The 576,716-nt window shown below is 41.3% G+C and overlaps 4 protein-coding genes and 4 non-coding genes across 13 annotated transcripts; all 8 read left to right on the forward strand.

Moving 5' to 3' along the window:
- Positions 1-20,274: 20,274 nt before the first annotated feature.
- On the forward strand, positions 20,275-24,824 carry RPL17 (ribosomal protein L17). Its single transcript, XM_007197220.3, has 7 exons — positions 20,275-20,549; positions 21,109-21,161; positions 21,252-21,292; positions 21,826-21,960; positions 22,215-22,313; positions 23,916-24,107; positions 24,735-24,824. The coding sequence occupies exons 2-7, from the start codon at positions 21,122-21,124 to the stop codon at positions 24,780-24,782; spliced, it is 555 nt and encodes a 184-aa protein (XP_007197282.1). The 5' UTR covers positions 20,275-20,549; positions 21,109-21,121; the 3' UTR covers positions 24,783-24,824.
- On the forward strand, positions 20,954-21,032 carry LOC114235888 (small nucleolar RNA SNORD58). Its single transcript, XR_003621964.2, has one exon. It is a non-coding gene; the product is annotated as a small nucleolar RNA SNORD58 (small nucleolar RNA).
- On the forward strand, positions 21,374-21,438 carry LOC114235887 (small nucleolar RNA SNORD58). Its single transcript, XR_003621963.1, has one exon. It is a non-coding gene; the product is annotated as a small nucleolar RNA SNORD58 (small nucleolar RNA).
- Positions 22,063-22,127, forward strand: LOC114235895 (small nucleolar RNA SNORD58). Its single transcript, XR_003621971.1, has one exon. It is a non-coding gene; the product is annotated as a small nucleolar RNA SNORD58 (small nucleolar RNA).
- LOC114235889 (small nucleolar RNA SNORD58) lies at positions 24,158-24,221 on the forward strand. The gene has a single exon (XR_003621965.2). It is a non-coding gene; the product is annotated as a small nucleolar RNA SNORD58 (small nucleolar RNA).
- A 1,007-nt stretch (positions 24,825-25,831) lies between the features above and the next one.
- C13H18orf32 (chromosome 13 C18orf32 homolog) lies at positions 25,832-29,963 on the forward strand. Of its 5 annotated transcripts, none has more exons than XM_007197222.3 (3): positions 25,832-25,986; positions 28,461-28,648; positions 29,251-29,963. In XM_007197222.3, the coding sequence occupies exons 2-3, from the start codon at positions 28,484-28,486 to the stop codon at positions 29,314-29,316; spliced, it is 231 nt and encodes a 76-aa protein (XP_007197284.1). In that variant the 5' UTR covers positions 25,832-25,986; positions 28,461-28,483; the 3' UTR covers positions 29,317-29,963. The 5 variants fall into 5 exon arrangements, with proteins under 5 accessions (XP_007197284.1, XP_028018403.1, XP_007197287.1 ...); XM_028162602.2 differs by having other exon boundaries at positions 25,843-25,986; positions 28,458-28,648; XM_007197225.2 differs by lacking the exon at positions 25,832-25,986 and adding an exon at positions 26,035-26,056.
- Positions 29,964-58,464: 28,501 nt separating this feature from the next.
- DYM (dymeclin) lies at positions 58,465-461,883 on the forward strand. Its single transcript, XM_007197218.3, has 17 exons — positions 58,465-58,738; positions 79,638-79,829; positions 120,427-120,479; positions 127,046-127,139; positions 128,727-128,860; positions 144,810-144,882; positions 171,536-171,661; positions 173,078-173,220; positions 211,858-212,040; positions 215,813-215,991; positions 217,847-217,972; positions 239,623-239,736; positions 240,716-240,810; positions 336,788-336,890; positions 384,984-385,166; positions 397,761-397,874; positions 459,509-461,883. The coding sequence occupies exons 2-17, from the start codon at positions 79,690-79,692 to the stop codon at positions 459,656-459,658; spliced, it is 2,010 nt and encodes a 669-aa protein (XP_007197280.1). The 5' UTR covers positions 58,465-58,738; positions 79,638-79,689; the 3' UTR covers positions 459,659-461,883.
- A 76,510-nt stretch (positions 461,884-538,393) lies between these two features.
- SMAD7 (SMAD family member 7) lies at positions 538,394-567,959 on the forward strand. Of its 2 annotated transcripts, none has more exons than XM_007197216.2 (4): positions 538,394-539,006; positions 540,360-540,413; positions 546,319-546,393; positions 565,972-567,959. In XM_007197216.2, exons 1-4 carry the CDS (start codon positions 538,394-538,396, stop codon positions 566,508-566,510), a joined length of 1,281 nt encoding a protein of 426 aa, XP_007197278.2. In that variant the 3' UTR covers positions 566,511-567,959. The 2 variants fall into 2 exon arrangements, with proteins under 2 accessions (XP_007197278.2, XP_007197279.2); XM_007197217.2 differs by having other exon boundaries at positions 546,322-546,393.
- The last annotated feature ends 8,757 nt before the right edge of the window (positions 567,960-576,716 follow it).

Consider the following 576,716-nt stretch of genomic DNA (forward strand, 5'->3'; position numbering starts at 1 on the left):
ATAGTCCAGCCTTTCTCCCTGACCTTCCAGCTCCTACCTATGCTCACCGTGGGCCACTCTCAACCAGAAGTCAGCTGGCAGGGAGGCCTGGGTTATAGTCATTGGGCTCAGCTTCACGGGACACAGACATTAGAGAATAGATCTGGAGGAGACACCCAGAGGATAACCAGTGCTGGATGTCGTAGAGGAAATCCCTGCCTGGGGAAAAGAATCAGATTAGGTGATGTCCAAGAATAAATTCTAAGGAGAAGTGTTAGGGGAACCACTTACTGAAACCGCCCTCCCTGGCCAAGCAAGATAGTAACCCCTTGCATGAGTTATCTCTTACAACAGAAGGAACTAACGAGAACTAACAGAACGCGGAACTAGCAAGCTACCGCCAACCGGAAGAATTCAGGAAAGGTCAAAAGGAGAGAAGAGACACCAGTCCATATGTCCTACCAACCTCCTCCTCGTTGAAATCCATCTTGGCTGAGAGATGCGTGCGCCACCAGGAAGGACCCTGAGTCAGAATGACTGGCCAGAGACAACCTGGAAATTAACCCCATCACCATAAAACCCAAGACTGTGAGCCACGTGGCAGAGCAGTTCTCCTGGGTTCCCTTACACTGCTGCTCTCCACCCAGGCCCCCCTTCCCAATAAAGTCTCTTGCTTTGTCAGCACATGTGTTTCCTTGGACAATTCATTTCCAAGTGTTAGACAAGAGCCCTGGAAGGGGTCCCCCTTCCTGCAACAGAAGGAGAGAGAATGTAGGAATTAGCCAGTATTACTGAATATCTAACTTTGTGCTATTCACTGTGTCTTTTAACTTTCTCTTATAACTTTCCTAGCAACCCAGTACAATTGGTTTGTTCTCTCTCTCTTTTTTTTTTTTTTTTTTTTTTTTTACAAGTGAAAGAGCAAAGCTCAGCAAAACCAAGTAACTTGCATTGAGACACCCGACTGGGAAGTAGTGGAATTCCATTCCAGTTACTGGATGTCAATATCCCTCTACACGATCCCCCTCCCCCCAGTGTTAGCTCCGGTTGTTTGGGGAAAGACCAACCAGGAGGCAGGGAGGTGCTGGCAGTAGCACATCATCCTAAAAGGCAAAGAAAAGGACTCCACCCTTGGTGTAAGGGATTACATTTTCCTTATTGTCATGTAAAGAATCCCCCTTTCCTGGCAAAGAAGGCCAATTTCTAAGGGAAGCTCAAACAGCATTGTATGGGAGGCTCAGACTGAGGAGAGCCAGTAAATCCTGCTAAGGGATTAAGGCTTTCTTCCCCTGGCTCTCCTGGAGGCCCAGGAGCCAACTATCTGAAGAATATTCTACGAAGGGGCGGGGAGGTGGATGGTAAAGCTAAAAGACAGAATATTGAATATTCACTCATCTGAAAATCCCCAAAGACATTCCTTTCTGAGAAGATGGTCAGACTAATTCATATTGGCCAACTGACTGAACTGCCAGGCAGATAAGCCTTTTCCTAAGAGATTTATAGCCTCAGCTGAAAACAGTTGTTTGGACAAACTGTCAAACTCCTACAGGGCCCACTTGACATCTGTGTTTGTCAGGTCAGCTAGGAGAACGGCTATGACTTTGAGAGGCTAAGGATTTGTTGTTTCCTGCTGCTCCCTGGAGATCTACACAGCAAATGAAGCCCCAGGGGTTGCCATCAAAGAGAATCCAATAGAAGAAGGTTCCAGGGGAGCCGTGTTTCAGTCGTGTTTGAGGAGTCCAAAGGCGTTTGTTGTTGCATTCCCACTTTCTTCGCCCTTGCCAAACTCGTATTACCTCATCTCCTACAGCTTTTCCGGTATTTTCTAGAATTTTCCAGAATTTAATCCGAGGTTGTTGGCCTCACCAATCCACCTAGTGCCTCAGAGCCAGAATAATCCTCCTCAACATTGCTTTCATTAGGTTCATCTTGATGAATGCAGGCAGCAGTGGGCTGAGAAAGTGGGACTGTGAACCAGGCACCAGAGAGCATTGCAAAAGCTGGAGGAAAGCTTGATAGCCAATCAAGAGATGGATGGTCCAGAGGCAGGATGGGGAAGCCAGGCCAGCCACAGTGAGCCGAGGGTCACCAGGAAAGGTGGAGGTCCCTGGTAAGCAGTCGGAGGCAGGGATGTGCAGAAGTGGCAGACAGGATTCTAGAAAAAAACACAGGCATTGTTACCAAGGCTGTTGACCCAAAATCATACCCCTGCCCCTCCCTCGAATGGAAACCAATTACTCTTATCTAAGTTTCAGGAGGAAGCTGCAAAGAGAAAAAACAAGAACTGGTTAGAACCAACTAGACCCAAGATGGAGGAAGGTTTTGACTTCCAGTGGACATTGAGCCTCACTATACGCTCACTGTAATCCATTAACATGCTAAATGACACACCCACCAGCACCATGACAGTTGATGATTGCCATGACAACAACCGGGAAAGCCCATACAAGGACTGAAAAGGAGGGTTGCATCAGTTCCAGGTCCAAACCACACACCTGTTCTCAGATAACTCATGAATATTCCTCCCACTGTTTCCAATTCCCTCCCTTTTACCTCGATCTTCCTATATATTTGGTGTTTCCTCTCTAATTGGGTTGAGAAGTTGATTTGCAAACTAGGTTCCCGCTTCTCCATTCTTTGGCCATTGAATAAAGCTTGTGCTTTTCAGGTTCATTATCGGCTGCATGAATTCAACTGGAAAAAGAACCTGGCTGAAGAAAACTGCCTCACCCAAGGTCACATCCCCTTCCTGGGCAGCCTACGTCCAGTGATTGATCAGTGGACTTACAAAGGCCCAGCCCCTTCAGCCAACTTGGGACAACATCCAGCTCCAGAGCTCCTCTGCTTCGGAGTGGGGTACTGGTGAATCTTTCACTGGGGACTGCATCAGAGCCTGATTTGGCCCTCAGGATCAATCCTGCTTCCTAACCCTCCTTTCTCTGTCTCAGACTCTGCTTCCTGGGGAGCCCAACCTAAATATCCTCCTCCTCCCATCATGAAGTTCCAAGCACTAGCGAATGTAGAGCATCCAGCCACAATGCCGGTGTAATAAATGCCAGTCCCTTTTCCCAGCCTAGCTCAGTTGACCCAGTATATAGTCAGCCAAATTCTTAAAGGCTACTGTAAGCATTTATTCAACCAGTATGTGCATGATGTCCCTTCTATGCTGCCAAACGTTCATTATGCAATAAAAAGCAGTCTCCAACATTACTTAAGACCCACACAGCTCTTCTGGGCATGAATCCTGTGTTGTTTTATGACATTGCTTGCATTGCCTTTACTTCTTTATAAAACGTATCTGTGTCTTGCTATCTACCTAAGTAGAATACCCCTTAGCATTTACTATGCATGGACAGTGCATAGCCCACCCTGTACATGTAACGGCTTCTTAGTTGAATGCATTAGTGACTGAGTGACAAAAGAATAAAGAAATTGTATGAATTTTGTTGTTTAAGCCACCCAGTCTGTGGTACTTTGTTATGGCAGCCCTAGCAAACTAATACACCCATGGTTACTTAAAAGAATTGAAACACCATACAAATGAAGAATAATACTGAATATATTACATACATAATATATATATAGACACATAACATATGTGTATAACTATGGATTTTCATAAACTGCACCTGCTTGCAGGCAAGAAACTGTGAAACCAGCACCCAGGTTAAGAAATAGGACATCGTCAGCTCCCAGAAGCCACGTTTTACCTACTTCCAGTTATCCTGTTCCCCTCCGAAGGTAACCACTATCCTGACTTCAAACAGAAAAGATAAGTTTTTGTCTTTTATATAAATGAAATCTTAGAAATATGATCAGTCTTTAATGTGTGACTGCTTTCACCCAACTCTGTTTGTGAGCACATAAGTGATCGTAGTGACTATTGTGCTGTTCACAGTTATAACTTAAAAAGTATCTTCTGTATCCTAAAACAGTGTCCTCCACTAAGATGGGGTGCTAACACTACTGCTGGAAAAGTATGCCAAAATATCAATAACTTTACAGCAGAATTTAGATGTGATGAAATGTTAGGGAAAAGCTTTTTTTAAAAAGCAATCCGTAATATGCCGTGCTGTTAATTTAAGAAATCCTTCTCTGAAACATAGTAATTTTTTACTTAACAAGTACTTAATAGCACTTTCTGTGTACCACGCGCCATTCTAAGTGCTCTATAAATATTAAACTCACTTAATCCTCATAACAATCCTATGTGGCAGGTTCTATTATCATTGTCCCCATTTTACAGTTATCTGTAAACATATCTTTCCAGATATCTTTCCAGTTATCTGGAAAGATAAGATAAGGAAACTGAGACACAGGTAACTTAAGTAACTTTCTCCAGGTCAGGCAGCTAGTGAATGGCAGTCCTAGAAAAGGAGGGAGGAGATGGGATTTGAAACTAAGAAGTCTGGCTCCAGTGTCTATGCTCTTAAGCACTATGCTATGAAATATTAGAGATAATGCTGAAAAAAATAAGTAGACTGTTATGACAGTTGCATATTTAGATGTATTAGGGATACATTCCTTCCTATTTTATGTTCATTGCATTATGAGATGCCTTCAGGAATTCATCTGTTGCAAAAAAAAAAAAATTCTACCACCTTCTACTGCCAGATTCTCTTCATAGATGCTCTACTCACTTCCATTGCTGAAACTGTGCACCTCAGATTGGGACTTGAACCCACGCGCCAGGACTCAAACCTGGCCAAAACCCACGGTCTTCCAACTGAGATCATACACCTGGTTTCAGGACTTAATGAAGCTCAGGTTCTTGATGTCTCATCGCAGAAAGAATTCAGTGAGAGACAAAGTAATAGGTAAGAAGTGGATTTATTTAGAGAGAAACACTCTCCACAGACAGAGTGTGGGCCATCTCAGAAGGTGAGAAAGGCACCAGGGTTTCGGGGTTGTCAGTTTTTATAGGGATGGGTAATTTCATAGGCTAATGAGTGGGAGGAGTATTCCAGCTATTTTGGGAAGGGGCAGGGATTTCCAGGAATTGGGCCACCACCCACATTTTGATCCTTATGGTCAGCCTTGGAACTGTCATGGCACCTGTGGGTTTGTCATTTAGCTTGCTGATGTGTTACAGTGAGCGTCTACTGAGGCTGAAGGTCTAGTGGAAGTCGACTTGTCTGCCATATTGGACCCATTTGCTTCTAATCAGTTTGTGTCCTGTCCTCAGGCTATGTCATTCTTTCAAAAGTTGTGCTCTGCCCCCTTCCCTCCTGTTTCATTCCCACCATCATTGCCGCATCCTTCTCCAGATTTTATTATTATCCACTTTCTAGGAAGACCCTTGAACCCCTCCAGGGTCTGACTCTGGAACCCACATAAATAGGGCACATGCTGGCTGAGATCTCCAAAATCTCTCTTCTCATTTAAGAGAATGGTTTAAGGACACCTACTTCACAAGGTCGGTGAGAAGACCCTCAAGATTTTCTCAATGAGAAAACCTACGAGAAATGCTTCAAACTGTGCCTGGCTCATAGTAAGTGCTGCTTAACATCAACCATATTTCTTCCTATTACCTTCCCCCGCCATATCTACCAAACTATCTGCATCTACTCCACAAGCAATTCAATAAAGACATTTTTCTTCAACAAATGGTGCTAGGAATTGGATACCCATGTGTAAAATGGTGAATTGATTTATTTTTTTAAATTAATTTATTTATATTTGGCTGCATTGATTCTTCGTTGCTGTGCACGGGCTTCCTCTGGTTGCATCGAGTGGGGGCTACTCTTTGTTGCAGCGCGTGGGCTTCTCACTGCAATGGCTTCTCTTGTTGCAGAGCACGGGCTCTAGGCACGTGGGCTTCAGTAGTTGTGGCTCGCGGGCTCTAGAGCACAGGCTCAGTAGTTGTGGCACACTGGCTTAGTTGCTCCACAGCATGTGGGATCTTCCCAGACCAGAGACTGAACTCATGTCCCCTGCATTGGCAGGCAGATTCTTAACCACTGTGCCACCAGAGAAGTCCCAAAAAAGGTGAGTTTAGACCCTCACCTCAAACAAAATTGAGTTACAAAAACTAAATCAACGTAAATTTAAGAAGTACAAATATAAAACTTCTAGAAGAAAAACAGGAAAAAAATCATTACTTTGGGATGGGAAAAGATTCTTAAATACAATACCAAAATCACAATTCATAAAAGAAAAAAAAATCAATACATTGGACTTCATCCAAAGTTAAAACTTTTTTTTTTTGGCCATGCCCTGCAGCATGCAGGATCTTAGTTCCCCAGCCAGGTATTGAACCTGTGCCCCCCGCAGTGGAAGCATGGGGTCCTAACCACTGGACGGCCAGGGAATTCCCCAAATTTAAAACTTTTGCACTTCATTAAACATTATTAAGAAAATAAAAGACAAGTCAGAACCTGGGAGAAAATATTTGCAAAGCTGATAAAGAACTTGTATCCAAGGGAACTCCCTGGCAGTCCAGTGGTTAGGATGCCAGGCTTCCACTGGCAGTGGGCACAGGTTCGATCCCTGGTTGGGGAACTAAGATCCTGCAAGCCGCACAGCACAGCCAAACCAAAAAAAAAAAAAAAAACCTTGTATCCAGAATATATAAATAACCCATACAACTCAATAATCAGACAAACAACCCATTTAAAAATGCCCAAAAGGGGACTTCTCTGATGGTCCAGTGGTTAAGAATCTGCCTTCCAATGCAGGGAACGTGTGTTTGATCCCCGGTCAGGGAACTAAGATCCCACATGCCGGGGGTTGGGGAGGGGGGGGATGGGGGGGGATTGGATAAGCCCAGGTGCCACAACAAAGATCCATGTGCCACACCTGAAACAGGAGGAAAGGGGCAGGGCACAACATTTGAAAGAATGACATAACCCCAAGGACAGGACACAAACTGATTAGAAGCAAATGGGTCCAAGATGGCAGACAAGTCTACTTCCACCAGACCTTAAGCCTCAGTATACGCTCACTGTAACACATCAGTAAGCTAAATGACAAACCCACAGGTGCCATGACAGTTCCAAGGCTGACCATAAGGATCAAAATGTGGGTGGTGGCCCAATTCCTGGAAATCCCCACCTCTTCCTGAAATAGCTGGAATACTCCTCCCACTCATTAGCCTATGAAATTACCCACCCCTATAAAAAATGACAACCCCATACCCTAGGGCTCCTCTTGCTTTCTGAGATGGCCCACACTCTGTCTGCAGAGTGTGTTTCTCTCTAAATAAATCCACTTCTTACCTATCACCTTGCCTCTCACTGAACTCTTTCTGCGATGACACATCAAGAACTTGAGCTTCATTAAGTGCTGAAACCAGGTGTGTGATCTCAGTTGTAAGACTGGGTTTTGGCCAGGTTTGAGCTCTGCACGTGAGTTCAGGTCCCAATTTGAGGTACACGGTTTCACAATGAAGATCATGCCTGCCGCAACTAAGACCTGATGCAGCCAAATAAATAAATAAATAAATAAACATTTTGAAAATGAATAAATAAATTTAAATGGCCAAAATATTTAAACAGATACTTCAGAGAGTTGTATGGTACATGAAAAGATGTTCAACATCATTAGACTTTACAGAAATACAAATTAAAACCACATGAAGATACTACTACACAGCCATTACAATGACTATAATTAAAAACACAGACAATACCAAGTCTGGGCAAAGATCTGGAGAAACTGGGATCCTCATACATTGCTGGTGGGAATGCCAAAAGGTACAGCCACCCTGGAAAATAGTTTGGCAGTTTCTTAAAAAGTTAAACATAGAGACAGCCTCATCCACCAGAGGGCAGGCAGCAGAAGCAAGAAGCACTACAATTCTGCAGCTTGTGGAAGGAAAACCACATTCACAGAAAGACAGACAAAATGAAAAGGCAGAGGACTTTGTACCAGATGAAGGAACAAGATAAAAGCCCAGAAAAACAACTAAATGGAGTGGAGATAGGTAACCTTCCAGAAAAAGAATTCAGAATAATGATAGTGAAGATGATCCAGGATCTCGGGGAAAAATTGGAGGCAAACATAAAGAAGATGCAAGAAATGTTTAACAAAGACTTAGAAGAATTAAAGAACAAACACCTAGAAGAATTAAAGAACAAACGGAGATGAACAACACAATAACTGAAATGAAAAATACACTAGAAGGAATCAATAGCAGAATAACAGAGGCAGAAGAAGGGATAAGTGACCTGGAAGACAGAATGGTGGAATTCACTGCTGTGGAACAGAACAAAGAAAAAACAATGAAAAGAAGTGAAGGCAGCCTAAGAGACCTCTGGGACAACATTAAACACAACAACATTCGCATTATAGGGGTCCCAGAAGGAGAAGAGAGAGAGAAAGGACCCAAGAAAATATTTGAAGAGATTATAGTCAAAAACTTCCCAAACATGGGAAAGGAAATAGCCACCCAAGTCCAGGAAGAGCAGAGAGTCCCAGGCAGGATAAACCCAAGAGACACAAGCCAAGACACATAGTAATCAAACTGACAAAAATTAAAGACAAAGAAAAATTATTGAAAGCAACAAGGGAAAAATGACAAAATAACATACAAGGGAACTCCCATAAGGTTAACAGTTGATTCCTCAGCAGAAATTCTACAAGCTAGAAGGGAGTGTCATGATATATTTAAAGTGATGAAAGGGAAGAACCTACAACAAATATTACTCTGCCTGGCAAGGATCTCATTCAGATTCAACAGAGAAATCAAAAGCTTTACAGACAAGCAAAAGTTAAGAGAATTCAGCACCACCAAACCAGCTCTACAACAAATGCTAAAGGAACTTCTCTGGGTGGGAAACACAAGAAAAGAAAAAGACCTACAAAAAAAAACCCCCAAAACAATTAAGAAAATGGTCATAGGAACATACATATCAATAATTACCTTAAACGTGAATGGATTAAATGCTCCAACCAAAAGACACAGGCTCACTGAAAGGATACAAAAACAACACCCGTATATATGCCGTCTACAAGAGACCCACTTCAGACCTAGGGACACATACAGACTGAAAGTGAGGGGATGGAAAAAGATATTCCATGCAAATGGAAATCAAAAGAAAGCTGGAGTAGCAATTCTCATATCAGACAAGATAGACTTTAAAATAAAGAATGTTACAAGAGACAAGGAAGGACACTACATAATGATCAAGGGATCAATCCAAGAGGAAGATATAACAATTATAAATATATATGCACCCATCATAGGAGCACCTCAATACATAAGGGAACTGCTACCAGCTATAAAAGAGGAAATCGACAATAACACAATAATAATGGGGACTTTAACACCTCACTTACACCAATGGACAGATCATCCAGACAGAAAATTACTGAGGAAACACAAGCTTTAAATGACACAATAGACCAGATAGATTTAAGTGATATTTACAGGACATTCCATCCAAAAAGAGCAGATTACAGTTTCTTCTCAAGTGCGCATGGAACATTCTCCAGGATAGATCACATATTGGGTCACAAATCAAGTCTCAGTGAATTTAAGAAAGTTGAAATCATATCAAGCATCTTTTCCAACCACAATGCTATGAGATTAGAAATCAATTACAGGGGAAAAAAATGTAAAAAACACAAACACATGGAAGCTAAAAAATATGTTACTAAATAACCAAGAGATCACTGAAGAAATCAAAGAGGAAATCAAAAAATACCTAGAGGGCTTCCTGGTGGCGCAGTGGTTGGGAGTCTGCCTGCCAATGCAGGGGACACGTGTTCGAGCCCTGGTCTGGGAAGATCCCACATGCCGCGGAGCAACTGGGCCCGTGAGCCGCAACTACTGAGCCTGCGCATCTGGAGCCTGTGCTCCGCAATAAGAGAGGCCACGATAGTGAGAGGCCCATGCACCGCGATGAAGAGTGGCCCCCGCTCGCCGCAACTAGAGAAAGCCCTCGCGCAGAAACGAAGACCCAACACAGCCAAAAATAAATAAATAAATAATAATTAAAAAAAAAATACCTAGAGACAAATGACAACGAAAACACCATGATCCAAAACCTATGGGTTGCAACAAAAGCAGTTCTAAGAGGGAAGTTTAGAGCTATACAAGCCTACCTCAAGAAACAAGAAACATCTCAAATAAACAACCTAATCTTACACCTAAAGGAACGAGAGAAAGAAGAACAAACAAAACCCAAAGTTAGTAGAAGGAAAAAAATCATAAAGATGAGAGCAGAAGTAAATGAAGTAGAAATAAAGAAAACAATAGCAAAGATGAATAAAACTAAAAGCTGTTTCTTTGAGAAGATAAACAAAATTGATAAACCTTTAGCCAGACTCATCAAGAAAAAGAGGGAGAGGACTCAAATCAATAAAATTAGAAATGAAAAAGAAGTTACAACAGACACCACAGAAATACAAAACATCCTAAGAGACTACTGTAAGCAACTCTATGCCAATAAAATGGACAACCTGGAAAAATGGACAAATTCTTAGAAAGATATAACCTCCATGACTGAACCAGGAAGAAATAGAAAATATGAACAGACCAATCACAAGTAATGAAATTGAAACTGTGGTTAAAAATCTACCAACAAACAAAAGTCCAGAACCAGATGGCTTCATAGGTGAATTCTTTCAAACATTTAGAGAAGAGTTAACACCCATCCTTCTCAAACTATTCCAAAAAATTGCAGAGGAAGGAACATTCCCAAACTCATTCTATGAGGTCACCATCACCCTGATACCAAAACCAGACAAAGATACTACAAGAAAAGAAAATTACAGACTAATATCACTCATGAATATAGATGCAAAAATCGTCAACAAAATACTAGCAAACAGAATCCAACAACATATTAAAAGGATCGTACACCATAATCAAGTGGGATTTATCGCAGGGATGTAAGGATTCTTCAATATACGTAAATCAATCATTGTGATACACCATATTAACAAATTGAAGAATAAAACCCATATGATCATCTCAATAGATGCAGAAAAAGCTTTTGACAAAATTCAACACCCATTTATGATAAAAACCCTCCAGAAAGCAAGCATAGAGGGAACCTACCTCAACATAATAAAGGCCATATGTGACAAACCCACAGCCAACATCATTCTCAATGGTGAAAAACTGAAAGCATTTCCTCTGAGATCAGGAACAAGACAAGCATGTCCACTCTCACCACTATTATTCAACATAGTTTTGGAAGTCCTAGCCACAGCAGAGAAGAAAAAGAAATAAAAGGAATACAAATTGGAAAAGAAGTGAAACTGTCACTGTTTGCTGATGACATGATACTATACATAGAAAATCCTAAAGATGCCACCAGAAAATTACTAGAGCTAATCAATGAATTTGGTAAAGTTGCAGGATACAAAATTAATGCACAGAAATCTCTTGCATCCCTATACACTAACAACAAAAATCAGAAAGAGAAATTAAGGAAACAATCCCATTGACCATTGCAACAAAAAGAATAAAATATCTAGGAATAAACCTACCTAAGGAGGTAAAAGACCTGTACTCAGAAAACTATAAGACACTGATGAAAGAAATCAAAGATGACACAAACAGGTGGAGAGACATACCATATTCTTGGATTGGAAGAATCAATATTGTGAAAATGTCTGTACTACACAAAGCAATCTACAGATTCAATGCAATCCCTATCAAATTACCAGAGGCATTTTTTACAGAACTAGAACAAAAAAATCTTAAAATTTGTATGGAGACACAAAAGACCCCAAATAGCCAAAGCAGTCTTGAGGGGAAAAAACGGAGCGGGTGGAATCAGACTCCCTGAACTCAGACTATAATACAAAGCTACAGTAAAATATGGTACTGGCACAAAAACAGAAATATAGATCAATGGAACAGGATAGAAAGCCCAGGGATAAACTCACACACCTATGGTCAACTAATCTATGACAAAGGAGGCAAGAATATACAATGGAGAAAAGACAGTCTCTTCAATAAGTGGTGCTGGGAAAACTGGACAACTACATGTAAAAGGATGAAATTAGAACACTCCCTAACACCATACACAAAAATAAACTCAAAATGGATTAGAGACCTAAATGTAAGACCAGACACTGTAAAACTTCAGAGGAAAACATAGGACGAACACTCTTTGACATAAATCACAGCAAGATCTTTTTTGATCCACCTCCTAGAGTAATGGAAATAAAAACAAAAATAAACAAATGGGACGTAATGAAACTTAAAAGCTTTTGCAAAGCAAAGGAAACTACAAACAAGACAAAAGAGAACCATCAGAATGGGAGAAAATATTTGCAGACGAAGCAACGGACAAAGGATTAATCTCCAAAATATACAGGTAGCTCATGCAGCTCAATATTAAAAAAGCAACTGGGCAGAAGACCTAAATAGACATTTCTTCAAAGAAGACATACAGATGGCCAAGAGGCACATGAACATCTGCTCAACATCACTAATTATTAGAGAAATGCAAATCAAAACTACGATGAGGTATCACGTCACACTGGTCAGAATGGGCATCATCAGAAAATCTACAAACAACAAATGCTGGAGAGGGTGTGCAGAAAAGGGAACCCTCTTGCACTGTTGGTGGGAATGTAAATTGATACAGCCACTATGGAGAACAGTATGGAGGTTCCTTAAAAAACTAAACATAGATTTACCATATGACCCAGCAACCCCATTACTGGGCATATATCCAAAGAAAACCATAATTCAAAAAGAACCTGCACCTCATTGTTCATTGCAGCACTATTTACAATAGCCAGGACATGGAAGCAACCTAAACGCCCATCGGCAGACGAATGGATAAAGAAGATGTGGTACATATATACAGTGGAACCTTAGCCATAAAAAGGAACGAAATTGGGTCATTTGTAGAGACATGGATGGATCTAGAGAGTGTCATACAGAGTAAAGTAAGTCAGAAAGAGAAAAACAAATATCGTATATTAACGCATATATGTGGAACCTAGAAAAATGGTACAGATGAACCGGTTTGCAGGGCAGAAATGGAGACACAGATGTAGAGAACAAACGTATGGACACCAAGGGGGAAAGTGTCGGGGGGTGGGGGTGGGATGAATTGGGAGATTGGGATTGACATGTGTACACTAATATGTATAAAATGGATAACTAATAAGAACCTGCTTTATAAAAAAGTAAATTAATAAAAGTCTATGTGTTTGAAAAAAACAAAGTTAAACATAAACTTAACTTGTAACCAGGCAATTCCACTCCTAGGTAACTATCCAAGACAGGTGAAAACATATGTCCATACAAAAACCTGTACTCAAAAGTTTACAACAGGTTCATTCATCAGAGCCCAAAACATGAAACAACGGAAATGTCCATCTACTGCCGAACTGATAAACAAATTGTGAGGTAGCTGTACAATGGAATTCTATTCAACAATAAAGGATTGACTTACTGATACATGCAATAATCTAAATGAATCTCAAAAGCATCGTGCTAAATGAAAGAAGCCAGACATAAAAGACTACATACTGTAGGATTCACATGGCATTCTGGAAAAGGCAAAACTACAGCGACAGAAAGTAGAGCAGTAGTCGTTAGGTCCCATGGGTGGGAGAAGGAGATTGGTTCCAAAGAAATGTTAAAAAACAAAGCCTAACCGAGTAAATTTGAAGAGTTCATTGGCTTTATTAACTGATTCATTTAATAAATCATTTAATTAGTTGTCAGCATCCCAACTAGCAAGTAGAAAGGTGCTCTGAGGAGCTGTAAAAAATGGAAGGTTTTTCAAGGCAGAGAGGGTGGGACAAGGAAGTAAAAAACAAACGAAAGGATTATTTCAGGCAAGATCACCTGCCATTGGGGGAAGGGCAGGGGTCTATCATGTAGATTACCTCACTAGTGTTAATCAGGAAATTCCAGACTGGAATTTTATAATTCCACTCCTGGAAGAATCTGAAACTACAATTAGGTTACAGACTAAGTTTTGGTGTGCTGACCTGGGAGTCACTTAGCACGAGTGACTCCATTTTGGGCCTACTACCTTTTTTTTAACAGAGACATAAGGGAATTTTGAGGGGTGATGGAAGTGTTCTAGATCATGATTGTGGTGGTAGTTATATGACCACGTATATCTGTCAAAACTTAATAAATTGTATGCTTAAAATTGGGGGAATTTTATTGTATATAAAGTATACCTCAATAAAGCTGATTTGTAAAAAATCTTAATCAGCCATTTCTGGCAGTTGCTTAGGGAACGAGCTCAATTTTCTAAAAGTCAATAAATAAAGGGGAAAATTAAGTTTTATCCTGCCTTTCCTGTGTCAAATATATTTCAAATATTGGAAAGAGGGAACATTCTTTTTTACACAAGTCCAATTAAAAAATGCTAATGGGGATTCCCTGGCAGTCCAGTGGTTAGGACTCTGCACTTTCACTGCCCAGACCAGGGTTCATTCCCTGGTCAGGGAACTACTAAGATCTCTCAAGCCGTGCAGCACAGCCAAAAAAAAAAGCTAATGGAATGATAAAATTAGGGGGGAAAATCACCACTTTTTAACATGAGATTAAATAATGCATCTAGGCAATGAATTTCAATAGCTGCTAAAGCCATTAGGTAAAAAGCTGGTGTGGGGGACTTCCCTGGCGGCACAGTGGTTAAGAATCCGCCTGCCAATGCAGGGGACACAGGTTCGAGCCCTGGTCCAGGAAGATCCCACATGCCGTGGAGCAACTGAGCCTACGCACCACACCTACTGAGCCTGTGCTCTAGAGCTCTAGAGCCTGTGAGCTGCAACTACTGAAGCCCTCGTGCCTAGAGCCCATGCTCCACAACAAGAAAAACCACCACAATTAGAAGTCTGCACACCACAACGAAGAGTAGCCCCTGCTCGCTGCAACTAGAGAAAGCCCGCATGCAGCAACGAAGACCCAACGCAGTCAAAATTTAATTGATTAATTAATTAATTTGTTTAAAATGCTGATGTGGGATTTTCTAATGAAGGGATCAGATTGACATCTCCTGAACTCATCCATCTTAATATCAGTAAAAATGAGACAATCATGACATTTTGTCTATCCTGATGTGATGTAATGGGAAATACATAGTACCCCTTATGAAGTTTTCTTGCCCCCCAAATTGAAAGGAATCTGATCAAGCTTCAAGGTATAATTCCAGGAAAATTGAAAGACAGAGGAAAATGTTCAATGATACCATGAGGATGTAATTAGCCAAAATCTAAAGTGTGGGAAATTCTATAAGGCAAGTGATCTAGTCTTTGCAACAAGTAAGTGGAATGGTGTGGAGAGTGGGGGGATTGAAAAGAGAATATGAAAAAGAGAAATAGTTATAGATTAAAAGTGACTTAGGAGATATATCTCACAAACATAATATTTGGATCTTGTCTGGATCCTGACTTGAACGGACTGTAAAAGCCTTTCTGAGACAGAGGAAATTGATCACAAAGTAGGGTATGAGGTATATTAAGAAATTATTGTTGTTGTTTTAGGTATGATAATTTTATAATGGTTATAAGAAAAGGAAGAAGATAAAGAAGAAGGAGAAGAAGGGGAAGGAGGGGAAGGAGGAGGAAGAGGAAGAGGAGAAGAGGAAGGGGGAAGGGGGAGAGAAGGGGCAGGGGAGGGGAAGGAGATTCTTAACCACTAGAGATACATACTGAAGTACATACAAATGAAAGAACATATTTGGGATTTAAATACTGTAAGAAAAGGGAGAGGAAGTGGTGAAAGTTGGGTAGGGAGGAAGAAATACATAAAACAAGGAAGACAAAATATTGATTACCATTGAAGTTTAATGTGAGTACTTACAGGTTTGCTCTATTGCTCTCCCTCTACCTTTGTGTGTTTTGAAATTTTATAAATTAAAACTTTTTTAAGCTTTTGATCAGACCAAATAGAATACTTACTTTTTTATTCCTTGTTCCTCCTCCAGGCACAGCATTTTGTACCTCCTGCAGTTCAGGCCAAAATCTGGGAGCCATCCTTGATGACTGTCTTTCCCTCACTTGCCACATCCAATCCATTAGCAAGTTCCATTGACTCAGCTTCCAAAAGATCCCCTGAATCTGATTCCTCTTCACCATCTCCTCTGTGGCCAGCCTAGTCTAAGCTGTCATTAGCTCTTGCGAGAACCTCTGCCTCCCTCTCAGTGATCTCACCATTGCCCCTTCACAGTCTACTCTCCACAGAGCTCTCAGAGTCGTTTATTTAAAGCATAAATCTTATCACGTCCCTTCCCTGCTGAAAGCCCTTCAGTGGTTTTCTGCGACAATTAAAACAAATTCCAAGCACCAAGTCAGGATCGATGTACCCTGACCAGCCCTCCTGAAGTGGCCCCTGCCAACCTCCTGTTCTCTGAGAGGATTAGGGGTATCCTGCCACTACTCAAATGGCCTTATTCTGCTCCAAACTGTGGTGTCCTCTGAGGTTGGCAGGAAAGATCCTCTTCTGGCCCATCTCCAAACTCTACTGCTCCTCAAAAACACCGCCCCACATGCTTATGAATGAATTACTTCCTTAGCTATTCATGTTCCTCCATTCAATCCAATACACAATACCTCTGGGAGGTGTCATTCATAAAGCTAGTTTTCCTTTGTAACACAGACATGACCTGTTTTATTGCGCTTCACTTTATTGCCCTTCCCAGATTTTAAGGTTTTTACAAATTGAAGGTTTGTAGCAACCGTGCATGGAGCAGGCCTATCAGCGCCATTTTTCCAACAGCATTTGCTCACTTCGTGTCTCGTTTTGGTAATTCTGGCAATAGTCCCAACTTTCTCATGATTATTATATTTGTTATGGTGATCTGTGCTCGTCGATGTTACTATTGTAATTATTTTGGGGTGCCATGAGCTACGCCCATAGAAGACGGCAAAATTAATCAATAAATGTGTGGGCTCTGACTGCTCCACTGCCCAGCCATTCTCCCACCTCTCTCCCTCTTCTGAGACCTCTCTATTCCCTGAGACACAACAATATTGAGATGAGGCCAATTAATAACTCAACAAAGGCCTCTAGGGAATTCCCTGATGGTCCAGTGGTTAGGATGCCATGCTTTCACTGCCAAGGGCACGGGTTCAATTCCTGGTTGGGGAACTAAGATCCCACAAGCTGCAAGGCGCAGCCAAAAATTAAAAAATAAAAAAAATTTTTTTAATTAAAAAAAAAAAGCAAAGTCCTCTAAGTATTCAAGTGAAAGGAAGAGTCACACATCCTTCACTTTAAATCAAAAGCTAGAAATGATGAAACTTTGTGAGGAAGGTATGCCGAAAACCAAGACAGGTCAAAAGCTAAGCCTCTTGCCTCAAGCAGTTGCCCGAGTTATGGGGTGGAGGGGGGTTGCGGAGTAGGTTCTTGAAGGAAATTAGAAGTGCTACTCAGTAAACACACAATGATAAGAAAGGGAAACAGCCTATTGCTGGTATGGAGAAAGTTTTAGTGCTCTGGATAGTTGACAGAAGACCAAACCAGCCACGATATTCACGTAAGTCAAAACTTAATCCAGAACAAAGCTCTAACTCTCTTCAATTCTGTGAAGGCTGAGAGAGGTGAGGAAGCAGAAGAAAAGTTATCCAGAGGATCTAGCTAAGATAACTAATGAATGTGGCTATACTAAACAACAGACTTTCAGGGTAGATGAAACAGGCTTCTATTGGAAGTAGATGTCATCTAGGACTTTCATAGCTAGAGAGGAGAAGTCAATGCCTGGCTTCAAAGCTTCAAAGGACAGAATGACACTTGTTAGGGGCTAATGGAGCTGGTGATATGAAGTTAAGCCAATGCTCATTTGCCATTCTGAAAATCCTAGGACCCTCAGGAATTATGCTAAATCTACTCAGCCTGTGCTCTATAAGTGGAACAACAAAGCCTGGATGACAGCACACCTGTTTACAACATGGCTTACTGAGTATTTTAAGCGCACTGTTGAGACGTATTGCTCAGAAAAAAAGATTTCTTTTGAAATATTACTGCAATGTACCTGGTGACCCAAGAGCTCTGATGAAAATGTACGAGAAAATTGATGTTGTTTTCACGCCTGCTAACACAACATCCATTCTGCAGCCCGTGGATCAGGGGGTAATTTTGGTTTTGAAGTCTCATCATTTGAGAAATACATTTTGTAAGGCTATAGCTGCCATTGATAGTGATTCCTCTGATGATCTGGGCAAAGTCAATTGAAAACCTTCTGAAAAGGATTCACCATTCTAGCTGCCATTAAGAACATTCACAAGAGTTTGGAAGAAGTTGACTCCAGGCAAGGTACAAAAGTACCAACTTTTACAGCTTACAATCAGGAAATCATGTGACTTTTTCCAAAATCTGTTGAACTCGTCCACCACTCTCCATTCTCTTTGTAAAAATATTAAACTGAACCTGATCAGTTCAAGCCACCACCATCTTTTGCCAGCCTCTGGTCTTGCCCCTGAGGCATCCCAGATGTCTCCCTGGGGAGTGATTTTTTCAAAAGTGAATCTGATCAAGTCGCCTCACCCATCCCCCAAGGGTCTAAACATTTTGAAAAGTCCCTCATTGACCTTAAGGTAAACTTTAAAACTCCTTGGCAGACAAATAGGTTCCTTCCAGATCAGGTTTGCCACTCCGCCTTACCTCGCCCCACCCTCACCCAAAAGGAATCCGAACACTTGCAGTTCCCATAGCAGAATTTTCTTGCTGGCAATAATAGCTATTTTTCTCTTTCTGTATTGCCATGGCCAGCTAGCTCCTCCTGGTCATTCATGGTGCAACCGCCATGTCATCTACTCAGGGGAGGCTTTCCTACTCTAAGTGCTCACCCTACTTTAGCAAGTTCACACTGTATTCTAATTGGCTGTTCACCTCCTAGTTCCCTATCTCTCTGTCCTTACCCTCATTCTAAGACTGTGGGTTCCTTGGTAGCTGAGACTCTCCTAGTACCTCTTAGAGCATAGCATCTAGCACAACGGCAGGCATATAAGTGCTTGATGAATATTCATTGAATGGATGAATGAACAAATCAATTGATTGCTCAGGATTACCCCTATTTGCAGTACACTATTGTTTTAATAATTAAAATTTCTGCACAATACATATAATAAAATTAAAATAAAGAATTAAAAACAGATTGAAGGAAATATATGTATATCAAATACAATTTAAAGAGTTCATTTAAGTTTTCTAGGAAAATCACAGAGGCCGTAAAAGGAAGACCTAAATCTAACTGCTAACACCACCAGTGACTGTAAAGGAATAACCAGACAGATGGCCTTGGCGAGGAAGAAAATGTCCCTTGGCATTTTTGTTTTCAAGGAACAGATATCCTTTCCCATATGAAGATCTACGAGTTGCAGTGGGGAAACCAGACCCCATTCTTGAACAATACCCTTCTGTTATTACATCCTTCACAAGGGTTGCTTTACAATTGATTGGGTGATGGTCTTAAACTGAGAATTTTCTGATTAGCATAATTACATCCCATCCTTTGCATCTTCCTAATTGTCCCTTTACAAATCATTTTCATATAATCACATAACCAAACTTAACAAATGTTGACAAATAAATGTCTTGTCTAGGTGGTCTTGTCCTAGAACTACAAACCTTTTTTTTTTAACTTTTTATTTTATATTGGAGTATAGTTGATTAACAATATTGTGTTAGTTTCAGGTGTATAGCAAAGTGATTCAGTTATACATGTATCTATTCTTTTTCAAGTTCTTTTCCCATTTATGTTGTTACATAATATTGAGCAAAGCCCCCTGTGCTATACAGTAAGTAGGTCCTTGTTGGTTATCCCTTTTTTTTTTTTCCAATATTTATTTTATTTTGGTTGAGCCGGGTCTTAGTTGCGGCATGCGGTCTCTTCATTGTAGCATGTGGACTTCTTAGTTGCGGCAAGCATGTGGGATCCAGCTCCCCAAGCGGGCATCGAACCCGGGCCCCCTGCATTGGGAGCATGGAGTCTTAACCACTGTGCCACCAGGAAAGTCGTGGTTATCCATTTTCAATAGAGCAGTGTGTACAGGTCAATCCCGAACTCCCTAACTATCCTTCCCCCCCCCCGCCCCGCACCTTTCTCCCTGGTAACCATGAGTTCGTTCTATAAGTCTCTGAGTCTGTTTCTGAACAAACCTGCTTTTAATTGATTGATATTTAGAATCCATAACTTTATTTCTGGAAACAAAAAAAGAAGAATTTTGAGACGGTTCCTAAGGGGGCAATTCGTTTTCAGATCTTGTCAAACATATTCCACACTCCCTTTCTCCTTCGCCCTCCCCGACCTCTTCAAATCTCGTTCCTTTGGCTGGGAATCTCGCGAGATGTCGAGTTCTCATGAATTCTCCCGTGAACCTCCGCTCTTCCTTTTCCGGTCAGCGGCCTGAGGTGAGTGTTTCTTTGGCGTCTCTTCCGAGTGGGGAATCCTCTGGTTAATCGCTGCCATCCTGGCCTTGGCGGTGCCGATTTCGAGACCCTCGGGAGGAGGACTCTCGCGGCTACTGATTTCTCCCTGAGAGCGGCGTTCTGTGCGGGGAGACGTGTCGGAGTCCCTCGCTTGGCGCCCCGGTGCTCTCGGGCCTCAGCGGGGCGCGATGGTTGGGAATGGGGCTGGCCGGGGGTACAGGCAGGCTGTGGTGGTTCCCGACTCCGGAGGTCCAGTGTCTTCGCGGTGAGTTGTGGCTGCGAGCGCAGCGCATTTGTGGCCGCATCGAGAGAAATTTGGCGGGGGGGGGGGAATAAAGTCAAGTCGGGTCGAGGCTTTTATTCAGTGGCTGAACGTAAGTGTTTCGAGTTCAAGTTCAGCGGCGCTTCATGCGGGTAATTGAAAGTGTGGAAAAAAGACTGGATTACTTGTGAAGCTGTGTGAGTAAAGGAGGTTTCTGTAGGGGGAGCCTGTAGAGGGTTGTAGTTGGGTCGAGTTACTTTCGTCTGAAGGATCCAGGCTTGGATTGAAACAGGCTGTGTTTTCTTCCAGAGGGTAAAAGGAATGATGTCCGTGTCACTAGTGTAGTGTCGGCACTGCTGTAGTCACTGGTAGTTGCACACGGGAAGAAACAGTGGATAGAAGGATGGCTGCGATGATGGCATTTCTTAGGACACCTTTGGATTAATCATGAAAATAGTTACTCTCAGTAGTTACTCTCTGAGCAGCTGCTGGCAGCGTTTAGTATATAAACTGTGTAAGTTACTGTAAATATGTTGACAGAATTATACTTGCTCGTTTCCAGGTGACCTCTCAAAATGGTTCGCTATTCACTTGACCCAGAAAACCCCACAAAATGTAAGTGAACACGAAACATTTTTTATTTTGGAGTAAGAGGCAACAAGATGCCCAGAATTAACCAAAACTTTTTTTTTTGGTATTTTTTAGCATGCAAGTCGAGAGGTTCAAATCTTCGTGTTCACTTTAAGGTATGTGAATCATAGTTAATGCTCTGAAAGAGTTGTTTCACGAGTTCTAGTGAGTGTTTTTTAACCATTCTAAAAAGGTAGCTGCGGTGATGCATTTCTTAGGACACCTTTGGATTTACCGTGAAAATAAATCGATTCTGAGCAGCCACCTTTTGGTCCGTGGTCATCAGTATATCATGAGCACTTTGATTTAGGATTTGTGGAATTGGGTAAAACTACCAGAGAACTGCTTGAGAACCTAATGTACATATCAAGATGTGGGACACATAATTGTAGTTCATAAGATGATGGAGAACGTATTAAAGTGCATAAACATGCTTAGGGTTCACTTTTTTCCATCTTCCAACCAAGCCTCCCTTGGCTGATAATCACAGATTTTTTTTCTTCTTTGTATCAGCTCACATCCTAATAATGGAAAGGTTTTGGCTGTTGATAAATGTTGACATGTTGAAAATGTTAGAATTTAATGTTTAGAATTTGTGATTTTAAAAAAATAATATGGTTAACTCATAGCTTATGTTATTTATACTTAGAACACTCGTGAAACAGCCCAGGCCATTAAGGGTATGCATATCCGAAAGGCCACCAAGTATCTGAAGGATGTCACTTTAAAGAAGCAGTGTGTGCCGTTCCGTCGTTACAATGGTGGAGTTGGTAGGTGTGCCCAGGTGAGAATTCATAGTTGTCATTTAAAAAGACAAACTGTTAGAGAAGGTGATTGGGGGGGAGTAAGAATGGCCAAGATCTGCCTTTAATCAGGCTCTTTCTGGTTGCTGTGATGACAGTCTTAGGACACCTTTGGATTAACCATGAAAAAAACCATCTTCTGAGCAACCTTGGTGTTGGTTAAAATAAATTCATCTTGTAACATCGACTTAAATTGGGGGAAATGACGAATGTGCTCTCTGGTTTTGTTTTTTAGGCCAAACAGTGGGGCTGGACGCAGGGTCGGTGGCCCAAAAAGAGTGCTGAATTTTTACTGCACATGCTCAAAAATGCAGAGAGTAATGCTGAACTTAAGGTACCCAAACCATAAACATCTTTTTTTTTTTTTTTTTAGAAATTCACGTTCTTTTATTTGTTTATTTATGACTGTGTTGAGTCCTCGCTTCTGTGCGAGGGCCTTCTCCAGCCGCGGCAAGCGGGGACCACTCTTCATCGCGGTGCGCGGGCCTCTCACCATCGCGGCCCCTCCCGTTGCGGAGCACAGGCTCCAGACGCGCAGGCTCAGCAATTGTGGCTCACGGGCCCAGCCGCTCCGCGGCATGCGGGATCCTCCCAGACCAGGGCTCGAACCCGTGTCCCCTGCACCGGCAGGCAGACCCTCAACCACTGCGCCACCAGGGAAGCCCCCATAAACATCTTTATACATATAACTTGGATTGTTATTCAATTATAGTTGCTGTTGTCCAGGTTTATTTCCTTGATTGTCTTGCTTTCTCAAGTAGCTAAATTCTCCATTAAAAGAATTATCTTAAATCTCTACCTCCAGTTTCCAACACACTAAAATTTTTTGTCTGTAAAGCATTTCAGGAGCATGGTCTGCAGTTACTTCAAGCTTAAGTCTTTAGAATTTCCCCCCCTATAATCCCAGTACATGCAAAAGAAATGCTTTTTTATTCTTGGGTATTTTACCAAGGGTTTGTAAACTTTCTTGTGCCATGGACCTTTTTTATACTATGGTTTGTGAATCCCTTCACAGGATTTTTTTTTTTTTTTTTTTAAAGTTTTACTTGATTTTATTTATTTATTTATTTATTTTTGGCTGTGTTGGGTCTTCGGTTCGTGGGAGGGCTTTCTCCAGTTGCGGCAAGCGGGGGCCACTCTTCATCGCGGTGCGGGGACCGCTCTTCATCGCGGTGCGCGGGCCTTTCTCTATCGCGGCCCCTCCCGTCGCGGGGCACAGGCTCCAGACGCGCAGGCTCAGCAATTGTGGCTCACGGGCCCAGCTGCTCCGTGGCATGTGGGATCTTCCCAGACCAGGGTTCGAACCCGTGTCCCCTGCATTAGCAGGCAGATTCTCAACCACTGCGCCACCAGGGAAGCCCTCACAGGATATTTTTAAATACAATAAAATATGTACTATTCCAAAGGAACCAGTGTGATTGCCGTAGTAATGATTAATGTGGTTTGTTGCCTACATTCATAGTTGAGAGACATTAAATTTCAGTTAGAAGTTAAAACAGCAATGTTTAACTGAACAAAACCTGTGTCAACAAAACAGGTTTATCCATTTGAGGAATTATCCATTACCCTTTTGCATTTGGAAAACTGGATCAGAACTGGAATTAATGTGGGTCTGTTTAGCTGTAGCCCTTCTAGCTGCTAAGCCTTGCTGTCAAAATCCTATTTATCATCAAGGCTTAGAAATAGACACAGACACTACCAGATCCTGTAACTTCACCCCTTTATGAATGCCACTTACAAACTTGGTGCATTTAGCACGGAGTTTTGGTAGTTAGATTTAAGGAAGGACACTTAGAATAAAGGTTAAAAAAACTGCTTGAACAAGTATGCTATTTAAAGTCCTAAGGATTGCCTTTCAAATTATTTTTTTAAGGCAGGGACTTGAATGATGCAGTTTGTGGTATTAAGATAAAGATGTTACCTGATTTTGTTCCAGGGCTTAGATGTAGATTCTCTGGTCATTGAGCATATCCAGGTGAACAAAGCCCCCAAGATGCGGCGGAGGACATACAGAGCTCATGGTCGGATCAACCCATACATGAGCTCTCCCTGCCACATTGAGATGATCCTTACTGAAAAAGAACAGATTGTTCCTAAACCAGAAGAGGAGGTTGCCCAGAAGAAAAAGGTAAATTACTTAGTCTCTGCTCAGTTTCATGTGGTACGTTAGATTTGTGGTTGCTGTGACGACTAACTTAGGACACCTTTGGAATAACCATGAAAGGAAACTATTCTGAACAACCAGCAACCTCTTCTAACCATTTTATTTTGGCTTTCATATGTCTCATTAGTTTCTTGATTAACAGTGAATAGTAACTTTGTATTGTTCAGTATGTTAAAACCACGTGATTATCTGCTGATGTCCATAGCCAGTTCAAATGCAACATGTCCAAAACTGGGCTCTCCTCCCTGCCCCCCAATAAGCTTGTTTTCAGTATCTGATTACATTTAGTTCTTTAAACCTGAAACCTGGGAGTGATTCTTCACACCTAATGGATTTGTCTTCTATTGATTTTATCATTAAATATTATCCTCCATCCTTGCTGCCACTTAGTTCTTACCAGCTGGGCACCCTGCCTGCAGTCTTGGTTCTCTCCTGCTTACTCTGATGTCCTCCTGGCTGCCCTTCTTCCCATACCACTTCTCTACGCCAAAGGACTCTTTATGTTGTTGCCTTTATGTTGAAATTTCTGATTACTCTTTCATTGAGATACAACCTTCTGGAATCTTAATAGTGCTTTTTTCTTCTCCCCAGATATCCCAGAAGAAATTGAAGAAACAAAAACTTATGGCCCGGGAATAAATGCTGCAAAAAATAAATGCAAATAAAAGTAAAAGCAGAGTGTTGGTTGTCTTAATTGGTAAATCTATTTCAAGTGTCATCACAAAATGGATCAAATGAGTTTTCATAAAACATGCTATTTTGCATCTTTTGGTGCTTTGCATAAAATGGAGTTAGAACACAGAGAAATTTCTGAATCTCTTTTCCACCCACTTTATTGAGATTTAACACACTGTACAGTCTTCAGTAGCATTTAGTATATTCAGTTATGCATCCATCAGCACAATGAATTTTAGAGTTTTTCATGATCCTAAAGAGGAACCTTGGTAGTGGGTGGCTCTCACCTCCCCCCAGTCCAGTGCTAGGTGACTGTTTACCTATTTCTGACTCTAGATTTGCCTATTCTGGACAATTCATATAAATGAAATCAGTGTGACCTTCCTCACTGGCTTTGACTTAGCATGATTTTTTCAGGGTTGTAGCATGTACCTGTGGTTCATCATATAAATTAACATTTGGGGCTTTTTTTCTTTTAGCTACTATTAGTGTTGCTGTGAACTGTAAAAGTTCTGTGGGCATGTTTTCCTTTCACTTGGGTGTACACCAAGAGTGGAATTCCAGGGTCATAAGGTAATTTTAACATTGGAGGAACTGCAGGACTCCTAAAGCAGTGCCGTTTACAGTGCGACCAGCAGTGTATGGAGGTTCGAATTTCTTCATCGCCTAGATGTCGCTGATTATAGCTGTCCTAGTGGGAGGGAAATTGTATACCTATTTCTTGTAAAAATACCTGCTCAAAGCTGACGATGTTAATTTCCCCTGCTCTTCAATTTAAGACCCTTGTAGCAGGGTGAATAGCTTAGCGACAACTGCGTTCGTAAATAGCCTAGCCATCACCGCAAGCTTCCCTGTTGGTGGTGAGCCCCAGGTACAAGCGCTTATCCTCTCCTGGGCCAGCGTCGTGGATCTTGTTCCGGTGACCAGGCGGCTGGGGAGCACGGCGCTTCCGCCTCGCCCGTAAGCTCTAAGCTGACTACCGGGGCTGTGCCGGAAGCCGCCCCCGTCCCCGCAGGGCGTCACCGTTACGTCGGGTGCGTCCTCAGGCTGACGTAGGCGCGCCTTTGTCGGTTCCTCTTGCGGTGCACATTGGGTTGGCTGCGGCACGTCCCCACGCGACCCTCCCTCCGGAAGCGTGGACACTGCTGCTGGGGCTTGGTGGCCGTGGGTGAGCGGGGCCGGGTGGGTCCGGGCTGCGGCCGGGGCTTCGGGGCGCTGCGCGTTCTCCTGCCCTCACGGTACACCAGCGCCCCTGCCCTTTGCCTCCTCCTGCGTCGATCTCCACCTCTTCCTGCCTCCGTCCGCGTCTCTTTGCCTCAAGATCCGCTCTCTGGCCTGCATTGTCGGTATCACTTTTTATCGTCGTCGCCACCATTCGCTCGTACTGTCCCCTGTCTTTCAGTCCTTGCCTTTGACTTAGCCTGTCCCGCTCTCTTTTGTCTCCAGTGAAGTGATCCGCTGACTGGTCACTTAGAGGAAGTGGCGTTCCCCCGCCACAGCTGCTCTTGTTCTCATAGAGACTCCGCCTTTTCCTGTTCCATTGTATTGGACTAAGTCGGATGCAAGAAATTCCTCTCCTCCACGTTTCAATCCATCTTTCTCGCTGTGTTGTATATTCGAGAATTGGCTTGGAGGGAGTAAATAAAATCATGATTTTATCAATTTATCGTAGTCACCTTCTAGAGCTTTCTAAACCATAATTATAACAAAAGTAATTAGTACTAATTGTTCTTGAGAATTCATTTAAAGCACAATTTCAAGTAGGTAAAAACCTGAATCTTTATGATGGAGGGATTGCGTGTCATCATATTAGCCTAGTGCTCGGTAGCATTGCCAGTTGTTTTGAAGGGTTTAGTTGCATTTGAAAGTTTCGTAGAAAGGGGAATAACATGATGATCGTGTTTTGGGGAGAGAAAATGCAAGAGCACTGAGCTAGGAAACCAGAATTAGGAATTCTGGTCTTAGCCAGTTCTAGTTACTAGTTACCTGAAGTGTGGACTTTGGACAGGTTACAACTTTTGGATGTGTTTGGGTTTTGTTTTGTTTTTTTCTTATGGTAGCAACATTTACGTAGTACTTAATATATGCAGACACGGGTCTGAGCTTTGTACTCCTATTAATTTGTCTCATCCACACTACATCCCTGTGAGATCGGTACTATTATTGTCTTCTTTTTACGCATGGGAGAATTAAGGCACAGTCTGGTTAAATAATTTGCCCAGGAACACTATCTAGAAAATGGTGAAAGCAAGGCTCAAATCCAGGCAGCTGCCAGCCATCCTGTTTGATTATTATGCTATGGTGCCTAAACCAGTAAGAAGTATTTTCAGCTCAGATTCTAAATGTCTAGTAGCCAAAAATTATGATTTCTTGAAAAATGCTGAAAAAGACTCTTGCTTGTTTGGCTTATTTTGATCAGAGGATATATTCTTTAAAATTTTGGAACAAAATATTTTGGCAAATTCTAAAATTATTTTAATTTGTCTAGGGGACTGTTTTAAAGATTCCAGTTATGAATCCCTTATAAAATAGTTGGTCATTCCCTGATACACATTTACATTTTTATTTGTTTACAGCTCTTGTAATTCATTTCAAAGCCACATTCAGATTGGATTATGTATACCACTCTTCACTTGTGTTGTGAATCATTTTAAATTGCCTGAGCATAGTAGTACTTAATCATTTACCACTAAATACTACTTAGCTTACAATATTTTGAAAATAAGTTTAACATGCTGAATTATTAGCCTTATGCACTGTTGTGAAGTTTCTTAGTTTTTAAAGCCTTTGCTAAGGGATTAAAAATTCTTGTAAATTTAAGAGGTCTTCGGTTTAATTGTGTGTTATGGAAGTAGTATTGGCTCTTTTTCAAGAAATTGCTGATCTTGAGAAATTCCAAGTTGACTTCTAATTATCAAGGAAATTTAGGTGTTAATTTTTGGAAATGGACAATTGACTTATACCAATAATACTAAATAAAACTTATTACTCAGTACCCCTTTATTGCCATTAAAAAGCAAAAGCAAATCTGTTAAGGGAGAGTTGTTGGCTGGGAAAGGCCAGCCAGTATGCAGCCTAGAGGTCTTCCAAAGTGATATCTTAGTGAGTTCCATATTACAAGATTTGCCCTTAGCATTGTTCAGTCCCTGGAGATGATTAGGCCCTGGGAGTTAATTCACACTAAACTGGCGTATGTCAAAATTACCAAATTCCTTAATGTTTTTGTGCCTCCTTTTCTTTATCCGTAAATGGAAATGCCAGGGTACCCAACCTCACTGGGTGTTTTGAGGATTAAATGAGTTGATACATGTAAAGGGCTTAACTGCCTAGCACCCCGCAAATGATGGTGTCATTCCTTTATCATCAAATTTATGGTTGTGGAGCAGTGATTGGAGAGGTTTGGAGGCAGGCACCTCACTATTATTTTCAGGTCTACCACCTGTTATTCCTTTACCTTGTAGATAGCAGCATTTTAATTTAATAGACTCTTGCTTTAAGCTAATACCTGTAGTGTGATTTAAGTTATTCCTTCAGTGTAGAAATAGTCTTTTCATGTATCTTAATCCTTTTACCTGAAGGTAAATTCCTTCAGTCATTAATCTATGATGATCTAATTTGTTCTTTCTTCTTGTTTATCAGCAGTTCAGGATCTCAAGCCTGGGACAATGGTGTGCATTCCCTGCATTGTCATTCCAGTTCTGCTCTGGGTCTACAAAAAGTTCCTGGAACCATATATATACCCCCTGATTTCTCCCTTTGTTAGTCGTATGTGGCCTAGGAAAGCTATACGAGAATCCAATGATAAAAACAAAGGCAAAATAGACTGTAAGGTAAGAACATTAAAATGCCTTGAATAAGGGGGGGTGGGGATGCAGGATGAAATACTTGGCTTTTGGAAAGGCAGGTTCTTCCAACCAGAAGCTTCATTAATGTGTCTAAATTTCCTTCTTTTTTAAAATAGGGGTTTGGGATTTGTATTTGTAATTTACGTTTGCTTTAAACTAAGGTTTTAAACTAGTCCTCTGATTTATGCATTTGCTTCTTGCTTTATGGCCAAGGTAATAACCAGTATTTCCTGAGTGGTAAGAGTAATGGTAAATAGTTAATAAATAACAAGAGATGATTCTAAAATAAGCCAAGTTTCACTGATTGATAACTTTGATAAGAGATTTAATTGGTAGGATCATAGAGGTATTTTTTTTTAAACAAAATGGAGTTATTTTTTGAAATGAATATTTAGACAACTCTGTTGTCTTTAGTGTTGGTGATTGTTAAGTACAACTTTGTGTTCAACTGCACAAATTTAGCCATCCTGCACATTTCTGGAAGTAGTTTTTTCATTCTGAAGTTTGTTGTCTGTTTTTAAAGAGAATATCTCTTAAAATGTAAGTCTGTTTGTTGTAATAATATCTAAAGTGGTTTTTCATTTTAGGGTGCAGACATAAATGGATTACCGACAAGAGGACCAACAGAAACCTCTGATAAAAAGAAAGACTAAAGTGATGGTCCCAAAGGATGTCATTGTTTTAAAAATGGATCTGATAGTCTGAAGCACCTTCTTTGTACTTGTCTCTGATCTTTTTCCCTGAAACCAGAATTTGGGTTCCATAGTTTAGATATTTACCTGACACTAATCAGGAGATACCTGGTATTTGTATTTAAAATGTAGCTAGTTATATTTAATGACCTCATTCCTGAGTTCCTTTTTCATTAAAGTAGCTTTCATTTCTTTTATTGCAGTTTTAAAAATATGAATAAAGAAAAGGTTCGTGCCAGTAGACACTGTTACTAAATCAGTCCCTAAAAATCCTTGGGCCTCTAGCTTTTATTCAGGCTCTTCAAATTTGAGGAGTATAATTTTACTGTGAAAGAGTGCAGTGAGACTGTGCAGTGAAATGAAAGGTAGTTTTTGGAGATGATAATGACTTGAAACATAAAGATGTAATTACTGTCTCACTCAATGGAGCAGCTTATCTATGAGAGAAGTAATTACTGTTTATTGCTCTGAGGAAGAAAAGACAGGGAAATGGGGTAACCTCTCTGAAAAATGGAATATCTTTTACGTAAATTGCTAATGTATATTATAAAATTCTAATTCTTGTCGCATTCCTTCTGTTCCTACGAATGTATTAAATATTCAGTTTAGCTTGTTGTTCTTTTTTCTTTTAAAATATAAATACTTAAAAGTAAGATTTTTTAACCACATCAGAAATCAGGATTGTAATAGTGTGATGGCATCCAGATAGTTATGGGGCAGCGATATTTTTTTTCTTCTTTTTTTTTAAAGTTTAGATTGTATCAGTTATTTTGTTCCATAATAAGACACCAAAATTCGTGGTTTTCAGCAACAGTGACGTTCCTGGATAGTTATTTGCTGGTCTGGGCCTCTCCACGTGATCTTTCATCCCCGGGCCTCTTCATTTTAGCGTAACGATCTATAAATCTTCAAAGACGATGAGACATATCTTTATAGAATATTTATTTTCACTGAAGCAAGGAGAAGTTAGAAAGGACTCCCCGCGTTGGGTCCCCAGTGAAGTCCTGGGTCCTAACTGAGGCTCTGTTAAGCTGTGTCTGGTCAAGTCATTGATCCACCTTGGACTTCCTTTGATATAAATGTGTTTCAACTTTTCTGCCCCAGCCTACCTGAAGGATAAGATAAATTCTCATTAGCAACTAAATCCAGTTGATTAGTTTGTTTTTTAAGATATTAAAAACTATATAATGAAAATAGCAGATGTTCATAGTAGAACAATGCAAGGACAGGTTAAATGAAAAGTTAATGTTCTTTCTCTACTCTCATTCCTTTGTTCTAGCTCCACAGATGTAACCACTATTAGCTTTTTGTATAGCCTTCTAGCAACTTTCTTAAAATATATCATTTTTTAAAAATCAAATAAGGTCTATAATGTCCTTACTCCCATAGTCCCCAAAGGCTTTACTCATTTAGCTGTTGCTTTTGTTTAGGATTTATCTTCCTATTTTAGGTGATACATGTATACTGCAGTTTTTGGAGCTATCAACTTTAAACATTATTGACTTCCTTTCATGGTTGAGATATAGCTGTTTTACACTGTAGTCCCTCTGCTTCTCCCACACATCCTCCAGATGTGTGTTTGTAAATTTTGGTTAAGTCATTGATCAGTGTGTATATCGTGATGCATGCTCCAGATGTTTTCCATTTGCCCCTCCAAATCTCTGCTCCCTCACCCTACTCTCCTGCTCAAGAAAGCTGTGTGGACTACATCAACAGGCTTCCTATGACCTCTGGGATCTGTTGGTTTGGCCAGTAGTATCTGCAGCAGGAGATAGGAGGGAGTGAAGGAAAGAGTGAGGTCAGGGTATTTATTCCCTTGGCTCCTTCCCTTCAAGGTCCCTTCAGGTCAGATGTGTTCCTCAGCCAAAAGTCACTGTACCTCATGGTGACCAACTCCACATGACCCCTTTCAGTTTCCACTGATGTCTCCCTCTCCTTGTCTTTTTGGGCCTAGGGTTGATGGCATCGGTTACTACTGGCTTTGGGTCACTGCTTTATCTTGAGCGTACCGTCTGCTTCTTGCTGGACACTGATAGGATGAGCAGGTGACTACTGCTCACTGCATAGATTGTGAGTGTAGTGCGATTGAGTTTCCCTTCACTTAGAGCATTGCTTGCCTGAAGTTACTCATTACCTTTTTCTCCCCGTACACTTCCTCCATTGACTAGTTGTTGCCTAGGCCCGAGGCACAGTGGCAGTCCTTGGGACTTTTCTTCACCACTCCTATGTTGGATCTCTTGTTCCCTGGATCCCATATCTTCCTCTGTTGGTTTACTCCTTCATTTTTCCTGTAGCATACCAGTTTTTCTAATTCAGTACTCTTAAAAAGTTGAGACACATAATTTTGAAAAGTGATCCCCCAGATCATTCCAGTTCATTTAAACCTACCTTCCTGAGAATCACTGGTCTTCTAAGGCCTTTTCTGCTTCTAGCAGTCTTCCACTAGAGCACTGGCTCCCAATCTTGTATTTTCACATACTAGTAAAAAAATATTTTTTAAAAACTTGAGGGGGCTGGTACACTGTTGCCAACTTTTTATTTTGCCAAGCGGGAATATATTAAAAGGCTGTGAATTATTATCACCATTATTTCATAAAAGAAGACATTTTGACACCAAAAGAGTGAAGAGGAACATGGGAATAAAAGATAACAGTAGCCCATTAGTGTGAATACGTTTATAAAAGATATCTTTGTTTTCATGAGAAATTCACAATTTTGTCCATATTTTTCTTTTTTTTTTTTTTTTGTCAAAAGCTTTTTCTGCATCTATTGAGATGATCATATGGTTTTTATTCTTCAATTTGTTAGTATGGTGTATCACATTGATGGTGTATATTGAAGAATCCTTGCATCCCTGGGATAAATCCTACTTGATCATGGTGTATGATCCTTTTAATGTGTTGTTGGATTCTGTTTGCTAGTATTTTGTTGAGGATTTTTGCATCTATATTCATCAGTGATACTGGTCTTTAATTTTCTCTTTTTGTAGTATCTTTGTCTGGTTTTGGTATCAGGGTGATGGTGGCCTCATAGAATGAGTTTGGGAGTGTTCCTTCCACAATTTCTTGGAAGAGTTTGAGAAGGATGGGTGTTAGCTCTTCTCTAAATGTTAGATAGAATTCACCTGTGAAGCCATCTGGTCCTGGACTTTTGCTTGTTGGAAGATTTTTTTTTTTTTTTTAATTTATTTATTTATTTATTTTTGTCTGTATTGGGTCTTCGGTTCGTGCGAGGGCTTTCTCCAGTTGCGGCAAGCGGGGGCCACTCTTCATCGCGGTGCGGGGACCGCTCTTCATCGCGGTGCGCGGGCCTTTCTCCATCGCGGCCCCTCCCGTTGCGGGGCACAGGCTCCAGACGCGCAGGCTCAGCAATTGTGGCTCACGGGCCCAGCTGCTCCGTGGCATGTGGGATCTTCCCAGACCAGGGCTCGAACCCGTGTCCCCTGCATTAGCAGGCAGATTCTCAACCACTGCGCCACCAGGGAAGCCCGGAAGATTTTTAATCACAGTTTCAATTTCATTACTTGTGATTGGTCTGTTCATATTTTCTGTTTCTTCCTGGTTCAGTCTTGGAAGTTATATCTTTCTAAGAATTTGTCCATTTCTTCCAGGTTGTCCATTTTATTGGCATAGAGTTGCTTGTAGTAGTCTCTTAGGATGCTTTGTATTTCTGCGGTGTCTGTTGTAACTTCTCCTTTTTCATTCCTAATATTATTGATTTGAGTCCTCTCCCTCTTTTTCTTTTTTTTTTTTTTTTAAACATCTTTATTGAAGTATAATTGCCTTACAATAGTGTGTTAGCTTCTGCTTTATAACAAAGTGAATCAGTTATACATATACAATATGTTCCCATTTCTCTTCCCTCTTGCATCTCCCTCCCTCCCACCCTCCCCATCCCACCCCTCTAGGTGGTCACAAAGCACCAAGCTGATCTCCCTGTGCTGTGCGGCTGCTTCCCACTAGTTATCTATTTTACATTTGGTAGTGTATATATGTCCATGACACTCTCTTACCCTGTCACATCTCACCCCACCCCCTCCCCATATCCTCACGTCCATTCTCTAGTAGGTCTGTGTCTTTATTCCCGTCTTGCCACTAGGTTCTTCATGGCCTTTTTTTTTTTTTCCCTTAGATTCCGTATATATGTGTTAGCATACTGTATTTGTTTTTCTCTTTCTGACTTACTTCACTCTGTATGACAGACTCTAACTCCATCCACCTCATTACAAATACCTCCATTTCATTTCTTTTTATGGCTGAGTAATATTCCATTGTATATATGTGCCACATCTTCTTCATCCATTCATCTGTCGATGGACATTTAGGTTGCTTCCATGTCCTGGCTATTGTAAATAGAGCTGCAATGAACATTTTGGTACATGACTCTTTTTGACCTATGGTTTTCTCAGGGTATATGCCCAGTAGTGGGATTGCTGGGTCGTATGGTAGTTCTATTTGTAGTTTTTTAAGGAACCTCCATACTGTTCTCCATAGTGGCTGTATCAATTTACATTCCCACCAACAGTGCAAGAGTGTTCCCTTTCCTCCACACCCTCTCCAGCATTTATTGTTTCTAGATTTTTTGATGATGGCCATTCTGACCGGTGTGAGATGATATCTCATTGTAGTTTTGATTTGCATTTCTCTAATGATTAATGATGTTGAGCATTCTTTCATGTGTCTGTAGGCCATCTGTATATCTTCTTTGGAGAAATGTCTATTTAGATCTTCTGCCCATTTTTGGATTGGGTTGTTCGTTTTTTTGTTATTGAGCTGCATGAGCTGCTTGTAAATCTTGGAGATTAATCCTTTGTCAGTTGCTTCATTTGCAAATATTTTCTCCCATTCTGAGGGTTGTCTTTTGGTCTTGTTTATGGTTTCCTTTGCTGTGCAAAAGCTTTTCAGTTTCATTAGGTCCCATTTGTTTATTTGTGTTCTTATTTCCATTTCTCTGGGAGCTGGGTCAAAAAGAATCTTGCTGTGATGTATGTCATAGAGTGTTCTGCCTATGTTTTCCTCTAAGAGTTTGATAGTGTCTGCCCTTACACTTAGGTCTTTAATCCATTTTGAGTTTATTTTTGAGCATGGTGTCAGGGAGTGTTCTAATTTCATACTTTTACATGTTCCTGTCCAATTTTCCCAGCACCACTTATTGAAGAGGCTGTCTTTTCTCCACTGTATATGCTTGCCTCCTTTATCAAAGATAAGTTGACCATATGTGTGTGGGTTTATCTCTGGGCTTTCTATCCTGTTCCATTGATCTATATTTCTGTTTTTGTGCCAATACCAAACTGTCTTGATTACTGAAGCTTTGTAATATAGTCTGAAGTCAGGGAGCCTGATTCCCCCAGCTCCATTTTTTGTTCTCAAGATTGCTTTGGCTATTCGGGGTCTTTTGTGTTTCCATACAAATTGTGAAATTTTTTGTTCTAGTTCTGTGAAAAATGCCAGTGGTAGTTTGATAGGGATTGCATTGAATCTGTAGATTGCTTTGGGTAGTAGAGACATTTTCACAATGTTGATTCTTCCAATCCAGGAACATGGTATATCTCTCCATCTATTTGTGTCATCTTTAATTTCTTTCATCAGTGTCTTATAATTTTCTGCATACAGGTCTTTTGTCTCCTTAGGTAGGTTTATTCCTAGATATTTTATTCTTTTTGTTGCAGTGGTAAATGGGAGTGTTTTCTTAATTTCACTTTCAGATTTTTCGTCATTAGTGTATAGAAATGCAAGAGATTTCTGTGCATTAATTTTGTATCCTGCTACTTTACCAAATTCATTGATTAGCTCTAGGAGTTTTGTGGTAGCATCTTTAGGATTCTCTATGTATAGTATCATGTCATCTGCAAATAGTGACAGCTTTACTTCTTCTTTTCCGATTTGGATTCCTTTTATTTCTTTGTCTTCTCTGATTGCTGTGGCTAGGACTTCCAGAACTATGTTGAATAATAGTGGTGAGAGTGGACAACCTTGTCTTGTTCCTGATCTTAGTGGAAATGGTTTCAGTTTTTCACCATTGAGGACAATGTTGGCTGTGGGTTTGTCATATATGGCCTTTATTATGTTGAGGAAAGTTCCCTCTGTGCCTACTTTCTGCAGGGCTTTTATCATAAATGGGTGTTGAATTTTGTCAAAAGCTTTCTCTGCATCTATTGAGATGATCATATGGTTTTTCTCCTTCAATTTGTTAATATGGTGTATCACATTGATTGATTTGCGTATATTGAAGAATCCTTGCATTCCTGGGATAAACCCCACTTGATCATGGTGTATGATCCTTTTAATGTGCTGTTGGATTCTGTTTGCTAGTATTTTGTTGAGGATTTTTGCATCTATGTTCATCAGTGATATTGGCCTGTAGTTTTCTTTCTTTGTGACATCTTTGTCTGGTTTTGGTATCAGGGTGATGGTGGCCTCGTAGAATGAGTTTGGGAGTGTTCCTCCCTCTGCAATATTTTGGAAGAGTTTGAGAAGGATAGGTGTTAGCTCTTCTCTAAATGTTTGATAGAATTCACCTGTGAAGCCATCTGGTCCTGGGCTTTTGTTTGTTGGAAGGTTTTTAATCACAGTTTCAATTTCAGTGCTTGTGATTGGTCTGTTCATATTTTCTATTTCTTCCTGGTTCAGTCTCGGCAGTTTGTGCATTTCTAAGAATCTGTCCATTTCTTCCAGGTTGTCCATTTTATTGGCATAGAGTTGCTTGTAGTAATCTCTCATGATCGTTTGTATTTCTGCAGTGTCAGTGGTTACTTCTCCTTTTTCATTTCTAATTCTATTGATCTGGGTCTTCTCCCTTTTTTTCTTGATGAGTCTGGCTAATGGTTTATCAATTTTGTTTATCTTCTCAAAGAACCAGCTTTTAGTTTCATTGATTTTTGCTATTGTTTCCTTCATTTCTTTTTCATTTATTTCTGACCTGATCTTTATAATTTCTTTCCTTCTGCTGGCTTTGGGGTTTTTTTGTTCTTCTTTCTCTAATTGCTTTAGGTGCAAGGTTAGGTTGTTTATTCGAGATGTTTCCTGTTTCTTGAGGTAGGCTTGTATTGCTATAAACTTCCCTCTTAGCACTGCTTTTGCTGCGTCCCATAGGTTTTGGGTCGTCGTGTCTCCATTGTCATTTGTTTCTAGGTATTTTTTGATTTCCCCTTTGATTTCTTCAGTAATCACTTCGTTATTAAGTAATGTATTGTGTAGCCTCCATGTGTTTGTATTTTTTACAGATCTTTTCCTGTAATTGATATCTAGTCTCATAGCGTTGTGGTCGGAAAAGATACTTGATACGATTTCAATTTTCTTAAATTTACCAAGGCTTGATTTGTGACCCAAGATATGATCTATCCTGGAGAATGTTCCATGAGCACTTGAGAAAAATGTGTATTCTGTTGTTTTTGGGTGGAATGTCCTATAAATATCAATTAAGTCCATCTTGTTTAATGTATCATTTAAAGCTTGTGTTCCTTATTTATTTTCATTTTGGATGATCTGTCCATTGGTGAAAGTGGGGTGTTAAAGTCCCCTACTATGATTGTGTTGCTGTCAATTTCCCCTTTTATGGCTGTTACTATTTGCCTTATGTATTGAGGTGCTCCTATGTTGGGTGCATAAATATTTACAATTGTTATACCTTCCTCTTGGATCGATCCCTTGATCATTATATAGTGTCCTTCTTTGTCTCTTGTAATAGTCTTTATTTTAAAGTCTATTTTGTCTGATATGAGAATTGCTACTCCAGCTTTCTTTTGATTTCCATTTGCATGGAATATCTTTTTCCATCCCCTCACTTTCAATCTGTATGTGTCTCTAGGTCTGAAGTGGGTCTCTTGTAGACAGCATATATATGGGTCTTGTTTTTGTATCCATTCAGCCAGTCTGTGTCTTTTGGTGGGAGCATTTAATCCATTTACATTCAAGGTAATTATCGATATGTATGTTCCTATTCCCATTTTCTTAAATGTATTGGGTTTGTTATTGTAGGTGTTTTCCTTCTCTTGTGTTTCTTGCCTAGAGAAGTTCCTTTAGCATTTGTTGTAAAGCTGGTTTGGTGGTGCTGAACTCTCTCAGCTTTTGCTTGTCTGTAAAGGTTTTAATTTCTCCATCGAATCTGAATGAGATCCTTGCTGGGTAGAGTAATCTTGGTTGTAGGTTTTTCTCCCTCATGACTTTAAGTATATCCTGCCACTCCCTTCTGGCTTGCAGAGTTTCTGCTGATAGATCAGATGTTAACCTTATGGGGATTCCCTTGTGTGTTATTTGTTTTTTTTTCCCTTGCTGCCTTTAATATGTTTTCCTTATATTTAATTTTTGACAGTTTGATTAATATGTGTCTTGGCGTGTTCCTCCTTGGGTTTATCCTGTATGGGACTCTCTGTGCTTCCAGGACTTGATTAACTATTTCCTTTCCCATATTAGGGAAGTTTTCAACTATAATCTCTTCAAAAATTTTCTCAGTCCCTTTCTTTTTCTCTTCTTCTTCTGGTACCCCTATAATTCGAATGTTGGAGCGTTTAATGTTGTCCCAGAGGTCCCTGAGACTGTCCTCAGTTCTTTTCATTCTTTTTTCTTTATCCTGCTCTGTAGTAGTTATTTCCACCATTTTATCTTCCAGGTCACTTATCCTTTCTTCTGCCTCAGTTATTCTACTATTGATCCCATCTAGAGTATTTTTAATTTCATTTATTGTGTTCTTCATCATTGCTTGGTTCCTCTTTAGTTCTTCTACATCCTTGTTAAATGTTTCTTGCATTTTGTCTATTCTATTTCCAAGATTTTGGATCATCCTTACTATCATTATTCTGAATTCTTTTTCAGGTAGACTACCTATTTCCTCTTCATTTGTTAAGTCCAGTGTGTTTTGAGCCTGCTCCTTCATCTGCTGTGTGTTTTTCTGTCGTCTCATTTTGCCTATCTTACTGTGTTTGGGGTCTCCTTTTCACAGGCTGCAGGTTCGTAGTTCCCGTTGTTTTTGGTATCTGTCCCCAGTGGCTAAGGTTGGTTCAGTGGGTTGTGTAGGCTTCCTGGTGGAGGGAACTAGTGCCTGAGTTCTGGTGGATGAGGCTAGATCTTGTCTTTCTGGTGGGCACGTCCACGTCTGCTGGTGTATTTTGGGGTGTCTGTGGCCTTATTATGATTTTAGGCAGCCTCTCTGCTAATGGATGGGGTTGTGTTCCTGTCTAGCTAGTTGTTTGGCATAGGGTGTCCAGCACTGTAGCTTGCTGGTCGTTGGGTGAAGCTGGGTCTTGATGTTGAGATGGAGATCTCTGGGAGATTTTTGCCGTTTGGTATTACGTGGAGCTGGGAGGTGTCTTGTGGACCAGTGTTCTGAAGTTGGCTCTCCCACCTCAGAGGCACGGCCCTGATGCCTGGCTGGAGCACCAAGAGCCTTTCGTCCACACGGCTCAGAGTAAAAGGGAGAAAAAATAGAAAGAAAGAAAGAAAGAAAGAGGCTATAATATAGTGAAGTAAAATAAAGCTATTGTAAAGCAAAGGTATACAGACAAAATCTCACCCAGAAGCATATACATATACACTCACAAAAAAAAGGAAAAGGGGAAAAATTAATATCTCCTGCTCCCAGAGTCCCCCTCCTGAATTTGGGCTGATTCGTTGTCTGTTCAGGTGTTCAGCAGATGCAGGTACATCAAGTTGATTGTGGAGCTTTAATCCGCTGCTTCTGAGGCTGCTGGGAGAGATTTCCCCTTCTCTTCCCTGTTCGCACAGCTCCTGGGGTTCAGCTTTGGATTTGGACCCGCCTCTGCGTGTAGGTCGCCTGAGGGCGTCTGTTCCCCGCCCAGACAGGACGGGGTTAAAGGAGCAGCTGCTTCGGGGGCTCTGGCTCACCCAGGCCGCGGGGAGGGAGGGGTACAGAGGCGGCGGGGCGAGCCTGCGGCGGCCGAGGCCGGCGTGACGTTGCACCAGCCTGAGGCGCGCAGTGCGTTCTCCCGGGGATGTTGTCCCCAGATCCCGGGACCCTGGCAGTGGCGGGCTGCACAGGCTCCCGGGAGGGGCGGTGTGGAGAGTGACCTGTGCTCACACACAGGCTTTTTGGAGGCGGCAGCAGCAGCCCCAGCGTCTCACGCCCGTCTCTGGGGTCCGCACTGATCGCCGCGGCTCACGCCCTTCTCTGGAGTTCGTTTAGGCGGCGCTCTGAATCCCCTCTCCTTGCCCGCCACGAAACAAAGAGGCAAGAAAAAGTCTCTTGCCTCTTCGGCAGCTGCAGACTTTTTCCCGGACTCCCTCCGGGCTAGCTGTGGTGCGCTAACCCCTTCAGGCTGTGTTCACGCCGCCAACCCCAGTCCTCTCCCTGCGATCCGACTGAAGCCGAGCCTCAGCTCCCCCTCTCCCTCTTTTTCTTGATGAGTCTGGCTAATGGTTTATCAATTTTGTTTATCTTCTCAAAGAACCAGCTTTTAGTTTCATTGGTCTTTGCTGTTGTTTTCTTTGTTTCTATTTCATTTATTTCTGCTCTGATCTTTATGATTTCTTTCCTTCTGCTAACTTTGGGTTTTGTTTGTTCTTCTTTCTCAAGTTCCTTTAGGTGTAAGGTTAGGTTGTTTATTTGAGATTTTTCTTGTTTCTTGAGGTAGGCTTGTATAGCTATAAACTTCCCTCTTAGAACTGCTTTTGCTGCATCCCATAGGTTTTGGATCGTCGTGTTTTCATTGTCATTTGTCTCTAGGTATTTTTTGATTTCCTCTTTGATTTCTTCAGTGATCTCTTGGTTATTTAGTAACGTATTGTTTAGCCTCCATGTGTTTGTGTTTTTTTACGTTTTTTTCCCTGTAATTGATTTCTAATCTCATAGCGTTGTGGTCAGAAAAGTTGCTTGATATGATTTCAATTTTCTTAAATTTACTGAGGCTTGATTTGTGACCCAATATGTGATCTATCCTGGAGAATGTTCCATGCGCACTTGAGAAGAAAGTGTAATCTGCTGTTTTTGGATGGAATGTCCTATAAATATCACTTAAATCTATCTGGTCTATTGTGTTATTTAAAGCTTCTGTTTCCTTATTTATTTTCATTTTGGATGATCTGTCCATTGGTGTAAGTGAGGTGTTAAAGAACCGCACTATTATTGTGTTACTGTCGATTTCCTCTTTTATAGCTGTTAGCAGTTGTCTTATGTATTGAGGTGCTCCTGTGATGGGTGCATATATATTTATAATTGTTATATCTTCTTCTTGGATTGATCCCTTGATCATTATGTAGTGTCCTTCCTTGTCTCTTGTAACAGTCTTTATTTTAAAGTCTATTTTATCTGATATGAGTATTGCTACTCCAGCTTTCTTTTGATTTCCATTTGCATGGAATATCTTTTTCCATCCCCTCACTTTCAGTCTGTATGTGTCCCTAGGTCTGAAGTGGGTCTCTTGTAGACAGCATATATGTGGGTCATGTTTTTGTATCCATTCAGCAAGCCTGTGTCTTTTGGTTGGAGCATTTAATCCATTCACATTTAAGGTAATTATTGATATGTATGTTCCTATGACCATTTTCTTAATTGTTTTGGGTTTGTTTTTGTAGGTCCTTTTCTTGTCTTGTGTTTCCCACTTAGAGAAGTTCCTTTAGCATTTGTTGTAGAGCTGGTTTGGTGGTGCTGAATTCTCTTAGCTTTTGCTTGTCTGTATAGCTTTTGATTTCTCCATCAAATCTGAATGAGATCCTTGCTGGGTAGAGTAATCTTGGTTGTAGGTTCTTCCCTTTCATCACTTTAAGTATATCATGCCACTCCCTTCTGGCTTGTAGAGTTTCTGCTGAGAAATCAGCTGTTAACCTTATGGGAGTTCCCTTGTATGCTATTTGTCATTTTTCCCTTGTTGCTTTCAATAATTTTTCTTTGTCTTTAATTTTTGCCAATTTGATTACTATGTGTCTCGGCGTGTTTCTCCTTGGGTTTATCCTGTATGGGACTCTGCACTTCCTGGACTTGCATGGCTATTTCCTTTCCCATGTTAGGGAAGTTTTTGACTATAATCTCTTCAAATATTTTCTCGGGGCCTTTCTCTCTCTCTTCTCCTTCTGGGACCCCTATAATGTGAATGTTGTTGCGTTTAATGTTGTCCCAGAGGTCTCTTAGGTTGTCTTCATTTCTTTTCATTCTTTTTTCTTCATTCTGTTCCGCAGCAGTGATTTCCACCATTCTGTCTTCCAGGTCACTTATCTGTTCTTCTGCCTCAGTTATTCTGCTATTGATTCCTTCTAGTGTAGTTTTCATTTCAGTTATTGTATTGTTCATCTCTGTTTGTTCTTTAATTCTTCTAGGTCTTTGTTAAACATTTCTTGCATCTTCTCGATCTTTGCCTCCATTCTTTTTCCAAGGTCCTGGATCATCTTCACTATCATTATTCTGATTTCTTTTTCTGGAAGGTTGCCTATCTCCACTTCATTTAGTTGTTTTTCTGGGGTTTTATCCTGTTCCTTCATCTGGTACATAGCCCTCTGCCTTTTCATCTTGTCTGTCTTTCTGTGAATGTGGTTTTTGTTCCACAGGCTGCAGGATTGTAGTTCTTCTTGCTTCTCCATATTATTCTTTTTATGGTTGGTGAAAACTTTTTTTTAATTAATTAATTTGTTTGTTTATTTATGGCTGCATTGGGTCTTCTTTGCTGCGCATTGGGCTTTCTCTAGTTGCAGTGAGCAGGGGCTGCTCTTCGTTGCGGTGCGTGGGCTTCAGTAGTTGTGGCACATGGGCTCAGTAGTTGTCGCTTACGGGCTCTAGAGCGCAGGCTCAGTAGTTGTGACACACTGGCTTAGTTACTCTGCGGCATGTGAGATCTTCCCGGACCAGGGATCAAACCCGTGTCCCCTGCACTGGCAGGCAGTTTCTTAACCCCTGTGCCACTAGGGAAGCCTGGTTGGTGAAAGCTTATCACCTATTCTTGGACTGGACTTGGTAGCCACTGTTCTATACCACACAACTATTCTCTTGCCCCTCACCCCAAAAATCAATTCTGACATGTCAGTCTATATTATATATATGTTAAGTGTAGAGTTTAGGGTTAATGAAATCATGGGGGCAAGCTTCTTAGCTCACCTGATCAAGGGATCCAAAAGCCAGTCAGCAATTATTTTATGTCTAAATTCACAAAATATGTGTATACTGGAATACTATGTAGCAGTGAAAAATGAAAACTCAAAAGTAATTATGTTGCATGATGTATGAAGAGTGGTTACTTCTGGGGGATTGGAAAGAAGAATAAGTGAGCTTTCTAGGGTGCTGGAAATGTTGTCTATCTCCATGTGATTGGTGGTTACACAGATATATATTGAGAAGATATACATAAGAGAAGATTTAGGTACAACCTTAACATTTGTCAGTTTACTATAGGCAAGTCAATAAAAATGTAAATAAAAAAGTAAATATAAAAGTGAATTCTTCGATGTATGCATCCACATGGGTGAATCTCGAAAAAAAATTTGAGCGAAAAAAAAGCCACAAAAGAATCATGCTGAATGATTTTTATATAATTCAAAAATAGGCAAAACTAAACAGTATTACCAAAGTGGTAAAACAATTTCTAAGAATCTTGAGAATAATTAGCATAGAAGTTAGGATGGTGTTTACCTCAGGGGAGAGAGATGCAATCAAGGAGAAGCACAGAGAGGGCTTTCTGGGATATTGCTACTGTGAATGAAAAATGTTGCCTGCCATATCAGTAAACAAGGGATGCTACAGCCATCAAGCCATCACATTACAGCAGCAATCCCCCCACCCCCGCAACACTGAGCTCTAAGGGAACTCAGGGTGGAGACAGGATGCCTGCCACCAAGCCCTCAGCCACTGCAACCACACCCCAATGGTGCACTCTGAGGAGACTCGGGATGGAAAACACAGGATACTGGCCCCAGATAGCTGAGGTGCTTTTCAAAGGAATGATTTCATTGAGCCCATACTTTTGCATCTCCCCATACAGAGAAAAGTGCTAAATTCATTAACTTGATATGACTGGTTTTCTTTAATTAACAATAATCTTTTGATGTCTGACTACCTGGTTTTTGTTACAAAACCCCCATATATCCTGGCTCCTCCCTTACCTCTTCCGAGCAGTCCCTCCGAGCTATCTGAGAGGCTGTCTTCTGAGTTTGGGTCCTCAGAGAGTCCACCAAATAAAACATAATTCTCTACTCTTAGGTTGTGCAATTTTTTTTAGTCGACGCTACTGTTTCTTAGTTGGGTAGTGGGTTTAACAATACTGTTCTTTAAGTTGTGTCCCTTAAATATATCTTCTCGTGACATGTTTCACAATTTAAAAAACAGCAGCATGGGTCACCTCCCCAAACCCTTTACTTACCAATGCATCTTTCCTAGAGTTTAATGTTATTCTACAACTAATACATTAGTGTATTCTTATTGTAAAGTATTTTAAAAATACAGATAGTGGGACTTCCATGGTGGTGCAGTGGTTAAGAATCCATTTGCCAATGCAGGGAACATGGGTTTGAGCCCTGGTCCAGAAAAATCCCACACGCCGCGGAGCAACTAAGCCCGTGTGCCACAACTACTGAGCCTGTGCTCTAGAGCCTACGAGCCACAACTACTGAGCCCACGTGCTGCAACTACTGAAGCCTGTGCACCTAGAGCCTGTGCTCTGCAACAAGAGAAGCCACCGCAATGAGAAGCCTGCGCACCACAACGAAGAGTAACCCCGCTCGCTGCAACTAAAGCCCTCACGCAGCAACGAAGACTCAATGCAGCCAAAAATATAGATAGATAGATAGATAGTATAAAAATCCCTCCTGACCCCCCTCCTAGATTTTTTTTTAATGGTGCCGTATTTTTTTTCTTATTGTTGACTTTGAAGATAGACTTTAAACAATCTGAAGGAAAAGAAATTATCACATGACAATCTGTTTTTGTTTTTTTCTTCAGTTTTTAGTTGTGCCGTTATTCACCTTTATTCATTAAAAATGTACTTGTTTTAAAACCCTGTAAATAGAATCACCACCCACTAATGTGGGGTATGAGTAAGTCGCCCCTCTCATCGTGATATTTTTGTCTGTAAAAAGCAGAGTGTCTTATAGGAATCTTACTGATCACACAGTAGTTACAAGAATGTCAGATATAATGATGTATACAATCTAAGCAAGTCAGGCTAATTAAGAATTTACATAATGTAAAAATGTACATATTAAAAGTTAGCCATGTGGACAGATGCGTGCGTCGGGAAGAGTAGCTGATTGGGGTTGAGGGCCCGTATGCAGTAATATTGCTTTTTCTTCCTCAGTTACCATAAATAACTGCCACTCACAGATACAAGTTTTCCACACACAAACACACAAGGGTTCATGGTGACCTGCTAATGTCCAGTCTCAAGTGGGTCTGTGATCCTTCTGTGATAGCTGTCACAAAAATAGTACATAGTGATCCCTATGCGGGTAGTAGGAAGCACTGGTTATTTATTCTAGTCGGACTTTGAAACTGTTTAACGTTTGATATTGGTATCTGTGAAGAACATGTTTCCTTTTGCTCTTTTCAAAACTGACATGCACATGGAGTGGGGGAATTTTGATGACTGCTTGACCTAACAGTGATAACTGAAATACTCTTAAAAATGCTTTTTAATAACATATTTTAGTCACACACTTAACATAAAACGTGGATCATCTACAGCTTTAAGCCAAAAGGTAGAGAAAGTGTATCTCAATTTTAATGCTTTTAGTTTAGCGGTAGTTGTGACGTATGGGCTTAGGTGCTCCGCGGCATGTGGGATCTTCCCGGACCAGGGCTTGAACCCGTGTCCCCTGCATTGGCAGGCGGCTTCTTAACCACTGCGCCACCAGGGAAGTCCCTGTGCTGTTGTTATAATAAAAATTAAAATAATATATAAACATTGAGAATAGACTACAGACGACTAGGCTTAAAACAGATTGTTCAGACACAAGAGCAGTCACTGTCGCCACAGTCAGAGCCGTGGCAGCCGCCGCCTGGAGCAGCCGGGACCCTCCACCTCGCCGCCCCCGCCCAGCCTGCCGCGCCATGCCGTCAGAGAAAACCTTCAAACAGCGCCGAACCTTCGAACAAAGAGTAGGAGATGTCCGACTTATCCGAGAGCAGCATCCTACCAAAATCCCGGTAGAATGATACAAAGGTGAGAAGCAACTTCCGGTCCTGGATAAAACAAAGTTCCTGGTGCCTGATCACGTCAACATGAGTGAGTTCATCAAGATAATTAGAAGGTGCTTACAGCTCAACGCTCATACACCCAGGTATAACAGCCCATTTTACTTAGCAAGATGACGTAACTCTGTGGAAGTCATCATAGATCTTCACACACTGGTGATGTTGGCATAAAGACCTCTGAGATGACCTTTTCTAGTAAGAGTGGGCTCTGCAGGCAGACTGCCTGGATTCGAATCATTACTTGCTAGCTTTGTAATGTTGGGAAGTTTAACTTCTTGGGACTGTAAAACCAGGACGATAAATAAGTATTCTGGAGGGTCATAATGACCATTAAGTGAGTTAATATACCTGAAACTTTTACCACAGTGCCTGGTATGGGTACGTGTCTTCAAAACACCGTTAACTAATATTAGTTTGTGACTCCTAATTTGGCCCCAGCAGGAAGGAGACGTTGACAACTGCACAGTAACCCCTCTAAGTCCTCCAGCAGTGAGGCAGTGGACAGCTCCTCTTAGGACCTGTGGTGGTCTGGCTGTCCAAACAGCTTTCTCGCAAGGCTTAGCCTCAGGGCTCCGGGTAAGGAAAGATGAACAGGGACTCTGTACACTTAGATGTATAGCTGGGCTCTCCTGCAGGCAGGAGGGATTTGAGAACTAACTGGGTAGCCTCTCACTCGACCAGGCAGGCAACACTCTGGACCTGAGGAGTCACTGCCTCTGAGTATTCAACACTGTCCGCGGCAGTGTCTTACCTGAGTGCTCAGGGCTGGCATTGCAGGGGATTCGTCATCACTGCCTACAGGGAGGCCGAGGGGACTGCTCAGTCCAGTCATCTGCACAGCTTACTGGCTGTGTGTCCTTGGCTGAGTCCTCTCAGGTCCCTAAGGCTCAGTTCCTCACCTCTAATATAAAGAAACTTGGATAATTGCCAATGTCCCTTCCCAGGTGCGATTTTATTTGACTATGTGTTCATCCAGCCTATGCTTGAACACATGTAGTGATCAGAATCTCATTTTCCTTCCAGGTAGACCATTTCATTCATAGTAAGCTTAATTTCACTTCACAACCTATTGTGAAATGTTTTCCAGGCCATTAAATAAATTTCTACATCGACTCTTTCTCACAGAATTGCTTGCAGATTTAAATAAAATAACAGTGCATAGGTCATAGCAAACAATCCACAATGTGAATTGTTAATTATTAGTATTGATCTTATTGTCAAAAAGTTTTTATATGGAGTGGAAATCTGCAACCTGTAACTTCAGATCTGTGGTCCTAATTTGGTTCCCTGGCACACACAAAATAAGTGGTCATGCCCCCTGCTCCATGTTTATCTCAAGTCTTCTCTTTATCTAGTTGTGCATCCTCAGTTCTGTCAGCCATTCCACATCGATCATGAGACCTCTCGCCATCCTGTTTGCCCTTAATCTAGTTCTGGTTAATGTATAGTATATCCCTGTTAGGAGGGGCACCCAGAAACTGGCAACTACATGTGAGTTGATTATTACCATCTGGATTATGCAGGTGAATTAACAGTTACAGAAAAAGGCACACTACATGCATTACTTAATTTAACTCTCACAGCAACTGTGAGATATGAGTGGGGTATTACTGTCTCCAGTAATAGAAAACTAGTCTCACAGAGGTTAAGTAGCTGCTATGGGCTGCATGTTTGTGTTCCCCCTAAATTTATATATTGAAGCCCTAACCCCAATGGGACAGTACTAGAAGGTGGGCCTTTTGGAGGTAATTAGGTTTAGGTAAGGTCATGAGGGTGGAGCCCCCAGGACAGGATTAGTGTCTTTTTTTCTTTTTCTTTTGGCCTCACTGTGCAGCATGCAGGATCTTTGTTTCCTGATCAGGGATCAAACCCATGCCCCCTGCAGTGGAAGCACAGAGTCTTAACCACTAGACAACCAGGGAAGTCCCAGGACTGGTGTCTTTATTAGGAGAGAAAGAGACTAGACCTCTCGTTCTCCACCATGTGAGGCTACAGTGACAAGAGCCATTGACAAACCACGAAGAGTGTTCTCACCAGATACCATATCTGCCAGCGCCTTAATCAACAGAGGTTGGACTTCCCAACCTCCAGAATTGTGAGAAATAAATGTCTGTTGTTTAAGCTACCCAGTGTATGGTATTCAGTTATAGGAGCTAACTAAGAACAGACTAGGATAGTCTCTTTCTCAAATCATTCAGCTCGTAATTATGGAACCAGAATTCAAAGTCAAGTCTGACTCCAAAGTCTGCTCTTCTTTCTCAGAAAAGTTGGAAACATGAGCACTGTTCTTGGACAGGCTTGAAACAATAATCTAGAGATAGTTTTGCTCCTGCTTGTGGAGTGGCCTTCTAATAGGCATAGGCCCTTTTTGGCCCTTTAGGTTCTAAGAAGAGAGTCAGTACCCTGTAGATGAAGACTTATTCACACATGAAGTCTGTATTCAACTTGCAACAGAGAAAAGCTGCATGGCAGACATTGTAAACCAGCAGTTATAAAAAACTCAACTTAGGAGGTTTAGAAAGACACCTAGTCTACCCATTTGGCTCCAGTTTATGCCCTGACCCTTCTTTTCCTCCTGTTTTGTTGGTTTCTTTTTTTTCTTTTCTTTTCTTTCTTTTTTTTTTTTGGCTGCACCACGCAGCTTGCGGGATCTTAGTTCCCTGATCAGGGATTGAACCTGGGCCCACGGCAGTGAAAGCACCAAGTCCTAACCACTGGACTGCCAGGGAATTCCCTCCTCCTATTTTTAATGTTCCAATTTTTGTATTTCATGTGTTTTCAAGTCATTTTAAATATTTGGGGGAAGAAGAGTATAAACGAACTAACAAATGAATAATTAGCTCCAGCTCTCTCCCTTTTACTACATCATATCTGAACTGAGCTTTCCGGAATACAAGCAAGCTCGTTTAGCAGCCTGCCCTACTTACTGAACTTACAGTTATCTAATACCTTCTAGGATCCTTTTAATTTGAACCATAACTTACCCATTTTTTTTTAAAGTTTTCAGTCTACAGCATTTAAAAATCTTCAATCATACGTCTTTTTGAATAGGTGATATGTTCACGAGGTACAAAATTCACAAGGTACAAGAGTGCACACAGAGAAAGATTTCATCCTCCCACCCTGGTTCCCAAGAACCCAGTTCCCCTCCTAAGAGGTAGTCAGATTTACCAATTTCTTCTTTATCCTTCCAGACTTATTCTCTGAAGGCATAAGCAAATACACACATATGTATGTATTTACTTTCTCTTTTTTTAGACAAAAGTAACATACAATATGCACTGCTTGGTTTTCTTTTTTCAGTTAAAAGTATATCTTAGGACTTCCCTGGTGGCTCAGTGGTTAAGAATCCGCCTACCAATGCAGGGGACATGGGTTCGATCCCTGGTCCGGGAAGATCCCACATGCCACGGAGCAACTAAGCCCGTGTGCCACAACTACTGAGCCTGTGTGCTGCAACTATTGAAGCCCAAGCACCTACAGCCCATGCTCCACAACAATAGAAGCCACCACAATGAGAAGCTCGTTCACCACAGCGAAGAGTAGAGCCCACTCACCGCAACTAGAGAGAGCCCACGAACAGCAAGAGACTCAACGCAGCCGAAAAAAAAAGTATATCTTAGAAAGAATAAGTGTATCTTGGGACTTCCCTGGCGGTCTAATGGTTAAGACTCTGTGCTTCCAATGCAGGGGGCACGGATTTGATCCCTGGTCGGGAATTAAGATCCCACATGCTGTGCCGTGTGGCCAAAAAATGAAAAAAGAAAAAAAAAAAGAATAAGTGTATCTTGAAGATCAATGGATATTAGGTTGTTTTCTGTCTTTCAACATTACAAAAAATACTGCATCAAAATACAGGAAGGAAAAATGGGCAAAATTGAAAGGAGAAATAGTTTACAATAATAGTTGGAGACTTTAATACACCTCTCTCAATAATGGATAGAACCATCAGACAGAAGGTAAGTAAAGAGAGGACTTGAACAACACAGTAAGCCAACTGGCTCCAACAGACACATGCAGAAAACTTTACTCAACAACAGCAGAGTACACATTCTTCTCAAGTGCACATAGGTCATTCTCAAAAATAGAGCATATGTTAAGCCACAGATTAAGTCTCAAAAGATTTAAAAGATACATATCATATAAAGTGTCCTCTCTGACTACAATGGAAGGAAGTTAGAAATCAGTAGAAGAAGGAAAACTGGAAAATTCACAGATTTGTGGAAATTAAACAATAAACTCTTAAATAACCCAGTGGATCAAAGAAGAAATCACAAAGGAAATTAGGAAATATCTTGAGACAAATGAAAATAAAGACACAAAATAACAGAACTGATGGATTCAACTATACTTCAATAAAAAGTAAATTAAAAAAAACTTATGGGACCCAGTGAAAGCAGTGCTAAAGGGGAAATTTATAGCTATAAATGTTTACATTAAAAAAGAAGAAAGCTCTCAAATCAACAACTTAACTTTACAGCTTAAGAAACTAAGGAAAAAACAAAAGAACAAACTAAACCCAAAACTAGCAGAGGGAAAGAAATAGTTAAAATTAAAGCAGAGATAAATGAGATAGAGAAAAGGAAAATGATAGAGAAAATCAACAAAACCAAAAGATGATTTTTGAAAAGATCAACAAAATTGACAAATCTTTAGCTAGACTGACTAAGAAAACTAAAGAGAAGAGTCAAATTACTAAAATCATAAATGAAAGTGGGGACATTACAACCTATGCTACAGAAATAAAAAAAGATTATAAGAGAGTACTGTGAACAATCGTACACCAACAAAATGAATAACCTAGATGAAGTGGACAAATTCCTAGAAACACAAGACCTACAGAGACTGAATCATGAAGAGATAGATATCCTGAATAGACCTATAACTAGTAAAGAGATTGAATCAGTAATCAAAAATCTCCCAGCAAAGAAAAGCCCTGGACCTAATGGCTGCTTCACAAGTGAATTCTAGGGACTTCCCTGGTGGTCCAGTGGTTAGGACTCCACACTTCCAATGCAGGGGACATGAGTTCAATCCCTGGTCAGGGAACTAAGATCCCACATGCCACGCTGCCAAAAAAAAAAGAGAGAGGGAGAGAGACCTGAAACCTACAAATCAGTATCTCTAATGTATATAGATTCAAAAATTCTCAGCAAAATACTAGCAAACCAAATTCAACAGTATATTAAAAGGACCAAGTGGACTTTATTCCTGGAATGAAAGAATGGTTCAGTGTACAGAAATTGCTCAATGTAATATACCACATTAACAGAATGAAGGGGAAAAAACTCCACGTGATCATCTCAATTGATGCAGAGAAAGCATTTGACAAAATTCAACACCTTTTCGTGATAAAACACTCAACAAACTAGAAATAGAAGGAAACTACCTTAACATAATAATACTATTCAGCCTTAAAAAGAAAAGAAATTCTGATATGTGCTGTAACATGGATGACCCTTGAGGACATTAAGCTAAGTGAAATAAGCCAGTCACAAAAAAGACAAATACTGTATGATTATAAATGAGGTATCTAAAGTAGTCAAAGTCATAGAGACAGAAAGTAGAATGGTGGTTGCATTGGTGGGGTTAGGGGCAGTGAGGAAAGGGGAGTTAGTGTTTAATGGGTGCAGAGTTTCAGCTGGGGAAGATGAAAAAGTTCTGGAGATAGATGGTGAGGACAGTTAAACAACAGTGTAAATATACTTAATACTACAAAAATGTACATTAAAAAACGGTTAAGATAGTAAATTTTGTTTGTATTTTACCACAATAAAAAATGTTTTTTAAATTACCAAAAAAAATTTACTGTAGTAAATATCTTTGTATGTAAATTATTTCACTTGTGCGCTTTTTTTTTTTTTTTTTTTTTGGCTGCACTGCAGTGCATGCAGGATCTTAGTTCCCCGACCAGGGGATCAAACTTGTGTCCCCTGCAGTGGAAGCTCAGAGTCCTAATCACTGGACCGCCAGGGAATTCCCTTGTGTGTGAACTCATATTTGTAAAATAGGTTTCTAGAAGTGTATGTTGCAGTGTCAAAGGGTATGTGTTTTATAATTTTGAAAATATTGTCATGCTGTTGGTGATGCTGATGTACATGCCCTCCGGCAACGTATGGGACCTGGTCCCTACACCTTCGCCAACAGTGTGTTATCAAACTTTTTGACGTTCGCCAATCTGATTTGAGAAAATATTTCAGGGTATCTTTCATTTGGCTTTCTCCTGTTATGAGTTTTGGTGAGGTTTAAGAGCCATTAGTATTTGCTCTTTCTTTTTTTTTTTTAATTTATTTTTTGGCCACACCATGAGGCATGCCCCAGACCAGGGATCGAACCTGTGCCGCCTGCAGTAGAAGTGCGGAGTCTTAACCACTGGACAGCCAGGGAAGTCGCAAGTATTTCCTTTTCGATTAACTGCCTTTCCTACGTTGGGCAGTGGTATTTTGAACCCAAATGCAGAAATTTCGAGTTCCTTTAAATGTCATTCAGCTCATTTTTGTTCACTATTGTAGTTAATTGAAAGAATTTTGAATTCTAATTTTCCTACCCAGGAAACTGGCTCTCTTTATATTTTTGCCTGTGGATCTGGTCTCTGGCCACAATGCCTGATCTTCCAACTGGGATTTCCTGAATTCCAGGGACATCCGGAGACTCTTTTTGGCCCCAGAGTCTTAAAGTTCAATTCTAACCTATAGTCTCTCCTTCCACCATCACCTCTCTTTCACCATAAAAATTCAAGTTCACAACTAAATCACCATAAAACAACCATAAAAATCCATTCTCTTTGGACTTTCCTGTTTACATTGTTTATATTAGAAGGTGAACTCTTGGAGGTCTGAGTAACCTAGGTGTATAACGTTCAGTAACTTAAAAAAAAAATACAAACTGTTTTGTATTATATTTTCTCAGGGGTAAAATGGAGACAATAATACTTTACTCACAGCATTGTGAAAATTAGGTCCAATTATGTATATATTTTGATATATTACATATATACACTTGTATATGTTTGAATACATGCACATATATTAGTTTTGTATATATATTGAATATATTCTTGTATGCAAACTGTACAAATGCATAAAAATTGAAAAATAAAAGTTACATTTCCAACCCAGTTCTTCAGACTTTTAAATAAATTGGAATTATGTTTTACATATTGTTTGTTACACTTAATTTCATTTAACAACCTGTTGTGAAGGACTTTCCAAGTCATTAAATAACTTTCTACATCCTTCTTTTTAAAGGCGCAGTATTCTGTTGGATGGATGTACCATAATGCATTCAGCCAATCCCCTGTCATTGAACATTTAGTACTTTGGTGATATTTTCTAGTCAAATACACAGTTTTGCATACATGGGCAAAGTAGGGGAAGCAAGTGGTGGACTGCTTGGTGTATTAGTTTGCTAGAACAGCAGTAATATAGAAGCATAAATTGGGTATCTTAAACAACAGAAATTTATTGTCTCACAGTTCAGGAGGCTAGAAGTCAGAGGTCAAGGTGTCTGCAGTGTTGGTTTCTTCTGAGGGCTGTGAGAGAGAATCTGTTACACACCTCTCCCTTAGCTTCTGAGGGTTTACTGGCAATCTTTTGTGTTCCTTGGCTTGTAGATGCATAACTCTGATGTCTGCCTTCATCTTCACATGGCATTCTCCCTGTATATGTCTGTTTGTAAATTTCCCCCTTTTATAAGGGCACCTGTCATGTTGGATTAGGACCCATTCTAATGACTTCATTTTAATTTGATCGCCTCTATAAAGACCGTATCTCCAAATAAGGTCACATTCTAAGGTACTGGGAGTTAGAACTTCACTATATGAATTTTTTTTTTTTTGATGGGGGAGAATAATTCAATCCATAACACCCGGTGAAATGGTTTATTATTTATTCAAAAAATGTTTACTACGTGCCTATGGGAGCCTTGGGCTATGCCAATAAACAAAAAACCCCTTCTTTAAGGAATTTACATTCCACTAGCAAGGAGACAAATAAACAGATGACTATACAACGTGTGGAGGGGTGATTAAAAGCTGTGTAGGAAGATGAAGGAGGGGAAAGAATGGAGAGTGCTGGAGTCTGGGGACAGGAGGTGAGGGTGGGGAGGTGTTGCTATTTTATGCAGGGCGAACAAGGAAAGGCTTGATAATATCACATTTGACCAGAGTCTTGGAGGAGATAAGGAGAAGTGGTCTAAGTTAATTATAATTTGTTTTACTTATTTAATTGTCTTCTTCCACCAGAATGTAAGCTCCTTGAAAACAACAAATAATACAGTTGATCTATAACACGCCAGTGCCTAGATCCATGTGCGGCATTTATAGGGCACGCAATAAAATATTCACTACTAAAAATAGGGAAAAGAGTGGTCCAAGCAGAGGGAACAGTAGGTGCCTAAGGCCCTGAGCTGGGAGCGTGCTTGGAGCAGCGGCAAGGAGGCCATTCCAATTAGGTCTGACAGTGAAATAGCCACGAGTGGAGGTGAGATTATAGTGGTGGGATGGCTTTGGGATTGAGGCATATTGTAGGGCTTTGCAGGCCATTTTAATACCATTGGCTTTAATACTGAATGAAGTGAGAAGCCACTGGAAGTCTTTAAGCAGATGGGGGACATGGTCTGATTTATGGAGATGGAGGGAGGGAATTATGTTTAGAGCCTCAGAGAAAATCAGAAATAATAATCTCATTCAGAGACTTGCAGTGTATTTCATTCACTGGGTAAACCTAGTAAAATTTCCATTATTCCATAGCCAAGGCCATTTGATCGCATTGGGAACCATTTATTACTGAGGGGCCATGGTGGCATTTAGCACCTCTGGAATAATTTTTTGTTGATTTAGTTCAGTTCTATTTGTTTCTTTGTTTTAACCCTAAAGGAAATTTCAATTTTGCAGGTATAAATTTTATTATTAAGATGTTGAAAATACTGGCCCTGCTCATCCAGAAAATGGTTAATTTTTCACCATTTATTTCTTGAAAAGCTGTTTCCTTGTGGCTGGATACCAGGCTGTGCTGACTCTTCTAGTTCTTCGTGGCAATTTAACCCAATTTTTAATTGTATAATGCCTGTTTCCTCTGCTAGACCTTCAGCTTCTTGAGGTCAGGCCCAGCCCTGAAGCACAGTGCACACAGAATTGCTAAGTGAATATTAGCGGAATAAGTGAATGAATGAACCAAATGGACATCCTAAATCAGAAGCACCAGTCCTTGTTTTTTTTTTTTTTTAATTAATCAATTTATTTATTTTTGGCTGTGTTGGGTCTTCGTTTCTGTACGAGGGCTTTCTCAACTTGTGGCGAGCGGGGGCCACTCTTCATCGCGGTGCACGGGCCTCTCACTGTCGCGGCCTCTCTTGTTGCGGAGCACAAGCTCCAGACGCGCAGGCTCAGTAGTTGTGGCTCACGGGCCTAGTTGCTCCGCGGCATGTGGGATCTTCCCAGACCAGAGCCCGAACCTGTGTCTCCTGCATTGGCAGGCAGATTCTCAACCACTGCACCACCAGGGAAGCCCCACACCAGTCTTTGTTTTAAGTATCTTTCTGGAAAGTCACTGAGTAGTGAGGAGGATGAGGAAGTTACGCAGGACTGCAGTTTCAGATACCATAATGTTTCCAGTGACTCACTTGATACTTCATTGCTTGATTGACTTTGCTATTGAACTCAACATGTTTCTGGATACAGCTGGTTTTTATAATAGTCTAACCAAAATGAGCTGGGAAGTGAAGTATAATTTTTTGTGCATTTTCTGGTTTGCAGTTTCTTTCTAAGTAGCATGGATATTTGTACAGTCCCAGACTGGGAATGTGTTGGCAAGACAGGTAGCCATTTGGAAGTTTTGTTTTTAATTATACCTTTTTTTGGTCTTTTTGGCTGCGTTGGGTCTTCGCTGCTGCGCGGGCTTTCTCTAGTTGTGAGCGGGGGCTACCCTTCATTGCGGTGCATGGGCTTCTTATTGCGGTGGCTTCTCTTGCTGTGGAGCACAGGCTCTGGGCACGTGGGTTTCAGTAGTTGCAGCACGCAGGCTCAGTAATTGTGGCATGCAGGGCCTAGAGTGTGCGGGTTTCAGTAGTTGCAGAGTGTGGGCTCAGTAGTTGCAGCTCGTGGGCTCTAGAGCACAGGCTCAGTAGTTGTGGCACATGGGCTTAGTTGCTCTGCGGCATGTGGGATCTTCCTGGACCAGGGCTCGAACCTGTATCCCCTGCATTGGCAGGTGGATTCTTAACCACTGAGCCACCAGGGAGGTCCCTACACTTTTTTATTTTTGAATGTATTCATTTTCCATTACTGCTACAAAAAATTACCACATATTTAGTGGCTTAAAACAACACAAATTTATTGTCTTATAGCTCTGTGGGTGAGAGTCTAACTCAGTCTCACTGAGCTAAAATCAGGGTATCAGCAAGACTGCGTTCCCTTCTGAAGGCTCTAGGAGATAATCTGTTTCCTTGCCATTCTAGATTTTAGAGGCTACTCCACATTGCCAGACTCTCACCATTTTCAAAGCCAGTAATGCCTGCTCCTCACGTTGAATCACTTGATCTTCTGCAAGAGCCATATTTATGACTCATGTTTTCGGCCTCCCTCTCACTTTTTACTTTTGTGATTACATTGGGCCCACCCAGATAATTGGGGATAATCTCCCTATTTTAAGGTCAACTGATTAGTGACCTTAATGCCATCTGCAACCTTAACTCCCCTTTGCCATGTAAACTAATATATTCATAGGTTTTGGGAATTAGGATGTGGACATCTTCAGGGTGGCCATTATTCGGCCTGCCATAGGGAATAATTTTAAATTTTAAATTTACAGAAGAGTTGCAAGGTACAGACAGTTCCCGAGTATCCTCCTCCTAGTTTCCTTAAACATTAATATCTTATATAACCGTACACAATTGTCAAAACTAGGAAATTAACATTGGTACAATATCCTTAACTAAAGTCCAGACTTTATCTGGCTTTCATCAGTTTTCCCACTATTGCCTTTTGTGGTTCCAGGATCCAATCCAAGATACCCCATTGCATTTAGTGGGAGGGTGTTTATGGCCTTCTTGTTAGTGTTTCTGCAATAACTAGACACTGAAGTAGTCAAGCCAAAGTTATCATGATACTTGTGCAGGCAGTATTGAAAGTTGCTGACCAAGGATAATACTTTGCACATTACATGTACAATAAGTAGTTTTCAAAGGACTGCACTTCAACTAATGCATTACATATTGTTAAAACCATTCCTATTATTTTCTGATTTATGATGTTTTCTTAGCAACAGTATGATATTTGCCTAGGAACACTGGTTTCCAGTGAAACTTTTTATTTCAAGCCATGCAAAAAATACAAAAGGGAGGGAATATTAAATTTCACAAACAGCATTGCCTCAAAGTAGAATAAACTGCTTCTTAGTCTATCAAGACAGTTCTGAAGAGATGCTCACAATTTTTGCTAGGTCACTTTGGGGTAGGTAGACTGTGTGATTTTTGTATAGGCAAAATTAAAAAGCACTTTGAGGTTGATTTGGTGCCTGACTCTCTTTTTGCTATAGTAATTTAAAAATAAAATTATACATGTAATTCATATTTATTGCAGAAAAATTAGAAAACATGTAGGAAAAAACTATTTTTAATCATGCATGGGGACTTCCCTGGTGGCGCAGTGGTTAAGAATCCACCTGCCAGTGCAGGGGACAAGGGTTCGAGCCCTGGTCCAGGAAGATCTCACATGCCACAGAGCAACTAAGCCCATGTGCCACAACTACTGAGACTGCGCTCTAGAGCCCACGAGCCACAACTACTGAGTCCCTGTGCTGCAACTACTGAAGCCCATGTTCCTGGAGCCCGTGCTCCGCAACAAGAGAAGCCACCACAATGAGAAGCCCGTGCACCGCAATGAAGAGTAGCTCCGCTCACCACAGCTAGAGGAAGCCTGTGCGCAGCAACGAAGACCCAATGCAGCCAAATATAAATAAATAAATAAATTTATTAAAAAAAAATGCATGACCTCATTTCCCAAAGATAATAATTGCTAATATTCCTTTAGCCTTTTTCCCCTTGGGCCATATATACATAAGTATTATAAATATAATTTATTTTTGAAAATTGGATAATACTGTACATACCATTTCCTCTCAATATATCATGAACACATATTCATAGCGTTGTTGACAATGGCTGCATAGCCATAAACTATCTAATTTCAGAACATTTTTATCACCTCTTTTTTAGCTAGGCTTCTCAGGTATCTTGTGTTTTAGTATATTTTCCTGTAATTATTCTGCAAGTTCAGGGAACTTGTTGGCAATAAAAGTTGGAAAAGTATATGTAAGACCTCTACAGTACTTTTCAGAGTGTATTGGCACATACTGTTCATATTAAGGAAATAACAGTGATATCTATCTCATAGCGTTATTTGAAGAAATAAAGTAACAGTGAATAGCACATAGAAAACAACCCATAATATGAGTTATTATTACTGACGTTGTCAAGAGTCCTGTAGGGTTAGTATCATCATGATCCCGTATATGTATTTTAGATGAGGAAACTGGCTGGAGAGGTGAAATAAGGACCCAAGGACGTCAATCCGGTAACCTCAGCTCATTTGACTTCAAATTCCATACTTTTGTCACTGCACCACATTGACACTCTTTCCTGTTGGACCTGTCCTTTCTGACAGTATTGCAGGCAATTCTACATCTGCTATTCTGTCTCCATCAAACTTTATTTTCCTATTTCCCAATTCTTTAGAGTCCTACAAGGAGCTGCTTGACTTTGGGGTGATTATTGTGTTGGAATGAACAGGGGCCTTAATGAAGTTAAGCTACCAGAACAAGTGCTGTAGGGTAAGCCAGGACTGCAGCACGAAGGTAAGAAGGTTTAGCAGCTTCTCGGTTTTACCACGCGGCTTTGCGGTTGCCCTGGAGGCGCAGGAGAGTGGAGAAACGCTGAACGCCGGAAGGACTGCATTTCCCAGAAGTCCGCGCGCCGCGCGACACGTGATCGCCGGCTAGAGCGCGCCGGGGCTTTCGGTACCCCCGGCGTTCTCGGCAGCTTCCCTCTTCTCTCCCCGCCCCTGGGCCTCCGCACTGACGCCGTCCGGGCGGGAGCCGAGCCGGAGTAGGAGTCGGAGCCGGAGCCGCAGAGACGTGGAAACATGGAGGCCTGAGTCGGTGTGCGCCAACCCGGCTGCGGCGGCGACCGCGGCTTGTTCTGTCCTCTCTGCCACCCGTTCGTCCGTCCGTGAGCTGGAAGCGGATCTCCCCGCCGGCTGAGACAGGTGGGCTGTGGCGCCGCCCCTGGCAGCGCGGCCCTGGGAGCCGGGCGGGTCCCCCGCCCCTTGTCAGAGCGGGTTTGGGGACACCCTCCCCTCCCCCCCCCCGGGCAGAAGGGTCCCTTCTGCCAGTGGGGGACGGGGCCACGAGAGCTGCCCCCCCACTTCCAGGATTCAGTGGCACTTAGAGCCGGGAAGTGAGGGGGTGTGCTAATCAAGAGAGTGAGAGGGGCCTCAGTCCGAGCCTGGTGTTGGGAGTTGGTGGGGGGGAGATACCGAAGAGCAAGTCGATGCTTCGGAAGATGAGATTGATGTGACAAGTGGGCGTGTGATGGGCAAGGTGAGCAATAATATTGATTGTTTTTCTGACATACAAATTTTTATTGAGATGTAATTGACATACCATAAAATTCACCCTTTAAAAGTACAATTAAAGTATAACGCAGTGGTATTTTGTTCTTTTTTTTAACTCAGTGTTTTTTAAAAGCATATTCACAGGGTTGTGCAACTGTCTAATTTAAGAACATCTTTATCACCCAAAAAAGAAACCTATACCCATTAGAAGTCACTCCTTATTCTCCACTCCCTGGCAACTAGCGATTGTGTTTTAACTGAAAGGTGAGAGGGTGGGAAGTTAACTGGGTTGTTTGTGAACAGTAGTGAGTTAATAAAGCTGATAGGATGAAAGTACTGAAATAGAGAGAAGGGATGGGATGATTGTAATAGGGCCAGCAAAGGGGTACACAGGATAGACTCGCTAGGGGGGCAGATTGAGCAGGATCCTTGAAAGCTGGAGGGAGAGGTGTGTAGAGAGAAGGTGCTGAAAGATATGAAAACACCAGTGTGTGTGTGGAGGCGGTGGAGAGGAGTGTACCCTTTCAGACGGACCCTGGCTTTGGGCGGATGAATTGAGGGCTCAAGAGAGGAACTGGGGCTTCCCTGGTGGCGCAGTGGTTGAGAGTCTGCCTGCTAATGCAGGGGACACGGGTTCGAGCCCTGGTCTGGGAAGATCCCACATGCCACGGAGCGGCTGGGCCCGTGAGCCACAACTACTGAGCCTGCGCGTCTGGAGCCTGTGCCCCGCAACGGGAGGGGCCGCGATAGTGAGAGGCCCGCGCACCGCGATGAAGAGCGGTCCCTGCACCGCGATGAAGAGTGGCCCCCACTTGCCGTAACTAGAGAAAGCCCTCGCACGAACCGAAGACCCAACACAGCCAAAAAAAAAATAAAGAAAGAAATAAATAAAGTAGCTATAAAAAAAAAAAAAAAAAAGAGAGGAACTGGAGGTGGAAGGGAAGGGGATCTATAGTAATAGGTGAATGGTTGCTGCTGAGCATGGAAGTCTTATGAATAATGTAGATTTCTTGAATGGTTATCCTGCTTTGTATTGTTTATCTTAGATAATTTTCTCTGCAACTCAGAGACAGAATGGGCAAGTATAACTATTCCCATTCTGCAGATGAAGAATCAACCTTTTAGCGGTTAGGTGACTTCCTGAAACTCATTAGGTTAGTAAATAGGGCAGAATGAGTGGGAATGAAAGAATTGATGCACATGGATTAAGTGGCAGAAAATTGAGATGGGTCAATGTTACAGGAAGGAGTTTCAACTATTAAATATATTAAGAAATCTATATTATTATGATAAGTAGGTCAAGGACTGTGTTTTTGTAACTTTGAAATTTGGAAAAGTTCAACCCAGGATAATGTAATATACTCCCACGTACCCATTACCCAGCTCTAACAATCAGTAACTCAGGCTAATTTAGTTTCATCTATGGCCCTATCTATTCCTTTTCCCAACTCCATTTCATTTGTAAATATCTGAGTATATGTCTCTGGAAGATTGAGTCACTCTCTTTTTAATACACCCACAATATGATTGTCACACCTAAAAAATTAATAGTAAGCTCTTAATATCTAGAAGGACTTATTTTTTTAAATGTGGTATCCATTTGATACTGAAGAAGCAGTGCAAACATTTTGATGTTTGACTTTCTGAAAAATACAATTTAATTGTTTCCTGATTTTTCCAGTCAATCCTGTTCTGACTGTTCCATTTTCTTGGTTAATATGGTTCATCCTTCTACAGAATGCTTGAAGAATTGTCACTTTGGCTGGCTCTTTAATGGATGGAGTTTTGTGAGGGCAGGAAAAAAATAGAAGTGAAATATACCACAAAATGCACAAATAACTATTATATCTCATACTGCTCTAAGTATTTGGGCAATTTGATTACGTTTCTCTCCTCCAGATGATTTCACATATTGTTAGAAGTTGTTTAATGTGTGTGTATTAGTTTTCTATGACTACTGCAACAAATCACCACAAATTTAATGGCTTAAAACAATACAAACTTATTCTTTTAAAGTTCTGTATTTTAGAAGTCCGAAATGGGTCTCACTGGGCTAAAATCAGTGTGTCAAGCCTGTGTTCCTTTCGGGAAGTTTCCAGGGGAGAATCTGTTTCCTTGCATCTTCCAGCTTCTAGGGGCTGCGCCGTTCCTTGGCTTGTGACCCCCTTCCTCCATCTTCAAAACCAGCAGCATTGCATCTCTCTGACTGTTCTGTAGTCCATCTGACCACAGCTGGGAAAGGTTCTGCACTTTTAAGGACCCATATGATTAGATCAGGCACACCTGGGTAATTCAGGGTACTTTCCCCCAACTTAAGGTCCTTAACTTAATTACATCTGCAAAGTCTCTTTTGCTATGTAAAATAACCGAATCACAGGTTCCATAGATTAGGATGTGGACATCTTGGGAATTGTTATGCTGCCTATCACAGTATGTTTTGGGATATTTTGTTGAGACTTAAGAAAATCAGTGATTTTGTTTGCTGCTGCAAATGCAGTGTGTCCTCTTTCACTTTGTAGATAATGGGAACAGTTAGTGCTGGAGAGGACTGTTCCGTTTTCCTTTTAGTGACTGTAAACAAATATGTGGGAAATACCTGTGACATTTGTAGGACAGGCTTTGGTAAAATGAGACCTTTAGAAGTGATTAAATATAAAAACAGTGTAATAACGTGTAAAGTTTTTCTGTATTTTGTTTCGGTCTTTTTCATATTCATGTTTTTTAAGTATTGTTTACTTGTAATCAGAGTGTATATAATGCTCAGCTGCTACTTGAAGTCACAGGACACTCTGGCAATGACGGTTCCCATGCCCAGAGTGAGAGGGCAGGGGCTCTCTGTCCCAGTGGGTGGTGGAGGCACCTCCAATTCAACAGGAAGACTCAAAGGGAGAAAAAATTTTCAGGAAGAATGAGCTACTGTGAGAGTTGGGCTTGAATTCCCATCTAGAATTTTCCTTATGTGACCCAGCTAGGCGAGGTTGAGTGCTGTGGGCCTGAAAAGCAGAGGGGCAAGATGGCTGTTAGTGCTCTTCCTCTCCCAGGCTGGGGAGAAGACTCTGAATCTTAGAGGTGGATTTCAGAAAGTCCTGTAGTTGGTATCCTGCTTCCTGAGGGGGTTCCACTTTGCAGCTTAGCTCTCAAGGTCTTGACTGCCTTGGAGCGTGAAGGTCTGGTCTCTCTGATGGTGGTGTGTTTTAGCTTACTGCTTCCAGTAAGCATAATGGGAATTATTATATATCTGTACCTATTTTTAAGCTTATTTTCCCTACTAAGATTCTTTTTTTAATTAATTAATTAATTTTTGGCTGTGTTGGGTCTTCGTTTCTGTGCGAGGGCTTTCTCTAGTTGTGGAGAGCGGGGGCCACTCTTCATCGCAATGCGCGGGCCTCTCACTATCGCGGCCTCTCTTGTTGCGGAGCACAGGCTCCAGACGCGCACGCTCAGTAGTTGTGGCTCACGGGCCTAGTTGCTCCGCGGCATGTGGGATCTTCCCAGACCAGGGCTCGAACCCGTGTCCCCTACATTGGCAGGCAGATTGTCAACCACTGCGCCACCAGGAAAGCCCCCTATTAAGGTTCTTAGTTGAGCTTAATGCTTTGAACTTCTTAAAAACTGCTTGCAGTTTTAAGTTATACTCATGTTTGTCTGTTTCTAGACAAAGCAATCTAATAGGGCTGAGAACAACTTTACAGATAGCTCTTATTTACTGAAAGCTTTTTTTTTAATTTATTAAGAAAGTTTGGTCAGTCCTATTTGATGTCTTCTCTAGTTTTTGTTACAGTCTTTAAAAATGCAGACACCAGGTGAGGGGTGGGGGGTGGGTGAAATGGGTGAAGGTGGTCAAAAGGTGCAAACTTCCAGTTATAGAATAAATAAGTCCTGGAATGTAATGTGCAGCGTGGTGACTGTAGTTAATAATACTGTATTGTATGTTTGAAAGTTGCTAAGAGTAGATCTTAAATGTTCTCGTCACAAGAAAAAAAAATTAACTCTGTGTGGTGCTGGATGTTAACTAGACTGATTGTGGCGATCATTTTGCAATACAGTATATACATATATTGAATCATCGTGTTGTACACCTGAAATTAATATGTTACATGTGAATTATATCTCAATTAAAAAATGCAGACACCAAAAGTGGCTATAACTCTCCAATAAGGATATTGGAAGAATTAACAACAATTTTTTTGTATGTCATTTGACAGATAATAAGTTTCTTTTTTAGATTGAGTCAATCACTGAATCTTTTTTTTTTAAAAAATATTTATTTATTTATTTATTTGACTGTGCCAGGTCTTAGTTGCAGCACTCGGGATCTTTGTTGTGGCATGTGGGATCTTTAGTTGCAGCATGCAGGCTCTTAGTTGCGGCATTCATGTGGGATCTAGTTCCCTGACCAGGGATCGAACCCAGGCGCCCTGCATTGGGAGCACGGAGTCTTAACCACTGGACCACCAGGGAAGTCCTGAAGTCAATCACTGAGTCTTGACAATTCTTCCTTCAAAATACCTTTTGCAACCTTACAATACTTTCAAAGCCTCCTGTGTCAGTTAAGATTAGGTTTGTCTATGAGTAACATACAGTTGCTAGCTTGAACATGTTATTAGTTTGTTTCTCTTGTAAGAGAAGTCCAGAGGTAGACAATTCAGGGCCGGTATGGTGGCTCTGCTGTCATCGGGAACACAGCCTCTTTTCCAGCTTCTTACTCTGTCATCTCTAGGATGTGGCCCTTGATTTCTGGGTCCAGATGGTAATGTATGGCATGTAGTCAGATAAATGATCTGGCACCCATAAGACAGTTCTGGACTAGACTTAGGTATTTTGAAATCATCAGTGTATTGGGGAAGAGTTCACTGGTCTAGAAGGCTGAGGGATGTATGCAATTTTATAGTTACAGTGGGCAAAGTAGAAGACATGCCCTTTAGTCAGTCTCCCCATCAGGCATCAGCTTGCTTTCTGGCTTTTTTTGCTTCCCTGCGTACTCCAGCCGTGTTGAGCTTTTTTCAGTTCCTTGAATGGGCCCTGCCTATTTTTCCTAATCCTAGGCCTACACACATGCTTTTCTCTTACTTTGAAAAGTTTCTTAGCCCCACACCCAACCAGGCCAGTCCTTCAGGTCTTAGCTTTTTTAAAAAAAAATATTTATTTATTTGGTTGTGCCGGGTCTTAGTTGCAGCAGGCGGGCTCCTTAGTTGCAGCACGCGGGCTCCTTAGTTGTGGCATGTGAACTCTTGGTTGCAGCATGCATGTGGGATCTAGTTCCCTGACCAGGGGATCGAACCTGGGCCCCCTGCATTGGGAGCACGGAGTCTTACCCACTGCACCACCAGGGAAGTCCTAGGTCTTAGCTTTTATGGCATGACCTCTGGGAAGCTTTCACTGAGTCTTGAATAGTTGCCATATTATAATTTCATGTTGCTTTGTTTGTGTCTCTTACTCAACTGTAAGTAAATTCTGTTCTTCACAATTTTAACCTTGGCTCTTGGTATTGTGCTAGCCACAGAGTGGGCACTCAGGAAATATTGATGGAGTTGTTGTGCTTACATAACCAGTGTGATGGAGTTTGGGTATTGCTAGTTTTTTTTTCAGCCCTGCAGTATTCTTTGATATTTGCACATTGAGTTATATGAATCAATGATTGTGAAATAGTAAAGCACATTCTCTCCAATGTATTTAAAAGTTAATATTTCTACTTAAAGTAATACTTGCAAATTGTTAGAAAAGATAATAATTTATAATAATATTACAAAAGATCAGCAGTACCCTGCCTTACCTATCCTTTTTAGTCTGGCTCCCAGAGATAACTGCTTTTAACTGTGTTTATAAGTAATATGTCTAAATGGCTATTTTGTGATTTATCAATTTTAGGTAATACCTATTGATGCCTGTTGTGGTAGATGAGGTCCTCTTCCTCCTCCTCCCCCTCTTCCAGCCCTTTTAGTATAGATACTTAAGAATTCTTGATTAATTCAGTGTTTACATCATCCTGACTGCATAAATATCACTGCTGAGCTGAGTTTACCTTGTTTCCCCTCCCCCAGCCCTATTTGCTTTATTTTTCTGTGAACATATTACTGATTTTTACCAAATACTTTGAAAGAGCTGTGGGGATTGGGACCCAGGAAACTGATGCAAGATGTTACTCTGGCTACTGCTGTTGCCGTGACAGTGAATTATTTTTCATCCCATCCCAGAGGCTTCATTGTCTTTGTTAATGAAGGTAAAGTACAATCTCACACCTTCACAGTTCCCGACTTGACAGTGTCTTAACTTAATTCTCCTCTGTTTTGTTCGTGCTGTTTGGAACTCCTGTTACTAATCTATTAAGACCTTCTAAATGGGTCTTCTTCTTTTCTGTCTCCTGTTATCTATGTGTCTCCGTGTTCTTAATTATGGGCGTTTCCTTGACCTTGTCTTCTCTCCTGCCTATTGAATTTTTAAATCAATTTTTAGTTTCAAGTATCTTTTCTTGTTCTTTGATTATTTCCTTGACATCTTGTTCTTGGTTCATGGGAACAATGTGGTATAGTGGTTAAGAGCATGGTTTCTGCACCCAGACTGCCTTAGCCTGAACCCTGGTCTGTCACTTTCTAACTCTGTAGTCTTGGTCTTGGGCAAGCCGCTTAACCTTTCTTTGTCTCAGTTTATTCTTCTAGGCCAAGGGTTGGCAGACGTTTTGTGTAAAGGGCCAGATCGTAAGAATTAGGCTTTGTGGGCCCAGAGGCAAAATGAAGAATATTTTGTAGGTACTTGCAAAACAAGGGAGAAAAAATTTCCTCAAGTTTTTTAATCGATGAAATTAAAAATACAATACTAATAATGGTTGAGAACTTTTTTTTTTTGGTAATAAAGGTTTGCTGATGAGAAGAATGAAATCTCTTTTGGGGGAGAAGGGATAACATTTTAGTTAATTGGAGTTTAAAGTTTCTATTTCCTATCATCAAAATTGATTATAAATGTTCCTGTTAAATGCTGATTTGTAATGAGATATAATGTATTTCACCTTTGACTATATCTCTTTACATAGATAAGTATTGCCAATACTGATATCAATCTATGAACATATGTTTTTTTTTTTTTTTTTTTTGGCTGCACTGTGCGGCTTGTGGGATCTTAGTTCCCTGACCAGGGATTGAACCCGGGTCCACAGCAGTGGAAACCCGAGTCTTAACCACTGGACCACCGGGGAATTCCCCCAGTGGTTTTAATAGAGCGTATTTATTGCTTGGAAGGCATCTATAGAATTATGTTAGATTCATTTCTCATATTTACCCTTTAGCAAATCATTCCATTACTGACTAATCACTTCCAATTGAGGACTACGTGGAACTCCTTGTTGCACAGTTAAATGGTTTTTGAAATGTGGAAAGTACTTTTGTACTTGCACTGAGGTCTGAAAAATGCTGTTGGAACTGTAGTTTGACTTTGGAAAATATATCTACTGCATACTTATGTGGGAGTGGAGATCTCGAGTCTTATTTTGATTTTTCACAGCATCAAAAGTGTATAAAGCAGCTTGACATTACCTGTGATTCAAACAATGTCAGTTGTCCTTGAAAGGACTTTACCTCAGTATAGGTTTTACAGATTTTTAAGTGCTGTTGGCCTTCTGATTTTAGGTTGAATTCATTGAGAAATATTATCAAATCTGAAGCAAAAACTAATTTCCAAAGTCATTCAGTGTCCAGTAACAGTGGTTGAGGGGGGTTCTTCTTGTTCAGAACAATTTCAGTCTCAACCCTGAGCTTGAAAAATTTAAATAAAACTATACCATTGCTGAGCCATTGTATTGTTGTGTGGTAGAACATATCAGGATATTCAGTTTTTATTTCTGAGAAAAATTTTATGGAACTGATAAGTTCATGAGAGTGGATGAAGTTGACTGTTGACACTGCTGGTTCAATAACACATGATAGATTCAAATATTTTTATGCAGAGTACCTGCTGATAGATAGCATAATGAACACTGTAGGCTATAAACACCTTGCATTTAAAAAATATTTATTTAATTTACTTAAAAATAGAAATAATAAATCCACATGTTAACATAAATAACATATTTTTGTAAAAAATGTATATTTTGCAAAGTAAAATAAAATTTTGTAAACACCTTGCATTTTCACAAAGTTTGTAAACTTGTCCAGCTAAGCTTTTTTCTGCTCCATACATGTTTACCACCATCTGTCGTTATTCATCTTAGCAGATGCCACTTCAGGTTGTACTGAATTAGTATTTTCTCAACCAATTTGGAAAACATTCATGGCTGTAATTGTTCCTTACAGGCTGTTCTTTGAGCAATTATTTTCACTGAGAGACAAGTCGTAAAGATGTTGTATTTTCTCTGGACATATTTCTTTGTCTGCTGTGATCAAACACAATTTAAATCATGATTGGTAAATGACTTTCCTTGCTTGGTTAACAAATGAGCCATTCAGAATCTTACTCTGGTTGTAGCCTCATTTTCATTTTTTATTTTTGGAAGACATTTTGCTTGTGATGAAATGCCTTGTTTTAAATTTTCTAATTTTCCTGATTGTTGCTCTGATGAGTTGGGAGTGAGTGCTGTGTGGTAGGGCATGTCATGTTATTACCTTAGTTGGTAATGTCTGCCTATCTTGTATTCTTCTGACATAGCTATGATGATATTACATGATAAACATAATACTTCGACATCTAATTAGATAAAAAAATGTACACTCCACTGTGACTTAAAAGTGTGACATCAGAGTGTACTTTGTTGTTGTTTTTTTTTTTTGGCCACGCCTTGGGGCTTGCGGGATCTTAGTTCCCCTACCAGGGGTCAAACCCAGGCCCCAGCAGTGGAAGCACAGAGTCCTAACCACTGGACCATCAGGGAATTGCCCTTTGTTCTTGTTTTGATATGAGAGATATTTACTGGTAATTAAAAATGTCAAAGTATGGCAGTATGCATGACACTTGAAATGCTGTCATTGTCACATGTGTCCCTGAGATTTGTAGTGCACTGAGCAGCAGTATAAAGGGATGAACGCACCACATACAGTCTCTGTAGTAACTACTCAGCTCTGCTGTTGTGTCACGAAAGCAACTTTAGACAGTGTGTAAACAAATGACCATGGCTGTGTTCTAATAAAACTTCATTTGTAGACATTGAAGTTTTAATTTCATATGATTTCCACGTGTCACAAAATACTGATTTTTCTTGACCACTTAAAAATGTAAAAATCATTCTTCATGCAGCAGGCTGGATTTAGCCCTCGGGTCATAACTGCTAACCCGGTGCGGATTAAACGGCTCAATATGTGTCAAGCACTTTGAATAGGACCCAGGGACATAGTAGGCTATATAAATGTTTGCAGTTGTTATTATTATTATTTTTATTATCTCCCTGAGGATATTAGTTAAAAATTTTTTTCTTAGAATCCCCTGTTTTCTGATTAATTTCTTTGGTTTCCTTTGGTTTCTTTATTTCACGTTGGAGGCTTTCCTCACAAGTCTAATCGTTTTTGGTGGACCACTCTTAATTTAAGATTGAGACTCCCAGTATTGATTGAAAACTCTGCGTGTGAGCGGATTTTGCTGAGTGGTGGGCATTGCTGTAGGTGGCAAGCCAGCTTTTTAAATGGGGGGAATCCCAAATGTCTGTATCTTTTCCATGGTTCCCCTTCATTTTCTGGGAAGAAAATTTCATTTTTTGGGAAGAACCCTCCAGTCTCCTGCTTTGGAGGCTGGGAAACCCACTGTGTATCTGTGCAGCAGGCAGACTTGAACTTCATTCCCCTGTTTTTATCCTCTGCCTCATTACTCTCTCCAACCTTGGCTTCGGAGTCCAGAGTCTCTCCATTCAGATTTCTTCAGAGTGCACATACCTGGTTTCCTACTCGGGGGGAAAGACTCACAGACTTGAGCCCCCTGCCTTGCCCAATCGTTCATGGTGCTTTTCTCCAGTTCTTTCACCTTCCCAGGGTTCCATGGGGTGGATTGGCTTGCTTCTTGTTAGGGTCTCCTTTGGCAGGCAGGTACGTTGGGAGCATCCTCAGCTCTGCCAGTTCAGTTACTAGCACTCTGTCACCTTTCCATCTTTCACACCTCCTCTGATCTTATACTTGTGGGCTTATATCTTTTTATTTTCATTGCTCTCATTTCACTGCCATGGAATACCCAACTGTACTTACTTAATATAACACTTGGAACATAGTAATCTTTTAGAGAATGTTCCATTACTTGGACTAATGGCACCTGTGGTGTTTTAACATGTCCTTTGGCCAGTGATCACTGCCCACTATTTCTCTGGACTCCTGTTTCAATGATGAGGTTTCGCTTTAAAGTTTGTTGAGTACAAATGTGTGTGTGTGTATGTTTGTGTGTGTATACACACATATATACATTCAGGCGATTCTGGAATATAGTTTATGATTTATGGAGTCTTAAGTTGGGACAAAGTGCAGTAGGTTGTTATTTGTATGTTTTGAGGGTGTTAAGACAGAATTTGGTTATCATGGATTTTCAGATCCACTAATGTTTACTTTCCAGCTAAGATACATTAAATCAGGAGACAGTCAGTGAGTCAGTACATATAGAAGAGGAAGGAGATTTATTTTATGTATATATCAAATATTTCACAAATTAAATACAAAATATTGAGCATATCATTTCTTGTTCAAAGTGTTCTTTTCACTCATGATAGTAAAATTGACTTGGAATAATTGATCTGAAGTGTTAAATAGCAGTATAAGTCAGACAGCAAAACAAGGCATTATTAGAAGGGTAGTTAAATTCGAAATGAATGGTGAAGATAATGAGTGCTCTAGGACTGTAGAGAAAAAAGAGCGCTCACACTATGCTTAGTGAGTAGGGTTTCAGGTGCTGTGGGACAGGTGTGTGGCGGGGAAGGCAGGTGTGAACAGCAGGAGCGGAGGAGTGGGAGAGCTTGCTAGGTGTTGAGAACGTGGCTTGCCTAACTTTGTTCTGGTACTTATTTGCAAATTGTGGTTCACACACAATTTGTATCAAAATCACTGCGAATCCTTTTTAGAAAATGCAGATGCCTGGGCTCTGGCCTGACATTCTGAATCTTTGAGGTGTAAGCATTCGCATTTTTAATCCACATGCTCCACAGGTGTTTTTTATGTACCTTGAAGTTTGAGAACTACCGGTTTGGAGGACAGTTGGAAATAAAGTTGGAAAGTGAGCTTTCAGACTGTGGAGGGTCTTGAATGTCAGTATTTGGCTTTTCATGTAACGAAGAATCATTGAATATTTTTGAGCTGGTAAGTAAAATGATGGAAGTGGTAACTTCACAAATATTAAAAATAGATTATATTTGACCTTTTATTTGGCTAAACATGCCCTGTGCCAGGTCTTTTACTGAGTGCTTTGCATGTGTCATCTTGCTTCATCCTCAGAAAATCTTCATGAGTTGTAAGTAGTGTTGTTTTTCTCATTATACAGTGGGATTTGATAAATGGTAAATGGAGATTCAGGCTGAATCTACACAGACTTAGCAGGATCTGTCTCATACTAGAACCTTTGGTCTTTTTTTTTTTTAAAATAAATTTATTTATTTTATTTATTTATTTTTGGCTGCACTGGGTCTTTGTTGCTGCGCGTGGGCTTTCTCTAGTTGCGGCAAGTGGGGGCTACTCTTCGTTGTGGTGCGCGGGCTTCTCATTGTGGTGGCTTCTCTTGTTGTGGAGCTCGGGCTTTAGGCACGTGGGCTTCAGTAGTTGTGGCTCGTGGGCTTTAGAGCGCAGGCTCAGTAGCTGTGGCACACGGGCTTAGTTGCTCCGAGGCATGTGGGATCTTCCCGGACCAGGGCTCGAACCTGTGTCCCCTGCATTGGCAGGCGGATTCTTAACCACTGCGCCACCAAGGAAGCCCAGAACCTTTGGTATTAATTTTGATGCTGGACTGAATTTCCTTTTTTTTTTAAGGATTAATGTAGTAGTGGAGTGTGCAGGGTGAATCGAAGTGGAGAGATTGAGAGCAAAGAAATCAGGATACTGTTGCACTGAATCATGTGAGATTGTAGAAGTCTGGTCCAGCATGGAAGCAGCGGGAAGATAAAGAGATGGGCTTAAAAGTTGATATGTAGAATTGTGGGTTTTGTAGAAGAACGCACAGGGCTTGTTGATGTCATTGGAGAGTCACCTTAGTAAAGTGGTAAAGACCAGGGACTCTGGAATTAGATTGCCTGGGTTCACATCCTGGCTTTTCTACTTATTATCTCTGGGACCTCATGAATTTGGTATGTTACTTAACCTGTCTGTGCCTTAGTTTCCTCATCTGTAAAATGAGAAAACTGTGCCTACCTCTCAGAGTCGTTAATGGGGACTAAATGAATCAGTGAGTTTAAAGCCCTTAGACCGTGTAAATAAATCTGCTAATAGTGCTGTTGCATATGTGGTTCTTCTGCCTCAGATGCTCCTGTGTATTTCCATAGATTCTTGTAATAACTCCATTGTAATACTTACCAAATGTGTTATAATAATTTATTGACATGTTTGTCTCTCCAGGATTTGAGTCCATTAATGGCAGGGACCTGGTTTTATTCATTTTTGCATTTTCGGTAGCCATCATAACACGTACATTTATAGTAGGTGTGTAATAGGCATGTGTGGAATGTATACTTGGGTATGTGAGTGAGGTAACTTGAGCCAAGAATGCTGATGACATTGATAGGAATAGTGACTTTTGGAGGGGTTGCTTGTTTTGGGGGACAAATGTTAAATTCTATTTTAAAATTTATAATGATAGTACGACATCAATTGATATGTTCAATACATAGAGATTTATGCTTGGATTTTGACTGAGAAGTCAAGACAAAATATTAATTCTGGGGTCACTCACATAGAGTTTAAAGCACAAGCCATAAGCACATTCAGAGCCTTCCTGAAGGAGAGCAGGTAAAGAGAACAATCCATTTATTTAAGAATTTTTTTTTTTTTTTTTTTTTACTGTAAATTACAACATGTTTCTGTTTTAAAAAAAGTCAAGCAGTACAGAAGGACATAAAGTGAAAAGTCCCTTCCCTCCAGATTTCCATTACCATTCTGCAGAGGTAACCAGTCTTGGATCATTGCTTATGTTTCCTTCCAGAAATTATCTAGGCGTATATAAGAATTTACATGTTTATTTAAACTAATGGGATTTTACTATACGAGCTGTTCTGTGTCTTTGTGTTTGTTTTTACTTGCAGTATTTGGGGTATCTTTACATATTAACACATAAGGTCTACCTCATTCTTTTCAGCGGCTACATTGTATTCCATTATATGCTTATTCCACACGGTGGTTAATCTCCAGATGATGATCATTTAGGTTATTTTGTGTGTTTGCTCTTCCAAATAGTGATTAACATCTGTATGTATAGAACTTGTCAACTTGTATGACTTTACCTGTGCAAATGAATTTCTAAAACCAAAATTGTTGGCACACTTAACATTTTGACAGGTGTTGCCAAATACCTACACACTAATGGTGGGGATGCCTGTTTCCTTATTACTCTCACAACTGCTATTAAGGTTTTTCTTAACCTTTGCTAATCAGATTGGTAAAAATGATACCTCACTGTTTTAATTAGCATACTTTATTCCTCATTTATACTGAAAATCTTTTCATATATTTATTAGCTATGGGACCTTGGCTATTTCAATAAGTATGTTTTTGGGTAATACCTCTTCAGCAGTGTGCTGTAGGTTACTTAGGGATAAGGAGGAATAATCTACCTTGGGAGATAGGTCATATATACTACAAAAACATAGCATTTAAAGGTAGTTTTTACATAATGGAAACTTTAGGTGGGTGGTGGGAAGGTGAGAGGGAAGACTGGTTTTGGGAGGGAAGGTGGAATCAGTTTTACACACGTTAAGATTGAATTATTCACTACATTGCCTTAAAGATAGGTCTTTTGAAAGGTTTACTGCTAAAAGCATCAGCAGTGGCACGCTGCTTATTTCTAGTATAGATTTATGTAAGGAACATTGTTATCCACGAAATTAGTGGATATATAGGTATAAATTTTTATATGTTACATATTATAATTAATATATATAATTATTTATATTATATATATTATATTACCCTTAAGTTAAAAAAAATTCCTGAGTGTTTTAGGCATATCGATAGAACTGGCATTCCAGTCAGAGGTTGGGACTGGGAGAGGTTTGAAAGTATTAATAATATCGTGGAAGGCACTGGTGAAACCAGGAGAGAGGCTCAGTTATTGAAACATTGAGAGAAGGAAGAGCTGAAAGCCAGGAAGTCTTCTGATGCACAGTGAGAGGGAAGAGCATTAGGACTGTTAGGAGGTGGGGTGATTGGATAGTGGGTTTTTCAAGTTCCATTTTATTGTGGTTTTCATTGGTAAGGGTCTTGGGAGTTCCAAATACATTGAATGCAAGTGGTGTGTGTGTGTGTGTGTGTGTGTGTGTGTGTGTGTGTGTGTGTGTGTTTGAAATCCTTGGCATGAATCAGATGCAGAAGAGGTGCCATTGGGCCTCAGTTTTCTACTTTGCTTTCTGCGAGGGTGGGGAGCAGATGGAACTTTCTGGCAAGAGTACCTCAGTGGCTAGTTGTCTTTGCTTGGCTGAACTTGTTCCTCCTTGGCATTGCAGCTGCCTTGGGTGCTGTTTTCACTCTCTGTTCTCAGCAGATAGTACCCTGTTGTTGCTGCCTAATGGAGTGAGGGCAGGGGTGACTGGGCAGGGTGTCCTAGCCAGGTCTGTTGCCCCTGGGCTCTGGCCCTTTTCTGGCCAACTGCCTCTGGACTGGGGTTGCTGTTCCACTCTTGGTACCCTTGATTGAAGACTCCTGAGCCTGCCCTGGATGTCACTTTCCTTTTCAGTCCATCTCCAGCTGCTTTACATTTTATGGGGATTTCTCACAGCTTCCGGTTTCCTGTGAATTTTTGAGCATGGCTGTGTAATAATTGACAAAATTTTTTTGCATTATTTTAGGGTTAGGTGAGGAAAAGAGGGGAAGGAGGCATTGCATTTTGTGCTCAGTTGGCTGTCTTGGTTTTCCTTGTTAATATTCTGTTCAGTGTCTTCTTATAGCTGACAGGCTTTATTCATATTGTTTTAGAAAGGTTTCATACTGGTCCTGGATTGAGCAGTTATTTTAGTACTTTGTGGTCTATCCTAGTAGTTTTGAAAATAAAATTTATTTCCTATAAATCAATAGAAAATAGGCAAAGGATATGAAGAGGTGATGGCCTCATTCACAGCAAGAGAAATGAAATGCAAATTAAAACCATATTGTAAACTATTTTCATGTGTCAGTTGGCAAAGATCAAAAAGTTTGATTAAACAGTGGTGGCTGTGGTGTGGAGAAACGGGCATTGCTGAAGGGAGTGGAAGTTGGCAGCCTCTAAAGAAGGCAGCTAGGCTGTGTAGGGGAGGAAAAATAATTTTCCGTTTACCCTTCTGAGCTCTTAACTGTGATAAAAGATCAACAGGAGAAAAACAGAAGTTTATTCACATGTGTACCTCACGTATACATGGGAGATACCTAGGGAAAAATGAGTAGCTTAGAATTCAGTTTAATACCATCTTAATAGGGAAAGGGGAAGGGGAACGTAGGCCTCTTAAGGGAGAACAAATGATTTTTAGGAAAGATGAATGGGCCTTAGAAGAATAGATGAGAGGTATGATAGTTTGTGACAAAGTTAGTCTCAGTGTTGTGTCAACTTCTAGGTGCTCTTGTCAGTCTTCCCTGGTTGATGAAACTGCTCAATTTATGATTTATGATAATGGAGTTTCTTTTGGAGAATCTGTCTTTAGGCAGATAAGGAGAGTTCAGAGAAGGCCTCACCCTGCATTTGCTATTTTTCAAGTGCCAACAGCTCAAAATGAAGTGGCAAAGTGGCAGATTTTGAGGTGGCGTATTCTGCTACTCTTCAGCAGTATCTACCAAAGTTAGAAATGCACATAATCTTTGACCCAGCAATTCTGTTTCCCTGGATTTATTGTACCTATATACTGATACACGTGTGAAATATGTACCAGATACTTACTGGAGAACGATTTGTAATAGCAAAAGATCATAAGCTACTTAAATGTCCATCGATACGGGATTTATGGAATTAAAAACTGGAATGTTAGAGTTGTAAAAATAAATGAAGTGCTTTATATACATATATGTAATGATTTCTAATATATATTAACTGGGAAAAGTAAAGTAAAGAGGCATATATAGGGTGTTATGGTTTGTGTAAAAAGGAGAAAATATGTGTTTGTATATACATAGAAAATCTGTGGAATGATATCCAAGCAACCAGTAATATTTTCTCTGAGTTGAGAAACCAGATGGTTAGGAGAAGGGATGGGAGAGAGACTTTTTACTCTATACCCTTTGAACCCTTTGTATTTTGTACCAGGTGCATTACTGATTAAAAAAATAAATATAAATAAATCAAGTCTGACTTAAATTTTCATTAATAGACTCTATGATGATAGTCTCATTGTTGCCTTATTTAGGAGAGGTGGGATGGAATTCTGTTCTTTTGAAAATTCAGCATTTATGGACCTTATTAAACTCCCAAAGTAAATTTTTCATTGATTGCTTTTAAGGCACCACAAGAGAAGTAAAATACTGGTTTGTTTAATTGAGAACAGTTTGCTCTGATTCTCATTTCTTTTTATCTGGTGTCATTTTTATTCTGTTAATTTTAATGAAGCAAAGAGAAAGGAAATTGAGTCCATGGCAGAGCCAAGGGAAACCATAATTAAAGTGCTTATTGCCAGTAAACCAGCACTCTCTTAACTAACCATTTTGATCCACACACTTAGGTGTTTATCCAGTAAACTGTTGTTAGGCCCACAATGCTAACTGCTAATTAGCATGGGTCCCCCCGATAAACAGAGGACTTATAAACAAGTTGTGGCTGTCTTTTTTGTTTGTTCTTGAAAAATTTATTTGAGGCATATTCAAGAATTGCAGGGATTATTAGACAAATAAAATAATTTGGAAGGTTTGATAAAAAGGAAATAGTTCCTTTAAGTAGGTGGTAGAGGGCAAAATCTGTTGTATACTCCCAAGTTATGAAGTTAGTGTGGAATCCCCAGAGGACCATGACTTCTTTTGCTTTTATTGAAAAAGTTCAGTTTCAGATAAGATTTGAAAGAAAGAGTTTATTTGGGGAAACTAAGTGAAAGAGCATTCCAGGACACCAAGTAAAATAAATCATCTCATCATGAGATGAGATGTAAAATAAATGATGAGATGAGTAAAATAAATCATCCTAATCATCTCACCATGTGTTAATATAGGTGATGGAGTAATTTAATATGTAAAAATAAACTTAGTGGTTGTGATAGAAAACAGCTGTTAGTCTGATTTGTTGGCACCTTTCTTGGACGTATAGATTCGATTTTTGGGTTTGATTTTGTTTTTATTTTAAAAAACTTTATTTTAAAATAATTGTAGACTCATAAAAAGTTGCAAAAATAGTGTGGAGAAATTCCATGTACCTTTCACCCAGCTTTCCCTAAGGTTAATATAACTATAGTACATTATCAAAACCAGGAAACTGATATTGACAACACAGAATAGACTGCAGACTATACTAGGATTTCTCCACTTTTTACATGGACTCATTTTTTTTCTTTTGTGCATATAGTTCTGTGAAATTTTATCACCTGTATAGATTCAGGTAACCACCACCACAATGAGGATTCAGAACTTTTCCAGTCCCACAAGTGAACTTGCTCATCACCTGTATTCTGCATTTGTCCGAATCGTTCCCCATGGGGTCCTCTGGTTTGCTTCTCTATCCCCAGCTTATTGGTTTTGGGCACTCAAAGCATTTTATAATTTCTCCTCTTTAAATTTAAGATGTGTTTCATGGCCCAGAAAGTGGTCTATCTTGGTGAATATTTGATGTGAGCTTGAGAAGAATGTATGTTCTGCTGTTGTTGGATGAAGCAGCTAAAGATGTCAGTTATATCCAGTTGATTGATGGTGGTGTTAACATCAGCTATATCCTTACTGATTTTCTGCCTATCAGATCTGACCATTTCTGATAGTGGAGCGTGCAAGTCTCCAGCTATCATAGTGGATTCATTGTTTTCTCCTTGCAGTTCTATTGGTTTTTGCCTCATATTTTGATGGTCTGTTGTTAGGTGGATACACAGTAAGTACTGTTATGTCTTCTTGGAGAACTGACTCCTTTATCATTATATAATGGCCTTTATCCCTGATAAGTTTCCTTGCTCTGAAGTTGGCTGTGTCTAAAATTAATAAAACTATTCCTGCTTTCTTTTGATTAGTGTTAGCATGGTATATCTTTTTCCACCTCTTTACTTTTTAAAAAAAAGATTTATTTATTATTTATTTTTATTTATTTTTGGCTGTGTCGGGTCTTGGTTGCGGCATGCGGGATCTTCGTTGAGGCACGCGGGATCTTTCATTGTGGTGCGCGGGCTCTTTGTTGTGGCACACGGGCTTCTCTCGTTGTGGCGCACAGGGTTCTCTCCAGTTGTGGTGTGTGGGTTTTTCTCTTCTCTCGTTGTGGTGCGCAGGCTCCAGGGCACGTGGGCTCTGTAATTTGCGGCACACAGGCTCTAGTTGAGGTGTGTGAGCTCGGTAGTCGTGGCACACGGGCTTAGTTGCCCCGCAGCATGTGGTATCCTAGTTCCCTGACCAGGGATTGAACCCTCGTCCCCTCCATTGGAAGGCGGATTCTTAACCACTGGACCACCAGAGAAGTCCCTCTATCACTTTCTTTAAAAAATAATTTGTTTTTGAGATGTGTCCATGTTGGTAATTGTAGCTCTAGTTAATTCATTTTCACTAGTGTATTATATCTCATCACTAAGATATTAAAATTTTTAATTTTAATAGCTTAAAAGGTATAAAGTAGCTGGGATAGGGTATGACAAGTAAGGACTTTATATATTTCAGAATATTTCTTTATAGCATTTTCTAATTGGGCTCAATAATTACTTGAGACATTAAACTGAAATCTAGAGTTATGATTGACAGTTGGCTTGATATGAAGCCTGAGTTGGAGTCAGCTAGTGTTGGGGTCCCTGTCCCCATGATTAAGGAGGAGGAAAGTAGTGTGTGGCCTTGAGTTCAGGGGCAGGTGATAAGAAGCCCGATCAGTATTTCTCACTCATATTCTGAAGGCCCAGCTGTCCATGTGCATTGGGGAAGCCTCATGTCTTTAGATAAGCAGCTCAAGCCAGTCCCAGAGTTCCAAAGGGAATGTGGAAGACTTGCTTCCAAATTCTGATCTTGGCTTCGATGTCTTTGTGGAATGAGGAGGGACGTAGGTGAGAAAGTAAGTCACTACTAATGTAAATTCTCTTGTAACCTGAGCTTCCTTTAGCCACTGAACCCATGTAGTTTCCTTTCATTGTGATGGTAATTTTTTTAAAAAAATTAATTAATTAATAATTTTTGGCTGCGTTGGGTCTTCGTTGCTGCACGCGGGCTTTCTCTAGTTGTGGTGAGTGGGGGCTACTCTTCGTTGTGGTGTGCGGTCTTCTCATTGCAGTGGCTTCTCTTGTTGAGGAGCACAGGCTCTAGGCGCATGGGCTTCAGTAGTTGTGGCTCGCGGGCTCTAGAGTACAGGTTCAGTAGTTGTGGCGCACGGGCTTAGTTGCTATGCGGCATGTGGGATATTCCCAGACCAGGGCTCGAACCCGTGTCCCCTGCATTGGCAGGTGGATTCTTAACCACTGTGCTACCAGGGAAGTCCCTGTGATGGTAATTTTAATTTAGTTTAATTTATTATTCATTATTTTATTGTCAGTGAGAGACTTTTTCTGAACAAGTTGAGATAAAACATGATCTTGAACTATGTTAAGTGCAATTTGATGAAGACTGTGATTCATTTTGTAACTGATCTGTTAGTTTTCCCCTTCGTGACCAAGCACAACAAATACTGAAGACAGTAATAATTTATTTACACTCATTCCTTCCTTCAACATAATGCTGTTTAGAGGATGCCTGTTATATGCTAATGTAGACATCTAGAAAGATGAATAAGATAGTTCTTATTTTAAAAAAAAAACCCCAGCAAAACACAACAGCTCATGGTTTAGGAGACTAAGAATGCCAGCAAAAAGTATATGTGCATTACAGCAGGATGAGAGAGGCACTAAGTGTGACTCCTTAGGAATTGGGAGCCCTTTCACTTTAAGCCGGTAACTCACTTCAGTCCTCATTCTCTCCTTAAGTATAGGTAGCACATGGTAACTACTTGAACAGTTTTCTACCCTTAGCACATTCAAGCCATCCAGTCTCTATTTCTTTAGCACCATTGTTTTAGACTATTTGTTAATAAGTTATCATTGTTATGAATTTGCTTTGAGACATTTTCTTGGGCAAAAGTATGCCCATTCTAAGATCTACAAGTATAGATTGGGATTTTGTGTTATGTTGGCTAAGACAGATTTTAGCCTCATTTTTCGCCTTGTAACTTTGTATCTGATGTCTAATATATTTAAAAACAGAGAGGTATGATTTCTTTTACTAAGTTTAGAGTTTCTTACATTTAGGTCAAGGGTAAGAAAAGTATGATGATTATTTTGAACACGTTTGAAATTTCTTTTCGTTCTTTATAGGTTGTGTTGTGGAAATGAAGGTTTAAGGACAAGTTATCTACCAGATTAAAAGATGGGATCGAATAGCAGCAGAATTGGTGATCTTCCTAAAAATGAGTACTTAAAAAAGTTATCAGGCACAGAATCTGTCTCTGAGAATGACCCGTTCTGGAATCAGCTACTGTCATTTTCTTTCCCTGCACCAACTAGCAGGTAAGAGGTTACTTGGAGATTGAAAATTTGTATCAAGGACCACATAAGCTTGTGTGGTATGCTGATTTAAAAAAATTTTTTTTTATTTTAATGATCAGTCTGTCCCTCCATTTGTTGTACAGGTACCAGTAGAAAATCCAAAAGGTATGAAAAGGAGGAAATAAGTTTTTCTCTTTCCTTTCCCCCACTCAGCCACCTCCCTTGCCCAGAGATAATTCCTGGTAGCAGTTTCTTTTGAATGCTTCCAGAGATAGTAAAACCATATTATTTCATGTAGTTTTATAAAACTGTTTAACCACAAATGGTAGCATACTACACATACCTTGCTTTTTCGTTTTTGCTTGCTGTCCCTTGCTTTTTTTCCCCACAGTTAAGTAAGACATATGTATATGCATATATGCAACTGCCTTATTCTTTTAAATGACTGCAGAGTGTGCATAGATTATATGAAATTGTTTTTTTATTGGTGGACATTTAGATTGTTTCCAATTTCTTGTTATAACAGATAATGCTGCATACATAATTTCTCAAGCATACAAATAAATCTCCAGTATAAATTCCTCCAAGTAGAATTGCTGGGTCAAATTATATGTGCATTTGTAATTTGCCAAACTGCTCCATGGAAGTTGTACCAATTTATACTCCTACCAGCAATGTATGAGAAGGTCTGCTTCCCCACCCCTTTGTCAATTTAATGCATTTTTAGACTCTTTGGCCTTTGTCAATTTGGTAGGTGAAAACCAATATCTCATTTTTAACTCTTTATTATAAAAACTGACAGACATATAATTATGTAGAGTGACTGGAATATTGAATTCCCATTACTCAGTATGTAGATTTTAAACATTTTTATTTATTTGTTTTTAACAGCTTTATTATGATAGACTGAATAATGGCCCCCTAAAGATACCTGTGTCCTTGTCCCTGGAATCTTTGAGTATGCTATGTTATAGCATGTATCAATATTTCACTCCTTTTTATTTCTGAGTGAGATTCCTTTGTATGAATATACCATCTTTTGTTTATCCATTCATCAGTTAATAGCCATTTGGATTATTTCCATATTTATTTCATCTGTTTTTTAGGGTTTTTTAAAGTAAATTAAAATATGGACATTTTCTTTTATAACTGTAATACCATTATCACACCTTACAAAGTTAACAATAATTCCTCTTACCCAGTCCATTTTCAAATTTCCCTAGTTGTTTTGTAGTTCATTTGTTACAATTAGGAAATAAATAAGGTGTATACATTGCATTGCAATACATTGCAATAAGGTAGTTACATTTCTTAAATGTCTTTAATCTCGAATAGAGGTATGTACTCCCCAACTCCTGCCACTATTTTTTTCCCTATGCTGTTACTTTTTTTTTTTCTTTTAACAAACTGGGTCAGTTTTTCTGTAGAATGTTCCACCTTCGAGACCTACCTGATTGCTTCTCATATTTTGTTTTTTTATTTACTGTATTTTCTATAAATTGGACATCAGATTTAAAGGCTTGATAAAATTTGGGTTAAACATTTTTGGTAAGAGTATTTCATAAGTGATGCTAGGTACCTTATATTGTATTTCATTAGGTTACAGAAAATGTGTGGGTTTATATCAGTTATCATGCTAAGACTGATCAGAGGTTTGAGTGTGTTTTAGCATCCATTGATGATTTTGGTCTGAATCACCTGTTTCATAAGAGACTCCAAAATGGTAGTATTTCTAATTTGGTCATTTCTTGTACATTTATTAACTGGAATTCTCCTGTGAAAGAGTGCTTTCATGAATTAGGATATATAAAACAGTTTTTACTACATTATTAATAAGGGTAAACACTTAATTTTTTTCCTCTACTGATTTTCAGTAACGAAAATAGTGTAATAGTGACAAATAAGTCTGTATTTCCCCTTTCCCCTGACCCCAGGGTTGGAAGGGCTATCTCTTTCTTTTGAGTATGAATTTAAAAAATATATAAATATTGATATATGTAAATAAAATATATGTGTATGTATGTGTGTTGTGGTCCTTTAACAATCAAGGTTATGTTTATTTTTATATGTTTAAGGATTAAGGATTATTGGTATTTCCTTTTTGTGAATTGTTTATATATTTTGGCAATACATTTTAATTTCTGACTTTCGGGTATAGTTGGATTGGACCTTACAAGGTTGGCTTAGTTTGCAGTTTTTGTGATAATGTGGGTTAGTTGTATATTATGGGAAGTGGATACATGCTACTGCTTCTGAGATCCTTGGAAAATTAAAGGTGGTTGTGGATTGGTGGGAGAGGTCAAACTGGAGATGAGCTGTAGCATCATCAAGTTTTGAAACCATTTCGTTTACCTTTAAGGAATTGTCATTGAGTATCACTGCTCATGTAGTAATAAGACTTAGAGAAAAAAGGGCATATAAAGAGAAAATTATTTATTATCCAAAATAAATTTTCTTTTCACTTATGTAAACTGTAGTACAATCTATATATGCTCTTCCAAAAGACATTAAAGAAGACTTAACTAAATGGTGATGTATACCATGTTCAAGGATTAAGAATTGTAAAAGTGTCAGTTCTTTCCAAATTGACCTGTAGATTGAAAGCAATTCCAATTAAAATTCCAACAGCTTTTTTGGGGGGTGGGTGAGGAGATCTTGATAAGCTCATTCTAAAATTTGAATGGGAAAGAACAAAACTAATAATAGCTAAAGTACTCTGAAGAAGGGAAGGAAGATTGTGTGTGTGTGTGTGTGTGTGTGTGTGTGTGTGTGTGTACTTGATTTATGCAAAGCTGGCAATTCAGAGCATTGGGGAAAGGATGAACTTCTCAAGAAATAATGATGGGAATAAGTTGTTAGCCATTTTTGTCTATTTCTTACTTTCTAAGTTTTCCATACTTGTGCTGGTGCCTTGCAGTTTGAATTATTATGACTTTATAGTTTGTTTTGCTAATTACTGCTTTTTCTCAAAGATCCTTTGCTGTTCTCATGTGTTTATTCTTTTTGATGTCATTTCTTTTTCTTAATTCATCCTAGTTTATAGAGAAAAGTATAAAGGAATCTTAGAAAGTGTAAAAAGCTGTAAAATGAGTAAACTGCACCTTGTGGGGGGATGGGTGGCTATTCAGAATATCCAGAGAAGCTTTGTTTGTGGTGGTACATATGCTTTTGGCACTTTTGTCACTTTGTTTGAGGCCCGCCCCAGCTCCTCAGTCTGATGTGTGAACCTTGACATTGAGCAGGCCTTGAGGTGGAAGGTGCCACCACCTCATTGACAGTCAGGGATGGAATTACCTAGTTTATGAATTATTCAAGACTAAGAGGAATATCTTTAGGGAAGACTCTGAATCCAGACATTTCTGAGATTGCTCACTCCTGGAATTCCTTGGATCCCATATGTGCTGTCTTCAAGTGCAGCCAAAAATTGATGGCTGCCAGTTTTTTTAGAAGCACTAAGTCCTTCAGGACTAATCTAATCCTTCCTTACTATAAACTGTTTTTTGGCACTAGAATAACCAGATTTTGTTATAGTTTCCAGGCATGGTTGAAAAATCTTTAGATTCTTCAATAGTTTTTAACTTTTCACCTTATTAAAATTCCTTGTGAAGCAAAGGTCTGAAATAAAATCAAGATTAATTCAAGAGTAGGGACTTCCCTGGTGGCGCAGTGGTTAAGAATCTACCTGCCAATGCAGGGGACACAGGTTCAGGCCCTCGTCTGGGAAGATCCCACATGCCGTGGAGTAACTAAGCCTGTGTACTACAGCTACTGAGCCTGCGCTCTAGAGCCCGCGAGCCACAACTACTGAATCCTGCATGCCTAGAGCCCGTGCTCCGCAACAAGAGAAGCCCCCACTGGCTGCAATTAGAGAAAGCCTGTGTGCAGCAATGAAGACCCAACGCAGCCATAAATAAATAAATAGATAGATAAATAAATATTAATTCAAGAGTAAAGTTTAAGTAATATACTGTTTATTTGTCTTAATAAAATGTTTAAAAATTACTTATATGACTGATTTCATACTAAATATAGCAGCAAAACCAAAAAACAAAACTGTGCTGAAGACAAAGGTAGTAAAATCATCTATATCCACAATAAGGAGTTAAGGGATACATGAAACAAAAAGGTGTTAAATGTGATGTCAAAACACTAAACTATATATATATATATAGTTTATATGTATAGTTATATATAAACCTCGTGGTAGCCACAAACCAAAAATCTATAATAGATGCACACGAAAAAAGAGAAAGGAATCCAAACATAACACTAAAGGTGGAAGAAAGGAACAAAAACTACAAAAACAACCAGAAAATGATTAACAAAATAGCAATAAGTACATACCTATCAATAATTACTTTAAATGTAAATAGACTAAATGATCCAATCAAAAGACATAGAGTGGCTGAAGGGATACAAAAGCAAGACCCATCTATATGCTGCCTACAGGAGACTCACTTCAGATCTAAAGACACAGACTGAAAGTGAGAGGATGGAAAAGTTATCCCATGCAAATGGAAACAAAAAGAAAGCAGGGGTAGCAGTACTTATATCAGACAAAATAGACTTTTAAAACAGACTGTAACAAGAGACAAGGACGTTACATAATGATCAAAGAATCAATACAACCAGAAGATATACAATTGTAAATATATATATATATGTGCCCAATATAGGAACACCTAAATACATAAAGCAATTAACAAACATAAAGGGAAAAATTGACAGGAACACAGCAATAGTGGGGGACTTTAACACCCCACTTACATCAATGGACAGATCATCCAGACAGAAAATCAGTAAGGAAACTCTGGTCCAAATGACATATTAGACCAGATGATACATGTTTATTATATATATTCCATCCGAAAGCATGAGAATACACCTTCAAGTGCACATGGGCCATTCTCTAGGATAGATCACATGCTAGGGCACAAAACAGGTCTCAGTAAATTTAAGAAGATTGAAATCATATCAAGCATCTTTTCTAACCATGGCAATATGAGACTAGAGATCAGTTACAAGAAAAAAAACAACTGCAGAAAACCCCAAACGTGTGGAGGATAAACAGTATGCTACTAAACAACTGTTGGGTCACTGAAGATTTCAAAGAGGAAAAAAAAAAACCTGGAGACAAATGAAAACAGAAACACAATGATCCAAAATCTATGGGGTGTAGCAAAAGCAGTTCTAAGAAGGAAGTTTATAGAGATACAAGCCTACCCCAGGAAACAAGAAAAATCTCAAACAATCTAACCTTATGTCTAAAGGAACTATAAAAAGAAGCAAAACCCAAGGTTAGTAGAAGGAAAGAAATAACAAAGACCAGATCAGAAGTAAATGGAGTAGAGGCTAGAAAAACAATAGAAAAGATCAATGAAACTAAGAGCTGATTCTTTGAAAAGATAAACAAAATGGATAAACCTTTAGCCAGACTCATCAAGAAAAAGAGAGGGCCCATATAAATTAGAAATGAAAGGGCAGTTACAACTGACAGCACAGAAATACAAAGGATCATAAGAGATTACTATGAACAATTATATGCTAGTATAATGGACAACCTAGAAGAAATGGATTAATTCCTAGGATGTACAGTCTTCCAAGACTGAATTAGGAGTAAATAGAAAATACGAGCAGACCAGTTACCAGTAATGAAATTGAATCAGTAATCCAAAAACTGCCAACAAACAAAAGTCCAGGACCAGATGGCTTCACAGGTGAATTCTACCAAACATTTAAGGAAGAAATAACACCTATCCTTCTCAAGCTATTCCAAAAAATTGCAGAGAAATGCTGCTGAACTCATTCTGTGAGACCAGTGTCACCCAGATACCAAAACCAGAAAAGACCACAAGAAAAAGAAAATTACAGGCCAATATCACTGATGCAAAAATTCTCAACAAAACATTAGCAAACTGAATTCAACAGTACATTAAAAGGATCATACACCATGATCAATTGGAATTCATCCCAGGGATGCAAGGATGATGGTTCAGTATCTGCAAATCAATATGATACACCACATTAACATATTGAAGACTAAATCATATGATCATCTCAGTAGATGCAGAAAAATTGACAAAATTCAACATCCATTTATGATAAAAACTCTCAACAAAGCGTAGGTATAGAGGGAACATAACTCAGCTTAATATATGACAAGCCCACATCTAACATCATACTCAATGGTGAAAACTTGAAAGCATTTGCTATAAGATCAGGAACAAGAAAAGCATGCCCACTCTTGCCACTTTTATTCAACAGAGTATTGGAAGCCCTAGCCAGAGAAGTCATACAAGAAAAAGAAATAAAAGGAATCCAAATTGGAAAGGAAGAAGTAGAACTGTCACTGTTTGCAGATGACATTGATACTATGTATAGAAAATTCTAAAGATACAACCAAAAAACTATTAGAACTAATAAATGAGTTCAGTAAAGCTGCAGGTTACAAAACTAATATACAGAAAATCTGTTGTGTTTGAACTAACAATGACCTATCAAATAGAAATTAAAATAATCCTATTTACAATTGCATCAAAAAAATACTTGGGAATAAATCTAAACAAGGAGGTAAAAGACCTATACTCAGAAAACTGTAAGACATTGATGAAAGAAATGGAAGACAACACAAACAAATGGAAAGGTATATCCTGCTATGGATTGGAAGAATTAATATTGTTAAAATGACCATACTCCCAAAGGCAATCTACAGATTTAGTGCAATCCTTATCAAAATACCAATGGTGTTTTTCACGTAACTAGAGCAAATAATTCTAAAATTTGTATGGAAACACACAAGACCCTGAATAGCCAAAAAAATCTTGAGAAAGAAGAACAAAGCTGGAGATAACACACTCCCTGATTTCAAACTATACTACAAAGCTGCAGTAATCAAAATAGCATGGTACTGGCACAAAAACAGACACAGATCAATGGAACAGAATTGAGAGCCTAGAAATAAACCCACACACTTATGATCAATTAGTCTACAACAAAGGAGGCAAGAATATACAATGGAGAAAAGACAGTCTCTTCAGTAAGTGGTACTGGGAAAACTGGACAGCTCCATGTAAAAGAATAAAATTAGAACATTCTTTAACACCACATACAAAAATAAACTCAAAATGGATTAAAGATTTAATGTAAGGCCTGAAACCATAAAACTCCTAGAAGATAGCATGGGTAGTATATGCTCTTTGACATTGCTCTTAGTAATATTTTTTGGAGATGTCTCCTCAGGCAGGGGAAACAAAAGCACAAATAAGCAAATGGGACTACATCAAACTAAAAAGCTTTTGCATAGCAATGGAAACTATTGAGAAAATGAAAAGGCAGTCAGTCTACTGAATGGGAGAAGATATTTGCAAATGATATATCAGGTAAGGGTTTAATATCCAAAATGAACAAAGAACTCATACAACTCAACATCAAAAAAACAAATAACTGGATTTAAAAATGGGTAGAGAACCTGAATACACATTTTTCCAAAGAAGACATACAGCTAGCCATCAGACACATGAAAGGATATTCAATACCACTAATCATCAGGGAAATGCAAATTAAAAGCACAATGCAAATTAAAACCACAATGAGATACCCCCTCACATCTGTCAGAATGGCTGTCATCAAAAAGGCAAATACGTGTTGGTGAGGTTGTGGAGAAGAGGAAACACTTGTGCCCCGTTGGCAGGAATGTATGTTGGTACGGTCACTATGGAAAACAGTATGGAGGTTCCTCAAAAAGTAGATATAAAAAAAAAAAAAAAAAAAAAAGTAGACATAGAACTACCTATTTCCCTTCTGGGTATTTTTCCAAAGAAAGTGAAAACACTAGTTAGAAGAGATACACGCACCCCTATGTTCATTGCAGCATATTTACAACAGCCAAGATATGGAAGAAACTGAAGTGTCTGTCGACTGCTGAACATATCAGAATTCATATAGCCATTTACTTTTTTTTTTTTAATTTTATTTATTTATTTATTTATTTATTTTTGGCTGTGTTGGGTCTTCGTTTTCTATGCGAGGGCTTCCTCCAGTTGCGGCGAGCGGGGGCCACTCTTCATCACAGTGCGCGGGCCTCTCAGTGTCGCGGCCTCTCTTGTGGCGGAGCACAAGCTCCAGACGTGCAGGCTCAGTAGCTGTGGCTCACGGGCCTAGTTGCTCCGCAGCATGTGGGATCTTCCCAGACCAGGGCTCGAACCCGTGTCCCCCGCATTGGCAGGCAGACTCTCAACCACTGCGCCACCAGGGAAGCCCTATAGCCATTTACTTTTACCATTTGGATTGCCTCCAGTGCTTTCCTGTTACATATATTGAATAATACAGCAATAGCCTTATACGTAACCCATTACATATAATATGGCAGTAGCCTTATATGTATGGTAGAAGTGACTTCTGTCCTGTGAGTAAAGTATGGCCAAATGACTTCCATTAATTCTTCCAGTTTGTGTTGGCAGAGCATGAGAAACAAGTGTAATAGGTCAGGAACAGATTTTATGGAACACTGAAAGTGCTTCCCAACATATTTCTTGGTTTTTTTGGGTTTTTTGTTTGTTTGGAAACTGATAAGGCTGGTCAGATGTATGTGGTGGCCTGGAGGCTCTGAGGGTGCAGAGGTTCTGACCACAGAGGACTGAATGGGAAGATCACAATCTGTCCACTTGCCCATTTTTGGCACACTGGTTAGAAAGCTGAGGATTAGAATTGATTCCTTGTGGGTTCTTGTTAAGTGGATTTGGTGAAAGCATTGTTTTAAGGAGTTTACTTTTGGGGTGGAGTGAGTGGTAGATTGGAAAGAGGAGGAAAGAGGAGAAACTCAGGAAGGGAAACCAGATGGGAGGCAGCTGCAGTGACATAACCACCATGTAATGAAGGTCTGAATTTCTTTGCCTGTACAGGAAATGGGAAGTCCTCCAGCCACTATTCGTTAAAAGCTCTTTTATTTTAAATTGATATTTGACTTGAGCATTAATACTTAAGGAGCTTAGAATTCTAGATTTGAGAGCAGTGCTGAGCAATGTAATGACAGCTTGTGTGCTTACCAAGAATGAGAATCAGTTTGCCAAAAGGTGTGGTGATTTTGGGCAAAGTGTAGAGAATGGAGACAGTAGACCATGGTAGGGGGAGCATAGATTTTGGAGCCAGACTGACTTTGTCTTGCATCTCAGCTCTACTGCTTATTACCTCTGTGAATTTAGGCAAGCTTACTTAATTCTCACCGAGCCTGTTGACGCTTCTGTAAAATGGAAATAATATTACCTACCATGTATATAGATTTGTGGGGAGGATAAAACACCATAATGCACGTAAGGTGTCTGACTTTCCTCTTCTTTCAAGGAATAAATACCCATTAATTTAAAAAAGTGCAAGGGCTCTGTCTTGAGAGTTAGTCTAAAATATTTGAGGGTTGAAAATAAGTAGCAGAAATTTAACCAATTTTCTGATGACTGCTTTATCCTCTGATTGAAAATCCTATGACTCTTGAATTAATTGTTCAGCTGTTTTAAAAATTAGGCCAAACACTGACTATAGTAATACTTGTCTCTGTGCAGACTCCATGTCCTTTTTATAAAGGCTACTTTTTAGAAGCCTTTACTGCATAGTGAGAATTGTATTATGTGTACTGAGCACTAGATGGTGCTCAAATAAGGCAAGAGGCAGCTTTTGGTACAGTCACACAATCACTAAACTCATTTTTCTCAGTTGCAAATTCATGTGTGTTCATCTTTCGTACCTTTAAATACAGAAAAGCTCAAGGAAGGTAAAAATGATAAACATAACACTAATCAGAAGTAACCTTTGTTAACTTTTTGGTGTATATCTTGTCAGTTCTCTCTCTCATTTAAAAACGTTTGCATCATATTCCACACATTTTTTATTTAACTCACATATTCCTCATGTCATTGTGTTCATACAACATAATTTTAAATGGTTGTAGAATGTTCTGTCTTATAGATGTCCATAAGTTATATCGTTGAACATTTTGCTTGTTTCTTATTTTTCCTGATTGTATATAAAAAACTATGCTGAAATTCCTTGTAGCCAAGTCTTTGTGCATATCCTTAACTATACAACTGGAGTGAGTTCTTGGTAGTTGATTTGCTGGTAAAATAGTCTTTTTTTTTTTTTTTCTTTTTAAATCACAGAAATCTTTCATTGTATAAAAGTTAGAAAATACAGAAACAAAAGGGAAGATTGTCATGTGTTATCATCGTATAGAGATAACCACTGTTGATATTTTGGTATATGTTTTTCCATACTTTTTTTTTAATGGACATTCCTAATAATAGACATGTGTATTTATGTCTCCCTCCCCCCCATAAATATGTGATTGTATTGTATTACTGTTATGTAACTTGTAAAAATTCATGTATTTGATATATTTCCTTTATTGTAAATGTGAATATTTTAAGATGTATTTACCAAAAAATGGTTATTGAATGCCTCCCATTTGTTAGGCACTGTTTTTAAGGGCTGGAAACATTGTAGTGAACATGAGGGGCAAGGTCCCCGCTCTCAAGCAGCTTATATTTTAGTGGAGGAATGGGCAATAAACAAGTAAAGAAATAAATACATAAAGTCAGTTTTGAAAAATAAAGCAGAGCAAGGTCATGAAGAGTGATAGAATGAGAACAAATACCAGAGGGAAATTTCTTTAGCTAGAGGGTCTCTGGGGTAGCGGCATTTAAGCAGACATTAGTGAAATCAGGGAGCCCTGCATGTTCTGGGGAAAGAGTATTCCACCAGGTAGAGGAAACAGCAAATGTAAAGGACTTGAAGCAGGAATAAGTTCTGCATGTTAGAGAAGTAGCAAAAAAGCCAGTGTGGCAGAACAGTGAGCAAGGAAACAAATTACATAGGGATTTTGGGCCATGGTAAAGATTTTTTATGAAGTGTGGTATTGCAGAGACGAGCATGCTTTAATGTTGGTATTTGGGGAATTTAGTCTAGTCTGCTGTAATTTACTTACTCTCCTATAATATGGAAAGGTTTTACTCACATAGTTTGTTTTATTGTGGTATAATTTACATAACATAAAATTTATCATTTTAGCCATTTTTAAGTGTATAGTTCAGTGGCATTAAGTACATTCCCAGTGTTTTACAGTCATCACGACTCTCATTTCCAGAACTTTTTCATTATCTCAAACCGAAATTCTGTACCCATTAAACAGTAACTCCCTATTCCCCCCACTTTCCAGCCCATGGTAACCTCTACTCTACTTTCCATCTCTATGAATTTGCCTATTCTAGGTACCTCATATAAATGGAATCGTTTAATATTTATCTTTTTGTGTCTGGCCTGTTTCACTTAGCATAGTATTTTCAAGTTGCATACATGTTGTAGCACATGTCAGAATTTCCTTCCTTTTTAGGCTGAAAAATATCCACTGTATGTATTTCCCACATCACATAATGTTTTTTAAACTTCAGTTTGTTGTACTTTCTTATAAATTCTTTTAAATAAATGCCTTTCATTTCTCTTCAGCATTGTTAGGTTCCAGTTACCACTCTGATTTTTTTTTTTCAGGGATCCTCCTTGCATTCTAAAGAATATGTTCGTTCTGCTAAGAGGCTTGGCTAATGTAAACAGCAGCGTTAATTTAGCAGTTATTTATTGAGCACTTACTGTGTGCCGGTGCTGGGCTCATTTCTTAGACTCATTTCCTCATTTAGTTCTCACATCAAGTCTGTGGGGTTGGTACTGTTATTGTTCCTGTATGTGAGAAAACAGGCCTGGGGAGGTTTTCTGAGGTCACATGGCTATTAGCTTCCATGGACCAGATTCAAACCAGGTTTATGTAGCTCCAGAGATGAATCCTGTTGGTCATTATGCTACACAGTCTCCATTTGGAAGCATAGACCAATCACTGACTGAGTATCAAATAATGGCTAAAGAGATGCAACATTAAATTATACACGCTTATCTTTGAGAAAAGAATCACCAGATCTGTATATTCACATTTTCAAGCACTTTCAAAGTGAGGGTGATAATAACACATACTTTATGTTTGAGTGCCATTATTTACAATGTACATGTAATAAATATATTATTTACAATTAATATAGGCAAGTTGATGTATAATCTGTCCCATGTTTTAACCTTGCCTTGTGTCTTCTCTGTTTAAGGGGAGATGCCAGAATAATCCTTCCTCAGAGTTTCTTTTTTTTTTTTAAACATCTTTATTAGAGTATAATTGCTTTACAATGATGTGTTAGTTTCTGCTTTATAACAAAGTGAATCAGCTATACATATATATATATATCTCCCCATATCTCCTCCCTCTTGCATCTCCCTCCCATCCTCCTTACTGCACCCCTCTAGGTGGTCACAAAGCACCGAGCTGATCTCCCTGAGCTATGTGGCTGCTTCCCACTAGCTATCTGTTTTACTTTTATATATCTTAGTATATACACTTTGGTAGTGTATATATGTCCATGCCACCGTCTCGCTTTGTGCCAGCTAACCGTTCCGCTTCCCTGTGTCCTCAAGTCCATTCTCTACGTCTGTGTCTTTATTCCTCTCCTGCCCCTAGGTTCTTCAGAACCATTTTTTTTTAGATTCCATATATATGTGTTAGCATGTGGTATTCGTTTTTCTCTTTCTGACTTACTACACTCTGTATGACAGACTCTGGGTCCATCCACCTCACTACAAATAACTCAATTTAATTTCTTTTTATGGCTGAATAATATTCCATTGTATATATGTGCCACATCTTCTTTATCCATTCATCTGTCGATGGACACTTAGGTTGCTTCCATGTCCTGGCTATTGTAAATACTGTTGCGATGAACATTGTGGTACATGACTCTTTTAGAATTATGGTTTCCTCAGGGTACATGCCCAGTAGTGGGATTGCTGGGTCGTATGGTAGTTCTATTTTTAGTTTTTTAAGGAACCTCCATACTGTTCTCCATAGTATCTGTATCAATTTACATTCCCACCAACAGTGCAAGAGGGTTCCCTTTTCTCCACACCCTCTCCAGCATTTATTGTTTGTAGATTTTTTGATGATGGCCATTCTGACTGGTGTGAGGTGATACCTCATTGTAGTTTTGATTTGCATTTCTCTAATGATTAGTGATGTTGAGCATCTTTTCATGTGTTTGTTGGCAATCTGTATGTCTTCTTTGGAGAAATGTCTGTTTAGGTCTTCTGCCCATTTTTGGATTGGGTTGTTTGTTTTTCTGATATTGAGCTACATGAGCTGCTTGTAAATTTTGGAGATTAATCTTCTGTCAGTTGCTTCATTTGCAAATATTTTCTCCCATTCTGAGCGTTGTCTTTTCATCTTGTCTATGGTTTCCTTTTGCTGTGCAAAAGCTTTTAAGTTTCATTAGGTCCCATTTGTTTTTATTTCCATTTCTCTAGGAGGTGGGTCAAAAAGGATCTTGCTGTGATTTATGTCGTAGAGTGTTCTACCTATGTTTTCCTCTAAGAGTTTTATAGTGTCTGGCCTTACATTTAGGTCTTTAATCCATTTTGAGTTTACTTTTGTGTATGGTGTTATGGAGTGTTCTGATTTCATTCTTTTACATGTAGCTGTCCAGTTTTCCCAGCACCACTTACTGAAGAGGCTGTCTTTTCTCCATTGTATATTCTTGCCTCCTTTATCAAAGATGAGGTGACCATATATGTGCGTGGGTTTATCTCTGGGCTTTCTATCCTGTTCCATTGATCTATATTTCTGTTTTTGTGCCAGTACCATACTGTCTTGATTACTGTAGCTTTGTAGTATACTCTGAAGCCCTGGAGCCTGATTCCTCCTGCTCCATTTGGCTTTCTCAAGATTGCTTTGGCTATTCAGGGTCTTTTGTGTTTCCATACAAATTGTGCAATTTTTTGTTCTAGTTCTGTGAAAAATGCCATTGGTAGTTTGATAGGGATTGCACTGCATCTGTAGATTGCTTTGGGTAGTATAGTCATTTTCACAATGTTGATTCTTCCAAAGCAAGAACATGGTATATCTCTCCATCTGTTTGTGTCGTCTTTTATTTCTTTCATCAGTGTCTTACAGTTTTCTGCATACAGGTCTTTTGTCTCCTTAGGTTGGTTTATTCCTTGGTATTTTATTCTTTTTGTTGCCATGGTAAATGGGAGTGTTTCCTTAATTTCTCTTTCAGATTTTTCATCACTAGTGTATAGAAATGCAAGAGATTTCTGTGCATTAATTTTGTATCCTGCTACTTTACCAAATTCATTGATTAGCTCTAGTAGTTTTCTGGTAGCATCTTTAGGATTTTCTATGTATAGTGTCATGTCATGTACAAACAGTGACAGCTTTACTTCTTCTTTTCTGATTTGGATTCCTTTCATTTATCATCTTCTCTGATTGCTGTGGCTAAAACTTCCAAAACTATGTTGAATAATAGCGGTGAGAGTGGACATGCTTGTCTTGTTCCTGATCTTAGAGGAAATGCTTTCAGTTTTTCACCAGTGAGAACGATGTTGGCTGTGGGTTTGTCACATATGGCCTTTATTATGTTGAGGTAAGTTCCCCCATGCTTGCTTTCTGGAGGGTTTTTATCATAAATGGGTGTTGAATTTTGTCGAAAGCTTTTTCTGCATCTATTGAGATGATCATATGGTTTTTCTCCTTCCGTTTGTTAATATGGTGTATCACATTGATTGATTTGCCTATATTGAAGAATCTTTGCATTCCTGGGATAAACCCCACTTGATCATGGTGTATGATCCTTTTAATATGCTGTTGGATTCTGTTTGCTAGTATTTTGTTGAGGAGTTTTGCATCTGTATTCATCAGTGACATTGGCCTGTAGTTTTCTTTTTTTGTGACATCTTTTTCTGGTATCAGGGTGATGGTGGCCTCGTAGAATGAGTTTTGGAGTGTTCCTCCCTCTGCTATATTTTGGAAGAGTTTGAGAAGGATAGGTGTTAGCTCTTCTCTAAATGTTTGATAGAATTCGCCTGTGAAGCCATCTGGTCCTGGGCTTTTGTTTGTTGGAAGATTTTTAATCACAGTCTCAATTTCAGTGCTTGTGATTGGTCTGTTTATATTTTCTATTTCTTCCTGGTTCAGGCTCAGAAGGTTGTGCTTTTCTAAGAATTTGTCCATTTCTTCCGGTTTGTCCATTTTATTGGCACATAGTTGCTTGTAGTAATCTCTCATGATCCTTTGTGTTTCTGCAGTGGCAGTTGTTACTTCCTCTTTTTCATTTCTAATTCTATTGATTTGAGTCTTCTCCCTTTTTTTCTTGATGAGTCTGGCTAATGGTTTATCAGTTTTGTTCATCTTCTCAAAGAACCAGCTTTTAGTTTTATTGATCTTTGCTATTGTTTCCTTCATTTCTTTTTCATTTATTTCTGATCTGATCTTTATTGATTTCTTTCCTTCTGCTAACTTTGGGGTTTTTTTGTTCTTCTTCCTGTAATTGCTTTAGGTGTAAGTTTAGGTTGTTTATTTGAGATGTTTCTTGTTTCTTGACGTAGGATTGTATTGCTATAAACTTCCCTCTTAGAACTGCTTTTGCTGCATCCCATAGGTTTTTGGTCATTGTGTTTTCATTGTATTTGTCCCTAGGTATTTTTTGATTTCCTCTTTGATTTCTTCAGTGATCTCTTGGTTATTTAGTAGTGTATTTAGCCTCCATGTGTTTGTATTTTTCACAGATTTTTTTCCTGTAATTGATATCTAGTCTCATAGTGTTGTGGTCGGAAAAGATACTTGATACGATTTCTATTTTCTTAGATTCACCAAGGCTTGATTTGTCACCCAAGGTATGATCTATTCTGGAGAGTGTTCCATGAATCCTTGAGAAGAAAGTGTATTTTGTTGTTTTTGCATGGGATGTCCAATAAATATCAATTAAGTCTATCTTGTTTAATGTATCATTTAAAGCTTGTGTTTCCTTTTTTATTTTCGTTTTGAATGATCTGTCCATTGGTGAAAGTGGGGTGTTAAAGTCCCCTACTATGATTGTGTTACTGTTGATTTCCCCTTTTATGGCTGTTAACATTTGCCTTATCTATTGAGGTGGTCCTATGTTGGGTCCATAAATATGTACAGTTGTTATATCTTCTTCTTGGATTGATACCGTGATCATTATGTAGTGTCCTTCTTTGTCTCTTGTAATAGTCTTTATTTTAAAGTCTATTTTGTCTGATATGAGAATTGCTACTCCAGCTTTCTTTTGATTTCCATTTGCATGGAATATCTTTTTCCATCCCCCCACTTCCAGTCTGTATGTGTCCCTAGGTCTGAACTGGGTCTCTTGTAGACAGCATATATACCGGGGTTTTTTTGTATCCATTCAGCCAGTCTGTGTCTTTTGGTTGGAGCATTTAATCCAGTTACATTTAAGGTAGTTATCGATATGTATGTTCCTATTACCATTTTCTTAATTGTTTTGGGTTTGTTATTGTAGGTCTTTTCCTTCTCTTGTGTTTCCTGCCTAGAGAAGTTCCTTTAGCGTTTGTTGTAAAGCTGGTTTGATGGTGCTGAATTCTCTTAGCTTTTGCTTGTCTGTAAAGGTTTTAATTTCTCCATCAAATCTGAATGAGATCCTTGCTGGGTAGAGTAATCTTGGTTGTAGGTTTTACCCTTTCATCACTTTAAATATGTCCTGCCACTCCCTTGTGGCTTGCAGAGTTTCTGCTGAACGATCAGCTGTTAACCTTATGGGGATTCCCTTGTATTTTTTTTTTTTTAAGAAATTTATTTATTTTATTTATTTACTTTTGGCTGTGTTGGGTCTCTGTTGCTGTGCGCGGGCTTTCTTTAGTTGCTGTGAGCGGGGGCCTCTTCATTATGGTGTGCGGACTTCTCATTGTGGTGGCTTCTCTTGTTGCAGAGCACGGGCTCTAGGCACACGGGCTTCAGTAGTTGTGGCTTGCAGGCTCTAGAGTGCAGGCTCAGTAGTTGTGGCACACGGGCTTAGTTGCTCTGCGGCTTGTGGAATCTTCACGGACCAGGGCTCGAACCTGTGTCCCTGCATTGGCAGGCGGATTCTTAACCACTCTGCCACCAGGGAAGCCCCCCTTGTATGTTATTTGTTGTTTCTCCCTTGCTGCTTTTAATATTTTTTCTTTGTATTTAATTTTTGATAGTTTGATTAATATGTGTCTTGGCGTGTTTCTCCTTGGATTTATCCTGTGTGGGACTTTGTGCTTCCTGGAGTTGATTGACTATTTCCTTTCCCATATTAGGGAAGTTTTCAACTATAATCTCTTCAAATATTTTCTCAGTCCCTTTCTTTTTCTCTTCTTCTTCTGGGACCCCTATCATTTGAACGTTGGTGTGTTTAATGTTGTCCCAGAGGTCTCTGAGACTGTCCTCAATTCTTTTCATTCTTTTTTCTTTATTCTGCTCTGCAGTAGTTATTTCCACTATTTTATCTTCCAGGTTAGTTATCTGTTCTTCTGCCTCAGTTATTCTGCTATTGGTTCCTTTTAGAGAATTTTGAATTTCATTTATTGTGTTGTTCATCACTGTTTGTTTGCTCTTTAGTTCTTCTAGGTCCTTGTTAAATGTTTCTTGTATTTTCTCCATTCTATTTCCAAGATTTTGGATCATCTTTTCTGTCATTACTCTGAATTCTTTTTCAGGTAGACTGCTTGTTTCCTCTTTATTTGTTTGGTCTGGTGGGTTTTTACCTTGCTCCTTCATCTGCTGTGTGTTTCTTTGTCTTCTCATTTTGCTTCACTTACTGTGTTTGGGGTCTCCTTTTTGTAGGCTGCAGGTTCATAGTTCCCTTTGTTTTTGGTGTCTGCCCCCAGTGACTAAGGTTGGTTCAGTGGGTTGTGTAGGCTTCCTGGTGAAGGGGACTGGTGCCTGTGTTCTGGTGGATGAGGCTGGATCTTGTCTTTCTGGTGGGCAGGACCGTGTCCAGTGGTGTGTTTTGGGGTGTCTGTGACCTTATTATGATTTTAGGCAGCCTCTCTGCTAATGGGTGGTGTTGTGTTCCTGTCTTGCTAGTTGTTTGGCATAGGGTGTCCAGCATTGTAGCTTGCTGGTTGTTGAGTGGAGCTGGGTCTTAGCATTGAGATGGAGATCTCTGGGAGAGCTTCTGCTGTTTGATATTACATGGAGCTGGGAGGCCTCTGGTCGACCAGTGTCCTCAACTCGGCTCTCCCACCTCAGAGGCACAGGCCTGACACCCGGCCAGAGCGTGAAGACCCTGTCAGCAACATGGCTCAGCAGAAAAGGGAGAAAAAAAGAAAGAAAGACAGAAAAATAAAATAAAGTTATTAAAATAGAAAATAAAAGATTATTAAAAATAGAAAAATTAAAAAGTAATTTAAAAAAAAGAAAGAAGAGAGCAACAAAACCAAAAACCAAATCCACCAATGATAAGAAGTGCTAAAAACTATACAAAAAAAAATGGACAGACAGAACCCTAAGACAGATGGTAAAAGCAAAAGTATACAGACAAAAATCACACAAAGAAGCATACACATACACACTCACAAAAAGCGAAAAAGGAAAAAAATATATCTATTTCTATATTAAAAAAAAAAGGAAGAGAGCAACCAAATCAATAAACAAATTTCCCAGTAATAATAAACTGTAATTACTAAACTAAGATAAACATAAAACCAGAAACAAATTAGATGCAGAAAGCAAACCCCAAGTCTACAGTTGCTCCCAAAGTCCACTTCCTCAATTTGGGATGATTCGTTGTCTATTTAGGTATTCCACAGATGCAGGTACATAAAGCTGATTGTGGAGATTTAATCCTCTGCTCCTGAGGCTGCTGGGAGAGATTTCCTTTCTCTTCTATGTTCGCACAGCTCCTGGGGTTCAGCTTTGGATTTGGCCCCTCCTCTGCGTGTAGGTCGCCTGAGGGCGTCTGTTCTTCGCTCAGACAGAATGGGGTTAAAGGAGCAGCTGATGAGGGGGCTTTTGCTCACTCACGCCAGGGGGATGGAGGGGTACGGATAGAGGGGCGAGCTTGTGGCGGCCGAGGCCGGCGTGACGTTGCAGCAGCCTGAGGTGTGCCACGTGTTCTCCCGGGGAAGTTGTCCCTGGATCACGCTCTCCTTCGTGGCTCCGAAGCTTGCCCCCCAGCACCCCCGTCTCCGCCCACAAAGGGGCTTCCTAGTGTGTGGAAGCTTTTCCTCCTTCACAGCTCCCTCCCTGAGGTGCAGGTCCCATCCCTATTCTTTTGTTTCTGTTTTTTCTTTTTTCTTTTGCCCTACCCAGGTACGTGGGGAGTTTCTTGCCTTTTGGGAGGTCTGAGGTCTTCTGCCAGCGTTCAGTAGGTGTTCTGTAGCAGTTCCACATGTGGATGTATTTCTGATGTATTTGTGGGGAGGAAGGTGATCTCCGTGTCTTACTCCTCCGCCATCTTGAAGGTCTCCCTCAGAATTTCTTGATCTGTTTCCTGCTGAGAAACAGGAAAAGAAACTTTGATTGAATTAGGTCACAAGTTTTTAACTGAGAGAAAGAAGTGATTGTAAAATATTTTTTTTGAATTTTTGATGCTTGTCTCTGCTTTTATATTTTTATTCTCTTTGGCACACTTTATGTACAATTTTATTAGAACTTTTCAAGTTGAAACAACCTGCTCTGTCATTGAGGTGGGCCTGGGATAACTCCTAAACCGTTTTCTAAACTGTCTCTAATTCTTTCATCATATGTTTACTTGAATGGTGACCAAAATAGTGTACTTGGCCATTTTACTAAGGGAATAAATAATTCAAGACTTTTTTTGGCATCTTATTTTCTCAGATTGAGGGGCCAAAAGAAGTTCAGCTTTTACATCTTGAGTCAAAACCTTTATTTCCCTTTGTTTTATATATACTTTTCTATGCAAAATTATTTTAGAAGATGCTTGAGTTTGCCCAGGGTTGATTGTTCCTTTAAACTAAATGCTTAAGTGGGGGAAAACATAACTAACATTGTTTAAAGCATTAAAATAAGGGAGAAAGTAAGTTTTGCTCCAAGTATACCTTTCTTTCCTTTTCTCACTTTGTTGGTTGGAATCTGAATTTTTAAGTCATTTTTTTCTGTTGCTTTCTTGAGAAAATAAATGCAGTATGATCTTGCATGATAGTTGCTGAAATTTTGACATTTTAGTAGTTACAGTTTCTTCCATTTTGGAAGTTGAATGACAGCCTGTAGGATTGTCTGTGAATCTCATGAATATAAATACTTTTTGGTTCTGCTTGGTGCATTAAAAATTACTATAATAAACTTATATGCAATTTTTATCCTTTAATTTTTTCCTTTGAATAGCCTCTTTTAAAACATTAACGTTTCCACAGTTTAACCACTGAATGGGCTGATTCTTGTTGGTTTTGTGAATGATTTCCATAATTCTCTCTTTGCTAAGGTAAGGGGGAAAATGTCTTTAGAAGTGCTGCTATGCTTTCCTGCGTGGTTACGTGTTGATTTTACTCATGTTGTGTCTTAAACTGGCAAACATATAATTTGTTAGAGAATGTATGTTGTGGGCTGAAAATGACACTATTAATATAAAATGTCAATTTTTTTTTTTTTCAAACATCTTTAGTGAAGTATAATTGCCTTACAATAGTGTGTTAGCTTCTGCTTTATAACAAAGTGAATCAGTTATACATATACAATATGTTCCCATTTCTCTTCCCTCTTGCATCTCCCTCCCTCCCACCCTCCCCATCCCACCCCTCTAGGTGGTCACAAAGCACCAAGCTGATCTCCCTGTGCTGTGCGGCTGCTTCCCACTAGTTATCTATTTTACATTTGGTAGTGTATATATGTCCATGACACTCTCTTACCCTGTCACATCTCACCCCACCCCCTCCCCATATCCTCAAGTCCATTCTCTAGTAGGTCTGTGTCTTTATTCCCGTCTTGCCACTAGGTTCTTCATGGCCTTTTTTTTTTTTCCCTTAGATTCCGTATATATGTGTTAGCATACTGTATTTGTTTTTCTCTTTCTGACTTACTTCACTCTGTATGACAGACTCTAACTCCATCCACCTCATTACAAATACCTCCATTTCATTTCTTTTTATGGCTGAGTAATATTCCATTGTATATATGTGCCACATCTTCTTTATCCATTCATCTGTCGATGGACATTTAGGTTGCTTCCAGGTCCTGGCTATTGTAAATAGAGCTGCAATGAACATTTTGGTACATGACTCTTTTTGACCTATGGTTTTCTCAGGGTATATGCCCAGTAGTGGGATTGCTGGGTCGTATGGTAGTTCTATTTGTAGTTTTTTAAGGAACCTCCATACTGTTCTCCATAGTGGCTGTATCAATTTACATTCCCACCAACAGTGCAAGAGTGTTCCCTTTCCTCCACACCCTCTCCAGCATTTATTGTTTCTAGATTTTTTGATGATGGCCATTCTGACCGGTGTGAGATGATATCTCATTGTAGTTTTGATTTGCATTTCTCTAATGATTAATGATGTTGAGCATTGTTTCATGTGTCTGTAGGCCATCTGTATATCTTCTTTGGAGAAATGTCTATTTAGATCTTCTGCCCATTTTTGGATTGGGTTGTTCGTTTTTTTGTTATTGAGCTGCATGAGCTGCTTGTAAATCTTGGAGATTAATCCTTTGTCAGTTGCTTCATTTGCAAATATTTTCTCCCATTCTGAGGGTTGTCTTTTGGTCTTGTTTATGGTTTCCTTTGCTGTGCAAAAGCTTTTCAGTTTCATTAGGTCCCATTTGTTTATTTGTGTTCTTATTTCCATTTCTCTGGGAGCTGGGTCAAAAAGAATCTTGCTGTGATGTATGTCATAGAGTGTTCTGCCTATGTTTTCCTCTAAGAGTTTGATAGTGTCTGCCCTTACACTTAGGTCTTTAATCCATTTTGAGTTTATTTTTGAGCATGGTGTCAGGGAGTGTTCTAATTTCATACTTTTACATGTTCCTGTCCAATTTTCCCAGCACCACTTATTGAAGAGGCTGTCTTTTCTCCACTGTATATGCTTGCCTCCTTTATCAAAGATAAGTTGACCATATGTGTGTGGGTTTATCTCTGGGCTTTCTATCCTGTTCCATTGATCTATATTTCTGTTTTTGTGCCAGTACCAAACTGTCTTGATTACTGAAGCTTTGTAATATAGTCTGAAGTCAGGGAGCCTGATTCCCCCAGCTCCATTTTTCGTTCTCAAGATTGCTTTGGCTATTCGGGGTCTTTTGTGTTTCCATACAAATTGTAAAATTTTTTGTTCTAGTTCTGTGAAAAATGCCAGTGGTAGTTTGATAGGGATTGCATTGAATCTGTAGATTGCTTTGGGTAGTAGAGTCATTTTCACAATGTTGATTCTTCCAATCCAGGAACATGGTATATCTCTCCATCTATTTGTGTCATCTTTAATTTCTTTCATCAGTGTCTTATAATTTTCTGCATACAGGTCTTTTGTCTCCTTAGGTAGGTTTATTCCTAGATATTTTATTCTTTTTGTTGCAATGGTAAATGGGAGTGTTTTCTTAATTTCACTTTCAGATTTTTCGTCATTAGTGTATAGAAATGCAAGAGATTTCTGTGCATTAATTTTGTATCCTGCTACTTTACCAAATTCATTGATTAGCTCTAGGAGTTTTGTGGTAGCATCTTTAGGATTCTCTATGTATAGTATCATGTCATCTGCAAATAGTGACAGCTTTACTTCTTCTTTTCCGATTTGGATTCCTTTTATTTCTTTGTCTTCTCTGATTGCTGTGGCTAGGACTTCCAGAACTATGTTGAATAATAGTGGTGAGAGTGGACAACCTTGTCTTGTTCCTGATCTTAGTGGAAATGGTTTCAGTTTTTCACCATTGAGGACAATGTTGGCTGTGGGTTTGTCATATATGGCCTTTATTATGTTGAGGAAAGTTCCCTCTGTGCCTACTTTCTGCAGGGCTTTTATCATAAATGGGTGTTGAATTTTGTCAAAAGCTTTCTCTGCATCTATTGAGATGATCATATGGTTTTTCTCCTTCAATTTGTTAATATGGTGTATCACATTGATTGATTTGCGTATATTGAAGAATCCTTGCATTCCTGGGATAAACCCCACTTGATCATGGTGTATGATCCTTTTAATGTGCTGTTGGATTCTGTTTGCTAGTATTTTGTTGAGGATTTTTGCATCTATGTTCATCAGTGATATTGGCCTGTAGTTTTCTTTCTTTGTGACATCTTTGTCTGGTTTTGGTATCAGGGTGATGGTGGCCTCGTAGAATGAGTTTGGGAGTGTTCCTCCCTCTGCAATATTTTGGAAGAGTTTGAGAAGGATAGGTGTTAGCTCTTCTCTAAATGTTTGATAGAATTCACCTGTGAAGCCATCTGGTCCTGGGCTTTTGTTTGTTGGAAGGTTTTTAATCACAGTTTCAATTTCAGTGCTTGTGATTGGTCTGTTCATATTTTCTATTTCTTCCTGGTTCAGTCTCGGCAGTTTGTGCATTTCTAAGAATCTGTCCATTTCTTCCAGGTTGTCCATTTTATTGGCATAGAGTTGCTTGTAGTAATCTCTCATGATCGTTTGTATTTCTGCAGTGTCAGTGGTTACTTCTCCTTTTTCATTTCTAATTCTATTGATCTGGGTCTTCTCCCTTTTTTTCTTGATGAGTCTGGCTAATGGTTTATCAATTTTGTTTATCTTCTCAAAGAACCAGCTTTTAGTTTCATTGATTTTTGCTATTGTTTCCTTCATTTCTTTTTCATTTATTTCTGACCTGATCTTTATAATTTCTTTCCTTCTGCTGGCTTTTCGGTTTTTTTGTTCTTCTTTCTCTAATTGCTTTAGGTGCAAGGTTAGGTTGTTTATTCGAGATGTTTCCTGTTTCTTGAGGTAGGCTTGTATTGCTATAAACTTCCCTCTTAGCACTGCTTTTGCTGCGTCCCATAGGTTTTGGGTCGTCGTGTCTCCGTTGTCATTTGTTTCTAGGTATTTTTTGATTTCCCCTTTGATTTCTTCAGTAATCACTTCGTTATTAAGTAATGTATTGTGTAGCCTCCATGTGTTTGTATTTTTTACAGATCTTTTCCTGTAATTGATATCTAGTCTCATAGCGTTGTGGTCGGAAAAGATACTTGATACGATTTCAATTTTCTTAAATTTACCAAGGCTTGATTTGTGACCCAAGATATGATCTATCCTGGAGAATGTTCCATGAGCACTTGAGAAAAATGTGTATTCTGTTGTTTTTGGGTGGAATGTCCTATAAATATCAATTAAGTCCATCTTGTTTAATGTATCATTTAAAGCTTGTGTTCCTTATTTATTTTCATTTTGGATGATCTGTCCATTGGTGAAAGTGGGGTGTTAAAGTCCCCTACTATGATTGTGTTGCTGTCAATTTCCCCTTTTATGGCTGTTACTATTTGCCTTATGTATTGAGGTGCTCCTATGTTGGGTGCATAAATATTTACAATTGTTATACCTTCCTCTTGGATCGATCCCTTGATCATTATATAGTGTCCTTCTTTGTCTCTTGTAATAGTCTTTATTTTAAAGTCTATTTTGTCTGATATGAGAATTGCTACTCCAGCTTTCTTTTGATTTCCATTTGCATGGAATATCTTTTTCCATCCCCTCACTTTCAATCTGTATGTGTCTCTAGGTCTGAAGTGGGTCTCTTGTAGACAGCATATATATGGGTCTTGTTTTTGTATCCATTCAGCCAGTCTGTGTCTTTTGGTGGGAGCATTTAATCCATTTACATTCAAGGTAATTATCGATATGTATGTTCCTATTCTCATTTTCTTAAATGTATTGGGTTTGTTATTGTAGGTGTTTTCCTTCTCTTGTGTTTCTTGCCTAGAGAAGTTCCTTTAGCATTTGTTGTAAAGCTGGTTTGGTGGTGCTGAACTCTCTCAGCTTTTGCTTGTCTGTAAAGGTTTTAATTTCTCCATCGAATCTGAATGAGATCCTTGCTGGGTAGAGTAATCTTGGTTGTAGGTTTTTCTCCTTCATGACTTTAAGTATATCCTGCCACTCCCTTCTGGCTTGCAGAGTTTCTGCTGATAGATCAGATGTTAACCTTATGGGGATTCCCTTGTGTGTTATTTGTTTTTTTTTCCCTTGCTGCCTTTAATATGTTTTCCTTATATTTAATTTTTGACAGTTTGATTAATATGTGTCTTGGCGTGTTCCTCCTTGGGTTTATCCTGTATGGGACTCTCTGTGCTTCCAGGACTTGATTAACTATTTCCTTTCCCATATTAAGGAAGTTTTCAACTATAATCTCTTCAAAAATTTTCTCAGTCCCTTTCTTTTTCTCTTCTTCTTCTGGTACCCCTATAATTCGAATGTTGGAGCGTTTAATGTTGTCCCAGAGGTCCCTGAGACTGTCCTCAGTTCTTTTCATTCTTTTTTCTTTATCCTGCTCTGTAGTAGTTATTTCCACCATTTTATCTTCCAGGTCACTTATCCTTTCTTCTGCCTCAGTTATTCTACTATTGATCCCATCTAGAGTATTTTTAATTTCATTTATTGTGTTCTTCATCATTGCTTGGTTCCTCTTTAGTTCTTCTACATCCTTGTTAAATGTTTCTTGCATTTTGTCTATTCTATTTCCAAGATTTTGGATCATCCTTACTATCATTATTCTGAATTCTTTTTCAGGTAGACTACCTATTTCCTCTTCATTTGTTAAGTCCAGTGTGTTTTGAGCCTGCTCCTTCATCTGCTGTGTGTTTTTCTGTCGTCTCATTTTGCCTATCTTACTGTGTTTGGGGTCTCCTTTTCACAGGCTGCAGGTTCGTAGTTCCCGTTGTTTTGGGTATCTGTCCCCAGCGGCTAAGGTTGGTTCAGTGGGTTGTGTAGGCTTCCTGGTGGAGGGAACTAGTGCCTGAGTTCTGGTGGATGAGGCTAGATCTTGTCTTTCTGGTGGGCACGTCCACGTCTGGTGGTGTATTTTGTGGTGTCTGTGGCCTTATTATGATTTTAGGCAGCCTCTCTGCCAATGGATGGGGTTGTGTTCCTGTCTAGCTAGTTGTTTGGAATAGGATGTCCAGCACTGTAGCTTGCTGGTCGTTGAGTGAAGCTGGGTCTTGATGTTGAGATGGAGATCTCTGGGAGATTTTTGCCGTTTGGTATTACGTGGAGCTGGGAGGTCTCTTGTGGACCAGTGTTCTGAAGTTGGCTCTCCCACCTCAGAGGCACGGCCCTGATGCCTGGCTGGAGCACCAAGAGCCTTTCGTCCACACGGCTCAGAGTAAAAGGGAGAAAAAATAGAAAGAAAGAAAGAAAGAGGCTATACTATAGTGAAGTAAAATAAAGCTATTGTAAAGCAAAGCTATACAGACAAAATCTCACCCAGAAGCATATACATATACACTCACAAAAAAAAAGGAAAAGGGGAAAAATTAATATCTCCTGCTCCCAGAGTCCCCCTCCTGAATTTGGGCTGATTCGTTGTCTATTCAGGTATTCCACAGATGCAGGCACATCACGTTGTTTGTGGAGCTTTAATCCGCTGCCCCTGAGGCTGCTGGGAGGGATTTCCCCTTCTCTTCCCTGTTCGCACAGCTCCTGGTGTTCAGCTTTGGATTTGGACCCGCCTCTGCGTGTAGGTCGCCTGAGGGCGTCTGTTTCCCGCCCAGACAGGACGGGGTTAAAGGAGCAGCTGCTTCGGGGGCTCTGGCTCACCCAGGCCGCGGGGAGGGAGCGGTACGGAGGAGGCGGGGCGAGCCTGCGGCGGCCGAGGCCGGCGTGACGTTGCACCAGCCTGAGGCGCGCAGTGCGTCCTCCCGGGGATGTTGTCCCCGGATCCCGGGACCCTGGCAGTGGCGGGCTGTACAGGCTCCCGGGAGGGGAGGTGTGGAGAGTGACCTGTGCTCACACACAGGCTTTTTGGAGGCGGCAGCAGCAGCCCCAGCGTCTCACGCCCGTCTCTGGGGTCCGCGCTGATCGCCGTGGCTTGCGCCCTTCTCTGGAGTTCGTTTAGGTGGCGCTCTGAATCCCCTCTCCTTGCGCGCAGCGAAACAAAGAGGCAAGAAAAAGTCTCTTGCCTCTTCGGCAGCTGCAGACTTTTTCCTGGACTCCCTCCCGGCTAGCTGTGGTGCGCTAACCCCTTCAGGCTGTGTTCACGCCGCCAACCCCAGTCCTCTCCCTGCGATCCGACCGCAGCCCGAGCCTCAGCTCAAAATGTCAATTTTGAAATCATTTTATGGTGGAGTTTTCAGTGAAAAAGACTTAAGAATTGGGCTTCCCTGGTGGTGCAGTGGTTAAGAATCCGCCTGCCAATGCAGGGGACACGGGTTCGAGCCCTGGTCTGGGAAGATCCCACGTGCCGCGGAGCAGCTAAGCCTGTGCACCACAACTAGTGAGCCTGCGCTCTAGAACCCGCGAGCCACAGCTACTGAAGCCCGCGTGTCTAGAGCCCATGCTCCGCAACAAGAGAAGCCACCGCAGTGAGAAGCCCGCTCACTGCAACGAGAGCAGCCCCCACTCGCCACAATTAGAGAAAGCCCATGCCCAGCAATAAAGACCCAACACAGCCAAAAAATAAATAAATAAAATAAATAAATTTATATTAAAAAAAGGCTTAAGAATTTTCAGTGTTTATTTTATGAACCTCATAATTATATCTACTTTGATTTTTCAGCAAATCAGTGTTTAGAAATCTGTGTGTGATTCTCCCCTCAGCAACTTTCTGCCCATCTGCTTTTCATTAAAAGATTTGAACTATGAGTTTATCATCTTTCATTATTGAGATTCACTTATGAGATCAGTGTGCTTAAAAGTAAAATAAGGGGCTTCCCTGGTGGTGCAGTGGTTAAGAATCCGCCTGCCAATGCAGGGGACATGGGTTCGAGCCTTGGTCCAGGGAGATCCCACATGCTGTGGAGCAACTAAGCCCGTGTGCCACAACTACTGAGCCCATGTGCCACAACTGCTGAAGCCCGCGCGCCTAGAGCCTGTGCTTTGCAACAAGAGAAGCCACTGCAATGAGAAGCCCGCGCACCACAATGAAGAGTAGCCCCCGCTTGCCGCAACTAAAAGAAAGCCCGCATGCAGCAACGAAGACCCAACGCAGCCAAAAATAAATAAATTAATTAATTTTTAAAAAAAGTAAAATAAAACCAGTCTAAATTACTGAAAGCTGTGAATTAGGCAATATGTAATTAAAAAATTTAGCTTTCTTACCAAACTATAGTTTATGATTTCATAGCAGTTACAAAAAAGTCATCTATCACCTTACCACTTTTCTCATTAGACTTAATTTCTTCTGTTTTCTTCTAGTTCTTTATCATTTACATAATTTTTAAATGATTTAAATCGTAACAGATGTAATTTTTATAATAATACACCTATGAGAACTTCTGTTAGGTATATATAGAAATTCCAGTTAGTTAGTGGTAATGTTCTAGATTGATATTATGTGGGTTTGCCTTAATAAAAAAGTAGCTAAATATTATTCATATTGAAAGAGTATTAAACTAGAAGTTTGACATATTTATTCTTCTATTGTGACCTGGGACAAGTTATTTAGCTTCTCCATTTCTATCACTTGTAGATTGAGGATACTCTTATTTCGTTAGTCAACTTCTCAGGGTTTTTAAAAGAAATCAAATGAAATATTCAAGGTGAGAGAACATTGAATCGTATATAGGCCTCTACAGATTACAAGTTGTAGCTAATCAACAAATTTATTTGCATATCAACAATTAATATGCTGAAGTCTTTGAACATATTTCTTCTGTAGAAGGTTAAACAGTTCTTTTCCTTAGTCTCCTCCCATGTTGAAATACTTTCTTTAAAATATAACATAAAAGTTAGTTTCAACTCAATTTAGCCAAACAACCCCAAATTCTATGTTAGTGGAGTTCAAATTACTGAAAATCTGCTAAATGTTTACAATACTTAGTTGCAGTTTTGAGTTTTTTAAAATAGATTATTTTTCTCTGTAGAGTAAACATTTTTTTTTAAGTCTGATTTTATGTGGAAACTTAAATTACTTCTACATTTAAGAATATGATAATAAGATTTTTTTTTTTTTAGGTTGCTCTACAACCATTTGGTAAGCTTCTTCTCTAAGATTATGTATTATTCAACCTCTTTTTTCTTTCTTTAATCCCTGAGGGCCAACACCATGGCCTGGCAGTTTCCATTGGTACCTCTTAATGTTACTTAAAAATTTGAAGTGTGGACACATGAAGAAGAATGAGACAGATGGGTTGACAGAAAAGAAAAGAGAAAGTTGAAAAAGAAAAAAAATGTTGGATGGTGGAAACTGCCTAAAGGACCACAAATAATTCCTTCTGGGGCTGTATGTTGGCTCCATGGTATAGGTCATTGGTCATCAATTAAGTTATCAGCCTAAGTATGCTGCTTCTGTGAACTCCCATGGTATTTTACTTGCCAACTGTAGCCTGTCTGACTTGTTACACCAGCTGACTAAAATACTGTAAATAACTCTTACATATATTTTTATGTGTGACAGTTATCAGGAATAGGTGTTAAGTTCATTAGATGACCCATTTTATATATTTATTTTGGTTGTGGACACTTGTATTCTTGAACTACAGGCTTCATATGAAATTAGCTTTTTTCCCCTACCAGCAAATGTTCTTTCTTGTTTATTTGTCAGTTTTGGAAAACCAGTTGCCATCTGACAGTGGTACTCTGTTGATGAATGAAGGAATGCGTGCTGTAACAGTGAGCTCTGGTCTTTTTATTTTCATACATGAACTAATGGCAGGGTCTCCTTGAGGTTGTGGTGGAGAGCAGATCTAACCATCAAGGCCAGGGTTGTTTTTCTTCTCTTCTGTCACCTCGTGAATCATGGCTCATGACATCTGGACACATTTTCTGCATAAATGGGTGATATAGTTGATCATCTCTTTTTATAATGAAAAATATTATCCACAGTTTTTTACTTCGTATTTGCTAATTTTTTTCTTTTTCTATCACAGTTGAACATTTCTGTATCCTCTTCACTATACCATTCTTCAAGTTAAGGCCAGAGTTGTTTGTCATGTCAGGGGATTGTAACACAGAGTTTAAATCCAAAGAAGTTGTAAACTCTCTGTACAGTGGTTTCTTGATATGCCCCACCATCCATGTTAGTTGATACAAAAATTGTCTGCCTGGTACAGTGAAAGAATTTAGATGGTGTTGAATAGAATTTGTTTTAAATTTACAGTGGCATGGTAATTTGCCAGTTAGATGTCACATCCTTTATGAATTCCTCTCTATAGGCAATTTTAAAGGGAAAAAAAATCTGTATTTGTCATGAAGGTTCTTATGCTTGCATACTGTCAACACATGCTTATCTGAATATAAAAATCATTGGATTTGGTGTCAAAAGATCTGGGTTTGTAATTTTGCAGATTTAGTAATATGTATGGGTTAAGCCACAGTTATGCATTTTGGTTTATGCATTTTGGTGGGAATGGTAATTGGTTAAATCTTTCTGGAATGTAATTTGCAGTATTCATCAGAACAGAAGTGTCACTGACCTAGCAATTCCACTTCTAGAGTTTATGTTAAGGAGATGATTGGACAAGTTCAGAGATGTATGTGTAAAGACATTGGTAGCAATGTTTATAACAGAAAATTGCTAACAATCTAAGTGTCCAGATGAATGAACAAACAAATAAAAATGGTGCATCTGCACACTGGAACAATATATAGTCATTAATAATGATTATGTGTTTATAGGTATGGAAAAATCCACAACATATTAAGTGGTTAAAGCCAGTTATAAAATCGTTCATATAGCATAATCTCATTGAAGCAAAATTGTGTTATATATATTAATTTTTAAAATGTGTATATTTATCTAATTCTTCTGTATAAGTTTTTATAGCTTTATTTTTATGTTTCTTTTTTTTAACTTGTTATTTTGAAATAATTATAGATTCACAGGATGTTGCGCACACACACACACACACACACACACACACGCACAAAGTAGTACAGGGGAGGTTCCTTGCATCCTTCCCTGTTTTCCCCAATGGTAACGTCTTGCGTAACTCTAATTCAGTACCAAAACCAGGAAATTGACATTGGTATAAGCCACAAAAGTTATTGAGATTTCAGCAGTTAGTTATACATGCACTCATTTGTGTGCACATGTATAGTTCTGTACAGTTTTATCACATGTGTAACCACCACCACAATCAAGATGCATAACTGTTTCATCCCAGCAAGGCTCCCTTGTGCTTTCCCTTCATAGCCACACCCATTCCCCATCTCTAAACCCTGGCAGCCAGTAATCAGTTTTCCATCTCTATAATTTTTTTATTTCAAGAAGGTTGTTTAAGTGGAATCATACAATATGTAACATTTTGAGATTGGCTCTTTCATTCAGCATAGTGTCTTTGAGATCTATTCAGGTCGTTCTGTGTATCATAGTTCATTCCTTTTTTTTTGCTGAGTAGTATTCTGTGTTGTGTGTATACTATAGTTTGTTTCTGTTTAAACACTGACTTATTGAAGGACATTTGGATTGTTTCCAGTTCTTGGCTGTTATGAATAAAGCTGCTATGAACATTTGTGTACAGGTTTTTGTGTGAATATAAGTTTTTATTTCTTTGAGATAAATGCTCAAGAGTTCAATGACTGGGTTATATGGTAAATGTTTAGTCCTATACAAAACTGCCAAAACTGTTTTCCAGAGTGGCTGTATCACTTTACATTCTCCCCAGTCATGTATGTGGTAACCAGTTTCTCTGCATCCTTGCCAGCATTTGATGTTGTCACTCTTTTTTATTTTAACAGTTCTGATTGGTGTGTAGTGTTTCCTCCTGGTGGTTTTAGTATGGTTCATTTTTACAATAATAAATAAAAATTATTTCCTTGTTTAAAAAAGAAAAATTACTTGGATTTAAGTTTCTTTTCTGCCAGTTATTAAATGTTACTTAATACTGAGAAGTTTTGCTAGGTGAATAAGGAATATTGATTTCCTTTGTAATCCACTAGTGTTATACTTCTACTGTAGTAACATATTAATGGAAATAAAATCAAAGCAGATCACCTACAGTTGTTTGACACAGCTGTTTTGATACTATTTCAAAATGTAAAACTACTTCAAATATTACTAAATTATGCCTTATACTTCCCCTCTGGGGGGAAGAAAGGTGAAGACTGGCAAATTACTTACAAGATGTATTAAGGAATAAATATATGCAAAGTTTGATAGTTTAACACTTGTGGATTTGTTTCACCTTGTTGTTGAGGGGTTAGGGAGCTCACATTTATTGAGCAGAGTGCTGAGCACTTTCCACACGTTGCTACGTAGTCCTTACAACTATCCTATCAGATGGTGGCATCCTTATATCCATTTACATATGAGGAAACTGAGCCGCTCAAATTAAGTATCTTGCCTAGTCATACCAATAGGAATGAGGAAGCTGGAATTTAAATATGTGGCTTTGGAATCTTTCCATTATATGGGAGCATATGTTGTCTTCAGTAACGGGAATGGTTGGAAATCCATGTGGGCAGTACGCAGGAATGAGTTTGTTAATTGATGGTAATGGTTAAATCGAGAGGGTAGTACACTTGGAGTATAAGAATTGAAAGTGACCAGTCTGTGAATCTAGTGGGAACAGAATCATCTATATTATTTCTGTTACTGTTTCTTACTAGTGTTCCAATTTGGTATATTATTTTAGTGGAATTAAACTAGAATTTTTTTTTTTTTTTGACCACGCCATGCACCATGTGGCATCTTAGTTCCCTGACCAGGGATCACACCTGTGCTCCCTGAATTGGGAGGGCAGAGTCCTAACCACTGGACTGCCAGGGAAGTCCCTAAACTAGAATTTTTAAAGATTATGTACTTGACTGTGTTCTGCGTTAGTAATAGTAGTTTATCCAAGTTTGCTGGCCCAACAGTTGGCAGCAGTGGTTAATTATAGTGGTGGTTGTATCTGGTTAGGCTTTATTATATGTACTACTAGAGGCATTATTATCGTTGTTGCTGTTCACATTGTCTTTTTTTTTTTTTGCTAAAAATTTGAAGATGATTGAAGACATTTAACCATTGTACACCTGGGGCACCTCGCTGCTCTGTGAAGAGTTCTGTTAGTGTGTCTATATATATATTATAATATTCCAGCTGGATTGTTGTTTTTTTAAAAATATTTATTTATTCTTTTGGTTGCATCGGGCCTTAGTTGCGGCAGGCGGGCTCCTTAGTTGCAGCACGTGGGCTCCTTTGTTGCAGCAGGCTGGCTCCTTAGTTGTGGCTCCAGGGCTCCTTAGTTGCAGCATGCATGTGGGATCTAGTTCCCTAACCAGGGATCAGACCCGGGCCCTCTGCATTGGGAGCGTGGAGTCTTATCCATTGCATCACCAGGGAAGTCCAGTTAGTGTATGTTTTTGATTTTTTTTTTAAATTTATTTTTGGCTGCATTGGGTCTTCGTTGCTGTGCGCGGACTTTCTCTAGTTCGGTGAGTGGGGGCTACTCTTCGTTGCAGTGCACAGGCTTCTCATTGCAGTGGCTTCTCTTGTTGCAGAGCACAGGCTCTAGGTGCGTGGGTTTCAGTAGTTGCAGCAGTCGGGCTCAGTAGTTGTGGCGCACGGGCTTAGTTGGTCCGTGGCATGTGGGATCTTCCCAGACCAGAGATCGAACCCGTGTCCTCTGCATTGGCAGGTGGATTCTTATCCACTGTGCCACCAGGGAAGTCCAGTTAGTGTATATTTTTGATTCTGTGCTTATTGGCTTCCTATTTTATGTAGGATAAAATCCAAATTCCTTTAAATGGCATTAAGGTTCTTCTCTCTTTTGCTCTATTTTACCTTGCAAGTCTTCTCTGCTACCTACACGTCCCAGTTACTTAACCTTGTCATGATGTATGTTGGCGCGCTCAGCAGAGGTGGCAGAGATGACATTGATTATTTGAGACATAACTTAGAAGTGATCCAGCTGTATTATTGGTATTCATTGGGGAATTTTGTTGTGGAAACTGTCACTGGAACATGTGGAGAGTGAGAGGTTGACGTTGATGTTCTCTCCCGAGGGAGAGTCTCTTCATGAAATCTAAGTAAGGAAGGGAATAGACTTAGGATATAGCCCAGAAATGGCCATGTAATGTATAAGAACTTCCCTATAGTTGTGAAAATCTTGATAACCACTTCCTTGCGGAATTATCTTCAGGGAAGCCCAATGAAGGTTCTTAAAACTGGAAAAATCCCTTAGACCAGTTTCAAATTTTCCAGTGTGTGTGTGTGAGAGCTTCTTGGGCATGGCTCTCCAGTCCCATAGGTCTCATTGTCCATCGGGGTGTCACCCGCAAAACTGAGATTCCTGTTCTGTGAATCCATCTGTTTATGTTGTTGCTGGCATGATAGCAGCTCTGCAAAGGAGGAGCCTGGTCTGCTGTCACATAGAAGGATTGCTTCAGACAGAGCCACACCGGGCCATTGGATCAATATGATTGTTTATCTAGAGTTTAGTTCCTTTAGCAGATGTTTGATTAAGAGATGACTAGTTTTAAGTATTTATCTCTAATCTCTCATTAATGACATTTTCCATATTGACCTGGCTGTGGAGTTTATGTATACAGGAAGTTTGAAGATCTCTGTGTGATATTAATTTATTTAATCTGTATTGGTATGAATATTTGCTGCCTTTTTGCCCCCCTTTTGTATGCCTCCAGTGCCCCAAATCTGCTTTCAGAAACAGCATTCGGTTTCTAATTGTAATTGTCTTGGAAACATTGGCATATTTTGCATTTCAGTTTTACTTTTATTTACTGCAAATGATGATTTGGTAGTTGCCTGCTACCAGAACATCTGAGTCCATTTGTTTAACTAAACAGTACTGTGCATAGATGCCTATAAACACGCGGCAGCAGTTACCAACCACCCCAGTTGCTTACCACCTCATTTCAGCTCTACATCAAGCAAATGGGAAAGATTATTCTTAAAATGTTCCGAAAAGTTTAGGAAATTGGAGGATGGAGGGATGGGAGGAAAGGAATTCTATTATAACAATCAGTGTGTTGCTTTTGGCAGGCGTGTGCCTGGCTGATTTCCTTTGTAGAAATAACACTGCAACAAACTGCGACAAACAGAGCTTTATGAATCCTTCATTTAATAGGTAATTGCCATGTGTTCTTCTTCTGACTGAGCCACTGTACCAGGCGTGGTGGGGGAAGGCACGGATGAATGAGACATTTTCTCTGTTCTCACGGAGGTTATAATCTGGATACTCAAGATGCTTCTGATCTGCAGTGGTGATTGCTGAGGAAGTGTGGTAGCTGTGGTGCTGTTTCAGATCATGGCCATATGTAGGGGACGCAGGCTTGAGGGGCCTAATTACAGAACGGTAGGTGCTGACTGGCTCACCACAAGCCGGAGCTTTCCAGCAGAGGTGGGATAGTTCCCAGCTTTTCCTGTCTCTTCATCCTTGAGTGACAAAGAAACCAGCCTGCTTCAAAAAGTTATATTATTTTACATTTAGAAACAAATAAGTGTCTTTAAAAATATTTTAATAAAAATTTAAACTGTGGGGCAGATGTTGCCTTGAAATCTGGAGAGTGTGAAGTGTTTCTTGAGGGATGGGGAAGGAGTTTTGTTCTCTGGTAATAAAGTGTCTGACAAAGGCTTTCATTGATTCAGTGCATTTTTATTAAGTGCCTGGTTTGTACCAGGCTGAGAATGCTGTGATGAGCAAGGAGCACACAATCAAGGGGGGCCACAGACATAACTTGGCAGTCTTGCTACCGGGTGCTCGGTTTCATGATCGGGTGCTGTTGGGACAGAAAGCAGGCTTCTTACCTGGTCTCTGGTGATCAGAGCTGGTTTCCTGGAGGAAATGGTGTCCAAACCAACCTCACTAATACATGTTGGGATTAATTCTTTTTTCAGGCTAATACTGTATTCAAAATAAATCAGAACCTTGTTTTTGTTTTGGGAACACTCAATACCTTTCTGTTGAGAACGAGTTGAGAAACTGAACTCCATACTCCAGCCATCTGGTATATTTTTCCAGGCTTGTAGTTGATCATTCTCCAGTGTTGATTAACCTCTGCTTCCCAGAACCTTCCAGGCTCTCTGTGACTGCCATGCCTTTGTGTACGCATTCCTTGTGTCTGGAAAGCCGTCCCTTTTTGTCTGCCCAACTGCCTTCTCTTCCTCCTTCAGGACAGACAATCACTTCCTCCAGGATGCCTTCCTTGAGTGCTAATAGAGTAGGTTGGGACAGGGCCGGGCTTGATCTGCGTACTTCCTCTGCACCAAATAGTGTGTCTGATTCTTCATTCCTCTGTGTAGCCTGGAGGCAGAGGCAGCATCTTTCACAGAGCCCAGCATGTCCTGGGCACCCAGTCAGTGTTTGTTGAACAAGCAAATTCCGAAACTTTGGAAGGTTATAGCCACATGTATATAATTGAAGCTCTTGGTTCCAGCTGGTTTTAAGAGAGTGTTATTGACTCAAGAAAGTAGAAGCACCAGTGAAACAGACTTCATGCATGTGGTCTAGTTATTAGCCTCATAAAACTCTTTACAGTCTTTTGCATTTTATATGTCTTTACTTTTATTTTTGCCCGAGTAACCCATAAACTGAGTAATTCATAGTTTTCACTTCTTGCCAACTACTAATGTATATTATTAAATCTGACCACAGTGATTTATTAATTAGAAGTCTTTTGGTTATTAACAAAAATCAATTTGATTTAGCATATGTCAGAAAGAGGGGCTTATGTGATGAAGAGAAAGGGCTGTCTCATAGAATCCCAGATGAGAAACACAGCTAGGCTTCAGGAAGAACTGGTCCCAAGAATTACAAGGCCAGCAGGAATCCTGAGTGTCCTTTTTGTTTATCTCTGCTGCTCAGTGGACAGAGGATGGCTTCCTGTAACCCTCAGCATGGCAGGCCAGTTCCAGCCATACGGAGAACCTGTCTTTCCATCTCAATTCCAAATTCCCCAAGACTCTGGCATAGCTTTTGTTAGATGCCTATCTCTGATCCATCAGCTATGGCCAGGGAGTGGGGGTCAGGCTGAACAAGCCTGTCTGCCTCTGCTCACCCCTGAGGAGTAGGTGGGAAGGTAGAAGAAAGGGAGGGGGAGGACAGTACACAGATCATATGAGGTCGGCAGACTCTCCAAAAATATCTAATACAGGGATAAAGACCAGGGACGTGCAAACAGTTGACTGTAGAATCATTTCTAGGTACTTTTGGCTAAAAAATTTTCAATCTTAGGAGAAACTTAAAGATTCTTTGGAAAAATATTTATCTTTTTGAATACGAATATAATTTGAGATTCTTAAGGTAATGGCATATTCACTGAAGTAATTAGTTTTAGCTTTGTGTATATGTACAATACTTCTTATACGTGATACTGTCTTCAATTGCTGGGAGACAAGTTCTAGAGTAGCTCTAATAGAAATAAAAGGTTAGATTGGAATGTATTTGAAGTTTTCTAGTAGCCGTGTTAAAAATGTAAAATAAAACAGGTGAAATTAATTTTAGCAGTATGTTTTATTTAGCTCAGTATATCCCAAATATTATAATTTCACGAACATAAAGATTAATAATGAAGTATTTTCTATTTTTAAAAAAATCTTTGAAATCTGGTATGTATTTTGTATTACAGTTCATCTCAGTTGGGACTGGCCACTTTTCAAGTGGTCAGCCACTACGTGTAGCTAGTGGTTACCATATTGGACAGCATAGTTCTAGAAATAGCTAAAGTAATCCATTTTCTTTCATGGTTTCTCTAAAATTTTCTTGTCAAAAGCATTGGTGCTTATGGATTGTTTTCTTTTAAAAGTATGCTTCAGCAGCAACAGCAGAGAACCCTGGGAGGTAGGGGTTTTTAAACTAGCCCTTGAAAGAGTTGCCCATTTGGAGGATTTGCTATGTGCCATGTGTATTGGCAGAAAAGAACAAAATTTTTAAACCAGTCACCAGGCTGTAAAGCTGGTTCTTGTTCTTCCTAGACTGCTGATTCCTGGAATGTTACTTAAACTCCTCGGAAGCCTCAGTTTGCTTATCTATTAAAATAGGGTTTATAATTGTTCTGCTCATTAGAAGAGGTTCTCATGTGCTAATAAATTTGAAAGTGCTTTGAAAAACTTTTAAAGGGTTACACAAATGTAAAGCATTATTTTAATTTATTAACTGGGAAAAAAGCACTGCATTTTGGAATCAATAGTAGCTCATTTATTGAGGTTTTACTTTGTGCCAGGCACTGTTCTAAGTGCCTTATACATGTTACATAATTTAATAACAACACCTTTTGAAACAGGTACTGTGTTTATCATCTCTGTTTTATGTATGAGAAAACTAAAAGAAGGTTAAACGATCCCTAGGTTATATAGCTAGTAACTAGTTGAATTGGAATTGGAATGCACTTTTTTTTCCTAAATTGTGGCAAAATGCACACAACATAAAATTTATCATTTTAGCCATTTCTAAGTGTTTACTTCTGTAGTATTAAGTAAATACATTCACATTGGTTTTTTTTTCTTTTAATAAATTTATTTATTTATTTATTTTTGGCTGTGTTGGGTCTTCGCTGCTGCACGTGGGCTTTCGCTAGTTGCGGTGAGTGGGGGCCACTCTTCGTTGCGGTGCGCGGGCTTCTCATTGCGGTGGCTTCTCTTGTTGCGGAGCACGGACTCTAGGCGTGTGGGCTTCAGTAGTTGTGGGGCACGGGCTTAGTTGTTCCATGGCATGTGGGATCTTCCCGGACCAGGGCTCGAACCTGTGTCCCCTGCATTGGCAGGCGGATTCTTAACCACTGTGCCACCAGGGAAGTCCTACATTCACATTGCTGTTTTAATTATCTCCATCGTCCATCTCCAGAACTTTTCATCTTCCCCAACTGAAACTCCATACTCATCACATACTAACTTGCTGTCCCTCCCCCATCCCCCCACCTCCCTATTCCCAACCACACCAATAGCAACCACCATTCTACTTTGTCTCTATGCATTTGACTACTCTAAGAACCTTATAGGGGCTTCCCCGGTGGCGCAGTGGTTGAGAATCCACCTGCTGGTGCAGGGGATGCGGGTTCGAGCCCTGGTCTGGGAGGATCCCACATGCCACGGAGCAGCTGGGCCCGTGAGCCACAACTACTGAGCCTGCGTGTCTGGAGCCTGTGCTCCGCAACGGGAGAGGCCGCGATAGTGAGAGGCCCACGCACCGCGATGAAGAGTGGCCCCCGCTTGCCACAGCTGGAGAAAGCCCTCGCACAGAAACGAAGACCCTAACACAGCCAAAATAAATAAATAAATAAATAAATAATAACTTAAAAGGTGCTAATAATTAAAAAAAAAAAAAAGAACCTTATATACGTGGACTCATACAGTATTTGTGTTTTTGCGACTGGCTTATTTCACTTAGCATAATGTCTTCAAGGTTCATCCACGTTGTAGCATGTGTCAGAACTTTTCCTTTTTAAGTCTGAATAATATTCCATTGTATGTATGTACCACATTTTTTGCCATCATTCATCCATTGATGGACACTGGTTGCTTCCGCCTTTTGGCTATTGTGAGTAATGCTGCCGTGAATGTGGGTGTACAAATATCAGTCCTTTTGGGTATATGTATACCGAGAAGTGGAATTGCTGGATCATATGATAATTCTATTTTTGATATTTTGAAAAGTTGCCATACTGTTTTTCACAGCACTTGCTCTGCTTTACACACCCATGTAAATGCACGAGGGTCCCAGTTTCTCTACATCCCCTCCAACACTATTTTTCCTTTTCCCTTCCCTCCCCTCCTCTTCCCTCCCCTCCCCTTCTTTTTTTTTTTAATAATACCATCCTAATGGTGTGAAGTAGTATTCACTGTGGTTTTGATTCGCGTTTCCCTAATGACTAGTGATGTTGAACATCTTTTCATATACCTGTTGGCCGTTTTTATGTCTTTGGAGAAATGTCTATCTGAATCCTTTGCAGATTTTTAAACTGGGTTGTTTGGGTTTTTTTGTTGTTGTTGAGTCAGAGTTTTTAAAAAATATATCCTGGCTATTAGTGCCTTATGAGGTATATGATTTGCAAACATTTTCTCCCATTCTGTTGGGTTGACTTTTCACCCTCTTGGTAGTATCCCTTGATGTGCAAAAGTTTTAAATTTTGATTAAGTCCAATTTATTTATGTTTTCTTTTGATGCCTGTGTTTTTGGTGTCATATGTAAGAAATTACTGCTGGATCCGCTGTCCTGTAGCTTCCCCAGTTTTTAAATCTAAGAGTTGTATGTCTTTCTTTCCTGTCTGTTTGTCAATTTGCATTGGCTTCTGTTTTTCTGTATATTTATAAATTATTGAAGCTTATGTCTGTGTTTTCTCTCTTTTCTTGCCTTGTTTCTTTTTTGTTGTTGTTGAACTATTTGAAAGTATTATAGAAAAATAATGGCATTTTTCTAAATAACTATAATCCTGTGATCAGTACTTCCTTGGAAATGGGCACATGAGGCCCCTGCCTTGTGCTCTGTGTTTGAAAATACCTTTCTCGAATTTTTCTAAGTCCCTCCAGCCCCACCTCTCCTCCCCGCCTCAATACCTAAAAGGCAAGGTGCCCCAAGTGCTTTTCTTTAGGAGTCTCATGTTGAGAATTATAGTAAATTTTCTAATTACATTGAGAATAGAAGCTTTATTTTGCTGATATTATTGTTTACCACTGTACACCTTATTTTCCTTCTAAATTGTCTTTCTTGTCTTTATTTTTATGTATTCCTTTAACTGGTTAGTATGTACATAGTTAATGTTATAGTTATTAATTACCTTTCTTCTCATTTTCCAGTACCGAGTTGAAGCTCTTGGAGGAGGCAACCATTTCAGTCTGCAGGTCTTTAGGTAAGGAGGAAAAATGAATGTGTTTGTGTGTGTGTGTGTGTGTGTGTCTGTGTGTAATGTGTATATATATGTATGTGTGTGGAGACAGTTATTTCAAAATTTGTTACAGATTTTGCTGGTGCAATGTGAATTGAATTAATGAAGTGATATATTTTTGTTAATGATGATAATTATAGTTGTACTAATAATTATATTCTTGGTGCTCATTGATGCCTCTAGAGGTTCTCATTCAGTTAACAGCAATGAGACACATGCTTGGTTTATTTGCAGTAGTGGTAACGGACTCCACTAAGCCATAGAGCTTATTCTTTTTACAAATTTTGAAATACTGAGAAAAACCCAAAATATTCTTTGTTTTGTAGTTGCATGTATAGTTCCTAGAGAATATGGATCATTCATGCTTTGCTTTGCCAACTGCGCATACTATATATGCTGTTGCTGGCTGTGTTAACTAGAATAATTATCACTCATTAATAGGAAAATATATTAGGAATCTTCTCAAATTAGTAATAACAACTTGGTGTTATGGTAAAGTGCATGGGCTCTGTTACTTACTAGCTGAGCTTTAATTTCCTCATCTAAATTGCAGGATTCTCATGAGGAAGAAGTCAGATAACATATGAAACATCCAGTATAGTGCCTAGCATCTCGTTATTATTCATTATTTATGTCAACGAATGTTACCTTTTTTTGGACCTCATTTCTCAAATACTTTACTTTCAAATTGGTAGCAGTTGGAAAGAAATGTATGTTTTAAAAAATGTGAATGATTATACTTACATTTCATTGTTGCTTTGAAAATTAGAGATAACGTATCTGTGAAACAACTGGTGGACAGGAGCTTAATAAGTGATGACGAGCTTGTTTTTAAATCAAGCTTATGGATATGCTCCATGTAAGCTATGTGGTTAACTCCCATACAAGTTACTCTGCCAAAAACAGTCTTTGATGAAATATTTTTGCTTTTAAAAACAAATTATGTTGGTAATGATAGAGGTGGTATTATAATAGTTGCCTTGAATTTTGTCTGCAGTTATAACCATAGATTTGAGGATTTTGCGCTAAATAGAGCTGACTTTCAAAAACCTATATGACAGTTTGCTGAAAATTAATTTTATGTAACAGTGATATTAATGCAATTATTATGATGATGGTTTTTAACGTGACCTTGGGGTTTTACAAAAATAACATTTTAAAATTGGGAGTAATAGTTACTTATTAATACAATGTGGAAAGCATACTAAAATGTAAAAAAGGCAGTAATTGCTCATATTCCACAACCCTGACATAGCTATTGGTAATATTTTGCCTTCTGTTATTTATTCTTTGGATATACACTTACATGCATATTAAATACACATACTCAATTATTTTAATCTGTGTTTTTCACTTGATATTATGTATCTAAGTGTGTCATTCTATATTTAAAACTACTTTGGAGAATAGCAAAAAAATATATATATACACTTAATTCCCCAAATTCTAACAATATAGTAGTATAGTTAAAATTAAAGTCTTCCCATATTAAACAGTGCAAGAAATCACTGCTAATCTTTTGTGATAAGATCAAAATTTTATCAGTATTCTGTGTGTATTGATTTATATGCACAATTTTATGTAAGTGGTATTATTTCTATGTTGTTTTCACTTAGCAGTATTCAGGAACTTCTTTCCACATTAATAGATATAAATGTCTATCAATATTAAGGGCTATGTGGGTATGTAACAATTCTCTCTCTCTCTTTTTTTTTTTTGGTCTGAAAATGTTTTCATTTTTCCTTCGCTTTTGGAGGATATGTTTGCTGGGTGTAGAATTCTAGGTTGGCATTAATTTCTTTCCATACTTTAAATATACCATTCTGTTATTTTTCTGGTTACTCTCATTTTTGTTGAGATTAAAGCTGTCAAAAAAAAAAAAAGCTGTCAATGTTAGTGTTGTTCCTTTGAAAACAATGGAGTTTTTTTCTTCTGGATGCTTTTAAGTTTTTCTTTTTTGTCCTTTGGTTTTCAACATCTTAGAATATGCTGAGGAGTATTTTTCCTTCCTTCTCTCCTTCCTTCCTTTTTTCTCTCCTTCCTTCCTTTCTTCTTTCCTTCCTCCCTCCTTTCTTCCCTTTCCTCCCTCCCTCCCTGCTTGAGGTTTGTAGAGCTTGTTAAATCTGTGGGTTGATGTCTTTCATCAGTTTTGGAAAATTCTCAGCCGTTATCCATTTATACATTGTTTCTGTCCTATTCTGTCTCTCCTCTCCTTCTAGGGTCTCTGTTATATTTGTGTTAACATTTTCATTGTGTTGCATAGGCTTGTTAGGCTCTCTCTCTCTCTCTTTTTTTTTTTTTTTTTTTTGTATTTTACTTTCTTTTTTACTTTGTCTCTGACCTTCCGTAGGATATTTTTTTATTAATCTGGCTTTAGTTTACTAATCTTTTTTCTGGTAAACACATCTATTGAGATTTTTAAAATAAAATTTTAATTTCAGAATAGCTTTAGATTTATAGAAAAGTTGCAAAGCTATGTAGAGAGTTCCCATATAACCCTCATCAGTTTCCTCTGTTGTCAACATCTTACATTAATATGGTACATTTGTCACACTAAGGAATCAACATTGGTACATTACTATTAACTAAACTTGACCCTTTATTCAGATTTCACTAGTTTTCCCAAATGTCCTCTTGGACTTCTTTCTGTTCCAGGATACTACATTACGTTTAGTCATTAAGTCTCCTTAACCTCCTCTTGTCTCAGATTTTCCTCAATTTTAATGACTTTCATAGTTTTGAGGAATACTGGTAGAGTATTTACAGAATGTCCCTCAGTTCGTTTGATGTTATTCTCATGGCTAGGTGGGAGTTATGGGTTTGTAGGTGGAAGATCACAGAGGTGACATGCTGTTCTCAACACATTATATCAGGGATACATGCTATTAACATGAGTTTCACTGATGATGTTGACCTTGATTATGTGGCCAGGGTTGTTTTTGTCCATTTTCTCCACTGTAAAGTTGTGCCCCTGCCCTGCTGTTGCCTTCATTTTGAAGGAGAGTTTTTCTGGATACAGAATTCTTAGTTGGCATTTATTTTCTCATATATCATTCTGTTGCCTTCTGATAAGTCATTTTTTTGTTACTGCTGTCAAGATTTTGTCCTTGCCTTTACAAAATTTTAAAATTTATTCTTTATTCTGCTTGGGGTTTGTTGATGTTCTTGGATACGTAGATTAATGTTTTTCATAAATTTGGGGATGTTTGTGGCCATTATTTATGTTGGGCTTTTTATATTATCTTTATTGCTTTTTTCCATAAATCTGCACATGAGGTTCTCAGGGTCCAAACAGATTTCTTATTAAGTATCTCACAGTGAATTTTAAGTGCATTTCCCCCACTTTTTCCTAGTTCTTACCTGCTAGGATAGTGCTATGAGAGGCAGGTCAGTTGTTTTATGTGAGGAGGTGAGGTTTGCTCTGTGTTTGGCTTGTTTAATTCTTACCAGTTGTTTTCTGGGACTTGTCGCCTCTGAATCTGTATAGCAAGGTATTGGGTGGGACGATTAACGTAAGTTTTCTGGTTGGAGTAGACAAAAGTACTTTCAGGCAGTTAGGCTTGCTAATGATCCATTGATTACCAAATAAAATTTTAATTCACTTCTATAAAATTTGTAATTAGTTAAAGTGTTTCCTGTTTTTTGGGGAAAAGGACTATCCTGACTCAGCCTTTTCATGAGCTTGTATCTTTTTGTATTTTTTCATGGGTATTTTATTTTTAATTCTTTATTTAAAAAAATTTCCCACTCATACAGAGGCAGACAGAATAATATAATGACCTCCTGTATGCTCATCTCCCAGTTTCAATCATTTTCAACTCATGGCCAGTCTTGTTTCATCTGTATCTCTCACCTATTTATTGACGTATAGATATGTACAGAAAAGTGCACAAGTAAAAAGTATATACAAAACAAGAAGCATATCCTCACATAATTAATTTGACACAAACCTCTGGCATTATATTATTTCATCCATAGATATTGTGATATGTATCTCATACTAACAATTTTTTAATGGAAAAAAATACCATTATCTACTAAAAACAATTTTTAATATTGCAAAACATCCACTGACTGTTCAAATTTCTAATTGTCTCAGTTTGTTTGAATCAGGAGCCGAATAACGTCCATACATTATTATCGGTTAATATGTCTTTACATTCTTTTCAGAGCTAGGATCCTCCTGAATTTGTCTTGCCTTTTTTCCCCTCTCAATTTTCTTATTGAAGAAAGTGGGTAGTAGAGTTTCCCACAATGTAGATTTTGTCGATTGCATCGTTATGGATTGTTAACATGCCTCTGTCTTCTATATTTATGGTATATTGGTTATTGGATCTTGGAGATCATGGGTATTTTAGTGAGATACTGGGAAAGGTTGTTTCAGGGGCTGGAAGCAAGGGCAACCTCTCACCCCAGGTGGAAATCCTCTTTATAATACCCTTGTCTGAGTATTACCTGGAATTTGCTTGAACTCCTGTGGAGATGGAGAATTCCTTTTTCACAAAGCCAGTTCAGTTAACAGATTGCTGCAAGTTCAAGCTCTAGAGTTAAATGAGTTAGTTTTCCATTACTGAAGTATTATCATTACTTGAATTTTACAGGTGAAGAAACTGAGGCATGGGGAGGTTAAGTAAGTTGCCAGGTGTCACACAGCTAGTCAGTGCTGGAGCTGGGCTTTGAACGTAGTCACGTTCTGTAGTCCAGTTCCACGTGCTTTTCTGCCTTCCTGTCAGATATCCCCTGTTCCTACTCTGGTCCTGAAGCGCCTTCAACTTCAATGTAGCATTTGATTTTTGCCAATTAAGTTTGATCCTGTTAAATTCCACTGAGGTATTTTGGAATATTGAGTCTACCATTGAGTATTGTTTTTGAAACATCATTAAGTGTACTTAATTTTATAAATTTATGACCCCATCTACATCTTGTCCAAAAGAGTACTATGGAAACTTAGAATGTCATCCACATTAAGACAGGGAGTTCTGTTTGTAAGTACCTTCTTAGTACCTGACACAGTGCTGGGCACATGTAAGTAGCTCCATGAAGACATGCTGAATGAATGAAAAGGGTACACAGAACTTTAATTACATCAATCTAGTAGTCTTGGTTGTTCTTTCTAACAACACAGGGTTTTTTGTTATTTTAATGGCTAACCATAAAATTCAAATGATTACTTATAAAGCCATTCAATAATGAAGGGGCTGTTGAATGAACACAAGATTGTGAAGTTGGGATTCCGAAATATGGTTGAAGCCCTGTCAGCCTCAGCATTTTGTTTCAGTATTTTGTTTTGATTTACAATAGCTATGAAATATTAATTCACACAGAGACGCACTTGCGCACATTAACTGGTTTTTTTTGTTTGGTTTGGTTTTTTTTTTTTGGCTGCGTCGGGTCTTAGTTGTGGCACACGGGACCTTTGTTGAGGCATGCGGGATCTGTCGTTGCAGTGTGCGGGCTTCTCTCTAGTTGTGGCGGCACTCGGGCTTCTCTCTAGTTGTGGCCTGCGGGTTTTCTCTCTCTAGTTGTGGTGCGTGGGCATGGTTGCCCCACGGCATGTGTGATCTTAGTTCCCCGACCAGGGGTTGAACCCGTGTCCCCTGCATTGGAAGGAGGATTCTTTACCACTGGACCACCAGGGAAGTCCCCTACATTAACTGGTTTTAAAAAAAAAACGTTTGTCTTGAAATCTCAGCATAGTCTTTCATTAAGCTAAACCCAAAGCTTAAAAGTAGGAAATTTTTGATTCAGAGTGAAACTCTAACAATATCTAATCACGTGTCTATTCTGAATTATGGAATCTGGACAAAACCTGCCCTAACTTAGAGCACAGGTTGCCCCTTGCTACTCACAGTGGGGCTCTCCACCCAGCAGCAATGGGCATCACCCGGGAGACTGTCACAGCTGCAGAATCTTAGGACTCACTTCACACATGCAGAATCAGAATTTAAACTTTAATGAGAATGCCAAGTGATTTAAATGCACATTAAACGTTGAGAAGCACTGTCAATGTCAGTAGTGTGGGTGGCCGTGGGATTCTGTGCTTCCAGCAAGCTCCCAGGTGATGCTTTCGCTGCTAGTCCGTGAACCATGCTTGGATGAGCAAGGTGCTATACATTTTATCACTATGAGAAGATTGTACAGTTACTTGCATCTACTCTCAAGCTGTGACACATACCCAGCAGATAGACCTGGGTTAATTGGACAGTTACTGAGCGCTAAGCAGGTGGGCTGTAATGGTGTACTTATTCCTACGTATATCTTTTCTTTACAGTTTTGGATTCTGAGAGGAGGTGGCTGTTTTCTCCTACAGTTTCTATTATTTCCATTTGTAAATCATTTTTCGTTGTTTAGAATTAAGACCAAGCAGCAGTTTCTCTTGTTGCTACTTTCCCCAATTAGATTTGAAATTGACAATAAGGTTCATCCCTGAACAACTTCAATCTGACATTTGGTTTTATAAATGTTATGATATGCTCATTTTGATTTCAGTTCTTAACTTTAACTTTTAAAAACCTTTTCTTCTCTTGCAGTTGAAAACAATCCTCGAACAGGAAACCTTGGTGCACTAATTAAGGTCTTCCTGTCTAGAACCAAAGAACTAAAACTTTCAGCAGAATGTCAGAAGTAAGCTGGATGATTAAATCACACTCTCTCTATATTTAATTTATATTTAACAATATGAGTATTTTTCATTTATTGGTAGAAATAGGGTATGGTCTTGGAATTGTTCTCATTATTAAGGCAAGAAGTAAAAGAGGTTTTAATTTACTGTCCAGGTCATTGTAGTGAGATTATAAATTCTGGAATCTGATTTCAGCATTTTAGACAATCTTTAGAAATATATCCTTTAAGAAGATTAATTGTGTAATTATTATTAAAAAAAAAAGGTAATTTTCTCCCATTTCCAGTGCTGGTTGTATCTAATTTAAATACAATAAGTCCCCTACATATGAACCTTCAAGTTGCAAACTTTCAAAGATGTGAAAGTGTGTTTGCATATCCAGTCACGTAAGTTAGTTCACGTATCTGGCGTACATTGTCACATGTGTGCATGCTCTACAAGTGGTCGTGCTTTTGTGTACTTTACAGTACTGTATAGAGTACCATAGTACAGTATCTTTATTTCAAGCCCAGGATGTCTGGAAGCAAGCGTAAAAGCAGCGGTGATGTAGCTGGTACTGCTAAGAAGTGCCAAGTGATAACAATGGAAACAAAAGTGAAAACAATTTTGAGAGTGGAGCGAGGCGTGTGAAAAGTATTATAAACCTACTACAGTACAGTACTATTTAGCCGAGTTTGTTAGTTGGGTACCTAGCCTAACTTTGGTTGGACTTACAAACAAATTGGACTTATGAACATGCTGTCAGAATGGAACTCGTTTGTATGTAGGGGACTTACTGCAATGACTTAGTGTATTATTTCATTCCACATTTATTTCCTTTATTTCTTTCATATTAGGTGAACGAAGGTTCAGATTAGATATTATGGTTTTATATTTATATAGTGGAAGGTTCACCTTTTATGCACTGGAGCATTTTTTGAAACCATTTTTGGAGGGTAGTCTCTTAAAAGATTGCTCATTGCCCTGTTTCCAAATAATTTATATTAAATCCAATTAAAATTGTTGTGAGTCCATGATTATTAATACAAATAGCAGGTATTGTACTGTGCAGCTGGTGATGCCCCATTTAAAATTTTGGTTGTGGGGACTTCCCTGGCGGTCCAGTGGTTAAGACTCCAAGCTTCCACTGCAGGGGGCATGGGTTCAATCTCTGGTCTGGGAATTAAGATCCCACATGCTGCAGGATGCAGCCAAAAAAAAAAAAATTTTTTTTTTGGTTGTGTATTTACGTATATTCTCTTTATGTTACTATAGTTTTTATTTTTTCTATTTTTAGTTTTCTTTTCTTTGAATTGCCTGTGTATGGGGCAACTATAAAGTTAAGAACAAAGAGCAGTCATGCCTAAAGGAAAAAAATTTTCAAGTTGACTCACTATGTAAAATACACAGAATGAAATATGAGGTAAATTATAGTAGATATTGTTGGTCCAGTGTCATAAATCATGAGCCATAAAAAAAAAGTATGCACATTGTTCTAATATTACAAACCAAATGGGCAAAATGATTGAGAAATCAATGGACTAGAAATAAAGTGATTGTGCTCATGATTAAATACTGATTCTTGTGTAATTTTGCTCTCTCCTTTCTAGCCACATCTTCATTTGGCAGACACACAATGCTTTGTTTATTATTTGCTGTTTGCTGAAAGTGTTCATTTGTGAGATGTCAGAGGAAGAGTTACAACTTCATTTTACTTATGAAGAAAAATCTCCTGGCAGTTACAGTAAGTATTGCCTTTGAAGATGTTCTGGGATAACGTGCGTAACATATAAGGATAGAATTTGAAGAATTAGAAGTATAATTTTGAAAATTCTACTTTTCCTCATAATTTTTTTTTTTTTTTTTTTTTTGGCCACGCCGCCTGGCACATGGGATCTTAGTTCCCCGACCAGGGATCGAACCCGTGAACCCGGCAGTGGAAGCATGGAGTCTTAACCAGTGGACTGCCAAGGAAGTCCCAATTTTCATTTTTAAGTGACCTGACACCATCACTCTTTCTTCCCCTATATTAATTTAAATGAGCTGAGACACTTATAATTTTTTGCTTTTTTCTCTTTTTTTAAATAAGGGGGATGGTAAGATTGAGACTTTTCTTTATTTTGACTTCTATGTATATGGGAAATAAAAATAAAAATCACAAATATTCCTTTCAGGAAACAAATGTCAATTTAAATACCATTACTAGGCCAACACATTATTAAGGGAGACAACCAATCAGAATTACAGATTTTATAAATGTTAAAGGTTACTTTCATAGGACATAACAGTCTCTGAGTCTGGGTATCTCTGGGACTCCTTGATCAGAAATAACGTTTTTAAGTATAGTTTTATGATGCCAAAGTATATTGTCTTTTTCTGAAGATACGGGAAAAGGTTACCATTTTCTCCTGATATTGCCGAAATTTTTTTTTTCCCCAGTAGTTAGGAGGGCCTATAGTTTTCAAGATCAGCTGCTGGTGTTTCATTTCTTTTTGTGTGTGTGTGTGTGTGTGTGTGTGTTTTTAATCAGTCATCAACTTTATACACATCACTGTATACATGTCAATCCCAGTTGCCCAATTCAGCACACCACCATCCCCACCCGACTGCAGTTTTCCCCCCTTGGTGTCCATATGTTTGTCCTCTACATCTGTGTCTCAACTTCTGCCCTGCAAACCGGTTCATCTGTACCATTTTTCTAGGTTCCACATACATGCGTTAATATATGATATTTGTTTTTCTCTTTCTGACTTACTTCACTCTGTATGACAGTCTCTAGATCCATCCACGTCTCAACAGATGACTCAATTTTGTTCCTTATTATAGCTGAGTAATATTCCATTGTATATATGTACCGCAACTTCTTTATCCATTCGGCTGTCGATGGGCATTTAGGTTGCTTCCATGACCTGGCTATTGTAAAGAGTGCTGCAGTGAACATTGCGGTGCATGTGTCTTTTTGAATTACTGTTTTCCCTGGGTATATGCTCAGTAGTGGGATTGCTGGGTCATATGGTAATTCTATTTTTAGTTTTCTAAGGAACCTCCATATTGTTCTCCATAGTGGCTGTATCAATTTACATTCCCACCAACAGTGCAAGAGGGTTCCCTTTTCTCCACACCCTCTCCAGCATTTGTTGTTTGTAGATTTTCTGATGATGCCCATTCTAACTGGTGTGAGGTGATACCTCATTGTAGTTTTGATTTGCATTTCTCTAATAATTACTGATGCTGAACATCTTTTCATGTGCTTCTTGGCCATCTGTATGTCTTCTTTGGAGAAATATCTATTTAGGTCTTCTGCCCATTTTTGGATTGGGTTGTTTGTTTCTTTAATATTGAGCTGCATGAGCTGTTTATATATTTTGGAGATTAATCCTTTGTCTGTTGATTCGTTTGCAAATATTTTCTCCCATTCTGAGGGTTGTCATTTCGTCTTGTTTATGGTTTCCTTTGCTGTGCAAAAGCTTTGAAGTTTCATTAGGTCCCATTTGTTTATTTTTGTTTTTATTTCCATTACTCTAGGAGGTGGATCAAAAAAGATCTTGCTGTGATTTATGTCAAAGAGTGTTCTCCCAATGTTTTCCTCTAAGAGTTTTATAGTGTCCGGTCTTACATTTAGGTCTTGAATCCATTATGAGTTTATTGTATGGTGTTAGGGAGTATTCTAATTTAATTCTTTTCCATGTAGCTGTCCAGTTTTCCCAGCACCACTTATTGAAGAGGCTGTCTTTTCTCCATTGTATATCTTTGCCTCCTTTGTCATAGATTAGTTGACCGTAGGTGCATGGGTTTATCTCTGGGCTTTCTATCTTGTTCCATTGATCTATGTTTCTGTTTTTGTGCCAGTACCATATTGTCTTGATTACTGTAGCTTTGTAGTATAGTCTGAAGTCAGGGAGTCTGATTCCTCCAGCTCCGTTTTTTTCCCTCAAGACTGCTTTGGCTATTCGGGGTCTTTTGTGTCTCCATACAAATTTTAAGATGATTTGTTCTAGTTCCGTAAAAAATGCCATTGGTAATTTGATAGAGATTGCATTGAATTTGTAGATTGCTTTGGGTAGTATAGTCATTTTCACAATATTGATTCTTCCAATCCAAGAACATGTTATATCTCTCCATCTGTTGGTATCATCTTTAATTTCTTTCATCAGTGTCTTATAGTTTTCTGCATACAGATCTTTTGTCTCCCTAGGTAGGTTTATGCCTAGGTATTTTATTGTTTTTGTTGCAATGGTAAATGGGAGTGTTTCCATAATTTCTCTTTCAGATTTTTAATCATTAGTGTATAGGAATGCAAGAGATTTCTGTGCATTAATTTTGTATCCTGCAACTTTACCAAATTCATTGATTAGCTCTAGTAGTTTTCTGGTGGCATTTTCAGGATTCTCTATGTATAGTATCAGGTCATCTGCAAACAGTGACAGTTTTACTTCTTCTTTTCCAATTTGTATTCCTTTTATTTCTTTTTCTTCTCTGATTGCTGTGGCTAGGACTTCCAAAACTATGTTGAATAATAGTGGTGAGAGTGGACATCCTTGTCTCGTTCCTGATCTTAGAGGTAATGCTTTCAGTTTTTCACCATTGAGAATGATGTTTGCTGTGGGTTTGTCATATATGGCCTTTATTATGTTGAGGTAGGTTCCCTCTGTGCCCACTTTCTGGATAGTTTTTATCATAAATAGGTGTTGAATTTTGTCAAAAGCTTTTTCTGCATCTATTGAGATGATCATATGGTTTTTCTTCTTCAGTTTGTTAATATGGTGTATCACATTGATTGATTTGCATATATTGAAGAATCCTTGCATCCCTGGGATAAATCCCACTTGATCGTGGTGTATGATCCTTTTAATGTGTTGTTGGATTCTGTTTGCTAGTATTTTGTTGAAGATTTTTGCATCTATATTCATCAGTGATATTGGTCTTTAATTTTCTTTTTTTGTAGTATCTTTGTCTGGTTTTGGTATCAGGGTGATGGTGGCCTCATAGAATGAGTTTGGGAGTGTTCCTTCCTCTGCAATTTTTTGGAAGAGTTTGAGAAGGATGGGTGTTAGCTCTTCTCTAAATGTTTGATAGAATTCAACTGTGAAGCCATCTGGTCCTGGACTTTTGTTTGTTGGAAGATTTTTAATCACAGTTTCAATTTCATTACTTGTGATTGGTCTGTTCATATTTTCTGTTTCTTCCTGATTCAGTCTTGGAAGGTTATACCTTTCTAAGAATTTGTCCATTTCTTCCAGGTTGTCCATTTTATTGGCATAGAGTTGCTTGTAGTAGTCTCTTAGGATGCTTTGTATTTCTGCAGTGTCTGTTGTAACTTCTCCTTTTTCATTTCTAATTTTATTGATTTGAGTCCTCTCCCTCTTTTTCTTGATGAGTCTGGCTAATGGCTTATCAATTTTGTTTATCTTCTCAGAGAACCAGCTTTTAGTTTCATTGATCTTTGCTATTGTTTTCTTTGTTTCTATTTCATTTATTTCCGCTCTGATCTTTATGATTTCTTTCCTTCTGCTAACTTTGGGTTTTGTTTGTTCTTCTTTCTCTAGTTCCTTTAGGTGTAAGGTTAGATTGTTTACTTGATATTTTTCTTGTTTCTTGAGGTAGGCTTTTATAGCTATAAACTTCCCTCTTAGATGTGCTTTTGCTGCATCCCTTAGGTTTTGGATCGTCGTGTTTTCATTGTCATTTGTCTCTAGGTATTTTTTGATTTCCTCTTTGATTTCTGCAGTGATCTCTTGGTTATTTAGTAACATATTGTTTAGCCTCCATGTGTTTGTGTTTTTTACATTTTTTCCCTGTAATACATTTGTAATCTCATAGCGTTGTGGTCAGAAAAGATGCTTGATATGATTTCAATTTTCTTAAATTTACTGAGGCTTGATTTGTGACCCAATTGTGATCTATCCTGGAGAATGTTCCGTGCGCACTTGAGAAGAAAGTGTAATCTGCTGTTTTTGGATGGAATGTCCTATAAATATCAATTAAATCTATCTGGTCTATTGTGTCATTTAAAGCTTCTGTTTCCTTATTTATTTTCATTTTGGATGATCTGTCCATTGGTGTAAGTGAGGTGTTAAAGTCCCCCACTATTATTGTGTTACTGTTGATTTCCTCTTTTATAGCTGTTAGCAGTTGCATTATGTATTGAGGTGCTTCTATGTTGGGTGCATATATATTTATAATTGTTATATCTTCTTCTTGGATTGATCCCTTGATCATTATGTAGTGTCCTTCCTTGTCTCTTGTAACATTCTTTATTTTAGATTCTATTTTATCTGATATGAGTATAGCTACTCCAGCTTTCTTTTGATTTCCATTTGTATGGAATATCTGTTTCCATCCCCTCACTTTCAGTCTGTATGTGTCCCTAGGTCTGAAGTTGGTCTCTTGTAGACAGCCTATATATGGGTCTTGTTTTTGTATCCATTCAGCAAGCCTGTGCCTTTTGGTTGGAGCCTTTAATCCATTCACGTTTAAGGTAATTATTGATATGTATGTTCCTATGACCATTTTCTTAATTGTTTTGGGTTTGTTTTTGTAGGTCCTTTTCTTGTCTTGTGTTTCCCACTTAGAGAAGTTCCTTTAGCATTTACTGTAGAGCTGGTTTGGTGGTGCTGAATACTCTTAGCTTTTGCTTGTCTGTAAAGCTTTTGATTTCTCCATCAAATCTAAATGAGATCCTTGCTGAGTAGAGTAATCTTGGTTGTAGGTTCTTCCCTTTCATCACTTAAAGTATATCATGCCACTCCCTTCTGGCTTGTAGAGTTTCTGCTGAGAAATCAGCTGTTAACCTTATGGGAGTTCCCTTGTATGTTATTTGTCATTTTTCCCTTGCTGCTTTCAATCATTTTTCTTTGTCTTTAATATTTGCCAATTTGATTAATATGTGTCTCGGCGTGTTTCTCCTTGGGTTTATTCTGTATGGGACTCTCTGAGCTTCCTGGACTTGGGTGTCTATTTCCTTTCCCATGTTAGGGAATTTTTTGACTATAATCTCTTCAAATATTTTCTCTGGTCCTTTCTCTTTCTCTTCTCCTTCTGGGACCCCTATAATGCGAATGTTGTTGCATTTAATGTTGTCCCAGAGGTCTCTTAGGCTGTCTTCATTTCTTTTCATTCTTTTTTCTTTAGTTTGTTCCACAGCAGTGAATTCCACCATCCTGTCTTCCAGGTCACTTATCCGTTCTTCTGCCTCAGTTATTCTGCTATTGATTCCTTCTAGTGTAGTTTTCGTTTCAGTTATTGTATCGGTCATCTCTGTTTGTTTGTTCTTTAATTCTTCTAGGTCTTTGTTAATCATTTCTTGCATCTTCTCAATCTTTGCCTCCATTCTTATTCCGAGGTCCTGGATCATCTTCACTATCATTATTCTGAATTCTTTTTCTGGAAGGTTGCCTATCTCCACTTCATTTAGTTGTTTTTCTGGGGTTTTTTCTTGTTTCTTCATCTGGTATATAGTCCTCTGCCTTTTCATCTTGTCTATCTTTCTGTGAATGTGGTTTTTGTTCCACAGGCTGCAGGATTGTAGTTTTTCTTGCTTCTGCTGTCTGCCCTCTGGTGGTTGAGGCTATCTAAGAGGCTTGATGGGAGGCTCTCTGGTGTTTCATTTCTTAGCATTAAAAGTTACAACCTGGAAAATAAAAGGGCATAATGGGATTATTAATAACTAAAATACGGGGAATGTGGTTTTGCACCTACCCTTCATGCTCGTTTCTCTCTTTCTCAAGGCAAAGGCACTGTTGCTTCTGAGTTTCCTGGGTTCATTTTTCAAAACACACCTCTGCCTTCATCAGGCTTTCTTGCCCACCTAGAGCTTTATACATTGAATATGTTTAATTTACTACCTTGAGAGTCAGCCTTCTATATTTGTTAAACATATACTGATGTTTAAATGGTTAGAGCTTTTAATCAGGATTGTATCTTGTATGTGTTAGTTTTGTTAATGCTAGGCTTTGTTTTTGTGGTACCAATAGTGCCAAAACATAGTTCTGTTTAGTAAGTTGCATTCCTTTCCAGGAAGTTCTGTCAGCAAGAATGGAGTGAATGTTTTTCCCCGTTGGGCCTGAGAGCATAGTCCAACCAGCACCTGCAAACCCAGTACTTTGTTTTGCATTATGTCACAAAAATTAGGCAAATATTGTGCTTTATTTAACACAATATCATTTTTATTTTAATATAAAATCATTTTTTTCCATTACTTACCATTGAGCAAATTGATGCACTTGAGAGATACACTGTGCTTATTTGGGGGCCAAACATCTTCCCACAGTACCCTCTCTGTACCTGCACTCCCCACTCATATCCAGGCTTGAGAAGCATGGTTTTGTTGTACATCTCAGGTAGCTTCATGTAGAGGCAGGACAAAAACGACACTCTTCAACCACGGCCACTTTATCAAGATGGTTGTCTCACTGAAAGAGCTGTCTGTGAGGTTTGGTAATTGGTGATTTTGTGTGCTGACAGACTGTCCTGTTCCCTTATCCAGTTGGCAATTCAGGATTTTATACATGCTCTTCTGTTCTTTTCATTTGCAGCTGAGCTGCTGTTTGTCCACTAGCTTAAGTCCAGTGAACATCTCCTTAAGGTTAAAGACTTGCTGTTTTTGGCATGTGTAATTATTTTCATCTTAGCCTTAGGTTGTTAGTTTGATATTTCTACTTCTTATTACTAGTATAAGTTCTTTTTTATATTTTCTGTCAACGTCTTTTTACAGTTTGTAAAAGTGTGATAAAATTAAATGATTGCACAGATACTGTTGAATGGGAAAAAATGGAACCTCACTCTGAAAACATCCATTTGTTAGCCAATATATGAATATCTGACTTAGGTGTGTAAAAGACTGTTCAGGGATAGGTAAGATACAGTGGTAAGGGTTGTTTGAAGGTTGAATTGACAAAAGTAGAGGAGCATCTGCAAACAATTGAGCAAATCAACCGAGGCATTTTAGGATTGTTGGGTTATTACAGCATACTGAATTTTTTGTTTATCCCAACTCACTGTAATACTGCCATGATCAGATGGATATTGCTGCCATATTCAGTGAAGCCATCTTTATGAGGGTAGTATGACTCTTAGTCCGCTCTCAGTTTGTAATTGAAATTTGTGAGGATTTCATATTTGAACATTTTCCTGTAGGCTATGTATGATGTGGTAGTAGATTGTTTGCCATAGAGAATTTGTATCATTATGCAAACATAGCTCTTTCCACTATTCCATGCCTTCGAGAATAGTCAAGGGGACAAAGCCAGCCCTAGGCAAAACTGTGAAGTACTACAAAATTGTTTGCATTCTCCCTTTGCCTTCAATGCAAGTTTTCCTTTCCTCTGTCTTGGTATTATGTCCTATTTTTGCTGACATAATAACTGATATTTATTTTACATTTTTTATACATAAAGCCAATCTTTTAAGTCCTTAGGGGCCTAAATCTGTTGCTGGCTTCTGCAAACACTTATGGTAGCTTGTTTCCTTATGTCTTTGATGGTGCTGACTGTGAGCTTTTATTTGTTTGATCTTAACCTGAGGCCCCAAATAAGGGTAGGATTTGCATTTGCTTCTAAAGGGATCCAGGGGCTGCACCATAGGCCACTTCAGTCTCCTTCAGCAGTTCTCGGCTTCATGTGGCTCTCAGGTTCAGCTTCCCAGTGGCAAATCTGAAGACTTAGTCTCCCAGTAGCTGGCTTCATCCTCAGGGACACCCTACCCTTAGAGTTTGCTTATTCCTCAGTGTTTTACTCTGGATTCAAGCCACGGTTTGTTTGCTTGTAGCAGTGGTTCTTTTTGGTTATGGTGCTGGGGTCCTTGGAGATTTCCTTTACTTTGTGGAAGCCCATCAGTGCACTAAAGAGTGTATTTTAACCAAGAACTCGTTGTTTTGTACAGGAGGGCCCTTTGGAGTAACTAGTCCACAATACTGCTGCCAATTATAGTTTCTTTACAAATATTTTTAATTTTTTAAATGAGGGAAGATAACCTTAGGAGATTGAGAGACTGAAGATAAAAGCAAAAAAATAGTAAAAAGGTGGGGAGCGAGAAGCTGTAAAAAGGTCCAGGGAAGTAAGAGGCACTAGGATCTGGAGCACAGAGAGGGAACACAGGTTTGCTCTGGAAGAACGTGCCGCCTGTGTCCCTGAGCGGGCAGGTGTCGGGGCGCCGAGGAGGAGGGGGAGGTGGAGGAGGAACTGCACCTGCCGAGAGCTGGGCAGAGCAAGACGTGTGGGCCTGAGGAGCCTGGGAACCAGTTAGCACAGCTTTGTGCAGAGTAGAAAGAGACTAGGCACTTGTCAAGTCCAGGTAAAAGGCTTGCTTGACTACGTTTCCTTGGTGCAGAATAGTTCAATACATATTTATTTTTAAAAATCATTTATTTTGTAGGACTTGCTCTCAAGCATAGTAGGTTAAACATAGATGATCATCTTTGCTTTCTCCTGAAACCCCGATAAAAGATCAGTAAAGGGATTTTTAATAAGTTATGAATTTATTAGGTTAAAGAGAGAGGGGGGGGCACAATGTTTTTTGGGTTTTTTTCTTTTTAAGTCTATTGAATTTGTTACAATACTGCTTCTGTTTTATGTTTTGTTTTTTTGGCCGCGAGGCATGTGGGATCTTAGCTCCCCGATCAGGGATCAAACCCGCACCCCCTGCGTTGGAAGGCAAAGTCTGAACCACCGGACCGCCCGGGAAGTCCCCACAATATTAGTAACATTTTGCAAGTTGGAAAACTGAGTGATGCTGAGCTAAACTGACCAGTGGAAGCTGGGAGCTCAATGCCTTCAGGGTTGGAGAACTTCAGAGAAAAGCCAGTTCTTGCCGCAGAACCCTGGAGATGCTTAGGAATTGGAAGTGCCAGGTGTCTCTGAAGGCAGACCACCAGGGGGATTGATGGAAAGATCTCTCCCCTGTCATGTACAGTCATGGGACCACCCCTTCCCCAGTTTAGTACTAAAATCTGCTCTCTGTAGAGGCTGGACCAATGGGGCCTCCCTTTGTGAGCTCTTGGGCACAGTGGAGGCAGTGGTGTACCGAGAACAGGGTTAAGAGAAAAAGCTACAAAATGGAAGAGTGAGGCATCTTGACTTGGCTTCTAGAATGCTAGCACTGGGGTTTTACCCACCCCACTTTCTTTTCTGCCAGAAGACGAGTGGATACTCTTCTGGAGAAAATGAACCCAAAACAGGGAAAGACTTATAGAAACTGACATTTAGGTGCCCCTCAATGAAGCAGCTCACAGCCCACCTGTGGGGACCACCGCATGGCAGGCTGTGCCGTCTGTCTCCCTCTGGCTGGTAGATGGGGAGTCAGGGATCCCATACAGGTGAGAAAACTTATAATTTGTGAGAGACCAAAACAAACAGAAGAAAAAAATTATATGAGATGGAAATTTATGGGAAAAAAAATCCTTAATCACACCTCTTCAACACAACCAATTTCCTTTTCATTCCCCTCTGGCTTAAAACCTTTTCGAAACTGTTTGGAATTACCTTCCAAATCCGTGTTGTATTTGTTTTACTAAATGCGGTGGAGGTAAATCTCTCTCCTTTGAAAGTAGCTTTGATTTTTTTCTGATGGCCGAGGTGCTTTGGCTCCCACGATGGCAGGGCTTTACTGCTCTTTCCTCCACTTGAGCTGGTCCCTAGGGCCTGGGGCCGCTGTCGCTCAACAGGTGAACCGGAAATTGTATTGTGGGGGGAGGTGAGTGATTTTGGTTTTATTTTTGTCTTAATATAAAACTTAATAGTTTAATCTCATTAGTTATAGATAAGTAATGCAACCCCCCCAAAAAAAACTCCACGATAGTTGAACAGTGTGACTCAGAGAAAAAAGAAAGCGCAGATTTATTCTTTTAAAATATTTAACGTATAAGATCTGTAATCTGACTTTGCAGAAGAATAAAGTGCTTCTAGGGACTCCTGACTTGTTCTTTGGTTATTTAATAGGTGATAGTGGGATTCGCGATATTTCTTTCTCTCCCCTTCTTTATGTAATCAGTGGAACAAAATGAATTAAATTTTACTAATTGGCACATTTTATAATGAAACCTCAAAGAGTATATTATCCTTTAGGGTAATTAGAAACGTTTCTGTTCGACTGCAGTAATAGCAGTCCACCAAAATTATTGCAGATTTTATTGGAATGGTTGTGCGACACAGGTTTATAAATATTGTAATGCACGGGAATGTAGACCGGTTTTATTTTTAGAAAAGAGTGAATCCATTTGCTTTTCCTTAATTAATTTATGGAGGCATATTTGATTTTGCTAATTAGAAGTTTAAATATGATTTTTAATACTTTAGAATAATTCCAGTATTAGCTTCACAGTTAAAATAGACAGTAACGTAGACTCTATGTTTTTTCTGAGTAGAAGTTTATAGTAAGTATAATCTAGCTATGTGTCTTCATCTTAAGGAAGTCTTTTGCTCTGAACTTTCAGGCACTCTTTGCAGTGTAGCTCTGTTAATTCTTAAGTTTTAAGTACCTGTACTAGCACAGTATTGGGCAGCATTGAGAAACTGACAGTTTGACTTTCTGAATGCAGGGAAAACAATGATTAGCTCTCTGTCTTTTAATATTCCTTCTAATAACTACGTGTAACCTGATTTAATTGACCCATATGTTTCTTTTTTTCTGGCTGCTTCTTTGTTTTCCGTCAGTGCTGTTTTTTCCCCTTCCTCGAATGAGTGCTTTAAAAATTTTTCTTTTCTCTCTCTCTTCCCCACCCCTCCTCCCCCCAACTCTGATGGAAGGCGTTTGGTTATGACAGTATTTTATTATCTCTGGTTGTCTCCCTAAGGCCAAAGTAAGAGAGTTGAATCTTAGTCCGTGATTCTGAATGGGTGCCGAACAGAAAGCACTAACAGGGACTGGCCACAGCTTAGTTTCAGGTGTAGATTTATTAGAGCTGTGAGGGACCATAAATCTTGTCTTTCTTTCTCTTTCTTTGCACCTTCCTCTGCTGATGCTCATAGGGACCTGGGAAGTAGCATTTGGGCTTTAAAATGGGAGAACCTCAGGGACAGGGGTGGGATTTCAGTGACCTTGGTCTGCAAACTATTCGTAATAAAAGTTTGTATTTATTCGTTGTTTGAGATTATTTGTAAATTGGATATTTAAGTCAAGAACTTGAGTATGTGTTGATGAATGTGTAGGCCGTCACCTTGACGTGTAAAGTAATATGTGGTATTTCCGAGCTGTCCCCTAACACGGCTCAGAGTACTCACTTACCAGGGATTTGTATTTAGGGTCTTCAGTGAAACATGGATTGGTTGACTGGATTTTTTTCCAGCTTTGTATAGAAACAGGTCTTTAAAAGTAATTTGTAAGGTTGTTTTTTTTTTCTCCTTTGGAAGTCTGAATTTGGGTTAAATCTGAATTCTGCCACTTACTCTAAGTAAACTAACCTCTCTGAGCCTTGATTTCCTCATCTGTAAAATGATGATGATCATACCTGCTCCTTAACAGTTATTGTTAGGATTAATGTGAGCTAGAGAGAATGGAATGCTCATGATTTAAAATATTAAAATATTTAACTGGAGATATAGAGGCAGTTTAAAACGCTTTAAGAGATTAAAAAAACAGCTCTAGGTTGTAAAAGTTCACAACACAGTAAACACTCTGAATCTCTGCAAATTTCTTTACTCAAAGAACATCAATTTACTTTGTCATGAACCTGCAAATTTCAAGGACTTTTAAGATTCTCTTTCCTGTGAGAAATGCATGAATGTGTTACTATAATTTTTGGCAGGTGAGTTTTATATTTACTTGTTTTTATTGAAACTAAGGAAGATATTTGGCCTCACATGAAAGCTGAGTGATATAAATGCTGCTTGGAAACTAATGCAATATGAGTGACTTGCTTAATGTAAAACCTGATAAGCAGTCACTCTTCACTTGCTGTGAAATTATTTGCTTCTAGATTAGCCCCAGAAATAAGGATATAGTATTATGCAAGAATGTTTTTGCTTTAGTAAATGGAAGTTGTCAGAGATTTCACCTGGAATTTGCTTATTCTTGCCTTTAGTTTTGTTAGAACTTTGGCCTTGAAATGCTACTCTTTACTTGTATGAAATGGATTTATCATTATTTTCATTAGTATTGTATTACATTGGTAACGAAGCTGTGTATGTACTCCTTAATTAACCAGCTGTAAACTTGGCTGAGGTCATGATGTCGATGGCACATGGAACCAAAGAGAGGATCCTTGTCACCATTTTAAGATTTGAAAATTAGATGTGTTTACACCCCGGAAGGAAAAAAATCCAATCAAGCACCATCTGTGTGTCCTGAGTACTTGTTCCCTCACCTTCTGTAATTAAAAAACTTGTGCTGGGGACTTCCCTGGTGGTCCAGTGATTAAGAATCCGTCTTGCAGTGCAGGGGACGCTGATTCGATCCTTGGTCGGGAACTAAGATCCCACATACTGCAGGATCTACTGAGTATGTAAAGCCCGCGCACCGCAACTACTGAGCCTGTGTGCCACAACTAGAGAGCCCACATGCCACAACTACAGAGCCCTTGTGCTCTGGAGCCCGCGTGCCACAACTAGAGAGAAGCCCATGTGCCACAACTAGAGAAAAGCCTGCGCATCGCAACGAAAGATCCCACATGCCGCAGCTAAGACCTGACGCAGCCAAATAAATAAGTATTAAAACAAAAAACCTTGTGCTGGCTGCTTGGCTGAACCAGGGGTATATTATTAAACTGGCTAACTTATTTGGTCTAAAATGTTCTTTAGGGAATCAGTGAGTGATTTTAAATGTTCTTGCTGGGTCTGGGTCACCACATTCTCTGGGGTAAGCCAAGGAATGACAGTTCAGCAAATAAGTATTATGTATGTATTATATGTCAACAAACCAACTTGTTGGAATTGGTTGTTAACTCGTTTGGGTTATGTTGGACAGCTTTTTTTTTTTTTAAGATTTATTATTTATTTATTTTAGGCTGCGTCGGGTCTTAGTTGTGGCGCGTGGGATCTTCGTTGAGGCACGTGGGATCTTTTATCATTGCTGTGCGTGGGCTCTTTGTTGTGGTGTGCGGGCGTCTCTCTAGTGGTGGCATGTGGGTTTTCTCTAGTTCTGGCGCACGGGTTCCAGAGCATGAGGGCTCTGTAGTTTGCAGCACGTGGGCTCTAGTTGAGGTGCGAGAGCTCAGTAGTTGTGGCACACGGGCTTTAGTTGTCCCGCGGCGTGTGGGATCTTAATTCCCTGACCAAGGATAGAACCTGCGTCCCCTGCATTGTAAGGCGATCCTGTTGGACAGCTTTGGCAGAGAGAGATTTAGTTAGATCTTCTCCTGACTTTCTTCACTAGTTGAGCTATAAGCATACCACTTCTAGAATGAGATTTAATGTGGTTATTGAACTTGACTCTCGCTGTGTATTCTCTCTAGCATTGATTCATGTCTTCAGTGTGAAAGAATAATCTCTTCGAGCTTTGCACTGACCTCTCAGAGGGCTACCGTGCCAGTTCTGTTTTTGGTGAGGCAGGAAGGAATTTCTTCATACTTTCTGATGATACCAAGTGATACTGTGGTCTAGAAAAACAGAATTGCTAAACTTCGTTTTGAGATTCCAAGTGCTTTGATGCTTTGGAAGTAACCACTAGGTTTGGACTTAGACACCTGTGTTCACTTCAGTGAACATGTATTGAGTGTATATTATGTGCCAAGTTCTTTGTCAGTCATCACCTTGAAGAAGGACAAAGTCGAATAGGGGCCAGCTTTACATGTAGTCAGAAACTGAGATAATGCAACCAACATCTATAATAACAGACAGATGCACAAGGCATAGATGCTGTGTAGATGATTATTTTTATTCAGGGTGAGGCAAGAGAGTTGGATTTTATGGAGGAGATGATGACTGAGGATGGTTCAGGTAGATAAAGTTGGGCTTTTTAAAAAAAAAAAAAAAATCAGGTTTTTTGGGCATTCCAGGAAGAGAGAATGTAATTGTGGGAGGCATGGTACGGCATGTAGCAGGCAGCTTGGCATTGCAGGAATATAAATCACGAAGGGAGTAATGGTGGGAGATACAGATAGAAAGGGATTCAGGGCCTGTATCTTGAAGGGTCTGACATACGGTACTTTGGGGCTTTGAGTTTTTTCTGATGTGTAGTAATCAGCTTAAAGCAATTGACAAGATCTAAGCCGGGAGAATGAAAGGATGGAATTTAGTTAGCTCCCTCTGATAGCGATCTGGGATTCGGATTGAAGAGGAGTAAAATTAGAGGTAGGAATACTAGTTAAGAAGGTTTAAAGAAGTTCCAGAATGAGTTTTAATTTAGTAAATTTGTTTAACTGAACTGAAATGATGACATAATGAACGAAAGAATGACAAGGAGTTAAAGAAAGAGGAAATATCAGAGGGGCGGACTGTGTAATTGAGAGGACCTAGAGATTGATTGGTTATAAAAAGATGAGTAGGAGAGAATCATCTGGGTTTGGGGCTTGGGTTACTGATGTAGTCACCAAAAAGGACAATAAAGAATAAAGAACTGGATTTGAAGTGTTGGGAAAGAGGAGTTCAGTTTTGAGTGTGTTGAGGTTGAGGTACCAGTGAAGTATCTAGGTGGAGGTGGCCAGGAGGTAAGTAGATATAAAAATATGACGTGCAGTGGAGAGGCTGAGAGGAAAACCATAGACTTAGGAATCACCAGCGTGTAAGTGATGGTTGATGAAGGGAGAACACAGGGAGTGAGAAATGAAGAGAAGAAACCCAGTGGTGGAATTCTGGGGGAACATGTCAATGTTGACAGGTATTCTGAGGTAGCGGATACTGGGAATGAATAGAAAAAGTAGTAGGTTAGAAAGAAGGCATAGGGACTGAGAGAAGAAAGAACTTCGTGAAGGAGTAGGTGTCAGTAATGTCCAAAGCCGGGAGCCACATGAGATCCTGATTGGCTTTGGAAGTTAGAAGGTCACTTGGCTTAGAGCAGTTTGGGACAGAGGAGCATTTCTATTGGAACAGTAATTTGTAACCTACCTTTGCTGCTTAACTTATTGTGTGACTTGGGAAAGCCATTTTGTCTTTGGCTCTTTGTAAAGAGGTGGTTGGCCTCTTAGCGGGTTTCAGTCTGTGATCGGTGGGACTCCATGGGTTCAGAGAAGGCACTTTGAGGTTCATCAAGGAGATCAAGGGTTAGGTCAGATATTCGTCGGGGGAGAAGGTGCAGATAGTCTATTCCTGATTCAAACAAAGCAGCTGGAGCAGCTTGAATTTTTATCTATTTTATATATTTGACTTCAGTATCATTTTATTTGAAAAAACATAGTGCGGTATAAGAAACTTGAAAAGTATTGGCCTACAGAAGCCATAGTTAACCTTCAAGCATTCAAAGAGATAGAACAAATAGCTGGTGTTCAGAATTCCTCTACTAGATGAAGATTATAATAGATGCTGACTTGCTTCATGATATAGATTTTATTCAGAGGTCAATATTAGTGTTCGAGTTTCTGTAATAATAATTATTCTTATTTTCATTAGGAATCAAAACTAAACTTCTAAATAACTGAATTCTAGGGACTTCCCTGGCGGTCCACTGGTTAAGACTTTGTGCTTCCACTGCAGGGGGCCCGGGTTCGATCCTGGGTTGGGGAACCGCAGGCCGCATGGTGTGGCCAAAAAAACCCCCCAAAAACTGTGAGCTAAACAACCGAATTCTATTTTACACTTTGTTAAAAAACTTTTTATGTGTCTTACCAGGTTCTGACTCAGAAGATCTTTTGGAAGAATTGCTGTGCTGTTTGATGCAATTAATCACTGATATTCCACTCTTGTAAGTTCTGGCTAAGCCAGGATTAGTTTTATCTTCTTTGTATATTGAAGATAGTAATTGATCATGTTGAAGAGTTTGTGGGTTGTGGTGTAGTACTTTCATGTATGCCTTTTACGTATGCCTCCATGTACATCCATGGGCTTCTTCTGTCTCTCCTGCCTAATAATATTTAGACTCTGACGACCTGTCATCAACACAAGAATTTTATGTTGTTGAGGGGAAAATAAGCTCTTTAGCAATGCTGAGCATATGATAGGCACAGAATTAATCTCTGTAAACAAGGGTTTGAGAGGGAAACAGTTAAATCTAGTATATATGTGGTAGATGCAGCTAGTTTTCCACCCATTATTTGTTCTCCCCTTCTTCCTTGCTTCCTGATTTTATTGATATATCTGGCCTTTTTTGGAGAGGTTAGATTTCCATTTCTAGCCTTGAAGCTAGGTGTGGTCAGTGAGATGTGGAGGGAAGTCCTCAAATGAAACTTACGGATGCAGCTCTTTAAGGGGACCTGACTCATCTAGGAGGCATACATATATTTTTGTTTGTGAGAGCCCATTTTCCTGCTTTCTGGAATGTGGGCAGGGTCTCTTTAGAGTTGTGTTGGACATCTTGGTAACAGGAGCTAAGAGACTCAGAGAAAATTCTGCCTTGACCTCATTGAGCTGCCGAACCAAAGTCATCAACTACTACACTTCCTCCGCCTACCCCACCCCCGCCCTTGCAATTCTCATGTGAGAAAACTAGACCCTTATTTGTTTACACTGTTACAACTAGATTTCTGTCACTACAGCTGAATGCAGTTTCTATGTGATTCAAAATGTTTGTTACTTTTAAAGCAGTTACTCTCAACCTTTTTTTTTTAGTTGCCTCTCTGAGGAGCCTCTTTAGAATTTTTTTAATTGCCTCTCCAAAGTCCTAATGAAATTTGAATACCCCAGATACACTGAATATCTGTTTATGTGCTATGGCCTTTTTGAGGGCCACACATCATTATAATATCTATGAAGTTTTTCATCCCTTAAGAACCAATTTTCACCCTCTTGAGGGTGATCTCAACCCCCCATCGAGAATGCATATTTTATTTTATTTATTTTTTATTTTTTAATTTTTGTCCACACTGCATGGCATGTGGGATCTGAGTTCCCCGACCAGGGATCAAATCCATGCCCCCTGTGGTGAAAGCTCGGAGTCCTAACCACTGGACCACCAGGAAATTCCCGAGAATGCATATTTTAAAGGAATTATTTTTTGAAATAAAAAAGTAGATTTTTAAGATTTTCATCACAGAGTCTCAGTCTATGCGGGGATATCGTTGGAAATGTGCCACTTGCCCGTGGCCCAAAAAGGAAAGACGGGTATTTGTGAGAAAACAGGCTCCTGGCCTCTGTTGTGCACAAGTGCAGCATCCAAAATTGTAATATAGATTTAGAAATGAGAGCCACCAAATCCTGTTGTGACTTGGTCTGGTGACATGCAGCCTGGAAGGTAGGGCTGAGACAACTGAGGAATCACTGACAGGGAAGGGCATGGGAAAAATGTCCCAGGCAAGTTGAACTCTTGTGACGGACACAGCTCTTTGCGTGCCTGGTATCCTTTCTCCGCTTCCTCTCCAATATTGTTGGGGGCAAGGTGTGCCCAGCTTAGTTTTCAGGCACTTTGGGAACTAAATATGGCTCTGTGACACAGTTTGAGCCAATTACACGTAAGCAGAAGTCATGAGCTTGCAGAGCATGTACCTTCAGCCCATTGCCCTTGGCCCTTCTCTTCCTTCCTGGATGTGGAGGCAGTGCTTGGGCCGTGTTGAAACTATGAAGATGGGCGCTACACCCGAAGAACAGTGTCCCAGCAGTGTGGGATACTGATAATGTTATAGAACCATTACACCAACCCTAGATGGCTTATCTTTGGATTTCTCCTTATGTGAAAAGAGCAAACAGTTATTTTGGTTAAGCCACTGTGGCTATTAGCTTTCTGTTACTTATGGTCAGATGTGGGAAGGGGAACACATATATTGCCTACTATTTGCTTATCACAGTATGTGTGGTGCTTCATGTGTTCCTGATTTAATTTTAAAAGTAGCACTACCTCTATTACATTTGTTATTACCAAATACCAGCAATTTTGTATATATCCTGAATGAGTGCCTTTTGTTGTTGTTGATAAAATGTCATGGTAAAGTTAAGGGGGATGGAAGTGGTAAATCCCTTTAGATAGTAAATAAGCTGTGAATACAATAAATAGACCAGCCACTTAAACACTCTTGGAGAGGAAGCAGTGTTGTAATAAATCAAACATTTTAGTGTTTTATATGTTTATACTTTTTAAATGAACTGAAAATGCACAGACAACCAGATGTCTTGTGTTATGTATACTCAGCTTTAACCAGCTGCTGAAACAATTTCTTATGATTTAATGTTCTTGGAGCTCCATCCTACAAGAAGGTTTGTCTTAGTAACAGTTTCCATGTGAAACCAACCTACTCTTTAAATGTTTCATCTACTATAACCATAGTGCAGTGTTACCTATCAGCTTATAATTTAAGGAGGAATGTTAACCTATGAAAACTGGGGATGGTCTAGACACACCTGACTATCATCAGTCTCACTATAAACATTGAAGTTTAACATTGGCATGCCAGTGCTGCATTACGGGTGAACAGCAAGAGGAAACTAATTTTTTTTTTAAATAAATTTGTTTATTTATTTATTAATTTTTGGCTGCGTTGGGTCTTCGTTGCTGCAGGCAGGCTTTCTCTAGTTGCGGCGAGCAGGGGCTACTCTTCGTTGTGGTGCACGGGCTTCTCATTGCGGTGGCTTCTCTTGTTGCAGAGCACAGGCTCTAGGTGCGCGGGCTTCAGTAGTTGTGGCACGTGGGCTCAGTAGTTGTGGCTCGTGGGCTCTAGAATGCAGGCTCAGTAGTTGTGGCGCACGGGCTTAGTTGCTCTGTGGCATGTGGGATCTTCCCGGACCAGGGCTCGAACCCGTGTACCCTGCATTGGCAGGCGGATTCTTAACCACTGCGCCACCAGGGAAGCCCGAAAGTAATTTTAATTGCCATCGCGGGTAATGCAAAACTAGCTTAAACGTTTCATTTGAGACTATGAAATCATTCTATTAATATTGAAAGCAAATGATTACCAAGAACAGAGGTAGACAGACATTTAGAAATCTATATGTTTTAACTGATACTTCATCATTAAGAGAACAGGATCAACTGTGGTAGTTTAAACTCCCAGAATTTGTAGGAATTCATTTGTAATGAAAATGGACTTTTAAGTAGTAAGTGAATACTGCTTCTCAGTTTGGATTTCTTGATAAAATATTAATTCTCTGAGGTGTTAGTCTTCAAAGACAGATTCAAGTTACACACCTTCCAGGAATCCTTCCTTAACACCACACCTCTCAGCGTTTATATATGTATTTAAAAGAAAGATTAAGTCAGGCACCGTCTCGTGACTTGACATTTTTTAGTGTATATTGGGTTGATCCAGTAGAATTGAAATGTCTTCCAAAAGTAAAACCTTGTCTTTAATTGTTATACCTTCTTGATCTCAAGGAGTTGAATGAGAGAGGAATAAGGTACGATAAAGGATGTCCCTCAAGACACTAATGGAGAGTGTAATGGAACATGGTCGGCAGCCCAGAGTTGAAAGCACACACTTAGAATTTGTGACACTGGTTCGCTTCTTTCAGTGTTACCGTGAGGGTTGAATGAGACCCCGTGATTCTTGCCAGTGATGGAGTTTAGGTGGGGCCCTAGCAGCATAAGCAGTTACCTTGTATGGGCCTAATACTTACATTTTGAGGACTGCTTATGATGCTTTTTTATTATGAAATAGAGTTTATTTTGAGAACTTGAACTGGATGTCTTTTCCTTGTCTTTTTGTCTCTGTTTGTTGCTATTGTTTTTGTCAAAGCTGTCGCTCTTAGCTGTTTACAGAGATGCCATTGTCAAGAACAGGCCCTACTCCTTGTCTCTGTGCTCTCACTCTGGACACGTCCTGAGAGGTCTGCTTAGAGTGGGCCTTTCTGTGGGCTCCAGCCCCTTCCTCTGAGATCCATTTATGTGTCTTCTCCTTTATCAACCTGTGAACTCAGTAAGGAGGATTGGGACGGCTTAATTCTCAGCCTGGCCCTGATGGGCAGATTTTTTAATTCTATAATTTAAGAAACTTTAGTTTTTTCATAAGTTATATATTGATAAAGATACGATATTCAAACTGGATTGCCTTCACCGCCTTTTCCAGGAGTGTGTGTATGTCTGTGTAGTGGGACTTCGCAGCTTCAGTGCAGGGGTATCTGATGTCATCTGCTGACCTTGTCCATGTTACTCATTCTGCTTCAATAACGCTGGTGTCCTTGCTAATTTGGAACATGCCAACCCACTGCTGTCTTCAAGGCCTTCGACCTTCCTTCTCATGCCTTGAGTATCTCTCCTCAGACATCTGCATGGCTCTTGTCCTGACCTCCTTCAAGCTTTCTTCTGCTCAAAGTTCTGCTTCTTAGAAACAGCCGCTCTGACTACCCTAAAATAGCACGCCTCTCATTTTCTGTCCTTTTATCATGCTTTATTTTTTGTCCTAATACTTATCACTGCTTTTAATTAATTAATTTATTTATTTTTGGCTACATTGGGTCTTCGTCACTATGCGCGGGCTTTCTCTAGTTGCAGCGAGCAGGGGCTACTCTTCGTTGTGGTGTGCGGGCTTCTCATTGTGGTGGCTTCTCTTGTTGCGGAGCATGGGCTCTAGGTGTGCGGGCTTCAGTAGTTGTGGCTTGTGGGCTCTAGAGTGCAGGCTCAGTAGTTGTGGCGCATGGACTTAGTTGCTCTGTGGCACGTGGGATCTTCCCGGACCAGGGCTCGAACCCGTGTCCCCTGCATTGGCAGGCAGATTCTTAACCACTGTGCCACCAGGAAAGCTCCTATCACTGCTTTTCATATTACCTGTTATTTCCCAAAGAAATTGGAATGAAAGCTGCATGAAAACAAGGGCTCTTCCTGCGTTAACATTTGTTTTGCTCACTCCTGTCCCCTTAGTACTCAGGTTAGCCTGGCAAGTGGAAGACTCAAAAAATATTCGTGGGAGCACAGCCTATTCAATGTGCTTAAATATTTTGTTTGTTTCTCATTATCTGGTCTATATGGAAACACAGTAGTGTGCTAAGGCATATTCCATTGCAGATATAGTGGCTCAAAGCCCCTTGCAGTTGGTATATTATATTATAAACACTAGGTATCTTATAGACGTTAGCAGTGGAAAGGGGCTACTAGAAACCGAAACACTGAGAAATTACATCTGACAATATTTAAGGAAATGGTAGATTAATTAGCTATAAATGCTGACTAGTCTGGAGCCATTTAGTTTAGGGACGGACAGTCAGCATTGTATCTCAGTAGTCCCCCAGATGATCCCTTCACAATATAATAATTAACCTTTTCATTAAGTTCATCCACAAAAACATATGTTATGAATATACTAAACTATGTGTATTTACGGTACTGGGCCCTGGGCAAAGAAAGGCATGACTTTGGAAGAGCTTAGAGATGGATAGATGCATAGAAAGATAGCCTAGCAAGACGAACAACTGATACATGCTGCAGTCATTGGGAGCTGTAGTGATGAGCAGCGGCTAGGTCTTCAAGGAGGCAGAAAGGAGCTGCATAGGGACCTCTTGGATGCATCTAATGTGTTTGTAGAATCACAAGTTCATTCGTTTGATTAGAGTGGAGGGTTTGTGGGAGACTAGGGCTGGAGAAGCTATGTGGTTTGATGGAGTAAAGACTTGAATGTTAAAAGGACTAAATGTTTGATTAGGTTTAGGGTTCTCTTTATTAAGATATAAAAGAACATAATATATATATTTTAGAGCTAGTTCTCTGAAATCCATTTTGGATGTATTTGGGGAGGGATGAAACTGATAAAGAATCTTATTGGTAAAATTAACTTTACTGGATTTATGAAATGTAATAAAATGACAGAAAATAGACATTTATTCGACCCATAGTTGTTGGTATTGGCTTAGATGTTATACTTTGGAAAATCTGAATATTGAAAACTTTTGGTGGCAATGGTGAAGTAGGTGGTTCAAGAACCTGAAGAGCCATAGACAGTTTCTTTATGAAGTCTGCAAGTTTTTGAGAGTGAAGGAACTGGAGAGACCCACGTTGGCAGTGAACCGGCCTAACTGTTGGGAAAATGTCTTTGTACAGCCCTGCATGTTGATACCCAAACTCTTCTCAAATCCAGCCTCAGCAGAGTGGGTAGCTAAAACCCCAAGTCAGCATTTAAGTTTTAGGTGCTGTAAAGTAAATATCTGGTGTAGCTTTCTGATTGAATTAGATGTTTAAGACATTACAAGCACTGAATTAAAGATGATAACATTTTCAAATACCAAGACAGAATTAAGTTCACAATAGCTTATTAGTTTGAAAATTGATTTCTGGTGCCTCTGGGAAAAAAATCCCAGTTAAAAAATTTTAATATGTAAGCCTTTACCAGGTTTATTGAAGAAATCTGACTGAGATATATCCAGTACCACAAATATTGGTACTATAAACTATGTGCTCAGATTGTTCATAATTGCATTATTCAGTATTGCCAAGAAGTGTAGGAGACATTATGTATTAGGAAAAAACACCACTAATTCTGCATCCAGAAGGTAGTGTTTGAATCCTAGCATTACCACTCATCAGCATTGTCACTCCAGGCCTCAGTTTTCTCATTTTAAAATTGGGGTTCATAGATCATAGACTGTCACTTGGAAAAGACATTTGAACACATCTGGTTCAGTTGTTTAATAGTTTGGATGTGGAGATTGAAGTGCATGAGTTTGGAGATCAACTCGTGTAGCCATTGAAGGAACAGCCAGGCCAGTTGTTAGTTTAATGCACCACGTCCTGAGCTTCAGTAGAGGGGCCTGCAGCTGAGAGGGAGCATCTCATCCTGGGATGAGGTCTGTCTAGTGCTCTCACTGCTTACTCTGTTGCTTAGGATTGCGTTGAAGACCAAAGTAATGCACTCGAAAATGCTTTTATAAATTTTAAAATGCTTTATGATTATAAAACTGTGTTGCTTTACACATACTAAGTACTTAAGAAAAACACTGAATATATTTGCTTCTGAGTCAATTTTCCTATTTTAAACTTCTCAGTAAAAAGTAATAGCACTTGGTCATTAACAAGTATAGTGGTCATAGGACGCAGCATGTCTGAGATTCAAAAGAACAAGGCTGAATAGTTTGTGTGGGAACTGAAGTCAGTTCCTGTTGGGTCAGGCTGCTTGGAGGAGCTTCTCTGGCTGCTTTGGAGGACTGGTTCTAGCCTGGCATTAGGTGTGAGAGATTAGCAGCAGCTAAAGCAGAGTCCTGAATCCTGACTGTCATTTTGCCTGTGTTTGCATGTTTCCTTGTTAAGTTGTGGACTATTTAGAGGCGTATAATCATTGAATTTTTTAGAACTAGAATTAAGCTTATTTTATGCATTTTCATTTTGTGTATAATGTCACTGAAGTAGAGAGAAAGGAATTGACTTTCCTAAGGTCAGTTTGCAAGATTCTTAGGTAGCTCAGCCCTGAAAATGTTGAATCTCTGCCTTCAAAGAATTTTTACTCTTATGAAAGCAAGACTGGTACAGGATGCTTTTGTTAATTTCTTTTGCTGTTATTAATACATGTGTAGCAAAATATGAATGAGGTAGTTTGATATTAATAGCTACAACTTTTAATTCTACCAACAGTCAAACAATTGATTTTCTTTTCCTTTTTAATTTTTTGTGTTACTTATATAAGTTAATTCTTTACAGAGTAATTTCTTTTTTGGGTACAGTCCAGATTGCATTACCTTTGGATATTTGAAGCTAGTCATTGATGCTGATGCAATTATTTTAAATTGTAATGTATGTGTGCACATGGTTTGGGAAGACAATCAAATAGCACAAAGGGCTTATGATGAGAACAAATCTCCTTGTCCTATATCCCTTTGCTCTCCAGAGACAGTCATGTTTTGTTTTTGACTATTCTGGTGGTTTATATAAACCTTTACGCTTATCTTACCTTTATATGTATTTCTAAATAGTATGACACTATTTCTTTCTTTTTTTTAATTAAAGGCTTTATTTTTCAGAGCAATGTTAGATTCACAGCAAAATTGGGTGGGAAGTACAGAGTATTCCCATAACCTTCCTCCCACACATAGCCTCCCCTGCTCTCAACATTTCTCACCACAGCGGTACATTTGTTACAGTGGATGAACCTACATTGGTACATCATTATCGCCCAAGTCATAGTGTACTTTAGGGTTCACTCTTGGTGTGTTGTACAGTCCGTGGGGTTTGACAAATGCATAATGACATGTATCCACCATTACAGTATCGTAAGTGTCCTTTCACTGCCCCAAAAGTCCTGTGTGTTCTGCCTGTTCATCCCTCCCACCCCCTTTACCCTTGGTCACCCCACTGCTCCTTTTACTGTTTCCATATTTTCACCTTCTCTAGGGTGTCATATAGTTGGAATCCTACAGTTCGTAGCTTTTTTAGGTTGGCTTCGTTCACTTAGTAACATGCATTTAAGGTTCCTCTGTGTTCGTGGCTTAGTAGCTTATTTCTTTTTAGCACTGAATAATACTCCGTTGTCTGGGTGTAGTACATATACATACATTCACTTAATGCATATATACAGGTATAGTCCTTATTTAAGTCTTAGAATTGGAGTTAAGTGTGACCATTTTAAAATTTGATAAAAATATAATAAATTTGGTAAAAACTTGTTCCCTAAAGGGAGTATATCATTTATAGTCCCACCAAAAACATTTAACAGAGCCTTGACAATATTGTATATTATAAAATTTTTTGTATGCTAAAAATGGAAATCATATTGTGATCTTTATATGCATTCACTCATTACAAGTGAGGCTGAACATCTCTTCATATATTTAAAAGCCATTTCTAACTTTCGATGAAAGTTTAGCAATCATTTCTAGTTCTTGAGAGCTCTTTCTCTCTGATTGTTCTTTGTTTATGAATGTTCTTTGTTTAAGCTGGCATAATTGCAATTTGGACACCCACATAACAATTTTGGTATATTTGCTTTATTATTATGTATCCACCTAATCAATCCGTCTTAACTTTTGATTTTTTAGAATGTTTTTAAAACCTCTTTTTGGTTGAGCTTTATTTCAAGAAGGTATGTGGCTATATTTTATACATTTGATGCACTGTTACATATATAGCATTAGTTCTTTGAGAAGCTGTAAAAACATGGAATGGATATTTGAGTTTATTTGATCCACTCCATTAATTTTTATGTATGATGAAGCTGACAGATAAGGTGACTGATAAAGGTAACAAATGACAGTTCTGATACTAGAATGCAGATTTCTTGGTGCCTAACCTCCAGGCACTTCCTGTTCCATTGTTAATACTTTTATAAATGAGGAGTATTACCATGTCTTTGATTTTGTTAACTTTTAAAACTAGCCATTACTGGTATTGACCGTATCTGTAATACACTATACCACTTTTTAGTCTTTCCTCATATTTTACTTTTGGAATCTCCATGTTGGCATGACATTGATATTTCTAACTTTTGGTCTTAATCCTTTGAACTTGTCAGTTGTTTTTGTTAAACTTATGTTCCATTTACAGTTTCTTATCCAATAGCAAGTCAAAGGAGGATGGTTTTTTCTCCTGCATATTCATTGACTTTGACCTTAGCCAACACTAACACCCATTTCGTGAAGGCTTTTGTCTTTATCCAAGTGTTCCACTCTGCCCTGGCAGAGCACTGCAAGGTCATGGCGCCTTTTTTTCTTCACATGAAATTAATAACTTGCTCCAACAGTAGTTTGTTCTAGGACATTTCCAGTCCAGATGGTGGAAAGTTCTTGTGATAATATGGCAGCCGAAGCAACATTTTGGCTTTTTAAAGTTGACTTTGTTTTGGCGATTGTGTAATGAAAATCTTCTGAAGATTATGCAAGGACATTAAACAAGAAAGATCTGTTGACTTAAAACATTTTTCATTTTTTAAAAACCACCACACTCAGCATGGTAGAATTTTGGTTTCTTTCAAGTATTGGCCTGTCTTGGCTCTTTTCCTTGATTATTTGGCACTTAAGATAGCCCAATTAATGGATTTAAAATTTTGTTTCCACAGGAATATAACGTTGCTTTGAATTCCTTTTTTTGAGCATCATAGAAAGTTACAGCAAGAATTGACATTAGAGGTCATCTTGCCCAATGTACTTATTTACAAATAAGGAAACTGAGACCCAGAGGAGTTATTTTTTGAAGTTAATAGAGTGAGTTTAATAGAGAACTTAGAAACAGATCCTAGGTTTTCTCACTTGGGGTCAGTGACTCTTTCAGCATACCACAATATGATTTAGTTTTTTGTTTATTCTTATTTCAGTGTCATCAGATTTTAATCAGTAAATTTTGATTTTATAATTTATGATAATCCTCTATTTTTAGTTCTTGATTAATTTCATTTTCAAACAGATGATACATTTATGTTGTTCAGATACCAAACACATAAAAGTGTACATGAACGATCTCCTGGCTGTCCTTGTTCCCCATCTCTCCAGCCTTCCCATTTGTCTCCCTAGTAACCACTGTTCGTTCTTAGTTTCATATGTATCCTTCCTGAAATTTTTCATGCATATATATTCAATTACGAATTTAGATTTTTATTTCCCCCTGTATTCATATAAAAGGCTGGAAATTATACATAGTGTTTTGAATTTTCCTCTTTTTCCAGTTAGCAATCTATCCTGGCAGTTTCTGTATACAAGCATTCAGAGAGCTTTCTCATTTTTGTCTTTTAAGTAACAACTTTATTGAGATATAATTCAAATACCCCAAAATTTACCCTTTCAAAGTATATATTTAAGTGGTTTTTAGTATATTCACAAAAGTTGCGAAACTACCACTGCTCTCTAATTCCAGAATTTCATTACCTCAAAGAGAACCCCTGTACCCATTAGCAGTCAATTCCCATTTCCCCCTCCCTCCTGTCCCAGTAACCACTAATCTGCTTCCTGTCTCTATAGGTTTGCCCTTTACGGACATTTCATATAAATAGAATCATATGATGTGTGGCCTTTTGTATCTGGCTTCTTTTATTTAGTGTAATGTGTTCAAGGTTCATCCATGTTATAGCATGCCCCAGTACTTCATTCCTTTTTATTGCTGAAAACTATTCCATAGTATGTATATACCACATTTTGTTTATCCATTCGTCAGTTGATAAGCATTGGGGTTGTTTCTACTTTCTGAATAATGCTGCTGTGAGCATTCATGTACAGGGTTTTGCGTGGACGTAGTTTTCAGTTCTCGGGTATGTGTCTAGGAGTAAAATTGCTAGGTCATATGATAACTCTGTATTTAACTTTTTGAACAACTGCCAGACTTTTCTCAGTGGTTCCATCATTTTACGTTCCCACCAGCCGTGTGTGTGAGTTTTGATTTCTCTACATCCTTTCTCATTTGTTTTTAAAAGTTGCATTATATTCTGTTGTAGGTCAATATCAGTTTATATGTAATCATCCCCCTATTGAAAGATGTTAGAATTGTTAACACATTTTTGCTAATATCCTTTGCTCATTCTCATTTTGGCACCTTTATTGTATCTATTTGTAGGACCAATTTTACATTAGAAAGGTTAGCCCTTTGTGACATAAATTTAAAGTACGTTTTGTTTCTAAGTTTGCTTTTTGACTTATTTGCTTTTAGTATGTGTTTGTTTTTGCCATGATACATTTTTAAAAACTATTTTTAAGAATTTGAATTTATTGGGGCTTCCCTGGTGGCGCAGTGGTTGGGAGTCCGCCTGCCAGTGCAGGGGACACGGGTTCGAGCCCTGGTCTGGGAAGATCCCACATGCCGCGGAGCAACTGGGCCCGTGAGCCACAGCTACTGAGCCTGCGCGTCTGGAGCCTGTGCTTCGCAACAAGAGAGGCCGCGATAGTGAGAGGCCCGTGCACCGCGATGAAGAGTGGCCCCCACTTGCCACAGCTAGAGAAAGCCCTCGCACAGAAACGAAGACCCAACACAGCCATAAATAAATAAATGAATGAATGAATGAATGAAGACCAGCCTGGATTAAAAAAAAAAAGATTTTGAATTTATCAATCTGTTACAGCTTTTAGACCTTTCAGGCTTTTTGTTATCTTTTTGGCCTCTTCTCTTACTACTCTCCTTCTTGCAGATTTCATTCTAACCCCACTGACCTCTTTGTTGTTCTTTAAATATGCTAGGTGTGTTCCTACCTCAGGGCCTTTGTGTGTGCTGGTCCCTCTCTCTGGAAGACTTTTCCCTTGTTTCCTTATTTCTTTCAAGTCTTTGTTCAAATGTGAACTTCTTGTTGAGTCTTCCTATTTAAAATTGTAACACACCTGTGATAGATGTCAAATTTTGGGGTACTGAAATATGAATTCACTTTTTATGATTATAACAAATTAGGTGAGTGTTAGAATGCTGTTTTGTTTCTTATGAAGGAACAAAAATTTCTAGGTGTAAAACCTTTCAAATAGTGCTTAAATGCTTTTAATGACTAAATGCTTTTAATGAGACTGAATCTGTGGCTCTGTGCCCTTTCCCAGTATTTAAACATTTAACTTACGTCTTTGGCAAGTGTGATGGTTAATTTTGTGTGACAGGTTGAGCTGAGGGATGTCCAGAGGTCAAACATTATTTCATTATTTCTGGATGTGTCTGTGAGAGTGTTTCTGGAAACAATTAGCATTTGAATAGGTAGACTTTGTAAGAAAGATCATACACACCAGTGTAGGTGAGCATCATCCAGTACATTGAGGGCAGGAAGAGAACAAAAAGGTGGGGGAGGGGTGAATTTTTTCTCTTGCTTAATCTGAGACATCCATCTCCTTCTGTCTTCGGGTATTGGCACTCCTGTTTCTTGGGCTTTTGCCCTCAGACCAGGGCTTTTCTGCTTCTCAGCACTTTGCGTTTGGACTGGAACTACACCGCTGGCTTTCCTGGGCCTCCAGCTTGCAGATGGCAGATAATGCCACCTTTAGCCTCTGTAATTGTGTGAGCCAATCTCTTATAATAAATTACTTTCTATGTATATATTTCTTTATATCCTGTTGGTTCTGTTTCTCTGGAGAGCCCTAAATAATGCAGCAAGTGTGTCTAATTCATTGCTACAGTCTGAATGTTTGTGTCCTCCCAAAATTCATATTTTAAAACCTAACCTCTAAGATGATGATGTTAGAAGGTATGGGGTCTTTGGGGGATGATTAGGTCATGAGGGCAGAGCCCTCGTGAGTGGAATTAATGCCCTTATAAAAGATACCCAAGAAAACTTCCTTGCTGCCTTCCATCATAGGATAACATAGCAAAAAGACGCTTAATCTCTGTGACCCAGAAACCAGCTCTCATCAGATACTGAATCTGCAGGTATCTTGATCTGGCCTCTCAGCCTCCAGAACTGTGAGAAATAAATTTCTGTTGTTTATAAGTTACCCAGTCTGTATTAGTTTGTTATTACAGTCCAAAAGGAGTGAGACACTTAGATTGTTTTTCCTAGTTGCAAATCCTCTTTACTTTGATTGTTTACAGTGAAGTGAGAGAGAGGAATAATTAAGAAAACCTGGGACTTCCCTGGTGGCACAGTGGTTAAGAATCCGCCTGCCAAATGCAGGGGACACGGGTTCGAGCCCTGGTCCGGGAAGATCCCACATGCCGCGGAGCAACTAAGCCCGTGTGCCACAACTACTGCCTGTCCTCTAGAGCCCACGAGCCACAACTACTGAGCCCATGTTCCGCAACTACTGAAGCCCGCGTGCCTAGAGCCTGTGCTCTGCAACAAGAGAAGCCCGCACACCACAAGGAAGAGTAGACCCTGCTCGCTGCAACTAGAGAAAGCCCGCGCACAGCAGCAAAGACCCAATGCAGCCAAAAATAAATAAATAAACTTATTAAAAAAAAAAAACAGAAAAAGAAAATCTATGGTCAGAATGAGATTAGAGATTGTCCTCAGACCATCTCTCCTGATATTTTTTTTTTTTTCAGGAAATTTCCTGGTGGAGACAGCCAGTTTGAAGCCAATATTTCTCCCATTCATTTTCTTTATGCCCTTCCTATTTTGAAAATTTAAATTAAAAATAATAAAAATATTCACCTATAATCTCATCTTCCAGGATTGCTCTTTTTATTTTTTGCATATTAACATCTATGTGTATTCAGTCATATGATGCATACTGTTCTGCTGTCTTTGCTCAACATCACATCATGAAGCAAATATTTTTTCAATAAAGTGTATTTCAAAAGCAGATGGGATGACTTGTTTTATGAGGCCAGCATAACCCTGATACTAAAACCTAACAGTGGCGTTCCATAAAAAGAAAATTACAGACTGATATTTCTCATGAATACAGGAGAAAAAGCTTAAAAAATAAGCAAATTTCATCCAGCAATATAAGAACAGGATAATACATTATAACCAAGTGGGGCTTATCTCAGGAATACAATATTGTTAACACTTGAAAATCAGTATAATATGCCACATTGACAAAATAAATTAGAAAAGCCATATGATTGTCTCAGTAAATGCTGAAAAAGCATTTGACCAAATTCAACATCTATTCATGGAAAAAAAGAAAAAACTTTCAGCAAACTAGGAATAGAAGGAAACATCTTCAACTAGGTTAAGGGCATCCATGAAGAACCTGCAGCTGACATTACACTTAATGGTGAGAGACTAAAGGTTTACCTCATCTGTGATCAAGAACAAGCCAAGGATGTTTGGTCTTAGCATTTCTGTTTGCTACTGTATGAGGCCCTAGCCAGTTCAGTAAAGCAAAACAAAGAATAAAAGGCATAGAGATTAGAAAAGAAAAAGTAAAACTATATTTGCCAGCAACATGATTGTTTATTTAGGAGACCCTAAGGAATATACAAAAGCTACTTGAACTGAAAAGTGAGTTTAGCAAAGTTGCACATTGCAAGATGATTATACAAAAATCATATACTAGTAGCAAACAACTGGAAACTAAAACCTTAAAAATTCCATTTTAAAATCATATGAAAAACATGAAATACTTAGTAAATTCAACAAATATGTGTACAGCTTATATATTAATAACTAAAAAACATTGCTCAGTGAAGTCAAAGAAGACCTAAATGTAGACATACATCATATCCATGAATTGGAAGAGTCAATATTGTTAAGATGTCAGTATCACCCAGATTGATCTACAGAGTCAATTCATCACATTTGTACCAGAGTATTTTTTGTTTGTTTGTTTTCTTCATAGACGTTGACAAGCTGATTCTAAAATATATATGGAAATGCAAAGAACCTAGAATATCTGAAGAAATAATTGAAAAGGAAGAACAAATGGAATGCTTACACTATATCACTTCACAGTGTACTATAAAGCTACAGTTTTGAAGATAACGTGGTACTGACCTAAGTATAGACAAATAAATCAGTGGATCAGTATAGGGGGCCAAGAAATAGATCTGTACTTCTCTGGTCAGTTGTTTTTTGTTTGTTTTGTTTTGTTTTGCGAAAAGAAGCAAAACAATTCAGTTGGGGAGGGAAAACTTTTTAAACTAATGGTGCTGGAAAAGCTGATTATATGGGAAAACAAAGCAAAACAAAAAAACTTTGACGCCTACTTTCACATATAACATAAAATTTAGAAAAATACACACAATCTTGTTTTAGGCAAAGATAACTTAGAAAGCATACAGAAAGCAATAGCCAAAAAAAGAAAAACTTGATAAGTTAGACTACTTCAAAAATAAAAATCTTGCCTCTTCAAGAGAGACGGTTCAGAAAAAGAAGAGTCAAGCCACAGATGGGAGAAAATGTCTCCAAAACATATGGCTGACAAAACACTTTATTCTTGAATACTTAAAGATCTCTTACAATTTAAAAATAATTAGGCAAATATCCCAATTAAAAATGGAAAAAAGATTTAAATTGATCCTTCACAAAAAAGATATATGAATGGCCAATAAGCACATTGAGTTTTAGTGTGATTAATCATCAGAAAATGCAAATTAAATGCTATAGTGAACTATCACTACACACAACTAGAATAGCTAAAATTAAGAAGACTGATAGTACTGAATGTTGGTGAGAATGTGGAGCAACTGGTACTTTCAGAAATTGCTGTGGGTAAAGAAGCCAACCTGAAAAGGCTGCATACTGTATTATTCCCACTATACATTTTGGAAAAGGTAAAACTATGGAAACAATAAAAAGATCAGTGGTTGCCAGGGTTTGGCAGGAGAAAGGGATATATAGACAGAGCACAGAGGATTTTTAGGGCAATGAAACTGTTCTGTATGATACTATAATCAAGGATACACGTTACTACATTTGTCAAAATTTATAGCGATTATAGAAATTACACAGCAGTAGTGAACTCTTATGTATATTATGGGGTCTTTAGGTGATAATGATGTGTCAATGTTGGTTCATCATTTTTAACATATATGCTACTCTGGGGCAGGATGTTGATGGTGGAGGAGGGTATGCATATGTGGGGCAAGGGTTATATGGAAATTCTCTATACCTTCAGTTTTGCTGAGAACCGGAAATGGCTTCGAAAAATAAAATCTATGTAAAAAATTGCTGTGGTGTATAAAATGGTACAACTAGTTTGGGAAAAGTTTTGACAGGTTCTTATGAAGTCAAATATCCACCTCTCCTCTCATCTAGCAATTTTACTTTCAAGTATTTACTGAAGAGAAATGAAAATATATGTTTGCAAATGACTTGTATGCAAATGTCTATAAATCTTTCTTCGTAAACCTTCTCATAATAACCCCAATCTGGAAACAAATGCCTCTCAACATCGTCGTGTTGTCTCTCTGTACTTTATTCTCAGTTATTTCTTATGACTTTATGTCCAAGTCACTAAATCTCTCTTCAGCTGAGTCTAATCTGCTGTTAAACCCATTCATTGAGGTTTTCTTCCTTCCTTCCTTCCTTCCTTCCTTCCTTTCTTTCTTTCTTTCTTATTTACTTATTTTTTTAAATCAAGTTTTAAAATTTGGCTATTGTATTTTTCAGTTCCAGAATTTTTTTCTAGAACTTTTTAAAAAGAAATACCTGCTATATTTATATAGTTTACAGGTCCTTGAGAAATTTTTGATTTGAAAGATTTGGCTTTTATGCCATAGGTAGAGTAGGCATAGTTGTATTTGGTAATTAATATTATTATTGGGAGAGGTTTGTTTGTTTTATGGGTGTATGGTGGTTCTTGTTCACGTAGTCTTATCTCTTTATGTGCCTATTTTTGATTGTTTGCTAGTTTTTGTATTTGTAAAGTTGTAGAAATAGTTTGATAGTATGATTTTATCTTTCTTCAGAGGGGATTATCTGTTTCTGTTGGGTGCCTTGGATTCTTCTTAATTCCGTTTCAGAATTTTTCTGGCCACCCAGGGAACTTAAAGCTGGGTTGTAGCCCATGAGATCGTTGATTTACTTCCTGCTCCCCCTTACTTCCAAGGTAAGGATCCCCTTGAGGATTTCTACCCTGTGTGTGGGGTGGAGTACTAGGGCTTACTCCCTTGGCAGGCTTGGACTCCAGTTTTTGTCCCCTAGATTGTCAACCCTGTCAAAAGTACTGCTTGGATTCCCAGCCACCACTTATGAATCAGGAAACATCCCAAGGCCAAAGCAATTCCAGATGTCAGGCTGACCTCTCTAGGTTTTCTTAGTGCCTTGAATCTTGGCCTTGTAATTCTTCAGTATTTTACTAGCTCTTTGGTCCTTTTAGAAAGTGCCCCTCCAGACCCTCTGTCAATGATTTTTGTTGACTTCATTGGGAATATTCTTCTGAATTTTCTGTCTAATTTTCTGAAATTAGCATCTAATTCTTACTAGCTGCTAGTGGTAGGCAGAATACTGTCCTCTCCAGCCCAAGATCAATTCCTGTGATCTCTTTAAAAATTATGTGGTTGTGTAAGTTAATATATAAGCTGTGCTTTATTGCATTTTTATTTATTTTCTAATATTGGTTGATATATTTTTTTTTTGGTTTGGCAAATATTTTCTTATATGATGTAGACTATAGACTATGAAAAGCATAGTCCAAAGTCTTGAGTGATGAATATGAGTCAGCCAAACAGTTTGGGGGCAAGGGTAGAGGGAGCTGAAGCCCTCACACAGACTTGGGAGATGTGCGGGAAGATGGTAACTAGGAAGATAATTGATGGATAGTTTCATTTTATCCATGTGTGTCTTTAAAACATATTTCTTAAATGGCTATTTCAGAGGTTTTCCTGTTTAGATCATTTTTTTCCCCATAGGCAGAACCCAAATTTGTGTTCACAACTTATTTTGAAACTGACTTTAAAATTATCAGTCATTTTCTTTCTTTTTTTTTAAACTTTTATTTTTAAAAAAATTTTTATTAATTTATTTTTGGCTGCGTTGGGTCTCCGTTGCTGCGCATGGGCGTTCTCTAGTTGCGGTGAGTGGGGTCTACTCTTTGTTGTGGTGCGTGGGCTTCTCATTGCAGTGGCTTCTCTTGTTGCGGAACATGGGCTCTAGACGTGCGGGCTTCAGTAGCTGTAGCTTGCGGGCTCTAGAGCGCAGGCTCAGTAGCAGTGGTGCTCGGGCTTAGTTGCTCTGCAGCTTGTGGGATCTTCCTGGGCCAGGGCTTGAACCCATGTCCCCTGCATTGGCAGGCAGATTCTTAACCACTGCGCCACCAGGGAAGTCCAGTCATTTTCAATACCACTTATAATAGAAAATGGATTAAATGAGGTCATGTTGAGTAATTATTTTTGCTGTTGCTACTAATTCTGTAACTGTAGCCCCAGGAGTCTAGTGAATTTTTTTTTTTTTCTTTTCTTTTTGGCCACGCTGCACTGCATGCGGGATCTTAGTTCCCGAACCATGGATGGAACCTGTGTGCGGCCCTAGCACTGGACTGCAAGGGAATTCCGTTTTTGTGTGTGTGTGAATTTTTATGCAGAGCACTAAATCATGAATTAGTTTCTGGAAGCTGGGAGTTTCAGATATACTTTGTCATGTAAAATTTGTGCATGAATGAATGTATTTTTCTTGGTTTTGGTAAATCCCAAATAATATTAATTTCTCACTGTGCCCAAGAGCACAAAGAGACTATTCAACAAATATGTGTGTACTTGTGGCCAGCCACTGTTTCAGGTGCCAGGGATACCATAGTGAATAAGACATAGATTCTAGTTGTGTGTAGGGTAAGACAGATAATAAACAAATTAATATATTAATTAATGTTAGAATGTGACAAGTACAATGGAAGAAAGTAATGTCATGGTATTTTAGTCAAGATTGTAAGGGAGGGCTTCCCTGGTGGCGCAGTGGTTGAGAATCTGCCTGCCAATGCGGGGCACACGGGTTCGAGCCCTGGTCTGGGAAGATCCCACGTGCCGCAGAGCAACTGGGCCCGTGAGCCACAATTGCTGAGCCTGCGCGTCTGGAGCCTGTGCTCCGCAACAAGAGAGGCCGCGATAGTGAGAGGCCCGCGCACCGCGATGAAGAGTGGCCCCCACTTGCCACAACTGGAGAAAGCCCTGGCACAGAGGCGAAGACCCAACACAGCCATAAATAAATAAATAAACAAATAAATAATAATAATAATAAAAAGAAAAACCACTAATAAAAAAAAAAAAAGATTGTAAGGGAAGGCTCCTTGTGAAGTGGACCTTTTAATAGAAACCCAAAGGAAGTCAGAGAGGGAGTCCTGTCACTCTGGTGGGAGAGCATTCTAAGCAGAGGGAACAGCAGATGCAAGGCCCTGAGGTGGGTGCATGCTTGCTGTACCCAGGGACCACTAACTAGTCCAGTAGAGCTAGAGCCAAATGAGCAAGGATGGGTGAGTGATAGACAAGGTTGGATGGTTAGTCAGAAGTCATGTAGGGTCTTAGAGGCTAGGTTCAGGACTTGGCATTTTATTCTGAGCAGGATGGGCAGCTAGTGGGTGGTTACTGTCCTTGTTTGAATATTTGTTACTCTGTGCATTTAAATTTTCTTCTGCTTTGTGGCTATAAGCACTATCTTCAGACAATGAAAATTGGAAATTGGGTTCTTGACATCTTTGCCAAAAAAAAAAAAAAGAAAAGAAAAGATTCTGTTTTAGCCATTTCTAGTATCTGTATCTTCGCTATGTCATTTGAAGCTGTGCTTCATTGTATATTTAAATTATCTTCTACCCTGCCCGTTTGTTAGAGCCTGCTTTAATCCATTTATTTGAACATTATATTCCCCCCAGCCCCCAAATCTGGTAGATTAGTATAACTTTGAGTAATATTTTCATGTTGGCTGGTAGGGAGGTTTTTGGTTCTTATTGAAATTAGCATCTAATTCTTACTAGCTGCTAGTGGTAGGCAGAATACTGTCCTCTCCAGCCCAAGGATGTCCACATCCTAATCCCTGGAAGGCTGGTGAATAGATACCCTCACATGTCAGAAGGATTCTGTAGATGTGGTTAAAGTTAAGGGCTTTTTGAGGGGGAGATTGGGCCCACTAGGATAATAGAGGACAGTCTAATCACATGAGTCCTTAAAGCTAGAAGAGAAAACCAGAAGGGTGGGTCAGAGAGATGCAGCATGAGTCATTCAAAGCCACTAATGGCTTTGAAGATGGAGGAAAAGGATCCTTGAGTCAAAGAATGAGGCGACCTGTAGAGCCTAGGAAGTGCCCTCCCTCATCTTACTGCCAGCAAGAAAATGGGGACTTGGATCCTAGAGTCACTAAAGCCTGCCAACAACCCAAGTGAGCAGGAAATGGATTCTTCCCCAGAGCCTCCGGAGTGCAAAGCAGCTTGCTGACACCTTGATTTTAACCCCGTGAATCCTGTACTGCAACTACAGAACTGCATGATAATAAATTTGTGCTGTTTTAGGCCACTAAGTTTGTGGTGATTTGCTAATGACAACAATATAAAAACTATTGAAACATACCCAACTTCTCAAAGCAGATAACTTTAGCAAATTAAATTTGTTAAATATAGAATTTTGGATGATTCATTCACTCCAAATAATATCTGTTAAGTGCCTACTATTTGCCAGGAAATGTGGTAGGAGCTAGGAATAAGAGAGGTCCCTATCTTCATCAAAATCTGGTCTACAGTTACGCAGTCAATTTTTAATTTTATATTTTTAATCTTACGTAAAATTTTAAGCATATAAATGTGGAGAGACTAATGAACTCCCATATGCTTATCACTTAGCTTTAGTAATTAACAACTCATGGCCACATTTATTTCAATTATACCCCATCCACAGCTACCCTCCCCTACTTCTCAGATTATATTTAAGAAAATTCCAGACATCATATCATATCTGGATAGTCAGTTTTATATGAAACTTTGCTATGTAGTTATTTCCCGTTCCCCACTGACATTAGAAATATGCAGACTTTAATTTTATCATCTTTAACAAAGTAACTTTATCATCTGTGAGTTCATTTGCAATCGTTTAGCTATTTTTTTGTCATGAAATTTTGCCTAGGATTCCTTTGGTGCAAATTAGAAAATTACGTAGATCATTTCAACTTGCAAAAGTGCTGCAGAAAATTGTTTTGGGGTTATAAGTAAATTTTAGTGAGTAGGTAAATTCACAAACATGGAATCTGTGAATAAAGAGCATCAATAGATTATACATGTAAAGTGATTTTTCCATTTCCTGTGTTCTTGATTTAGGTTGATAACATCACCTTCTCTGAGTTCTAAATCTAGAAGCTTTGGTCTTCCTTGATTAGTCTTAGTCTTTCTCCCCCACTTTAAGCATCCAATCTGTCACTGAGTGCTATTAGTTTTATTTTGTTAAGTGTCATTCAAGTCTTACTGCTCTTTTCCATTGCCATTGTCATTATTGTAATGGTGGTCCTTATAATGTCCTAACTGGATAATTTATTGCTGGTATTTTTTATTTCTGGGATTAATCTGAGCATTCTCCCACTTCAATATGTCCCCCAACCTCTTATGCCTCCCTTCATTCTACAATCCCTGATTTTGGACACATCAGGCATAGGGTTGAGTCAGTCACATTCTTCAGTTCAAGGGTCACTATCATTGTCGGTTTGTGTAAGGCCCATCTCCCCCTCCATTTAATATTAATCCATTTACTTATTCCCATTTATCCCCATTCATTATTCCTTTTCTTTCCCATAAACAGCCATTTTAATATGTTTAATGCATGTATTTTTATATGTATATGTATATACAAGATGTTACAAGATGTTATACTTATGTGTATACTTAAGTATAAGATGTTATACTTATGTGTACAAGATGTACAAGATGTTATACTTATGTGTACATGATGTTATACAAGATGTACAAGTACAAGATGTTATACAAGATGTTATACTTATGTGTACAAGTGTTATACTTATGTGTACAAGATGTTATACTTATGTGTACATGTATTTTTCTTTTTTTTTTTAAACATCTTTATTGGAGTATATTTGCTTTACAATGGTGTGTTAGTTTCTGCTTTATAACAAAGTGAATCAGCTATAGTGTACATGTATTTTTAATATACATAAATAGAATTGTGTTATAGAACTCATTGTTTTTTGCTTTTTCCTCTCAGAATTGTTTTTAAGAGTTACCTGTCATGCTAAATGAACACCTAGTCTATTGCTGTTAAAACTGCTCCATTGTGTACGTCCACATTTTACTTATCCAGTTCCTCAGTGCTGGACACCTGGGGTGCCTCCAAATTTGCAACACCACAAATAATGAATGTCTTTATATTATTTATCTATTACTGCACAATAAGCTACTCTAAAATTTAGAAGTTTAAAACAACATTGTTTCAATACCATATGATACCACTTATACGCAGAATCTAAAATAGGACACAAATGTGAACTTATCTATAAAACAGAAACAGACTCACAGACATAAAGAACAGACATGTGGTTCCTAAGGGCATGGAAGTTGGGGGAGGGATGGAATCGGAGTTTGGGGTTAGCAGATGCAAACTACTATATATAGAATGGATAAACAACAAGGTCCTACTGGATAGCACAGGGAACTCTATTCAGTATCCCGTGATAAACCATAATGGAAAAGGATATAAAAAAGAATATATATGTATAACTGAATCACTTTGCTGTACAGCAGAAATTAACACAACATTGTAAATCAACTATACTTCAATAAAAACAAAACAAAACGTTGTTTTATAGTTTTTTAGTATCAGGAATCAGGGTACTGTGTAGCTTGGTTCCTCTGACTCAAGTGCCTCATGAGGTTGTAGTTGATCTTATGGCTGGGGCTGTGGTCTCATCTGAAGGCTCAACTAGGAAGGACCTGCTTCCTAGCCTTCTCACTTGGCTGTTGGCAGGATTCAATTTCTCTAGGGCTGTTGGACTCAGTTCCTTACTGGCTGTTGACTGGAGGCCTCCCATAGTCCTTTGCAAGGTGTACTTCTCTGTATGTCAGCTCACAACAAGGCAGCTGGCTTCCCTTGGAGAAAGCAAACAGAAGAGCAAGAGCAGGTGCCCAACACAAGCCACGGTTGTTTTGTAAGCCAGTTTCCTCTCAGAAGTGGCATGCTTTCACTTTTACTGTATTCTCTTGCTTCTAAGCAAGTCTCTAGATCCATCCTACACTCAAGGGGAGGCAATTACACAAGGACATGAATAGCAGGAAGTAGGGATTATTGAGGGTCATTTTGGAGGTTGCTCACCACAGTCCTCAGACATATTTCTGTGAATTTTTCTTTGGCATATACATATACTGGGTTATAAATTGTTCTCTAAAATAACTGTGTTGGTTAATATTACTATCAGCAGTACATGAGGGTTTATATATCATTATGTGCCTGCCAATACTTTACATTTTCTAGGACATCAAGGGATATTACACTGTTTTAAACGGACTGTTTTTTATCTTTTGCTCTTTTTTTTCCTAGTGAAGTTGTTGGCTTTTTCTTGGCTTTTTGTGGGAGTTGCTTGTAATATTCTAGATATTAGTTCTTTGTTCTTCTTCCATTTTATCATCTGCCAGTTAACTTTGTTCAGGGTTTCATTTGTTGAGCAATAATCCTTAATTTTGATGTAATTAAATGCTTTATTTATTTACTTACTTTATGCTTTGTGCTCTTAGGCTTTTATTTAAGAAGTCCCTTCTTGTGCTTATGTTACAAACTTATCATTGTACATTTTCTTCTATTAATTTTAGTGTTGCCATTCACATCCAAGTGAATGTAGGTCTTTAATTCTTCTGTAGTCAGTCTTTGAATATGTTGTAAGATAGGGAGCCATCATTATTTTTCTTTATGAAATAAGCCAGTTTTTCCCAGCACCATCTTCTGTACAGTCTGTTCTCCATTGATTTATGGATCCGTTTTGTTGTATGTTTCCATAGAAACACAGGTTTGATCTGTACATTCAGTTCTCAGTTGAGTGCCATTGGTTTGTCTAACTTTTTTGTGTGTGCTTGCAAATACCATTACCGTTTTTATTGCTACAGCCGTGTAACATGGCTTGATATCTGGTAGAGGAAGTCCCTCTCTTCATTTTTCAGTTTCAAGATTGACTTGGCTATATGTTTATTCTTTCATAAAAATGTCAGAGTCAATTTATGAAGTTTCTGAAAAAAACTCAATGAGAATTTTGGTTGTGATTAAGATTAATTTGTGTAGAATTATCTTCATGGTATTTAATCATTCCATTCAGATCATCCTGTTTGCCCTTTATTAATGTTTTAATACTAATAAGTGGATGCTGGCCAGCAAAATGAATAGAAGATATCCTCTAAGTCAGTCAACAGCATCCTGGATCCTTTTTTCATGAAATTCCCTTTACATTTTTGTTGCAAAGAGTATTCCTTTTGTATTATGATCATGTATTATATGGCCTCAACATATTTCTTCCTTTTTGCTGTTCTGAGTTATGTATGCCTGGTACACTATGCTGATGACTCTGTTCAGGAAGTCCTAGTTAGTTCCAATCAAAATCAGAGCAATAAAGATCCCTCCCATTTGTGATGTTCTCCCATTTGTGATGTTGTTTGGCCCACTTTATTTTGAAGGAGAACAGCCCTCTGTTCTAAATCTACATTCTTTCATTAAAGTTGTCAGATATAGTATTTATTAATAGTCATAGTTTTTAGTTTAAACAAATTAAAGCAGTTTCTTCCTGGATCAGGGACCTAGTGTAAGATGTTAAATTGTAAACCACTGCTGTTGTCTTTTTTTTATTATTGATGCAATGACTAAATGCATTAACAAGTGTACTGGAGGTAGTCACCTACCTAGATAGGATGTACTGTGGCAAGATACTTGTTCTTCAGGATTTGGCTTTAAGCCCTGACCCAACTGAAAAGCCTAGCAAATTGACTACAGAGTATGGATTCCTGACAGGCGTAGGCTGTATGAATAAATGATTATTGTGATTCAAAATCCTTTGGGTTTTGAGCACCCAGATCATCATTATTGAAGAATTAATAAATCCTAATACAACACATCAGGGTTGTTTTTCATTCAATTCAAGAAATAAGTTCAAATGTAAGATGTGCCTTTTATGTGGTTAATATTTACAACAATAATTATGGAAATTTCAGGAAAGAGAATTGTTCTACAGTATTAGTCAGATTTCTGAGTAGAAATGAGATTTATTCGTTACATAATAAGATCATTTGCACAGGTCTCTTGTGTTTTGTTTTTGTATACTTTGCTTTTAAAAGATATTTCATCAGCAAAATAACTCCGTAAATATCCGATAGAATTAGAACTTAAAAATCTGGTAAGCTTCTCCATTTCTAGAATCAAGTTCTCTTTAATTTGTTTAATGAGCTTCATTTAAGTAGGTGTTAAGTATTTTTCTTTGGGCTTTCTGTGAATATTTCAGTTCTGTAAAAATATATTCTTTTGGAGCTGTTACTCTTTTTGTTGTGTTGTTGAGATTTTCACTTTCCTGGGCTAACATGATACTCTTCCCCATGATAATTGTGTTTAAACTTTTGCAGTAATTGAAGATTTCTTGATGTATTTGTTCCTGTTCGTGGTCAGCCAAAATTGTGTTTCCTTTTTATTTGTTCTAGGATTTGTTTCTAAAAGGGGTTAATGATCTTCGGAGGACAACGGTAGTCCTTCGTAAAAGAAATATGCTTAATAAAACAGGAACAATTTGTTTACTGTTCACATTTTGCTCAACAGGCAGAGTTGGCCTTGAGAAAGTAGACACTTAGAGATAGAAGATCTAGGGTATACCATAGTTCTCACTGTAAAGTTATTATCAACTCAAAAAGACATTGTTGTCTTCCCTACACTGTGACTTCTTTTCAGTTTTACAATCTAAATATTTGTTTCCGTGTTATAACTAAACAGCGAATGAACATAAGGGCTTTAGAGTGGACCTTCAAAGCAGAACACTGCTGGTAACTGTTTCCATTATACACTAACATATTGATACTTGTCATTCATTAGTAGATGGGACCTGGAAAATAGGAAGGTAATGGGATATTTGACCCAAGTACAAGAACTAATGACAAGGAAGGGTTTCATATTTTTGTTTGACTTAATTTTTATGTTAAACATACTAGTATTTTTTAATAATCTGGAAGCATATTGAATATTTTGATTTGAGTTTTTAAATGTATAGTTTATTTAGAAAAGAGCAATATCTTAATCTTCCAAAGTGATCATTATTCTGATTTGTTTCCTATTTTTTCAGAGATATTACATATGAAATATCAGTAGAAGCTGTGTCAACAATGGTGGTTTTCCTTTCCTGCCAACTCTTCCACAAGGAAGTTTTGCGACAGAGCATCAGTCACAAGTATTTGATGCGAGGTCGATGGTATGTTTCTATTTTAAATTTGTCAAGTTTTTTATTGTATTAATCTATAGTTCTCGTCTTGTCCTCTTTCCTTAGTGTTGTTCCATATTTCCAACCAGACATTTCCTCTGGTTGTTCTATCAGAACTTCAAACCCAGAACATAAGGATCTGCTTTCCTGTCTAAACTGTCCATCCTCCCTGCCCCTTTCATCCCCTAGCTTCATTACCTTCTCTAGTGGTTTCTTTGTAGAGCTGAAACTTTGAAGCCATCTTTTCTTCCTTCTGCATCATTCTCTATGTCTAAGCATTCATCCAGTCATATTTGTTCATTGAAATTATTTGTATCTTCCCCTTCCCACCAGTCCCATTGAAACGACTACTGAAGTGTATGCCCCGTCACCATGTGTTTGAACTTCCCCAGCAGCCACTTAACTGACTGTTCCTACTTTCATTTAGTCAACAAATGTTTATTGTGTGCTAACCATGTGCCAGGCATGTGTTAGGATGTGGAGCTGTGCTCCTGAGCAGAGCAGAAGCTTACAGTCTCCTGGTGGGTAGGGACGGGAGTAGATAAATATTAAACACACACACACACACACACACACACACACAGAGAGAGAGAAGCACCTTTGTCTTTTTCACATCCCTCTTGCTACCTTGATTATACTTGTGGCACATTCACAGAATCCTTTAGGGCTCTTTTGGAACATATTTGAAAATCACTGATAATAAGGATAAAAGGCCTTAAGCGTTGGCTGAAGAGTCTATTCAAAAGTTTTCTCCAGATTGCAGGAATTGATTTATCACCAATTTGTGGACACATATCCCTTTTAACCTGTTTTCTCTCCCTTCTCCTCTCATTGTGTTACTTAAAATCAAAGGGTATTAACATTAAAAGAAATCTGTATATATATGGATATGTTTTTTGTATGCATGCATAGATTGAATAACTTCATACTTTTATTTATTTTAAACAATGTGAGATATTTAACAACTATTATATTGTTTATATGTTGAATATTTTGGATATATTGGGTTAATTCAAATATACTATTCAAGTCAATTTTCATACTTTTAAATTCTTGCTTTTTCCTACTGACTCTGTGTTACGACCTCCCTTCAAGTGCCAAGTACTGTATTATACACTGAATTTATAATATCTCACCTGTTATACAGATTACAAATAAGGTAACTGAAGCTTTGGAGTTGAAGCGATTTGATGAATGACATACGGCATAGTAAGAGGAAAGCCAGATTTAAGCCTCAAGTCTGATCTCACAGCCCATGGTCTTCACTGTTGTGACAGTGCCAGATTTCTTTGAATTGTGCTAATCCATTTTATGTCGGTAGATTATATAGGTTATATTTATCACGATACAAAGCCAGTTGACTCCCCCAAATCTGAGTTTATTTTCTTCTTTCTTCTTTTTGTGTAGCCTCCCATATACCAGCAAACTTGTAAAGACCTTGTTGTATAACTTCATCAGGCAAGAAAAGCCGCCTCCTCCAGGAGCACACGTTTTCCCTCAGCAGTCAGATGGGGGAGGACTGCTGTATGGACTGGCATCAGGAGTAGCAAGTAAGTCTCTCCAGATTTTGTCAGGTCTTTGATATACGTAGGTTTTGTCCAGTTAGTCATGAGAAATTCTGTTCAGTTGGCTGCCACTACTAACTGTCATATTGCATCTGTGCAGCTGGTTAAATGTGAAATACTGGAAATAATTTAAAATATTTTTTCCATTTGGTGCACTGATTTATACAAGGAAATATATGCAAATCATGAATAGACTGTTTACCTATAAGAGAACATTTTTCAAGAAGAATATTTATAAATATGCATATTGCGTGCATTCTAGCTGTACAATATAAATACAGTTATGCTCTTGGAAACTTTTTACTGCTTGTGTTTTATGAGGAAATTATTCTATTTTAGGGGCTTTCTTGGTTAGGATTTTACATGACTAATTAGGTATAGTTTTCTTATTATACTCAATGTTTCATTTGTTCGGTGACAAATTAGCACATTTTGAAGAGTCTTGTAATAAATTCTGAAGTGGCACAAATGTGAGTTTTATCAGATTGGAAGCAAATTTCATTAACTGAAGAAAGTCCTTTCCCACCATCCAGTAAAGCCTCATTTCTGCTTCACAACGTTTAGACCTGAAGAGACCAGAAATACAAGAAGACCTGGGTCATGTGAGGTTACGTCAACTGAACTTGTGCTTTGTTCTGAAGGAGAAACAAAAACTAGACTGGCACTTTGGCAGTTGTAAGGTCTGCCTGGGTGCTCTTACTAAAGAAACAGTATACAGTCTGCTTAATTACACAGTGCAGAGTTCAGCTGTCTGAAGGAATTTTAAATGGAGCTGAGTTCCACAGCTGAATTAGGCTGGGACGTGCTCTCCACACTCAGGCAGGGGTGTCAGTTTGTTAGGAAAATAGAGTACTGTGGGATAATTTATGGGATGAGGAGTCTCAGGAACCCCTTTGGATGAAAAGACCTCTGTTCTAGGTTTGCCTTCCTTTGATTTCTTTCAGTATTATGAGTTGAATTACATTTGTAATCACTCATGGCTCTGTCTTTGGTGCTGAGTATGCTACCTAGACCCCCAGACCTGCAGAGGTTCATCCTCCGAGTCACCCCTCCCACTGCCCTCATTGTTTCCGATGAGGAAGCTGTACAAGGCTTGCTCATGTTCGGCCTCTAAAGGCAGCACAGGAATCCTGTGTGCCTGTGGGAATCAGGTGTCCTGTGGGAAGGCTTGATTAATCCATTAGTGTTTTCTTTTTTCAGTCATTAAACTGGTGTAAGTATTCAAAAGCTGAGTATTTTCCCGTTCTCCAATATGGTTGGACATTTTTTTTTGGAGGAGGTAGTAGAAGTTCATTACCTGCTTTCTTCAAAACAGTGGCAGTGCTTTGCAGTTTTTAAAAATATAGACTTGTGTGTAGTTCTTGATTTTTCTTGCAGTTACGTGTCATCATAAAGAAGTCCAGTATGGTATGTGGTGTCATTAGTACTGGGTGCCAAAAAACTTGACTTGTTAACTTTAGATCTACTCTGCGTATCGGAAGGAAGTTCCTTACTTTTCTTAGCTCCCAGTTTCTTTGTCTATCAGATGTCGATCACGGTTGGAATAGATGATCTCTGAGAATATTTCCACATAACTTTTAATGGTTCTCTGGTCTTTTCCCCTACCATTGAGAAATTTAATATTCAGCTAAGGGCATTAAAAGAGACTTATAGTGTGCCTGTAGTCATAAGATGTTTTACATAGCTTCTTAAATCTTCATAAAATTATTCATGTAAAAGTATAAGTGATGGAGTAATTTATTATTTTACAGTATGTGACACAAAGAATTATGAAAAAACAGCCAAAGGATGTTTTCCTTTTAAGTAGCACAGCTATGTATTGTGGGCAAAAAAATAAAAGTAAGAATGGTCATAGTCATGTAATTTTGAATTAAGCCACATTACATGAAAGTCAATCAAGTTGACAAAGGAAATTTGACTTTAGTTGTGTCATCTTTTGATTTGATGATCTTTTGGTTGGTAGTTAAGGAATTTTCTTACTTTAATATTAGCTTGAGAAAAATATGATTTCGAAGTTCCTCACTGAAAAAAAAAGTGAGATTCCAAAGCCAAATGTAAATTATAAACCCTTTTGGATTTTTAATGGCATTTTCTTTGGGATTAAATTTTTCCTGGATATATCAATAGAAAGCATTTCCTTTCATAGCAGGATGTGTATAGTATGGTTTGCTTAAATTAGTTCCTTTAAATCAGGGTGCCTTATTTTTAAAAAAACTTAACAGTTTTGGACAGTGAGGTTTTGTTGTTACTGGAAGGGACGAGGAGAATCTTTTTGCCAGAACTGGGGTCCCGAGGAGTGTGAGCTACACATCTGGACCTTCAAAGGAGTTAGGCAGGGCCCTCCCCATTTTATTCTCACTTTTTTCAGATTTGTATCTGGCTGTTACACTGTTTCCCAGACTTTAGCAAAAACTCTGCTGCTTCTTGGCATGCCTGATATTCTTCCTTTTTTTTTTTTTTAAAGGATTTTCTTATTTATTTATTTATTTATTTATTTATTTTTTTGGCTGTGTTGGGTCTTCGGTTCGTGCGAGGGCTTTCTCCAGTTGCGGCAAGCGGGGGCCACTCTTCATCGCGGTGCGGGGACCGCTCTTCATCGCGGTGCGCGGGCCTTTCTCTATCGCGGCCCCTCCCGTCACGGGGCACAGGCTCCAGATGCGCAGGCTCAGCAATTGTGGCTCACGGGCCCAGCTGCTCCGTGGCATGTGGGATCTTCCCAGACCAGGGCTCGAACCCGTGTCCCCTGCATTAGCAGGCAGACTCTCAACCACTGCGCCACCAGGGAAGCCCAATTCTTCCTTTTTTATACTTTTATTTGGGTTATCTTTTTAACCTAGAGTCCTACTTCCTCCTCTCTCAGACTGATTTTTCTGCTCCTCCATGCCTTTTTTTTTTTTTTTTTTTTGGCTGCATTGGGGCTTTGTTGCTGTGCACGGGCTTTCTCTAGTTGTGGCAAGTGGAGGCTACTCTTTGTTGTGGTGCACGGGCTTCTCATTGCGGTGGCCTCTCCTGTTGCAGAGCACGCGCTCTAGGCGTGTGGGCTTCAGTAGTTGTGGTGCAGGCTTCAGTAGTTGTGGCTTGCGGACTCTAGAGCGCAGGCTCAGTAGTTGTGGCGCACGGGCTTAGTTGCTCCACAGCATGTGGGATCTTCGCGGACCAGGGCTTGAACCCGTGTCCCCTGCATTGGCAGGCGGATTCTTAACCACTGCGCCACCAGGGAAGTCCCTGCTCCTCCATCCTTTAAAACCATTCTCAAGTACCACCTTCTCCACAAAAGACTTCCTTTCTACCTCCTGGCTAGATGTGATCTTTTCCGGAGGCACTTAACACCCTACTTTGTCTTATGATCACTAGGTACAAGCATCATTATCCCTCCATTGGCTCTACATACAATAAAATGAGAGCTGACATATATCTAACACTTCAGAGTTTACAGAGCAACATTTATGTATCTCACTTTATTCTCATAGCAACTTTGTGAAATAGATGGTTTTACATTTTTAATATAGTTGATGAAGAGATGTTCGTAGTTATTAAATTATTTGTCTAAGATCACATAGGAAAGAGGTGATGTTGGTTTGCACTTTGACTCCTGACCTTTGCTATCTGGGCTTTCTTTTTTTTTTTTTTTTTCATTTTATTTCATTTTTCTTTTTCAATTTTTAAAAAGTTTTTTATTGAAGTATAGTTGATTTACAATGTTGTGTTAGTTTCAGATGTACAGTAAAGTGATTCAGTTATACATATACATATATCCACTCTTATTTAGATTCTTTTCCCATATAGGTCATTACTATCTGGTCTTTCATTGTCACCACTTGAGTCCTGAGTGTGTAAGCTGCTTCATGACTTATGCGAGGGTGTGTGCTGCAGCAATGCACCTTATATCTGTGGACTGTCAGTAAATACTTGTTGTATGTAATTAAATACCAAAAGCTAATACTTGTCTGCACTCAAGATAGATGTGAACTCAGTTAAGATAACATGTCTATCATTGACTGAATGCCTTACATTTGCCAATCACTTTAGTAGTTAATTTACATACATGATTTCACCTACTCTTTATTTAGTATCTTTCTTTTTTAACATTTTATTGTGGAAAATTTCAAAGATGTACAAACATAGAGAATGGTAGAATGAAGCTACTATCTATGCATAACCCATCTTCAAGAATTATCAACACTTTGCTATTTTTTCCACTTACCTTTCTGCTCCTCTTTTAAAAGAGCTTTTTATTTGGAAATAAGTTCAGACATATATAAAAATACCAAAACTAAAAAAATCCCCCAAATTATATACCTTTAACAAGGCTGATTTATTGTTAACATTTTATCCCATTTGTATTGTATTTGTATTCCTCCCCCCCCCATCTACACACACACACACACAAATTTTTTTTAAACCTTTTTTGAGGATAAGTTGTATACATCATGGCCCTTTACCCCTAAATACTTGAACGTGTATTTCCTAAAAGGGGATGTCTCTTTTTTTTTTTAACTTTTGTTAAAAAAATTGAAGTATAGTTAATTTACAATGTTGTGTTAGTTTGTGATGTACAGCAGGGTGATTCTGTTATTCATATATATATATTCTTTTTAGACTATATTACAAGATAATTGAGTATAGTTCCCTGTGCTACACAGTAGGTCCTTGCTTACTTATTTATATATAGTGTGTATATGTTAATCCTAGACTCCTAATTTATCTCCCCCCCCCATCCGCTTTGGTAACTATAAGCTTGTTTTCTATGTCTGTGAGTCTCTTTCTGTTTTGTAAATAAGTTCATTTGTATCATTTTTTTAGATTCCACGTATAAATGATATCATATGATATTTGTCTTTCTCTGTCTGACTTCACTTAGTATGATAATCTCTACATCCATCCATGTTGCTTGAAATGGTATTTTCATTCTTTTTTTAAAATTAAATAATTAATGTATTTTATTTTTTATTTTTTCTTTCTGGCTGCATTGGGTCTTCGTTGCTGCGCACAGGCTATCTCTAGTTGCAGCGAGCGGGGGCTACTCTTTATTGCGGTGCGCAGGCTTCTCATTGCGGTGGCTTCTCTTGTTGGGGAGCACAGGCTCTAGGAGCGCGGGCTTCAGTAGTTGTGGCATGCAGGCTCAGTAGCTGTGGCTCGCGGGCTCTAGAACGCAGGCTCAGTAGTTGTGGCACATGGGCTTAGTTGCTCTGCGGCATGTAAGATCTTCCTGGACAAGAGCTTGAACCCGTGTCCCCTGCATTGGCAGGCAGATTCCTAACCACTGCGCCACCAGGGAAGTCCTATTTCATTCTTTTTATGGCTGAGTAATATTCCATTGTCTGTGTATGTTTGCGTGTGTGTATGTATGTATATATTTATATGTGTATATGTGTGTGTGTGTGTGTATACACATATACACATATAAATATATACAGGAGTGGGATTGCAGGAGTGGGATTGCAGAATCATATGGTAGCTCTATTTTTAGTTTTCTAAGGAACCTCCATACTGTTCTCCATAGTGGCTGTAGCAATTTACATTCCCACCAGCATGTGCTTGTGCTTACACCTTGGAATTTCTAAGCCATTAGATATGAAGTGTGGCCTGATCATACATATTTTCAGTAAGCATTCTAGATGGTTCTGAAAAAGCTGGTCCATTTCTGCACCACTCTGTGGTACGGGTCCCTTTCCTGTGCTTGCATCTGTTCTGCTGTGGGCCCATCATGGCAGATAGTTGAGCCAATTCTGTTAACTATTGGGGAATACATTGTTTTGAGGCAGCTCTAATGGGTTTAACTGACACTCTTCTTCAGTATTATCTTGCTTTCTCTTCTTATTGCTCTCTTGCTGATGAGGTCCAGTTTATCAGGATTGTTGTTTTTTTTTTAATTTATTTTTTTATACAGCAGGTTCTTATTAGTTATCTATTTTATACATATTAATGTATACGTCAATTCCAATCTCCCATTTCATCCCACCACCACCACCCCCACCCCCGCCACTTTCTCCCGTTTGAGTCCATACTTTTGTTCTCTACATCTGTGTCTCTATTTCTGCCTTGCGAACTGGTGCATCTGTACCATTTTTCTAGATTCCACATATATGCGTTAATATACGATATTTGTTTTTCTCTCTCTGACTTACTACACTCTGTATGACAGACTCTAGGTCCATCCATGTCTCTACAAACGACCCAATTTCGTTCATTTTTATGGCTGAGTAATATTCCATTGTATATATGTACCACATCTTCTTTATCCATTTGTCGGTCGATGGGCATTTAGGTTGCTTCCATGACCTGGCTATTGTAAATAGTGCTGCAGTGAACATTGGTGTGCATGTATCTTTTTGAATTATAGTTTTCTCTGTGTATATGCCCAGTAGTGGGATTGCTGGGTCGTATGATAGTCTTATTTTTAGTTTTTTAAGGAACCTCCATACTGTTCTCCATAGTGGCTGTATCAATTTACATTGCCACCAACAGTGCAAGAGGGTTCCCTTTTCTCCACACCCTCTCCAGCATTTGTTGTTTGTAGATTTTCTGATGATGCCTGTTTTGACTGGTGTGAGGTGATACCTCACTCTAGTTTTGATTTGCATTTCTCTAATAATTAATGATGTTGAGCATCTTTTCATGTGCTTCTTGACCATCTGTATGTCTTCTTTGGAGAAATGTCTGTTTAGGTCTTCTGCCCATTTTTTGATTGGGTTGTTTGTTTTTTTTGTATTGAGCTGCATGAGCTGTTTATATATTTTGGAGATTAATCCTTTGTCCATTGATTCATTTGCAAATATTTTCTCCCATTCTGAGGGTTGTCTTTTCATCTTGTTTATAGTTTCCTTTGCTTTGCAAAAGCTTTTAAGTTTCATTAGGTACCATTTGTTTATTTTTGTTTTTTTTTTCTGTTACTCTAGGAGTTGGGTCAAAAAAGATCTTGCTGTGAATTATGTCAAAGAGTGTTCTTCCTATGTTTTCCTCTAAGAGTTTTATAGTGTCCGGTCTTACATTTAGGTCTTTAATCCATTCTGAGTTTATTTTTGTGTATGGTGTTAGGGAGTATTCTAATTTCATTCTTTTCCATGTAACTGTTCAGTTCTCCCAGCACCACTTATTGAAGAGGCTGTCTTTTCCCCATTGTATATCCTTGCCTCCTTTGTCATAGATTAGTTGACCATAGGTGCGTGGGTTTATCTCTGGGGTTTCTCTCCTGTTCCATTGATCTATATTTCTGTTTCTGTGCCAGTACCATGTTGTCTTGACTACTGTAGCTTTGTAGTATAGTCTGAAGTCAGGGAGTCTGATTCCTCCAGCTCTGCTTTTTTCCCTTGAGATTGCTTTGGTTATTCGGGGTCTTTTGTGTTTCCATACAAATTTTAAGATTTTTTGTTCTATTTCTGTAAAAAATGTCATTGGTAATTTGATAGGGATTGCATTGAATCTGTTGATTGCTTTGGGTAGTATAGTCATTTTCACAATGTTGATTCTTCCAATCCAAGAACATGGTATATCTCTCCATCTGTTTGTGTCATCTTTGATTTCTTTCATCAGTGTCTTATAGTTTACTGAGTACAGGTCTTTTACCTCCTTGGGTAGGTTTATTCCTAGGTATTTTATTCTTTTTGTTGCAGTGGTGAATAGGATTGTTTCCTTAATTTCTCTTTCTGATCTTTCGTTGTTAGTGTATAGGAATGCAAGAGACTTCTGTGCATTAATTTTGTATCCTGCAACTGTACCAAATTCTTTGATTAGCTCTAGTAGTTTTCTGGTGGTGTCTTTAGGATTCTCTATGTATAGTATCATGTCATCCGCAAACAGTGACAGCTTTACTTCTTCTTTTCCAATTTATATTCCTTTTATTTCTTTTTCTTCTTTGATTGCCGTGGCTAGGACTTCCAAAACTATGTTGAATAAGAGTGGCGAGAGTGGACATCCTTGTCTTGTTCCTGATCTTACAGGAAATGCTTTCATTTTTTCACCATTGAGAATGATGTTGGCTGTGGGTTTGTCGTATATGGCCTTTATTAATGTGAGGTAGCTTCCCTCTGTGCCCACTCTCTGGAGAGTTTTTATCATAAATAGGTGTTGAATTTTGTCAAAAGCTTTTTCTGCATCTATTGAGATGATCATATGGTTTTTCTCCTTCAATTTGTTAATATGGTGTATCACATTGATTGATTTGCGTATATTGAAGAATCCTTGCATCCCTGGGATAAATCCCACTTGATCATGGTGTATGATCCTTTTAATGTGCTGTTGGATTCTGTTTGCTAGTATTTTGTTGAGGATTTTTGCATCTATATTCATCAGTGATATTGGTCTGTAATTTTCTTTTTTTGTATTATCTTTCTCTGGTTTTGGTATCAGGGTGATGGTGGCCTCATAGAATGAGTTTGAGAATGTTCCTTCTTCTGCAGTTTTTTAGAGGAGTTTGAGAAGAATCCGTGTTAGCTCGTCTCTAAATGTTTGCTAGAACTCACCTGTGAAGCCATCTGGTCCTGGACTTTTGTTTGTTGGAAGATTTTTAATCACAGTTTCAATTTCATTACTTGTGATTGGTCTGTTCATATTTTCTGTTTCTTCCTGGTTCAGTGTTGGAAGGTTATACCTTTCTAAGAATTTGTCCATTTCTTCCAGGTTGTCCATTTTATTGGCATAGAGTTGCTTGTAGTAGTCTCTTATGATGCCTTGTATTTCTGCAGTGTCCGTTGTAACTTCTCCTTTTTCATTTCTAATTTTATTGATTTGAGTACTCTCCCTCTTTTTCTTCTTCTTATTATTTTTAAATTTATTTATTTTTGGCTGCGTTGGGTCTTCCTTGCTACGTGCAGGCTTTCTCTAGTTGCGGCAAGAGGGGGCTTCTCTTCGTTGCGGTGTGTGGGCTTCTTATTGCAGTGGCTTCTCTCGTTGCAGAGCATGGGCTCTAGGCACCCGAGCTTCAGTAATTGTGGCACGAAGGCTTCAGTAGTTGTGGCTCGCAGGCTCTAGAGCACAGGCTCAGTAGTTGTGGTGAACGGTCTTAGTTGCTCCGCGGCATATGGGATCTTCCCGGACCGGGTCTCCAACCCGTGTCTCCTGCACTGGCAGGCGGATTCTTAACCACTGGGCTACCAGGGAAGTCCTCCCTCTTTTTCTTGATGCGTCTGGCTAAAGATTTATCAGTTTTGTTTATCTTCTCAAAGAACCAGCTTTTACTTTTATTGATGTTTGCTATTGTTTTCTTTGTTTCTATTTCATTTATTTCTGCTCTAATCTTTATGATTTCTTTCCTTCTACTAACTTGGGGTTTTGTTTGTTCTTCTTTATCTAGTTCCTTTAGGTGTAAGGTTAGATTGTTTATTTGAGATGTTTCTTGTTTCTTGACGTAGGATTGTATTGCTATAAACTTCCCTCTTAGAACTGCTTTTGCTGCATCCCATAAGTTTTGGATTGCTGTGTTTTCATTGTCATTTGTTTCTAGGTATTTTTGATTTCCTCTTTGATTTCTTCAGTGATCTCTTGGTTATTTAGTAACGTATTGTTTAGCCTCCATGTGTTTGTGTTTTTTACATTTTTTTTCCCTGTAATTGATTTCTAATCTCATAGCGTTGTGGTCAGAAAAGATGCTTGATATGATTTCAGTTTTCTTTAATTTACCGAGGCTTGATTAGTGACCCAAGATATGATCTATCCTGGAGAATGTGCTGTGTGCACTTGAGAAGAAAGTATAATCTGCTGTTTTCGGATGGAATGTCCTATAAATATCAGTTAAATCTATCTGGTCTATTGTGTCATTTAAAGCTTGTGTTTCCTCAGTAATTTTCTGTCTGGATGATCTGTCCATTGATATAAATGAGGTGTTAAAGTCCCCCACTATATTGTGTTACTCTCGATTTCCTCTTTTATAGCTGTTAGCATTTGCCTTATGTAGACTGGGTGGCTCGAACAGCAGACATTTATTTCTCCCAGTTTTAGAGGCTGGGAAGTCTAAGATCAAAGTGCTGGCAGATTTGGTTCTTAGTGAAGGCTCTCTTCTTGGCTTGCCGATGGTTGCACGGTATCTTTACATGGTGTCTCTTCTTCCTCATATAAGGGCACAGATAACATCATGGGGGCTCCGCCATCATGACTGCATCTAAACCTAATGACTTTACAGAAGGCCCTACCTCCTATTTCCACCACATTGGGGTTAGGGCTTAATATATGAATTTGGGGTTGGGGGACACAAACATTCAGTCAGTAATAGGTATTAAGTAGGTCGTGCTGGAATTCCCCTCACTGAAATTCTCAGTTTGGCAGGCCATTGGTCTCTTTTTTATGTCAACAGCTAAGGCACCTTTTAGCCCCAGTCATTCTTTATTTTATTTTATTTATTTTTATTTTTTTTAATTTATTTATTTATTTATGGCTGTGTTGGGTCTTCGTTTCTGTGCGAGGGCTTCCTCTAGTTGCAGCGAGCGGGGGCCACTCTTCATCGCGGTGCGCGGGCCTCTCACTATCGCGGCCTCTCTTGTTGCGGAGCACAGGCTCCAGACGCGCAGGCTCAGTAATTGTGGCTCACGGGCCTAGTTGCTCCGCGGCATGTGGGATCTTCCCAGACCAGGGCTCGAACCCGTATCCCCTGCATTGGCAGGCAGATTCTCAACCACTGTGCCACCAGGGAAGCCCCATTCTTTATTTTAAACCACAACCTGTTTAGTGATGGAGGTGAGGGTTTTGCCCAAAGTAGATCACTCACAGCCCATTCCAACCTCACTAATATGTTTTTTTTAAAAAATAAATAAAGAAGGAAAAGGCATTCCAGAATGCATAAGGATTCCACCCCCACCAAATAATCCTGTGATTGAAACAAGTTATTTTCTATTCTGATTTTGGAGGCCACTCCTTATATTGTCCTTTGGGAGGGACTAGCTTTAGATTTTGATAATTTGGTATTATGGAAGAGGCATAAGTTTCAGACTCTGGCTGTTGGTATTAGACCTAGAATTGAAAGCCAGTCCTGCCATTTACTAACTAGATGTTCTTTGACTATTTAACCTCTTAGTGACTCAAATTCTTCAAAGCAAAATGAGGATAATACCTTCCTTTATAGGGCTACTGAGGGCATGAAATGAGCAAAAGTGTAAGAAAGAGCCTCGTACGCAGTAGGTGCACAATAAATGGTCACTGTTAGTCACAAATATTACATAGTTGTATTTGAAAGATAACTTTTGTTTAAAAAAAATAGAAAAAATACAGTGAATGATTTACAAGTTTACTCAGATTTTTAATGTAAATAAATTATGAAAATATCTGATATTTGGTATACACATTTATAATAGAGACTTCAGATAGTCACTAGAAGAGTTATGTTGAAAATTTATGTTGTGAGAAGGAAAAACAAAGTTATAACATTTATTGTTTTCCTTTTGATTCTATCCTTACTTCTTTGACCCTGTCTTTTAATATATTTTAAAGCTTCTAAATTGCCTCTAATACCTAAAAAAAAGGGTGAAGCAAAGGAAGCATTGACCTTGAAACTTCTTGTGTGTTTTTTCATTATGAGACAAAGCTGTAATGTGATTATAACTGAGTATTTAATGTTTTAAAGAGCCAAACCTAATTGAATGTGTTCTGCCAAACTGGGCTTTCCATCACAAGTACTGAGGTTTTACATGATAATTTTTGATATATGGCTTTTCCATTTGAATGAGCCATCAAAAATGTTTTTGTTTTTCCTTTGCTTGCAGTGGTGGGTGTCCCAGCCAAATTATAAAGCCAAAGTAGTGATTATTTGTTTAGGTAAATGCTATAATAGAGAAATTAATAAAGTAGAATTTGAAGATTAAAACTCATTTCTCCCAATTGGTGTTATTGAGAAAGTTATTGAATTTATTATGATAGGTATGGTATGCAGTAGTTGTAATTTTTTTTACGTGATGGTTGTTTTTCTCTTCAGTTTTGGCTTCTTCTGGGCTGACTCATTGAGAGAAAGAAAAACTACAGTAAGCGAAAAAGTATGTGGCACTCAGAAACAGGCATAGTTGTGAAAGCATTTCTAATTAAAGCACTTTGAGTTTTCAAAAAAAAGAAAGTGCTTTATAAACAGTAATTACATTCTTAATTCCTTTTTAATTTGAATGATCTGATAGATTTTTATACACCAGGTGAAAGAATGACTTTTTTCTCCCCTTCTTTATTTTCAGGACTGAACTCATTTTGTGACTTTTAAAATATAGTTAATTTCAGTTTACTGTTTACTTGTAATGGTTCTTTGCAGGCATACAGTGAGCATTTATTTACTTTATTTTTGGCTGCATTGGGTCTTTGTTGTTGCGCATGGGCTTTCTCTAGTTGCGTAGAGCAGGGGCTACACTTTGTTGTGGTGCACGGGCTTCTCATTGCAGTGGCTGCTCTTGTTGCGGAGCACGGGCTCTAGGCGCACGGGCTTCAGTAGTTGTGTCTCGCGGGCTCTAGAGCGCAGTCTCAGTAGTTGTGGCCCATAGGCTTAGTTGCTCCATGGCATGTGGGATCTTCTGAGACCAGGGCTTGAACCCTTGCCCCTTGCATTGGCAGGCAGATTCTTAACCACTGTGCCAGCAGGGAAGCCCCAGAGTGAGCGTTTAGATTAGTATCTACAATACAAACTGACCATATTTAGTTGTAGGGTCATAATATAAGTTATTTTACTTTTAATTGCTCTCTGAAACAAGCATTATTTCAGATTTTAGACTTTTAAAAAATGTTTATTAAAAGATATTCGTTGGAAGTGTCAAAATATAGTATTGACTTGTTATCTTTTATCCTTGTAATTTGCTGACAACCGCTCCTAAACCAGTTTCCAGAAATGGTTTTGAAAGTCAGTATGCCATCCCTGTAGTCTCATTTTCTTCTTAACAGATTTGAGGGGAAGACTGAAGCTTATTTTATGCCACAAATAGTTGGGGAATGAATTCATTCATATTCACCAGGAAGAAAATAGAATAATGCAATCAATTTCAGATGAAATCCTAGGAATAATTTTCTAAGACTGCTATAAATGTTGTTTATTTGCCATCGACGGTTTAATCTGTTTTTGAGACTCCACTAATGTAACTTATTTTATTGTGGAATTTAAAATATTAAAGATATTTTAAATATAAGAATATTAAAATCATGGAATTCTAATTTTGGGGACTGAATCTTATTTGAAAAATGAAGCAATTAAAGTGGATTTGCTTTAAAACTGTTAAATTCTATCACAGTCAATAAGTATAACTTTTATTAAGCAGCTGCTTTAAAATTTACATTAATTTCAGTATGGATGTTTGGAGTAAATATAAAGATTAGATTTATTCAAGATTACTTGCTGACAGAATTTGTGAATGCTAGTAAAAACCCTCATAAGTTATAGTTGGTATAGTTTTGAGACCACCTTTCACATGAATAAATAATAATTTAAAGTCTAGTGTTAGGAGTTATTCAAAGACTTCCCTCTTAGGGGCTTCTCTGGTGGCGCGGTGGTTAAGAATCCGCCTGCCCATGCAGGGGACACGGGTTCAAGCCCTGGTCCAGGAAGATCCCACAGGCCGCGGAGCAGCTAAGCCCGTGCGCCACAACTACTGAGCCTGTGCTCTAGAGCCCGTGAGCCACAACTACTGAGCCCATGCACCACAGCTATTGAAACCCATGCTCCTAGAGCCCGTGCTCCACAGCAAGGGAAGCCACCGCAGTGAGAAGCCCATGTACCACAATGAAGAGTCGCCCCCGCTCGCCGCAACTAGAGAAAGCCCGTGCAGAGCAACGAAGACCCAATGCAGCAATAAATAAATTAATTAATTAAAAAAAAAACAAAACTGAAAAACAAAGACTTCCCTTTTAAAATGTTTCTGCAACTTACTTTGAAATGCATTAATAAAATAAGCTACATTGATGGGGAATATAGGGATGCATAGACGGATAGGGATGTTATCTCAAATATAGCAAAACGTTAATGTGAAATCTAGGTGGTGAGTATATGGGTATTCACTGTATAATTCTGTCAACTTTTCTGGATGTTTGACAATTTTCATAATAAAATGTTAGGGGAAAACCAGAATCACTATGAGCATGAATTAGTGTTGTAAATTTCAGTTTGTCCATTAAAACGCTGTCTCTTAACTTCCAACCCTTCCAGAGTTGCTAGGTAAGATTCTGAAGAACGTGTGGGTCTGGCCAGACCTGGACTCGAACCTTTAGTGCAAGCTGGTTAGCTCTGTAACCTTGTGAAAGTTTTGTATCCTCTCCAAGCCTTTTCCCATCTGTAAAAATGGAATGATGATTCCTTGCAGGATTATGATAAATGTCTCTTTATTTTTCTCTTGTACTTTGCCAGACTGTGGTCCTTGAAGGCCCATCGAATCCAACTGGATGGAGTGGTGGAGAGAGAGAGGGAGTTACCATTCATTGTGCTGCCCAGCAGCCTCCAGAGTCAATTCTGCAAGGCCATAGGGGCCCCATACTTTACAGAGGCTAGGCAAAGGAAAGGGAGTGGGAGAGCAGCAGCTAGCCATCCTTACCAGATCATGGATTGGAAGAGAATATAGCTTTTGGCATCAGATAGGTCTGAGCTGGAAACCAGGCTCTGGCTTCTATTAGTTTTGTTACTTTAAGTTACTTCACTGAATCCTAATTTTCTCATTTTAAAAGTGGAACTTAGAATATCTTTACCTGTGGGCTTTTGTTACATTTAAATAACATACAACAAGTAGTGAATAAATGTCTAGAACATGGTAAATACTGAAAACAAGTACTAGCTACCCTTGCCTGCCTCATCTTTCCCCCCACCACCTGTATCACTTTCTCTAGTTTTCCAAACACCTTACATATTTTTATCTTACATGTTTCATGTTCCCTTAGCCTTTGTGCTTAAAAAATTAAGGCAATCTCCCCCTCTGTTCTAGATTACGAAAAGGGAAGATAAACAGGTTGACCAGGAGCCTCCTTAGCGTCCTTAACCATAACTTCATCAAATTGAAAGCCTTGCTTAGCTGTCAGTACCATTTTTCAGGCCAGTTGAGTGGTGCAAAAGCAAGCCAAGTTCAGCTAATTTTGCAATTAAAAATGTCACAAGTTACTGAATCATATATTTTCATAGTCTGACATGTATTATATTTTCTGTGGCTCCTGATGCTGTGGATTGAGGGTAAATGTTGAAAAGTTTTAAACTTGTCTTTTCACAACTCATTCTAATAATACTTCCTATGCCTCTTTGTAGTTAGTCAGTTCTCAACCCCCAGTTTGTTTATTTTAGAAAGTGTACACAGATTAACAGACATTAGCTTTAAGAGAGGAGGTTTTTTCATTCGTAATTATTCCAAAGTATAAAGCGTTCCAGGAATATTTCTAAAAGTACAAAATAGTTTTGCCTGCTTACACATCTCTGTTGCTCAACAGGTAGTGCTGTGTGAGTAAAATAGCAATTTGTGGCTTTACCTATTTGTTTGTTTTTAAAGATCATTTCTAGACTGCCCCGGTTTGCTTTCAGTTTCCTATTCTTGTTTGCCATCCCCCCCAACCCTCAGTATTGTTCTTCCCTGTCTTCTTTGCTCTTAGCTTTCTAGCCACTGCATTTCCTGGCCTTAGTTTGCTGTTTGTGGCCCTGACGTAAACAGCTGCTTCCATCTTGGAGTTGCCAGTGCTAGGAGCAGTGACGGCTACAGGAGAAACCACGTGGTCCTGAGCTTGGGAACCTTGGAGCAAGGGTCTGAGGTGGTCGGCGTAGGCTTGAGCAGAGTCAGCTGGAGTTGAGAATTAGAAATACTGTAGAGTGTAGAGAGGGGTGGGATCTGTGCTGGGCGGCCCCAGTTCTTGAACTGATCTAGGACTCTCCGTTGCCTAACTACTACCCCTCGCTAGACTGTGAGGAAAGTCTTATGAGCAGGAATTACTTGTTGTTCAAACCTGTATCCTCGGCACATTAGCAGAGGGCCTGGGTTGTGGGAGATACTAATTACTTGTTGAATGGGTGAATGTCATGTAGCCTCTGAAAATTATATGACTGGTCTGTAAAACCTGGATGACTGAGGCCTAGAAAAGTACCATTGTAAAGAGGTAATTGTTCTGCTAAAGATTTTTGAAATTTTTCCATGTTTAGCCCTGCTTCTAACTCCTGCCCCCAATCCATATACCTTCTCGAATTCTAGACCCTTGCTAAAGATCTACTGTGTAGATGGACCCTCTTCTTTCATTATAGCTCCTGCTATGAGAATTTCTGTCTGTGTCTTCTTCCATTGTGTTCACTGTTAACTTTCTACCAGAAATTTGTTAAAATCTTTCAGCTACTTATGGCTCTATTCCCTTTATGGTTGTGGATTTATACTTTTAATTACTCCTTTACATTTCATTTTTTAAAAAATTAATAGACTTTATTTATTTATATTTTAGAGTGGTTTTAGTTTACAGAAAACTGAGCAGAAAATACAGTTTCCACTACCTCCCTTTCCTCCCTCCCCAGTGTCATACATTTTTTTGTTAAAAAAATACAAATATGTTATTTTTAGCAAATTAGGTTATTGTTGTCTTAACACGTTCATTGTATTTTTTTTAAGGTTCATTCATAACATGTATCAGTACCTCATTCCTTTTTATGGCTGAATAATATTCCATTGTATGGATGTACCATGAAATTTACAACTATTTGAGTGATGTCAATTAAGTCAAATAGCTTTAAAGTATTTTTTTAATATTTATTTTTATTTATTTATTTGGCTGCGTCAGGTCTTAGTTGCAGTACGCGGGATCTTTGTTGTGGCATGCGGGGTCTTTTGCAGCACGTGGGCTCTTTGTTGCAGCATGCTGGCTCTCTAGTTGTGGCAGGCTCTAGAGCGTGTGGCTTAGTTGCCCTGTGGCATGTGGGATCTTAATTCCCTGACCAGGCATCGAACCCGTGTCCCCTACATTGGAAGGCGGATTCTTAACCACTCGACCACCAGGGACGTCCCACTTTCATTGTATTTTTAAAAGAAAATACTTGATTCAAGTGTTTTCTCCCATAGACTGGTTTTCTTCAATAACAATCAAAGCATTGACATGTAGGGTTCCAATTGCATGATTACTACTGAGTGATGTTTTGAGATTATCAGTGATTAATTATATGGACATTTTGGTACAACAAAATGATATGATATATCCGTTTGTTTTTAAATTTTATTTTCATGTTTAAAGTCCTGGCAGAATTAGATAAAATTGGGCTGATTATTTGAAATGTGTTTATTTTGAGAAATTTTTAAAAATAACCTTTCGATTTTTCACAGTCAGTGTGGCGACAGCTTAATTTAAGTAATCAGACCATAAATGTTGATAGTTTTTCCATAATGGACAGTGATTGGTGAAAAGTGGGGTAATTCTCTGCAAAGAACATCACATTTTCTTATAGTAAAGAAAATTCAGTATTTAAGAAATCTATTACATTTTCTTACTACAGATGTTGGTATACCTTTTTCCCCCCACACCTGGTGGGCAGTCAAATATAATTCTGTTAGATAAAAATACCCTTCAATTTTTTTTTTCATGGGAGTGTAAATTTATGGAGCCTAAAACCGTATGTCAAATGACTAAAGAAATAAGCAATGTTAATAAACATTATTACAACACATAAAAGGAGTTAGCCAAGCAGAAGAAGAGACTAGTAAGTTGCTTTGGGATGCTTGGGATACTTTCCAGAGATGTACAAAGGATAGGATACGAATATCTTAATTCACCCTGCTGGTCCTGTGTGGAGCTAGGTGCTGCTTATTAGACTGGAGATGTAGTTTTACCCTTATTTTGCATGAAGTGAAAGTGAATTAAATTTGTTTCAAAATCAGACATATATGAAAGTAGGTACAATTGCAGCCAGTAACTTTCAGAGGTATAACACTGGAGATGAATGTTATATTTTAAATTGTGAAAGAAGGTGTTGGTACAGCAGTGGGAACTCTGACAACTCTGCTAAGAGTGTAATTAGGTATAGCTACGTTGGAAAATGTTTGACCGTTATTTAGTGACACTGAATATGAACATACCCTGTACCCCAGCAGCTCCATTCTTAGGTATACATCCTAAAGGAACCCGCATACGTAAGTGCAAGAAAACATGAAAAAAGGTTCGTAGCAACATTGTTTATAATCGTCTCCAACTGGAAACACGTCAGATGACCATCAAGAGTGGAATGGATGAAGAGTATTATGTTCATTATATGCAGCTGAAGGGACTGCAGCTCCCCACGTAAACTGATGACTCTTAGAACACCATGTGGCATGAAAGAAGCAAGTTAAAAGAAAACATATACAGTATGAAAGTACAAAAGTAGGCAAAACTACACCAAAAAAGCCAGGCAAAACTAAACTACATTGTTTAGAGTTTGGTCTGTAGGTGGTTGAAACTATAAAGAAAAGCAAGGAAATGATTATCATAAACTTGTATAATAATATTTGATAAGGAGTAAACTACCTATCCTCCTCGATTTACCATGGATGATAGCAGTGTGTAAGAGTTTTATTCTTCAGCTGCCTTTGGTTTGCAGTTTTATATTAATTTCTTACTTGCTCTTGTTCATTACTTTTATTTTTTGTCCTTCCTGCCTTATAATCATATTATCCTTTCAACATATTAATCACTTGAAATGCCTACACAGAACACTTCCTCCTCTTGTATATTCAATATAGTGGATCTCTGGTTCTTTGAAATGTTTTGATATAATTTGCAAACTTAGATTCTCTTATGTCTTGGTGTTGCATGCATCCATGGCGGTTCTCCTGCTGTACCCTGAACCATTTCTGTTGTCCCCCTGATACCTGGACACTGAAGGTCCATGCCCTTCAGATGGGTTTTGTTTCAACCCTCTCCTGCATACATGGGTTCAAGTTCTACCAATATGTACTTTATTCTTCAGGGAGATTTCTGTTTGCAGGTGTTTCTTAACATGTTTCCCCATTTTGTCATCCTAAGGAGCCTTTTTATTTTTAGTTTTAGTTTTTTTGTAATTAAAAAAAAAAAATTTATTTATTTATTTGGCTGTGCTGGGTCTTAGTTGTAGCGTGTGGGATCTATAGTCATGGCGTGCGGGATCTTTAGTTGCAGCACGTGGGCTCTTTTAGTTGGGGCATGTGGGAGTGAACCCGGGCCCCCTGCATTGGGAGCACAGAGTCTTAACCACTGGACCACCAGGGAAGTCCCAGGAACCTTTTTAGACTGTTTTTTCTTAATTGCCACTGCCACTCCCAAAGGAAAATTAAAACTACAAATATACTGTAAAGCTGTTTATGTACTATATATATCTGTGCTTCATACATAAAAAGAGGGTTTTTATTTTTTGCTCTCTTCCGAATCAAGTTTTCAAAGTTTGTCCCCTTGAGATGATATTGCCAACTTTGCAATGCATAATGTAAGCAAAAGTCTGCAGCCCTCCACTTAGGCTGAGCCAAATTCCTCCCTATGCTTTTTACTGCTGGAATACATTTTCTCTTCTTTCATGTTCTTTCTATCTGGCTGGGCCGTAGCTCTCATAGATATTTAAATGATACACAATTTGATCTGCATTTCCCTCATGCCCTTGTCATGCTCTGCAGTCACAACACTAACTGATGCTAATGGCAATATAGTTTTAAGAATCCTGTCTTGTTTGTGTAACATTATGTTGTATTTTCCATGCCATTAATATTTCTTCATAAATACAATTTTAATCATGTATCATATAGATTCACCTTAATCAATTAAAATGATTAGTCATTTTGGTGGTTTCCACTGTTTTGTTATTCCAGATAACACCCTAGTGAACATCTTTATACAGTATGTTGCAAGAGAACCTGCTGGCTCCACCACAGTAGGAGCCTTACTACCTGAGCAGGAAGCCATTGGAATCCTGATTGAATCTGCTAGAGATCCCCCCAGCAGCTGAAGGAAAAATGGCTTCTCTGTTCTCACGCCCCACCCTACCCCCAACCCAGTGTCTCCGATTCTCTGCCCTAATCTGAAGCCAGCAGGCAAAGAAGTTTGGAAAATACAGTTTTCAGGTTTCTAGCCCCCTGCACTACAGATCATAGATGGGAGGGGTGTGGAAATGGCTAGTACTGTGACCTTATTTTACAGAGGTTATGTAATTTTCGTAAAGTCACACAGCTAGTAGAAATCATGTGTGGCTCTCTTTCTCCATACTGTATGCTGTATGTATGTAAGATACATGTGAGTGTGAGTGTGTGTTTATAAAGTCTTAAATATTATCACACAGGGGGCACTAGAAGTTATGAAAATTTTAAAAACTAAGATTAGCTATAATTCTACCACTGTAACAAATCAACTGTTTCCATTTTTTCATTCTTTTTCCAGTGCTTGTCCCTATGTATAGGTATATACTTACAGCAAATTAAATAGTAAAGTAGGGAGCATTTAAAATGTGCAAATAATAATCAAGTTTTATCTTGTTACTAGGGTTATGAAAATAAAATAGTATATTACTATGTATTTGAAAAGTTAGAGCCCTAATCCAGAAAGGTGCGGTTGAAATCTAAGCTGTTACTTTTGTTAATTTCAGTTCCTGACTTGGTCAAATCAGGAGAGCAGGCAAATTTTTGCTGTAAAGCAGCTAAAATTACTTACCTCCTTCTTTTGGCTGTATGGTTAATAACGCATGTTTTGAGGTATCCTGTTGCTAGTATTCAAAGGGAAGACGTCATGGTAAGACTACCAATACTTCTGCCAGTTCTCATGTTCATAAAGCTCACTGGTTTATCTGGGCACCGTTGTTTCCCTGAGTAAAGGTAAAGACAGGGCTCTAAAGACAGGGGACCTAAGGCCAAGTTCCATCATCTCAAGTAGAAGGGATATATTTTGGAGACATTGCAAAGGATTTATTCATATGTGTCATGATGATGACTGCTAGTTTGTCTCTTCCCCCATTTTAGCTGACTACATGGATGCCAAGAATAGGTTATATTTCTCAGTCCTCTTTTCAACCATATATGATCTATATTTTGGCCAAGGGAATGTAAGCGGAAGTGGTATGGGCAAACCTGTAGGTAGAGTTCTCAAAGGAAGTGCATGTCCTCGTCTCTGTCTGCTGACTTGAATGAAAATGTGATGGCTGGAGCTGGATTAGCCACATTGTACCGTGAGTAAACTTAGAAATGGAGACTGTACACAGTGAAGCAACAAGAGAAAAGGAGCCTGGCTCTTGAATATCATGGAGTAACGGGCAAGCTCTACTACACCTACTTTTGGACTTCTGTTGAAGCCGTAATTAATACAGGTCTGTTACTTGTAACTCACCCTAATCCTGACTTATACTTGGTTGATAATGTATAGTGGATGAAGATGAGGCAGTAATATAATAAACTAGCTTTCTAGGGCAGGTTATTTGTAGGAGTTATCAGCATAATCTCACAGAGACCAGAAGACGGTGGGATGAGGCAGAACCTGGTACTTCTCCCTCTCTGCATACCAGATTTTGTCCTCAGTCCCCCAGCATTTTTGTTATACTCTTCACAAAATACAACATTTAAGTTCAGAGTAAAAGAAACAACAACAAAAACAGTGAATTACACAAATAATCTTTTTTTGTTGTTGAATTCTACCAATCATAGTAATTTACACATTATTGAGAAAACCATTAGAGCCGTTAACAGTGCTTTTTCAGCCAGCCCATAACAGCTGAGGCAAATGAGTCATAACCTTAAAGGTCTAGGAGTTTGTCAGAAGCCTCTTAGCAATGCTCAGGTTTCATATTTTATCTTATAAATTAATGCACTTTTTTTTTTTAAAGTAGAGGGAAGGATTTTTAATTAATTAATTAATTAATTTTTGGCTGTGTTGGGTCTTCGTTTCGTGCGAGGGCTTTCTCTAGTTGCGGCAAGCGGGGGCCACTCTTCATCGCGGTGCGCGGGCCTTTCACTATCGCGGCCTCTCTTGTTGCGGAGCACAGGCTCCAGACGCGCAGGCTCAGTAGTTGTGGTGCACGGGCTTAGCTGCTCCGCGGCATGTGGGATCCTCCCAGAGCAGGGCTCGAACCCGTGTCCCCTGCATTGGCAGGCAGACTCTCAACCACTGCGCCGCCAGGGAAGCCCAATTAATGCACATTTTAAGTTCTACTTCAGTAATCATATCCACGTTTGTTTTCTTACTATTAGGATGGAATTACATGACAGTCCAGTGACTTAATTAACTTTCCAGAAATCTTAGTGTAAGATTAGTGATCCAGGAAAAAGTATCATGTTTGTTTTCTGACCTTGCTTGTTCCTGGCGCATCCTGGATTGTCTCCAAAAGTTCATGCATGCCTGTTGGAGAAATAGCATGTGTATCATTTGAGCCTAATGGAGTTTCTCAGCTAACTGGATTTTTCTTTCTTTCTTCTCTGAGTGGTGTGATATATTGCAAAAAGCCTGAAACCTGGATTTAAGCCTGCTAGTTTTGTGACCTTGGGGGTAGTGATTGGGATCATTAAATTTCTACTTTCTGGTAGCTTTTGTGATCTGCAGTTTTATTTTGTTGTGTTATATCTCTGCTATTCTTTTTTTCTTTTTTGCCATGCTGTGTGGCTTGTGGGATCTTAGTTCCCCAACCAGGGATCAAACCCGGGCCCCGGTAGTGAAAGCCCCAAGTCCTAACCAACAGACCATCAGGAAATTGCCTCTGCTATTCTTTTTACTTCTGAAATTTCTGTCATATCTTCATAGTCTTCATATCTCTTAATCTCTCTTAGAATTTCATTTGTCTCTCTGAACTCTGAATAAGTTCTTCAGATTTATCTTCCAGTTCACTAATTCTCTTTCCAGTTGTATCTGATCCATGAAATTGTTTCACTGAAGTTTTCTGATGTTTGAATTATAACATAGGTGCAATAAAGTACAAAATCTTAAATGTACAACTTTATGCAGATTTAAGTGAGAGGTTGATTAAGGAGAGGCCTTAGAAATGACTGTTGGAATCTGGTAAGATGGAAGTTGTTGGTTACTTTGTCAAGAATCATTTAGGTGGAATGGTGTTTAGGAAGCTAATTAGGGTGGGTTGAGGGGAGAATGAGAGTCAGAGAATAGGCAGAAAAATAGGGCAGCCACTGGAAGGAGACATGGATTCTAGGGAGGTTTTATTTTTTTATTTTTGGCTGGGAAATGGTGCAGCATGTTTACATACTGTGGTAGGAATGATTCATTCCAATTCTGTAAATATTACTAAATGTCTGCATTCATAGAACTTACATTCTATTACAGATGGAGAAATTCTTACTCATAAAGATTGGAGAAGGGATATTTCACTCCTTTATAACAGGAGTGAAGGCAGAGTATGTACATGTTGATGCAGGTGGGTTTGTGGATTTTAAAGTGGAAAGACAGGGTAGTTATCTGATGGGCTCTATTGAGAGTCAGCTGAGCATGAAGACTGGAGATTGGTGTTGGAAGTTTACCAAGAGAGAGCTGTAGGAGAGTTAATTCCCCTGGGACACTAGAGAAGCATAATAGGATTGCCGGACAGAGCTGAGGGCCCACTTGAAATTTATGGGGATGAACTTAAAAGCAATCAGAATGGTTGTATGTTGTTCTTCAGTTATGTATAGCTGCTTTGGAACGTGGAGTAGTTAGAGAATTGGACTGAATCAAGGCTGGAGTTTTGCTAGGCAGTTATGATGGAGGAAAGCAGGAGTGTGAGGGAGTTGGGACGGAGTAAGCAAGGGAGTGATCCTGATGCCGATCCACTGAATCCTAGCTGGGTTAGGAGGGCGTGGTGGTAGACAATGAAAAAGTGGTAGAGAGAGCCAACCAGGTCAAAAATTGTTTGAGTCGGGTACTAGAGGAAATGGTCTGGAAAGCTGGGCGGTGGTGGTATTCAGAGAGTGGAATATATGAATTCAAAATTGTGGTGGTAGTGCAATTATTAGCAAAGAGAATGTGCCGCCAGGGCATGACCATGGGAGTGGGTAGTTGGGGTAGGTTAGAGGAAGTGAACAAGCAGATCAAGGCCTTAGAGACCATATTTTTGGGTGGCTTGAATATGAGTATGTTGATATTTTAAAAATGAGGACTGGAGTAGTGTGGAGGGGCAGACAGTGAAGCAGGTGCTCAAATGATTAGAAAATGAGCAGGAGTGACAGTGCCGTCTATAAATGACTGTGGCAAGAAGCATTGATGGGTAGTGTAGTCTGATGGGATGTTTCAGGGCACCTGGGATGTCAGGAGAAATAGTTTGGAAGCTGTACTGCTTCTCTGTGGTACATGGGTTGTGGAGAGAGAAAAGCAAGTCACCAGTTGTAAAGGCTCCAGAGAAAGAACTGTTCTCAGGGGACACCCAGGTTTCTGTTAGACCAGGGGCAAAGGGGTTAAGCTTGAAAATATTGAGGATTTTTTCTGATGAAATATGTGAGTTCCAGAGGGGATGGGGAGAGCTACGGGAGACTGTGTTAGTTTAGGGGCTGTACTGAATCGTACGGCATTGGGCCAGGGTATGTAGCAGCTTTAGTTCTCTTTGCTGATCAAGGTAAACAGGAATATAAGGCATAATTATAATTAGCCCTGATGATCCTTTAGGGGAAGGTAGGTAGTATTTCTAATTATAGCTTTGGACAGTTTGTCATGGTGAGGCTTTTGGCCTCATGGCCTGAAAAGGAGGTGTCTTACTGAAGGATTCAGAGCTCCGTGAACCTCCCTTATATCCCGCTGGCTGGTTGTGTCCTGGCAGGGGAAAGGGTATCTTATTAGTAGTGTGGTCTTAATAGTTATGCATCGTTGTATTGTGTAGGGTTAACTAGAGAATCTACAATCATCTTAACTCCTCATTTTGAAGCTAATTTAACTGAAATTTATGACTTAAAAAGCTTGAAATGCATCAGTGGAAGACCATGACCAATTCAGAACAAAATGGATAACAGAACTTCCTTCCCCCAAGCTGCCGGAATTCCAGGCACCTGTGATATGTATGTCTGCGTGCGTGTTTGTGCACAAGGAGCTTTGCAGCACAAACAAGCATTGCACAGCAGCCAGACTTTTTGATAGGAGACTTAGTTATTAGGATCTCCTGTAAACTCTAGTTTTTTCTAGGTTTATGAAAATACAATGTCCCATAACTGATTTAGTGAGTTAATAGGTTAGTATTAATCCTGGGTAAAATTGAAAGTGAAGGTTGTATGTATGTATGAATTGTATGTCATTCATTTGTAAGATCACCAGAAAAGACTTGAATTCTTGGTCTGTTTGTGGTCCTTCGGAATTGGCAATTGGAGTGACCTTCAGAAGCACCGTCATGTAAGCCCCTCACATGTCCCCTCTCTTTCCAGCCTTACCTCACTCAGAGTCTCCAGCTGGAGCGCCAGGTGCACCGAAGGTTCACCCCTGCCCAGCTTTGTCTGATACCATCCCATGCACCGAAATGCCCTCCTCCTCTCCTTCTGCAGATCTGTCACTCACCGTCACAGCCCAGGTTACAGGCAGCCTTCTTTGGGAAGCTCTCCTGGAAAGCCCAAGCAAAGCTAGTCCTCTTTCTTTGCACAGGACTCTGTGAAACTCTCAGAACATTGTGTTATAAAGACATTCCTGCCTGTCTCCTCAAGAAGATTATGGGCACCTTGAATGTATTGAAAACAATTTATTCATTGAAGAACCTGTGCGTGCCTGCCAAAGAGACAATTTAGTAAATGTTTATTCACCATAAAAAAGGGGCAAAACGCCTGGGAGAGATGGTTCCTTAGGGGGATATAAAGAAATGCAGATGTGGTACCAAGATGAACAGAAGGTAGTAGAGCCAAAAACACAATCCAAGCAAAATATATATATATATGTAGGGTTCCGTGGATGAGGTTGAAGAGTGGGAGAGACTTCTGTCTGGCAAGATAATTTGGGACCAGACTCATTGTAAACCACAGAATGCTATTCCTTATAGCAAACAGATTGAATTTAGGCCTGTTATATCCCAAGTGCTTGAAGATCTGACTTGTGGTAAATTTTAAACTTGTAATCCCCAGCGGAGGCCAGGGGACCCCGTTTATTGTTTTGGAGCTGGAGGGGCAGTGAGGGTAGTGGGGGAGAGCATCTGCTATAGACTCAGAGCACTGTGGGTGCAGACCTGCTTAGCTCTATTATGTGCGTAAGGAACTTAGCCTCTTTGAGTGTAATTTCTTTATGTGTAAAATTAGGTGAATGATAATGCTTGGTGAGTTATAAATTTGATAATTTGTATAGATCACCGTTTAATGGCAGAAACTGCTCTTTTTCTTCCCCTCTTTCTTTCACTGCCTCTCCCCACAGCAGTCCCTTGTGTATAGTAGTCTTTACTTATTTATTTATTTAATTAATTAATTTATTTTATTTATTGATAAGCTGTGTTGGGTCTTCATTGCTGCATGCGGGCTTTCTCTAGTTGCAGTGAGCGGGGACTACTCTTCGTTGCAGTGCGCGGGCTTCTCTTGTTGCGGAGCACGGGCTCTAGGTGCGCGGGCTTCAGTAGTTGTGGCTCGTGGGCTCTAGAGCGCAGGCTCAGTAGTTGTGGCGCATGGGCTTAGTTGCTCCACGGCATGTGGGATCTTCCCGGACCAGGGCTCGAACCCATGCCCCCTGCGTTGGCAGGTGGATTCTTAACCACTGCACCACCAGGGAAGCCCTCCCTTGTGTATAGTAGTCTTTAAACGTTATTGATTATACATCCCATCAATGTAACCTTTTAAAGAAACCCCCCGATTTAAGTGGATTGACATAAATTATATAATGCATTGTTATACCAATATATTATGTAAATTATAAGATATCTGCAAATTGACATTTTCCAAAAGATAAAATTAATAAAAAAATTTTAAGTATTTAAATTTGAGTTTATTACCAATACAGAAAAAAATTTGATATTACAAATATTATTAATCATCTGGATGAGTTTTTAAACTCAGTTGCTAATCACAGTGGCTTCATGGTGTCATTATTTAATGTCTCAAGGAACAGCATATTTTATAGCCATATTCCTTGTTAATAATGGTGGCTATATATCTTTATTTCAGAGAGGGTTGGTAATGGATGGGGAGGCAATTTTCTTCAGAGATTTGATAAACATTGTCTTTGTTTTTAGCTTACAAAAATGACTTAACAAAGAGCCAACACAGGGAGTAGAAATGTAGGCTCTACTGTTGTTTGCTTGTACTTGAATCTTTAATTTATATTTTTTTCGGTCTGTGATTTCTTTACCAGAAAGTTTAAAACAGTTTTATGGTTCCATTTTTTTTTTAAATTTCATTTTTTTGGCCATGCTACGTGTGTGGCTTCTGGGATCTTAGTTCCCCAACCAGGGATTGAACCCAGGCCCTGGGCGGTGAAAGCGCCGAGTCCTAACCATTGGACAGCCAGGGAATTCCCTGGTTCCATTATTATTTTTTAAATTAATTTTTAATATATTTGTTTATTTTTTAAACATCTTTATTGGAGTATAATTGCTTTACAATGGTGTGTTAGTTTCTGCTCTATAACAAAGTGAATCAGCTATACATATACATATATCCCCATATCTCTTCCCTCTTGCGTCTCCCTCCCTCCCACCCTCCCTATCCCACCCCTCTAGGTGGTCACAAAGCACCGAGCTGATCTCCCTGTGCTATGCGGCTGCTTCCCACTAGCTATCTGTTTTACATTTGGTAGTGTATATATGTCCATGCCACTCTCTCACTTCGTCCCAGCTTACCCTTCCCCCTCCCTGTGTCCTCAAGTCCATTCTCCAGTAGGTCTGCGTCTTTATTCCCGTCCTGCCCCTAGGTTCTTCGTGACAATTTTTTTTTTTTTTATATTCCATATATATGTGTTAGCATACGGTATTTGTTTTTTTTTTTTTTTTTTTTAAAGGATTTTCTTATTTATTTATTTATTTATTTATTTTTGGCTGTGTTGGGTCTTCGGTTCGTGCGAGGGCTTTCTCCAGTTGCGGCAAGCGGGGGCCACTCTTCATCGCGGTGCGGGGACCGCTCTTCATTGCGGTGCGCGGGCCTTTCTCTATCGCGGCCCCTCCCGTCGCGGGGCACAGGCTCCAGACGCGCAGGCTCAGCAATTGTGGCTCACGGGCCCAGCTGCTCCGCGGCATGTGGGATCTTCCCAGACCAGGGCTCGAACCCGTGTCCCCTGCATTAGCAGGCAGATTCTCAACCACTGCGCCACCAGGGAAGCCCAGGTATTTGTTTTTTAAAATTTATTTATTTTTGGCTGCATTGATTGGGTCTTCGTTGCTGCGTGCAGGCTTTCTCTAGTTGCGGTGAGAGAGGGCTGCTCTTCGTTGCGGTGTGTGGGCTTCTCATTGCGGTGGCTTCTCTTGTTGCGGAGCACAGGCTCTAGGCACACGGGCTCAGTAGTTGTGGCTTGCGGGCTCTAGAGCGCAGGCTCAGTAGTTTTGGCACACGGGCTTAGTTGCTCTGCGGCATGTGGGATCTTCCCGAACCAGGGCTTGAACCCGTCTCCCCTGCGTTGGCAGGCGGATTCTTAACCACTGCACCACCAGGGAATCCCTGGTTCCATTATTTTTAAAATAGATTTTTACGAGAGTCAGTTTAGTTAAACCTAGATAGTATAATCAAGCACGCTAAACCACAGTATGTCTCCTTATGCTGCAAGAGAAGGAAGGAGCGCGTGCCTCTTTCCCCCCTGTTGCGGGCAGGACCCCACTGAGGGTACCTGGATTACTGGCATGGCATGTGACTTCTGACAGGTGGGCTGAGTGTGAGCACCAGTGACAGTCTGAGTAATGTGTACTGCTAAGGCTTAGGGTCTTCATATTTCTTAGATGAAACACAAAGTTCTGATATTTTCTTTGCTCACCCACTTTGGAGACCATTAGTGTTAGTGTGTGTTTATTAACTGCTAGTTGGATTGTATTGAATGCTCTGTGGATATTTCTTCAATCTCATGAGTACTTTCAGACCATTTGATCTACAGTGTTTACTCTTGTTTGCATTTACTACCTGTAACTTTCATTTGGGCATCATTTATATCTTGGGAACTTTCTGGATTCACTAATTTGGAATCCTCTTTTTCAAATATTTATGAATGTGCTCTCTTTTCATAGAATCTACTTTCCTAGTCCCTCCTAAGCTCTTATCTTACTCTCCTTATCCTTTGATGGTAGATGACATTGCTGTTGCTACCTTTAAGGCATTTAAAAATTCATTTCAAAGTGGTCCGAGTTTTGGAAGAAATTCTTCCCATGTTTCCTTGAATGTCACTTTCAACCAAAGAGTAATAGTTACTTACAGATTCTCAGTTTTTAATGCCCAGGAGAGTAACAGCTGGAAACCTATATGGAAAAAATGACTGTTACTGAGGTGGGAATAAATCTATTCTGCATATTTTGTTATAGTCATTTGATTTATATTTACTCCTTCACAAGTGGAAGTTAAATGCTAATGTAGGCACTCATTCTAAGATTTTACTGTTAGAAATCTAACAGTAATGGATTCTTTTTGGTTATTGATACTGTTAAAGTTAATAAACTTATTAGTATAGGTAGTTTTTGACAAAATCTCTTGCATAATTCAGACTTCAATCGTGATTTTTATTTGGAGAAAGTAAAGAATTCCGTATGAATATTTTTACATAAAAGGTAAAAAATTCAGTTTGCAAAAATGCAAAATTAAAAATTACTCATTTCCTATTTAATGTAATATAAAAAATTATATTGTCAGGGTGCAAATGAATCAAACCACAGTGAAGAAGGGAGACACCCATCTCAAGCAACCCACAGTCTAGCAGGGAAGGCAGTCGTGCAAGCCAAGGGTATGAAGTAGTACAGCTGTGTATAAGAGAGAAAAGTTTGTAGTAACAGTGAAAGCTCTAGCCCTAATAAGGCCCTTTAATTTTCACAGGGGTGACATACTACACTGTTGGATTTCCTCAGCTGAAGGAGGGGTGAATGGTTGTATTTGGTTAAAGCTTGTTGAAAGGTACTTATGTTTCTCTTCCATCATTAACACACATACCTCTATTTTATGTTTTGTTGGGGATGCCTCATTGCCAGCAGATGGAAAGGTGGCCAGGGTATTGAGGGGTTAGAGATCATGTATCATGAGAAAATGTTGTGGGAACAGGGCTTTTTTGGTTTGAAGAGTGGGACTTCTGTGTAAGTATACACTGCCAGATGCTTAGAGCTGTGATGTGAGGACTTCTCTGTTTTCCTACAGGAATATTTCCCCAACTTCACCCACATCCATGCAACCACCATGATTTTGTCTTATATGAGTACAGCTTGAATTCCAGTTTACTTACCTCACTTTTTCAAAAATTTAAACACATTGTTTACTCTATCCTTATATTACATGGTGAAGTCCTTGAAAATTGAGATTGATATCCTAGTTTATATATTTCTAATATACATAACTCTTGAAGATTTTTAAAAAGTGCCACACTTAACCATCTCTCACTTCATCAGTGGTCCGTGCATCATTTTGGGAAACACTGCTTTAGGGGCCAACCTCAGGACAGATGGAATGAGGTTACTGGGGAACCAGATATGGACCTGTTCAAGGGAAGGGCTATCTGTCCTCTGAGCATACAGGCACAGTGCCCCTTTCTTATTTCTTGCATCAGATTTAATTTATCTAACATTTTTGCATGGGGGTATGAGATGGGATTTATCTCAGAGGACACTAGGTTTTTTTATTCATTTTGTTTCCCTTCATACTCTACACTTTACTATAGTACCTGGCTCATCTTAGGTTCTCATAAATGTTTATTTTAAGGATATGTGATTCCAGAGTTTTACTTAGACCAATGAATTCTGTTACCTTTCATTTTTTCTCCTTTTTGAAAACAGGTGTTATCTTCATAAACACTGAATTATTTCAGTGGATTTTTTTTCAATTTTTCTTTAATAGTTCTGTTCTTAAAGGAGTAAGACTTTTAAAGTTTCATATGGCTTATATTATGCTGGATTATAAATCAGAGGTTCTGAAAGATTTCAGACTACAAAGGTGGATGAAATGTTTTAGTGTGCTATGAGTTTTTAAAACATTTTCCTCTGTTCTTTTGTGGTGTGTTTTTTTCTCTTTTTTGAGATGGTCAAAGCATTCCTTTTGGGAGACAGGCTGGGGGTTTTAATATCATGTTGTTTTGTGTTAGGAAAATTGAATTTGACTCAGAACTGTTTTAGGAACTAGAAGTCACCAGATATTTTAAGAGTGCTTTAAATGTAAACACATGTAAAAAAGTGAAAATATTAGTGACCTTCCCACCACCCTTCCCCCTTTCCTAGCACTGTAGTATGATTGGCTGTAGTTCAAGATTGTGTATGTTGCTGTTTTATATTCATTTTCAAATGAAAAAAATAAATTGCTAAAGAATGTTTTCTTAACGTATAGGCTGAACACATAGAGAGGTACTTGAGGACTGTGCCCTTTAATAAAGATATAATATCAAATAGGGTATGTTTTCCTCAATAAACTGACATTTTAATATATTTCTTTTAAGAAATATTGTTCTAAAGATATCATGTGAATTTTTTTTCCAATTTTATGGTTTCTTTTACTACATTATCATTTTAGAAATCAAAGCATTCTAATGAGAAAAACAGATCACCTTTAGTTCCAGTAATCAAAGGTAACCACTGTGAGCATTATGGTATATACTTATCATCTTACAAAAAGGAATGCATACTGGGTTTTCTTAGTGGTAAACATTTTAATGTAAGTTTAACATCTAGAAAATGTACAATTAGTGTATAGCTCAATTCATTGTCATAAAGTGAATGAACATACGTGTAATTACCAGTCAGGTCAAGTAATCCCAGCATCCCAGAAACCCCGCTCGTGTACTCTCCTAATCGCGGTCCTCTCCCAACTGCACGGGAAACCACTGTTGTGACTTCTAGCACCGCAGGTTAGTTTTGAACTTTATATAGATGGAATCACATGCTATGTATTCTTTGGCGTCTTCTTTGGTTTGTAAAGTTCATTCATATTTTTGCATGAAGCATATTTTGTTCATTTTGATTATTATGTATTATTTCATCTTAAGACTATTCCATATTTTATTTATCCTTCATACTGTAATGTGTATGATTATTAACACATTTGATTATTTCTAACTTTTGCCTGTTAAAATAATGCTGCTATGTATATTTTTGTACATGTCTTTGCACATAATGTAAGCATTTTATTAGGTATAATAATTAGGCAAATTGGTGGGTCCTAGCTGTGCATCATTCAAGTATAGTGGTTACACTTAAACAGTTTTCCAAATTATTTTCACCAATTTACTCTCTCACTATAGAGTATATGAGAGTTCAACTTGCTCCACATCCATGCCCAACATGTTTTTGGAGAGGGAAAGGATGGAGTCATGTTTATTGAGATATAATTTATACACAGTAAAATTTACCTTCTGTTAGTTTTAACAAATATGTATAGTCATGTAATAACCACCATAACCATAAGATTTTTCACATTTCCATCATCTTAAAAAGTCTCCTTGTGTTCCTTTGTAGTCAGACCCTAACAACTGACCCTCCAAACTAGTTATACAATGCAGGTATCTACCACTTAATATCAGTAATCACAAAAATTCACAAAAATCAGACATTATGCCAAAAATACTGATCTGGAACCTATTTAAATACCATTATTTTAAATTTAAAAAATTATAGTGTATGTAATAACTCAAATTATTCAACCAGTTTTTTAAAGCACACTAAATGCCAATGTTTAACAAACTAGTGTGTTTTTATATAAAATGCTTAAAACATGGCTTCCTGATGAAAGTGATGATTTAAATAGTAATCTCTTCTCTTCCATTTAGTCATTTTTTCCTCACTCTTCTTTACAACTTTTTCAACTTTTACCTCTTATTGTATAACACTTAGCAAAAATCAAGGGCTCAGTGTGAAAGGTCTTAGGAAACACATTTAGTATGTGTGCCCAGTGGTGGAGAATGGCTCACACAGGGCATGACACTAAGATGCCCTGTTAGTTATCAACAACATCTGAGACATTCATCTCCTTTTTTTTTTTTAGCACTCAGTTCAGTTTCAAAATGTCAGCAATTCTGTCACACCAGTTATCTTTGTAATGAAATTTGATTCCCCCTCTCCCCCAGTACATTATTTTGTTTAAAATGTTTTGAGTTTTGGAGATACAAATATAAAAGATTATTTTATAAACACTAGTTGAAAAGGATTAAACTGAGTGATATATTCTGGGAAGTTTAGATATTAAAAACTAGCTGACATTCTACTGGGAAAATGTTAACCTTGTTGACATTCTGGGTGATACGCCTGTATTTCTAACCATGGGCTTGGTTTTCTCTTGTGTTGATGAGTTATGTCACAATTGATTCAGCCAGTTTCTTCTCATTCAGTATTTAAGTGTATATGTTTCTCTGAGTTTTAAGGTGGATAGCTCTTTAATTTGATCTTTGTATTCATTCTTTAGAATAAATTGTGGAATTGGACTTCTTAGGCCAAATAATCTGTGTATTGTTAATGTTTGTGATGCACATTACTTGACTGCCTTTCCCAAAGATGGTGTGTACCCATTTACAGTCCTACCACTGGTGTCTGAAAATACCTGTCTCCTAGTATTCTCTTCAGCATTAAAGCATTATAATTTAAAATATGGGACTAAAGCCAACTTTTGACACTTATATTTAGAACTTTAAAAACAGCATGCTTTTCCTTTAAATAGCAAATATAAAATCTATATTATTTATATACTTTTAAAATATCAAATATAAAATCTGTCTTATACACTGTAAAAATAACCTTTGGTAAGTAACTGAAGTAAGAAAGAAAGTAAAGTGAAGTTGAAGTAAAGGAACAAATTAAGTTTATAAGTTGGAGCCCTCTAAGGAATATGAAACATGAAAAAGATGTAGCTATTTTCTATCAAGGAGTCCACAGGAAGATTTGTGCCTAAGTTACATACATAAGTATAATCAATTTCAGACTGTGGTAAGTACAATGCTCCAGAGAGCTATATAATCAAAGTGCTGTAAAAGCAGTCATTTTTTGCTTCATTAGAATAGACGAGTCTGATTTGGACCTTGAAGGATGTTCTAAGCAAGAAAGAAAGTAGGAAAAAGAAATGAAAGAAAATTTTTTAAAACTGGGGGGAAGTAGAATGGCTTCTCTGGTTAATTGTAAACTTGGAAAAAGTCTATAAACCAATGGTCAGTTCTACACATTGATTTCTGAGTTATTTCTCAACTGTTTTTTCTTCCAGGGTCATCCTGACATTTAGGTAACATTCTTTTTCTCCCTGCAAACTCATTACAGTTTATTTATTTGCTTGTCTTTTCCATGTCCATTTCTCCTTTAGACTATAAACTTCATGGATAGGGCCTCATTGTCTTTGGGCTCCTTAGTGTCTAATCCATTTTCTTGCACTTTACCTAATCCACGATGGTACATTTCCTCTGTGGCTGGTGTGTGACCCTTAAAAGAAATTAACTTCAAAGAAGTTTAGTGATCATCAGATATTTTTTCCCATACAAATGTACCTAACTGGTGATGGAATTGTTCTGTATTTTGATGGTATCAATGTTAAATCCTGATTGTGATACTGTACTATAGGTTTGTAAGCTGTTACCCTTAGAGGAAATTGGATAAAAAGGTGCGTATTTTTTTTACAAGAGCATATGAATCTATAATTATCTTAAAAACTTAAATAAATTTTTGATATGCAAAAAAATTTTTTAAACTATTGTTTGGGGAAAAAAAAGGTCTCTAACCAAGCAATAATATTTTGGAACTTTATAACACGTATTTGTGTTAGGATATTGGTTTGGCTTTTAATAGAGATCAGATACCAGTGGCTTAAAAAAGATAGAAGATTAATATTTCTCTCACGTAAAAGTCTAAGCTAGTCCAGGGGTGTAGGCAGGTTTGCTTCCTGAGGTCATCCAGGGCCAGACTTCCTTCTGTCTTGTTTTGCCATTCCCTTGGTGGTATCCTCATGCACAAAGTCAAATCTGTCGGCCCACCACTCTACCTGGGTTCTAGCCCATGGGAAGGGTGAGGATTTGAAGAGAAAATAATTTCCTTTTAAGGATATAATCTAAAACTCGCTTGGGCTGCTCCCAGTCACATCCCATTGGCTGGAATTTAGTCATATGGCCATAGTTTTCTGTAAGAAAGATTGGGAAATGTAGTTCTGCCCAGCTAAATCTCAGGGCGTTTTATTAATAAAAGGAAAGAGAGCATGGTATTGGGATCAGATAGTTACTCTGCCCCAATGTTTGCCCTGGGATGCATGTTCAGTAACTTTATTGGTGAAACTGTCTTCCCTTATTTCACTATACTTATATAGGAAAAGTATAGATGTTTGTAGAGTTAGGTATATTTGTTGGATCATTATGACAATTAAAATTGGTATGAATATTTGCTTCCCCTTTCTCTAACCTCCTCAAAGACAAAGTATAATTTTTTTCTTCTTTGTATTTTTTATACCTGGCATGGAGCCTAACCCTAATTAGGCACTCACTACCTATTTATTGACTGATTACCCTTTTATCTGTGTTGATTGAAATGTCTCTAGCAGAATTTTCATAAGTATTTGTAATAGCTGACCTGCTTTCTCCTTAATTTCTTCATGGTCTCTGTTTTGTTACAGTATTACAGGCTCAAAATATATGAATATGACCCTTTTAGCAGATTTTTATAACTATGGATGACAGTATAGTATGTTATCATGTATTTTTTGGTATAGTTTTGCTTGAATAATTAGTGTTCTGTAATGTATTTTTTAGATATAAGAAATCAGTTATAGGGCAAGTGGCATGTTTAGTAATATAAAAAAACAGTAATTTACCTTAATTTTGTTGTCTTAATAGTTTACATTTGAGTTCAAAATTTCTTAAAATGAGAGTTCTTTTTTCTTTGGTTATTATTTTATTGATGTTTCAGTTTGTCATACTTTATATTTTTCTCACATTTTTATTGTTAAGGTTAAGTAATCTTGAGTCAGTACTTTTAAAAGGTGGAATTATCAACACTAGATTTTTTTCTTTTAGTTAATTTCAGTACTTTTTTAGTTTTAGTTAGATGAATTTTATTTTAAGCATTTATTCGGAGGACCTGAGGGATACAATTAAAAAACTTTGGAGACCATCCTTAATTTGGTTTTTAGAACAGAAGGAAATATACTGTAACTTTCCCTTATTTTTTTGGTGGAGAGAAGATTTTTTTTGCCAACAGGAAAATGCAGTTCCACTAAGATTCTTGGGTCATAGATCAGAGGCTTGGATCAGCAAAAAGAAACAAACTTTTGGAAGAATTCTGGTCCAGTATTATGACCAGTTTAAACTACAGTGTAGGCAATGGCAGGCTGCCTCATTTCTCCCTGTAAGGAAAGGCCACATAGCAGTAATATTTATCAGAGAAAGGAAGGAAGGCTGTCTGTCCGGTGGGGGCGGGATAGCTTCTCAATAAAATGTTCATTTGTTGACATTATAAGCAGCTTTGCAGCCCTCTTGAAAAGACTTGAAGGGGAGTGGGGGGGGAAGGAGACTTGAAGTTCTGTTAAAAGCTAGTCAGAATTTTGTTTGTGAAATTTGTCCAGTGCTAGTCAACTCTTATTTCTCCTAGTAATGAAGATGCACAGCTGTGAAGAGAATCCCCCCCAAAATAAAACACTTATATTTTACCTTGGAGAGCATTTTGTGATTTTTTTTTTTTTTTGGCAGATTGAACTTTCTAATTGTGTTTTTCTTTGCCTGCAATCCTCGAACACACAGTGGTGGATATAGGGGTAGGCAGTCATGGAGCATACTCTGAGTGGAAGGAAGTGACTGGAAATTTTTAAAAATGTTAAGATAAACAACAGATCAGTCCCAAAGCAAATAATACTTGGCTACTGGTTGTACTTTCTTATATAATTTTGATTTTCTTATTAAATGCCTCAAGTTTCCCAACTATATCATGAACATTGTTTTGAATAAATTTAAATTTGTGATGTGTAGTGATCACTTATTTTTTTGGTTTGTTTTTAATTGAAGTACAGTTGATTTATATATAATGTGTTAATTACTGCTGTAAAGCAAAGTGATTCAGTTATACATATATATACATACTTTTTTTAAAATATTCTTTTTCATTATGGTTTATCCTGGGACATTGAATATAGTTCTCTGTGCTACACAGTAGGACCTTGTTGTCTGTCCATTCTATACATAACAGCTTACATCTACTAGCCCCAACCTCCCACTCCATTCCTCCCCCCCCCACCTCCCCCTTGGCAACCACCGGTCTCTTCTCTGTGTCCGTGGTTCTGTCTCTGTTTCAAAGATAGGTTCATTTGTGTCATATTTTAGATTCCACATATAAGTGATAGTCTCTCTCTTTCTGACTTACTTCACTTAGTATGATAATCTCTAGTTGCATCCATGTTGCTGCAAATGGCATTATTTTGTTCTCTTTTATGGCTGAGTAGTATTCCATTGTATATATATATACCACATCTTCTTTATCCATTCATCTGTGCTTGGACAGTTAGGTTGTTTCCATGTCTTGGCTATTGTAAATACTGCTGCTGTGAACTTTGGGGTGCGTGTATCCTTTCGAATTACGGTTTTCTCTGGGCATATGCCCAGGAGTGGGATTGCTGGATCATACGGTAATTCTATTTTTAGTTTTCTGATGAACCTCCTTACATATAAGTCTTTCACCTCCTTGGCTAGGTTTATTCCTAAGTTGTTTTTTAATGTGATTAAATGCATTTTTTAATCCAGTTTCTGTATCAAGGAGATTTTTCTGGCCTTGTCAAATGAGTATGTAGCTATGATTCTTGTTCTGTACTTTGGCACTGCATGTACAGTATGAGAATTATCTGTGCTTTGAGGGTTTGGTAGACTTATTTCTAAAAAAAAAAAAAAATCTGGACTTGGATGGTTTTTAAGGATTGGCTCTTTGACTCTGGTTTACACTGTTATAAGGTTATTTGTCCATTCAGGCTTTCATCTTTTTTGGCCAATTTTGGTATTTTGTTTTCTCCTAGATATTTTAATATTTTGCTTAGGTTTTCAAATATATTGGTATAAAGTTGTATGTGAAACTTTTTTATAATTATGTGTATGTTTTTATATGTAAAGAAAAATTGAGAAAGATACATAAGAAACTTTAATATTATCTTGGTTATCTATGGGAAGTGGAAGTGGAATTATGGGAATAGGGAATGATAGTCTTTAAAAATTTTATGTCCTTGGGCAATATGAGAATTTCCAAATTATGGACTTGTTTTACTTTCATAATCAAAAAAGGGAGTGTTCTTTCAAACTTTAAAATGTAAGTATAGAATATTGTACAGAAATAGATTCATCTTACTAGTCCCAGCACATTTCTTTTTTGTAGTTTTCTACCAGAGCTGAGTTGTATTTTTATTTTTATTTATTTATTTATTTTAACATCTTTATTGGAGTATAATTGCTGTACAATGGTGTGTTAGTTTCTGCTCTATAACAAAGTGAATCAGCTATACATATACATATATCCCCATATCTCCTCCCTCTTGCGTCTCCCTCCCACCCTCTGTATCCCACCCCTCTAGGTGGTCACAAAGCACCGAGCTGATCTCGCTGTACTATGCGGCTGCTTCCCACTAGCTATCTATTTTACATTTGGTCCATGCCACTCTCTCACTTCGTCCCAGCTTTCCCTTCCCCCTCCCTGTGTCCTCAAGTCCATTCTCTACGTCTGTGTCTTTATTCCTGTTCTGCCCCTAGTCCCAGCACATTTTAATTGTGTGTTTTCTTCTCAAGCTGGGCTCTGGACTGTTTTCACACTGGGCGGTGTGGGCAGCAAAGCGGCCGCTGCTCCAGAAGTTTCTTCCCCTCTGGCCAACCAGAGTCTCCTGCTTCTGCTGGTGCTGGCCAACCTGACAGATGCTGCAGATGCACCAAACCCCTACAGACAGGCCATCATGTCCTTTAAGAATACACAAGGTTTGTGGTGTTTTTTTTCCTCTGAATAGTCTTTCTAATGAGGAAAGAGGGTATTGTTTACTGCATATTGTGTACTTTCACTTGTGGAGTTGACTGTCAAGTTGTATATTTTCATGTTGGTTAAAGATGAGAAAAACTAAATTTTCTGTGTATATTCTCAGGAAGGTCAAGTAAATCTTAGATGAAGGCTGTGGTTCTTTATATCCATTTATATTTACATTTCTTTCAGAGATAACCAAGCCAGCATGTGCTTAATGTAGATCCACCTGTCCTACCTATTAGGGATAGGAATTAACCTGGAAAACTCCGAATGATACATTATTTGAAATTTTTTATTTAAAATCTATATTCCATCTAGGGTTTTTTTTTTAAATATTAATTAATTTATTTATTTTAGGCTGTGTTGGGTCTTCGTTTCTGTGCAAGGGCTTTCTCCAGTTGCAGCAAGTGGGGGCCACTCTTCATCACGGCGCGCGGGCCCCTCACTATCACAGCCTCTCTTGTTGTGGAGCACAGGCTCCAGACGTGCAGGCTCAGTAATTGTGGCTCACGGGCCCAGCCGCTCCGTGGCATGTGGGATCTTCCCAGACCAGGGCTCGAACCCGTGTCCCCTGCATTGGCAGGCAGACTCTCAACCACTGCGCCACCAGGGAAGCCCCCATCTAGGGTTTTATATGACTAAAAATAGAAACAGAACTCAGCAGACTTTTTCTGCAAAGGGGCAGATGGCTTTTGTGGTCTCTGTCACCACCTCTTAACTGCCATTGTAGCATAAAAGCAGCATAGGTAATAAATAAGCAAATGAGCATGACTGGGTTCCAGTAAAACTTTATTTCCAAAACAGGTGGTGGGGTGCCTGTGGGCTGTAATTTGCCAAAACCCTGACATAGAGCACGCGCAGATAGTTCCATGTTGAAGCAGTAATCACTTATCAAAAGGTTATACTCTAGAAGCAAGATTAATATGGTAGCTAGATTTTCAAAATACATCCAACACTAATATAATTAAGATGGGTAAGAAGTGCAGTTATTGGCTAGGAAGATTTTTAACACTTCTGGTGCTCTTTGCTTTGTTCCTTTCCAGAGCTGTTCTAGTATACGTTTCTTATAGACAGTGTTTGTTGAGCCTTTGCCAATTCTGGCATTATTATTTGCAGGGGGATATGAGTCTCTAACAATTAGATAGATAAGAAATGAAAACTCATGTATCTAATAGTATTTTCTATTCTCATTGCTGTACTCTTCTTGGTGACAGTGTGACTTTAGGGTTAAAAAAGGAAGTTTTGGAGTCAAGCTGACCTGAGTTCATGTCACACTCCTGTCACTTCAAAGCTGTGAGGCCTTTCACAGTTTGCTTAATCTCAATAAGCCTCAGTGACCTTTTCTGTAAAATGAAGATAGTATCACCTAATAGGGTTTGTATAAGTACCAAACAAGATAAGGTTTTGAAATGATTAGCTCAGATTTTGCAACATAGCAGGTGTTCAGTGTATGGTATCTGCTATTATTACTTTTGCTGCTCTGGCCAAATGATACTGTTTAGGGTTGAACCTTCTTGGGAGAGTCATCTTTTGGGAGACTGTGGTACAGAACAGTGTGATTCAGAACATTGGCTTTAGGGTTAGACTGACCTGAGTTCATATCCCAGATTATATTCTTTATATACTAGTTTCCTTATTTGTGAAGCAAGGATTATAATCTCTACCTCATAAGGTTCTTAGAAGAATTAAATGAGCGTTTATCATAGGACGGACCCACTAAATTATTGCTGCTGTTGTAAGAAATAGTATAATGTGGTGAAAACAACAGGAGGTGATCTGTGTTTACTCAGGGATGATCTTGGAAAAGTTGCTTAATCTCTCTAAGCCTCTATTTCATCCTTTGTAAAACTGGTCAGAGTAATGACATGGTTGTCATATGGGCTAAATAAGGGGTAATACACATAAAGCTGTCAGTATAATGGCTGGTTCATAGCACTTACTAGCTAGTAACGTATAGACACACAACATATGTATTCCATTTGTAGTCAGGTATAATACAGGTTGATGAACCTGTGTTATTCTGCTTCCATTGTAAAGAGGTGTAGTGTGTCCAACATCTTCCTCCACCAAGTCTTCTGTAAATCCTGTAATATTTGCATACTCACAATATATCCAGCACTTCCTTTTGCCATCCTTTGCAAAAATGTAGGTCAGTCTTACAAGACAATTATTTTTGTAAGTGTCAAAAAATACAGTGCTAGGATTGAAAAAATAACCTGTGTTCTGAATGTGGAAGGAAAAGTGAGGGCAGTTTGTAGTAAAGTTGAAGACATTTTTTAGATGCATTCTTCTCACAAATGTAAAGGTTAAAAAGGAAAATCTGAGAGACATAGGACTGTGCTATCATGACGATTTTGTTGGCACACGTTTCTTTTCCATAAGAGCACAGCTTCTGGAAATGTTAAAGCAGTATTATTTTAAAATTTTGTTTTGTTTTGTTTTGCTAGTGGTTCTGGGTCTTTAAAAAAACAATTCTTTATGCGTACTTGTCAAAACACATTAAAATATCAGCTCTTTGTGCTGTTATGTTCCACTGTTTTATCTGATGAGACTATAATTGTCTCTAAGTCAGTGGACCTAGCTTTACCTCCTTTTAAACTTCCTAACCTTGCTTGCTTCAGTTTTTAAACAAATCCAGTAAACTGTAGGAAAGGGGCTATGTCAATTTTGGAATATCAAGAATTTTCCCTATGTGGGTTGTAATTTATGCTTTTCATCATTCCAGTAACTCTACTTAAAAAAAAAGTTTCTTAGTAGTTGTAGTCAATTAGTTTTAAGTTTTCCTTTAAACAAAAATGTTTTATGTTTTCCAAGAGTTGTCTTAGGTTTGGTATGTTCTATTATAGAAGCTAATGTTGAACATACTGATTTTGATATCATTTTTAAATTATCTAAATTATATGTTATTCTAGCTATTTTCTTCATAAATGGATTGATGGCATTGATGAATACTTCAGCCGTGATAATTCACTTGAAAAAAATTAGCTTCAAGGCAGTTTTTTTTTCTTTTTAACTCTTATCTTACAAGAGAATTGTCTGTTTGTCTCTAGATATTTTTATTTAGGACGGATGGCCATTTAGTTTTGGTAACAAAGCATTTCAATGTTGTGGTTAAATTGTATATATTAAAGGTGTGTTTTTTTTGGCCTACTCCCATAGCTGTATTTATTTAAGCTCATATTTTTATTGACAATTTAATTCAGCTATGTTAATGCAAAAATAGTAGTGGAGTCAAACTGCGTGACTTAGTTTAGTTTTATTTTTATACTTGGCTTTAAAAAAAAAAGTCGCTCTGTTACATGGTATTTGCTCATATATTTATAATCATTGGAAAGCTGTGGTTTAGATAGTACAGAGAAATAAATTGTCCGAGTTTAGGTTGGGTTGGGTTTTTGTGTTTTGTGTGTGTGTGTGTGGTTGTTTTTTTGTTTGTTTTTGTTTTTGTTTTTTTTGTTTTTGGTGAGAACATTTCAGTTCTACTCTCTTAGCAAATTTCAAATATACAGTACTGTGTTATCAACTGTAGTCATGTTTTAGTTAGTTTAGTTCTTTTTTAGGTAAACTTTAGAATACAAATTGAAATTTTGAGCCTGAAATGTAGCAACTTATACAAAATTAATGGGAACTGAATTGTATACATTAACAGTACTTTTATTATTTATTATTTAATATCAGGCACAGTCTAGAAAATAGATGTAATATTTTAAAAATTTTGTGTTTTCCGTATTCCAGATAGCAGTCCTTTCCCCTCGTCAATTTCACATGCTTTCCAGATTAACTTTAACAGTTTGTATATGGCCCTATGTGAACAGCAGACATCTGATCAAGCAACTCTCCTCTTGTATACATTGCTCCATCAGAATAGTAATATTAGAACATACATGTTGGCTCGCACAGATATGGAAAATCTTGTAAGTATCATATTAAACATGGTTTTATATTTTATAATATTTTGAAGAGTAATTTCATTTCCCAAGAGGATATGTATATTTGCCTGGTTGCAAAGGTGATAGTCAAGAGGTTGATAGGGAGATGCCACCAGGCAAAGGCAGAGGTATGAGTCTTACAGTGTAGGAGACAGTGCACATAGAGATGGCGTCACAGTGCAGAGCAGGAGAGCACACAGCACAGCAAACTTCCCTGTCCTTTAGGTCCTTAACAGCCACCCACTGCCCATGATTCAGCCTGGATGAAGTCCTCCGAGAAGCACTGGCTGCCATTGTCAAGAAGATTTTTATACCCTCTTGGTTCCTTTCCGCTACTAAGTGCCTGCTCACTAAGTTCAAGTAGCTGGTCACAGTTGTCGCATATTCCTGATGAGTATGGCTAAAAGGAAGGGTGATTTTTCAACTCAGTTTCCCAAGTGTCCTATCCCTTCAACAGGCTTTGACACTAAGGCTGTCTGAACTCAGTTCCTGAAGTGTTATAGTTATTTTAAGGTACCATTGCCAGATATCATATAAATGGACATTACCCTTTACTATGTGAGTGAAATTGGTTCCAAGTTTTTGCTCATAGACAAAAACTCCTATGGGCAATTATTGATTTCCATTATAACTAATGTGTAAACAAAAATGTTTCTATGAAAAGTAAGCTGCCTCACTAAGGTGTTGATGTCATGTTTGAAATTCATAATTATAGATAACATTGGACTGTTCATGCATTAATAAAATTGTGAACATCTCTGAAATAGCTGGCAGCTTGCTGGTGGCAACAGGAATGTCCCCTCTGCACCAATTTTTATAGAGTGATAGCAGGATTCACCAGGGATTTGGTGGCCACTTTTTTTCAGCATTAAACATGAAAATAATGAGTAAACATGGAATATTAGAATTTATTTGAAGAGCATATTCTATGTCAGAGTGACACTAAGGACAAAAAAATGTGATGAAAGAACCCATCTGCGCACCAGCTATATGTGGAAAACATTGGCTTAAATAGCAAAATTGGGTGTGACAGTGTACTGCTCATGTGAGTAAAAGCTTGTAAAGAAAAGGCTTGCTTACTAATGGGTGAGTGAATATAAGCAGAGACAATTCTGAGCATGATGTAGCCTAAGGAAAATGATGGGAATAAGCAGAAAGCCCATGACATCATCGGCTCTAGAAAGTTCCATGGTAAGGATGTTGGTACAAAAGATCATGCAGGGGAACAGTTGTCTGTATATGATGACTTAACACCAGTGAAAAGTTAAAAGGTTTTGTTTGGGGATTTTTTGGGGGGCTGGGGTGGGGTGAGGTGGGGCTTGTATATTTGTTTTTGTTTTTAATGTCTTGCATAGATTACTTTTATAATGTTTTAACTGATGTCCTTCCCTTTCCTTGTTCATCTATAATTTGTTGAGTCTGTGATTAGAAAATATGTTACTGGTAGGAAATTCACTATGCTGATCTGATTTTGTTGTTAACAATTCTTTTATCCTACAATCTTTGCTGTTAAGAAGGTAATGCTTGATATATTGCAGTGTTTCTAAGAATACCTTATTGAGTAAGTTCCTGCTAGGCTGGAGGCCGAATCGCCTCTATTGAGTGTCAGGTGTTGACCATGAGCCTAAGTGGTCTCTGTAAACCCAACCTTTACGTGGCGGCAGACCTTTGCAGAAGAAGATGCTTTTCTCTGCTGGTACTTTAGTTATACAAATGGAAGGTACTTTCAGTCACAGGCTGGTTTGTGAAATTAAAGCAAAGGGTACATGATAAAAGTATAGAGGTTTAAAACATTGGTTTTATAATAAAGTAATAGTAAATTAAAATTTTTATTCACTAGGTTTTACCAATTCTCGAGATTCTGTATCATGTGGAAGAAAGAAATTCACACCATGTCTATATGGCCCTTATAGTATTGTTGATCCTTACAGAAGATGATGGCTTCAATAGATCCATTCACGAAGTGGTAAGTTGCCTTCACTTTAATCAGAGTTACAGAACAGACACGTCACTCCATAAAATTTACTACCCTTAGTACCCTACTTCCTTCTTTTCCTTCTGGTAGATATTTCTGCAAGTGCCTGACTTAGAAATGGTGTGCCTTTCTTCAGATTTATGAAGTGATGCTTTTTTATTTTTGAATGACTATTAGCTACTATTAAAAACTCTCTCAAAATAGTTTCTTTAGTAATTGATAGAAATGTTTTTGCTGCAGTGAGATCATTTTTCCTCTCCGTTTCCACTTTTTAGTTGTGGCAGAAATGATCAAACAGGTTTGCTCCTTTTATATAGAATAAGTGAAAGAATAGGGAAGAAGAAGAGGACTGAAAATTGTTTTGTAAAACAATGTAAAATAGTGTAGTATAATTTAACTCTTTAAATTTTAGTCCTGTTTGTGAGTTCCATTCCCAAACTGATTTTATCTTCCTCTTTGGTATTTTCTTTTTGTCAAAGTAATACATGTACATAGTTTTAAAACTTACACAGAAGTACTAAGTTTTAATGCAAACTAGCAGACCCCATGTCTACCCCATACCTGATTACCACTCTCCAAAGACAACTGCTGTCAGCTCTGTCCATGTTTCTAAATAACATGCTTATATTGTTATTTCTTGATTTTTCAGATTTAGAGATTAACTGCTGTCCCTCCTGCACATCTTGAGTGTTCCCTCTGGGTTCCTAGACCCCTTTCCAGAACAGAGACTTTTTCCTTCTTGCATCTTATTATCATTTTTGGTTAACTCAGCTTTTACATTATTATAATTTTGTTAACTATAATTCTGCCCTCAGATGGAGTGTATGATAATTGTATTTCCTTTCTTGTACATGTTTTAATTTTTCTGTAGCACATCATTGCCCTGTTTTATATTCATATACCAATCACTAATGCAACTCCCAACTTTAGCAGAACCGAGAACCCCCTCTAAAGCTATTAAAACATATTGCATATTTTCTCCGTTTCATTTTCGTCTTTGGCTCCTGTCTTAGTCCTCATTGGAGGCTTTCCTCAAATGTGTGGTGAATCTTGCTTATCTGTTTCTATTGAGGAGCATGCACTAGAACGTTGATTGCAAGTTCTGTGTGTGGGCAGGACATTTTCAACGTAACGTGCTCTACATATTCTATTTCTCTGGGTGTCCTACTCGCTGTAGGCCTTTTGGGGTAATTGATCAATTTCTGAGAAGGGATTCTTCCAGTCTAGTGTGGGGGTCGACTGGGAGAATGGGGCTATAGGGGTGTCACTCTTCTTCGGGTACAGACACCTTCTTCTTCTTCAGTAGAGCTTTCATGTCGTCTTTACTCTTCTCTACTGTTCCTGTTGAAACTATTTTTGCCTCTTACGTAGTGCGACCATCATTTCAACTAAGGTTTCAGGGATCTTGACACTGTAGAAAGAGGATAAAACATACACATTTTTTGATTCTTTTATTTAGTAAAGTACCATGAGAGAAAATATTTGCACTGACTTAGTTTTTCTTTTTTAAACTAGCATTTATCTTTCTTTTGATAAGAAGTTGAAAAACCAGTATGATTTTTAAAAACATTTAAAAATTGAAGTATAAAACAAAGTACACAAATTTTAAAGGTACAACTTAATGAGTTTCTATGTATGTATATATACCTGTATTATTACCACCCAGATCAAGTTATTGAACATTTCTAGCATAGTAGAAGACTCCCTTTTGCCCTATTCTGGTCAATATCCCACACCAAACTACATTTTGAATTCCCTCCTAATAGATTAGTTTTTGCTTCTCCTTGAACTATAGTTGTCACTGGGGGAAAATGAGTAAAGGATACATGGGATATCTCTGCATTTTTCTTAAAACTACAATTATTTCAAAATAAAAAGTATAATTTAAAACATTGGGGAGAAATTTGGAAAAATACTTTTCAAAAGAAGCTATGTAAGCACATGAAAAGTACACGAAAAATGCTTACTATTACTGGGCATTAGGAAATGAAATTAGGGTGTTCTCTTTTATTTTGGCTTCTTTCACTGAAAATAGTGTTGCTAAAATTCACCCATGTTACTATATCATTAGTTTGTTCTTTATTATTGCTATGTACTATTATTCCATTGTATGAATATGCCACAATATATTTATTCATTCCCTTCTTGGTGCTTATTTGGCTTTTCTTTCCCCACTTTGGGGCTGTTTTTGCTAAAGCAGCTGTGCACATTTTTGAACGTGCATTTTGGTGGACATATGCACTCATCCTTTTGGGCATATACCTAGGAGTAGAATTGCTGGGTCATAAGACAAGTGTGTGTTTAGTTTTAAGGGATACAGGTAAAATTGAAGCTCTGTATACCCCACAAGTCAGCATTTCACTCCAGGGTTATCTAGGAAGACTCTTGCACATTTGCAGAGAGGACATGCTTATTAGTGGTCGTCTACAGCACTGTTTATAATATTGAAAATGTGTGGAACATGCAAAGTAAAACAGTCAGGGTACCGGCTATATCAGAGCAAGAAAGGGGAATGAAAATGGGGAAGGGTGCACAGTGGGGCTTCCCCTAGGTCTGTAATATTCTTTTCACTTCAACAGCAGCAAAAACAAAAGTAAAAGAAGTAACCACACAAAACTTTGAACCATATCTGACCAAAATATTAAGATTTGACATAATTTAACAGTGGATATACTTTTTATTATATTATTTTCTATACTTTTTTGTATCTTTATTATGTTTGGTAATTAAAACAATTTTAAGTTAGCACAGGATTTTGCATTAAAATTAAATTTTACTGACTGCCAAAACAGGGATGGTAAGATAGGGAAGGCATTAGATTCAGTTAACATTCAAGTCCATTCCATAAGGATTTCAGGATATTCTAGATGACATTCAGGTGTTTAAACAAATTGTTCTTTTTCTCTAGAGTCTAACTTTCGTGTTGATCTGTTTACTTTTGTCCTTTTCCTTTTTGTGTGTAATAGTAAAAATGAGTAAGTCAAGTGTTTTTACAAAGTTCTGTACATGGTATCATCCACTGTGGACCTAGCTGTCTGTGAAATATATTCTGGTATCTTATTCTGGTTAGAATTATCATTTCTTAATACCCAGTGATGCTGAGCATTTTTCATGTACTTTTCATGTGCTTATATATTTGCTTTTGTGAAGTATTTTCCAAGTTTTTCCCCATTGTTTTAAATTATACTTCTTATTTTGAAATAATTGTAGTTGTAAGAAAAATTCAGAGAGATCCCATGTACCTTTTACCTGTTTTCACTCAGTGACAGCTATAATTGCAAAACAGTAGTATAGTATCTCAACCAAGACATTGACTTTGAAATAGTCACGATTCAGAGCATTTCCATCACCATGGGGATGTCCCTCATGTTGCCTTGTTTAGCCATACCTCCTTTTCTAAAAATTGGATTTTTGTCTTACTATTGACTTGTAAGGCTTCTTTATATATTTTGAATCACATGGATTTTTTTCCAGTCTGTAAATATAATGAATTATATACTGATTAATTTTTGAATATTAAATCAACCTTGCATTCATGGGATAAACCGCGCTTGGCCATGATGTAGTATCCTTTTATATATATTTTCATATACAATTTGGTTAAGTTTTGAGCTTTGGTACTTTGTGTATTTCAAGGTATTTGTACACTTCTTCTAAGGTATTGCATTCATTGTCATTAGTTGTTCATAATACATTCTTATTACCTTTTTATTAAACTTATTACCTTTTAATATATGTAATGGCCATAGAGGTGTTACCTCTCTCAATCTTGGTATTGGAATGTGTGTCTTTTCTCTCTTATTCTTCATCTATCTGGCTAGAGGTTTCTCTTCTCTTCTCCTTTCTTTTTTCCCTCTCCTTCTCCCTCCCTCCCTTTCTCCCTTTCTTCCTTCCCTCTGTTAAAATCTTTTCAAAGGACCAACTTTTGATTCCATTGAATTTTCTCAATTTTTAAAAATGTCATTAATGTCTGCTCTTTATTTCCTTTTTCTGCTTGCTTAAGCTTTACTTGTTCTTTATTTTTTTCAATTCTTTAGGTAGAAGCTTAGATCTTTGATTTTATATCTTTCTGCTTTTCTATTACAAGCAAAATATATGAAAGCTAGTAAGATTGATAAATCCCTAGAAAGATGATCAAGAAAAAAAGCTACAAACATTTATTATTGAGAGTGCGAGTGCATAAGAGGAGATCAGGAAGGGTTCCACAGATATTTAAAAATCCTCAGAGGATACTATTGATACAAGTAATTTTATACCATAAGATTTAAATGTTACATGAAATGGACACATCCCCTCCCCCTCTAGAAAAAACTTAAGTAAAGCTCACAAAAGGAACAGAAAATCAAAATAATTGTTTATTTTAAAGAAATTGACTTTGTAATGTAAAATCATCCTAAATAGAAAATTGTAGGCACAGATGATTTTTTACCTATGAATTCTTCTGAAAATTGAAGGAAAAAAATAACACCAGTCTTATAGAAGCTCATCTAGATGGTAGAAAAAAGGGAAATCTTTCCAACTCATTTTAGGAGGCCAACATAATCTTGATACCAAATGTAACAAAATTTGAATAAGGAAAATTGCAGGCACGTGTCATCTATGCAAATAGACGGGAAAGTAGAAACAAAATATAAACTGAACCACAATATGTGAAATGATTACATGTCATAATCAAGGTGTATTTATTCAGGAATGAAAGGTTGGCTTAACATTTGGAAAACAATGAATGTAGTTCATCATTTTAACAGAATAAAGGAGAACTGTCAAATGATAAATCTAAATAGATACCAAGAAAGTATTGTGTAAAATTCGGTCTCTTTATTCCTTATAAAAAAATAAGCAAACAAAAAACAAAACTTAATGAATCAGGAGGAAAATTTCTTAATCTGATGAAGGGTATCTACCAAAAGAAGTAATAAACAACGGTGTTAAGCATCATATCTAATGATAAAATGTTAAAAGTCTTCATTCTGAGATCATGAACAAGTCAAGGATATCTGCTAACAATACTCTATTGGACATGTGATTGGAGGTCTATTCAGTGTATAATGGAAAGAAAAAGAACTAAAATACGTAATACTAGAAAGGAAATAAAACTTTTTTCAGATGATATGATTGTTTAGATAGAAAATTCAAAGAAATCTATATATAAAATGTTAGAGTTAGTGAGTTTAGTAAGATTGGTGGGTGTAAGATCAATCTTAAAAAAATTGTATTTCTTGGCGTCCCTGGTGGCGCAGTGGTTGAGAATCTGCCTGCCAATGCAGGGGACACGGGTTTGAGCCCTGGTCTGGGAAGATCCCACATGCCGCAGAGCAACTAGGCCCATGAGCCACAATTTACTGAGCCTGTGCGTCTGGAGCCTGTGCTTCGCAACAAGAGAGGCCACGACAGTGAGAGGCCCGCGCACCGTGATGAAGAGTGGTCCCCACTTGCCGCAACTAGAGAAAGCCCTCGCACAGAAACGAAGACCCAACACAGCCATAAATAAATAAATAAATAAACCCAAAAGTGAAAAAAAAAATTGTATTTCTCATACCAGCAATAAGTTGAATATGGATTTTTTAAAAGATACCTTTTACAATAGCATCATAAAATATCAAATACCTTAGAATAAATGTGGTGAAAGATGTGTATGATCTCTACTTAGAAAATTCTAAAACATTGAGAAAGATTAAAGAAAATTGAAATAAATGTAGACTTTTATGTTAATGCATTAGAAATATTAGTATTGCAAGGATATCTTTACCCCTATATTGATATATATATTTAATGAAATTCCCCCCTTCGAAATATTTTTCTTTTGAATGTGAGAGTGTAAATGTATGTGTGAATTCTACAATTTACTTAGAAGTGAAAAGGGCCAAGAATAGCTGAGATGCCCTTGTAGAAGAGGAACAAAGTAGGAGGACTTGATCTACTGGATATGAGAACTCTATATGTGAACACAGCTTGTTTCAAAGGTTGCCACAGAGAAAGGTCTTTTCATTAAATGGTAAGTTATCCATATGGGGAAAAAATGAGCTTGATCCCCTACTCACTCCATACACAAAAACCAATTTCTGATGAATTCTAGATGTTAATATAAGGAACAAAACAGTAAAGCTTCTGGAAGATAATGGAGGAGAATATCTTCATGGCCTGGGGACAAGGAAAGATTCTCAAACAGGCCTCAGCAAGCATTAGCAATAAAAGAAAAGATTAATAAACCAAACTAGATTAAAATTTATTTATCAAAAAATACTAGTAAGAGAATGAAAAATCAAGCCAGATAGTGGAAGAAGATATTGCTATATATATATATTACTCACAAATGGCTTATATTTAACATATATAATGAACGCCTACAAACCAGTAAGAAAAAGACACAGTAATAAAATGAACAACAGGCTTGAAGAAGCACTTCAAAAAGGACAGTATCTAAATGGTCAATAAACATATTAAAAAATGTTTTAAAAACTTCATTTGTAATTAGGGAATTGCAAATTAAAGCCACAATGAGGTACCAGTATACACCTACCAGAATGACTAAAATTAAAAAGGATGATGATACCTAATATTGGGTAGGATGAGGAGCTGCTGGTGGGGTTTTAAATTGTTACAACTCCTTTGGTAAACTCACTGTCATTTTCTACCTAATTTGAACATATATATCCAAACACCCAGCAATTCTACTAGGTATATATGCAAAGAAGTGCATGTACATATATACCAAAAGACATGCAGAAGATTATATGTTACAGCAAAGTGTCATGATTATGCTAATTAGTCTTAAGATACTAGTTTCATTAAGAAATATATAAAAATCCCATAGCGCATAAAGCTTTTGAGCACTTGGGTACCATGCAAGTGTAATTGCTGATCATATGTAATTAAAGTAGAATAACTATCCTTCAAACCAGGTTGAACATGAAAAATAAAGTAAAATAATAAACAAGCTGAGAAATTTGAAATTTCTTATGTACTAATACAATCGAAAGTATCTTTCATGTTGAATATATGTGTTCAACTTGTTCTAAATTGGTAAATTTTCATATTAAACCCAAATACTGTAATGTGCAAAATTACTACCTGCTTCACTTTCTATTTCTAATAAGAAAAAAAGTCACTTCTTGCATATCACTATTATTCTACTGATTGCTGTGGTATTCATATCAAATTTTCAATTGACAGATAGTGAATTATTCTAATTCATTCATACCTGTCATCATCACCATCAGCAACAATAGTCTGTTGAAGGAGTTCAGCAAAGTATGGCCGGCAGGCCAGCTGCTTGTTTTTTGTAAATAAAACTTTATTGTAGAACAGCCACAACTATTTGTTAATGTACTCTCCACAGCTGCTCTCAAGTGACAACAGTAGAGTCTAGTCATGGGTGACAGAGACTATATGGCCTGCAAGCCTAAAATATTTAGTATATTTAGTCTTTTAAGAAAGAAACTGCCAACTCTAAAGAGTATAGAAAAGACAAGTGCAAAAAGTAGCTGTTATCATTAACCTGACAGAGGAGGAGGAAGGAATTTAGAAATTTAAAGGAAGCTTCCCCATATACACCCAAAGCTGAGGGCCAGATCTCTGAGGAAGAGGACCTGGTTGTCCCAGGAATATGCAGTTTGCCAGTAGTGAAGAAACTTGTCAGAGGATGTGGGCCAAAGTGGAACTGTGAAGGTCACTTAGGTAAACATTACAAGGTCCCCCATGCTGATCTGTTGTTGGCTACTGCATGGAAAACACTACACTGAAGAAGGGAAGAAAGAGCTTTCCTCTTGCTCTGATGTTGAGGTGTCCTTCCAAATGTCCTCTGTTGATAAAACTTAACATCAAGACAGCCAACAAAGGAGAAATGTCTACAGTGTTCAGCTTTGGTATCACAAAGCAGGACAAAGAAGAGTGGATTTCAAATTGAGAAGCAATACTGACACAAATGTAGTCACAAAGCTTATAAATCTAATATTGTAAAATGGAATAAAGCAAGATAGGAAAAAGAGTATGTCTGTCAATACCAAGTATTGCAGGAATGCAAGGATGGTTTCATATTAGAAAATATCTTAATGTAATTTATTAATTTAAGAGTAAAAAAACCATATAATCATCTCAACAGATGCAGGAAGAGCATTGGATAAAAGTCAGTACTTATTTATGATTTTAAAAAACCTTAACAAAATAAGGGTAGAAAAAAAATTCCTTGTCTCAACAGAAACTATCTACCAAAACCTATAGTTAAGTATTATATTTGATTGGGGAATTTTAAAAGTCTTCCCTTGAAAGTCAGAACAAAGTGTGTATGCCCTTTATTACCACTTCTCCTTAATGTTGTACCAGAATTCTAAGCAGGTCCTTAAGACTAGAACAAGCTATAAATGATTTAAAAATTAAAAAGAAAGGAAATCTAAATGACAGTATTTGCAGACGTTATGACTGACTACATAGAAAATTCAAGACTCTAATATTAGAACTGTTAGGAAAGTTGAACAAATTTTCTGGGTCAGAAATCAGTATACAAAATAAATACTATATCTGCATACCAGTAACAAAGGACTTCAAAATGTGATATAGAGATGCTACTTACAATGGCAATAAAACTACAGTGAAACCCAGGAATTAATCTAAAAGAAGTACAATATTTTAACGGCATAAATTACCTAAATGAAAGATATTAAATATAGCTTAATAAATGGAGAAAGATACCATGTTCACAGATGGGAAGACTCAGTGTCATAAAGTTGTTAATTTTGCCTCCAGATTAATCGCTATGTTCATCTGATCAGAATCTCAGCAGTTTTTTGTGAGGCTTGAGAAGCTAATCCCGGAAATCGAAGGGAAAAGCAAAAAGCCTAGAAAGTTTTTGAAGCAATTCATTGTGGAGTTACTCACCCTACCAGATAGACTAGTTATAAAACTTTAGTACTTAAGATTGTGTTTTATTAACACGGGAATAGAAAATAAATAAATGGAAAATAACTTAGTCCAGAAACTACACACTCAAATAGGGAAACATGAAGTGTGACAGAAGTAATAAATTGTGCTGAGATTGAGAACATGGCTCATCCAAATGGAAAAAGTAAAATTAGATTATCTTGCCCCACACACAAAGAAGAATTCCACTTGGATTAATAAGACCTAGATGTGAAAAGCTGCATTTTAAAATGTTCAAAGAGAAATTAAAGGGTAATATTAACTATGAACTTGAGAAAGGAATTTCTTAAGCATAAAATGTATAAACCATGAATGAAAAGATTAATAAGTTTGACTACATTAAAATGAATGAATTTCATTAAAATGAAAATTTTCACTGTTAGAGCAAGTAAAAACAAGATGCAGACAGGAAGACAGGGTTAGCATTTTTATTTATTTTTAAAATAAATTTATTTTTTATTTATTTATTTTTGGCTGCGTTGGGTCTCTGTTGCTGTGCACAGGCTTTCTCTAGTTGCAGTGAGCGAGGGCTACTCTTCGTTGTTGTGCGTGGGCTTCTCATTGCGGTGGCTTCTCTTGTTGCGGAGCACAGGCGCTAGGTGCGCAGACTTCAGTAGTTGTGGCACGCGGTCTCTAGAGCGCAGGCTCAGTAGTTGTGGCGCACGGGCTTAGTTGCTCCGCGGCATGTGGGATCTTCCCGGACCAGGGCTCGAACCCATGTCCACTGCATTGGCGGGAGGATTCTTAACCACTGTGCCACCAGGGAAGTCCCAGCATTTTTAATTTATAAAGAATCCTTATAATCAGGTTCAAAAACAAAGTATTGCTCGAATAATGGGCAAAGTAATAGAAAAACAGAATAAAAAACCTGAATGACCAGTAAGCATTATTATTTTATTATTATTTTTTTTAAAGAAGTTTTTTGTTTCGTTTTGGCCGTGCTGTGAGGCCTGTGGGATCTTAGTTCACTGACCAGGGATTGAACCCCAGCCCTCAACCCAGGCGACTGGCAGTGAAAGTGCAGAGTCCTAACCGCTGGACTGCTGGGGAATTCCCCCAGTAAGCATTTTTAAAGGATGCTCAACCTGATGATTCTTAGGAATCATGCTAATTAAGATATATTCTGTACTCATCAGATTGGCAAAAATTACGAGATCTCATATATCAGGTGAGAATACAGAGAAAGAGGACTCTCATATACTGGTAGTGACAGTGTAAACTGGTAGAACCACTTTTGAGAGGAATTTGGCCTCTCACATTCCTCAAATTACCTGCAGAAGTAAATACTCTACCTCTCAGCAATTCCATTTCCTGGTTTGAGTCCTAGGAAAAGCTTTTCCATGGATTCACAAGAGCACATTTGAAGCAGTGTTCATTGTAGGATTGTTTGTAGTGTTCAAAAATTGCAAGCACCTGATAACATAAATGAAATACTGCAGAGGAGCTAGGAGCTACAGTGAATGAAATAGAACTATATGTATTGACAATAATAAATTCAAAAATATTCATGGTAATGAAGTACCAAATTTAAGAGAGTGTTGTCAGAGGTTAGAGGGTCAGGGAGGAGTAGCTGGGGGACTTTAGGTGCTTCAAAAGCAAAAATATTAACATTTGCTAAAACTGGATGATGGATACAGTGGTGTTCTCTATACCAGGCTATTCAGTTGAACTTTCTGTGTTGATAGAAATCTTCTGTAACTGCACTGTCTGATATGGCAGCACTTGAAATCTGGCCAGTGTGACTGAGGGATTGAATTTTTAATTTTATTAAATTTGAATTTAAATCCCCACTTGTGGCTGGTGCTGCTGTGTTGCTCTGTGCTTTTTAGTTAATACTGATCAAAACATACATTTTTTTTTAACATCTTTACTGGAGTATAATTGCTTTACAATAGTGTCTTAGTTTCTGCTGTATAACAAAGTGAGTCAGCTCTACGTATACATATATCCCCATATCCCCTCCCTCTTGTGTCTCCCCCCCCCACCATCCCTATCCCACCCCTCTAGGTGGTCACAAAGCAAGAAGCTGATCTCCCTGTGCTATGAGCTGCTTCCCACTAGCTATCTATTTTACACTTGGTAGTGTATATATGTCCATGCCACTTTCTCACTTCGTCCCAGCTTACCCTTCCCCTTCGCCGTGTCCTCAAGTCCATTCTCTATGTCTGTGTCTTTATTCCTGTCCCACCCCTAGGTTCTTCAGAACCATTTTTTTCTTTTTTTAGATTCCATATATATGTGTTAGCATATGGTATTTGTTTTTCTCTTTCTGACTTACTCCACTCTGTATGACAGACTCTAGGTCCATCCACCTCACTAAAATAACTCAATTTTGTTTCTTTTTATGGCTGAGTAATATTCCATTGTGTATACATGCCAGCTCTTCTTTATCCATTCATCTGTCGATGGACACTTAGGTTGCTTCCAAGACATGGCTGTTGTAAATAGTGCTGCAATGAACATTGTGGTCCATGACTCTCTTTGAATTATGGTTTCCTCAGGGTATATGCCCAGTAGTGGGATTACTGGGTCATATGGGAGTTCTATTTTTAGTTTTTTAAGGAACCTCCATACTGTTCTCCATAGTGGCTGTATCAGTGTACCTTCCCACCAACAGTGCAAGAGGGTTCCCTTTTCTTCACACCCTCTCCAGCATTTATTGTTTGTAGATTTTTTGATGATGGCCATTCTGACTGGTGTGAGGTGACACCTCATTGTAGTTTTGATTTGCATTTCTCTAATGATTAGTGATGTTGAGCATCCTTTCATGTGTTTGTTGGCAATCTGTATATCTTCTTTGGAGAAATGTCTGTTTAGGTCTTCTGCCCATTTTTGGATTGGGTTGTTTGTTTTTTTTGATATTGAGCTACATGAGCTGCTTGTAAATTTTGGAGATTAATCCTTTGTCAGTTGCTTCATTTGCAAATATTTTCTCCCATTCTAAGGGTTGTCTTTTCATCTTGCTTATGGTTTCCTTTGCTGTGCAAAAGCTTTTAAGTTTAATTAAGTCCCATTTATTTTTTGTTTTGTTTTTATTTCCATTTCTCTAGGAGATGGGTCAAAACGGATCTTGCTGTGATTTATGCCATAGAATGTTCTGCCTATGTTTTCCTCTAAGAGTTTTATCGTGTCTGGCCTTACATTTAGGTCTTTAATCCATTTTGAGTTTATTTTTGTATACGGTGTTAGGGAGTGTTCTAATTTCATTCTTTTACATACAGCTGTCCAATTTTCCCAGCACCACTTATTGAAGAGGCTGTCTTTTCTCCATTGTATATTCTTGTCTCCTTTATCAAAGATAAGGTGACCATATGTGCGTGGGTTTATCTCTGGGCTTTCTATCCTATTCCATTGATCTATATTTCTGTTTTTGTGCCAGTACCATACTGTCTTGATTACTGTAGCTTTGTAGTATAGTCTGAAGTCAGGAAGCCTGATTTCTCCAGCTCCATTTTTCTTTCTCAAGATTGCTGTGACTATTAGGGGTCTTTTGTGTTTCCATACAAATTGTGAAATTTTTTGTTCTAGTTCTGTGAAAAATGCCATTGGTAGTTTGGTATGGATTGCATTGCATCTGTAGATTACCTTGGGTAGTACAGTCATTTTCACAGTGTTGATTCTTCCAATCCAAGAACATGGTATTTCTCTCCATCTGTTTGTATCATCTTTAATTTCCTTCACCAGTGTTTTATAGTTTTCTGCATACAGGTCTTTTGTATCCTTAGGTAGGTTTATTTCTAGGTATTTTATTCTTTTTGTTGCAATGGTAAATGGGAGTGTTTCCTTAATTTCTCTTTCAGGTTTTTCATCATTAGTGTATGGGAATGCAAGCGATTTCATTGGCTAGCTCTAGTAGTTTTCTGGTAGCATCTTTAGGATTCTCTATGTTTAGTCTCATGCCATCTGCAAACAGTGACAGTTTTACTTCTTCTTTTCCAATTTGGATTCCTTTTGTTTCTTTATCTTCTCTGATTGCTGTGGCTAAAACATCCAAAACTATGCTGAATAATAGTGGTAAGAGTGAGCAACCTTGTCGTGTTCCTGATCTTAGTGGAAATGGTTTCAGGTTTTCACCTTTGAGAATGATGTTGGCTGTGGGTTTGTCATTCATGGCCTCTATTTTGTTGAGGTAAGTTTCCTCTATGCCCACTTTCTGAAGGGTTTTTATCATAAATGGGTGTTGAATTTTATCAAAAGATTTTTCTACATCTATTGAGATGATCATATGGTTTTTATCCTTCAATTTGTTAACATGGTGTATCACATTGATTTGCGTATATTGAAGAATCCTTGCATTCCTGGGATAAACCCCACTTGATCATGGTGTATGATCCTTTTAATGTGCTGTTGGATTCTGTTTGCTAGTATTTTGTTGAGGATTTTTGCATCTATATTGATCAGTGACATTGGCCTGTAGTTTTCTTTTTTTGTGACATCTTAGTCCGGTATCAGGGTGATGGTGGCCTCGTAGAATGAGTTTGGGAGTGTTTCTCCCTCTGCTATATTTTGGAAGAGTTTGAGAAGGATAGGTGTTAGCTCTTCTCTAAATGTTTGATAGAATTCGCTTGTGTAGCCATCTGGTCCTGGGCTTTTGTTTGTTGGAAGATTTTTAATCACAGTTTCAATTTCAGTGCTTGTGATTGGTCTATTTATTTTTTCTGTTTCTTCCTGGTTCAGCCTTGGAAGGTTGTGTTTTTCTAAGAATTTGTCCATTTCTTCCAGGTTTTCCATTTTATTGGCATATAGTTGCTTCTAGTAATCCTTCATGATCCTTTGTATTTCTGCAGTGTCAGTTGTTACTTCTCCTTTTTCATTTCTAATTCTGTTGGTTTGTCTTTTCCCTTGTTTTCTTGTTGAGCCTGGCAATGTTTTATCAATTTTGTTTATCTTCTCAATGAATCAGCTTTTAGTTTTATTGATCTTCGCTATTGTTTCCTTCATTTCTTTTTCATTTATTTGTGATCTGATCTTTATGATTTTTTTCCTTCTGCTAACTTTGAGGGTTTTTTGTTCTTCTTTCTCTAATTGCTTTAGGTGTAAGTTTAGGTTGTTTACTTGAGATGTTTCTTGTTTCTTGAGGTAGGATTGTATTGCTATAAACTTCCCTCTTAGAACTGCTCTTGTTGCATCCCATAGGTTTTGGGTCATTGTGTTTTTCATTGTCATTTGTTTCTAGGTATTTTTTGATTTCCTCTTTGATTTCTTCAGTGATCTCTTGGTTATTTAGTAGTGTATTGTTTAGCCTCCATACATATCTTTTTAAAAGGAGGTGCTCAATGGCTTAGTAATTCTGCTTCCTAACAAACTCTTGCCAAAGTGCTTGTGAAGTCACTAAGTACCACACACTGGGTAACGTATAACAGGGATTTTACAGATATTTTTGTTTTCAAAATCTGTGTAATTCCTGACTTTAGGTAATTAATGGCCAGATACTACAAGTATGGAGAGTAAGGACTCCCTGGTTTCTGAGTTTAGTGTAGTGAGATTTTGGATAATGAGGGTAAGGATCTATATTGTAACACTGATTTTAATAGGGAAAAACCTGGAAATAACCTAAATTTCCGTAATAGAAGAGTGGATAAAAAAATGTGACCTGTTGACACAAGACTGTACCGTGCTTGGATGGAATGAATTAGAGGTGATTTTCAGCTATTTAACTGTCATGGCATCAAAATCATCCACTAAAAATGGCTGTTGTCCATATAGTCCTTTGTCCTCTGCTGTACCTTAATTGCCAAACCATGAGGAGGTCCTGGAGGAGTGGCTTGGGGCAGCACCTATTTACTAACTAGTATAGAAGCAGTTCATTAAAAAAACAACTAGTACTATTAGACCTTGGCTTATGTGGTAAACATAATTCTCCTTATATATATATATATATCAATATAGAGGAGTTGCAAAGACCTATTGAGTGAAAAAATTAGGATGCAAACAAATACTTAAGTGTATCAGTTTACTAGTGCTGCCATAACACACTGGGTGGCTTAAAACAACAGAAATTGCTTGTTACCGTTGTGGAGACTAGAAGTCCAAAAGCAAGGTGTCGGCAGGACCATACTCTCTCTGAAGGATGTAGGGGAGTGATTCCTTGCCTCTTTCTCGCCTCTGGTCATTATTCCTTGGTGTTCTTTGGCTTACAGCTGCAACCAGCCTCTGCGTTGGTCTCACATGGCCTTTTCTCATGTACCTATCTGTCTCTCCTCCTTCTCTTATAAGAACACCAGTCATATAGGATTTAGGGCCCACCCTAATCCAGTGTAATGTCATCTTAACTTGATTGTGTCTACAAAGACCCTATTTCCAAATAAGGTCACATTCACAGGTTTTGGGTGACATGAATTTGGAGGACACTATTCAACCTGATACAGTATAATACTGTTTATGTAAAGTAGAAAATATACAAAGGAATGCTGGTTTTTGGTTGTGTGTGTGTGTTTGTGTGTATACATACAAAGTATTTGAAATGGACGGGAAAGATATATACTGAACTCAAGATAGTGGTTGTCCCTCTTTGGGGGGGAGTAAAATGAGATTTTCATCTTAAAAAATAAAACATTAACATTAACGTTAAATGTTAATGTTAAAATGTTAATGTCATTTATGGGAGTATGGAAGTTCATTATTCTTTGTGCTTTTCTATATATATTTAATTTTTTAAAGAGTTGATATTATATCATATGTTACTGTATAATATTCTAGCCTTTGTAACATATGGAAGAGATACATTCAATAAAAACAAATCCTATGGGGGGAAGAAGCTGAAAAGAAGACCTAGAACCACAAACAATTCTCATATACTTTTTGAAAAGGAAGATATTTTCAAATCCTTGAGGAGTTCCCTTCTACATGTTTGAGTTATTTTGGTGTAAAATGTTAAATGTATGTAATGTGTAATCAAGATGATAACAGTCTACAGCTATTAAACTGTATGGATGTTGAATGCAAGAGATGAGGAATTGTTGTTGTTGTTTTTTTTTTTTGAAATTCACGTTCTTTTATTTATTTATTTATGACTGTGTTGAGTCTTCGTTTCTGTGTGAGGGCTTTCTCCAGTTGCGGTGAGTGGGGACCACTCTTCATCGCGGTGCGCGGGCCTCTCACTGTCGCGGCCTCTCTTGTTGCGGAGCACAGGCTCCAGACGCGCAGGCTCAGTAATTGTGGTTCACGGGCCCAGTTGCTCCGCGGCATGTGGGATCCTCCCAGACCGGGGCTCGAACCCGTGTCCCCTGCATTGGCAGGCAGATTCTCAACCACTGCGCCACCAGGGAAGCCCCCGAGGAATTGTTTTTATAAGAACCAAATAAATAGGTCAAGAACTACAGCCAGGTTACCAAGAAAATTTTCTGTATGCTGCCTAGTATGCATTAATGTCCCCTGGGAAGCTGTGTGAGCTCTATAGCTAGTTATTTTTAATTTTTCTTAAACACTACCAGAATTTCCAGATAATGACTTATTTTTCACAGGAAGAAAAGACAGACCTTTACGTAAATGCCAAATTGGATTTCTGATTTTCATAAGTAGCATCATAAGTTTACTATGTGGATACTCATTAAATATTTGTTGAATGTTAAATGAATAAGACTACTTTTATTCAAAACACTTCTTCCATCCAGTTACATAGTAGACACACACAAGTAAACGTTAAGAACCAATGACCTTGGTTTCAAATAAGGTGGCTTATGATAATTTATTTCTAAACACAGGAGCCAAGAGAGAGGAGAAACCGAACTATGCTCAAGTGTGTGTATGCTCAAGTGTGACCTTTTGAAAGACAGAGACTCCTCTCACTAGTAAAGTTACCTAATGAGTGTCCTGGGTTAGTATTCCCTTGGAGACTTAGAGCAGTGGCCTTAACCTTGTTGGTCTTTACACTTAAAAATAGTTTAGGACACCAAATAATGACTTTATGTGTATTATTGTTCTCTACATTTACTGTATTGGAAATTAAAACTGACATTTTAAAAATATTTGATTAGTTCATTTAGAAATAATTATTATGATAATAAACCCCATTACATGTTAGCATCAGTAACATATTTTTATGAAAGGAACTATTTTCCACAAACAAAAGTTTAGCAGAAAGTGGCATTGTTTTACATTTTTGCCTTAGATTCTCATGTCTCCTTCTGTATTAAATTTGTTGTGCTATTAGACATGTTATGTAGCCTCTGGAAAGCTGAACTATACACTCATGAGAGAATGAGAGTGGAAAGTAATGTCTTGGTATTATTGTGAAAATAGTTTTGACCTTGAGAATGCTCCAGAAATGTCTCAGGGACCCCTAGAGGTCCCAGGACCACATTTTGAGAACTGCAGCCTTAGAGAGTAAATCAGAGGGACTGAGCATTGCATCATTCCTTTATAAAGATTCAACTGGCAAATCTCATTGTTCTGAGTATTTTCAGCTACTATCATTTGTTTTACACATAGGCTGTCTCTTCTAGTTGATTAAGGTCGTTATTAGTCATGAATAAATGGAAATGCTTAAAGTGTTACATTTTCTACTTCGCAAACAGTACTCAACTACCCTGTATCGGGCATTTGTACATGCCATCCTCTGAGTGGAGCCTCCGGCACTGGTCAGGGTTGGGTTATTTGTAATGGCGGATTCTAGGTGACATGGGTCTCTTGTCAAAGAGTTGAACTGTGTAAAAATCTGTTGTGGAGGCACTTATGGGCACTTACATGAAGTTGAAGACAGTATTTCTTTACTTTTTAATGCTTATCTGCTTCCATGCCCCCTTTCTCATTTTTAATATTGTTTGGAATTTGCAGGGAGGCAGACTTAGCAGAGAAATATTTATTTTATCTTAGCAAAGAATTAAGGTCAACCATATTATTTAGATTTAATTATATTTTCCTCATTTCATGAATTATAATTGTGGGTTTTGGGGGGGGGTTGTTGTTGTTTAGTAGTCCATATTTTCCTTCCTTGACTTTATCTGGCTGTTATTGTTTTGTTGTTGTCATTACGGTGGTGAGGAGGGGCAGCTAAGCACTTACATGTGTGGTGGTTTGTTTTTTCCCCAGAAATAGTGCATGGGTGGTTCATGCTGAGTCTTTGCATACTTAAAAGTCTTCACTTTTCTGTATCCTTGTGTGGTAGCTTCTCTAGATATAGAATTCTAGAATGATAATCTATTCCTCAAAAATTTGTAGACATTGTTCTGTTGTCCTTCAGATATATAGTGTTCAAGATGAGAAATCTTATGTTAGTCTACCTTTCTTTCTTTTGGTGATAACATGTTTCTTCTGTCTAGAAGCCAATAGATTTTGGCATGTTTCTTCTGTCTAGAAGCCAATGGATTTTCTCATATACTGTTGATTCAGAAATCTTATCAGACTAAATTTTGATTTTTTTCAATATTTTTGCTTAAAGTGTTGCAAGTTTCTCTTTCCCTCAAAGAAATTTTGTTACTAATTTTTCTTTTTAAAAAAAATTTTTTTAAATAAATTTATTTATTTTATTTATTTATTATTTTTGGCTGTGTTGGGTCTTCGTTGCTGCACGCAGGCTTTCTCTAGTTGCGGCGAGTGTGGGCTCCTCTTCGTTGCAGTGTGCAGGCTTCTCATTGTGGTGGCTTCTCTTGTTGCGGAGCATGGGCTCTCGGTGCATGGGCTTCAGTAGTTGTGGCTCATGGGCTCTAGAGCGCAGCCTCAGTAGTTGTGGCGCACGGGCCTAGGTGCTCTGTGGCATGTGGGATCTTCCCGGACCAGGGCTCGAACCAGTGTCCCCTGCATTGGCAGGCGGATTCTTAACACTGTGCCACCAGGGAAGCCCTATTACTAATTTTTCTCTTTTGCTTCTACAGTTCTCCCTTGGTATCGGCGGGAGGTTGGTTCCAGGACCCGCCGTGGATACCCAAACCCACAGATTGTCAAGTCCCATAGTTTGCCCTCAGTATATGCGGATGCAACCTGCGGATATGGAGGGCTGACTGTATACTTACTGAAAAAAATATCCACATATAAATGGACCCATGCAGTTCAAACCCATGTTGTTCAAGGGTCGATTTTAGTCTATTCCTTCTGGAGCTCTTATTAGGTATATACTGGATCTCCACTTTTCTCTTATATTTTGTCTTTTTGCCTTATACTGCTGTTGTCTGAGGGAACTTCTCAGTTTTGTCTTTCACATCCCAAGTTCTGTTTTCCATAGCGCCCATTCTGCTAATTTCTCTCTCTTTTCTTTTTTTTAAAAATTTTATTTTATTTATTTGGCTGCGTTGGGTCTTTGTTGCTGCACGCGGGCTTTCTCTAGTTGTGGCGAGTGGGAGTTACTCTTCGTTGCGGTACATGGGCTTCTCATTTCAGTGGCTTCTCTTGTTGTGGAGCACGGGCTCTAGGCACATGGGCTTCAGTAGTTGCGGCACACGGGGTCAGTAGTTGTGGGTCACGGGCTCTAGAGCGCGGGCTCAGTAGTTGTGGTGCCCGGGCTTAGTTGCTCCACAGCATGTGGGATCTTCCTGGACCAGGGCTTGAACCCATGTCCCCTGCATTGGCAGGCGGATTCTTAACCACTGCGCCACCAGAGAAGCCCTCCTCTCTCTCTTTTAATTCTCAGTCATCATATTTTTAATCTTCAGTAGCCTTTCTTCATTCTGTGATTCTCATTTTTCATAGTAGCCTGTTCTTATTTTATGGATACAGTATTCTGTCAACTCTCACCAAAGCTACTAATTAGAATTTCAAAAACTTTTCCCCAGCCTCTTAAATTATCTTTGTTTAATTGGGGGTCTGTTTGTTCTGCTTGTTTAGTTTCACATTTATTCATTTTCTTATTATTTGTTTATTTAATAAACTTTTAATTATGAACACATTAAATGTAAACATAATTGGAAAAAATAGTATAATGAATCCCCATGGATACATCAACATTCTTCTGTTCTCATTTCATCTACCCACCCCACCCCCTCTGCCTTTTATATTTTGGCTAAAATCTATTTTTTTAATCTTGTAAATCATATATATATATAAAATTTCATTTGTAGATATTTAAGCATGTCACTTTGATAAATATAGGCATAAAAAATAAACATAATACCATTATCACATCCAACAAAACCAACGATATTTTATTTTATTTTATTTATTTATTTAAATAAATTTATTTTATTTATTTATTTTTGGCTGCATTATGTCTTCGTTGCTGTGCAGGCTTTCCCTAGTTTCGACGAGCAGGGGCTACTCTTCGTTGCGGTGCCCGCGGCCTTCTCATTGCGGTGGCTTCTTGTGTTGCGGAGCACGGGCTCTAGGTGCGCGGGCTTCAGTAGTTATGGCACGTGGGCTCAGCATTTGTGGCTCGCGGGCTCTAGAGCACAGGCTCAGTAATTGTGGCTCACGGGCTCTAGAGTGCAGGCTCAGTAGTTGTGGTGCACAGGCTTAGTTGCTCCGTGGCATGTGGGATCTTCCCAGACCAGGGATTGAACCTGTGTCCCCTGCATTGGCAGGCAGATTCTTAACCACTGCGCCACCAGGGAAGCCCAACGATATTTTTAAAATACCTACTAATATTCAGTTTTCTCTCAATTATCTTTAAAATGTCTTCCTTGAGTTGGTTGGTTTGAATGAGTTTCCAAAGCATTTAGTTCTTGACTGTTATCTGTAACAGTCTCTTCCTCTCCCACCTTATTACACCATTTATTTTTTGTAGAAACTGACTTATTTGTTTAGTAGAATTTCATACATTTGGCTTTGGCTGATTATATCATTGTGTTATTTATCATGTTCTTCTGTCCTCTGTATTTCATATATGCTGGCAATTAGAACAGAGGCTTGATTAGATTCACCATATCTTTTTCACTGTTGGATTTCTCTACTTTTTGGTGGCTTCTTGTCCATTCATAGTTATAAATGAAAGTCTAGATTCACTTATTTTAAAAGGTGGTGAGACCCCCTTTGGAAGGTGTGAATGATGGAGGTCTCCTGTGCTCTACAGGGGGGCTTATCTCCTCAGTGGAGAGGGCGGGAATCAGCCAGAAGTCTTGTCCTTTTTCAGGCATGGATGGAAAGAATGTGGCTCATTGGCTTCATGCGTCAAGGAGAAAAGAAGTAGGGTGACCTCGATGGAAGAGAACGAGGAGTTCTGGTGCCAGATAAGCCTGTTGGTTTTTGTGCATTTTGCCTCCTTCTTTGTGGCAACCCAGCCTTGGCTGCTGTGCTGCCCAGTTTTTCTGTCTCTGATGCCCATGTTACAAGTCTGTGGAACTCACCAACTGAAGCTAGACAGTTTTTGCTTACCAAGGCCTGGAGGTGAGCACCAGAGCTGGAGCAGAGCATGGGCGCATCTCTTCTTGAAGATCTTGGCTTATTTGCATTCTTGGCCTCTCCTTGACCCAAGGGTAGAGATTTTCTGTGGTTGTTACGATAGCTCCACTTTTTCAAGAGACTCCTCGGTTTTCTTATTTTTGCTTTCAAACTACTGACCTCTGATGGTTTTTCTGTCAGACATGTTCTAAGTGCCATACCTTTTTAAATACAGCTCCTTTTTGTCTGCTAATGATAGCGTCGTCTGTGTTTTTTTCTTTTATATTTAAGAAGGAAGAAGAAGAAAAATACATCAGCACAGTTTCACTATCTTGAACTGAAATTCTCACAGTTTACTTTTATATACTGTTTAACTCACCTTCAGAGCAAAGCCACAGCTTGTCAGAAATTGTAGACATGGATAATCCCTTTTTCCCTAAAGCAATCATATTTACTTAAACTTTTCTTCCCTGTTACAGATGTTAAAAAATATTACTTGGTATTCAGAACGGGTTTTAACTGAAATTTCACTGGGGAGTCTCCTGATACTGGTTGTAATAAGAACTATTCAGTACAACATGACAAGGACACGAGTAAGTATTCCGTAGCTATTTTTCTACCTTTATACATACAGTACGATGAAGACTATAGTTTAAAGCAATCTCAATATTTAGAGTGCTAACGTTCTCATGGAATATGGTGGAAAAATATAGACCAACATATAGTTACTGTATTATGATCCTAAGGTAATGTTTAAAGTGTCTGCTTCTTAATATTTCATAGGTGGTATGATCAGAGATATTTTACATGTAATAGAAAATAAGCAGTGGAGCACATTTAGATAAAAGATGTTGTATGTCTTTGCTGGACTGATAAAACTGATTTACCTTTTAAAAGTAGCAACAGAAAACTGTAAGGAGATACAAGCACAAGAAAATATGAATTCAGATGGGAAAGAAATGGAGAAAAAGAGAATACTTTAAAGAGTAAAAGGAAAATTTCAACTAGATTGTATTTGCTATGCCTGGGAGCAAATTTCAGTTCCAGTCACTAGAGAAGCAATATACAGAATTCATAGCTTAGAGAAGTGGTCAAATTTACTGCACCATTTTCAGTTATGCCCCTCTGGGAAGCTAACATAGGTTAGCCTTTCCACAATCTTTTATCTGAAACTCTTGGAGCCAGATATGTTTTAGCACGGAGAATTTTTTGATTTTAGGAAGATAGTTATAGTTTGTATGCTACACTATACGTAACCATGAGGTTCTGGAGCCGCTCACTGTAACTAAACATTAATATTTCTGCAGCAAAATAGTTCAGTATTCTCCAGGGTGGGCTTAATGAAGACCATAAATAGCATCATTATCTTTTGTGCCAGATGTTGGTTCCAAACTAGCGGTGAAAAAACTTTGGATTTTCAGTGCTTTATGGATTTTGGAATTAGAGAAAACAGACTGTGGATCTGCACTTTCTAAAATCAGTGACAATTGAGTTTACATTTGCTTCTAGTTAACCTTGCTTAAAATGTCGAGAAGACTCGATGTATGTTTTAAACTTGCTGTTTTCTGACAGGACAAGTACCTTCACACCAATTGTTTGGCAGCTTTAGCAAATATGTCGGCACAGTTTCGTTCTCTCCATCAGTATGCTGCCCAGAGGATCATCAGGTAAATATGAGCTTTAAAAGAAATGCTGATTTTTGCCTTTTAGCTGGCCTATTGAAAAGGATACTGTGGTGGTCCCTTTTAAAATGCTTTCTGCAAGGAATATCACATTTTCCTACTTATTTTTTATCACCTTCTTGTCTGGCTGAAAATACCTTGTTCTGCTTTGTTTTCTAACCCAAGGTTTTCTATCAAAGTTAATTGTATTTGCTTTCAACCTTTTTATAAAATCTAGTTTTAAGATTTGTGTGTTAGCCTTTTACAGCAGAGCAGGTCTATGTCTTAGTAATGCAAACTAAATCTTAATTCACTTATTTGCTGAGCATTTTATAGAGCATCACTCTACCCTTTTCAAAGGCAGTTATCTGTTTTAGAGAATTCTTTCCATGACAGTTAACCATTGTATTAGTTTCCCAATGCTGCTGTAACAAATTACCACAAATTAATGGCTTAAAGCAACACACATTTATTATACAATTCTGTAGGTTAGAAGTTCAGCAGGGGTCTTACCAGGCTAGAATCAAGATGTCAGTAGGGCTGCATTCCCTTCTGGAGGCTCTAGAGGAGAGTCTCTTTCCTTGCCTTTTCCAGCTGCTAGAAGCTGCCCGCATTCCTTGGCTCATGGCCCCTTCCTTTCCTTTCAAAGCCAGCAACAGTAGGTTGTTGAGTTCTCCTCACGTCTTATCACTCTGACTTCCTCTTCTACTGTGAGGATCCTTGTGAATGCCTTGGCCCTACCTGAATAATCCAGGATGATCTACCCATTTCAAGGTCCTTAGCTGAATCACCACCACAGCAGAGTCCCGTTTGCCATGTAAGGTAACATATTCATAGGTTCATGGAAGTTAGGATGTGGATATTTTGGGGGAGCCATTATTCTGCCTGTCAGAACATCACCAGAAACTCCCGTCCCTTACCTGTTCTTTGCCAAAGGCCCAATCTTTAAGGTTAGGAAAGCTAATTAACAAATGAATGAATGACTGTCATTTGCAGGATTTAACAAATATGGTTACTTTTTGGTCTTCAGGTGGGTGCTCAGTATTGCCCTAGCAGCTCTCAAGTAGAACATTTTTTATGTAGTCAGTGACATTAGATCGTTTCTTTTAATTCTTGCTTTTGGGGCAATGCAGCTCTGATAATTAGTTGTTGTCTTCCAGTCATTGGTGGTTATCACAACTCCATATCACTTTTAAACTCTGATCTCACTTTCCATCCTTTGGTTAGAGACATTTATTGACCTGGGCTCATTTTTAACAATCAGTTAGAATTAACTTACGTTCTTAGTCTGTTTATTTATCCTCAGAATTTAGCACAGGATATTTTCCTTTGACTCACTGTTTACTTTAATCATACATTATTTTGGATTTGTTTGTTTGTTTGTTTGTACTTGAGAGATTGTCCAGTTGACTGACTTTGGACTAACTCGGACTTCGTGATTGAAAGTAAACATGGTGTCTCCTCATACCTCAGATTCTTCCAGGTGTTCTGAAGAGCCTTTAGTTTCTAAAAATTGACCTTTGTCACTATGCTTTATTTCAGCATGACAGATGTAATGATATCTGTGCTGCTTCATGTTCTATTTTTCTTTGTGTGTATGTGGAGTTTTAGAATGGTTTTAGGAAGATTTCATAACAAAATTTTCCTCAACTGATATATAAACATTTGGACTGTTCAATATGAAAATGCCAGATGAACTGGTTCAGAATTTAAGTTCTGATAAAATGATTCAAGTAAGATTAAATAAAAATTTTCTAGGTGTCAGAGTTGGAAAAAATGCAAATAAAGCATTGTGCCCAATTTTCTGTGATGACTGAAGTAGAAAACCAATAGTATTTGGAGAAATAAGAAATGTGATTTGGATTTGTGACTTGAGACTATTTAGATCAAGTTTATCATCATTAAGGAATAATGCTTTACTTCAATTTTATTGGAGCTTTTTTTTTTAATACATTTATTTATTTATTTATTTATTTATTTTTGGCTGTGTTGGGTCTTCGTTTCTGTGCGTGGGCTTCCTCTAGTTGCGGCGAGCGGGGGCCACTCTTCATCGCGGTGTGCGGGCCTCTCACTATCATGGCCTCTCCTGTTGCGGAGCACAGGCTCCAGACGCGCTCAGTAGTTGTGGCTCACCGGCCCAGTTGCTCCGCGGCATGTGGGATCTTCCCAGACCAGGCCTCGAACCCGTGTCCCCTACATTGGCAGGCGGATTCTCAACCACTGCACCACCAGGGAAGCCCTATTGGAGCTTTATTTAGCATTTAGTGAGGAACTGTGTTATGCAGTGCAGGGAATATCAAAATTAGTTATAAAAATTCCTACCCTTACATAGCTTGTAATTCAATAGCCGAGATAAGGCAAAGACCAACATATGTCATACCTAGCAGAATGTAGTAAATATTAGAATGAAAGAAAAATTCCTGTGGTGAGGGCAAGTGGTTGGTTCAGAGAATGGTGAGGTCACATCTCATTGAGAAATCAGGCAAGGTGAGTAGAGAGAGACGGCTCTAGAGACTGGCCTGATAGGGGAAAGCATCAACCAAACAAACCAAAACAAAGCAAGAGGGGGTGTGGTGAGAGAGCATGGTTTATATTTAGAAAATAACCAGTGCATTCAGTTGGCATGTTGTGGACCAGTACAGGGATTATAGGAGAGAAGCCTGAAAGAACCAGCTGGGGCCTCCTTGTGGAGGGGCTTAGCTGTTAGATCCACAGTTTAGGATAATGGAAAGAATAGAAAGAAAAGAAGGTGTCACCTTTTCTACCGACAAAAAAGAAAATGTCAGTGAATGAGTTGTAAATGGATTTGAAAAGAAATACTTTAATGTAAATGCCTGGAGTTACCAGCTTCAGCAGATGATATTGGTCTGTTGTTTGTCACACTGAGGGCCGTGCAGTTCGCAAAGTTCCCCAGTACTGCCGGTGCTTCTGGTCCAAGCACCACAGTGGAGTAGCCAGTGTGGACCAGAGCATCGCATCATGCAGGAGGGAGCTTGTTAGAAATGCAGAGCGTTGGCCTGGTTTCAGATCTGCTGAATCAGAATCTTCCATTTTAACAAGATCCCTGAAAGATTTGTACATGCATTAAAGTTGAGAAAGTACTTTGAGTTTGGGCCTGGAAATCAAGATTAATAAACACTTAGAAAACACTCGTGTTGAATTGGAAGTGGGGGCCAGCGTTTTTGTATCTTGAGGAAACTCATTTTCTACTAAATGTTTGTGTTTAGGGTATAAAATTGTAAAGTATAATAAGGAATGCATAACCAAAAACTGTTTAGATACACAGAAGATTTATTATAGCAGCACAACTCAAGATTCACCAGATGCTCTAGTAACTCCTTCAAATGAGAAGTAATTAGTTTTCATATACACGGTTTTCTAAATCCTTTTTTAGGAAGAGACTACACAATTTTGTAGCTGTCATTTGCAAAACTTAGAGGAGCCAATATTTCATGTGATCTTCAACAAAATGCAAAACAGAGTAACATGTTTCATTACTGTGCAAGTAGGATGTGAATAAAGCTTTAAAAAGTCTTCTTAGTTGGACATAAATGTATGGAATGATTTCAAATGGTGTCTAAGCTGTTGTTTCATATTAAATGACACTGTGTCTTCCACAAACTCTTGGTATTCTAGAAAAATCACAGACATACGTGATATAGGTTTTGCTCACCTATGAAATTTTTTGAATATGCTGTAAGCATGGATATTTGATATGATCATTATTTGGGATTATAGGGCTATTAATTCAGTTAAAACATTTTTGTGGAGTAGATTATATGCAAGGGATTGTTGTGAGTTACAAATATATCATCACTTACTTCCTGCCCTTAAGACTTTCTCTATTGCTTGTTTTACCCTCCCCCCCCACACCCCCCTCACTGGCTCCTTCCTCTGGCTCCTCCTTCACCTTTGGCTTAACAGGTACTTATACTTTTCTCCAGTATTTCATCCTAGATTGTTTTTCTCATCTTTGCTCATTTTCCTTGCGAGTTCATATCTATGCCTGTAACTTCACTTACTTTACAAGAGCACAGACCTGAGTTTGGGATCCCAGCTTCAAAACTGACTAGCTATGGAATTTTGGAGAAGTTACTTAACTACTCTGTACAGCGATTTCCCCATCTATAAAATGGGGCAGCAATAGTTGCTGTCTCAATGAATAGGATGAAGATTAAGCGAATTAATATTTGAAAAGGGCCTGGCACATAACGTTCACGATATAAGTGTTGACCCCTTGAAACCTAACTGCTAACCTCACTACCTGGATATCCCACACTTACCTCAAACTTTTATTACGTTTAAAACAGAACTCGTTTTTATTTTTATTTATTTATTTTTAATATTTATTTATTTTCTTTTTATTAGGGTCTCAGTTGTGGCACGCAGGATCTTTCTTGAGGCATGCGGGATCTTTCATTGCTGCGCTCGGGCTTCTCTCTAGTTGCGGCATGTGGGTTTTCTCTCTGTAGTTGTGGCACGTGGGCTCCAGGGCACGTGGGCTCTGTAGTTTGCGGCACGTGGGCTCTAGTTGATGCGTGCGAGCTCAGTAGTTGGGGCATGCGAGCTTTTTTGCCCCATGGCATGTAGGATCTTAGTTCCCCGACCAGGGATCGAACCCCTGTCCCCTGCATTGGAAGGCAGATTCTTTACCACGGGACCACAGGGAGGTCCCCGGAACTTGTTTTTATTTATTTATTTTAAAATACATTTATTTATTTATTTATTTATGGCTGCTCTGGGTCTTCGTTGCTGCCTGCGGTCTTTCTCTAGTTGCGGTGAGCGGGGGTACTCTTCGTTACGGTGCACAGGCTTCTCATTGCGGTGGCTTCTCTTGTTGCGGAGCTCGGGCTCTCGGCGCATGGGCTTCAGTAGTTGTGGCATGCGGGCTCAGTAGTTGTGGCTCACAGGCTCCAGATGCGCAGGCTCAGTAGTTGTGGCGCACGGGCTTAGTTGCTCCGCGGCATGTGGGATCTTCCCGGACCAGAGCTCGAACCCATGTCCCCTGCATTGGCAGGAGGACTCTTAACCACTGCGCCACCAGGGAAGTCCCCGGAACTCGTTCTTAAACGTGCTCTTCCTGTTAAATTCCCTATCCTAGGTAATGACTCTCACTACAGCCATCTAAATTGCCAAGTCAGAAACTTACAAGTAATTCTGTGCCATTTTTTTCCTTCCCCTCAAATGCTCTATCTGACTGGGCCCTGGTGTTCTTACTCTACCATTGTAACTTGCATTCATACCCTGTTTTTGTCTCCACTACTGCTGCGTGAGTTCACGTGTTCATCATCTTCACGCAAAACTATGTCTTTAGTCAGCCTAGTCCTTTTGCCTCCCTCCCTGCCCCTCTACAGTCGACCCCTGTACTGCTCCATTCATTCGAGAAGCAAGTCTGATCCGTTTTGTATTGCTTCCTATGCTTAAAATCATTAAATGCCTTCCTGTTGCCAGCAGGTTAAAATTCAACCTCCTGAAAGCTGTGGCTCTCAAACATGGGTGGTTTTGCCCCCAGGGTACAGGAGTCAAGGTGGTTTATTTGTGTTTTTTTTTATTTTGGGGTGTTTTTTTTTTGCTGTTTTGTTTTGTTTTTGTTTTTTCTGTTGGCGCAACTGGGGAGGAGGTTGCTACTGACATCTAGTGGGTAGAGGCCAGAGATATTGCTAAATATCCTGTAATACACAGGACAGAAGAATTATCCAGCCCCAAGTGTCGTCGTGCTGGGGCTGAGGAGCCTTGTCTTAGAGTGGACCTTGTCTGCCCAGCTGGCTCTCCTCAGCTCCTCCGTGGCGGTCCAGGAGTCACACAGCCAGTTTCTGGCCCAGGGGCTAGTTTCTGGGGTAGGAGCGGAGAGGATAGGGCAGGGAAAAGAAGAATATCACATGTTAGAAATATGGATTCTCTCAGAGAAGGTGTCAGGGAGAGAGAACTTCAGAGTCTTGCCCTGGCCAGTGTAGTTGCTTGTGATACACTGGCCTTGCCTGAAGTTTTAAGTCTCGTTGCTCAAGCAGAGTAGTAATTACTGGAGATAAAAGATTTGTCTTAGATTTCTCTGCATCACTTTACTAGAGTAGCTGTTAGTAGGTACACAAGAGAATTTTAATAAATACCTAGCCACTGATTCTTAGAAGATGGGCGGGCATCTGGGATTTAAGCTTAGTTGTGGCACCCATCATTCTGAGACTTGACCTAAATTGATTCATCCCATTTTGCAGATATCTGCTGCTGCTTGAAACTAGTGAAGTTGATGACAGTGTACATTACGGAAAGCTTTATGGTCTTTCAAACTTCCTGAGAATAAAATAATAAAAAACATAGATTAGATTTTAATTAAACTATTTAATTACAGTGCTGGTTTTGTTTTTTGTTTTTGTTTTTTGTTTTTGGTAAAATCTAATCATGTAATTTAAGAACTTTTAAATACTTCAATTCATAATTTATGCTTACACCTTTTCTAACTGTTAACAGCCACTAGTAGTGAACATATACTCTTCAGATTTTAACCAAGTTCACTGCTGTCCATCTTGTCTTTGTCTAGCCCCAGGCTGGCAGTTTATGTAAGGTGCCTTGTTCTGCTCTGCACATATAATGGTACATATTGTAGTCACCCAGCCTTTTTCTGAAGACTACAAAAACACAGTTTGCCTTATTTAACTCTGGGTGGTTAATTCCTCTCTTTTGGACAAATATAGATGTTTCAGAATGTCCCATGGAATCAAAGAAAGTTGGACAATTTGCTTTTAATTAATACCTCCTAGTATTAGCTTACCACATCAGGCTTCCTCACTTTTGTCCCCACTGAGTGAAGTCTTCAGGAGTTGATTTTTTTTCTGAACCAAATAATACATTGAACCGAAAACATACAAGAGAATGTTAAGAAGCAAAATGGCCTGTTTGTTGTTGGGATACATTTATATTATACAGTGTAAAATATTCAGATATAGTAACATGTCTGGTTATTTCTCTTGTTTGAGAAATAACCAATATTTGAGAAATATTGGTTATTTCTTGGTCTTGATATTTCAGGAATACTGTCTTATTTTTAAAATAAGGTCCATTTAATGATAAATTCATACCTATCACCTTTAGTGTTTCATCACTTCTCCCTCTTTTGTTACATTTAAGAGTGGTAAAAGTCTGGAGGCTTGTATAATTTAAGGTGTTGGTGTTGCACAGCTGACAGGTGGCTATGGAGACACTTGGCTGACAAGTTTGTCCAGATGAAATGCCCATGCCTATTCCACTGCACTGTCATGGAAAGACTGGCAGGACGTTATTAATGAGAGTAATTCACTGCCATGGGACCATCAATCCAAACTCTCTGGGGTTTTCTGAAACAGATGGTTCTCTGCAATCTAGGGTAGCCAAACCCTTGTTGATTATTCAGTTTGCTGCCCCCCACCCCTCATTCCAACTTCCTTCCAGTATAGCTAAACCCCTAAAGTTATAGTAGCAAAGACTGGGTCTTTCTTTCTTTCCACCCTCCCTCCATTCCTTCCTTCCTTCCTTCCTTCCTTTTCTCTCTCTTTCTTTCTTGAACTGGCTAGTTGAGAAAGGTATGGATGTGTCAGGTATTGCAATACAAAGTGTATGGGTATTTTCCTGGAAAATAAACATGGAAAAAAGGACAAGAACTGTATATATTTCAGCCTGAAACTTAATATTTTTCTTACATCTAATCCTGGATGTTACATTTTTTTTTAACTTTTTGCCAGAATTTACTTACTTATTTATTTAATAAATAAATTTATTTATTTATTTATTTTTGGCTGCGTTGGGTCTTCGTTGCTGCGCGCGGGCTTTACTCTGGTTGCGGCGAGGGGGGGTTACTCTTCATTGCAGTGCACGGGCTTCTCATTGCGGTGGCTTCTCTTGTTGCGGAGCATGGGCTCTAGGCACGTGGGCTTCAGTAGTTGTGGCTCATGGGCTCAGTAGTTGTGGCTTGCGGTCTCTAGAGTGCAGGCAGTAGTTGTGGCTCACGGGCTTAGTTGCTCCGCGGCATGTGGGATCTTCCCAGACCAGGGCTTGAACCCATGTCGCCTACATTGGCAGGCGGGTTCTTAACCACTGCGCTACCAGGGAAGTCCCTGATGTTAGATTTTATTTTTAATTAAATAAGTACTTATTGAGCTTTTGCTGTAAGCATACCACTGCCAAAGTCCTCTTTAGTTTATTTGTTTACATTTTAATTTCAGACAAATGCCATTCATTGTATCTAGAAATTAAGTGTTATAGTCATGTTGGTTTTAGTTTTTAAAACTTAATTCACTTTCAACCTCGTATCATTTTCTGATTTCATTGTAGTTAGGAAATTGTTTCTTTTTTTTTTTAAACGTTTTTATTGGAGTATAATTGCTTTACAATGGTGTGTTAGTTTCTGCTTTATAACAAAGTGAATCAGTTATACATATACATATATCCCCATATCTCTTCCCTCTTGCGTCTCCCTCCCTCCCACCCTCCCTATCCCACCCTTCTAGCTGGTCACAAAGCACCGAGCTGATCTCCTTGTGCTATGCGACTGCTTCCCGCTAACTATCTGTTTTACATTTGGTAGTGTATATATGTCAGTGCTACTCTCTCACTTCGTCCCAGCTTACCCTTCCCCCTCCCCATGTCAAGTCCATTCTCTAGTAGGTCTGCGTCTTTATTCCCGTCTTGCCTCTAAATTCTTCATGACCATTTTTTTTGGGTTTTTTTTAGATTCCTTATATATGTGTTAGCATACGGCATTTGTTTTTCTCTTTCTGACTTACTTCACTCTGTATGACAGACTGTAGGTCCATCCACCTCACTACAAATAACTCAATTTCGTTCCTTTTTATGGCTGAGTAATATTCCATTGTATATACGAGCCACATCTTCTTTATCCATTCCTCTGTCGATGGACACTTAGGTTGCTTCCAAGACATGGCTATTGTAAATAGAGCTGCAATGAACATTGTGGTACATGACTCTTTTTGAATTATGGTTTTCTCAGGGTATATGCCCAGTAGTGGGATTGCTGGGTCATATGGTAGTTCTATTTTTAGTTTTTTAAGGAACCTCCATACTGTTCTCCATAGTGGCTGTATCAGTTACATTCCCACCAACAGTATATGAGGGTTCCCTTTTCTCCACACCCTCTCCAGCATTTATTGTTTGTAGATTTTTTGATGATGGCCCTTCTGACCGGTGTGAGATGATATCGCATTGTAGTTTTGATTTGCATTTCTCTAATGATTAATGATGTTGAGCATTCTTTCATGTGTCTGTTGGCAATCTGTATATCTTCTTTGGAGAAACGTCTGTTTAGGTCTTCTGCCCATTTTTGGATTGGGTTGTTTGTTTTTTTGATATTGAGCTGCATGAACTGCTTGTAAATTTTGGAGATTAATCCTTTGTCTGCTGCTTCATTTGCAAATATTTTCTCCCATTCTGAGGGTTGTCTTTTGGTCTTGTTTATGGTTTCCTTTGCTGTGCAAAAGCTTTGAAGTTTCATTAGGTCCCATTTGTTTATTTTTGTTTTTATTTCCATTTCTGTGGGAGGTGGGTCAAAAAGGATCTTGCTGTGATTTATGTCATAGAGTGTTCTGCCTATGTTTTCCTCTAAGAGTTTGATAGTGTCTGGCCTTACATTTAGGTCTTTAATCCATTTTGAGTTTATTTTTGTGTATGGTGTTAGGGAGTGTTCTAATTTCATTCTTTTCCATGTAGCTGTCCAGTTTTCCCAGCACCACTTATTGAAGAGGCTGTCTTTTCTCCATTGTATATTCTTGCCTCCTTTATCAAAGATAAGGAGACCATATGTGCATGGGTTTATCTCTGGGCTTTCTATCCTGTTCCATTGATCTATATTTCTGTTTTTGTGCCAGTACCATATTGTCTTGATTACTGTAGCTTTGTAGTATAGTCTGAAGTCAGGGAGCCTGATTCCTCCAGCTCCGTTTTTCTTTCTCAAGATTGCTTTGGCTATTCGGGGTCTTTTGTGTTTCCATACAAATTGTGAAATTTTTTGTTCTAGTTCTGTGAAAAATGCCAATGGTAGTTTGATAGGGATTGCATTGAATCTGTTGATTGCTTTGGGTAGTATAGTCATTTTCACAGTGTTGATTCTTCCAATCCAAGAACATGGTATATCTCTCCATCTGTTTGTATCATCTTTTATTTCTTTCGTCAGTGTCTTATAATTTTCTGCATACAGGTCTTTTGTCTCCTTAGGTAGGTTTATTCCTAGGTATTTTATTCTTTGTGTTGCAATGGTAAATGGGAGTGTTTTCTTAATTTCACTTTCAGATTTTTCATCATTAGTGTATAGGAACGCAAGAGATTTCTGTGCATTAATTTTGTATCCTGCTACTTTACCAAATTCATTGATTAGCTCTAGTAGTTTTCTGGTAGCATCTTTAGGATTCTCTATGTGTAGTATCATGTCATCTGCAAACAGTGACAGTTTTACTTCTTGTTTTCCGATTTGGATTCCTTTTATCTCTTTTTCTTCTCTGATTGCTGTGGCTAACACTTCCAAAACTATGTTGAATAATAGTGGTGAGAGTGGGCAACCTTGTCTTGTTCCTGATCTTAGTGGAAATGGTTTCAGTTTTTCACCATTGAGGATGATGTTGGCTGTGCGTTTGTCATATATGACCTTTATTATGTTGAGGTAAGTTCCTTCTATGCCTACTTTCTGGAGGGTTTTTATCATAAATGGGTGTTGAATTTTGTCAAAAGCTTTCTCTGCATCTATTGAGATGATCATATGGTTTTTCTCCTTCAATTTGTTAATATGGTGTATCACATTGATTGATTTGCATATACTGAAGAATCCTTGCATTCCTGGAATAAACCCCACTTGATCATAGTGTATGATCCTTTTAATGTGCTATTGGATTCTGTTTGCTAGTATTTTGTTGAGGATTTTTGCATCTATGTTCATCAGTGATATTAGCCTGTAGTTTTCTTTTTTTGTGACATCTTTGTCTGGTTTTGGTATCAGGGTGATGGTGGCCTCGTAGAATGAGTTTGGGAGTGTTCCTCTCTCTGCTATATTTTGGAAGAGTTTGAGAAGGATAAGTGTTAGCTCTTCTCTAAATGTTTGATAGAATTCGCCTGTGAAGCCATCTGGTCCTGGGCTTTTGTTTGTTGGAAGATTTTTAATCACAGTTTCAATGTCAGTGCTTGTGATTGGTCTGTTCATATTGTAACACTAGGAATTTGTTTCTTTAGGGAAGGAGTTATGTGATATTAAGAGTTATAACAAGTAGCTCAGTTTTGTTTCTAAAATCTTGTTAAGTTGTTTAACTTCTATTTTCCATCTCTAAGATAATGTATGATACCTACTTCATTGTAGTGTTGTGAGAGTTAATAATGGCTTATAATGTCTTTTGTAGCTGTATTATAACATTTTGAAGTAATTTTAATCTAAAAACAAATCTAGATAACATCCTTACAAAAACTTTCTTGCTTTCTAGAAATTAGGCAAGGAATTGGGCAAAGAATCAGAATATTCCTAGATTGCAATTCCTAGCCCAAAGGATCATCGAATTGCCTGTATTTCCCAAATATTTCCCTCAGTGAAGACCTCATTGAATATAAATGGGGAGTTTTTGTTTTGTTTTTTAGTTGGGGAGTTTTTAATGATAGTGTTTTATTTTGGATTGGTAGGAGGTCTAAGCAATGATTTTGCAGTGTAAGTATTTCTTTTAAACTTATGTGATTTATTTTTTAGAAGACAGAGTTAACTTTTTCTTGCCCAGTGCCTTGGCCATAAAGTAGTTCCAGTTTCTCCATTGCTTTTGGTCTTTGCTGATCCTTGTTTGCTCTTGGCAAAGCAGTAGCCAAGAAAGGAAGGAGGAATGTTTTGCCTTAAAAATCCGGCTTCCTAAAAAAAAAAAAAGACAAAAATCTGGCTTCCGGCTCTTCCTACAGCCAGTGATACTTTGAAGGTAGCTACATTTTTCAGGAAAACCTGGGACATGGTTTGCTTTTCAGCTTAGCCCTTTCTTTAGAAGTTATATTGAGAGCATTTAGACAGCTCCCAGTTGAAAATTTGTAAGTGTTCAATAGAAAATTTCTAACTGTTCAGAGATTATTATACAACAAAGGGTCTTGGTAGATTTGATGGGACATGTGAAATGTTAATAATTTGAAGTTTAGTTTCAGTTTAGACTGCTGGCACATTCAAAATGTCAATTTTTTTTTTAAATTAATTAATTTATTTATTTATTTTGGCTGTGTTGGGTCCTCGTTTCTGTGCGAGGACTTTCTCTAGCTCTGGCAAGCAGGGGCCACTCTTCATTGCGGTGCGCGGGCCTCTCACTATCGCGGCCTCTCCTGTTGCGGAGCACAGGCTCCAGACGCGCAGGCTCAGTAGTTGTGGCTCACGGGCCTAGTTGCTCCACGGCATGTGGGATCCTCCCAGACCAGGGCTCGAACCCGTGTCCCCTGCATTGGCAGGCAGATTCTCAACCACTGCGCCACCAGGGAAGCCCCAAAATGTCAATTTTTAAAGAAGCATCTCATACATTTATCTGAATTTTGATTTCTTGTAAGTAAAGACCTTTGTGGGCAAAATTGTCACATGGGAAAGTAAACATTAAAATAATTGGCATAGAGCTTTATAAAGTGTTACATTCATATTATAGAGGTAATGGGAGGGTTCATACCTTGTCCTCTTAGCCATGAATTATTAAGCCCCCATTTCTGTCTACTACTGTGAAGAATCTGAGACTTTTACCCTACTCTCAAGCCAACAAATTAGCCTGCCACAGTTTTGAGGATCCTCTTAGAGACTCAAGATGCCTGGGTCAGAGACAAAGGACAGTTTATTGCTCACAGTAGTGTGAGCCAGAGTGTCATCACTTTCTTGTGTGGTTCCCCATGCCCACCGGGCAGTGCGACCAGGGTCAGGTGACATCTGCACATGCAGTGGCTTGCATTACTGGAGAGAACCCTGAGCTTAGGAAACCCCATCTTTTATAATAGGCTTCAAGCAAACCTGCCCAAACTTTGCTTTGGATGGAGATACCTTTCATATATTTGATAGCAGCAAACTGCCCTCTGCTTTAGAAGGAGTCACTATCTCTACTTTCCACATCTGTTCACTCTACAGAATTCATGAAAAGAGAATCCAGAGCACAAGGCTGCTAATGCCTCTGCTTTCAAGATGTACAGAAACGCCAGAGACCCATGGGAAACTCTCCCTATAGTCTTAGTACCTAGTTATGCCTTTCTGTTGCCAGTTGGAAAAACCTGTCACCAAGTCATTAAGGTAGCTAGTTGATACTGTTCTAGCTAATGCATGGGATTTATGTATCTTAGAAGAAGTAGTAAAGGACTGACTGGCCTCACTAGCCTCTGCTTTGTCCACGTGTCATAATGAATCTCCTCCTCAGGTGTCAGTGTCATTAATGCAATCCTTAAAGCCTTGTTTCTGAGTGGCTTTGACATAACCCAAATATTTTTGTATTAAACACAAATCATAAAATTTTAGGTTTGGAAGGGCCTTTAAAGAACATCTAAGAGAAGTTTGCACATTTTACATATGGAAATATAGACACCTAGATTTATTATGTGACTTGTCTAAGTGAACACTATTGTAGAAGCAGATGTATAAATCAAGCCTCCCAGCTCCTTGCCTAATATTCTTCCCAGAACAAAAGAGAAAAAAGGTGTGTGTTCACGCACATATATTCTCTCTCTCTCTTCCTTTCTCTTTTACATAGTTGTGATACCTGATACGTTTAAAATGCTAAGCCAGGTAAGAGAAATAAAATGACTTAATAAAGCATTTTCTTTCTTGATGAATTGCACATGCTTCACAGACTTTGTAAAAAGCACCTTTTCCAAGACAAAGAAACAAGGATTGTGCTAACAGGAGAAATGAGAGTAAACAGAAGGATAAAGAGATTTAAAATGACTCACATGTCCCATATAAACACATGCAGAATCGGATGTACCTGAGACGGGGACCCACAGGGAAGGGAGAATGCTTCTTTAGGAGAAGTAGGAGGATAGTTGGGAAAAGGTAGCTGCCGCAAAAATAGGTAAATACTCCCTATCAACAATACTGATGAGTATTCTGAGCATTTAACATTTGTTTATTCATTTAATGGGCCTCGATTTCCTCATTTACCAAATGGGAATATCCTCTTAGGACTGCCGTGAGGAATAAATGGGTTATTATACGTAAAGCACTTAGAATAGAGTCTTTTCAATAGCAATCACCTAGGAATTATCAGAGGAAACAAAAATCTTGCTTGTTAGAGGACAGACAGCACCATGTCTTGCTTGTGGTGGCTCAGTAGGTATTGGAACGAATGATGAAATTCTGACACTCTAACTGGATTAAAAGAAAAATAGCTAAAATCTACAGCTCTAGGTGAAGAGGAAACAACATGCCGTATAGACCGCCTTTGTTATTTTTGGTTTTTTGTATGGCTGGTGTCTGCCATATGCTACATACTAGGCCCTATACAACATGTTACTTGTGTTATCTGATGATATGGGTATTATTATTTCCATTTTATAGTGAAGAAACTAAATTTCAAAGAAGTAATTTATGTAAGGTCACCTTGCTGGACAGTGACCGTGCTGGGGTTTAAGCCTTCATCTGTCCTCCATCCACAGTACTGGACTGCCTTCCATCGTCAAATGCCTCTTGTAAATGAGGTTTTAAACTAAGAGCATGCAAATAATTTGTGTACAAGAATTTTAGTATCGCATCCTGCCCTGGGTGAGTTGTTTCTGACCTTTCTAAGCATGTGATCCCCTTGTTGACTATCTTTTAGTAACTGAGAAGATTCCAGAGTAAATTGTGGGGTCTCAGATACCTTGTGGTACTGTAGCAGCTTTTCTCAATTGGGGTTCTGTGAGGGAGTCGAGCCCTGTGGAGAATGACATGAGTGACAGGTTTTTCAGTTCTTCCAAGGATGGCACATAGACAACACCTTCCTAAACACGTAGGAGAGAATTTGATTGATTACCAGATTTACACCTTCTTAGGAACTCTGGTTGAAAAAGATCTGAAGGGCTTTTTGGGGTTGAAACCCATAAGTTAAGAAAAACTACTCTAGGAACCCAGTGTGACACTCCTGTTAGTGATGTTTTTCCATCTAAAATGTGCCTGTTTCCTTACCTTCATTAGTCAAACATGAAGATCATACTGAAGCCCAGGAACATTTGTATATTATTTACTTGATGAATTTTCATGACCCCATTAGTCCTGGCAATTCAGAAGTGTACACAACCCTGTCATTATTTACTGCTATAAACATAATCATGGTACCTTTGTACATAAGGTAATCAAAGACCTTCATATCATTACACATTTCCCATTTAGAATCACTCAGTCTTAAATAAATCACTGGGATTCTACATATACCCTCTGAGAAACTAGAGTAACTGGGTTCTAATAATGTTTTCTTCATGGAGTGTTTTATAACACGATTGTGATTTTTTAAAACAAGGGTAGGTATTTTGGGGTCATTTAATCGTTTATCAGGTATTTTGTACGTCTGCTTGTGTTAGACATTGCTGGTCATTGGAGGTTCGCGTCATATATTTGTGCTCTGCTTTCAAAGAGCTTCTCATCAGGCTGAGGCAGTGGGTTAACAGTCATCGGGCAGCGTGAGTAGTATGCTGACGGCAGGGCGACAAGGGAGAGAGCAGACAGCTAACCTGAACACCACTGCACCCTTCACCGGTGAGGTGATGGTTGCGTTATCTGAAGAGGTGAGCAGTCTACCCTCTTTTATATTGGTGATAAGGGAGACAGTTCTTTTCTCCTTCTGTCTTGCTCTCCCTAAACTTCCTTTAGAAACCGTAGGTAAGATTTCATTTATATAAATATAGCTCCCATTTAGCTACCTACAGAAAAACTCACAAAACTTAACTTCATCTAACTCGATTCCTATAGGAATGATAGGTGATAAAATTTTTAAAAAATATGTATTAAAATAAAAACACTACTGCAGAAGCCATCTGGCAAGCTGACCTTAGAGCAACTTTATTTTCTATTCAGAAAACTTTTCAACTTGTGTCACAGTTGTCACGTTATTGGAATACTCATGTGACTTTAAAATTTGGTTTGACTAAAGATGCAGATTACATCAGCACTTCCCAGGTGGAATGGGATGGGAAGGGGCAAGGAAAGCATGTGGTGTGTGGTGTTGTGGGAAAACTACTAGCATAGAAGGTGACTTGTTGAACCTGTGAATCTGTAAATTATCAAATTAGCTAGAGTCAGTGGACAAACTTAAGTATCATTTAAAGACTTTTCAAATAAGTGACCAGTGTTTTCCTTTTTAATTTGGAAATTTCAAAACATATTTAAAGAGCATACTATAATGAGCCTGTAGGTTCCCATCACTGAGCTTCAACAAATATATCAATTCATGACCAGCATTATTTTGTTTATATCTCTACCTTTTCCTCCTTATTTTGAAGCAATTTCTGACAGTTCTTCTATCAAAATTGCATTATGTTAAAGGATGAGTTTTTATGACAATCTGTTATGATTTGGTCCCTCCACAAGTGGTAGAGAGAAAAATAAAATCAGTGTTACCACTGTCATTCAAATATGGACATTAGCCGTATTTCTGGTTCTTACTCATTTAGAATCCTGTTCAGTTTAGGACTTACTCTGTGTCACACACAGTGCTTGCCATTGTTATTTGGAGACTGTCCAAGTGTGACTATAGCCCTGTATGTGGTACATAATTCCTACTTTATAGATGAGGAAACTGAGGCTCAGAGAGGCTGGGAAACTCATTCTGGATCAGACAGCTCATAGTGTGATGGAGCTGAAATCGGAATCCTTGAGTGACCCTAGCCTAGAAGTGTTCTTTCTTCTCTTTATGGCAGACCTGACATTGGTAAATACTGAAAAGGAAAAACAGATGTCAGCCACTTTAAACTCAAGTTCTCAGTTATGAATGAGTGAAATGTCTACTGTATAGAGTTTCTACAGTCTTTTTTCTTGAATCATACCTGTGCAGAGGTTCTCAAAGTATACTTCACAGACCACAGAGGTTCCATGGGGTCTAAACCATTTTTTATAATAGGACGTCATAAGCCATTTCCACTGTGCTGACATTTGCACCAGGGTTGTGAAAGCTACGTTGGGGTAAAACTGCTGGTGCCTTAAGCATAAATCAAGGCAGTGGCACCAAACTATACTGGGAATCACTATATTTTCCACAATCACACGCTTGCAGTGGGAAAAAAAAAAGCCACTTTTGCTTAATGTCCTTGATGAAACAGTAAAAATGATTAGTTGTAGTAATAAATCTCGATCCTTGAATCCATGTCTTTGTAATATTCTATGTGATGAAGTTCACATGAAAACAGTTCCACTGCATACTAAACTACAGCGATTATGTGTGTGATTTAGTTGTGAGCTAAACTAGCCCTTTTTTTGATAGGATACAATTTTCCCATGAAAGAACGAGTGACAGTCTGTGGTTGTTTAGACTATGCAGACATTTTCTTGAAAATTAATAAAGTGAGCCTGTCACTTCAAGAAAACAGCTGCCGGTGTTGGTTGCCAATGATAAAATTGGAACTTACAAGCAAAAATTAGAATTTTAAAAAACTTGTTTTGGCACCATGAGTTTGACAGCTTCCCAATAATTAAAGACTTTTGTGATGACATTGATGATTATATTAATAAATGTGGGATTTTTTGGATACTGTATGATGCAATGTGTCGACATTTGGAAGATCTCTATAACTCAATGAAGTGGTATTTTTATAAGAGAATTTTGATTCTCAAAAAGTTGACTTCCACTCTTGGTCTGAATTGACTCCTTTTAACGTCTTTGCCTTAATTCCAACATCTTCGAAAGACGCTAATATAATTGAGACTATGGAAAGAAAGTTATTTCATTTTGTGAAGAAGTTTGAAGACAAATAGCATTACAATTATGACTCACCTCTAAAAGTTTAATGTTTCAACCTTTGCTTATTATTGTCTTTTTGTGCAGCATGATTAATGCAGTCTGTTTCTTGTGATTGTCACAAGAGCCATGAAATTAACAACTTTTCCTTGAATGCTTGTGTATATAAACTTTATCATGTAAAAAGATTATACCACTCAAAAAAATAATGAAGTGGTATATTTCAAATGACCAGTGCATGAAGTTACAAATTATGCATGAGTGAAAAGATTCATTAAAAGTATACAAAATAGACTAATGAATCTTAATGCAACAGACTCAAAAAGCTTTTTGTTATGGTGTCTGATTCTACCTTTTTACCTATCTTTAAGAAACTACCACTTGTTTTATTGTAGTATCAAAGAAGAGTATCTGCAATTTTCTGTAAAGGGCATTAAAAGACTGCTCCTTTTCCCAAGTCCATATCTTTTTGAGGCTGCATTTTCTTCATATGCTTCAGCCAGAACACATATAGCATGAGACTGACTTCAGAAGCAGGAATGAGCATCTGTTTTCTGTTAAGCCAGACAGTAAAAAGATCTGCAGAAATAGAAAATAATGCTTCTCTTCATCACATTTTCTTTGGGTTTGGAAAAGAGTTGTTTCTGATTAAATATTTTATTTATGTTAAGGTGTAATATGTTCATTATTATATTTAAATGAATTAATAAGTATTTTACATTTTTCTCAGTTTCATTTCTGCTCTAGTTAATGTTTGTAGGTATATTCCACATACAAAAAAAGTTCTTTGGGGTCCTCAATAATTTTTTAAGAGTCTAAAGGAGCCCTGACATAAGTTTAAGAACCACTGTTCTAATGCCCTTTCAGAGGAAGGGGTAGAGATAGTGAATGTGAGCGTGCCTGTATCACAAAGGTCACTGTACATACTTTAAAATATCTATTTCTGAATTAATTATACCCTTACTTCCTTCCATCAATATAATCAATAGTTAGCTATGTTTGTATTATTCATGCTTCAATTTAATAAATATCTATTGAGAACTCAGTTATCAGAGGTTGGAAGAGAAAGGGGATATACAGAATGTATAAATCATGTTTATTGCCTGTAAGAGGACATGGTTCCTATCTCTAAAAGTCGTAAGATGGAAGGAGTTCCCTGGCGGTCCAATGGTTAGGATTCGGTGCTTTCACTGCCAAGAGCCCAGGTTCAATCTCTGGTTGGGGAACTAAGCCATGCAGCATGGCCCGCCCCTCCCAAAAGTCGGAAGATGGAAATGTTACTGTACTAAATTGTCTTATAAGTTCATTGCTCATCTTGCCAGCGTGTAGCTATAAAACAAATTTGTTCTGGTTGTTTATTGCTGTGTAACAAACCACCCCAAAACTAAGTGTGTTAAAACAACAATGTATATAATTCTCTCTCCCAGTGCTGTGGATTGATTGCTTAGCCGAGTGATACTCACTCCAAGTTTCTCACATGCTTGCAGTCAGACAGCAGCTGGGCTGGATATCCAGTGTGACCCAGTCTCCTGGCTGGCAGGTGATGCCAGTTGTCAGCTGGGGGGGGTCTGTTTAGACGGTGACTGGAGCACCTCATTTTTCCCATGTGACCTGTCCGCGAAGTTTGGTCTTCTCACCGGTTCCCAAGAGGGACGCTCCCAAGAATGAACATCCCAAGAGTGACAGAAGCTGAGGTTTCCTATGCCCGAGCTCAGCTGTCTCCCAACCTCGCTTTCACCACATCTTATTGGGCCAAAGCGGGTCACAGGACCAACACAGATTGGAGAGGAGGGGATCACAAATGACATAAACTCTGGGAGGCTTGGTTCCTTTGTGGCCATCTTTGGATACTAGCTGCCACAAGACTGTCATAAATTATTACACAGTGTAGCTGAAGAAATGAACAAGTATTTTCATTCTCAAATTCTAGGCTTAAGATAAATGTCTAGATTTCTATTCAAAAGAGAAAATTAAGCTGAATCCGTTCAAATGCTAAGAGTTCTCTCCCCTGACTTTTGCCTGTATTTGGTTTCTTTTGTTCAGAAGGAAATGCCCACTTTGCGTAATGGTGTCTTTACTTACACCAAGTGGGCGGAATTCCTGTCCTGTAAATGCTCCGTGGGGCTGCACTTGCTGGTTACTGAGCGGCTGTCGACAGCCAGCGCTTGGCTTTGGGCCGAGAAAATGTAGGGCTCCGTTACCCTGTGGCAGCGGGACTGGCCCGAGGGGCACTCCAATGATGGCAGCTGCAGAAGTCCTATATAAGGGAGGTTGAGTGGCAGCATTAAATTTGGAGGGCGGAACTTGGAGATTGTTTGGAGGTGGAATTTGTACAGCAGTTGCACTGTCTCCCGCTGATTATGTGTTTGCGGTGGCTTTGAGACCTGGCTGAAGGACATCTGATGGGGGGATGCTTTAGCTAAAGCTCCCCTTGGTGGTGCTGTTGCGCTATCAACTTCCAAAGAAAACATCTTTCGGTGCCAATTTTTTTTTAGCAAACATTTTATTGTTCATCTAAGGTGCACCAGGCCCTGTGCTAGGCGTAGGGGAACTAAGACGTGGTTCTTGTCCTCAGAGTCTAATCCTTGCCATTCACTTTCTTGACATTTTCTGAAAAGTGAAAAAATAATACCTAATTGAATTCAAGCCAGGCCCATAGCTACCTGTAGATGCTCTGAAGGTAGTAACCAATTTGCCTAAAGATGATGTATTCACAAAGTTTAAAAGTTTTTAAGTTAAAAACTTATCAGAGTCCTTAACTAAACTTTAAAATGCTTAATTTCACTCTAATAAGAAAAATGCAATTTAAAACTTCACTGAGATTGCCACTTTCCACCTATCAGATTAGAAAAATCTGTTTGCATGGTTGTGTGGAAACAGACACTGGAGTGTAAATTGGTACAACTCCTATGAAGAACAATGTGGCAATATGTGAACAAATTCTAAATACATTACCCTGTGACCCAACAGTCATTCCTGCATTTGTGCAAAATGACAATGTACAAGTTTATTTTGGCAGTATATTTTAATAATACGAAAAGGTTAGAAACAACTCAAGTATCCATCAGTAGAGACTTATTTCAGTAAATATGGTACACTGATACAGTGGAGAGCATGTAGCTTTAAAAAACAAAAAACAAAAAACAGTAAGGGTACTGGTAGGAGGCTTTCCAAGATATATTATGTGAAAAAGCAAGTAATGGTTTCCTCGCTTTCCTCGGTTTCAGTTACCTGTGGTCAACTATGGGCCGAAAATATGAAATGGAAAATTCCAGAAATAAACAATTTATAAGTTTTAAATTGTGTGCCATTCTTGTGCTGTCCCACCCAGGACATCCCTTTCTCCAGTGTATCACTTAGTAGCCACGCTGTGTGTGTGTGTGTGTGTGTGTCCACTGTGCTGAGAGGATATAGTTCCGTAGCATGACAGCTTCAAAATATCATTGAGTTTATCCAGTAAAATTAATAACGTCACGTACTGGATATTTAAGGTGTTGGCACACATGCATATACTGACACATACAGCTCTGGAAAGAAAATCCTTGCGTGTGCCTGAGGGGCAGTGCGTGATAGTTAGCAGTCACACTGGAGTGAGACCCACCTCTGCCGCTTGCTAGCTGTGTGATCCTGGACAAGTTACCTAACCTTGCTGCGGGTATACCTGTAAAATGTGGATTAAAATAATTCCTATCTTATAGCATTGTTGTGAGGATTAAATCAGTAAAAATATGAAAACCTTTTAGAACAATGTTTAGCACGTTTAAGTGTTAGCTAGCCTCTTCTCTCCAAATATGGGGATGAAATGGCAGACTTGGTTCTGAGGGACTATTACTGTTCATTATTAATGACCCTCAAAACTCTTCACAAACATTTGTTTGTAGCTGGTCCTTTAGGTACTCTCCCCTAAAGTGATCCCTGGGGTCACAAGCAGGAGGCCCTTATGGATAATTTGCATGAAGATACGTAGAATGAGCAGCTGCAGAGGAGTTCTTCACTTCAAGGAGGTGAATCTAGTTATGCTTCCAAATCTCAGGTGTGTCTTATGCATCATTATGTATCAGGGAAAGTTGTTCAGCGTCTTTCTGGGAAGAGCACGTTGAAAGTGGGTGATCCCGGATTCCTCATTCACCTTGCTAGATGATGTGAGCAGAGAGAAGACCTGGTTGGACTAACCTGACTCTGCTTGGTTACGTGCTGTGTTCTCCCACCACCTCAGAGGCTACGTGGTTGCCTTTTGGGGCAGTCAGGTCACATTTTCCCATCTCCTTAGATTACTATTTTTAAGTTTTTATGTTCTTTCTTATTTATTGTTAATTAGCTTCTAGAATTCATCCCTGCCTATTTTCCTTCCTGAGTCGCACCATTTATAAAGCAGTTTCTTCTTTCCACATATTGGTTCTCTTGAAGCAGGATATACTTGATCACATTGAAGTAGTTTTGAAATACAAAAAACATGACTGAGAATGGCTGTTGATATATATTTTTTTCATTTATGTATTAATGGATATTTCACAGACCACCCTCATAGAAAGGAGAGGCTGGAAGTCCTTTCTGATAGGTTTTAAAAGAAGATTTTAACTTTTAGATTATCTAAAAGTGACACCTGAAATGTGAATAAAGCATTCCACAACCAAAAAATTTTTTAACTAAATTTTCAAGTCTTTTACACAGATTCTGTTTTCCTCATGTCTAGAATCAAACGTTTCATGTTAAGATTGAATTAGCTTAAACAGATTTTGTTTGCAGAAGTCTTTGCTTCCTTATGAAGAAAAATAGTATGAAGGTTTTATAGCAGTATGTGTTTTTTATATTACAGTTATGAAATGGAGTATTTTGTAATAATTAAAAGATTTAGGTATTTTTTCAAGCCATAGATATTTTTTTTTCTTTCACAGCGATATATAGTACTTACTTGAAATTGTGTTTTTCTTTCCTACCAAACTATTTGTATCTATTTTGCTCATGTATATTGTATCCATAGGTAGTTACTAATCCTGGCTGGTCTAGACATTGATAGCGATGTAATCTTATGCCATTTTGTTTAGACTTTCTTAAAATTGGATCATATACTAAGTGTTATGAAGTTTGAAGTAATGATATATCTGTTACAAATAAAAAAGTGAAAATAAACCTCGTTGAAGACTATTATCATTCCCTATATAAAGTGTTCACAGCTTGAAATAGTATTTCACTTTAGCCTCTTCCACTTTATAGCAGTTGATAATGATGCTGTGCTAGGTTGAAAGGATTTCGTCAAGTGTATCAGTCAAATTTAGGTTCAACTGTGAGTAACTGAAAAACTAACAATCCTAGTAGTTTAAAGAAGAAAAAATTTTATTTTTCTCCAGGTAAAAGTCCAAAGCAGACCTTCAGAGCTGATAAGGAAGCTCTACTCCAGGAAGTCTGTATGAGTTTCCTTTATCGGCTGTAACAAATCACCACAAACTTAAGTCCCGAAGACAACGCAAATGTATTATCTCACAGTTCTGTAGGTCAGAAGTCTGGCTTGGCTCAGCTGGTAACTCTGCTCGAGATTTCACAAGGCCTAAGTCAAGTTGTTGGTCTGCTGGCCTGACCAACAGCCTTCTGAGAAGGAGGCTCCGGGAGAATCTGCTTCTAGATTCCAGGTTGTTGGCAAAACTGGTTCCTTATGATGGTAGAACTGAGGTTCCCATTTCCTTGTTGATACTCAGCTAGGAGCTGCGCTTAGCTCCAGTAGCTTCTCTCTGGTCCTTGTACGTGGGCCCCTGCATCTCAGAGCCTAATGGTACATCAGATGGCTCACATGCTTGAGATCTCTTTTATTCTTTTGCCGCATCCCCCTGAGTCTAGCCAGAGAAAGTTCATTGCTTTTAAGGGCTCATGTGATTAGATTGGGCATATCTGGATGGTCTGGGATAATCTCCCTATTTTAAGATGTGTAGTCTTAATTACATCTGCACATTCCCCTTTGACTTGTAACATATGCACAGGTCCCAGGGATTAGAGCATGGGCATCTTTGGGTAAATTCCTTTCATTGTACCTACACCATCCCTAGGGTCTGATCTTCCTTCTTATGGTCCCAGTCAGCATCTGAGTTTAAGCCACAGAACAGAGGAGGAGACAAAGAATAAAAGGTGAGGCAAGGCACCAGGTGACTCTTAAGGAAGGTTCCCAGAAGCTGCCTCAGTATCTAGTAAGCCAGAACTTAGTCACTTGACCACACGGAGCAGCAGTGGAAGCTGAGAAATGTAGTTTTTATTCACTGCAGCCATGTGCTCTGCTAAAAGAATCTTTTGCTATAGAAGGGAAAAAATGGACCACTGGGGAACAACCAACAGTTACATTTTTCCAATTACTGGAAAACAAGAAACTAGAGGGGATTATAGTAGCCCAACTACCATACGATAAGAGTGGGGCAACAGTGGCTTCCTGGGTGAGTTAAAGGCCCTTAGGGGCAGATTGAACAAAATCCTTAAATAAGCAGTGTAACTTGACACCAGAGCACCAAGTTTCGATACCTAGAAGAGCATCTAGTCTTGATTTATTTGTCTATTCTTGTGTACCAGGCACAGTGCTTTTACAGAGTGGATTTTAGTAAGTACTTTTGGAATGAATAAAAAATGTTACTACTCATGTGGCACTTGGAGTAAGATTCTTTCATAAAGCTACAGTGAATCCAGCTGTTCTGTGAAAATACATTCTAGAAATCCCCTCAGTATGTGACCCATCCGTCCATTTTTGTATTATGTGAGTCCTTAATTCCGACAACATTTAAGTATCTTATCTACTGAAAAAAAATGTGAAAGTGTAGTATAGGAATAAGAAGTTCAGTTTCAATTCAGTAGAATTTCTATAAGGCCAACTGTAAAATAATACAGGAAGTGATAAGTTGCTCAAAGTGCTGTAGGAACATAGAAGAAGGGGAGAGTAATTGTAACCTAGGATAAAATGGAAGACTCCATGAAGTACCTGACAGTCAATTGCAAAAGTATGAATAATATTTCAACAGGTAAAGGCAGGGAAACAGGAAAATCATATGTGTAACTAAAAAACATCAATGGGCTGACAAGGAAGAAGAATTCCGGGAAGTATTTAGAACTGCCCGTTATTATAGAAGAATTACTTGTTTTTTATTTTATATCAATGAATATTTACTTCGGAACTTTTCTGGTCTGCAACCTCTAGTCCTTTTCCTGTTAGCAGAAGTAAAATCAGATACAGACACTATTTTAGGAGCCATGTTGATGTGGCCCTCTTCAAGACTAGTCAGTACTGTAATCTGCATTTGGACTTTGACTAAGGTTCTTCTGGTAATTTTTCAGCTCTAGATGTGCTAGTACAATCTGAGGCTTTTTAATGGCTGTTTAATGTCATTATCTTTGGATCTAGACTGCCACTAATTCAAAGGAACTGGACACAAATAGATTCACCCCACCCTGCTCTGTTTTGCAAAGTGGGCATGCTGACCTAATAACTAAAAGGGGTGTGGTAGCTTTCATACATTTCAATGTCTTTCACATTGAACAGTGTAGCAATGACTTACATTTCAGCTTGACCTGGGAAAAGGCTAAGATAACTTAAGCTATTCAACAGTGGTTACATACCTTTGGAGGCGACATAGAAGAGACTGATGGAAAGTAAGGAACAGCAAGGTCCCTCTCAAATCCAAGATGCTGCGGTTCTGCTTTTGTGTTTTATTCACCCGTAGAGCTCATGTTTTCCTTGGTGGTGGCCACATGAGCCACCAGGGCTCTCATGCTGCCCTACTCGTCCCAGAGCAGCACTGCTCTACTAGTGTCTGTGTTCCTTGTTGCACTTTCACACCAGATTTTGTTTGAAGAAAGGGTTTCCATTGCTTTAAATACATGCATGCATACATACCTCCATGAATAAATAACTAAGGTGAAAATGAGAAAACACTTCTTTAAATGAGGTAATGAGGTTGATCTTAAGGTTCCTCGAACTTCTCAGAAGGCAGTATATTATTCTAAGGTATGATATCCATCTAAAAGATCTACAAAATGAATATCATACCTTAGAATAATAGCATTTTTTAAGTACCATTAGTGAAGTCAATGTTTTTTAAAATAAATAATGGGTTTATTTGGTAATTTAAACTCTGCATTTTCTTATATACTTACAATTTAGAAACATTCTCTTTTGTCTTTTATTTATTTCTACGTATAGGTTATTGAGTTTTTCTACTTGGCTCTATCATTTACTCTCGTTCTCTGCCTTCCATAGAATTTTATCTATTAAAAGATAGAATGTAGAGTCATTCTTATGGAGAAAATCTGTTTTCGTAATTATAAGGCATATGTCCCAGACTACCAAACCAAGTATACTGAGTGTTTTGAATTAAATATTTATTGTTTTATTGACTGTTTCCTCTGACTTCCATTAAGACCTCCAGAAATAATTCTTCTCTAATAAGCCTTTTGTTTGTTTTGGGCCAATATGCAGATTGGTATGGAATGAACCATTGCTGTAATACTTAGTGTGTGGTAAGCTTTTCTTGATAGCATATCTAACTTCAATATAGTTCATTTTTGGTGAGATGTTCAGTTTCTAGCACAGTAAGAAACACTTGGTTTTTGTTCTCAGTAGACAGTAGTACTTGTTTGGGAATAGTAAGAAGTTTTTGATGATGCATGGAATAAGAAACTTTAAAAGTGTGCAGAGATTAAAAAGGGCTTGACATTAAAGGTTTTTACCAAGACAAATGGTCTGTGCTTGAACAGGATATATAGAACTGAGCTTGGAATCTATAACCTAATTTTCTTCTTCCCTTGAATACATTTGGTATGTCTGACTAGCAAAGGCTAATATTTCACCATAGATGATTGTTGTTTTTAATTTTTTAGGACAGTTTTAAAAATTGCTTTATTATGTACAGAAAATTTCTCCTTTTTTGTGTATAGCTTTTTTTTTTTTTCAAACATCTTTATTGAAGTATAATTGCCTTACAATAGTGTGTTAGCATCTGCTTTATAACAAAGTGAATCAGTTATACATATACAATATGTTCCCATTTCTCTTCCCTCTTGCATCTCCCTCCCTCCCACCCTCCCCATCCCACCCCTCTAGGTGGTCACAAAGCACCGAGCTGATCTCCCTGTGCTATGCGGCTGCTTCCCACTAGCTATCTATTTTACATTTGGTAGTGTATATATGTCCATGACACTCTCTTACCCTGTCACATCTCACCCCACCCCCTCCCCATATCCTCAAGTCCATTCTCTAGTAGGTCTGTGTCTTTATTCCCGTCTTGCCACTAGGTTCTTCATGGCCTTTTTTTGTGTATAGCTTTTTGAGTTGACAAACACATATAGGCATGTATCTACCACCATGATCAAGATAAAGAAAAGTTTTATCTCCCTAAAGATTTCCCTGTACGAGTCTATAGTCATACCCTTCCAGTCACCTAAGCCTTATTCTGTTCCCATGTAAGTGAAATCATATGATATGTAGTCTTTTGGGTCTGGCAATTCATCCATGTTGTTGAATCATTCCTTTTTATTACTGAGTAGTATTTCATTGTACGGATACTACAGTTTATCAATTTGTCAGTTGAAGGACATTTGGATTGTTTTCATTTGGCGGCATTGATGCATGAAGCTGCTACAAATATTTGTGTGGAGAATTTTGTGGGAATGTAAGTTTTCATTTCTCTTGGGTAAATGCCTAAGAATGGCGTCTTTGGGTTATATAGTAAGTGTATATTTAACTCTAAGAGAAACTGCCAAACTCTTTTCCAAAGTGACTGTACCATTTTGCATTCCTACTGGCAGTGTGTGAGTGTTCATTTTCACCAAATAGCTAATAATATCTTTTTGTAAAAGCCATTCTGATAAATACATAGTGGTATCTCATTGTGCTTTTAATTTGCATTTCCCTGATGATAATAACATTGAGCAGCTCTGTGTTCATATAATTCATATTAACTTCTTTATATTCATGTATTCATATAACTCATATTCATATATCTTCTTTGCTGTAATGTCTATTCGTACCTTTTGTCCTTTTTATATTGGGTTGTTTGGCTTTTTAATTTTGACTTTTGAGTGTTCTTAATGTATTTTAGATATAAAACTCACAGGTGTATGTTTTGCAAATATTCATCTACCAGTCAGTGGGTTGTCTTTTCCCTTAATAGCATCTTTCAAAGGGCAGAATTTTTTTATTTTGATGGTGTGATGATGCATATTCTTGTTATTTCCAATTGAATGGACACATCTCGCCCACTGTATTAGTTTCCTAAGGCTGCTGTAACAAAGTACCAGAACTTGGGAGCTTAAAACAACAGAAGTGTATCATCTCACAGTGGTGGAGGCTAAAAATCCGAAAACAAGATGTCAGCAAGGCCGTGTTTCCTCTGAAACTTGTAGGGTAGAATGCTTCCTTTCCTCTTCTAGCTTCTGGTGTTTGCTGGCATTCCTTGATAGTATTTGGCTTATAGATGCATCACTTCAGTCTCTGCTTCTGTCATCAAATGGCCATCTTCTCCCTGTATGTTTCTGTCTCCCTTCTCTTCTTATAAGGACACCAGTCATATTAGATTAAGTGCCCACCCTTCTTCAGTATAACCTCATCTTAACTAATTATGTCTGCAAAACTCCATATCCAAATAAGCGACATGTGGAAGTACCAGGAGGTACCAGGGATTAGGACTTAAACATGTATTTTGGGATGATACAATTCAATCCATGATACCTACGTTATATTTTTCTCCTGATACTTAATTCTTTATAGTCTACAATCTTCTCTTTTGTCCTGTTCGTAACCTCTTATTGTCATAGATTTATTATTTTGTCAATTAGTAAATATATGGAATTGTGATACATCTTAGGTAATTGTTTTGTGTCATTTAATTTTTACACTGTTTACACCTTGAATCTTCAGCTACACTATAAACTGCCTGATGGGTAACCATTGGTTAATTTTCTTATAGATTACATACCAAAGAGAGAGGAGAAGAGTCAAAGAACTAATAACTATTTATTCAGATGCTAGATAAATAAGCACTATGTCACTTCCATCATGATATAGATCTTTCTTGTACCCTGTTTTCTCCTTCTGTGAATTGTCATAAAAACAAAGTACTTTGGTCTGTCTTTCTATAGTAAGCTTTTTTTTAAATTGAAATATAGTCGATTTACATTGTTGTGTTACTTTCAGGTGTACAGCAAAGTGATTCAGTTTTATATATATATATATATATATATATATATATATATATATATATAAATATAAATATAAATATATATATATTCTGTTTTTACATTCTCTTCCATTATAGGTTATTACCAGATATTGAGTATAGGTCCCTGTGCTATATAGTAGGTCCTTGTTGTTTATCTATTTTATATATAGAAGTGTGTATATTTTAATTGCAGACTCCTAATTTATCCCTCCCTCCTCCACTCTCCCCTTTGGTAACCATAAGTTTGTTTTCTATGTCTGTGAGTCTATTTCTGTTTTGTAAATAAGTTCATTTGTATCTTTTTTTTTTTTTTTTTTTTAGATTCCACCTATAAGCGATGTATGATATTTGTCTTTCTCTGTCTGGTTTACTTCACTTAGTATGATAATCTCTAGGTCCATCCATGTTGCTGCAAATCATAGTAAGCGTTTTCCCTCCTTTTTTGATCTCTTTCATCCCATCTTGGCCATTTCCTGTATCCAACAGTTACAACTTTTGTCTTAAAAAAAGCATATGAAGCCTTTTATAAGGCACCTAGCTCTAGAAGTTGGTAGATTGTTGCAAATTTTGATCCAAAATAATGTAAAGTAATTCATAGAATGAATAGAGTGATAGCTAGTAAAGTCTTCAGAACTATTTCAGGATGGCCAGCTGTGAGGTTAATCATGTTGATCCAGTTCTTTACTCCATGGAAAGAAAATTAAAAGTTTTTGTTTGTTTGGGGAGGGTGGAAGTGATTAAAACGGTTGAATCTTTTGCACTTCTGCCATGTGGACAAATCATGGGATTCTTTTAAAATTTAAAAAACTTAGAAGTTAGGGCCTTAGAGAGAAATTATTGTGTAAGTTCCTGTTGCTAGTGATTTATAGACCTTTGCTCACTCCTAAGGAAGGAAGTAATTTTATATTTATGGTTATGACTCTGAATCCCAGCCCAGCGTACAGTGTGATTGTCAGTGTAGTATAAAATGCACAGAAACCCTCATAAGCAGAGTAACTTGTGGATCATTGAATATGGAACATTAATTTTTGTCAGTTTTCCTGTAGTGAATCAGTAAATATTGTGCTCTCTTAATGCCAGGCATTGTGCTGGGTGCTAGGGAAACAAAAATTCAGAATCTGCCCTCAAAGAGGTTACGGTTGGGAGAGAAGATAGATATGAAGACAGTTACAAATACATTTTGTTAAGTTGTGTATTGGCAGTAAGCACAAGGCAAAATGGGAACCTAGAACGGAAAGCACCAGAATGTGCCTGAGGCAGTCAGGGAAATCCTCACAGGAGAGTCACACTTACAGAATGGAGGAAGAGGAGTTTGCCAAAAGGACAAGGAGATTGAATGAGCATCTCCAGATAGTTGGCAGCAGGTGCAAAGACCCAGAGGCAAAAGAACACATGCCTGTCTTTTCCCCCAGGAATAGGTGTCCTGGCGTGTCTGTCAGGCTAATACTTCAGTTAGGCTGATGAGAGCATTGAGCTGGTGAGACCAAGATCAGGCTTTTCATCTCCACCCACCTACGCCAATGAGCTTCTTCAATTTCATGATGACCACATTCCTGTAACAGACCACTCCCGTGATCCTTGCCTGCCAGCTCACAGATGTGGGTATAGTGTGTGTCACCACGCCCATGTGGGTGAAAGGTTGAGGGAATGTGGTTCTTCCAGTGTATATCCATGAGCACACTGAAAAATGAGTCCAGAATGCTCTTCTGATGATGGGTTATTAGCATAATTTCTATATGTGAAGATTTGTTCTTATTTTTAATGACCTCAATAGATTTTCAGCTCTTGATTGTATAGCATTTTATCTTGTGTATATTTTTCCAGCTCTGCTGTAGAAAGGATGTGACACAAATATTTAATCAGTCTTAACAGAATTGGCCTTTTTTCATGGCTCCAGATTATCTAACTTCACTGATCTAATGCTTATGGCATATATGTTGAGAATTAAGACTCAGAACTCAGATTTTTCAGAATAATTTTACAATAGCTGTAAATCTTTCTGTGCCTTTTTGTCAAGAGAGTGTTTGTAAAATATAATGACCATAGAAGTGAACAAGCTTTTTGATGGTCATAAAATGTGCTGAATATGCTATTTTATACCTATTTCATTGTGAACCCAGTCTTTCTATTACATTCTTAGTGTTTATACCCCAGATTACTTAGTGTAGACAGATGTGTGTGGACTGAGGGACACTTTTTGAATCTAGTATATAGTCATTATGAATGTCCCCTGAAGACTAGATTTTTGAAAACAAGTCTTTTAATTTCTCAAGATGATGTGTAAAGATAAATTTTTTAAATTTCAGGCTAAGTTCTCTGTCTTTAATAGCTATTTCTGTAATGAGCATGTGCTTTAGGTCTTCCTTTCTTTCAATCACCTCCACCCCCACTGGAACCAATTTGGAATCTGTGGGTGTCATCGCTTTAACGTGTGCTCTGTCAATCTACCACTTCCCTCGACACAAGGAGGAACATAATGACATAGAGAAATGTTTCTTTCAAAATATAAATTGTAAACAAATCCAATCAAGAAATTGTTTTCAAGTAAATTTTCTTTCCTTACGAAATTTCCATCAGTGTTCCCTTCCTCCTAACTCTTAAGTTCATGGGAAGAAAGTGTTAGGAACTTGAAGTGAATGTCTGCATTTGTAGATTTTTTTAGACCTTGTTATTAGACCACAAGTAGGGTAGAGAACAGCACACTATTAACACGCTGAAATACAACTTCAGGCCATATAGCATAACTGTGCATTGTTGGGAACAAGCCAGCTCCACCTTGCTGCATTGCCATATTGGATACCTGTAGAGCAAAGTCTATAATGGAGAGCCACGGTGACATTCTTTTTAAATGGTTGCCTTGTCCAAAGTCAAAAGACTTTCTAAAAATACATATGCCACGTAAAAAGGAATGCTGGTAATAAATTGATTTGTTTATCCACACCTGTAAATATAGATTGTCACATCATCTTTAAAACAAGGGACAATGTTATACTTAATGAGTACCATGTAAGTTTCCATCTGCTTAATCTAATATTTTTAGATATTTGGTACATATGACATAATGTTTACAAAACTTAAAAAAATATATTTTCAAGTGCCTTATTCCCTTTGCTTTTATAGTATATGAAAATCAGTGCTTTTAACTACTTTGTTTTCTGTAAAAAGGAGAATGAGATTCTGTAAACTGTGATCAAAGGCAAAGTTGAGATTCTTAGAAACATTCTTGGAAATAAAGTTTGCCCCTAAAAGTGAATATGATTAATCCTATAGATACTACCAAATATATATCTGATTATAACAAATATTTTAAAATCAGGAAGCAAGTACATTTACAAAGACATCATGAAATTGCCATCTAAAATATTTGCCTATTTTTTTTTACTGCTTCCCCCTGCCCTTTTTTAAATTGAAATGTAGTTGATGTACAGTATTATATGTTACAGGTGTACAATATAGTGACTCACAATTTTTAAAGGTTATACTCTATTTATAGTTATTATAAAATATTTGCTATATTCCCTGTGTTATATAGTATATCCTTGTACCTTATTTTATAGACAATAGTTTTTACTCTTAATCTCTTTCCTCTGTATTGCCCCTCCCCCCTTTCCTCTTCCCACTGGTAACCACTAGTTTGTTCTCCATATCTGTGAGTCTGTTTCTTTTTTTGTTATATTCACTAGTTTGTTGTATTTTTTAGAGTCCACATATAAGTGATATCATGCAGTATTTGTCTTTCTCTGTCTGGCTTATTTTACATAGCATAATACCCTCCAAGTCCATCCACGTTGCTGCAAATGGCAAAACTTTATTATTTTTTATGGCTGAGTAGTATTCCAGTGTGTGTGTGTGTGTGTGTGTGTGTACCACATCTTTTTTTTTTAACATCTTTATTGGAGTATAATTGCTTTACAATGGTGTGTTAGTTTCTGCTGTATAACGAAGTGAATCAGCTATACATATACGTATATCCCCATATCTCTTCCCTCTTGCGTCTCCCTCCCACCCTCTCTATCCCACCCCTCTAGGTGGACACAAAGCACCAAGCTAATCTCCCTGTGCTATGCGGCTGCTTCCCACTAGCTATCTATTTTACATTTGGTAGTGTATATATGTCCATTCCACTCTCTCACTTTGTCCCAGCTTCCCCTTCCCCCTCCCCGTGTCCTCAAGTCCATTCTCTACATCTGCGTCTTTATTCTTGTCCTGCCCCTAGGTTCTTCAGAACCCTTTTTTTTTTTAGATTCCATATATATGTGTTAGCATACGGTATTTGTTTTTCTCTTTCTGACTTAACTTCACTCTGTATGACAGTCTCTAGGTCCATCCACCTTACTACAAATAACTCAATTTCATTTCTTTTTATGGCTGAGTAATATTCCATTGTATATATGTGCCACATCTTCTTTATCCATTCTTCTGTTGGTGGACACTTAGGTTGCTTCCATATCTTGGCAATTGTAAGTAATGCTGCTATGAACATTGGGATGCATGTATCTTTTTACATTCGTGTTTTTGGGTTTTTTTTCACATATATACTCAGGAATGGAATTGCTAGGTCATATGGTAGTTCTATTTTTAGGTTTTTGAGAAACCTCCATACTGTTTTCCACAGTGGCTGCATCAATTTACATACCCACAAACAGTGTAGGAGGGTTCCCTTTTCTCCATGTCCTCACCAGCACTTGTTATTTGTGTTCTTTTTGATGATAGCCATTCTGACAGGTGTTAGGTGATATCTCATTGTGGTTTTGATTTGCATTTCCCTGATGATTAGTGATGTTGAGCATCTTTTCATGTGCCTGTTGGCCATCTGAATGTCCTATTTTTTTGGATCTGTCTCCTAAAGCAAAGGAAATAAAAGCAAAAATAAACAAATGGGACCTAATTGAACTTAAAAGCTTTTGCACAGCAAAGGAAACCATCAACAAAATGAAAAGACAACCTACTGAATGGGAGAAAATATTTGCAAATGATATAACCGATAGGGGGTTAGTATTCAAAATATATAAACAGCTCAAATAACTCGACATAAAAAAAACAAACAATCCAGTTAAAAAATGCGTAGAAGACCCGAAATATTTGCTTATTTTTAAAATTTCTAAAAATGTTCACATTGTAGGTCTTTATTGATGCATTTATATCCCAAAATAAGTAGCTAATTTAGGATGAAAGTGTTTATTAGAAGATTTTTAAATCAGAGAATTTAATTAAATTTCAAGTATCAATGATAGTATAAATTCTATCTGATTAAAATGTTGTGTTACACTGCAAATCCAGGGGATTTTCTTATTTTGAGTTTATGACTGGAGGTAACAGTTACCTCCAGTCATAAACAGCAAATGAGAATAAAACAAGTCACAGAAGTTTCTATCATAGTGTTATATTGTTGTTGAAGCGGTCCTTTTTTTATTATTATTACAATCTCTATTACTTTCTAGACCTGGCAGTGGGATATTAGGTCATTTCATTCCTTCTGAGCTAGTACTAGATTGTTCCTTTCAATGTATTTTCCAGTGTTTGGGCCAGTTTGTTAATCCTTCATACTAGAGATTCCCAGGATCTTCATTGCTGGCAATAGATTTCGCTCCAGGAAAAATGGCTTCTGCTGCCAGGGAGTTAAATGATTCAAGGGTTGTGCTTCCACCACTGCTGTGTAGTTTCCTGACACTCGTCCCAGATTTTATTTTGCTTCATTTTTTGGATATCCTTAGATATCCACACTGTATTGTAAGTTTTATACTATGTAAAATTATGTGTGTGAGAGCTATTTTTAAAATTTTTTGGTTTGCAAAAATCACCCCTGGCAACTTAATGATATTTAGTGCACTTAAATGAGCTAATCAGTGGTATTAAACAGAAGTCTTATATCCAGAGTTGTGTTTTAATGAATGGAATTTTTTTATGTTGCTAACAAAAGGGACTGTTGGTCACCAGTGACTTTCATGTTGCTAAATCCAGGAGACATTTTCTGTCTTATTTGTCCTCTCAGTTGCATTTGACACTTTTAACTACTCTTTCTTTAAGACAGTCTCTTCTTGGTTTCCTCATCTTCCTTCTGGGATGATTGGTTTGTTTGTTTTTGCCACTCCTCAAAATTCTGTGGAAGTTTGTCTTCCTCTAGTCTAGCTTTAACGTGATCTTATTACACTGTTAAATGTTGGCACTTCTCAAGGTCACTCCTAGATCGCCTTCCCTCTACTCCTTTGGTAGGTGATCTCAGCCACTACCACTTATACGTGGATGACTCCCAAACACACATCTCCAGGCTAGACCTGTCCTCAGACCTCTGAAACCTTTTGGTCCAATCAGATACGTGGTATCATCTTTTCAAGTTTCTCAGAGTCATCTCAAACACAGCATGTCCAAAATGTAAATCTTGCCCTTTCCCAGCGCTCCCCAGTCCTCTTTCTTGTTCCCTGCCTCAGTGAATGACATCACCTTTTATGTGAGCCTGAAAGCTGGGGGTTATTTTTTGACACCCCCTTTCTCTTACCTGCCAAATCCAGTTGAGTAGCAAGTCTTGTTAGTGACTCTCTCTCAAATCCATTCACTTCTCTCCTTTACTCCATTGCCTTAGTTCCCTACAGTAACTTCCGAACTGGTCTGTTACCAACTCTTGCCTCAACTGTCTGCAGCCAGACTGATCCTTTCAAAATGCAAATCTTATCCTGTAACTCTTCTGCTTAATAGACTTCGGTTGCTTGCCATTGTTCTTAGGATAAAAACAAAACTCCTGTGTAATCTGGCCCCATCTACCTCTCTTCTCCCGCAAGGTCAGCTCCTGCCACACTGTCTTTTACTTGCATAGGATACGTGTTCCCTTTGTTCTGAATTTCACCATTGTTCATATATGTGATGGCTTAATCTCTTGATGATTGACCAAATTAGTTGTTTCATTATAGGCTGCCAAAAGGAAAAATTTTAATTATAATATTACATGCATATTTTTAGGTAGGATTCTTTTCCAGTTAGGTTTAGTTGGAAAGACAGGATTAATGCTTAATTAATTCTTTCCCTTTAAGTGCCCTTGTTACCTCCAGTCATAACTAATGCATTTTTGTTTCTTTTTTGTTTTATTTTATTACGATCTCCTTGATCTCTGTCTGTCTCTATATATACATATAGAATGTGTTTCAGTGTATATATATTGTGCGTGTGTGTGTGTGTGTGTGTGTGTGTGTGTATATATATAATGTGTTTCAATCACTTGCAGAGTAATTTTTCTGATTTCTTATTGTGCCATCTTTGGCCAATGGCAGACCTCGTATGATATTGTCTCTATGTCCTTTTGATAGGACCCCATTTGTCTTTGATAGTTTTCTTGCTTCCTTGTTCTTAGGCCAATAAGATGTCTCAGGCCATCTTGCACATTTCCTGTCTCAGACGTAGAAACAGCCATTCTTCTAAGGACTCTGGTTTCTTTTAGTGGGAATGATACTTAGAAACCACAATCTGGCTCGTAGGTGATAGGGGTGCTAATTGCTAAGGAGATTGTCATTTCTTTTAGCTCTCTTTAGTGGACAAAGCTAGGAAAATATAAATTCTTGGAAAGGAAAAAGTTTATACTGTTAGTTCTGATTCAAATTTAAGATTATTTAACATAAATTCTGATTTGATTGTTTGAACAGCATTAATATATTTTTCCTCTTTATCCTACTATGTATGTCTCTATATGTCTGTGTGTCTCTCTCATGTCTGTCTGTCTCTCTCTGTATATATGTATGTATATTTGTTTCAAAATAATGTTAATATTACTACTGTCAGTGAATGAAGTTTAGGATTTTTTGGTGTCTCTTTGTCCTTAGAGTATATCCCACTGATATATATGTAGGATCAATTCTACATTTTAAAGTTATACAAAATAATTCTTTGTGTAGTTTTATCATCACTTGATATACAGTTAAATTCATTTCAGTTCTCAGTTTGAGGGAATTTTTTCTTTTTGATTTAATTTTAGTTTTTGAAATTATTTTGAGCTGTACTGATAGAATATAATTTTCTCATCATTGCCCGAAACACAACACATCTAATATGATGAGTTCACTTATGTTGCCATATTTTAAGAATAACCAGTGGTGTACCAAGCAGTGGATAATATCAGTGGTTTAGGCAATAAGGGAGTGTATTGTCTATGCCCGTAAAGAATTTTAAAACTATAGTAAGACCAACTAAAAGTTGGTCTACATTTTATTATCAATTCTAAATACTATCAGTGAGAAAATACTCCTCTTTGCCTTTCTTACATTGCTGAGAAGGTTATTAATCAATGTGAATGTCCAAAGAAGAGTAATAAGATTGATGAAGAATTTAGAAACTGTAGTTCTTGAAAGATGGAAGAACAGATGTTTAGTATCAATGAGAGAAGAAAAAATTAAGGGGTTCACAGTTTCTTTACACAGTTAAAGGCTATTATGTAGAGAAAAAAGTTAGACTTTGTGTATCTAATTCCAGATGTCATAACTGGGTAGAAATTTAACTTACTTTAAGGAACAATTTTCTAATTGTTACACTTATCTGTGGAATGGGGCTGTCTGTCGAATTAGAGAGTTCCCTTTTGCTTAAAGATGTATATAGCAAGAGCAATATGAGCAACTTGCAGGAGTGCTTAGAAGGACATTCTGTTGTGGGTAGAAGATTGGATAAAACGACCTCTCAGGCCCTCCCGGCCCTGTGACTGTGAAATCACAGATCCCCATTATCATCAGGCGGCCTCATTCTTCCAGTCCCATCCACTGGAAAAACTCATTATCTTGTTCATGTCTGAGCCCTATTCAGATTGATTAATATCTCTTTCAGTTGAAATATCAAATGTTTTTATTCAGCTATGGAGTAAAGAATGTAAGTTAGTTCATAATATTATGAAATACTCGAGAAGTTGAGCTTGTAGTTCTCCTAGACATTCATTTCTCAGCTCAGATGTCATTCCATTGGTGAAACCCTTCCTAACAACACAAGTTAGCCCCTCTGGCCCCTCTCCCACCACCCTTGTTCATATTTTCTTTATTTCATTAACTGAAAATTTCTTTTTTCTTTTTTCTTTTTTTTACTCAGTTGTTCTCAATCTTCCTTCCTATTCAAATGTATGTTCTGTGAGATCAGAGCCCATGTGCATAAAACGTCCATATTCCTGTATTCTTGCCATCCCCATCAGCTTTTTTAAAAAAACACATCTTCCAGTTTGATAGCCAAACATTGGTGTTTCATTCTTGAAATTTTGTTTTTTTAATCACTGGTGAGAGTAAATTATTTTCAAATGTTTATTGCTTGTATATTTTATGAATTACCAGCATATGCACTTTGTTCATTTATCAGTTGTGTTTTTCATCTTTCATTTATTGATTTTAAAGAGTTCTTTATAGACACAAGGAAAAATTGACTGTCTTATGTTATAAATATATGTGTTACATTTTATTGATTGTTTTGACATTTTAAATGTTTACAAAGTAACATCAATAATCCTTTTTCTTATGGCCACATCTCCCACTTCCCTCCTTTATCCTTCTGGTCCTTTGGTGGATTTTGTTTGATTTGCTATGTAAGAAATATGTCTGTTTGGGGTTTTTTTGTTTTTTTGTTTCAAATATGTTACTGGTTTTTCCAGACACATATCAAAAAAAAAAAATCCCTCTCCCTTCCAAAGTTTAAATGCAACCCTTAGCACATACTAGATTCTGTTTTTTGGTTTTCTTAGCTGTTATATTAATTCATATGTCTATTTTTCTTCTAGCACTTTTCTTTCTACTTTTATTATTATAGACTTATATATTTGAATAGCATAAGGTTAAATCCCTCCTAATTACTATTCTTTTTCAAAGTCTTCTTGGCTCTTTTACCTATTTCTTCTTCTACACAGGAGCTCAGTACTTGTAGTTCATAAATCTGGGACATAGGGATCAATGAATGGGCTTCAGGCATTCCATGAAGAGCTTGAAATTTTATATAAAATTTTGTGTGTATGTGACTTGCTGCATTTTTCTGTAAGGGGATCCATATCTTTTATTGACTTTTAAGATGAACACTTAAATAAAAGAAATTTAGGAATCAGTGTAAGAGAGTTACACTGTCAAAATCAACATTCCTCTTGCGATTTTTAATCTGTGGAGGATAATGGCATTCTTTGTATTTTGTTTTCCTATGCAGAAGCATACTGGTGTGTCTTCATTTATTGAAGACTTCTGTTATGCACAATAGTAAATTTTTGTAATTTTCTTCATATTGGTCATAAACATTTATTATTAATTTAGTTTTCTTGGTATTTTAAACCTACTGGTGAATTTGCTGACAAGCTTTTTCAAAAGAAAGGAAGGGAGGGAGGGAGGAAGGGAGGGAGAAACAAAAATGGAGATTGGAAAGGGATACACAGAATATTCTAGGTAGTCCATAAAGTTTAACCTGCCCCTGGTAACCTCATTTTTATGTTGTAATTTTATTGTCAAAGTATTGTTAAATACATTATTAGAAAGCTTGACCCTAGGTTCTTTTTAGAGCATCACTCTTTTGCTTGTGGTTTTGGGGATCTTTTACAGACTTAAATGTTGTTCTAGGACAGAAATTTTCCTATTTTACTTTGGTGAGACATAACCATATCAAGTAACATTTCAGAACTATACATTGCATAATCTTGGACATTTTCATGTAAGAAGGCACTAAAGAGAATTTATTTTTTATGAAAGTGCAGCTCTTAAGTAACAGTGACTGTTTTTTATGGGATAGCTCCAGACCACATTTGCTTGCTTCCCACACTCTAGTTTTTCTGATGTCCTAAGCTTTAAGTATAGAGGTCAGGATGACATTTTAGGGCTCCAGGTTTACGTTCCATAACCTTAAAATGGATGTTATTCACTATATCAAAAAGGCTAGTTTGGTTTTCTTTTTTTTCTAGATTAAAAATAAATAAGTTTTTTGATGTTATAATATTGTATTTGTTTTTAAACACCTTTTTTCTTCAAATTGTAGACTTGGAAAGATAGTATAAAGATTTCTTACTTACCTTTAACTCAAATTCCCAAAATGTTAAAATTTCACATTTGCTGTATCATTGTGTGTCCTGTTTTTTCTGAAACGTTTGAGAATAAGTTTATAAACAAGTTGTACCTTTACCACCAAGAACTTCAGTGTGTATTTCTTAAAAATAAGAAGATATTTCTCAAAATTAGGAAATTAACATTGAGAAAATACTCTTGTCTAATCTACAGGCACTCAAATTTTGTCATTTGCCCCACTAATTTCCTTTCTAGGAAAAAAAAAATGCCTTTTTATTACCCTAGTCTGGGATCCAATCCCAGAATCACATACTACATTTAGTTGTCTTCTTTATTCTTCTTTAATCCAGAGCAGCCCCTTGGTTTTTCCTCATCTTTCAAAATTTGAAAAATGCAGACCCTTTTTTTCTTTAAATAAAGAATGCCCCTCAGTTTGGATTTGCCTGATGATTCTGTGTGGTTAGACTTAATCTCTGCCGTGATCATATCAGGAGACACATGAGGTTTACTTTACTGATGTTAATATTCACTGTGATCGCTTGTTTAAGGTGGTGGTGATTCGCGTTTTTTTTTTTAATAATTCTTTATTTTATTTATTTATTTTTGGCTGTGTTGGGTCTTCGTTTCTGTGCGAGGGCTTTCTCCAGTTGTGGCAAGCGGGGGCCACTCTTCATCGCGGTGCGCAGGCCTCTCATTATCGCGGCCTCTCTTTTTGCGGAGCACAGGCTCCAGACGCGCAGGCTCAGTAGTTGTGGCTCACAGGCCCAGCCGCTCCGCGGCATGTGGGATCTTCCCAGACCAGGGCTCGGACCCGTGTCCCCTGCATTAGCAGGCAGATTCTCAACCACTGCGCCACCAGGGAAGCCCCTGATTCGCATTTTTAAATAGCACAATTTTTATATTTTCTTAAGTTTTTGCTTTCCTTCGGTGGCCTTTTTAGGACTCAGTAAAAATATCTATTTAATTGTAAACCTGTTAAAAAAATTTTTTTTAACTCTACCTTATCTTGGACATTATCAGCTTCTTAATATTTTTATTTGGGAGAAGTGGGCAGGAATAGAACTTGGAGAACTTCCAGAGCAGATGGGTCCTGGTCTTGGATATTCATTTATAGAGTTAGAAAGCCTCTGGGCTGGAGCATGACAGCATTGTTGGTGGATTCCACTGGGTAGAATTCTTCCATTACTAATTTACAGGATAGTTAACATGTCACTTCTTTATTCTGCAATTTTATCATTTGTTAAATGGGGATTCTGATACCTGTTTTTAATTACCGTGGTGGAATATGGGGACAAAAAACATAAGTAGGTCATAAATGTGAAAGTATTTTTTTTTCACATTCCTTCTTCATATATTTATGGCTGAAAAACATGAAAATGCTGTTGATTAGTGTTTCTCTATGCACTGATGGCCAACACAGAGATCGCTAGTGCATTTTTCTAGGAGGTCTGTCCTTGACCTGTTTCTATTCAGTGCTTCTATTAATGATTTTCTTAGAAGAAATCATGAGAGATATTCTCAGTTTAGTAGATGACAAAGTCACAGAGTTCATATTCAAAATTATCTTGACATATTAGAATGAAACCAAGCACTGCAAGTTGACATTTCCTAATTTAAGTTCCAAAGATCAGTTGTAAAATAAAGGATTGGAAAGACTGTCCTATAATGCGTTACATTTGGTCACCAGCTTAATATGAGCAACTGCTAAAAATCCTAATGTAAACCTATGCTCATCAAAAAAATATTATACTGTTCCATTCATGGAAGGTAATAGTAATATTATCACTGTGTTTTAAGAATATTTAAAAATTAGAGTATATCTAGAAAAAGGTAACCAAGATGTTGATCTTTTTGTCTCAGCAAGGTTTCAATCAGATGCCATATAACTGTTTTTCAGTAATGATTAGAAGGTATTCTTTTGTGTAAAATGCTGAAGTAAATGCAACATCATATCTTTTATCCATTTTCATATTTGTACCTTTTGAAACATTTTATTAATTTTATGTAGACTACATGCCTTTAAAATAATTTCATAACTGAAGTCTTGTTCAGCAACCAATAAATATTATTTATCCAATGGATGCTCATAGAAATTAGTTAATAATGACAACTGAATGTAATTAAAAGCCAATTTTCTGTGCCTTGATTTATATTTAAGGACTACAGATTGAGCTGAATTCAAAATAGCCATTTCAAAGTCTAGGGTCTACTGAATTTTGAATTCATTTTTTACCATTTTTACAATTGCTGTGAAAATATTCAGGCAGACTTCATGATAGAATTGTAAGTGGTTAAAAGGTAATTCCGAAAAGCTAGTTGTGTTGTTTTTTGTTCATTTCTTGTTTTTTTTTTGTTGTTGTTGTTGTTGTAAGGTAAAAGTATGTAGCTAAAGGATTTTTCACACAATGAGAATACATCTGTCACGTGGCTGCTGGTCACCTGGGCTATTTCCATTCACTCTCTATGTAAAAATAATAAAGAATATTTCAAGATGATTAAATTAATAGGAAGGAGCTTCTCTAAATTGAACAGTAGCTCTGTTTATAAAAATATTTTTAACTTTCAATCATACAGTTTGAAAAGTTTATTATTTGTTTAGCATACTTGGAAATTATCTTAAAGGCGTTTTATTACCAAGGCTACCTTGAAACACTCCTTTTCTTGATTTCTGACAACGCTCTTAGATTTTCTTCCTGCCACTCTAGTTACCATTTAGTATTCATTATCATCTTCCCTCCCTCTCTCTCCCTCTCTCTCTCTCTCACACACTTGGAAAGGCTGTAACTTCTGGGTCCTGCTTCTGTCTCATCACTTTGACTATAGGTGATCTCATACATGCTCTCAGAGTTTTGATTTCCATCTGTGTGTCTATGTCTATATCTACCTGTATCTCTAGGTTAGTTAGTCCACACCTCTCCTAGCTTCAAACTTACCCATATACCAACTTTTACTGACATCTCACAACTACAGTGTCTGATACCGTACATGTTCAAAACCAAACTCATGATCTTTTCCATAAAACCTATCTCTCCTTCAGTTTCTCCTATCTCAGAAAGGTTACTTTCATTCAGTTCCTAATACAGAAATCAGGGAGTTATTCTTGATATCCTCTTCCACTGACATCATCCCCCATTCCAATCAGTGTGCAGGTTTTACTGATTTTACTCTGCTATACCCGTGCTCTAAGCCATCACCAGTATTTGCCTAAACTATTGTAGTAGCTTCTGACTGCTCTTTGCTTTTCTACTCCTGCCCTTGTCTAGTTTTATCTTTCAACTTTTGCCCCTCTCCAATTTTATCTTTGCATTGCAGAAATGTATCTTAAAAAATGTAAATCAGGGACTTCCCTGGTGGCACAGTGGTTAAGAATCTGCCTGCCAGTGCAGGGGACACGGGTTTGAGCCCTGGTCCAGGAAGATCCCACATGCCATGGAGCAACTAAGCCCGTGAGCCACAACGACTGAGCCTGCGCTCTAGAGCCCGCGAGCCACAACTACTGAAGATCGCGTGCCTAGAGCGCATGCTCCGCCACAAGAGAAGCCACCATAGTGAGAAGCCCACGCACCACAAAGGAGAGTAGCCCCTGCTCTCCATGAGAGAAAGCCCGCGCACAGCAACGAAGACCCAATGCAGCCAAAAATAAATAAATAAAGTTATTTTAAAAAAATGTAAATCAGATATAGTGGCTCTCCGTTCAATCCCTTCATTAATTTTCCATGATAGGATAAATCTTTTAAAATAGCACATAGCCTGCATGCGCCTGCCTTACCTTTGACCATGTATTCACTGTTACAGCAGCTGTACTGAACTTCTTTCAGATCCGTGAACTCGCCTAGATCTCCCTGCTTTAGGATATTCTCTCTGATTGAAAGTATCACTCCTGTGCCCCTTTAAATTTTTAAAAATTAATTAGTTGTTAACTTATTTCTGTGATACATGAAAATGGCAGAAAGTGCAAACAGTACAAAAGATAAAGAGTGAAAAGTGATTGTCTCCTCCATTCATATTTTCCATTTTTTTTGTGTGGTCAAATTTATGTCTTTATTTTCAGATGACTCTCAGGTGTATGGTTTATTTTTGAACTTTCTTGTAGTAGTGTTTTTCTTTCAAGCCTTTGATCAACTTGGAATTTATTTTAAGAGGTGAGGTAGAAAGTCAGCTATATTTTTTTCTAGTTATTTACCCAGTTAACTTAATATCATTTATTGAATAACTTATCTGGTTTTCTGTTTTAAAGTGCCACCTTTATCTTATACTAGGTTCCTGTCCTATTTGAGGCTATTCTGGTGTTCTGTCTGCTCATGCACTATACCAGACTGTTTCTGATAATGTCGCTTTAGAGTATTTTTTAATAGGTGGCAGAGCTAATCCCATCTTATAACTCTAGTTTTTCAGAATTTCCTGGCTCTTTTTTTAAAAAAAAATTAATTTATTTATTTTTGGCTGCGTTGGGTCTTTGCTGCTGCGCACGGGCTTTCTCTGGTTGTGGCGAGCAGGGGCTACTCTTTATTGCGATGCACGGGCTTCTCATTGCGGTGGCTTCTCTTGTTGCGGAGCACGGGTTCTAGGTGCACGGGCTTCAGTAGTTGTGGCACACAGGCTCAGTGGTTGCGGCTTGCGGGCTCTAGAGCGCAGGCTCAGTAGTTGTGGCACACGGGCTTAGTTGCTCTGCGGCATGTGGGATCTTCCCAGACCAGGGCTTAGACCCGTGTCCCCTGCATTGGCAGGCGGATTCTTAACCACTGAACCACCAGGGAAGTACCCCCCCAACCCCGGCTCTTCTTAAATGTTCAGTTTCCTATATGAACCTTAGAATTAACTGGTCTAGTTTCTAAAAAATCTTACTGATGTTTGTGAGGATATAAATTTTTAGATTAACATATGAACATTTGGTGACTTTACAACCCTAGAGTTTCCTATCTAAAAAAATTTTTTTTCCATTTTATCGAGTCTAAAATTTTTCCTTACTACCATTTTAAAGATTTCTTCATACATATTTGTACATAACTTTTGATTTATTCTTGAATACTTCATCATTTTTTGGTGTCATTGTAATGGAATCATGGTATTTTTTAAAAAACTGATTGTTTTTTGAATAGAGGAAGGCTATTAATTTTGAGCCCACTCTTTTTGCCACATTCGTATATTATTTGTAATAGAGTTTTAATTTACTCATGTCCCCTCTTCCCAGCCCACACTCTTTATTTAGCTAACTTGCATTCTTCCTTAAGATGTCAGCTTAAAGTTCACTTTGCAAGAGCCCTTCCTCAACCTCCACATCTCAAGGAGATCCCCATTTTACTCCTCTTGAAGCATTCTGTACTTTTCCTTTAGAGTGCTTATTGCAGTTCGAAGTTTGAAATTATACAGTTTATGGTGGAATTTTGTTACTGTCTAACATCTGTCTTTCCCTCTGTCTTGTAAGCTCTATATGGGTAATAATTGTATGTATTTTCTTCCTCATCCTGTCTTCAGTGTCGAGCACTGTTCCTACATGCAGTAGATAGTAGATACTGCTTGGCTTATTAGTTGATTGATTGGTTAGTTGGTTGAATGGATGATTGGATTGTCCATTTGTGGAAATTTCCCTGTTTCTAATCTTTCAGTCTCTTAGTTTTATTTTGAGTTCCACCACACTTTAAAAATCACCGGTTGCCTCCTTGGGAACTTTGATAGACTTTTGGTATGGTTTTTCAGACATGGTTCTCAAAGACAAATAGTCTAGGCATATCAATTGATGTATTCACTATTTGGTTAATTGACCTTGATTGATTTGGCATTTTCCTCTTTCAAACTTGTTGTTTTTAAGTGGTCTGAAATGTGATACAAGTGAAATTGCTCTGGCAATAATAATAATACTAATAAATTCTTACTATTTTACCTTTTTATAATATCACTTCAAACTTTTGGAGTAATTTAAACTTTTTACTTTCATGTTGCAATTTGTGGAATTGAGACTTAGATTAAGTACCAACTGTTATAAAGCTGCCAGTGGCTGGGCTGGATCTAGATTTCTAAGTTTTCTGACCCCTAGTATTCCCTCTACCATGGCATCTTCCACATTGTTGTAGTAGTATTACCTATCTTCCAGGAATGTATTTGTACTACTGCAAAGAGAAAATATCTCACGTCACTTTGCTCTACCAAGGCAAATTTTATATGGTTAACTAATGACATGATATTTTGAGACTTTTCCCTCTATCAGTATATCTTTTTTTCCTTTTAAATAGACTTTTTCTTTAAGAACAGTTTTGGGTTCCCAGCACAATTGAGCAGATTGTACAGAGAATTCCCATATACCCCTGCCTCGCCCCTACACTTAGCCTCCCCCACTATCAGCATTCTGTACCAGGGGTGATACATTTGTTATAATTGATAAACCTACTTGGACACATCATTATCACCCAAACTCCATAGTTTACATTAGGTTTCACTCATGGTGTTGTACATTCTGTGGGTTTCGATGAGTGTATAATGTCATGTATCCAACATTATGGTGTCATACAGAAGAGTTTCACTGCCCTAAAAATCCTCTGTGCACTGACTTCCTCCCCACTAACTCCTGGCAATCACTGATCTTTTTACTGTCTCCACGGTTTTGCTTCTTCTAGAGTGTCATGGAGTTGAAATCATACATTATGTAGCCTTTTTAGATTGGCTTCTTTCACTCAGTAATATGCATGTAAGTTTCCTCCAGGTCTTTTCATGACTTGATAGCTCATTTCTTTTTAGTGCTGAATAACATTCCACTGTCTGGATGTACCACAATTTATCCTTTTACCTACTGAAGGACATCTTAATGGTTTCCAAGTTTTGGCAATTATGAAAAAAGCTGGTATGAACATCCATGTGCAGGTTTTTGTGTGGACATAAGTTTTCAGCTCATTTGGGTAAACACCAAGAAGCATGATTGCTGGATTATGTGGTAAGAGTATGTTTAGTTTTGTAAGAAAACTAAAACTGTCTTCCAAAGTGGCTGTACCATTTTGCATTCCTATCAGCAATAAGTGAGAATTTCTGTTACTCCACATCCTTGTCAGCATTAGGTATTTTCAGTATTCTGGATTTTGGCCATTCTCATAGGTATGTAGTGGTATCTCGTTGTTTTAATTTGTATTTCCTTCGTAACATATGATGTGGAGCATCTTTTCTTATGCTTATTTGCCATCTGTAAATCTTTGGTGAGGTGTCTGCTTAGGTCTTGTCCATTTTTTTAAAAATCAGGTTGTTTTCTTATTTTTAATCTTTTTAATATTCTCTTTTACAGTTGTTTTTTCTTGGGCACCATCTAGTGAAAATACACAGAAAGCTTTGAGGTCATTTAGAATGATTTATTTTTTCAAAGGAAAACTCCTCTCTTTCTGTTTTTCTCCTTTTACCCTTGTCTTTCAGTTATACCTGCCGCCACTTGCGGAGATATGTTTATGTGTTGGACAAACTGTATTTCCCCCACTCTCACTGTTCTACGCTTCAACATTGCTTCTCGACCCTCAGTGACAATGGAGAGGAACTCTTGTCTTTAACTTGCTCTCACATTCTCAGATCCTATGCTTCCAGGTTATTAACCTATGCTGTCCATTTACTGCATGCTGCATGCTGTATATTGACTGATAATTGCATGCTTTAATGGGATACATGTCAATTAAATGATTAAGGAGGAAATTTATATTTGAAGTGATACTAAATAATTCTTTAAAAAAATGGCTGGGATTTTTTTTTTTTAAACAAATGTCTTAAGTACTTTGTTATGTTTCATGGGAGAGAGAAAAGCTTTTAGCCACATAGTTGTCATGTAAACTTGACAGAATTTTTCTCTACTTTGCTTCATTTGGAAATCTTGAGGTTTAACTTATAATAGTTGGGAGGAGGGCTCTGTCTGGTTTATATATGAAATTACATACGAATTTTGAGGTCTCTTTCTTGCTCTGCTCGTATAGCTGAGAGCTGGCTGTGAGGCTGCACCCGTGTTTTGATAGAGGCACATTCAGCTGAGCAGGTTTGATTTTATAAGAAGGTAGAAATTATTCATTGGGATTTTGTATTTCTCACTCATTTTATTTACATACAGAGGGGTTATAAAATCAGCAAGTTGCAACGTGTCATAGTTGAATCTAGATTAAACTTAATGCAGATGGGAGCAGTAAGAAAGAGACAAGCCATCAATCTCAAGTATCAGAGAAAATCAACTCCTGTTGTTTAGTAGAGGGGCAGTATGACTTTACTGCTTTGTACTTGAAGTTGACATTTCTAACACACATTTTCTATAAGTCAGAGATGATGCACACCAGCACTATACTGTTAGCCAAGTATGATGTCTGAAGGCAGTGTCTTCACTGCCAGTTGATTTAGAGGAAGACGGAAAAAACTCTATGACCACCTTCTAGAAAAGAGCAAGCATTTAGAATTAAAATAGATCTTTTCAGGTGAAGACGCATAGGAAGGCTTCAGACTACGCAGTATATCTAAGTGAAAACACTTTGATTATTAGGAATTGAAGACAGTGTGACAACTAAGGTGACAGATCCTTTTCTTGGTAGCAGAAAAATTTTAGACTCTCATAGTGATGTTGGTCAGACTCCTACTGAGTCAGTAACGACACTTTCAAGAAATGAAAAAAATCAGATAGAAAAGCAAGTGGAAATAATAGATCAACTCTTACGTATGTAATATAGGAGAATTTATCAAACTAAAGCCAGTGACTTTCAACTGGCTTGTAAAGTGAGTGAATATCAGGTAAGTGACTACTCTTTCGATCTGGAGACAGAACTTGTCTGGTTTCAAAGAATGGAGAGAGCAGCTACTAATCATTGAACCTCTGAATTGGACACCATAATTGACCTTGCCCTTGTTTATTAGTGTACTAGTCAGGGTTCTCCAGAGAAACAGAACCAATAGAGGTGTGTGTGTGTGTGTGAGGTGTGTGTGTGTGTGTGTGTGTAGAGAGAGAGAATAGTTGAGATTTATTTTAGGGTGAGTCTGAAATTAGGTGGAAATTCAGGTATTGATGTTTCAGTCTTAAATCCTAAATCCATAGGGCAGGCCAGCAGTCTGGAAACTCAGGCAGGATTTTTATGTTACAGTCTTGCGACAGAATTCCTTCTTCCTCAGGAAACCTCAGTCTTTGCTGTTAAGGCCTTCACCCACATTACAGAGGGTAATCTGCTTTCTGTAAAGTGAACTGATTATAAATGTTAATCACACACCCAAATACCTTCACAGCCACGTCTAGACAAGTGTTTGACCAAACAGCTGGACACCATAGCCTAGCCAAGTTGGCACATAAAGTTACCACCACACTGTGCTTCTGTTTTTCTGTGTGTCTTCATGTGCATGGTATCCGTCCTACCGGACTGTGAGCCTCCTGGGAGTAGACACTGAATCTTATTCCTTGTTATACATCTTATAGCACCTCATGCCTGGTGCATTGTTCATTAATACTAGTTGCAGCAGGTTTTACCATCTGCCACGTGTGACAATGTGCCACTGTACTCTGGAGTCACACCCCTCACCTCACAGGAACAGACAGGAGACAGAAATACACAGTCAACTGGGAAGATGAAAGAAAACAGAAGGAAAAGGACGAGGAAGACAAAGTAGGAAGGAACAAAAGTGAAAAGTTGACAGGAGGAAGATGAAGGTACCACGTGGCTAAAGAAAGCAGCGTGCGATTCCCAAGCCCCCTTCAGCTAATTCCTGGCAGAGTTAAATCCACCCTCAGTTTCTGAGTTGCTGTAGCATTCCTTTCCCATTTTCCTTTTCCTCATTCACCACCTTTGCTCAAAGGACCACCTCAGCCCATCCCTACTCCGGGTCCTTTCTCATCCTCAGGAGGTTGCTCAGTATTCTTAGCAGAGGTTTAAGGTATCAGTCCTCCAAAGGGACTGTTCTTCAATCCAACGCCCTCGTCAGCACTGAAAAGCCTTTAGGACACGTTGGTAAGGAAATGTCAGGCCCAGGTACCTGGGTAAGGAAACATTCTGATGCCAGGAATACTTGCAGCATTTTTGAAATGCTGCCCCCTTGCAAGCCTGTCTCCTCTCTGACATCTCCCGTCTTCTCTCATCTTGTAACAGGGCGTTTGCATCAGAGGTGTGTGCTGTCTTTTGGCATCCAGTTTCTGCCTGGCCCTGTCTACTTTTCCTGAAGTGCAGAGGTTAGGGACTTGGGCTCCTCCTCCTCCCCCACTGGCTTAACATCCGACCCCACCACTTGCAGGCTGAGACAGTGGACAGGAAACGCTTCCATTTGGGACAGACTTCAGAATGTGGGTGGGATTCGCATAAAAGGAGACGTCTGGTCACCTTTGTGGCATGTTCATCTGCAAGTGATGAACATCCTGCATACACAGTGACACGTGGTCAAGTGTGATCTAGTCCCTGCAGTTGAAAGATTTTTCTTTCAACTATGTTGTATGGAAGGATAAACCAAGCCAAATGTCTGAAAGGAGCAATCTCAGACTCAGTTCACAACCTCAGGTAGCTTTTGGTTATGCAGACTGTTTAAAATGTAATTCAATTCCTAGAGAGAAATATAAGCCTATTCCTTAGGAAGGAACTTTACCTTAGTGTAACACGAATCACTGCGATAGAAATTTCAGTCATTCTACTGTAAACTTCTTTCCAGTGTAAGAGTTCTTTTTATAGCATCCCTGAGAGAGAGCTTCTGGGTGCTTCCTACTTCGGGAGGTGGTAGGGTTCTTGCTGTTTCATTGTTAGAAATGTTGTCATATGTGAAGTCTGCCTGCCAGTAACTTTCATGTATTGGTCTGGCTCTGCTTGAGAGAAACACATAAATGTATAAACTTTGCTGCTAATCAGAGGCCTTCAGGTTTTTAAAAACATCTGTCATGACTCCCCTTAAAGTTTTTTCTTCAACTTAAATAGCCTGATTACATTAACCATTACAGAGACAAATGATCTTTAGATTATTCAGCCTTCTTTTTCTCTTTCTGGATAATTATATTTGTCAGCACATATCACAACATTTGGTACCCAGAATTGGATGTAATATTCCAGCTGTACTTTATAATTTTGTCCTTCATAAATGAAAACTATGTAAATTATAAACTGAATTATAGTTATAAATTATACTCTGTTAATTTGTCGTAAGACAAACCACACATTTTAAAGCAGGCACACCTTAGCTCATGTAAAATTCCCAGATCTTTTTCACCTGAACACACATCTCCTTAGACCTGTTGCACATTTAATTTTTTTTTAACCTAACTGCAGGGCTTTACATTTATTCTTAGTTTAATGTATTGATTTTGGCCTATCTTACTCTTGAGTCAAACCTTATGAAGCTATAAGGCTTTCAGACCTGGTAGCTTCTCCTGTTCATCCTCACAAGCCTTGAGAGCAACTCTCAGATTACTAACCTAAGAGTTGCCATCTGTAGAAATCAAATTTAGAATTTTGAGCATTTGAGAATTTGAATTAATCGCTAGTAACTACAAGTAAACTATATCCTATCAACTCAATGGAATATTTTGCAGCCATTAAAAATATTATAAGGAAAAATGAGTAGAAATATGGAAAACATCTGGTACAGTGTTAAGTGAAAAAAGTATATAAAGTTATGTACTGCTGTTAATACAACTGTGTAAAATTATATGCACATGGACAAAAACCAGATAATGTATAAAAATAGTTGTGGAACATTAGTAAAATATACATGACATTTCTTTAAAAAATAAGTTTATTTTGCAAAATTAAGTTTACAAACTTAATTTAAAAAATAATTTTTTTTAATTATGCAAATTTAAATTATAAGTTTCTTCTCTCCCTTTTCTGTGCCCTCTCTCCACTGCCCAAATAAAATCTATGTCTTTGGCTTTTCTTTTTTTCCCCCCTACCAACATAGTATAATGTCATTTTATTAATTGACAAAGACCTGCAGTGTGATTTATGGGAATAGATAGGAGTTCCCTGATCTGTGATCACAGAAAATTTCACCCATGGCTTATGTTAGAATTTTTATTAATTCTTTATTTTTTCTTTTTGAGAATGGGTCTGTAATTCTAAGCACAACATTAAGTCATTTCTCTGTCTAACTTTCAAATTTAGGAGTGCTTTTACCCTATTTGGTATGTCTGTTATATTGTGGTTTAAAAAAATCACATCCGGTGCCATTTTATTGCTTTGAAAGGATTGCCTCTTCAATCTAAATCTAAGATAATATTCTAATGAGTTTCCTCAGGAGAGGTTTCTTAAATTAGTAGAACAGTCTTGTCATAGTGTATGCTGTTCACTGAATTTGTAATGAATAAATATTTGAAGCCATAGTCATAACTTCTCATGCATATGATACTGTCTTAATAATTCTATTGTGGCTCTGTGCTTTATTGATTTTTGTGCCACTTCTGTGGCATGAATGAAATGTATTATCCCACTTAAACCATTACGGTTTCCTTTCGAGTTACATATTCACTACTTGATCTTGTCATCAAGCTTATCCCATTTTCTGTAATGTTGTGTTCAGTCTTAAGATTTACGGCCTTAGTACTCAGTGCTGTATAAATCAAAATAGGACAGGTAAATTCAGATCAGAAAAGTTGGGAGGAATAAACAGTAGGCAGTGAAATTTTTTTAAAATCACTATTCTAAATTAGTATGTGTTCTGATCCGGAGATTTGGGGGTTTCTTTTTTCTTCTCAAGATGTACAGGAATGAATCATCGCCGTGCATTCTGGAGAAAAGAGGAGGGCAAAGCTTGACAAACCTAGCCACCATCTTTGCTTGGTCTCAGAGCTGAGGTGTAGAGAGCTTTGCCCCACACCCTTCTCTCCACTTCTGTGACATTATACTCCTGGCTTTCTTCCCACCATTTTGCCATTTCTTTTTAGGTTCTTTTTTAAAATATTAGAATTCCTTAAAGCTTGATCCTAAGGTCTTCCTCTCCTTTCACTTAAACTCTTACCGTAGGCATTTTTGTCTATTTCTGTGACTTTCCATGTCATGCAAGTGCCACTGCTTCTCAAATGGATAACGCCAGCTGAAATTCTGAGCTCCAGTCCCATATTGTCAGCCGTCTTCATGCTATAATCACCACTCACACCTTTCACAGGCCCCATCTTTCAGGTGAACTCTTAACCTTTCTGCATTAACCTTTTCTTTTAGTCTCCTCCATCTCAGTAAATGGTGTCTCCATCCATCAAGTTACTTACGCCCATCCCATGAAAATCTTCAGCATTTTCACTCCCTCACCCCCTACATCCATCCTGACTCTATTCATTTCATTTCTGTATCCAGAATGTAAGTAGTATCTGCCTTCTTTTCTCTGTGCCCACTGGCAGCCACTCTAGCTCAAATGGTCTTCTCTCACACCTAGACTGAGAAAACCTATCTAGTTTCTCCTCCTGCAGTCTTATCACTCCCACTCGCACCCCTAATTCCTCACCTAGCAAGCATGTTCAGGTACTCTAAATCCAATTACTGCTCTTCCTTGCTCAAAACCCTTCAGTGGATTCCCTTTGCCCTTAGGATGGTACATCCTCTAGCCACACCAATTCTTTTATTTTCTAGGATTTGCTGACCCTATTTCCATCTTTAGGCTTTTTACATGCTCTTCCCTGTCTAGAATGTTCTTTCCCCAACTCTGTATTTCTTACACTTGTTACTTCCTCAGATTTTCCCTTATCCCCAAATCCATTGTTATACTTAATATTGTACTATGTTTTCTCTCTCACACACGTTCTTTATCTCTCTGTCTCTCTCAGAGTAGACTCTAAGCTCCATGAGGGCAGAAAATATATGCTTTTTTATCCATTAATCCCTAGCACCTAATATCATACTTAAGTATGCAACAGGTGCTTCATATTTGATGAGAATGGATGCTTTTAGTTTATTACAATTAACTTTTTTGCAGACTAGCCCAGTCTAATAATGACCACTTCTTCAGCGATTACTTGACTAGAAGCAGTAAGATGACAATCCTGTTTTAATGCTACTATATCTTCAAAATGGCATTCAAGGTAGCATCATTAGATAACGAAGTATTCTTATATTTTCTACAGATATGCAGTAAAACTGCCTGCCAAAGGAAGGCTCCTTAATTCTTTTTTCTTTTTTTTTTTTTTTAACATCTTTATTGAAGTTTAATTGCCTTACAATAGTGTGTTAGCTTCTGCTTTATAACAAAGTGAATCAGTTATACATATACAATATGTTCCCATTTCTCTCCCCTCTTGCATCTCCCTCCCTCCCACCCTCCCCATCCCACCCCTCTAGGTGGTCACAAAGCACCGAGCTGATCTCCCTGTGCTGTGCGGCTGCTTCCCACTAGTTATCTATTTTACATTTGGTAGTGTATATATGTCCATGACACTCTCTTACCCTGTCACATCTCACCCCACCCCCTCCCCATATCCTCAAGTCCATTCTCTAGTAGGTCTGTGTCTTTATTCCCGTCTTGCCACCAGGTTCTTCATGGCCTTTTTTTGTTTTGTTTTGTTTTTCCCTTAGATTCCGTATATATGTGTTAGCATACTGTATTTGTTTTTCTCTTTCTGACTTACTTCACTCTGTATGACAGACTCTAACTCCATCCACCTCATTACGAATACCTCCATTTCATTTCTTTTTATGGCTGAGTAATATTCCATTGTATATATGTGCCACATCTTCTTCATCCATTCATCTGTCGATGGACATTTAGGTTGCTTCCATGTCCTGGCTATTGTAAATAGAGCTGCAATGAACATTTTGGTACATGACTCTTTTTGACCTATGGTTTTCTCAGGGTATATGCCCAGTAGTGGGATTGCTGGGTCATATGGTAGTTCTATTTGTAGTTTTTTAAGGAACCTCCATACTGTTCTCCATAGTGGCTGTATCAATTTACATTCCCACCAACAGTGCAAGAGTGTTCCCTTTCCTCCACACCCTCTCCAGCATTTATTGTTTCTAGATTTTTTGATGATGGCCATTCTGACCGGTGTGAGATGATATCTCATTGTAGTTTTGATTTGCATTTCTCTAATGATTAATGATGTTGAGCATTCTTTCATGTGTCTGTAGGCCATCTGTATATCTTCTTTGGAGAAATGTCTATTTAGATCTTCTGCCCACTTTTGGATTGGGTTGTTCGTTTTTTTGTTATTGAGCTGCATGAGCTGCTTGTAAATCTTGGAGATTAATCCTTTGTCAGTTGCTTCATTTGCAAATATTTTCTCCCATTCTGAGGGTTGTCTTTTGGTCTTGTTTATGGTTTCCTTTGCTGTGCAAAAGCTTTTAAGTTTCATTAGGTCCCATTTGTTTATTTGTGTTCTTATTTCCATTTCTCTGGGAGCTGGGTCAAAAAGAATCTTGCTGTGATGTATGTCATAGAGTGTTCTGCCTATGTTTTCCTCTAAGAGTTTGATAGTGTCTGCCCTTACACTTAGGTCTTTAATCCATTTTGAGTTTATTTTTGAGCATGGTGTCAGGGAGTGTTCTAATTTCATACTTTTACATGTTCCTGTCCAATTTTCCCAGCACCACTTATTGAAGAGGCTGTCTTTTCTCCACTGTATATGCTTGCCTCCTTTATCAAAGATAAGTTGACCATATGTGTGTGGGTTTATCTCTGGGCTTTCTATCCTGTTCCATTGATCTATATTTCTGTTTTTGTGCCAGTACCAAACTGTCTTGATTACTGAAGCTTTGTAATATAGTCTGAAGTCAGGGAGCCTGATTCCCCCAGCTCCATTTTTCGTTCTCAAGATGGCTTTGGCTATTCGGGGTCTTTTGTGTTTCCATACAAATTGTGAAATTTTTTGTTCTAGTTCTGTGAAAAATGCCAGTGGTAGTTTGATAGGGATTGCATTGAATCTGTAGATTGCTTTGGGAAGTAGAGTCATTTTCACAATGTTGATTCTTCCAATCCAGGAACATGGTATATCTCTCCATCTATTTGTATCATCTTTAATTTCTTTCATCAGTGTCTTATAATTTTCTGCATACAGGTCTTTTGTCTCCTTAGGTAGGTTTATTCCTAGATATTTTATTCTTTTTGTTGCAATGGTAAATGGGAGTGTTTTCTTAATTTCACTTTCAGATTTTTCGTCATTAGTGTATAGAAATGCAAGAGATTTCTGTGCATTAATTTTGTATCCTGCTACTTTACCAAATTCATTGATTAGCTCTAGGAGTTTTCTGGTAGCATCTTTAGGATTCTCTATGTATAGTATCATGTCATCTGCAAATAGTGACAGCTTTACTTCTTCTTTTCCGATTTGGATTCCTTTTATTTCTTTGTCTTCTCTGATTGCTGTGGCTAGGACTTCCAGAACTATGTTGAATAATAGTGGTGAGAGTGGGCAACCTTGTCTTGTTCCTGATCTTAGTGGAAATGGTTTCAGTTTTTCACCATTGAGGACAATGTTGGCTGTGGGTTTGTCATATATGGCCTTTATTATGTTGAGGAAAGTTCCCTCTATGCCTACTTTCTGCAGGGCTTTTATCATAAATGGGTGTTGAATTTTGTCGAAAGCTTTCTCTGCATCTATTGAGATGATCATATGGTTTTTCTCCTTCAATTTGTTAATATGGTGTATCACATTGATTGATTTGCGTATATTGAAGAATCCTTGCATTCCTGGGATAAACCCCACTTGATCATGGTGTATGATCCTTTTAATGTGCTGTTGGATTCTGTTTGCTAGTATTTTGTTGAGGATTTTTGCATCTATGTTCATCAGTGATATTGGCCTGTAGTTTTCTTTCTTTGTGACATCTTTGTCTGGTTTTGGTATCAGGGTGATGGTGGCCTCGTAGAATGAGTTTGGGAGTGTTCCTCCCTCTGCAATATTTTGGAAGAGTTTGAGAAGGATAGGTGTTAGCTCTTCTCTAAATGTTTGATAGAATTCACCTGTGAAGCCATCTGGTCCTGGGCTTTTGTTTGTTGGAAGGTTTTTAATCACAGTTTCAATTTCAGTGCTTGTGATTGGTCTGTTCATATTTTCTGTTTCTTCCTGGTTCAGTCTTGGCAGTTTGTGCATTTCTAAGAATCTGTCCATTTCTTCCAGGTTGTCCATTTTATTGGCATAGAGTTGCTTGTAGTAATCTCTCATGATCTTTTGTATTTCTGCAGTGTCAGTGGTTACTTCTCCTTTTTCATTTCTAATTCTATTGATCTGGGTCTTCTCCCTTTTTTTCTTGATGAGTCTGGCTAATGGTTTATCAATTTTGTTTATCTTCTCAAAGAACCAGCTTTTAGTTTCATTGATTTTTGCTATTGTTTCCTTCATTTCTTTTTCATTTATTTCTGACCTGATCTTTATAATTTCTTTCCTTCTGCTGGCTTTGGGGTTTTTTTGTTCTTCTTTCTCTAATTGCTTTAGGTGCAAGGTTAGGTTGTTTATTCGAGATGTTTCCTGTTTCTTGAGGTAGGCTTGTATTGCTATAAACTTCCCTCTTAGCACTGCTTTTGCTGCGTCCCATAGGTTTTGGGTCGTCGTGTCTCCGTTGTCATTTGTTTCTAGGTATTTTTTGATTTCCCCTTTGATTTCTTCAGTAATCACTTCGTTATTAAGTAATGTATTGTGTAGCCTCCATGTGTTTGTAATTTTTACAGATCTTTTCCTGTAATTGATATCTAGTCTCATAGCGTTGTGGTCGGAAAAGATACTTGATACGATTTCAATTTTCTTAAATTTACCAAGGCTTGATTTGTGACCCAAGATATGATCTCTCCTGGAGAATGTTCCATGAGCACTTGAGAAAAATGTGTATTCTGTTGTTTTTGGGTGGAATGTCCTATAAATATCAATTAAGTCCATATTGTTTAATGTATCATTTAAAGCTTGTGTTTCCTTATTTATTTTCATTTTGGATGATCTGTCCATTGGTGAAAGTGGGGTGTTAAAGTCCCCTACTATGATTGTGTTGCTGTCAATTTCCCCTTTTATGGCTGTTAGTATTTGCCTTATGTATTGAGGTGCTCCTATGTTGGGTGCATAAATATTTACAATTGTTATACCTTCCTCTTGGATCGATCCCTTGATCATTATATAGTGTCCTTCTTTGTCTCTTGTAATAGTCTTTATTTTAAAGTCTATTTTGTCTGATATGAGAATTGCTACTCCAGCTTTCTTTTGATTTCCATTTGCATGGAATATCTTTTTCCATCCCCTCACTTTCAATCTGTATGTGTCTCTAGGTCTGAAGTGGGTCTCTTGTAGACAGCATATATATGGGTCTTGTTTTTGTATCCATTCAGCCAGCCTGTGTCTTTTGGTGGGAGCATTTAATCCATTTACATTCAAGGTAATTATCGATATGTATGTTCCTATTCCCATTTTCTTAAATGTATTGGGTTTGTTATTGTAGGTGTTTTCCTTCTCTTGTGTTTCTTGCCTAGAGAAGTTCCTTTAGCATTTGTTGTAAAGCTGGTTTGGTGGTGCTGAACTCTCTCAGCTTTTGCTTGTCTGTAAAGGTTTTAATTTCTCCATCAAATCTGAATGAGATCCTTGCTGGGTAGAGTAATCCTGGTTGTAGGTCTTTCTCCTTCATCACTTTAAGTATATCCTGCCACTCCCTTCTGGCTTGCAGAGTTTCTGCTGATAGATCAGATGTTAACCTTATGGGGATTCCCTTGTGTGTTATTTGTTTTTTTTCCCTTGCTGCCTTTAATATGTTTTCCTTATATTTAATTTTTGACAGTTTGATTAATATGTGTCTTGGCGTGTTCCTCCTTGGGTTTATCCTGTATGGGACTCTCTGTGCTTCCAGGAGTTGATTAACTATTTCCTTTCCCATATTAGGGAAGTTTTCAACTATAATCTCTTCAAAAATTTTCTCAGTCCCTTTCTTTTTCTCTTCTTCTTCTGGTACCCCTATAATTCGAATGTTGGAGCGTTTAATGTTGTCCCAGAGGTCCCTGAGACTGTCCTCAGTTCTTTTCATTCTTTTTTCTTTATCCTGCTCTGTAGTAGTTATTTCCACCATTTTATCTTCCAGGTCACTTATCCTTTCTTCTGCCTCAGTTATTCTACTATTGATCCCATCTAGAGTATTTTTAATTTCATTTATTGTGTTCTTCATCATTGCTTGGTTCCTCTTTAGTTCTTCTACATCCTTGTTAAATGTTTCTTGCATTTTGTCTATTCTATTTCCAAGATTTTGGATCATCCTTACTATCATTATTCTGAATTCTTTTTCAGGTAGACTACCTATTTCCTCTTCATTTGTTAAGTCCAGTGTGTTTTGAGCCTGCTCCTTCATCTGCTGTGTGTTTTTCTGTCGTCTCATTTTGCCTATCTTACTGTGTTTGGGGTCTCCTTTTCACAGGCTGCAGGTTCGTAGTTCCCGTTGTTTTTGGTATCTGTCCCCAGTGGCTAAGGTTGGTTCAGTGGGTTGTGTAGGCTTCCTGGTGGAGGGAACTAGTGCCTGAGTTCTGGTGGATGAGGCTAGATCTTGTCTTTCTGGTGGGCACGTCCACGTCTGCTGGTGTATTTTGGGGTGTCTGTGGCCTTATTATGATTTTAGGCAGCCTCTCTGCCAATGGATGGGGTTGTGTTCCTGTCTAGCTAGTTGTTTGGCATAGGATGTCCAGCACTGTAGCTTGCTGGTCGTTGAGTGAAGCTGGGTCTTGATGTTGAGATGGAGATCTCTGGGAGATTTTTGCCGTTTGGTATTACGTGGAGCTGGGAGGTCTCTTGTGGACCAGTGTTCTGAAGTTGGCTCTCCCACCTCAGAGGCACGGCCCTGATGCCTGGCTGGAGCACCAAGAGCCTTTCGTCCACACGGCTCAGAGTAAAAGGGAGAAAAAATAGAAAGAAAGAAAGAAAGAGGCTATAATATAGTGAAGTAAAATAAAGCTATTGTAAAGCAAAGCTATACAGACAAAATCTCACCCAGAAGCATATACATATACACTCACAAAAAAAAGGAAAAGGGGAAAAATTAATATCTCCTGCTCCCAGAGTCCCCCTCCTGAATGTGGGCTGATTCGTTGTCTATTCAGGTGTTCAGCAGATGCAGGCACATCACGTTGTTTGTGGAGCTTTAATCCGCTGCTCCTGAGGCTGCTGGGAGAGATTTCCCCTTCTCTTCCCTGTTCGCACAGCTCCTGGGGTTCAGCTTTGGATTTGGACCCGCCTCTGCGTGTAGGTCGCCTGAGGGCGTCTGTTCCCCGCCCAGACAGGACGGGGTTAAATGAGCAGCTGCTTCGGGGGCTCTGGCTCACCCAGGCCGCGGGGAGGGAGGGGTACGGAGGAGGCGGGGCGAGCCTGCGGCGTCAGAGGCCGGCGTGACGTTGCACCAGCCTGAGGCGCGCAGTGCGTTCTCCCGGGGATGTTGTCCCCGGATCCCGGGACCCTGGCAGTGGCGGGCTGCACAGGCTCCCGGGAGGGGAGGTGTGGAGAGTGACCTGTGCTCACACACAGGCTTTTTGGAGGCGGCAGCAGCAGCCCCAGCGTCTCACGCCCGTCTCTGGGGTCCGCGCTGATCGCCGCGGCTCGCGCCCTTCTCTGGAGTTCGTTTAGGCGGCGCTCTGAATCCCCTCTCCTTGCGCGCAGCGAAACTAAGAGGCAAGAAAAAGTCTCTTGCCTCTTCGGCAGCTGCAGACCTTTTCCCGGTCTCCCTCCCGGCTAGCTGTGGTGCGCCAACCCCTTCAGGCTGTGTTCACGCCGCCAGCCCCAGTCCTCTCCCTGCGATCCGACCGAAGCCGAGCCTCAGCTCCCAGCCCCGCCCGCCCCGGCGGGTGAGCAGACAAGCCTCTCGGGCTGGTGAGCGCTGCTCGGCGCCGAGCCTCTGTGCGGGAGTCTCTCCGATTTTCCCTCTGCGCCCCTGTTGCTGTGGGATCCGCGCTGATAGCCGCGGCTTGCGCCCTTCTCTGGAGTTCGTTTAGACGGCGCTCTGAATCCCCTCTCCTTGCCCGCCGCGAAACAAAGAGGCAAGAAAAAGTCTCTTGCCTCTTCGGCAGCTGCAGACTTTTTCCCGGACTCACTTCTGGCTACCTGTGGTGCATTAAACCCTTCAGGCTGTGTTCACGCTGCCAGCCCCAGTCCTCTCCCTGCGATCCGACTGAAGCCGAGCCTCAGCTCCCAGCCCCGCCCGCCCCGGCGGGGGAGCAGACAAGCCTCTCGGGCTGGTGAGTGCTGCTCGGCGCGGAGCCTCTGTGCGGGAACCTCTCCGCTTTGCCCTCCGCACCCCTGGGGCTGCGCTCTCCTCCGTGGCTCCAAAGCTTCCCCCCTCCGCCACCCGCAGTCTCCGCCCGCGAAGGGGCTCCTAGTGCGTGGAAACCTTTCCTCCTTCACGGCTCCCTCCCACTGGTGCAGGTGCCGTCCCTATTCTTTTGTCTCTGTTATTTCTTTTTTCTTTTGCTCTACCCAAGTACGGGGGGAGTTTCTTGCCTTTTTGGAGGTCGGGCGTTTTCTGCCAGCATTCAGTGGGTGTTCTGTAGGAGCAGTTCCACGTGTAGATGTATTTCTACTGTATCTGTGGGAAGGAAGGTGATCTCCACGTCTTACTCTTCCGCCATCTTCTCCCCTGGGTCCTTAATTCTTGAATATGTGAAATTACATTGCTTTTTTTCTCTCAGTTAAATATTTTACAAATTTTCCACTCACTTTTTGGATTTATATGGTAAACCATGACCATCAAAGCAATATCAACATGGTTTGAAAGATGACTCATAAAAATGCAAAAATCTTTTATTTGGTGGCTCTAGCTAAACAGAAAAAACTCAGAGGAAGCAGTAAGCTTATTTTACATTAAATTTTGTCCCTTGAAATTTAAACATAAGACTACACACCATAATAATATACAACATTTCAAATAATTTGAAGCTAGAATAGTTCTTACAAGCTTTACCACCCTCCCACCGAAAAGTTGTCCTTCAGCATAAATAAATTGTGGAGGGTAGTAGCTGTCATAGTAGTAGCAGAATGAAGTTTCAGAAATATAGATAAGAAATAAAAAAATATATATCACTGTGTGTATTAAAAATTCTATTTAACTTCCTTTTTAATTCAAAATTACCTAGTAGAAAAGCAGACATATTCATTATACTATACCTAATTGGAAACGTTTAGGAAAATATTTTCAGTGTGTTACTTATAAGAATATTGGTAAGATTTATTGAAGATCAACAGTAACATTAAAACCCTTCTCAAAATAAATTGTTATACTAGCATGACATAGTGATTGGCACTAAAATGTCGCCAAGTCGCACTGTACAATTTATTGTCCAGAGGGAAGAAATGTAGATTAAGTTAGTAAAGTATAACAGAAGATACCTATTAACTAAGTAAAATAAAAAAAATTTTTTTTAAAGATTTTTTTGATGTGGACCATTTTTAAATTTATTTATTTATTTAGTTATGGCTGTGTTGGGTCTTCGTTTCTGTGCGAGGGCTTTCTCTAGTTGTGGCGAGCAGGGGCCACTCTTCATCGCGGTGCGCGGACCTCTCACTATCGCGGCCTCTCTTGTTGCAGAGCACAGGCTCCAGACACGCAGGCTCAGTAATTGTGGCTCACGGGCCCAGTTGCTCCGTGGCATGTGGGATCTTCCCAGACCAGGGCTCGAACCCGTGTCCCCTGCATTGGCAGGCAGACTCTCAACCACTGCGCCACCAGGGAAGCCCAAAGTAAAAAAAAATTTTTAACTGGTAAATTGGATTTAATGAAAATTAAAATTCTCTGCTCTTCCAAGGACACTGGTAAGAATAATGATTGGGAGAAAATATTCAATGTACATATATGTAAAAACACTTCCAAAAGAAGATATTAAAATGGTTAATAAAGAAAGGGAAAATTATGAGTTACAGATAAGTAAAATTTTAGTCTAAAAGGATATCATGAAGATTTTTCCATATGGAAACAAAATAAGATAGAAAGGAAACAAAAATATGAAATTCATATTTGATCCCCCAAAGTGGTAATAGATCTTTTTTTCCACCAAATGCTCTTGGTATAGATTTCATTGGTAAAGGAGGCACTCAAGTCTTAGTTAATGTACCTGTGATATGTAGGTGTAACCAGAGTTCCCGAAGATGAACACTCTAAACAACAAAATTAAAACTTCTCATGCAGTTTAGACAATGTATGGAGGATTTGGAATGGATACAAAATCCCCCAAGTTGGATGCTGTTTCCCTGGGGCTGCCATTTGCAGGGAATTTCATGTACATATTCAGACATGCAGACCTGCATAACTGCTTATTATAGAAATATTCTTGGTTACTGAATGTCTAACAGACTTAAATATACAGGGTTACCCGTATATGGAAGAAAAGTGATTTCACCCATTCTCCATGCCTTGGCACGTCACGATTCCAGCCTTACATTTATTTGACTTCCAGAATTTAAATAGGCAGTGATGTAAATCAGAAGTTAATGTTTCACCTCCTGGCAGTAAGTAACTAAATCATCGTACTCATGACGAGAAAGGTAAATCCTTTTCAATTTGGCCACAGAGTGGGAATGACATTTACTCTAATCCTATCCCTCTAAGTTAGATTGACAACAAATTTATTTCCATCCTACAAAAAATGTGGAATTGGAGGAGAATATGGAGAAGTTAAATGGTTTGGCAAAGATCACACAAGCTAGAAGTAGAATCCAAGTCTCTGGAGATCAGAGTTTCATCTGACTGAATGTCACAGCATTATAAAGTGAGAAATACATCTCGCTGTATACATGCACTTAATGAATTATTCTCAATAGATAGCTCCTCCAATTTTTAAAAAAATTTTATGTTTTGAGATTTAAAAATTTCAGTTCAATCCTGTTATTTTTTTTTAATTTAAAATATTTATTTATTTATTTATTTTTGGCTGCATTGGGTCTTCGTTGCTGCGTGCAGGCTTTCTCTAGTTGCGGTGAGCAGGGGCTACTCTTCGTTGCGGTGCGCGGGCTTCTCATTGCGGTGGCTTCTCTTGTTGCGGAGCACGGGCTCTAGGTGCAGGGGCTTCAGTAGTTGTGGCTCGCAGGCTCTAGAGCTCAGGCTCAGTAGTTGTGGCTCACGGGCTTAGTTGCTTCACGGCATGTGGGATCTTCCCAAACCAGGGCTGGAACCCGCATCCCCTGCATTGGCAGGCAGATTCTTAACCACTGCACCACCAGGGAAGTCCCTAATCCTGTTATATTTTTAATCTGTTACATTTTAAGTCTCCATCTTAAAGATTTGATCTGGAATAGGAATTGAAGAGTTAATACTTTTCTTAGGCATTTTTCCATGTGCATTCTTATATTGATCTTAAATTAGAATTAGATATATTCCAAGAGGTTGCTTGTTTTGCACAACAATTCTACAAACTAGCTGTCTGTAAGAGGCAGTTCATTAAAAATTAATTTTTAAATGAACTTTAGATGTACTGTATGGATTTTCTAAAGGCTGTATATTAAGAGAGTACATACAAAATACTTTCTTTGCCCAGTAGTGGTGATAATAGCTAATATTTATTGAACTCTCTTACTCTGTAATGGACACTGTTGTAATTATTAACTTTTTTTAAAAATTTATTTATTTTTTATTTTATTTGTTCTTGGCTGTGTTGGGTCTTCGTTGCTGTGCGTGGGCTTTCTCTAGTTGCGGCGAGTGGGGGCTACTCTTCGTTGCAGTACATGGGCTTCTCATTGCGGTCGCTTCTCTTGTTGCAGAGCACGGGCTCTAGGTGCAAGGGCTTCAGTAGTTGTGGCACGCAGGCTCTAGAGCTCAGGCTAAGTAGTTGTGGCGCACGGGCTTAGTTGCTCCGCGGCATGTGGGATCTTCCCGGACCAGGGCTCGAACCCGTGTCCCCTGCATTGGCAGGCAGTTTCTTAACCATTGCGCCACCAGGGAAGTGCCTATTAACTATTTTTATTTTTATCCTCAAAGCAACTCTGTGAGGTAGTTAATATTGTTATCTCCATTTTATAGATGAGGGAACTGATGCACAGAGTAGTTTAATACCTTGCTAGAAGATGGTAAAGCCAGTATTGAAACTGAAATTATTCTAGCTGTAAAAGCTACACTTGTAACCTTATACTGCCTCCCAAGAAACCTTTTAATAATAGTATGATTTTATTAAGTAACTTTGCCCTTGAAATCACTTCAGCCCATCTTAGAGCCCAATACAAATCCAATATTATTTGATGATTATACATTTTAAACAATTTATGTTTAAATTCTTGAACTTCTCTACCCACTCAAAATTTCACTTGGAGATAGTTTATAAAACTGGCTAAAATTCAAAATTGAACTGTGGACTGTAGAAACAGAAGAAACTCAAAACTGTATTTCTTGGTCCTCTAAATTCTGTAGGTACCATTTAGTCTGGTTTCTACTCTCTAAACATGCAGTGTCTCCTGTTTTTCAAAGCTACTAATCCTTTTAAAAGTTTCATAATGTTGTATCCCAAATGTCTAAGTTAGGTTTTAATTTTTGCTATAGGTTTGATAATTTTTCCTTCTCAAAGTAAAAAATGATACAAGCTATTCTCAAAAGGTTTTTAACCAGATTTCACAAAGTAAGCATTTACAGGTGTATTTTCAGGGTAACCCAAAGGATATGTTTTACATTTTAGTTACCACTGGGAAAAGAAAAAATAAGTACAGTTAGCAACTGAATATAATTTCCAATAGTGACTAAAAGTCTTATAGCTTCCATGTTACTCCTCTGTTTAGTGACTAACAATTGGGTTGTCCTTCTAACTCTGAATAAACAAATAAGCAGAAGCTTTCCTGGGGATTTAGAAGTATAGTTACTATCTATATATGTACTTTTTTTTTTACAGGTAACATTTACATAAACTTAAAAATGTTCGTTATTTTTAAGTTTATTCTTGGTGTATCTCATGTTAATACCAGTAATTCCTTTTCCTATGTGCATTTATTCTCAGGTAGCGCATACTAGAAGCCAATAGGAAGCTCAGGTCCCTGTCATGCATGGCAGTAGAAGTTTTACTGTATGAGCTCCACGTCCTGGCGTGCAGTGCCTGTGGCAGCACTGGGGGTCTGGGCAAAGAGCAGTTTGTGTCTTGTTGCGGTGGGTCCGCCTTTTAGGGTTTACGTCATGTCCTTCGGTCCTAAACTTCCAAAATCACGTTTGAAGATAGGGATGCAACTACATATAATAACATTTCAGTATCATTTCTATAAAATGTTAGAAAATAAAAGAAAGGTTAACAAATTAATCTAAAACCAGTAAATAAATAGCTACAGGTAAATTTATTTCTGAGTGCGCAGTGAAAAAAGTGCATTTGGGGAATATTGTTCATAGTTCAGCTGATTGTACAATAGCCTCAAGATTCCTCTTACTGTCCTTAAATGGTCAGGTGGAGAGCATCACTATGGATTAAATACGGGTCAGTAAGACACAATGGGCAATCATCTGTTCTGTGGGCTTTTTAATTCTTGCTGTTTTCTTGTCTTGCATAACAATATATTACTATAGCCGTCAAGATATTGAGGCAATGTGTTGTGATAGGAAAGGAAAGGAAAGAGCTTTGATTTTCATTCCTTTTTTTAATATTCTTTCTCAAGAAGCGCTGCCTTGATTTTTGTGCCTGACACTAAGCAGCAAATGCAAGAGGTATCCAAGCTACCAAATTTTGCATGACTCTTGGTGTGACTATGGTAATGTGGTATTTCCTGTTACCATGGTTTAGAGATTTTATTTCACTCTCACTGTCCGGTTTTCTAGTCCCTCCCTTCCTCTTGTGAATATAATAATGATAATAGTAACCTGTTTACACAGTGAATCTATATACGTTAATTACTTGTGGTTCCACTGAAAGATGATCCACTTGAGCTAGAATCGTGACTAAACTCAGAGGCATTGGTTGCAAACTTGTAAATGTAACTCACGTATATATCTTTTCTTTAAGTGAGACCAAAGTCAGTTTGGCTTCAATTTGCAATGCCTTTTACAGCCAAAATGGTGGTGGTTTTGTTCTGCTGTCATGGGAATATTAGCCCAAACAGTAAAATGAACTCTTAAAATTGTTGCTTTGTTAACTAACTCAGCTCTGGTGTATTTGTAGTCTTGGATTTGAATTTGTTGGCACATGGCTTGAATCACTGCTTTTTATGTATTGGGGAATGTACATACTTATATGAGTCAGTGTTCTTTAACTTGAACAATTAAAAAGAATCAATAAGTAGTCTTTTCAGAAGGTGATATGGCCTTATTTGTTTACAGCATGTGGAAATTTGACATACCTCCTCATAACCAAAACCATAGAACTCACTTTCCCATCACATGTATTGTAGCATTCTTTAGCATAATGAAGCTATATGTATTATCATGGTATTCCTAATCTGGTTCTGGAGGTGCCTTTTCTGATTTCGTGTATTTACAGAAGCTGATTTTCCCTCTTACACAATCAAATGACATTTCTTCCGATAACCTATACTTGTAAAAATGCAGTAGTTATTTCCTTGCTTATTAATATTTGTTATTCAAATATTTTTCTGAGGAGAGTTTAGTTTTCATTTTCTTTTTAGATACGTTATCTCGTTAAAAATATCTTTTTGGTGTTGTTTCAGCTTTGAATTTTAGTTCATTGTTGTTTTAGACAAACTATGATGTTCAAAAGTTACAATATTACCTAGAACTAATTATCTTCCTCCTTGAATGTAAAATACCACTGAAAAAATAATATGAAAATGAGAGTTATTATACATTAATTCATTAGACTAGTTCACTAAATACCACTAGTCTTTGGCCTAAAAGAGATGGGTTTTCGTGGGACATTTTGTTTTTCTAATTTTTCTCTGTAGCAGATATCTCTGTCCTTATTGTCAATGTGGACGAACAGAGCTCTGGTGTTCAGAATTGGGCAAGTTGTGGGTGATAGAAGCAGGGTAAGACCAGTGTTCCAATTCACCGATTTTTTTTCCCACGAGACTTAAGAGTAATTTTTTTTATTGTGTATTACCAGTGAATGTGGTCTTCTTTTTGACAATCAGATTATCCACATATCACTTTTTGTCCCTGTCTCCTCTAAAAGCAATGGTTCATTTATAATTTTTAGTAAGATCCATCTGGATTGTGCTTTCTTTTTGGTTAATAGATATAGATATATCTAAAAGCCCTACTTTTAAGTTGTGACGTTTGTCAGGATTTGCATACTCTTTGATGTCAGTGAATATGGTGAACCTTATAGTAGTGTAATAACAAAAACAATTCAAAGTTGAATCTGATGAATTCAGTCCATAAATAGGACAGGTGGGTGCATGGGTGATCTCAGGTAGGCTTCACTGACTAAAGTGACTCTTAAAAAGTGATTAGAGGAAAGAGATTTGGTGGATTAGTAGGTTGTTCCAAGTGTAGGGGGTGGCATGAAAGAAGATATAGGCAAGAGTAGGCAAGAAAGACAAAAGGTTCATTTAGGAGAAAAGAATGGGGAATGGGACAGGGTGTGGGAGGAGATGAGATCAGACGTATAAATTGGGAAAGAGTTGTGGGACCATTTGGAGACATGAAAAAACTTGTACTTTAAATGTTGAGAAAGCCAACACTCCGATTAGAAGAAAAGGTCTAATGAACTTACACCCCCAAAAGAAAGAGTGATGGTAGTTTACGATGTTTCATTGTTTAATAAGGAAGACAATGACTGGGTGGAGCAAAAAATGAAGTGATTATTCAGTAGATGAGCATGTAATTTATCATTCAAACCAGGACCCTTAGTAGAGTGAAAGGGAGCTCTGCCTAATAGTTCCAGGGGGACAAAATGTATAAACTGGGACTATCCTGGGCAAATCAGGACATATGGTTCTCACATTATTATTGAATATTTACTTGGAGTTCATTCATAGATCACAAAGATAGGAAGCATTAAAATCCTGAGTTTTGAGAGTGCTACACCGTAATATTCCTTAACAAAATAAAGTGTCAGTAGTTGTATCAGATTCTGGCCCTGACTAGCGGGACCCATCACTGAGGTTGATTTATAGATATTGGCGTTTCCATGGCGTTTCCATGGCATGACGCTTAGGTGTTGAGTCAGGCCTAGACTTGACTGCTAGTTCTGCCGCTGAGTAGCTGGTAATCTTGAGCAAGTAAGATGGAGATAATAGGGAAACCTGCCTCTCTAGGTTGAGGTCAGATTTAAATGAGATGATGTATGCAAAACACTTAGCACAACGCTAATGTCACATACTAAGCAACCAAATTCTGCTATTATCGTTTTTCCCATGATTACTACAGCCACCACGACTATTTATATATTGGTGGTTAGCATGTTTTCAATTTAAGCTAATTTAAAGTAACAAATACTGATGTTGCTGGTAGCTTTCTGCCTTTTATTTGTAACGATAATTCAGTAATTAAAGAAATAAGTTTGGAAAACTATTTTTCATTCCAGCTTCAATATAATACAGCTCACATCTCACCTTCTATCTATCTCTGCCAGAAGTAGACAGATTGTCACAGTCATATTATTGAATACAGTAACTCTCATTTTGTATTCAAGTAAGTCTTAAAAATGTTTTCAGTAGCATTGTGGTTTTCAAATCCAGTTCCTGTTCTGCAGCAGACTGCTGGCTGAAGAGTAATCATTTAATTTTCTGTTTTAGGTGAAAAAAAAAAAGTTAGTTTTGCTGGGGGTGGGGTGTGGTCTTGGCAACTAAAAATAATGATGTGTTTTAGATCTTTTATGCTTTAAATAATTCTTTAGAGAGGTTCTTGAGATTGTTACCAGTAATGCAACTTGAACATGCCCTTCTTTGGTCCACTTACATTTATTATTACTTTTTCCTAGAATGCTCTTTCCCCAGATATCTACTCAATTCACAACCTTACTTTCTTCAGGTCTTTACTTAAATATCACTTCCTCAGTGAAGCCTTCTCTGACTACCCCATCCAAAACCAGAGCCTCTCTCCACTTTATTTATTCTTTCTTTACCTTTATTTTTGTAAATGACAGTTATTTCAGAAGCACTGTGATCATCCCCATACCTCTGAGATATATATATTGCTGGAGTTATTATAAACTCTAACCTTATAAACCTGGTTATAGAATGTCCGATCTTTTTGGTTTGGAGTGAGTTGTGTGGTAGCAGTGGCTAAGGGTGAAATAGCAGCACTGTTTCAAGTATAGCCCTCCAGAGGAAAGACAGAAATAAATTTCTTTTTTTTTTTTAATTTTTTTTTATAGTAATCTTTTATTTATTTATTTATTTATTTATATTTATTTTTGGCTGTGTTGGGTCTTCGTTTCTGTGTGAGGGCTTTCTCTAGTTGCGGCAAGCAGGGGCCACTCTTCATCGTGGTGCACGGGCCTCTCACTGTCGCGGCCTCTCTTGTTGCGGAGCACAGGCTCCAGACGTGCAGGCTCAGTAGTTGTGGCTCACGGGCTCAGTAGTTGTGGTGCACGGGCTTAGTTGCTCCGCAGGATGTGGGATCTTCCCAGACCAGGGCTCGAACCCGTGTCCCCTGCATTAGCAGGCAGATTCTCAACCACTGCGCCACCAGGGAAGCCCATAAATTTCTTTTTAAACAGAAGAGAGAGTTCCTACTGCTGGTCCTTGAGACTCAAGAACGCTAACCTGCCTTCTGGTTGGGAGAGAGGAACTGCCTCATCTTAACCACCTCCCTAAGTGCATTAGTCAGCTCAGGCTGCCGTAACAAAATCTTGTAGACTGGGTGGCTTATTTAACAGAAATTTATTTTCTCACACTTCTGGAGACTGCAAGTTGAAGATCAACGTACTAGCAGGATTGATGTCTGGTGAGGGCTCTGCTCTGGAGTTGCAGATGGCTGCCTTCAGGCTGTGTGCTCATGTGAGCTCTTCTTTGTGCGCACCTGGAGGGAGAGGGAGAGGGAGCTCATGTCTCTTCTTATGAGGACAATAATCCTCTCCGATCAGGGCCCCACCCTTATGACCTCATTTAGCCTTAGTTACTTCCTTATGCCACATACAGCCACACTGGGGGTCAGGGCTTCAACATAGGACTTTTGGAGGGACACATACATTCAGTCCATGACATGCTGCCTCCCAAATTATTTCTGTTTCTGAGTTTAGTTAATTAAACAAACACTTTTGAGAATCTTTTAAATACAAAGGCACTATGCTAGGTACCAGGGAGGCCAAAGTGAATTATTCCATGCTCAAGAACTTCATATTTTAGTGAGGGAAATAAACATGGATACAACTAACTAGAAAATGTGATTGATGTTTTTTCTAAGTTTGAAGGGTGAGTAGAAATTTGCCAGGCAGATTTTTGTAGGAAAGGGATGTAAAGGCAAAGAGGTTAGTGTGGACAAAGGCATAGTGTATTCAGGAAATGATGAGCAGAACAATGAACTGTGTGTGGAATGAAGTAGGGGGTGATGGACTTGAACTAGAAATGTAAAACTGCCTTGTAGTGTTTGTCTTCCCTGATGGTGTAACAACATTATCTGAAAAACTAGAGAGCACCTAGTATGTTGATTTCTACAGTGACGAATAATGAAAAGACTAGGAATGACTGGCACTTATAATCTACAAAGGAGACTAGTAGTGCAAATAAAGTAGAGTTAGTACAAGGCATGTAATTAGTGGAATTATTTTGAGGGAATACAATTTCCACACACATTGAACTAAGTGTGTACTTTGTGTCATATTTGAGAAATCAGGGTGAAATTTAAAATACCGTGATTATTAGAGGTGGGAAAAATTGTACAATCACAGCTTAAGTAAGGAAAAATATTAGATTAAAATTCTTTGGTTTTCTCCAGTGTTCCTTAAGTTTCTATATAAAATTTGTACAACTATGTGTTTTTTTCCTATAAATATTTAAAAATCACTATTCACTTCCCACCAAGATAGAGTAGCAGAGAGTGGATTTACTCTTCTACCTGAAACAACAACAAAACAGACTAAATATATGAAACAGTGGTTTTCAAGACATTGAGCATGAGGCAATAAAAGAACTAATCCCTGAGAGATGGGAAACAAAAGGCCCTGTGAAAATCGCAGTTTACTATTCTAAGAGAATTTCTTGACCACTGCTCAGAATTATAGCTAATAAATCAACAAGTGGACTCACAAAAAACCCTCAATTAATCCAAAAGAAGACAGAAAAAAAAAGGAAAAGGGAAACAAAAAAGAATAGATGGGACAAATAGAGAACTAACAGCAACATGATCGACATAAATTTAACCCCATCAGTAGCACTGGTCAAAAGCAAGAGGGAGTGGCTTCAGAGCATAGACACTCCAGGAATAAAGGAAGCCATTTCATAATGATAAAGGAGTCAATTCATCAAGAGGACTGTTAGAATCCTAAATGTTCATACCAAATAGATAGCAACTTCAAGATACATGAAGCAAAACACTGATAAAATTGCAAGGAGAAATAGACAAATCCACAGTTACAGTTGGAGATTTAAATATCTCTTTCTCAATAGTTGATAGAAGGAGTAGACTGAAAATGAGCACGAATATTGAAGACTCAGACAACACTATCAATCAACTTGACCTAATTGATATTTATAGAGTACTCCAACCAATAACATCCCAATACACTTTCTTCTCATTTGCACACAGGAACATTTATCAAGAAAGACCATATTCCCAATCAGAACATGCCAGAGCTACGTTCCAGACCATCAGAGTCCTGCTATGACCCTGACTCGTTAATGTGATAAACTTGACTCATGCCACAATATCAGTGGGTGAAAATGGTTTAAAGTGTTAGCTTGTAATGATATTGGGGCCTAGACTGGACTTTCTAGGGCCTTATATAAATGCAAAAACTGAACAGAGATATCTTTTCTTTTCCCCCTCTGGCTTAGATACCAAACTTACACATAGATCTCTGAGAGAAAAAACAGGTTAAAAAATAATTCTTTTATCCGGTTTTAAAATTTAAGGAGTTTTTGTTGTTATTGTTTTTGTTTGTTTGTTTTTGCTTTACATTCTCATTTACTAACACTCTAAACTCTAAACCATTTCTTTTAAGTAGAACGTGATTCATGCTGAAGTTAATAGTATTTACCTGCTGAAGGCTTTATACTGAAAGGAAAAAAAGAGAAAATGTATTTCAAGTCTTAGCACATACTAGGTATTTTTTCTGAATATGGTGCTTTTTCTTAAAGGTCTAGTTTCTTATTATATTTCATTTAGGTGAGAGATAAAACTTACAGATTTTCCAAATTTAATATTAACTTAGAATAAAACTTATTCACAAATTTTCCCAAAAAAAGACCATATTCTGTGCCGTCAAACAAGTCTCAGTGAGTTTAAATAAAAGGGTTCCAGTCATGGAAAGCATATCCTCTCACCATAAAGGAATCATAATAGAAATCAATAATAGAAAGCTCTCTGGGAAATCCCCCAATATTTGGGAATTTAAAAACGTACTTCTGAACAACCCATGGATCAGAGGAAATTTAAAAAGTAGTTTAGACTAAATGAAAACACAACAAATCAAAATGTGTGGGATGCCACTAAAGCAGTATTGAGAGGGAAATTTTTAACTTAAAATGCCTATATTGGAAAAGAAGAGAGGTCTCAAATCAGTGACCCCGATATTCACCTTAAGAAACTAGAAAAAGAAGAGCAGATTAAACCAAAATAAGGAAATGAAAGATCATAATAAAGAGCAGAAATCAATGATATAGAAAACAGAAAAGCAGAAGAGAGTCAGTAGAACCAGAAATTCATTCCTTGAGAAGATCAATAAAATCGATATACCTCTAGCCAGGATTGTATGTTCAGTAATTTTATACTGTATCCTGGTCATATGAATGTTATGTTGTAGAGACTTTGGATTCTACCATAAACCAACTGATCTATCTCTGATAGAACATATTCTCTTTGCTGGAGAATCAGGGATTAAATGGAAATGCATTTATACAAAAATCAAAGATTTTAAATTGGAACGTAGTATAGTACTGAGCTATCTCAAAACTGTGGTTTGCCAGGAAAAACACACTTTTTGCTTTGAGTGGTTCTCATAAAATCTTCTTAACCTCTACCCTTGACTTCTCCTGCCGGAGCACATCTCTTTCTTCTAGAACATCCATCTAACCCCAGCACAGCCTTGACTCCCAGTGCCTTGCTCAGTTTCATGACATGTGGCATTTCCAGTGATTCTCCAAAAAAGAAACTACGCTCTGGATTCAGCCCAGAGAGGTACTGTGTTTGGTTTTGCACAGTATGTTTAAAAAGTTAGCATTTGTTGCTAAAATATAACAGATAAATGGAATAGCTGGTAACCCAGGGCCCACATTTCTCCATGCCAATAATCAATTGGAACTGACTGGTGGCTTTTTCCTTCGACTCCCTATTAAGTGTTTTTACCCTAATTGAATTAATTTAATCATCACAGGAATTCTTGTTCAGTAGCTTTCACCATCATCACCACCACATGCAAGGAAATAGAGTCTCAGAAAAGTTAAGTAACCAAGTTCACATAGCTAGAAAGTGGAGGACCAGTGTTTAAACAGAGGTGTATCTGAATTATTCTAAATGCCTTTCTTTATAACATCAAAAACAAGGTAATATTTATTTGTCATTTCAGTTGAAAAATCAATATTCATAAATATTATATGATGATAGCTATAGAGCCCTGGGTAACAAATTTATCACATTATTTAAATTGTGCAAGGTTAAAATTTACATTCATCTGTCAGTTTTCCCTGAATTCCTTAAGGCTGGATTTAACCCGGGCTACTTTCTCATTTCTAAAATGTTGACATTTGTTGTTTGTACTGTCCTAATTGGTTATCAGTAGGTAATTGAGAAATATATTCATTTTAACACGATTTTCCTATTTATTTAAATACTTTAACATGATTCCCTTCCATGAAAATAACAACTAATCACCACCAGAGGACAAGGATGGGCACTGATGCCTTTAGTTTTCTGTTTTCAAAAGGAACACAGAATTTAAACTTTACTTTGAATAAAAATTGTTCTTGATTTAGATAACAATTTATATCTTTCATCAAGAAACAAATGTCTCTTCCCTGCAAAGATAGACTTGTATATTCTAGCTTAATAAATATTTACTTTTTGTCTGAATAGATTAGATTCTTTAATCCCAGACTGTTTGTGTCTATCTAAATAGTATTGTTATCAGACTAGAGCTAGTATTTCCAGTTTTCCACACACAGACTACATGACAAATAATTAATACATCTATTCTACAAAAGTCAATTGGAATTAAATTCTAACTTATTCTTTGGGAACATTTATGGCATAGGTCATATACCTTATTCAACTAAAAGTAAGGAAAGTATTAACCTCCCCACTTTAGATTAAATTTTAAAAGAAATTAAACAGATTCTTGTTTTTAACAAACTATCTTTTCCCTAAAGCTTTCATTTTTAATTGGGCACTGTCCGAGAAAATTAAAATCAGGGACACTCTTTGTATGTCTGCAGTGAATATTGGTCAGATGCTCTTACCAGTTGTAATTACAGTTCAGTGAAAAATCTGTGTGTGGCCCAAAGATATCAAGCTTCAGATTTTAGGTACTTGTAGCAAAGTATAGTCTTGTACATGAAGACATTGACATTGTTACGGAATAGAAGGAACACTGGATTAGGAGTCAGACCAGAATTATTCTGTCTGTCAGGACCCTGTGTGACCTTGGTCAAGTTATGTTTTTCTTCTTTTATCTGTCCTCAAAGCCCAAAGGAGGGAGCTGTATTATATCTTTAAGATCCCACATATAATGTACCATTGCCTTTCAGTGTGTTGTAATAGGATTGCATTGTACAAAATATCTCCCAAGAATGGGATTAACTATAGCTATAGAGCCAGCAGAGGGAGCACAAGGCATGAATTTATGTCTGGATCTTAGGAAAATTGGGGGATTGGGGGGGTGGGGGTCATATGGTTAAACATTAACCACAGTTCTTAAAACAGAAGATTATTTTTTATCAGGTTATGTTCGACTTGATTTGAGCTACAATTATGTCTTGAAATGGTGACATTTTTACAACTACTGATAGAATTCTACCTCTGTAATTATTGGTAGTTATAATAAAGAGCTGTGTTCTAAAATGACATTTAATAATGGTTATTCGTGAGGATTACTGTGGTTTATATTCTGTATTGTTAAATATATTTTTAAAAAATCATAATTTTTATCATATCAGAAATATTCTGGTTGATACTGTAATAACTCTGCTGTTTGAACTTAACCCAGAATTAAAAGGGACTGTGGCTTCAAATATTACAGGCTTTTAAAAGTCCTGTTTAAGTAATACCTCATTTATCTACCATCCCTGGAATTATGGATTTCCAAATATTTTCCAGATAACAAAAGCATGTTTCATAAACGTACTACCTTAAAATGGTTTAAAAGTATTTCAGATAAGAGATGTTGCAGTGCAGACTTTCTCCAGTTTTTAAGTACAGGACCTTGTGCACATTTGAGTCTTTTTCTTGATACTTTTGTTGCTGTGAACATGGACTGTTGTACTGAAAAGTAATGGAATTCCGAGTTTGCTCCTACTTTAATGTCAAAACTCTCTTCTCTTTTTTGGTTACGCTATTAACCGTTTTGGGAAACCATCCTGGTTTTCCCTTCTTCATTAATTTTATTATTTAGAAGTTTTAGCTGAGGAAGCTAATAATTTAGCTTGTTGATAGTTGTGTTAAATCAGACAAATAAGACCTTGAGTTAAGTTCATAGCTTTCGTTTGGGCATTGATAACCATTTCTTGCATGGAAATCTTTTTTTTGGCTGTTTGGGTTTTTTTTTTTTTTAATCGATCTTTATTGGAGTATAATTGCTTCACAATACTGTGTTAGTTTCTATTGCACAACAGAGGGAATCGGCCATACGCATACACATGTCCCCATATCCCCACCCTCTTGAGCCTCCCTCCCATCCTCCCTATCCCACCTCTCTAGGTCATCGCAAAGTACCGAACCCATCTCCCTGTGCTATGCTGCTGCTTCCCACCAGCCAACTATTTTACATTCGGTAGTGTATACATGTCAATGCTACTCTCACTTCGCCCCAGCTTCCCCGTCCCACCCCACGTCCTGAAGTCCGTTCTCTATGTCTACATCTTTATTGGCTTGGGTTTGTCTCTGCAGGTAGGAAAGGGGGCTGCTCCTCTATGTGAGGATGTCACGGTAGAGGAGGGTTTCTTATGAAGTTACTATGAATACGTATTTGGTTTCTTGGTTATTCTAAAAAAGTATTTCTAAACTTTAACTCAAAGTATTTTTTATCCACCACCAATCAGTCAGTGGATATTTTTCTTAAAAGGAAAGTGGAGAAGGAAATAACTAAGTCACTGTGTATACATGAGAGACCTTGCAAAGGAGTTGAAAGAAAAGAAGAGGAATGGACATCTGTGCCCTTGAAACTGTGTTCACAAAAGAAATGGAATAAATATACAAGCAAAAGATAAAGGAAGATGTATGTTAAAATGTGTAGAACAAGTATAAATTAGTAATTAAGTACACAAAGGTTGAAAGGAAGTTGAAATAAGAGGATAGAGTTTTTACAAATCTTAAGATTTTTAATAGTAATGAGGCTGACAGATGTTGAGAAAAGGCACTTACTAGTAAAGACCTGCAATTCCAATTAAGACTTCCTGTTCCTATAGCCCTTCCAAAGACTAATTGTATTTGCTAAATTAAGATTACGGGCTAAGCAAAAAGAAATCTTGAAGTTCTAGTTGGGATCCTCAAATTAAGGGTCTACCACCATCTTCCTGATAACTTGTTTACAAGAGTAGGTATCCTGGGACTTCTCTGGTGGCGCAGTGGTTAAGAATCCGCCTGCCAATGCAGGGGACACAGGTTCGATCCCTGGTCTGGGAAGGTCCCACATGCCATGGACAACTAAGCCCGTGGGCCACAACTACTGAAGCCCACGTGCCTAGAGCCCATGCTCCACAAGAGAAGCCACCGCAATGAGAAGCCCGCGCAATGCAACGAAAAGTAGCCCCCACTCGCCGCAACTAGAGAAAGCCCGTGTGCAGCAACGAAGACCCAATGCAGGCAAAAAAATAAAATAAATAAAAATTTAAAAAAATATTAAGAGTAGGTATTCTGCATCATTTTCTAAATACAGTTATTAGTGTCATGTTTCCTTTGACTATCTTTTAAAATCTGACATAGAGTAAACATACTTCATTTGGTAGGTTTCCCCTGGGAGGAAATTTCTTTACACTTAGGAAGTGCCTTAACAATTTGTGATAATAACTTATAAACTGTTCATTCTGGCTGCTCTTGTGTTCACTATGAGATAATCCCACTTTTCAAATGAATATTCTCATTAGATATCATTTCAGTCCTAGTTGTTGCCATAAATTAGTAACATTTTGCTACAGAATTTCTGTTTTTAAGTGGATAGGTTTGCTGTCTGCTCAGTGTGCAGTTTTTTTCAAGGGACTAAGAAAGCATGTCAGAGAAAGGCAACCTAATTTCTTTGAAGTCAGAAGATGCATTTCTGTTCTTTATAGAATATATTTTCTAACAGAGAAAATACCATAAAACTTCTAATAAACTTGATATCTTTAGAATTACGTACTAATTACAAAATACTTTCTGTCTTGTGCTGTTCTTGAGTTTATATACGGATACACATTTTTAAGTATGTTAGCCATGAAAGAAGTATAAAGTGAAGTGAAGACTAGGGATAAAGTTTTTCTTTTGAGATAAATTACCAATTTTTAAATTTAGTTAGGTCATTCTTATTCGGTAGCATTTCTGACCAAATTTAGTCAAAATTGAAAAAAAAAATCTGCTTAAGAAAACAAACCTTTTGCATTATGTCCACTTATTAGAAGTTTTCCACTGAATTACTTCAAAGGTTAAAAACATGCAAGAAGTTTTGCATGCATGCCTTTGTGAAAAATAAAAGTAACTGTTTTTAAGTTAATGATAGATTATTTTATTTCATGCACTTATATTTTTGTTAATATAGTTACCAGATCATGTACTTTATCCATTATTTTCAAAATATTTTTACTTATAGTAAGTCATGTAACATTATTTTTAAAGTTGTTAGTGATCTTTCAGTTTTCCTTCTGTGTCTTCCTTATGTTGTTACTGTTACCAGGGGAAATTCAGTTCTTGAGTTTTAAGCTTTTTTTTTTTTTTTTTTAAAGAAACATTGTTGGTCATGTTGCATGACATGCATACAGTGCAGATTATACTGGACATTGTAACCATAATTTCAAGTTCTTTCCAAGATACCTTTTGTGTTTTTATGGCAAAGAGATTGGATTCTTCAGTTTGCAATTCAGGATGTGCCCTGGCTTACTAGATTTTATAAATGGGTGTCTGTATCTTTTGCCTTTACTTCAGTTTTTGAAGATGAGTTACTGCCTTTTCCTTAGAGTGCTGAAACGTGGAATAATGTAGACCTGATGGATCACGTTGCATTCAGTGTGGATGGACACATCTTCCCATGCATTGTGCTCCATACTGCTAGTTCACTAAACATTTGCATTTTAACAAGCCTTACTTGAAAATCAACAAGCTGGTGATGCTGAGGTTTCTTATTTTGTACTCTACCATATATACCATAAAAATCAATGCCATTTCAGCACTTGTCCTGGATGGAAATGAATTTTAAACTAGTTATTATGTATCTAAAATAATGTTTATGGTTATTAAGTCAGTTACATGTGAATGAATGGGCGGTTTGCTCTAACCTTGCTTCTTTTTGTAAATGTCAATGTTTTTAGCAAAGATAATTATGTAGTTGGTTGTCTCCTTCATCTTAATTTTAGATCCTTAAAAATAAGATTTTTTTGTTCTAAAAATAAACAAAGACCTCTCGTTTCCAGTTTTGTAAGGCAGGATTATGGATATCTTTGAAGTTTCTTTTACTGGAGTAAGAAAGATGGAAGAGAAATAGAAAGACATTATTAGTAGCAAGCGTATTTTTGACCCTGTTATATGTAGAGCACTGTAAAAAGATCTACAATCAAGGCTGTACGTGAACTTAGCATTTGGGGGGAAACCATATTTGCTATACCTGTATATATTTTACATATATATGTGTGTAGGTGCATAGCAATTTAATAGCATAAAACAAACAAATAATTAGGAGTACGTAATTTGATAGAGAGGAAAAGCCTGGGAAGTTACTTTTTTTTTTTTTCTATTTCTGTTATATTCTACAAATACAAAGGGACACATTTTATGAAATGAATTTGTTCTAGTCTTCATAGACTTTGAGTTTTTAATCACTCAGAGGTGTTTTAATCCTCAGATTTCCCCCATGTTTATTAGAGCCATCCACTTCTCCCTCGGCCTTTCCCCCGACCTCTGATTTGATCTGACTGTCTTTGACAAAGACTACAGGAATCTTGTCTTTGGCAATTATTGCTCTGCTTGACTCTCTCTGAATAGATGGAGGGATTTTTCACGAGAAGCAGACATTTATGTAAACAGATCAATATTTCAAAAGTAATAGTCATCATCTTCAACTCCCCTACAGCTACATACATCTACATGCACACACTCCAAGGTGCCTCTTCCCCACTCTCCCAGTACGGGTCAACAGTCATTTTATGCTGCATCAATAGAATGTTTACATGGTTATAACCAGATATTATTCACAGATGATCCGTATAGTATAGATGATCCATATAGTTTACTTTCTTAGACAATTTGTCTAAAAATGTCTTCAATCTTTAGAATAAAAATTTGGCAGGGTTTAGAATTCTATGTTCAGAGTCATTTTCACTCTACATGTGGAAGGCATCACTCATTGTTTTGTAGCTGTTAAGATGTCTAATGCCCTACTAATTCTTGACAGTTTGTATATGGTTCTCCCTCCTTCTCTCTCTCTCTCTCTCAGTTTTTATGATCTTTTGTCTCCAGTGTTTTAAAATTCCAGTCATATGCTATTATGCTTTGTTTTTACCTGTTTTCTGGATTCATGGAGGGCTCTTTCAGTTTGGAAATTCATGTTTTTCAGTTTTGAGAACTTTCCTTGGAATAATTCTTTAATAATTTCCTTCTTTTCCCCTTCCATTTTCTTTGCTCTTTTAAAACATTCTATGTTAAACTTTGTGGACCAGTTCTCTGATTGCCATTTTCCCACTATTTTCCATCTCTTTGTCTTTTCTCTTCCACTTCCTGGGAAAGTTCTTCAAATTTATTTTTTAACTCTTCTGTTGAATTTTTTATATTTACATTTTCCAAGAGGTCTTTTTTTTTTTTTTTTTAATTTATTTTTGGCTGTGTTGGGTCTTCGTTTCTGTGCGAGGGCTTTCTCTAGTTGCGGCAAGTGGGGACCACCCCCCCTTCATCACGGTGCGTGGGCCTCTCATTATCGCGGCCTCTCTTGTTGCGGAGCACAGACTCCAGATGCGCAGGCTCAGTAATTGTGCCTCACGGGCCTAGTTGCTCCGCGGCATGTGGGATATTCCCAGACCAGGCCTCGAACCCGTGTCCCCTGCATTGGCAGACAGATTCTCAACCACTACACCACCAGGGAAGCCCCAAGAGCTCTTTTTTGTTCTCTGATTTTCCTTTTTTGTATGACTTCCTTCTTGTTTCATAGTTGCAGTATATTTACTTTTTCCTTTAGCTTAGTAATTGTAACATTTTGGGAATTTCATCTCCTCCCTGCCTTTTCTCTGTTTCATCCAGGTTCCTTTTTTTTTTCTTACTTGTTTGTCATTTTAGTGGCTTTTTCTGGTGATCTTTGGCAGAGTTGATGTTTAAAGTGAGCCACTAAAGAACGAATTGGAAGTTCTGTGTGCTTGGGTTGGGCTTTTTTTTTTTTTTAATAAATTTATTTATTTTATTTATTTTTATTTTTGGCTGTGTTGTGTCTTCATTGCTGTGTGCAGGCTTTCTCTAGTTGCAGAGAGCGGGAGCTACTCTTCGTTGCAGTGTGCGGGCTTCTCATTGCAGTGGCTTCTCTAGTTGCGGAGCACGGGCTCTAGGTGTGCGGGCTTCAGCAGTTGTGGCATGAGGGCCCAGTAGTTTTGGCTCGCGGGCTCTAGAGCACAGGCTCAGTAGTTGTGGCGCATGGGCTTAGTTGCTCTGCAGAATGTGGGATCTTCCCGGACCAGGGCTCAAACCCGTGTCCCCTGCATTGGCAGGCGGATTCTTAAGCACTGCGCCACCAGGAAAACCCCTTGGGTTGGGCTTTGTTGGCTGGTGGCTTCATCTCAGAGTGCTCCAGCTGGACTAAGTTTTTGGAGAATTCCCAAATGTTGGTATCTTTGGGTTCTTTTGTCTTACGCTTTTTTTTTTTTAATTTTTTAATTTTAATTTTTATTTTTTAGCTGCACTGTGTAGCTTGTGGGATCTTAGTTCCCTGACTACGGATTGAACCCAGGCCCACGGCAGCGAAAGTGCTGTCTCAACCACTGCACCGCCAGGGAATTCCCCACTTTTTATTTTCTCCTGAGAGTAATCCTCCAGTATTTTTCTTGAGTATACACACCTCACTGATGGCATTCTCTGAGCTGATTGGGGGATGAAGCCAGAAGTTTCAGTGTTCAGCATCTAGGCTTTTACTTAATCGCTTTCAGTGTAGCGCTCCCATCCTCACTTGGGTGTTATATCTGTAAGTCCAGAGTCTGCCTGCTTCATCCTCTGGAGAGTGAACACCTCTATTCTTCTCCCAGGATGGAGGGAGGCATTCATTGGGCTGAGTGGGAGAGGGGAGGGAACTGAAAGTCTGACTTGGTAATACACACTTTCAGTCAGTCTTCCTGTTTTGGGCCTCATCTGCATCCTACTTTCTAATACCTGGTACTTTTAAGACCTGTACCTTGCTGGAGTTCTAGAGTATAAACTCATTAGCGTCTGGTCTTCCTTCACTTCTAGCTTAGGTTTCAGCTTTTTCTAGTCTCTCTTCTGCTCTCTATCTATACTAGTCACTGAATTTTCTCATCCATTGCCATGGCTTTCATTCCTGGTTGTATGTTTACAGTTCCCAAATGCATATCTCTAACCTAAATCTCTTTCCTGAAGCCAGATGCACACATCCAAATGTCTAGTTGAAACTTTCACTTGGGTAATGAATAGGCATCTCAAACGTAGCATATCTAAGAGGGAACACCTGATGATCTCCCTGGAACTACCCCCACCCCAGTGGATAATCTCCCATATCAGTAAATCGTATACCTACCCTTTCATTTGCTTACGCTAAAAACCCTGATCATATCCTTGACTCTTCTCTTTTACCTCAAATCCAGGCTGGCAACAAATCCTGTTGGCTTTGGCATCAGCTAGGTGTGTATACCAAGGAAAGATATTGGAGGATAGCTCTCAGGAGAAACTGAAAAGTGTAAGACAATTGTATTTCCAGGTAAATGGGAGAGAATGCTTTTTTTTTTTAAGTGCAGTAAAGATATGGAAAGGAGATATTTGCCTAACTATAAAAATATCAGATATTTGTGTAAAGAGTCAGAAACCAGATAAACTTTGAAATTTTAAGCTTAGCAAAAGTACTTTTCAGGGAATGTCTACTTTGTATTTTATTCAGTGAACCAATATTGAGTACCTGCTCTGCACCAGGCGTTGTTCTAGGTACCAGGAATATAGCGGTGAGCAGAACAGGTGAACATCTCTGCCGTGGTGGAGCTTACATACTAGTGCAGGATCAGAAAGCTTTTTCTGTAAAGGGCTGGATAGTAAATGTTTTAGACGTGGCACATCAGATTGTCTCGGTCACAACTACTCAGCTCTGCCATTGTAGCATGAAAACAGCCATAGACAGTACAGGAATGAATGGATGTGGCTGAGAGCCAATAAAACTTTATTTACAAGAACAGGTGGTGGACCGGATTTGGTCCGTGAGCTGTAGTTGGCCAGCCTCTGTTCTAGTGGATGGAAGCAGTAAAAACATATAAGTAAAGCATATAGTATTTTATAAATTGATAAGTAGTGTGGGGGATAAAAATAGAGCAGGAAGGAAAATAAGGCATGCCAGGGTTGGATTGTGATCGGCTTCAAAGAGTAGGTGACATTTGAGAAAAAACTTCAGGATGAGGGAGTAAGCCATACTAGACTCTAGCAGGTGTGAGAAAGGAAAGGTTTGTCTTAAGGATACTTAGTGGAGAATAGCTCACAAAAGAAATGCTGGAGATGTTGGGAACCTCAGAGACTTAAACTGGGGAGTCAGCACCTCCAGGGCATATTCTCTGCCCACCTCCCCCTCTCCCTTTCTTCCTCTCTTCCTGTGTGTCTGTGTCTATATGCCTGTGTTTGTGTGTTGTGTCTATGGTCTGTCTTTCTCTTTCACTCTCTTAGCATAGGTTCATTCTCTCCTTTTATACGTGGATTTTCTCTGCAAAACTAAACCATGACCTTACATCTTTACAGTCTTCTAACCAAAGAGGAGAAACAGCCTTTCTCACCATTCCTAGTTAGAAAAATCTTAGGCAAAGTTTTCAACTGGTTCAACTTAAAACACCTATCCATTTGCCAATCTTTGTGAACCAGGGGATGGGGTATTATGACTGACTCACCGTGTGCCATGAACTCACTTTTTTCGGGAGAGTCAGTTCTTTTCCTAAAATAAGTAAGTGGGAGTGAATCATGCTGGGCAGAAAAAAAAAAAAACAGACCACCCCAGATAAGAGATAATAAAATAAGGTGGTTATGAGTACTGGCTCTGAAGTCAGATTACCAAGGTCTAAATTCTAGCTCTTCCACTTAAAAGCAGTATAATCCTTGGCAAGCTGATTTACCTCTCTAATGCCCTAGTTTCCTCTTGTATGTTGTGACGATAGCATTAATACCCTTTTTATTAAGCATGTTGTATGTTAATTTAGTTAAAAAATATGAAAGATTAAAAAGGTGCATGGCATAGAGTGCATTGTAAGTAAGTGACAACTACCGTCATTCTTATTATTTATCCTCAGCATATAAAAGGATAACCAGTGGGATCGGCCCTAGGAATGTAAGGTTGCGTTAACATACCATCATCAATTAGTACAGTCTACTATATTAGTAGACTTAAAACTGTATGGTCATCTTAATAGGTATAGGAAAAGCATTTGATGAAATTCAACACCTATTCATGATGATAAGAAAATTCAGTTAGCAAGGAATAGCAAGGAATAGAGGGGAATTTCCTCAACTGAGGAAATTCTATGAGAAAACTTACAGCTAAAATCTTACTTAATGGTAAAAAACTGAATGCATCTTCCCTAGGATCAGGAAAATAACAAGGATCTTCACTCTCACATTTATTCATTATTGTGCTAGAGATCCTAGCCAGTGCAGTGAGTCAAGAAAAAGAAATGTTAATAATCCAGATTAGAAAAGAAGATCTACAGGTGTTTTTATTCACATAAAACATGGTCATATGTTTTAAAATCCTAATGAATCTATAAAAAATCTACTAGAGTTAATAAATGAGTTTAGCATGGTCGTAGGATAAAAGGTCAGTATATAATAATAATTGTATTTTGATATTCTTGTGATAAACAGCCAGAAATTGAAATTTTAAAACAATGCTATTTACAGTAGCATAAAAAATACGAAATAACTTAGGAACGAACATAACAAGATACAGGCAAGATCTGTATAATAAAAACGAAAACACTGCTAAAAGAAATTAAAGAAGACATAAATAAACAGGGTGATCTCATGCTCGTGGATCAGAGACTTAGTATTGTTAAGATCCTGAAATTGATCTATACATTTAAATAATCCTAATCAAAATCCCACCAGACTGGGCTTCCCTGGTGGCGCAGTGGTTGGGAGTCTGCCTGCCAATGCAGGGGACACGGGTTCGGGCCCTGGTCTGGGAAGATCCCACATGCCGCGGAGCAACTAGGCCCGTGAGCCACAATTACTGAGCCTGCGCGTCTGGAGCCTGTGCTCGGCAACTAGAGGCCGCGATAGTGAGAGGCCCGCGCACCGCGATGAAGAGTGGCCCCCGCTTGCCACAACTAGAGAAAGCCCTCGCACAGAAACGAACACCCAACACAGCCATACATACATACATACATACATAAAAAGAATATAAGCAGACAAGAATAGCATTAAAAAAAAAAAAATTTTTTTAAAAATCCCACCAGACTTTTTGGTAGAAATTGACAAAGTTGATTCTAACATTTGTATGGATGTAAAAAGGACCTAGAATACCCAAAAGCAATTTTAACAAAGAAAACTTAAGTTGGAGGACTAAGACTACCTGATTTCAAGATTTACTCTAAATTACAGCTAGAGTAACCAAGATAGTATGTGATAGCTTTTTAGACCAATGGAATAGAATAGAGTCCAGAAATAGACCCATGCACATATGGTCAATGAAATTTTGACAAGGCTGCCAAGGTAATTCAGGGGGTGAAAGGGATAGCCTTGTCAACAAATGGTTCTACAACAATTAAATATTTATATGCCAAAAAGCCCAGAAACAACAAAGTTAACCTTGACTCTTACTGCATGCCATACATACGTATGAAGTCCAAATAGAGCACAGACCTAATTATAAGAGTTAAAACTATAAAACTTCCAGAAGAAATTATAGGAGAAAATCTTTGGAATCTTAGGTTAGGCAAAGATTTATGATGCAAAAACTACAAATAATTTTTTTTTAATTTCATGAATTGGACGTCATCAAATTTTAAAACTTTCTTCCACTTCCCACCGGCCCCGCCCCCAAGTATGGGAGAAGTTGTTTACAAAAATAAATAATACCTGATAATGAGATACAAAGTAAGGAAATATAGGTCCTTTTCTCAGGGTAGTTAAGATCATTGTTTAATCTTCATCAATATGTTAAAATCTTCCCTTAGTTTTATAACCCACCCTACTCTGTGTTGTACTTAGGGTATATTTTCATATTTATAATTCATAGGTCATAAGAGACAGCTGCCTCTGAGTAGACTGTAATTTTATCTCAATGACAGTACCCAGATGTTTAAAAAATGATACTACAACCAATTTGATGTTTAGCTGATAACAAGGTCAGAGAGTACACACTTCCAGTTTTATGATAAATAAGTTCTGGAGATCTAATGTACAGCATGGTGATTATAGTTAATAGTACTCTAGCATATCCTTGAAAGTAGTTCAGAAAGTAGGTCTTAAATGTTCTAACCACAAGAAAGAAATGGTAGTTATGGGATGGGATGGAGGTGTGAGCTAAAGCTGTGGTGGTCATCATTTTGCAATATGTATGTATCAAATCAACATGCTGCACACCTTAAACGTTCACAGTGTCATATATCAATTACATCTCAATAAAGCTGGGAGAAAATATTTTAAAGCTGACCAAAAAAAATACCTGATAAAGGACTTGTGTCTAGAATATATAAAGAACTCTCACAACTCACGAAGAACAAAAAGAACCCATTTTTTAAATAAATGGGCAAAAGATTTGAATAGACACTTCAACAAAGAAAACATGAGCACAGGGAAATTCATTAGAGGAATGCAAATTGAAACCACAGTGAGATCCACTTCACACCCACTAAAATGGCTAAACTTAAAGACTGAAATATCAAGTGCTAGCCAGAATGTAGAACAGACAGTTTGGCAGTTTCTTATAGAGTTAAAACAAAGAGCATACAACACAGCAATCCCACTTCTAGGTATTTATTCAAGAGAAATGAAAACATATGTTCACATAAAAACTTGTACGAGAGTGTTTATAGCCTCTTTATTCATAATGGCTCAAAACTGGAAGCAACCCAAATGTCCACCAACTGATAAATAAACAAATTGAGGTTCATTCATACAATAGAAAACTACTCAGCAATAAAAAGGAATGAATTACTGACACACAAAACAATGTGGATGAATTTGAAAAACATTATGCTGAGTGATAGAAGCCAGACACAAAAGAGTACATATGGTATGATTCTATTTACATGAAAGCTAGAAAAGGCAGAACCATAGTGATGGAAAACAGACCAGTGGTTACCTGGAGTGAGGTCTGGGGGTGGGCATATTGGAGGAGGGACTTGACTTCAGAGGGGCACAGGGGAACTTCTTGGGGTAATGGGAATAGTCTCTATCATGATTATGGTGATGAGTCACATGAATGTTTGTATTTTTCAAAACTCATTGAATTGTCTACTTAAAATTGGCCAATTTTATAATGTGGAGCTCATTCCTCAATAAAGCTGATTAAAAATAAAGTAACCAGCAGTGTAAGACTGTATTAAATATCAACCGAGTGGTAGAGAAGTTAGTATGGTTCAGAGGCAGGTTAGAGACACCTTTCACAGAGCGTAGGGAGTTGTGCCTTGAAAGAGAGGCAGCACTTAGATGGGTGGAGGGGGCAAGAAGGGCTTCCTGCATGTAGAAAGAGTCGTGTCTGAAGGGGAGCGAGCCCAAAGCTTGGCGAAAGGAGATCTGGTGTCTAGCTGGAGCTCTGCCTTTAATAACCTTAATAATATTTTGTGTTTCTCTGCATTTAAATAGCTCTTTAGGGTTTGTAAAGAACTTTTGTATTCACTACACTATGGAACTTTGACCTTGGATGAACTACCAGCTCTGTAGCTAAGTTTCTTGATCTGCTCCCATTGTAATGTGGAGTTGAGGTGCTCCTCATTTCTCTGGTGACTACTGTTTGAGTGTGTCAGAGGGAGGGACCGGGGCATGGAGAGGAAGTGATTACAAGTTGTGAGGAATGTCTGCAGTTTTCAAGGAGGGAACCCCATGCCACCTCGCAGTAACTGACCTCTGTCTGCGTTGCCTTCCCCGTCGGGCTGTTACTCTTAACTCTCCTCGCCCCAGCGCCGCCTGTTTCCCCACATCCTGCTTGTCTCTCAACCACCAAGGGCCAGCTTCTGCCTCCTCCTCCCCACTGAAAACAGTTTTGGGTACAGTAACCGTTGATTTCTTTCCTTGTGTCAAATCCAGTGACTTTGTTTCTTTTTTTCAATCCTTCTTTACCTTTTAACAGTGGTGAGTGCTCCCTCCTTACGATTATTCTCCTGACTTCGAGAAGAATGTCTTTCTCTTCTTGTTCTTCTACTGCTAGCTCTTTGAGTACCCTTTACTGTGTTTACCCTTTTAGTCTTGGTGTTTCCCAGATTTCTGTCCTTATCTCTCTTGTTTTATATTACATGTTTTCCTTGGGTGATCACCTGTACTTTTATGATTTCGACTGATGCTAATAGCCCTTAAATTTCTTACCTCTCTCCTGAGCACCAGATTAGCATTTCCTGAATCTGGATATTTCTTTTCTTTTTTTTTTTTTTTTAAGAAATCTCTTCCAAATGCAACTTTTTTAAAATTAATTAATTAATTTGGTTGTGCTGAGTCTTAGTTGCGGCTAGCAGGCCCCTCAGTTGCGGCACATGGGATCCTTAGTTGCGGCTTGAGGGCTCCTTAGTTGCAGCTCACCAGCTCCTTAGTTGCGGCACGCAGGCTCCTTAGTTTTGGCATGTGAACTCTTAGTTGCAGCCTGCAGGATCTAGTTCCCTGACCAGGGATCGAACCCAGGCCCCCTGCATTGGGAGCACGGAGGCTTACCCACTGCACCACCAGGGAAGTCCCTGAATCTGGATATTTCTAACCACCTCCATCTGGATATTGCCGAGCACCTCTGCATTTCGTGGCAGAATGGTTAAGAGCACAGCTCTTGGAGCCAGTCTGCCTGAATTTGTCTCCTGACTCCACCACTTAGTAGCTATGAGCCTTAACCATACTTTGCCTCAATTTTCATCATCCCTTCAAAATAAAAAAAGCGTGGAGAATAATAGCACATCTGTCAGGTGATGACCTGGTGAACAGTGTCTGATGCGCAGGAAGTACCCTGCCACTGAGCTGCTGCCGCTCTTGTTCTCTTTGAGGCGCAGCCCTTCGTCTTCCTGGGTCTTCTCCCTACTCTTTGGCTCTTCTTCTTTGTATCCCTGGCATGTTCAGTCACATTCTCAGCCATCCACTAGTTTCCCAAGCTTCCCAAACCTGAGAGTCATCCATGATTCCCTTTTTTCACTCTGTGTTGTCTCCTTTGCCTTCCAAATAGCTCCTTTTTGCTTCAGTTCAAGCCCTCCTCACCTCTCACTTGTAGCGACGTAAAAGTTACCCAAAGTATCTTTCTGTTTCCACTCCCGTTCCCTTGCCCACCCCTGTCCATCCTTCCCGTCCTCTTTAGGAGCCAAGGAATCTTTCTGAAACAAACATAATTGTTATGTACTTATACCTCTCTGCACAGGTATGTGGTTTTCAGGTTCTGTGACAGGGCCTCTGCGGCCACCACGAGATGAGAGCGCATCGGGGAGAGATGGAGGACAGAGATGAGCAAGGTTGCTCCATCACCCCTCCTGCCCATCCCTGCCCCCCACCTCCCACCTGGACCCCGAACATAGCAGCTTTGCTTCTGTCTCTCTTGCTTGTCATTATAGTCCTGCTGTCAGAAAACACCTCTGGCTTTCGGGATGAAGTCCAGGGTCTAAGTAAGACACAGGGGGCACTTTATGAACTATTCCCGCTACTGCCCTGACCATATCGTGGTGCTCCAGATACTTAACACTTTATGAGTGTGCGTGCTGTGATGTTTGCTACACCCACAGTGCTCAGATTTCTCTGCCTACCCTCGTGCTCTTTTCTCTGCCCACATTACCTTTACCGTTGCCTGATTTGCTTGGCTAACTCCGGATTGTTCCTTAAGATTCAGCTCAGGCATCACCTCCGGAAATGATTTCCTGTCCGTACTTCAGGTGCAGTCAGGCAGCCCTCATCTTTGTCCCCAATGCAACATGCTTCTCTCCATCACCACAGTGACTTCTGTGTAGGCATAGCTTCCTTGACCTGACTGCGCCCTCCAGGAGCACAGAACAAAGATCGTGTGGCTTTTGCTTGTTGCTGTATCCCAGGCAGACAACTCTCTCATTCCCTGGCATGTAGTAGGTTCTTGGTAAATGTTGGAGTTACTGTCTGTCTCAGTGACTTAGTGCAGACCTCTTAGCATGGTCTTTTTTAACAGGCCCATGCTGATCTTGCTAGCTTCATCTCTCGCCATCTCGAACCCTCCGCCCCGGTGGACTTGCACTTTTCTGGCCTTATAAGCTATTGGTACTTCCCTGAAGTCTCTCTGTGCCTTTCTATACACTTTTCCCCCTTTCAGAATGGCTCTCCCTCCCCCTTTACTTTTCCCAACAAGCAAACCCCCTAACCTTCAAGGCCACCATCAAGGTAGATTTCCTCTGTGAAACGTACCTAACCTTCAGCTGTACTCCCATGGCACTCTCTTCAGACCCATGGAGTTCTCTGATTTCAGTATTGTAGACATTTTTTTCCTCTTATTCCATTAGACTTGATTTCCTTGGGGGCCAGGAATCATGTCTCTTTAGCTCATTTTGTAAGACTGTAGCATTAGCTTCTTACCGCACACAGAAAGGTCCAGGACTTTTGATGTGCTACAAGCGGCCCTTCACGGTCTGTCCTTAAACTGTCCTCATCTCCTGCCACCAGCTGGGCGCCCTACACGACAGCCCTTTGCAGCAGCCAGTGGTTTTCTGAGCACATTCCAGGTTGGACTCATCATGCATATTTATATGCTTCTTTCTTTTGTGAAACGCTGGCTTTTGGCAGGGGCTCTGTTTTCTTCAGGATAGTGTGTTCTTTTTATTCCAGTTTTTAAAATGTATAATATTTCAGACATACACCAAAAAAAACAGTAATATAGCAGTCACCTATATATATATATCCAGTGTTACTGAAAGAACATTTGAGAGAGAGAGAGAGCTGAGCCTCTTATTTCTTCCTCCCTGATCCTATTTCCTTCTCTTCTTTCTCAGAGAATAATGACTATCCTAAATGTAGAGTTTATCATTTCCATATATGTTTTATTACTTCAAATGTTTTATCTGTAGAAGATATGTAATGTTTTGCATGTTAAAAACACTAGATAAATAATACCTCATTCACATTCTCTACCAGGGTCCTTGCTTGTAGAACAACATTGTTTTTGAGGATTACCCCTACTGTTACACATAGGTTTAGATAACCTTAAATTGCTACATAGTATGCCATTGTATGACTCTTCCACAGTTTGTTTACCCATTCCATTCCTGAGAGTTTTTGTTGTTTTTAATTTTTCACTGTTAAACCAATTTACAATGAACATTCTTGTACAAAAAGGAAAATCTAGTCTTTTTCTAATATAAATAAAAAAGTATTCTGGCAGCTATATCCTGAATGAAGATCAGTACACTTGGAATCAGTTTCACTTATTTCCAGAATCGGAATTACCCCTTCCATACAAACATCATGTGTGTCACTTACTCTAGCATTTAGCTGGGGCTGGTACTTTGAATGCAAAAGCTTTAAGCAAAAGTTACTTTTCTCAGCAATTTGCAAGTCATGTCTCATATAAATTTAGGTCATTTTGCCCTACAGATGCTAAACAGAAGACAAAATTGAATGTTTTTTAAAAATAAAAAAAAAAAAACCTTTGAGAGCTCTGGCTAGCAGACCTGAGGAATAAAGCATATTAGATTGTAGAAGAATAACAGCCTGAGTAAGTGTGAATTCTGTTTTTAATTCGTGATAGAAAACTGGGAGTGACCTCAAATCATCTGTTCTTACACCAACTTTCTTAAAAACAGCTGGGAACAGTAGCCACAGCTTCTTGAGGTGGACCATGTCAACATTTTATGCCCATAACAGTCAAATTTTCTGTTATGTCCAACTGAAAGAGCTTATGTTTGAATTGCAGCTCCCTTCCTTGTTTTGTCTTCTACCAACAATGAAAAAGGATTGTTAGTATTCTCTTTTAAAATAAACAAACTAGCCTTTCTTCTCCAAAGGAAACAATATCAAGTCCTTTTTGCTTTGATTCCTAGGACTCATTTCATAAATTTCTGAAAGTGATGATAAAAGTTACCATAGATTACCTCTGTTGTCCTTCTCTGAAGGGTACACTCTTAGAACACTGACAGAGAAAATCCCAGGTTTATTGAACCCATAAAACAGCTCCTGAGTTCTGGTATTTTGTAAACTTGAAGTGCACTGCTGTACTTCACTTGCCCCCTTTCCTCTTACTAACACCAAAAAGCTAACTTCTTCTAGGTATATTTATTGTTTTTGCTTTTTGTTTGGGCATCCAATTGATGCCTCTGAGTCTTGCCATGCCCTATACTAAAATCAACCACCAAAGTCCATTCAGTCTCAAAAAACTTCTGAAACTCCATTTATTCCAGAAAATACACTACAACCAATTAAAAGAATCTTACTAATTGCCCTCTTTTATGCATTTCCATGTGAATATGCTTTATGCACTATCCCAACATATTTTTATCTTTTAATTTTCATTGCCTGCAAAATAATTTGTATATTTAAGAATATATACCCCCATTGCAGTTTAGTACTATGTTCAGTTATTCTTTTACTCAGCAGTTTTACTTTAGCTATAGTCAGTCTCGCCTCAGGTATACTAAAGATTATGTACAAGGGTGTTCATTGCAGTGCTATTTATAATACAAAAAACTGGAAACATTGCAATGATTCATTTCTAATGGACTAGTTAAATAAAGGTATATCCATATGCTTGGATATCAGTTAACTGGCACTCAATATATGTTTATTGAACGAATCAAGGATTATATTGTTAAGTGGAAAAAGTGCAAGGTACAGAGCAGTACCTATTTTGTGGGAAAAAAACATGGATGTATATGCACAGTATTCATTCATATACATGCCTTGATGCATATAATATTGTTGGAATCATAGACAATAAACCGCTGACATTTGTTACCAGTGGGTCATGGGTATGGATGTGAGGAAAAAGTGTGATGTTTACTTTTAACCTTAAAAAAGCAAAACTAAACCTCAAATAGAGAAGACCCAGAAAAGTAAAATGATTGAAAAGAATGTACATACCCTTACAGATTGAGTCTTTTTTCCTACTTCTTTACATAGCACTTCCACTTCACTCTTCTCACTGTCCCCTGTTTTGCCTCTGTGCTTTGCCTTCTGTTTGGAAATACCTTCTCTCTTCTCTTGCACAAATCTTTTTCCTTCATCATAAAGTCTAACCCCTTCATGAAACTTTGCTGAACTATTCCATTTCAAAGAAGTCTCTCTTATCAACATATGCTTGATCAGTATCATATGATTTCACACTTATTCACTTAGTAATTATTTCACTTATTTTCCTGCTGTATTTGAGTATAGATTTAGAGAATATTCTTGGCTTTGTTACATTTGCTTTGTACACATCCAGCATTACCAATAAGTGTTAAGGAATTTTTTTCATTCATTTTTTAACATTTTAATGTTAAAACTTAATCTAGAAAGAATACTTAGTAGTCTTGTTTTCAGTAATTATCCCATTTAAACCATTTGAAATTAGAGATTTTCATAAATTGATATTCAGATCAATATTCTGTTTAGAAAGGTACCACTAAGAAATACTAGAGTAATGTTTTGGGCATTAAAGAAGATACTACAGGTCATACTTATATGGAAAAGTACATGGAATCAGAATTGTCTTTATTTTTAACTTGTCATCTAGCCCAAGGAAGAATACTTTATTCACTAGATATAGTAGATTTAACATTAGGATCATATAATTATGTGTATTTGAAGCTCTGTCATTAGGTACATACACATTTAGGATTGTTATAGCTTCTTGATAAATTTGCCATTTCATCACTATAAAATTTCTCTCTTTATCTCAGGTAATAATATTCTTATCCTTAAGCCTACTTTGTCTAATATTAATATAGCTGCTCCAGCTTTCTTATGATTAGTGTTTATACAATATCTCTTTTGTATCATTTTACTGTTCACTTATCTGTATCTTTAAATTTGCAAGCGTGGCTCTTATAAATAGCATGTTATTGGGTTTTGCTTTTTTATCCAGTCTGACAATCTCTGTCATTTAACGAAAGTGTTTAATCCATTTACATTTAATGTAAATTTGTTTTATACTTTGAAAATTGCTCATTTAGGTCTGTTGGGATGCATCTTAGAATCATCTTTACTCTGGGCTAGAATAGCCCTACTCCTAAAGCATGGCCTTTCTGAGAATTCAACTGAGTGTTCATGTTCAATGAGTTTTATCCACTCTGGCTGGTTGGAACTTCATCCCTCCAGCCTTTTGTGATCTCCAAAATCTCTGTTCAGTTTGTGGCTCCTGGATGGTGGTTTACTGCCACACCTTTCAAGAAGACACTGGAGCAGGTTTTGAACATTTCAGATGTTCAACATCTGAAAACAGTTAATTTATATATTTTGTTCAGTTTTTTTAGTTGTTTACACAGGGGAGTTATTCAGTACCAGTTAATCCATCCTGGCCAGAAGTAAAAATCTTATAATACATATGTTTAAAGCCATTCTTTTTTTTTTTTTTTTTTTAATTTATTTATTTTTGGCTGTGTTGGGTCTTCGTTTCTGTGCGAGGGCTTTCTCTAGTTGCGGCGAGCGGGGGCCACTCTTCATCACGGTGCGCGAGCCTCTCACTGTTGCGGCCTCTCTTGTTGCGGAGCACAAGCTCCAGACGCGCAGGCTCAGTAGTTGTGGCTCACGGGCCTAGTTGCTCTGCGGCATGTGGGATCTTCCCAGACCAGGGCATGAACCCGTGTCCGCTGCACTGGCAGGCAGATTCTCAACCACTGCGCCACCAGGGAAGCCCATAAAGCCATTCTTTTTGAGAATAAGAATATAAAGCTATAATATAGAATCATAGACTCTGTATTATGCTAGAGAAATAATCCAATGCACTTATTTGAAAGATGAGATACTCCAATAAAGATGTTAAAAGAAATAAAATAAATAAACCCATGCAGTAAGATACAAGAAAAAGATGAGAAAATTGGGATACAGCAAGCTCAAGTAACTTGTAACAGATTGCACTATGAGTTACTCATAAAGTCAGTCCATATCTCAGGTTTTCTTAATATCTGTCTACTGTCCTGTCCATGATAGTAATCTTCTGAAAATTTCTCCTGTGTTTGAAATATAATTTGAAACTGGCAAACTTTTATTTTAGAACCCTTATAATTTAAACATTATTTTCACTTTATTATTTGTTATATCAATAGTATTGTTAATCCTGCTGTTAACACAGGCACGAAAAAAGAATCTTTTAGAATAATCGACATTCTGTGCAATGTCAATATAAAACCTAGAAAAGGAGACACTTAGTTCTTTTAATATAATTGGGGTTTTGTTTGTTTTTTCAGCTTGTTTTCCTTGCTGTCTAAAAAACACAACAAAGTTCTGGAACAAGCCACACAGTCCTTGAGAGGTTCGCTGAGTTCCAGTGATGTTCCTCTACCAGATTATGTAAGTAGTTACCTTACTTTGTCAATAAAAAAATTTTCCTTTCATTGCTAAATTTAAAAATAACAATACCCCTCTCTTCCCAAGATCTGGCTGTGATCTTGTTCCCTGAGAAACCTATGGTAGGTAAATAAAGGATTGACATCTCAAATCAAAGGAAAAAATTTTTGATGATTATTAACAAGTAGTTGAAGAAAGTCAACCCTAAACCAATGATTGTTAATAATTAGAAATCTTATTAGTCAAGAAAACCACTCAAACTAATTACAGAGAAACAAAAGGAGGGATTTTATAAGAAGTGTGCAAAGGTTTCTCATGGAACTCAAGGGGAAGATGTACACCTGGATTTCAGAGAATGAGAACCTGAAATGGAAAAGCCATTGGATTCATTCAAAATAGCCTATCTTGGGACTTCCCTGGTAGTCCAGTGGTTAAGAATCTGCCTGACAATGCAGGGGACACGGGTTCGAGCCCTGGTCCGGGAAGATCCCACATGCCGTGGAACAACTAAGCCCACGCGCTACAACTACTGAGCCCGTGCTCCTAGAGCCTGTGCTCTGTAACAAGAGAAGCCACCGCAATGAGAAGCCCGCGCCCTGCAAGGAACAGTAACCCCCGCTCGCTGCAACTAGAGAAAGCCCATGCATAGCAAGGAAGACCCAGCACAGCCATACATACATACATACATACATAAATAAGGAATAATAATTCTTAAAATTAGAAAAAAAAAAAAAAAGCCAATCTTTCTGGGGCATTTAGTTTCAGTTATCTGCTTCTTTTTGCTTCAGTTTTATTCTGCCGCTGCTTTCCGTAGGCCCGTTTTCCCTATTTGCTGACTGAAGTAGCAACCCCGACCCCTCCCCCACCCCCTTTCCCTCCCAGCGCTTAACATGTCCTTGGGAGTGTCATGCCTTTTGCTGACTGATCAGAATCCTAATTCTCAGATCCTGGGAGAGAGAATCTAATTGTCTCTGCTTGGGTCAGTATGCGGCTCCGATCTCGTCAGTCATGGTCAGCAGAGAACAGCAGTAACATGTTGCATTTGTTCCCTCCTCTTTAAAGATGAAGAGCTTATTACCACCTGACCTCGGGGGATGATGATGGAATAGAACCCAGCACAGGGATGAGCATTATATAATAGGAGGGGGAACTCGTTATGAGTTCCTTTAGGGCTGTGCCACTGTCTGTGACACCTCTTGTGTTTTGGAACATACCTTACGTGAGGATGCTAAAAACTTTCATGTCATGGACCACAGAGGTAGTTCATCCAGTTCTAATAAGGACCTCCCTGTTTGTTTGTCTGGGGACAACTTAATGAGTTGATATTTAGAAACTTTAGGAGAGAATTTTTATATTCTAAGTTTGAGGTGGTGATGTGTACCAGGCAGCCGGAGAGTTGTTTTGCTTGCTTCCTGCTGTCGTTTGTTTCATTTCTAAATGGTTGTGCTGATATGAGACTGTGGGAACAGCACCCAGTCCAGATATCAGACGCTGATAAACAGAGATAGCTGTGTGCAGCCACAACCTGACTGGTGCTATTTTTCATCTCTTTTATTTATTTATTTAGTGTGTGTGCGAGAGAGATGTTATGATCTGTCTTCCCATTATGAGATTTAAAATTCCAAAGTACTTCTCTCCTACCAAAACAGTTAGTATCTTTTAAGATTTTCCTGCTAGTTGAATATTCTCAATTTCTTGAAAAAATGAGCGTTATAGTTGACTTAATTCTATCCTTGTCATGACTTGTTCTAAGAAAAATAATTCTTTCTAATTGCTCCTTGGAAACCTCAGTTGGGGCCAGAGTGGCAGTAGGGATTATATTTATTAAGAACTTGAATTTTGTTCATCTGTAAGTGTTTTGTAATTTTTATACACATATTATTTGATTTATATAGTATTCCTGTTAATTCTACAAAAATGTGTTGAATGTATGTAGTACTGAGGTTGCCTTAGCGGTGTTCTCCTTTAATCAGAGGCCAGAAAATTGATATTTCTTTGAGAAAACAGGTCATATTTAACAGTATTTGCCAATCATGGAGGTGATTATGCAGTGAAAGGACAAGTTGAACTCGTAATGGACATATGAATTCTGTTGAACTTTACAGGTCATTGACTGTTTTCCTCTTGCATGAAGTTTTCACTGAGTAAAACTGAATTTCTTGAGGCATCCACTTCCTAGAAATACAAGGAAAATTCCATTTGGAATCTGCCATTGACAGTCCTTATTATAACATTTGTGGGTATGAGACTTTGCAAATCACAGCATTTTCCAAATGGGTTTATCAACTTGAATTTTGCTGCCTTTCTTCGGAGCTAAGTGCAGAGGGTGGGTAACACTGATTCAGTAGTAGTGTTGATAACTGTGAATCACTCCTCTTGCCCCTGAGCTGAAAGGTGATTAAAGAAAACAGTAGCAACCTTAAAAGTAAGTACTACACTATGTTCTTCTTTGGTGATAACTCATGTTTTATTGGTCATTCCCATTGCTCAAAATACTACGTATAAGTGAGTAAACATTTGAAACCATATTCTCATTATCATTCTCTTTTAATTTGGTCATTAACTGGGCAAATACAGTATGTTCCCTTTTTCTTCCCCAGAAATTTTACTTAAGTGTCTCTGCCAACAACCACATAAAATTCTGTGTCCTTGACTAATGCTTTAGAAAACTTGTTTGTAAAAGATGGAACAGGAAAACGAAAGGGTCTTAATGCAGCAGTGGATTCCTGGATGTATACTTTCTACAGCAGGATTGAGAGAACTATAGTAGCAGAGTTTGAATAACTGTGTAAAAATAAGGATATGTTTTTCTTCTCACTGTAGTACATAGAGTACTTTCAGTCTACCTAGAGATTTCTGAGTTTATTAAGAAAATGTTGATTCTCATTATACTGTATAGTTCACCAGTCAATTGAGTAACAACATAGAAAGCAAACAGCGAGTTACAAAAACGTTAGTATTAGTACTTTAGTACAGCCATGTTTGTCTGAACATCTCAGGGGAAACCTGAAGCCTTCAACCAGCTTCTAGAGAATGAGGAAATTCCCTGACTGCTTAAGGGAAAATAAAACAAAAAATTATACTCAAGTTCTCCATGGGGAGAGAGAATGCTCACTACAGAGAGTGATAGCTGGTCAGAGAGTGATAAAGGTGTCTAGGAAAGCTAGTGAAGTTCAGTTGAGTTGGCTGAGTTTTGGTGTCTTTATATCAGGGTTTCATAAAGTTTATTTCAGTGACTAAAGAGACATGAGAGAATTGTTAAAGAAGAATCTTTCAACACTTTTTTTTTTAATAGATTTATTTATTTTTATTTATCTTTGGCTGCGTTGGGTCTTCGTTGCTGCTTGCGGGCTTTCTTTAGTTGCGGTGAGCGGGGGCTACTCTTCGTTGTGGTGTGTGCACTTCTCATTGCGGTGGCTTCTCTTGTTGTGGAGCATGGGCTCTAGGCGCGCGGGCTCAGTAGCTGCGGCGCACGGGCTTAGTTGCTCCGCAGCATGTGGGATCTTCCCGGACCAGGGCTTGAATCCGTGTCCCCTGCGTTGGCAGCCAGATTCTTAACCACTGCGCCACCAGGGAAGTCCCAACACTTTTTTTTTAATAAGAATAAACCTCTTAAACAACTTTGGTCATATAAAACAGAAGCTGAATATAGACAATGAAGCAAAAATAATAAGTGAGTTATAGTTGCTTTTTAAATATAACCGTGGCTTTTAATTATGACTGTTGTCACATGTCATGTAAGCATTGTTTCCCTAATTTCTAACAATTATCTTAGCAACTAGTTGAGATGAGAGGAATCTAACTTTTATTCTAGGTGGAATCATAAGGAACCAAAATTTATTGCCCCATGATCATCAAAGAATTTTTGAACCTTTTCATAGGACCAACTTTCTCATCTCATTCCAAATGTAAATGCAAAGGCACAAGCCAAAAAGACCCTGGCCAAAGAGTAAGGAGCCAGATCAGAAAAATCAGGAGAAGTATAAACAGTAACTAAGAGTTTATCATCAACTTGGTAAAAGCAAGTACAGTCGACTCCCCCCCTTAGCCACGATTTTGCTTTCTGAGATTTCATTTACCTACGGTCAACAGCGGTCCAAAAATATTAAATGGAGAATTCCAGAAATAAACAATACATAGTTTGAAATTTCACACCATTCTAAGTAGTGTGATGACATCTCTCGACATCCAGTTCTGTCCTGCCTGGGACATGAATCATCCCTTTGTCCAGCATATCCCGACCATTAGTCACATAGTAGCCATCTGGGTTATCAGATGACTGTTGCAGTATTGCAGTGCTTGTGTTCAAGTAACCCTTATTTTACTTAATGACCCCAAAGCATAAGAGTAGTGGTGCTAGCAATTTGGATATTCTCTTACTGTACATAATTCATGAATTAAACTTTATCATAAGTATGCCTGTATAGGAAAAAACGTAGTATACAGTTGTCCCTCGGTATCTGAGGGGGATTGATTCTAGGAGCCCCCGCATATACCAAAATCCAAGGATGCTCATGTCCCTTATATAAAGTGGTATAGTACAGTTGGCCCTCCATATCTTCAGATTCTGAATCTGAGGATTCACCCAACCACAGATAGAAATTTCCATCCAAGGTTGGTTAAATCCACAGAAGTAAAACCTGACAATATGGAGGTCCAACTGTATATTTATTGGAAAAAATCCACGATGTGATGTAGGATGGTGAGTGATTGCTGATGGTACATGGTCTCTTTCGGGGATGATAAAAGTGTTTGAAAATTAGATTGTGGTGATGGTTGCACAATTCTGAATGTACAGAAAACCATTGAATTGTACATTTTAAATTGACAAAGTACGTGTGGTGTGTGAATGTTATCTCAGTGAAGCCATTAAAAAAAAAAGTAGTACTTGGAGCACTAGGAAAAAGAAAAAAAGAACTATTTGTTGAACGTAATAGCATATAGATACCAGCTTGGCTGGCATTATGGCATGAGGGTGAATGTTAGAAAAATAAATTTTATACTTCGGGAAAGTTAATATTTTCAATTAGGGAAAATGTTTCTTAAGTAGTGTCTTGACTTTAGAAACTGCTAAAGTCAATTAGATATGCAATTACAAAAAGATATGTGTATTTTTCAGCCTGGCTTAAGAGCAAAATAATGGAAACAAGCAAAATCTATCAATAGGGGACTGATTAAAGTTTAAATCTATCCAATGCAGTATTCTGCGGACATTTTTTTTTTAACAAATTCAATCCATATAGGTTTATCTGAAAAGATATCCAGAACACTTAAATCAGTAGAAACAAACAGAAAACTACACTTTATAGTATGTAGGTTATATGTACATGTATGTTTGAAAATATGCATTTAATTTTTCTGGAATAATTCATAAGAAACTATTAAATAGTGGTTACCTGTAGGGAGTCGGACTGAAGGGAAGGGAAAGTAGAACTTACACTTTTTGCCTTATGCTCTTCTTTATAGGTATAGATCTTTACATTTTTATCAAGTATAGGACTAATTTTCCCCTCCTTCCCTCCCTTCCTCCCTCCCTCCCTCCCTTCCTTCCCTTTTTTTTATTCCCTCCCTCAGTCCTTCCTTCTCTTCTTTATTAGTTTCAGATAATTTTAGACTTACAAAGAGTTTTCAAGAATTTCCATATATCCTTCACCAGCTTTCCCTTTTGTAAATATCTTACATAACCATAGAACATTTTTCAAAACTATTAACCTTGGTACAATACTGTTAACTAAACACAAATCTCATTTGAATTTTACCAGTTTTGACACTAATGCCCTTACTCTTTTCTAGTATCCAATCCAGGATGATCCCACATTGCATTTTGTTGTCACGTCTCCTTAGTCTTTCCTTGGATTTCATGACCTTGACACCTTGGAAGAGTACTAATCAGTTATTTTGTAGGATGTCCCTCAATTTGGGTTTGTCTGGCATTTTCTCATGATTAGATTGATGTTATGCTTTATTGGGAAGGATACTACAGAAGTGATATGCCCTTCTCAGTACATCATTTCAGAGAATACATGGTGTTGGTGTGTATTACTGGTATTGATCACTTCACTGGGATGATGTCTGTCCAGATTCTTCACCGTAAACTTGCTGATTTTCCCTCTGAAATTCCTGTATGTTTTATATAGTAGTTATTTCCACTATATTGGAAATACTTTATTAGATTATTAAATATTTCCACTATATTGGAACAGTATATGGGGGAGATACTTTGAGATGGTGCCGATATCCTGTTTCTTCCTAAACATTTTCCCACAAATTTTAGCATCCATTGATTGATCTGGCTTCAGCATTATTTTACTGATTTATTAGTGATTTTCTGTTTGTCTCATTCCCTCTAAATTTATTATTAGAATTCTTCTGCAAGGAAGAGTTGTCACCTCTCCCTGATGTATTTATCTATGCAGTTGTTTATTTCTATCAGTATGGACTCCTGGATATGAATTTTCTTCTTATCATCCAGAACTGTTGTTATTTTGTTACTCAGGTTGTTCCAACTTTAGGCGCTGGGAGCTCTTTCAGGTTGTATCCTCTGCCCTTTGAATATGCGTCAACCTTTTTTTTTTTTTTTTTTTGCGACCTTCAAGATGCTCCAACTCATCTTGTGTTTCCCCTGCTCCAGCCCTAAAATCAACCAGTTCTCCAAGGAGGATCATGAAATTCGAATCAAGATCTTTATATTGATAGTTACTTTCCTAATGTCAAAACCAATGTAAAAAACAGAGCCCGATCTTGTGAATAAGGTTGCAAATCTTGTGAACATCCCTAGAAACAACTGCTTTGAACTTAAGTATTAACAGATTCCAAGCCCCACACTGATTAGGTCCCAGGAGGTTTCTTCTTTAGAACAATTGATTTTAAAAATCAAATAAATGAGGCCTCTAACAAGTGAGCAAGCTCCACACCCTATCCCTGCCACTTTTCTTCCTAATTAAAAACCAGGCCTGACTTTAATATAATCAGACTGATTTTCTTGGTTGTGTTATAACGTGGCTTTGGATGCATTTCTGAACTAGGAGTTCCAGAAATGTTCTGAGAATGCTTCTAAGGACAATTTTAGTTGGAGGGATCCCCTCTTGTTTAAAAAAGAAAAATTTCTTCATTCTTAAAAAGCACACCTGAATTGAGGTAAAGAATATTGACCTTTCTTTATTCCTAAGAGGAAATTTGTCCTGTCCCTTCTTATGGAATATGGTAGAATATTCTTTTTAAGGATTTTTTAAAATTATCATTAAAAATACTTAAATAACTTTTATGTTCCTTCTAAAAGGAAATAGGATGTGTTTGCATTGAAATCTGGCAATGATTAATTAACCTTCTAAGAGAAGTTTAAAGAATACAGAAAACCCATGCATATTAAATTCAGTAGCAATGTGTGATAATTTAAGAAATCATAGTGATTTCTTAAATAACAAAGAAAGTTTGAAGAATCTTAGGAAAAGCTGTTTTTATATTAGCTCTGTAGAGCAGCAGGTAAGAATATTTTCACTACAATGGGAAGGGGGAAAAAAAAGAAACTGTGATCACTGGTTTTTACAAATTTATCACACATTGCTACTGAATTTAGTATGCATGGGTTTTCTGTATTATTTAAACTTCTCTTAGAAGGTTAATTAATCATTGCCAGACTTTAGTGCAAACACATCCTATACACTATGAAATGTAAAATAGATAGCTAGTGGGAAGCAGCCGCATAGCACAGGGAGATCAGCTCGGTGCTTTGTGTCCACATAGAGGGGTGGGATAGGGAGGGTGGGAGGGAGACGCAAGAGGGAGGAGGTATGGGGATATATGTATATGTATAGCTGATTCACTTTGTTGTAAAGCAGAAACTAACACCATTATAAAGCAATCATACTCCAATAAAGATCTTAAAAAAAATCATTATTTTAATTTTCTGTTTGCTCGAATTTTGATTGTTTTTCTCTCTTTCTCCCTTTCTGCCTGAGTTCATAGTTCCTAATAGGAAGAAAAGAAGTCTACTATTTGGAATTTTCTTTGATATATCCTTGATTTACATGGCAAATAGAAAGCAGCTGTCTATTTAAGCATCTAATTCTTGAAACCATAGTCCCCTCAAGCGTCATCTGGAAATAATGTAGCTTGTAAAACAAAGCTAAGAAGAAAAGGCAATGTTTGTTTTATGTGGGATGAATGATTTCTGTTGGGGTCCTTTAATTCGGCTATTATGAGGGTTATTAAAAAGCAGTATTACAAAAGAGGTTTAAATGAAAAGAATTTTTTTGAGCTGGTATCTTATTATTACAGTTGATTATAGTCAAAGCTGCAAAATTTTATAAATGGCACTTTACTATAGTTTCTCCAAATAAGACCCCCAAAAACTAGTCATCTTACTCATTGTATGAGTGGAAATTCAGCTCTTTCCATAGTGGATTTAATTTCTGAAAACAAATTGTATTTGAGAATTCAGCTTTGCCTATTTTCCTGGAAATTTCATGGCTTTCTGAAAAATTCTTAAGAAATCTTACAAGAGTATTTGGGGATTACCTTATAAATGCAAAAATGAACATGAAAGCAGCAGAGTTTATCTAGGCTTCAGGCTTTATTGGAAGACTCAATTAACACCAGATAAAGTTAAGCCTAAATTGTTTCTTAACTTATTTATAAATTACTTGAGTTTCTGAGATGTGAATTTGGAGATCTCAGTTCTGAGAAGCAGTATGCTTTGGGAAACAGAAGACAAGTTAATTTGTGCTTTGACAGTTGTTAGAGGCTATTCCATGATTGGAGTGTATTGGTTTTCTTAATTTGTTAACACAACATAGTATTTGTTTTGGATAGTTGACACATAAGAACTAAGTTTCAGTTCTTAAGTGTACTTGCTACCACAGAAATAAAGTTACTTAGCATGTTTGATTATAAATAGGGCAGGCATGGTTAATTATTTTTATGCATTTGAGTCTTATCTCTCACCTGGTATCTTCTATGATCTCAAATTTGTATTTTGACTGAGGTCATAAGGAGAATATTGTGTTACTCTGAAACATATCTTTTTTTCTTGAACGTACAATGTTAATTGATCAACTTAGCAAATGAATTAATGACTTATCCTTTTTAGGGTCATATTCTAAGCCTAAAAAGTACTGAGCCTTTAATAATCAGTATTAACTCTTTTACGAAGTTATCTCTTATGTATCATACTGGTCAGTGAATTCCAATTAGAGTAACTTTTGTTTCATTATTAGTAGTGCTTTAGCTTATTAACCAATTCCAAGTCCTAAATTCCCCATACCCATTGTGAATTCTCATATAATTACTAATATCATCCAGGTTAACAGTAATATCAGTTACAAAAGAGTAGTACATGCATTAAAAAAAACTCCATATGGTACTTGAAATTCCCTATTCTTTCATCCAGCAAGTAGTGAGCAACTGACGTCTTCTCGGGCACTTTTCTCTGCCCTTTAAGACATCAGTGGAGATAAAAATCTCTGCCCTCATGAAGCCTACGTTCTAATGAAGAGAGATGTATAATGATTGTATGCATGGGCAAATGAATGAACAAGTGAATGAAATGTAAGAAGTTCGCATGGGAAAATAAAGCAGAATAAAGGGGTTGGGAGCACAGGCCATGGGAAGGTAGCAGTGTAATGGGTGGTTAGTGGAGGGTATGCCTCATTGAGAAGGTGACATTTGAGTAAAACCTAAGGAAGGAGAAACAATGAGTCATGCAGAGGTCAGTGTGTTCTAGGAAGATGGAACAGGGAGTGCAGAGGGGTTGAGAAAGGAGCCTCCGTGAGCCCTGACAGGGTATAGTGGCTGGGAAGGAGATTATCTGGACCGTATTTATAATCATCTTGAACAAATGCATATCGATGGGTGATCCAGAAAAGTTTTGGATAGAGCAACAGCCTGAAAATCAGAAGACCTATTTTTGGGGTTTTGTTTTGTTTTGTTTACCTTTAATTTGCTGTGGACTTGGGCAACTTATTTTGCCATTCTGACCCTTGATTTCCTTGCCTTTAAAGTGTATCTTAAAGTAGATTTTTTGTGTGCGATTTCCTTTTCCAGTGTGATTGGCATTCTCTGGTTATATAGAAAGGGATTTGTATTGCTGCAATGCACAGCAGTTATAGGGGACTCCACTCTCATTGTATTCTGTGTGAACCGTGTCACCTGAAACATATCCTAGAATACAGTGTGCATGGTGTACCCTGGAGTTACACAACAGTAGTGGGCCTGGGTGTATGGCGAGACTCAATAGGAAATATAGAATGATGATGCAGACCCTTTCTTTAAGGATTTGAGACAGCCATTTGTAGATATCACAGAGTGATGTACATATTTATAGACGAGATAAATATCAGCTTATGTTTTACAGAATGCTACAAATAAGAGGCTCCTCTGAGAAGACATCATAAAAGTTTTGAGTGGTTTTATTCTGAGTCTTACAGAGTGGAAGGGCCTTTAATTAAGAGTCAGTATATATGATGGTTAGGCATATAAGCTTTGTGAGGAGAATTCTTGGAACATAGACCCAGCTTCATAGTTTTTTAGTTTTCTTGAAATTTCCCCATGAAAACAAAGAGAATGCATCAATAAACACAACATTGACAACAAAACTAGGTGACAGGGTAGCCACATGAAACCCAAAATACCAGAGGGTAAGTACAAACTACCAAGAGCTACAAGATCCTTGCAGTATCTGTGTGAGAGCAACTAGAAGGAATGAGACCTCCAAGGGATCTGAGAAGTAGCCAAAAGGGATTCACTGGAAAGTCCACAGGCCAGTTTGACAAAAGCACCTGAAACTGGTAGGGGTTTTGCATACCCTAACTCAGAGTCGATTGTCAGGGGTCTGCTGTAAGATCTGAAGGGGTTCCAGCATCTGGGCCCTATCGACTCTTAAAACTAAATAGTTGGGGGCTTCCCCAGTGGTGCAGTGGTTAAGAATCCACCTGTCAACAATGCAAGGGACACGGGTTTGATCCCTGGTCCGGGAAGATCCCACATGCCGCAGAGCAACTAAGCCCGTGCGCCACAACTACTGAACTTGCGCTCTAGAGCCCACGAGCCACAACTACTGAAGCCTGTGTGCCTAGAGCCCATGCTCCGCAACAAGAGAAGCCTGCGGACTGCAATGAAGAGTAGCCCCGGCTCGCCATAACTAGAGAAAGCCCGCACACACCAACAAAGACCCAATGCAGCCAAAAATAAATAAAAAATTAAATCTTTAAAAAAAAAAAAATTAAACTAAATAGCTGAAGCTCTCTCCTAGGACCAAGCCCCACACTGAAGTGAAGCTGCTAGAATTGGAGCCCCCAGAGAAGGTCAGGGACAATAAGCAAAGAAAAAAGAAAGTTTCAGATAAATGTAGGGTTGGAGAAGAGAGCCAGGAGATTCCAGAAAGTGCATGACCATGTTTATGAACACTTCACGTAAACAAAGAAAAGGTGGTTTTGAAACTAGCAAGTGCTACCTTGACCTACCCTCCATGAGAAAAAAGTCGGGAAAACTAACTTCATTAAAAATGAGCAAAAGAGGGACTTCCCTGGTGGTCCAGTGTTAAGACTCCACGCTTCCAATGCAGGGGGCATGGGTTCGATCCCTGGTCAGGGAACTAAGGTCCCACATGCCACACGGCCAGAAAAAAAAAAAAGAACGTGAGCAAAGAGAAAAAGCTCAGTCAAATTCAGTGCAAAGAGAGAAGAAAAAAGAGAATAAGGAGAATAATATGTCTTGTAAATAAAAGCATGATATATACCCATGCTTTTAAAATAGATAAGTGTCCATCAACAGATGAATGGATAAAGAAGATGTGGCACATATATATAATGGAATATTACTCAGCCATAAAAAGAAACGAAATTGTTATTTGTAGTGAGGTGGATGGACCTAGAGTCTTGTCATACAGAGTGAAGTAATTCAGAAAGAGAAAAACAAATACCGTATGCTAACACATATATATGGAATCTAAAAAAAAAAAAAAAAAGTCATGAAGAACCTAGGGGCAGGATGGGAATAAAGACGCAGACCTACTAGAGAATGGACTTTAGGATATGGGGAGGGGGAAGAGGAGTAAGCTGGGACAAAGTGAGAGAGTGGCATGGACATATATACACTACCAAATGTAAAACCGATAGCTAGTGGGAAGCAGCTGCATAGCACAGGGAGATCAGCTCGGTGCTTTGTGACCACCTAGAGGGATGAGATAGGGAGGGTGGGAGGGAGGGAGACACAGGAGGGAAGAGATATGGGGATATATGTATATGTATAGCTGATTTACTTTGTTATAAAGCAGAAACTAACACACCATTGTAAAGCAATTATACTCCAATAAAGATGTTAAAAAAAATTTTTTTTTAATCATTTGAAGTAACAATGGTTCAGAGAATGTAACAAAATTGTCTAGAATTGCATAGCTAACAACTAGTTGTCTGTCTTGATATTAACGTGACTAAAAGAAAACTTTTTAAAACAAATATATCAGTGCTTATTCATTGCCAAAAATAAAAAAAATAAAATAAAATAGATGAGAACTGTTAAATAACTTTTCAAAACAACTAAAAGAAACTAAGAAAATGATACAGGATATAACAGAACAATAAATCAGAATTACAAAAACTCAAATGGACAAATTTTATTTCTAAATAAAATTAGAAATAAAAAATTATTTGGGACATGTAGACTATCCATAAAGAGAAAGTATTTAGTAATTAAATAGATATAATGCCTTAAGAAAAATAGAAAGTAAAAAGGAGGAAAAGCTTAAAAACAAAAAGAAATGAAAGAAAAAGGATTCGAGAGAAAGTGACTAAATACTATAGGCAGAAATCCTACAGTATTTATAAAATACATATATAAAATAGGAATCCCCCCAAGAGAAAAAAAATACTTCAAGGAAACTTTCCTAAAATTATGAAGGAAAAAGATTTGAAACTACATGTTGAAAGAGCATACACTGTATGCCTTGGAAAATCAACCTAGGACAACAAATACCAACACATACTCCAGTGAAACTGCAGTTACAAAGCTAGAGAGAAAAAAATTTGAGGGGTACTCAGGCAAAAAGTCCAGGCCACTTTTAAGGGAAGAAAATAAAATTGTCAACAGACTTTTGGGCAGTGTTTTATGCCACAATAAAATGGAATAACATTTTTAAGATACTCAAGGAAAGCAAATGTGAGCCAAGGATTTTATATCCCACCAAACTGACTTGCAAGTATAAGAAACACAATCTTATGAAATCTAGGAACTCTGAGAATATCGTTCCCTTCCTGAGGGCTCTACTAGAGTAGTGGTCAACAAAGGTTTTATATAAAGAGCCAGACAGTAAATATTTTAGACTTTGTAGGCTACATTGCTATCTTTGTCACCTATCTTTGTGTGGGGTGTTTTGTTTACAACCCTTTAAAAATACAAAAACCATTATTAGCTCAAAGGCCATATTGGGACAGGCCACAAATCTCATTTGGCCCATGGTTTGTAGTCTGCCAACCCCTGTACTAGAGAAAGAACTTTAGACAACCACAATGACTGGAGAGATACAGACATAAAGACTGGTGATAAGCATTATCTATATTTTTACTTGTAGAACTAGCATGAAACAATATTCATAAAGGAGAGAGTGTGGTATAGTATGTAAAGGCTGTGTCTCTGGCAATGCAGATACATCACAACTATTAAAATATGGAGAAGGGAAATAGTGAGAACATGTAAAAAGTAAAATAAACTGCTGATTGCCTGATGGTTAACTGGGAGTTAAGGGATATTATTTCAGGTCAGATGCTGGGAGAGAATTGGGAGAAAGAAGAAGAGGTAATCAGCTGATTTGATACTGTTTACAGCAGCAAACCAGTAGAAAATGACAAAAAAATAAGAAGACAGGAATTATATAGTTATTCACAAAGAGGTAACCATTAGAAGAAAAATACAAATTTCCTGAATACCAAAAAATAAAATATAAAAAGAAAGCAAATAAAATATACCACATATGGAAAGTCTAGTTATATAAAAGACCTAGACATATATATATAAATATAACATAAAATTATATGTGAAAGCATTGAAACCAAACAAATTGATCTTCAGTCTAAAACTCCATTGATAAGAACTGGTTGAATGAATTTTGGTACATTCACACAGTAGAGTACTATCCATCTATAAAAATGAATGAAAAGTATTTCTATATGAAGTTCTATAAGTTGCCACATAATCATCCTCAGGGTAAGTTGGTGATATCCATTTGTATCTATTTTTATTTGAAAACAAAAGCATTGGAAGGACAAACTATAAAAAAAATTTTTTTTAATTGTTACCTATAAGGAGAGTAAAAGAATAGGATGAAAGTGACTGAGAAGGATAAAGCTAGATTTTGAGTAATTCTTGATTTTAGATTTAACTTAAGAACTACATAAATAGTTCCTAAGAAAAAGTTCCTTCAGTAGAGTTGGATTGAATATTAGTGATTATACATATAACATGATTATAAAACAGTTTAAAAGAACAGTCTCTAAAATTTAAATAAATTGAAATAAATAAACCTAAATATATATCCAGTAGGTGGTATAACCAAACATCCAAGTGACTCTTTATCCATAGGAGGCTGTACCTTAAGACACAACTGAAAAAAAAATTCAACTGTTTTTACTAATCACATTTGTGTAGCAACCTTGGTATTGTTATTTCATGACATGGGCTTTTAATGTACGATAAAGCAAATGAGTAATTATACACTATTCTAATTTTGTTTTCCCCATTGCCTTGGGAACCTGGATTCTTGGCGTGGGAGCAGTATATGCAGATATAAAATAGAAGAGATTGAATAAAAACTCTTTGATCTTAGTTTGAATAGGAAGACTCTGTATGGACTCTGGTTTTTGTTTTTGAATATCTGTAGCTATGTCTAGTCATTCTACTTCTGTCCTTTGAACTCACAGAAACAGTGACCAGCCCAGTAGCACAGCATTGAACATCACTAGCAACCAGATTTCCACTGAAAGGAACAAGCAATTTATCCTGCCTTTCATATAGGATGGTAACAAAACAATAGTTATGAGAAAGTTCCTCTTTAGAGAAATGTTATAGCTGATAACTGAAAAGGGAATGATATAATTAGAATATCACCATTTAATTAACCTTAATAAATTAGGAGAGCCAAGCAGTGGACATGTATAGCCTCTCACTTACAAAAAGAGAACCGGACATTATGTGCCTCCTGATGTAGAACACACCACCGTTCATGAAGGAGTCTCGTTTTTAAAAAAAAAAAAAAAAAACTAGTCTGATCAGGCCTTTAGATTCATCTACCAATTTACTGGAAATATCTAGAACAGAGAAACATGAAACACCATCACCAAAATCCAGATTGCGAGAAACTATATAGGACAAATAACCTGGTTTATTCAACTAACAAATTGCAGTGAAAAAGGAGAGAGAGAGAAACACCCTTTAATAAAGTTCAGTTGCACCGTAAAGACTTTATTTGGATGCTCATTCTCACAAAGTGTCTTAAAAATACGAACAAAAACCATTTTTTTGCCTAATTAGAAAGTTGAGGACTGACTGGATATTTGATAATTTTCACAGATTACCATTAACTTTTTATGTGTGAGAATGGCATTATGGTTACAGTTTTAAAAGAAGAATCTTTATCTTTTGGAGATACTTACCAGTATATTAATAAAGGTATATCTGGGGTTTGCTTCAAAATGACACTTGAGGGGAGGAAGTGAGTGAGTATAAAGAAACAAGATTGGTCCTGAGTTGGTAATTGTCGGAGCTGGGTAAAAGGTAAATGGAGGTTCATTATACTGTCCTATCTTCGTGCTGTATATATTTGAAATTTTCCAATTAAAAAAGTTAAAGAGGTTGCACAACAGTGTGAGTATACTTAACACTACTGGCATGGTAGAAAAATGGTTAGGATGGTAAATTTCATGTGTATTTTACCACAGTTTTCTTAAGTTAAAGAATATGAGCTTTGGAATCTGAAAAAAAACTACATTTAACCTGCCTGTGACCTTGACCTAAACCCCTCTGATCTTTGGAATAAAGATACAGACGTAGAGGATGGACTTGAGGACACAGGGTGGGAAGGGGAAGCTGGGATGAAGTGAGAGAGTAACACTGACATATATAGACTACCAAATGTAAAACGGATGGCTAGTGGGAAGCTGCTGCATAGCACAGGGAGATCAGCTCGGTGCTTTGTGATGACCTAGAGGGGTGGGATAGGGAGGGTGGGAGGGAGGCTCAAGAGGGAGGGGATATGGGGATATATGTATACATACAGCTGATTCACTTTGTTGTACAGCAGAAACTAACAACATTGTAAAGCAATTAAACTCCAATAAAGATGGGAAAAAAATTTTTTTAATTAAGAAATAAGTTAAAGAATATGAGCTTTGGAATCTGAAAAAACTGCATTTAACCTTCATGTGACCTTGACCTAAACCCCTCTGATCTTTGGTTTCCTCATTTATTAAATAAAAACAATAATACCTTGCCCATGGGATTGTCGTACCAATTAAATGAGATAATGCATAGAAAGCACTTAGCGCAATATGTGGCATATAACTTTAACTATATAAATATGTATTATGTAAATATTAGTGGCCATTATTACCACCACTACAGCTTCTACCACCTACAGTAGGAAAATACATCTTTCATTCTCCCATCACTGAAAACTTTAGCTTATTACCGAGGAAGCCTGTTAAAAATTCTCTTTTCAGTGTGCTGTTGTGTAATGGAATAAGCTTACTGTGCAAGTTAGACAGACTTGAGTTAACTTAAGTTTTAGCACTTACTTGATATGCTACTTTGGTTAGTAAATATTTATTTGATGACCTTAGGGGAGTTATTGTAGCTGTCTGAGCTTTGGTTATCTCATCTACAAAATGAGGATGCTAATACCTACTTTTTAAGTTAGATTGAATATTAGTGATTATACATATAATGTTCTTGACTTAATGCATTGATCATAGTAGGTTTTCAGTAAATGATGGATATTACCATCCATGATTGTATTCATTCATATATGATTATCATTGTTCAGGAATGGAAGGTAAGATGGACTTTTCCATATATCCTTCTTGGCCAAAATTTATCTGAGCATAAGAATAATCTATTTCTGATTTAATTATGGCCTTAGATTTAATATGGATTTAATAGAACATACTATTAAATCGTATCTATTTTTCTCAACTTTTGAAATTTCAGTATCTATCTTTTTTTCTCTGGGTTTTGTTTATCAGTAGAGCCTTATCACCTTTCTGTTTAGAGGAATGAATGTTCCGAGGGAGGAGTGCTCTGTTGTTGGTGACTGTGGCGGATTAAAGATAACTGGAACAGTGATGCCCAGTGTTAACTTGCTTTTTTTTCTAGTAACATGTGAAAATCACCAAAAAGGACTTCTTGTTAGATACCAGATGCAATAGAAAAGTGCTCTCTTTTTCCCACTAGAGATTCAAATACAACAGAGGTGAGGTCTGCATCTAACAGAAATGCTCTAGAACTGATTCCAGAAATATAACGACGGTGACTACTCAGATCTCTTCCTAACTCTGTACCCTGTGATTCTTTTTGTCTCTATTTATTGCCATCCTCACTGCTTTACTTCTTCTCATTGAGTAACTCAGCATGACATTTCTCTCATTGTAGCATCATCATTATTGCTTACAGAGCACTCACAAGAGATAAAGCAATATAGAAAGCTTCCTGGAACTTGCCTGATGCTGGGAGACCTGGCCATTGTCCTTAAGGAACTTATCAGTCAGTAGCATCACAAAGGGAAGCCACAGAGATTTTTTTTTAATGAATTGATTGTAGAAAATTTATACTCTCAATATGTAAGTAATAATATGCATCTATGTTCTTTCCCAGAAAAAAAAGAAAACATTCAAGTTCTTATTATATAAGTCTGATAAATCATATGTCTGAGCTTCAGTTTCTCCATCCAAGAACAAAGACTCTGGAATCAGACATACCTGGATTTGAATCCTGCTTCTCTCTCTTAGTAGCTGTGTAATAGTAAGGAAATGACAATCTTTTGAGTTTTAATTTCCACTTCTGAAAATCTTAACAGTCCTACTATTAGTTACTTGTTAGTTTTTAAATAGGATTAAATACAGTGACTACAAAAGTAAAACAACATAAATTCAAGAAGGGCATCATCCATTCAAAACATATGATTTTATTCATGTCATATTTTGCCCCAGGCTTTCAGTATACAGACATGGACCCTGCCCCGCCTCAGGGAGCTAGTAGAGGGAAGAGCCCAATCAATTAGCAAACAAATGAATGCAAAATTATAAATAGGGTTAAGCAAAATAACTGCAACATAATGCAAGAGAATCATGAGAATCTTAATTTAGATTTTGGAATATGGGGGAGATCAGGTATTTGCCCTCTGAGAAAGTAATATTTGACTGAGACCTGATAGATGAGTAATAGTCAGCCAGAAGAAGAGTGGGAGTAGTGTTTTTAACAGCAAATGCGAAGGCACTGAAGCAGGACAGGGCTCTGTTTATTCAGGAAAATATAAGCAGACCAGAATGTCTTGGAGTGTGGATGTGAGAGGTAGAGAGGGAGTAGCATTAAATGAGATTGGAGGTACAGATCAGCGTCAGCCTGTGCCAGGCCTGACGGACTCCTCATTTTAAGGAGTTCGGATGTTATCCATCGTTTGGCATAAAGTCATTAAAGGGTTTTGAACAATGGAGCAACTGGCCCAATAGGCCTTTGAAAAGAATATTGTGGAGAAGTGATTTAAAGAGGTGAGAGTTAAGACTGAGAGTCCAGTTAAATCAACATGGTGAGAGATGATAATGGCTTGGAACTCAGAGAAGTCTAGACTGGAGATGGAAATGCAGAATGAGATATTCAAAGTCATGAGATAGACGGGAGCACAATGAGAGAGAAAGTGGCATGAGAAGGAAAGAGGGATCAGTCCGGAGCCCTGAAGGGCCCCCAACCTTCAGAAGTTGGATAGATGAGGAAATGCGTGATGTCAAGTAGGCATGTCTTAAAGAGGAAGAAATGGTGAGCCAACTATGGGTTGAAGATTGAGGATGAGATGAGGATTAAAACATATGCACTGGATTTGGCAAAACACAGATGGTATCTGGACGTGTAAAAATGGGAATTATTTTGAATAGTATAAGCTGACAGGTAGCTAGATTAATCATGAGAAGATTTTTTGATGGGTTAGATTTTTTAAATCGAGGTCTAAGAAAGAAAGAGTACCACATTGTTTATTTTCAGTCTCCTGGTTAACCTTTCTTACCTTAGAATATGTGTCTACCCCTGTTCCTACTTCTTAGCATACCCAACTTTATGAATATTTTGTGTGGACTAATGATAATAGTTAAGCTTGTTTAAAATGCAGGTTAGGCAATATTTAGGAATAAATTAACAACAAATATCTAGGAATTATATTAAGGTAATGTTAAAAAAATTTTTTTTAATTTATTTATGGCTGCATTGGGTCTTTGTGCTGCACTGCTTTCTCTAGTTGCGGCGAGCAGGGGCTTCTCTTCATTGCGGTGCGTGGGCTTCTCATTGTGGTGGCTTCTCTTGCTGCGGAGCACAGGCTCTAGGCATGCAGGCTTCAGTAGTTGCAACATGTAGGCTCAGTAGCTGTGGCACACAGGCCCTAGAGTGCACGGGCTTCAGTAGTTGCGGCACATGAGCTCAGTAGTTGTGGCGCACAGGCTCAGTAGTTGTGGCTCACGGGCTCTAGAGCACAGGCTCAGTAGTTGTGGTGCAGGGGCTTAACTGCTCTGCAGCATGTGGAATCTTCCCAGACTAGGGCTTAGACCCGTGTCCCCTGCATTGGCAGGCGGATTCTTAACCACTGCACCACCAGGGATGTCCCAGGTAATGTTAAAATATTAATGAAGAGATAAAATAAGACCTAAATCAATGGAGAAATAATGTATCTTTCTAAACTTTAAGCTCTGAAATTCTGAAGATTTCATCCTTAACAAATTAATATGTCAAAGTTAATGTAATTTTTCAATGTAAATTGATAAATTGATGATAAAATTCATTTGGGTGAATAGACACACTCTCTCTCTCTCTCTCTCTCTGCAGGTTAGGGAATTCCCTGGCAGTCCAATGATTAGGACTCAGCACTTTCACTGCTGGGGCCTGGGTTGAAACTGATCAGGAAACTAAGATCCCACAAGCCACGCAGTGAGGCCAAAAAAAAGAAAAAAAAATGCAGGTTATACATAAGGACTGTAATTAATAACAACTCATCATAATAAACTTATAGCTAAATAATCCTGATTACTTTTCTTTAAACGTACACATTATCGGATTTTAAATTAAGTTATGCTTAATAAACCAAGTTAAAAGTACTAAAGTCAAAATGTACAGTATTCCCACAACTCAGGTTATAGGAAGCTCCAAATGGTTTCCTCATAGCACTGATATTATTTCCATGGGATTGCAAGATGTTTTTAAGTATCTCTTACCATATATAATAAACGGTGCATTCACCATCCCATCCATGGTTCAGAGGAAATACTCTTTGAAAGCATGTATAAATGTATTTTTTGCTTTACAAATGTTTGTCATTTTCCCCTCCAGAAACTTAAGGAAGAGGTTTTGAGAACCGAGTACAAATGAGGAAAACGTGTGCTATGTAACAAAGAATGACAATTAGAGAGGGAGAGGGAGTGTGTGTGTCTGAAAAAGCTTTAGATTGTTTTTTTCTTTTCAATCTTTCATCCTAGTGTCCTTACTATTATATTACTTATGTAAAGCCTTCTGTCCATTGAGTTCAAAGCACTTACAATCATTACGTCATTTATTTCTTGGATTTATTGAATGGGTGCCCATTGTTCAAAAGCCCGTGGGCGTAAGTACAAAGTTATAAAAGCACACAAATTAAATGTAATAGCACAGGAGCAAGAGAGAATGCCAGCAGGATCACTGCTGTGACTGTTGAGAATGCCAGACTCTTATAAAGAAAGAAAAGAGAAAAAGAAAAGGAATAAAACAGCCACCTAGGATTCATTATATTCTGAGAGTTACAAAATAAATTTGTCAGGTCAAAAGCAGTGACCATAGGGTACAGTTAAGAGGCCTAATTGAATTTAGAGGGTGCTCTGGAAAATGGTCCAACTCTTAAACAGACTCAGATTCTACTCTAGTAATGAAGCAAGAGAATTATTATTCTCTATCCCTCATTTTACAGATAAGATATTCAGCTACATGGGGAGTCAGTTAACTGCCATTGTCTCAAAGCAGTGTCATAAAATTTGAAGCATGATCTTATTCTGAGATTCCCAGTTAAATCTTGTTTCATTTCTTTCAGCGTTTTACCTTAGATATACATGTTTCTTTTTAGTTGTCTCCTTCATATGGTGGTTTAAAAATGGATATTTTCAGTTCAGTAAATCAGAAAGCCTCAAGCTGATTCTAAAATGAATTTAGAAGAGGAAAAGCCTCTCATTTTTCAAGAAGTCAATAGATATTTGAAAATTCTAAAATTAAGAAATACCAGCACACATTATTATTTCCAAATAAGAAGACAGATGTTGGAGGAAGTAGCTAAAATGGTTCAAAATACTCACCTCTGGGGAGTGGGAGTTAGGAGAAGGGAAAGGAGGATGGGTCCTGGGATTGCTCTTGTTTTGTTTCAAATCTAGTAGTAGTCTTAACTTTCACACTATGTTCATTTGTTACTTTGATAAAAATTAAAACAGAAGTTTAGGGGAAAGAAATAAAGAACAGGAAACCAAACACATGTACAATAAATATTTGAGATTATTTTCAAAACTGAGTTTAATATATTATTCTCTAAGTCTTAAAGTAATAACAAGCTTGTCAGCACCCTCACTTTATAACGCTGAGTCTGATTTTTGGTAATTCAAGAGAGATTGGCTAAAACTGCCAATAAATTATGCATTCCACAATTAGGTATTTTCTCCTACTTCTGGTATTTTTCTTTGTTTAATTGGAAATCTCTAATGACATTGACTGAAACTCTTGAAAGCATTATACTGTGGTCTTAAATGGGACACTTCCTGTGCTTTTGTGTTCAAGTCTTGGTCTAAATTGTATTTTTTTTTTATCCTCCCGTTTCCCCCTTTTCTTTGCCTTGAAGGATTTCCCACAATTCACAGTAATCTCCCACTGGAGTCTAAGCTCCATATAGGCAGGGATTGCATCCATTGGTCACTGCTTGAATCCAGTGCCTGGTCCAGTGCCTTTTCACAGTGTCAGTCATTCAGTATTTTTAAGTAAATGACAGATTTCATCTGGGAATGTTGAGTTAACTAATAAATAACTATTGGGAGGATTGATTAAATTGCACCAGTTAGCCTGGTAACCTGAAGGAGTTAATAAAATTTCCCCAGCTGCCAAGGCTACATTGAACCAGACCTTCCAAGGCCACTAAATTACAGGGGAGCACAGAATACCGGGCAGGTGTTCAGTATCCGTGCTGTTATCAAAGCTCTTAGGAAGTGTAAGGAATGTTCAAATAGCAACTGTTTTTGAGGTCTTTTGTAAAAGGCAGTTTGTAACTGTTTTTTGTGTGTGTGCAGTTAATGAGATTTTAATTTCTCCCTCTGTGTCTTTATGTCTGTCTTGCAGTTTCTGTATTCTTTTTGCTCAACACAACCAATTCCTCTCCCAATTTACTCAAGTTTTGAATGACATAAAGTTGAAGCCATTAAGAAGGTTCTAATCATTCTTTTATTTAGCTTGTTGGCACCCCAAAGAGTTAGAGTTAGCAGTGGCTGTTGAATAATAACCAGTAAATTAGTTGAAATAATGTCACCACATGTTTCTTAAATATAAATCAAACACACATACAAGGAGAAAAACTGCTTCCTAAACACTTTGGTTGGAGAGGCATTTTTATTAAGAAAACAACTAAATTGCTAAAATTGATTTTTTTTTTTTTTAAAGGATTTTCTTATTTATTTATTTATTTATTTTTGGCTGTGTTGGGTCTTCGGTTCGTGCGAGGGCTTTCTCCAGTTGCGGCAAGCGGGGGCCACTCTTCATCGCGGTGCGGGGACCGCTCTTCATCGCGGTGCGCGGGCCTTTCTCTATCGCGGCCCCTCCCGTCACGGGGCACAGGCTCCAGACGCGCAGGCTCAGCAATTGTGGCTCACGGGCCCAGCTGCTCCGTGGCATGTGGGATCTTCCCAGACCAGGGCTCGAACCCGTGTCCCCTGCATTAGCAGGCAGATTCTCAACCACTGCGCCACCAGGGAAGCCCGCTAAAATTGATTTTATACTGCCGTTTTCTTGTTCTTTGGATATTTGATAGTTCTTGTTCACCTAGCTCGCAGTATGATCTTTCGGTAAAACCAAGTGATTATCAGGAAAGTTTGAACTGATCATTGACTTTATTGATGCAGTGAGGCAGAGGTTTCTCTGTAATCGTAGCTGTGCACGTTTAGGTCCTTGCCAGAGCGAAGTGAATGGCATCAATCACAAAAGACTTTCTCTCGCACTCACGTCTGTGATTTTTGCACACATGCTACAGCATGTTCAGTCTTTTCCACTTGAGCTGGTGCACATCTAATAACATCTCTGACTTTGGACCTTAAGGAAACCATGGTTTTCCTTTAACTAAAGAAAAACTAAAATTGTCTGCCTCTTATTTACAAACCTACAGGACAGCTGACCAAAGAGAATTACCATTAAATTGCCACTTAGTGGTCTACACATTGTAGAAAAAGCTGCATCTTCATTACATTACTTCCTTGTACTGTCGCTGTGTTTTTTTTTTTTAGTGAGAAATGCTACCAAGCAAATTTTAGCTTTGTTGCCAGTGATACTAGCATTAGTACTAGAAAGTTTTCTTGTTACAAGGTACTCATTACTCTAAAATGTCTTTTGCTTGCATCTTGTATCTTCCGCCTAACAAAAATTTTTCCTTATTCCCAAATTGATAAAGACGTGCAATAGAGAAAAGGAAAGGGGGAATCACATTCCTTGTTGTCAAGTAAATTTTGACTGAAGAGACTCCTTTAATAGCCTTTTTCTCTATTTCTATGTTCAAATCACCTTTCCTTTGCCTCTAAAAGAAGGATTTCCTTCATGTTACATTACCCCCCCCATTTTGATTTTATCTTTTACATATTGATAGTTGTTTCTACAAACTTTTGTCCAGGGAAAATGTCCAGAAAATAAAATTAAGCATCTCTTACCAAGAAATCAGCATCAAATAGCAAAATGACGGCAGCCCCAACTCATGACTCGATTGCTAAACTATGATCCTAAGGTGGGCCATTTTAAGTCAGATCCTTATAAATGTTACACATGTTAAGCTCCTTTCCCCCAAATCAATTTCATGTTATAGAAACAGAAAAACAGATTTCAGTGAATGAAAAATCTGTATTTTATAACCCTATATCACAAACAGCAAGATAAAAATTGGGTTCTGTATAAGCTTTTGGGTGCCTTTGAGGCTTTTGAAAATATAAGTCCGATAACATTTAGACTGAAGACATCTTGTTTTAGTAACTCTTCCTGTAGTAAGCATTATTCATTACTCTAAGGACCTTCAAACTGCTTTAAAATTAGTTTCTGCCACAGAAATAAATTGCAAGTTTAATACAGGATTGCCTCCCAAAGTTTTTGAATGGTAATTGCTGGGCGATAGGTAGTTGCCATGGCAACTTCTTCAGTGATTCCCTTACTCTAATTGTAGCAGCAGACTGAGTCACCTTCACTGCCACTGACCTTGACTGAATCGTGAGCATTGGCAATTGTTTTTACAAAATGTAGGCATTGGTCCCAGCCATTAAGCAACCATAAATACAACCTTTGGCCATTATGTGGAATATGGTTATAATGCAGTGGGTTTCAAATCAAGCTGTCTTCAATCAGGGGTCACCTATATTTCAGCAGTAGACTTGGAATTTTTTTTTTTTTAATTTTATTTATTTATTTATTTTTGGCTGCGTTGGGTCTTCATTGCTGCGTGCAGGCTCTCTCTAGTTGCGGCGAGCAGGGGCTACTCTTCGTTGCGGTGCACGGGCTTCTCTTTGCGGTGGCTTTTCTTGTTACGGAGCACGGGCTCTAGGCACGCGGGCTTCAGTAGTTGTGGCTAATGGGCTCTAGAGCGCAGGCTCAGGCTCAGTAGTCGTGGCGCACGGGCTCAGTTGCTCCATGTGGGATCTTCCCGGACTGGGGCTCAAACCCGTGTCTCCTGCATTGGGAGGTGGATTTTTAACAAATGTGCCACCAGGGAAGCCCAACTTGGAATATTTTTGAACGTACTGTTTCATAAAAAGATTAACCATTTAGTATAACAATAGCATTTAGGTTCTTAAAGATCTCAGATTCACAGTTAGCTCAGAGCGTTTCATTGTAATGCACACAAATGTTCTAAAATTCAAATTTCAGTGTCATGGAAGCACTTCTCTGTAAATAGACATAAAAGTGCAAGTCAGAAAACAATACAGTTATATGACTTAGTGCCCGATAGAGTTAACATACATCCCAATTACATCTGTATGTAATAGGAAGCTTTGATTTATTATTACTATTGCTTTTATTAGTAAAAGCAACAATTTCTTGAGATCCTATTGCACAATAGGCATTGGGGTAGGTGTTTTACATATTCATTATCTTGTTTCCACTCTGACAGTTTTGCTGATAAAGAAATCAAGGTTTAGAATCTTTCTCACCATCATATGAGCAGTAAATAGTAGAACAGGGATACAAAGGCCAGTCAGGTTCACCACAGAGCCTTGGCCGTGAACTGCTGTGCCACAGTATTCCTCTTCCATACTCTGGCCAATTTCCCGTAAAATTGGAGAGTCATTAATATGAATAATTGCTCCTGATTTGTATCCATGAGAATAGTTTTTGTTGTCTAGATTGAGGTTCAGGATCCCTCAGTTGTATTTGCAATATTTCCAAATGAAAATAACAAGTTAGGTTTTTGTTCCCTTTTCTAAATGTTAAATTCTTTACATATCTTGAAAATAGTGTTTCTGAGACCTTTCTGTTTTACAAAATAAGACAGGATTTTATAACTCCAAGGTGAAATAAAGGGCAAGGACTGCATTTTATTTTATAGCCTTAGAATCTGTTCTCAGTGCTTAAGACGATGCTACCTGTCATGACATTGGCCTTCAGTTACTGTTTGTGAAATCATTGTCTTCTGTGGTTATTTTATGTTCATTTCTCTGTCTATTTCAATCAGTTGAGAATCTGTTTTGTCAAATTTTGTTAAACCGTGGGATAGATTTGTTTATTCGCAACTAGAAATAATTAATAGAGATAGCATTAGTTTTACATGTTAGCGGGAACTTCCATTTTAAAAATAAAAATGCCTCAAGTGTAAGATATAATTTGGGGGGCTTCCCTGTGGTGCAAAAATAAAATAAATTTAAAAAAAAATGATATACTTTGGTTTTTACATTAACAATTCAAAAAATGCATCCTATATTATTGCTTTTTTAATTTGCTAATTATCTGAAAAGTAAAGTGGAGTTCTATTTAATGCTATTGGAGACTTAGTCTCCGTACAAACCTTACGCAAAAGCTTATTTGCTGCTGCTTTGCTAGAAATCTCACAGACACCTAGATTTTCACCCAGTGCAGTTTGAAGACCATTGACTGAGTGGGGAGGAGGGCCTGCAAGATCACTGGATTAATTGCTTTTTGAAATTTTTCAAATATACAAAAAAGTTGAAAAATTTTACAGTGAACACCCATATACCTACCACCTAAATTCTACAGTGAACATTTTACTAAATTTGCTTTATTACCTACCTATTCATCTCTGACCTTCTATCAATCCATTGCTATCTTTTATACATTTCATAGTGAGTTGCCCAGTACCCATCATTTTAACAACTACATGGTATTCCATTGTCCAGATGGACTATAATTTATTTAACCAGTCATCGACTGTTGGACCTTTGGGATTGTGGTAGGCGTAATGACTCTTAGGAATTGTGGTAGAGAAAAGTGTCCATGTCCTAATCCCCAGAACCCGTGAATATGTTAAGTTACACAGCAAAAGGGACTTTGCAGATGTGAGTAAGTTTATGAACCTTAAGATAGGGAGATTAGTTTCACTTATTCAGGTGGACCCAATCGAAACACGGAAACCCTTAAAAGCAGAGAACTTTCTCCAGAAGACAAATGCCAAAAGGGGAAGTCAGAGAGATTCAAAGCTGAGAAGGATTTGACACACCGTTGCTGGTTTGAGACAGAGGGGGCAATGTGATGCAGGCAACATAAGTTACTAACAGAGATTCCCAGCTGACAGCCAGCAAGAAAATAGGAAACTCAGCTCTGCAGCCATGAGGAACTGAGTTCTGCCAACAACCTGAATGAACTTGGAAGGGGATTCTCCTTCAGAGCCTCCAGATAAGTGCCTCGCCCCTCTGACAGCTTGATTTTGGTCTCCTGAGACCAGGGCAGAGGAACCAACCAAACCTACCTGAATGTCTGCAGAGCTATGAGATAATAAATTTGTGTTGTTTTACACTGCTAAATTTGTGATAATTTGTTATGGCAACAATAGAAAACTAATTCAGGGATGATGAGAATTTTTTTCTCTCATACAATAAACATCCACAGAGCTGAATCCTTGAGCACAGTCTTACTTATTTCCTTAGGATAAATTTCTAACATTAGAATTGCAGGGACCATAGGGTCATCGAATTTAATCCAATTTTTGACCTTGTAAGAAACATCCTTGTGAAAAAAACATTTAATTGGCACTGACAGAAAAAAAAAAATAAAGAATTGCAGGGACCAAAAAAAAAAGTCTTATTTTTTTAAGACTTTTAGTACATATTTATAAATTGATCCTTGGAAAAGTTGTTTCAGATTACACTTCCATCAGTACTCTGTTGAGAATGCCCATTTCCTGTCTTCTTGACAATATTGGGAATTACATTTATTTGTTATTTTTAATCATTGTGATAGGTGTAAACAAAAGATACAGCGTTATAATTTTATTGCGCATTTTTTAACTACTAGAAAGTTGAACATATTTTAATGATTTTATCTTTTGTGAATTATGTGTTTGTGTCCATTGTGCATTTTTCAATTGAAGCCCTTTTTTCCTACTTTACCAAAAAACTTTTCAAATGAGAAATGATAATTAATTTTTCTCAAGTTCCTTTTAAAAATCGACTAGGGTGATCATAACTTTTTTCTTCTTTGAGTATTTACATGATTACATAAATAGATTTCCTAATATTGCGTCATTCTAGAATTTTTGAAACTATTTGGGTTGTAGAATTTTTTGGTACGATGTTGACTTTGATAAGTATATGTTTTATTCAGTGTTTTGGTGACATTGGTTTTTATTTTCATTTTTGAGCTAACTTTACCATATTTGGAATCAGTTATTGTTACTCTCCTTTAAGGAAAAAAAAAAAAGAGAAACTATCTTTTTCTTCTGATTTAAAAGGTTAACTGGCATAGTAATTGTATATTCCCTAAAGATGTAAAGGAATTACTTTTAAAACTATATAAGCACAGTCCTTTTTAACAGCATATCTCTGACACATTTTTCCCTTTTTTTTTCATGTTATTCTCTTCACATTTTTTATTTAATTATAGGTCAAGTTGAACAATTTGTATTTACGAAGATAACTTTTTTTCATTCAAATTGTCAACTTAAAAAAATATTCTATTATGAAAAAATTCAAACATATTACAGAAGTCGTTTAATGAACCCCTTTATGCCTATTATCTAGATTTGACGATTAGATTTTGTCATATGTCCTTCATCTGAACCTTTTATTTTTCCTTTGCTGAACTATTTCAAAGTACATCTTGGAATTTTACTCCTTCATATTTTGGTATGCATCCCTAAAAATAACAGCTTCTTTCATAGTCACATATCATTATCATACCTAACAAAAGTAACAATATTTCCCAGCTGTAATCTAATATACAGCATAATCCAAGTTCTCCAGTAGTCTCAAATAGGGCTATTGGCAATGTGTTAAAATCAGAATCCAAATAAAATTCACACATTTAGCTGTTATGTCTATTAAATCTCTTTTAATCTAGAGCAATTCCCTCTCCATTTTTTTTTTCCTATACCATTCTCAAGTTGCAAAAACAGACATTTGTCCTGTAGACTCTTTCATATTCTGAATATGTCCTTTTGCTTTCTTTGGTATTATTTAACTTGTTCTGTGTCCCTCATATTTACTGTACATTGAAGTTAGCTCTAAAGGCTTGAATAGATTCAGATTCATCTTTCTTGGCAAGAATACTTTCATAGGTGGTACTGTTTGCCCCATACATTAGGAGACATTGTCTTACTTTCAGTGATGCTAAGATTGATCAGTGATTTCAGGTGGGGACAGCCTGGTTTCTCCATTGTGAAGTTTCACTTCAGACTTTTCTCTAATAGTTTACAATTCATTGAATATTATTGCCAAAATTAGTTGATTAAGAATTGTAATGTTTTGATTTTTCAAAATTGTTTCTTTTTATAGTTACTAGCTGTAATTCTTCTATAAAGAAGTATATTCCTCCATCAGATGGGGCTAGGTGAAATACAGTTCATAAAGGAAAGGCTTAATTACTCCCTTTTAATCTTTAATTTTCAGAGTAAGAAGCTGGTGGTCTAGTTATAATGTTGTCCAATGAATTGGTGGGTTTTGGGGGTGAGAGGTTTCTCTCATCTTTTAAGGGATTATTACTAAAATTACAGAGGTTTTTAAAATTGAAATATGGTTAATTTACAATATTGTGTTAGTTTCAGGTGTACAGTGTAGTGATTTGGAGGGGTTTTTGCAGATTATATTTCATTATAGGTTATTATAAGGTAATTGGGTATAGTTCCCTGTGTTATACAGTCAGTCTTTGTTGCTTGTCTAACTCACGGAGTTTTACATATTGAATATGTTTACATCCACTGCATTCTTATTCTTAAAAAAAAACTTTTTAATGAAGTATTGCACACATACAGAAAAGTACATAAATCATAAGTACATAGTTAGAAGAATTTATCACAGATTGTCCCCCTTTGGCTGCTTTTAAGATACTCTGTGTTGTTGGTTTTTTTAGCAGTTTTACTTAGAGTGGTTTTGGTCAGATTTATCCTGCTAGTGTTTATATTGCTTCTTGAATTTGTTGCTTGAAGTATTTCATCAGTTATAGAAAATTCTCAGCTAGTACCTCTGAAATATTGTTTCTGTTCCTTTGTCTTTATTCTGGATGTTTTATTATCAACTATTTTCTATTTCACTGATTTTCTCTGCAGTTGTGTCTTATCTGCTATTTAACTCAACCATTAAGTTCTTAATTTCAGTTATTGTATTTTTAATGTCCAGATTTTTCATGCAGTTCTTTTATGTAGTTTCCAATTCTCTGCCAGAATTCTCAGTCTTGTCCTCAAATCTGTTAAGCACAATTATTTTGAAGTACGTGTCTGATGTTTCCCTGTGGGTCTGTTTCTACTGTCTGTTGTTTCTCTTGTCTTTTGGTTATGTGCTTCTCTTTAGACGCGCCTAGTTATTTTTATTAAGTGGGAGACATTGTATATGAAAAATTCTGGAGATAATTAGAGGCTCTGGGTAATGTTTCCTTCCTCCAGAGAAGATTTTTGCTTGTGGCAACTGTCTAGGCTAGGAATGCTAGACACCCAGATTGGCTTAATCCTATCTGATTAAGATGCTTCAAAGCTGGATTTGAGTCTCTGTGAGGGGTGATCTTTTTCTTTTTACTCTGACAATTCATGTGTAGCTCTTGGACTTTCAGATGAAAGCCTGAGGGAATTTACCTGGGTCCCTCGTCTTTGACAGACCCTGAATTCCAGTCTTTGTCCTTCCCTCCCTCAAGTCCTATGACCCTATCGAACTTTACACTAAGCTTCTTAGCTACTCAGCTACTCAGGCTCTCAGCTATACTTCAGCATACACCTTTACGGGAAAAGTGGTTCTAAATGCCAGATTCATCATCTGGGCTTTCCTTTTTTCCTAAATCTTGCACTAATAATTTCTTACTGCCTTGATAGCTTTCTGAGGCCATTAAATGTGTATGGTGACTTTCTGAGGACATTAAACGGTGTGTATGGATTTGTACATGCACACACATATCCAGCTTTTATAGCTGTTCTCGGGTGAGAGAGTCAGTCTAAAACATCTATTCCACCTGCCAGAAATCTCATATTTGAAGCTCAGCTCTTTGAAGTTTTATCTTTGGTTACTTGTTATCACATCATGTTGACTTCTGGGTCCCTTTAACACAGTCCACTAGTCATTAAAATCTTCCTTGATTTCCAGCACAAGATGTCCCAGCTAATATTCTGTACTTTCTGCCACAGACCTGGTATCAGTCACCTTTTCAAGAAGACTTGGGTTGGGTGGGGGTTTTTTTCATTTGGGTTTGTTTGGGTTTTTTTGGTGGTGAATGGTGTTTGGAGAATATAATCTGACAGTTGATGTTCCCATTGCTACTTGGTTGTCATTACTACTAGACCTTTTCAGTGGACTATTAATGAAGATATATACAGTTTTCCAAAGAAAAAGTCGTTTGTTTATGATTTTAAATTCACATTTAACATTATGAACTTTTAGCTTTATTTCTTCGGTTTTATGTTTGTATCTCCTCTCTTACACTGAAAACCTTGATTCTTAAAAACATTAACATAATTATTTACTTGCATTAAGTAATCTGTAGCTTCAAAATAATGCCACCAGTGTGACTGTTAACAGTGAGACTATTGAATAAAGTTTGATATTTCAGTTCTATTTGTCCTTAGAATATATTCTACTTAATATTCCACTAAGAATATACTTACATACAGTCAAACTACTATGTTCCAAAGCCACATGAAGTAATTCTTATGTCTGTATCCTTGTGTCATCATTCTGATACATCATTCAAGTTTGTTGTCAGGTTTTAGAGAATTCTTTTTAATTCTTGATTTAATTTTATTTTGGATTATATAAGGTATATGTTTCCAAAGTCAAAACTGTGTAACAAGGTGTACCTAGGAAGGTCTTGCTTTCATCCCTATTCCCTCATCTTGTTTCTTCCCTTCTTCTAAAGGTAACTATTTTTATTTGTATTATTTTTAGTTTATTCTTCCAGAGGTTTGGTTTTGTTTTGTTTTGTTTTTTGTTTTGTTCTGTTTGCATACACACACTCTCTCTCTTCCCTAAGTCCTTTGTTACTCAAGAGATAACATACTATGTGTACTGTTCTACACCTTGCTGTATAAACAGTAAGTCCCAGAGGTCACTTCATCTTAGTGTAAAGCCACCTTCATTGCTTTTCCCTACTGCATAGTATTCCGTTATATGGACATACCATAGTTTATTGATGGACATTTTGTTTTCTTTCACTGTTGCAAATGATGCCATAACGAATAGCCTTGTGCATATGCTGTTGCATAGTTGTGCAGATGTACCTTTGTAATCACTTCCTAAAGGTGGGATTTCTGAGTCAAAGTGTAAATGCCCATTTAGTTTTTCTGTGTATTGTCAAATGTTCCTCCAATGAGGTTGTACCATTTTGCATTCCCACTAACATAACATGAGAGTTCCAGTTTTCCTACAGTCTCGCTAATAGAATACATCATTAGTTTTTCTAATTTTTGCATTTTTGTCACAGATTGTCTATTTTCTTAGAGAATTGTACGAAGAATTTTAATTGAAATGTCCTCCATATCTGTAGTTACAGTCCTTTTATCTTCCCTAATGTTTTATATTTGTGTTTTTCCTCTTTTTCCTGATGAGCATTTTGTCTATCTTTTGTTTGCTTTTAAAAGGAGCAAATTTATTTATTTATTTATTTACTTATTCTCTTGTGGTTTTTTTCTATTTTCTTATTTATTCATTTAGGTTTTTATTTTTTTCTGTCCTGCTTTCTGTGGGTTTATAATGTTTACTATTTAAATTTTACTTATTTACTTACGGATGACTATGAGGCTGTGCCTTTTCTGTAAGTACGCCATTGGTTGCACCTCTGTTATTGATTAGCATTTTTCAGTTCAAGAGATTTACATTTTCATGTATTCAAAGCTGTGTGTTTTTTCTTTTAGGAACTCTGGATTTTTTTCCCCCAAATTTTGAAAAGCCTCCCTGTCTTCACTATCTCATCCCTGGGTCAAGATTATGAAAATATTTACCTGTATATTTTCTACCACCTTAAGATTTATTTTTCACCTTTCATTGTTCTAGTATTCTTTTTGTTGAGAGGAATGAATTAGAGATCTTGCCTTTACTTTTTTTCTATTTAATTATTACCCAGTTAACCCCATAACAATGATTCAATTATTTATCCCCTCTGATATGAAATTCCATATAATTTACTGAATTCCCATGTATACTTGGATATATTTCTGGATTCTTTTTCTTCCGATGTTCTTTTGAAAGGAGCAAATATATTTCTATGGTACCATTTCTAATATATTAATTAATAAAGCTTTGTGTACTATGTATCGTTCTGTTAGAAAATGTCTTCCCTTTGCTGTTTTTCAAAATTGTAGATAGTAGTTCCAAAGTTCACCCTTAACTTTCAGTCTCTGCTATCTCCTTTCTGTTTCTCATGCCCTTGGCACTCTGACTAGCAAGTAACATGCCTGAATCTCTACCTCAGTAGGTTTTCAGAATGTGCTCCCTGGACCTCTCTGGGTATTCTTCACCATCTCTTCTCCTAGAGCTACTTGAAGTTCTCCAGTGCTGTTCTTTAGCCAGAAGTGTTTTTCCTTCTCTCTTTGGGTACTTCTCAGCTGGAAGGAGCCCTAAAGGTCCTCTTTGTACTAAGGGAAGTCCTGAACTCACCTGCCTTGACCTGTGAGGCCTACTTGATCTAGTTTCACCTCTTGTTACTCCTTTCTTATATTTGACATTCTAGCCAAACTGGATGTCCCTACCATTCCATGGTCCACTTCACTATTAGGCCTTTTGTACATGCAGTTCCTTCTGCCTATCCACCTCTCCCACCAACTTGTACAGGATTCTGCCTATTAATAATAAGTAATCATAGTAACTACCAGGTAATGAGCACTTTCCATCTGCTAGGCAAGACAGCAAATGTTGTTAAGTACATTGTACTGTTTAATCACATCCTATAAAACAGGTAATATTCTAATTTTTCAGATGAGAAAGCTGAGGCTCAAAGAAATTCAGTAAATTGCCCAAGGACACACAGCTAGTAAATGCTAAAGCTGGGGTTCAAATTTAGGTCTGACTCCAGAGCTTATGTTCCTAACCACTCTGCTGTACTTCCTCTGGGAAGCCTCTTTCTCCTGCCTGCCCCCGCATCAACCCCCAAGTGTTCCCATAGCACCGAATACTTCTCAGGGTGTATCTCCTCTAGATGATAACCTGTGTAAAGGTATGGACATGTCTGGAGCACTACTCTGTCCCCAGCATTTACCAAATCATATATCTGTTTTACTTATGGACCATGTAACTTATTTTATGTGTCTCATAATTTTCTGTTCAATGCCAGTCATTGTGTATAGGACAGCAGAGTCTAAAGCAAAAAGTATTTATGACTGTAAATGGTCACACCTCTGCTGCTAGACTGCTAATAGGGAGTCAGATCATTCTAGTTAGGACTGGAGTTGGGTTTGGGTTTTGTATCTTCATTGTACCACCAACTTCAAATTTCCCCAGCAGTTGTTACCTGTGCTTAAAGAGTGGGCCTGGGTTGGTTGGTTTGTTTGTTTTTTCAGTGTTCCTTTATCATACTCTGCTTTCAGCAGTCCTTGCAGTGGAGTTAGAGAAGAGAAGAAATATTTCTATTGTCCTGGTCCAGCCTCAATCTTGAGGAGTCCTTGGGTGCATCCAGGTCTTAGAGATAGGGCTTTCTCAGCATCTCTGCTCCTCCTCCCCTTGGCAACCAAACTCTGCCTCGTATCTGTGGTGGGCCTTGAGTGGGAGTTTTCTGCCCCTTCCCCAGTGACAGCAGACCTCTGCTTGGTATTGGTATAGGTATGGGATCCTGGCCCCAACCCTAGTGTTAGAAGGTTTTTGCTTCTATCCCTCCACCAGCAAGAATGGATCTTTGCCTGTGTCTTGGGGGTGAGAGGGTTTCTTGCTTCTCTTCAGAGGCAGGTGGGTTATGTTCCTACTTCTCCCCTAGAAGCAGTGGAAATTTGCCCGTGCTCTAGGCCGAAAGGGTTTGCTGTCCCAATAGCTTAAGGCTTTTGCTTAGCATGAGAAGAATGTCTGGGAAGTAACAGAGTCTTGGTGCCTGCCCCCAGCTGCAGCTGGTCACCTTCTGCAAGCTTGAGCCAAATAGAGGGGCTCATGAGCACCCGGTGGAGTCCAGTGGAAAAGAACTTTTGGTTGAGTGCAAACTCCACTGTATCTGAGTTTCTCGCTTTCCAGACTGAAACATTAGACCACACTTAGCTTTTAAGAATTCATTAAAGTTTTAGCCGATTTCTTCTTACCCATTTCTGTGGAGACCACCTCTTCTGCCTGCACTCTGCCAAAAGCGAGGGAGTGCTTGTGTTCCTTCCTTCCTTCCTTAGAGGGACTTGTCCCTCTTGGGAATTCATTTCACTTCATTACCTTGCAGAACTATTCTCTGATGGCCTTAAGAAGACTTTTGACTTGTTAAATTATCTGGCTATTCCTCCTTGCTAGAGTAGGAGATGACATTCTTTGCAGCTTTCCACATCCTAAGCAGAAGTCAGTCTGAGTCTCTTAATGCTTCCCTGCATTGCCCAAAGAGCCCATTAGTTTTACATTTGAGGCCCAGAAAGGGACTTGTCCAGTCTATGGCAAAACTGAGACTAGAACCCATTCTAGAGCTTCTCTCTACTAACTTGTAGCTACCTCTCTTTTTCCTTTTTCCTTTTTTTAAATATCAGCGCTACAGCTTTCTTTTTATTTTTTTTAATTTTTATTGGAGTATAGTTGCCTTACAATGTTGTGTTAGTTTCTACTGTACAGCAAAGTGAATCAGCTATACATATACATATATCCCCTCATTTTTGGATTCCCTTCCCATTTATGTCACCACAGAGCACTGAGTAGAGTTCCCTATGCTATATACAGTAGGTTCTCATTAGTTATCTATTTTATACATAGTATCAATAGTGTTTATATGTCAATCCCAATCTCCCAATTCATCCCACCACCACCCCCACTTGCCCCCTTGGAATCCATACGTTTCTTCTCTACATCTGTGTCTCTACTTCTGCTTTGTAAATAGCTCTCTTATATGTGATTCTTTACTGCCCTTCTTAGCACCACCTACCCTTCTTCCCAAGAATGAACGAAAAAGGGCACCAAGCATCATTAGGTCTCTGACGTTCATGTGAAATCCCTGACATACAACTTAGAGATTATTTCCCTTCTGTGCCTTAACAATATAAAAGATAATTAACAAACACTGAAAAAAATGAGTTATAGAAGAATCAGTAGGTTCCTTGGTTTAGAGACTGATTATTTTCAAACTTAGCCTTATACATTTTTATTCTCAAAGTTTGTTGGGATTTTTTTTTCCATTCTAAACGAACAGTGACACTATTTTAGGTGCTGCGATAATCTAAAGTAAATTCTGAATTTTACTGAAGTTTGAGGTCACCCTAAGATTTTTCTACATTAATTACATTTTTGGTTAGTCTAATAAAATTTGCTTTCTAAATTCAGTATTTTCTACATTCTTTAAGGAAGCTAGGACTAGGAAGGGATTTTTTACATCTCACAAGCACTTATTTTTGCAAATAAAAAATGCAACTCAGGTTAAGTGGTTACCTAAAGTCACACAGCTAGTTACTGTTAGAATTGGAACTGGAACTGGGACTCTTGTATCTCAGAGGGTGATGGGAGGCACTCAGTACAATGTCAAAGCCATTTTTAAAAAGGCAATACATCTTCATAGAGAATTATTTTACTTAGATATTACTTTTTATAGGATCTGGAAGGACATTGGTTTTATAATAAAACACCAATGTATTTTGGTTTTTTTTTTTAAGATTTTTTTCACGTGGACCATTTTTTTTATAACATCTTTATTGGAGTATAATTGCTTTACAATGGTGTGTTAGTTTCTGCTTTATAACAAAGTGAATCAGTTATACATATACATATGTTCCCATATCTCTTCCCTCTTGTGTCTCCCTCCATCTCACCCTCCCTATCCCACCCCTCTAGGTGGTCACAAAGCACCGAGCTGATCTCCCTGTGCTATGCGGCTGCTTCCCACTAGCTATCTATTTCACATTTGGTAGTGTATATATGTCCATACCACTCTCTCACTTTGTCACAGCTTATCCTTCCCCCTCCCCATATCCTCAAGTCCATTCTCTAGTAGGTCTGTGTCTTTATTCCCGTCTTGCCCCTAGGTTCTTCATGACCTTTTTTTTTTTTTTTTCTCTTAGATTCCATATATATGTTAGCATACAGTATTTCTTTTTCTCTTTCTGACTTACTTCACTCTGTATGACAGACTCTAGGTCCATCCACCTCACTACAAATAACTCAATTTCGTTTCTTTTTATGGCTGAGTAATATTCCATTATATATATGTGCCACATCTTCTTTATCCATTCATCTGTCGATGGACACTTAGGTTGCTTCCATGTCCTGGCTATTGTAAATAGAGCTGCAATGAACATTTTGGTACATGACTCTTTGAATTATGGTTTTCTCAGGGTATATGCCCAGTAGTGGGATTGGTGGGTGGTATGGTAGTTCTATTTTTAGTTTTTTAAGGAACCTCCATACTGTTCTCCATAGTGGCTGTATCAATTTACATTCCCACCATCAGTGCAAGAGTGTTCCCTTTTCTTCACACCCTCTCCAGCATTTATTGTTTGTAGATTTTTTGATGATGGCCATTCTGACCGGTGTGAGATGATATCTCATTGTAGTTTTGATTTGCATTTCTCTAATGATTAATGATGTTGAGCATTCTTTCATGTGTTTGTTGGCAATCTGTATATCTTCTTTGGAGAAATGTCTATTTAGGTCTTCTGCCCATTTTTGGATTGGTTTGTTTGTTTTTTTGATATTGAGCTGCATGAGCTGCTTGTAAATTTTGGAGATTAATCCTTTGTCAGTTGCTTCATTTGCAAATATTTTCTCCCATTCTGAGGGTTGTTTTTTCATCTTGTTTATGGTTTCCTTTGCTGTGCAAAAGCTTTTAAGTTTCATTAGGTCCCATTTGTTTATTTTTGTTTTTATTTCCATTTCTGTAGGAGGTGGGTCAAAAAGGATCTTGCTATGATTTATGTCATAGAGTGTTCTGCCTATGTTTTCCTCTAAGAGTTTGATAGTGTCTGGCCTTACATTTAGTTCTTTAATCCATTTTGAGTTTATTTTTGTGTATGGTGTTAGGGAGTGTTCTAATTTCATACTTTTACATGTACCTGTCCAGTTTTCCCAGCATGTGGACCATTTTTAAAGTCTTTATTGAATTTGTTACAATATTGCTTCTATTTTTATGTCTTGGGTTTTTTTGGCCGCGAGGCACGTGGGATCTTAGCTCTCCAACCAGGGACTGAACCCACATGCCCTGCATTGGAAGGTGAAGTCCTAACCACTGGACCGCCAGGGAAGTCCCAACACCAATGTATTTTGGAGAATGGAAGTGAACACTATTTCTTGATGCAAAGCCTTGCATTTTTAAAAACAATATGAAAAACTCCAAGCTCGGGTGTGTGCTTCCTCTCTTCTGCCAGTGGGAGGGCCTGGGGAGGGGTAAGAAGCACTGTTAGGCACCCCACTTGCTGCCCAGTATGAGTAGCCTGCTAAGGGTAACTGCTTGTTGGGGGCTGCAGCCTACCTGGATTTCAATCAGAATGTTCCTTTTTTGTGTGTTCTCTGGCTGTTTTCCAGGTATGGAAAAACATGTGAAGTTAGCCCATGGCCCCTGGCAGCCACCATTATCTTGCCTTTCTGCCACCAGTAAGCATGTTTTAAATAACAACTTTCCCAGGGTTCTAGCTTAGGCTTGTGGGCCACATTCAGACCCTGTCCAAGGAATGGAGAAAATGACCACATCGTTTTACCCAAGTTGGTGGTGCTAGAGGACAGCCTTCTGCCCTCCCCCTTCCTCCCCTCTGCATCATCTCCTCTGGTCACAGGATTGATTCTTCAGCTGTGATTTTGCATGTAATAGAAAGCTAGTTCTCACTATCAGAAGCTCGATATTCTGGAACAAATCCAATACTGGCTGGAAATAACATGGTGGTCACAAAGCTTTTCATCATGTGTGCCAGTGAATTTTAACAACATAGAGATAACAAGACTCCATCATCGAATGATTGGCTTTGAAGGCCATTTGCGCGTTAACTTTAAAAAGAGTCTTGCTTGTGTGCTTCCTCCCCCCTCTTCCCCACTTCGGCAAAGTCCCATTAATTTTGTTGAAGGTTTTATTTTCTGCTGAAAATGCAGGAAATTTAGACAACTCTCTTGGAATCCCCCCAAAACTAATACAAACAAGATACATATGCTTCTCTTAAGGAAACTAAAAATAAATTATTTGAAACTATTTAACTGTATAAATTCCCTCTTGAAAGGAAAAGGAAGTTTATATAATGAAGCAGCCATGACTGCTGTTGACAGGGTAAGATACTCCCACAACTGCCAGCTTGTCCGTTTGACGTAAATTCACTACTTAGCACAGATCATGTTCAGTGTTCATTACCAACATGCACAAAACCATCAGAAACATCTGAAAATGGAGCCATTTTCTCAGGGCCCTTGTTTTTACATTTGAGATTTTCTACAATAAAATAAGTCTGCCTTTTTTTTTTTTTTTTTTTTTTTGAGAAGAGAGTCTGTTTGACGTGGGATCCGTTCCTGGAATGGAAGCTGTATGTACTAAAAAGAAAATACCATGAATGAAAAAGGCACAATATTCTCCACGTATTTTGCTTCTCTACCAATGAGCCATCTGATATTATCTCTGACAAAGCTAATTTTTGTTAGTTTTTTAAAACCTGTCTTTTTTAAAAAACTTATTCCATAAATTTAAGTCCATTTTTTTATACACTTCCCTAAAGGACCAGTTTTGTAAATTAATAAAAGTGTAATTTAGCAGTTATATCTAAAACTAAGAGATGCAATTCTTTGCAGTTATAGTAATTGCATTAATTTATCCACTTTGCAAAGGCAGTTATTTTTTGTTCTTTTTGTAATAATGTCTAAAATCTAAATGATTTACAGTGTTACATGTTAAAATAGATATTGTCAGAAAATTATAATCAACCACTCCCTAATTTAAACTTATTTTTAATTTCTAAATTATGTTTAATTTCTCATTTTTGTTTTATAATTGTTTTATAACATTAAAATATACAGGATGCTTCCTAGTATGGTGACAATATGACAAAATATGATATCATATAAAATGTCTTTGCTGTAGCTTCTTACATTATATTTTCAGTTGATTTGAGTAATGTCAGAGAAGCTTTATGTCCTTGTCATTTAATTTGTAAATCTGCAGCTGAAAATAATCTTTAAAAGATAGCATTAGAATTAGGACTTGTCACAGAAACAATAAAAAAGAAGTTAAGTAAAATACCTAGTAACTCCTATAAGTGTAAGAGGGTTAGTATAACCCTTAAGGAGCTTCAGTCAGATTGGTTAATGCAAAGTGAAAACTAACGTGGAGGATCTTCCCTGGTGGGCCAGTGGTAAAGAATCTGCCTTCCAATGCAGGGGACGCAGGTTTGATCCCAGGTCGGGGAACTAAGATCCCACATGCCACAGAGCAACTAAGCCCGCGCACCGCAACTGTTGAGCTCAAGTACCTCAACAAGAGAGCCTGCGTGCTGCAAACTACAGAGCCCACGCGCTCTGGAGCCCGCATGCCACGAAAACCCGCACGCCACGAAAACCCGCATGCCGCAACTAGAGAGAAGCCCGAGTGCCACAACGAAGAGACCACACTCCACAACGAAAGATCCCGCATGCCTCAACAAAGATCCCATGTGCCGCAACTAAGACCCGAAGCAGCCAAAAAATAAGGAAAATAAATAAATAAAAAAGAAATATTAAAAAAAAAAAAAAAAAGAAAACTACCGTGGAGTATGCTTATTGACGTAACGTTTCCAGTTTGTACTTCACCTGACTTGGGAATAAAATAAATGGTCAGTAGTTTGATTTGGGTTTAAATGAGCAGGTGCCTATTTGGGAATTGAGTATATTACCCTGCTTGTTGCAGCAAATTACATATTAAAACATTGAGAATTAACTATCAATATGTTTGAAAGCAGAAATTGTAAGCTATCAAGAGGTAATTCATTTTTGATGTTTAAGTTTAATATATTAGGACTTAACATAAATGGGTGTGAATACCTGTGAACATAAAATTCTTCAGAAGCTAATATTCTGACTTGTATTACTACAGTAGTCATAACGTCTCACTGGGTTGCTCTTGGATGACTTTGAGAGAGAATTCTGAAACTCAAAGTCTCTTCTTCCTCTTCTACTAATTCAAGTACCAATGTGAGATAAAAATATAATTGAGAGAGCTATAGTCAAGATTATTTTGATAGTTCCCAATATGAAGGCTAATCCCTTCCCTTTGTTCCAAAAACATAAAAGTAATAGATGAACTATAACGAGAGAACCTTTAAAACACATAGCCACACCCCAAAATGAGATAGATACTTCAGGATCAACCAGAAATAGAAAAAGCCATCAATGCAGATAGCAAGGTCTGAAGCAGTGAGGCTGCCAAGCTTCAGGCCTGGAAGGAGGCAGGAGTGGCTGGGAGCTCAACTGCTGCAGGGCAGGCGTAGCACTAAGGGGCCCAGTGAGAGGCAGCATGCTAGTGCCAGGTTCCCTGGTAGAAACTGAGAGCTGGGATAGACCACTTACTGAAAAGAGCCTGAAAAGAGGTACTAATAATGACGGTTAAGTTCTATGCCTAGGGAGGTGGGAGGACATAGAACCAGCCTCACGATGGGATCTTGAGCGCATTGTGAGGGATGTGGCTTGGTGATGGACCCTGCCCATACTGCCTTCAATGTAACTGCAGAGCAGCAGCCCTGAGATACCAACAGTGAGACCTAGTTTCAGACTGGGGGCTCTAGAAAGCTGCTGCATGACCTGTAGATTTGGGGGGATTAAGCTACATCAGATGAGCCTACACAACCAAAGATCCAAAATACATGCCAAAATCTAACTTAATACTAAGAAAGACAGCCAACATAGTCATGATCATAAGTAAGGTAAATTTATCCAAAGAGAATTAAAATTTAATAGGATAATTTTGAAAGCACTCTAAGTATTTTTAAATACCTTCAAAGATAAATGTAGGATATAATATTCATTGAGATGAGTAAATAATTATGAAATAAAAACAGGGAGAAATGAAATAAGAAGATGACTCAGAGAACTATTAGAAAGCTTAGAATGAAAACTATAGTCATTAAAATTGAAAGCTCAGTAGACAAAATAAGTTATAACCTGGGTACTATCAAAAAGGGTTAGTAAATTGGAAGGTAACGAGAAAAAATTATCCAGATTATCTTTATGGAAGAGACTAGGTTGTCAGATGAAAAGTATGATCTGAATACTGAGCAGGATACATAAAGATAAATCAACACCTAAACACATGGTTGTGAAACTCAAGAGTGTTAAAGGATGAAAAGTAAATCTTAAAAGCTATCAAAAAGATTTTCTACAGTGGAACAATAGTTAGGTTTGCAATAAACTTCTCCATGACAAAAATAGATGCCAGAATAAAGTGAACCAGTATCTTTAAAGTGCAGAAGAAAGTAACTGTAATTCTAACTATAATTCTTATTTATATATAGTTAAAATATAATGTAAGAGTGAATGCAAAATCAAGACATATTTCAACCATACAAGGACTAAAAGAGTTTATTAGCCATAGACTTCACTGAAAGCACTACTAAAGGATGTACTTCAAATAGAAGAAGAATAGATCTGTAAAGAAGTGGAATGCGGGCTTCCCTGGTGGCGCAGTGGTTGAGAATCCGCCTGCCATTGCAGGGGACACAGGTTCGATCCCTGGTCCGGGAAGATCCCACATGCCGCGGAGCAACTAAGCCCGTGTGCCACAATTACTGACCCTGTGCTCTAGAGCCAGCAAGCCACAACTACTGAGCCTGCATGACACAACTACTGAAGCCCACGTGCCTAGAGCCCGTGCTCTGCAACAAGAGAAGCCACCACAATGAGAAGCCCACTCACCGCAACGAAGACCCAACGCAGCCAAAAATAAATAAATAAAATAAATAAATTTAAAAAAAAAAGAAGTGGAATGCGAGAAAGAGTGGTATACACTGAAATTCATCTGTAAATTTATTTAACCATTGACTTTTTAAAAACCAATTTATGGGGTTTTTTAAAAGATGAAATTAAAAACCTAAGCTACTGTAACAAAACAAGGAAGAATGGGGTCAGGGGCTTGCTGTTCAAGGAGAAGTGAAAGTATGTTAACCTCCTTAGATCTTGTTCAGGAGGTAGACAGCAGTATTTTTAAAGTTGGATGTGTATGTTAAAATTTTAAGGGCTACCCCTATAAGAATAGAAATGCTATCTTTAGCCTGTAAACCAGCAGAGAGGAAAAGGAGAGGCCAGGATAACAAAAAGCTTTATTAATTCAACAGAAGCTGGAAAGGGAAGACAGGTTTGGAAGAGGTAAACTTATAAAGGATGGCAAACAAATATGGCAGGTTATACATTCCAGAGATGACGGCCACAACATCTTCTGCTTCACGTGCTCTTCTAGAACTTTGCCACTCCTCAATAAATAGTGTGTGACACCATTTGGTAGTAACACTAAATGGCGGTGACAGTAAGTGATTTCCAACATTGACTCTCCTGGAACCTTCAACCTGTGAGGAAGCTCATGCAGCCCAGAAGAGACCATGCAAAGAAGAATCAAAGGCTCTGGTCCCCACCCACAGCTGTGCCCCCAGCTCACAGCCAGCACCAGCTTGCCAGCCATATTATGATAGAGAGCTGTCATAAAAGTAGATTCTCCAATCGCCACTCAGGCAGCCCCATGTGAAGCCGTATGGAGCAGAGACAAACTGTTCCCACCAAGGCCAGCCCAAATTGTTAGCAAAACAAATGATTATTGCTATTCTAAGCTGCTAAGCTTCGAAGAGCAGGCATACCTCGGAGATAATTTCAGGTTCGGTTCTAAACCACTGCATAAAGCGAATATCACAATACAGTGTGTCACGAATTTTTTGGTTTCCCAGTGCATATAAAAGTTATGTTTACACTAAGTCTATTAGGTATGCAATAACATACTGTCTAAAAAAAAATGAGCATATCTTAATTAAAAATTACTTTATTGCTAAAAACTGCTAACCATCATCTGACAATGAAGGGTTGCCACAGACCTTCAATTTGTAAAAAAACACAGTATCTGTGAAGTGCAGTAAAATGAGGTATGCCTGTAGTTAGTTATACAGCAATAGATAACTGATATAAAGTCACAAAACAAGATGGTAGGAATAAATTCCAAAGATATCAATAATAACAATGTAAGTGAATTAAACTCAAAAGTCAGACTATTAGATTAGATTTAAAAATTTTAAAGCCTAGCAGCATAGTTGCTTTTAACCATATTTGTTTTCAGTAACACAGAAAGTTTGAAAATTAAAGATATACCTGGCAAATGCTAAACAAAATAAAGATGGTATAGCTATATATATATATTTGGGCTGCATTGGGTCTTCATTGCTGCATGCAGGCTTTCTCTAGTTGCAGCAAGCAGGAGCTACTCTTTGTTGCAGTGCACGGGCTTCTCATTGCAGTGGCTTCTCTCGTTGCAGAACACGGGCTTCAGTAGTTGCAGCACGTGGGCTCAGTAGTTGTGACACGTGGGCCCTAGAGCACATGGGCTTCAGTAGTTGTGGCGCTTGAGCTCAGTGGTTGCAGCGCATGGGCTCTAGGACCCACAGGCTTCAGTAGTTGTGGCTCTAGAGCGCAAGCTCAGTAGTTGTGGTGCACAGGCTTAGTAGGTCCGTGGCATGTGGGATCCTCCCGGACCAGGGATCGAACCCGTGTCCCCTGCATTGGCAGGCGGATTCTCAACCACTGCGCCACCAGAGAAGTCCCAGCAATATTAATATCAGTAAAACATATACTTATGAATAAAGAGAAGCAATACATAATGATAACGTTTTTAAAAAGAGGCCAATCATGATCCTACAGTCACTTTGAATACATGAATCACTCAGAGGAATTGATAAATACTTAATCACTGTGGGAAATTTTGACATAACGTTATTAAAAACTGATGACTCTTTCAGGCAGTGAATATTAAAAAAAACAATTACACTTGTTGGTGAGAAAATGAGAGCAGGAGCTTTCCTACATTGTCATTGTAAATAGGTTGTTATAGCTCCTTAAGCAATGTCTGGCAACATCTATTAACATTACAAAACACAACCTTTTCAGCCATCCCTCTCCTGGAACCTCTCCCAGAGAAACAAAAGTGCCCATATATAAGAACAGATCTACCAGGATGCTTATTGCAGCCTTGTTTATGGAAACAAGGAAACAAAATAAATTGGATGCCCATTAGTAGAAGGACTTGTTGATAAATTTTACATATTTAACATGTACTATAAACCTGTAATACATTGTTACTGTTTCGTTTCTGAAATCAGTTTTCTTTTAGAATGATTTAAAATAAAAATGTCTTTACTTCCTTGTGTAGATCTACAGTTCTGTCTAGTTTCATATTCCTCCTGTCTGAAGAAATTCCTTTAACATTTCTTATAGTGTGGGTGTGCAAGTAATACATTATCTCAACTTTTTTTAGTCTGAGAAAGTATTTATCTTACCTTCTTATTTGAAAGATATTTTTGCTAGTGATAGAATTCTTGCTTGACTCTTATTTCAACACTCTAGTGATGCTGCTCCAGTTAGATTGGCTTGCATAATTCCTCATGAGGAGTCTACCGTAATTCTTAGCTTTGTGCCTCTGTATTTAATCTGTTTTTTCCTTGGGCTGCCTTCAAGATTTTCTCTTTCTATTTGGTCTTCAGTAGTTTGAATATGATGCATCTAGTTGTGTGGTTTTTTATTGTATGGGTTGGGGGGGGGGTTGTTTAGGGAATACTTTGGAGTTATTCTGAGCTTCTTGGATCTGTTGTTTGATTCTTTTGTTATTTTAAAAAAATGCTCAGCTATTATCTCTAAAAGATTCTTTCAAGTCTACTGTTGAACTTATCTAGATATTCTTTACTGCTATTACCATTTTTTTTTTAATTCTAACATTTCCACGTGTTACTTTCTTATAGTTGTTTTTTTTTTTTGTAATTTTTTAATTTTATTTTTGGCCACATGGGGTCTTCGTTGCTGCGTGCAAGCTTTCTCTAGTTGTCGCGAGTGGGAGCTACTCTTCACTGCAGTGTGTGGGCTTCTCATTGTGGTGGCGTCTCTTGTTGTGGAGTATGGGCTCTAGGTGCATGGGCTTCAGTAGTTGCAGCAAGTGCGCTCAGTAGTTGCAGCACGTAAGCCCTAGAGCACACAGGCTTCAGTAGTTGTGGCACAGAAGCTTAGTTGCTCTGTGGCATGTGGGGTCTTCCCAGACCAGGGCTCGAACCCGTGTGCCCTGCATTGGCAGGCAGATTCTTAACCACTGCACCACCAGGGAACTTCCCTCTTATAGTTTTCAACTCTGCTAAAATTCCCCATCAATGTAAGCATATTATAGACTCATAGTAGATTTTGTATATCATAATTCTTTTAAATTCCCTATTTGATATTTTCAATATCTGTGTATCTCTGAGTCTGCTGATTACTTTGTCTCTTAGACATGGATTGTTTTTACTTGCTTTTTGTTTATCTCATAAGTTTTGATTGAATGCTGGACATTATGGTTAAAACAATACAGGTGGAGGTAAATTGTATGGAAATAAGTATACCTTTTTGTCTGCTAGACCAGGGGTGGTAAACTTTTCTGTAAGTCACCAGCTAGTATTTTTTATTTTGTAGGCCATACAGTCTTTGAAGTGAAGTGTACTTTATCAGATATTAATATAGCCATCCCTACTTTCTTTAGATTAATATTTGCATGTTATATCATTTTCCATTCTTTTACTTTCTATCTAACTTTATTTAAAGTGAGTTTTATATTTGAAGTTTCTTATAGATTGCATGTAGTTGGGTCATGTGTTTTTTATCCACTCTGTCATTCTTTGGGTTTTAATTATTATATTTATACCATATACAATTAATGTAATAATTGATATGTTAGAGCTTAAGTCTACCATTTTACTTTCTGCTTTCTGTTTGTTCCTTGTTTCTCATCTGTCTTATTTGACTGCCTTCCTGTGGATACTTGAACATTTTTTTAGAATTCCATTTTGATATATCAGTAGTATTTTTGTGTATACTATCTCCTTGTATAAATTCACTCTAGGCATTTACATACATAACTTACCACAGTCTAGTCATGTTGACATTTTACCAGTTCAAGTGAGATGTAGAAACCTTCCCCCCTTTAAATCCCTTTGCTCTCCCTGGTTTATAATGTAATTGTCTTAGGTGTTCCTTTACATCCATTGAGAACCACATCAGACAGTGTTATAATTTCTGCTTCAGCTGTCAAACATAATTTAGAAAACTCAAGAGGAGAAGGAAAGTGTTGTATTCACCTGTGTTTTTGCTTTCCATTGTTCTTTCTTTCAAGAGACATATTGATTGCTTACTTTGAGTTTTGCTCTTATAACTATTCCACATTCAGATTCCCAAAGACTATTGACTCTGAGGAAGCAGAAACAAAACAGTAGGCTCTTTATCTGTAAATATGGACGTTGAAATGACAGTGCAGAAAAATGAGGTCATATTCTGAATTAGACACTTTTCTTGGAATTGCTAAGACCCTACCACCACTTTGTACTGTGCAAGTCTAATGATTTAGGGTGATACAGTGATAAGAGTACAAATTAGGATCTATTAATCAAAGGACTGAATAAGCTCCAAATTTCCTTCTAGATTGGCAAGTCTATAATTTATTATGTGAAATTTATAATTATCACCATACTAAATTCAAAAGATTTTAAATCCTTTAGTAACTGGTAAACTTAATTCTAAAAATTCTTGACAGAAGTAATCTTGAAGAGTTCTTTTGCATGATCTTTCCAATGCTGTTTGAATTGCAAAGCAGTTGCCCTCATTCTAATTAATTCTGTGTCAAGGAGAAAAACACAGACTCTATATGGGGATTTTCTTTCTTTATCAGGCACAAGACCTAAATGTCATCGAAGAAGTGATTCGAATGATGTTAGAGATCATCAACTCCTGCCTGACAAATTCTCTTCATCACAATCCAAACTTGGTGTATGCACTTCTTTACAAACGAGATCTCTTTGAACAATTTCGAACGCATCCTTCATTTCAGGATATCATGCAAAATATTGATCTGGTAAGTGTAAATGGAGATATTTATTACGATTCTTTTTAAAATATTAAAGTAGAGAAAGTTTAACAAACCTTGATAAAAAACTGCAATAATTAGTCTCTTGAACGTTAACTCTATTTGCTGTCTATTCTGCTATAACAATTGTCACCTTCCGTATGTTTGTGTATGTATTATATACAGACATATATATACACACACACATATATATTTAGTAGAATTGAGATCATACTTTATATAGTTCTGTATTCTGCCATTTTTACTTAACATTATTAACATTTTTCTGTGATATCATCAGTTCTTTGGAAATCTCACATTTTAGTATTTGTATAACCTGTATTATGGAGGTCCTAAAATATATTAACCCTTATCCCATTATTGCTCATTTGGTTGTTTCTCATATTTTGTATTAATTTATAATTATCAGTTTGTAAATACATCGTATCTCACCTTTTTTAGTTCTCTTTTTAAAGTAGTCTTAAAACTGGAATTGTACTAGTTTTTGCTGTCAGAGAGATCAGTATTTTCAAGACTCAACCCATGTCAAATTGCTTTCCAGAAATATTGTACAATTAATGCATCTGTGTATCATCTTATAACTTCTACAAGTGATGTATGAGAGGATCTATCTCACTATACTTTTACAGCTTTATTATAATTATTTTAATATTTGTCCTTTTATATCAAAAATGGTATTTCATTATTGTTTTTAATTTTTATTTCTTTCATTATTAGTGTGATTGAACATTTTTCACAGGTCTATGAACTTTCACCTCCTGTCCTTTTTAAAAAGGTTTTTCTGCTAAACTTTCTATTGTTGTATTAGTGTTTCCCAGTTCAGTTTGGTTCCACAAAAATTTCTTGCATAGCTAATCAGATTCATAATGCACAAGAGGAAACAGAAGAGGCACCATCCCTGTCCTTGTGTTACTTACATTTAGGAAGATTTTTAATAATTAAATTATTGCACAAGTATGAATATATAATTTCCATCATAAGTAAGCACATGTACACGCCTTCCTCCAGGGTGTACACCTCATAGTGGATTCGCTGCATAACATGTATCGTACCAAACCGTTTCCCTTGGAGTGCTGCCATTTTACTCTTCAGCTGGTGGTGTATAAGATTCCTGTTGCTTCACATCCTCATGAACACTTAGTTTGGTCAGTTTTGTAATAGCATCTCATTATAGTTTTAATTTGGATTTCCTCTTTTCTGAAGCTAATTCAAGTCTTTTGCCAGTTTTTTCTACTGAGTTATTTATCTTTGTGTAGATTCTTTGTATGTTCTGGATTCTAGGCGTTTCTTGGTTATGTTTTGCAAATATCCAGTCACTAACACAAGTACAGACTTTCTGATGTAACTCTAAAACTCCTCTCAAAATAGTCAAACATCAAATTCTCAGTTCCATTCTTTTCTTGGAGCGCTGCTTCCAGCTCCAGCCAGGTTGTACGCTGGTTCTCCTGCCGAGCTGCAGCATCTTCCTGGGAATTTCCTTCACCTGTTTCCTTTGGTTGATCTTGGCTCCTGTGAATTCTTCTTTCTTGGTTTAACTGCTTCATGTTGGTGGAGCATATACTACAGTAGCTTTCTAGGGAAAGGGTGTATGTGAGGTAGGTTTTTTATTTTTTAGTTTCTCATGTCTGAAAATGTTTTTCTTCTCTTTTTACATATGACCTGTTGTCTTGGGAAGCTTTTGGGATCTCTCTATTATTGTGTCCTGAAATTTCATGGGGGTTTGCTGTGCCTTGGTCAATTGCACTTGGCGCTTGGAGGGTCCTTTGAGTCTAGAGGCTCATGTTCAGAACGTTCAAATACTCATTTTAATTATTTCTTCCCGGTTGTCTCTCTCTCTCTGTGTCCTGCTGTTTCCTCTCTATGAAACTCCTATTAGATGGCCATTTCCTTTTGAGCCCCTCCTGTCAATATCACTAAGTCTTATTTCTTGGACTGATCAGTGTCCTCATGTTAAGAGTCCTCCAGGCTCCTGCCTGGGGTCTGTAAGCCCATCTGTGAGGGTTTTAAAAGCTGAGGTAGAGAGAGGCTGGGTAAAATTGGGGGTGGGGAAGAGAGGGTGAGAGTGGCCTCTAAAGTGAAAACTCCCCATCTTCTTTCAGGATAACAGCAATGCATAAATGGAGGCATGGACTCTGATCACATTTAAGATACTTAAGAGCATCTCTATCCATTCTCATTAAGCCAGTTTACCCAAGTAGGTTAATTTTTGCTCATCCCAGTAGAGTCCTGTGTACTTGTTCGGTACTTAATTGAAATCAGCTTTGAACTATAACCAGGCTCCCCATTCCAGACTCTTAACACATAGTTCTGTAAACTGCTGAATACTCTGGAATCCACACAATTACATGAGTTTAACTACAACTATGTATACTGTTGCAGATCTGTTCATTGATTTGCTCCATATCACTGCTGTGTAATGATGGCAGGTAAACAGAAATAAAAATTAAAACTCTTTGCTGTCAGCATGAAAGGATGCTCAACATCACTAATCATTAGAGAAATGCAAATCAAAACTACAGTGAGGTATCACCTCACACCAGTCAGAATGGCCATCATCAAAAAATCTACAAACAATAAATGTTGGAGAGGGTGTGGAGAAAAGAGAACCCTCCTGCACTGTTGGTGGGAATGTAAATTGATACAGCCACTATGGAGAACAGCATGGAGGTTCCTTAAAACACTAAAAATAGAACTACCATATGACCCAGCAATCCCACTACTGGGCATATACCCAGAGAAAACCGTAATTCCAAAACAGTCATGTACCACAATGTTCATTGCAGCTCTATTTACAGTAGCAAGGTCATGGAAGCAACCTAAGTGTCCATCGACAGATGAATGAATAAAGAAGATGTGGCACATATATATAATGGAATATTACTCAGCCATAAAAAGAAACAAAATTGAGTTATTTGTAGTGAGGTGGATGGACCTAGAGTCTGTCATACAGAGTGAAGTAAGTCAGAAAGAGAAAAACAATGCCGTATGCTAACACATACATATGGAATCTAAAAAGAAAAAAAAAACGGTTCTGAAGAACCTAGGGGCAGGACAGGAGTAAAGACGCAGTTGTAGAGAATGGAGTTGAGGACATTAGAGGAGGAAGGGTAAACTGGGACGAAGTGAGAGAGAGAGTGGCATGGACATGTATACACTACCAAATGTAAAACAGATAGCTAGTGGGAAGCAGCCACATGGCACAGGGAGATCAGCTCGGTGCTTTGTGACCACCTAGAGGGGTGGGATAGGGAGGGTGGGAGGGAGATGCAAGAGAGAGAGGCTATGGGGATATGTGGGCTATGGGGATATAGGTATACGTATAGCTGATTCACTTTGTTATATAGCAGAAACTAACACAACCATGTAAAGCCATTATACTCCAATAAAGATGTTAAAAACAAAACAAAACAGAACAAAAACCTCTTTGCTGTCAGTTTAATTAGCGTTTTCATGAGCTTTCCTTAAGCCACCTCAACTATATACCTAATGGTTGCAGCTATAGCAAATTATTTTGCCACACACACTCTTGTCATTTTCCTTAACTATTATCAGTATTATTTAGATTTTGTTAACAGAACTGGGGCAGCTGGGTACTATTGTCATCTTTGCAGTTAGGATAAAGCAGAAACATCATTTCAAATGAGCATGTTTATATCTTAGAGTTAGACTTGACATTTATATTCTTTAAATTCTCACCATTATGAACCAGTACTCCCATGTAGATTTGTTGATATTTAGGATGTGTGAGAGCATCCCCAAGCTGCTTCCCAAATATTTCTTCTCTGGCCCCATGTCCTTCTTGTTTAATGGGAAAAGCGCCTCCTTTTAAAATTGATAAGTAGTGGTAACAAGATTATGAAACAAATGATTGCCCAAGGGACATCCATCAGAGCTTATTTCTACCTTTTTCTGTTGACTAGATGCTTTTTGACAACGAGGTAGTCAACTAAGATCCTGCAAGCCACGCAGTGCGGCCAAAAAAAATTAAAAAATTAAAAATAAAATAAAAAGCCATTTCTAGCCAGCCTGTTCACGAATTTGTCCAAATTCATTTCTAGTTTCTTGCTTGTACCATTTTGGGGAGTAAGAATACTGAGATTAAGATTCACTGTGCATGTGAGGAAAGGTTCAACAAAACCCTTTTCTCTTTTACATGGGAAATTGGCCTCGGGTTAAGCTGCTTTTAGCTCTGTTCCTTGGAAATCTGATGAAGGTGGAATGTCAGCCATGTTACTAGGTAACACTGCTGTAATAAAACGAGAATATGATAGAATGACATTTGAATGGTAAGTTGAGTCTGGACTGAAAGGACTATAGCTTTGGGCTTCCCTGAGTGAAAAAATTCATAGCCAGGCATGTCCTTTTCAGGGACCTAGAAGCTGAGACTATCACAAGGAGTATTGGTTTCTGTTTGGGACATGGCTTCTAAGCTAGGGTGGCTATTGGATCTGCCCATGGTAGTCTCAGTCTCTCACATTGGCGCTATCATTTGAGGGTCCAAAGACCAGCCCTGAGACTACTGTGAGTATTCCCAGAGAAAACAAAAGCCTGGGGCTGTGCTGTTGGCATGCTCTTTTTCCTGGCCTTCTGTCCTTTTAAATTAATCTTATGCCCAGTGTGGCCTATTACACTCTTTTTTTTTTTAATATTTAAAACTTTTTATCATGAAAAATTTCAAGTGTATACAAAGTAAACAGAAACCGCTATTATGTTCTTGAGCCTCTCGATGTCTAATTGGGTCTAAGCATACCACCCAGGAAAGAGCACTGAAGTGCTAAAATAATATCTTCTTATAATACTTATAAATTTATCTCTTTCACATTCCAGGGTGGAGGATATCCTGGTTTTTCCAAGGTTTATCCAGATCTTTGAATTATAGAACTATCCAATACATCCTTTTTTAGCTTTCATATTTCTAACCTGCGTCATCCTAATCATTTTAGTCTGCCCTTATGGCAAACCCCTGCCCCTTGTCTCATAACTTTTGCCTTTCTCTGGACCTCTCTGATTTCAGTTTCTTTCTTCATTCCTTCCTGTCTTTTTTCTCCTTTTACCCTTTCCTTCCTTCCTTCCTCCCTCCCTCCATTCCTCCTCCTCCCCCTTCTCTCTCACTCACTCATTCTACCTTTCTTTCTCTGGATAGTCACCTGAACTGTGCACAATATATGTCAGATAATCTATGTCTGCAGTGTATCGGAAATGTTTTCTCTTTAATTACCAATACCTCTTTTCATAATAGTGCATTTTTTTCTTTTTGTTTCTGATAAAAGACTAACCAAAGTTTCTTTTTTCCTGTGGTCATAACTGTAATAGATGATAAATGATCATGTTGTAATACATTGTTTGGATTATTTAGTTTTAAATGTTTAAACCACATCAAAAACCATTTGCTCCTTTTCTATTCATCTCATCATTAGCGTTGCTAGCTTTTATTGCATGCTTGCTAAGCATTTACATGCATGATCTCTCTTAATCTTCATTAAAAAACAAACTTGGAAGTATATTTCATTTTAATTTTCAATTACAGTTAAAGAAACCAACTTAGAAAGATTTAACTTGCTTGTGATCACATATTCAGAAAGTGATAGAGCCAGAACTCAAACCGAGGCAGTTTGATAATAAAACCCTTGTTTGTAGTCATCGTGCCTGACTACTATCCCCATTCACTAAATGTTCCTACAGTTTCTCATTGGTTTGCCTATTCACTGCCTGAAAACATCTGAAAACAAACCCGGAAATTTACTTTCTCCTTCAAGTTCACTTCTAATAATGTCAAATCAGTCTTTACTCCACCAGTGGTGCAAGTGATATTCTCTTCTTAGTAACCCGGCTGTTGACATCCTTAAAAATAACCCTGAAGGACCATATTGTTTTTTGAAAGGGCACACAAGAACCATGCAAAGGATTTAAACTACATCCATTTGAAACTTAGTCTCCTTTGGAAGAGGTGAAAATTAGAGTAAAGATGAGGAAATAGAAAGGACCTCACTTGTTTTTCTCACAGTATATCACCACATGGAAATAAAAGCAGGGTGTTAAACTGGATTTACATCCAGTGCTCACTTTCCTGTCCTTGTCAGTAATTGACCACTTACTGACACTCCAACTGTACTCGTGAAAAATGCAATCTCTGGGTAAACATTTGACTGTGTGCTGTTGTGTAGTTCTTAAAACTAGATAAATATATGCCGAAACATGTTTGAGTCCCTACTAAGTGCTGGGAATGAGGCTAAGTACCTTTACATGATATTACTGATTTATTCTTCTTAAACCAGTAAACTAGTTATAGTTATCCCACTTTACAGATAAGGAAACCAGCAGGCTGAGAGAAGCCTTCCCAGGTGATTTTAACACAGATCCCCACCTAAGAATCATTCCTCTTAGGGAATTCCCTGGCCATCCAGTGGTTAGGACTTGGCACTTTCACTGCCAGGGCCTGGGTTTGATCCCTGGTCAGGGAACTAAGATCCCACAAGCCATGCAGCAATACGAAAAAAAAAAAAATCCTCTTAAATAGTGATCACATGTTTGCATAGGGCTTTATCATTGAGGGCTATTTGCATACGCCCTATGTCATTTGACCCTTAAATTATCCTCGTGAAGGAGGCAGAGCAAGTCTTCAGAGGTGAAATGGTTGGCTCAAGGTCACTTAGCTAGTAAATCACTGAGCCTTGAATCCAGATCTTCTCATTATAAACTCCATATTTTCAACATTCACTTGGATAAACCTAAATAAGATTCCAAATGAGCAGATTTTCCAACAACTTTTTGTTGAATACTATCATCTAAAATAGTGTTGGACACACTGGAGATTCATTCAAAATCATTTTAAACTCTTTTTTACATATTTTGAAAAGAATACCATGAGAAAGATATAAATAACATCTCTACTTTTGCCTCTTTCAGCACTTTACCTTCTCCTTCCCTCCCCTAAATGCTCCTGAAATCTTGGCTTAAGCAAACCTTTGCTATTTCTTCTTTCAGGGAGTTAACCTTGAAAAGTGTTGGTAGAGGAGACTATGAATCTACTGTTATTTTTAGCTGACAGGGAGTTGAGAGTTGATGTTTTTCATTAAGACATTAAGCAATGTTGAATGTCTGAGACAGGAGTGACTAACCTTGGAGTACTTTTAACTTCTGCCGAAGGAGTTAGACATGTGCTTTCAGGTAGCCAAATTACTGTTAGCCACATGTACATAACCCTCCATTCTAACTCATAAGATGATATGATCTGGCTGAATTAAACAACAGGACAAAATAGAAATACCACACCAAACAAGAGAGGGCGTGAAAGAAATTTCATGGCTGAATATAAGTATAGGACAGAGACAGTGAACAACAATAGTTTTGTGGTATAGTAAAGGCAAGAACTATTTTTTTATCTCTTGACAGTGTAAAATTTACACTTGGTTTTCTGTATTTCCAGACCTGACCGTTCTTATTGAGCTCCAAACTAGCTCATTCAGTTGCCTATACAACAGTCCCACAAATGTTGAACAAGGTTAAATGAGAATTCATTATTTTCTTCAAAAAAAATCAAACACAAAATGAATCTGCTTTTTTTTCTGCAGTTTTCCTTAGCTCTGTAAATGACATCAATATCTACCTAGTTGCGTATGCCAAAATGCCAAAAAAGAAGAAGAAAGAGGAATAGTGAGTGCTACTTGGAATAGGGTTGGGATATTGCAAATCTAAAGACTGCAGTCAGAGAAGACCTCTCTGAGAAGGTACATTTGAGCTCAAACTTGAAGGAGGTAGACAATGAGTTGTGCAGATACCTGGGATCAGGTGGGGTAAAGATGGGAGCATGTCTTTGTCTCCCTCTGGAGCAAAAGGTAGACACTCTTACTGACCATTATAAGAGATTTGGGTTCCCTAAGCTCAGAGTTCTGTTGCTATAATATAACCCACGACATTTGCAGGGGTCATCTGTTCATCTTCAGATCACTTTGTGCAGCCCCACTTACATCAATGGACATATCATCCAGACAGAAAATCAGTAAGAAAACACTGGCCTTAAGTGGCACATTAGATCAAATAAACTTAATAGATATATATAGAATATTTCATCCAGAAGCAGCAGAATACACATTCTTTTCAAGTGCACGTTGAACATTCTCCAGGGTAGACCACATGCTAGGCCACAAAACAACTGTCAGTAAATTCAAGAAAATTGAAACCATATCAAGCATCTTTTCCAACCACAATGCTGTGAGACTTGAAATCAACTACAAGAAGAAAAAAAATGCAAAAAACACAGACACGTGGAGGCTAAACAATATGCTACTGAACAACCAAAGGGTCACTAAAGAAATCAAAGAGGAAATTTTTTTTAATCCTGGAGACAAATGAAAATGGAAACACAATGATCCAAAATCTATGGAACAGCAAAAGCAGTTCTAAGAGGGCAGTTTATAGCAATACAAGCCTACTTCAGAAAACAAGAAAAATCTCAAATAAACAACCTCGCCTTACACCTAAAGGAATTAGAGAATGAAGAACAAACAAAACTCAAAGTTAGCAGAAGGAAAGAAATCATAAAGATCAGAGCAGAAATAAATGAGATAGAGACTGAAAAAAATAGAAAAGATCAGTGAAACTGAGAGTTGATTCATTGAAAAGATAAACAAAATTGATAAACCTTTAGCCAGACTCACCAAGAAAAAAAGAGAGAGGGCCCAAATCAATAAAATCAGAAACAAAAAAGGAGAAGTTACAACTGATACCACAAAAATACAAAAGATTGTAAGAGATTACTACAAACAACTGTATGCCAATAAAATGGACAACCTAGAAGAAATGGACAAATTCCTAGAAATGCACAGTGTCTCAAAACTGAACCGGGAAGAAATAGAAAATATGAACAGACCAATTACAAGTAATGAAATTGAATCAGTCATTTTCAAGCTCTCAGCAAACAAAAATCCAGGACCAGATGGCTTCACAGGTGAATTCTACCAAACATTTAGAGAAGAATTAACACCTGTCTTTCACAAACTATTCCCAAAAATTGCAGAAGAAGGAACACTTCTGAACTCATTCTGTGAGGCAGCATCACCCTGATACCAAAACCAAAGACATCACAAAAAAAGAAAATTACGGCCAATATCACTGGTGACCATAGATGCAAAAATCCTCAATAAAATATTAGCAAACTGAATTCAACAAGACGTTAAAAGTGTCATACACCATGATCAAGTGGGATTATCCCAGGGATTCAAGGATAGTTCAATATCTGCAGTATGGAGATTCCTCAAAAAACAGAAAATAGAACTACCATATGACCCAGCAATTCCACTCCTGTGTATATGTCTGAAAAAAACAAAACCACTAATTCAAAAAGATACATGCACCCCAGTGTACACGGCAGCATTATTTATAACTGCCAAGATACGGAAGCAACCTATGCAACCTAAGCAAACTATGAAAACTTCCTCAATCTGGTACTAAGTTTAATTTTTCTGAAAATAATGAAATTAATATAAATTCCTTGGGAAAAGTTGTACATAAATTCATCAAGTAAAAATAGAAGAGTTGTTAGTTGACCCTCAGTAATGTATTAAACTAATGGTGATCACATGTAGGTTTTAACCTGCAGGCTTTCCTAAAATTTACTTTCAGTAGATTTCACTTGCTAGTCCTGACTGGTTTGGGTGAGATGACCTGTGCCACCAAACTCAGTTCTTACAAATTTTTCGCCTATATCAGGCATAAAATCAGGAATATAGACATATAACTACAAAGAAATGTTATTGATTGGATACATTGGTGGGATACTAACATTCATGGGTTTCATCCTTAACAGACTACTTTTACATGTATTATGATTGTTTCCTATGCAGTAGATGGGGCAACTTTTTCATTTTATAAACAAAGATACTGAGATACACCTAATGATAATCATAGTTACTGACATTTTGTGAGCACTTACCATGTGCCATGCATCATTCTTTGTGCTCTGCAAGTATTAACTTAATTCTAAGAACAACCCCATGAGGCAGGCATTCTATTTTTCCTCATTTATAGATCAGGAAACTCAGGCATGGAGATGTTAAATAACTTGCCTAAGTTTATAAGGAGAGCTGGGATTTAAACGCAAGCAATCTGACACCTGATAAGCGCTCCAAACCACTGCACAATTCTACATCTGGAAGAAGTTGAGCATCTTACAAGTCACATGGTTAGTAAGTATCACAGGCAGGACCCAAACTAGGCCTCTGACTTTGAGTAGTTTGTAGTGTACACTACCATGATGTCTTAAATCCATTTAATTATACGTTTGATCAGTGTCTTGTCCCCCAATTACATTGCATCTTTCTCTTTTTTTCCCTTTTATTGAATTTGCTACTTGTTTAAAAAAATATTTTATTGAATTTTTTCCCTTTTATTGAATGTGTGCAGTTGCTGTACACATTGCATCTTTCTGGCAGACACAAAGTATCATCTATTTCCTTTGTAAATTCTCTGATTATTCCTTCCACTGAATAGGTTGTCAAGGGTATCATCAGTGTCTTAAGTAAAACACAAAAACTTAAGGTACAACCAAAATTCAAAAAATATTTTCACGGAATTTACTTATTTTACACATATAAAATGTCCATTTAAAAATAAAAAGAGGGACTTCCCTGGTAGTGCAGTGGTTAAGAATCCACCTGCCAATGCAGGGGACACGGGTTCGATCCCTGGTCCGGGAAGATCCCACATGCCACGGAGCAACTAAGCCTGTGCGCCACAACTACTGAGCCTGCGCTCTAGAGCCCGCGAGCCACAACTACTGAGCCCACGTGCCACAACTACTGAAGCCCGTGTGCCTAGAGCCCGTGTTCCGCAACAGGAGAAGCCACTGCAATGAGAAGCCCGCGCACCACAACGAAGAGTAGCTCCCGCTCGCCGCAACTAGAGAAAGCCCACGTGCAGCAACAAAGACCCAATGCAACCAAAAATAAATAAATAAATAAAAAGAGACTTAATTACAATTTATGAAAGTCAGTTATAGTACCTGCTGTGTCTAAACTCTTGTGAACAAAATTTTATCCCAGAGAGCTTAAAATCTGACTTGGAAAAAACAAGACCCACAGGCACATGTTGAAAACCAACCTGTCATGGACAAAATAAGCAACTTGCAAAGGAGCTGGTGCCAGCAAACTGCCTGAGATAAAGAAATGATTTATTTGGAATCAACAGCAGTATAGCCAGGCATTGGCTGCCTTTGTTTTCGCTCATTGCCACAGTCTTGCAAGGCACACGCTTGTTAGGGTTCTGGCTCCAGCTGGGTCTCTACTTTCCAGAATAAATCCATTTCAGTGGCATTTATGTCATATCATGCACCTTCCACTAGAATGGTTAGGAGAAAAGTTATTGTGCATTTGAACAATTAATATATAGGAGAGTAATCCTGAAAGAAAATCTAGAGAAATGTTTGGAAATGACTCTTAGTTAACTTAAAATAATTTACCTGGGCTTCCCTGGTGGCGCAGTGGTTGAGAATCTGCCTGCCAATGCAGGGGACACGGGTTCGAGCCCCGGTCTAGGAAGATCCCACATGCCACGGAGCAACTGGGCCCGTGAGCCACAATTACTGAGCCTGCGCGTCTGGAGCCTGTGCTCCGCAACAAGAGAGGCCGCGACAGTGAGAGGCCCGCGCACCGCGATGAAGAGTGGTCCCCACTCGCCGCAACTGGAGATAAGCCCTCGCACAGAAACGAAGACTCAACACAGTCATAAATAAATAAATAAAAGAATGTGAATTTCAAAATAAAAAATAATAATAATAATAATAATTTACCTATAAAATAGAAAACATGTAAATGGAAATACTCAACTTTTTAAGAAACATAAATTTTTATATTTTTGCAGGCATCTCTGACTATAAACACTTGTCTGTAGTGTATAGTCTCTTGAATAAAAAGTGACTTACGGTCTTCTTGATTTATTAACATTGTGGTTTTTAAGTGATTTCCTAAAAAATGATGACAGTCTTTTAGTTTTTAATGACAAGTGTTAAGAGACAGTGTTATTTCCAAATGTTACTGTGTTAGCACCTTGCTACATAGTTCAGGCTGTGCTGTGACATGAAACAAAAAAATTACAGCATGCTGTTGATTATCCCTGGTGCTCAGAGGTAAGAGTGTTGTGGATAAATTAAATTGATAAATAATCCCCAAAACATCATTTTAGCCATTAGCTTCAAATTTCTTTCTTATTAAGACTTTTTCTGGACAACTACTATTAAGCCTCAATATTAACAGATATTAAGCTTTAGCTTTCTCTTCCTACCTTCTGATGGGTGCTGCTCTCTAAATGAAATATGAATGCAAGGTGAGGCAGCACAAGAAAGTACAGAATTCAGGAGCCTGCTTAATTCACAGAATGGATAATCAACCCTGAATATTCAGGGGTTGGCTCTGATTCAGCCATCAAACCCTTTATACAGAGGACTGATTTAGGAGAGCTAGTGAATTAAAAGCCAGGTCACTCAAAGAAATGGAACGATGATCCTTTGACTACCATGTGAGAAAGGCATCTACTGAAAATACCTCTCATACATCTACTTGTTTAAAAAAATAACACTTTACATTCCAGGTGATCACCTTCTTTAGCTCGAGGTTGCTACAAGCTGGAGCTGAGCTGTCAGTGGAACGGGTCCTGGAAATCATCAAGCAAGGGGTCGTTGCACTGCCCAAGGACAGGCTGAAGGTAAGACTGGGGGAAGAAACATACTGTTGTATCCCTTGATGTAAATATTAGTGTCTGAGTGAGCTCTATTCAGAATCATACCACTTACCCAGCACTTGCGCTGGAAAAGGCTCTCTAAACTTGCGCTGCCTACTCTACTGTATACTGACACACAGAACTGTGGTGAAGGATTCTGACAGTTTTCCAGAAGAAATAGCAAAAGGACTGTCTTCACACCACTGCATATCCTATGAGTAACCACTGTATATACTATGAGTAATTCATATATATACTATGAATAAAGGAGCACCTTATTTTTTTAACCCAGTGAAATAAATACAGTCCTGTTAAGTATCATCAAGGGTTGATGGGAAGGTGGTGGTGGTGGTGATGGCGATGATGATCACTACAGCAGTAGCTAATATTTACATAGTGTTTACTCAGTGCTTTTGGGAGGTTCTGAGTGTCTTACATATATTAACCCAATCAATCCTCACAACAGCCCTTTGATGGTAAGTAGTGTTATCATCCTAATTTTCAGATGAGGAATCTGGTGCACAGAGAGGTTAAGTAATTAACCCAAAGCCATATAATTAGAAAATTAGGAAACTAAGAGATTCATACCCAGACCATCTGGCTCCAAAGTCCATGCTCATAATCACCACGCTATTTACTGTGTGCCTGGGAGTAGCTATAGAAGAGGATCATTTCATGGAAGAGGTAGGGGAAATATTGTATTTTGAGGAGGCATTTACATTTGTGTGTTAGATATGTTCCTGAAGTGATCTCATGATGTAAAACTCATACTTCAAGACTAATTTTCCCATAGGAAAATATGTAAGGGGGATATTTGGGGGAAGATGCGTGAATGTACAGCCTTGCTGCCTATTTTTACCTTAATACTTCTTTTAATTTTTTTCCTTCATTGCCTCTCAGTTTTTTAGAGTGCTCGTTCCTAAATGAACAGCACACAGGGTGTCATAGTGAATGTTTGGCCTTCTTGATAGTGTTTTATCACAACTAGCTTCTGTTCCAAAGTTACTGTTTGGGGGGCTCTGTTTTTCAGCACTATCACTAGAACCGCCGCTTAATGAACATTGTAGGATATGAAAATATTTTCAGTGATAATAACAGAGTTTATAAAGCAGCAGCACATTAGTCATAATCACTCGCGGAAGTTCCACTGTCCGTACGCAGCCGTGCAGCTCACGCAGTGCTGAGCGAAGGAGGGGTTTCTGCTTAGCAGCTAAAATGTCACCTCCATGTGGCAAGAGCATAAAACCTGAGTACGGTTCACCAGACCCTCCAGCTTTGACTTTACTCTCTTTTCCTGACAATTCCTGAAGTGTAGAGAATTCATATTATTTCCTTTCTGACCTAAAGTAAGACATCTGAGGTCTTTCAGGTTTTTTCTCACTGTTTCAAATTTATTTGAACTCTACCATGTTAACCAGTAGGAAGTGGTGGATCGTGGTGTTTAAGCTAAGTCAAGAAAGAAGTGGAGCTATCAAGAAACCATGAGGAAAGGGTAATGCAGAGGAGTCAAGGGAAGGGGGATTTTGATGAGATCAAAGAACCAGCATAGTAGAAGAAATGGAAATTGTGATTAGAGAGCAGTATATTTAGACCAAAGATGTTCAAAAGGAGCAGATCGCCATGACAACACGATCTGGATTCGGCCATGAGTGGGGGACTGAAATGATGCAGATGTGAATGAAAGTCAGTGTGACTGAGCCAGTTAATGAACTGGAAGCCAAGGATGGGCCATGCACATGGGCATCATAGGCACCCAGGATGATAAGCCATGGGCGGAAAGAGAGACTGAGCCAGATGCTATAGAAAATGAGAGAGAGGCCTAAGAGTCAGTAGGTGGCAGCTATAAGGAGGAGAAGAAGCTGGTACCAGCCTCATATGAACAGAGCTTTGTACTTAAGGGTAGAAGGATAATAGCCAAGCAACAACAGTGAAAACAAAGAAGACACCAACTGCACCTCCAGACCCTGAAGGCTGGGGAGTGTGAAAGAACAAGCAGCTTTTACTTCCAAAGGCTCCAGGGGTTTGGGAGTCCTGAGGGGAGAACCAAGTTTCAGTTAAAGAGGTGGTGAGTAGAGAAGAGTCAGTGCAGGGACTGAGAGTGTAGGGATACATCCTAACCGTGAAATTGGGGTTTGAAAAGGCAATGTAGGGTATGGGAGGCAGGGAAGTAATAGGAGGCTGGATCGGGGGAGAGAAAGCACAAAGAGGAATGGGGACGAAAGTACAAAAGAAGATGGCAATGACCAATGATGAGGACATACGACATTAGGTTTAAGCGCGCCACAAGGTTCCATCAACACTGAGCAAGTCTTTCTCAAGCATCTGCTCTGTGACAGTGTTGCTGTAAGTGCTTGGGCACATAGTGAGCAAAGATCCCTGCCCTTTCAGGGCTCATAGTCTAGCAGGAGGAAACAGACAGTGAACAATCAGCATAACATAGTAAATAACAAAATGATCTAGGGCACTAGGATGTGATAAATGCTTTGGAAAATACAGAAAAGGTAGAGCAGCTTGAGGGGGTCTGGGAGTATCCGTGAGGATGTGGTGGGAGAAAGTTTTACAGAGAATGGTCTGGGCAAACCTTTAGCAAAAAAAAAAAAAAAAAAAAAAAAAGGCGAGAGAATTAGGCGTGCTTATTCAGAGTAGAGTCCTAAGCAGTAGGAACAGCTACTAAAAAGGTCCAAAGCCAGGAGGATGCCAAGCATGTTGAAGAAATAATGAAAAGAACAAAGCAGCTAGAGCTGTGTGAACAGGGGAGAGGAACAGGAGGTAAACAGGATGATGGGTGTGGGGAGGTGCAGTGACATGGGGAACCAGTGCAAGAGGAGAGACACGATGGGGTTTCAGTTTTAATAGGACCACTCTGGCTGATGTGTTGAGGGTAGACTATAGAGCAACAATGAAAGCAGAGAGATCAGTTAGACTATTGCTTGACTTGGACCACGGTGGAAAGGCGGAAGTGCTAACAGAATTTGTCCAAGAAATTGTCTGGTGGGCAGAGGAGTGCACTTAGGCCTTTTAGGAGATAGCTATAGTCTGCATTGATTACAGGAGCTCCAGGGAATGGTGGCTGAATGTAGGTTCTGTTGGACTGGTTAGAGAACTGGTCTGCAAGTACTGGAAGAACTGTTTATGGAAGTGGATTTGGACTTGGACTAGGGGGTCTCAAGGACAACTTTCAGATGTTGGCTAGCTGAATCTTTCATCGTTAGATGCCTGGTTCTGCTTTGCTAAATGTGCGGCTCAACAGTATATGTGAGTCAATCAGCTACTAGTTTCTAGAGGCTGTCTGTACTAGACATTTCAGAGCAAACTTTGGAGGCCACACACCATAAGACAATTTGGAAAACTTTCAGAGAATCACCAAAATTGTGAAAGAACACAGGGAGTTATTAGGGGAATTCACAGGATCCAAGCAGAAGAGACTTGTCTTCAAGTACTGGAAGAATTATTTACGAAAGCAGATTTGGACTTATTATGTGTGGTCTCAGGAATAGGACCAATGGGTAGAAGGAACTTGCATTTCAGTCCCATAGAAGGGAGAACTTTCTAAGAAAAAGAACTATAGTTGACCCTTGAACAATGTAGGGGTTCAGGGTGCAGACCCTCCACACAGTCGAAAACCCAGATATAATTTATCATCAGCCCTCTGTATCCACAGTTCCTCTGAACTCACAGATTCAACCAACCATGGATCGTGTAGTACCGTAGTATTTACTGTTGGAAAAAAATCTATGCATAAGTGGATCCACGCAGTTCAAATCCTTGTTGTTCAAGGGTCAACTGTATTTAGAGATGGAATAGGCAACTTCTGGGAAGTGGTGCGTTCACTGTCACTGGAGGTGTTAAGAGTAATAGGACGATGGCCACTTGACAGGGATGCAGATAGGTTCCATCTTGCATGAAGCTCTCATCTGCTGGTACTAGCTGGCCAGCACAGTAAATGGAGAAGGATTCTAAGGCTGAGTTCAGGTGCAGCAGGAAAAGTGCTGAGATCCATTAACAACGCCTGCCATTGGCAACAGGAGCAGAAAGCCAGGAGCACATGTACAGTTATTTGCCATTCCAATTGTAAGGACTCAAATATTGGTGGGGAAAACCAACTGTGTGACTTTTAAGAACGTTTCCATTCCTAAGAGTATAATTTTGTCTGTGTAAATACTAAAATTATCATTCTCCACAAAGCAGGAAACTGCATAAACTTTTGATAACAGTTTTTACTCTCAGAAGATGTAAGAAACAATAAAGAAATATTATTAACCTGGGGATTTTTTATGACAGAGATCACCTTTCAGTTCATAATAGCAGAGGGCATAGTCAGGTTTGTATGCCAAAAGACCATAAATTGCTAAAAGTTGTATATGGTTCATAACAAGAAAAAATGTAGTTCAAGTGGGATGGAAAACAAAATAAAAAATATTAACTATCCAATCACTGATTGTTCTGTGTAAACAAATATGAGAACTACGTTTGTACTGAAGTATCTGTTTTCAACTCTGTATCACACTCGCCTCCTTCTCCAGTCTCCTCTGCATCACAGAGATGCATCCAGAGTACATTTTCCAGAATCCTCCTGTCTGTGTAGTTCCAAATTGCAGTCAGCCAAGGAGAGGCCCACTTGCATGCGATTTGGAAAGCAGAAGAGAAGAAGCCATTATTCTCCAGAGGCAGTTCCTGCCTGGCCTGGTGCTGTAGGCGGCCAGGGTCGTCGATGTCTCCCCAGAGATACTGAGGTTTGCAGCAGCTTGCAGTGAGCTCTTGAGAACCTACTCCAGTGCTGCAGACAGTCTTCTGTCGCAGCTTCCCTGATCTTGCCTTTCTAACAGTTGCATAAGCCTCTATTTTCCTTACAAAATCCTTTATACTCGAGTTATAGAGAGGACCTTCTGTTTTCCCTACCAAACCTGTCAGAGAAATAAAACCCCTGATTGCGAACAGAAAGCAATTTAATATAGGAAATTTGAAAGTCATTGAAAGGACTAAGGAAGCCAACTTCAGCAAAAAACAGTGCTGGCTTTCAGGAAATCAGAAGTGGCAAGAATGTCGTCACCGATGGTCTGGCCTGCCTGCAGACATCCGTGTGGAGGTCTGCAGGAAGATTGCTAGAAACCACTGTCAAAACGTTTGCTGAAGCCCACAGTCTGCCCACCACTGTTACTAGAGCACCAGTGGCCTCTGTTTCTCTTCTGCCTTCTGAAATACAAGTTCCTCTCCTTGCCACAGTCTAACCCAAAGCCCTTCTGGAGAGATGCTAGGACATGTAGTTTCCAGGCTTTCAGCATGAAAGGGGAAGAAAGGTGCTTGAGTTGCCAACAACGTGGCATATGATCAAAAGAAACTAAAGAAGCAGAATGAGAAGTTCCTTGACAAGCATGGCTTTTTTTTAAAGGATACCTGCAAAAGATAGAAAGAATGGTATGTACAGAGGCCAAAAGTAATGGAGTGGCATGAACTTACACAAACATTGTCAAAGACTCGAATTGGAAGGGGCCTTTGATCCTCTGAGAGGAGAAAGCAAAGAAAATAAGAAATTGTGGGCCTTCAGCATAGGAACAGTGGACAAGATTACATGATTGATTGATTTAAGCATTCTCCCATTTTCAAATGCTAGTTTATCTCCTTTAGTGAGAATAATCTCCAACTGGAAAAGAGTATATCCTCTAAATAAAATTGAAGCCGAAGGAAGCAAGACTTGTACTCAGAAAACTATAAAACACTGATGAAAGAAATCAAAGGTGACATAAACAGATGGAGAAATATACCATGTTTTTGGATTGGAAGAATCAATATGGTGAAAATGACTCTACTACCCAAAGCAATCTACAGATTCAATGCAATCCCTATCAGACTACCAATGGCATTCTTCACAGAATTAGAACAAAAATTTTTACAATTTATATGGAAACACAAAAGACCTCGAATAGCCAAAGCAATCTTGAGAAAGAAAAACAGAACTGGAGGAATCAGGCTCCCCAACTTCAAACTATACTACAAAGCTACAGTAACCAAGACAGTATGGTACTAGCACAAAAACAGAAATATAGATCAATGGTACGGGATAGAAAGCCCAGAGATAAACCCACGCACGTATGGTCACCTAATTTATGACAAAGTAGGCAAGAACGTACAATGGAGAAAAGACAGCCTCTTCAATAAGTGGTGATGGGAAAACTGGACAGCTACATGTAAAAGAATGAAATTAGGACTTCCCTGGTGACACAGTGGTTAAGAATCGACCTGCCAATGCAGGGGACATGGGTTCGATCCCTGGTCCAGTAAGATCGCACATGCCGCAGAGCAGCTAAGCCCGTGCGCCACAACTACTGAGCCTGCGCTCTAGAGCCTGTGAGCCACAACTACTGAGCCCGCACGCCACAACTACTGAAGCCTGCACACCTAGAGCCCGTGTTCTGCAAGAAGAAAAGCCACCACAATGAGAAGCCCGTGCACCGCAACAAAGAGTAGCCCTTGCTCACCACAACTAGAGAAAGCCCGTATGCAGCAACGAAGACCCAACGCAGCCATACATACATACATATATACATAAATAAATAAATAAAGTTATTTACTTATTTTTTAAAAAAAGAATGAAATTAGAACACTACCTCATGCCATACATAAAAATAAACTCAAAATGGATTAAAGACCTAAATGTAAGACCAGACACTATAAAACTCTTAGAGGAAAACATAGGAAAAACACTCTCTGACATAAAATACAGCAAGATCTTTTTTTGACCCACATCCTAGAGCAATGAAAATAAAAACAAAAATAATTAAATGGGACCTAATTAAGCTTAAAAGCTTCTGCACAGCAAAGGAAACCATAAACAAGACGAAAAGACAACCCTCAGAATGGGAGAAAATATTTGCAAATGAAGCAATGGGCAAAGAATTAATCTCCAAAATATACAAACAGCTCATGGAGCTCAATATCAAAAAAACAAACAACCCAATTAAAAAGTGGGCAGAAGACCTAAACAGACATTTCACCAAAGAAGACATACAGATGGCCAAGAGGCACATGAAAAGATGTTCAACATCACTAATTATTAGAGAAATGCAAATCAAAACTACAATGAGGTATCACCTCACACCAGTCAGAATGGCCATAGTCAAAAAATCTACAAGCAGTAAATGCCAGAGAGGGTGTGGAGAAAAGGGAACCCTTTTGTACTGTTGATGGGAATGTAAATTGATACAGCCACTATGGAGAACAGTGTGGAAGTTCCTTAAAAAAACTAAAAATAGAACTACCATATGACCCAGCAATCCCACTACTGTGCATATACCGTGAGAAAACCATAATTCAAAAGGACTTATGTACCCCAGTGTTCATTGCAGTACTATTTTCAATAGCCAGAACATGGAAACAACCTAAATGTCCAGCGACAGATGAATGGATAAAGAAGATGTGGTACATATATACAATGGAATATTACTCAGCCATGAAAAGGAATGAAATTGGGTCATTTGTAGAGATGTGGATGCACCTAGAGTCTGTCATACAGAGTGAAGTAAGCCAGAAAGAGAAAAACATATCATATATTGACGCATATTTGTGGAATATAGAAAAATGGTACAGATGAACCTATTTGCAGCGGGAATAGAGACGTAGACGTAGAGAACGGACATGTGGACACGGGGTGGGCGGGGAAGGAGAGGGTGGGACGAATTGGAAGATTAGGTTTGACATAAATACGCTACCATGTGTAAAATAGACAGCTAGTGGGAACCTGCCGTATGGCACACGGAGCTCAGCTCAGTGCTCTGTGATGACCCAGACGGGTAAGATGGGGTGGGGGAGAGGGAGGTCCAAGAGGGAGGGCATATAGATAACACATACAGCTGATTCACTTCATTGTACAGCAGAAACTAACACAACATTGTAAAGCGATTATACTCCAATAAAAAAAATAAAATAAAACTTAAAAAAAAAAAAAAAAAGAATGGTATAAGCGCTGCCAGCCTTTTTCATCTTAAGGCTCAGATGCACAGTTTCTCACAATGCTGGCAGATATAACCTGTGAGTAAAATTTGAGAACTCAAGCTCAACAGCAATACTAATAATGCCACAAGACACTTTTCTAAGCGCTTTATAGCACTATGAGTTGATGCTATTATCCTGATTTTCTAGACGAGGCAACTAAGGCTCAGAGAGGTTAAATTACTGCCCAGATGCAAAGCTGGGCTTCAAACCAAGGCAGTCTTTCTCCAGAGTCCATTTTGTTTACCACTGTCCTGTACAATCCCCTTCCGTGCCAGTAAGACCACACTAGGATCGTTAGGTTCCATCTGAGCATCACATTGGTAAACCAAGATGTGTGCACAAGCAGGTAAAGTTACAGTAAAGAGCCTGTAGGTCACATAAGGTGAGGAGTAGAGGATATATAACCTGGGAGAGAGAGAAAAATATAAAAACTGTGTTCAGCTACTTTAAGGATTATACTGTGAAAGAGGAATTAAGCTTCTCATTTTATGCCAAGGGCAATGGGTAGTAACTGAACAAAGACAGGTATTAGTTCCACCTAAGGAAGTGTTTTCTGACGGGTAAAGTTGTTTAGCAGTCCATATGGGGCTTCATGAAGTAGTGAAGTGTTGTATTCACGATAAAGTCTGGATGGTAAATGTAAAAAGAGCACCAGATGACAAAGGAACTCAAATCTATAACATAGGGGGAAAAGATTGAAAGAGTTCCTGTTAATAAAAAGTTACACAGGATGATCCCAAAGATTTCTTGCAATTCTTATGAGTCTAGAATTCTGTCTTCTAAAATTCCATGAAGAATTTTTGTAGAGCAGTGCTCTAGTAACGTCCTTCTACTATTTAGAGGTCAAGCCCTGTTGCTCCCTGACAAAGTCTGGAGTCCTTAGGCTGCAATTCTAGACCATTCACAGTCTAACCCCAGCCTGCTATTCCAGTCCTTTGCCTCCCTACTTCCCATTACCCCACCCCCACCCAGTGCTCCAGCCGAGCAGAACTATCTCTGTGCCTTCTTCCTTCCTGCAGTTTTGGATTTACTGACACAATTTTCTTTTCCCAATATACCATTCTCCCACCTTTGCTTTTTGCTTATTCAAATTCTAAGCATTCATTGAAGCCCTTGATCAAGTTAACAACGTTTAGGAAGCCTTTCCTTTTACTCCTCAACCTACCTGTGCCTCCCCCCTCTGAATATCCATTGCATTTTATATTTACATTTTTGGGGACTCTTCTCCTCTCCTACCTTGTATGTAGTTATTTAAATGTTTTCTCTCTCCCACTCACCTGTAACTTCCTTGAGAATAGGGGTCATGTCTTAGTCATCTGCATCCCTTTGATGTCTGGTACATAGGAGTTGCTCAGTAAATGTAATAAGTAGATGAGTGAAAAGCTCGCTTTATATATGCTAAAGAGGAAATGGGGACTTCTTAGAATTCAAGAGTTCTGGAGTAAAATTTTCTATCTCCAGACCTGCTTTTCTAATTTTTATTTTACCATCCTCTTTGCAATTTTAATTCACTTAACTGTCTCTCCCTATATGTGTCAGGCACTGTTCTAAACTCTGGATACGACAATGGGCAAAGTAGACAAAAAAACCCTGCCTCTTCATAGAGCTTGGTTTTTTGTTTTTTTGTTTCTTGTGGAGGAGATAGACAATGAGAAATAAGTAAAATATTTGCTTTTTTTGTACACTAATATTTTATTTTTATTTTTTGTTTTCTTTTTTCTTCTTTTTTTAAATTGACGTATAGTTGATGTGCAATATTATATAATTTACAGGTGTACAATATAGTGATTCACAATTTTCAAAGCATATACTCCATTTATAATTATTATAAAATATTGGCTATATTTGCTGTGTTGTACAATATATCCTTGTAGCTTATTTTATAATATTTGCTATTTTAGGTAGTAGTAAATAAGAAAAATAGAGGAGGATAGATAACATTGGGAAGCGAGCAGTTTTAGATAGGTTGTCCAGAAGAGAAGATATTTGAATCAATGCCACCTTGATGTTTTTTTTTACATTTTATTTTAAAATAATTTTAGACTTACAGAAAAGTTGCAAAAATAGCAGAGACAGTTCATGTAAACCCTTCATCCAGGATCCGCTGATGCTAACAACACATGTAACTGTAGTACAATTATCAAAACCGGAAAATTAACAGAAGTACAATACTCTTAACTAAATTACAGGCCTTATTTGAATTATACCAGTTTTTTTTTTTTCTCCCAGTATTCTTATTTCTGTTTCAGAATCCTTTCCAGGACCCACACTGCATTTACTTCTTGTATCTCCTTACTCTCCTCCAACCTGAGACTGCTCCTCAGGCTTTCCTTATCATTCATGACCTTGACACTGTGGTTGAGTGCTGGTCAAGTTATTTTGTAGAATGTCTCTCAACTTGGGTTTTTCTAATGTTTCCTCATGATTATATTGAAGTTATACATATTTGGCAAAAATACCACAGAAGTGGCATTGTGCCCCTCTCAGTTCATCATACCAGGAGGTACCTGGTGTCAGCCTCTCTCATTGCTGTTGATGTTATCCTTGATCACTCGGTTAATGTGGTGGCTACCAGATTTCTCCAGTGGAAAGTCACTATTTCTCCCCTTGTTATTGATTACTATCTTGGGAGTGAGACTTTGCTAATATCCTGTTTCTCCTCAAACTTTTGCCTTGATTATATCATTCATCAGTGGAGCTGCCCTACACAGTTATTACTGTGGTGTTTACCTAATGAATGATAATTTTATATTTTATTCTGTAGATTATAATTCAATATTATCATTTATTTATTTTGTTGCTCAAATTGTTCTAGCTTTGGCCAGTGGGAGCTCCTCCAGGTTGGCTCCTGTATCTTCCCCAGCCCCGGAATCAACCATTTCTTCAGTGAGCCCTGGTCCCTTTTTTTTTTATAATGGTATTTAGGAAACAAGACCTGGGCACTAGGCCCCCCCCCCTTTTTTTTTTTTTTAAACTAGCTCCTTTTTTTTTTTTTAATTTATTTTATTTATTTTTGGCTGCATTGGGTCTTCGTTGCTGCGCTCAGGCTTTCTCTCGTTGCAGCGAGTGGGGGCTACTCTTCATTGCAATGCGCGGGCTTCTCATAGCCATGGCTTCTCTTGTTGCGGAGCACGGGCTCTAGGCATGCATGCTTCAGTAGTTGTGGCACACGGGCTCCAGTAGTTGTGGCACGCAGGCTCAGTAGTTGTGGTGCACGGGCTTAGTTGCTCCACAGCATGTGGGATCTTCCCAGACCAGGGCTCGAACCTGTGTCCCCTGCATTGGCAGGCGGATTCTTAACCACTGCGCCACCAGGGAAGCCCTAGGCCACCTTCTTAGAACTTTCTGGATCCTTCCACTCGTCTGTCTTTTCCCACCTCCTTTCTCTTCTGAGGACAGTTACTGCTTCCTCACTCTGCTCTTATACCCAGGTACTCTTCTTTTGTATCGCTCCCTCCCCTATGATAAACCTTAGCTCCTCTCTTTTGGATTGTCTCTCACTAGTTTCGGCTTTAGTCCATTTTTTTCCTACTGAATTCCAGTCCCAAATTTTATTTCCTAATTCCTTTAGTGAACACTCCTGGCCCAAGAGCCACTCCATGGGCCATAGCAGATACTGAAAGTTAATTTTGTAGTTCACTATAATACTTACCTTAAAGCAAAATGAATTACAGTGTACAGGCTGTATGTTTGAATGTTACTGTGTTGTTCATTTATTATACTATGTTCGGAAAGAAAATGCCCTTTATATTTGAGACTGTAAAATATAAATGAGAAATATGACTCTTGGTTTTTCAGGATTATGGCTAAATAAATACAGAAATTAATTGATCTGTGGGAGGTCCCAGTTAACTCTAACTTAGAGCAAGATCCCATTGAAGCCAAGGTCATGGGTAAATTCTTTAGGTGGGCCAGTTAATTTTGTTCAGGAACATAGCAAGAAATTGCATTTCTGACTGCAGCTTACCATCTCACTCTGTGGTTGCAAGAGGGACAGATGATGGAGGATGGATGATTCAGTTTAAAAAAAGAGAGAGAAAGAAATCCATCCCCAGTACTAGAACAGAAACCAAAATTACATTTACTCACAGATGGTGAGTTATCCTCAGTTGGTTTAAATGATAGCACATTATTACCACAGATGTTTCTAGAAAAAAAGACTGTTTATCTTTATAATCAAGCCTTATCTCAATTATTTTAATCATCTTTTTGGATTGTTTATAATAAAACGAATCACTTAAAACCTCTAGAGTTTAATTCACAGAATTCTGCTGTATCTAAAGTTGATTGAAAATTCAAGCTGTGTGTTGAATAATATTTGTACTATACCACATTACAACACATTATAGTCTTTTGGGTGGTTCACTAATATATACTGGTAAAATAATTGTCGGGTATGTAATAATAGCTTTGTGCATGAGATTGATGTAAAAGAGGTTGTTTCAAATTGGAAATGCTTTTTAGTAAGGTCTTTATGAAAGTGTAGAATAGTGTGCGTACTTACTGATTTGTTCTTTCTTAAAATATAAATTAAACATTTAGAAATTTTAGAACGACCTTTTGGGCTGTTAAGAGAAGCACAGTGCCTCTTACTCCTGAGACATTAGCCAGCTAATGTCAGCTGAAGAAGATGAGCCAAAAGTTTTTGAAGTTTCCTTTGAGTTGCAGCACTGAAGCCAAATTTGTAGAAGACTTATTCTTCCAATTTTGGGCAAGTAAACATTAAGATCTGGAAGCCCATGACATAGTAATTGACTTTCAACCAAATAAAATATTTTTCAATCGAATGTTATTTGACATAGCCTTGTAAAATATTTGTGTAATATCCTGTGTGGGAATATATACTCTTTGGATGAATCTGTCTATACAGTTAAACAAGTTGGCTATTCAGAGTAAATAGTATTAATATCATTCTAAACATCCTCTTCTTACGGGTATTGCGTGAAGTCTGGGAAAGGCAATACCAGGTAATTAGTTTTGGGGGGACCCTCCTGCATAAACAGACACACAAAGAACAGGCTCTGAAACCCTAAGATGCTTATTTCTCCTTTCGAGTTTGGAAGGAAATAAATAAAGTTAGTGTGTCCTCCAGGAGCTCAGTTAGAAGATGCAGCTCAAAGTTCTCACTGTCTGCGTGCACAGCAGGGCCTGCCCCTGGCTCCCGTTTGGCCTGCTAGTGAGCATTTGGAACGTCATGATGATGGGTCAGAATTCACCCACATCTGTGCAGGTTCTCAGCCACCGTCACGCCACCTCGTACGTAATGATGTAAGGGTTCCTGGACCCCTCTTTTCTTCGGTTTAGTGAATTATCCATGTCATTTGAGGATTAAGAACTTTGCCATATCTAGTGTTTGAAACTCAGGTCATGCTTTTCAGGGGGAATGAGCCAGAAGATAACTTCTCTTTTAGTGTAAATAGGAAACTACGGAAAATAGGAGTTACTGGCACTAACTGAACTTCTCATTTCATTCACTTAAGACACTTGACAAATCATAGGATTCGAGTGGCTTGGTGGTTTCACGCTGAGTGATTTTTAAAGCCTTTGTTTTATATCCACCTTTTAGAATACTTTCATGGTTGTTGTTAGTTGCATAAAGAGAAATATAGAAAGTTGACTGAAATTTCAAGAGTTTTTTCATAGCCTCTTAATATTGACTCACTTAAAATCTTCCCCCATCTCCTATTAGGAGTCTTTCTCTGTTCCCAGCCCAAGTGTCTTTCGTTTCCCTGTCAGTTCTCTGTCTCCAGAGCAGAATACTGAGTGCCACTGTGGTATGCCCACCTCCCCTTGGACGGCCCCACCTCAGGGTCCCACAATAACCAATGCTCATGTCCACAGACACACTTTTCTGTGTCCTTACGTGTGCGTTTCCACCCATGGGAATACGACTAGCCAGCCTCCTCCCCTGGGGCTGGGACCTGGCAGTAGCCCTCCAAGTGTCATCTGATGTCGGCTCAAGTTTAAGAAACATAGCAGTAGATAATCCCCCAGACACACCAGCACTATCCACCCTTAAGGCCTCTGCTCGGGCTTCTCCTTCTGGCCTCGATTGCTTTCCCCCAGATCCCTGCACACCTCACTCCTGCACCTCCTTCAGGTCTTTACTCACATGAGCAAATGAAGCCTCTCTCTCAGTGAGGCCTGCCTGACCTCCTTGTTTAAATTTCAGCGCTTCCAATCCCCCTAATCCTACTCTAGGTTTTCCTTTTCTGCAGCATTTATCACCTAGCATGCTATGTAATTATTATTATTCTTTCGGATAATATAAGCACCAGGAAGGCAGGGCTCTGCATATTTTGTGCACTGATGTATCTTAGGTCATATCTGGAACATAGTGGGTTAATATTTGCTGAATGGAAGAGAGAGAGGCAGAGAGGAGGGGAGCTGTTGACCACTGAGTGATGGTCCCAGATGCTGCTTCAAGTAAACATTGTTTTTTGGAGAACAGCTCTCCAGAGACTCTTGCAAGGTCAACTTTCTTGCCAAAATATTATTAGAGAAGCTAAGTTAAGAGTGGAGGCCCTGGTCACTTTGCTGAAATAGTTACATTTTTTTAAGCTTATAATGATTGTTCCACGCTCATGCATTCTTATAGCTGCAAAACCCTGGTCTGAAGACCTCCACTTTAGTACTCCTCATCAGTAAGTTAATTACTATGTAAATTAGCCTCACTGAATTTTTAATAGTTTCTCAGGGGTTCTCTTCTTGGCTCTCACCTGCCACGATTTCATTACAGTTCAAGCAGAGTAAAATATTCTGATTTATGTTATTAGAATAAAGTTTCTCAGGTGATGTTATTTTATTCTATTTCTGAGTCTTTCTTGGAGGGTGAAGAACATGCTGGAATTATCAGGCTCATATGAAGCCTTTTTTTTCCCCTGTATTTTAAAACTCATTTTGGACTTTTTTCCCCTGGCTGTTTTCTCTCTGTCTCTTTGAAATATTGTTATCTTAATTACTTTTTACTTTTGGGTGGCGACTAGGAAGCACTAAAGCATAAAAGGGACAGCTCTGTGCTGGGCTTCTCTCCTTAAAAGGGGAGACGAGCACACTCCTGCCATTTCCTTCAAACCCCAAATGACCTCTGCAGAAGTTTGACCAGCAGAGCGGTTCTCTCTCCCGTCCTAACCCTCCTTGAGTTTCTTGTCCACTAAAGACCGAGATCAAGTCCTACTCATGAGTTACCAGTGCCTCTCATGGAACAGTAAACACAATCATAAATGGTTTCAGAAACTGCCGGAATAATGCTGGCACCTTATTTTTAGGACCATTCAATCCCATATGAGGAATATAGTATGAAATACATGATCCCAAATGCACACATGCACAAATGCACGCGCACTCACACACCCCCGCACACGTGCAGGGTGCCGTTCTAGCTTTCCAAGTCACCGATTTTATACATTGAGAAGGAAGCAAATGGGAAAGCTTAACCAAGGACAGGACAAGACAAGGACTGTAGGAAGCACAGAAGTTTTTAAATGTTGTTATTAGAATTCCTTCTGTATTGGTCTTACGTAAGTACGAATCTGCTTAACGCTGATTCTCCTTCCATCAAGGCGAGGATTCCAAAAGAATGAACACAGTCGCCTGGAGCATTGTTTTCAAATGCAGCTTTCTGGATACCACCTCAGATTCTGATTCAGTGGTCTGGTGATGAACTCAGGAATCTAGCTTTTTAAACAGTTCTCTGAGTGATCCCGATAATCTGCCAGATTGGAGAACCACTATTGTATGGCCCAGTTTTCTCTAGTTCCCTGCCCTAGATGCAAGAGGGAGGGGATATGGGGATATATGTATACGTGTAGCTGATTCACTTTGTTATAGAGCAAAAACTAACACACCATTGGAAAGCAGTTATACTCCAATAAAGATGTTAAAAAAAAAAAAAAAAAACGAAGGAAATGATGGCTAGGGTTAACAGTAGCCTTGATAGGATTGGAACTGTTTTATCTTCCTTTCCTACAAAAGACAGAGAACTTTCACTTCATGAACCTTAAAATAGAAGATTTCTTTTAAGTAGATTTTTGACATGTAACCCAAATATGAGAATTATCACAATTATTTTGTAAATTAAACAAATAGTAGCAAAAAAAGTTAAAGGCTATGGTCTTTTAAAATGTCGCATCTGCTTTTTTTTTTTTTTTTAATATTTATTTATTTATTTGGTTGTGCCGGGTCTTAGTTGCAGCTCCAGGGCTCCTTAGTTGCGGCACGTGAACTCTTAGTTGCCCCATGCGTGTGGGATCTAGTTCCCTGACCAGGGATCAAACCCAGGTCCCCTGCATTGGGAGCGTGGAGTCCTATCCACTGAGCCACCAGGGAAGTCCCAGCATCTGCTCTTTAGTCTGACTTAAGTATCCCTCTTTTGACTCAACTCCTTTTTCTTTGTTATCATCTAGTTACATTTAATGAGCACTTGCTCTGTGCCAGGCCCTCTGCTAGGTATTTTTTTTACAGGTGTTCTCATTTCGTTTTCCCAAAAACCATATGAACTGTAAGGATAATTTACATTTTGCAAGTGAGGAAACAGGCTAAAGAGCATTTAGAGATAAGAGAATGGCTTGTCCAAGATTATTTCAGTCCCTCTTATCTTTCAGCCATAAAGAAGCTATTCTTTCTTTGAAATCTTAAATTTTTGTCTCCTCCTGCCTCACAAACCCATTTGCCTATTAAATCAATTTGTTTAACCTAAAGCGTTCATAATATAACTAAGTTCTTGGTTTTGACAGTATCCGTATACAGTGTTGTAATCTTTGGAATGTTTGAACAGTTATACCCATTGCTACTTCAGGGAGTATTAGGACACTCTTAGACTTTTCTCATACATAATAATGAAACTGCACTGCACATGCAGTGGCTTCATGTCATATTTACTTTTAGGATAGCCATTCTTGATAAGCAGACTAACTCTGGTATTTGTTATAATGTCTTTCATTATTTCTGTTTAATTAAACATATGGTAGATTTGTAAGCAGTTTACAGGATATTTTCTCTTCCTTTCAATGGGTAAGAATTAGATTAAACTTAGTTTTTACTTTGTGATCTCAAAGAGTATAAAAATTTGGTCTTTATTATAAATCATTACATCTTGAATATAGTCATGAAAACTAAAACTCTTAACTGAAAAATGATAAATATCTGATTTTTCTATAGCAAAAAAATTTTTGCCCAGTTCTCCAAACCGTGGTTTCCGATGACCCAAGGACACAAGTTCACAATGCACGGTTTTCTCTTCTCTAGTTGTGGCGCGCGGGCTCCAGAGCGCGTGAGCTCTGTAGTTTGCAGCACATAGGCTCTCTTGTTCAGGCTCAGTAGTTGTGGTGCACGGGCTTAGTTGCCCCGTGACATGTGGTATCTTAGTTCCCCGACCAAGGATCGAACCCGCATCCCCTGCATTGGAAGGCAGATTCTTTACCACTGGACGACCAGGGAAGTCCCTGTCTCTGCTATTACTTTTGATAGAATTATTTCCTTTGGTATAATCAGAAATTTGTGATTCACAAACTAAAATTTCCTAAAAGAGACTCTGCTATGTAGGTTGAAAAATAGAACCATTTACCATTCTTCATCTGTCCCAATCTTGACTCTTCTATTAGGCTGACCATATGAAAGTTACTGAGATTGTTTCATTGCCTCTACAGTTACTGTTCAAGTCATTTATTGCAATCCTTACAAAGTATTTTGTAATCTGATTTATGCCAAGAAATAATGGCTCCCAGATAGTTATAGAACTGTTTATCTTTAATGGATGATAAGTGAAGACTGAATTATTTCTGATAAAAAGAGTGACTAACAAATTATGTATAATAATTTGTTCTGTGGGTTCTGCTTATTTTATTAGTATTCTCAAATCAGCTTTTCTACATAGTTTTTTTTTAAGTAAAAGAATAAGAAAACTAAATAATTGTATTGATATTTGGTTCTTATGATTTTTGAAGGGCTGTTCTTAATTGAGCATATATCCCAAAAGTTTCTGAAAACTTTTAAGGTGATATAAGGCTTTTTAAAGAAACCAAAGTCTTACTAAACACTAATATAATTCATTACACACAGCAAAATTGGTCATTTGAGGGAACAAAACTGCTTTTGTTATGATGGCTTTCATTTCTGGGGCAAGTTGGAAGAGGCAGTGATTGGCATATAACTAATCACATCGAGGTAGCTGGTAAGCATCTGCCATACAGTTAGAGTTTTTTTGTACAGGGTTTGTTGGTTTTAGAGGATTTGAGGCCATAAAACCCTAACATAGTTCTATGAAGACTGAATATGATTGATACTTAACAGTGAGTTAGAGACAGTTAATTAACTAATGTAACAATTTCTGTTTTCCTGTCAACTCAGCACACGCAGCTTCTTTACAGCAGCGCTCCCCAACCTTTTTGGCACCAGATACTGGTTTCGTGGAAGACAGTTTTTCCACGGACCGGGGGTGTTGAGGGGAACGGTTTCAGGATGACTCAAGCACATCACATTTATTGTGCACTTTATTTCTATTATTATTACTTTGTAATCTGTAATGAAATAATTATACAGCTCACCATAATGCTGACAGGAGGCGGAGCTTGGGCGGTAATGAGAGCAATGCGGAACAGCTGTAAGTACAGATGAAGCTTCACTCGCTAGCCCGCCGCTCACCTCCTGCTGTGCGGCCCGGTTCCTAACAGGCCACACAGACGGGTACCAGTCTGTGGCCCAGGGGTTGGGGACCCCTGCTTTATAGGATTCTCGCCTGGAAGCTCTGAGGGCAGTAGGAAGTACCTCGGACAGTGAACACTAATTGGTAGAAATCTAATCCATTTTGAAACTTGGAAATAATGATATGGTCTTTAACCCAAGCACAGCTTAAAATATGAATTTGGAGAAATAGTTGAGGGGATTTCCTAATCTCTGACTAATATAGTGGCGATTATTAGATTGTGAAGATCACTACCCGTATGCCACTCTTGAAGAAAACCTAATATACAAAAACCCCAACCTTTAAAAATGATAAGTTATAGACTAATTAGTTGTGTTCAGGAAGGATCTTGGCTCACCAAAAAGATTTCTCACATGATCTTTCAAATAGAACTGACTCTGTTACATTTAAATAGGAAAGAGTTTTTTTTAAAGCACTTAAAGTCAGCTTTTCTCTGGCGCTAGGTAAGTTAAACCAGACCTGTGTTTAGTATCAAATTATATTTTTGCTCAGTGAGATTGGAAGGAATATATTTTATACCCATTTTCAGAAGTATGTTGAGTCACAAGAATAGTAACTAAGTTGTTCAGAGTCATACATCATACCTAGAATGTAGCCAAGTTTCCATCTACTGATAAATCCACCACCCTCCTTTTTTTTTACTCTTTTAAATTGTGAGAAAGTGAATATCCATGTAATCACTCTTCAGAACAAGAAATGGAACATTGCCAACAGCCCAGAAGTCTCAATATATGTGCCCTGTTCCCCTATAAATATACACTGTCTTGACTTTGAAGATGATTGTCTTCTTTTTCTTTATAACTTTACCATCTGTGTGTGTATAGTGCCAAACAATATGATTTCCTGTTTTTGAACTTTTTGTAAATGGAATCTTGCAGTTTATTTTCTTTTACACCTTTCTTCTTTCACTCAATGTCGTTTATGAAAGATGTTTATGTTGTTACACAAAGTTTGTTCCTTTCCACTGATGTATTAGTATTACATTGTGTAAATAGTCCACGATTTATACATTTTACTAATGGTACACGTTTAGATTATTTCCAATTTTAAGCTACTAAAAAAAAGTTGTCATGCTATCTTTATATATAAATACGTATGTATATATTTTAATCTCATTTGATTTTAAGTTTCTTGCTGTATTTTCTATATTTATATCTCCTCCATAGTGTTTAACATAATACACTGCCTTGCACAGAATAGCTACTTATTAAATATTATTGAATGAATTTATTAATTCATTCAGCATGGTTGAAAATCGGCTTGAGAATACTTCCAGGTATCATGGACTAAGACCCTACCAGATGACACCCACTGCAGAAAACAGCTATAAAGCCTGGACAAATAATACAAAACACAGCTGCCTGTAGGTACTGGAGAGCAAATAGAAGCAAACAGACTCTGGCAGGGAGTTCATGCTCATTTAGAAGGGGGAGATAGGAAGCTATATAAGTAAGTTTCCATGTCCGTGGCCTTTAGCCCAGGACTAAGCACAGTCCTTGTGGTTTACTTTGTAGTGGCGAGGGACTCACATGGAAAAACTGTTAGTTTTGCTGAGCTGGGGAACCCCAGAAGTGAGGCTGGAAAAGCACGAGGACTGAAGAGAGTAGAGGAATCCCAGAAGGGGAAAGAACCAGAGGAGGAGCCCCCAGACTGTATCTGTCCACACCTCTGACTGATCTCTGAACCATATGTGGAAAACAGACTCAGAGCAGCTCAGCCAAAGACCAAAATTCTAAACTAAGACCAGACTTGCCACCCTGAAGATACAGAAGAGTGAACAGATGCAAGAAAACTCTGGTGAAGAGTATACTTTCACTTGGAGGATGGGAAATAGCAAACTCCACATCTCTGAGGTCTTTTAGCCTGAGGCTAATTGCAGTCCATGGCACATACAGCAGAGATGGGACACATGGGGAAAGTTGTAGCCTTTCTGGGCTGAAGAACAAAAATAAAAGCTGAGAATCTATGAACTCTGAAAATAGTGGAAGAATCCCAGAAGAGAAGGAATCAGAGAAGAGGATCCCTAAACTCTGTCTACCCACACCTCTGACTAAATTGTGAACCACCCATCTGTAGACCAAACTTTAAGCAGCCTAGATAAAGACAAAAGATCTGAACAGAGATTGGTGCTGCTACTAAAAATATAGAGTTTGCAGTTTAAGCCCAGACAAGAATCTCCACAACTTAATATTATTCAGGATGCGATCCAAAATTTCCCAGCATCCACGGAACCAAGAAAATGGAGCATGTTCTCTACATAAGAGAAAATCAATTGAGTTCAACCTCAAAACAAACCAGATGTTGGAACTAACAGACAAGGATTTAAAAGCAGTTACTATAACTCTGCTCAATGTTTTCATTGCATGAAACATGTTTTCAGTGCATGAAAATCTCAGCAGAGACATGAGAAGACTCAGCTGAGAAATAATGACAATAAAAAAGTCAGTAGTTTGCAGAGATGAGATGCTAATACCAAGCAGAATAAACACAAATAATCCCAGGTCAAGGCACATTATTGTCAAAACTGTTGAAAGCCAGCGATAAAGACCAAGAGAAAAATGTTATAGTACATACAGAGGGACAACAATCCAATTAACATCGCTTCTTGTTAGAAACTGTATAGTGTTGAAGAGAATGGAACAGCATCTTTAAAGTGCAAAAGAAAAACAATAGTCAACCCAGAATTCTGTATCCAGTGAAAAGATCATTCAAGAATGAAAACGAAACAAAACATGATCAGGTAGAAGAAAACTAAGAGAACTTGTCGCCAGCACATTTGCATTATAAAAAATGCTAAGAAAGTCCTTTGGGCTGAATGGAAATGATATCAGATGGAAACTCAGATTTTCAGAAAGAATGAATATTTACCAAAAATGACAAATATCTAGATAAATGCAAAATGTTCATATCTATTCTGTCTCTATTTCTCTTCCTTCCACCCCCCCATTTTTTGCTTAGCTTTTTTTGTCTTAATTTTTAAACCACATAAATTCCTTTTTTAAAAAAATTTTACTGGAGTATAATTGAGTATACAATGTTGTGTTAGTTTCTGCTGTACAGCAAAGTGAATCAGTTATACATATACATATATCTACTTTTTTTTAGATTCTTTTCCCATATAGGTCATTACAGGGTATTGCGTAGAGTTCCCTGTGCTATACGGTAGGTCCTTATTAGTTGTCTTAAATAAACTTATTCTTAAAACCAAAGTTATCACATTGTCTTGTAGGATTTATAATGTATGTAGATGTATCATATATACACACACATGACTGTAACATAAAGGATAAGAGAGGATGAATATGATCCTGTGTGCTGTGGTCCTGTATGACGTTCTGTATTTTACATGAAGTACTAAATTGTTATCTGTAATTTTACTGTGAAAAGTTAAGGGTTTACATTGTAAACCTAGGGTAGCCACTATTTTAAAAATATGAAAATCAACAGCTAAAAAAACAACAGAAAAATTAAAATAAAAATCTAAAAAATATTCAAATAATTACCTCTCCCCTCTCCCTAGGTAGGAAAGATGGAACAAAGGAACAAAACAGAGGATTCAAATAGAAACAAACAACAAAAAAAGATGATAGACCAACCTAAACATATCAATAATTACATTAAATGTTAATGCACTAAATACTCATTAAAAGGCGGGGATTGTCAGAATGGATAAAATAAGACCCAACTATATACTGTTTGCAAATGATGTGCTTTAAATATAAAAGCATAGATGGTTTGAAAGCAAACGATGGCAGGAAAAGGAAGTGCCATGCAAACAGTAAGCATGAGAAGGTTAAAATGGCTCTGTTAACATCAGCTATTACAAATTTCAAAACAAAACCTAAGATGAAGGAGATAGTTCAAAATGATCAAAAAGTTAGTTCAACAAAAGAAGACATAATAATTGTAAATGTATATGCACCAATGACAGAGCTTCAAAATCAGGACGCAAAAAATTGGCAGAATTAAAGGGATAAATAGACAATTCTATTATTTTGAAGATGTTAACAGCCTCCTCTCAGCAGCTGGTAGAACAACTAGACAAAAAAGAATCAGCAAAAACATAGGAGATCACTTTGACTTGATTGATATTCATAGAACACCTCACCCAACAATGGCAGAATTCATCTTTTGGAATGCACGTGGCACATATTCTGAGCCATAGAACAAATCTCAATAACTTTTAAAACATTAAAATCATTAAAGCTAAATTAGATAATTAGAAATCAATAAAATGCTAGAAAAGGCAAAATTGTCACCAAAAACAGATCAGTGGCTGCCTTGGGCCAAGGGGGATAGGGCAGGGAATCAAGTGCAAAGGGGCAGGAGGGGCTTCTCATCTCTATCTTGATGGTAGTGACAGTTACGTGGTTATATACAAACAGCAAAATTCATCAAATTAAACATTAAAATTAGTGACTTTTAATTGTATGGTGTTAATCTCAAGCAAAAAAGAAGGAAACAATCAGTTTGGTCATTTTCACCTAACAAATACCAGAGTTCAATTCAAAAATATAATTGGAAACTAGAAGAACATTGCCAAAAGGAAAAAGAAAAAAAGTACTTTCGTGAAGCACCCCTGTTGTGCAGAGTACCATATGTTTTCACCACTTGAGCAAAGAGCTAATTTATGGTTAGATCATTTAAAGAGCTCAGATTTGAAGTTCAGAGGTCTCAAGAGCATTTTTTCTCCACGTCCCTTCTCACACAGCCCAGACCCAGTCCTTGCAACAACAAAAGCTACATAATGCCATCCTCAAAAACCAAGCTTCCTTCAGTGGAACAAAAAAAAAGATTTTCCATCTAAGCATATTATCTGTCAAAAAGTTCTCAGTACCGGCAGCAGTGGTGTGCACTGTGACATCCATAGCCTGTCTGTGGCTCTCTCGGGGAGGATTCTGGGAGTAACCAGTGCAATATTCATGCAGTACCTCCAAAGGTTTTTTAAAAGCAGAATGGACAACTCACTTCTTCCCAGGTGTCTTCAGGGTATGAACACTCTGCACTTTGTATTGTTACTACATTTTTATGTAACTCTTCATACAAAAAGTAAAATGTTTCCAGAAAAATCATTTTGTGTGGCCTATAGCCTCAAAACCTAGACAACACAGCACTTGTTATTACATTGGAGTTGTGAATTACTTGAACAATTACAATAGTATGTTTTACCAAAATATATTTCAGCCATTTACTTCTGGCATAATTTCTGTCGCATGGAGAGTAAACGAAAAGTAGGAAATAATTTATAGTGCCATCTAGAAGTAGGAAGGCATGGCAGTTTTTCTTAATGTGTCTCCCAGACTCCAAAACATCATAATACTTTTCATATGGTTGTAACTATGTTCATATTTATATTTATACATACACACTTACTGTGTGTGTGTATTCACCCATCCAAATGTAGACACACAAATACAGACAGAAAGATTATTCCCCGAAATGAAAATATTTACTTACTTTGAGTAGTAAGATTAAGGGTGGGTTGGGTTGGGTTGCTTTCTTGCTTGCTTTGCTTTCTTAAAATTCCCTTTAATGTTCTGCTGCTACAGTAAGACGGTGCTCCTGCTAACACATTTCTGACATTGCTCTATCTAAATGGAGGATAAACATTACCGCAGCCTCTACAGGAAAATATGTGTTAGCAAGCTTTTAAGTGTATAGGGTTTAAACTCTTCGCATGTTATATCAGATCCTTACTCTAAACTAGCCAGAATGTTTCCCAGCAGAAAATAATAATTATGTCTTCCACTGGCAAGAGCACTTCATAAAACTTTTTTTTTTCTAGAAAACAGAGTAAACATTCTTTTGATCCCTCTGCTTCCCTACCTCAAAACTTAAACTACCATTCCTTGTTTCCAAGACTCACAGCAGTAAATGTTTTGAATTCCCAGTGTTGGGAAAATTCTGATATTTTCTAGCATTACCCACTACCCCCATCGTCAAAATGTGGATAAAGTTTCACGTCTGTAGTTTAGCTCATCATGCCCGTTGCCAGTTTCCCAAGTAAGGCTCCAGAAATGTGTGTTTTCCTCTTGATCCTGTCATTGCCTCCCTGTTCATTCTTCACCAAATCTCTCAGTACCTACATTTCCGCAGCTGTATATTGGTCCTGTTTTTCTCACTTTAAACATTTCTGAGTGACTCTGATCCATGGAGGGAAGTGTGAGGAGTAGTGGGCATGGGGGAGTATCCCCCATTCAGGCCGAGCCGAGCCAGCAAACCTCCCTCCTCAGGAGCTGCACACTCAGCTCTCAGACGGGAAGGTATTGTGGCTCATGTTGACGGAAAAGAACCTGGAAGGAAGGAAAAGCATACTGAAAAAGGGAATTTCCCTGGCTCCTCCTCAGAATAAGGACCTCAGATTCGTTCATACCCTAGGATCACGGGTCCTCATCCGTTGTCCAGCTGTAAAGGTCATGCTGTCCATCCTTCTCCAGCGAGGAGGCAGCATTGAAGCTGGGCCCCTGACCTCCTGGGCTCTGAGCTGATGCTCATCCGAAGGAAGCCCTGTCCTGCCTGCCTCCCCCAGGCTCATCGACGGCCTCTCTTATCAGGACTCCGTGCGTCACGTCAGGCCTTTTCCACAGCAGTTTCAACGTTATCGCTCTCTAAACCTTCCCCTCCCCTCTCCCGGACTCCCACGCCATCCAGCTTCTGAACTTGAGACGGTCTGGAAGCAGCCACGTCCAGAAGAAAACAGAAAAATGTTTTAGTTCTCTTGGAACTTACTATATAAGAAACTCGTGTGCTTTGCAGGATATTTACAAGAAACAGTTCTTGAGATTAATTAAAGGCTTCAGATGTGCTTTTGGCCATTAAACTCAGTCATTTGTAGCTCTGTCCACAAAGCACTGACGATTATCCTTTAAATAACTCAGTTTTCATGTTATGAACCAGACTAATTGTCTCCTACCACAGGTAATGAGCTCCATTTTTAAATTAAACCTTTCAGTTATGCTTGTTTTCTGAATTTGAAAGTACCATGCACAGTTACTATTTATGAGATAATTAAAATTTGAAGTGGTTCATAAACATAATATTTAGAAATTTGTTTTTTGCCCTTGATTTATAAACTGTAACGTGACTGATCAGAATCACAACTCAGATGGTTTTAAAATAACCTAGGAGGCTCCCTTTCCCTTCAGTCTTTCTGTTACCGAATGATTTGACCTAAACAAAGCAAACTTTACTGACTCCATGTAAGTGAATGCAGACTTCTCTCCCTACTCTGACCCTGGAGACAGCCCAACTCAATGTCACCAGGAATCTAACACTGAAGTCCAAGGAAGAATACATCTTATGGTCCTAAAACCATGAAGGAAAGAAAAAATTGGATTGAATGCTTAAGGAAGCTAAAGGGCTCGTTGGCTTTCCCTCTGTCCTTGTTTTATGAGTTATTCTTGGTGGATGAAATTAACATTCTCCATCTCTGTAAACCTGGAGCACTTCCTCATTGCCGCTGTGACGTGCATTTGTGAGGGTGAGGCTAATCAGGTCCAGGTTCCTTACTGCCAGTTCAAGCCTGCAAGCCTCTTGAAAGCTCACTAGCTTCAGATTTTGTTTTCTTTATGTTTTATAATTAAGGGCCCGAAACCATTATTTAGAACTTTTTCCCTTCTCCCGCCTTCAAGTGTTCATTTGACTATTTTATGTAGGGTAATTGTGTGTGTTTTCTAAGCAAGCCCAAATTAGAGATTGTAAATCTGTCAAGTTAACCTTTGATGAAAATTTACTTGAAGTCAACAAATTTTTAAGTATATGCTTTGACCAATTCGGAATTAATGTGAAAAATGTTTTTTAAGATTTTCTTTACGTTTTAAGCATAAATACAGCATCTATGGTTATATTTATGAGAATTGCCTTTTCGTTTACTTAAACATACAGATATTTATTTCATTTCAAGCTTAAAATGTAAATGATCTTGAGATTAATTATGCTATTTCCATTTCCGGTAAACTTGTTTCAGTACTTTGAGGTACTTTCTATGTAACTCCCCTCAGATGGACTTTCTGCATTTTACTCTTATTTATCTGAGTATTTGTTGGTTTTAGACGTTGCATTGCCCCAGTTCTGAATCTAAACTGAACGCTGAGGCTGTTTTGGTTTTGGTTGGACAAGGGGCAGTAAGTTTAAATGATGAAGACCATTGAACCTGCTGTTCTAAAATAATTCTAATAGGCCTGTGTTTGCGGTCGGTCGTGCAGGTTAAAAAGCCCAGTATAATGGAAAGGATCTCTGATGGCAGCATCGCTTCTTAAAGGGACACCACATGTTTTTGAAGACCTCTTACTGGCACTTCAGTGAGCTGTGAATGGAGTCTGGCAGCCGCCCTGTTTGCACGGGGCTGGCTCAGCAGCGATAAGCAGTAGACAGGCTGGCTCCTTCAAGGAGTCTCGCAGTAAAGTCTGAACTCCCAACAGCTCTGAAACTCACTGGCCGACTTTCCCCTGTGGACCATTCATTTATCAGGAAATGAAATTGGTTACAGGGTTTCTCACATTGCCAAACCTCACTGACGAAATCTGGTTTCTTCCAAAGTTCAGGAGGAGCCTTAACTCTTTATTGTTGTCCAGCATTTCATGTCTTGATCCGTGGGAACCCCTGTCAATACTAGGGTTTGAGGAACCGCCCCCCCAAGGAAAGGGCTGGAGCGGGGAGCAGGCCGTGGAGTGGGTCTGGGGGCTGCTCCCATAGGTATAAAAGATGACCCTTTGGGATAGGATTTTCTTTTTTCAATGTTGATACCTTCATCTTGGCAACTGACTGAAGTGTCAGTTTCAGAGAGCTGATTATTTTTTTTTTCATTTTGAAAAAAATGAAAGCTTTTAAATATGACACGAACCACCTTATTGGCAGCATAACCTTGTAACTTAGACCAGAGATCATTGTTTAAATTTTGTGAACTAGAAGAAACAAAAATAAAGAGAAGCACGTAGTTGTATGGCATAGAGAACATTTGGGTAAGCGAAGGTTAAATTATTAAAGTACGTAATCTAGTTCACATGTTTAAGGAGCGGAACTAGGCTAAATTATCTAAAATATTCTGACGTACTGAATCATTTCATTTTGTAAAACAAAATCTGACTAGCAGGGCATTCGGCTGTAGGCTCATCTGTTCAGTGCAGCCTCGACCTCCTGTGTTTGGAATTAGCAGGCCCAGAGGTAATACACAGCGGGCATGTGGCAGTTATTACGGCTGTGGAATTGGCTGCTGGCTAATTGATAGCAGTAGCAGCTAGAAACAGCCTAATTTAATTTTCAATAGTCCCTATGACAAGATGCTATAAATGAGAACCTTTGTAGTCTTACCATTATTGTCCTTTCTCTGACATTAAATATCTGATATGTAATGTATGCACCTGATAATATTTAGGATTGAATTCCTTAAACTCTGATTTTCCCCCTCTTTGGAGATACTTTTCTTTCAACTTTTAGCCCTGATTATTTTAAGCCCCCAAGGTAGTAAAGAATTACTAGCAGTGGACACTAGTTCCCTTGACTTGTGTGGCTCCTGTTTGCTAAAAATATACTTAACGTCACAAAGCCAACCCTTAGCTTGTGCAGGCTGGTGACTTTGCTCATAATCTGAACCCCAAAGAGACACACTGGTTCCATAAAGGGTAAATGAATGACTCATTCTTTCTATTCATCACTCAGAGTTAAGCTTTTGTGAACTTGAATTGCACGTAGAGCATTGTGTCCATGGTTTCCATTGTATCACAGAGTGTTACACAGACTGAAGTGGGTGGTTACTTGTAGTCAAGAGGGATCTTATTCTTCTCCATTCAGTTTCAATATGTTTGTAGCAAAAGACCATATTTGGGGCATTGAAAGCACAGTCTTTCTTTAAAAATGTGCATTAGAGGAATTTCACAAGGAAAGTATTCAAATAGTATGTCTAGTTTTTTTTTCTTGTTTCTAACAACCTCTGCCATTAAATAAATATCAGTCTTATCAAATTTGTGCATTCAGCCTTCTTCCTGTTGATACAGAGATGAGAAATAACAGCAGGTAGGCACTATAAAAGATTTGCCTTCCTCTCTGACCATCTGTATCTCTGCTCTAACCTACAGGATCTGAAAATGAAAAATCAGGGAGTATTTTAGTCCTTTGTACACGTTCTCCATATTCTGTCATAGAGCTTCTCATTGTTAACAATCCCTGTTGAAGGAGAACACTGAGCCAATATTGAGATTTTTTTCAGGTCAGGATACAGTGGGGTACAAGGAACCATGTGGGCTCTTGATCATTATATTTATTTATGTTGTTCCTGCAAATCCTTAACACCTCTGAGTCCTTGAATAAATATCTCCGACATCCAGTGGCTAACGTTCCTCTTCTTGCAAAGCTACTATTTGCAATTGGCATTTTGTAGCCTGTCATTTATTTGTTCAACTAGCATTGATTGAGCAACTCCAGCCTGCACAGCAGTCCTCTAGAGGTTGTCCCTGAAAGAGCCTTCCCGTATAGGAGGGCACGGTTTCTAAAGTAGCAGTCCAAGAAACAGCTGCTCGTAGTGAGGTGGATGGACCTAGAGTCTGTCATACAGAGTGAAGTAAGTCAGAAAGAGAAAAACAAATACCATCTGCTAACACATATATATGGAATCTAAAAAAAAAAAAAAAAATGGTTCTGATGAACCTAGGGTCAGGACAGGAATAAAGTCGCAGACGTAGAGAATGGACTTGAGGACACGGGGAGGGGGAGGGGGAAGCTGGGACGAAGTGAGAGAGTGGCATGGACATATATACACTACCAAATGTAAAATAGCTAGCTAGTGGGAAGCAGCTGCATCTCTTGGGGGAGATCAGCTCGTTGCTTTGTGACCACCTAGAGGGGTGGGATAGGGAGGGTGGGAGGGAGATGCAAGAGGGAGGAGATATGGGGATATATGTATACGTAGAGCTGATTCACTTTGTTGTACGGCAGAAACTAACACAACATTGTAAAGCAATTATACTCCAGTAAAAATGATTTTTAAAAAAAAAGCTGCTCGACTCTTCTTTCTCAAATGAGGAATCTTAAGTAAATTAGAGGATGCAAACGGCAAAGGAAAGAGACAGCTCGAACCCTGAAGGGCTTTGAGATACCTTGATCTCCCTGACTGGCAATGAGAAGTGGCTACAAACAGAATGCGGACCCCACCCCAGCACCCTGAAGCATATAAATGGAGAGGCAGGCAGGATGCTGTAGGGCTTAAGAGTGAATCACGTCTCCACAGCTGCGTAGTCGGGCAGGTTACTTAACCCTCACTGTGCATCAGTTTCTCACCTCCAGGGTAGGTCTGTCTCATAGCCTTGCTTACCTCCCGAGGTGGCTGGGGAAATTAACAGAGACAGTGAATGCAAAGTTCTTAACACAAAGTAAGCTCTCAGTAATTATTAGCCGATATCATTTTCCCATTTACCTATCAACCTTGCTCTTCTAGAACAAAACCAAGAACTAGAGCTGTAAGTTCTAAACAGTCAAATTCCGTGCACTTTATTACTAGGAAAGGGCCACAAGCCCTTTGCTCACAGCCTGATCCACGATCTTAACAAGCTTGGCCATCTGGTTCTCAAGTCTATGACAGATTAGAAGACACAACTTAAAAGAACTTACACAAGTTAGTACGTTAACAGTAGTGAAAATCAAGGGCCACTTGTCCTGGTATAACAAGGGAAGGAACAGAAAAACAACACATGTGAATCTTACTTTTCTGTATGTTATATGAACTCTTTTTTTTTTTTAAAGGATACCTTTAATTTATTTATTTATTTTTGGCTGTGTTGGGTCTTCGTTTCTGTGTGAGGGCTTTCTCTAGCTGTGGCAAGCGGGGGCCACTCTTCATCGCGGTGCACAGGCCTCTCACTGTCACGGCCTCTCTTGTTGCGGAGCACAGGCTCCAGACGCGCAGGCTCAGTAGTTGTGGCTCTGGCTCACGGGCCTAGTTGCTCCGCGGCATGTGGGATCTTCCCAGACCAGGGCTCGAACCCGTGTCCCCTGCATTAGCAGGCAGATTCTCAACCACTGCGCCACCAGGGAAGCCCTATATGAACTTTTATATACTATTCATCGGAGAAGTTGCAAGTCCATAGAGGTCATGACCCCGAGGAAAAGGTGGGGCAGTTACAGGATATCAAGTGGAGATCATCTCTGTCTTTGAGAAATGTAAGGGCTCATCTTTCACAGCAGCACATCACTGACCTAAGCCCAAAGAAGGCTCAAGTCACTAGTCTGAACTCTCAAAAGAGATAAATTCCTGAGTGATTTTATTTAACTGGCTGGTGGTTCTGATATTTTAGTTTGGAAGGAATCATACCCAGATCCTCTTAAATAGTAACTTTAAAATTCTTTTAAGTAATTAAGTGATTTAATTTATAATAATTTACAGGTTAGAGACCATTTTTTGTGATCACACCAATAGCTCTGTCAGGATTAAGTTATCTCATTTAACCCACAGATCACTCCATCTAGAAAGTTCCGTGTTATAAAGTGAAGCTGAGCCAGGTTATCTAACTCTAAAGCTCTGTTCTTTCCATAGCCAACTTATTGTACTACTATTTTGTTTCGCCCATGTTTCCTTGGTATACATGGTATTCTCAGTATAAAAAAACTAAAAACCTGGTATTACAGATGTTTTCCCTGATTCCAGTACTTTTGAAAGACACTTTAGGGACTTCCCTGGCGGTCCAGTGGTTAAAACTACAAGCAGGGGGTGCGGGTTCGATCCCTGGTCGCGGAACAAAGATCCTGCATGCCGTGCGGCACAGCCAAAAAAAAAGACACTTTAGTGGAAGTATTTATGAAAAGACCTATCAATCCATGCAGCTGTATTCACATTTACTGTTAGAGTTGGCCCTGACTGTATCTCACAAGTGTACCACTTTCCAGTCGAATAAAAAAGACGGTTTGGAATGGAATCACTCCCGGAGAAGAAATAGGAGAAGCCACTTCCTTGTTTTAAATTTCCACTCTTATCCTCGGCCTGTGAGAGCTGCACGTGATGTTTAAGTTGTAACAAAAGCAGCCAAGTGCCAGAGTTCATTTCTCTGGTTGTTTTGATTTGTCTTACACTTCTCACTACCAGCAGCCCAAGGTAACAAAAACTGTGTTCAAATGATTTAAAAAACAATGTTCTCTGGAGTTCCTTCACTTCTCAGGAACAGCATCAGACTGTGCCCTTTCTCTGTTGTAAACCGTAAGGTTTGTGGGAAAGATACACAGGAGTCAGGGGTGAGTTTTTCTCATTCTTAAGGAAGTGGACCAAAAAATATGCCTTCTCTCAGCATTTAGTTGTTAGAATGGAGAGATAAGAGATAATTTAGAAACCCTGTTTCAATCCCCTTATTTTTATGAATAGAGAAAATGAGGAGAATTGACTCATGGCCCAAGGTCACAAGGCTGCAGGGGCAGATGCAGGCCCAGAGCCAGGTTTCCTGATCCATCTGTACTACGTGACACTTCTCTGCATTCAAGGGGCGCTGGAACTCCTAACATCGGCTAAATCATCCATCAAAGCAGCCTCAAAGTTTTTGAAAATCCAGCTATTCCAGTACTAGTAATTGGCTCTGTGCTGTTCTTTATATAGAAAGATGACACCATGAGTTTGTGCTTGCTGTTGATGACATGTTTGTGTTAATTCAAATACTCTTTCCCTGACCTGTCTTCCTTATGACCAGCAAAATGTCTTTACTACAGGACCACTTTCAGAGTACTGCGTGGCCTGTGACAGTGACATCGCACATCTGTCTAGGCCTTAAGGGATCACATTCTCAGGCTAGGCATCAGGGGCTGCATGTTCTAGTACCATAAGTATTTTTTAGTACTGCATTTTGCAATTGTTTTTGAATGCACATTTGTGACTAAATGTAATGTTTTTAACTGGCAGACTTTAATTTTCTTATTATGTTATATATCTTACTTAGCTGCAAGTTTACTCTTTTAACGGGCCATTTAAGAGACAGATTCTACCCCTGTGCACCTGAATGTGGTATGGGTCATTGTTTCAGGAAAGCACTCATCCTTCCCTGTTCTGTAAACATAACTTTCCCAACCATGGCCTTTGCTCGTTTCAGTCCTGCGTTTCCCTCAAGGCCCAGCCAAGATCAGGTCTCCTCCCCAAGATTTTCACACGTCACTCTACTCCTTCCTCTACTTCTGTAGCTCTCATCATCTACACCGATTATTTGCTGTTTAGTGCATGCCACCTCTGTTAAGACTTCCCTTCTTATCTCTCTGCCTTTTTTCCCAACTCGATTGTTAACATCTAATGTCCAGGACCTGTCATCTGCCTTTTATTTCCCCAACACTCAGCCTGCAGCCCTGCATACAGTATGCACTCACCGCACGTGTCTTCACCGCAATGTGATGGGAAGGTACGAGTCTGTTCCAGGAGGCCATGTTGGCCAAGATGCAAGTGTGATGGCCACTGACAAACTCTGACAGTTTCCATTGAGGGTTTGATAAAGGGGCAGGATCAGGAATAAGAAAAGCAGTAGACGAGGGCGATGTGGTTCTTGAAGACCTTCAATAGAAGTTTGGCCTGTGTACAAATGTACACTCTGTTGAACAAATGTACACTCTGTTTCACTCCTAGGTGTACACCTGACTTGAATGCGTGCCCTTGCATGCCAGGAGACACGTATGAGAATGGCCATAGCATCATTGTTCATAATAGTCAAACCTTGGACACAACCCAGTGTCCATCAGCAGTAGAATTAATTTAAAAATTATGGTGTATTTAAACAATAGAGTACTGGATAGCAGTGCAAATGAGTGAACCACAGCAAGTCCACTGTGTATGAACCTCACGAGTATAACACTAAATGAAAGACCCCAGACACAAAAGGGTATATACTGTATAATTTCATTAATATGAAGTTAAAGTGAAGGCAGAACTCAACGATAGTGATAAGGAATGCTGGTGTAGGTGGTAAAAGTATAAGAACAAGGAAGTGATTGCCATCAAAGTCAGGAGAGTGGTAACAAGCGATCCTGTGGGAGTGTCCTGCAGATCGAGTGCTGGAAACAGGAGTGTTTGCCTTGTACTAACTTAGTTGTCAGGTATTTGTGTCTGTGGACTTTTCTGTATGTGTGTTACATTTCATAATAGAAAAGGCTAAAAAAAGTGAGAGAGTCCCCAAAGACTCCTTTATTTTTAAAATGAGTAAAGTATGGTAAGTCATAGAAATGTTAAACAAGGGGATTTCAATGAAGGTAAAAATATTTTTATCAATATGTAAGATTCTTCTCCGTTTCCATTTGCATATAGAAATCAAATTGTCTACCTCTCCTAAAATATGATCTCTGCCCCACCTGTCCCACAAAAAAAAGAGGGGGGCTAGAGGAATATATATCAAAATGTTTAACAATTGTTATATTTGGATTGTGGAGCTAATGATAATTTTTAAAATCTGTTTTACAATTTTTCTTCAGTGAATAATATATTTTATTTTACTATGAAACATGTAGTAGAAATTTTGTTAAATTTTTAATTTAAAAAAACACCCATTATTATTGCTACTGTTAAAAAAAAAAAAATGTTGGGCTTCCCTGGTGGCGCAGTGGTTGAGAATCTGCCTGCCAATGCAGGGGACATGGGTTCGAGCCCTGGTCTGGGAAGATCCCACATGCCACGGAGCAACTGGGCCCGTGAGCCACAACTACTGAGCCTGCGCGTCTGGAGCCTGTGTTCCGCAACAAGAAAGGCCACGATAGTGAGAGGCCCGCGCACCGCGATGAAGAGTGGCCCCCACTTGCCACAACTAGAGAAAGCCCTTGCACAGAAACGAAGACCCAACACAGCCATAAATAAATAAATAAATAAATAATTTTTAAAAAAATGTTTGTGAGGATGTGGAGAAATTGGAACCTTTGTGCACTGTTGGTAGGATTGTAAAATGGTGCAAGCACTATGGAAAACAGTTTGGAGTTTCCTCAAAAAATTAAAAATAGAACTATCGATGCTCCAGCAAATCCACTCCTGGGTATATAGCCCAAAGAATTGAAAGTAGGATCTCAGAGAGATATTTGCACACCCTTGTTCCTAACAGCACTATTCATGATAGCCAAAAGGTGGACAAATGGGTAAACAAAATGTGGCCTGTACTTATAATGGAATATTATTCAGCCTTTAAAAGGAGAGAAATCATGTCACATGCTACAACATGGATGAACCTTGAGGTCATTATGCTAAGTGAAATAAGCCAGTCACAAAAAGACAAATGATTCCATTTACATGCGGTAGTTAAGAGAGTCAGATTCATAGAAACAGAGAACAGTAATTGCCGAGCACTGGGGGGAGAGGAAAAGGGGAGTTGTTCACTGGTATGGAGTTTCAGTTTTGCAAGATGAAAAAATTCTTGAGATCTTTTTCACAGCAATGTGAAAATAGTTAACAGTATTGAATTGTACACTTAAAATTGGTCAACATGGTAAATTTTATGTTGTTTACCACAAAAAAAAAAAAAAAAAGAAGAGAGAGAAAAAGAGGCAGATGGCCTTTGCCAGTATGAGTTAGGGGAGGGTATTATGATGAATGTATGGACTTGGGAGTTAATGGTTTTTAAAGCAAATGGGAATGGGAAAATAGCTTATATCCCTTCTTTCTCTAAAACAAAGGCCCAAGTCTTCTGTGGGTATTTTAGTGATGTGCTGTACATAGAACCCCAAGCCAAGGCTTGTGATTGGCCTGTGAGCACTTTCAGACAATTTGTATTTTTAAGTTAGTCTCTCTGATCTAGCAGTGAATTAAACAAGTAACTTTAAGTATACTTTAAACAGTTCGGTACTTTCAGAAATAAGAGTGCAGCTAATTTCAGTCCTACAAGTAAGTTAAAAGTTGAGAAAATAATTTTTATAGTTTAGCAACCCATAGAAATTGGGCATCTGTGTTGTTAAGAGTCAATACTTGGTTATGACTACAGATTAAGACCAGATAGATAAAAAGCAACCAAGGGTTGAATTACATAACAACATTTGAAAGTAAAGAGAAAATAAAACTGTTAAATAAAATTGGGATTACCACGTAGCACGTCGCCTAATGCTTATCAGGTGGTTAATAAATACTTGAAGGAATGAAAATGAAAAAAATTTAATGTGTAGACATTGTTTGGGTCCTGATTCAAATAAGCCAACTGCAAAAAGGCCTTTTTGACATTTGGGGACCTATACACACTGATAGGTATTATATAATAGTAATTATTTTAACTATTTCAATTCTGATACATTACTGTGGTTATATTTTTAAATATGGTGGATAAGAATTTGGGCAAGCTGTTGATAATTTTGAAGCTAGCCAGTAGATACATTGGGTTCATTATACTATTCTACGTGTGTGTGTGTGTGTGTGTGTGTGTGTGTGTGTGTGTGTGTGAAATTTTCCATAATAAAAGTTGTTGCTTTTTTTTGAAGAGAGAAACTACAGTTTTGAACATGGGAAAAATAAAAACTAAATTTATTTCAATTGCAGATTTAGAAGTCTAAAAAGGAAAAATGTATATTTAGAACACGGTGTCCCAGAAGATTTATTAGTAGAACTTAATACACTCTTGCTGGAGATCTCAAATACATGTTAGCCTCTCTACATATGAGTGCAAAGCCTAAAAATTCCCTTGCATCAATCAGCCTACTATAGTTTTTTTATTATTTTTAACTTTCGAGTAGTATTTCATGAAACAGATCATAGCTAAAAATTCAGAGTGGCCCTCAAAAAGTGAATGTAAAATTTCTTACTGTTAACAATTTCTTTAGGGAATGTGAAGTCATAGAGCTTGTTATGGAGGACTTCACAAAAATTAATCTATTTTCAGAATTATATATTTGATATAAATTTTTGCATGTTTATTTTCAAAGACATTTTCTTTGTAAATGATAAATGGCTTTTGGGAGAATAGATAAAAAGAGTAATTTAAAATAATTTAAATTTCAGAAGTTAATTTTTATTGACCAGGTTTATTAAACATCCCATTTTGAAATCAGAGAATTTATATTTCCAAGCTGGAATCTGCCCTAAAAGGCTGCTTTTCTAGGCATTGCAGTTCTGATAATTTTTTTTAATAAAGTATACCGTTTTATGATAAGAGTCTATAAAAGGTTTATAAATTATAAACTGTTAGTTTATAAGACGTATGAAACAAAATTTTTTAAAACACTAGTCCTTTGGGGAGTGACCAGTTTTACTATCTCCCCTCTAAAGATAAAGTTTCTGCTATTTTTGCATATATGATCCTATTTGCATTTTTTCCCAATGTCTAAAGTGCTTCCTCCCTGTCAAAACTCACCCCTTTCTCTCAGGATGTAGAAATTATCACCTCCTCAGCAAAGCCTTTCGCCACCACTTTGTTAGCCCAGCCATTAGAGCCCTTCCCACTTGAATTATCACTGTGTCATGGCTGTCCCCTAGACTGGAGGCTCCTCTGGGTCAGGAACTGGCCTAAACCATACTCAGTTTCTTGGCTCTGTGATATAGTGTCTTTCATTTACATACTGTTTCTTTAGTTCTGTCTGTATATTCATTTACTTACAAACTACACCCTCAATACAACTTACATCCTAAAGCTTTTTATAGTTCAGAGGGAAGTTCATTAGGCATAGATGAGGAACGTGTTGCTTTTTATCTCTTGTGGCTAATTCAGAATCTTATTGTGTTTCCATCACCCTTGTAATGTGAGTTCTCCGTGTATAGGCCTGTGTAAGGTGTGAGAAGTCGTGCAGAGTATATCATAATCTTAGTGGGAGGGTTCCTTGGAAGTATGTTGTATGTTTTCTTAACTTACTATGTGCTCATTCTCTTGTTTTTTTGTCCTAAAAATAAGTGTGCTGTCATGAAAGTTCCAATTAGTAGGGGTCTAGTTCAATCTAGAGTTTGTCACACTGGGGAAAGGGGAAATGAGAGATGAGTAAAAACTGATGATGACAGAATATTCCAGATACAGAAAGCTCCTACGACGGAATTTTGTTACCTTTTGCCCTTAGATGAAGTCAGGTTACCTTACTGGCTTTCCAAGTTTATTCTAATCTCCTCCTTCCTGTCACCCACTGCATTCCCATCCCTGATTTCCAGAAGTAAAAAAGGAAACGCAACGGGGCAGAATCCTGGGAATGAAATTTGCATGCACATTTTCCTAAACTTTGTATAGAGGATGAACCTGTCATTGGAATTGGTTTTTCTAAGCTGGAACCCTTGACCCTAGTGTGTCCTAAGGGCTCCTGTTTTCTTTTCAAATAATTCAAGGACAGAGTTGGGGGAGAACACATGTCAAGCAACGTGACCATCCACGTGTGTTCCGAGCATGGGAAACAGGGTCCCATGAAGCACCTTGGGTCCAATCCAGTTTAACTCTCGTCCCTGGAATCTTCAGGGCTCGCTGTTTTTCCCCAAACGTGGGAGGTAGTTTCCTGGCTCAGGCTTCCGGCAGGAGGACTGTCCATCAGTCACTGTGCATCTGCAGGCCTTGGAAATGATAGAGTCAAGGCCTGGGGACTGACCAGGACATTTGTCAACAGGTCCCGAACCTGAGCTAGATATGGGTGCATTTTCCTGAACTGGAATCAGAAAGTTAGTCGTTCACAACCAGGCTCTCCTTATTCCTAAGCCGTCGTTACTGCTCTCAGTATTCACAGGCTGATGATCAAAGGTTGAAATGGACAAAATTAAGGAAAACATCTCCCTTCAGAAATAGGTACTGCGACTTCCTTCTAGGCTCTGTTTCCCTTTTCTAACTTTCAAAGATAGAGGCCAGAGAATCAGAATGGTGATAAACCCTTCCAGACAGCGTGCTTAATCTGTGAAGCTGTCGGGACTGGGGGCTGGTGTCAGCAGCTACTGCCGACCTAAATATAAAGGCTTTGTGAAGTCAGCTGCGCAGAGACCGTTTCCCAGAGGCAAACGGGCTCGGGCTCGAAGAAACCATATCACAAAGATAAAGACTCATTAGAATGGAGCCAGACGGAGGATGGAACCGGATTTTATTTGTCTGCTCCTTTGTTTCTAGTGAAAAACAAAAGTAACAAAGGTCATTGGACTCAACATAGGATCATCAACAGAGGACACTCTTGGATTTATTTCTGGATCTGTCGCTTCTGAGCCCTCATCTCCCTTTCTGGGGAGGGGCAGCCGTGAAGAGTGGCCAAGCCTCCCTCCCTCCCTCATCCGGGTGGCGTCCCCCCCCCACGACTCCTCTATTCATCCCTTCCGCTGTTCCCACCGTCATCTCGGGTTCAGGCCCTCATCCCGTAGCCTCAACCCCTGCTCTGGTCGCCCAGCTTCTTCTCTCCTGGGGCCTGCTTCACCACCCCCCTCAATCAAATGGGTCACGTTGCTTCCCAAGTAATCCTCCACAGCGGCATTCAGGCCCTGGTCACTGTTCTGCTCACATACGCATAGTGGCTCCTTTTGCACAGACTAAAGTCTAGAATCAGGCTCAGTAAGGATCCATAAACCTGCCTCTAAGCTTTGTTTCACATCACTCCCACTGTTATTCCCCATTTTCCAAACAGCCTGAACACTGGCTGGTCCTTGGGCACCCTTGTGCTTTTCTGCCTCCATGCCTTTTCTTCTGTTATCCCCTCTGCCCCGAGTGCCCTTCTTCCTACCTTCACAAGCCCGGCTTCTACCCATTGTGTACAGACCACTCAATTGCCACCTTCTCCTTGAAGTCTTTCTTGATGCCCCCATTTACAGTAATTTCTCCCTTCCCTGGACTCCCATAGTTTGCTTATCTGTATACTTCACATGATACTTACCGCTTCTACCTTGTCTTATAGTTATTTCTATAGATGTTTTATCTCCAGGTGTAGGTTATAAACACCTTGGTGCAGAGTCTCTGTCTTTTCTTTTTGGTGTCTTCTGTGGCAGTAGTTTTCATTGAGAAGCCATCAAGGATCTTCTTTAAGCCACAGAGAACCATGATCAGATTTTTTTTTTTTTTTTTTTTTTGGCCGCGTGGCACAGGGGATCTTAGTTCCCCTATCAGGGATCGAACCCAAGCCCCCTGCTGTGGAAGTGCGGAATCCTAACCACTGGACCGCCAGGGAAGTCCTGCATGACCAGAATTCATCACTGCTGATGCAGCCCCCACGTGCACCCGGGGGCTCCTCAGAGGGGTCAATATATGGGAGGGTTCGAGCCTTTTTCTTGTTTGGCCAGGCTTCTGAATAATTCTTCTGCCTGGAATACTTTCCCACCTCTCCCCTCTCCTTCAGGACTACTCAGAGCCACTGTTGCATCAGCCTCATGCACAGAGTCTGTGTCTCTCCTAAGCCTCCATAGCTCCTGACAGGGGTGGGTACATTCCTCACTCAGCAAAGCCTGCCTTCAAAACATTTATATCCGGTAGCGAGTGAAAACCATATACAAACCCGTATCCAGTCCAGGCACCTTGTGGGAAATATACAGACAGATGCCTGTGGGTGGGCAAGCAGACACCGAGCCCTGGAGGGGACCATGAAGGACTTTGAGGAGGAGGGGAAACATTTGAGCCAGCTCTGTAGGAAACGATAGTGTGGTGGGAAGACCATCTTAGCTATAAAGAACAGTCTCAGAAATGGAGCAGCACGGAAAGGGGTACTGCCTGGAGTTTGCAGAAGACCTCAGGGAGTTCCTTTTGGCAGAGGCTGATGGTTTGTGTAAAGGAGAGGAAGCAGATGAAGCTAGGAGGTCACTTGGATTGTTTGTGCACATCCTAAAATCCATCTAAGTCAGGACTGGCAATTAGTACATTGCTTAGTCTAACAATATGTTATATTGGAGAATTGCTTTTTAGTGCTTCTTTTTTTCATTTGCATTCATCTTAACTGTCCAAGTAATTGTTAAGATTACTTGAGCCCAGGGACCATAGGACATATCTTTGATCAAATACTTTTATGATACAAAGGAACACTCTGTAACTTAATTTTGAGTTACCTTAAAAGTAGAGCAAAAAGTTCTTACCTGTTTGATAATATACAGGTTAATATTTAGGGATAAAGGGACTTCCCTGGTGGTGCAGTGGTTAAGAATCCATCTGCCAATGCAGGGGAGATGGGTTCGAGCCCTGGTCCGGGAAGATCCCACATGCCGCAGAGCAGCTAAGCCCGTGCGCCACAACTACTGAGCCTGCGCTCTAGAGCTCGCGAGCCACAACTACTGAGCCCGTGTGCCACAGCCACTGAAGCCCACGTGCCTAGAGCCCGTGCTCCGCCACAAGAGAAGCCACCGCAATAAGAAGCCAGCGCACCGCAACGAAGAGTAGCCCCCGCTCGCTGCAACTGGAGAAAGCCCGCACGCAGCAACGAAGACCCAACGCGGGCCAAAAATAAATAATTAATTTTTTAAAAAAAGAAAAAACATTTAGGGATAAAATTATAAGATTGGCGTCAAAATAACTCAGAGGAGGGAAGTTTGAGGTAGCTGAAGCAAGAATGACTGTAAGTTGACCGTGATGCCCAGGGCACACTCTTCTCTCCACTGCTGTGTATGTGGGCATCTCTAATAAAATGCTGGGACTGAGGAAGCCTTCAGCTTGGCCTCCCAGCCGAGCGCCCTCACGGCAGCACTATGTGGCCGCCGTCTGTGCCTCACGTTGCATTGCTGCAGCTCTGACCACGGGAACAACCAGGAAAACAGCCAGGAGTCAGCCATTTGGTTGGGCTCTTGGTATAGTCACAACAGATGATGCAGACCCATCAGCCAGATGGCAAAGGAGACCATTATTTTTGTATCCACCATTGTGTTAAAATACCGTATTTGTTAAATCATCGGTGGTTATGATTAAAATGTAAATATTAACACAAAGGAAGGAAGGATGCATGGGTGAACAGGTCACCTTACAAGAGGGATTTAATCAGAAGTTTTATCTTAACATCCTTCATCAGAAAGTGTTTTGTACCTTCACTGGGATGGAGAAACGGTGCAAGATGTATCAACAGTGTAAATTACTCGCAATAAAGCACAACATTCTCTCTTCATTAAGAAAGTAAAGCAGTAGTTTAAAAGCCCGGAACTCAGATGTCATCCCTTTCATGCTGAGCATACAATAGTTCTCTATAGGGGAAATTTATAGTTCCACCTTGTTTTCTTATTTATCCCAAATTTTGATTTTTTAAAGAAAATGAAACATATGTTCTACATTCCTTTCTCTAAATAAACCCCAAGTATAAAAGAGTGTTTTATTATTTAAGTGTTCCCTATATCCAGTATGTTGATTATTTAAATTTAGAATTTCCCTTAGAAATATCCTTTAAAATGTTTCGGAATATTTTCAAGGTAAATTCCAATTTTAGTTAACGTTCATGCTTGCAGTGTATAACAAACTGAGTGATCCGTGGTTAGTCCCTGAAAGTAAATTAAAATATAAGCAATACATTTTCTTTATTTTTTAATATTTATTTTATTTTTTATTTATTTTTTTTTATTTTTTTATTTTTTTAAAAATTAATTTTATTTATTTTTGGCTGCGTTGGGTCTTCGTTTCTGTGCGAGGGCTTTCTCTAGTTGTGGCAAGCGGGGGCCACTCTTCATCGCGGTGCGCGGGCCTCTCACTATCGCAGCCTCTCTCGCTGCGGAGCACAGGCTTCAGACGTGCAGGCTCAGCAGTTGTGGCTCACGGGCCCAGTTGCTCCGCGGCATGTGGGATCTTCCCAGACCAGGGCTTGAACCCGTGTCCCCTGCATTAGCAGGCAGATTCTCAACCACTGCGCCACCAGGGAAGCCCTATTATTTATTTCTATTTATTGATTTTGGCTGCGCCGGGTCTTAGTTGCAGCACGTGGGATCTTCCTTGCGGCATGCGGGATCTTTAGTTGCGGCATGCAGACTTCTTAGTTGCAGCATGCGGACCTCTCTTAGTTGTGGCATGCATGCGGGATCTAGTTCCCCAACCAGGGATCGAACCTGGGCTCCCTGCGTTGGGAGTGAGGAGTCTTACCCACTGGACCACCAAGAAAGTCCCAACAATGCATGTTTCTTTATTGAAATATGTAAATTTGGAATAATTAGAGCCTGTGTTATAAAGCATAAGACTCCTTCTCGTAAACCATTGTCATGTTTTGGAAATGACTACAGATCTTCAAATGCTTCACCTACAGATGTTTTACTTGCCTTCTGAGGCACTGCTTTGAAAAATAGATAGATAGACCAAGCAACCAACCAAAATGGAGAAGGGAGGGGTCCCTCTATTCCCAGTTTTCCGTTGGCTGTGTGACCTTTGTCACAGGGCAGGAGATGGGCTCTTTTATGGCCCTTCTGTGGCATTGCTTCTGTGGACAAGGCAAGGATCGGCCCAGCAGCCCTGCCTGGCCCTTTTTGGGCCCCCAGCCCCGCGTGAGTCACTTAAACCTCAGCTCCCCGCCACCGGCAGAGCAGGCCTCATCAGCAGTAATGGTTTACAGATGAGGTAACTAAGTGTCAAAGGGGTGACGTTATTTGTCCAAGTTTGTTAGTGTCAGAGCCAAGTCTAAAATTCAGACATCCTGAATTTTCCCTCCATTATACCCGTCAGAGCCTAGATGGGAGAGAGACATATTAGTCTTAAAGGTTTATGCTTCCTTATCATAGTGTTTATTTCAGTTTCAAATAATTGGTAGGTATGACCACTGCCATGAGGAGCATTAAGTACCAACTGCCTGCCTTTTACAACCTCCAGTCTGCCTAAGCTGGGGAATTAAAAGGGACCGGAGTCCAAATGACCTGCCTGGCCCAGTCCAGGCTTTCAGCCTGTGAATGGCAGAGGGCGGGGGGCTCCCGAGGCCCCAGCTGGCCCCCTCAGTTGGTATTTGCATTCATCCCACCTCTGCCTGTCCCCACAGCACGCAGAGCCACTGCCGCGGAGAAAACGGGAACAAGCGCAACTCCCAGCCTCCTTGCCTTGCTCTTTCTGACCACCATTATCCCCAGGTCTTTGGCCCGCTGGGTGCGTGTCCTGCTATTTAAGACTTGCAGATAATTTCTCTCTTTTTCCTCAATCTTAGAATTTCCATTCAGCTCAAAACACATTTGAATCTTTTTTTCAGGTTGCTTTGCACCTAATGGGGCTTAAATATAGCTGCAGCATCTTTAGCACGGTTCTTCTGACTAATAAACAAGTAATGATTTTTCTTTTGTCCTCGGTTGCTATACCTGCCTTTCAGGAACTGCCCTCATTTTCAAGAACTTGAGAGTGAGACTTTGAAATCGGAGGAATTCCAGAAGAGGCTGCATCCTTATAAGGTTTTACAAAAATAGTGTCATTTAGTGGTGGACAGAAGTGTGAGGGCCCAGACGAAGGAAGAAGTTCCAGCTTCTTGAAAGTGTGGAGGAAGGGGTCTGGGGGCGGCTGAGAAAGCCGTGGGTTAGAATGTTTCATGACAGTCGCTTATCACTACCTGGTCCCCCTCCCTGTTCTGGGGCCACAAGCCAGTAAAGAAACCAGTCCCTTTTGAATCCTACACCCGTGTTTCTGAGAGGAACCAGGTGAAGGTATGTGGCTGGATCAGAGAAAAACGCACACCTAAAAGGATCTGCGTTAACGCGGCTGAGGGCCGGGACTACTGCCTCCATATACAAAGGACAGTCCTTTTTTTTTTTTTTCTTTTTCTTTTTTTAATTTATTTATTTTACTTATTTATTTTTGGCTGCGTTTGGTCTTCATTGCTGTGCACGGACTTTCTCTAGTTGTGGTGAGCGGGGGCTGCTCTTTGTCGTGGTGCACGGACTTCTCATTGCAGTGGCTTCTCTTGTTGTGGAGCACGGGCTCTAGGCATGTGGGCTTCAGTAGTTGTGGCACGTGGGCTCAGTAGTTGTGGCTTGCAGGCTCTAGAGCACAGGCTCAGTAGTTGTGACACACGGGCTTAGTTGCTCCACGGCATGTGGGATCTTCCCGGACCAGGGGTCGAACCCCTGTCCCCTGCATTGGCAGGCGGATTCTTAACCACTGCGCCACCAGGGAAGCCCCAAGACGGTCCTTTTTATTTTACATTTCCAGTTTGCGAAATACCCCTTTTCAAGACTGTACAAAGGTGGAAGGGTGGATGTGATGCTTTGACCCAGGACATGAGCCGTGTCAGCGGAAAGCCTGGGGCTCCGGGAGCAGCCCTCTTCACAGCGTATAGAGTCGCTCTTTTCTGGGCCTCCTGGTCCTGGTGGATATTACCACTGCTTTGCCACCTCTGAGCATACTTTTTTTTTTTTTTAATCTGCCTGCAGTGTTATTGCTTATTCATAAAGTTGTAAAACATTCCCTTCATAAGAAAATTATGGGAAAAAAATTGAAGTCACGTGCATTTATACCAGTGCAGTTAAATTTCCAGCCTGCCCTGAAGCCTGCACAATACTCCATTTTAGATATGGGGGCCAGTTTTTAAACTTCTAACAACACACTAAGACATGAAACTTAAAACCTGTGTTTTTTGGTATACGAAAGAGTAAAAGCAGGATTCATGAATGGCAAAGAATAGGCTTTTGTAAATGGAACATTTGATCTGTGTTTCAGCTTCCAAGTGTTAACTTCTTCACGTTCATTAGCTTTTCCGTGAGTGTCTCCCTCAGTGGCATGTGATCTGAGATCCAGGTCATATTTGATTTGTGATCACATCACCTGTGCCTTGTTCAGTATCATCTCTCTGTGTTGGTTTTGGAAAGCAGAGAGTTTGAAGTATTTTTCTTTTCTGCCATAATATTGACAATAAAAATACCTTCTCTTTAGTGGGCTGTTTAGTTGCTCTATTTCATCGTGGCGCTAGAATTAAGAAGGACCCTGAGCCTGTTGTGTGGCTGTCAGGTCTCTCTGAATTGTCTTAAAGGTCCTGCCTCTATTTCAGGGAAGTGGGAACAGAGAGTGATAGCTGAAGAAATGAGAATGGGACTGGAATGACTTGGGAAACTCTGACGTCTTCTTCAGCCCCCTCCCTCCCTCCGCATTTCTCATTTGCTGGCTGGGCTGGGAGTCCCTCTCCACCCTCACAGCAGGACCAGCACCAGCGCAGTCACTGGCTGGCGGGGAGTGCGGGGGGGAGGGCCGGGGGTGGGGGGCAGGGCAGGGGTGCTTGTTACTTAGTAGTCAGCCACTGGCCGCTGGTTCACTCATTCTGTATAAACCCTCCCAGGGTATTTCTTGGAACCCTAGAGGGAAACATTTCTTTGTCTAGCCTTTTCCATTCTTCAGCTCATCATAATCTTTGCCTTCCCGTTCTCACTGCAGGGAGACCTTTGTCCAAGTAACGGAATTAAAATTATCGACCCAAAGCCCATGAACAATTTGCCTGTTTGGCCACTCTGCACTTTGGAGGAGTTGTGCACATGGCACTGAGCTATTAAGAAGATGGGCCACGAGTAGGATCCTACATGACCCATTTAGAACTTCAAGCCAAAGAGAATGTTACTACTGTGGATTAGAAAGAGCTCTTGGCCCTTCATATTCTGAATCTGTCTCCCGTTAACGTCAGCATCATTAAAGACAGCAGTAAGCTAAGAGTCATTAGTTATTTGTGAAGTGATTGCATACTAGTGGAACTAGGAAGCTCCTAGCAAAATTTGCACTTACTAGATCGTCTTGAAGCTCCACTTTTTTTTACCATCCTTTCCCTTTTTTTTTCTCCCTAATTACCTTCACTTTGTTTTCAGGCTCCACACAGATGGTTCCCAGCTTCTGTCTGTGTCTTAGGGCCAGCCTAACCAGTGGCCCAAAATACTTATTTCTTGTTAGGTCTCTGCCACGTTTTAGTCTTGCCGCCTGAAATAAATGATTGTTATTGTAAGCCTCAGTTTCCCCACATGCCAGTTGAGGGAGCTGTCAAGATGGTGTCTGAGTCCTTCCAACCCCACTGTGCTGGGATGCCTTTGCCATTCTGCAGTCTCCACCCTTCCCGATTCGTGAGAACTTTACTCCCACACATGGCTCCTCCAGAATTGAAATTCTTTTTCTCTCAGGTCATTCTTTCCCTTCTTCCTTCCTGAATCACAGAATAGTTGGGACCCAAGAATCTGCATTTCTAACAAGTGCCTACCCGGGTGATGGTGATGCTGCTGGTCTGTGGGTCTCGTTTCTCTAACGCGAATTTGGGTGGTGAGAGGGAACGGGTGCAGTTTGTTGGGGGAAACGTCACACACACACAGCACGTATATATCACCGTTATCACTGCCACCTCTACCCCCAGTCATCTGAATAAACTTCACCACTTGTCTTACGTTCTTCACAGCCTGATGCCCTGATGCCTGAAGAGTCCAGGAAGAATAAAGTACAATTCAAACCCTGAGGCCAGTCCACCTTAAGAACCTCAGCCCCCACTGCCTACCGCCATGTTCCTTTGCCTGCTGTCTGCCCCCCAGCCCCTGAACCCACTCTTCATTCTTGCCTTGCTTGGCCCTGCCTGAAGTGGCTTCCTTGCCCCTTCTCTACCTGCCTGTACAGCCTAGGTCCGCCTGCCTCCGTGAAGACTGTCCCAGACGTGACAGATGTGTTGATCTCTTCCTGCTGAAAACTTTTCAGTAGTTCACTCTCTATATCACTCTTCTCGGTATTTAACAATGAGGTTGATATTTAAATGTTTAGTTTGTACATTTACATTTTGTCTCCTTACTAGATTTTCAGCCCGTTGAGAGTCTGAACTTTGCTTTATACTTGCCGTACCCCACAGTGTTTTCCACATAACACATTGGTTAATTGATTAAGATGGAGTGAGAAGAGAGGAGGAAGAAGTCTGGTGAATGTGGGCGCCTCTGGCCCTTTCATGTACTCTTGCGTATTTTGAAATTTCTAAATCTTAAACTTTCAAAATCAAAACTTAGGGAAGTTTAAATCGCAACCACTTTTTTTTTAAACTATAAAATAAAATGTATCCTGTATTCCGTAGATGAGATATTTTATACAGACCTTTTAGTTAGTTCTTCTGTGATTATAACATAGCAGGTATAAATTCTAAATTATATACATCTGTGATGGTCCAAATTAGAGGGAGGAGTATTATACCATTCAGTTATTTTAGCTTTGTAGTTTAATGTATAGTCAGGTAGGTTCCCCTTCGTTTTCTTTTTTGGTCCTAGTTCTCAAATCACAGAACTCTATTGTGCTAGCATTTCTCTCATTCCACCTCCTGCCCTTCAGTGATGTCCCCCACCACCCACTTTGCTCTGTCTTTGCTTCTTCCTGTTCATGTTTTCCCTGAGAAAAATTAGACAAACTGCTTTGATTAGTTCCTTCTGATGCATTCATTGCTTATCTCCTGTCTTGAGCTTTTCAACCAATTGAGTGTTTCACAATTGATAGCTATTTTACAAATAGAACACAGTGAGAACTTCCCTGGTGGCTCAGTGGTTAAGAATCCGCCTGCCAAGGCAGGGGACACGGGTGTGAGCCCTGGTCCGGGAAGATCCCACATGCCGCGGAACAACTAAGCCCGTGCACCACAACTACTGAGCCTGTGCTCTATAACCTGCGAGCCACAGCTACTGATCCCACACACCTAGAGCCTGTGCTCCGCAGCAAGAGAAGCCACCGCAATGAGAAGCCCGCACACCTCAACGAAGAGTAGCCCCCTCCCACCGCAACTAGAGAAAGCCCGCATGCAGCAACAAAGGACCCAACGCAGCCAAAAATAAAATATATATATAAATAAATAAATAAATTTATATTAAAAAAAAAAGACCACAGTGAGATGATATCTTACAATGTGATGCATGACACTAAATCAAGCTTTTGAATCATTTAATAACATGTTTACTGGCTTCAAGGGGATAAAAAACACAACTATTTTAACAATAGCATTTTTTTTTTAATTTTTGGAAAGTGTCAACTGTTTCCCGAAAAGGAATGAGCCTGAGTCTGAGGGCGTTTTGGGCTGAGGTAATGAATGTGTTCCCTATCTTAGAACAATTTCTTGAAGAAATCAACTTATACACTAGTCATTTAATATGAATTCCAGTTAACTTGGTGGACTTATGACTGTTAAGGATTTTTGTGGTTTTATTTGTACATTTTTGTACCTTCTTTTCAAAATTGGGAGCCTCTTCTAGTGCTGGTATTCTGTGATTCCAGAATCTCTTAGTGTCAAGGTTCAGGAAAGTAATACGAATTTTTCTAGCTGCCCTAGACCTGTCTAGTTGAAGCTGGGGGAGCCCATCTTCTAGATTGCTCTGCCTGACATTGACATAACCATCCCTGAGTGAAATCTAAGGTGGACTCACTTCCTATCAGCAAATAGGATTATCAGGAATCATCTGGAGCATTCTGCTTCTGTTCCTTTTCCTCTAGATTTCCTAATTCCCTTTGTTAGTCCTCATGACTGTAGAGAAGGAAACAAACCTAATTTTGTGCTTTTAATTCATTGATCACACATGTTGGAGTAACCATGGGGCTAGGACTGTTGCATCTGACAGGAAGTCACAGGTCCGGCTCTTCCACTCACGGATCATGCTTGCATCACTAGGAGATACAGCCACAGGAAGCACTGAGACTGAACTTTATGTCGTAAAATGCTTACCTTTAGAATCATGGGATTTAAGTGGGATTTTCTCCAAGTAGATTGAAGAAAATGTCATTGGTTTAGCAACCACAAGGCTTTCATAGAACACTAGGAATAGATTGCTCTTTCCATAAGCAGAGGAAAAAAATCCTCTTATATAGTAGATACATGGGACATTGATTCTCAGAGCCTCATTTCAACTTCTTGCTAAGGAATAATTAAGGCATGACTTTTCTAAGAATGGGTGATGCCCCTTGAAGGCTTGAAAAACTGTCACATTTGCTGATAACGTAAATCCTAAGAATGTTCAAAGGAAATAACTCTTAAGAAATCAAAGACAACTTCCTATCTGTGCATTTGTCTTAGCAGGAATTCTGTTTCCCGGATATCTCTTTGACGTACTGTGGCAAAGGCTGTCTTCTCGCCTGATATAATCACACAAACTCTCCTTCACTCAGAGACACATCAGTCTGGGCCGGGGCATGCCAGCAAAGCCTCTCATGTGCCCTTGCCCCCATACCCGCCACATGTCACCCACATGTAACTCCCAGCATGAACATTTCATACATAGCAGAGATCCTTGCTTTGCCAGAATTTGCCTAAGCATGATTCAGAATCTTTCTCCAAATCTGCATCTCCCGCTCCCACTTAATTCACATATTAACCTGAAAAAAAATTAGTGTAAAGAAATATTGTCACAGACACGGTAGTTAGGACTTACGTGTTACATTTTGAGGCCATATCCTCCCCTTTTTTAAAAAAAACCATATTGCAGTCTTGACAAGAGTAAAAAGTAAAGGACTCATTAAAAATGGAACTTGTCTCCGTTTACATATTATACATCAGTTCATGACTAGTACATGAGCTCACTTTATGTTCCATCATTAGATATATTGAAATATAAAATATGACCATCACCATCTAGATTAATGTCATCCATTATTCGGGATCTGATTTTTCCTAGGTAAGTGACAATATGACGGTGGTAGGATAGTGGTAAGCAAGGAGAACAGGCAATTTGAAAAGTAAATTAATCCATTAGGTTTGAAGTATTGCCCCCAAATCCCAGTAAGTCAGTTCATTTGCTTCTCAAAGTGACATGGGCTTAGTTTGGCTCATTTTGTCCCAAATAAATTGGGGCAGTTATTCCACTAACTCACCCAGTACAGGACTCAATTTTCCCAACTTGTTTTTCCCCCCAGAACTCCTGAGTTTTTCTACAAACAGCAATTTTTACCTCTTTGTTCATTCACTCCTTTATTCACTCACTCAACAAATATCTGTTAAGCCCCTGGCAATATTCTAAGCACTGGTAGATGCATCAGTGGGGAAGAAAAAAAAAAATCCCTGCCCTCATGGAGCTTGTATTCTACTTAGACTTTTATTTCATAGTAATGCATTTATTTTTCTGACATCTCACTCTCTTGGCCAGGTATCTGAGTCCTGTCCGAAATAATGAGCCCGCTGCAGAAAGGGCAAGCAATTCCGATTATCTGTGGCTCCTCCTCTGGGCTCGCTTTCAGCGCAGGAAGTTCTGCCAGTAAATTCTCTACTTTTGCCCTTCATCTGCCACCGTGGAATCAAAACGTTCTCCTCTTCCCAGGCTTCTGAATTGGAATTGATTTGCCTTCAAAACAGGGGCTTTGACTCTATACTGCAGCTCAGTCTTCTTGAGGAGTTTACACACTTGGCAACTTCCACTGCCATCTCAGAATTAATGACTTTTTTTTTTTTTTTCTTAATTTATTTTACTTTTGGCTGCTTTGTTTCTTTGTTGCTGTGCGCGGCTTTCTCTAGTTGCAGTGAGCGGGGGCCACTCTTCGTTGCTGTGCGCAGGCTTCTCATTGCAGTGGCTTCTCGTTGCAGAGCACAGGCTCTAGGCGTGCAGGCTTCAGTAGTTGTGGCTCGCGGGCTCTAGAGCGCAGGCTCAGTAGTTGTGGTACACGGGCTTAGCTACTCCGCGGCAGGTGGGGTCTTCCTGGACCAGGGCTCGAACCCGTGTTCCCTGCACTGGCAGGTGGATTCTTAACCACTGCACCACCAGGGAAGCCCGAACTAATGACTTTTAAATTAGACATTTCTAACCGCAGTGTACCTATTCTCTCAACTCTAAGCTCACCGAATGGACACTTGTTGTCCCGGCCTTCAAGGCCCCTCCCTGTTTGCATGCTGTCCTTCCAGCAGCGTCCCCAGCTGCCGGCCTTCGAGCCTGGGCGCTGGTCCCACACGACTCACCAGGCCCACGGGTGAGCCATTGGCCTCGTTGTTTGCTCACAGGGGTCTCTCCCCATGCAATGCCAGCTTCCTCCCTGCCCCAGTCCCTCCCCCACAGGTCATAACCCATCTGTCAAGGCCTTTCTCAAACTTCCCCTGTGGCGGGAGAACCTGCCCTTACTTCCTTCTCCTCTGGGCCGCCCCACCAGCCCCCAGAAAAGAGAGAGAAATTTCAAACTGAAGACATCCTCCTTTTGATGACCCACCTTAACCTGGACCTGTGAGAGAAGGGTCTAATAGGGACGTTTGCCCAGGCTTCAGATTGCAGTGGGCGTCAGATTCTGGCTGATGGCATGATGCTGGGCAGCTCATCACACGTGTGGGTTCAACCTTCTGTTGTATCCTCTGTTTTCCTAAGAGGTTTTTAATTTTTTGCCACCGGTCACAGACATCATTAGTGTCACTTGTAATACTCAGAGGTGGTTGCCTGGCCTGAGCTTTCAGGACAGGTGTCCGCTCACCTTGTAGCTCTCTTCTTGGTGGTAACTTCCCAGGGAGCCCCTGAGGTCCCCACTGCCCAGCCAGCCATTGTGCTCTTAGCTATGCAAGGTATTGTAACTGTCTTCTGAGCCACCTCATGGTGGGCTTCTTAACTTTAGCTTTGCATTTCTTCACTTGTAACTTTTAATCAATGGCCCTTTATAATTTTCTATATTTTGAATTTAATTTTGAAACTGATTTGCATAAAATGGGACTGCTCCACATTCAGTGTTGCTGTTATTCATAGGCCAGTGCTTATCTCCTTTTTGTCAGGTAAGTAATAATATTGGATCCATTTGCAGCTCATTCCATCACACATAGAAGAGCCTGCAGATCAGGCTTGTTCAGACCATAATTTAGCTGAATTATTATTTTTATTTTATTTATTTTATTTTTTGCTGTGTTGGGTCTTTGTTGCTGCGCGCAGGCTTTTCTCGGGTTGCGGCGAGCGGGGGCTACTCTTCCTTGCAGTGTGTGGGCTTCTCATTGTGGTGGCTTCTCGTTGCAGAGCACAGGCTCTAGGCATGCAGACTTCAGTAGTTGTGGCATGCGGGCTCAGTAGTTGTGGCTCACAGGCTCTAGAGCGCAGGCTCAGTAGTTGTGGCACACGGGCTTAGTTGCTGCGCAGCATGTGGGATCTTCCCGGACCAGGGATCAAACCCATGTCCCCTGCATTGGCAGGCAGATTCTTAACCACTGCACCACCAGGGAAGCTCAGTTTAGCTGCATTGATCATATAGATAGATGCTTCTCCTAGAGTTTGCTGTTCAAAGCCACCTACAGTCTTCCAATCCCAGTGTTGGCCAGTCTGCCTGGGAGAGCAGCCTTCCAGGGCAGTGCCCTTACGTGTTGTATCATGCTCCCACTGTTCTTATTCGTCCTACTAAATTATACCCCCTGTTAGAGAAGCAACAGTTATTCCTCTACGGCCTCAAGCATAATGCTTCGTATATAGTTGGCTCTTACCAGTGTTTAGTTTAAGGACCCATCACTGAAGGACCAGCGTTTACACAATGAGAGTAAATGAGGGAAGGAATGGTAGGGAAACTGGCTCATCCCAGATTCACCTGTGGATAAAATAACTGCATGTAAATGCCTACCTGGATATCTTACGACAGAAGCTTGAAACAGGGTACTTTCCATCTGCATGGAACCTGCCCACCACAGCCCACGTGTGTGCCGCCAGCAGTAACTCACCTCGTCCATCCTGCCCCACGCCCTCTCCCAGCAGTGCCGGCCTGCCTCACTACTGACCATCACCCGCCACTTGTCTGTCCAGAGGCTTGAAACGGTCTTTGAAAGAATTTTTTGTAATGTGCTATATAGCTATTTGATTTTAAATTGCACTAAACTTTCTGGAAACATGCCAGGGGCTTGCTAGAGTTTCTGATGCTATCTATATAATGGTGGAAGGGGGAAAACTCCATTGAACTTTTGTGGTAATAAAATTATTGCAGTTGAGCCCTACATCTGTTCGCTGAACTTCCTGTGGGTTTTCACCAGATCACATGGCTGAAGCAGAGACAGTCTTTAAAGCTTTTGGTCTGCTTATTATACCCGACCCTCAACCACCAAATCAGACCTTTGCTTTGTCTCTGGGCTGGGCGTCCGGATGTCCCACTGCGGTGGGTTGATTCACTGGAGCTGATAAAAACATTCCGGCCAAACTTGAGAGTCTAGCATTACCTCTGGCTCCAAAAGTCAAAACAACAAGATTGTTGTAAGTAGCTTTGGATTGAGACCAAGCTCCAAGCTTGAGAGATGGTTTTTCCCTCCTTGTTGAGCTGAGTCACGAGACAACTGTCTCAGAGAGGGGCGAAAGCCTGGGCCTGTGGTGACCAGCACCCCGCCCTCTGCTAGCCCCTTCCAGATGAATTCTTGCCGTAACTGTCAAATCAAAGCCCCCGTCCCCCCAGACCTCCCTCCTCCACTTTCCCAGAGCTTTAGTGGGTCCTCAAGCACGTCCACCCAGCAGTCACTGGCTGGAGGCCACGGGGGCCTGAGCAGGTGAGAGGGGAGATGCGGTAGAGGTGCGGGAAGGCCCAGGTGGCCTGGGCCCTGCTGGCGGGGTCAGGAGTGAAGACACTCTCAAGTGAGGAAGCTGGGCTTCCCCCAGCCATCACAGGATGGCATTAGCGTTCTCCACAGGCTTGAAAAGAACATAAAGGAAAGAGTGACTTTTTCTAGGTTGTTGATCTGGCATTCAGACTATGACATTTCTTGGACTGAATTCTGACAAGATGTGTCCCCAGTGTCATTAGTGCTAAATAAAACCTTTTGCCTTTCTTTTCCTTAGCTCTCAGACTTCTAAGAGGATTAAAGGAGCACTTTTTTTCTTTTTTCTTTTTTTTCTTTTTTTTGGCCGCACGGCTTGTGGGATCTTAGTTCCCTGACCAGGGATAGAACCCAGGCCACGGCAGTGAAAGCGCTGAGTCCTAACCACTGGAGTGCCAGGGAAGTCCCGAGGAGCACATGTTTTTAAGAAAGTCTGTTTCTCTCTCAGCCCATGTGGGCCCTCTCTCTGGTTAGATAGACAGGGAGACTTGGGGGGTGTCAAATTTGGTGCAGCTTGGACACAGCTAGTTACACAGAGGCTGCATTCCCATTCAGTCAGGTCAACTGAACAGTGTTTTCCAAACTCTTTTGCGATTTATGCCTATTATGCAGCCTTTTAAAATGTTCCCAGTACACTGTCTTAAAAACAACTTATTGCAGGAAAAAGCAATCTTTTTACCTTGTGCTTTGTTATGTTCACTTTGTTATAGCCAGTCCTAGAGAACATGCTCTGTTTTTCTTGCTAATTATGCTTTATCCCCCTTTATGAACCTTAAGTGCTGGTGCAAAGTTGCAAGCAAATAACTCAAGAAATAATAGCTCACAGCTCACTTGTAGCCTTACGGCGAGAGGAACTGGTACTGGAGCTCGAGGGGCGTGCGAGCATGCCATCTGCAACGTTCGGGTTTTGCTCGTGATAGAAGTGTGTCCGTGCTGCTCTGTTTGTGCTTGCCCTTTGGGTTCCCGCATGCCCAGTGGCGCACGCTCCATGGAAGGGGCCGGGCCTTCATTCTCTAGCACAGACGGGGCCACGCCTGGGACCTCAGCCCACTTAGCCACGAGCTCTCAGGCCACAGCAGCTCAACCATGGCCTCGTGTTTGTCTTGATTTTAAGCAATTGGGAGTCTCAGCCTTTAAAACCAACTGCTGTCAACCCACAGGACAGCTCAGGAACCTTCAGATACTGACCTTCTCCGCTGAGACTGCCCCCAGGTGAAGCCTGGCTAAGTGCAAACCAGCAAGTGCTTGACTTGGGGGTTCCCACTGAACCCAACTCATTCAGCCCTTTCTCCAGGTGGGCCCAGCAGAACCCGGGAGGCATGCAGAGAATGCCAGTGTGTAGACCTTACTGGGGTCATCTCGTAAAACCACACCCAGTAGAATCAGAAGGAGCTTAAAGGTCCTTCATTTTACACAAGGTGAGACACCTGAGTCCTGGAGAAATGCTGTGACTTGCCCCAAACTGTTCAGCCTGCCAGTAGCTGAGCCAAGACAGAGCCAAGGCCTCCTGACCCCCAGCCTGGGGTCACCTGGACTCCAGAGCCGGAGATCAGTTCCATCCCTTCCCGGTGAGGGCACTCAGGCACAAAAGGTTAGTGACTTAGTGGCTAGGGGACATGGGAGAAGTGTTTGAGGCACACTGTCATTACTGGAAAGACATGGACGCCTCCCGTCTATGTTGGATGTAGACATTTTCAAGAAACACGCAGCTGGGTGCCTGTTGACTCTAGAGAGGCCACAGCGGAGAGGTGTAGTTTCATTCAGCCTCTGGCTCTACCACTTCCTAGCTCTGTCCTCTTTGGCATGTTATTTATCCTTTTGAACCTTGGTTTTCTTAGTCATTCAATAGAGTTAATAACACCTATGTCACAGGATTATGTGCAGATTTGAAGTCATGCGCTTGTTCATTTAACTCATCATTCAACAAGCATTTCCTAAGTGTCAGTGGTATGCCAGATGCTCACAAGGTCCCTGCCCTCTTGGGGCCTGTATTCTAGTGGGGAAACAGATGGTACCCGAGTAAACAAACACATGCACAAGCTAAGCCCCAACTGCTGTAAAGGAGATACGCCGATGAGCTGAGAGGTGCCGCTTTTGCTACCGGGTGGTCGTGGGTGAAGTGAAAAGCACCGGCACGTGGGCGCTCTCAGCGTGTCACTTCCCCTGAGCTGGGTGGGCTCCGTGAGCTAGCAGAAGGCCCGGCGTCCTCACTCCTGGTCACCTCAGCCACCTCAGCCAGGTCCCCTCGGGGTTAGACGCCACACCCCTGTTGGAGGTTGTTGAACGTGCCGCATAATCATCCAGGGAGACGGTGAGCCTGGTGTCAGATACAGCTTAGAGGTGACCCCTCTCTTCTCATCACACAGCCGCACGCTCCCCTCAGAGCCAGTCCTCAGCTCCAGTTGAGTTCAACAGCTACGTCACAGGATTGTGGACAGCCGTGAAGCCACGCGTTCGTTCACTTAACTCACCGTTCACCAAGTGAGGACTCTGAGACGGACAGAAGGCAGTTCTTCAGAACCTGCCTTCTCGCAGTGACAGAACTTTGTTCTTTAAAAATGTTAATGAAGATGAGTCTCGCTTTTAAGCCATTTGTCAGCACTTGTTCCTGGGTTTTCACGTGGGGAGGCCCAGGTTCTTTATGTTTCTTTTTTTTTTTTAATAACTTTATTTATTTTATTATTTTATTTTATTTATTTATTGTTTTTGGTTGTGTTGGGTCTTCGTTGCTGCGTGCGGGCTTTTCTCTGGTTGAGGCAAGCGGGGCCTACTCTTTGTTGCGGTGCGCGGGCTTCTCATTGCAGTGGCCTCTCTTGTTCCAGAGCACGGGCCCTAGGCACGCAGGCTTCAGTAGTTGTGGCACGCGGGCTCAGTAGTTGTGGCTTGCAGGCTCTAGAGCACAGGCTCAGTAGTTGTGGCCCACAGGCTTAGTTGCTCTGTGGCATGTGGGATCTTCCCGGACCAAGGCTCAAACCTGTGTCCCCTGCGTTGGCAGGCGGATTCTTAACCACTGTACCACCAGGGAAACCCTGTGTTTCTGTTATTAATAACAGAGTCAGGAAACAGGGTTGCCAAGTCAGAAGTGTCCAGTTGGGTAGAGTAAGAGACATGGGCTTAGGACCAGGCCAGGGGGTATTTCTAGTCTTTAGATTTGATCGCTGAAAGTTCTAAAATAAGAGCATACCTTACATTTGCATATCACTTCAATGTCAGTAATAATAGCCAACATTTATTGAGTGCTTCATCAAAAGTGTGTCAGGCACTTTTACACATGGCTCATCTCATTTCTGTGAAATAGAACGGTTAAATTCAAAGTCTCAGAGTAGAGTAAACTCTACCTTTTAAGAGCCTGAGTCTGAGTGAGGGTACAAGACTTATCCCAAGTCACCTGGCTAATACGGACTGGACTTTCTTTCAGCTCTTAAATGCTGAGATTGTATACATCTTATTCACAGCTATGTTTTTAGTACTGTGTTTGCTACACAGTAGGCACTCAGTAAGAATTTGCTGAATGAATGAATGAATGAGGAAAGGTGGGGCTAGGACTCAAATCATATGCCTGCTTTTCAGGTGCTTTTTCTAGTTACTTCGAAGATTAAATGAGTAACTATATGTCAAGTGTTTGAACATTCCTGCTATGTAATACGTAATCAGTTATGGTAGCTATAAACGTTACCCATAATCTCAGAATTAATTAAGTTTTTACGGAGAACTTCTATAGAAATAATCATTGATCAGCTTGAAAAACTTCATAATGAAATACATGTCTGCTGTTGTCAGGTAAAGTTTATACTTTTTTATACTATTTTTTATGTACTATTTTATATTATATATGGATATTCTTGCCACTCTGGATATTACCCTACATTGAGATTTTGTTTACGACACTTACTCCAGAGTGAGATGGATTATTGTTTTGACTTAAACTCGAGCCAAGACTAAAAACGAGGCATTTTCAGCTCCATTTTTACCAGGTGGTGGGAAGGGTAACCATGGGGGTTCCAGGTGCTTCTCCTGGTGGCCTTTTCCTAGATCTGCCTGTGTGTGATCTAAAGGCAGTCTTTGATTCATTACTCTTCCTAACTGGAAAGTCATCAGAATTTCCCCAAAACCATGAGGGCGGGTAGACTTAGTGCCAGCACATGAACATAGTGCCACCCCACTGAGCAGGTTTTGCCTGAGTTTCTTTAATTCAGTTGGAGGGAATTCTTAGGAAAGCAGCTTGCTCGCTTTACTTCCCATCCCACCCTCCCTGGAGGTACAGAAAGCAGTCTCGGGTAAGTTGCCTCACACCCTTTCCTAAGGCCTGCCTTCATAGGAACACCCCTAAATATGTCACTCGTTGGAGAAAAGGTTTCACATCTTTTAGTCATTTTTATCACTGTCAGCAAGAAGCGCGCCTTATTGGTGACATTACCGCTTAGAAATGTAGGAGGTTATTATTCCAGCTGAAAGAGGCAATGCGGGGGCCTCTGGCCTTTTCAAACCACCACCTCTGCTCCCCCAGCCCCTCACTTTTCTCCAAGACAGCGTGAGAATTTTTCTCAAGTTGAGGCCATTCCAAGAACTAGGACTTGCATCCTCATTATTAGGGGGTAAAGTTCTTTTCTTCTTCACACACAGTCCCCCATACTTTCTTGATTCTTGACATCATTGTGGGTTCGGTCATTTCTCTCAGGACCAGTAGTGTGTGTGCTGCATTCTGTCCGTACAGTGAAAGGGCACAGGACTAACCCCGCAGGGCCCCGTGGAGCCTTGGAGAATTGGATTTTAGGACAAAGCACTAGGGTGGCTATGACTGTGGTATCTCTTTTCAAACTGACCTTCCCACCCAGTCAGACCCAGGCTTCCATCTTGACTCCAGCCCATAGGCTGTGTGACCTAGAACCAGCCGCTTAGCTGCTCCAGGCCCCGCTTCACCTTCCATTCGTGGGGTTGGCCACGTGGGCCTCAGCAGGACACCATGGTGACTGACCACGACGCGAGTGGGGAGCCTCCAGACCGACCCGCTGCTCAGGGAGTGCTCGGTTGGTGGCAGCTGCTTGCTGCACCCTACTGCTACAAATGCAGATTTTTCATGGAAAAGAAGATCATTGTGTTGCTACCTATAAGACACCTGATTCCATGACAGAGGCCTATTGCCACCTCCAGGAACCCTGTCCCCACACCTGAGAACCCCATGCCAGGCCGGAAGCAGCACAGAACGTGTGAGGAGGCTCATCAAGGACGCCCCAGGCCCCCAGAGACCACCCAGCTGCTGAGCGGCTATGGTGCACCCAGAGAATGGGGGGGATTCGGCCCGGGGTGGGAGGGATTCAAGGAGACTGGGGGCCTAACTGAATTCCAGTCAGATCAGTACGTGCTGGAAGTAGTGTCATATCCCTGAGCTGATCGCACTTTGTCAGCCAGACTGACCCCACGAGCGCAGTGGGAGAAGTTGTCCTCTGCACTGTAATCAGTATGGCCCTCAGCACACACGGAGACTTTCAGCCTTGCACTGATGATACTAAAGGACTGACTTGAAACACTGGTGGTCTGAAAAGGCTTGGGTTTGCATTAAACCTGAGTAGTTTTGCAAAGTATGGGGTAAAAAGTGTATGAGGGAGGATATAGGGGTAGGTAGTGCTGGAGTCTGGGCCACTTATAAAACCCATTTGTGTATATTCTGTATTTACTGATGCCCTGGGAGCTGTGGAATAGAACTGGTTTTCGCTGAAGCCATAACAGATGGGGGCTGTGCCGTCTGTGGTATGCTGAAGTAACACCCATGACCAGAGGACCCTCCTTTGCACGAATTCCTATACACTTTTTTAAGATTTAACTCAAAACTCACCTTGCCACAAAGCATTTCCTGCTTAACGCCGCCCCTCTGTCATCATTCTGGAACTCTGAGGATCTAGCACTTAGATGTTTAGTCTTAATCATTGCAAATGTTGTCTTAAAAATCTCTAACTCTGGGTGTGTGTGTAGCTCCCCTACTCCCTCCACCCCCTTTTCTCTTTAAAATCTTTTAAATCCACCCAACTAGTGTCATTTTAGTTCAGGCCCATTTGCCCTTCACCTGGACCAGGCCCTGTCCCTGCCGGGTGCCCTCCAGTTCTCCACTCTGTGATCAGCATGGTCCCTGCACAGAGCCACTCTCATCTAGCCCCCTTCTGAGACCCTTCAGAGGCTTCCGGGACCTTCACGTGGAGGCCAGGATTCTTCATGTGGCGGCCTCCTCCCCTCTGGGCCCCGCTCACCAGGGCTTACTCTCCCTCCGCCCCTCCTCTTCCCTCCAGCATAAAGCGCCTCATGCCTTCCCTCCGTGCTGTTCCCTCAGAAAGAACACGCTTCCCTCTTCATCTGGCTGCCCCTCCCCGCCCCCAGGCCTCGAGCCCCTAGTCCTTCCCTTCCTCCTCCTCTGTTGTCATTGTTTTGTTGCTGCTGCTGCTTGTTTGTCCCTCTGCTCCACGAGAAGGCGCCTTCTGTGAGGACAGGGACTGTGTCCCCAGGCCCCGGTGCACACACGGCCTGGTGCAGAGAAGCAGACGCTCAACCAGTATGGTAATCAGTGAATGACTCATGTAAGAGGGATTGAACAAGATAATATACCTAAAGTATTCATCATTGTGCCTGGGACATCGTTGGTCCTTATACGGTTGATTGCTTCATTGATTCATTCATCAAATCGTTTATTAAGTGTGTGGCCACCCTTTAAGGGGACACAGCGGCAAACACGATGGGCATAGAAATCTCTGCCCTCGTGGGCCACGCGTTCTGTGTGTCTGTTTCCCCTCTTGTCCCTTTCAGCCCTCTCCCGCGCCCTTCCGCCGTACCCCTCGTCTTAGGACACTGTTGCCCCCTTCTCCCCGCCCCACCTGGGACACAGGTCACCAAACTGCAGCCACTCCTGTCAGAATCACCTTTGCCCCGGAGGCAGCCCGGGGACTTTTAGTAGATTCCAGCAGCTCCTCAGGCTGCTGAAGGGGGACGCGCTTCCTCTGCTCTGGCTGGAATAAATAGGTCAGGAGTAAAATTAGAAAATCAAAAGCCCGAATCCTGGTGAAACGCTGCAGTGGAAGTGCTACTTACAGGACCTCGAAACTGCACGTGTTCTCACTTATCAGCCGGGACTGCAGAGAGCGGCCCGGTCGCCCGGAAGCCTTTGTAGAGCCAGGAATCACCTCCACTGCCCCCCCCCCACCACAAAGCCAGAGCATCCCCACCACCCCCTCCCCCAGGAGGAGGAAGAGGGGGCTTGAGCTGTGCAGGGCCCTGACCGAGGCCCACCGTGGGCGCCGCCTGCCCGCACAGTCAAGGCTGAGGAACTGTGAAGGAAAGTCTTCACCTCCACGGTGACGCAGCCCTGAGAGGGAAGCGTCTCAAGGAGGCCCAGCCATCCGTATCCCAGTGGTGCAGTCTTTGTTGAACGCTGTCTGGACCTGGGCGGGGCCTGTTTCCCCGCCTGATGTTTCTCAGCCCGCCTCGTCCCGTCCAGGTCCCTGCTCCTCTCAGCACACTGACGTCTCTGACCAGGGCTGGTGGGGTTGTGCCCTTCCTACGTGTGATTCACGTGACCTCCAGAGTCATCTGGAAGCTGGATCTGTGGCCCCGGGGCTCACAGGCCCTCCGACCAGTCAGGGAAGGTGGGCTCCCTGCACCCTGCACACACGCCGCGTATAAACTACTGCTGCTTTCACCTGGCGCTGAGATTGATTACATCATCCTGTTTTCGTTGCAGAAATTTCCAGAACTGAAATTCAAATATGTGGAAGAGGAGCAGCCCGAGGAGTTTTTTATCCCCTATGTCTGGTCCCTGGTGTACAACTCAGCGGTAGGCCTGTACTGGAACCCGCAGGACATCCAGCTGTTCACTATGGATTCCGACTGAGGACGGGACGCCGTCTCCCACCCTGACCCCCTCCAGCCAAGCAAGCTTCTAGTTATTTTCTTTCTGGGGGACAGAGGTAGACAGATTCCCTGGTGCGCCTTCTATTAAAGAGGGTCACACAGGCGTGTTTCCCTTGCACACTTGGGTTTGGAGAATTGGTGCCAGTTGGCAGTAGATCACTCAGTTTAGATTATAGTGCAAAAAAGGAGAGGGGAGTTACACAACAATAATAAATGTAAAAACCTGCTATTTCACATGCAATTTTATTTCTAAACCAAAAATCTAGAGCTTTTCCAGGAACCTGATGCCTTAGGCATATAACTTTACCAGTACATACTTCTTTTTCTTTTCTTTTCTTTCTTTTTTTTTTTTTTCCCCCTGCATGTTCAGGATTTTTGTTTTGGTTGTGTGTGTGTGTGTTTCGACATTGAGAAGTATCAACCTGAAAAGATGACAAGACAGGAATTAATAAGGAAATGAAGCCGTGTATGCATGCAGTTGCCTTTCAGAAGGCCCGTGATATAAGCCTGGGCGGTTGGATATAAGCCTTTAGGTCCCTGGCATCTTTCCCTCAAAGAAAGAAGTGGCTCCTTCTCATGAAGCCCAGATTAGCTTTTTTGTGGATTTGGCCTCTGAGCTGTAGCTGAATTAAATTGGAGTCTAGCACAAATTAAGTTAATCTACTCTGTATTAATCATTGGGAAAAGAAAAGCTTCATTTTGAAAGCAATCTTTTTTCTTCAACCAGACTAATAGGAGAAAAAGGAGACCAATTTGATTAATACAGTATTCCACATGAGAGTAAACACATGTTTTTCTCTCCACTTCTGACTTTGTTTAAACTCTTTGGGGCCTGTGTGATCGCAGTTGTCTCCCTGAGCTTCTCTGAGGGAAACAGCCGCTGGGGTCGCCCTGAGCAGAGCAGTGGGCACTGAGGACAGAGGGGACAGGCCTTTCGAGTCACGCTCTAGGTCCATGGCCACCCCTTCACGGTCTAGTTTCACTCTCAAAGACACAAAAAGTACTTGCTTTTCTGCATAGGAAGCACACAATCCCAGGTGAGAGCGAGCACCCGTTTCAGCCTGCCGTTGCCTAATCTGTATCAGAGGCAGCTTCCCTCCCCTGCCCCTGTGTCCCGGACCTGGAGGCTGGAGTCATTTTGGTTCATCACCGTCTTCTGAGGGTCTGGGAGGAGCCATCTTCTGTCACACCGAGCTCTGGAGAAGGCTGAAAACATGACCTGTCAGTGCACGTCCGTGTGGTTTCCACTCATGACAAGCCTGGCTGCTTCATCCTCTCAGCAGCACCTGAGGTCGGCCAGGCGGACTCACTTCCATCAGGACGGGGGCTGAGACCGAAGCTCCCTGCGGCTGACCGCCTGAGGAAGGGCCATCACTGGCGGGCGGACCCAGGAGGCGCGTGCGGCCTGCCCGCTGCTTCCTCGGCCTCAGGCCTCTGACGTGTCTCCACGAGCGGCTGGGGACTCTGGCACTTCACTGAAGGTCGCATGGACGGGGCCTCAGACCCGCAGATGAGTCGTGTGAAGCGCTTCTGCTTAGTCTGGCTCGTGGGGAGAGGCAGTTTGAAGGTGGAAGGAGGAATCCTCCAGTCAGAAAGGGGAAATGATTGGATTATCATTTCAGGTAGCAATTATTTTTATTTCCTATATGGGAACGTGATTTATAGCTTTAATTTGTTTCCAAAGCACTTGGATCTGCTTTCCTTCATTTAAACCAAAACACAATTTTTAAAGGGTCACGTGGAGCAGCTGAGCCCCTGGTAGGACCCCAGAACTAACCTAGGAGGCTGAGGACCGGGAGTGCCATGGGGCAGTCACTGGGCTGCAGGACTGTCAGTTCTTGTGACAGGAGGAGATATGGTCCCCCAGAACTCGGTCATAGAGCGCAAACTACCAAGGAAGAAGCCTTGATGGAGGGAGTCCTGCAGTCTCTTCCCCAGGCCACCTGGCCCACCAGGTGCCCCCAAAGCCCCGTTCTCTGGCAGTGTCCTCTCCCTCCCTCCCCGCCACTTTTAATTAACCACACAGTAGAAGTGCTCACTGGCCTAAAAGCTCAGCTAGGGCTACAGCCTCGGAGGAAGTGTGTGAGTACACACTCCCAGACACCACTGCATCACTGCTTCCACTCTGCAAATCCACCAGGAGTCTCCTCTTTATTTTTGTGGAAGATTTATTACATGACAATAAATTTAAATGATAAACTTGAATTATGCTTGCATTAATTTGCTTAGAAATTGTTTAGTTTTCCACAAAGTAAAACTGTGTAGAATGAGGCAATACAGGACCATCATGTGTTTGAATGTAAATTAACATCTGATTTTACCCAAGATACAGAGCTGTTACTGCAACGTGTCATCTCTTCAACAAAGGGTTCCGTCATAATATTTATTTTTAAAAGAATGTGCCCCTTTCAATAGCACCTTTCCTATCAAGAGTTCAAGGCACTGTGCAAAAAAGCTTCAGAATTATAACTCTGGTTCCCACATCACCCACTGAGGCTGGTGTCATAGGATCTGTAAACAACAGCCTTGCAAGGTTGGCATCACAGGATGGCCACCATTCAACAGTGCAGATGGAAGCAAGGCTGTGGAGCAGCTCAAGGACAAAGACAAAGAAAGGAAAGAAAAGAAGGTCCCCAAAGCACAGAAAGTACACTGCATACACAGTCCTCTCCTTCGGAAGGAAATCGTAGGAACTGTAGAAGAAGACGGAGAGAGGAAAGAACATAGGACCAGTGTCAATCAATCAGAACACTCAGCAGTTTCCTCCAGCTTGTTTAGGGTACCCCCAAGTGGAACGTTTAGTGGGGGGGGGGGCTTTTAGGTCCTAAATTTCTTAATATATCATTCTTTAGGCAACATACTGTCCTGTAGGTTCTGTGGAGCCAGGGTTTTGCATTAGACGTTATAGCTCTCTGCATAACAGTCACTGCTTTCCAGAGCCATAAATTAGAGTTGTGGTACTTTCTGATACTTTATAAACTTGAGTTTGCAAGGTCAACCCTTTGGTCTCTTAATCTCCTCCTAAGCACTATGCCTGCAGTTTCAGTAGCTGCCATTTGATATTAGGGGCTGATCCTTGGGCATACTGACACCAAATTCAGGGCTATTCCAGTGTCCTACGTCGCTTCCAGGAGTCAAGGAGCTTCTAGTCTCTGACAAAGAGCCATGCTTCCTATGAATATGACACAGCTGAGGAATGGATTATAGCACAAGCCACAGCAAATAATGCATTTTTATTTTTAAGAATTCAAAGCATAAAATTTAATCTCATTAGGGTACGTCCATTTGGGATCTCCCACCCAAAGCCAGGGAGATTCATCAGGAGCTCCCCACCAGCTTGGTCAGGTCATGTATGGCAACCCCTACCCTCCTGACTTCACAAGGCTATCAAAAGTGCCAGCTACTCAGACACAGCCTCTGGAAGTAGCAGAAGCTCCCCTCCAGAAGGAAAGCCGTCTCATATGACTAACCAGGTAATGCTTCACCATTCTGTTGGCTCTGGGCTGACTGCAACAAAATTTTAAAATATTTTCGGCCAGATTTCCAAGTTCCCCTTAGTTGGAGGGTTGGTTTGGATTACCTGGTGCTCCATTACTATCAGCAGACTATCTTTCATGGATACTGTGACCCAGCTTCTAAATCACCTCAGTCACTGAATGTGGATTGAGGTGAAACCAGATTACTAGTGCCCCCAGTGCTTAGCAAATGTATGTTCTCTCTGGAGAACACGAACTGTTATGGACTGAATGTATCCTCCAAATTTCACATATTGAGCCCTAACCCCCAGTGTGATGGTATGAGTAGGTAGAGCCTTTGGGAAGTAAGTAGGTTTAGATGAGGTCATGATGGTGGAGCCCCATGATGAGATTAGTGCCCTTATAAGAAGAGACATGAGAGGGATCTTTCTCTCCAACATGTGGAGACACAGCAAAGAGACCACTGTTTATAAGCCAGGAAGAAAGCCCTCACCAGGAACGTAACCAACCAGCACCTTAATCTTGGACTTTAAAGCCTTTTCATACTTTTCAGGACTGAGAAATCAATGTCTCTTGTTTAAGCCACCCAGTCTATGGTATTTTGTTATAACAGCCCAAGCTGACTTAAGACAGGAGCATAACCCAAGGCCTCAAATTATTTCTGTTACAATCAAGTATCCAGGTATATGAGAAGACCAAATAATATAAATTACATGAATTAAAACCAGAGGAAAAAAAGAAACCCACAATCTCTCCAGATGTCTCAGAATTTGAAACACCTATGCTTTCTGTGTTAAAAAAAAAAAAAGCACGTGCCCAAGAATTTCAGAGAATTAGAAACATTAAAAGGGACCAAATGGAAATTCTAGAACTGAAAAATATAACAAAAATTCAGAATAATTCAGTGGATGGGCTCAAGAAGAGGTGAAAAGTCTTAGTTATAGAAAATCAAGTTACAGAAAATTTAAAAAACACAATTAGAAAACTTGCAATTCTATAACTTGAGTAAGGTGAAAAGTCAGAGCAAAACTAGAATCAAAAAGATAGGGCTTCCCTGGTGGTGCAGTGGTTAAGAATCCACCTGCCAATGCAGGGGACACAGGTTTGAGCTGAGGTCTGGGAAGATCCCACATGCCGCAGAGCAACTAAGCCCATGCACCACAACTACTGAGCCTGTGCTCTAGAGTCCGTGAGCCACAACTACTGAGCCCACAAGCCACAATTACTGAGCCCACGTGCCACAACTACTGAAGCCTGCGCGCCTAGAGCCCGTGGTCTGCAACAAGAGAAGCCCCCGCTCGCCGCAACTAGAGAAAGCCCACGTGCAGCAACGAAGACCCATTGCAGCCAAAAATAAATAAATTTTTAAAAGATAGCAAATACAGCGTTAAGAGACACAAAGGATACAGTGAGGATATCAAATGTGTAAAAGAATGGGATAGTTAAATAAATATTGGCTGAGAGCTTTTCCAAAACTCATGAAAGATATCACACCATAAATTCAAGAAGCCCCAACAAATCGCAAATGGGATAAATAAAACACAATCCACACCTAGACACATCACAGTAAAACTGTTGAAAACCAAAGAAAAGGAAAAATTTTAAAGCTACTGAGGGGTGAGGCGTGGGTAGGAGAGGGATTACCATCAAAGGAGCAACAATTAAACTGACAGCTAACTTCTCAGCAGAAACAGCCTTTGAAGTGCTGAAAGAAAATGACTGCCAACCTAGAATTTTCTAATTGGGGAAAATATCCTGCAAGGATGCAGAAGAAATAAAGACATTTTTACACAAACAGCTGGAAGAATTCATCAGCACACATACCCTAAAGGAAGATTAAAAGTATTCTAAAGGCAGAAGGAAAATGATCCCAAATGTAAGGACAGAGCTTCAGGAAAGATTGAAGAGCAATGAAAATGAGAAATGTACAGGTCAACATAAATACTAACTACATAAAAATAATTATGTCTTGTGAAGTTTATATATCGAAATGTGTTCAAGTAAAGGTATATAGTTGGGGAGGGCTTTAATAGGATTTAAGTGTTCTAAGCCCCTTGCATCATCCAAGAAGAGAGTTTTTAAAAATCCAATTTAATGTTAGACTTTGATAAGTCTAGGATGTATATTGTAATAAATATTAGTTAAAAGGTGTATAACTTTCAAGCCAATGAGGGAATATGGAATAATTCAATGAACAGGTTTAAGAGCTGCAAAAGGAGGGAAGAAAAAAAGAATAGGTGGTACAAATAGAAAGCAGGTTGTAAGATATACATGATAAATCCATTATTACATTAAATGTAAATGGGCTAACTAACACTCAAGTGTTGACAAAGATTGTCAGGCTTGATTTAAAAAGAACTACCATTATAAGATCTAGGGATGTGATGTACAGCATGATAAATATAATTTAATACTGCTGTAAGTTATACATGAACATTGTTAAAAGAATACATCCTAAGAGTTCTCATCACAAGGAAAAACTTTTTTTTCTATTTCTTTAATTTTGTATCTATATGAGATGATGGGTGATCACTAAACTTACTGTGGTCATCATTTCATGATATATGTAAGTCAAATCATTATTCTGTACACTTCAAACTTGTACAGTGCTGTATGTCAATTACATCTCAATAAAACTAGAGGAAAAGAATTTAACAGTAAAAAATGAAAATAAAAACAACTATATGCTGTTTACCAGAGACACTTTTAAAACATACGAATTTTGAGGACTTCCCTGGTTGACGCAGTGGTTAAGAGTCTGCCTGCCAATGCAAGGGACACCGGTTTGAACCCTGGTCCGGGAAGCTCCCACATGCTGAGGAGCAACTCAGCCTGTGCGCCCAACTACTGAGCCTGCGCTCTAGAGCCCGCAAGCCACAACTACTGAGCCCACGTGCTACAACTACTGAAGCCCACACGCCTAGAGCCTGTGCCCCACAACAAGAGAAGCCACCGCAATGAGAAGCCTGTGCCGCACAACAAAGAGTAGCCCCTGCTCGCTGCAACTAGAGAAAGCCTGCGTGCAGCAACGAAGACCCAATGCAGCCAAAAATAAATAATAAAATTTAAAAAATTTTAATGAAATCTATAAAAAATTTAATTAATAAAAAATAAAAATTTTGAAATTTTGAAAGAAAAGGATGGAGAAATATACACCCAGCAAACAGCAACTATAGGAAACTGGTATCGATATATTAATATTACAGCAAACTTTAAGGCAAAAACTTTATTAGAAATAAAAACAGTCAATTCAATTACCAGAAAGAGGTAGTAATTCTAAATTTTATGCACTTAGTGATACAATCTCAAAATTAAAAGTTGATAGAACTAGGAAGTTTTGGCAAATATGCAATCATAGTGAGATTTTAACACATCTATTTCAGTAATAGTAAAAATAAGCATACAAAAATCAAGTTATAGAAAATTTAAACAAGGCAGTTAGAAAACTTGGCCAAATAGATACATGTAGAACACTACACTCAACAGCTTCCTTTTCAAACAAAAATGGCACATGTGCCAAAATTTGTATGCTGAGTGTAAAACAAGTCTCAACAAACTTCAAGAGAGTTAATTCCAATGAAATATGTTCTTTGACCACAATGCAGTTAAGGTGGAAATCAATTACAAAAAGATAATGTAATAATCCTCATATATTTGGAAGTTAAATAGGTTTCTAAATAACCCATCTGTCAAAGAAGAAATCATAAAGATAATTTGAATTATTTCAAACTGAATAATGAAAATAGTACATATTAAAACTTAGGGAGAAGAAAAATTGTGAGTTGCAACTGAAACTATGCTTATAAATTTATACCTTTAACTGCATATGTTTGAATAGAAGAAAGGCTGAAAATCAATTATCTGAGCAACCACCTAGAAATTAAATTTTAAAAAAAAAAGCAAATGAAACCCATAAATAAAAGCCAAAATATAGAACACAAATATACGATAAAGGGAATCAAGAAAGTGAAAAGTTGGTTCTTTAAAAGGATTGACAACCCTGTAACAAGACTGATCAAGAAGGAAGGAGAACGGGTGGGAGAGGGACAGAGGAATAGCCGGTATCAGAAGTGAAAATGGGCGAACTCATTCAGATTAGGCAGACGTTAAAAATATTTAAGAGGATGTTATACATACTAATAAATTCTAAATCTAGATGGAGTGATGTTTCAGGAGTGTATACATATGTCATAACTAATCAAATTGTGCACTTTACATATATGCAGTTTTTGTATGTCAATTATGCCTCAATAAAGTTTTGGATTAAATGAACAAATTTGTTTTTAAAAAAATAGCTTTCTAAAACTGACATCAGAAGGTCTTGAAAATTGGAATCATCCTATATCTATTGCCTAAGTTGAATACATAATTTAAAATCTCCTCACAAGGAAATCGACAGGCCCAGATGGCTTCACTAGTGAATTCAACCGAACATCTAAGAAAGAAAGAATGCCAATCTTACACAAACCCCTCCAGAAAATAGAAAACCTCCAAATTGATTTTATGAGACCAGCATAAACTTAGATGTCAAAAATCTAACAGGAACAGTATAAGAAACTAAAATTGCAGGCCAGTCTTTCTCATTATTGTAGATGCGAAAGGTCTAAACAAAACATTAGCAAATAGAAACTAGCAATATATAAAAGATTAAATTGGACTTATCATTCAAAAATCAATGAGTCATTCACATTACCAGAAGAAAGAAAGAAAAAAGTAAATGATAATAGGTGAGGACAAAATTTGATAAAATTCAAAAATCATTGGGTGATGTGTTTAAGCAAACTAGAAAAATAAGGAAATGTCCATTTGATAAAGATATCTACAAAAAACCTACAGCAAACACATCATACTTAAAATATCAAAAACTTTACTGCTAAGATTGGGAGCAAGAAAATGATGTCCATTAACACCTCTATTCAAAATGGTACTAGGTAATGATATACATGCCAAAGTACTAAGGGAAAGTATACTGATGTCTGCAACTACTTTGAAATGCATCACAAAAAGGGGAAAAGAATGGATTGATGGATGAATAGAAGGATGGAGAGATGTGTGATAAAACTAGTTTGGTAAGCTTCGTAAAATGTAGAATGGTAGACTCTAAATGGTGGGTATACAGGTGTCCACTGTACAATTCTTTCAATTTCACTGTGTGTTGGGGGGAAATAGTACCTGAGGTCTTAGCCTAGTGTTTTTTTTTTTTAAAGAAAAAAGGTAAGATTGGATTAGATGGAAAGAAAAACTGTCATCATGTGCAGATGACATGATTACTTTAGATAATCTAAAAATCTACCAATAAACTAGCAGAATGAGCAAGGTTTCTGGATGCCAGGTCATATACAAAAATCACTTGTATTTCTATAAGCCAGCAACAATTAGAAAATGAAAATTTTTAAGTTTACCATTTACAGTAGCATTTTAAAAATCCATTAAATTCCCAGAGATCAATCTAAAAAAAAAAAAAAGTGAAATTAAAGCCCTAAGTAAGTGGAAGCGTATTAGATTCATGGGCTGGAAGGCTCAACATTGCTATTGCAGCTGCAAAGGGAGTAAAGGAGGGTTCCACCTGCTGGTCTCTACCTTCCCTTATCCAACATCCGCATACTGTCTCATTTCCCCACAAAGAGCACCACACACGCTCCTCAAAGAAGATAAGCCCAAAGTCACCCTGTCCCTGCCCCCAGCTCAGTGTCTGGCCGTAGCCCTCCTTCCTAAGCACGGGAGGAAGCAGCTTGGCCTAATACTTTCCCACTGCCTAACAGGGGACACTGGTTTTTCAGCCACAATGAGTGGATTCTTAACCATCTACCACCCAACCACCTCCTCAAGCTCAATGGCACGTTTTAGGTGATGTTACTTGCAGCAATCATGTAGTCTACGCGAGCTAATTTAGGCAGAAGAGGATTTATTTCTGGGTATTAGGTAGCTACCAAATTCCGGGCTGGGCTGGGGAACTAAGCTTACATGCTACACAGCCAGGAGAAATGGCCAGTTGCTCCCCAGGATTGAGAGGCAGCTTGGCCTCAGCTTGGTGCGGCCTCACCCAGCACTCAGCACCCATCCACACAGCTAAGAGACCAGCCACTAAACTCTGCCCACAGCTGCCCAAGAGGAATCAAGCCCAAATGCCCATGCACCTGCCACCACCCGATGCTCACTCCCACTTTCCAAGTCTCAGCCGGAGCGCTTCGGGAAAGCTGGGTGCATGCAGAGCCCCAGCTGCAGGGGAGCCTAGAAAGTGAAGCATTTTTGCTCTCCAGCCTCTGTCAGGAAAGCCCAGTCCACAGGGGTGGGAGTGTGCTGCATGAGCCACACCGTGGCATCTGTTACTTTACCTCGCGCTGTTGTTTAGTCTTAAGTGAGATAATATTTAAAGCATGGAGAATGTAAATTCTCTAAGTCAGGGGTTTATGTCTGATTTCTGTGTGTCTGTACCCCACACATAACAGTACCTGACCTCAAGGAATATTTGTTGAATATGCCAGCATTTAGCACAGTTTCTAGAACATGATAAGCACTCAATAAGTAAGAGCTAGGGGACTTCCCTGGTGGCGCAGTGATTAAGAATCCGCCTGCCAGTGCTAGGGGACATGGGTTCGATCCCTGGTCCGGGAAGATCCCACATGCCGTGGAGCAACTAAGCCCGTGCGCCACAGCTACTGAGCCTACGCTCTAGAGCCCGCGAGCCACAACTACTGAAGTCCGCATGCCTAGAGCCCATGCTCTGCAACAAGAGAAGCCACCACAATGAGAAGCCCGTGCACCGCAAGGAAGAGTAGCCCCCGCTGGCAGCAACTAGAGAAAGCCCGCATGAAGCAACGAAGACCCAACTTGGCCAAAAATTAATTTTTTAAAAAAGTCAAGGAAACAGAACAAATGCTAAAAACTATAGTTTAGGGGGGAAAAAATAATAGCCAGTATAATTTCACATAATAGGAAGTCCCAGAGAGGGCTAATGCAGCACCCAATGCCATCTTGAGGACCCAAACTCTGCCCATCTGTAGCTTTGACACCCTCTGACTGGCTCAGCTCATAGTCACAAGAGGGCTGCAGCAGTTCCTGATGTTGCATCAAGGCATGATCTCATCTAGGGCACAGCTTGGGAGTGGGGTTCCTCTCCCTGAGGTCCCCTCACATTTCCATGCTCAGGACTGCTTCCCACACCCATTCCTAAAGCATCATTGGCAAGGAGAGAGTTCCACCATCACGGCAAACGAATCAGGATCTGGAACCTGGATGGATCAGCTGTATGAAGGAGAGAGAATACCAGAATGTAAATCAGGCTCTTTTAGGAAGAAGGAAGAGGAAGGCAAGGGTGGACAGTTACCCAGCAGTGTAGGCTGTGATCAGGGGCAGAGGGGAAAGGCAGAGAACCCCCCTCCGGAAGTCTCCTGTGTCCCAGCTCTCGGATCCTACAGTTGGATGAGGCTGCCCGAGAGCCAGGGGACAGTTCCCAGGGCAAGGGCTTGTGGAAGGCCAGGAGGTGTGCAGGGTGGATGAACACATAGCCACTTCCTCACCAGGGCTCCCACACCCAGGCGACGCGGACAAATGGCGGTTCCTCCATCCCCCAGAGTCGGCTTAATAGGAAACAGGGTTTGGTGGGGAACAAACAATTTATGACAACCGAGCCCTCAAACTGGAAACATCTGTCCTCACCACAGCACAACCCCTCCAGCCCAGCCCAGCCTGGCTCCTGAGGGGGCCCAACCCGGCCAGGCTGGGGAACTCAAGAACCTTCTGAGGATTCACGTAGAGGAGCCCCCAGCCTGGGAGGGGTCTCCAGGCTCCCGACTTGAACCCCAGAGCCTCACAGTCTCCCAACCTCATCATGCAGACCTCGGCACTGCCCACACCCCAAGCCATGGGGGGATTCAGAGCCAGTGGCCCCAAAGGAGCCCTGGCTTTACTTTATTAACCCCCTGGGGCCCAGGCCTGGGCAGGGAGATGTTCTAGCTTCAATCCCACTGCCTCCGCCCACACCCTCTCCCTGGACCCCCTTCCTCTCCTGGTCTCCCTGTCTCCCTTTAAGGCCAGGCTCAAAGTTGTCTTTGCCAGGCAGCCCCGCCCAGTGGCTAGACGACACCCATCCCCCGTGCCCACGGAGTCCCTGTCGGGGCCCCTTACTATGAAGCTCTTCAGGGCTGCACTCTAGGAGCACCCCGTCACCCTGCTGGCATCTGTAAGGCCCCCAGTGAGCATCTGGGGCAGGATCGGTGACTAAACACACCTGGGACCAAGGGGGCATGGCAGGAGGCTGGGGCCCACGGGCTCCAAAAGGCGAAGTTGACTGCAACACACACGGCCCCACCTCGGGGCCACTATTACTGGGGCAGAGACCAGTGCAGTCCCCCCGGCTCCACTTGAAAACACCTGGCTTCAGAGCAGCTGGCCTGGCTACCTGGTGGGCATCTGTGCAGCCTGTTTGCCCAGTCTGTAACGAGGATGACAAGCCTGCCGAGGGTGGGGCTGCAGGAACACTAGGGATGAGAGGCCTGGGCAGTGGGAGCTCAGCGGGTGGCCCCGGGCAGGCTGCCAGCCATGTTGGTTGGGAACTGAATTCACCTGGATGACAGCCCCATAGGAAGAGTTTCCCCAAGTTTGTGTTGAAGAGATGGGGTGGGGAGGGAGGAGCACCTAAGCCCCTGAAAGCTCTGCCCAGAGCCTGGCACAGTGGGCCTTGGGGGGACCATGGGTAGGGGTGGAGGGAGCAGAAGTAGCTCTGAACGTGGCCAGGGCAGAGCATATGTCCTGGCTGCCTCTGCGGAGGGAGGCCTCACCCCACTGGCCCCGTTTGAATCCAGCCTCCTCCAGGAAGTCACCCTGGACTAGACCAACCTGTAGCCCTCCCTTCCTGGGCTCCCATAGCTCCACCACAGCCCTGCCACCCCAGGAGGTGTTCCGGGGGGCCGTGCCCCTGCCAGGTGGCAGCTTCCTCCGAGCCTCGGTGAGCCAACCTCCCCTCTGGGCCACCATAACCCCCGGTCCCTCCTCAGAGCAGACCTCCTGAGGTTGTCCCCATTATACAGAGGGGAGACTGAGGTACAGGGAATGAGCAGAACCCTTGTTCCTGACCCTGCCTCCCTGTCCGTTCCCCGCCCCTCTTCTGCCCAGTGGATTGTGGGGAGAACTGGCCTCAGAGGAGGGGCAGCACACTGGGGAGGGGGTTGATGGTAGGGGGCTGTGGAGTGAGGGACGCTGGGTGACGGACTGGAGAAGGCTGAAGGGCCTGCTGTCTACTGGGAAAGTGTTTGTTTGCCGAGGCCGGCCAACCAGCAGGGCTCCGAGTGTGTGGGGCAGGGACATCCTTGGAAGGAGAGTCCTGTGCGGGGACGTTTCACCCAGCCCCTGGCTGCACTGGCCCCCGGCCCTCCCAGGACTGGGCCTCAGTACCCCCTGCACCCTGCCAGCCTGAGGCCCGCACAAGCGCCTACCCAGGGTGGTATTGGCAGAGCAGGAGGTGTCCAGGCGGTGAAAACACCCCCTAGACCAGCTCACCCTCACCGGAGAGCAGGGGGCCCAGACCCAGCCACACCCCTCAGTCCAGAGACCAGGACACCAGATGCGGGCTGAGACGGCCGCTCCAAAACGCACACATCTTCAAAGCAGGGCTATTTTCCATGTCCTATGGGCAATTTTAAAACAAGTTTGTAAAACTGGAATCTTAATAGATGACATACTGACATGCATGTAAGCATGTGGGCACATGTGTGTGTGTCTTGCACACGCGTGTCTGGGCACCTTTGGAAGCTACTACGGCCACAGCATCTTGGGAGATGGGTGGACTGGGGGTGTTTTCTAAAGAACATCTAGGTTCACTTCCACGTTCACTGTGTGTTTCGAAGGAGCTGAGCCTTCAGGAACTGGGGAGAGAGGGTGGCGCTTCAGAGCCAGCAGAGGGGGCTATGGGCAGCCCTGGAGGCCACCCGTGCAGGGTCGGGGTGTGAAGCACAGCCTGATCTGAAGTCACTGCCGTGCCCCCCAACACTCATTCGCCCCTTCTCCTGTCTCGATTTGGTACCCAGATGTCTTAGTCTGCTCAGGCTGCTTAATAAGCATCACAGACTGGGGGTATTAAACCACAGACATTTATTTCTCCCAGTTCTGGAAGCTAGAAGAGCAGGATCAGGTGTCGGCCGGGTTGATTTCTCCTGAGGTCTCTCTCCTTGACTTGGAGATGGCAGCCTTCTCACTGTGTCCTCACACTGTCTTCCCTCTGTGTGTCTATGTCCTAATCTCTTCCTTTAAGGACACCAGTCTTATTGGATGAGGGCCCACACTAATGACCTCATTTTACCTTAATCACATCTTTTTTTTTTTTTTAAACGAGACCAGTCTTTTTTTTTTTTTTTTTTTTTAATTTATTTATTTATGGCTGTGTTGGGTCTTCGTTTCTGTGCAAGGGCTTTCTCAGGTTGTGGCAAGCGGGGGCCACTCCTCATCGCGGTGCGCGGGCCTCTCACTATCGCGGCCTCTCTTGTTGCGGAGCACAGGCTCCAAGACGCGCAGGCTCAGTAATTGTGGCTCACAGGCCCAGTTGCTCCACGGCATGTGGGATCTTCCCAGACCAGGGCTCGAACCCGTGTCCCCTGCATTGGCAGGCAGACTCTCAACCACTGCGTCACCAGGGAAGCCCTTAATCACCTCTTTTAAAGATCCTATCTCCAAATGCAGTCACATTCTAAGGTTAGGTCTTCAGCATATGAACTGGAGTGGAGGTGGGGAAGGGGACACAGTCCAGCCCATAACCCTGGATCCATGAGTTTGCTCCCAGTGTGGTCCCACAAGCAACCCCTTCATTTTCAACTCCATTTCCTTGCTTCCCTCTTCTGTTGGGCACAACAGACAGTTACCCCCACACACACACAGACACCCAGGGCAGGGCCCCGCCATCCTCTGGCTCTGGCTTGGGAAGCTGGACCCCTCTCTCCCTGGAACCCTCAGCCAGTTCCTCATCAGCCTTGCTTCTTCCATCCCTTCCCGCATCCTGTGCTTTGCTGGCTCATTGATTGTTGACCTTGAACTTTCTGCCCGTCCACTGGGGCACTCAGTGAGGGCAGCACCGGACCCCAGGCACGTGCTCAGGGACACTTCCAGCCTTCGCTGCCCAGTGCCTCACCCCGCTGCCCACACGCTCAGGCAGGATCAGAGCTGACGAGGGTGAGGGGAGAGAGAATAACTGGAAACAGCAGGCTCTGTTTTTACACTTTGGGGGTGAACTGACTTGCAGGTGATGAGCAAAAAAATCCATCTGGGCAGTGCCCCCTTGAGTGGGCTGATGGGCAGCAAAGGAAAAACTGCAGTTACATTTGGATTCTCCCGAAAGCCATGAGTTGGTTACTGGGGAGCACTGCCACAACCCACACCCCTCGGTCAAGTCTGCGTATCCTTCCCAGCACCTCCGCCCTCAGCCCGATTTACACCATTTCCCACTGCACCCCTAGAGGCCAGCTCCACACCTGTAAACCATGATGCTCAGACAAAGCCTGGATAATGACCAGATGGATAGGACTGTGTGGGGGGCCTCCAGACCAGGCCACAGCGGAGAGGCAGTGGGTGCTCTGGGAAGTGGTCTACACGGGAGACATGGATTTGGAGTCCTGTGTGCCAGGAGATAAGCAGAAAACTAAGGTGGGTTCCTGGAGAACACCCACATTCAAGGGGTGACTGACAGAGGGAAGCCCATCAGGGAAACTGAGGCCCAGCAACGAGGGAGAAGGCGGAGACCGGGAGGGAGGGAGACGTCAGAAGCCAAGGGTCAGGGTATTTTCTAGAAAGCCTAATGGTGGCCGAGAGGTGAAGAAAGGCCAGGCAGAAATAAGCCCATTGACTTTATCCACCCAGAGATCCTAGGGGACCTTGGTGATAGGGGTTTCTGTGCAAGGGTGGGAGCAGGAAGAAGATGGCAGCTCTTTCATTTATCTATTGCTGCGTAACAAATAACCCCCAAATTTAGCAGCTTAGAACAACCATTTTATTATGTTCACAGATTCTGTGGGTCAGCAGTTTGGACAGAGCACAGAGGAGAAAGCTTGTTTCTACTCTGTGAGGTCTGAAGCTCAGCAGGTAAGACTCTACAGCTGGGGGACACTTGAAAGCTGGGGGCCAAAGTGACCTGGAGGTGTCTGCACTCTCATTGGTGGCAAGTGCCAACTGCTGGCTGGGACCTCAGCTGGAGCTGGCAACTAGAATATCTACATGTGGCCGCCCTGTGGCCTGGGCTTCTCACAGCATGGCAGCCTCAGGTAGCTGGGCTTGCACATGGCGGTCAGGGTGCCTCCACAGGCGTCCAGCAAACAAAGCAGAAGTGCATCACCTTTTCACACCTGAAGTCACACAACTGGTCACATGACCACCTGGATTGAAGACTGTCAAGATCACAGGGTGGCATGAGGGCTTTCAGGGCTCGCGGGATCCTCGAGGACAAGGTCACATTTCCTCTGGACCTCAAAGTCTGCATGGGGGACACCATGAGGAAGCGCCCGGCCAACCCGAAAGCAAGAGGCAGGTCCTGAGAACAGAAAGTGGCTCCGCTCCACCGAGGCCCGGGCTGAAAGGAGGGCGGAGGCCCCAGGCCTGGTCCCTCAGTTAGGGTTGTGATGGTAATTCTGACTTTGGGGAACATGGAGCAGGCTTAGAAAAGGGGTTTCAGAAGAAAGACAGTTCGGCTCTTCCATTCCCCCAGTTACTGGAGCCCCAGGCCACAATCACCATTATTTTGCTGCTGCCATCTTTAAACAGGGCAAAAAGAAATGTGCACACATCAGGACACTGATGTGAAATCACTCAACAAAGTGTGTGTGTGTGTGTGTGTGTGTGTGTGTGTGTGTGAGAGAGAGAGAGAGAGAGACTGGAGCCATCACACATTGGCCAGCCATCATATCAACGTCAACGTCTGTGTGTGGGGTGCTTCCTAGAGTTAAGCAGTGCACAACCCATGCAGCCGTACCTGGCTGCCCTGAGTGTAACCTCCTGTATGCTAAAGGAAGCCCTTGAGGCCCAGGCCTGACCCCCAGGCCCGCTAGCCCTGCCTGCAAGAGCTGCTCCCTAAGTTCCCCACCATGCAGTCTGAGCCAGGTAGGAGCTTCCAGCTGCCAACTCCCCACCCCTGCAGATCACCCAAACTCCCCTCTGGGCCCCCGATCACATCCCCTCATTGCCTCCTGGTGAGGCTGGTCCCTTGGCTAAGCGGGGAAGGCAGTGCCCTCTGGTCCTGGCCGTGCACCTCTATAGACACAGCAGAGGTGGCCACGTGGCAGGGCGGCGTTCCCTTGGCTCTGAGACTTTGGCAGGGCCCCGCCCCTCTTACCTGAGTCATGGAATTCTCCAGAGGTGGGCAGGGCTGCTGCCGGGAGCCAGGAGAGGTGAGGTCATGGGTCATGTCCTGCAGGGTCCCGCCCCTCCCTGGGGCAGGGCAGCTGAGCGCTTGTTTCTGGGAGGTCATTCACCCGACCTGGAGACTCAGACAGGTGGGAGGCTCCCTGTTGGTGCTGCATCTCCTTCTGGGCTTCAAGCCCCCTCCACCTCTCCAGACCTTCCCACCTGACAGAGAAGCCAGGGGCCTGGGGACCCCCGTGAGAGGATGGGAGAGAATTGTGAGGGTGCTTCAGGCAAGAGGGAGTGCGTGCACCAAGACAGGGGGTGGGGAAAGACTAAGGCTGTCCCCCCAGGGGAGTGGGATGTTGTAGGGAAACGCTGGGGTCAGGGTGGAAGGATGGCTGGTGCGGGTGGCACTGGACACCGGGGTAGGTGACATCAGCCCTCAAGGGTTCTGAGCCGGGCGTGGCTTAGCAAAGTTCAGGGTTGCCCTACCCAAGGGTCATTTTGGAGGCAGTGCTGAAGGGCTGGGGGCATCCTTGTGAAGGCAGTTCGACCCGCGCGCTGATGGCCACAGGGGCGCAGATGGGAAATGGAGGGTGGATGGCAGTGCAGGACACCCAGCTCTCCGGCACCGTGCGCCTCGTATCACATCATCCCTCCTCCCACCTGCCTGAAACAGGCCACAGCTCACGGGGGCAGCTGAGGCTCCAAGATGTAGCCCTAGGTCCAGGGTCGTAGGGGACCCCAGGGGCTTGACCAGGCCCCCCCTCCTCAGAGCAGTTCTCCCCTTGCCCGCCATGCTCCCCCTTCTCTGAGAGGTGGTGAGATTCGGCCCCAGGTGACTGGACCGGGAAGATGGGCTGCTTATGGGGCGAGCAGAGATGAAGAGACTGCTTTCAGAGCCGTGAGCTTCTGGTGGGGATGACACATCCACCGACATGTGTAGAAACTACTGGAAACACAGGTCTGGAATGGAGAGAGGCCAGGACTGGGGCTTCTGATGCCACCTGCCCAGAAGCAGGAAGGATGACCCCAGACCAGCTGAGCCCTCAGAAATTTAGGGGGTTTGGAGAGCAGAGCTGCCCAGGGTGAGGTGTCATCCTGGGGGGCTGTGGGTCATCAGACTTCACGCCAAACCATAGCAAGTCACCCCAGAGCCCTGGATTTGGAGCTGGGATGATCTACGGCCGTGGACAAAGAGGAGGCACGGGGTTGGGGGGAGAGGGGCTTGCTTCCTCTTCCCCAAGGCACCCGAGCCCTAGGCCTGCACAGGACTCCTCCCTGCCCCAAGCTGCTCAGGGGGCTGGGGAGGGGCTGGGGTGAGGATTTAGTGCCAGAGCCGCCCGGTGGGCTCTCTGGGCGGTGAAATCTGCTGGGTTCTGCCCCTGCTCCTGTCTGCCAGGCCCCCTCATGGGTCGTGCTGGTCACTCTCGGGTGCAGCCTGGGCACCAGCTCTTTCCCCTCAGCACTTACAGCAAGTGGGGAGGTTGGCTAGGCCAAAGGGGCGGCTTGGTTTGGGGAGGATGCAGGGCAGCTGTCTTAACTCACTTCGGAGCGCACAGGTATATTCCACACACACACACACACACACACACTCACTCTCACATTCACGCCCAGACACACCACACATGCTTACACACTCTCACACGTGCTCACACACACGTGCGCACCTGCAGCCAAGACATGGGCTTATGTCCTGGGACCAGGGGGCATCCCAGGAGGGTAGGTGGGGGTGACCCTGGCTGGTCACACTTCACAGCCATGGGCTGCGGCCCTGAGAGGGCAGGCTCGGCCAAGGTCACCCAGCCTGTCAGGGTCGGCCAGGGCTAGGTGGCAGACACCCCCAGCGTCTGCCCAGGACTCCCAGCACACTTCCCCTGCTGGCCCCTGGGGCCCCTGCTCGCCTCCCGGCCAGGCTGGGCCCTCCACAGATGCACGCCTGACGCCAGGGGCCAGGGGCCCCTTCCCGAGGACCCCAACCCAGGGCTGGCTTCCCCATCTTTCGCCCTGAGCACCAGATCCTGGGCAGACAGGGCCTCCCTCCCACTTGCCCCCCTACACACATGGCCTGAGCTGTGCTCCACCCCTGTGACCTGAGCAGTGAGGAGGAGATGCAGCAGACAGCGGGGCCACAACAGGAATGTCAGCTCCCTCTGCAGCAGACCCCAGACCGAGAGCTCACCCCCAGACCACAGCCCGTCAGCTACCGCTCCGCAGGGCCCGGAGAAGCGCGGGGAGGGCGCTGGCGGAGCCTAGGAACACAGCGAGCACGGCGGTGAGGGTGCAGTTCCTGCTCTGTCATTTGCCATGTCTGTGACCTTTGTGACCTGCCATGTCTGTGACCTTTGTGACCCTGGGTAACGAGGTCTCACTCTCTCATCGTGACACGGGTTTAATGAAAGTGCGCACCTCAGAAGGCTGCTGTGGAGGTTAGATGTGATGACACGTAGAGAGGGCAGCGGAGGCTCAGCAGACAAAACCATTTTTCCAAGGCCCAGGAGATGGTGGCCAGCCCAGAAGCCCCCAGAGCCCTGTCTCCTGGCTGTGCAAGCTGAGCTCAGGTAGGAAGAGCCAAGTCAGGGCCGCAGGGAGGGGGAAACCTCGCTGCCAGAGCCAGCCCAGCCAGCAGGTACCCGGGCCCCCAGCTGTGGATGTGTGCAGGGTTTGAGGGGCGGGGCCTGCCCGGGATGCCCAGAGGCCCAGAGAGAGGTCAACAGAGCACTGCCAAGGAGACACAGAGGATTCCCAGGGGCTACCATCCCCCAACTGCAAAGCCACCCAGAGCTGGGTGGACGGTGGCCCTAGAAACAAAGCGAGAATGTCTGTGTCTGTCACCCTCACCCTGAACGGGGCCATTGGCAGGGGGCGGCGGCCTCTTGCCCCATCGAGGCCTGCTGAGGGGGCACCAGGAGTCTAGGGGTGCAGAAGGCCCACCCCTCCTTCAAAGCCCCAGGCCCAGGCCCCATCGGGGTCCTGTTCAGCGGCTGCCACGGGCCCTGTGCACAGCCGCTTGCCGCCGTCCCCTCTCTTGGCCTTGCTGGTCCACCCCACCTCTCAGACTCCCCACGGGTGAGGGCAAAGCCTCTACCTCGGTTTCCCCAATAGTGTCCGGCATGTAGCAGCGGCTTCACCCTGGGAGCGCTCCACAGAGGGTGGCCACCGGCACGTGCCTGACGACGGGGATGGGGGTGCAGGCAGGGGAGGGTGGAGACCAGGGTGGGCTCGCACCCAGATTCGCCCTAGGAACGGACAGGCCCTAACTAGGCTTTTTTGTTCAAGTTGCCCTAATTCCCATGGGTCTGGCAAAAGGGGAGGAAGGAGGCTTCTATTTCCTGAAACCCTCTGGCCCTCAGGGAGGCATCTTCAGGTGAACCCTCTCCCTCCCGGGCCTCAGTTTTTCCTCCTGCGAGTTGGTATCTGCCTGGTGCACCCGAGGCTGTTCCCGTGAGCAGTGAAGTCATTGCTGGGAAGCCACAAGGCTCCTCCAGGACGACGCGTCATAAATTCCTCCTCCACCCCATCGTCTTCATCAGGGCCTGGGAGCCCAGGCGGGACAGAGGTGCGAGGGCGGGGCACGCGAGTCGTCCCAGAAGAATGGGGCCTCCCCCGGGGACTGGGGAAGTGGGAGAACAGGGTCCCAGCTCCGGAGAGGCCTTCCCCTAGCCCCTCCACCCCCGCCCCTGGCCAGCTATCAGGCCTCTTGCCCCTCCACCCCTCTCACCCACCCTCCACCTCCCAAACATACACATGCCTCTGTCTATACACCCAGAGACAGGAACACTTATTGAGCACATAATGCTGCCCATGGGGGCTAAAGGGCCCGGGGTGGCCCTAAAGGACAGGAGGGGGTCGCCCTGTGGCAGAGGAGTCCTGAGGAAGAACTAGGAGAGAGGGAGGGAGGGTAAGAAGGTAAGAAGCAGTGGGCCCTCTAACTGGGGAGGAAAGGTAGAGGTGGGCTGAGGAAGAGGGTCAGCTGAGATACCCCTGGACCAGGGATGGGCCTGGAGTCCAAGTCTCCTCTGAGGGCAGAGCTGGCGTGCGTGTACACGTGCGTCCCGTGGCCCTGGGTGCAAGACCAGCAGGTGAGGCATCATCTCTTGCTCCCCACTGCTCCCTGTCTGGGAGGCGCACGTCCCATCAGCACTTTCTGAGCTGGTGACCCATAGTCCCCAAACACACCCCCAGATCTTCCCCCTGCCAGCCCCTCTTCCATCCTCTGGTCAAAGTCACCCCAGAGCAGGCCAGGCATCCAAGGGCAGTGAGCTGACTGTATTATAACTAGTAAACAAGTTCAGCACGTTGGCAGGGTACAGCATCAATATGCAAAAACCAACTTATTGCTATACACTAGCAATGAGCAATTCGAAATGGAATTTAGGGGAAAAAATCCATTTACGATCGCAACCAAAAAAATAAAATACTTAGGAATAAATTTAACAGAAGAAATGCAGGTCTTATCCTCTGAAAACTATCAATACAAAACACTGAAAGAAATTTTAAAAGATTGAAATAAATGGAAAGCATCCCACATTCATGGACTGGAAAGCTTAATAGGCTTAATATTGTTAAGATAACAATATTCCCCGAAATGATCTAGAGAGTCAGTGGAATCCCCATCGCTTAAGGCTCTGAAATGTCTACTTCTGTAAAACGGGAATTTTTTATAATAAGGGGTATCACCTTAGTCATTCCCTCAGAACCACACCAGAAGGCTGCCCACCTTAGGGCAGTAAGTTAGTTGCAGAAGGAAAGCCCAGACTCTGGAGCCAGATAGGCCTGAAATAAATCCCAGTGCTGTGTGACCTTGGGCATGTTCCTTAACCTCTCTGAGCCTCTTTTTCACAAGATGGGGGTTGATACCACCTATCTCACCGGGTGGTGAAAAACAAATGAAATCAATGTTTGCAAAGCACTTCACATATGGTCCAGCACACACCAGGATTAGTTTCCTACACGTTCCTTCTTTCCTCTCTCTATGCTCCTGGGTCAAATGGGTGCACCTGCCTTGGGGTATGTCCAGGCCTAGGGAAGGCTTGGGACCCAGGGGGATGTATACTCATGGATGTTGCCCAGTGGCGCAATATCCTATGGAATAGCTAGGACCCACTGGGGCCTCCCAGAACCCTCAGGATCCTTGGTCATTGGTTGAAGGGTAAGCACTCCACACACACAAACCCGCACAGTGCTGAGCATGTGTAAACTCCTTTAATCCTTATAACAACCCTATGAGGTAGGTAGCATCTTTAATCACAATTCTATAGAGGTGGTAAGTACGATCTTTAATCACAATTTTACAGATAAGAAAACTGAAGCATAGAGAAGTAACTTGTTCAAGGTAGCACAGGCAGACCATGACTGAGCTGGGACTTGAATCCAGACTGTCTGGCTCTGGAGCCCTTGGCCACTTCTTTACACAGTCCCTCGAGGTCAAGAGGGTAAATGCAGCTGCCTTTAAAATGGCCACAGCTACCACAAACTGAGTAATAAGATCCCCAGGGGGACTTCCCTAGTGGTCCAGTGGGTAAGACTCCACGCTCCCAATGCAGGGGGCCCAGGTTCCATCCCTGGTTGGGGAACTAGATCCCGCATGCCGCAACTAAGAGTCCGCAGGCCGCAACAAAGATCCCGCGTGCCTCAACTAAGACACGGTGCAGCTAAAATAAATTAATTAATTAATAAAAAAAAAAAAGAGGCCCCCCCCCAGGGTCTTGCCTATACTAAAGCTCAGAAGACACAAAAGGTTCATAGAAGGTTCTGGGCCCTCCAGGGTAGATTCTGGGGCCTCTGAGCATGCATTCCACAGGGCCCTCCCCTTTTCCCCAGGCGCGGCCAGACCAGCTCTGAGGCATAGGGCACCTGCCATTCCTACGGATTCCTCCTGTCTGTGTCTTATCAAAGTATGCCAGGGGTCAGTGGGACCCATATCCCCCCCGTACCCCATCTCCATGACTTTTACCACTTTGGGGGCTGTGTGTGCCCCAAGGAAAAGCCGCCTTTGCTAAAATGCCCAAAGGCACCACAAGGGCTGGCGGTGGCACTAGGTGACTTCTGCGCACCTTGATTTGATTCCCTCCTTGATTTGTTTCCCTACATCATCTCTTAGCAACGCTGTGACCTTGGGCGAAACCCCTTAACCTCTGTGAGCCTCAATTTGCTCATCTATAAAACAGAGCTATAATCGACTTTTCCTGGATGATGCAAGGATGACAGATAACATGCAGAAAGAGTTTGCATGAAGTAGTTGCCCAATAAATGACAGAGATTTATATTAGCCTTTTAGAATGTAGGAATGCAGGGTGAGAAAGAAATGCCGGAGGAGCAAGTCACTGGCCAGTGTGTGTCATAAAAGCTGAGGCATTTGAATTGGGCTGTGATGGAGAAGGAGGAGATTCCCATGCAAAGAGAAGGGAAAAGCAATACCAAGCGCTGGGAATAGGAGTAGCCATGGCAGTGAGGTGGGAAGGTTCGAGAGTAAAAGCCAACACTTGTGTCCTGCTTACTATCAATAAATGGCAGAAACTGGGCCAAACTCTTTCAGGGGACTAACACATCCAGAGCTCCCAATAGCTCGCTTTATAGAGAAGATACTGAAGCTTACAGCGTTTAATAACCTGCCCAAGTTTGTGCAGTGGTGAGGGGCGGAGAAGGAACCCCACCTGTGGATGACGAGCCTGGAGGCCAGGGCGGCCCTCTCCGCAGGCGAAGTGTGGGCACTGGCAGAGCCTGGGGAGGCGGGAAGGCGGATGCGGGCAGGGGGTCTGGAGCTGGCCCGGTAGACCCTCCCTGAAAAAACACGGCCATTGACCTTGCCCAGCAGGCCTGACCGAGCAAATAAAGAGAGATGCAAAGAGGCAAAGACAAACCACGGTGGGACCAATACAAAGGAAAGCAAGGAAGTGATGAGGTGAAGTCAGGATGGTGGGGCAGGAGGACATTGTGGCTGGGAGGGGCCCTGGGATGCCGGGTGGCTTCTGGGGTGTGGAACATTCCCAGGATCTGTGTGGTGGTGGGCATTTCCTTTATAACCCTTTATTCAGCTGTACATTTGTCTTACATACACATTTATCTATGCCTGTTTCAAGATAAGAAAGGTTTTTAAAAAGAGGCGTGGGGGAAAACCCACAAGAGTAAGCCCAGGGGAAAGGAGCCCGACCTCAGAAAAGCATGAGACTTTTAGATCATTAGGGAGTATTGCGTGCAGCATTCTGCCAAAACAGCTGAAGATCAACATCACGTGGATGCTTTTTCGGAACTGCTGGGGAAAGAGACTCAAGAAGGAAGAGAAACTCTGATCAGCTCTGGACAGACTCCAGGCCTGGGGGGGTCCCCCAAGTGGCTGGCACGTTCCACATGGTTCACTTCCGGGATGGTTGTGATTTTTGTAGGTAGTGTGTAGTACTTTTATAACAGGGAAAAAACCCAACGTTTAACAGCTAAAGGGCAGCTGTGGTCATTACTACCAAGCGTGGCGGCCTGGGTGGCGGGAGTGTGGGTGCGTGGAGCCCTGTGTGCCAGAGGCCACCTCCGCTGACCCATTTTCCTGAGGCGCCCTCCAGAGGCCCCAGCCATAGGCTGGCGTCTCCACTGGACTTGTGCTAGGGTCAGTCGGTCTGGCCACTGGAGCCCGAGCCCCACTCTTTCCGGAAGAGCCCAGTATCATATCTCCCCTCTCTGGGCTTTGGAGCCAATGTTTCCCTGCCCTCTCCTCTCCCAGCAGGATGGTGTCTGGGGTTGGAGGTCGGGGGGCAGCTGTCTCCTGCTCGCCTTCCCTCCTGGGCCAGCTGCGGGCCGAGGAGTGAGTCTGCAGCCCTGGAGGAGGCTCCTGAGGGCAGGAGGGACTGTTCCAGGGGCAGCCAGAGGCCTCCATCCCAGGCTTCTGCCAGATTAAATACATCTCCCAGGGTAACGCCTCCAGGCTAAGCTCTTGTGCCAGCAAGGTCTCAGTCCCCATCATTTTACCCTGGAGTGTAGTGTTTAGGGGATGCGGGCACAACCAGAAAACAGAAAGGAATCCTTTGGCTACTTAGAAACTGAAAGAGGGGAAAAAGGACCTCATAAACAAAGTTCAAAGACAAATGACACACCAGGAGAAAATCTATATTTGCATCAGACGTAAAATATAAAGGATTTGTGTCCTGAATCTATACACAAGCAAAAGGTAACCCAACGGGCAAAAGATGGGGAGAAGAAATTCCCCAAAGAAAATAAAATGGTCCATTTTTCTTCTATCAGCTTGGAAAAAAATTTTTTAAATTAATACTATGCAGTGCTGGGAGGGATATGAGAACAGTTAGCAGGCACTGTCAATTTGTAAGTAAATCAGGCCGTCTTTGAGGGGAGTTAATTTAGCAATAGTGATCCAATGCTTAAATACACCTCACTTTCAACCCAGCAATTCCACCTGTGGGAAAATATTGCACAAAAGCACTGGTACAAGCTCACAAGGATGGTTTTAGAAAGATGTTTATACAGCTTTGTCTGAATTAGCAAAAACTTAGAGACAACCTGAATGCCCATCAATAACAGGTTGTTCCAGGAAAGTATAGACCCTCACACTCTGCACCTCAGGCATTACATTCGTTCCAAGGAATTTCCATGATATTGTGCTGTTGAGTGAAAAAGCAAATTATAGAGAAATATATAAAAGATCAGCCTAAATTTGTGGAAACAAAACAAATCAAAGCTGAACAATAATACAAAATAAAAACACTGTGAGTAAAAAAAAAAAAAAAACACTGTGAGTGAGAGAGAGAGAGAGAGAAGGAAAGAGAAGGAACTGTTAGCTCCAGGGAGTGGGATTGAAAGAAGGCAGTGGCTGCGGATGGGGATGGGGTGGACATTCATTTCTTATTTCAATACTTTTGTGCTTTTTAATGATTTTTCAGCAATCACATATAATTTGATATTCTAAAAACTAATAAAGAAAAATTTTAAGTAAAAAGATATCTTGAGAGAGCCGACAAAAGCAGTCAGCTGCAGGTGATTTTGTTGGTGGCGAAGGGCGGGAGTTCAGGGTGAGGTGGCGGGTCACTGGCAGGAACGGGGCAACGCCTCAGTCTTTCCGTGCCTTGGAGCCCCTTCTGGCCCCTTCTGCAGGACAGTGGCACAGCTGCTTTTCTCAACACTCCCACAGGCCCTGGGGTGTAGTCCTCACTGGGAAAGCGGGCCGCTTGCCCTCCTCGGCAGGCCGCCTCCAGGTGGCATCTTTCTGAAACGCCCCAGCGCCGTCTGGATGAAGCCCTTGAGCGGTTCCCAGCTCTCCAGCCAGGCTCCCTGAAGCCCGCCGTCCCCACCCTGCCTAAGCCTCTTGCCAAGACCCGCTGCTTGAGCAGGACTTGTCCTCGGCCTCTGGGCTCCCCTTCCCAGAACGGTTCCGCCCTCTCTGCCAGGTGAACCCCACTCACCTGGAAGGTGCCCCGATGCATCTGCCCTTGGCCCTGCCTGCCTCTGATGGTTCCCCCAGCCTGCCATTTTGTCACGGCCTTGCAAGGCTGGAACCATGCCTTTTCCCCTAGAAGGAATGTACAGAGAAGCACTTTTTTATACACGTACCCACTGTAACCAAAATGTGTCCCATTTCCCACCGCCTCCAAAGTCAACTCCTGGGCCTTTGGGATCCTGCGTGATGGGTCTTGCCTGGCACACCTCATCTTTTTCCTTTCTTCGTTCAATAACTATCTACTGCTCTGGGCAGGCAGTGGGAGGACTGGGAACCAGACAGACAGACTCCAGTCCGCAAGGAGCCTGAATTCTGATGAGGGAGAAGCCAAGTAAGGGAAGGAGATACGCTTGCATGTTGCTAAGTGTTTATCTCTCCTTCTAGTCAGAACCGCCGCCCTGCCTCCCCGCCCGTCCCTCTGACTTTGCAAATCCTCTGCCTCCTTCCAGCCCAGCTCTTCCTAATTATCTCAGCCCACCCAACCTCTCTCCTCTTCCAAAGTTCTTCACTGCTTACTAAGTGGTGCTTTGTATTTTATCTTTCACTATTAAGTCACATTTGTCCTGAAGAGTGTCAAGCATCTATATGAAACCCTTATTATGTGCCACATTCCAGGACACAGAGTAAGGCCCATCGGTTAAATGTCTTTTAATGATCACAACCCTACCAAGTTGTTATGGCCGTTTTATGTATGAGGAAATTGAGGTACAGAGAGGTCAAATGCCTGGCTCAAGGTCACACAGGGATTGAAACCTGGGTCTGCCAGAGCCCTAAGCCCCCTGATGATTCCACAAACCCCACTGCAGGAGTCAGGATGGGGGCTGGCAGCTACAATGATATCCATCCCGGGTTCCCAGGGTGGCCCTGATTCCAAACCTTCTGTAAGCATGACGTCCATCTTCTGAGCCTTGTGACAGCTAAATAGTGTGGTTTATGAAAGAGATGGGGTGTGGGTTTTGTGGGTGCCCCCCACTTTGCCAATCTCAAGAAGAAGAGAAAGAGGGTCTGTGAGCAGAAGACATGCCAGGTTGAGAAGAGCGAGTGGGAGGAAGGGGGCTGGACGGAAGGGGCTGGCCTCCGGGCTCTTCCTGCACTGACTATCCTCCAACGTGTTTTGACACGTTGCTCAGAGGAGGGTGTAATTATTTTCAGTAAGGGTTTCCTAACGTATCATTAATGGATCGTTTCCCGCCCACTGCAGAAGGCGGTTGCTTAGAGACTGGGTGAAGGGGTACATTCTCTAAAGGACTGCATGAGAATCTAGGGAAAGCTGGATGGCAGCCCTACCGCCACACCAGCCCACCCGCTCCCCAGCCCCCTCCTTGCCACCAGCAGACTTGGAGGAGCCAGGCGTTCCCTTCTTTGTGCTCTGATCCACAGATGGACGGGTCCCAGTCAGCCAGGTCCTGTGTTATCTTTTACTGTATGTTTCCCAGACAGAGTGGGTTTACCCATGCTACAGCATAGCAAGGCTGTGTCATCTCCTGCTGGAGGGCTGCAGCAGCCTTTGAGGGGAACGGGGGGAGGGAGTTTGGGAATAGCTGCCTGGTATCAGGGAAAGAGCAGAGGCTTCAAAATCAGAAAGACACCAAACACCAGCCCCTCTAGCTGGGCAACTTTTGGCAAACTGCTTAACCTCTCTGAGTCAAGTTCTTTTTTTCTTTTTTTTAAGTCAACCTGTTTTGTTTTGTTTTTTTAATAAATTTGTTTATTTATTTATTTTTGGCTGCGGTGGGTTTTTGTTGCTATGCACGGGCTTTCTCTAGTTGCGGTGAGCAGGAGCTACTCTTCGTTGGGGTGCACGGGCCTCTCATTGTGGTGGCTTCTCTTGCTGCATAGCATGGGCTCTAGGCACGTGGGCTTCAGTAGTCGTGGCACGGGGGCTCAGTAGTTGTGGCTTTTGGGTTCTAGAGCTCAGGCTCAGTAGTTGTGGTGCACGGGCGTGTGGGATCTTCCCGGACCAGGGCTTGAACACGTGTTCCCTGTATTGGCAGGCAGATTCTTAACCACTGCGCCACCAGGGAAGTCCTCTGAGTCAAGTTCTGGAGCCATAAAATGAAGACTGTGCTACATACCTTGCAGGGATTTTGAGAGAATTAAAGCTGATGTTTGAAAAAAGATCAGAACAAAATATGTGCTCAGTAAATGGTAGTTTTTGCCCTTTGGGGTTATGTGGATTCTCTTTCATTCACTCATTCATTCAACAAACACACCCTGAGCTAGGCACTGTTATTGGTACTCAAGATGCCTCTGTGAACAAAGAGACAGATCCCCGCCCAAGGGGAGTTGACATTCTAGTGGGAGAGGTTAGCCTCTAAGCAAGAAACATCATAAATAAGTAAATTATACAAAACATTAGAAGGTAATCAATACTATAATGAAAAATAGAGTTGAAGTTTTAAATATGGGGGGAAGGGAAGGCCCAGCTGAGAAAGTGACTTTGAACGAGACTTGAAGGAAGTTGAGGAGAAGGGTAGGCAGCCAGGACAAAGGCCCTGGGGCACAGGTGTGTCTGCACTGTGTGGGGGTCAACAAGGAGGCCTGTTTGGCTGGAATGGAGTAACCGATGGGGGGGGGGGAGGGAGGCGGTAGGACCAGATGAAGTAGGTCGTTATTTCTCAAACTTGAGTGTGCATCCAAATCACCTGGTGGGGCTTGTGAAACAGATTGCTGCTCCCACACCCCCGGAGACTTGGATTCAATAGGTCGGGGGCAGACCTGAGAATTTCTAACAAGTGTGGATGCAGCTGGTCTGGGGACCCTGCTTTGAGAATCACTGTAACAGACGACTGTCAGGCCTTTGAGTTTTCCTCTGGTGAAGTGGGGAGCCATTGGAGGGTTTGGGGTTTTGAGCAGAGGCTTGCACTTTAAAAGGCTACTCTATCTGCTGTGTTGAGATTAGACTGCAGGGGGACAAGGCGGACACAGGGACACCAGTGCGTAATGGACACTTTCAGATGAGATTAGCACAGTAATGGAGGGGATGAGAAGTGGTTGGATTCTGACTATACTTTGAAAGCAGAGTCCGTGGGATTTCCTGACAGATTGGAGGTGAGATCTGAGAAAGGAGAGCTCACGATGACAGCAAGGGGTTAGTGAGCCACAGAAGCACAGGGTTGCCGTTGGCCAAGCTGGGGAACCCTCTCGGGGGGCAGTCTCGGGGGAGCTCAGGAGTTGAGGTGTATCCTGTTCTGTTGAGTTTGATAAGGTCGTTGGATGTTCACATGGAGAGGCCAAAGAAGCTGTTGGATATTTGAGTCTGGAGTTTAGGGAAGACGCTGGGCTGGGGGATGAACAGAGGGCTTGTCAGCAGGCAGCTGAGATGGGCTGAGGCCGCCAGTCTCCTTCCTGCAGCCGACAGAGAGCAGAGCTCAAGGATGGAGTTTTGAGCATCTGACTTTTGTTTTGTTTTGTTTTGTTTATTTTTGGCTGTGTTGGGTCTTTGTTGCTGTGCGCGGGCTTCTCATTGTCGTGGCTTCTCTTGTTGCGGAGCACAGGCTCTAGAACGCAGGCTCAGTAGTTGTGGCGCACGGGCTCAGTCGCTCCGCGGCACGTGGGATCCTCCCAGACCAGGGCTCGAACCCGTGTCCCCTGCATTGGCAGGCGGATTCTTAACCGCTGCGCCACCAGGGAAGCCCAGATCCATATTTTTTAAAGCTCCCCAGGTGATTCCAGTGTGGGCCCAAGGTTGAAGAACCACTACTCGAGAGAATGGATTGATGTGCGGTCCTTTGGGGTCACGATCTGGGTCTGTGCTCAGTGGGAGCTCTGGCCCGGGGCCCGGGACGTCCTCCCCAGCCCCACCAGCAGGCTCGAGAGCCCAGCTCTCAGCCACACCTGGCACTGGTCAAGAACTGGCAGGCTGGCACTAAGGGTCCCATCTGGAATTCCAAGGCTGTCACACGTTCCCCATCACCCTGCCGGGGGGCCAGAGGCGTTACATCATGTTCAGGGCCCTGAGTCACTGCGAGGGTCCCTGGGGATGGCCACGGAGAGGAAAACACCCAGCGGGAGGGAGGAAGCTGGGAGCACAGACAGCCTTCCGCGTCGGCTCTCTCACAGTGGCCCCCATAAACGGGAGCAGGCTATTTTTGGGGAGTAAGACCAAATCGGTATCAGTTCCCCCAGCTACTTTTGACTGAGTGCTTCAGGTTATTTCTGTGAGGCCGCAGACTGTTGACACCCCGCGTCACTGAGCACTCTGGGTCTGAAATTAAATGTGCGTCTGCCTGGAAGAGCGAGTGTGAATTCCTATAGGATAGACAGTTGCCCGGCAACTGCAGTGTCAAGGCCAAAACACAGGCCAGGACAGGATGGGCGCGGGAGACAGGTTTGCAAAGTGCAGACTCAAGCGCGTGGTGATCTCAAAGGTCTCCGCTACTCTGGACCCTGATATTTGCCCAGGACAACAGTGGGCCTTGAACCACATGGAGTGGGGATCCCCTGGAACTAAGAAGCTTGAGCCTCAGGGCGCCTCACAGCCGGGCCCCTGCCTAATTTTGTTTAGTAAATCTGTATTATTTTTCTTAGGGAGATGCCCTCACAAATTATGGAAGCTTCAGGGTCCCCCAAAACCTGGAGCAACCTCTGACCCCTTACCATAACAAAAGAAAAAAATTTACTTATACGTATCCAGGTAGAATTCATTTACAACAAACACCACTGCAGTGAAAACTCCATTGAACAAAGCTTTGGTTAAACGCCCAGTTTATAAGTGGGAATGAGCAGGGACCTTAAAAGCCACCTAAGCTCGGCCCATTTTTAAGATGGGGAAACTGAGGGTCTGGGAGGTAAGGTGGTTGGCTCCCAGCCCCTCAGAGAGCTGTCAGCAGAGCCAATGTCTGTCGGCGGGCACCCCTTCCCTGCTTCCACCCCAGCCCCTGGAGCTGCTCAGAAGGGGAACGGACCTGTAATTATTTTGAAGAACGCGTCTCAAAGGTGAAAGACACAGAGTGCAAAGTGGCATTTTTTATTGCTCTTGTGATGTCATCACTTTGAGAAGCTTATCTGTGCACACATCACACCACTCCAACAACAAAGTCAGCTTCAAAACAGAAAGCCCTGAAGCAAACTGTTTGTTTCACGAGTTGCTTAGCAAGGAGAGACATCTGCTCTCCAGATTCTAAAACTGTAGGTGTCGTGGGCAGCGGCGGCTCCCAGGTCTCAATGGCCCCAGCCAGACCACGGCGGTGCTGGGGGCTGGGGGCGGGGGATGCCCAGGCGGAGGCCGCTGAAGCCGAGACAAGCTGGGGAGGCCGAGGAAGGCCCAGAGTCTCCTCTTCTCCAACACCGGCCCAACCCCAGTGGGTTCCAGAATCTTCTGCCCCACCTTCCCACCCTTGCTCACAAGCCCACTTCCCCCTCTCTTGCTGATCCACCCGTCCTCCAGAAAATGAGACCCAGAAAGGGTCTTAGAGCTCATCGAGCCCAGTGGCTTTTTGGATGAAATCTCAAGGCTCTGACATGCCGAGAGCCTGCGGGCCACGTGCTGCTGGCTTCTCAGCCACCCTTTTGTTTTTCTGGGCCACCAGTCTTTTCGCCTTAAAAAATCACTGCCCTGGGGAGTTCCCCTGGTGGCCTAGTGGTTAGGATTCAGTGCGGTCACTGCCGTGGCCCGGGTTCAATCTCTGGTCAGGGAACTGAGATCCCGCAAGCCGCGTGACACAGCCAAAATTTAAAAAAAAAAAAAAAGACGGCAAAAATCAACAAATGAAAAATAACAAAATCACTGCCCTGGGTCCTGTTCCTCTGGGGATCTGCTAGACCAGTGGTTGTCAGAGTGTGGTTCTTGGACCATCAGCATCACCTGGGAACTTTCTAGATAAGCAAATTCTCAGAGTCCACCCCAGACACCTATTGAATCTGGAACTCCAGGGTTGGCGCCCAACATTCTGTTTTAACAAGTCCCCCAGGTGATGCTGATGCACCTGAAATCTGGGAACGCCTCTGCTGGGCTGTAAACTCTGTGAAAGCAGTGATCCACTTGCTGTGTTTACTGATGCGTAAGCAGAGCCCCTGCAAGATAGTGGATGCTCTATCAATGCTTGTTGAAATTATACTAATTCAAGCTGGAGTTTAACCGCTGGAAACGGTTTGGTGGCTCTCTCTATTAACATTTGCATTTTAGCTGACCTTTAGGGAAAGCGGGTGATAAAGGGGCTGCGCACACCATGGAGGCGCAAGGCCCAGAGTTGGCTGGCATGGTTGGTGGGCTGGGCAGGGTGTCCCAGGGGCGGCGGAGCCCACGTGCGGAGCCCCGTCAGCTGTGTCTGAGGACAGCTAGCTCTAGGAACGGGGGAGGTCCTGGCTTCTCACGCTGCCTTTATTTGTCTAATCTCTTTTATAGAAATGGTGCTCTTGGGAGTTCCTCAGTGGCCTAGTGGTTAGGATTCCGGGCTTTCACTGCAGTGGCCTGGGTTCAGTCTCTGGTCGGGGAACTGAGATTCCACAAGCCGCGCAGCAGGGTCCAAAAAAAAAAAAAAAAGAAGAAAGATATGGTCCTCTTGATTTTCTGGGAAGCAAGGCCATGGAAAGAGCAGGAAGTGAAAGCTGGATCATCACAAACTATAGACTAGCCTGGGGCTCGGGACACCTTGTCAACAACGTTTGGAACAAAGGAGCGATGGAGGATGTGTCACGTATTACTCGGCAGACGCGCAGCCCTCACTGGGCAGGCATTGCGTCTGGCCAGGCTCTTTCAGTTCTGCTTGCTGGCTTTTCAGGTGAAGCTGTGGTGGATGCAGAAAGAGAGGCCCACTGACCTCGGTCTGGGCCCAGCAGAAAGGACGTTTCCAGGAAGGGCCCTTGGTTGACAGCAGACATCTCTCGGGCTCCTGAGCTGTGCCTTGCAAGGCCACAAGCACGTGCTGTCCCCACCGACACCACGCCGGTCCCCACTCTGTGTGCCAGGTGATATGGGGACACTGCAGGGGCTCGAGGCACAGGCCCCGTCCCCCTCAAAGGGGCAGTCTCACTGCAGAGGGAACGGCAGCCCCACAAAGCTCTCTGCAGAGCACATAGGGAAAGGCGGGCAGAGGAGGCCTCTGACGCCTGCCCCAATCCCGAGGGGATCAGCTCAAGGCTGCTGGAGGGGAGATACCGGGCAGGAGATAGGATGTCCCCCAAGAAGGCCGGTCTTGGGGGGCTTGTGGTGGGACGGTGCTGAGAAGGCTCATGGGAAGCGAGGGGGTGGTGCTGTGGTGGGTTAGGTTGGTCAGGTCACTTTTGGGAGGCATGACAATTGTCCCTGCTGCCTGCATGCTTTGAACTCCCTGGGATTCACTGGAGAGGACACGGCACAGTGTTCCCCCCAAGATCCCCCCGTTGCCAACCATCTCTGAGCCCAGCTCCTGGCCAAAGTTTGACGAATGACATTCAGCCCAGTCTTCCCTCTGGGTTGCTGTAGCAGGAAGGTCATTGCGTGGCGGAGTGGGGTGGAAGGGGTGAGGGAGAGGAGAGGAAAGCGCCTTGGGAATCATTTCTACATAAACAACTTACTATTTTAGTTCCACTACTGGGCTAAAAGCCAATATCAATTAAATTTTTTCTGAAGAAAAAATAGATGTATTAATCCCTGCTTCATCCCTTTGTTGGCATGTCTGCCCTTTGCTGTTTGTGAGGCTGTGTGTGGGTGTGAATGTCTGTGTATGTACATGAGAAGTGTTTATAGCGTGTGCGCTGAGCACACACTGCGTACCCATACATATTCATGTCCAGATGATACGGGGGCCTTTCAAAAATTATAAAACTCCTTCATTGATCCAACCTCAGAAATGACTGGGTTTAGCATTTTCATGGGATGAGGCGGTGAGGCATCTCACGTCCCCTCCACATGCCATCTCCCATGAGGACAGAAAAGAACATCATACTTTATTTTATGACCAGCGGGTCATTCGTCTATATCTGCTCTTTAAAGCCACTGAGGACATTTTGCCAATCACCAGGAGAAACTAAATAAACAGAGCCAAACAGTGTCAGCTCTCTGCGGCTGAGTAATTATGAGGAATTCCTCTTTAAATAGATGTTTAAGTAAATATAGAAAGATCACTTTACAGAAGGCAGCTCGGGAAGAGATGGGGGAGCGGGCTGATGTGAGACCCCTTTGAGGTCAAGGAGGAGATGGAGGTGAGGCTCTGGAGAAAGGGGAACCAGGAGCCTCGGCCCCTACCGTCCCCTCCTCTCTGTCTGGGCACCATCGCTCTGTCTTCATGTTGGCGCGTTTCAATCTCAGGTGCTTCATTCATAAAAATGGCTTCTGTTCTGGGCCTGGGACTGAAACCCAGCCCTGAAGATTCACTCTCTGGCAACCAGCTCGCCGGGGTGTCTTCTGTCCCTCTCGGCCACAGTGCTAAGCCCTAGGGGAGGGATAGGGGTGTGGATACAGGTAGACCTTGGGAGATCAGTGGGACACCTGGAAAGAAGTCACTGGTCATGCTGCATAACTAATTAATAATGCTGTTTGATTGGTGCTAGGCCCGCAGAAAGGCCAGTGGGCGATGGACAAGTTAAAGGAAACAATCATTGCCCCGGCCTGTGGAGGCTGTTCCGACAGGAGGGAGAGGTGGAGAAGGCATTCCAGGCAGGGCGCACCGGGCGAGCGAAGGCGCGGAGGTAGAGGGCAGGACTAGAGCTGTGCCGCTGGGGCAGAAGGAGCTTGTTGGGAGCCGCAGGAATCATGCCAGAGAGGCGAGGGCAGGCTCTGAATCACTCAGTGCGAGACTGGATCGCTCCATCCTAACGTAGGACAGAGGGACTCTGAGCTCTAACACGCCCCTCCCTCCACCTAGGAAGCAATTTTAGGGTATCGCCGCTGGCAGCTACCGGGAGCTGGCATCACCTTCAGCTTCACGTACCGTCAGAGTACCCAGGCCGGCCGAATTCGGTGGGTGACGTGAAACAACTGAGAGCATTGCCTCATCCAGCAAACAGTTCCGAGCCCCACCACATGCCAGCACTGTGCCAAGCTCTGGGGATGCAAAGAAAAATCAGCCATGGCCCCTGCCCCCTGGAGCTCACCATGCAGTGACTCACGGACTCAAGGTCATGGAGAATCCTGCTGGGTAACCGTCACCCTGGAGGAGAAAGAAGCCACATTAAAAGAGCCTCTGGGGACTTCTCTGGTGACGCAGTGGTTGGGAATCCGCCTGCCAATGCAGGGGACACGGGGTCGATCTCTGGCCCGGGAAGATCCCACATGCTGTGGAACAACTAAACCCGGGCGCCACAACTACTGAGCCTGCGCTCTAGAGCCCGCGAGCCACAACTACTGAAGCCTGTGCGCCGCAACTACTGAGCCCACGTGCTGCAGCCATAAATAAATAAATAAATAGATAGATAGATAAAGAGCCTCTGCTGGGTGCTGGGCGTGGCGTGGGGCATCACTCCCCTGGCCTTGACTGCACTGGCAGGTAGAGTCCCCCCCAGTGCTTTACATGGGAGTTTGTGGGGACCACCAAGGGATCTGTTGAAAGTGGCAGGGCTCACACTCTGGGATAAAGCAGATTCATTTTAGGCCATTAGTGTAAATGCAAACTATAAACCCCAAGAGTCTCCAGGCCCCTCAGGGAGGAGCTGGGATGATTTCCACCCAGGAGCCTGGGCTGCCTCTTCTGGGAGAAGGCAAAGTGGCTCTTCCTGCCCTGCACCATCTCCAGCCCTGGACCTCTGCTTTCTTGAGCCAACATTTTATTAGAAACTGTTTTTTAAATGTCAAACATACTGCAAAGTGGCAAGAATTTTACAGGGAATACCTGTTTACCAGCCACCCGCACTCTACCGCTAACGCATTACTGTTCTCACTCTGTCACCCCTCTCTCCATCCCTTGTGATCTTCAGGACACGTTGTGAAGTAAATTGCAGGCATCGGTCACTTCCCCCTAAATACTTCAGCGTGCATATATTTCACTAGATTTCAGTATTTGTTTAAAGTGCGTTTTCTTTTGATATAAAATATATAGAGAGAGCAACATGCACAAATCGTAAGTGTACACTCACTGAGTTTAGACAAATGAACACAACACGTAACCCAAACCTCAGCAAGATACAGAACATGTACGTCACCCGAGAAAGCTCCTTGGTGGGTGGGCCTCTGCTTTTTACTTGAGACGACCCCTTACCGACTTCTCTACTGAGACATGTGGGCAAAGCTCACTGCAGGCTCTGCCCGCTGTGTCCCACAAAAGTCTGACAAGTCCCCCGGATAAGCCCCACTCAGTGCAGGCTGCCCACCACAAGGGCTGTGTGATGATCTCTCTCCCCTCATCTGAACACTCTGTGGTTCCCTCTCAGGGCTCCGAATTTCCCGTGGGTTGTGGCAACAGGAAGAGTTGCCATCTTGAAAGCCAGAGCAGATGTGCTCCATCACAGTCCAAGTCACTCTTGCACGCAGACAGGAGGTCCTGGAAGGTTTTCCAGGGGAAGTGGCACTCGAGTGAGGTTTTGAGGACTGAATAGGAGTTTGCCGGATAAAGTGGGGAAGGGCATTCCAGAGCAAGTGCGATGTTTCCAAAGTGTCAATCACTCCCTAACTCTAAGGAGATGGAATGACTGGAATGTGAATGGAAGCGTACGGGAGGAAGGAGTTGGGAGGAGGAGATGAAGGCAGAGGAGGGCTGGGATGAAGGAAGGGTCAGCCTCCTTAAAGAGGACTTTGTCTAAGGGCACTGGGGAGCCCTGCGGAGGTGTTAGGCAGAGAAGTGCAGATCCAGGCTCCTGTGCTTCAGACTTCCCAATGGTTGCCATGTGGAGAAACGTTTGAAGGGGGACAAGAAGGGAAGCAGGAAATGCAATGAAGAGATTATTGCAGGGTCTGGGTGAGAAATGATGGTGGTCTGGACCAGGCTGGTGGAGGGAGGTGGAAAGAAGTAGATGGATGGAGACCTAGGGGGTGAAATGAGGTAGGGGCATGGTTGGGGTGTGGGGCAGGAAGGAGGCCAGGACAAGGAGGAGGCAATTTGCTGGATAAAGCCAGGCTTTCTGAGACAGGGAAACTAGAGGGGCAGCTTGGGTGTGGAAGGGTTGGATGTGTCTGTGGGACACCAGGGGAGAGGCCCAGTAAGCCGCTGGCTGCAGGGGTCCGGAACGTGGAAGAGAGGTCCAGGCTGGAGATGGAGTTGGGGTGCCCACAGCATTTGAAGCTATGCCACTCCTGGGAGAGTTGGAGCCAGGACAGGGCCGAGGACAGGCCCCAGGGGACCCTGCCTTGGGGGAAAGTGGCAGGAGAGACTGAGGAGCCCATCAAGAGAATTGTGGGAGGGAGCATTCTGGAAGCCAAGGCAGGAGCCAAAGGAGGGGATGGTGACGGAGAGGTCCTCAGTGGGAGGTCCTGAGAAGTAGCCACTGAATGATGTCATGGCGAGGCTGGAGGCCGTCCAGGAGAAAAGTGGACCCCCCAGGCCGGCCTGGCTGCAGAACTGGCCCTGCCTAGCAGCCGCCGCCCATCACCACCCACACTTCTTCCTGCCAGGCAGGTGGTTGTCCGGAGAGTTGGGGACAGGGGTACTATCGAGGCAGTGCTAGATGGGGGAGCAGAGGGGGCACAGACCCATGACTCTGTCGACGTGTCTGACTTGAACTTGAGGCTGAGGGGCAGATGTGTGAGGAGCCTTTACTCCCACCTGAGCAGAAAATGCCACTTCACTTACTTGGTTGAGGTGGCCAGGTCCTCACCTGCAGGAGAGACCAGCTGTGTCAACAGTCATCCCAGGTGAGCAAGGTGTCCTCCTGGCAGGAGCTGGGGGGAGGAAGAACCTTCAGGTACTGGGGGAGGGGAGGTGTGATGGAGAAGGTACCCTTCACTTGGAGACAAGTAAGGCTCTAAAGGCAGAGGTTCTCAATGGATGAAATCAGAGTCTCTGCCACGAGTCCTGGGCACCAGGTGATTCAACCCCTCCAGGGTTGAAAACCACCGGCTGGGGTGAGCAGAAGCTCTCATGTACATTTTTTTTTTTTTTTTAATAAATGTATTTATTTATTTCTTTTTGGCTGCTCCGGGTCTTCGTTGCTGCACACAGGCTCCCTCCAGCTGCGGTGAGCGGGGGCCACTCTTTCATTGGGGTGCGCAGGCTTCCCACCGCGGCGGCCTCCCCCGCTGTGGAGCTCGGGCTGTAGGCACGCGGGCTTCAGCAATCGCGGCACATGGGCTCAGTAGTCGTGGCTCACGGGCTCCAGAGCGCAGGCTCAGCAGCCGTGGCGCACGGGACCAGCTGCTCCACGGCATGTGGGATCCCCCCGGACCAGGGCCCGAACCTGTGTCCCCTGCACTGGCAGGCGGATTCTCAACCACTGCACCACCAGGGAAGCCCTCTCATGTACATTTTAGTAACTGAAACAACGGAACCCCAAGAAGAGGCAGGACTTGGAGGGGCTGAGCTGGCTGTATCGCAAGGTCAGCCTTTCCTTCTCCCTCTAACCCTCAGAAGCCCAGGTGTTGTCTACTCCAGGAAGGGCACCCCGTTCCACCCCCAGCCCCAGGTCTTGACCCAGCAAAATCCACTCAGACCCTTCCCTCCCTTGCTACTCGGGAGGCCTCCAGGCAATCCCAGCACGTCTAGTAAACGTCCCTGGATGGGCTTTTGTATGGGTCAATGTCACCGCCATGGCTGGCCCACAAATCAACCCCAGTGCCCCTCTCCAGTGTCAGGAAAGTAGAAGATCATCTGAAGGCTCCTCGGCCTACATCTGTCCTTGGATTAAATCGGAGCACAGAGAGGGGGCTGGGAAGCCAGCAGGCTTGGCAGGTAGGGGCTCAAGAGAAAGAGGGGAAGGGTCCAAGTCGACATGGTTGCCTTCCTTCCTGGAGGAGAGCTTCTGGGAGGTCAGAGGAGACTTGTCTGCTGGAATCTGGAGATTGCAGGCAGAACCAGGATCCCACCCCGCCCTGGGCGGGGCGGCCCTAGCACTCCTCCCCTCCCTGGAGAAATCTGGGAATGACCTGACTCTGCTGTAACCTATGACCTCCTCCTGGCCTCATTCTTAACAGGTTCTGCGGAGACAAACTAATCTAATCTCCTCCCGGAGTAGGAAATGAGAACTCTACAGAGAGGTTAGATGACTTTCCCAAGGTCACACAGCACGAGGTAGCCAAGTCAGTTCTAGAATCCAGGCTTGACGTGTGTTCTTAGGGAATTTAAAACCACCACATGAATCATTTCACAGTCAAGGAATACTGAGCCCCGCATCCTTCCTAGAAGCTCACTGAGGGGAGGGGCATGTCTGTCTGTGTGTGTGCAGCCCGGGAGCCAGCAGCTGGGCGTTGGAGACCCCTCTTGCACACACACAAATCAACCTAAAGCCTCCAGGCAGGGCCTCGTGTGGCACGGAGGTGCTCTGCTGTACAGCCCTCCGTGAGCTCACAGAGGTGGGGATGGGGGTCAGGGGGACCCTTGCACAGACCAGGTGAGCAGCGAAGCGGGCAGAGGGTGGATGGGCGGTCACTGGGGGCACCAGCTACAGGCTCCACCACACTAGAGCAAGAGCAGCTGTCGGGGCACGGGGCAGAGGAAGAGGGAAAGGACCCAGCGTCCAGGACAGGCAGGACCTCTCAGGCTGTATGCAGGCCTAGCTTCCCTGCCCCTTTGTCCTTCCTGCCCATTGCTGGGCAGGCATCCAGGTTTGCGCCTTTAGAATTGTCTTTAGGATAGTGACTGTAGAGAGTAACAGGGGTCTGGAAGCGGGGAGGGGGGTGAATGCTCTGCAGAGCAGCACCAAGGATTCGGGACTCAAGCCACCTCTGAACGGGGGCTTCTCCCCCGCCTGACCGGCCCCTCTCTGGGGCCTTTGAGCGCCCAGCCCTCGCAGGCTGGCTCCCCTTCCACCTGAGCTAAGGGAGGCTGGAGCTGGATAAGAATTCGAGGCCTGGGCTTTTGGGAAGTAGAAACCGCTGATCTAATCCACTGGACCCTGAGGAATCTGGCAGGGCAAGAGGAAGGGGCTCCAGGGACCTGGCTGGCTGGCCCCGAGCTGTCTCCCCTACCCTGGAGCAGGGGTACTCTCGTTATTAAAGCCCCACAATAAATGCCAGCCATAATCGGCCTCTCCTCGAGCAACACAGATAGCCCTTCCAGTTCGGAACAAGGAGCCAGATGAAGAAACTGCCAGACCCAACACAGCTGGGTTCTGTCCATGTAACAAATCTTTGGCTTGATGCCACAGCCTGTGTCCAAAGAGGTCTCATGTTCGCTGGTCCACCCAACACGCCAGGAAAGTCTCTCTGCTCTTCAGTTGCAGTGTCCGTCCAGCCTCCGTGCTTTCTCCAGTGATGCCGTCCTGTCTCTTGCTGCCGGCAGAGAGCCAACCTGGGCCTGGAGGCTCCCTGTGCCCCCCAGTCAGAGGCCTGCCTTCAGGTGGTGGTCTGCAGCTCTCCCCGGAGTGTCTCAGGGTGCAAGCGCCTGAAGGAGCAGAGGCCAGGCCACTCCCCTTTAGGGGTCCAAAGCACCGCCTTCCCAGAGCTATTTTGTTTGCAGTTGGTTGTTGAGTGCATAAACAAATGAATGAATGAGTCACAGAAGTTAACCCACCTGGTTGCTAGATGGCGCCTTAAGAGTGATCATATTGGGCTTCTCTGGTGGCGCAGTGGTTAAGAATCTGCCTGCCAATGCAGGGGACACAGATTTAAGCCCTGGTCCGGGAAGATCCCACATGCCGCGGAGCAACTAAGCCCGTGCGTCACAACTACTGAGCCTGCGCTCTAGAGCCCGCGAGCCACAACTACTGAGCCCACGTGCTGCATTTACTGAAGCCCCCGCGCTCTAGAGTCCATGCTCCGCAACAAGAGAAGCCACCGCAATGAGAAGCCCGCGCACCGCAACCAAGAGTAGCCCCCGCTAGCCACAACTAGAGAAAGCCCGCGCACAACAATGAAGATCTGACGCAGCCAAAAATAATTAATTAATTAAAAAAAAAAAAAAAGAGTGATCATATCACATGCAGACAAGTTTGTAAAAGAAGAGCGAATGGGCGTGAAGCACAGCCAGGGGCTAGCGTGCCACCTGCCCTGGCACCTCAGTGCCTCCATCAGGGCCTGGGGCAGGGCAGAGGTTCCTAGATGGAATCCAACCCCTCTCACAGCCCTTGAGAGGCCCCAGAGGGGCCATGAGAGGCCTCCTCAGGACACTGAGATCTGGGCCAGGCCAGAGAGCCTGTTTTGGGGTGTCAGATCATGAGCTCCCTGAAACACTCAGTAGCCTACTTTCTAGGTTCTAACAGACATGCCCAGAACCGCTGCTGGGGAACTCAGCTCTGCCTGATTCTGATCTTGGCCTTGCCAGGCAAGGGCCCAGGACCTTGGGAAGGCCTGCCACCTGCGTGGGACCCTCAGCATCCTCCCTTAGCTGTCACCTCAAGGGAGGCTGCATTCGCTATGACGGAGGCTCCCCGGAGGCCTGGGGGCCGCTCCAAGCTCTGAGCTGTAAGGGAAGGCCTGGGAATGACCCTGCTGCCTGCCTTGCGGGGCCTCCAAACCAGGCAGGCCGCAGTGAGGCCAGGCCTTCCTGTGGACGCAGTGAGTGCAAGACAGGCCCTCCTCCTGGCGCTGGGCAGCAGGGAGCTCCTGAGACTGACGCCAACCACGGGCCCAGAGGAGCCGTGCTGGGCTTTCAGAAAAACATGACTCTCTTCCTCAGTACGAGCAAATTTTGGAAAACTTTTAAACAAAGAAACCACGTGGGGAGAGTGGAAAAGGAAAAGAAGGGGAGGGCAGGAGAGGGCAACTTTTTTTCTGAGAACACTTACTTCTCTCTGAGTAGCCAAGCAAGGCCTAATCCCAGCAGTTTTGGGGCCAGATTCAATAAAAAGTCTGTCTGCAGAGGCCTGAGCAAAGCCACAGAAAATAAATACTTCGTGGCTTGTCCGGTCTCCTGCCGCCTGGAGCCCGGCGGGCCGTTCTATTGACTCTCAGCCCAGTGGGATATGGACGAGTGTGGAATTCTCTCCCCAGCCAATCAACTTCCTCTCCCCAGTTAGGACCATTTAAAAATCATAAGTAGAGTTTCCGGTGTGGAAGGGGAAAAACAGAAGAGAGCATATTTTGGTTGAAGAAAGAAAAAAAGAATTGCAGAAAGACCAATATTTTCGAGCAGAGTCCAGAGCCGTTGGACAGTCTTGTTTGTGTGAAATAATACTGGGGCGAGAGCCCTCCCTCAGCTCTCACACTCCCACCTCGTGTCTCCTTGAGCAAATTCTCGTCTCTGCGGGGTGGAGGCTGGGAGGAGCCCAGTGCCCTGGGGCCCCGGCCAGGGCTGTGGGCTTCGCAGGCTGAAGGGCCAACGGCAGCTCTGTAGGCCCCTCTGGGTGACAGCTAGGAAAGTCAAGGGCAAAAAAGAGTGCTGGGAAACGGAGACAGAAAAATACTCAGGGCCACGGTGAAGAGTTGAACTGAGGCTCGCCGGTCAAAATGGAACAGATTTTTATAAACGGAGGAAGTACAGAGTCTGATGCTGTGGGTCTTTTCCAGGGAGGGTAAGGTGTGCCTGATGGCTGGGTGGATGGTCCGAACAAACGGGAAGATGGCAGGAGAGCAGAGTTAAACCCCACCCTGGGGCCTGGGGACAAAAATCCCCAACTTTTTACCAGGTTACAGGTCAAAGGGTGTGGACAGTCATCTTGGGGTGTGAAAAGTCCTAACTAACCCCAAAGTCAGGCCGCAAGAATGTGACCTCTTTCCACTTCCTGCATTTCCTAGACCTTCCCTCAAAAGTGGGTGCCTGATAGGCTCCAGGGAGGGCCTGTAGGGTGGGGAGTGAATTCGCACTCTTCCCCTGCACCCCAAATTCTAGGAAGAAACAATGATGGGTTCTTGTCTTCCAAGGGAAGGACAAAGTAGAGCGCTGGAGGGCTCTGGGTCTGGGTTCTGTCTGGGGCGGCCTGAGCTTGAAGTGCCAGGTCCCCCTCTTTTAGTGCTGCCACCTCTGAAGGTCTGGTGGGGCTGCTGGAGGGCCGTGGACTCAGCCTACAAATATATCTATCCCCTGACATGACATTCCACCCTCTGAGAGTGACTCTACTGAGAAACACCGTTCTCTCCAAGTTCTTATTTGAAAATGCAGGTAGTCTGGAGAAGGCTGATTCTGAGAATGTACCTCTGACTGAGCTCCTTGGGGACAGGAGGATGGGACGGTCCTGGCCCAACTCCCAGGGGACTTTGGGTCGGCTGTTCCCCTTTCCGGTAGAGCCAACTCTTCCCCAAAACTCTCCCCGATGGAACTCAAAGTCAGCATTTGGTGGCTCATTGTACGGAAGGAGACTCTCAAAGCCCGTGGTTTGGGGAAGGGAGAAAGGAAGGAAGAAAAGGATGAGTAGAAGGTGCTGAGGACAGTCTTAGGCCTGGTCACCACTTTCAGAGGGTAGTTGTGGGTAGTTTAAGATAAGCTTTGCGAGCAGGAGCTACTACATCTCTTCAGTATCTGTATTTATGATGAGTGGTAACATCAACTAGTCAAATCCAAGTATCTAAAATACCCCATAGGAACAAGATTTAAATAGAAAAGACTTCTGAGCAGCCCAACAGATGTCAAAAACCCATGCTCCAAAACACTAGCTCTTTACTAGTTGGTGAGACCTTAGTCAAAACCTTTGAACCTTTACATACAATTGTTAACTGCCTGCGTGAGCTAGTGTCCAAACCAGTGGATGAGTAAAAGGTGAAAGGAGAGAAAAGTACTGTTAGAAGAAAAAAGTGATCCAAACTCAGCTGTCTGGATTGTTTGGAATAGGACGAGGGGCTCGCCTTCATAGTTGCTCTGAAGTCATGGCCCAAGGAAATAACAAGATTCACATAGGGGACCACAGTCACCAAGAAAAGAAAGCATTCCATTCTGCTCAGGGGAGGATGTGACAGATTTAAGAAAGATTTCTATTAAAAATTGAACACAGCTTTTTACAATGAACATAGCTCTAAATTTTAAAGGGATAAACACTCACTGAGCATCAGGTTTCTCCTCCAGCTGAGCTGGGAGTAGAAATTTTACTGCACAAAGCTCTGATTCCGGCAAGCTCCCCGGAAGCACCCCTGGAAGCAAGAATAGGAATGGGAAAAAAAAAAAGAATAGGAATGGGGGTCCTGCCCCTCAAGCCTACATCAGTGACCCGTCAGCACTCAGGCCCCAGGGCCTCTAGAGCTCTTGAGCTCTCCAAATGTGGCTGGCGCAACTGTGGAAGTTCATCTTTCATTTAAATTTAAATAGCCACGTGAGGCTAGCGGCTACCCTTTCCGGAAAGCACAGTGACCCTTAAGGGGCTCAACAGGGTCCCCTCAGGCTGCAGACACGCTGCTCACTGCCTTGTCGGCCTGGACTACCACAGGCATTCATTCATTACACGTGCCACAGTTATTAAGCACCTATTTTGTACCCAGCAGAAAAAGATTATCTGGTGAAATATTTGGGTGAGCTATCAGACCCTCCCTTCTTCTCCATTTTTCCTTCTTTTCATAAGCAAAGCCTGATTGCCTACTAAGTGTTCCGTGCTGCATAGCAATTGTTCTCCAATTACTGTGAGCACCAGAATCACAAGGAGACTTGTTAAAAATGCAGAACTCCCCTCCGGACCCATTAGATCGCCTGAATCTGAACCTCCGGGGGGGCCGGGTCCTACATCTGAAGCTCCTTGCAAAGAATAAAGAACAATGGCGGGTGCTTTTCGACCAAGAGTTTAGAATTTAGAAGGTGCGATTAAAACAAAACAAACACCAGAAAAACCAGGCCTGTAAACAGTGAGCTGTTTTTACAAACAGCTATTTCTCAAGGACTGTCTGCAAATAACCCAGAGAGGACTAATACCATAAGCCTTTTTATGGTGATCTCTTAAAGGAATTTGTTGGGCAGATGTTTTTCCTACCCAGAAGGTGAATAACTGCCGGGGAAGATCCGGCCTCCAGTCCTGCCTGTGTGACCTTGACAGAGGCCTTACCCTCTCCCTTTCTGTCCTCTGTCACCAAGCTTCATGGAAATGTTGCAGGAAAGGGGACACCTTCCAGGGCCCGAGAGTGGGCTCTTGCCTAACACTCGGAAATGAATTGTCCGAGGAGACACACGTGCTGGCAAAGCAAGAGATGTTATTGGGAAGGGGCGCCTGGGTGGAGGGCAGGAGGGTAAGGGAACCCAGAGGACTGCTCTGCCACGTGGCTCGCAGTCTCCGGTTTTATGGGAATGGGGTTAGTTTCCGGGTTGTCTCTGGCCAATCGTTCTGACTCAGGGTCCTTCCTGGTGGCGCACGCATCACTCAGCCAAGATGGATTCCAGCGACCGGGAATCTGGGAGGTTGGAAGGACATATGGATGGGCGCCTCCTCTCTCCTTTTGACCTTTCTCGAATTCTTCCGGTTGGTGGTAGCTTGTTAGTTCTGTGGTCCTTAAACAGGACCTCCTGTTTAAGAGAACTCATGCAAGTGGTTACCATGTTGCCTGGCCAGGGTGGGCGGTTTCAGTCAGTGTTTCCCCTAACAGAAACTTGAAGAACCTTGAGCTAGGAGGGGCTCTGACCTGCAGAGCGGGTGAGGAACCGGAGTCCCCCCACCCCGCCCCCCAAAAAGGACAGGTAGACCTTTCTGCACGTTGGGAAATTTTCAGCTTCAGCTTGGAAAACATTATGATCTTATTGTATTCTGGTTCAACGGGAACGAATTCAGAAAATGCATAGATGGGGTTCCAACTCAAACTGGTTCATTGGGTACTTTTTGAGTTAAAAAAAAAATGGATTTAAGTAATGAGTCAGTAAAAAAAAAAAAATCTGAGCTCAGGATTGAACATTTCAGGTGGAAGGCTTTGATTCATTGGTTCAGTTTAAGTCACTTGTTGTTCAGATCAACTCAACAGCATTTATTTAGCACTTAAATTTCTTCCACGAATGGGTGTGGGATAGTCTCATGGAAATTCTGCTCAGCTGGGGAAAGAGACAAGTAAACAGTCTCACTCCCCAGGAGCGAAACACCCAGGAACCCCAACAGGGAGTGACAAGTTCTGGGTTAGGCTGGCAGCGGAGGGGTGATGTGGTTTTGGGCACCGAACAGTGAGTGAGGAGGGGTTTCCCAGGCTGTGGTGACGAGAAAAGGAAACAGGAAGGTCACAGAAGCTGTGGGGTGCACACAGCCGCAGCAGAGGGGAAGGGGGCACTTTGGTCTGCAGGGGGGCCATGGGCTTGGAGAGGTGCCCGGAGCACACCACGGGGACTCCGTGCTGGGCCTCTGCACGTGACACTGTCCCCATCTGTGGTGTGGGAGCTCTGTGAGTACCATAAATCCCCTGCGTGGAAAGAACAGTGTTGCATTTATCCAGTACTTATTTAACAGCTTTATTGAGATATAATTGACATACCATACAATTCACTCAAAGTGTACAATCGAATGGGTTTTAGACTATTCACAGATATGTGCAACTATTCCCACTGTCAGTTTTAGAACATTTTCATCACCTCAGGAAGACCCTCCATATCCTTTAGCTATCACCCTCCAATCCCTCAACCCCAGACCCCCATCCCACCCCGGCCCTGAGCAACCACAACTGAGTCCCCTTAAAACCAAGTTCCTCTGCCAAGGTTATGATTAACCTCTCTTCCCAAAACGTTATTCCTTTTTTTGTCCAACACCTGTTCCCCTCAAGATTGAGGAGTATCAAAGAAAAGGGGGGGGTTGAAACCAAGTAGGACACTGGGGGGCCCTCCTGTGTACAAAAGCCTTTCCGTGTCCCCCATTTCTTGTTTGGAGGAAAAATGGTTCAGCCTCCGAGACCTTTCCTGAGTTCCAAAGGGCAGATTCAAACAGTTACTAATTAAGGGAGTGAGGGAATGCAGAAAGAAACAATAGTGCGCCATGGGGCCTGGTCTTGGTTCCTCCTGCGGGGATGTGCATAACAATGTGATACAGATCTCTGAGATATCCTGCAGGAACTAAGGCCCCCACCCAGGTGGAGGTTGGTAACTTCAGGCTGAGTACAAGGATGTGGATCCCTTCTGGCTGGAACCAGAAGGCTGATGACTGAGATTCCTGGAACACTGCCCTGTTACCTCACCACCAACCAGTCAGAGGAAGGTCACACACCCTGCAGCCCTCCCCCCAAATCTTGCCTATTAAAACTCTTCCCCCAAAACCATCAGGGAGTTTGGGCCCTTTGAGCATGAGCCACCATGTTCTCCTTGCTTGGCCTTTGCAATAAACCTTTCTCCACTCCAAACTCTGATGTTTCCGTTTGTTTGGCCTCACTGTGCATCAGGCACACGCACTTGGGTTCAACAACATAGCCACTAACCTACTTTGTTTGTATAGATTTCCTTACTCTGAACATTCAAATAAATGAAATCATACAATATGTGACTTTTTGCATCTGGCTTCTTTCATTTAGCATAATGTTTTCAAGGCCCATCCACGCTCTAGCATGTATTAGTACTTTACTCCTTTTTATGGCCAAATAATATTCCGTTGTATGGATATACCATATATTACTTATCCACTGGTCCTTTGATGGACATTCGGGTTGTTTCCACCCTTTGGCTGTTGTGAATAATGCTGCTGTAAACATTCCTTGTAGGAGTTGTAAACAAACTTGTAGGAGTTTCCATACAAGTCCTTCCTGTTATGACTCCCATGTTCCAGATGAGGACATATGTTTTCATTTCTCATATACCTAGGAGTAGAATTGCTGGGTTGTAAGGTAGCTCTAATTGTTTGAGGAATGGCCAGAATGTTTGATATTTATACATTTATTTTGAGGAGAAGGAAATGAACGAGGAGATGGCAGTGATCATGGAAATCCGCTCAGAGCCAAGGTGAGCCCATGTTTGGGAAAAGGAGGCGTTAGGAAAGCAATCAGATCACTGTGAGTGCCATTGCCATCTTCCAAGTGACAGTGCCAACTGGGAGGAGACGGCCACAGGGCCAGCACCTGTGGCCATCCACCTAGTGACGGAGGGAACCTCCTTGTCACCACCCCACCTTCCAAAAACCAAGGCCCAGGCTGAGTCTCCAAGAAAGAAGCTCAGCAAACACAACTTCACCCAGCCGGGCATCTCTCCCTTCAGACACAGTTAAAGACAAAGATAAAGGTCTGGCAGGATGAAGAGACTTCTTTGAGGGCCTGTCCATGCTGGCACATTGGTTGAGCTCCTAACTATGTACCAGGGGCTGCTAAGCAAGTACATGTATTCTGTACACACAGGGCTCACCATGTGTCAATCACTGTTCTAAACCCTTGCATGACTGAAATGCTTTAAATCCTTCCAACAAGCCTGTTCTGGCTTCCTGTTCTGGCTCCCATGTTTCAGACGAGGACACTGAGTCAGGGAGGGAGCTAGCTTTCCCAAGGTTGAACAGTGTAGTTCACGGTGATGAGGCTGGGATGTGAAAGCAGCCTGTGCGCCTCCAGTGCCCACCTCACCACATCGCCGCAACTGTTCTCTCACAAGGACAAGGTTGACACCCTCATTTCACAGACAAGGGACACTGAGGCGGAGCTGGATACCCTTTCCCAAGGCTGAAGACTCTAGCCCAGTCTCCAGCCCACGCCAAGGCCTCCCTTTATGGTGAGAGGGGACAGAGCTCAGCACGCAGTGAGTCACAGTGATTGGAGTTGCGGGCGTGCATCTCCTCTAAGAAGTTCTCCATGACAGCTCCCCCGGTCGGGGTTACAGGTGCCCCCTCTGGGTTCCCGCAGCTCCCAAGGAGGCTTCTACCATGGCCCAGCTCACTGTGTGTGTGTGACCATTGGCCTGCAGGTGGCCGACGCCCACTGACTGTGAGCTTGACCTCGTCCACTCTGCATCTGCAGCCCTGAGCCCAGGGCCTGGCCCAAGCAGGCGCTGAACAAGCGTGTGGGTGCTAAACAGGTGAACCATGACAGCGAGGTCCGGGTAATAAGTGACGGAGGGGTTGGTGGAGGGAAGAGCTGAGGTGCACCTTGAGCCAGGTCCTGGAGGGGGGGCACCCAAAGCAGCGGAGGGGTGGGGACCCCACATGGGACAGGGACTTCCAGTGGGGAGGGCTGGGGGTCCTAGGGCCCTGCGGTCTAACAGTCCAGAGAGCCTGCAGGTGGGGGGACTGCTGTGTTGCGAGGCGGGGGGGGAGGCCAGAGGCACAGGGAGCACAGACCGGGCCTTTGTGCAGAAGAGAAGGTGCCCTTCCTCCCTCAGGGGTGCCCAGCCCCGCCCAGGACCTTGGGAGCTGTCCGGACCCCTCATCTGGGCCCCTCGGGTAGGACACAAGCTGTTCACTGCATGTGAGATTTTCTGGGGCTGCGTGGGGTGTATGTACAGCGTGGTGTGTGTGTGTGTGTGTGTGTGTGTATGTGTGTGGTGTGTTTCTGATGTGTGTGAATTTGCACTGCAGTTTCTAAATCTCCTCGGCTGGTCGGCCTCTGAACAATGAGGGGTGTGAGGGTCCTGCTTCCCAGAACCAGAGACGCGGGGTGTCTTTCAGAGGAGGTCACAGTGGCTTTCACCCTGTTCCCTGGGACCGGGGCTGACACGGATCCCGCAAGATGCCGAGAACAGGCTGTTGGTCCCCGGTGGGTAGGCCACAAGCCTGCCTTCCTTCCCTCCGCTTATTCCTTAGTTGGTGAGGGGAAAGGTGTGGACAGAGAGAAAGGAGGAAAATGTTCCCAAGGGGGTCACGGGGCCTGGTCACCAAAACTGTGGCTCAGAAGGAGACCCAGGAGGACAGACTGGGGGTCCACATAAGGAAGAAGAATGTTTTGGAAACCAGAGATGCCCATTAGTGGAGGAGGCGGCCTCATAAGGGACAGAGCCTTCCACCCCAGGACTGTTCCAGCAGAAGCTGGGGCCCACTGAGGACCCCGTGGTGTCAGAGGATTCTCTCCTTTCTGGGGCAGGGTGTGGATAAGGGAAAAACCCACAGATCCCTTCCATCCTGAGGTTCTGAAAAGGGACCAGGGCCTCTCGGGATGCCTCCCAGGAACTGCTCTTGCTCTCAATCCCTGGAAATTACTTAATACTTCCTCACTCCTACCCTCCTCCCTGCAAGTACTCCAGGCTATCAGGGTGTGGAGGGGAATTTAGAGTCCACTCTCCCATTTTACAGGTGAGGACACTGAGGCCCTTACAGAAAAGGGACTTGCCAAGGTCACGGTGGTGCCAACGTTCATGGGCGCGTGTTGAACCAGGCACCCAGCTGAGCACTTCCCGGCTTCTCACTACAACTCCTGAGGGTCCTGTCTCCATTTCACCCAGACTGAGAGAGGGTCATGTGCCCCAGGTCCCACCACTAGAAAGAGGAGGGGCCGCATTCTAACAGGGTCCCCTCTGCTTCCAAAGCCCTTGCAGGTGACCCTGAACCTCAAACCTCGGTGTCCCACACACAGCGATAAAATCAGGTAAGTCCACTGAGAAATGTAGATGGTCCCTCTCAGTGATGTCTGCCGGGATTATTCTAGTGAGGCTGGGCGAATCATTTTATCTCTTTGAGCTTGTTTCCTTCATTGTAAGGTGGGGGTAATAACAGTAACACTAATATTCAGGACTTGTACAATTTCAGTAAATAACATAAGCAAAGGCTGCTTTTTGGAGCCCTCAACAAATAACATTACTCCTTCCTCAATCCCTTTCCCTCGCCAAAGTTTTATGGGTATAGTGTTTTAAGTTATTTCTTTCAATGCATTCTCAAATGTTAAGAATGATGCCAAAGGCTGATTAGCCATATGACTTTGACAAAACTCCCAGACTCCTGAGACTAATGGTCTCAGTCAATTTATTGAGGTATAATCTACATACAATAATATGCACCCATTTGAGAGTTTGGTGAGTTTTGATAGCTATATACACCCATGTAACCGCTTTGATCAAGATATGGGACATTTCCGTCATCCCAGAGTTGCCCTGTCCCCATCCCAGTCACCTCCCTCTGCCCCAGCCCCAGACAACCAACGGCGGTCTGTGGCTTAGATTTGTCTTTTCCAGCCTTTTTACAAGGGGGTCATACAGTACGTACTCTTTTGTGTCTGGCTTAGATTCATCCACTGTTTCTTGCGTCAGTAATTCGATCCATTTTATTCCTACACAAGGCTCTAACAAGTAAGCCGGTTGCTTCAAGGTGGCTCCTCTGACAGGCTGCGCTCAAGAACTGGCCAGTCTCCTGCTCAACTGTATCTTCGGTGCTAACCACGCAGGGCCTGGCCCTTAGTAGGCGCTGAAGTTTGCAGCGAGGAGATTAATTAAACATGCAATATTTGTGAGAAGCCTAAACCGCCAGCCCCGAGGTGGTGAGTCACTTCATCGCTTTTCAAGCAGCCCCACCAGAGTGGAGAAGACGGGGTAAAAACTCTAATATGATGAAGTGGAAAGGAAGGTTTAAAGTAAAGAGCTGAAGCCGACCTGGGAATAGTCCCTGCGTCCAATTACCCAGCCCAGCTCGGCCTTCCCCGCCCCCGACCCCACCAGGGATAATTAAAACCTCGTCGCCTCTGTCGCTTCCCCGGGGAGGCGGCGATGCTCCCGGAGTGAATGTGATCTGAGGAATGAATAACGACACAGTGGCCTCCTTGTTCGGCGGCCGGGGAAACTGAGGCCAGAGGGCGGGCGGGAGGCCGCCGGGTGACTGGAGTCTGGGTCACCGCGTGAGTCAGCGGCGCAGACAGGCAAGATTGCTGTCATTAAGGTTTACAGGTCCACCGCCGCCACCGCGGCTGTACGGCCCGCGCCCCGCCCGCCCGAGTCCCCGCCGCGGGCGCGCCTCCCCGCGCCCCGTTCAGGCCACCACGCCTCGGCGCCTGGCGAGGGCGCCCCAACTTACCCCAGCTGCACACAGAGCGCAGCCGCGGGAGCTCGGCCGCCCGCGGGGGTGGGAGGGGGGGGGGTGCGAGCCCGTCTCGGCCCCGCCCCGCGCCGGCCCCGCCCCGCCCCGCGCCGCCGCGCCTCCGCCTCCGCCTCCGCCTCCACCTCCGCCTCTTCTCCGGCTCCCCCTGGGCCCGCCCGCCCGCTGGCAGCGTGCTGCATCGGGCCGAGCCCGGCGGCTGGAACCTGAGCCCTGGGGTGGCCCCCGCCCCCGCCCCGGCTTCTACCTGCGCCACCCGCGCGGCGCCCCGGGAGGCGGCGCGGGCGCTCAGAGCGCGGCGCCGGGCTGACGGCGCACGGCCGGGCCCCGGTCTCCGCCCGGCGCCTTCGCTGCGGGCGCGTTCTCGCCGCCCCGCTCCCCCCTCCCCCTTCCCCAGCCACCTCCCCTTCCCCAGCTGCCTCCCCTCCCCCGCCGCCCCATCCCCCTTCCCAGCCGCCGGCCCCCCTCCTCAGCCGCCCCCCAACTCAGTCTCTCGGGCGCTCGCCGAGCTAGTCCTCCCGGATCCCCAGGCCTCGCGCCGCCGCCGCCGCCGCCTCCACCACCACCACCACCACCACCCGGCTGAGTCACCCGTGACTCGGGCCTTGGACCCTCGCAGCCCGGAAGGGAGATGGAAGTCCCTGGGATGCTCCCTGCAGCTATTTTAGAGGTTCAGCGAGCATCTCCCCCAGTCCTACAAGAGAATCCCCCTCTCACCCCAGCCTCGGTGGCTCCGCCTCCTCTGAACCCCGCTGTAAACGATGTTCCCCCCTCCTTATATTCTCCCCCTACCCTGGGCCCCGTCCTTTTTTTTTTTCTATTCTTTTTTTTGAGGCCTCGTCTTTTAACGCGGCTTCCTTGCCAGCCACGGCAACGGCGGGACCCCGGTGCCACTGACCCATTCCTTAACTCCTCCCCAGATGCCTGGCCTCTTGGGGGAGCTGGGGGAGGTGGGGAGAGGGGAGGATGCAGTTACTGAGGGGACCTGGCCATGGGCCTGTGTCCAGCGGGTGGGAACCGCGAGCATGATGGGGCCGGGGTCAGGCGGAACCAGCACCCTGCTTAACCTGAGGGGTGTGGACCTGAATGCGTCCTTAAGTGTTTAAAAATTGTCTGGCCGTATAGAGAAGAACACTGGAACCTTTAAGTCCCCATCCTCTCGCCTGAGTCCAGAGTGAAACTCCAAACATACTTATTAAGAAACTGTTGCTGTATTTTGACTGGTTTACATAAATTTTCCGTTGAGGGGCGGGGTGGGGGGAGATGATGGTGGGCTTGTGGAATCCTGAAAATAACTTTTAATGGAGCGAAGCCTTCCATTATGGGAAGCGCCTGGACGCGAGAGGCGTCTGGAGGCCTAGGTTCCCGTCACAGCCCTGCCACCAACTGGCTGAGTGACTGGGTCACCTCGCTGCCCCTCCCGGCCAGTGTTAGGAAAGTGGACTCGGTGTGTAAGGCCAACGCCCCTCACCCGGATTGGAGCGATTGGAGGAACTGTCTATACCGTTAAGAGACAGAGCAGGTGGGTTTTCCTTTCTTAAAATGCTCCGATACTATAGAGAGGCAAAGTGGAGATGAGGTTAAGAATAAAAAAGGTGAAAGCAGTTTGCTTTCTGAATGGTGTGCTCTGTGCCTAACTCCAGTTATATTTATCACTCAGTCAAGGTCAAGGTAACTTCCAAGGGTCTGTGCAGTTCCATTAATTATATACTACCCTACCTCTATGGGGAAACCTCCCCTGAGAACTATTTCCTACATGGCTTCAGAACCTTCAGACATTTGTACAAAGTCCCCCAAAGGGACATTCTGGGAGGGGCACCAAGGTCCTGAAAGGAGGGACTTTTGCTAGATGGAGAGAAGAATGAAGGTGGACAGGTGATGTCACCTTGATGTGTCACATTTCGGGTGAAGCTTTAGTACCATGAAGCTTTACTACCTGGTCATGTGCTCTGGGAACCTGTCTGACTCCTTTTCCCCTCCCCTCTGCTCTGCGGGGGTGGGAGGTGGAGGTGAGAGTGGGAGAGAGCCCATGTTCATTCTGTGCTAAGCCAAGCAAGTGTCAGGGGCGCCTTCCACAGCCTCCCGCCAGCTGCAAACATGCGTAGTATCACTTCTGTGATGGGCCAGATGCGGCATTGGGAGAAAAGCAAAGGGTTTAATTTTAAATGATGGAATGGTGAGAAGAATGAAAGAGAAGGTGATTAGTGCTCAACCTTGAAAAAAGGCAGGGGAACACTTACTTTAAAAGGTTTTCATTGGTCCTGTTCTGAAGAACTCACTCACTCCTCCTGTGCTAAAATCCCAGGCCAGCTCAGACCTGCAGTTCTGGATTGCCTAAGCGCCTCCCTGTTTTTTCCCTTTGAACACCAGCTCTCTGAGCAAAGGCCTCTTTTGCCCTCCCTGTGTTGCCCTCTCCCTTTTCTTTTGTGTGTGTGTGTGTGTGGTGCATGTGTGTATGTCTAGCTGGCTCCTATCTTTACATAGCAGTTTTCCAGGCTGGCAGTTCGGAGGCCTTGCAGGAGGAGAACCTCTCTAATTTATTCTCCTAGCTCTGCATCCTGACTTACTTGTGGCAGGTCTACATCACAGTCTCAGTCAAGTGAGTGAGGAAAGTGGCTTCAAGCAAACTGAAAACCATTTGGGAGAAGAGACGGTAGGCATACAGGTTGAGCACGTACTCGAACCATAGCAACAAACCAAAATCAGGGGAAAACCCCACAAAACATCAAACTAGATTTAAAGTTGTTTGCAAATGGCTGGTTTGTGCCACATAATAAGGCTGGGCTATTTCCCACCATGAGGACTGCTTGCATCTTGAGGGGAAAAGATGGGTCAAAACTGGCCAATCTGCTCTTTGAACATATGACTGATTCTAAGGCTGGGGCAGGAAATACTCAAAATAAGTCTAGAGAATCCTGTAGTGCCAGAAAGCAGGAAAGTACTGAAAGATCAAAAGGATGGGGCATGCAAAAGGGACGCAGGAGCCCCAACCTGAAAGAGCTCCTGATGGCCAAGGCTGAAACAATTCAAACAAAAGACTAGATAACATCATATTGGATTTTAATCCCAAGGGTAAAATAAATACCCGTGAATGAATCCATACTGATACAAGAAATGATTGATTGATTGATTGAACGAATGAATAAATAAATAAATAAATAAATAAATGAGAGAGAAGAGTCAAATCTCCCACACAGATAACTCCAAATAATTTATGTAGATATTCTTTCCTCAAAGAAGTGGAGCTTAATCCCCTTCCCCTTGAGTGTGAGCTGCACTTAGTGACTTAGTGCACTTAGTGACTCGCTGCTAAGGTTACAGTGTGGAAAGGTAGGAGAGAGTTACTTTGCAGTGCAGAAACCTGGCAAACACAACCTCAGCCGGGTGATCAAGGTCAACATCATCAGGGATAAGTTATGTCAATAGCGTGTACTCCTGATTTGATGTGAGAACAGCACTTCACCTCTGTAGTCTTCCTCTCCAAAACCCATAACCATGAGAAAAACATCAGACAAACTCAACTGAGGGGCATTCTACAAAATACCTGACTGGTACTCCTCAAAACTGTCAAGGACATCAAAAACAAGGAAAATCTGAGAAATTGTCACGGTCCAGAAGAGCCTAGGGAGACCAGGATTAAATGTAATGTGGTATCCTGGATGGTTCCTAGGAGGGAAAAAGGACATTAGGGAAAAACTATGGAATCAGAATAAAGTATGAGGTTGAGTTGATAGTAATATACAAATGCAGTTTCTGAGTTGTGACAAAATGGTACCATAGTAATGTAAGATATTAACAATAGGGGAAATTGAGTGAAGGATATATGGGAACTGTCTGCACTGTCTTTGCAACTTCTCTATAATGTAAAACTATTCTAAAAGGAAAAGGTTTTTTTTCTTTTCTCTAAAGCTAGTCTGGGGACTTCCCTGGTGGCGCAGTGGTTAAGAATCCGCCTGCTAATGCAGGGGACACGGGTTCGAGCCCTGGTCCAGGAAGATCCCACATGCCGCGGAGCAGCTAAGCCCGTGTGCCACAACTACTGAGCCTGCGCTCTAGACCCACGAGCTACAACTACTGAAGCCTGCGCGCCTAGAGCCCGTGCTCCACAATAAGAGAAGCCACCGTACTGAGAAGCCCGCGCACCACAATGAAGAGTAGCCCCCCCTCGCCCCAACTAGAGAAAGCCCGCGCGCAGCAACGAAGACCCAATGCAGCCAAAATAAAAATTAAAAAAATAAAACTAGTCTGGCTTGGGTCTTAGGATCACAGGATCTAGGTGATTCTAAGAAGGGGAAAGGACTAACAAAGGAGCCCCAGGGACCCTGAGAGAGACTGCTGAGACTCATTTGGTGAGTTGATCAGGCAGAGTAAAATACTTCGGTTTTTAAATCGCTTCATGGTCCATATAGAGTGAATTTAAAGCCGCTTGCAGGTTGCCCAATCAAAAACAATGCCATCCCCAAATTCCTCTACATGTGAACTTAAAGTTTCAGTTGCTTATAAAGAAAGTGCTTTTAAAAATGTGGTGATCCCTTTTATAGAAAGTTCAAAAGCAGGCAAAAATAATCCCAGGTGTGAGGAGTCAGGAAAATGGTTAGTTACCCTTGTTGGGGGCGGGGACTGGGAGGGAATGAGGAGGGGAGTTTCTAGGTACCCGTGATGTTCTTGTTTTTGACCCGGGAGCTGGTTATATGGGTGTATTCAGTTTGTGAAAATTCATCAAGCTGTATGTTTATGATCTGTGCACTTTTCCGTACGTAGGTTATATGTCAAGAAAAAGTTTATAAATGATAAAATAAGTTGATTTTAAGCATTAAACTTTAATGCTGGGAGACACCAACATCCCTCTCTCCTCCCTCCAGGAAGCACAATCTAGAAAGTCAAATAGTTTGCCTAAGGGCAGATGCAGCGGGCCCTCCCAGAGCCCTGATGTGTGGGTCCCTGCTAACCAGGGCTTTCGTGCTGGACGGCTCTGTGGAGCAGCAAGAACTCTTTAACCAGAGCACAGGGCTGGGTACAAGCACATCTTCGGGGAGGGCACTGCAATGAGGGGTAGCACCAGCACAAACCTGGGTGACTTTGATCAAACTTTTATTCATCTGTGCCTCAGTTTACCTACTGTTAAAGAGGATCTTGACTACTGCATGTGTAGATCAGCCAAAAATGTTGCCCTGTCATTAAGTTAGACTAGTCGTGGTCTGTTAGCCTCCTCAGATCCCACTGTGTGCTTAGATCCCTGGAATTTTGTGCCTGGAAAATAGGGGCGTGGCAGAAATGCTGGTGACAGTAGCTCTGGCTCAGGGTGACAAAGGGGAGAGAAGCTGACCAGAGCTGAAAGGATGGACTCTTCCCAGGACTCTGTCTTGAACTAGAATGACCTCAAAGGGTCATTCAGAGAATGGACGGGTAGTCTAGCATAGAGGTCGCTGAGCCCCATAGGGGTAAAATGATTTGCCTGAGGTCACCTGGCTGATGGGCTCCCTGAAGGTTCCTAGCTCAGTAATGTCCATGAACTATCTGGACTAAACAGGCTGCTGCTGTGACCATGAATTTTGTTTCCTTAAATAAAGTTTTTGTCCACAATTTCTTTCATTAAATAAAATATAGAAAACATAGAAAAGTGAAAAGCATCACACAACCAGAATTTACTTGTTCCAACATTTAAAAATGCAACTGTCTGGAAGTTTATTTTTTTGGATTCTGTGTTGTTGTTTTTTTTAACATCTTTATTGGAGTATAATTGCTTTACAATGATGTGTTAAGTTTCTGCTTTGTAACAAAGTGAATCAGCTATACATATACATATATCGCCATATCTCCTCCCTCTTGCGTCTCCCTCCCTGGAACGTTTTACATTGCAAAAGAACACCTACTGTGACATAACATTTTTGTAGTTTATTGATTGATTGATTTTTGGCTGCGTTGGGTCTTCATTGCTGCGCTCGGGCTTTCTCTAGCTGCGGTGAGCCGGGGCTACTCTTCGTTTCTGTGCATGGGCTCCTCATTGCATTGGCTTCTCTTGTTGCGGACCACGGGCTCTAGGCGCGCGGGCTTCAGTAGTTGTGGCACGTGGGCTCAGTGGTTGTGGCTGGCGGGCTCTAGAGCACAGGCTCAGTAGTTGTGGCGCTTGGGCTTACTTGCTCAGCTGCATGTGGGATCTTCCCGGACCAGGGCTCGAACCCGTGTCCCCTGCATTGGCAGGCGGATTCTTAACCACTGCGCCACCAGGGAAGTCCCTGTAGTTTTTTAATTTTTGTGGCTAAGTTAAGCAGGAGAATGGGAGCTCTTGGTTTACATCGTTGGGAGTTAAATGCATCTTCTGAAGGAGGAGGAATGGAGGACATGGCCAAACTGCCTTATGCCCAGGAAATCCCATGGAGGCCTTTGGAGGGGTTTCTCCGGAAGAATTATACCAGCAAACATCAAACTCACTAGCGCTTTAAGAACTGGGTTCAGGCTATATTTAAAATAGATAACCAACAAGGATTTACTGTATAGCACAGGGAACTCTGCTCAATATTCTGAAATAACGTAAATGGGAAAAGAACTTGAAAAAGAATTGATACATGTATATGTATAACTGCATCACTTTGCCTTACACCTGAAATGAACACAACATTGTTAGATTGTTAATCAACTATACTCCAATATAAAATAAAAATTAAAAAAAGAGAACTGGGTTCAGCTTTAAGGTTGTCTTTTTTTTTTTCACTTTTCTGGGCTTTTTTTTTTCTTTTTTGGCCACAGGGCATCACTTGCAAGATCTTAGTTCCCTGACCAGGGATGGAACCCGGGGCCCCCAGCAGTGGAAGCACGGAGTTCTAATGAGTGGCCCGCCTGGGAATTCCCTGCGTTTTATTTTAGAGCGTTGTGGATTCATCTGCAGTTGTAAGAAATACTACGGAGAGATCTTGTATGTATACCTTCTGTCCAATCTCCCCCAGTGTTGACATCTTGCACTAAGATTGTCTTTTGATGTGATCTGAAGGACTTTAGGAAGCTTAGTGGAAGATCATCTAGAGAAATCCTCCTCTTTTAGTGATAAGAAAACTGAGGTCTGGGGTGGCCAAGTGACTTACCCAGGCTCACACCTGGGAATGTCAGGGTCTGGACCTTCCTTCTCTGGGCTTCCATGGCTCCATCTACAAGGGGTTTCATTTTTTGTTTCCCAAGATACCTGGGATTAGGTTGGTTTGGCAGGTAGACGTAGACTCCCTCTTGATCCCCCCTCCCAGCCCCCACCCCAACTGGTGAAGCAGCAAAGGCTTATTTCTCACTCGGGTTCCATGCCTATTGTGCGTTGTCTCAGGCTCTGCTCCCCGAGGTCCCCACTGGGGGCGGTTCCATGTCTGTGTGCGCACGATCACCAAAGGCAGGAAAAAGGAACACAGTGATTGCACCCGTCTCTTCCACTCACATTTCATTGTCAAGTCATGTGGCTACACCTAACTTTAGCAGGCCGGGAAGCGCGTTTCTGTCTTTTGCCTGTAAATGGAACCAGAAATTATTGTTGAGCAGCATTAAGGAACACCCCAGTCACTCTCACTCCAACAGGAGTGACAGGACCTTTTGAGTCGGTCACTGGCAAGCTTCTTTCTTTGCATGATTAGAGTGCTGGTTTTTGGATTTCAACTTTCCCATGGTGTTGCCTTCTTCTTTAGCAGATTCCCAGAGCAGGTAGGCCCCCGACAGTGGGTCCTACGGCCTTATCTCTCCAGGGAGGGAAGAGACCTTGGGAGGCATGCCTGCACCCCCAAGTCAACGAGCTCTGAAAGCTCCTTTTGGAAAAGCTAATATAATCTGAGGTTGTGATAATAAAAGGGAGATGATAGTTCTGGTGTATTACGGTGCTAATTGGAGAACTTCATTCATTCATTCATTCACTCAACATTCATGAGTAGGACATTCCAGACCCAAAATGCTGTGATCGGGGTACCAACTTTCAACAGGAATGTTGACCAGTTGAGGGCCCCCAGAGCAGGGTGACCACGATGGTGAGGAAATCCTGTTCTGGGCCAGAACAGGGCATGTTTAGTTCCTAGGAGAGGAGGTAAAGGAAGACGTAGTAAAAATCTTCAAGAAGAGGCTGGTTGGTAGAAGTAGGTTACATTTGTTACGTGGCTGCTGAAGGTAGGAGTTGGATCGATGGGGGGAAGTTATACGCAGGCAAACCAGTTCAGTTTGGGGTCAACCTTTTAACTAGAAATTTCACTAACAGAAGAACAGGTTTCCTTGAAAGCAGGGAATTCACAGTCCCTGAAAGCCTTCAAACAGGCTGAATGATCTGATCTCCTATTGATCATTTCTAATGTTCTTCCTAATCCTGAGTCTATAATTCCTGAGAAATTATAGGGAAGAGACTTTCCAGCATCTCTTATTTCAGGATCTAAAATTTCATCTTTAACTACAAATGAAGTCATCTACCTCTTAGATAAGGGGTCTTTTTCATATACGAGTCAATTTAAATACTAGTAACATTGATGATTGTTATTTTACAGGTAACACAGAGCCATATGTCAGGAATTTTCTAACTGCTTTACATATACTAATAAAAGTATTAATTTATTTAATCCTCAGAACAATCCTACGACGAAGGTGCCATTATTATCCTCCCCATTTCACAGATGTGAATACTGAGGCACATTGCTAGTAAAGGGCAGAGCCAAGATTTGAATCTGGGTAGTTTGGCTCCAGAGTTTGTGCTTCTAACCACTACCTCTCATGCCACCCTTTTTGTCAGCTGAGGAAATGGTACCCGATGGAATTTAGTGATGTGTTCACAGTCACAGGGCTAGGCGAGTGGTGGCACGTAGATCTGGATGAAACCCCAATGTGCTCAGTGTGGAAGGCTTTTATCACCTATGACCCACACATCTGATTAGGGTCCTGGACAATGTATTGCACTGAATGAGATGACTCTTCCTTGAAGACTGAAGCTCATGCCCCAGATCTCCTAGCAAGTTGAAAACAAAGCTGTGGTAATCCGAATGCTTTGCTAACATGGTGAGGTGCTTGTCTGTCCTCATTTCCCAGGATTTGAAATACTTTCCTCACTTCCTCCCTGTCTATATATATCCTAGGGTCGAAGACCCAGTTATTGGCCACGAAACTTCCCGAGTCCCAAACTCTGCCAGTGCTTAACTTCTGCCCACATTCCTCTCAGGACATGCCCTCTCACCTAACCTGTAAGAGCAAGTTCATGGTAGTTTGGGCCAGCAAAGATTTGAGTATTTCTATGTTGGCTAAATTTATCCATCTTTTAAGGTTGGATTTAGAAAAACTTTCCCTACTGTGAAATTTTAAAAGAATTTCCTCTTGTGTTCTTCTAATATTATTATGGCTTTAGTTTTTATGTTGAAATTTTTGATCCATCTGGAATTTCCTTTACTGTATGAAATGAATAACCGGTATTTTTTTTTCCAAGTCCCCATTGAGTTGTCCCAATGTTATTTATTGGATATCCATTTTATTTCAGCTGATTTGAAGAACCATTTTTATATTTAACTAAATTCCATATTTATATTTGAAATCATTCAGAATATGTTCTCTGAAATTAAGATGCAAAAAAGAGAGCTAGAAAATCCCCCAAATGTTTGGAAACTAGGCAGCACACTTCTAAAATAACCTATGGGTCAAATGGAAAGTAGAAAATATTTTTAACTGAACGATAATTAAAATATATCAAAACTTATGGGCTATAGCTAAAATTATACTGAAAGAAATGTATAGTTTTATACATATGTTATAAAAGAAGGAAGGCTGAAAAAATCAATGATCTAAGTATCTATTTCAATTAGGGGAAAAAAGCACATGTTAAGCCCAAAGGAAAAAGGCTGACAGAACCCAGAACCCAGAAATTAAGAAAATAGACATATAATATACAAAATTTTCAAAGCCATAAGTTGATTCTTTGAAGAAAAAAAAATGTATTTAAACCGATGTCTGACCTCTCTGTTCTGTTGCATGAATCTATTTATGCATGTGTCAGTAAAAAACTATTTTAGTAACTAAAGCTTTAGAGTGTCTTTTTAATATTTGGTTGAGCTAGTCCCTATTGCTCTTCTTTTTCAAATTTTACCTGCATTTGCTTTTCATTTGAATTTCAATCTTAGTTTATCACCTTGGCCAGTTCCCCTGTGCATCCCTTGCTTAAACCCTGTTGACATTTCTATTGGAATCAAGTTAAATTAGACATTAATTTGAAGAGGATTGACATTTTTGTAACACTGAGTTTTCCTATCCAAGAACAGGGTACGTCTTTTCATTCATTCAAGTCTTCCTTAGTGTTTTTTTTTTTTTCCTTAGTGTTTGAAAAATGCCTTCATTTAGACCATGCATTATTTTTGGAATAATTTCCCTAAGTATTTTATTTTTTTGATTTGCATTGAAAATGGGAGCTTTTCTTTTTTTTTTTTAATATCTTTATTGGAGTATAATTGCTTTACAATTTTTTGTTAGTTTCTGCTGTATAACAAAGAATCAGCGATATGTATACATATATCCCCATATCCCCTCCCTCTTGCATCTCCCTCCCACCCTCCCTATCGCACCCCTCTAGGTGGTCACACAGCACTGAGCTGATCATGGGAGCTTTTCTTCAATTATATTTTGTCCTTTCAGTTGGGCAACTTCTAATACCTCTATTTAACATATAACGTAGATTGTATTTTGGACATTTCAGCTAAACCCATGTGAATCATATCCTCTTCAAACATGACATACACATCCGATCTTATGTTTCTTTCGTACTTCTGACATATAATCTTTAGGCAACTGCTAAGTATATCCCCAAAGTTTCAAGAAAACTGCTACAGACGCCCCAAAGCACTATAAAGTATTTTGGACCACAGTTACCTAATCACAAATATTTATCACAGGTGTCTCCATTGTGCCCTAGGTATTTAGCAGACAATGTACATTGCAGATCTGATTCATCCTCAGGAGAGCTTATTGGAAGCATACCCTATGGAACACGGCCTGTGCCACCCACTTCCTGAGGGTACCCAGATCCACAGGGGATCTGGAGACACATCTGCAAACTCTACAGTCCTTTAAATAATGATTTATCATTTTTCTGATATAAAATTAATACATACTAATCATAGAACACTAGGAAACATGAAGAAGAACATAAAAATCATAAAAATATAATATATCCCTATATCCCTATATATAATCTATAATCCCCACCGCCCAGAGATAACCAATGGTTTGTTTCCGTATGACCTTTCTTCCTTATGCATATACTGGTATACGTATTCCAAGATTGAGATCACTCTGGGCAGACGGTTTTGCATCCTGTTTCTCATGAATGTTTTGCCATGTCATTATATAGTCTTCAAAAACAAGCTTTTTATTGGTGGCATGGTGTTTCCTAACCAGATATTTTATAATCTATTTACTCATTCTACTATTATTTCACCTTTGGATTGCTTCCAGTTTTTCCAAAATAAGACTTAAGTCAACACCTTATACAAACATCTTTGTCCTCTTCTCTTATTATGTCCTTTGAATACATTCCTAGATGAATTACTGGGTCAGAAATGGAAACATTTTTAAAAACTTGTGGTAAAGCATACATAACATAAAATTTACAATTTAAACCATTTTTTTTTTTTTTTTTAAAGATTTATTGATTGATTGATTGATTGCTATGTTGGGTCTTCGTTTCTGCGCTAGGGCTTTCTCTAGTTGCGGTGAGCGGGGGCCACTCTTCATCACGGTGCGCGGGCCTCTCACTATTGCGGCCTCTCCTGCTGCGGAGCACAGGCTCCAGACGCGCAGGCTCAGTAGTTGTGGCGCACGGGCCCAGCCGCTCCACGGCATGTGGGATCTTCCCAGACCAGGGCTCGAACCCGTGTCCCCTGCATTGGCAGGCAGATTCTCAACCACTGCGCCACCAGGGAAGCCCTAAACCATTTTTAAATGTACTGTTCAGTGAGTGGCCTTAAGTACATTCACATTGTTGTGCAACAATCACCACAATCCATCTCCAGAACTTTTTTCATCTTGCAAAATTGAAACTCCATATGCATTAAACACTAGCTCCACATGCCCCCCCCCTCCCCCAGCCCCTGGTAACCTCTATTTTACTTTCTGTCTCTATGAATCTGACTACTCTAGATACCTCATGTAAGTGAAGCATACAGTATTTGTCCTTTTGTGACGATTTTATCTCACTTAGCATGCCTTCGAGATTCATCCATGTTGTAGCATGTATTAGAACTTCCTTTTCAAGGCTGAATAATATTCCATTGTATATACCACATTTTGTTTATCCAGAGGAACATTTTGTCTTCATCAAATTGTCTACTACTTTCCAGAAAGATCACACCAATTTATGCCAGGAATGCACGAAATTATAATTCTAAAGTTTATGCACTTAACACTGTATCGTAGTAACCATGGTCTAATTTACTCATATCATGCCTGCATAGGGTTTTCCCCATTTGCTGATATGCAGCCCCAAGTTATTGCAAAGGGACCCTCAAAGGACTCCCTTCCTTCCTAGTGTTTGTGTGTGTGTGTGCATGTGTGTGTGTGATACACATATACATACATATAGCTGGAGATGAATGTATTTAGCATTTATCAAAGGGTAAAGGAGCTCATCTACAGTTTGGATCAGAGCCTCGGAATCTAAACTCATGCCATATGGCATTTGTCAGATTTTGACCTCCCAGAGTTCCATTCTTTTAAATCTCATTCAATTTTTGTGCCTTCCAAGAAAGGCACCAAAGATTTTATTTGGGAGGAAACATCTGGCGTTCGTATGGCATATTAAAATTTTCAAAGGGCGTCACATGCGTGATCTCACCTGGTTTCTACAACATCGTCAGCCCCAGGAGGCAGGCAGGGTGATATTGTTAATCACATTTGTGTAGACACAGGTTCAGAAAAGTGATGCTATCTGCTGGAACTTACACAGCCGGTTTGGGACTCAAGTTCCCATCTCCAGATTCCTGTACTGCCTCTGTCCTCTCACTAATTCCCAACTCACTCTTGCTGTTGCTAGAGTGTGCTGTTCCTTTACTTGGCATGTCAACGTTCCTAGGTTGTCCAGGAATGTACTTTCTTGGAGAGGAAAGGGAATAGATATTTTAGCCACACACAACACAGTGTGCTTGCCAGGTACCTAATAGGGACACTCAATAAATATTAATTAAAGAATGCAGCCACATTGGCTTTCATGCCGGCCAGATCCTTTAAAGTGTCAAGAATATTCCATGAGGGATTGAGTGTTGGGCTGGAAGGCTGTGCGGAGGCAGAGTGGATAGTGATACCCTGGACAAAGGGAGCATATTCTCTTGGAAGAGGAAAATACCCCCTGGGGGCCCCTGTCCATCACCTGGAGAGAAGGAGGAAGGGAGCTCACATTTGTTCAGAGCCTTCTGGGACCTGTATTTTCCTAGCTGGGTGGGATTTACTCTGTTCCTCCTCTACCTCTATGTCTGTCTCAAGCCAGTGGGAGATGCTGGGAGACAGCTGGCTGGGGTTAAGGACGAGTGTAACTTGTGGGGTGTGGAGGAGGATGGATAGGTGAGAAATGGAATGGGTGTACCTCCCTCCTCTGGCATCCTCAGGGATGTAGGTGCCTGTTAAGTGTCTCTGGCTTGACAGGGAACCAGCAGAAGTCTATTTAGATCAGCAGTTCTGGGCACAGAGGCAATTGTTGGAGCCTCTCCCCTGGTCTGAGCCCACGGTGGCTCCCAGAAGGCAGAGCTGGTGTTCCCTGAAGCCCAGGGTCTGGGAGAGGGGACAGCTGGGCTGGGAATGAGTGAGGCAGAGGCCTGGGTAGGGAACCCTTGGGGAGCCACTCGGAGGAAGGGCTGTTGCCCAGGTGGCTGATGTGCCAGGAGAAGGCCTCCGTCCTCATCCCGGGGAGGACCGTAAAGGGAGGTGGGCACCTCTAACCCCACCTGGTGCCTGCGACCACCCTCTCTTTGCTCAGGATCTGTTAGATGCAAAAGCACATGCAAGGAACACGGGGCTCTTCTGGAAAGGCCAGAACCCAGCTCATAGTTTAGGACCCTAAACACGGAGTGTTTACGAGTGAGCTTATATCTGCTTTCCTAGGCCTCTTTGGGCAGTTTTTCTTTTGTTTTCTTAAAAGTAAGATTTGTGAGTTTGTGCAATTTTAAGCAAATGGTCAATTTCAGATGGTTTTGGTGTCAGAGAGTTTCCTCAGCATCTTCATCAACAAATTGTACTTAATATACTCCTGTTAATCAAGAAGAAAAAGAGGAATGGACACGAGCTATATATTTGTGTGTGTGTGTGTGTGTATGTATATATATATATATTGCTATGACATGATAACAAATTTACTATATACAAATGCCTTCAGCAGTGATTCCACAAACGGGACATTTACTGGTCAGTCAGCCTGTATAAGTGGACACTCTTAGGGCCTAGATACCACAAAATTATTCTATGCTAGGTTCAGAAATGCCTAAATGGTGAAGCTACATGATTCTGTAGCTTCATCTCTTCATTCTTTGACATACATCGTCTTATTTTTTATTTTTATTTTACGTTGGAGTATAGTTGATTTACAATGTTGTCTTAGCTTCAGGTGTACAGAAAAGTGATTCAGTCATATATATATATATATATTCTTTTTCAGATTCTTTTCCCTTATAGGTTATTACAGAGTATTGGGTAGAGTTCTCTGTGCTATACAGTAGGTCCTTGTTGATTATCTATTTTATATATAGTAGTGTGCATATGTTAATCCCAACCACCTAATTTATTCCTCCCCCCCCCCCCGCCCCCCGCAACCTTTCCCCTTTGGTAACCAAATGTCTGTTCTCTAAGTCTGCAAGGCTGTTTCTGTTTTGTAAATACGTTCATTTGTATCATTTTTTAGAGTCCACGTATAAGTGATATCATATGGTATTTGTCTTTGTCTGACTTACTTCACTTAGAATGATCATCTCTAGGTCCATCCATGTTGCTGCAAATGGCATTATTTCATTCTTTTTTATGGCTGAGTAATATTCCATTGTATGTTACATCATCTCAGTTAATCTCGAGACAGCTCTGCATTGGTAAGTATTATTATCCCCATTTATCCATGGGGAAATCAAGGTCTTAGGTGACACAGCTAATGGTGACAGTTGATGTTTGAACACAGTATTTCTGGCTCCAGTGCTGGGGTGCTTTGTGCTTCCCCTGATACCATAATTGTCGCCGTTATCTTGGGTTTGTTGGCACATTCATTCAACAAGCATGAACACCTGGGAGCCTCTGCATGATCTAGCCCCCCTCCCCCAGTAGTTCTCTTTCCGCAATTCCGATCTCTCTCCCCATGCTGTCACCATGCCAGCCACGCTGGCCTCCCAGCTATTCCTCTAACTTGCCGGCTCACCTGTCTCAGGGTCCAGGCCCTGGCTGTCTCTCTTTCCTGGAAGGGTCTTACCTGATCTTTGCTCCTCCCCAGCCAGGCCTTCCTTGATCACAGACCTGAAACAGCCATTCTCAGCCCACACCAACCCTCGTCCCTCACTCTACTTCATGTTTTCCAAAGGTCTTATAATTGTGTGAAATCATGTTTTTTAATGTATTTGTTTACTTAGTTCTTCTCTGTCTCTCCCTAGAAAGCAAACTCACCATGGGAGCAACAATGTTGAGCGATGCTGGGCCCATAGTTGGGATGCAGGAGAGCCGAGGAATGGTTCTTGCTCGCCCAGCCCATGGTACAGCTGGTGACAGAGCTCTGGGGACTGGGAAACATGATCCTGTGATTGTACGGTTCAGATCATGAGTCCCAGAAGAAGGTAGGGAAGAAGGTAGTCCCAGAAGAATGACCAATCATTCATTCATTCGTTCATTCACTCACATAGGACCTACTTTATGCAAACAGCCAGGGTCAACCAGCCAGGGAGAACTGGACTGCTTTTTTTTTCTGTTTCTTTTTTACCTGTGCATTTGCTATGCTGCCTTTTAGACATCTGAGACCACTGCACACTGCTGGGTGCAGAGACATGTTGATGGAGTGATAGGCAAGTTCTGGACCTGAAAGTGCTGCTAACCAGGTGGGCGATTTTAGGGAATATTCTCTCCATCTTCATGGAGCTCTGGCTGAGAGAATGCAGGCGATGATCCTCAGACAGGAGGGACGGGCGCAGAATCGGAAGTAACTGAGAGTGTTAACTATGCCCCCTTAACTTTGGAGCAACTTATTCCTCAGGAAGGTATTTAGACTCCTCCAGGGTCTCTCGATCTGAGATTCTATCCTTGGGCTTTAAGCAGTAATTTGTCGGTTTTGAGTTGAGGAACCCTGAGTTCAATTGCCAACATTTAATTTTCCTAAGTAAATCTTTAAGTAAACACTGTCTATTATCACCACCATTTTATAAAAGATAAGGCACACTGATTCCTCAAACTAGGAAGGACATCATCTCAAAAGAAATGATTTATTCTTTCGTTATTGGTCAAACAGTCACTTGTTCAGCCAGTATTGGTTGAGTGCTTGATGTGCTGTAATACGGGGTTCCTGCCCTCAAGGAGTTTACACTTGGCTAGGTGGGGGGGGGAGGGGAGACATTAATCAAGGAATCAGAATTAAAGGTAAAATTTCCAGTGTAGTAAATGCTACACAAGGAGATGCCTGAGGCTGTGAGGGTGCATAATGATAGGGACAGGGTGACATAACTCAAAGATTAGGAGCCTGGAGAGGAGAGAGGAGCATCTCAGGCTGAGAGACAGCACTTGCCCAGGCCCTGGGGTGGGAGGAAGATCGTGAGGTGACAGCAAGGGGAGGGAGGGGGTGCCAGGCCACTCAGGGCTTGTAGGTCAAGGAAGGGACTTTGTCTTTGTTCCAAGGGCTATAGGAAGACTGGTGGGTGGTGGTGCAGTCAGGCCAGCACCAAGACCAACCTCAGCAGAGGGGGGTTGTGGGTCCGGGTGAGGCCAGAGCGGAAGTGAGGAAAGCGCTGTGTGCATCCGTCACCAGGGAGATGCTGGTGGCTTGTGTCCTGCTGGCTGCAGTGGGGGGACCTGGAGACGAGTGGATGGGCTGAGAGGCATCTCAAAGGTAAAACTGACAGGATGTTAAGGCTGGTTTGGATGCGGGATGAAGAGGAAAGAGTTTGCTGTCTGGGCTGGTCCTCTGTTTCGTTTCCCACCACTGGACAGAGGCGGGTGAGTTTTCTGAGGGCCGAGGTCTGGAGGAGAAGCAGATTCTGGGAGGAAGATGCCCTATTTGGGACATAATCAGCTCAAGGTGCCTTTGAGACATCCAAAGGGAGGAGTCAAAAAGGCAGGTGGCTACGTGGGACTGGAGTTCAAAGCAGAGATGAGCCTTTTCACGTGACTCACTTTCTGTCTGTTTGGCTGCGATGGGGCCGCCTCCTGAGAGAGAAGCGGGCGGCTGGGGGCCTGGGTGAAAGGAAGCCTTACTTTTCTCTTCATGCTCTTTTGTCCTCTTTGAGTTATGTACCACTGTGCATATATTACCTATTCAAAAATCAATAAAATAGAAAAAGCAAACTAAAAATACCCAATAATTTAGCATTTGAGAAAACATATTATGCAAACTTGACCATGGATGACAGGTTCTGGGGTTTGGACTGGAGAGGAGGAATCTGAGCCATGTAACCTTTAAAATCCCTTCTGGCTCTCACCACATTTTACTGCAGTTTTCCTTGTCTTCTCTTATGGGTCTACCAGACGTGAGCAATGCTAGATAACATCATATTCCACAGACCTTGAAAGCCTTCAAAATTAACGTTTATGGAGAAAGGTGGGATCGAGACTGCATTGGGTATCTCCTTCCCCGAAAAAGTGGACCCCGTCCCACTCCCTCCTTGTTTGTCATAATTACCAGAAAGTTATTTCTAGGACATAGGAAAATATTCATGACTCACAGTAATGCTAGCAAAGAATGAGAAACACTTTTTATTGTGTTCTCACTTACCCCTCTCTCAATCTGAGAAAAAGATTTCCCAGGCTTATTAGTTTGTTTTTAAACTCTGATGCTGGACTTGCTTCTTTGACAGCATCCCAACTGGTCCTAGTAAAACCCACACAAAGTCCCAGACACTAGAAAGAGTGGCTTCCTTCTTCATTACCCTATAACTTGGACACTTATCTCTGTAAAAACTCATTTCCTAGGCTTGGGTTAGGCAAAATTAGTTTATTGGGTGGCTCCTACCTCCAAATCCATGATAATCATGATGATTAGCATCTGTATACCAGTTAGTTTACATAGCACTTGTGCTGGCAGTGTGTCCGGTGTGCCCGCGCCTCGTCCCAGCAACCCCGTGGTGAAGGCTTTGTTTCTTGAGCCTCACACCGGGTCTGGCACACACACGACGTTGTTAATTCAGTGTTTGTTGTATGAGGAAGGCAGACAGACTACGGAAACAGCTTTCCTAAAGCCTTGCAGCTAGTAATGGCAGAAAAGTATTTTCGGTCTGAAAACTGGGCTGAGGGTCCTGTCTGCTCCCCCAGGTCCTCACAGTGGAAATGCCTCGACCATCACTCATGGGGCCGGGCTGCTTTGGCGGGTCCCAGGACGTGTCAGGAGCAGCGTGTGTGGTCACCTATGACTCTTTGCTCTACTACAGACAAAACATCACCCCTTCTGCAGGCTGCCCAGTTCTGATTCACCATTAACAGGATGTCTCGTCACTAAGACGCTAACTGGCACTTAGTATGCAGAATTCAGTACCAAAGTCATCCTTTAAAGACTTTTGACAGGGGAATGGGAAAGATAAAAATAGGGGGGGAAAACAGGGGGAAAAAATCAGAGAACAGTGAAGGCTAATTTGGTAGCTTCAAGTCTATTTGATTGTGTCTTGAAGTTCAAATGAAGACCCTGTCTGCAGCATGGATAGTGAGGAATAACAGCAGGGCTCGTCGGGCTGCCTCTGAATTAGGCTCAACATTTATTTTCTTGCTTTGCCGTCTTTAAAATCAGTGTTTTTAGTGCCCGTGGAAATCAGCCAAACTGTATGTCTCTCTGTCTATACTGCAATGGCGAATCCTAGTTTTTCACTGTTGGAATTTGAGGCCATTACCTAAGCACCCCCATTGCTGAGCCATCACAGGCCAGCTTCACGCTGGAGGCTCTTCCCTTCCCTTGTGTTAAAACTGGCATCGCCTCCTGACATGAAGCAGTTTGCCACAAGTGAGGCCTGACTGTTGATTTGAGGAGTGGAGATCATGAGATTTTCCCAGTTATTCGAGAAGAAAGTTTTCTGTGGTTATAGATGATGTCGTGTTGTGCCTGCAATTTCTTTCTGCAAAGAAAACTTCACGCTGAGGGAGGTGATCTCCCTGAACATCCACTGCAGGGGCCTCACCTCCATCCCTAAACCCCTTGAGGCTTAAGAGTGTTTATAAAGTTATAGTCTCAAAGTGACAAGCGTGGCTTGAGTTTTGAAGACTTAGCTCGAAGTGGACAGAAAACTACCAATTGTTTCTTTCTGTCGTGCTTTCCTTTTTTTTTTTTTTTTAATGTGTTTTCTTTTCTTTTTTTTTTTTGTCGTAGGGCATAGTTATTTATTTATTTATTTTTGGCTGTGTTGGGTCTTCGTTTCTGTGCGAGGGCTTTCTCTAGTTGAGGCAAGCGGGGGCCACTCTTCATCGCAGTGCGCGGGCCTCTCACTATCGCGGCCTCTCTTGTTGCGGAGCACAGGCTCCAGATGCGCAGGCTCAGTAGTTGTGGCGCACGGGCTTCATTGCTCCGCGGCATGTGGGATCTTCCCAGACCAGCGCTCGAACCCGTGTCCCCTGCATTGGCAGGCAGATTCTCAACCACTGCGCCACCAGGGAAGCCCCGTGCTTTCCTTTTGAATAGGATCATTCACCTCATGAGCACCTCAGCCTGGTTGTCAACTCAGCCAGTCTAGTTCCAGGTATTTCTTCCTTTGGGAAACTTTCTGAGACCCCCCTCCCAGACAGAATAAATCCCTTGACTTTCTGTTCTCCTGAGCAGGGGCCTCCATTCTTGCTCGCCCTGTTCTTGCTCTGTTCTTTTTTTTTTTAATTTTTTTAAATTTTATTTATTCATTTTTGGCTGCGTTGGGTCTTCGTTGCTGCATGTGGGCTTTCTCTAGTTGCGGCGAGCGGGGGCCACCCTTCATTGCGGTGCGCGGGCTTCCCACTGCGGTGGCCTCTCTTGTTGCGGAGCACGGGCTCTAGGTGTGCAGGCCTCAGCAGCTGTGGCCCTCGGGCTCTAGAGCACAGGCTCAGTAGTTGTGGCGCACGGGCCTAGCTGCTCCGCGGCATGTGGGATCCTCCCAGACCAGGCCTCGAACCCGTGTTCCCTGCATTGGCTGGCGGACTCCCAACCACCGCGCCACCAGGGAAGCCCCTCTTGCTCCGTTCTTGAGGGCTGGCTGTTTTTATATTTCTAGCCCTCTCCTAGATTGTGCATTTCTTGAGAACAGAGGCTGTTTAATACACCTTTATACGTCTCAGAGGTCGCGCCTGGCACCTGGCACCACCTCTTGAACCAATGCTGCCTAAATGGATTGAGAATCATGTGAACACATTTCTGTTCCAAAAACCGCAGCTCTCATTTTCTCAGATGGGGCAGGCTCCTTCCTGTGCCTCTGTGGCCGAGCCGCCAGTGTGTATGAGGCTGTCCTCCCCGGGTTAGGACTTGCACCTGACTGATATCTAGAGTGACTTTTGATTAGGACTGGCGTGTTTCCTCACTGACTCTTGCCAGGGTCATGAAAAGGCGGCCTCCACCCTTGCCGTCTGGGATGACACATTGGCTTCTGTTGTCATCAGCCTTCCTGTAGTAACTGCCCCACAGAGAGAGAAGCTGTCTGCAGCCTCACTTCCACATGGGACCTCGCCAACTGGTCCTTTTCTACAAGGACATCAGAACAGCCAATTTCAGGAAATGAGAAAAGCAGGGCAGGGAATTAAAAAAACCCTTAAATCTGTATATTTTTGAATAAGGAACAAATTCACATGGTGCAAAGTTGAAAAGGTACAAGAAGTTATGTACAGTGAAGTTTCCCTCCCAGCCACTTTCTTCAGCCATCCAGTGTCCCTCCCTGGAGGAAACTGTATCTATATGACTATATATTTGAATGTCTCTGTTGTCCTAGATCTTTACTTTTTCTGGGTGTTTCTCTTGTCTCCTTCATAAGAACATTCATTTTATCCTGCCCCTCCCCCTCTAGCCCCCAGCTCCCAGTTGAGTGTCCTGGAGAGCCACCTGGCAAATGTTACAGATCAGTTGACAGCATGTCTGTAATACAAGAATATTTGATGAGTCAGGGCTTATAGCATCTTTATTTGATTGTGAATTAGATGCATTTCATTCACTTACGTTCTCCTTCTTCTAAGATAAGCCAAGAAGTGCTGATTGTCACATCAGCCTCACTCATGCCGTCTTCCTTTCATGAACCATCACTTCCATTTGTACTGCTGCCAGTTTAGGATGGTTGAGGGCTCACTCACACATTTTTCAACGGACGGTTGTGCAAGAAATGTCGATATTTTCCAACACTTTTTTTGCCTCTTCGATTGTTTCTTCTTTGGCTTCTGCAAGGAAAAATCCTCACCCCTGCCTCGCTTCGGCCCTTGGCCCCCAGCATCAACACACCCACATGTCCTTTGGGGCCTCTTTCTGCCCTTCTCTTCTAAGAACCACTGGAAATGAGAAAAGTACTGAAAGGAAGAATCCTGTCTTCCCCAGACGGGAGGTATGTATGTATGTATGTATGTATGTATTTATTTATTTAAGCTTTTGCTTAGAGTTGCTTATAGTCGTAGAGAGGTTTTCAGGTTCTCTTTTTCTGCCCTCCTCTTTCTCTTTCATGTCAATTTCCCCCAGCAGTTGTGGAGGGTTTACCTGCTTCTCCTCCATTTCCTGTGCACTCTGCTGCCCTCCTTCCTCATGCACCCTGGGGCCCTGACTGCTCAAGACCAGGGGCCTTGGAGCAATTTCCCTCCAGCTTCCTCTCTCCTCTAGCTGCTTAGCCAGCGGTCAGTCAAATGGCGGCCCCCGCAGTCCTTCGGGTGCCAGGGGCCAGTGATTAAGTAGCCAGGTCTTTAGCTGACTCCATCCTTGTTTGTCATAACTCTGCTGCAAGTTATTTTGGTCTCTGTGACTTGTGGCTGCACCATGATTAGGGTTTGATTACTATCACCAAAGTGACTAAAAGATGAAAATAGAAGCCACAACAGGAAATAAACAACTGCAAATGAGATATTTTATTCCATATTCCCTGCCAGCAAATGATTAGAATCAAACTCATTCACAATAGTTTGGTGACCTCCTAAACTTTTTTTTAAGGATCAGAATAGTTTGAAATGGGGTGCCTGTCGGTCTCATTTGTGCCTGTGGAAAGGAAAGGAACTCCTTTTCTAGGCACGCCAGCCAGCCAGGAGTTCCTCTACTGTCCAGCTTCTTTCTTGGAAAGGAAAGGAATAAGAATATGAATGGGGTGGGACTGGCTCTCAGGAAGGCCTGGGATGTTAACTGATTCAGGGGATGCCAGGGAGCTATAAAGCAGCACCAACCACTGTAGGTACTTGCCCAGCAACCCACCCATTGTCTACCTAGGGCAGTAAAATGGAGGAGGAAAGCCATGTAGAGAGGGCAAGACAGGGGTGACGCCTGAATTAAAAGCACCCACAATTACACTATATGGGAACATATCTTTGCAAGAATATGCATGTTCCACCCAGACAAGTTGTGACGTCAGATTCAACTCCTGAAACACCCGCTAAATCTACCTGCCCTGTGTGTGCTCCGGCCTCTCATCCCATAGTGTTAGCACCATTGGCCAGATTTCCCAGTCTTCAGATTCTCCATTTAGCCAAGAAGCTTAATTAGAATTATGCCTTTTGTTTTCATTGCTTATTTAAGTCCTTCCTGTCACTTTGCAGTCTGGCCTAGCCTCGACAGGAAAGTGAACATCTTCTAGCTAGGCCCAGAGCAGAGAAAGGGAATGGGACCCCGGAGAGGGCAGGAAACTTGCCCAGAAAGCTTTTTAAACCCTGCCAGTGCTCGTCTAATATCACCACTAGTGTGTTATTTAACCAGTGAGTGGCAGAGTCCCAGCCAGGAATCAGGTATTCTTTCTAAGTCTTTCTGAGGTGAGTGTATTATACATTCCCCAGATACCTCAAAAATCCCATTTCTGCCTGTTTTGTCCTTCCCTGCCTATGATGATGGGATCACCCAAATCCATTTTCTCCTGGGCTTTCTCTCCTGCTGTCTTTGCAGCTTGCTTGTTCTGAAAGTTTCACACACACACAGAGGTTTCAATGCCCTTTTCAATAAGCAATATTTTTATTTGTAACAAAATTATGATCTTATACAATTGCAGCCTATGTGGCTTACAAGGTTTAGAATGCCAGCTGCTGCCCTGTCCTACATGTTTCTGCACTGCTTGGCATTTCTGGGTCTTCTAGGTCAGTGAGCTTCAGGGTCCCTTGCCTAGAGATGATCACGATTTTCTCTCACATTTATATGTCCAAAGGTGCTCTTGGTGGGTTTGGGGGAAATGGTCCAAATGAGTCTATTCAAGTCTGTTGATTCCTAAATATTTATTAAGCACCTATGGCATACAGACACCTTTTAAGTTGCTGGAAAGGAAGGGGTTGAGCTGTAAAGCTGAGATTCATCTGTGCTTTTTCCTTTTATTTTATTTTATTACTTTTATTGCCCTTTTTGTTTTTGTTTTTCTTTATTATTATTATTTTATTATTATTTTTGTGCCTTTTCCTTTTAAAGGAGCATAACGTAGCTGGGAAAATGAAAGTAGTTTTCTTTCACCTTTTCTAAAGATTCGTTAAAATCCCCAGTGAGTTTCATAGTTGTCCTGATCTCACAATTCTAAATGGCTTTTAAAAAAAATCTTATTTCACTGAATAAGATGCGAGGTTAGACCACCATGCCAACTAGTGGCCTCCTCAATGATGATGCGTATGTATTTAAATCATTACGTTTCTACTATTAACAGTTTTCACGAAGTAAACGTAATCTGGTCCTTTGCCCCACCAATGCTTTACCCATTTCCATGCAATAGTCTGCCTGCTGGGTCTATGCTTCTCCAGAGCCTCGGGTAAGGGGATAAACTCTCTGACTCTAAGCGCCTTGAAAGCTACGGGGCCGAGGAGGGCGAAGAAACAAGCCCTGCATGCATATGCATGCCCTAGGCAGGTCTGCTCGGAAGGTAACCTTCCTGCGCCGGGAGGCGGGGTGGCGGAGGTCTTCCGGGCTCCGGAGGAAACCTGCACGCGGCGGGCGGGCGGGCGAGGCCCCCCCCCCGCCTCCCGCCAGGATGCTGCCCCTCACAACTCGTCAGCCAGCCAAATGCATTCCAGAGCTTTGCACAAGACACACTTCTCCAGGCAGTCCTAGAAACCCGAGCCCGGAGCGGGAGAGGGCGGGAGGGAGCGCGCGGCCGCCGCTGAGGTCACATTCGCGTCGCCTCCCCGCCCTCGGCGGCCCGGCTGTTCCCTCCAGCGCACACTTCCCAGGGCCTCGGTCCAGTCCAGTGTAAATGTCTTTTAAATGGAGACAGCGCTCTCCTCCCCCTTCCCTCCCGCGCGGCGGCCAGGGGATCCGTCGCCAGGGCCTTTAAAACAAAACGAATGAATGAAGCGTTAGGGCGAGCGCGCGCGGGACAGCCACTGAGAAGCTCCGCGGTCTGGGTCTAAATCCGCCACCGACCCGCTCGCTTCGCTCCGTAACTCGCCGGCGAAGCCTGTTCGGTGCTCTTGGGTCTTCCCATTTCTCCTCTGATTCCGCCAGGTCTCAGTCGATTCTGGGAGCTTCTCTGCTCCCCACCTTTATTCGTCGCCCCCCTTTCGTCCCCCCCACCCCTGCAGACCCGGGAGGGGGTGGCGGTGGCGGGGGGCGGGGTGGAGAAATAGCTTTTAGAAACCCGATCTGTTGTTTGCGAAACACAATCGCTTTTTTTTTTTTTAAAGCGACAGGGTGTCTAGACGGCCACGTGACGAGGCCGGAGCCGGGCGCGCCACTGCGCAGTGGAACCAGCAGAGCAGAGGGCTGTGGGGGGGCGGGGTGGGGGAGGCGGGGAGGAGGCGGCGGCGGCGGCGGCGGTGGCTGGGGGCGGGGGAGGGAAGGGGGAGGAAGGGGGAGGGAAGGGGGCGGGGGCGGGGGCGGGAGGCCTTGCGGGAGGCTGCGAGCCCTGAGCACACTCGCTCGCCTGCTCGGCGCACGGAGGAGCCTGTTCTCGAGCCGCGCCAGCCGAGCCAGCCGGGCGCCGTGCTCGGTCCGCTCGCCGCGCCGGAGAGAGCTGCCCGAGACAGAGCCAGCCCGCCGGCGCCGAGCTGCCGAGCGCACGGCCCAGGAGCCCCTGAGTGCGGCGCGGCGAGCCCCCGGCGGCGGCACAAGGACCCGAGCGCCAGGAGAGGGCGGACGGGGGACAAGGAGGCTCCCGGCCGCGACGAGGAGAGTCTCGGAGGAGAAGGCGGCGTGAGGGACACCGGGGCCTCCAGCCGCCGCAGCCGAGTCGGGGCGAGCAGCCCATACGGGGAGCCCCAGCGGCCGGCCGCGGCCAGGGGAGGGGGCGCCGGCGGTTCCCGCACTAGAGAGCAGAGGGCGAGAGCGCGCGACCCGCCAGCGGCCCGCCGCGGCCGCCGCGCCGCCCTCCCCCGCGCTGTCAGCCCCGCGGGGCGCAGCCGCCGCCGCAGCATCTTCTGCTCCTGCGCCCCCGCCAGCCCCAAGGAAGTCCCCGCTGAGGACCGGGGCCCCCGGGAGCGCAAGAGGAAAGACCAGAGACTACCCTAAATCACCCAGATGCGAAGGATTGAAGCAGCCTAGCCAAAGCTTTCTGTGGATTAAAAAAATACGATTTTTTTTTTTTGTGGTTGGCAGAAGAAAAGGAGAGGAAGACCAGCGGGGCTCTGCAAGGAAAAAAGGGGGATGTAACTCGTGGATACGTTTTTTCCACCCCTCAAACGTCTAGTTCTACTTTGTAAACATTTTCTTTTTTTAAACCCCAGGTCCAGCCGGACGCCCCCAGACCTCCGGGGTGCGAGGAGGTGGTGTTTTTCATTTTGGGCTTTGCATGTTTGGTTCTTAGATTTTGAGAGAGCTTCCTTATTTCGCCAGACATCTCATGCGGGGTGAAGTCCACTCAGCCCCCTCCCCCGAGTCTTCGTGTGCACGGAATTCAAGGCGATCCGGTTACTAAGGATATAGAGGAAAAAAATAAATCGCGTGCCTGCTTTTTTTTTTTTTTTAATTGCCAGCTTCTCCCCACCCCCAAATTAAGTTGCTTACAAGGGGGAAAGAGGCTTTTTCCTCCCTCCAGCAGCCCAGCCGAACGCCTTTCGTTTTTTGCCCTCGCGGATCTTCCATGTAGGCAGCCGAGGCTGGCGAGCCCGACACTCGGGAGCCGCTGCGGGGGGGCCTCTTTTTGGGGAGGCGCCGACCGGGGTAGGCTTCGCCGCCCCCAGGGAAGCGGCGGCCGCGTTCCTCCGGGGTGCGCCGGGGCCCGAGAGCGGCGCACGGCGCGGGCCGCGAGGGGTGGGGCAGCCGGAGCGCAGGCCCCCGAGCCCCGGCGGGCGCCCCCGGGCCCCCGCGCGCGCCCCGGCCTCCGGGAGACTGGCGCATGCCACGGAGCGCCCCTCGGGCCGCCGCCGCTCCTGCCAGGGCCCCTGCTGCTGCTGCTGTCGCCTGCGCCTGCTGCCCCAACTCGGCACCCGACTTCTTCATGGTGTGCGGAGGTCATGTTCGCTCCTTAGCCGGCAAACGACTTTTCTCCTCGCCTCCTCGCCCCGCATGTTCAGGACCAAACGATCTGCGCTCGTCCGGCGTCTCTGGAGGAGCCGTGCGCCCGGCGGCGAGGACGAGGAGGAGGGCGCGGGGGGAGGCGGAGGAGGAGGCGAGCTGCGGGGAGAAGGGGCGACGGACGGCCGGGCGCATGGGGCCGGTGGCGGCGGCGCAGGCAGGGCTGGCTGCTGCCTGGGCAAGGCGGTGCGAGGTGCCAAAGGTCACCACCATCCCCACCCCCCAGCCGCGGGCTCCGGCGCGGCCGGGGGCGCCGAGGCGGATCTGAAGGCGCTCACGCACTCGGTGCTCAAGAAACTGAAGGAACGGCAGCTGGAGCTGCTGCTCCAGGCCGTGGAGTCCCGCGGCGGTACGCGCACCGCGTGCCTCTTGCTGCCTGGCCGCCTGGACTGCAGGCTGGGCCTGGGGGCGCCCTCCGGCTCGCAGCCCGCGCAGCCGCCCTCGTCCTATTCGCTCCCCCTCCTGCTGTGCAAAGTGTTCAGGTGGCCGGATCTCAGGCATTCCTCGGAAGTCAAGAGGCTGTGTTGCTGTGAATCTTACGGGAAGATCAACCCCGAGCTGGTGTGCTGCAACCCCCATCACCTTAGCCGACTCTGCGAACTAGGTAGGAAGTTGTTCTGCGCCCACCCTCTCCTCCTCCTGGCGCTCAGGTGGTGCAAGAAAAGCCCCATTGGGCTGTGTGTGTTTGTGCAGCTACCTCGCCGGAGGGGAGTGTACATCTCCTGGGAAGAGACTTGGGGGACAAGGGTCGAGAAGGGACTAGGGGAAACTGGAAAGGTATTCCCTGGGGGTTCCCTTCCAGTTTTTTTCTTCTCTCCTGCCCCGGGGCGGCGGGGGGAGGCTTTGGGCATTGCTCACGCACACACTCTACACACAGGGGGTTAAAGATTAGATGCTCTCATTTCCGGATTAGCCAAGGGGTGCAGAGAGAAGTGGGGGTCACGCCTCCCCCGCTCTGGGAAAGGCGTTGAGGTGTGTGGCCGAGTTGGATTCGGTCCAAGGCAGCCAAGGAAGGCTGGGAGAAGCAGTTATAAAGGCTAGAGAGTAAGGCTCTCCTTTAGTAAATAAGAGTCACGTCGGGAACAAGGGGCCGGGAGACTGCCCTGGCCGGCGCAGCTTTGGGTTTTGAGGCAAAGAGAGTTAGGATGGAAGGTCGAGCTGGATATCTGCTCTAAACTGTGCCACCCCAGGGTGAAAGAGAACAAGCAGTCAGGAGAAGTTGGGTGCCCCCTGCTTTTTCCTTTCTTCCAGCACAGGAAAGCACAGTTACTGACTGTAGGATGGTCTGCCCCCAGCGCCTCCGTGAGGATGCTGCCCCTGGGGCCTGGGCTTCTTCTCAGTTGAGACCCCAGCCCCCTCCTCTTTATCCTCCCGGCCTCCTCCATTGATTCCCTTTTCTCTACGTCTTTGTGCGGGGGCGGGGTGCACCTCGGGCGCCCACAAATCCAAGTTCACCAGCGCTCTTGGGGTGCACTTCCCGGGTGGGCTGGCAAAGAAGAAGCCCGTGTTCCCCGCGCGGGTGCGGAGCGGAGCAGTGGTGGCGGAGGTGAATTGCACCCCTGGGGGACGGGTCGGGGCGGGGGTGGGGGGGCGGTGGGAGTGGGGTCTGAAGTTCTGGGACGGGGAGGGGGCTTTGTGGCCCTGCAGCCTTGTGAAGTGAGCGGCCTCGGCCGAGCTGCGGCCGAGCCGGTGGTTTCCAGCCCGGCCGGCCGAGCGCGGCGGCGGCGGCGGCGGCGGCGGCCGCAGACGTGGAGGAGCGGAGCGCCGAGGCTGGCGCCAGGCGGCCTCTTTTGTTTATCTGACAGCTAAATATCAAGGCAATCACCGCCTCGCGGCCCTGCCTCCAACCCCCACAGCTAAGACAAACAGTTGGGCTAAAAGAATGCCTGTGTTATCATAAGTTTCTATCTCTTTCTCATGGCTCGGCCTTTATTTTCTCTTTCTTTTTTAATTCCAGAGTCTCCCCCTCCTCCTTACTCCAGATACCCGATGGATTTTCTCAAACCAACTGGTGAGTAGATGATTTTAAAAATATCCTTCCTATCTTAAGTTAGAAATGGAGTCTCTAGAACGCGGATTTGTATGCCTAGGCAGCGGCGTGGGGAGACGCTGGACTTGCCCCGAGGTTGTTATAGGTTGCCGATGTTGGAAGTTTGGTGGATTTTTTTTCTGTTTTTGTTGTGACGGGAGCTGGCGATAATGTGTGTGTGTGTGTGTGTGTGTGTGTGTGTGTGTGTATACATATATTTCTTTTTGCAAAGATGTTTCCTAGATATTTCCATTTTGTTCCTTTTTTCATGTATTTGCACTCCATAACCCAAGTTGGCTCAGCTTTTAACACGTGGAATTTGATCCACGCCGAAGCATCTCGGGAGCCAAATAGGACAGGTTGATGGGAAACGTCGGAGACTTTGTGAGTGCCAGAAGTATCTCAGTGGGAAGAATAGATAACCCGATGGGGGAGGGAAGACAGTTTTAAAAAGTGCAGAGACGGACCTTGGTTTGGAGCAAGAGATTAGAAAATTTAAGAAGTAAAGTCAACAGCCCCCTCCTGGTTTTCTCGGAGTTCCTGGTGAGGGCTATAAAAGTTTCTAGCATAGCTCTGCCTGCCTGGTGCTTTGTCACAGGCTGGCACGGGGCCAGGGCAGAAGCCCCACTTGAGACTGGTACCACCTCAGTTGCGCTTGTCTGCATTCAACTTCTGGCTGGCAGTGCAGAGGTTGACAGTGCCAGGGGAGGAGGCTCTGAAAAACGGGGACTCGAGGGTGACAACTTCGATGGGCTCTTGTTTCCTGGAGCCCCTTCTTACAGCGGGAGGTTCGTTTGCTTGAAAGTATGGATTGTGACTTTGGTCTACACTGGTGCCTGACCAATGCAACGCTTTTGACATTTTTATTTTGCCAAGGTTCTGGGAGAAGGAAAAGTGAAGGGTTGGGCCCCATTTCCCTCTCGGAATTCTACAAGTCCTTCCGCCTCATGAGTTTTGGCTGTTGGGCCTTTCCCCCACTAATTAAAAGTCTTGCTGGGGCGTTGTCGAGAATTAAATACTTTAATGAACGGTGTAAGAGAAGCCCATGCTCTCCAGCCAGCCCTCCCCAACTCCACGCTCCCTCCAGTGGGAAGGCGTTGCTGCTTGCCTGTTGCCTGTCTAGTAAGTGGCCTGCAAAGCATGTGATATTTTGCTTTCGATTTACAAAACACCAGATAAATAGTCATTAATGAGGAGATAAGCAGCTCTGTACTTGTAACAAATGTTAACTGGAATTACCAAGCTCTGTTTTCTCCAAGAATGTAAGTTGACTGGGTTTTTGGCATCAATACTCAAGAATTCTTTTATGAGCTTAGTTCTCCAAGGGGCTATCTCTGTCCTGTTTTTGTTTTGCCTTCCATAATCTTCAAATTTGGAGGTTTTCCTTAAAAGTGAGAAAGAGAGAGGCCAGTTACCTTGGCCCCAGGGGTAAAGAAGACTAGGGGGAAATGTTCTGAGAAATTTCCTAAAATCATAGGAAAGAAGGACCACATTCTCTTGGGTTTCCTGCAGAGATACCTGGACAGATCTGTTCACCGGATTCAAGCAGTCACCCTCTCAGGCCAGGACCTCATTTTCAGTGAGTGGAGTGATATATTTATTCATTAGCAAGTGTTGACATTAGGTAGCAAAATGTGTGCAAACAGAGAAGCCACAAAGACAGGAATGTGCCATTTCCAAGGGGGAGAAAAGTTCTCCAGATCAGCCAATAGGAAGTGATTAACCTGCCAATCGGAAACTCAAACAGCTGGTTACTCACCCAAAACGTTTCTGTAAAACAAAACCCCCCAAAAAAAAAAAAAAACCCCAAAAACACTCCAAAGCAAAAAATGAATCCCCCTCTCCACCTGCCAAACCAGAAAACCCCAAAACAAAAAAAAAAGGAGTGAAAAACATCACCTTTGTGTAAGGATGTGAGGGTGCTAACCGGCGAAGCCCCTGTGGTGGGAATCTCCTGACGCATTGGAGGGCAGCCAGGGCTGGGCCTGGTTTTGCTGGCTGCTGTAGCCAGAGATGTTGAGGTCAGACACACAGATGGGATGCTGCCCCAGGTTTTTCTCTTTGCCTTGCACATGGGGGAGAGTATTTGGCTGGGGAACTTCGATCAGCTGCTTACATTCTTAAGTTTCTAAGTCGTAGGTTGCATTTTTAGTCTTGGGTTACTAGGTGAGAACCAGACATAAGGTTTACAATGGACAGCTATTAAAATCCTAACCAGTTGCACAACTAAGGGAATCTCTTCTGTGAAGTCTCCAGCTTGGGCAGAGGCGGTGGGAAGAGGCTGGGGCCTGGTCCCCCTGCAGCCTTGGAGGAATGCTAGGGCTGAAAGTTGGGAGCTCCATTTTGCTATGGTTCAAGCCGTTTCACTGCAGCCTCTGGCATGGCCTGACTAGGTAGGCCTGGGTACTCTGTGGTTCGAAGTCAGCAGGATCTTCTGGGAAGGAGTGTTAGACATGGCTGGATGTAGGAGTAGGGTGGCTGTGACTTGAGGCTCTCAGAGGTCAGGACACCCCCCCTATCCCCAGCCCCATCACACCAGGAGTAAGAGCAGGCTGTTAGAATGAGATCTCAGTTTATGGAGTGGGGATGCTGGGAGGGATTGCTCTGTAGGCTCTGCTTCCTGTGTCCTCTGTATCTGAAGGTCTGAAAGGTTTGAAGAATGGCTTGGCGGGGAGGGCATGTTGCTGGGTACACCTACTTGCTTGGGCTGGGGATCCAGGTGACCATTGGCAGATCGAGCCTCCAAAGCCTAGTTGAGAAGTCTGGGACCTAGCCCTGCATTTACCTCTTTTTTATTTTTTTTTAGAGAGGGGTTGTTTATTTATTTATTTATTTATTTATGACTGTGTTGGGTCTTCGTTTCTGTGCGAGGGCTTTCTCCAGTTGCGGCAAGCGCGGGCCACTCTTCATCGTGGTGCGCGGGCCTCTCACTATCGCGGCCTCTCTTATTGCGGAGCACAGGCTCCAGACGCGCAGGCTCAGTCATTGTGGCTCACCGGCCCAGCTGCTCCGCGGCATGTGGGATCTTCCCAGACCAGGGCTCGAACCCGTGTCCCCTGCATTAGCAGGCGGATTCTCAACCACTGCGCCACCAGGGAAGCCCCTGCATTTACCTCTTAACTCAGGCCACTCTTAACTTTTCCAGGCCTGGTTTTAAACCCACATGATCAAGGAGTTAGGTTAGATGATTCATTCATTCACTCATTTATTGGCTCACTCATTCAGTCATTCTGCATACCTGATGTGCCTGCCTAAAATGCATTGAAGATGCCAATGCATTGGATAGTGCTTCTGTAACCTGGGTTGTGGATTGGGGCAGAGCTGGGGTATAATGGTGGTGGTGGAGGCTCCTCTGTCCCAGACGTAGGTACTTAGGTAGCTCAGAACTAAGTTGACAAGAATATCCTGGCTGTGTGGAAACCATTCTCTGAATGAGAGAAGTGGGGTCCCCAGCTCTGTCACCTTGTACCCCTTGCAGCAGCTCATTCCTTGGCTGCTCCCAGGCATGCATCTTTGAAAGCTCTCTTAACTGCTGGGAGAGGGGAATGAGGCTCCCACAAAACCCAGCACTCACTGGGTGCTTGGTAGTGTTTAGCGGTGGAGGAGAGCCAGGAGTAGCCTAGAGTTTCTGAGTGTACCAGCCTGGGCTCTGGGGAGCAGGCGACAAGGCAGTAGCTGAGAACCCTGACTTTGGAGAGCTATCTCAGCAGAGCTTTTTTGTGGGTGAGAGACGGAGGTGTGGCCTCTTTGACCTATACTCACTTGTAAGGAGCTTGAGGCCAGTCTGGATGCTGAAGACTGTCTCAGCCCAGCTACCTGCAGGGAAGAGAGTGAGGACGTGGCCTACCTTGGGAGGGAGAGGGCTGAACCCTTGGGTATGGTCCAGCTCACTGGGTGGCCCCTTGGGCTACTCAGTGACTCCTCAGTTTACCTGGGTACCTGTCAAACAGGTATACCTTGCTACTTCACAGGGGTGGTAGGGAGACCTAATTAATGTTTGTAAATCCCTTCTGAGATCAAAGGCGCTGCACAAAGGGCAGAGCACCATTTCATAGAAATGCTTGTGGTTGCCAGTGTGGAGCTAGCTTAACCTTTGATCTGAGACAGGCTGACAACCCTGAATGTGGTCTCAGCTCTGCCCCGAGATATGGGCTCTTCCTTTGAAACACACCTTGTCCCTGGGATTCAGCCAGCCAAAGCTGGTGGGGGAGGGAGGGAGTGGCCGTGGATAAGTCATCATGGGGGTGTCTTCCCTTTGGGGGGTAGGTAGAAGCCAATCTCCTACATAGTGAAGGCCATCGAAGTAGTTCAGAAAGTGCAGGCTATACACTCTTTAACCAGCAACTCCATTTCCTGCCTGCCCCTATTGTTTTCCATTTGATTAAGTGTATCCTGTAAAACTGTATATTCCTGTTAGGAATTAAACTTTACCCTGATACAGTGAAATTACCCAAACAGTCTTTTCTCTCTCCCCTGCCTGCCGCTGCCACTCCTCTGCTTCCTCCTTCCCTGTTCAGAAGAATTCTTGAAAAGTTGTTGTTCTAGCCTGAGAGAGAATGCGAGAGAGGGATTAGAGAGAGGACCTCAGAGTTGAGTGGCCTAGCCCCTCCACCCTTTTACCAGGCACTGGAGACAGCTGCTGGGCCCCTAGAGAGCTCTGTGGCTACCTGCCCCTGGGCTACTCTTTCACTTGGCTTCCTATTCGCCCTCTTGGCCAAGTGTTTCCAGGGGGAAACTGGTAACGCACCCCCCAGGGACATCCTGCTAGTGGCCTGGGGTGGAGGGACTGGAATTTGCACCATCTGACCCGGTGTTTTTGCTTTGGAGCTGCGACGCTCCTTTCCTGAGCCGGCCTTTCTCTATGGATTTCAGTAAGTTTGGCATTGGCAGTGGTGCATGGTATGCTTATGGGGTCTTGTGTATTTTTGTTTCATGGGACTAATTCGTTGTGCTTCGTGGCCATTATTTTTTGTTTTAATTGCTTGGAGGGAGGTTGTCAAGTCTGTCTATTTCTCATCTGGAATTGTCATTATCCTCATGAACATTTAGGTCACTGTGCTGAGCACCTGAGGGTGACAAAGATGTTGAAGAGAAGGTTATGGTCTAGTTCAGGCAGACAGGATCTGAAGGTAAAAGATCAATAAAGACAGCAGAAGGAAATTCCAAGTACTGGGTGCCAGAAAGATTTTATAGGAACTGAGGCAGGGAGCCTTGCAGGCCTGGGGTTGCCTGGGAAGGTTTCCAGAGATGGGGAGTTTGGATTAGGGAGCCTTGCTGAAAATGTTCTCTGTAGTCCTGATGTGGGGTGAGGGGTTGTTCACACAGGTGTGTACATGAGTAAAATTCATTTCATTGAGTTGTACTTGAGATTTGTATTTTTTTTTATACTTATTATACCTCAGTTGAAAAGGAAAAAAGTCCCTTTAGCCCAACACCAGTTCTTCCTAAAGAACTGGAAAGTCTGTCTTTAAAAAGATGAGAGTGGCAGCGAGGCCACTGGGTCCAAGCAAAGAGGCCATGCTTTGGGAAAAGATGGGAAAGATAGTGGGGAGACAGCAGCCTCGGTTGAGAGAGAAGAACCGGGCGTCCTTTGACCTTGGGAACTACCTGGTTTCCTCAATGGGGGACTTGCAATAAAAGAGAAATTCCAGCCAGTCTGTCTTGACTAATGATTAACTGGCCGCCCGGAGCCCAGACTGGTGACAAGGTGCTGTGGTCTGTCTTATGATGGGTAGCGAAGCCTGAGCAGCCCATTAATAATCAGCATCGCGGCTGGGAGTCACCCGTTTGGAATGTGTGGTTTCTCTTTAATGCTGTTTAGAATGTGCTTAAAAATTAATCTTGGTGTTTTTATTTATTTATTTCTATCTTCCTTTCATATCCACAGCAGACTGTCCAGATGCTGTGCCTTCCTCCGCTGAAACAGGGGGAACGAATTATCTGGCCCCTGGGGGGCTTTCAGGTGAGCTGCTTTCTCTTACTTTCTTGGCAATTCGAAGACCTCCTGAAATGACTGGAGACTGGAGGAATGGAGGTGGCCTTCTGCCACCCCAGCTGGTCTGGAATTAATTCTCACTTTTATGTGCATGAAACTGGATGTATCCATGATGACTGTTGCCCTTCAGCTCATCCTTCTGGGCCATAGATCTGGAAGTGGGGGCCAGCCGGCAGGCTGGTGTTGGGCCATGTTTCGTGGTTATTGTTAAGCAGCTCCTGACTTGAGGGGCTTCCACTTGGTGACTTTGGTGTCATTAGTTGACGGGTTTAAGCCCTTTTTTGCTCTCACTCTCAGTGCATCGGTTGCCTTGAAGGGAATGGATCCACCTTTTGGGAACTTGTAGAAGACAGATCCCAAGTGTAGGATGGGAGTTTAGAGTAGATGGCCTCGATGCTTCTTTGCAAGTCCTACTTCCCATTCCAGCTTCGTGCAGGAGTCTGCAGTGCATGGTGGGGATGGGAGGGCCAGGGTGGGGACACTGCAGACAGTAGGTGCTAATACTGTTACCCAGCAGGGAAGGTGTCCCTTAGGGCCCACAGGTGTGAGCAGGGGCCTGGACTCCCCAGGCTGGAGAGTTATGGAATTGGGTGAGGGGCACTGGGGAGCCTAAACATCATTGTCCCTGAGAGGCAGGAGAAGAGAGTGATAAACTTGGAGAAACTCATTAGCAATGTAAGTGGGAGACATTTCCATTTTGTTCTAAATATGTCCTGTTTTCCACCTGTTTTTCCCACCCCAGTATGCTATCACTGGATTTTCTAAGAACTAGCTAAAACCAAGAGGGAAAGTAATCCGGGAAAAAAAAGAAAAGAAAGAAAGAAAATCCAGCAGAGTTCTGGGCATTTGCCCTTGGGACATTGGTGTAGGATCATGGCAGCTCAGATGGAAGCTATAAAACTGCCTTTGGGGGGACCATGGTGCACCCTCTTTTGTGACTTTTAACCGGTCAGGTGTCGCTCAGGCTCGGCTCAGTTCATCCTAGCCAGTTCCCTCTGCAGGAATTGAGCTTGCTGAGAATGTCTTCAGGGAGACCCTTGTTTGTTTTGATTTCAGTGCAGTATATACTCTGGCTGTTATCTGAGACAGAGGATATTGTTTACTCAAAGCTCCTAATGAGAGCTGAGCAGGAAAAAAGAGGGACCCAGAAAGGGCAGGGGCTTGGGGTGAGGATGGGAGTGTGGACCATGGCGGTGGAGGAGGGAAGAACATACCGGGACATGGGAGCTGTGTCTTTTCTGCTTTCTAAGGCTGCGAGAGTTCCGGAAAGAAAGAAAGCCAAGGAGAGGAAAGGGTCTGGGCAAAATAGCACACTCAGGATGTTGTTAGAGGGTTTTATTTTTTAAATTCTGAATGTGCAGGGAGGAGTCCCAGCCCCTCTGAACCACATGAAATAAGCAAGGGAAGTGGTAGCTTTTGAAAGGGGGCTTTTCGGAAGGTTTGTCTTATTGATAACATCTTGTCTGTCTCCTCTGCTGGAGGAAGTAACGATACCCGCCTGAGCCACCAGCCTCCTTACCCGGCCCCCAGAGCCAAACAGTGTGACAGTGCAGCCCCTTCTGAGACGGGTGGGCTTCCAAGAGTTTTTCTAGTCCTAGAAAGAAACTGGGGGTAAAGCAATGATGAACTCCTCCCGTACCCGCAAAGTAACTGCAGCCATTTCGATGAATGAAGAGCTGCTAGGAAGGAGTGCTTGTCTCTGAAGGGATAGCGTCCTCGTTCAACAAAACTGCAAGAAGAAAAAAAGGGGACGGGGGGTTCCACATGAAAGAACATTTGTTTTGAATTTTAGCTCTTGATTTACTAATTCCCAAGGCTTCAAAGTTTCAACTCTTTCTTCTTTCCGTTTGGAGTTGGAGTAGTTTATTAATAATGTGCCGTGGGGGGAAGTTGAAGAAACTGTTTCTTGGGTTGGTGCCAGTGGTTTGGGGGTGTCTGGAGGGGAGGCGATGGGCACTGAGAAAACCCAGGGCTCCACCCTCTGCCGCGAGAGTGCCCCCCCCCCCCAAAGATGATGGTAGTGGCCCGAGTCCAAGGCGGAGGGTTTTGCAAATGGAGAAAGCCCAAACCTCCTTTCCAAGAAGTTGATCTTTCCATGTTGGGGGGGGGTGGTGGAGGTGGCCAGGGTGTGTCTGCCGAGGCCTGTGGGGGGGCTGTGGTGGCTCAAGGGGGCTGGGCCAGGGAGGGGAAGGAGGCTGGAGCGGGGAGCCTGCTGTGGGGAGCGCCAGGCCAAGTGGGCATCACGGCGGGGAGCAGGGAAGGTGCCCACAGGGCTCTGCCCCCCGCCTCCCCCCTGGAAATCACCTCTCTGAGTGTCTCTTTCATGGGCCCCGTGTGCTGTTTTCCTTCCTGTCCTGGCCGAGATCAGGCTTAATGAATGGGGCTCAGTTTAGGGTGGGAGGAAGGTCGGCAGCGGGAGCCAGGGCTTGATTCTCTTGGCAAGGGAAGAAGGGAAAGAAAAAACAGCCGAATGTGAAAATGTGGTGCCTCGGGGGTGGGGGTGAGGGTGTGCTCGAAGGCACGCCCCTCGCCCCTCCCGGGATGCCGGGGTGACTCCAAGGCTGGCCCTTCCCTTTCCTGCGAGGAAGGGGAGTGGGCGGGTAGGAGCGCTGGGAGCCGGCCTGCTGGCTGCAGGTTGGAATTCCAGCCTTGCAGCCCGGGGCTGGCCGGGGAGACGACAGGCCAGGCCTCTGGGACTCGCAGTGAAACAGACCCCACCCCTGCAAGTTTCCTCAGTCTGGGAAAACGGCACATTTTTAGAAGGCTGTGACTCGGTTCCAGGAGATTGTACTTTCATTTCTGACAGCCGGCTCTCGGAGACAGATGGATTGCTCGGTGCCTGGTTGTGTGTGTGTGTGTGTGTGTGTGTGTGTGTGTGTGTGTGTGTGTGTGCGCGCGTATGCATGCTGCAGACGTACAGATAAGACACGTGCACAGACACATGAGCGGGCAGGCTCTGGGATAGGCCTGGGTCCCTCTCACACGGGGTAGGTGGACCTCAGAGATGGTTTCCCCATGAGGATATGTGCTCTGGGGCCGGGGAGTGTTTGTGGATTGGTTCTGAGTCGTGATCTGGGTATGGTGCTTTTGGAAAGGCGTGTAGGACAAACCCTTGTTGCTGGCATGTATCCTGGCTCAAGAATACCCACCGTGGAGAGGTCTTACGTAGATGGGAAGCTTCTAGGTTCAGCTCGGTGGTGGAAATGGAAAGGATTTGCTCCCAGAGCTTTCACTGTGTCATTGATAATTAAAAGCATGTGTTCGAAGCTGTCATCTTTGCAGCCTCCATCTGGAGTTTCTAGGGGGGAGCTTTCATTTAGCTTGTCTGCTGTCCTGATTTGGGGGGGTGGGGGGGGGTGGGAGGGGTTTGAAGAAATACCCCCTCACTTGTGAGTTCCAGGTTACTCAGCTACAGACCCAGTCTCCTCCTTTATATATTGATATCTGGTTGGGCCTCAGACATACGGACCTCACTGGTTAGGGCAGGGATTAGAGGACAGCATCATTTGTAGTCATTTAAACTTCAAAAGAGGTGCCACCCTGGATTTCAGGGAGGGGAGGTGGGAGGCAGTGGAGGTGTAGTACCGATGTGTCTGGGGGAGGGGGTTGAGGAACCCATCTCTTGGCTGTACAAAATCATACTTATTGGAGAGACACTGTCCCACCAACCCAAGGGAGGCCAGCTCCTTTGCTACGGTCTTCAGATTCGTGTCTCACTTCTAGTTCCTGGGTGATGGGAACGTCCTTAGGTCAGCATCCATTCCAGGAAAGGTTCTTTCCTCTTCTTTGGTCCCTGCTGGCGTCTATGAGAGCCTCGGAGGAGAGTCTTCAAAAACACCTACATAATCTGAAAATGTGGTCCTGGCTCAGTCCACAGTCAACTTGGGCTCAAACCAAGTAGTTTAGGAAAGAGTGCTCCATCCTGTTTTGAAGGAAAGTTATTCAGCTGCATTTGTTGTCTGGTTGGGAATGGTGACGGCAAACTGGGAATCTCTCCTCAGGTGCCTATTGCTGTGTTTTTATATCTCCTTCCTGTGCCTGGGAACAAGCAGATTGTGGTTTCTCTGGAGTCTCTAATGCCATGGGGGGTGGGGTGGGGGTGGATTGAGTTCATCCAAGTGGCCTTGAGCATGGGCTTGGGGGAGTCAGGAGGACCAGCACATGTAACCATGAGCGAGCTCCTTACCTATCCTCTCCCCTTTCTTCAGGCCACTGTGAGGAGTGACAGTTTGAATCTCTAGGGACCCATATGTCCCTAAATGCCAGGCTGATGACTCAATCCCAGGCTGGCTCACCTGGTGCACACGCACTCCCCAGTGAAGACCAGTCAAGGACAGCAGCTCAGGCTGTTTGCCTCTTCTGCAAGGCTTGAGGTCATGCACTCAACCCTGGAGAAGGGCTCACTGTTTAAACCCTTTTTGTCCTGGAAAGAATGGGGCAGTCAGGCAGGGGTTAAATGCAGGGTGACAGCATTTAAAGTCTCTGGAGCAAATTGGGGCTGCTCTGCCCGCCAGACTAGATGGGCCACCGCCTCATGCACCCCGTCCCTGAAGCAGAGCAGGGCTGGCCCGCGAAGGGGGAGGGGCCAGGTTTCCGTGTAGCTCTTGGCCACTGTCTTGGGGCACTAACACCCTCTCCCCAGGGAGGCTTTTTCTTAGCAGAGCCCAGCAGTAGCTGTGTGGACTTCTGGACCTGTGGCCCAGAGCTAGGGGGGCAGTGAAAAGGGAGGAAATGCCAAAGGATTCATGATCAAGTTCGGCTCCCTTTGCTTTATTGCTGCTGTTACTGTCCCGTGACACTGCTCCTACAGTGCTGTGATCGCCAGGCCACTTCATAGCAGGTGTCTTAACCTGGTGGGAGAAAAAAGGTGCAGGGTGGTGGTCCCCAGACTTGTCTGCACATCGGGACCCCTGGGGGCTTCCAAATCACAGTCTGTTGGCAGGATCCCAGCAGCAGTATTTTTTGAGGCTTCCCAGGTGATTTCAAGGTGCAGACAAGTTGGGGAGCCCCTGGTGTAGGGGGTAAAAGGGTCTGTGTTCCTGTGGGGAACTATCTTTTTTTTTTTTTTTTTTTTGTGGGGAGTATCTTTGGTAGCTTCTCTTGGTGGCTTTGCAGGTTTTCTGTGATTTTGCCTGTGCTCCTATGGGGAAAAATTCGAGTACCTTGCTTGTTGAGCCTCTTCTCAACTAAGACTTTCACTCAATTGTAGAAACTTGACAAGGTGTGTTAACTCTGCCCCTTCCTCCCATTGGCTTTGTTGTAGTGGATGACATGGTAAAAGTGACCCATGGGACAGGGTCTCCTTTCAGGGTGATGAAGATGTTCTGGAACTAGGTAGTGGTGATGGTTGCTCATCTGCGAATGCTCTCAATGTCACTAATGGTAAATGTTGTGTTATGCATATATTGCCACAGTTTTAAAAAGTAGTGACCTGTGGTAGCTTTTAAATGCATGCAGGTATTTAGATATTCAGTAAAAAACACTGACTCTGGAGAATGAATATGGAGACTTCAGTTAGGTGCCTGAGATCTGTAGATGGACGCTTGTTTCCAGAGCACCTCCGAGGTCTCCAGGGGTGGACCCACAGTCACGGGCCTGTCTCTGTGATTTTTCAACCTTTCCTTTTCCATCCTGGTTGCAGAAAGGAGAGACAGGAAAGTTCCCTGTGGCTCATTTTCCAAGGCTGACCTTTCTGCAGGGGAAGTGAGCGCCCTTGCTCCTTCTCTGCCCCAGATGCTATTTTCCTCTGGGCAGCCCAGGGACTGGTAACCAGCCATGTAGGGGCGGTCTCCCAAAGCCTGGGGTCCTCCTGATCCCCTGCTGAGTGATCGGCCCCCTCTTCTGGGCCTGCTGCCCAAGACCCTGGTTCATGTGACAGCTTCACCGAGGTTATAGGGCTGCAGAGCAGAGGAGGCTGGTGACTCGCCCGGGAGCCCTCCCTTTGCAGGAGCCTTGTGAAAGGATACTGTACAGCGTGGCCACTGGGAGGTCACCACTGGCCCTACCATCTCTCTCTCTCAGTACTGAATGGCTAGCCCAGTCTGGCTGTGTGCCTACTGTCACAGACAGGCTTCCTCTCCGGGCTATTTTCAGCGGGAAGATATTATTAACTGCTGAGGCACAGTTCTCAATTTAGTGGCTAACACACCAAGAAAGGAACATTCCCTTGGTGGCGGCAACTCTACCTAAACACGGTGGCTCATTGGGGATGATGCCCGCAGCCCCTTTCGCTTACCCCCATGGGGGTCTGTGCCCCTAGCCCACTGTCTGGGGCAGCTGCGACTGAAGATTCAGTATCTACCATAGAGAGAACGTGGCTTTTTTCTTAAAGCCAACTCGTTAAAGGTGTAGACGATGATAGTGTTTATATTCTAAAATGGGGAGATTTTGTGACAGGGATGGGGCACTGGATGGAAAAAGGAACTTTCTATGGAGTTTAGGACAGCTGTTTAAAACAGGGTGATAACTTTCACCTTGTAAGTGAACAGGAAGTATTGGGACAAGACAGGAAATTGCATCATTCCTTTTATGAGAAGAACTCCGAAAAAAAGTTGTTCGTGAAAGGTAGTGGCTGAGAGGAGGCCGGCCCGTTTTTGTTTTGTTTTTTTCCCCCTTCTTTCCTTCCACTCCCATGAGAACTTTTGGGCCATTTTCTTTAAGAAAGAGGCTGTTTGAGAACTTTATGTTATTTTTATTATTTAAAAAAATATTTTACCAGAAGGGTCACATTCAGTTGAAATGTTAACTGCAGCCTTATTTCCCAGTATACTAAAGAATCTTTCATGAGTGTTTCAGCTTCCTTCCCCAAATGGTGAGGCCAAGCAGCTCTTGGCTGGAAGTGAATTTTGGTTTGGCTGCACAGTCTTCGACACTGAGCCCCACCCAGTGTCATTAGCTCAGTCTTAACTTGCAAAAAAAAAAAAAAAAATCTCATTTTTTGGGGGAGGGGGTGGGTAGGAATTTACTGATACCCTTAGCCTGTTCACCCCAGCATGACCTTCCCCTAACCAAGGTGCCTGGCATTTGGCAGGCTGGGGCTGCCTTTATTTACGAGCACTGGGCCTCGTTTTGCCCAAGGAGTCCTTCCTTTAGCTTCCTGACTGCCTATTGCTAGGACTCTGGTGAGCAGTAAAGAGGTGACAGAAGACAGCTCCCCTGGTACAGCTGTGCTTTGCCCTGGGGGATGGGGGTAACTCAGCCCTCAGTCACCCAGAAGCTTCCCCCTTTAGCAAGAGGGCTTGTGCAGCCCCACAGTGATGTGCAGAAGGTGGTATTGTGCTGGGTGTGAAAACAGTTTTCATTTATTCATCTCTGGGTTTCTGAGTCCCCTCTTGGACGATGTCATTGTTCTCATAACATGGGACAATGCCCCGACCCGAGCTGCCAAGGAGCCATCTTTAGGATGGAGACCAGAAAGAAAGAGATCTGTGTGTGGCTGGCTTGCTCCCCATTTCCCCCCAACCCCCAGCTTTTTTCTTTAGTGGGCTTTGTTTTGTTTTCATAACACAATAAGAGCCCTGGGGTGTGTAAAAGCATTGTTGAACATTCGGTGAGGGTAACTTGTCCAAACAGAGCAGGACGCCAAGGCAGAATGCTGTGGGCAGGTGGTGAGCCCACAGAGGTTGCCTGGCCGGCGCCTGGCTTGGAAACACCTCCCGGGATCAGCCGCAGCTGGCTGGGAAGTAGCTGAGGACAGGGGCTCTTTTCCCGCCTCCACGGGGAGCCTGGGGCCAGGCCTAGGCCTTTCTGGCTGACCCCGGCCTGGAAGGCAGGCTCCGCTCCTAGGTGGGTTCACACGGGCCTTGCTCTGCCAGGTGTAAAGCTGGGGGCCGGGGGGCGGTGGTGGTGCAGCTCCTTTGGGAGAAGCCAGCATGTCCCTGTGGTCCAATCATTTAGCGATTATTTATTGAGCACCTACTATGTGCCACGCTTTGCCAGGCACGGAGGATGTAGTTCTTGGACTCTGTGCAGATGTAATGGTCTGTCTGAAAGTGCTATGGGGTCAGTGAGATGGAGGGTCCTTGAACAGGATTTGGCTCTGTCTGGAGTCAGGCAGGGGGCAGCTTCTCAGCCATGGGGTGAGGTGTTGTAAGACACGGTGGAGGTGCAGGGATGGGCCCCTGGGGAGATTGTTTGAGCACGCAGGGCGGGCACAGCTTCAGGGTGGGCACAGCTTCTCTGCTTCGGTTGTGTGGTCTGTTGAGAGTTGAGATAAAGCAAAGCTTGTGGATAAACAGAGGTCTGCCTCCTCCGGTTCTGTTTCTATTCCCGCCCCCCTTCCCCCCCCCCCCCCCCGCCCCGGCACCCCCACTTGTTGATTGTGAGATAAGAGCTGCAACAGCAGGAGGTAGGGTTATAATCCAGACTCTGGTGGTACCCGGGAGCCCAGTGGAGCGGAGGTGACCAACCAGGGGCAGGGCAGGGCGGGGTGGGGTGGGCATCTGGAATGTTAGCATTTATGTCTTTACAGCCACAGGGGAGGTGGGACATTTTCGAAGCCCAGGACTTGGACTTTTCTTTTATAATTCTGGTGGGCTTGATTCCCATGAGGACCATCTGGGGGATGCAACACTTGCTTTTTAATTTAAAATCTGATGGTCAAGTTCATTTCTGAGGTCCCAGCCAGTGTGTGAAGCTCTGGCCTGCCTGTGGGTGGGTTTACGCGAGGTAATCTAATACCCAGTTACCAAGGGGTTTCATTTTCACTGTGCATCCTGCCCCTGGCTGTTCCCCCAAGGCCTACTGGTGGCTCTGTTCATTCGGAGCTCACTAATTTAATTAATCGTCCTTGCTCCTCTGTGGAGTCGGGAGAGCTCTTTTGGCCTTTGGTTTGATCCAGGGCAGTAAGGGAAGAACTGAGTTCAACTCCAGTTTTCCTCTTGCAAAATGGGGAGTTTCTGTCATTCAGATGTGAGCACTCAGATCACCAGGCCAGGGACTGTTGGTGTCTCTCGTGTTTGCTCATTTCTGTGTTGCCTTTTTACTTTTTAACTTGGGGTGGACGTTCAACAGGAACAAAAAAAGACAACGCCAAGAAAAGACTGTACTGTCAGTAAACTCACCTTTCTGCATTTGCCACCTGGAGGGTTAAATTACCATCTCCAGTCACCCTTTCCCACCTTGCGGTCACCTGCTGAAGTTGGCAGGTCTCCTTCCCCAGTGAGCTTCTGAGGCTAGAGAGGGTCAGGAAGAGCCGCTGCGCTCAGAAAGCGCCTGGGGACCTTGCCAGCCCCAGGGCAGCCTCGTAGCCAGCGCGGCCCCTCCCCCTCATTAATCAGTAACCAAGGGGAAAAGCAGGAGTTGAGTTCTTCCTGTGGTCTGGGTGCACAGTATACAGTTCTTAAAAACAGATGGGCCTCATCTCCAGCTCAGTGGGATCACAGTTAAAGGCCCACTATGGATGGGGGTGCGGTGTTTCCTGGGAAAAGGCCTGGATTTGGGGCGCTTGCAAAGACTCAGAAGCCGACCCCCATTTCAAGTGTATGTCGGATGCCCCAGGGTGGGGCTTGGAGAGAATTACAGTGGGAGGGAAAGCGCCCACCCTCCAAGTTTCAGTCCCCTGGGGCTGGCCTGATTTCCTGGGCTGAGGATGGGGGCACAGTCATCAGCTGGCTGCATGGCCGACTTCACTGAGCCATTTTTGTGTCCTGGACCTCAGTTTTTTCATCTACAAAATAAGCAGTTGGACCTGGTCTCCAAGTCCCTTGCAGTACTGAATGAAGTCCTGTGATCTGTGATCTTCGGCTCTTGGATTTGAAGGTGTGTGAGAATAAGATCCCTTTTGCGGAGGTGGTGGGTAGCTAATGGCCTCTTCCACTGGCGAAGAAAAAGACTGTAGTTCTTCAAGTCTTTGGGTTTGCAGACTCTTCCAAGAATGAGTGAAAGCTGAAAGATCTTTCCCTCCAAAAATGCATGTGCATACCAATATTTGCATACATTTCCAGGGGTCCTTTAGCCCCATCCCATGGAATCCCTTGTACTCAAGAAGGCAGGGTGTACACGAGAGCATTAGGAGAGGCAGAGCCTTTTTCTTTTTGTGGTAAAATATCCATACCATTTACCATTCTAGCCCTTCTTAAGTGTACAGTTCAACGGCATTAAGTCCATCCCGTGGTTGTGCAAACATCACCAGTATCCACCCCCAGAACTTTTTCACCTTTCGAAACTGAAACTCTGTGCCCATTAGACACTAATTTCGCAGTCCCCCCTCCTCCCAGCTCCTGGCATGAATTTGACCGTTCCAGGTACCTCACATGAGTGGATTCATACAGTATTTGTCCTTTTGTATTTGGTTTATTTCACTCAGTGTAAGGCCTTCAAGATTCACCCATGTTGTAGTAGGTGTCAGACTTGCTTTTCTTTTTAAATGTGTATAGATATCCGTTCATCCTTCAGTGGACACTTGGGTTGCTTCCACCTTTTGGCGATCGTGAATAATGCTGCTATGAACATGCGTGAACAGGTATCTCTTCAAGACCCTGCTTCAGTTCTCCTGGGTATATACCGAGAAGTGGAATTGCTGGGTCATGTGGTAATTCTGTGTTGAGTTTTTTGAGGCAGGGCCATCCTGACTTGAGTGTCTGCATAGACGGATCTGCATGGGGCAACTGGGTGGACTTGAGGGTGAGCCCTGGGGCAGGGGGAGTGAGAGGAGAGTGGCATGGGGTGGGGGGGGGAAGGAGGACAGCGGAGGAGGGGTGGCCTGGCTCTCTGCAGGAATACAGGCCAGATGGGAGCCCGCATTTATGTGAGGCCCAGAGTCCTCTGAAATGTGGAGCCCACAGCACTGAGCAGCGGTGGCCTTGTGACGGTGGTCCAGGGTAGGGGGACTTTCATTCCCCTGGCCTCCTCACTGGGGGCTTAGGGGTGGGAGGGCCCGTGAGAGGGGGGGCCTCACGCCTAGGAGGTCCTGGGTGCTTTGGGGGTGAAAGGGCTGGGATGGCTGAGCAGTGAGTGTGTCAAAGCCAGGGAGATTAGATTACGGAGGCAGACAGAAGTAATGATTAACTTTTCCAGTCTGCACACTGTCTCCACTCTGTCGTACTGTTGTTTTTCCCTGTAAGTACAGTGCGGCCCTGGCCAGGCCCTGGTGTAGGGTTGTAAAGAAAGAAGGAATGAGGGCTGGGAGTGAGCAGGGGGCGGGGAGCCAGGGAGCTGGCCGGAGAGGGAAGGCTTTTCCATCAGATCCAGCGTTGGAATTTATTGGCCGGAATGCAGTAAATGTTCAAAATGCCATCCCATCCAACAGTTTTCATAATTGTTATGGAACAAGGGGAGCTGGGGGAGGGGAGGGATGAAAAGGACTTTTGTTTCTCACTGGATTTTTCCTCTTCTTCGGACGGTTTCTCTACCCTCCAGAAAAACGAGAGTTGAGCTGGAGCTGTGTGAAGGACGGGGTGGGGCAGGGCCCGCGTCTGGGGCTGGAATACCTTGCAGGGAGCTTGGAGGGTCTGCGCAGCTCGGGGGCTTTATTAAATTGAGACCCACAGCAAAAGCTGCTCCCGCAGAGCCCCCAGACCTGCAGAACCAGGTAAAACCCGTCCTGCACCTCTGGGGGTTGTGTCCTTTCGGGAAACTGGCTTATTGTGCATCTGTGTTTATTAAGATTCTTTAACGCGTAGCCAGCGTACTTACAAGTGGTCAGGAAAAAGAAGAAAATCCTGGTGGTTTAAGAGTAGGTTCCTGTGTTAGATTTGTGTTTGCGAGTGGACGCGCACCACCAGTTGGGAATCCACGCATGGAATTTGGGGGGATTTCTGGACTCTCTCCGGGTTGGGGGTGGGTGGGTTAGAGATGTGACTCGCACGCCCTTCTGTTGTGGGATGTTCCCCTCCTTGCTATGTCTTCCCGGGAGTGGCCAGGATCCTACCCAGGGGGCAGGCAGGTGAGCAGATAATGCCCGCGCAGGCAGGTCTGGGGGGCTCTGTGTGCAAGTGTGTGACCCCTCTTTCTGAAGGCAGCTGCTGAGTTAAGTTGCGGGGGGGACACGACGGTGGGAACTTGGTGATGCACCCTGGGGTGGAAGAGACTTGAAATTCAGACTTGAAAAGGATGAGGCTGGATGCACACTAACCAACAGCCAGGGAGGCCCATTTACTGTAAATATTATGAATGGAGTTGGCCGGGCTGGGAGTCCCCACCCTTCCTCTGAGGCCTCTCGGAGCTGGGCAGAGCTGGCCTCCTCAGAAGGCAGGCAGCCGGGTACACGCTATAATTTGCATGGCTGAAGGCTGGGGCACAGGAAGCCGCGTCAGCCCGGCTGGCGAGACAGATGGGAGCTTTTGATTTGTGTGGCTTCCCCCCCTTTCCCCGGCGCTACCCTCAATTATATTCTCTGATGGCAAAACACTGCTCTTAGGAGGGACCGCTGGGCTGGGGGCCTCCGACTTGGGCCATTTGAGGGACTTTAGGAGGTGGGGCTGGGGCCCGTTGGGGGAGTAGGGAAGTACATTTTAGCTCTAGTAACTGATTACTCATCACAGTTTGTAAGGCACAGTCACGAATCAGTCTTCTAGACTAGCAGGACCTGCCAAATATGTCAGCCCAGGGGAGTTTGCAAGAGGAAGGAGGGTGATGATGGGTGAGAAGCTTCAGGGTGCCGAGCGTGGGTGGGCATTGGAAATAAGATGGTGATACAGGAGACCCTTCCCTGGGGACTCACCTTTTCCTGGGGGCCATGAATGACAACACAGAAAGAACATGAGTTTGTAACTCTTTGCAATGAAAAAAAAAAGTTGGTTTAGAGATGGGCACGGCCAAATCTGACTCAAATCTCCTTTCCCTTTTGATTTTGTTTTGTTTTATTGTTGCGAATGAAATGCAAAAGTGGGCCCTGCTCCCCAAAGTGATTTTCTTACTCTCCAGAAGGTAGTAAAAATAAATGGAACGTGTGTTGTTGAATACTGAAACCCAGAGTGTAGCCAGAGACCATCAGAGCCAGAAGGGGGCCCATGGGGCTGTTTTGCCCCAGCCGCCTTTGCCGCAGTTGTGGGCTGGTCAGACTGAGACTCTGAGGGGGCAAAGCTGCTTGGCCAAGGTCACGGAGCAGCAGCTTGCTGGCAAAGAAGCCGTTTCACTCCTGGCTTGCTTGGTGCGAGGGAGCTGGACCCCATACTCGGGGGCCACGGTGGGCATAGCATTTGCACAGTGGGCTGTGAAGGACACTTGTTTTTGCTAGTGTTTGGAGAGGACTGGTGGCTTCCGAGGCCTGAGGTAGCTGCCCACACACAGCTCACACCAGCCAGTATTCTGGCCTTGAACCCAGCTCTGCTTTCCAGCAGGTGATGTGTGTCTCATTGCCCCTCCTTCAACATACGGATGGTAATACTGTGCAGCCTCACAGGGTCCCCTTTCTGTGAGCCCCTTTCAATAGAACTATACATAGTAAATACTCGTTAGGTGAAGGTGTCAGCCCAGAACTGTTCTCCCACCTGGGGGGTGGGGAGGGGGGGACGAAGAGTTGTCAGCGTTTTCCGAGCATTTGGAGAACCTAAGAGATAATATGCCCCTAAGAGCTGAGACCCTCCGCTGTGGCTGCTGGCCAGGCCCTGACCTCTGGCTGCTTTTTATCAAATTGTCACAATGCCAATGTGGCCAGTACTGGGAGCTCCATTTTAGAGATGAGCTCAAGTCACCACCAAGGTGACACGGGAGGCAGATTGAAGGGGGAGTTGTCTGATTCCATAGCTGGTCAGCTCGTGGCGGGTAGAACTCGCTGAGGAGTGAGGTTGGGCCCAGGGACCTGAAGAAGCACCCTGGCCTTTGAAGGAGAGCTTGGGGCACCCCCTGTCCACCCCCCAGTCCAGCCGCCTCAGTGGAGAACCTCGTTGCAGAGCTCTGAAAAAAAAATCCAACTTTTCCGTCCTGCCTTCTACCAGAGTTCAGTCTCTGATCCATTTGGTGCAGGAGCTTGGGGGTAGTGGTGATGGGTTGGGTCTGAGCATTTTCTGGGCAACTGAGAGTTAACCTGAAGCGTTTTGAGTTAGTTTCAACCCCCGTGGTAGCTTGCTCTAAACCCCAGAGCTGTCTTTGCTGCCCCAAGAATCCGAGGGAGCAGCTCTGACGTCATCTTTTGTGTCCCGGGTGAGGTTATAAGCATGGCTGATTAGAGCTGACCCCAGAACCCAGATTGAGCCCAGACACCGCAGCAAGTTTTTATGTGTTTGCTTCCTGAAAACTAGAGACCAGCGAGAGACTTGGTTAATTGTGCTTGGGATGAGAGTGGATGGGATGGGTTGGCACCAAGTCGCCTTTTATCTCAGCCCTTGTCCCTGAAATGGGCTGGTTGCTCTCTGAACAGTTTCCTGACCAGGGTGGGGACCCGGGCCGATGAAGCTGTTAACCTTTGGGATGACTGATGTAGGGGGAAGGACAGGATGAGGCAACCCTTGGTGGCGCCGGAGTCCCGAGGAGGGAGGACCCTGGACCTGAGAGGGCGAGGCGTGGCCATGTTTGCGTTCCAGGGTTGCCGGGTTTACTTCTGGGTCTGCATGTTGTGCCCTTCGTTTGCCATCGTCAGCCCGGGTGAGGCAGCCATTTCTGCCCAGGTTCCATCCCCAGCTGTGTGCTCTGCTGGACCACTGGGGGAGGGGGCTCGCAGACCCATCCCACCGTGGGATAACCAGAATGTTGAATAAGAGAAATAATCCCTTTATAATTCAGGTGCCTCGCGGAGATGAGAGTGGGTTGAGACACCCCCCGCCCCCCCCCCCCCGCCCGCCCGCCTTTTATTCCAGCCCACTGGCGCCCTGGCAGTGGGCACATTGGACTCAGCGGGTGCCTGCTTCTGTGGCTTTCTCTGTGTTGCTTCGTTTCCCCCCAAGTATGTCCCTGTCCTGAAAAGTCAGAATCTTGGGGACCCCCACCCCACCCCCACCCCCACCCCCGTCCCATCAGCACCGCCTCTGTGTGTGGACACAGCTAGGGTGAGATGGCCTCACGTCAAGCGTTCTCAGAATCCCGCTGGGTGTTTTGGAACAGTTCTGCCTCTCTGGCCTCATGGTCAACTTCCTAAATTGGAGACCGGACATGGTACCGTCGAGGCACTGAACTTGGCCTTTCCTCCCTCCCTCCAGGTTTTTTCTTCTTCATCTCCTCACATCTTCAGATCAAAAATTTTAAAAGGGGGAAGTTCCTCTCTTACCCTAAGATGTGGCCTTGAGGATCTGGTCACCCTGTGCCATTGGATCCCAGGCATGAGATTCATTCACGAGCCTCTGGTCCTTCTAGAAGGGTCTGGTCTGTTCCTTCATGACCAGGGTAATTAAAAAACTCTTTGTAGGAGGCAGGGAGCTCCTTGTTAAGCGGTCTTCCCTAATGCAAGTGCAAACACGAGGCAGAATCCTTCTCCGTCTCCACACGGCCTCCCGCTTTGCTTTTAAAGGGTAGATTTTATGCTTTAAGGGAAATTGGGAAGGGGAGGGGGAAAAACAACCTTAAAGGAATTTTAGACCGATTCAGCACTTTTCTGGGGTTGCTCCACAAATTCCCTAAACTGTAATAAGAAGAAAAAATTGTGAGCAGGCATCTGATTAGGTAGCTTTTGACAACACAGCTTTTCTTTTGGATGCTTTAAAATGCACAAATATAGTTTTAAAACAGGCCCCCATACAATTTTCTGAGGAGGGAGAAGTTGTTGAAAATACCGGGAAAGGTTATAAAAACTGAGGGAAATTAACAAGGGACGGCGAGTTTTGCCTTCAGAGGTTAAGTATCGGCAACCAGGATACTAAGACCCTTCCTCAGTCCTTGTAACGGGGGGGCCTTTTTTTTTCTGTGCAGGGTCCTCCCAGCTCCTCACTTGGAGGCCTGGGAAGCCCCCAGGAGCTAAGCGTCTGCCCCGACCTTTGTGGGGAGATGCTTGTGGGCTGTGGGCCCAATTCCAGGAACTGTGCTTCTCTGAAGATGATGCTGAGCGCTTCCTAGAAATGAGCCCAGACGGCGGGTACTTCAGGGCTAAGGAGCGGAGTCTGAACTGGCAATTTGGGGCATTGTACTGGGCCCCCAGAAGCGTTCTGTGTAAAAGGGGCCTTCGCTCTAGTGATGGGTTTGCCTGACAGCCTGTTTCTGTGCTCAGAGCTGTGTAGTTCAGGAGCAGCAAGGAGAAGAGATATCAGGGCACTAGGGGACTGCAGGGTGACATGGGGGGGGCACGTGGGGGTCCTGCTGCCCCAGATAAAGGCACCTAGTGGGCTTTCAGGGACCTTGTTCACATCCAGGGACACCCACACGCTGCTGTTTATCTGGGCCGGGCCATTAACCTCAACAGAAAAAGGCTTTTTCTTTTTCCAGGGGATGTCTGGCAGCAAATTGCTGGGTGCATTGTCAGGCCGCACAGATGAAAGAGAAACCAGCCAGAACGTGTGCCCCACCCCCCACCCCCCATTCCCCCTCCTCTCTACTGGCCAGCCTCAGGCCCCAGCCCCTGCCCAGCTTCCTCTGCCCCTTGAAGCCCACCAGGCAGACAAGGCGCCCCCTACCCCTTGCCGGTGGGCCTGGCACAGGGGCAACTCAATCTTCAGGCTCCCACCCTCCTCCCCCTCCTCCCTCCCCCTCCCCCTCTCCCCTCCCCCTCCTCCTCCCCTCCCCCTCCTCCTTCTCCCCCACTCCCCAACCCCCTCTCCTCCTCCCCCTCTCCCCCTCCCCCTTCCCCCTCTCCCCCTCCCCCCCTCTCCCCTCTCCCCTCCACCCTCCCCTCCCCCTCTCCCCTCCCCCTCTCCCCCTCCCCCTCTCCCCTCCCCCCTCCTCCTCCCCTCCCCCTCCTCCTTCTCCCCCCCACTCCCCCAACCCCCTCTCCCCTCCCCCTCTCCCCTCTCCCCTTCCCTCCCCTCCCCCTCCCCTCCCCCTCCTCCTCCTCCTTCTCCCCCCACTCCCCCAACCCCCATGCTCTGGCCGGTGCCAGGTTTCAGGGGAGCCGGGCTTCATGAAACAAAGTATTGTGAGGCTCCGCTGAGGGTCTCCTGAACCTCCCTCCCAGCGACTCCTGAGCCTTCCTTTCCAGGCCAGTTTGTTGTCCTCAGTTGGGATAATAAGTGAGAACTTCTTACATTTTGAAACGCTCTCCCCCCTCAAACAAGCAGGCAGGTGGGTGCCCTGTGCCTTCCAGAAGAGGGCTTTCTCCAACCCGGCAAACTTGGACGTCAGAGCATTTTTGACTTACGTGGATGTTATGGGTCTTTGGTATAGCCTTCAGAGCTGAGCTCCCTTGGCAAGAGGGTTCAAAAGATCGCCAGCCCTCACGAGTTTATTAGCAGTTGATGGATACTTTGCAGAAACAAGTTAATGCCGGATGACTCACCTTCTACTTGGAGCTCTTGTCCCTCTCTTGTTTTTCCATATGTTCCTGTGTATGTGCACGCAAACACACGTTCACATAACACACACTCGAAGTGTGCTCATATCCATGCACACAGCCTCTTTCACACTTGTGCTTCAGACTGAAGATGAATGTCGGGGTCAGGGGTGATGGGCCAGGTTTCTGGTGTTGATTTTCGGTGGGGTGGTGGTGGTTGAGGGGAGGAAGGAGCCCTCAGCTTCCCCGTCTTGTGTAGCTGGCGGGGCAGGCATTTGGGAAGGCCAGGTGGGGCGTCCAGGCGACCGCTGCTCAGGGTGGGTGTTTGTGGCTGCCTCAGTGGCTCACCGAGCGCCTATGTACAGACTTATTCACGGGACACCTCCATGTAAAGTTAATGCAGCTGACTGGTTCCCAGGTCCTTACATGCCTGTTAACGTTGGAAGGAGTTGGTGTGCTGAGCTGCACTGGTTACCCAGCCTGCCGGGGCAGCAGGACAGTTGGGACCCGAGCCCTCCTTTACCCCCAGCTGCTGTGCTGTATAACCCATCATCATCCAGGCTCTAAACCCAGTGGTTCCAAAATCAAAAAGGTCAATCAAACCCAAAGACATCACACACCACCCCCAACTTCATGCCCCAAACCCCCCACCCCAGTAAGTGAGAAGCAGGGTCTACAGGGAGGGCAGGAGGCCGCCTCTGCCGCCTGCCAGGCCTTCCCCCGTCTCTCCCCATTTTCGTTAACAAATACAAGACTTCCGGTCTCCGCCCTGCCACCACAAACCACAGTGTTCCTGCAGCCCGGCTGGGCTGGGGAGACTTACGGTTCCCAGTCTGAGTCCTGCCCCGCCGGCTCCAGCTTAAAGGAGGAGTTGGAGGAGTCGGAATGCCAGCCTCCAGGGCCCACTTTCCTTTCATACACTCCCCGCTTTTAAAGATCTCTGAGCGCCTGTTCGGGAGTCATCTTACAGAATCACCCCAGTCTCCCCTGCTGCCCGTGGGAAGAAGCATGTCTAGGAAAGCCTGGGAAGAAGCATGTCTAGGAAAGCCGGGGTGGGCCCTCCAGGGGAGGAGGGGGCAGGGCAGCGACTTTAGATGCTTCTAGGGAGGGAAGGGGAAGAGGAAGATGCCGCAAGCAGGGCCCTGCAAGCATGGCGGTACCCACTTTAAACACATCATCTTTCTGGGCTTGGAGGAAGTTAAGGTAGTCTGGGCTGACACCAACTTGCAGGTTGTGATTTGGCATTTTTACCTGAACTCACGTGTACAGAGCTGCCGCTGACAGACACACTGAGAGTTATTTTTCTATTAGGAAGATAGATATTTTTACCCCAAACCACGTACATTAAAATTTTTCCTGGATTTGGGACTTCCCTGGTGGTCCAGTAGCTAAGACTCCACACTCCCAATGCAGGGGGCCAGGGTTCGATACCTGGTCAGGGAACTAGATCCCACGTGTCACAATTAAGAGTTCACATACGGCAACAAAGATCCTGCACTTGGCAATGAAGATCCCACATGCTGCAACTAAGACCCAGCACAGCCAAATAAATAAATAAGTAAATAAATATTTATGGCGGGGAATAAGCTCTACAGTGGCTCCTCTTTTTAAAAAAAAAAAATAATTTTTTTTCCCCCTGGATAGCGCCTCCTTATGACCAAGGCACTGATCTGAGAACTGGGAGACAACAAGCACAAAGACTGTTTAGCAGGTGGTCCTGGGGTCGAGGTCTGGTTCCATCATCCCTGGGGCCTGAGCAACAAGCTTTCTGAGCCCAGGTTTTCTCATGAGGATGACAAGGGGCTGGATCCGCTGGCCTTCAAGGTTCCATCCAGTTTAAAGAACTGTAATTCTAGACCATCCAACTGTAAGGCCTTTTCTAGCCCTAAAACCAGGACCAGCCAAGTTACTAAGTGGTCTTGGCTTCTGAGCTCTGCAGCGATGGTGCTTCCTTTGGCCAGGTGGGCACACGTGCTGGTATCCTGGGTCTCTGACAGGGTGTGGGGAGTGGAGGGAAGAGGCTTCCCAGCAAGCCCCATGCTTAGAGGCAAGGCTCTTCCACCACTGGGTCAAGATTTCCAGGCCCCAGTAGGAGGACTGTTCGGCCTGCAACACATCCAGCACCCCATCCCCTCCTTCTGTCTTGCACTGAGAGACAAGCTGATCATGGGGGTGTGTGTGATCTTGATTTCGGGAAGAAGAGGAAAAGGCCGGTCTCCATCACCACCAACCATGTCCGCCTTTTTGTTTTCTAGATTCCCAACTTCTTCTGGAGCCTGGGGATCGGTCACACTGGTGCGTGGTGGCATACTGGGAGGAGAAGACGAGAGTGGGGAGGCTCTACTGTGTCCAGGAGCCCTCCCTGGATATCTTTTATGATCTACCTCAGGGGAATGGCTTTTGCCTCGGACAGCTCAATTCGGACAACAAGAGTCAGCTGGTGCAGAAAGTACGGAGCAAAATCGGCTGTGGCATCCAGCTCACGCGGGAAGTGGATGGCGTGTGGGTGTATAACCGCAGCAGTTACCCCATCTTCATCAAGTCAGCCACACTGGACAACCCGGACTCCAGGACGCTGTTGGTACACAAAGTGTTCCCCGGTTTCTCCATCAAGGCTTTTGATTACGAGAAAGCGTACAGCCTGCAGCGGCCCAACGACCACGAGTTCATGCAGCAGCCGTGGACTGGCTTCACCGTGCAGATCAGCTTCGTGAAGGGCTGGGGCCAGTGCTACACCCGTCAGTTCATCAGCAGCTGCCCGTGCTGGCTGGAGGTCATCTTCAACAGCCGGTAGCCACGTGGGGAGAGGACAGAGCGGGAGCCGAGCGGGCCCAGTCCAAACTACTTTGCTGCTAATATTTTCCTCCTGAGTGCTTGCTTTTCATGCAAACTCTTTGGTCGTTTTTTTTTTTTTTTTTTTCTCTCCCCTCCTTCCCCTCGTTCTTGTTTATGTTCTGTTTTGTTCTTTGAGAAATAGCTTATGAAAAGAATTGTTGGGGTTTTGGCGGGGGTGGGTGGTATGGTTGGCAGAACACCGAGGCATGAAAAGGGGACGCAAAAATCAGTACCACCGAACACAATGTAAATGGGGAGCAGGCCTCGACTTCGGGGTCCTCGTTGCCCTCGTCAGGGTGTACGAGAGAGAGAGTGTGTGTGTGTACGCAGATGGGGGAAGCGGTGTGCTCTGTGCGTTTCCTACGGATGTTGACCGCTGAGAGGTTTGCACTCCCAAGCTGTGTCCCTCTTGCTCCTTGGACTTGCACAGTGGGGCAGCGGGTGTCCCAGCAGCGGCCAGCAGCAAGGCTCTGTCCCCCAGCCTGGGGAAGCCCCCATCCCGCCTCTCCCCTTCTGGGACATTGGCCTGTCCGCAGGCTTCTTAGAAGCCACGCTGCCACAGGCTGAACCAGAACCTGTCCTTCCATGCTGTCTCACTCCCCTCCGGCCACCCTGCTGCCGTTGTCGTGTCTTTCTTTTTTGGCCATCTGCTCCTGGATACCTCTGAGATGGGCTTCCCGAGGGCTGCCGGGGCAGCCCCCGTCACAGTATTGCTCACCCAGTGCCCTCTCAGGCCCCTCCGCCTCTCCCCTGCCCTGGTTACATCAGGTTTTTCCTGGACTCAGAAAACCAGCTCAGCACTTTCCTCCCCTCTGCAGCCTGTGTGTTGAGCTCTGCTGTTAGACCAGCGAGGGGAGCCGCCCCCCCCTTCCCACCAAGAAGGATTCGGTCCATCTTAACCCAAGGTACCATCCTGAGCTGACACCTAACTCTTCCGTTTCTTCTACAACTCATACACTCGTATGATACGTTGACACTGCTCTTAGCTCAATGAGCATGTTTAGACTTTAACATAAGCTATTTTTCTAACTACAAAGGTTTAAATGAACAAGAGAAGCATTCTCATTGGAAATTTAGCATTGTAGTGCTTTGAGAGAAAAAGGACTCCTGAAAAAAAACCCTGAGATTTATTAAAGAAAAAAATGTATTTTATGTTATATATAAATATATTATTACTTGTAAATATAAAGACGTTTTATAAGCATCATTATTTATGTATTGTGCAATGTGTATAAACAAAAGTAAAGAAAAGATGCACTTTGCTTTAATATAAATGCAAATAACAAATGCCAAATTAAAAAAGATAAACACAAGATTGGTGTTTTTTTCTATGGGTGTTATCACCTAGCTGAATGTTTTTCTAAAGGAGTTTATGTTCCATTAAACAATTTTTAAAATGTATACTTGATTCCATGTTGTCCTCCAGCTCCTTTTTCTTCTGGTGGGTGGGCAGCGGGATGTAGCCATCAGAATCCAGGACAGTTGGGGTCTCCCAGAGCTTGGCTGGGGAGGAAGCTTGCTTGGTTGGTGGGACCACAAAAGGGAGAGACATCCAGAACAGCTTGCTCTTCCTTGCATCCTAGAAAGACCCGTACCTACACAGATACCACCTTTCTTGTTAGGCAGGAACCCTAGGGTGCAGCTGGTGGGTGTCCTGAATTTGTAATGGGTCAACCTCGGGGAGCCCTGAGTTACAGAGGCAGCTGATTTTTCAAAGCCTGAAAAGTTGAAAAAAGGGAATATCGTTTTGAATGATGGGGAAGGAGGTTGCACTGCCAGACAGGATGGGAAGGTAAAGTCCCAAGAACTTGGGGTCCATCCAGTTCCTGCTTGCTGACTCCTTGCTTTACATTAAGTCCTGAGACGACTGCACCTTTCCCAGAGGAAGGTCACTGCCACACTGGGTTCCAGGAGAGATTCCCTGAGGGCTGAAGCCCTGGAGTAGAGACGAGGCTGGGGCTGAGTGTTGATGGTGGGAGGGAAGGATCTGGGTCTGCCAAATTCTGTACTGGGCACTCCGGGAGGTGGCGTGGGCTGAAAGGAGTCTGGGCAGACCCTACTCTGCCTCTGCTTAACACTCTTCCAGTTCTCTATTCCCTTGGCCCAGCCTAGCTTAGCCCCAGTGGCACTTGCTGGTATTGCCCCAGGGATTTTCACTGATCTGAGCCATGTTTTATTTTATTATTATTTTTTAATTAATTAATTAATTAATTTTGGGCTGTGTTGGGTCTTCGTTGCTGCGCACGGGCTTTGCCTAGTTGCAGGGAGCGGGGGCTTCTCTTGTTGCGGGGCACGGGCTCTAGGGCGCACAGGCTTCAGTAGTTGCAGCACGTGCGCTCTAGGCTCAGTAGTTGTGGTGCACAGGCTTAGTTGCTTCCCAGCATGTGAGATTTTCCCGGACCAGGGATTGAACCCCTGTCCTCTGCATTGGTAGGCGGATTCTTAACCACTGTGCCACCAGGGAAGTCCCTGAGCCACGTTTTGTTTTTATTTTATTTTATTTTATTTTTAATAAATTTGTTTATTTTTGGCTGTGTTGGGTCTTCGTTGCTGCGCGCGGGCTTTCTCTAGTTGCGGTGAGCGGGGGCTACTCTTCATTGCAGTGTGCGGGCTTCTCATTGTGGTGGCTTCTCTCGTGGAGCACGGGCTCTAGGCACACGGGCTTCAGTAGTTGCGGCACGCGGGCTCAGTAGTTGTGGCTCACGGGCTCTAGAGCACAGGCTCAGTAGTTGTGGCGCATGGGCTTAGTTGCTTCGCGGCATGTGGGATCTTCCCGGACCAGGGCTCGAACCCGTGTCCCCTGCATTGGCAGGCGGATTCTTAACCACTGCGCCACCAGGGAAGCCCCCTGAGCCATGTTTTAGATTCAAGAAATAGGTTCAAATCGGGCACCAAATGGGGCTGTTTAGGTGTCTATGTCAGGGGGTCTTAAGTCTTAGACCCAGGAAGGGGGGTCTCTTTGAAGTGGGAGTTAAGATTTTAGATATCACAAACTGGTACAATTTCAGAAAAAATTTTTTGGAGGGCCAAAGTAGGATTGCCAGTTTTTCATTTTGCCAAATGACACAAAGCATTACAGCTTACTGGCACCACTGTTTAATGCGAGGGAATTATAATACAATTGTATAGCGAGGAATGTTAACTTACAGCTTTAGTGCCAAATGGTCATCTGGGCCAACTTGTTCACATGAGGTGACGGAGAGCTCACTACCACTTGAAGCAGCTTTTTGTCAGTTGAACTGAAACCTGCCTCCATTTATTCTAGTTCTGCAACCTAGAATAAGTGTAAAATCCACGTCTGGAAAACACCCAAGGAGGGCTATAATTAATTCCCAGGTGGTAGTGGTGGAGGAGGGGTGGGGTGGAAGGTGTTACATTAGGGAGCTGTCAGAGGCATTTTCGTTTGCTCTAACTTGCATCAGCATGCCAGGAAGCTCTTTAATAATAATAATAGCTACCATTTATTGAATGCTTAGCTAGTTGCCAGGCATGACGTTAAGCGTTTAAGGGAATTATTTAATCCTCCCTAGGACCCCCTGCAAAACTGGAGGCTTTGAGAGGTTAAAAGACTTGCCCAAGGTCACTCAGCGAGGAAGTGCTGGGGGTGGTGGTGTTCAGGGGCTGACCTTGGCCTTACTCCTTGGTCCAAACCCTGTAGGGTTGTTATTTGGTGGAGTCTGTTGGGGCTCCAGTCCCACCACTTCAAATCAGCGCGAAGGTGGGCCCCGAGCTGCTTGCCCGGCGAGCTACATGGGCAGGGCCTCTGGGTCCAGGAGGCAGGGGCTGTGGCAGCAGCACCTTCACGCCCTCCTCTGCCACCCGGACTTGACTCTCAGCCCCACAAGGCTGGAACTGGGCTGTGGGCGTGTGGACCCGCGTGGGGTGGCTGACTCTGGGTCAGGGAAAGAAGGACATTTAGGAGAAACCCCATGTTTGCAGTACACGGCACTAAGCTGCCGTCACCACGGACATCCCCTGGGCGCCTCTGATGCGCTAGGACTGCTGCAGGGGACACGTGTCCCCCGTGGTGCTGGAGGACAAGACGCCCACGCCTGAGGGTGGCCAGCAGCCCAGGCAGAACGTGTTGAGTGAGGAGCGAGGACCTCCAGCCAAGGAGTTTGGATTCGTGGAGGGGAGGAGAAGATGCCCCCTTGGAGGGACGTTTTCCTGTCACCTGGTTCTCCTTCCTCTCTCAGCTCACCAGTCAGATTTTGGGGTGTGTCACAGGGTTCTGTCCTCCCCTCTCTTCTTGGGCCACACCTTGTCCCCGGGTGGCCACGTCACTCCGGTGCCTTCATCTCCCCTCCCCTGCAATGCCTCAGCTGCCCCAGCCAGAAACCTGGGTTCTCCCATCTCCCCTGCCCTGTCCCCCGACATGGAGTAAACAGCCAGATCCTGTCCTCCCTGCCTCATTCCATCCACAGGTAAAAAATGCAAACAGTTCTCACGTATGTTCCCTTGCTCTATCCCCACTAGTACGATTTAGTTTGGGACCTTTTAGAGCCTCCTTCCTCTACTCCAGGTGGCCTTTCAGCATCTGCCTCCACCAACCTCATGCCTTAACCCGCCACCCCCTCAACACATACACACCCACACCCCCCACACACACACACCCATCTTGGTCCCCAGCATGCAGGGTAACTTGCAATTCGTCAAACACACCTTGCTTATGTGTTTCCAAGCAAGCGCTTTCCAGCTCCTTCTTCAATTGGCTGTCTTCTTCTCATCCTTCAGGATGCAACTCAGACCACACCTCCTCCAGGAAGCCTCTCAAAAATGTCTGCTCTAAAGAAGACAACAGTGGTATAAGATTCTCTCTTCCCTACTGAACAGTAAGCTTTCGGCACTCTGGGATCCCTCTTAGGATCCACTACCTTAAAAATTTCTGCTACAGTGTTCAGACAGGGCTTGTCCTGATGAGGGAGGGAGAGGCAGAATTGTGCTTGGGATGGAAATAGTAATAATAATAATGGCCAGCACTGATTGTATTCTGACTATGTGGTAGCAGTGTTCCAAGCGTTTTACATTGGGATTGTGCCGTATGATCCTTAAAACTATCCTAAAAGTAGATGCATTATCATGAGCCCCATTCTACAGATGAAGAAACTGAGGTTAGAGAGTTGCCCAAGGTCCCCCAGCTGGTAAGTGATAGCGTCAGATTTCATCACCTCTGTGCTATCTCATCTCTATGGGCAGGCCTGGGTCAAGGGTGACTGAGTCGGGCATATGTTCTTTCTAAAACAAGTTCTGGTTTGAAAGAACCAGACTGATCTGACTGCTGAACAGTAGAAACAGCGCCTGAGGGTTGTACAGATTTGTGTGCACCAAGGGTCTTCCCAGCGCGTGCCCTCCACAGGCCCACACTGCGGCACCCCACAGGCAGGCCTTGGCCAGTTCCGGAAGAGGAGACCCTCCCCCAGGTGAGTGATTTGCCCAGGACACCCACATACAGCCTGCGGGAGGGAAGGATGGGATTGCACCCAAGCCCACAGCAAACAGACTTCCTGACGGTGAGGCCTGCACACTCACCCTCCCAGGAGCTTTCTGTCCGTCTGCGTGTTGTCAACGCAACCACGTGGGAGCACAGCTCTAGACGCTCGAGAGCCGAGTGCCGGGGCAGGTGGGTGACTCAGGGGATGTGACTCAGCGTGCTGGGTTTTGGAGTCAGAGAGACCAAGGTTGGAGTGCTCACTTGGGTAAGTCACTTAACCTCTCTGAACCTCAATTTCTGAAACATCAAATGCACATTATACCTGCCTCACGGGGCCAAAAGGGGGATTAGTGAGGAAATGCATTGAAGAGCCAGGCATAGAATGGTTAGGCTGAACCACGTGGGGTTGCTACTATCTGACTGTTCAGACCTACAAAAATGGCAATTTCATGCCATTTAATCTACTAGATGCTCAATTCAAGGCGGTGGTGATTAGGGGTCCCCAACCTTCTTTCTCCCCTGGGGCCACAGACAGGGGCTGTGTGGCAAGGGGACTGAGAGAAGGCAGTGGGCAGGTGGCCAATATCGGGGTGATTCCCTGCTGCTCGGAATGCCAGCAAACGGCTGAGTCCAGGCCAGAGCAGGAAGCGAAGGCCGGTGGGAGCCAGGGCAGGAGGGCTGGGATGCCCGGCCTCAGGAAGAGGGGGCATGGGCCCCGGACGGTGCCCACCAAGCAGAGCAGCCTGCACAGCCTCAGGTTGCCTGGCGCTGAAGCAGCAGGCCCGAGTTGCCAGCTCAGCGGTTTTCCCCAACCAGAAGCGCCCCCCTCTCTTTCTGAAAGTAATGATTTTCTAAAAATGGATTCCCTCCCCTCCCCCAGCTGCAATTAATCTAACGAACACAAAGTGGCCGCTGCAGGAGGCCCTTGGTGAGTTCGGACCAATGCAAGTGCTTTGACTAATCAGGAACGATTCATGGCTGGGGGTGAGGGGTGGGCGAGGGTGCCTGGCCTGGGTGCCAGGCTGGGCTCACTTTGGGCTCTATTTAGTGCCCACTAGAGCCACAGAGACGAGGAGAGCTGGGGCCGTCTTTCTAGGGAGCCTGTATGATGGGACTTCCTTGGGATTTGAGTGCCTCAGGATCTCAGACCCCAGCTCCGAGGTCATCCCATCGACACACGTACCCCAGGCCGGGCGAAGCTGATAAATAAACCTGAGGCGCTTTCCTGGAGCTGCCTTTTTAAGGTGATTCGGGGGAGAAAGAATATGATTGTCTTATCTTAAGACAAGCCCATGTGTGTTATGCAGTAGAATGCAAACTTGACGTGAATTATTGAGTGAGACAACAAGAAACTTGGAGGATGTGTCCTTGCTCCCAGTATTGCTTTCAGCGTGGTCCCAGGCCCAGGCGGGCGCTTTGGTGGAAAAGTATGAGATGGAATCTATGCCCTGGATTTACAGGCAGGACACAGAGGCCCTGGAGGTAGAAACAGAATGTGTCTCTTAGGGCTGCATTGAACCCAAAAGAAAATATGGCTAATTTGTAGATAACGATATTCCATTTGTTCTCAACAGTGCAGAGAGCCCTTCACACACATTCTCTTAAAGATTCCAGATGGGACCTTTTAGAAGAAGGAACTGAGGATGGAAGAGATTGGTGAGTTCGTCGAGACCCAGCTAAGAGGTGGCAAGGTCACGCCTGGCAGTTCTCCTGAAGTCTCTCCCAGGCCTTTTTTTTTTTTTTTTTTCTGGAGCATGGCACTCCCCCGCTCTGTGCAATGCCCCTTTCAAACTCCTTTTCCTCCATCAGCTTGCTGGGTCCTGGTAGCAATAAACAGCTGTGGCAGAGACATTTCATTCTCAGACGTTTCATCCATAGCTATGTGGCCCCCATTTCCCAGCCTTCCTTGCAGTTTGTTTGGGGCCACGTGACTAGTTCCGGCCAATGGGCTGCAAGTGGAGGGGCCTCGTAAAGAACTGCTGAGAGGTGATCCAGCTCTCCCTCTCTCCCTCTGCCGCAGGGAACTGGAAGATGGAGGCATGAGATGAGAACAGCCTGGATCCCTGAATCACTGCCCTGGAAAGCCACTGGGCCTGCAGCAGGCTGTGTGAATGTACAATTTTTTGTGCCATGGACTGAGATTGGGTGACTTGCCATCCCGATGAACCCATGGCCTGTTCCACCCACCCAGACACTCGACCCAATCTGTCTTGCTTTCTTCTTTTTGTGGAGATTGGTCTTGTATCTCCAGCAGGACTGGAGCTCCTTGAGGTCAGGCACCAGCTCGCGTACTTACTTTTTTTTAAAATTTATTTTATTTATTTATTTATTTATTGGCTGTGTTGGGTCTTCGTTTCTGTGCGAGGGCTTTCTCTAGTTGCGGCAAGTGGGGACCACTCTTCATCGCGGTGCGCGGGCCTCTCACTGTCGCAACCTCTCTTGTTGCGGAGCACAGGCTCCAGATGCTCAGGCTCAGTAGTTGTGGCTCACGGGCCCAGTTGCTCCGCGGCATGTGGGATCTTCCCAGACCAGGGCTCGAACCCGTGTCCCCTGCATTGGCAGACAGATTCTCAACCACTGCGCCACCAGGGAAGCCCCCATACTTACTTTTTTTGTTTGTTTTGTTTTGTTTTTTTCGCATACTTACTTGAATCACATCTTTCATCACACCAAGCCCAGCTCTGGGCTCATGGTAGGTGCTTAGTAATTACCTGCTGTGATTGACACGAACTGAGGGGCTTCCCCCACTGGTGTCCCTGGAGGGACTGCTGGTTGCCCTCTAAGGGCACAGTCTCCCCATGTGGTCCAGTGCTACATGGAAATACCCCCTTGCTGGAGTTTCACCTCCTAAAAGCCACTGGCAGCCCCTCTCACCCTCCTCCTCAAACCCCACCCAACTCCCCAGGCACAGGAGACAGTTTCAGCCCAGGCCAGTGTCAGTGGAGACCCGGCCAAGGCCAGTGCCTCCTGGGCTTCCTCACTCAGCCAAGGAGAGAGAAATTTCCAGAGCAGAGCCCTGGCTCAGCTGAACACATCAGATAGCATTCCCAGCACATAGCTCCTCTTATCCTGCTTTACTTTTCTTCATAGCACTGGTCGGCATTATTTGTACTGTATTGAATACATGTTTAGCATTTTATTATAATCTGTTTATTGATTTGGTTATTGTCTGACTCCCCTAGTAGATGGGAAGCACTGGTCACTGCCATATCCCCAGTATCTAGGACAGTGCCTGGGACATAGTAGGCGCTTGACAAATATTCCTTGGATGAATCAGTGTTGAATGACTACTCAACTTTCCAACTGAAATAAATGCATTCAAGTTTCAGATGAATTTAGTTTTCCCCCAAGAAAAGTAGGTTTGTACTTGGTTTATAATATTTGTGAAAAGAAAGAGTGCATTCTTATATTTTTCCCCCAAAAGGTATGTGCAAAACTTTGCCTCTTGGGGTGATGGTAACAGCTGCCACCGCAATCATAATAATAACAGCAGCCTGTGTTTATTGAAGGCAAAGTTTGTGCCAGGTGCTCTCAGCAAGGCACTTGGTGTTGTCTCTAAGGTAAGGGTTGTCATTAGCCCATTTTACAGGTGAGGAAATGGAGGCCCAGGGAGGAGTAGAGCAGGAGCCCAGGTCTGCCTAATTCCACAGCTCTTGTTCTGAGTCCTGAGCCCCCATGGGAGGCTGCAGCTTCGAAAGAGCAGTTTTTCTGGTTTCTTTCCTCGAGGTTAAGATACATCCTGAGGCCCAGGTTCTGTTGAGGCAGCTCAAGACTCCAGGGGTATCTCTGCCAGGAGACTTGCTCTGTGGTTGGGCTGTCCTGTCCCATCAGGGTCTGGAATCTTTGCTGCGTCCAGGCCTCATGTCACCAACACCAGATCTTCTAATGACACACTGCAGCCTGAGAAATTACAGTGCCCAGGAGACTTGTCCCAGAGGCCCTGCCCAGGGTAATTCCAGAGCAGGAGAGAATGCTGGGAATAACAAGAAAGACAGGGTCAGGCTGCCAGTCTTAGGTAATGGAATGGTGTGTCATGGGCATGGGGCATGGGGGATGGAGAATTTTATTTTATTTATGCAGCTTTTTTTCCAAACTTCAAAAATACTGAAAAACACAAAAGTGAAAATTATCCTCAATCTCAACATTTAAAATTATGCCTTCCAATGCCACTCCCCAGAAATGATCATGATCACAGGAGGTTTTGATTCATCCCCTTCTGAACTTGGCCCCTGCTTCTGCCTATGCACATACACAATTTTCATGAATGGAATCAAGTTATGCATATTGGCCTGCAACCTGCTTCTGTCACTTAATGATACATCACAGACATTTCTGTAGATCATTCATTTTCATGCTGGTCTAGTATTGGAGCTGAACTTAAAGGATGCTAGTATTCGTTTAAAAGATGTACCACTTGATACTGAACAGGAGTGAAGGTGTGGAGCAACTGGAACTCTCTCGTGAGGATGGTGGGTGTATCAATTGGTTTAACCATTTTTGGAAAACTGCTTGTCAGTATCTACTGAAGCTAATCATACTCACATCAGAAATGCATATGTACATTCACCAAAACGCCTGAGCCTTTTGAATATTAGAATATTCATAGCAGCACTGTTCAAATAGCCACAAACTGGAAACAACTCCAATGTCCATCAAAAGTAGAATGGATTTTTTAAAATGTGGTTTATTTATACAGTGGACGTCATACAGCATGGGAAGGAAAGAACTAAAACT

The sequence above is a fragment of the Balaenoptera acutorostrata genome, chromosome 13, assembly GCF_949987535.1.
Source record: "Balaenoptera acutorostrata chromosome 13, mBalAcu1.1, whole genome shotgun sequence".
NCBI lineage: Eukaryota > Metazoa > Chordata > Mammalia > Artiodactyla > Balaenopteridae > Balaenoptera > Balaenoptera acutorostrata.

Excerpts from the sequence above, each read along its gene's own strand:
- SMAD7 (XM_007197216.2), top strand. The coding sequence starts at position 538,394 with ATGTTCAGGACCAAACGATCTGCGCTCGTCCGGCGTCTCTGGAGGAGC. Across the intron at positions 540,414-546,318 it reads GGATTTTCTCAAACCAACTG|CAGACTGTCCAGATGCTGTG; the intron begins GTGAGTAGATGA and ends TCATATCCACAG. Across the intron at positions 546,394-565,971 it reads GGCCCCTGGGGGGCTTTCAG|ATTCCCAACTTCTTCTGGAG; the intron begins GTGAGCTGCTTT and ends TTTGTTTTCTAG.
- RPL17 (XM_007197220.3), top strand. The coding sequence starts at position 21,122 with ATGGTTCGCTATTCACTTGACCCAGAAAACCCCACAAAAT. Across the intron at positions 21,293-21,825 it reads ATCTTCGTGTTCACTTTAAG|AACACTCGTGAAACAGCCCA; the intron begins GTATGTGAATCA and ends ATTTATACTTAG. Across the intron at positions 24,108-24,734 it reads AGGTTGCCCAGAAGAAAAAG|ATATCCCAGAAGAAATTGAA; the intron begins GTAAATTACTTA and ends TCTTCTCCCCAG.
- DYM (XM_007197218.3), top strand. The coding sequence starts at position 79,690 with ATGGGATCGAATAGCAGCAGAATTGGTGATCTTCCTAAAAATGAGTAC. Across the intron at positions 144,883-171,535 it reads ATCACTGATATTCCACTCTT|AGATATTACATATGAAATAT; the intron begins GTAAGTTCTGGC and ends CTATTTTTTCAG. Across the intron at positions 239,737-240,715 it reads ACAACATGACAAGGACACGA|GACAAGTACCTTCACACCAA; the intron begins GTAAGTATTCCG and ends GTTTTCTGACAG.
- C13H18orf32 (XM_007197222.3), top strand. The coding sequence starts at position 28,484 with ATGGTGTGCATTCCCTGCATTGTCATTCCAGTTCTGCTCTGGGTCTAC. Across the intron at positions 28,649-29,250 it reads AAGGCAAAATAGACTGTAAG|GGTGCAGACATAAATGGATT; the intron begins GTAAGAACATTA and ends TTTTCATTTTAG.